This window comes from Bubalus kerabau, chromosome 1 (assembly GCF_029407905.1).
Source record: "Bubalus kerabau isolate K-KA32 ecotype Philippines breed swamp buffalo chromosome 1, PCC_UOA_SB_1v2, whole genome shotgun sequence".
Lineage (NCBI taxonomy): Eukaryota > Metazoa > Chordata > Mammalia > Artiodactyla > Bovidae > Bubalus > Bubalus kerabau.
In genome coordinates this window covers 224,131,891-224,708,606 of record NC_073624.1, presented here as the reverse complement: position 1 = coordinate 224,708,606, position 576,716 = coordinate 224,131,891, and the positions used below count along the sequence as shown (strand labels likewise).

At 39.4% G+C, this 576,716-nt stretch overlaps 1 protein-coding gene, 2 long non-coding RNA genes, 1 other non-coding gene and 1 pseudogene across 8 annotated transcripts; 2 read left to right on the top strand and 3 right to left on the bottom strand.

The window, feature by feature from the left end:
- Positions 1 to 128,295: 128,295 nt before the first annotated feature.
- On the bottom strand, positions 128,296 to 178,583 carry LOC129634781 (uncharacterized). Its single transcript, XR_008705896.1, has 3 exons — positions 178,096 to 178,583; positions 131,183 to 131,378; positions 128,296 to 129,623 (listed from the first exon to the last, which is right to left on the bottom strand). It is a non-coding gene; the product is annotated as an uncharacterized LOC129634781 (long non-coding RNA).
- A 103-nt stretch (positions 178,584 to 178,686) lies between these two features.
- LOC129634798 (uncharacterized) lies at positions 178,687 to 184,381 on the top strand. 2 transcript variants are annotated; one of them, XR_008705912.1, is made up of 3 exons: positions 178,687 to 178,940; positions 180,634 to 180,720; positions 184,283 to 184,381. It is a non-coding gene; the product is annotated as an uncharacterized LOC129634798 (long non-coding RNA). The 2 variants fall into 2 exon arrangements; XR_008705910.1 differs by lacking the exon at positions 184,283 to 184,381 and adding an exon at positions 180,960 to 181,122.
- A 64,497-nt stretch (positions 184,382 to 248,878) lies between these two features.
- KCTD16 (potassium channel tetramerization domain containing 16) lies at positions 248,879 to 560,336 on the bottom strand. 4 transcript variants are annotated; one of them, XM_055556753.1, is made up of 4 exons: positions 559,540 to 560,336; positions 558,292 to 558,376; positions 556,785 to 557,930; positions 248,879 to 249,333 (listed from the first exon to the last, which is right to left on the bottom strand). In XM_055556753.1, exons 3-4 carry the CDS (start codon positions 557,614 to 557,616, stop codon positions 248,879 to 248,881), a joined length of 1,287 nt encoding a protein of 428 aa, XP_055412728.1. In that variant the 5' UTR covers positions 557,617 to 557,930; positions 558,292 to 558,376; positions 559,540 to 560,336. The 4 variants fall into 4 exon arrangements, with proteins under 4 accessions (XP_055412728.1, XP_055412731.1, XP_055412736.1 ...); XM_055556756.1 differs by having other exon boundaries at positions 559,664 to 560,336; XM_055556761.1 differs by lacking the exon at positions 559,540 to 560,336 and adding an exon at positions 558,758 to 558,886.
- Positions 507,053 to 507,159, bottom strand: LOC129642503 (U6 spliceosomal RNA). The gene has a single exon (XR_008709772.1). It is a non-coding gene; the product is annotated as a U6 spliceosomal RNA (small nuclear RNA).
- Positions 560,334 to 575,502, top strand: LOC129630204 (39S ribosomal protein L37, mitochondrial-like; annotated as a pseudogene).
- Positions 575,503 to 576,716: the final 1,214 nt, after the last annotated feature.

The following is a 576,716-nucleotide window of genomic DNA, read 5'->3' as shown; positions in this document are numbered from 1 at the left end:
GTTTCAACTTCCATACATATTAGTTGCAATTCCACTACAAGAAAGAGCTTTCCTTATTTGTTTTTTTCAGCATAAAATCAAGTAATTCTGACTTTAATTAACGGGTTATAATTCATTGCTAGCATTATTTACTTTTTGACATTTAAAGTATTTAAGACTTTATCACTGGGAGCCCATTCAAGCTGGTTGCTGTATCTTTCTGACATGTATCTCCCTTATTTTTGATAAAATGAGATGTTCCTGCCTTTTCCTGCCTCAATCCTGAAATCAGCCATTTTTCTAAGACAATATCTTGGTTCTTTTCAGTGCTGAGTCACGTATCACACACATGATAAGGACGTCCTTCACGGTATCAGTGAAGGTGATATGGGGATAGCAACAAGCCATCTGTGACCCTCCCAATCTTCAGTTCAGTTCACTCACTCAGTCATGTCCGACTCTCTGTGACCCCATGGACTGCAGCATGCCAGGCTTCCCTGTCCATCACAAACTCCCAGAGCTTACTCAAATTCATGTCCATAGAGTTGTGATGCCATCCAACCATCTCATCCTCTGTCATCCCCTTCTCCTCCTGCCTTCAAACTTCCCCAGCATTAGGGTCTTTTCTAATGAGATGTTAAAATTAAGTGAGATGGATTTTAAAGCAGCCAATTGAAAAATGCCCCAGGAGGCAATTATGAACATGCTTAAAAGTAATGGAAAAATAGAAAGTCTCAGAAAAGATGCAGAAAATACTAGGAAAAAATAAAAAATTAGAACTTAAAAATAAAATAACCTAAATATAAAACTTTTAATGAGCTCAACAGCAGAAAACAGAGGACAAAGGGAACCATCAGTAAACTTGAAACAGTAGAAATTATCCAATTAAAACAGTACAGAGATAATAGGCTGAAAAATCTATGAAAAGAACCTCAGATACCTTTAGAACTATAATAAGAGATTGAACATTTGTGTTACTGGAGCCCCCAGAAAGAGAGGAGAAAGAAGATGAGACTGAAAAAATATTCCAAAAATGGCTGAAAATTCTAAAACAGGGAAAATCCCATATAGAAATAAAAATGTGAGCAAATCCACAGTGGATAGTCAACAAGATATCATTTGATGAGTAAACATCTACTCATATTCAAAGGACTTTAACAAAATCTGAGTATATCCATTAGTAGTCATCTAATATAGGAGGCCATGTTAGGTCAGTAGCTTCACTGGCTGCTGTTTAGATGTCAACAGTCTGTGGCCAGGAGAGAGGGCGGTCTCATGGTTCACATTGTACAGACTTATGTATAAGGGATGCCCTGGAGCTTTGCTGGTCAGGGACCATACCCTATAATAGCTCTCAGAGCACCATGTCTATTCCACATGTTTAACATTCCATTGTCATAAATTAAAAATCAGGGTTTTCTGACAGTCATTGTCCTAAAGCTGAACAAAGTTTAACAGGTTACTCATACTCCTGACTGAGAATACCTGAATGACATTGTTCAACCTTTGAATGACTTTCCTTGAAGTTTTAATTAACAGATTGATACCCAGTGTGATAGGCTTTGCATTAATGAAAGACTGATGTCCAAGGAGATAAGGGCAAGGATGCACACAAGCTACTCCTTTGGAAAACTGTGAGAATGGAAAGAATGTAGGTTAAAAAAAATGATGGCAGAAATTGCAAAATAAGTAATGTTTATAACGCTTGTTAAGAACAATGGTCATCTCTTGGTTTCAAATTTTTTCACATTCTGTGTATATTCGTGTCCCATTTCCCAGATGAGTGGTTATCAATGTAGAAAGAATAACTGAGATATTATTAATGGCATTCAGTTCCAGTGCCCCCTGGGTAGCATAAGACAGCAGGGAGGCATTGCATTAATAATGTGGAAGAAAAGATGCAAAGGAGAAGAGGTAAAGGCTGCTCCCTGGGATAACCTCCTATCTCTTGCACCTGCTGTCCTTATCTAGGACACGAGGAAATCCATAGGAATCTCTTCATAGTGCCATTACTCTCAGGGACTCTACAGACATTATGATTATGGAGGAAAATTACTCTCCTTGAGGGAGTTATTCTTCTCCATTCATTGAGTGTGACTAAAAGAAAAGTTATAGAAAGAATATTAGCTAAGCTGAAGCTGCTCAATTCTCCTTGGCCATTAGACATCTGCCTTTCTGGCACAAAATAATAAGCAAATAGGTGGAAAGGATGTTACTCTTTGAAGGGAGAGTTTCAGGTATGCCTTTCAGATTTTCCCATCATAAAAACATATTGCAGCACTCTGCACAAAGTAGTTGCTAGAAATTAATAATAAAAAAAAATTTAACATGTAAAGAGCTAAAATCCACATCAGAAGTTTTAAGAAACCTGTTTTATCACAACATAGCATTATAGCTTATGCTTTATCATATGTGTGACCTTGACCACTATTATATAACCCAATAAAGTAGTTAATATTATTTTTCCCTAATTTACATATGAGTACATTAGGCCATTCAGGTCATAAATTATGGAACCAGGATCTGAATTTGATTCCATCATCCAAGTTCTTTTTTTTAAAAATAAATATATTTATTTTAATTGGAAGATAATTGCTTCACAATATTGTTAAACACTATGCAGGAACATCGGCTACGTGATCAAGAAAAGTTTCTTCAAGTTACTACTTGGGACCAGGCCAAGATGGCTTTGAATACCAAAGGATGAGTCTGTGCTTTATTCTCCAAGCATTTGGGAATCATTAAAGAATTTGAGTAAAGATGTGACATCATTAGATTGATGCTCTAGGATTAATGTGAGTGCAGTGTACAGGACAGACTGAGGGGAGAAAGAAAAGATATTCACAAAAGTATGAAATTTACCATTTATTAAACACCTTTTAATTGCCAAGCACATGCTATTGAATTCAATGAATGATATAAGGGGCTGGCATAGAGCAAAAGATGTGGGATTCAAGCTAAGTAGACAAGTATCAAGAATATATAGCAAGTAAAATCAGCAGAATTAGCAATTGATTAGCAATGATAATCAACATTTGACAACTAGAAAGTTCTCAAATAGATTTACAGTAACTCCTTTCTTTTAACTATAACATGAAGAAAAAGTTGTGGCAAGATTCAAGGGCAGTGGGGAAACAGGACACCATGCTAACTAATCAGCCATCACAAAATGAAACTAGTGTTTTGGGTCAGCACTGGCCGAGTTCAATCTGCTTCAATCACAACACAGGATTACAGCTTAAATTGCATCAATCGGTAAACAGCATTTATTGGGAACTCACAATGTGTATAGCCTTAAACCTGCTATATATCTATTCTAATAAAATCCTCAGAAACTAGCAAGTAGCATATGTTTATTTTGAAATACATATACTTAATAATTTATATAGTACCATGAGAATATCTATATAAAACTTCAGAGTGTACCTCAAATTCCCTCAAAGAGATTCTTTTTTCTTGGATCTGCACATGAATTTCACAGCACTGGGGCTTTGAACAAAAATGTTCAAAATTCCAAAACTTCATGAATTAACTTTGATGTAAAAGATTTTTGAAGCCCACTGAGCTGAACATATTAGAATATTTCATTTACTATTTCTATGTTAAGGTTGATCCTAATTTACTAGAAATGCTGGCACAAGGTCAGTCTCTAGAAATTAAACTAAATCCTCCTCTGATGGATTTTGTTACCTATCAGATCCCTAGTACCCAGCTCTTCCCAGTGCAGTACAACTTCTCCCTTCAACTACTTTTTCTCAGGATTGAAAGTCTGGAAAGCAAGATGCATTTCAATTTCACATGGTAAACTCAAATGTGAACCAAGTCCTAAAAGAAGCAGTATCTTGGATGAAGAATAAGGAACTGGACTGGGTAAGGGAGGAGGTGAGTTACTGGGCTCAATTAGAGAGGAGAGTGACAGAAAAACTGTATAAAAAGGAAGTTTTCCATTTATTAACTATAAATTATTATTTATTAACTATACTCCATGGGGGAACACTTACTGCTTATATACTACTTCCAGAGCCTTTATGATTTTCTGTTGTTTGGAAGACATCAAAAGTCTGGTTCTGTAACACAAGGGCCTTTCTGAAGCCATATGAGTTAGTTAATTTTACATGAGCCAAAGGTCAGTTAAGAAAATGCACAACATGTACAGAATACAAAAACAGTTAACAAATGAGTCTGACACTTAAAAATTAAATAGCCTATGTTTCAACATGAATCTGCCACGGGTGTACATGTGTATCCCATTCTGAACCCCCCTCCCACCTCCCTCCCCATACCATCCCTCTGGGTTATCCCAGTGCACCTGCCCTAAGCATCCTGTATCCTGCATCAAAATAATTAGCCTCCAATTAAAATAAATAAATTTATATTTAAAAATAAATAAATAGCCTATGTTTCATCTATCACCTTTCATGAGGGAAAGTTGTAGCTATGCCAAGTACTGGATATATAAACTCAAATAAGAGAAGTCTCTTCTTTCAAAGGGCTATGTATGTTGCCCCCTATCGTGGGTTGTGGAATGCACAGATTAATAAATCTCTTTACCTTAGTGTTATAAAGAGGTACATGCTAGAGAAGCACATGGAAAGGATAAAACATCACATTTGGGAGATTAGGGATGCTTTGATATGAATCCAACCAAAATGATCAAAGAACTGGGGACAGTCATGCAAGACAGAAGGAGCTTCCCACTTGTGATAACTATTGACATCCAGGAACAAAATAAATCCAGCTATGTGAAGGCTTTCTAAACTCTAAAAATGACTCTCATTTTGATAGTTTCTAGATCCTCCAACCTTTATAAGAATTCAAGAGTGCTTCTAAAAATAATGTGTCACACAGGGGATCCCCTTGCTACCCAAGTTAAAGGAAACACACTCCCATCATATTACTCCCTATTAACCTTTTCTATTTAATTTTTTTTTTCAAACTTTAAACTTTTATTTTGTATTTCAGTATATCCAATTAACAATGTTGTGGTAGTTCAGGTGAACAGCAAAGGGACTCAGCCATACATATACATGTATCCATTCTGCCCCAAACCCCCGCTCCCATCCAGGCTGGTACATAACATTGAGTAGAGTTCCATGTGCTATCCAATTCCATTTTGAATACAGCCGTCTGTACATGACCTCCCCAAATTCCCTAACTATCCCTAAGTTTGTTAGAGTGTGTCATACTGAGTGAAGTCAGCCTAGAGAAGTTGAAATATCATATGATATTGCTTATATGTGGAATATGGAAAGAAATGGTACAAATGAACTTACTTACAAAACCAAAAGACTCACAGACTTAGAAAAAGAACTTATTTGATTTTCTTTATAGCACATATCACTCTCTGTACCTCCTTTACTTATTTACTATCTAAGTGCACCTATTAGAAGTGAAGTGAAGTGAAAGTTGTTCATTCTTGTCTGGCTCTTTGCAACCCCAAGGACTATAGAGTCCTTGGAATTCTCCAGGCCAAAATACTGGAGTGGGTAGCCTTTTCCTTCTCCAGGGGATCTTCTCAACCCAGGGATCAAACCCAGGTCTCCCACAATGCAGGCGGATTCTTTACCAGCTGAGCCACAAGGGAAGCCCCACTAGAACGCAAGCCCAAAAGAGCAAAGACCTTGTATATCTTGTTCACCCTTCTATGCCCAGGATCTGGGGCAGTCGCTGTCATATAGAAGATGCTCAATAGATGCATGTCAAATGAATGAAAGGTTGCCTTCTGCACCAACTGAAAAAAGATTAAGAGCAGCTGGTGTACTTATGCCCTGGAATTTTTAGCAGCACATTAATGGACTACATTTTTTGATTTAGTGAATACTGAGTCATAAAACAACATCAAAGTATCTATTCTGTCACATTAGAACTTTACTGTAGTGAGAGTATTTGACAAAATAAGAATCACTATCACTGTGTTAAATAGTTTCATGATAGCAATCAACAAATCTTGTGCAAATATCCTAAGTCCCAATTGATTAGTTTTGTGCATAGAGACACATTTTATATGCTTACCTAGCTTATATTAGAACAGATATTTTACAAAAAAAAATTCCTCAATTTATAGAATATTTGTTAAGTAGCTATTACGCGTCAAATTTTAGGTAAAATACGTCAATAATTACAACATGATTTAAGGGCTTTTATGAAGCAAAGCTACTTCTTTTTGGAAGACCTAATAAAATTAACATGATTTTCAATTTGTACACCTGCCTCATGGCACAAGGATGAATTTGAACCCCAGTGAAACGATAATTCAGTTGTATATACCTGGCTGAAAATGCCAGGGCGTAAGTACACCAGCTGCTCTTAACCTGCTTTCAGTTGGTGCAGAAGGCAACCATTCATGCATTTGACATGCATCTATTGAGCATCTTCCATATGACATTTTACATACCTTCACACAGGTATTTCTGTCTTCATACACAGTATTTCAGTGGTTAATCATAGTGATAAATCATAGTTGATGATTACAATGTATCAAGGCTCACAGCAGGCCAGACTCTATGTATATGGAGCATCACTACTTCACGGGTGGATAGGTGCTACCATTATCTCCATTTTGTTGTGAGAAGACTGAGGCATAGAAAATTTCATCCTGAAAAGTTCTAGAGCTATGTAGTATCAGGACCCATAAATACCCCACCATAAAGGTAAAGTTTCTGGTTACTAACATCCTATAAAACTAACATACCTGCATTTTTCTCTTCAAATGAAAAATCTACTCACCTATTTCTTACCTAGTTGGTCCATAATTCATATTAACTTTTGTTATTAAGAGCAGCTTGTCTGTTTACCTACTTTATCATAGATTTAAGTATACAAAGAATCAATGCTAAATTCATTTGCTACTGAGCTGGCATCTCACTTTTCATTTTCAAGGTTTCTGTGGGGAACTCTAATGACACAGTGAACACGAAAATGATAGACACCAAAGAGCCCTGATTGTGTCTCAAAGCAATTAAAGATCAGAAATCCTACTCACAGCTCTTCTCTTGATAACTTTTCCTTACTGGCAGCTGCTGTCCTACCCATATTATGTCATGAGTGAGTTTACTTCAGATAGCATGATATGTTTTCTTCTAGCTATGAAATGTATCTCACAGATAAGGGAAAACACTGTATTAACCCACTTAATACTTTCTCTCATTTGCCCTCTTCCCCAGGCTCCAGCAATACTTCATACAAATAATGACTCAACGTGATAGTGAGATCAATAATCTCCAGTTGATCTGGCTTTGAGCTCAAACCTGTTTGTAAGAGGCAATTTGTATATAGCGGAAAGCTCAAAGACATCAAAACCCAAAGACATTGAGGCAACACTACTGCTTCAATAGTGGCCCCACCTCCTACCTTCTGAATGTCCTAGAGCATGCTTGCTACTCCTTTTGGCTCTCAGTTTCTTCTATTTTAAATCAAGCAAATTTAAACCTATTCTCAAGAGTTCTTTTTTTTATTTTTAATTAAAGATCATTAAAGAATAGTGTTGACCATGAAGTAGGTAATTTAATAAATAGTAAAACACTTTGATGACATAGCCAAGAACAATCTCAGCTTGAATCATTAGGGTAAAATTTCCATTACCCATGACCCTGGAGTTAGTTCACATGAACTGTTTAGGGTAAGAGGAAAGTACATTGCTGCTAAGTCACTTCAGTCGTGTCCGACTCTATGCGACCCCATAGACAGCAGCCACCAGGCTCCTCTGTCCCTGGGATTCTCCAGGCAAGAATACTGGAGTAGGTTGCCATTTCCTGCTCCAATGCATGAAAGTGAAAAGTGAAAGTGAAAAATGAAGTGAAGTCGCTCAGTCGTGTCCGACTCTTCGAGACCCCATGGACTGTAGCCTACCAGGCCCCTCCGTCCATGGGATTTTCCAGGCAAGAGTACTGGAGTGGGTTGCCATGTCCTTCTCCTAGTACATTGAGGGCCCAATAACTCTGGATCTTTTCCCAGCAGACTGTGATCCCTCCTCTATTCACCAGAGTGGCTCCTGCTATAAGTTTTAGTCTCCTTGTTCCTATCTTCTGTGGTCGAGGCACAAATCTGACTAGAGGACAAAATCAGAGAGCAATATCAAAGAAAACTTGGGTTTTGAACTATTCATTAATTAAGTCATCCATTCTTAATATTGAAGGGTAAGGAAACTAGTATGTATCCAATACTGATGAAGGATGAATGACTAAATCTAAGATCTACATACAGTTGCCAGCAGCTCCTTGACTAGTGAATCATTAATGAGGGACAGAGCCAATTATGATCATCAAGATTCCTAGAATTTCAAATGTTTTTCCATGAGTACAGCTTATTCACAAACCACCCAGTAAGAATCCATATATTGCTTCCTTAGGGGATTAAAAACTTGATAATATTTTTGTCTTTCTATGGTATTAGAAGATAAACATATACATATGTTTTTGTATATGTACATATACATATGTATTTGTATATATGTATTTATTTAAAAAATTATTTCAAACAAATCTTAATAAGAGCTTATTTGAGGAAAAAGAAAATTAAAAAAATCTCCCAATGGTCATAGCCCATGGGATAACAAACTGGAAAGAAAAAAAAAAAGCATAACATTTTAAATCAGCTTTCCTTAAATGTCTCAAATAATTCAATTCAAAAAATTAATGTTCTTTTAATCATTACCTTTCTTTCAAAAAATATTAGCCAACAGCGCTATCTCAACTGAAGCAGGGAGCATTATCTAGTTTTGCAGCCTGTACTGAATTTAGCAGAGCTGATGATTTAGAAAGAGGTTAGTGACTTGGCCATATTTACATATGTAAATATGATAACAACTTTGGGTTCTCCAACAGTGCTGCCACAAAGTCTCCATCACCACTTCCAGAATCAAAAGGCTGCCTGGAAATAGGATCGAGATCCAAAGATGTGAGTGACAGACAGGAAGACCAGATGACCATGATGTGGGTAAGGGGAAAGGAGCCTTGCTTGAAAATCAACACCAGGTTTTGAGTAGTGACAACTCTTTTCTTTTGAAAACCAGATTAATTTTGTTAGCTGCTTATTCTCCAGTGGCTGCCTTTTTATAGGCCAAATAACTCATTTAAAAATTTATGGTTTATCCATTTTTAGCCCAATTAATCATCCAGAATATAAATGTGCTTCCATAAAATACATGCATACAACCATAACCAAACCCTCTTGAATTACTACAAATTTTAGAGAACCTGCAATCCATATGCGTTAATTATTCTAAGTTCACTAACTCATGTGTTATTGAAGCCTTTACATGCTCTTGAAAGCCTTCTGTCTCACTCAAGCTGGTCCCACCCCCCTCTGCATTCTCACAGAAACTGCACTTGGATAGTCAATGCTTGAAGAATTATTAAAAACATGATAATGCAGTCCTAACCATACCCACCCTAAGCTGGTGGCTGTCTGTCAAAATGCCTCACTCTGTCCTATGCCACACAGAACTTCAAACAGAAATTCCACTAAAACACAATTTTAATAGGTTGATTTTTATACAGTGTGATTGAATCTTCCTTGCACTCCTAGTTTGTAATACATTGTGTGATAGATAGATAGAAGCTTATGTTCTCTTTGTTGAATGGATGAAAAAGTGTTAGCCTTGGGAACTTTTAATAATTTGGATACATCACATGTAGATTTATTCATAATTAACCTACAGGCACTTTAAATCACCTATTTAGTATATAAATAGATAAATGTAGTATGTTAACTATGAAGCAATGATGATAAATACAAAAAAAGAAAGTCTCCTGACTGCCTCTTCACTCCTGGTCCCAGGACCTTGGCACATACTCTTGCTTTGTCTTAAAGAAGTTTCCTTCTCCTTTTGTCATCTCTCATTCAACTCAAACCCCATCTCCTCCAGAGTATTTTCTCTACTTGGTTTAGTTATGTTTGCCTTTTATTTGTATGAATCTGCTTTTATTAAAGCAGGGAAGGTCATTGCCATACACTTAAGGATCTTTTTAGTTCAATGCATGCTGCTGTTGCTAGTCGCTTCAGTCATGTCCGACTCTGTGTGACCCCATAGATGTCAGCCCACCAGGCCCCGCTGTCCCTGGGATTCTCCAGGCAAGAACACTGAGTAGGTTGCCATTTCCTTCTCCAAAGCATGAAAGTGAAAAGTGAAAGTGAAGGTGCTCAGCCATGTCTGACTTTTAGCGACCCCATGGACTGCAGCCTACTAGACTCCTCCGTCTATGGGATTTTCCAGGCAAGAGTACTGGAGTGGGGTGCCTATGCCTTCTCCGCAATGCATGCTAGGGATGGTCTACTTCTTTATTCTCCAATCTAGAAGAAGTTCAGTTTAAATAACCACATCAGAAAACAAAAGGAATGGAAGCAAGAGAGGATGAGAGGGAAGATGAACACAGGTAATATAACCTTTTTTTTTTTTTAATTTTGTTTTTTACATAGGCACCCTGCAGCTGTTTAATAAAACCATCCCCTTGCAGTGATAAATTACTTGCAAATTATATCAACCTTAAATTGCTTCTCAAAGTTTCTAGCTGCTGATGGCAGCAATGTTTTATGGAGATTTAAACAAGGTGATTTGGCAAAGGAGCATCAACTCATACTTGTACAGCCCTGAAATGATTGTTTTGGTGGCAGAGACTGAGAAATGAGGTGACTGTCCCCAATATGTAATTTGTCACTCTGTGTGCTTGTGATGCCTGAGTTAGTTATGGCACACATATTAGATGGTCAAAAATATCAACCTTCATTAACCAACAGTCTTCTGTGGGCTTTTGCTGTTTTGCTGGTTAGTTCAATACCATGTAAAAAATATTCCAGAGACAAAGGACAGGAGAACATTCTCCATTACTACAAAAGAGAGAGGTGAATATTTGAGTCTCAGTCTGTCTCGGTCTGTCTGTCTCTCTCTCTCTCTCTCAGCTTCTTTTTCCAGAGTGACAGCCTAATAAAACTTTTAATGTTTGGGTCTACTGAACCAAAGTTGAACTGCAATCATGGGACATTTTTGTTTTAAAATGAGATGCAGTCACTGTGTCAGTAAAATTTAAGAGTTTAAGAATTATTAGATTCAGGAATCAGATGACATAGATATTCATCTGGACTCTTGACTTTTTGGAACAGGTCCTCCCATTTAATTAAGCAGTCAGCTATGTCTCAGGCGCAGGGATTGAGTTGCAATAGCTCAATTCAGACCACTGCAAGGACACATGCCCGTCTCTTTAAATGTCTTTATTAACAAAAAATTTCCAATATTTTGCATGGAAGCCATTGCAAGAATGTAAGAGGCTACTTATATCAGAAACTGTATGGAAGAAAGAGGTGACTTTCCATGCTTGGGCATCTGGTGTGAAGATACATAATTCCCTAGGGAAAGTACCTACCTGATATAATACAGGTCCCCACAGAGGAGCTTTATAAACTAAAGCAAAGATTCAGTTTGTGAAGAAGGCTGTTCTGACTGATAGAGCTTTACAGAAATGAAGCAGGAACACCAGAGATGTCCAGAACCCACAGATGTAGATCCTAAGTAGCTGTTTCACTGACCTCTTGCATTTCATTCATTTATTCAATTAATAAATATATTAGAGGGACTACTACTCTTCATTTTGTCAGACATTTTAGCAAGGTAGAGGGCATCAAAAGGACAGAAATCTCTGCTCATAAACTTATATTCTGGGAAGGAAAGGAAATTTCCCTTCATTTACATTATTGTGAGTGTGATAAAGAAAACACATAGGCCATTAGATACTATAAAACATGGCTAGTTAGGTTAACTGATCTAGGATGCTCTTTAGGGGATATGAAATAGCTACATTTCAACAGTGACCTCAAAAATGACAAGGCATCAGATATCCAGATATGCAAATAAAGCAGGAAGGGATTTAGGACCGGACCAAGCTGAGGCAAGAACATGTGCACAGATTTGAGGATCCTGTAATACATCATTGCATTTGCTTTGCTAATCTTTTGCTAAGGATTTTTGACCCTTTTTCATGAGGGTTATTAGCCTTTGATTGTCTTCTCTTGGGGGGCTGGGTCAGAACTGTGCTGAACTCATAAAACATGTAGAGAAACGTTTCTTCTTCTGTTTTAACAAAAAAATGAGTAAGACTGCAACTACTTTTTCTTACAAGTTTGAAAGAATTCACTAGTGAAGTCATCTGAGCCTTAATTTTCTTGCTAAGAAAGTTTTAATTTTGTTATTTATAAATTCAATGCCTTTAATAGATCAAGGTCTAGCGTGTTTTTTTCTTTTTCTATCTCCTTGCATCTATTTTTTAAAACTTTTTTCAAAGAATGTGTCCACTTCATCTAAATTTTTATTTTTTTTGTTTTGTTTTTTTAATTTTATTTTATTTTTAAACTTTACAATATTGTATTAGTTTTGCCAAATATCGAAATGAATCCGCCACAGGTATACCTGTGTTCCCCATCCTGAACCCTCCTCCCTTCTCCCTCCTCCCTCCCCATACCCTCCCTCTGGGTTGTCCCAGTGCACCAGCCACAAGCATCCAGTATCGTGCATCAAACCTGGACTGGTGACTCGTTTCATACATGATATTATACATGTTTCAATGCCATTCTCCCAAATCTCCCCACCCTCACCCTCTCCCTCTCCCACAGAGTCCATAAGACTGATCTAATTTTTAATTATTTTCATGAGTTGATCATATGCCCCATCCATTTATTATCTGTAGAATCAGATCAGATCAGATCAGATCGGTCGCTCAGTCGTGTCCGACTCTTTGCGACCCCATGAATCGCAGCATGCCAGGCCTCCATGTCCATCACCAACTCCAGGAGTTCACTCAGACTCACATCCATCGAGTCAGTGATGCCATCCAGCCATCTCATCCTCTGTCGTCCCCTTCTCCTCCTGCCCCCAATCCCTCCCAGCATCAGAGTCTTTTCCAATGAGTCAACTCTTCACATGAGGCAGCCAAAGTACTGGAGTTTCAGCTTTAGCATCATTCCTTCCAAAGACATCCCAGGGCTCAGCCTTCTTCACAGTCCAACTCTCACATCCATACATGACCACAGGAAAAATCATAGCCTTGACTAGACAAACCTTTGTTGGCAAAGTAATGTCTCTGCTTTTGAATATGCTATCTAGGTTGGTCATAACCTTCCTTCCAAGGAGTAAGCGTCTTTTAATTTCATGGCTGCAGTCACCATCTGTAGTGATTTTGGAGCCCCCAAAAATAAAGTCTGACACTGTTTCCACTGTTTCCCCATCTATTTCCCATGAAGTGGTGGGACCGGATGCCATGATCTTCGTTTTCTGAATGTTGAGCTTTAAGCCAACTTTTTCACTCTCCACTTTCACTTTCATCAAGAGGCTTTAATACAAACACATAAAACAACACATTTCCCTCTTAATGCATAGGATATATTTTGACTGAGTTTTCTTCTGACTCATTTTGTGATTCATGAGTTATTTCAAGGATTTAATTGAATTTCTAAATAATTGAGTCATATATATATATATATATATATATATATATATATATCATTGTTAACTTATTTCTAATTTATTGTTGTGACCAAAAACATATTCTGTATGATTTCAGTCATTAATTTGTTGAGACCTGATTTGTAACCCACCATATGAACTCCCTTGGTGACTAGTCCATATACACTTGAAAAAAGTGTATTCTGCAGCTTTGATGCCATATTTGTAAATATCAAATAGGACTAATGATTGATAGTATTAGACTGATTCATGTTGCTTCATTGGCTTTAACTGCTACAGTTCATTTTTTTTCCTCCAAATGTTTCCACTTAGATAATCTTCAAGCTTCCTTATCCTTTTCTATTATGTCCAGACTTATGTTTAGATCTTCATATTAATTTTTCATTTCTTCTAACAATGATATTATTTCTACTGTTTCCATTTGGTACTTTTTAATAGTTTACTTCTCTGCTGAAACTTTCAGTCCATTCACACATTTTGTCTACATTTTCCACAGTATTTTTTAACATTCTAAGTTATTTTAGAGTTCTCATCTGTCTCTAATTCCAATTATCTAAATCATTTTTGCATCTCTTGATACTTTCCTCTCTTGATCATGTTTCATATTTTCTTGCTTCTTTATGCATATTATGCTTTTTTAAAAAATCTAATGCTGGATACTCTGCGGAGAACAATATAAAGTGAAGCAACCAATACTACACCTAGACAAAAAGTCATGATTTATTCTTTTGATGTTGCTAATCTGTGATCAACCTGAGTATGATTTCTACTGTGTCTTTACAAAGATTCAGTTCACTCTTGGCTTCAAATGTTTATTTGGGAAGAATCAGGACTTTCCCTTCAGCAGAGCTTGAGATGCAAAGTGATAATGATTCTCCAGAAATCTTCACACATAACAGCCTACCTGCCATCTTTTTTGGTTCTTAGGGAGTTCTCTATGCTGTCTGACATTTCACACTTTCCAAAGTCATGCCCAAAGACTTTTTTAACATCTAACACACTAAGTGCTTTGTAATCTGTAGACATTCTGCATATTTTTGTTTATTTCAGCTGAGTGCTAATGTAATTGGAACTGGTAGATAAGAAGTTAACAGTTGTCACATCTTATCAATTTACACTCTGACCAATTTAGAAGGGCATGAACAGACTGTGCATCCACCACTTACAGCACAGCTGAAAACACACTTCCTGCATTCTTCCCTGAATAAAGGCCTTTCTCATGTTTTAAAATAAGTGTAAACAAAAAACCAAGAATTTCCTAGGGGCAGAAGCTGGGCAACACCCATAAGCAGTGTATCCCACTACAAGCATTCTTCGTTTTGTAATTGAGATGGAGGTGAGTAGGTTAATTGAAACTCAGAATATGCTGATGTGAACATCAATGAAGTCTGACAATTTTGTAACTTTATTAACTCTTTTATCTTTTGCATTTGTGGAAAACATAATTCACTATTCTTCCTCTGGCAGCTCTTGAGAGGTACATGAAACCCACCTTGATATCTGTAATAATAATACTATAACAAAATGCACCATTGTTGTTTCCCTTTGAAGAGTGGCTATTACAATTTAAAGTATGTAAGAATCAAAAGGTGACTCTGCTAAAATGAAGATTCCCTGGTTTCTATCCAGCAGATTTTGATTCAGAAGTTTACAGGTGAGGGTCATGATCTGAATATTAAGATTGAACAAGCTCTATCTGAAGTATTGCCTTATATTTAAGTCCCAAGTTTATATTTGCTCAAAGCCCCAGTGACTTATTACACTCTAATATGGGCATGCCTAGACCCTCATCTCTTTAGTTTCCACATATATTACTCTCCCCTCATTGCTTCACCTTCAGCTACACTGACTGTCATTCAGTTTCTATAAAACCACACATTCCTTTCTGCTTTAATACTGACATATATGCTGTCTCCTCTGTCGTGGACTCCATATTTTTGTATGATCAACTCTGTCTTAACTTTGGGTCTCAGTGCTAAGACTCCTCTAGTACAGAGATTAGATAGGTCTTATTTCTAGGAACCATCCTTCCATCCTAGTTAGACAATTCTTCTAAAATGTGTGCATCTTTACAGCTGTTTACACACTTGTACATGGCAGTGAGAAGCCTGTGCACCACAACTAGAGAGCAGTCCCACTTGCCACAACTAGAGAAAAGACCCACAGAGCAACAAAGACCCAGCACAGACACAAATGAACAAGTAAATAAATTTTTAAAGTTTAAAAAAAGTATATATACAATTTGGGAAAGACTTATTGCAATGAAGAAAATAAGGCAGGTAAAGGGTCAGAGACTAAGGGTTTGGGAAGGAAGTTCTTTAGATTGGATTATAGGGACACTCTGAAGAACTGACCAGTAGGGTCAGATCTGAATGATAAGAGAGCTAATCAAAGAACACAGTAAAGTTGTAGGATATAAAATTAACACACAGAAGTCCCTTGCATTTCTATACACTAACAATGAGAAAACAGAAAGAAATTAAGTAACAATTCAATTTGCAATTGCAATGAAAAGAATAAAATACTTAGGAATAAATCTACCTAAAGAAACAAAAGACCTATATATAGAAAACTATAAAACACTGATGAAAGAAATCAAAGATGACACAAATAGATGGTGAAATATACATGTTCATGGGTCAGAAGAATGAATATAGTGAAAATGAGTGTATTGCCCAAAGCAATCTGTAGATTCAATGCAATCCCTATCAAGCTACCAACAGTATTTTTCAGAGAACTAGAACAAATAATTTCACAATTTGTATGGAAATACAAAAAATCTTGAATAGCCAAAGCAATCTTGAGAAAAAAGAATGAAACTAGAGGAATCAACCTGCCTGACTTCAGACTATACTACAAAGCTACAGTCATCAAGACAGTATGGTACTGGCACAAAGACAGAAATATAGATCAATGGAACGAAATAGAAAGCCCAGAGATAAATCCACACACCTATGGACAGCATATCTTTGACAAAGGGGGCAAGAATATAAATGGAGAAGACAATCTCTTTAACAAGTGGTGCTGGAAAAACTGGTCAACCACTTGTAAAAGAATGAAACTAGAACGCTTTCTAACACAATACACAAAAATAAACTCAAAATGGATTAAAGATCTAAATGTAAGACCAGAAACTATAAAACTTCTAGAGGAAAACACAGGCAAAACACTCTCTGACATAAATCATAGCAGGATCCTCTATGATCCACCTCCCAGAGTAATGGAAACAAAAGCAAAAATTAACAAATGGGACCTGAATAAAATTAAAAGCTGCTGCACAACAAAGGAAACTATAAGAAAGGTGAAAGGACAGCCTTCAGAATGGGAGAAAATAATAGCAAATGAAGCAACTGACAAAGAATTAATCTCAAAAATACAAGCAGCTCATGCAGCTCAATTCTAGAAAAATAAAAGACCCAATCAAAAAATGGGCCAAAGAACTAAACAGACATTTCTCCAAAGAAGACATACAGATGGCTAACAAACACATGAAAAGATGCTCAACATCACTCATTAGCAGAGAAATGCACATCAAAACCACAATGAGGTACCATCTCACGCCGGACAGAATGGCTGCTATCAAAAAGTCTACAGGAAAAGGGAACCCTCTTATATTGTTGGTGGAAATGCAAACTAGTACAGCCACTTTGGAGAACAGTGTGGAGATTCCTTAAAAAACTGGAAATAGAATTGCCATATGACCCAGCAATCCCAGTGCTAGGCATACACACTGAGGAAACCAGAATTTAAAGAGACACGTGTATCCCAATGTTCATCACAGCACTGTTTACAATAGCTAGAACATGGAAGAAGCTGAAGTTGAATGGTTCTATCAAGACCTACAAGACCTTTTAGAACTAACACCCAAAAAAGATGTACTTTTCATTATAGGGGACTGGAATGCAAAAGTAGGAAGTCAAGAAACACCATAACAGGCAAATTTGACCTTGGCGTATGGAATGAAGCAGGGTAAAGGCTAATAGAGTTTTGCCAAGAAAATGCACTGGTCATAGAAAACACCCTCTTCCAACAACACAAGAGAAGACTCTACACATGGACATCACAAGATGGTCAACACTGAAATCAGACTGATTATATTCTTTGCAGCCAAAGATGGAGAAGCTCTATACAGTCAGGAAAAATAAGACTGGGAGCTGACTGTGGCTCAGATCATGAACTCCTTATTGCCAAATTCAGACTTAAATTGAAGAAAGTAGGGAAAACCACTAGACCATTCAGGGTTTACCTAAATCAAATCCCTTATGATTATACAGTAGAAGTGAGAAATAGACTTAAGGGACTAGATGTGATAGACAGAGTGCCTGATGAACTATGGATGGAGGTTCGTGACATTGTATAGGAGACAGGGATCAAGACCATTCCCATAGAAAAGAAATGCAAAAAGGCAAAATGGCAGTCTGATGAGGCCTTACAAATAGCTGTGAAAATAAGAGAAGTGAAAAGCAAAGGAGAAAAGGAAAGATATAAGCATCTGAATGCAGAGTTCCAAAGAATAGCAAGGAGAGATAAGAAAGCCTTCCTCAGCAATCAATGCAAAGAAATAGAGGAAAACAGAAGAATGGGAAAGACTAGACATCTCTTCAAGAAGATTAGAGATACCAAGGGAACATTTCTTGCAAAGATAGGCTCAATAAAGGACATAAATGGTATGGACCTAACAGAAGCAGAAGATATTAAGAAGAGGTGGCAAGAATACACAGAAGAACTGTACAAAAAAGAGCTTCACAACCAAGATAATCACGATGGTGTGATCACTCACCTAGAGCCAGACATCCTGGAATGTGAAGTTAAGTGGGCCTTAGAAAGCATCACTTCGAACAAAGCTAGTGGAGGTGATGGAATTCCAGTTGAGCTATTCCAAATCCTGAAAGATGATGCTGTGCAAGTGCTGCACTCAATATGCCAGCAAATCTGGAAAACTCAGCAGTGGCCATAGGACTAGAAAAGGTCAGTTTCCATTCCAATCCCAAAGATAGGCAATGCCAAAAAAGGCTCAAACTACTGCACAATTGCACTCATCTCACACACTAAATTAATGCTCAAAATTCTCCAAGCCAGACTTCAGCAATACGTGAACTGTGGAATTCCAGATGTTCAAGCTGGTTTTAGAAAAGGCAGAGGAACCAGAGATCAAATTGTGAACATCCACTGGATCATCGAAAAAACAAGAGAGTTCCAGAAAACACCTATTTCTGCTTTATTGACTATGCCAAAGCCTTTGACTGTGTGGATCACAATAAACTATGGGAAACTCTGAAAGAGATGAGAATACCAGACCACCTGACCTGCCTCTTGAGAAATCTGTATGCAGATCAGGATGCAACAGTTAGAACTGGACATGGAACAACAGACTGGTTCCAAACAGGAAAAGGAGTACATCAAGGCTGTATATTGTCACCCTGCTTATTTAACTTATATGCATCATGAGAAATGCTGGGCTGGAGGAAGCACAAGCTGGAATCAAGATTGCCAGGAGAAATATCAATAACCTCAGATATGCAGATGACACCACCCTTATGGCAGAAAGTAAAGAGGAACTAAAGAGCCTCTTGATGAAAGTGAAAGAAAAGAGTGAAAATGTTGGCTTAAAGCTCAACATTCAGAAAACTAAGATCATGGCATCTGGTCCCATCACTTCATGGCAAATAGATGGAGAAACAGTGGAAACAGTGGCTGACTTTATTTTTTTAGGCTCCAAAATCACTGCGGATGGTGATTGCAGCCATGAAATTAAAGACATTTACTCCTTGGAAGGAAAGTATGACCAACCTAGACAGCATATTAAAAAGCAGAGACATTACTTTGCCAAAGGTCCATCTAGTCAAGGCTATGGTTTTTCCACTGGTCATCTATGGATGTGAGAGTTGGACTATAAAGAAAGCTGAGCACTGAAGAATTGATGCTTTTGAACTGTGGTGTTGGAGAAGACTCTTGAGATCCCTTGGACTGCAAGGATATCCAACCAGTCCATCCTAAAGGAGATTAGTCCTGGGTGTTCATTGGTAGGACTGATGTTGAAGCTGAAAGTCCAATACTTTGGCCACCTGATGCAAAGAGCTGACTCATTGGAAAAGACCCTGATGCTGGAAAGATTGAGGGCAGGAGGATAAGGGGATGACAGAAGATGAGATGGTTGGATGGCATCACCGATTCAATGGACATGGATTTCGACTCCGGGAGTTGGTGATGGACAGGGAGGCCTGGCATGTGCAATTCATGGCATCACAAAGATTCAGACACAACTGTTGACTGAACTGAACTGAACTAAACTGAACTATATGAATTATTTTAGGCAGTTGTGTAAAGGTCAAAGATTCTTCCTGAGTCTTTGGGGCCTTGACTGTTTTCAGCTTGAAATAATTGACATGCTAAAGGCACACAATTTGGGGCAGTAAATTTTGCTCCCCTACAAGACATGTTAAAGATTTAATTAATAAGTCTTAAGGATTGGAACTGATAGGCCTTAAGGAAAGAAGATCAAGCCAGTCAATCCTAAAGGAAATCAACCCTGAATATTCATTGGAAGGACTGATGATGAAGCTCCAATACTTTGGCCCCCTGATGCGAAGAGTCGACTCATTAGAAAAGACCCTGATGATGGGAAAGTTGAAGGCAGGAGTAGAAGGGGACAACAGAGGCTGAGATGGTTGGATGGCATCATTGACTCAATGAACATGAGTTTGAGCAAACTCCAGGAGATGGTGAAGGACAGGGAAGTCTGGTGTGCCTGAGTTCATAGGGTCACAAAGAGTCAGACACAACTTAGTGACTGAACAACAAGGAATGGAATATAAAGACAGAAGTAGTGTAAGAACTGAGCCCAAGGGTACACTCTAGAGTGTTTTTAAATTTGGGACCTAAGAAAAATGTCAGCAGAGGAGATCAGATAGTCAGTAAGGCAGCCAAAGGAGTAAGAAAGGGTGGTGTCCCAGAAGCAGGTGAAGAAAGATTTTAAAGTAAAAGAGAGGAATCTAACCTGTCAAAAGAAGCTGATACAAGGAGGAGCTTAGAGGTCACTCTTCACCTTAATAGGAATCATTGTCTCATCAGGACAAAAGTTCTGTTGGAGTAGGTCTAGGGTAAAAGGGGGATGAAGATGTGGAGCTAACAAGAATAGCCTGTTATTTCGAGGAGTTTTCTGTGAAAGAGAATAGAAAAATTAACTGGTAGGTGAAAATAGACATAAGATTAAGGGCATCTTTTTTCTTTAATTGATTTTAAGATGTTTGTGTATCTGTGGAGTTTCTGATATTAAGCTTTATTATAATGAGGTTGCTGCTGCTGCTGCTAAGTCGCTTCAGTCATGTCGGACTCTGTGCAACCCCATAGACGGCAGCCCACCAGGCTCCCCCGTCCCTGGGATTCTCCAGGCAAGAACACTGGAGTGGGTTGCCATTTCCCTCTCCAGTGCATGAAAGTGAAAAGTGAAAGTGAAGTCACTCAGTTGTGTCTGACTCTTAGCGACCCCATGGACTGCAGCCTACCAGGCTCCTCTGCCCATGGGATTTTCCAGGCAAGAGTACTGGAGTGGGGTGCCATTGCCTTCTCCATAATGAGGTTGACTCTAATGCCGGTAACATCTTGGATAACAGTTATCTTCAGAGTCTAGTAATGTAGTCAACAGCACACTTGGTAATTAAAAAGTTGAGCCTCATAGTAACTATGATTCTGCTATTGGTACGTGGGGGCTTCCCTGATGGCTCAGCAGTTGAGGAATCCACCTGCAATGCAGGAGACATTAGAGACATGGATTTGATCCCTGGGTCAGGAAGAACCCCTGTAATAGGAAATGGCATCCCACTCTAGTATTCTTGCCTAAAAAATCCCATGGACAGAGGAACCTGGCCAGGCCATGGGGGTCACAAAACAGTCAGACATGATTGAGCGACTGAAACACACACACACACACATCGCTAAGTGTATGAACTGAGACTAGTTAACTTGGAATAGTTACTGAAGGTTCTGAGGCACTATTTCCTTATCCACATAATAAGGATGATAATTTATTTGAGGAGGACAAAATGTAATTACATATATGTTGCAGGCAAGATATATATACACATATACATATATGTGCATATATATATATATATATATATAGCATCTACCACAGTTCCTGAGACATAGTAAGCACTCAGCAATTGAGATGACTTGTCATTATTACTACTTTACTATTTAGTGCTGGGCTGTTAATCCCTTCTACAATCAGTAATATGGCCTACTAGGATTTTAGTGGTATCAAAGAGAAACACTCAGTCCTGACTTCCTTCCCCATTACATACAACTTGTTCCAAGGCAGACCCTAATGCCCTTTCCCATTTCAGAACACCACAGGGGATATATAGCCAAAGGGAACAAACAGCTGTGTGCCAAGTTCCACATAGAAATCTAGTGAGTTAATGTCATTTTAAACATGGTTTTCTTCTGTGTAAATGAGCTTGCAAATCTGCAAGCTTCCTACCACTAATTACTAGATTAGCTAGAGTTAACCTGCAGGGGAATGGCGATGAGGAAGACAAACATGCATTCTTATATGAATGTTTATTTGCATAGTTCATACAACTCTAGGCTTGCAGGAATAAAGCCCCCTGCTTCTCCTAGTTAAATCTAATGTGACATCAATGGATTTGCACAAGAATACTAGGCAACAAATTAGCCCAACGCCACACTTAATCATGATCTAGAGTTAACCCAAGGGAACCAAGGACTAAACAAATAAATTTCTTAATATTTAGCATAATTGCCTAATTCAAGAAATGCTGAGTGAAACTGCAGCAAAGCAGCTTTGGTAAGAAAGTTGGGACATGCATAGTTTCAAATATATAGTCATCTGAAATTGATCCCTGACTTCAAATGTTAATGTCTTGTGTTGAACAAATTTTTCCAGAACGATCTTGTATGCAAGGAAGGGAGACACATCTGACTCAAACAGCTTAAGCAAATATATTGGCACACTTAAAGAAAAGTCAGGAGATCAAAGGACTGCAGGCATGACTGAGGTCCAAGAGTTCAAAGCACATAATCAGCAAATGATCTCTCTCTGTCTCTTCATTCGGCTTTTCTTTCTGTGCATCATCTTTACTGTTAGCAGACCTAGAAGAAAGAGATTCTTTTTTTCTTAATAGCTTAAAAGCATCCCTAGAATTTAATCACACGCCACATGTCCACACACTATGAACCAATCACAGTAAGCTGTGTTGCTGTAAAGCTGATTGGCCAGGTCTAGGTCACATGCACAACACTGAGGCTAGGAAGGAGTAATCTTCATCTACACCACGCCAGAGAACTCTGAAGATTTTGCTCCCACAGGGGAAATCAGCATGCTGTTATGACCCTAAGCAGATAAGAATGGGTTGAAACTAGAAAGGAAAATATAACAGATGCTCACTATTGCAAATGACTCAACTAGTCAAAGGTTAAGTTTTTGTAAAAATATAAATAACTGTTATGATAATAGTATCTACCTCATGGGATTAGGAACAAATACGTACAGTACAGGACAGAGACTTCTGTTTCTTTATCAAAGCTTTCTCAAAAAGTTATTATTCACATGTGCTAGTATTGACCCTAACAACTGATTCACCATTTCACTACTGTGACTGCAGACACATTATATGCTATAAATTAACTATGTTATCTTGTTTAACAAGCAGTTCTTCAATCATAGGAAGGGAAGTGATTTCCAAAGCCACACATTATAAGTATGGTTGGACTTAGCCTTCTAGTCATCCAAGCTCAGAGAGATGTGTCTCTTCTTAGACGAGCGAAGAGAATTCTGTTGAATTTAGTGAAGTCAAACACCAGGACCCATCACCTATAAAACCTCTGATGATATACCCCATATAAGGGTCAAGTATAAATACTGTTTGTGAGGTACTGTTTACAGACTGTGCCCAGATAATCTCTTGAGAAAAGTTTCCCAATCCCTTACTGCTTCTGTGAGCTTAAAAATATTCCACAGTTTATAATATATCACAAAGGGAAAGAGTAATATTTCCATAAACACTTCCATGAAATAACTTACAAATTTCCATTACAGTTAGACAGTTTAAAAATGACAAGAGACTTTCATCCTCACTCTTACAATCCAAGCAAACCCAATAAGCTTCAAAACCACAGCTAGCAAAATAAAACACCCCATCAGAGACTTCAGGATGCAAAGAAATTAAAAAAAAAAAAATTAAATTCCAGAAAGTAGCAATTCTTTCATAGAGAAGATATGGATAAAACCAATTAAAAATATGAAAAAATAAATGCTAGAAGTGAAAAATTCAGTATTAGGAATGGATAATTCATTTGGTAGGCCTAAGTGCATGCTAGACACAGCAGGAAAAAGGCAGAACTTGAAGACTGGTCAATAGGCAGCATTCAGATGCAAACACCCAAAAATGGGGAAGAAGGGTTAAAATCAGATGCTCATGGGACACTATCAGTTAGTCTAATACTTAGAGTTTCAGAAGAAAAGAGAAAAAGGGGTAAATTATACTTTCTAAAATGGGCAGAAGACATTAACCTAAGACACAAGAAGCTCAGTAAGAAGGAAGCAGAATAAAGTAAAGAACATCTAAAATTACCATGGTCAACTGATAGAAACCAAAGACAATGAGGAAGTCATAAAAGCAGTAAGAGGAAGACAGATTAAAATGTTTTAAATGTCAGCAAATCAAATTCAAAATAATTAAGTGATATTTATCCCATAATGCAAGTTTAGTGCAACATTTGAAAAGCAGTCAATATATGTCATTATAATAAAGAATATGGGATATAAATCATGCAATTATAATAATACATGCAAAATTTTCTTGATAAAATTCAGTATCCACTTAAAAAATTCTCAGTAAACTAAAAGTCAAAGGAAATTTGCTCAATTGAAAGAAGGCACCTTATAAAATCCTGAAGTCTAACATGATATATAACAGTAAAATACTGAAAATTTTTCCTCTAAGACAGGAACAAAGCCAGAATGACTATTCTAATGACTTCTATGCATATTTTACAAGTGGTCTTGACCAGTAAGTTCACAGGTTAGAAAGAAATAAAAATGTTTATAGATAATATGATTGAATATGTAGAAAGACTAAATGGAATCTTTAAGAAAAAAATAAAACCAATGAATGAGTTTAGTAAAAATAGATGATGCATAGTCAATATAAAAAATTACAAGCATTTCTATATATTAGCAAAAAATAATTCGAAACATAAAAAATAACCATTTACCATAGCAACTAAAAGGCTTCCCATGCGGCACTAGTGGTAAAGAATCCACTGCCAATGCAGGAGACAGAGAGACGTGGGTTCTATCTTTGGGTCGGGAAGATCTCCTGGAGGAGGGCATGGCAACCCACTCCAGTATTCTTGCCTGGAGAATCCCACGGAGAGAGAAACCTGGCAGGCTACAGTCCACAGGGTTGCACAGAGTTTGACACAACTGAAGCAACTTAGCATGCACATATGCATAGCACCTAAAACATATAATATCTAGGAACAAATGTAACCATAAATGTATATAACTCACAAAAATTACTTAAAATTTCTGAAAAAAATTAAATAAGACCTAAGTAAATGATAACAAATACAATATTTCTTAATCAAAAGACTCAGTATTATTAAGAAACCTGTTCTTTCTAAGGGCTTCCCTGGTAGCTCAATTGGTAAAGAATGTGCCTGCAATGCAGGAGACCCCGGTTCAATTCTTGGGTCAGGAAGATCCACTGGAGAACAGATAGGCTACCCACTCCAGTATTCTTGGGCTTCCCTGGTGGCTTAGATGGTAAAGAATTTGCCTGCAGTGTGGGAGACCTGGGTGCAATCCTTGGGTTGGGAAGATCCCCTGGAGAAGGGAAAGGCTACCCACTCCAGCATTCTGGCTTGTAGAATTCTGCGGACTGACTTTCACTTTCACTCTTTCTAAATTGATCTGCATACAATAAAATCTAAATTCTAACAGACCTTTGAACAAGAAACTGACAAGTTGCTTCTAAAATGTATATGGAAAAGCAAAAGATCTAGATATGCTAAAACACTAAAAAAAATTTTTTTAAAGAGAGACAGATGGAGAACTTACATTATTTATTTAATGACTTACTACAAAGCTACAATAATAAAAACAGTGTTGAACATGAATGGAATAAGTAGAGTGATATTACATAGTTAAAATATTTTCTTTTTTAAAAAATTAATTTATTTATTTTAATTGGAGGCTTATTACTTTATAGTATTGTAGTGGGTTTTGCCATACATTGACAAGAATCAGCCATGGGTGTACATGTGTTCCCCATCCTGAACCCGCCCCCACCTTCCTCCCCATCCCATCCTTCAGGGTCATCCCAGTGCACCAGCCCTGAGCACCCTGTCTCATGCATTGAACCAGGACTGGCGATCTATTTCACATATGATAATACACATGTTTCAGTGCTATTCTCTCAAATCATCCCATTTCTAACATGGCACCAAGTCAAATTTTGTTCGTTTGAGTTATTTTAAACTTAGAGAAAAGTTGCAAATACAGTGCAAAGAATTCATATATATTTCTTATTTGGCTGCTCTTATTGTTAATATATTATATAATCACGGTACCTCTGTCAAAATTTAAAAATGAAAGTAAAAAAGAAAAACATATTCTAATTATTATTAAATAAACTCAAACCTTTCTTTGGATCTCATAAGTTTTTACACTACTGTTCTTTATTTTGTAGTTTCAGGATCTAGGTCAGAAAGTCAAATCGTGTTAGTCATTATGTCTCCTTACATTCCTCTGGCTTATGACAGTTTCTGTTTTGCTTGTGATGACCTTGATATTTTTGAAGAGTACTGGTCAAATATTTTGTACAATGTCCCTCAGTGCAAGTTTGTTATTTCTCTCATAGTTGGTCTGGGGCTAGAGATGTTTGGAAGTTATATCAGATGCAAAGTACCTTTCTCATGTCATCATACGTGGGGGACATGCTATAAACATAACTTATCATCAATGATATTAACTTGGATCATGGGGCCAAGACAGTATTACCAAGCTTTTCCATTGTTGCTTCCTCATTCCACTCTCTACTCATTGGAACCAAGTCACCAAGTCCAGCCCATCGCTCAATGGCAGAAAGGAGATTAAGCCCTACTAGCTGGAGAAGAAGGTGTCTGCATAAATTATTTGGAATTCTTCTGTATGAAAAAAATTTCTTCTCCTTTATTTATTTATCCAATTATTTATTTTACTCTTGTGATTTGATCCTATATTATCAATTGTGTTACTAAGCTGTTCCAGCTTTGGCCACTGGGTCCTTTTTCAGATCTGTCCATGTGTATCTTCAAGAAGCCCCCATCTTTTTGGCTTTTGAACATGTTCTTACATTTAAACACTACAAGAAGCATCAGGTTCATCTTGTACTTTCTTTTCTTTAGCCCTAAAGTTAACAATTTCTCTAAGAGACTCAGGTACCTATTATTAGAGAATGATGTCCAGAAACAAAGATCTAGGCACTGAATATCCTCATTGTTACTTGGAATGTCACTACCTTTAGGCTAAATTCTTGGTGAACAGGATTAAGAAATTTATATATGTACACTAACTCATGCATATATATGTACCTATACTTATTTCTGGTTCTCTCCATCTGTATTATGATAAAAGTGGAGAGTGAAAAAGTTGGCTTAAAGCTCAACATTTAGAAAACGAAGATCATGGCATCCGGTCCCATCACTTCATGGGAAATAGATGGGGAAACAGTGGAAACAATGTCAGACTTTATTTTTCTGGGCTCCAAAATCACTGCAGATGATGACTGCAGCCATGAAATTAAAAGACGCTTACTCCTTGGAAGGAAAGTTATGACCAACCTAGATAGCATATTGAAAAGCAGACAGATTACTTTGCCAACAAAGGTCCGTCTAGTCAAGGCTATGGCTTTTCCTGTGGTCATGTATGGATGTGGGAGTTGGACTGTGAAGAAGGCTGAGCGCCGAAGAATTGATGCTTTTGAATTGTGGTGTTGGAGAAGATTCTTGAGAGTCTCTTGGACTGCAAGGAGATCCAACCAGTCCATTCTGAAGGAGATCAGCCCTGGGATTTCTTTGGAAGGAATGATGCTAAAGCTGAAACTCCAGTATTTTGGCCACCTTATGCGAAGAGTTGACTCATTGGAAAAGACTCTGATGCTGGGAGGGATTGGGGGCAGGAGGAGAAGGGGACGACAGAGGATGAGATGGCTGGATGGCATCACTGACTCGATGGATGTGAGTCTGAGTGAACTCCTGGAGTTGGTGATGGACATGGAGGCCTGGCATGCTGCGATTCATGGGGTCGCAAAGAGTCGGACACAATTGAGCAACTGAACTGAACACTAATATCTCCTCCTGTGATCCAATACCATATTACTCATTCTTGCCTCCACCCTTGCACATCTATAACTTTGTTCTCCAACAATAAGAAGTCTCTCACCACCATCCATATTCACTTAATTATTTTTGACCTCAGTATACAAGGAAGAAATTTTCAGAATTCTTTAACCTATATTCCCATGATAAACAACTTTACTAACTAGAGTAGTGTTTGTGTTCAATACATTTTGTTTTTGGCCCTACAGTTTGTAGTTGAAAATCTATTTTCTAAAGGTTACCTAAATTAACTTTTATTACCTCATCCCTCTCTGTGAAGTCATGTCATACATATGCAGTACAGATTATTCTTTTGTCACAGTCAACATTTCATCCTTGGATTTTCTGCAACCTCCTGGTTGATTTTAATTTGAACACTAAAGTCTACTCTCTGGGATGTAAATTTCAGTGGGTTTTGACAACTTCATAGTCATGTATTCATCATACCAGATAGAACAGATCAATCACCCTAACCATTCTTGTTTACCTTTTGTGCTCAGCCACTCTCTCCTCTCCCAACCCTTGGCAACCACAGATCTATTTTCTGTTCTTACAGCTTTCCTCTTCTAGAATACCTTATGAAGGCACTCATTTCATATGTAACTTTTTGGTTCTTTCACTTAGCAAAATGCACTTGTTTCATCTATGGATCAGTAGTTCATTCCTTTTTATAGCTAGATAGAATTCCATTGTATGGATACATATCCACTCACCTATTGAAGCACATTGTGGATGCCTCCAGTTTAGGGCAATTAAGAATAAATCTCCTGTAAACATACACACCTTGTATATGGATGAAAAAAATTTACAGTTCTAATAGGTAAATATTGAGGCATGTAGTTTCTGAGTCATCTGATAAGAACATTTACTTTTTAAGAAACTTGCAAACAATTTTCAAAGTGGCTGTACCATTTTGCATTCCAACCAGCAATATAGTCAAGTTCCTATAGCTCTAAATTTTCACCAGTGTTTGGTGCTGTCAGTTTTTTTTTTTTTTTAGACTTTGTTATCCAGTACAGGGATATGAATACAGCAAACTTGAACAAATGTGATTCCACAACTCTGATTCAAGCAAATGGTACTGACTAGGAAAGTGAGGAAAATGCCAGTCTAAATTAGTGTCAGGAAATGTGCTTTATGAATGTTTTAAGAAATTAGATCTCATTAAGAGAAAGTAAAACAATTTGGGATAGAAAGGACAAAGTGGTTTATCTCATGTGATGACTTTGATCAACTGCTAGAGGAATGCTTGGTGTTTCCCATTAAGAAGAATTTTGAGACTTTACTGAGTCTCAGTGAAAAAGAATGCCGTAAGCAATTAGCAATGTATACATTATAAGCAGACAACAAGGTATTAAACTACAAAAAAGTACTAGACTTTGTTATCTAATGCTATCATTCAGTTCAGTTCAGTTGCTCAGTCGTGTCCAACTCTTTGCGACCCCATGAATCGCAGCACGCCAGGCCTCCCTGTCCATCACCAACTCCCAGAGTTCACTCAGACTCACATCCATCGAGTCAGTGATGCCATCCAGCCATCTCATCCTCTGTCATCATTAAGAGGATACTTAATGTTATCATTAAGTAATAGATAATGTTATCTAATGTTATCATTGTTATCTATTGGAGGTCCTCCAGAAGGCCCTACTGTGGTAGGTAAAATAATGGCTTGCAAAGACATCCCAGGCTGTATCCCAGAACTTATGAATGCGTTATGGCAAGGGGGAGTTAAGGTTGAGGATGGAATTAAAGTTGTTAATTTGACCTTGAAACAGGGGGATTATTCTGGATTATCGATAACAGCCTACCAATGTCCTTAAATTAGGAAGATAGAGCAAAAGAGTGGTGAGACGTGAGACAAACTTGACTGGGCATTGCTGACTTTGAGACAGAGGAGGTCATGACTTAAGGGATGTGGAAACCTCTAGGAGATGAAAAAGGCAAGAAAAGGGGATTCCCCAGAGCCTCCAGAAAAGAATGCATCCCCATAAACACTTTTATTTCAGCCCAGGGGATGCACATCAGAATTTGGATTTACAGAACTGTAAGATAAGAGAGTCTTGGTGTTTTAAGCCACTAAATTTGTAGTAACTTGTTACAGTAGCCACGAAACATGGATTCACCTACTTTAATAATTAGAAAGCAGAGGTTGAAAATGTAGTGTTAACTTTTTAGCATAAAAACAAAAAAACTTAAGAGTTTAAAGTCAAATTCTTAGGTGAATGAGATAGTTTCTCAGCAATCAATTCACTTTTTAGACCATTGTGAAAAAGTAAATTTAAGACTTATATCTATTCCTTTAACACAAATTCAGAATTGGTATGATATAAAATAATGAAATTTTCTCACACCACCAAATCAGGTCACCTAGAGCAACTGAAAAATTCTAGGGTATTCTGTCAGAGTGGTCTGCAAGAACAGGGACCAAACATCCTGTGAGACACATTGGGAAAATGGAAACATCATCATCGTTGCCATGGCATCACTGCCCCTCTGTTGACGGAAGAAATGCGTGTGTGGGACTCAGTCTCTACCTTGGTACTTGGTTTTCAGAATGAGAACAGCATGTGGTTATGATTCAGCCAACCCTGTCATTCTTTTGATAATCTCTACATCTTATTTACAACTCTCGGCCGCGCAAACACATGATGAATGCTGCTATTATTTTCTGAGGAGCCCTGTGTGTTCATGGGCTCTACTTGCCTAGTATTAGTGATTTATTCTCCACACTCCCTCACCTCTCATTCCACCATACCTCCTCCTGTTTTCTCTTCAGATGGCACTGGAGGTGAGGGTAGGATCATGCTGTGAGTGCATCTTTCTATTTTTATAGCTATTAGCTGTATCCTTTTTATTAAATTCAAAATTGTGCCAAGGGGAACAAAGGCAGCATGGATTAAACAAGTGCTGCTTTCTTCACTGTAATAGAAAATAAAGTTCACAAACTATGTACTCTGTTGAAAGGGCATCTTTCTGGAAACATTACAAAAAAAAAAAAAAAACAGAATAGCCTCAAAATCACAACTGTAGGCAATGTTCCCCCCCAAAATTATTAAATAAATTCCTAAAGGTTAAAATAAAAGAAATGGCTAGAAAAGAATAAGGAGATATGTTTCCCTCAAACATGGCTAAAAGTCCTTTTTACCTGCAACAGAGCCAATCAAGAATAACACAAGCATTAATGTGGCCCCAAACCACAATTCAGAGCAGCACAGGAAAAACCATCATGGGGAGATTCATTCCTTTTTGGATGTCAGGAAGGAGTAAGAGGGCCTGAGGGCCAGAGGAGCATCCCACAGAGCTGTTAAAAGCTACTCTCAGAAGAAAAATTATTCCCTTTCAACCTTACAGTTTATAGCCAAAGCAATACAGTTGCCAGTATTGAAACTTTATGATATGTTTTGGGGTTTTTTGTTTGTTTGTTTTTTGCCAAAAATATCCATGGAAAATCTATGTGGCTTTCTCACTGCTGTTTTACATATCTGATGAAGAAATGACTGGTGCTATAACATGTCATGAAATTTACACTGTTGCCAAAATATCTAGACACAGCACTTGTTAAATGCTAAGCACTCAATATTTGGAAGCTTCAAGTATATCTTTGTTATAAAAGCAAAACATCTAACCTTTTTTTGCTTTAAGTTATGAATGGGAGATTACAAGGGCCTTAAAAAGTATTGGGAAGGGGGGGACTTCCTGTGTCACTCAGAAAGATGAAATAGTCATAGCAGACAAGAAATGTCCGACTTACACAAAAGTATTATCTGATATTTAGCACACACAAGTACAGCAGTATCATTCTCATTTCTGTCAGTACAGTCGAGTCACGTAGGATATGCTTGGAAGGTAAAATCACAAAGATTCCGACTGGACTTGCGATGCTACTGATTAGCAGAACGAAGTCTAGCCGATGGCTCAAATGCTCTGAGCCTGGGTTTCCTCATCTATAAGACTTCTTCTGAAAATTAGTGAGAGAATGTCTGGCTATAAGCACTTAATAAATGAAAAATGAATGGATGAATAAGTAAAAGAATGCATTTAGAGTTCAAGATCTTCCTCCCCAAATTACTCCACCAATAATCTTCCCTGTCCATCACACTTCACATCAGATCCATCAGGGAACAGGAAGATCTACCCAGAACTTGACATCTTTTATTATCTTCATTGTTATCACCTAGTCTGAGCCTTCTCTTGGATTCTGGTAATAATCCACCAATAGATTTTCCTGCTAACACCTTTGCAATCCTATAGTCTAATCTCAGAGTAATTCCTTTAAAATAAGATAGATTAAGTCCCTCCTCTTTTTAAAATCCTATTTAAATCGAAATAAAAGAACTGAATCTGTACATGCTAGACCTACATGCTCTAGCTCCCTGTTATGTCTTTTATTTCCTTCTGATCTGCCGCCTCTTCTCATTTGGTTTCTGGAACAGAGGCCTCTTTGTTGATGCAAGAACATGCTAGGCATGCTTATGCCTCAGGACCTCTACACAACTGTCCCTCTGCACGGAATGTTCTTTCCCTGTCTTTACACTTACAACTCCCTCATCACCACTCTTGGTTAGTATCTCACCTTTTCAGTGATGTTTGCAACGACCATACTATCAGTATTGCAGCCATCTTATACACCATGTTTTCCTTATTAAAATACTTCCTGTCTTCACCCTTTTTAATAGCCTTATCACTAAGCAATACACTGTTTTAAATTAATTATTTTATTAGACTATAGTTGCTTTACAATGTTGTGTTAGTTCCTACTGTACAGCAAAGTTAATCAGCTATTAATGTACATATATCCCCTCTTTTTATTTTGTTCATTTATATTATGTTTATTATCCATTTTTCCCTGCTAGAATGCAAGTAATCTGAGGGTTTTGTTCATTGATGCATTCCAAGAGTCTAGAAGACAAGGAGTGCTCAAAAAATAATTGTTGAATTATTTATTATTATTATTGTTGTTAATACTATCATCATTATTATATTAATTATATCATGTATAATAATATTAATAACACTAGCATTATTATATTAATACTTATTATTGTTAATTCTATCACACAGTACTTATATACAAGGGTCTCCACCTCTTTATCTTGCTAAAGGACAACAGTATCAAAAACAAAGTGCTTAGGGTATGGGAAAATTTGGGGCACCCCTGGGGACTGGAGATTGATTGTCTCTTTACTGGCATGTGAGAATCAAGCAGTTGTTTTCTGACACATATCTGTGGGATTTTACAGACAGCACCAATCAATAAGCCAGGAGGAAATTAGCTAATGGAATCAAAGCACGTATCAGTATCAAAATCATATCCAGGAAGAGAAAAAAACATGGAGAAAAACATCAAACTTCTGGCATCAGGGGACAAATCTAATAAAGAAAAACCAGTGAAAACTTCAGGGCAAAATAAAAACCAGAACAACTCTGATCATTTTTCTCCAAGTTAAAAAATATTTTATAGTATTTCTTTCTACAACTTCGATCCCTGATAATATGCATGCTCGATGGAGAGAGATCACTATACCAAGATGTCCTTGGTGGCAAAGATGAATTCAGGCCCTGCAATTTCACTGAGATGAGGATTATACAAAACTTCTGTTTCTAATGATCTTTTGATCAAAAAAATGATGACCAGCTCTTGGATCAGATTTCCTGGATTCCCAGTGTGACTTTAGGAAATCACACTTTGTTTCCTTATTGGTCATATGAGGATAGAGTTCTTGCAAAGATAAAATGAGGTAATGTTCATGAAGCTCTTAGCACAGCACTTCCACAGCAGATTTTCAGTTCGAGCATTTGTAATACTGCCTCACATTTTATAAAGGCAGGACTCAGAGCCTTAAGCAACCAGTTGTCAGTACAGTGCACTTTTTGGTCTCAAGGAGCCATTCTGCCAAGCAAGCAACAATGAGAGTGTGCTTAGTAATCACACAGCATGGCCTGAGGCAAACATGATGAGACACTTAATCTCTTCACAGATTAAATGGCAATAATAATATCTACCTCACAGGAGTCTGCAGTGCAGATAATATACACAAGCAGAGTGCCTGGCATATCAGATCAGATCAGATCAGTCGCTCAGTCCTGTCCGACTCTTTGCGACCCCATGAATTGCAACACACCAGGCCTCCCTGTCCATCACCAACTCCCGGAGTTCACTCAGACTCACGTCCATCGACTCAGAGATGCCATCCAGCCATCTCATCCTCTGTCGTCCCCTTCTCCTCCTGCCCCCAATCCCTCCCAGCATCAGAGTCTTTTCCAATGAGTCAACTCTTCGCATGAGGTGGCCAAAGTACTGGAGTTTCAGCTTTAGCATCATTCCTTCCAAAGAAATCCCAGGTCTGATCTCCTTCAGAATGGACTGGTTGGATCTCCTTGCAGTCCAAGGGACTCTCAAGAGTCTTCTCCAACACCACAGTTCAAAAGCATCAATTCTTCGGCGCTCAGCCCTCTTCACAGTCCAACACTCACATCCATACATGACCACAGGAAAAACCATAGCCTTGACTAGCTGGACCTTTGTTGGCAAAGTAATGTCTCTGCTTTTGAACATGCTATCTAGGTTGGTCATAACTTTCCTTCCAAGGAGTAAGCGTCTTTTAATTTCATGGCTGCAGTCACCATCTGCAGTGATGTTGGAGCCCAGAAAAATAAAGTCTGACACCGTTTCCACTGTTTCCCCATCTATTTCCCATGAAGTGGTGGGACCGGATGCCATGATCTTCATTTTCTGAATGTTGAGCTTTAAGCCAACTTTTTCAGTCTCCACTTTCACTTTCATCAAGAGGCTTTTGAGTTCCTCTTCACTTTCTGCCATAAGGGTGGTGTCATCTGCATATCCGAGGTTATTGCTATTTCTCCTGGCAATCTTGATTCCAGCTTGTGCTTCCTCCAGCCCAGCGTTTCTCATGATGTACTCTGCATATAAGTTGAATAATCAGGGTGACAATATACAGCCTTGACATTCTCCTTTTCTTTTTGGAACCAGTCTGTTGTTCCATGTCCAGTTCTAACTGTTGCTTCCTGAAGGGAGAAGTACCAACAGCAAATCAGGAGGAGTCCATGCTTAGCAACAACTCACTAAAGAAATGAAGAGGAAGATCTGAATTTAGAAACAGGTGAGGAGGGAGTCTCATGACATAGTTCTTCAGTGGACATAATTGTAATAATAAAAATAAGTACCATTTCCTATAGGAAAAGGTACTTACCTTCCTCTGAAGGTAAGAGAAACCCAAGTAAGACAGTAGGTGTTGAGAGAGGCATCAGAGGGCAGACAAACAAACCATAATCACAGAAAACTGGTCAATCTAATCACACAGACCACAGCCTTGTCTAACTCAATGAAACTAAGCCATGCTGTGTGGGGCCACCCAAGACGTGTGGGTCATGGTGGAGAGGTCTGACAGAATGTGGTCCACTGGAGAAGGGAATGGCAAACCACGTTAGTATTCTTGCCTTGAGAAACCCATGAACAGTATGAAAAGGCAAAATGATAGGATACTGAAAGGGGAACTCCCCAGGTTGGTAGGTACCCAATATGCTACTGGAGATCAGTGGAGAAATAACTCCAGAAAGGATGAAGGGATGGAGCCAAAGCTAAAACAATACCCAGTTGTGGATGTGACTGGTGACAGAAGTAAGGTCCAATGCTGTAAAGAGCAATATTGCATGGGAAACTGGAATGTTAGGTCCATGAATCAAGGCAAATTGGAAGTAGTCAAACAGGAGACGGCAAGAGTGAACGTCGACGTTCTAGGAATCAGCTAACTAAAATGGACTGGAATGGGTGAATTTAACTCAGATGACCATTATATCTACTACTGTGGGCAGGAATACCTTAGAAGAAATCAAGTAGTCATCATGGTCAACAAAAGAGTCCGAAATGCAGTACTTGGATACAATCTCAAAAACGACAGAATGATCTCTGTTCATTTCCAAGGCAAACCATTCAATATCACAGTAATCCTAGCCTATGCCCCAACAAGTAACGCTGAAGAAGCTGAAGTTGAACAGTTCTATGAAGACCTAAAAGACCTTTTAGAACTAACACCCAAAAAAGATGTCCTTTTCATTATAGGGGACTGGAATGCAAAAGTAGGAAGTCAAGAAACACCTGGAGTAACAGGCAAATTTGGCCTTGGAATACAGAATGAAGCAGGGCAAAGACTAATAGAGTTTTGCCAAGAGAACGCACTGGTCATAGCAAACACCCTCTTCCAACAACACAATAGAAGACTCTACACATGGACATCACCAGATGGTCAACACCAAAATCAGACTGATTATTTTCTTTGCAGCCAAAGATGGAGAAGCTCTATACAGTCAGCAAAAACAAGACCAGGAGCTGACTGTGGCTCAGATCATGAATTCCTTTTTGCCAAATTCAGACTTAAACTGAAGAAAGTAGGGAAAACCATTAGACCATTCAGGTATGACATAAATCAAATCCCTTATGATTATACAGTGGAAGTGAGAAATAGATTTAAGGCACTAGATCTGATAGATAGAGTGCCTGATGAACTATGGATGGAGTTTCATGACATTGTACAGGAGACAGGGATCAAGACCATCCCCATGGAAAAGAAATGCAAAAAAGCAAAATGGCTGTCTGTGAAAAGAGAAGTGAAAAGCAAAGGAGAAAAGGAAAGATATATATATAAGCACTGATGCATGATACAGGATGCTTGGAGCTGGTGCACTGGGATGACCCAGATGGATGGTACTGGGAGGGAGGTGGGAGGGGGGTTCAGGATGGGGAACATGTGTGCAGCCGTGGCGTATTCATGTTGATACATGGCAAAACCAATACAATATTGTAAAGTAATTAGCCTCCAATTAAAATAAATAAATAAAAAAATAAGCACCTGAATGCAGAGTTCCAAATAATAGCAAGGAAAGATAAGAAAGCCTTTCTCAGCAATCAATACAAAGAAATAGAGGAAAACAAACAGAATGGGAAAGACTAGAGATCTCTTCAAGAAAATTAGAGATACCAAGGGAACATTTCATGCAAAGATGGGCTCGATAAAGGACAGAAATGGTATGGACCTAACAGAAGCAGAAGATATTAAGAAGAGGTGGCAAGAATACACAGAAGAACTGTACAAAAAAGATCTTCACCACCCAGATAACCATGATGGTGTGATCACTCATGTAGAGCCAGACATCCTGGAATGTGAAGTCAAGTGGGCCTTAGAAAGCATCACTACGAACAAAGCTAGTGGAAGTGATGGAATTCCAGTTGAGCTATTTCAAATCCTGGAAGATGACACTGTGAAAGTGCTGCACTCAATATGCCAGCAAATTTGGAAAACTCAGCAGTGGCCACAGGACTGGAAAAGGTCGGTTTTCATTCCAATCCCAAAGAAAGGCAATGCCAAAGAATGCTCAAACTACTCCACAATTTCACTCATCTCGCATGTTAGTAAAGTAATTCTCAAAATTCTCCAAGCCAGGCTTCAGCAATATGTGAACCGTGAAATTCCAGATGTTCAAGCTGGTTTTAGAAAAGGCAGAGGAACCAGAGATCAAGTTGCCAACATCCGTTGGATCATGGAAAAAGGAAGAGAATTCCAGAAAAACATCTACTTCTGCTTTATTGACTGTGCCAAAGCCTTTGACTGTGTAGATCAAAATAAACTGTGGAAAATTCTGAAAGAGATGGGAATACCAGACCACCTGACCTGCCTCTTGAGAAATCTGTATGCAGGTCAGGACGCAACAGTTAGAACTGGACATGGAACAACAGACTGGTTCCAAAAGGAAAAGGAGTATGTCAAGGCTGTATATTGTCACCCTGCTTATTTAATTTATATGCAGAGTACATCATGAGAAATGCGGGGCTGGAAGAAGCACAACCTGGAATCAAGATTGCCGGGAGAAATAGCAATAACCTCAGATATGCAGATGATACCACCCTCATGGCAGAAAGTGAAAAGGAACTAAGAAGCCTCTTGATGAAAGTGAAAGAGAAGAGTGAAAAGTTGGCTTAAAGCTCAACTTTCAGAAAATGAAGATCATGGCATCTGGTCCCATCACTTCATGGGAAATAGATGGGGAAACAGTGGAAACAGTATCAGACTTTATTTTTCTGTGCTCCAAAATCACTGCAGATGGTGATTGCAGCCATGAAATTAAAAGACGCTTACTCCTTGGAAGGAAAGTTGTGACCAACCTAGATATATTCAAAAGCAGAGACATTACTTTGCCAACAAAGGTCTGTCTAATCAAGGCTATGGTTTTTCCAGTGGTCATGTATGGATGTGAGAGTTGGACTGTGAAGAAAGCTGAGCACTGAAGAATTGATGCTTTTCAACTGTGGTGTTGGAGAAGACTCTTGAGAGTCCCTTGGACTGCAAGGAGATCCAACCAGTCCATCCTAAAGGAGATCAGACCTGGCTGTTCATTGGAAGGACTGATGCTGAGGCTGAAACTCCAATACTTTGTCCACCTCATGCGAAGAGTTGACTCATTGGAGAAGACCCTGATGCTGGGAGGGATTGGGGGCAGGAGGAGAAGGGGACGACAGAGGATGAGATGGCTGGATGCCATCACTGACTCGATGGACATGAGTTTGGGTGAACTCCGGGAGTTGGTGATGGACAGGGAGGCCTGGCGTGCTGAAATTTATGCGGTCACAAAGAGTCAGACATGACTGAGCTACTGAACTGACTAACTGACTTCTCCCTTTGCTGGCTGGGTCAAGATTGTTAGCCAGAACAATCTGCCTTTATTCTTCATTCCTTCAGCAATGCTAACACTGCTGGCTTTTGCGTGAACTCCAATTTCCACTTTGCTGTCCACTCAGAGGGCATTTCTGCTTCTAATTGCAAGTATTCCCAAACTGAGAAAATTCTAGCTACCAGGCAGCATAGGAAGACCTGAGTCTACTCTCATGTCCTTATGAAGACTCACCATTGGTACTTCCAGCCAACATGTATTATGTTTACTCTCCCAGAATCCATTTCGTTTATTTTGGTAATAAGATGCTAATATACCAGCTTTCTTTCAAGGATCCACTTTTTTTTTCACTCTTATCCTTGTGTTGTGGGTGAACATTTTCCTACTGCCTACATCAAGAAGGAATGTGTGATTCCTTTAATATCCACACAAGAGAAAGCTTGAGAAGCAGTCGTGGTGGTGTAGTTTGCTAAGTCATATCCAACCCATGGACTGTAGTCTGCCAGGCTCCTCTGTCCATGGGATTCTCCAGGCAAGAATACTGGAGTGGGTTGCCATTTCCTTCTCCAAGGGATCTTCCCAATGCAGGAATCGAACCCAGGTCTCCTTCATTGCAGGCAGATTCTTTACAACCTGAGCTACGAGGGAAGCCCAAGCTTGAGAAGAGAGCAAAGCAAATGAATACAGAGCTGAGAGATTGGGATAAAGAGCCAGTCCCAAGGACAATGTTTGAGTCCCTAGGTGAATCCATCCCTGAGGCTGAACCACTCCTGTTTGTTAGTTATATCCACCAAGATTTTCCCTGATAAATTAATCCAGTTTAATAGGTTTTCTGTTATTTACATGTGTACCTTAATTCTCCATCTATGTTTAATTCTTCTTTCTCTGCTGACATATTTATGCTTCTACATGGTACTAACAGACCCTTTTGAGAATCTGATGGAAGCTATCAAGCCCTGCTTCACTCAAAAGGTATATATTAATAATACAAAAACACAAATGTTGCAAATATTTTCATGTTTTTTCAGGATTGCTTGGAAACCCAGATGCAGAGCCTTACCTCAGGAAGTGTAAGAAGAAAAGAAAATGATATAATATAGCTTTTGAGAGTGAGACAATTATTTGGTATTAGATGAATTAAGATGAGATAAATTGTTTGAAGGGTGGGTGGGTTTAATCCATTTTACAAAATCTACAAAAGCTGTATACTTGAGGTAAAAATATAAAACAGAATGAAAGCTCAGAGATTGCAATTTGTTCTGCAATGGGCCGATTAAAATATGAAAAATTGTATCAGGTGCAGTATTCTTGTTATTCTGACCTTCATTTAACTTATATGCAAAACTTCTGACATATACAAACTAGAGAATGGTACATGAACCCTTATATACTTATTATTAAATCACGGTCAATATTTTCCCCCAATATTACCACCTACTTCCTTCCTCCTGTCTTTTATTCTTTATTTTCTAATTGAGGTGAAATTCACATAGGGTAAAATTGACCATTTTAAAGTGAACAATTAGTGGTATTTAGTACATTCACAATGTTGTACAACTACCACCCCTATCTAGTTCTAAAACATTTCATCACCCCAAAAGGAATTCTGGGCTCACTGAGCCATCAATCCCATTCTCCACTCCTCCCAACCCGTGGCAACCACTGATTTGTGTTCTCTCTCTTTGGATTTACCTATTCTAGATATTTCATTACAGTGGAGTGAACAATATGTGACCTTTTATGTCTGACATTTTTCAGTTAGCATAATGTTTTTAAGCTTTACCTATGTTGTCATTAAGACACGACTGAGAGACTTCACTTTCACTTTTCACTTTCATGCATTGGAGAAGGAAATGGCACCCCACTCCAGCGTTCTTGCCTGGAGAATCCCAGGGACGGGGGACCTGGTGGGCTGCCGTCTATGGGGTCGCACAGAGGCGGACACGACTGAAGCGACTTAGCAGCAGCAGCATGTTGTAGCGTGCATCAGTACTTCATCCATTTTTATGGCTGAACAATATTCTATCTGTGGATTTACCACAATTTGTCTATTCATTCATCGTTTATGAACATCAGAATGGTTTACATTTTTTGACTGCTGTGAAAGTCACTACTGTGAACATGTGTGAATATGTGCTTGTTTGAACACCTTTTTTTCAATTCTTTTAGAGTAGAAAACCCAGGAATGGGATTCCTGAGTTATCTGGCAATTCTATGCATAACTTGTTGAACAACTACCAAACTGTTTTCCATAATGGATGAACCATTTTACAGCTCCATTAACAATGTATGAATGTTCCAATTTCCCTATATACTCAGTCAATACTTATTATTTCCTGGTGTGTGTGTGTGTGTGTGTGTGTGTGTGTGTGTGTGTGTGTTATAGCTGTTCTAGTGAGTGTAAAGTGGTGCCTCATTGTGGTTTTTATTTGTATTTCCCTAATGATTAATGATGCTAAACATCTTTTCATGGGTTCACTATTTGTACATTTTCTTTGAGGAAATATCTATTCAAGTCCTTGTCTATTTTAATTGTCTCTCTTTTGTTGTTGAATTTTAAGTGTTATTTACATAGTTTGGATCCTAGAAACTTATAGGATTTGCAAATACTTTCTCCCATTCTGTAGGATGGTTGTCTTTTTAGTTTCTTGATAATGTCCTTGCAAATTTTTTTAAAAATTGATAAAGATTAATATCACTATTTTAAATATGTTTCCTAACATTTTATGTAACCATCTCACATTTATGATGTTATGATCCAAGTACCCCCAATATTCTTTTTTCCTCATGCTTTTCATGATATAAGTAAGAATTTGTTGCCAAGTGAAAGTTCACCACAATTTATCCCTTTCTTTTCTTTTTTTAACATTCTTATTGTGGCTTTCAGTTCAGTTCGGTTCAGTCTCTCAGTCGTGTCTGAAGCTTTGTGACCCCATGGACTGCAGCATGCCAGGCTTCCCTGTCCATCACTAACTCTCAAAGCTTACTCAGATTCACATCTATCGAGTCAGTGATGCCATCCAACCATCTCATCTTCTGTTGTCCCCTTCTCCTCCTGCCTTCAATCTTTCCCAGCATCAGGGTCTTTTCCAGTGAGTCAGTTCTTTGCATCAGGTGGCCAAAGTATTGTGGCTTTTGCTCTGATATTTAGGTCACTGATGCATTTTGCAGATATCATCTTCACACTTAACGTAACAGGAACATTACATGAATTACTTTATTTAATTCTCACAAAAATGCTTAGAGGACATTTAAGTTCTTTTAGTATCTCTGTTCTACAGACAATGCAATGTGACTTAGAGAGTTTAAGAGCTGCAGTACCATTTACAATTGCCAAGACATGTAAGCAACCTAAATGTCCATTGATTGAGGAATGGATGAAGATATGGTACATATATACAGTGGAATATTGCTGCTGCTAAGTTGCTTCAGTCGTGTCTGACTCTGCGACCCCAGAGATGGCAGCCCACCAGGCTCCCCCGTCCCTGGGATTCTCCAGGCAAGAACACTGGAGTGGGGTGGCATTTCCTTCTCCAATGCATGAAAGTGAAAAGTGAAAGTGAAGTCGCTCAGTCATGTCCAACGCTCAGCCACCCCATGGACTGCAGCCTTCCAGGTTCCTCCGTCCATGGGATTTTCCAGGCAAGAGTACTGGAGTGGGGTGCCATTGCCTTCTCCGACAATGGAATATTACTCAGCCATAAAAATAACAAAATATCATTTGCAGCAACATGGATGGACTACAGATTATCATACTAACTGAGGTAAGAAAAAGACATATAATATGATATCACATATATGTGTAATCTAGCAAAAATTATACAAATGAACTTATTTACAAAACAGAAACAAGCCCACAGCTCTCAAAAAATAAAACTTATGGTTAAAGAGAGGAAACATGAGGGCAAGTGATTAATTAGGAGATTAGGGTTAATAAATATATACTACTATAATAAAGCTAAACATTAAGAAAACTAAGATCATGGCATCCTGTCCCATCAATTCATGGCAAACAGAAGGGGAAACAGTGGCTGACTTTATTTTTTGGGGCTCCAAAATCACTGCAGATGGTGATTGTAGCCATGAAATTAAAAGACGCTTACTCCTTGGAAGGAAAGTTATGACCAACCTAGACAGCATATTCAAAAGCAGAGACATTACTTTGCCAACAAAGGTCCGTCTAGTCAAGGCTATGGTTTTTCCAGTGGTCATGTATGGATGTGAGAGTTGGACTGTGAAGAAAGCTGAGCACCGAAGAATTGATGCTTTTGAACTGTGGTGTTGGAAAAGACTCTTGAGAGTCCCTTGGACTGCAAGGAGATCCAACAGTCCATCCTAAAGGAGATCAGACCTGGGTGTTCATTGGAAGGACTGATGTTGAAGCTAAAACTCCAATACTTTGGCCATCTGATGCGAAAAGCTGACTCATTGGAAAAGACCCTGATGCTGGGAAAGATTGAGGGGAGGAGGAGAAGGGCACGACAGAGGATGAGATGGTTGGATGGCATCATCAACTCAATGGACATGGTTTGGGTGGACTCTCAGGAGTTGGTGATGGACAGGGAGGCCTGGCGTGCTGCGGTTCATGGGGTCGCAAAGAGTCGGACACGACTGAGCGACTGAACTGAACTGAACTATAATAAAATAGATAACTAATAAGGAACTACTCTGTAGCACAGGGAACTCTACTCAATATCCTATAATAACCTATATGGGAAAAGAATCTGAAGTAGAATGAATATATGCATATGTATAACTGAATCCCATCACTGCATACGTGAAACTAACACAACATTGTAAGTCAACTATGGGAGTTCAATAAAAATTTTAAAGAAAGAAAAAAAAATATAGCCAAGTTCACAGAACTAATAAGTAGGAGCCAGCAGTTGAACACAGAGCTTTTTAACTCCAAAACCTTTCCCAAATAGTGGAAAGGAGAAACACTGGAGAGGAAAACTGAAGTTCAGCCAGTTACTGCTCACTCTTACATGTGTGTTGTGCTTCCTTCATGTTTTCTGTTGTTGTTCAGTCACTCAGTCATGTCCATTCTTCATGACCCCATAGATGCAGCATGCCAGGCTTCCCTGTCCTTCACTATCTCCTAGAGTTTGCTCAAACTCATGCCCATTGAGTCAATGATGCCATCCAACCATCTCATCCTCTGTCGCCCCCTACTCCTCCTGCCCTCAATCCTTCCCATGTTTTAAACTCTTCATGTTTTAAAAACTGAATTAAGCAATAAGAATACACAGATGGCCTGGAGAACTTCCTACCCTGCTGCTGCTGCCAAGTCGCTTCAGTCGTGTCCGACTCTGTGTGACCCCATGGACTGCAGCCTACCAGGCTTCTCCGTCCATGGGATTCTAGAAGTAAAGATTAGGGAGCCAATTCAAACCTTGAAATATCCTAGAATTTATAATGGTATATAGATCCTGGTACACTGAAATTCTCACCCTGACTGCTGCAGTCTCTAACTGTATGGGAATTCTGTTTGTATCCAGCCTTCTTCCTTTCTCTGTGTCATGGGCCCTGACCTTTATGGACCCAATCACTGGGATTTGTGCCCTCTCAATTCCACTTGGGTTTGACAATATCAGAGGAAGGGACTGAGCCACTTCCTCTCCCATGCTCTTCTCTTGCTCCAGCACTGCATTATAGCAGTGGCCATACTTCTTTACGACCTCAACTCCTTTGGGTGGCCTATAGTCCACACTCCAGCTCTCACAAGGCACCGTTAGTGGTACATCTTCCCCCTGCTTCTTCAGGTCTAGAGATGGGAATGGGAACAGGTAATAGAGCTCAAAGCACAGTGTGGTTCATTCTATGATGCAGGTAAAATAATGTTGGTGAGATGCAAGAGAAACCACATCATCATTTTTGCCATTGTTTCTAGGGGAACTGATGTTCTGCGTCTCAAATAACAAACATGCAAAGAAGCTTTCGGAAGGAAATCTGTGTTTTGGATCAAGGTTACTCTCTTATTTGCCTCTCTACCTTTCTTCCTCTCAGCAACCGGCAGAAAAAAATTACACTGCACTTTCTCTAATAAGAAGTTGCCTTCAGAGAATGAGCTTGAAATACCTCACTATTTTATGGAGTTATAAGAAACTCTAGCACAGCTGTTAACTTTGGGATATAAGCTGGTTCTAAAATTAATAGACCTAAAGAGAAACATGATAAACCATGCTAAAATCTGAGGATAGAGAAAATCTGTATAACTATGAATCAAAAATCCAGAAGCCATAAAGGAAGTAATGATAAGCTATATAAATACTTAAACTTTAGCACAGAAAATAGAATATCACTAATAAGGGTGAAAAATATATAACAACCCAGGAATTTATAGTATAGATAAATAATTAATTTCCAATATATAAAAAATCCTCCTAAAAATCAGGAAAGAATAACAACCTGATTTTAAAAAAGGGATGAGAGATATGAAAAGACTGTACATAGAAAAAGATGTTCCACTTCATTAGTAACAATAGAAATGCAAATTAAAATCCACTAAAATGCCTGTTCTTACAAAAAGAATGGCAGAAATCCATAATCATAACCATACAGTGTATTGGCATGTGGTAGACTGTAACACCATCCACAATGATTCTTCTCCCTATGTCCTTTCCCCTAATCTGGGCTGCCCTTGTGCCACCGAGTTTGACAAACTGAATATAGGAGATGAACCATCAGGTCAGGCCCAGCCTAAGCTTCAAGCAGACTTCATGCTTTCACTTGCTCTCTTTGTCCTCTGCCCAGCCACCATGTGAACATGCCTGGGTTAACTTTCTAGATGATGTGAGATACTTGATTTGGTCACCTCCCTTCAACCCAAACAAGAGCCAACCAGTCTCAAAAGCTGACCTGCAGTTGACCTCAGAAATATGACAGAGCCCACCCAAGAAAACAGAAGATCTATTTAGTTGTGCCTCACCTAAATCACTCACCTGCATGATTGTGAACTAATTAAATGGTGGTTGTCTTAAAGTAAACTGAGTAGTATTTTATGCAGCAGAAATTGATACAAGGATCATGCTCAGACATAGCTGGTAGGAGTCTAAATCTTCCCTAAGAAAGGAAATCTGGTGCTATCTAACAAAATTACATATGCATTTACCCTTTGACCAGCAATACCATTTCTAGGAATCTGTACTAAAGGTGAACCTGCAAAAGTATATATGAATTATGCCTATAAAGAAGATTATCTGTTAGGTTGTATTTTGTCTAGGAAAATAGAAGAAATAATATGTATGTATATAGACTTGTGCTGGGAAAAGAATCAATGAAAAGATAAATCAAAAACTAATAAAATATGCTACCTGTAGGAGGTGGGAGAGTTGGCATGATGGCAACAGAGAAGGAAATGAGAATTGCCTGAGAGTCCCATTTCATACAGAGTTTGCTCTTGAGCTATGAAAATATTTTATATATTAATAAAAGAATAAAAATAGTCAGTAACAAGAATATCCTAATAACACAGACAGAATAATCATTTTGGACCCCTTCAGAATGCAGTTCTTAAACTGAATGTACAATTCATTTAGTACTTTTTAAGTGTAATCTAGAAATGTTTTACAGACATGGTAAAGAAATGTGGATCAATGATTATATTAACATAGTTATAAATCACAGATTTTCAAAATAAAGAGAAAGTGGAGACAGAGACCCAAGTGTAAAAATCAAAGAAATTGAGTAAAAACTTAAAATTAACATGATTTTATGATTTTTTCACATATATGTATATATATGATAAATAAATTTATTTATACACATTTAACTTGGTTCATTAAAAGAACCTAAAGTGAATGTCATTCTGGGACTGGAATTTGGTTTCTAAGCACCATTCCTATTAGTAGAATTTGAGCTCCTTGGAGAAATAGCAATTTCCAAATCTAAAGAAGGGAAGGTCCTAAATGTACTGGGAGCATCTTTTGTTTGAAAACAAGAAAATTTTCAGAGACTAATTGGACTGTATTAACAGGATAAAGCTGATACCTGGAAGGAGACAATTCAATGGACACAATTTGTATATTAAGAAAACTGTAACTTATTGGAACACATTAATATATTAAAATTCTTGATTCTATAATTACACTTAAAAAGTGAAGCCAAAACAAACCCATAAAAAATCCTCATATGCTATCAATCATTCTCTAAACAATTATGCATAAATGGAAATAATTGTTTATCCTGCCTTTATAATGGCTACAAGAATTCAGGGTAACCAAACAGCTCTAGTGTTTTGAGAAATAGCTCTTCCTTACAGAAAAATTATAATTAATAAATGTAGAAAGAATTAAATAATTAAAAAACTAAAGAATTAGAAAATAAATGTCTAATAGAATAAATCAGGAAAAAGCATTGATGAATGTTTAAAGAAATAAATTAAAAGTTATTGGAAAATTGCCTACTCACAAGATGTAAAGTATCAACCATAATGTTCTCAGACACGAAGTGGAGAATGAGAGTTTATAATGGAGGAATCTAGCCTTCACTCGGAGAAGGCAATGGCACCCCACTCCAGTACTCTTGCCTGGAAAATCCCATGGACGGAGGAGCCTGGTAGGCTGCAGTCCATGGGGTCGCTAAGAGTTGGACACAACTGAAGCGATTTAGCAGCAGCAGCAGCAGCCTTCTTTACCTGAACCCACTGACCAATCATATAATCACTATTAATTATGGAAAAGTATGTGTTAAATGCCTCCTAATATGATGCATTATGAAATAAATAGTGTTGCCTAAAGCAATCCTACTCAAAAAAATTTTTATCTGAATTAGATCCAATTTACATTTACAGGAAAAGCAAAAACAAGATAAAGAAATAAAAGGAAATAATCAGACAAATCCAGAAAGTGGGACATCTCTAAAGGATAATAGGCTTGAATTCTTCAAGAAGTCAGTAAGGCAGGCAGGGGGTCGAGGGAGGTGTCCAGAAGGGAAGCCAGAATAGGGAAGAGAAGAGGATTGGAGAGTGTTCAAGATCAAAATTTTAAAAGAGATATTATAAATCAAATGCAATGTGTCATCACTGATTGCATACTGGCTGAACTATCCAGCTAAAGAAGTTATTTTTGAGATTATCATGAAAATATGAGTTTATTGACAACCAAGGAGGGTGATATGGGGGGGTGGGGGGCGGGAGGGAAGTTCAAAAGGGAGGGGATATATGTATACACATAGCTGATTCACTCTGTTATACAGCATAAACTAATACAGCATTGTAAAACAATCATACTTCAATTGAAAAAAAGAAAGAACTGATCCTTTTGAAGTGTGATGTTAGAGAAGACTCGAGATTTCCTTGGACTGCAAGGAGATCCAACCTTGAAGACACAACTGAGTGACTGAACTGAACTGAAGCATATGGCAAATAATCAATTAAGTTTGTCTTTAATCATCATCATCACCATGATGCTGCCGACTGTAACTTCTTTCACTAGATTGATTATTTCACATATCAAATAGATAAATTAACCCTGCTGACATTTGCAAACATGGATGAATTTGCCAAATGGCTAAATTTAGCACTAATTATCTAGACCAGTGTTTAGCAACCAAATTCTAGACCAGTTGTTTGTATTCTGCTTAAATCTAATTTTAGGAGATATTAGTACATGTCACAGCTCAGTTCAGTCACTCAGTCATTTCTGACTCTTTGCAACCCCATGAACTGCAGCATGCCAGGCTTCCCTGTCCATCACCAACTCCTGGAGCTTACTCAAACTCACGTCCATTGAGTCGGTGATGCCATCCAACCAGCTCATCCTTTGTCGTCTCCTTCTCCTCCCACCTTCAATCTTTCCCAGCATCAGGGTCTTTTCCACTGACTCAGTTCTTTGCATCAGGTAACCAAAGTATTGGAGTTTCAGCTTCAGCATCAGTCCTTCCAATGAATATTCAGGACTGATTTCCTTTAGGATGGACTGGTTTGATCTCCTTGCAGTCCAAGGGACTCTCAAGAGTCTTCTCCAACACCACAATTCAAAAGCATCAATTCTTTGGTGCTCAGCTTTCTTTATAGTCCAACTCTCACATCCATTGACTACCGGAAAAACCATAGCTTTGACTAGACAGACCTTTGTTGGCAAAGTAATGCATCACAAACAATTCTACCACAAACCAATAGGCATCACGGACAAAAAATTCCATGTTCAAGCAATATGGAAAGAGATTATCTCTATCCCTTCTCTGAGATTCATATTTCATGTTAGTGTATTAGAATCTTTTAGAAGTCTGTAATAAAGAAATTTGTACTTTAGTGTTTATCTGCATTTAGGTCACTGTCTTTAAACTTAGAAAGCAGGGAACCCTTTCCACATTGCTCTCTTGTCACTATCTTGGAGGAAAGTGTCCTGTGAACACCATTTGGGGAATGGATCCACATGAGCATTTACATGAGGAATGTAGGGCTAACTGTGAATGAGAACTTCAGATGGTTTCATTTTCTGGGTGTTCATGACCTACAGAGCTCTGGTAGCTTTAATTTTTGGCATCCATTAAGCTGTTCTCTGAGATCAACTCTCTATGAGCTCAGATGCATGGAAGTTTCTATATTGTTCCTCTCACTTTTATTTAATTTTTTGGCAAAAACGCATCATGAGATCTATCTTCTTAACAAATTTTAACATGCACAATACAATATTGTTAACTATATGCACAAAGTTGTAGGGCAGATCTCTAGAACTTGTTCATCTAACTTAACTGAACCTTAATCCCCACTGAACAAAAAATTCCATTTTATTGTTCCTCCAGCCCCTGGACACACCATTCTACTCTCTAATTCTATGTGTTGGGCTGTTTTATATGACCTCTATAAGGGGAATGGGTTTTTCACATGGCTTAGTGGTAAAGAATCCACCTGCCAAGCAGGAGACAAGGGTTCAAAACCTGGGTCAGGAAGATCCCCTGCAGAAGGAAATGGCAACCGACTCCAATATTCTTGCCTGGAAATCCCATGGACAGAGGAGCCTGGCAGGCTACAGTCCACGGGGTCACAAAGAGTCAGACCAACTAAACAACTGAGTATGCACACACCTTCTCTCTTATGGCTGCGTAATATTCCATTCTGCATGTAAACTACATCTTTTTAAGCTTCTAACAACCTCCATGTTGCTAAATCCAACAATCATGTCTCTGTGCTCATCTAACTTGGCTATCAACAGCATCTGACCCAACTGACTAAAGCCCCTTCCTTGAAAGGCTCTTTATTTCTTTATGGCTGTACTGAGTCTTCCTTGCTATGTGTGGGTTTTCTCTGGTTGCAGTGACAAGGGGCTACTCTCCAGTTGTGGTGTGTGGGCTTCTTATTGCGGTGGCTTCACTTGTTGTGGAGCACAGGCTCTATGGTGCACAGGTTTCAGTAGTGCAGCACACGGGTTCAGTAGTTTCAATTTCTGAGATCTAGAGCACAGGTCAATAGTTGTGGTACACGGGCTTAATTGTTTCACAGCATGTGGGATCTTCCCAGACCATGGATGGAACCCATGTCTCCTGCATTGACAGGTGTATTCTTTGCCACTGAGCCACCAGGGAAGCCCCTATCCACGTTTTCTTTATCCATTCTTCTGTTGATGGGCATTTAGATTGTTTCCACATTCTTATTTTTAAACAATTCAATATTTAAACCAGCTTCAATTTCTCTGTTAATTTTTATTTAATACATGCATGTATGTATTCACTCATTTACCATTCTTTTCTGAAAGACGTATACGAACAGTTCTGACAAAGGTTATAAAGATGCATTGTTCATTCTCCTTGCCCTGGAGAAGTCTGCAATCAAGTTGTTTTTGCCTAATTGATGCCCTGTAAGTGTAATTTTATTTTAAACACCATTTTTTTCTCTCCTACTATACATAATGCTTTGGGTTAACAGTTAAAAATGCACACAAAGAGAAAAAGAAATCTAAATTCATTTCAAGAAATAACTTTAACACTGAAATATAATCAACAGTTAATTATCCTGGCAGAATGATTCATTCTACTTTTATTATTATTGTTGTTATTTTAATGAGCAACTATTTGTTTAATGTTTGTGTAACTGGGTCTGGGAATTTTTCCACCCACATTTAGGAACATTTTCACAACATGTGCTTCACACCCTAAATGTACTGTTTAGCAAAACAAAAGGAGAATGTATCTCCTCATTGAATTCCAAGCTCAAAAAAAAAGTTATTTTAAATCCATCTGCTTTCAACCAACAAACCACAGTATTTCACAGCTCTAAAAAGAGAGAAGAGAGTTATTTTTAAATCTCCATCAATCATATTAAATAGCATTCTTCTACTTATATATGATATAGGCCACAGGGGAGATTAGGAAAAGAAAGTTAGGGATTCAAAAACTTGTAATTTTTTAGATTCCACACATAAGTAATATCATACAGTATTTGTCTTCTCTGTCTGATTTATTTTACTTAACATAATAACCTTCAAGTCCACCCATTTTGCTTCAAATGGCAAAATTTCATTCTTTTTTATGACTGATTAGTATTCTATTGTCTGTATGTGTTGTGTGTGTGTGTGTGTGTGTGTGTGTGTGTGTGTGAGTGTATAACATTATCTTTATCCATTCAGTATGACTTTAGCAAAAAAGAAGCAGATTCACAGAGAATGAACTAGTGATTACCAGTGGGGACAAGGAAGTAGCAAGGTAGAGACAGTGAATTAAGAGGTACAAACTAATAGGTAGAAAATAAACTATAAGGATATATTGCATAACACAGGAATACAGTCAATATTTTATAATAACTATAGTTATTCTCTACTTACTTATAGAGTATAACATTGGAAAATTGTGAATTGTCTATCAACTATATTCCAATAAAAAAAAAACCTTATGTAAACCCCATACGTCACTTCCTTTCTGTATTTTTCAGCTTAGTCATAAAATGAACAAAAATCTAAAATTATATTCATAAAAATTGCAGTTCAACTGCATTTTCTGTGGAGACATTTGCCTCTGAATCTTCCACTGGTCTCACAATAATAGTGATATTAGGGTAACAGAGTTATTCTGCATTCAATCTAATTCTATTGGTGCAGAGTACCACTTACAGTAGCTACTTAATGAATTTTATCTGAATTGAGCATTTCACTGGAGACAGAGGAGTCTTGATTTTTAATTGAAATTTAAAAGCCTCATCCTCGAGTTAAGAGATGATAGTAAAGGGTGGTTGTAAAGCAAAATCATAATTGGTTTAAAGATAGATATAGCTCCTCATCAGCCTAATGTTTCTTATAATGTCGGAATGTATAAACTCAAAGAATTTAATTTTTATCAGACTATACTGTACATCGAGTAGTCATGCCCTAAACATTTGAATAATATGCATCTAACCTATATGAATTTTTATGAATATTATACCTGTAGAAAATGTGTGAGTAAATTGGAGTTCTACTATTTTCCAATTAAGAGGGAGAATGTTCAAGGTGTAGGGAGATTTGAGAGGAGTAAAAGTGGTATACAAATGTGAAAAGGCTCTTCATCAAGAAAAAGAATATTTGAGTTTTCTGTGTCTAAGAATCTTTAGTACCCTTCCATAATAATTGCATGGTATAAAACCAGAGTAAAACACCTGATCTGGTGAATACAAGCTCTGCATGCAAACTGGGTCATAAATGCCTTAGCCCCCATCAGAGGAAAGGGAAGGTAGAGAGGAAAGGAATACAGAGCCACTGAAATCTCACTACACACCACCCAGTAATCTCTGTTTACACCTGTCCCATCTGCAGAACACTTCTGTGCCTATCTCATATATGGAATTATAAAGACAAATGACACTGCATTTTTCTTTCTTTCCTCAGCGTCTTAGCAATAAAACACACATTTTAAAAATATTAATAATATTTATGATTCCTTTTGAAGTTGGTAGAATTTCCTGGATAGAGTTAAGGAACTAACAAGATATTGTGGGAAACTGAACTAGGATATATGTTTGAGAAATGGTGAAGTCCAATGTCATACCGCCAAAACATGAGTATAGAGTAAAATTTCCAACATTCATTATAGTCCAAATATCTTTGATATAAATCAAGCATCAGATACTATGAAAAGATACATGTAAGTTAATTTCATATACTATGAAAAATACTTTCCACCTCCCATGAATTAGATACAAACTGGGATGACTGACAGGCAAAATTTCCAAAACTGTGTCCCAATTCTATTTCTCACAACTATTTCTAGTAACGCACTCAAACTGGTTACAGGGGAGGGTACTGGTCGAGACCGATAGGATCACAGTGTGTTCCTCCTTCCCTCATCACAGTTATTAGTCCAATGTGTGGGCATGTGGCCTAAGCAAAGCCAATCAGACTCTGCCCAAATTTTTCAAAATCAAGCTGGGAATAAGGAAATTCTCCCTAAATAGATGAGAACACAAAGCCATATATTTTGCTGGATGAACACTCACCTACAGTAGAAGAGATTAAAAAAAGCTAATGTTCAGAGATCAGCAGAGAAAGGAGAGAGAACAGTTGGGGTGGGGGGAGTTGTTGATCAGTTACTTATATCCTCCATGTCAGTTCTCCCCAATACAAACCCACAGGAACCTAATCCAAATTCCACCTCTATCACCTGCAAATGATAGCATCTTGTCTAATATACTTAGCAGTTTAGAACTGTCTGTCAATATTAGTTAAATTTAGTGTAGAGTAGAAGCATTTACACTGATTTTTTTTCCACAAAAACCTGAAATTTGATTCATTGTCAGTAATATTTGAATTCACAGGAAATCTAACATCACAGCTCATTCTAAAAATTCAAACGAGGGCTTCTCCCTGGTGGTTCACTGGTAAAGAATCCACCTGCCAGTGAAGGAGACACGGGTTCCATTCCTGATCTGGGAGGATCCCACATCAGTTGCTCATCACCAACTGCTGAGGAGCTGAGCATATGCTGAGGGGTAACTGAGCCCATGTGCCTCAACTATTGAGTCTGTATTCTAGATCCCAGGAGGCACAACCACTGAGTCCAAATGCTGTAGCTACTGAAGCCCACGCACCTAGAGCCCCTGTTCCATGACAAGAGAAGCCACTTCAATCGTAAGCCTGCACACTGCAACTAGAGAGCAGCCCCACTTCCTGAAGTTAGAGAAAGCCCGCACAGCAATGAAGACCTAGTACAGCCAAAAATAAATAAAACTATATTCAAATGATAACCCCCATTATTATCTATGTATTTTTGCTTTTTTGGTACACTTATTATCTCAATCTTCCATGCAATCAAAGCCCTTTTTTACTTTTGTTCACTCTGAGATATATACTTAATTTATTAGACAATTAATAAGATGACAAATTCATTATAGTATACCATTATTAGCACTAGTAAAATAAACATTAACTATGAACCTGATACTTACAAAGCTCATTTTATGCTCTGTTCTGATTACTTCCATACTCTCATAAGTCAGTTATTATTAGAATCCCATGTTATAAGTAAATTGAGGCATAGAAAAAATAAGTAATGTACTCAAAGTTGCACAGCTAGACAATGTGAAGAAGCTTTGCCTGAAATCCAAGAGATTTGACTTTAGAGCTAAACAGGACATATGCAAACATAAAGCAGAGCTTGACAGACTGATGCGTTCTGAAGCCACAAAATAGTGAAAACTTCTATTTGTATCAAATGAAGTAGGAGAAGAATAAAGACAGTCCACTATTTTCACGTCCAAACTGTACTCCCATCCCCACCAGAATTGTTCAAGTGATGTTATATGCATTTGTTTAAAATCTCTCTTATCTCCTACACAGTTTATTAGTTTTCATAGCATCCCAAGTGCCTGACACAGGGTCTAGGATACAATTCTCACTTAATAACAATGTGGTTAAAAGAATGAATTGATAATCTAGGGGAAAGTGAGAATGAAGAACATAAAGTGTATATAGAAAAATTAATTTAAGGATCTGTGAAATCTATGAAGGGCATTGTAGAAAATTAAATCCCTCCAGAACAACTCAGAATCACATGTGGAACCTGAAAAAATTAATATAGATGGTCTTATTTACAAGCAGAAGTAGAGACACAGACAAAGAACAAACGTATGGATACCAAGGTGGGGAGGGGTGGTGGGATGAATTGGGAGATTAGGACTGACATACATACACTACTAACATAAAATAGATAACTAATGAGAACCTACCTTTCAGCCCAGGGAACTCTACTCAGTGCTCTGTGTGGTAACTGAGAATATACTCTAAGGAAACCATAATTGAAAAAGAAACATGTTCCCCACTGTTCACCGCAGCACTGTTTACAAGAGTTAGGACATGGAAGCCATCTAGATGTCTATCAACAGAGGAATGGATAAAGAAAGTGTGGTACATATAGACAATAGAATATCACTCAGCTATAAAAATGCTGTGATACATTTGAATTAGTTCTAACATATATAAATGGAATCTAGAAAGATGATACTGATTAACTTTTTTGCAGGGCTGCAAAACAGACACAGACATAAAGAACAGACTTAGGGTCACAGTAGAGGAGGGAGAGAGTGGAATGACTTGAGAAAGTAGTCCTGAAACACTTACATTACCATGCATAAAACAGACAGAAGAAACTTGCTGTATGATGCAGGGGACCCAAAGCCTGTGCTCTGTGACAATCTAGAGGTGTGAGATGGGGAGGAAGGTGGGAGCAAGGTTTAAGAGGGAGGGGACATATGTATACCTATGACTCATTCCTGTTGCTCTATGGCAGAAACCATCACAATATTGTAAAGTAATTACCCTCCAATTAAAAATAAAATTAAAATTTTTAAAAAAGGGGGTATATGGATATATATAGCCGATTCACTTTGCTTACAGCAGAAACTAGCATGGCATTGTAAAGCAAGTATAAGCCAAAAAAAAAAAACAAAAACAAAAAACTAATAAAATTAAATCTATTTAAAAAAGAACAAATATACTCAGAATCAGATTGTATTCATCCCCTGACTAATCCCCACCACAGGCCACTATCCTATTTTTCCTGTCTTTGGAGAGGAAAGTTGAAGAGCTTCAAAGATATCCTATTTCTACCCTGCCTCCCCTCTTGCCCCAGCATTTCCTTAGCTAGAAACGACTACGTAGATGCAGTATGCCTATTTTAGACACTGCTCTCTGGCTTTCCAGCTGCACGCCTCTGAAGACCTGCTTGTTTCTTACACATTTAATAAAGCCCACAGGCAAATGGAAAAACAACACAGAAAGGAGGTCAGACCAAGATCCATCTTCCCCCCCCACCCCATCATGTATCAGTGTGCTTTAACTGTGATAGCTACGAAATTAGTAAAAATTTAAGGTGCAGGGTCATTTTTTATGTCCCCTTTTTAGCTTCTCTGCCAAGAGGACATGAGTGTTACACTGAGGATCTATTCACTGCTGGACTTCTCGCCTCATCTTCAACTGTCATTGTTGGGACCAGGGACAGAGTATTTGTGGTTGGAAGTGCGCAGGGAAAGCAGAGAAACTGTCTAGTTGGCTGACTTACTCTACATTCTAACACAGAGGAGAATTACATGTAAGCTGAAGTAACCATTGACTTCTCTGCTTTTCTGTAGATCATTCTAATTAAAACGAGTGTCATTAATAATTTAAATATATTTATATTTAATTAATTTATATTAATCTTATATCCTAGCATCAGAGTCTTGGATATAAGATTAATATAAGAACCCTGATGCTGAGAAAGACTGAAGACAAAAGGAGAAGAGGGAGACAGAGGATGAGATGGTTGGATGGCATCACAGATGTAATGGACATGAACCTGGGCAAATTCCAGGAGATGGTGGGGGACAGGGAGGCTGGGCGTGCTACAGTCCATGGGGTCACAAAGAGTCAGACATGACTTGGTGACTGAACAACAATCTTGTATCCTACACAAATATACTTAAAATTTTGTATCTCATGTGCTGTTATTAGATGTCCATGGGACATTTAGAATAACTGGCACGAAGATAAACATTACTCAATTTCAAAAAGTAGAGTTCTTTTTTTGTGTGTGATTTTTATTTTTTCTGCACTTGATGAAATATTCTCAGAGAAATGTTAATATGTCTTACTATGATTATATGTATTTTTCTTTTCCCTTATATTTCTTCTGATATTTGCTTTATGAATCTTTGTTTCTTTGCTTCTAGGTGTCTAATGGTTCATGATGCCTATGTTCTTTGTAAATTGCAGCTTTTATCATTAAAAGCATTCATCTTTGTCTCCTTTAAAATAAATAAACAAACTTTTTTTAAAAAACAAGTGATTTTAACCTCCTAGGTCAGAACTCACATCGCCCCTCTATGCTCTAGTTGCAGAAGTGTTTTATTTTCCTAATATTCTCTTTAAATATATTGAGTAATATTTTTAAATTGAGAGATTGTTTTCTTGCCCTCCACTAAGATTAGGTACATGGTAAAAATGTCCCCTTGCTATGCCTTTTAAACCTCACAATCAATGTTTTAGCTATTGAAATAAGGAAAAGAAATAAAAGGCATACAGATTGAGAAGGAAGAAATAAAACTGTCTTTGCAGATGATAATATTGTCTATGCAGAAAATCTGAATCAACACCACCAAAAACTTCTGGAACTAATAAAAAATTATAGCAAGATTTCAGGATACATGTTTAATATGTGCTGTGCTGTGCTTAGTCACTCAGTTATATTTGACTCTTTGCAACCCCATAGACTGTAGCTCGCCAGGTTCCTCTGTCCATGGAGATTCTCCAGGCAAGAATACTGGAATGGGTTGCCATTCCCTTCTCCAGGCAATCTTCCCAACCCAGGGATCGAACCCAGGTCTCCCTCATTGCAGGCAGATTCTTTACCATCTGAGCCACCAGGGAAGCCCTGTTTAATATACAAAAGTCAATCATTTTCCAGTACATCAGCTTTTGAAAAAGTGAAATTTGGAATGCACAATGCCATTTGGCTTAGCATCCAAAGAAATGAAATGGTTAGGTATAAATGTAACAAAATATGTGTGAGAGCTATATGAGAAAAGCTACAAAATATTGGATAACTAAAGAATAACTAAATAGACAGAGATTCCATGTTAATGAATAGGAAGACTAGATATTGCAAAGATGTTAGTTCTTACCAACTTAATCTGAAGATTCAATGAAATTTCAATCTACATCCCAGGAAATTATTTGATGGATATTGACAGATCAATTCTAAAGTTTATATAGAGAGGCAAAAGGCCTAGTATTGCCAATAATACATTGAAGGAGAAGAATGAAGTTGGAAGGCTAACACTACTTAAAGACTTACTATAAAGCTATGGTAATTAAGACAACGTGGAAAGAGACAAATCAGTGAAACAGAATACAGAGCCCAGAAATAGACCTTCATAAATACAGTCAACTGATCTTTAACAAAAATGTAAAGACAATAAAATGTAGCAAAGGTATTATTTTTTTTATCAAATGGTGCTGGAACAACTAGATAACTAGATGCAAAAGAAAAAAAATAAAAAACAAATCTGATATAATTTACAAAAATGAACTTAAAAATGATTACAGGCTTAAAATGATAAAACTTAAAAAAAAAAAAAAAGAAACTAGACAATAACATAGGAGAAAATCTAGATGACCCTGAGCATGACAATGATTTCTTCAGATACAACAGACACAATTCATTAAAACATTTTTAATAAAGTTTTATTTTTAAATATTTTTTAAAATATTTTATTTTTAAAATAAAATACTTTAACTCTGCAAAAGACAATGTCAGAAGAAGACAAGACAAACTTAAAACACATATTTGCAAAAGACACATCTGGTAAAGGACTATTATCCAAGATGTACAAAGAACTCAAAAAACTCAATAAACTATTCAAAGAATGATCCAAAGAACTTAACAGACACATCTCATAAAGAAGACATACAGATGGAAAATAGGTATATAAGAAGATTCTCCACATAACATGTCATTAGAAAATACAAATTAAAACAGTGAGATGCCATTATACACCTATTAGGATGTCCAAAAACCAAAGCAAATGCTAGGGAGGATATGGAGCAAAAGGAACTTTCATTCATTGCTGTTGGAAATGCAAAATGACACTCACTTTGGAAGATGAATCAGTAGTTTCTCACAAAAGTAAATATACCCTTCCAGTTGGATCCAGCATCACTGCTGCTGCTGCTGCTAAGTCACTTCAGTCGTGTCCGACTTTGTGAGGCCCCAGAGATGGCAGCCCACCAGGCTCCCCCGTCCCTGGGATTCTCCAGGCAAGAACACTGGAGTGGGTTGCCATTTCCTTCTCCAATACATGAAAGTGAAAAGTGAAAGTGAAGCCGCTCAGCCGTGTCCGACTCCTAGTGACCCCATGGACTACAGCCCACCAGGCTCCTCCATCCATGGGATTTCCCAGGCAAGAGCACTGGAGTGGGGTGCCATTGCCTTCACTGCACTCATTGGTATTTACCCAAAGGCTCTGAAAATTTAAGTCCACACAAAATTCTGCACCTGATTTTACAGAAACTTCATTCAAAAGTTTCAAATTTGGAAACAATAAAGATGTCCTTTAGCAGGCTAATCAGTAAATAAATGGCAGTACATCCAAACAATGGGATATTATTGATCAGTAAATATAAATGGGTTATCAAGCCATGAAAAGACATGGAAGAAACTTAACTTTAAATTACTAAGTGAGACAACCCATTTCAAAAGGCTATATACCATACAATTTCAATTACATAACATTTTAGAACCTACATGATGTAACTATGTAGGTTCATCAGTTGTAAGAAATGTACCAATCTGATAGGTGATGTCAATACTGGGAGAGCTATGGGTGTAGGGGCAGGAAATATATGAAAAATCATTGCACCTTCCCCTTAATCTTTCTGTGAACTAAAACTGCTATGAAAAATTATGTTAACAACAACAACAACAACCAGGAAGTTTCATATACAACCTCAACATTGTAATTCTCTTCAAAAATCAATCATTTTTCTCTTGATAAAGCCTAGCAATCATCATGAAACTAGGCTCAGAGTCACCTGTCGTTTGTTATTGAGCTTACGAATAATTTTTTTTCACACAGTAGAGAAGTATCTCTGTCTCTCTCATCCTCTCTTTCTCTCTCTTAAAAGCAGGACTGCAAAGGAGAGATTAAGACAGCAAAATGACATTTGCACGTAACTTACTTCCCTTATGTGCTACCTGTTGGCCCCTACAGGCTACTGAGATTATTAGCCTAAGTTATGGAAGGCAAAACGATGCCTATTCATTGAAAAAGTATTACAGGAGTCAAAGGATGCTAATAATTGATAACATTTAATAGAGCACTTACTCTTTACTAAGTGCTTTATATACAATGTGTAATAAATATTATTACAACCTTCATTTTACAAGTGAGGAAAATAAAGGTTAGAAAAATTATGTCATTTCTTAAGAGTATACAACTAGTTAGTAGTTGACTTAAGAATCTAATCCAGGATTCTTCTACGTCCAAGGTCATACTTTCAACTAAAGAAGTATTAATATATACTAGCTTAAAAAAATATACATGCTTGACTTAAGAAGCCAGAGACTACTGCTCTCTGTAATTTTAAAATAATGAATTTAATATTACTTTATATTAGTATATATTATAATAATGATTTATAGAACTCTACTCAATAAGATTTCTATATGAGCATTGACAGTGATACTTATTCAAGATCAGCATACATGAAAAATATAAAACATAAGAAATACTCAACAAGTTTCCAGTATTAACTTTTTTTCATGACTATTTGCTAGATTGGTTAATTCATGTTATTGTGATATGTTTAATTGGATTGTCAACAACTTCAACCTGAATTCTAAATGGCTTTTTCCAGGGCTATTGATTCTGGGATATAACTTGATAGGTGGAAGGATTTCTTGGGCCAGGATCCAACAGCTGAGCCTTTGAACACTACAGGCTTAGACAACTAGCCAGCGAGTGTGAAAATACATTTCTCTGCATCACTTGGGATCCTAGGAAGAAACAGATGGTAACACAAATGGGTAGCCTAAGGAGAGTCATACGTGGAGGCAGGACGCTGGGAAACTATGAGCTGTTGCATGACTATCATCCCTAAGATAAAACAAGACCCTGAAGCTGGGAAAAACTGAAGACAAGAGAAGAGGGCAGCAGAGGATGAGATGGTTAGATAGCATCACCGACTCAGTGGACAAGAGTTTAAGCAAACTCCGGGAGACAGTAGAGAACAGAGGAGCCTAGCATGCTGCAGTCCACGAGCCAGACTGCAAAGAGCCAGGTCACAAAGAGCCAGACACGACTGAGTGACCGAATAAAATCATCAAGATAAAACAGCAAGGAAAGGAAGCAGTTACCAGAACATGGAGACAGAGAGCTCTGTGGAAATGATCCCCTGAAGTGCTACAGCTTTGGTTAAAGAAAGCAGTCAACACTGGTGATGTCACAGGAATGGATCCAGGAAAATCAATACCAGCACCACACTTTCTTCAGGTCTCCCTTTTCCTGTCAGTTATTGGCCCAGGCCGGAAGGAAAGAGCACCCACTGATGTAATCTAACAAACAGCTCTCCCAAGGCACAGAGCAAGGTGGACAAGGGCAGAGAATATATCTGGAATGGAGGAGGATACTCACAACACAAGCCCTGGCTCAAATCACTACACATTTCAGGCTGACAGACCTTTTTCAAGAGTTCAAAAGGGCTAACCATTAAGTAACCTGCATTTAACTGGGTAAGAGTCTGAAATAACAAAAAAGGCTGTCACAGAATTTTAATAAGCTTAGAGGTCTAGTTTTACACCTTTTCTAAAGCATGGGTCCCTGATAACAATACTACTAAAACAGTAGTCTCATCCATCCTCAGTCTGAGCATCTGAAATGATACAGAATTTGTTTATTCCTGAATCAGACAAGATTCCTTAAGTTGCCAGAGACAGAATTCCAACTCAGATTACTGACGTAACTTGGAATTCCAAATGTGGCATTCAAGCAAAATTGGAAGTAGCAGCTCAGACACTATCATCAGGTACTGTCATTAATGCCAGAAGGTCATGGCACCCCACTCCAGTACTCTTGCCTAGAAAATCCCATGGATGGAGGAGCCTGGTGGGCTGCAATCCATGGCATCGCTAAGAGTAGGATACAACTGAGCGACTTCACTTTCACTTTTCACTTTTATGCATTGGAGAAGGAAATGGCAACCCACTCCAGTATTCTTGCCAGGAGAATCCCAGGGACAGGGGAGCCTGGTGGGCTGCCGTCTATGGGGTTGCACAGAGTCGGACACGACTGACGCGACTTAGCAGCAGCAGCAGCATGAGGCACAGAGAAGTTAATATGCCCTAGGTCATTTGGCTAATAAAATAGAATATGCACAAACAATTTTGCTTCCTATATCTATACTATGATCCACTACAAAAATCAAATGACATAGCAATGCTATATAAATCTTTGAGGAAATTTTTCATTCACACAAGTAAGCAAAGAAATGGAAATTCTTCCAATATAAGAGACCACTTTCAGCTATCAAATTGGCATGTTTAAATAATAATAATATTCAAAATTAGTCAGCAAGAAATGCAAACTTTCTTCTGCTGCTAGTGGAATTTGTATAGCAATAATGCAAAATAATTTGCACTATATTACCAGAGCCTCAGAAACATATGTTATTTGGAGACAACCTATGAAAAGTATTCAAATTTATAATTACAATAATGCTAAATGCTATGAAAAAGAAGAGAAACAATCTAAACACTGAGCACTTAGACACTGATTAAATAACTTTTGAGATATCCACTCAATGGAATACAAAGCAGCCATTAAAAATGCTGATATACAATGCTTAATAATACATTCATAAGTTTATTTCATTTCACTGAAAGAGCTCAAAAAATATACAAAGTGAACTCAGAGAAATTAGAATGGAAGAGGAGGAGCTAATTATCTCTCATACAGATCCTCAACAGAATTCACTTACACAGAAGAGTCCCTTAAGCTTTCAATTCACAGAAATTTGACTCCTACAAATCTTTCCAGGAGCAAATCTACAACAGAGGCTGAGAATATCTGAACTAAGTGAGACATATTGGTGCCTACACCCCACATTGGTAATGGCAAATATTTATGACTATGTTATGTTCTGGCAGAAAGAGCATTGGTAGTAATAATTGATTCACTTTGCCATGCAATACAAATTAATATGACACTGTAAAGCAACTACATGCAGAAAGAAATTAGTTTAAAAAAAAGAAAAGAAAAAAACATGTAGAGGCCTAAAGGAAATGACTTCTGTTTTCACTCCTGTAAGATCTTCCTCACTTTCTGAATTTGGTTGAAAAATGAAGTCTTAACCATATGGAAGGAAACGGTTCCCCTCTGCTTTGTACTGGTCAAGCCACACAATTTGAGGCATTGTATTTTTTAATACAAAATAGCACCATGTTTGTCTTGGAATATATGAAAAATAAGACAAACTTAAAAAAAAAAAAAAAAAGGAGAGGAAATAACCATAACCTACCACTAGTAGTCCTACTTTTAACATTTTGTATATATAGTTCTACAAATTTCTCATGGAAACATACACCTTTTTTACATATATAAAATCACATTCTGCATCCTGTGCTAGTAATATAGGGCTTTTTCACTTGCTGCTACTGCTAAGTCGCTTCCGTCGTGTCCAACTCTGTGTGACCCCATAGACGGCAGCCCACCAGGCTCCCCCATCCCTGGGATTTTCCAGGCAAGAACACTGGAGTGGGTTGCCATTTCCTTCTCCAGTGCATGAAAGTGAAAGTGAAGTCGTTCAGTCGTGTCTGACTCTTCGCGACCCCATGGACTGCAGCTTACCAGGCTCCTCCGTCCATGGGAGTTTCCAGGCAAGAGTACTGGAGTGGGGTGCCATCACCTTCTCCGAACAAGGTCCTACTATATAGCAATTGGAATTCTGTTCAGTGTTAAGTGGCAGCCTGGATGGGAGGGGAGTTTGGAGGAGAATGGATACATGTTTAAGTATGGTTGAGTCCCTTCACTGTTCACTTGAAACTATCACAACATTAATTGGCTATATCCCAAAACAAAATAAAAATGTTTAAAAAATAAATTAAAAATTCTCTGGGTTTATTATAGTATCCGAATTATTTTCTCCTTTTGATTCTCTGGACCCACTCAACAAAAGAAGGAAAGAAATGAGTTTTGCCATGAGATTTAATGTGCTGCTTTTCCGGAGTCCCCTTAACACTATGTCACACTAAACCTGTGACCCATTTTCCCAGCAATTCTCAGCCAGAACTGTTGCTTTCTTTGCTGTCTTACAATGCCAGGAATGCATTTTCCCCTAGAGTGTCAGAGAGTCTCTGATAATTGAGCAAGCCTGTATCTCTCATTTTGCCTTTTTCATAATTCCCAAGCTTAGCCACTGATTCTCAAGTATGGATGCAATTGATGTGCTAGAGAAACTGAATTTTACTTGGAGGAATTAGATACACCTGCTCCCATATTTTCTCTTCACCGCAGTCAATATTTAACAAGGTTTCCTGAGTTCCTACTATGTACACTGCATTCAGGTTCAGTATTGAATGAGACAGGTGAGTCCTTGTCTTACTGACTGTACATTTCAGTGAGGGTTACAGACAATTTACAAATACACAAACAAATAGTATCCTGAAAATAAAAAATAGGGAGTGAACAGAGTTGAAGATTCCAGGAGAGAAATATCAGGAAACACCTCTCACTAGCAGTAAGAGCTGAGCTATACTAAGATGCAGATGCAAGAAAGACACAGAAAGGTAAAGTTCAGAGGAAAATGAGGCAGGATAAAGTAGGAAGTGAGATATCCTTGAGGTAAAAGTAAATTTGGTAAATTAAGGCACAAAAAGAATTAAGTGGCTGGAGCATAGGGATGAGGAGCTATGAGATGGACAAAAAGTCAGAAGTATACCAGTAGTCCTGCTTGCTTAAGGTTTGGAAGGAACTTGGGTTCATGATGTCTTGCTTTTGTAAATAAAGTAATTAGAGGTGAAAAGGATGACAATTACTGTGCTGAAGTGCTGAAGATACAGCTTTGTCCTATCGCTGCTATTTAATGACATGGCACCACTTTCTGCAACTATATGACATAAGCAGAGATCACTCCTGATTGGAGTCCACACTCACAATCTCACTATAATACTTCAAGGCAGGATACAAGAAACTGACATATAAATGCGGTTCTTCTAAGCCTTGGTTTTCTCATCCACAAATGAAGCTAATAATAATAACAAATCAACATAAGCACATGATATCCAAGCACCAAGCTACAACAGTAAAACCAAAGAGATATTTACACTCCCATATTCATTGCAGCCCAGGTTGTGCCTGCCAATGCAGGAGACACAAAGAGACTTGGGCTGGATCCCTGGGTTGGTAAGATCCTCTGTGGGATCTAGCAACCCACTCCAGTACTCTTGCCTGGAGAATCTCAAGGACAGAGGAGCCTGGTGAGCTACAGTCCACAGGGTTGCAGAGAGTCAGACATGACTGAAGTGACTTAGCACACACTCATTGCAACATCATTCACGATAGACAGAATATGGGAGGAGCCAAGTGCCCAACAACAGATGAAGAAAGAAAGAAAAGGTGGTATATAACAATACTTAAAATGGAGCATTATTCAGCCTTAAAAAGTAGGAAATCCTAGCATATGCTACAACATGGATGAACCTGGTGGACACTATGTTGAGTGAAATAAGCCAGTCCCAGCAGGACAAACGCTGCATGACTCCACTTACATGAGGAATCTAACATACTCAAGCTCAAAAGGAGCAGAGGAAACAACACATTGCCAGAAGGTGGGAGGGGGGCTATGGGGAGTTGTTCAATGGGCATAAAGTTTCAGTTATGCTAGATGAATATATTTGAGAGAGATCTGCCATACAACATAGTGTCTGTCTGCAGTTGTCGTTGTTCAGTCGCTCGGTCATGTCCCATTTTTGTGACCTCATGGACTGCAGCATGCCAGGCATCCCTGTCCTTCACTATCTCCCAGAGTTTGCTCAAACTCATGTCCATTGAGTCGAGGATGCCACCTAGTCGTCTCATCCTCTGTCGCTCCCTTATCCTCTTGCCCTCAATCTTTCCCAGCATCAGGGTTTTTTTCCAATGACCCAGCTCTTAGCATCAGGTGGAGTACTGTAGCTTTAGCTACAATTGTACAATTACAATTCTACTATTGTACAATTCAGCTACAATTTTTCAGCTACAGTGTATTGGAGCTTCAGCATCAGTCCTTCAAATGAATATTCAGAGTTGATTTCCCTTAGGATTGACTGGTTTAATCTCCTTGCTGTCCAAAGGACTCTGAAGAGTCTTCTTCAGTACCATAGTTCAAAAGCATCAGTTCTTCAGCATTCAGCTTTCTTTACGGTCCAACTCTCACATCTATACATGACTACTGGAAAAATCATATCTTTGACTAAACAGACCTTTGTTGGCAAACTGATGTCTCTCCTTTTTGAATATCCTAAGTTTGTCATAGCTGTTCTGCCAAGGAGCAAGTGTCTTAATTTCGTGGCTTCAGTCACCATCCGCAGTGATTTTGGAGCCCAAGAAAATAGTCGGTCACAGTTTTCATTTTTTCCCCATCTACTTGCCATGAAGTGATGGGACTAGATATATAGTTACGGATACAGTATTGAATGTCCCAGTGTTGAAGAAGGTAGATCTCATGTGTTGTGCTCTTACCACAAAAAAAAAAAAAAAAAAAAAAAAAAGAACACAAGAAACTATGATGGATATCTTTATTATCTTGATTGTGGTGATACTATCATGACTATTTGCATATGTCCAAACTCATCAAGTTGTGTACACTAAATATTTGCAGTTCTTTGTATATCAGTTATACTTCAACAATGCTGTTTAAAAGGCAGCTAGACTTTTTTTTTTAAGCTGCATTTCTGAGATAGTGTGGTGTTAACCTCTGTTTTGGTTTCTGCACTTACACAGCAACTGGGTAAACTGCTTTCGTAGAAATCCAGCCTTGTGCTCACGGGCATGCACGATTCCATGATACACTTTCAAGACATAAGTCATTTTCTATTTACTTTTTATGCTTTATAATGATGCTTGTGGCTGAAAGGTTACCAATTTTCTGACTGTTTATAGTCAGCAGGGTTAATTTTTTCAACTGGCCAGAAAATGTCAAGCTCATTGGAAGCGTTATTCACTTCATTAGTTAATGTAGTTTAATGTTTAGGGGATCAAAGGAAAGGAACATTTGAAGAATACCTTGGAATAAGATCAAGCATATTATTCAAAAGGGAAATTCTCTACTTAAATTACTATCATCACTACAACTGATTATCTTTTCTCATAAAATGACCCCATATGTCTGTATGTCAAATGACTGTATATGTCATTTCCCAGATAGCCCTCAGCCATGCTTAAAAAATCCTTTATAACCATTATATAATCATTCCAACAGCAAATGTTTATTAATCTCTTAATATGCACAAGGCTCTGGGATGAGCATTTTAAATAAATTGCTGCAGAGAATACTCATGACATTTTCATGAGGAAGGAACTATTGCTCTCATTTTGCAAATGAAGAAATGGATGCTTCCAACACTCTAGCTAGGACAGAGTTCACATGCATCTGAGGCTTCACCAGTCAAGGTCTGAGGGTGTGAATACAGGGGCTGGCCTTGGCTGGCTCTTGGTCATGGCTTGAAGTCAAGGAAAGGGCTATTTCAAGGTTTCAATGCCAGTGAAAAAACATGCTAGCATTTTCAGCTTCGTTCCCAGCTCTGCACCAGCTTTGCATCCAGCCTTTCTTGTTTCACTCGAATCTATTTTACTGGAAAGTTAACCACTGAGAGAAGAGATACACCATTGTCCTGGGTGCTCCCTAACCAGATATCACATGACCTAGAGCATGCCTACTGCTTGGAATGCATTTCCTGAAACTGTCCTTTCCATGCAGCTTGCTCCAGCCACATGGCCCCTGTCTCAAGCATATGGTAGCACTAGCACATAGTGAGTACCCAATAAAATCATATTAAATGCATTTGTCAACCCTACAGTGGGAAACATTACCCTATGATGCTAGTTAAAACAAAGTTTTAAGATCTTTATTTTTATTCCTATTCAAACATCATATCCTGGACATAGAAATTAACTGAAAGACAAATCAGGTGCAAAATTTGCTCAATTACTGAAATAGAGATTGTCATCTGACATTCTAAATGAGAGACCATTTTTTTATATAATGTGCAGCAAAGAAAGTGATAAAACTGACCTCAAATCAAAAATAAATAGACCTGCAAGTAAGAAATCTTCTAATTTGACATGATTCAAACTTACAGCTATCTCAAAAAAAAAATTAAAATAATTTCTTTAGTATTTAACATAAGAATGTCAGAATTCCATCACAGGGGTAAATCAGTCTCATAGCATAATTTCCAGGAGAAAAGTAACCAATAATAATAATAATAATAATAATGTTAGAGAACAGTATCGTTTCAACAATTCTTAAATAGATTAGATGAATACTCCAGCTACATTTGTCCCATTTTATTTTTGCTAATTATTTTTTCCCTGCTGATGCAATGGTAAGCCCTCAGCCATCAAAGAAAAAAAGTTATGTTTTTCAATCAGTTTTATTTATAGACCAGTAGATCTAATATCCCAGTATCCCAGAGCTGATGTGGAAATGTCTGTCCCAATAAAGCAGAAGGTGAATTTCCTGCTTTCATATTCCTGTTCTGTGAGTAGGAGTAGACCACACTCAAGTGTCTAAGAGATGGCTAAGCCCACAGGATGAGATGAGCACCAAGCTGGCAACAAGTGCGCAAGGGAAGGTAGGAAGAGAAACTGCCCATTTTACAATTTTCTCAAAAGTTATCCCTTGGAAAACACATGGGTTGAAAGTGCTCTGGCTGAATCTATGAATGATGCACATTAAAAAAGGAAAGGGATGCCCCCCATGGGCGGGGGGTGGGGGGGACAAGAAAAAAGAACAAACCATCTTCCACTGACATGGAGCCATATGTTTGGTAGTGAGAGTTCAGCAAATCTGCTGTCTGGATGCTCTTTGCCACCTATGAAGTTTGAGGCTTAGAAACATAGTTTAAACTCGCCAATCCCCAGTTTTTACCCCCCTAAAATGAAATAATAATTCCTAGCTCAGAAGTGTGTCTAGTGATAATCAAAACAGACTAGGAAGAAAATTTTTTGTAGAATTAAAGGTCAAACAATTGCTCTTTGAAGCAGTTTCCAAGGCAGTGAAGAGTGACTGGAACGATGCATTTTCATTGAAAACCCAGTTTTCAATGAGCTGAAGGACTTCAGGCATGTGACTCTTGCTCTTGGAAACTTTGTTTTCTGATCTGTCAAATGGGAATATAACAGTATCTCTTTGAGCCAGTTGTTTCTTTTTCTCCCTCACAATCACTTTCTGCACTTGCCCATCTTGCTCTCACTTCTGGGAGATGACCTCTGTGGAGCAGATCGGCAGCCAGCTGCCTTGTATCTAACCTCCAGCAGAATGTGGCTCATAGGAAGCACAGAGAAACAGAAGATTCGAGGAAAGTGAGGTATAGGTATTCATGACCCTGGATCACTTCCTATTAGGTCTCAATGGCGTGCCTGCTGATCTACCCAAACCATCAATTTGTTAAAAGGTCCTCTCCTGTAACCACAGCTACAAGCTGAACTAAGCTAAGGACTCCCTCCCCTTTCCCCTCCTCCAGGCCTAGAGGTGGCAACGCTTGAGCCATCACCCAGTCCCTTCCCTGAAGAAATTAAAGACTAACATGTTCAAGATGCACAAGAAGGTTCACCACTGAGAACCAGCTGCAGTTCCATGAGCACATACCTTGCCTCTCTCTATTGTGGTCACAACTTTATAGTCACTTAATTAAAATTTATCTCATATAATGCATTATTTCCATCCAAGACCAAAACCACAGTTAATATAATAGGAAGAGGAAGAGCCTGTGGAAACTAGCCCTGCTGATGGAATTCTGAGATGAGGTTGTCCCTATATCTGAGGAGGACATAGATACTCTCCTTGTAAGAGATAAATGAAACAGCAGTATTCCATGTGATGCACTGGCATTTATAATTATTTGAGTAATCACTGAAGACGGACTGGCATGGAGTACAAATAGAAGACAAGAGAAGGGGAGATTAAGTGGCTATAACCCTAAGTTTCTATGGTGACAATATTTACCAGGAGCTTTGGGGGGTTAGTTAGTTATTTCTGACAGCCTAGAGAGCTGATGGACCCCTGAGAAAGAGTAAATTGGAGTCTTTAACTGCCAAGCTCATAATTCAAGTGGAAAATCAGAAAGCCTTGATGATAACTTTGCAGTAGCACTTTTTCTCCTGTAGCCATAGGGCTTATGGGTCTGTGATGGAACCCAGGGTCTTGCGGTAAGTAACACTGAGTTGGGATACCAACCAGATCTTCAGCTCCACCACATATTTTATATAATGGCTTTGATGGAGAAGGGTGAGACCCTGATCATGAAAAGGGGAAATGTGGGCAGAACACAGACGAGGCTGAGGAGCTTTTGTCCCTAAATCTCCCTGACAGAGATAGATATCCTGAATACAAAAGCAAAAAAAACGTAAATCCTGGTGTATTCAAGGCAGAAAATTCAAGGCTCCATCTGGGAAGAAACAGTTTATATGACAAAAGAGCTATAAAACACTGCCAATTTATATCAAGAGGTGTACATTGGGGCAGCATGCATGAGAGGGACACTAATGGGAGCAAAACTTGCCAGAATATAGCACAGCATTTAGGCCAAAATTTGTTACACGGGTACACTCATCTCACTGGGAATAGAAAGAATAGTCTTGGTTGGTTAATTAAACTTGGGTTCAAGAATGGCCCAAGGACAATGAAGATAATATGTCAGAACTTTGCTGGCAGATGTAGACAGGAATGAGTCAAAATGCTTAGGGAGATGGGAATGGTAGACTAGGCTGCATACATATACCCTCTTCAGCCACTTCTAACTGTCACAACTCCAGGAGACTCATAGGACACACTCTTCACCAAAATCTTTAAAACACATCCATGAAAAGGCTTTGGTTTCTTTTAAAAACAGTATATTGGCCATCCCTCCATGCTAGAGATGACTGGAAACTTTGCAACTAGAGTTGCAAAGAAAATTGCTTTCCTAATCTCAGTGGAAATAATAGGATTGTACGGTAATAGAGGGTAGGGGGAATAATAACTATTATAAGCGACATGAGGAACAGAGTGGTGGAGTGTTTTGATGTAAAGGGTTAAAATGACAATGGTTAGTGGGCTATTGTGTCATTAGACATTAAATAGACAGTTTTTGGACTTCTACTTGACATATATGAGTAAGAACATCCCAGGTATTAGTGATATGGTAAGAAATCTAATTCAAATTAGGGAGCTGATTATAACCTCTTACATACTGTTCAGACATAAGCTAATTTATAAATCCCAACTCCCTTCCATCTGAGGACAATCTCAACAACTAACCTTTGGTGTATATTATAAATATTCATCCAAGCCTTCCTTGAAGGGATCTGTAGACATTTACAAATTTAACGAGAGTTATTAAGTACTGACTTGGTACTGAAGTAAGCCCCCTGAGACCTAAAACACTACTGTGAAGTACCTGTCCTAATGCCATTCAGGTGATAGATGACTTCTTGACCAAGGCCATTTCCCAGTAGGTCCAGCAGGCAACTGACCCATGTTTCTTTCTCTAGTCCTAGAACATAGTGGGAATAGATGTTATAGGACTCTCAGTTTTGTTCCCTGATCCACTGAGTGAGAGCTAGCACGTTAAGAAGGACTCAGTGGAAGCCCCTGGAAAGGTTCCCCACTCCAGTGTATGCCAATATATCAATAGTTTTATTCATGGGGATGGAGATTGAAGAGATTAGGAGACTGGAGATTAGGTTCACCATCAAAGACTTTAAAAATGCAGAGGTGGTATCACTACTCTGGCATTTGGCCAGAGCTATTTAGAATAAAACATTATTTAAATTTAAAAGCATGTGCAGACTTAACATCATTAAAATAATAGCAATAGTAAAAATTGTACAAAATTGATGTGGCATTTTCACTTATCACCCAGGAACCATAACTACAGTCAATATGGAAAAAAAAAAAAAAAAAAACGAAAAGAAGCTGATATAGTAGAGGGAAAGGAGGGAGGCTTAAAAATCTATGTCTAAGATATGTTCAAAGAATATAGACTCCTCTGGAACCACAGTCAAAAAAGCATTAGACTTCGCAAGGCCCAGCCCAGCAACCCCACAGAAAGACTTCCCATAGTGGGTCATCCTTCCCATGATCCAATTTCACTCTTAATATTAAATATAAAATCTAAGGAGGAGAGTAATAATTTTAGATAGATTAAGTAACACTTTATCTAATTATTCTGAATTTTTTTTTTTTTCATTTCACCCACTGAGAAACCTAGGAACTCTGATATTTGAGATCTATCAACATTACATAAGGTGACCCAACCAAATTGGAAGTAAGAGAGTTTCATCTGTAACCTAGAGCCAATCAATCTCTCCTACTTTTGCCCAGGGATCTTTATTAGCACATTTTTTTTTTTTCTGGTACCAAGTAGCAATTAGATTTAATTTTATCATCCTCTTGGTTTCCAAATCAGCGAAGATGGTTAATGACTTCTTCAACTAATATTTGGGATTAGTGAAGACTCTCCTTTCCTGACTTATATTTTCCTAGAGGACTCTGTCTCAGGGTGTTGCTGCCTCAGTCTTCCCATAGGAGTCTGGGGAACATGTGTACACCCATGGCAGATACATGTTGATGTATGGCAAAACCAATACAATATTGTAAAGTAAAATAATAATAATAATAAGGGACTCAGAACACTTGACCTATTTTCTGGTGAAGCCTTGATTTCCAATAAGCTCTCAAAGAACAAAGCCTACGATTATTTGGTATGTGTATGCCCCTAAAAGCATGTGTCCTGTTAGATAATCCATGACAAGTCTCTGATGTGCTGAGAGTGAAAAAAGAATGGCTTCTTAGCTAGACAGGAAATATGAAATAAAACAAAACACTCAGAGTCCCAAAGCTAAACCTTGTAAGGTTATAAATGAGTATAAGTTTCAGTTATCAGGGAATTCTTCCCAGTTGCTAAAGTGCAGGAGCTTTTGAAATCACAGGTGACTGTTAAAAAGAGGTTTGGACAAAATCCACAAGGTAGGTATAAAATCAAGCGCTTCATCTATATTGCTCTATAGTATCCAAACAGTTTTTCAAACCTATTATCTGAGTCCCACTAGAAATTAGGAGAGGGTCGGGGAAAGAGGTCATTTACATAAGGAGAAAAGTAGGACCCCATTAGGATAGAGAAAATGCTATTCTTCTTGACTAATACATTTAACACCATTTCTGACCTGATGTTTGACAAAGAGGAGATATTTGAGATGTTTGAATGAAAGCATGGCGAGAAGAGAAATATGGTAGGCTGAAGATTTTTGGTATAAAATACCTACCTACCTGATTCATCATTTCCCCATGGGCTGAGCTTCAAGCCATCACAAGGCACTTCCTCCAGAAAAATATAGTTCTTCTAGAACACTTTTTTTATTTTGATTATAAAAGAAAGAAAAATCAAGCATGAGGGATTAATTACTCTTTCATTATTTTGTCTTAATAACAACTGTGCTCCCCAGCATTTCAACTAGGATGTGGTTTACTTAATATATTATTATACTGTTCAAGAAGTAATCTTAAGGAAATAAATATCTCTTACTGAGTGTTCCAATTATTTTCCTTGGTATCTTCAAATATGAGAGTTGAACCATAAAGAAAGCCAAGTGCCAAAGAATTGATGCTTTTGAACTGTGATGTTGGAGAAGACTCTTGAGAGTCCCTTGGACAGCAAGGAGATCAAACCAGTCAATACTAAAAGAAATCAACCCTGAATATTCATTGGAAGGACTGATGATGAAGCTGAAGCTCCAATGGTTCTGCCACCTGATGCGAAGAACTGACTCATTAGAAAAGACCCTGATGCTGGGAAAGATTGAAGGCAGGAAGAGAAGGGCACAACAGGGGATGATGGTTGGATGGAATCATCGACTCAATGGACATGAGTTTGAGCAAGCTCCGAGAGCTGGTGATGGACAGGGAAGCCTGGTGTACTGCAGTCCATGGGGTCACAAAGAGTCGAACACAACTGAGCAACTGAACTGAACTTATCTTCAAATAAGCTTCCCATCCTCTTTTCTATCTTCTTTCCCTTAATTTTTTTGGTCCCTTTCTTCTCCTACCCCAGTCACATTGACCCATTTCGTTCCCTTCTGCTTCTGTATTTGTGATAAAATATTTCCTGTATATCTTCTGCTTCTTTGACTTAAATATTATTCATCTCTCCTTGATGTAGCAATTTAATTACTCTTTCAAGAACAAAACCATATCTAATCTTAATTTTCCCTCCTTCCTCATAATTGGATAATTGCACATTTGGTAGCTTAATCATTCAATTGTGCATGTGAAAAAAAAAAACAAAACACCTTTAATATGGTAAAGACATTGCTTTATTTAGTTGTTAGCAAAAAGGATTAATTTAGGGGTTTGGTGGATTTGTGAGTAGATTACTTTGTAGTTTCCACATCCTATTAATGGTACCTGGGGCCAAAGGGACTTCTGTTCTTAATGAAAGAATGGCTTCTTATAGACAGACTTGGAAATCTAAGGAGAACTGAATGGAACATATTTCTTAGAACTAAAAACCTGTGCTTTTACTGGCATGGGGCATTGTGGTTGCTGTTGACTGTCCAAAGCAGTCACAGCCTTTGTAAAAATGGTAGAAAGTGTGTCCAGAGAATGAAACATCTTAAGAAGGACAAAAAACTTGCTCAGGCCCAAATTTGTAAGGATTCTTTATTAAAGTTTCATGACTTAACACCCTGGGGTCTAAAAGTTAATTGATTTTTTTTTTCTATCCACCATGGGTAAAACAGATTATGAGAAATGTTTAAGGAGATCCTCCCAACACTAATCCCTAGCCTAAGGAAAGGTTCCCAGGGAGTGTGAACCATTGAAGGGAATCACTGACTAGTTCACTCTTTTGTGTGCAATGTGTGTGACAGTGAATTCAGCTCGTGAGCATCAGGCAGCTCTGATGACTAGCTGATGCCCCACTATGGTTATAAAAGTATCTGCGCCAACTCTATTCCACTCCTTGCTTGGTGAAAATGCTGAGGAGGAAAATGGGCCAGTTGCCAACTCTACAACTCCTCCAAATGACAAGAAAGGAAATTCTTTTTTTAAGCACAGTGAAATTTACTAAACACAGTGAGGTTTACTAAAGTTCACTGTGTCAAACATTTGAGGTTAGTGCCTGCATCTTATCTGTCTTGATATCTAACAGTGAGTGAAAATACCCAACATGATTGATGATCAATAAATGATGAAAGAAGGGCAGTTGAAAACAGACAGGAAGAAATAAATAAAGGTAACAGACAATCAATGAGGCAAAAATAAAGGAAGATGGAAAGAAAGGGAAGATTAAAGGAAAAAGGTGAGACTGAAGTGGAGGGAGAAAAAGGAGAAAATGAGGAAAAGAATAATAAAAGAATAGTAAGTTAAACTGCAGAATGAGAGAAATCACTAGACCTTGGAATCAGATATACTTCATTCTAATTATTTTGTCATCTAAAACTGGAGACTAATACTATCACTTTGCAAGATTTTGTGAATAGGGAAAGTAAGTTATTTTAAGGCCCTATGTATGTCTCACTCTGGTCAGGGTACCACTTTTCTCTCTTGTCCCCATTTCTCCTCAAGGAGTCCTAGCTCCCATTTATGAAACCTTTGGGCTATTAGAGGGAGGTTGTCCAAAGAGATTGAAATCAAAGACAATTTAAAAATAAAAAAAAAAAAATCAAAGACAGAGACAGTCATCAACCATGGATAATCCACAATACAGTGAACTAAGGGAAAGTAGGAATGAACTGACACATTAATACTTGAAAACTTTCCCCTGTGTCATATTATAAGAGGTAGAAATGTGGTAAATGTTCAGTCAAAGGAAGCTATTCTTATTCATCACGACAGGATGGACCCAGTGCCCAATTAAATTATAATGTAATGACTGAAGAACACTCAAGCAACATGAATAACTGTTACTGTCTTCTTCAAAGGCAGAGGGACCTTTACCCAAACAGATGGCTCCCAAGGTAAGGTATGATGCCACACACACACACACACACACACACACACACAGAGTAAGCAAATATATAGTACTTAATGTAAACAAAGTCTCTGGAATGAGCAGTGAAGACTTCTCAGCAAGTTAAAAATGGCTTCAGAGAACAAGGACAGATGTCTCAGTGTGCGTCCCAGTAGTAAGTCATAAGCTAACACTGTAAATATTACCTGGTAGTAAATATTACTACCAAGCAGATTTGACATTCACACCAAACCCTGGGTGGAGTTCATCTGCCTCTCCAGGTGACCATGAAAAGTAATACACCTGCATGCATACTTCATACTCCTGCAGAGTAATACAAAGGAGAGCCAAAGAAGAAATGAGAATGCATGGTTTAGATGACAACTCTTGTAAAAATTCAAAGAAGTTAACACCTTACATGACCTGAAATCATTAGAATAGGCACTGGAGAAAGTGATTCAGATGCATTCATTCCAAAAATATCTCTTTAATCAAGCCCTGTACCAAGCAAGCATGATGGATAGAAAGTTAATATGTGGCACAGATTTCCTTCTGAAGTCTAGTGGTGGACTACAAAATAAACAAATAACTGTAATAGAATAACATATATACTGCAAGATATTAATAAGTACCTGTATAACAAGCCCTGAGGCAGTACCATGAAGTTGGTGTATGGAAGCCTGGTTCAGTTCCTTATTAAATAAAGGAAACAAGTGGGGAGAGAATCTTGCAGAGAAACCATAGTCATGACATGGGCATGCATGTGGGGAAGAACATAGCTACTGAGCCCAGTGATCACTCTGAAATAAAATTGCATAGAACAATACATACACATACCACACTTAAATGCAAAGGAGTGCATATATAACTGATAAAATTTGAATAAGCTCTGTGACTTGTAACCAAGGTAAAATACTTGGCTCTGACATTATAGTATAATCATACATGATGCTAATATTGGGAAAGACTCAGTAAAGGGTCATAGATACTCTCTGTACATTTCTTAGAAACTTGCTTAGAATACATAATTACTTCAAAATATAGAGTTCTTTCTTTGAAGTAAATTGAAACTTTCAGTCTAGACATGATGGTATAGACCCATTTTACTCTGTTCCTCCCCACTAAGTACAATGACAAACCCTGAAAATGGATCCAGAGACAAGAGAGATAGACGTCTGAATGGTGTTAAGACAGTGAGCTGGTTTGGGACCTCAATACTGGAGAAACAGCACAGTGGGAAGGCTTCCTGGCTTCCCCACCCAGCAGAAGGCCACACAAACCTGGCATTTCTCAATCCCCAATTTAGCAACAGAAGGCAGCTCATGTAAGCTCATTCCTCCCCTGGATCCATCCTTGACAACATCAGGCAAGCCTGACACAAATGGCATGAAGGATCCATTAAGAGTTTCACCAAAAATAAGGATCCAGGAAAAGCACTCTCCTCTTCCTGGCCAAGACTCCCTCTTTTGCCACATGCAAGTGACAAGAGGAATGAACAAAGAGAGATGCAGCTGCTCAGGTGGAGCAGTCAGTTGTCCCTGTGGTCCCCAAACTCTCCTCCACCTTCCAGAGACATCAGAGCAGGCAACTCTGGCAGGAAAATAAGAACCAGTCACAGTAAGATGGCAAATAAGTACATGATAAAATACTCAGCAAAATTAGCCATCAGGGACAGGAATATCAAACCCTAATGAAATATAACTGTATTACTATCAGAATGTATAAGTAAAAAAAAAAATCAAAATCAAAAGCTTTTGACAATATCAAAAGCTGGCAAGGCTGTAGGGAACAAACACTTACACACTAATATTAATAGGAGGCAAAATGCTACAACCACTCTGGAAAACAGTTTGTTAAGTTCTTATGAAACAGAGCATGCAACTACCATAGGATCTAACAATTGCATGCCAAAAGTCATTCATTCAGAGAAGTAAAACCTATGTTTTCACAAAAGATAAACATGAATACAACTTTATTCGTAATAGCCTAAATCTGGAATCAGTCTGTATATCCTTCAACAGGTCAGCTATTAAACTATGGTATATCCAAGCCACAGCAATCAAATAAAAAAATAAGGTGTGTCCAAATTGGTAGCGAAGAGTTAAAATTGTCATTATATATAGATGATATGATTCTATATATGGAAAACTATAGACTTCACACAAAATCTATTAGAACTGATCAACAAATCCAGCATGCTAGCAGGATACAAGATTAACATACAGAAATTTGTTGCATTTCTTTACAATACCAATGAAATATGAGAAATGGAAAGTTTAAAAAAAATCCCTTTTAAAATCACATTAAAAAAAAAAAAAAACCTTAGGAATAAATCCAACAAAAAGGTGAAAGACTTCTATGTTGAGAACTATAAGATATTGATAAAGGAAACTGAAAATGATTCAAAAGTATGCCATGTTCTTGGATTGAAAGAGTTAATATTGCTAAAATGGTCATATTGTCCAAACTAATATAAATTGCCTGGAAAATCCCATGGACCGAGGAGCCTGGTGGGCTGCAGTCCATGAGGTCGCTAAGAGTCGGACATGACTGAGCGACTTCACTTTCCCTTTCACTTATCAAATTAGGGCTTCCCTGGTGGCTCAGATGGTAAAGAATCCATCTGCAATGTAGGAGACCCAGGTTCAATCTCTAGGTCGGGAAGATCCTATGAAGAAGGGAATGGCAACCAACTCCAGTATTCTTGCCTGGGAAATCCCATAGACAGAGGAGCCTGGCAGGCTACAGTCCATGGGGTTGCAAAGAGTCATACAGGACTGAGTGATCAACACTTTCACTTCTATCAAAATACCCATGACATTTTTCACAGAAGTAGAATGAAGAATCCTAAAATTTATATGAAAGAATAAAAGATCTTGTGTTGCCAAAGCAATTCTAAGAAAAAAAGATCAAAGCTGGAGGCATTACCCTTCAAGACTTCAGACAATACTACAAAGCTACAATCATTAAAATAGAGTGGTATTGGCACAAAAGTAGGCATATGGATCGATGGCACAGAATAGAGAGCCTAGAAGCAAACACATACACCTATGGTCAGTTAATCTTTGGCAAAGGAGGCAAGAAAATACAAAGGGAAAAAGACGGTCTCTCAGGCAAATTGTGTTGGGAAAGCTAAACAGCAACAAGTAGTCAATAAAGTCAGAATATTTCTTCACATCATACACAAAAATAAACTTAAACTGGTTTAAAGACTTAAATATAAGACTAGATACCATAACATTCTTAGAAGAGAACATAAGCAAAACATTCTCTGACGTAAATCATAGCAATATTTGCTCCCAAGGCAATAGAAATAAAAGCAAAAATAACCAAATGGAACCTAATCAAACACAGAAGCTTTTGTACAGCATAGAAAGTCATCAACAAAAGAAAAGACACCATATGGGATGGAAGAAAATATTTGCAAACAATTTGATTGGCAGGGCTTAGTTTCTAAAATATACAAACAAGTCATACAACTCAGTACCAAAACAAGCAACCCAATCAACAAAATGGATGGCAGACATAAACACACAGTTCTCCAAAGAAGACATCCAGATGGCCAACAGACACATGAAAGGATGCTCAACATCACTAATTATTAGAGAAATGAGGTGTCATCTCACTCCTGTCAGAATGGCCATCAGCAAAAAGTCTGTAAATAATAAACAGTGGAGAGGGTGTGAGGAAAAAGGAACCTTCCTACACTGTTTGTGGGAAGGCAAATTGGTAGAACCACTAGGGAGAAGAGTATGGAGGCTACTTTTAAAACTAAGAGTTACCATATGATCCTGCAATACCACTCCTGAGTATATACCCAGAGAAAACCATAATTCAAAAATACACATGCAACTCTATGTTCATAGCAACACTATTTGCAATAGCCAAGACACAGAAGCCACCTAAATATCTACTGACAGATGAATGGATAAAGATGTGATACATACATACAATGACATATTACTCAGCCAATAAAAAGGATGAAATATCATTTGTAGCAATGTGGATGGGCTTATAGATTATCATTCTTCATACTAAGTGAAGTAAATCAAACAGAGAAAGACAAACATCATATGACATCATTTGTATGCGGAATCTGAAAAAAAAATGATACAAAAAGATTTTAAAAAGGCAACATTATGAAACAGGAATGCAGGATCCCCCCTCAAAATTCCCTTCACTGTTATTTTAGTGGTGTTAACAGGAGGGAATTAAATATATGCATTTGTTAAATTTGTTACAGTCATCAGAATGATCATCAATTTATTTTTATGTTTATTGTGTATTTTTAAAAACTGCATGTCCATCTATAAGTATCTTTTGTGTGTGTGTGTGTGTTTTATTTTTTTTAATTTTATTTTTTAACTTTACAATATTGGTTTTGCCATATATCAAAATGAATCCACCACAGGTATACATGTGTTCCCCATCCTGAACCCTCCTCCCTCCTCCCTCCCCATACCATCCCTCTGGGTGGTCCCAGTGCACCAGCCTCAAGCATCCAGTATCGTGCATCAAACCTGGACTGGCGACTCATTTCATATATGATATTATACATGTTTCAATGCCATTCTCCCAAATCATCCCACCCTCTCCCTCTCCCACAGAGTCCAAAAGTATAAGTATCTTAAAAATAATTTCAATTTAAAAAGTCAATGCAAGACCCATCATTATAGAATTGAAAGGGACTCATATGGGAATTTTCAAATATGCTGCAATTGTCCCAATCTCTCATAAGTTTCACAAGGCGAGATGATCCTGAATGACTGTATGAATAGTGGCTTTCTTTTGACTTTTCTACTCCCAGCTATTTGAGTTACAATAGGTCTGCCCAAAAAACAGACCTACAAACACTCTGTGGTTCCAGTCCTCTGTAAACAGACTGGAAAGGTCATAAGGGTGAAGAATGTCGATTTTCTTCTATTTGATATATAAATTTTAGAAACAAGATTTTTTTTTAAATTTTATTTTATTTTTAGACTTTACATAACTGTATTAGTTTTGCCAAATATCAAAAGAAACAAGATTTTTTGAAGTTTAGCATTGTCTAGCAAGAAAGTTGATTGCTATGTGGTCTATGAAATAGAAAGATGACAGAAAATCTAAACATAAAATTTGTATCAGTAGGCTACTTTTATCCCACTCACAAGTCCCTACTTTATGATCCTGCCTCTCCCTTCTCTTTCGTTTTTCCTCCCTTACCTTCAGCCTCACTCCTTTATGTCTGCATCTCTGGTCTCATCTTATCCCAGACTCTTTGCTTGTTCTGTTCTAACCTCTGCTCCCACTTTATAAATCCCTGATGTTGTAGTTGTTCAGTGACCAAGTCATGTCTGACTCTTTGCTACCCTATGGACTTCTCTTCTGCTATTTGTAAAGCCTCCTCAGACAACCACTTTGCCTTCTTGCATTTCTTCTTGGGGATGGTTTTGGTCAGTGCCTCCTGTACAACATTACGAACTTCTCTGCCCATAGTTCTTCAGGCACTCTGTTTACAAGATCTAATCCCTTGAATCTAATCATCACTTCCACTGTCACCTCTGACACCCTGAAGATGCTGCTGTATTACCAGCTCAGGGTCTTTGCATTTACTGCTCCCTCAGCCTCGGTATCTCTTCCTTAGTTATCAGCACAGCCTGCTCCTTTTCTTCAAATCTCCACTCAAAATCACCTTATCAAAGAGACCTCCTCTAAGGACACTAAATAAAGCAGCACTAGCTCTCCCCATTCACCTAGGCTCCCCTGAACCTGCTTGGTTTCCCTTCACAACAAATGCAATATCAGACATCCTATAACTTTCCCAGCCTCTCCCTACTAGAATAGATGCTTCCCAGGTGGCGCAGTGGTAAAGATTTGTCTAACAATGCAGGAGACACAGGTTCGATCCCTGCATCAGGAAGATCCTTGGAGGAGGAAACAGCAATCCACTCCAGTATTCTTGCCTGAAGAATCCAATGGACAGAGGAGCCTGGTGGGCTGCAGTCCATGGGGTCGCAGAGAGTTGGACACAACTAAGCAAGTGAACATTTACACACTAGAATATATACTCCTTGAGGTCAGGGACTGGGTTCACTGCTGTTTCCCAGTATATGGGACAGTGTCAGGCCCAGCAATGACATTACTAAGTTTGTGCTTGATAAACTTCGTATAAATATCATTCCCTTATCTTTGCCAGAACTGTTACACACACAAGCAGTTATGTCTATAGGTTGTATGCAGTACATAGAATTAGTGGGAAAGGGCTTGAGATTTTAGTGTCATCTGGTAATTCACAAGATGTTTGTGCAAACCTGTCTGTCTGAATCAGGTGTGACTCCTGTCAATGATCCACCTGCGTGCATGGTATGAAGGACATCAGACAGTGAGTAAACTTTGCGAAGACACCTGTCTTTTACATCACAATGCTAAATTTACAAAGTGGTGTTATATTAATTTGCATTATCCTAGACCCATGAGCACAAGAGGACGGGATGTGCAGATAGCTGCATGGGCGGCTACATCCATAACAAAACCAAGCTGAGGGCAACAATCCTTTGTACAGTTTGATGATAATTTTGGATTTTTCTCTCTTGCATTTTATCACAAAGTGAAAAGTGTCCTGTTTATGATTCTTAACTCCTCATGCCACCTATATTCAATCCGCACCACTCTTTATACCTTTGTGATTCAAATCATTTTCTCTTCCTCTCTCGTCCCTTCTAAGAAGCTACAAAAGAAGAGAAAACTCTTTTCCCTGGCACCACTTGCCTTGCCACTCACCACTTAGCATTTTTTCTCCTTTTCCAGTCCTAGAAGCTCAGGAAAGATACAGCTGCTGCTGTTACATTGGCTTTTTCACCTCTGCTCCCCAACATTCCCTATATTTCAGTTTCTTCTTCCTGTTAAGTTTACTACTCTATTCTCTCTTCTTTTTTTTCTTTAGGAAATATTATTTTATATTCTGCAACCTCCTATTCCAGGAGATATTTGTGAATATTATTGAGATTATCAGATGCCCAGGATGTGAAACATGAAGACATTCCATGGGTATTCTCTTGGCTAATACACATGTATCCCCTGGGGAAGATTTTTCCTATCCAGTTGCTTCTCTTGTGCCTTCAAAGGACAAATGGAATGAGTTGAACCTAGACCTTAGAAGCAGCACCTGCTACTGATAACAAAGTAGGATTTTGTCCCAAATGATGTTAGCACTGATCATAGTTCCTAGGCAGGTTCTTAACTCCCTGGCCTCAACACAAAGACAGTGAATAGCACACTAAAGTTGGGAACAGAGAAGAGAGTTAACTCGGAGACTTAACAAATCAACTGAAGTTGCTTTTGGATTTCAGCTTCTGAACCAATGGTAATCTATCACAGGGAACAAATCATATCTCTAATAATTTTAAAGCTAATTGGCAGCCATGTTTCTAGGTTGCCTTATCTTGGGCATTTTCTTAAGTTGCTTGTGTGCTAAGTCGCTTCAGTTGTGTCCAACTCTTTGTAACCCCGTGGACTGTAGCCCACCATGCTCCTTTGTCCATGGGATTCTCCAGGAAAGAATACTAGAGTAGGTGCCATGTCCTCCTCCAAGGGATCTTCCCAACCCAAGTACTGAACCAGTATCTCTTATGTCTCCTGCATTGGCAGGTGAGTTCTCTATCATTAGTGCCATGTGGGAAGCCCCTTTCTTAAGTTCCATGTTTTAAATAACCCAGGTTAGAACTGCGTCACGTTTTCTCATGTTACTTAACATTGGGGGGAACTTTCCTCAGTACCATGTGTACAAATAAGTCTCTCCAAAAGTAAAGTAACAAGAGAAAATGTGAAGCAGTCCTAACCTGGGTTATTTAGCTATTCCAGAGAAAGTGTTTTGGGGCCTGGCGTGGTTTGCTTTCTCCACTTACTGGGACCAGAAAGAACCAGCGCTTAAAGCCAGATCTCAACCAGCATTCTGCCTCAGCAAAGGGCAGACCTGTGCTGATGCCTGTCCACAGTGCTTTCTAAAACGTTGGGCCCAAGCAAGAAAGCGTCAGCTTGGAGTCACTTGCTCACTCATCAGCCACTGGCTAATATAATTCATGCATCTGCATTGGGGAAAATGGCTGTGGTCCCCAACTGCCAAATCAACAACATTTAGGCCAATTTGCTGACTCTCAGCTTTTAATATCTGTGAGAAAGACAGTCAGTCCTGGGTGGCCAAATGGGCAAGAGGCTTTTAAAAAGATTTACATATAAAAGGATCAGACAAAAGCATTTAAAATGACAAAATGCTCTAAGAAAAAGATCAGGCCCTAGAATCAGGAAGAAGTCTGTGCAAAGTTTAGCCAATCTAAAGGGAAACTGAAGACTGTGTTGTTCAGTAGAGAGAGAGCAAGGGGAATAGTGGGTGGGATGAGGTTATGCAGGTAGGCAGGGCACTGCTGAGCACCATGGTGGATGGGAGAAAGATAAACTGTGCTCCAAGTGTGACCGGAAGCCGAGGAAGGAATAAGCAGGACAAAAACTTATCCATTTTTACAGATAAAATATTTGCTGTAAAGGAAATTAACACATATCACCAAGTTACAATGTATAGCACATGCATTATTTTATTAAAGCCTAATCACCTTGATGTTACATTGAAAAGAAAAGCCTAGGTAACTTTAGTTATATGTTGATTATTTAGATATAAGGGCATTTAAATAGCATCCTCAATTTAAAACTGAAAGAACAGATGCTCTCAGACAAATTAAGCAACTAGCCCCAAGTTACTAAGTGTAACTTCATTTCCCTAAATTCTTAATATTGAAGAACTCTGTTGATATCATTTCCAGTCAACAACAAGTTCATTGGGGATCTCATCCAATCTCGTCTGTACAGTGATGATTCTAAAGGTTTACCTCTAGGACAGATCTCTCTGTCATAACTTAGGTAATGACATTTAATGTAGGGATTCAGTTTCAGTTCACTTGCTCAATCATGTCCAACTATTGCGACCCCATGGACTAAAGCACACCAGGATTCCCTGTCCATCACCAACTCCTGGAATTTACTCAAACTCATGTTCATTGACTTAGTGATGCCATCCAACCATCTCATCCTCTGTCATCCCCTTCTCCTCCCACCTTCAATCTTTCCAGGCATCAGGGACTTTTCCAAGGAGTCAGTTCTTCCAATCAAGTGGCCAAAGTATTGGAGCTTCAGCTTCAGCATCAGTCCTTTCAATGTATATTCAGGACTGACTTTCTTTAGGATTGACTGGCTTGATCTCCTTGCTGTCCAAGGGACTCTCAAGAGTCTTCTCCAACACCACAGTTCAAAAGCATCAATGATTCGGTGCTCAGCTTTCTTTATGGTCCAACTCTCACATCCTTACATGACCACTGGAAAAACCATAGCTTTGACTAAATGGACCTTTGTTGGCAAAGTAATGTCTCTGCTTTTTAATATGCTATCTAGGTTGGTCATAACTTGTTCCAAGGACCAAGTGTCTCTTAATTTCATGGCTGCAGTCAACATTAGCAGTGATTTTGGAGCCCAAAAAAATAAAGTCTGTCACTGTTTCCCCATCTATTTCCCATGAAGTGATGGGACCAGATGCCATGATCTTCGTTTTCTAAATGTTGAGCTTTAAGCCAACTTTTTCACTCTCCTCTTTCACTTTCATCAAGAGCCTCTTTAGTTCTTTGCTTTCTTCCATAAGGGTAGTATTTGCATATCTGAAGTTATTAATATTTCTCCCAGCAATCTTGAATCCAGCTTGTGCTTCATCCAGTCCAACATTTCTTATGATGTACTCTACATAGAAGTTAAATAAGCAGGCTGACAATATACAGCCTTGACATACTCCTTTCCCTATTTGGAACCAGTCTGTTGTTCCATGTCCAGTTCTAACTGTTGCTTCTTGAATGTAGGGGTAGCCATTGAGATATGCAATAAAATCTTTCAGGGGAGGTTCTGAAAAGTGATTTCCACTCTGATAAAAAAGAGGGATGTATTGGGTTGGCCAAAAAGTTTGTTGAAGACAATTTTCTAGTCCACCTCATTCTTTAATATTGTTGGATAAGGATATGATGGTGACTGTCCTGTCATCCTCACCAGCACGTGGGGGATGATGCAGTAGAAAGATGATGCTGGATCTTCGATGAGCTCTCTACAATCATTGTTCTGCATAATGTTTATTACATAAGAGAATATCAAATACCAATTGTTTAAGTCTGTTTTGCTTGGTTAGTCTGTCACTTTGTACCTGAATGCAACTTAGACACTGGCCATCATAGTGATTAATCAGAGCCTGTGATCTAGCCAATCCAACTTTCTCACTATTCAGCATTGTTATTGTACAATTTATTTATTGAGGCACATCCAAGAAGTTTAAGTGCCTGTAATACCCCAAATCCGCTATGGAGTAAATAGCCTCCAAGTGACTTTTTTCCTGCATTCGTTCAATTAACACTGAGCATGTGTTACATGCCAGGAATTATTATAAGCTTTGAGGATACAGCAGCAGTGAACTAAACAGGAAACCATTCTTACATTCATGGAATTTATACATTCTATTAGGGGAAGACCATCATGCATGGTTTGGGTTTCTAGAACTCACTAACACACCATTCTCCTCTCTCTGATCACTTAATTGCTACCCTTAGAAGGAAGGGCCAGGTGACTGGTCTGATCAAGGTCTGGACAATGTCTTTGTGAGCAGAACTGACACTCCTTCTTGACCAAAACATTTCACTCACAGTGCAACAGATATTCTGTTCTCATATCATCCAAGCTTGAAGAAATTTGTGTTGTTACAGAGGCAACCCTGTTACTCATGGACATGAATTTGAGCAAACTTCAAGAGATAGTGGAGGGCAGAGGAGCCTGGCATGTTGCAGTCCATGAGTCACAGAGAGTCAGACATGACTTAGAGATAGAACAACAACAGAGGCAACACAAATGGTCTGGATTTCAAAGTCACCTCACAGAGGAAAATTGTTGTACAGAGTCAGACACAGTGCACTTGGCATGAGAGAGAAACAAGCTTTATTATGTTTGACCACTAAGATTCTGTGGTTGATTCTGTCTACTCCAGTGTAGTACAGTGTCAGATAATGCATTTGACTATAACTCTCTTTCTGAATACTATAATTTTCTCAAATAAACACAGTTTATATAAGTATTTTTACATTTTCAGCTATATTTAGAATTTATTCCCTCTCAACAGCATGCACCATTTTAATTTCAGTGTGTGATACACAGACACACACATATTGAACAAAGTAGTCAGACTTTTATTCCTATCAGTCATTGGTCATAATTTCCCTCTAAATACATTCTCTTCTGCTCTGTAAATCATAACGTAACAATTATAAAAATTCATAGAATTTTTTTATACAGGGAACTGGGGAGAGACATATTTTAAAAAGCTAGACTAAATTTGTTGTCATTTAGAACAGAAATTGGAATCAGATGAAATAGTGAATTTCATTCATTTGCAATAGAACAATGATTGACTCTCTACATTTTTTTTTCTGTGTTTTTGAATATGACCCTCTGAATATCCCAGGAAGCTAAGTGCCCATCTGTCATCCCAGGAGATTACTCTGTTGTGAATAATGTTCTTTTACAGCTGTTTTCTGAGACATTCACTCTATAATTTTTTCACTCCTAATCATTTACCACTGTAGTCTTTTTACAAGATTTCAAGTACCAAATTCATCATGTTCTAACATATTTTTGAAAGGATTATTAGATTAACTCTCATACGGCACATTTGATATTACTATTTTTTATACACTGATAACCAGAATCTCCTCCTATCTCCATGAGGTCTTTAGGGAAAGGCCCCTTGATTGCAAGAACTGGATAAATTCTCCTTAAATGCTCTTCTGAAGTTTCTTCAGTAAGCTGTCCCTTTGGGAGCCTATGTATGGACTGTGACTTCATGAACATAGGGAGTGCCTGTATCACCCATTGCTGTATCTCCAGGACTTAGCTGAGTGTTGTACACAGCCCACCTCAGCTCCCTCTAACTGATTATTTGCATAAATCCCCAGGTGGCAGTATTGGTGAAGAACCTGCCTGCCAATTCAGGAAACCTATGAGACTCAGGTTCGCTTCCTGGGTCAGGAAGATCCCCTGAAGGAGGGCATAGCCACCCATTCTAGCATTCTTGCCTGGAGAATCCCATGGACAGAGGAGCCTGGCAGGATACACTCCACAGGGAAGTGAAGAGTTGGACACAACTGGAGTGACTTAGCATACGTGCATGCTATAGACACACATAGTACCTCTCAACTATTTTAAGTGAATTAAAAAAGATGAACTAACATAAATTTCAGGCATCTCTCTAAGTTGGAAATTCACTGCCATTCATTTGATTTTATGCATTCTGCCCCCATTTTCCAAAATTAGTAGCATTTTTAAAAGTAAAAATTTAAATAAGAATCATGTCCCACATCCCTAGATAGATTATGATATAAAAGACATCATAAATGATAAAGAAAATCCCAATTTATCTACGTATCTTGATTCATTTTCACCTTCATGCTTTTTTGGGGGCCTGTGCTGGGTCTTCGTTGCTGTGTGTGGGCTTTCTCTAGTTGCAGCAAGTGGGGGGCTACTCTTTACTTACAGTTCACAAGCTTCTCATTGTGGTGGCTTCTATTATTGTGAAGCATGGGCTCTAGAGCACACATGCTTCAGTAGCTGCGGCACATGGGCCCAGCTGCCCCCTGGCATGTGGGATCCTCCCAGATCAGGGATGAAACCAATGTTCCCTGCATTGGCAGGCAGACTGCAAACCAATGGACCACCAGGGAAGTCCTCCTGCTTTTTTTTATTTTTGCTATTTTAAATCTTAGCCCAGATACTGGAATTAGTAGGCAATCTGTGTGTTGCTTCTATTGACTGTTTCTCCTTATAGTTTGTTGACTTTTATGGTGTCTGCTAGTTTTTGATTGTATACTAGACATATATAATGATACATATTATAAATGATACATTGTAGATATTTGGGATTATTTGTGTCCATCTGAAGAGTGGAGTTTTGTTCTAACAGATAATTAGATGATGAAACACCTTTATCCAAAATAGCTTAGGCTTTATTGCTGCTACTGCTAAGTCGCTTCATTCGTGTCGGACTCTATGCGACCCCTGAGACGGCAGCCCACCAGGCTCCCCCGTCCCTGGGATTCTCCAGGCAAGAACACTGGAGTGGGTTGCCATTTCTTTCTCCAGTGCACAAAAGTGAAAAGTGAAAGTGAAGTCGCTCAGTCGTGTCCGACTCTGAGCGACCCCATAGACTGCAGCCTACCAGGCTATTCTGTCCATGGAATTTTCCAGGCAAGAGTACTGGAGTGGGGTGCCATTGCCTTCTCCTTCTTCTTCTTCTTTAGGCTTTATTAGTGAAGGTCTATTTTGGATTTTCCCTTAATCCTGGGGCATAGACCTTAGTTCTGTTGTGTTGTTCTTATTCCTAAAGCATGATCCTTTGGGGATTTTACTCAAAAGCTGCAAGTGTTTACTGATCTATTCAACTTGAAAAAGGAGTGAACCCCCAACTCTTTTCAACCCTAGAAAGCTGTTTAATTTTTAGTTCTTGTAGCCTTTCAGGTTTTAAATTTCTGGGAGCCTCATCCCATGCATGTACACATTAGGAATATATTAAAATTGAGGGGGAAACATATGCAGATTTGGAAGCTTCCACCCTCTGTGACTTTCCTCTTTCACTGGATTCCTGTTTCAATTTCTAGCCATTCTGCCCCTAGGGTAAAACAATTTAAATTACTGGGTTTAAACAAATGGATTGAAACTAGCATATTTTCTTTGTTTTGAACATTTTATTCCCTCAAGTTTCTGCCTATGTTCGGTCATTTTTCTATGTTTTCAAATAACTATTATAAATATATGATAGACATATAGTATGACATTTATAATTGTTAATAATAGAACTTAGTCTACTGAAGTCTACACCATTATTCAAAGCAAGAGTTCCTATAAAAACTTTTAAAAGAAATGCCTTAAATATAAAACTGAAATCAAAATACATAAAAATAAAAGAGACACACACCAAATGAATAGACACTGAATCTAATAAAAATTTTTCTATCCACCTACAAGTTTATAAGAAGAAAAATAAGATAAGCCAAACCATGAGGGAACTGGTAAATTCAAAATGTGCAACATTCTACAAAATGTGATCTAACTTTTCCAACAAATCAATGGCATAAAAATAGAATGAGGGCTTATAGGATAAAAGAGACTAAGGACACATAATCAAATGTTGTAACTGGTCCTGGTCTATAGTTTTATTTTTAAAAGTAACACTAAAATAATATTTTTGAGAGAGAAATTTGAACATGGACTGGGAATTAGATGACCCTAGTAAATTACTGTTATCCTTCCATGTAACAATGGCATGGTGGTGATATTAGCATAATTTTCTCAGTTAGAAATGTGTCCTGAAATATTTAGTAGTAAAATGATACCACATCTGAAATATGTTTCAAAATTTAACAGGAAAAATTAGTAAGGAGTGGAAACATGAAACAGCATTGGGGAAAGGTTGAAATTTGTTATTTTTTATTTCTTGTTTTATTGTTTCAGGTATCTTTGCCACTTTTTATTAAATATAGTTCAAAATAATATTTGCATAAGGGTAGATTCAAGCCAGAAATGGAAATAAAGTAGTATGTATGTCCCACTCCTACCATTAAAAGTGATGAGAACAATTTTTCTAATAAGTAAGATTAGATTTCTCAGCCAAGCCCTCTGGACAACTACGAAAAAATGAACTGACGCTAGCAAGAAAGACAAAATATCCCTACAAATGGCCCTTCAATTCCTTTTAGTTTCTCTTTGTCTCTATGAACCAGCATTTTTCTCTAATTTTTCCATGAGCCGTACACCTAATATGTACACCTAAGCGTCTACAGGGAGAAGGCTGTAGAAGATAGGACTAGATCTGTCTGATATTCACTTCACACTCTGGACCCACAGATACCTCCTATGTTGAGTTGCTTGAGACATACAACACAATTCTTGTATTTCTGAGTGACTGTACAGAAGACAGCTGACTTGAGGAGTTCTTTGGAACCACAGGGACTTTGGATCAATTAGAAATAGTATTTTGTAGTATTAAACCAATGATATTTGAACGTGTTGTTGTTATTGTTACTGACTGGCCTATGAGCTCAGACTAACTCAGTAAGGGGGTAGAAATGTCAATAATTTTATGTATAAGATGATCAAAACTGGGGTGTCTTAATATTGTCCACTATTGTATAATTTACTAATGATAACCATTTATTGGTTCTTATGTGTTAGGAACTCTGTTTTACAAGAATGATTGTGCTCATTATATGAATTGCATTCATAAAAACATAAAAGGAAGGTTTTAAATTTTATACACAAGAAAATTGAGGCTCAAAGTTAATAAATAATTTTCCTATGATCATGTAGCTAAGAGATCAGGAAGCCAGAATTGTAGGTGAGGTTTGCCTAATTTGAAACCTGTGCTCTGAGCCACTGTACTTTGAGGGCATTGTATCCTTCAGTGAACTTGGTTAAAAAAAAAATAGTAAGCCCACATTTTATTCAGCATGAGTTGAACACAATAAATAAATACATTCTGATCCAGGAAGTGAAGAGGACATTTTGAGGAAATCAATTGGGTGAGGGAATCCCACAAATAACAAGTTTTCTCTCCTCCATCGCCAGTTCTATTCCCAGTTTTTTAAAGTATATTTTTAAATCATTCATAACATGTTAGAGGTAGCTGATGTACTACTGCATTGCCAAGTATACCTTGCTCTTAAACTGCTTATATTAATAGTTTAGACAAGCAATATGTGTGTGAAGATGCGAAGGGTGCTTATGGTGCTTACAACTATTTGTTGAATACTAGAGGAGCCTGGGGGAGAAAGCAATGGCACCCCACTCCAGTACTCTTGCCTGGAAAATCCCATGGACGGAGGAACCTGGAAGGCTGCAGTCCATGGGGTCGCTAGGAGTCGGACACGACTGAGCGACTTCACTTTCACTTTTCACTTTCATGCATTGAAGAAGGAAATGGCAACCCACTCCAGTGTTCTTGCCTGGAGAATCCCAGGGATGGGGAGCCTGGTGGGCTGCCATCTATGGGGTCTCACAGAGTCAGACATGACTGAAGCGACTTAGCAGCAGCAGCAGCAGAGGAGCCTGGCGGGCTACAGTCCATGGGGTTGCAACAAGTCGGACATGACTGAGTAGCTACGTATAGCACACAGCACAGCATAGGTATTACATTAATAAAGTAATGGCAAATATTTGTGGAACACTTGATAATGAACCATGCAAGGTTTTCACATACTACCTCATCTCTAAAGACAAGCAGAGCTATGACACAGTACTGTTATTCTCCACATTTTATCAGATGAGGAACATGGAACTCAGGGAGGTTAAATAACTTGCCCAAGGTTACAGATGAACCGATCTAAACACTAATCTAAGTCCAGACTTCAAGATCTCACTACTAGACCCTCTGTCTTCACTGGTGTCCCTCCTGCTTCTCTCTTCCATGTAAACCAATGGCAAAAAAAAATTTTTAAAGGAGAAATATTTCAGTAGAAGTTGGATTCTGATAAAAAACCACAGAAGTTCTTCATTTATGCCTGTTTTGAAAGTTATCTTTTTCTGAAAAAGTCACTCCTTGGCATTTTCTCTTTGGGCAAATTCATGGCTTCTTCTAAAAATTCTTAACACTATGTCTGGGTTTCCAGAAGCATCTCAGTGGAAATGAACAAATTTTAATAATTCAGGTTCCCATATGATGGAGAGAATTTGGGGCTCCTCTTACAACCAGGTCGCAAGACCAAGACCTTTATCAACACTAACAGTACTTCCCACTCAATCTGAGCTTAGGCCAAGACCTTCTTCAGCATCTGTTGTCCAATTCTGAACTTTAAAAAGATCATTTGAAAGCAGGGATAAAAGACTTAAATATAATATCTACAAATCATAATATCTTAGACTTAAAATACACTTTATGTTTCATCTAGTCCAACTCTCTCACTTCTCTCATTTCACAAACAACCAATCTGGGAAGAGGGGATTTGTGGCCAAATTTCAATTGCAAATAAACACTTTTATTTTTTCCCCTGAAACACAGTCTAGCGTTCTTTCCATCTCATCACAAGAGAGGGGTGGGGAGATGGACTGTTTAGAGAGCCAAGCCAGTAAAACTTATATGCAGAGTACATCATGAGAAACGCTGGACTGGAAGAAACACAAACTGGAATCAAGATTGCCGGGAGAAATATCAATAACCTCAGATATGCAGATGACACCACCCTTATGGCAGAAAGTGAAGAGGAACTCAAAAGCCTCTTGATGAAAGTGAAAGTGGAGAGTGTAAAAGTTGGCTTAAAGCTCAACATTCAGAAAACGAAGATCATAGCATCCGGTCCCACCACTTCATGGGAAATAGATGGGGAAACAGTGGAAACAGTGTCAGACTTTATTTTTCTGGGCTCCAAAATCACTGCCGATGGTGACTGCAGCCATGAAATTAAAAGATGCTTACTCCTTGGAAGGAAAGTTATGACCAACCTAGATAGCATATTCAAAAGCAGAGGCATTACTTTGCCAACAATGGTTCATCTAGTCAAGGCTATGGTTTTTCCTGTGGTCATGTATGGATGTGAGAGTTGGACTGTGAAGAAAGCTGAGCACCAAAGAATTGATGCTTTTGAACTGTGGTGTTGGAGAAGACTCTCGAGAGTCCCTTGGACTGCAAGGAGATCCAACCAGTCCATTCTGAAGGAGATCAGCCCTGGGATTTCTTTGGAAGGAATGATGCTAAAGCTGAAACTCCAGTACTTTGGCCACCTCATGCTAAGAGTTGACTCATTGGAAAAGACTCTGATGCTGGGAGGGATTGAGGGCAGGAGGAGAAGGGGACGACAGAGGATGAGATGGCTGGATGGCATCGCTGACTCGATGGACATGAGTCTGAGTGAACTCTGGGAGTTGGTGATGGACAGGGAGGCCTGGCGTGCTGCGATTCATGGGGTCGCAAAGAGTCAGACAGGACTGAGCGACTGATCTGCTCTGAAGGCAGTAAAGTGAAATTTCTATATTACACCATTCTTACTAGTAGAGGACTGAAGAATCGCTAGTGAGCTTCAGTGTAAGCACTGGAGGACTTCAACCAGGAAAAAAAATACTTTAGTTATTCAGGATGAATAAATTCAAGAGATGTAATGTATAGCATGTTAAATATTTAATAATATTGTATTGTATATAAAGTGTATTTAATAATACTGTACTGTATACTTGACATTTGCTAAGAGAGTTGATCTTAAGTGTTCTCATCACACACACACAATCATAATTATGTGAGGAGATGGGAGTGTTAATTAGCTTGACTGGGGTAATCATTTCACAATATATACATATATAAGGCAACATGTTGTATACTTCAAATATATACAAGTTTTATAAGTCAAGTATACCTCAATAAAGTGCAAGACTTAAAAAGAGAAGTACACTGACTCTGCTGCTGCTGCTGCTAAATTGCTTCAGTCATGTCCGACTCTGTGTGACCCCATAGATGGCAGCCCACCAGGCTCCCCCATCCCTGGGATTCTCCAGGCAAGAACACTGGAGTGGGCTGCCATTTCCTTCTCCAATGCAGGAAAGTGAAAAGTGAAAGTGAAGTTGTTCAGTCGTGTCCAACTCTTAGCGACCCCATGGACTGCAGCCTACCAGGCTATTCAGTCCATGGAATTTTCCAGGCAAGAGTACTGGAGTGGGGTGCCATTGCCTTCTCTGACACTGAGTCTACACATGCCCAAAAAAGCCTCCTATCCAGAGTAGTTAAATAAGAGACTAGGTAAGGAAAAGGACTAAAGAGTCTGAAAAATTCCAGTTATTTCCACCTATCTAAAATGACATCTTTTTATTTGCAACCATAGTTAATCAACAATCATTCCTTTCCTCATATTTATGTAGTGCTCTTGACCGACCCAATCATTTTTCAGTTTAGCATACAGCACAGAACAGATTCCTGTTGTTGTCCAGTTGCTAAGTTGTGTCTGATTCTTTGTGACCCCATGGACTGCAGCACACCAGGCTTCCCTGCCCTTCACTGTCTCTTGGAGTTTGTTCAAACTCATGACCACTGAGTCAGTGATGCCATATAACCATCTCATTCTCTGTTGCCTACTTCTCCTCTTGCCTTCAACCCTGCCCTCAAGAAACCTAAGTTTTTTAAAAGTATATAAATCAACAATAAATGCACATGTTGATGTTATAAAGGATATAACAGGTCAATGGGAAAGTATATGATGAGGGTTCAATAATATAAAGAGTCATCAAGCAAGTCCCTTGGGCTGGGATCCAAAAGATACAAACTTGATAATTAGAGGAAGAATCAGAGCAAATGGTTCAAGGAAGAATGAACAGCAAGTGCAAGCAAAGAGGCAACTTGTATCCATAAAGAATACACAGTTTTGTAGACTTCCCTACTGGTTCAGTGGTTAAGACTTTGTCTTCCAATACAGAGGATACAGGTTCAATCCCCAGGTGGGGAGCTAAGAAACCCCCACACATGCCTCACAGCCAAAAAATAACAGAATAAAAACAATAGAAGCAATATTGTAACACATTCAATAAAGACTTTAAAAATGGTCCACACTGAAAAATCTTTAAATATATATATATATATATATATATGTTTTCATGGGCAGATAAGCAAGAAAATAATTTTCCTCTGGACTCACCAAATTCTGGCATCCTCAGACTGCTTCTTCCATTTCCCTACCATGATCTGCTTAAGTGTCTAAATTTTCTTTTTTTCTCCCCTTGAATTTCTTTAGTGCTTTTATGTAGATGACCATCTGGCACAACTTAAGAACTCTAAGGAGATTCTAATCTTTTAATAATCACCAGAGACAGTGTCTGTAAACATTTAATTCCAGTACTTCTATACCAATCAATCTGATTTCTGACACAGGCAAACAGCCAACATCTCTGTGTGTACAGATAGATGGAAAAGAAATGTCTAATATCCTACCCTATGGAGAGTCTCTTCAGTAATTCCCTGACCACCACACCCATGGGACAAAAAGAATAAGCACTGCGTGGTTTCGGTGCTGTGTTGGCAGGACACACTGATTGGCATGGTTAGTGCGTACTGTCAGTATGCCAGCTTTGATTCTTCACTCTGGCGGGCATATGCCTACTATGCATGGGCCTTTTCTAGGTACCACACAGATTTATGGATCAAAACTAAAATCATGGTTGCTGTTTTCCTTTAAGATGATAACGCTTTTCTTCTCTGAGGGTAGAAAATGGACTTCAGAGCTATTCATAGCAACCTATATTTTTCCTCTTTATCATGTATGTTAATGGTAATATAATATCCTTGTGCATAATTATTTAAGCTGCTTCACTGAAAGTTAACTTCTGCAAAAAATACCTGGCAGGTTTGCCCTGCTCATCATTGTATTAAGCATCTTTCCCAGTGGGTAATACATAAAGGAGCCAATCAAATCTTCTTGTATATCACTCAGTTCAGCCGCTCAGTCATGTCTGATTCCTTGCAACCCCATGGACTGCAGCATGCCAGGTTTCCCTGTCCATCACCGACTTCCAGAGCTTGCTCAAACCCATGTCCATTGAGTCGGTGATGCCATCCAACCATCTCATCCTGTCGTCCCCTTCTCCTGCTGCCTCAATCTTTCCCAGCATCAGGGTCTTTTCCAATGAGTCAGTTGTTTGCATCAGGTGACCAAAGTATTGGAACTTCAGCTTCAGCATAGTCCTTTCAATGATTCTTCAGGATTAATTTCCTTTAGGATTGACTAATTTGATCTTGCAGTCCAAGGGAATCTCAAGAGTCTTCTCCAGCACCACAGCTCAAAAGCATCAATTCTTTGGCACTCAGTCTTATTTATGGTCTAACTCTCACATCCATACATGACTACTGGAAAAGCCATAACTTTGACTAGACTGACCTCTGTCAGCAAAGTAATGTTTCTGCTTTTTAATATGTTATCTTCTTATATATATCAGAAAGAAATTCATTAAAGTATATTCACAATCTAGAAAGGTACTAGTCTATTTGGAGTGGGGAGAGACAAGACACAAACTCATGAAATGGTTAGGAGGTGAGGCAGCATTTACTCATTCAGCAAGTATGTGAAGAACCATTATGTGTTTGGCATTATGCTGGGGCTACATTATTGAGTAAAACCAGGAAAAGTATTTGGCTTTCCTAAGCTGAATTTCGGGAGAAGGCAATGGCACCCCACTCCAGTACTCTTGCCTGGAAAATCCCATGGACGGAGGAGCCTGGTAGGCTGCAGTCCATGGGGTCGCTAAGAGTCGGACACGACTGAGCGACTTCACTTTCACTTTTCACTTTCATGCATTGGAGGAGGAAATGGCAACCCACTCCAGTGTTCTTGCCTGGAGAATCCCAGGGACGGTGGGGCCTGGTGGGCTGCCGTCTATGGGGTCGCACAGAGTCGGACACGACTGAAGCGACTTAGTAGCAGCAGCAAGCCGAATTTCTGATTGTGGATCCAGATGCCAGAAAAATAATTGCACAAAATGGAAAAACAAACTCAGACAAATGCCATGAAGTTACTGTATAGAGATTCATTTAGATGTTAGGAGCTTTAAACCAGGGATTGCCAAGAGAAAAATAAGGACAATTGACCACAGTTAGGCAAGGATGGTTATCATTTGCCCTTAAGAATGTCCCCTCTGTCTGTGGCCATGGGCAATATAGAACCTATTACCACGTCTCGGCTAGTGAGACCCTCTTTTCAGACCCTACGGCCCAGCACCTTTGGGTATCCTTCCTAATTTGCACGCTCCCTCACTCCTGGAATCTACTTCATTTGGTCCCTTTTAGACAGATACCACAACTGAACACTCAGCTTGGTTTGGCTGGCCCTGATATCTAGTTACTTCCTTAAGGATTAATCCATCCCAGCAACCAATTTATAGCTTAAAATTGCAATCCCTGGGTTTTGCCTATGCCTTGGGTCATGTATTCCCTGCCCTGTACCTATATACGCTTTTCCACTCACCTTCTGCCATTTCTTACTAGCTTCTCCAAATTGAACCCAAATGGATCTAGCCCAAGTCACATCTTCTCCAGGAGATATCTAATCATTGCATTATCGTGTACTTGGCACAGTTTTCTGTTACCTCACTCAGAAGTAAATCATTTCATGTTACTTTCTGCTTAAAACTCTCTAGTAGCTTCCTTTTCTACTAAATTAAACCCAAACTCCTCCCCATGCCCTGCAAGGCTCTGTTTGAACTGCCTCTACAGTCCTGTCTGTTCATCATTCCCAGTGACTGGTCACTTGAACACTGTTTATGTTTGAATTCCTAAAATATGTCAACCTCATTCCCACCCAGTGGCCCTGGAGATAACTCTTGCCTTTCCTGAATAACCTTCTTCTTGATACGCAGAAGCCTGCCAGACTAGTATTGCCTGTTCTGAGAGATCATTCCTGGATATCCACTCTCAAGTTACGTCTGCCTAACCCTAGTCAATCTCCATTAAATTATCCTAATTTATTTTCTCTCAAGATATCTTGTTTATGTATGTAAGTATAAATGGATAGGCTCATAAGGACCTAACTGCCCAGTCGATCTTGATTACTGAGGAGCATGACTTCATCTCTATTGCAGCTGGCCATTTACTCCTTCTTTGAACATAAGCATCCATTGGTACATCAAGTTTTTTCTTCTGAGGTCTGTTCAATGTTCCCTGCATCCCCCTCGTGACAGAAGTTAAATCCGGGGTCCCTGCCCTGTGTTTTCATGCACATTTTATCCATGAAGCATGTTTAAATACTACGTTACTCAATAAATTTAAGGACTACAGGCCACTCAGCCAACTTTACACTTGTTCAATTTTCTAGAAAGAATCGGACTCAAGTATGCTGTGCTTTCCAAACTAAAGAAATATCATATTAAACTCTGACTGGTTTCCTTAAAGTATCTCTCTCTTAGGATGAAGAGGAAGTAAGCCTGTCCTTTCCATCCCTAGGAAATGAGGTACACTCAGTGAATCCCAAGTGCTCTTGACAAAAATCCTCATAACTTCAACTGTTAATTTTAGTTATGCTCATTGCAGGTGAGGATTTTAATAGATATGGATGTGGATTCCAACATCAATTTTGAAATGTGTGTGTGTGCGCGTGTGCGTATGTATATTTATGATTTGCATTTCACTTTGGAATATGGCATTTACTGTCATAGTGCTTCATCCAAACATTCCGTTTCAATATCTTTAGTATCTGTGTCCAGGATCACACTCATGATCTTTGAAAACAAATATGGCACAAGAAGCTACAAATCAGAAAACAACTGGTACAGCCATACTATTTTATGACAGATTAACATCATCCCTCTCTGCCTCTTCTCACTAGAATCTACACCATACAGAAGCAAGGCACTTGTCTGTCTTGTTTACCATTACGGATTCTAAAAGCCCAAAACGATATCTGACACAGAGTACTTGCTCAGTAAATATCAGTTGAATGAATTACATGACTAAACATTTACTGTGTTCCAGGCAACATGAATACAAGTTTTGTATCAAAATACACACCTCAAAGATAGTTATTATTCTTTGTTAGATAAAACAACTGAGGTTCAAAGTGTCTAAGCTGGGTGTCAAATCTAGGCAGTGGGACTCAGAACACTCAACTTTCTCTATTAGACTGTATTAGGTGCAAAGCTAATAGGTGCAGTTTACTGCCCATCCTCAAGGGATAGAACTGAGCCTGACATTTCTTATATTTCAATGAGAAGAATGACACAGGATACAGACAACTGTGTATACTGGAGAATACATGTGCAATGAGAAATGGCAACCCACTCCAGTATTCTTGCCTGGGAAATCCCATGGACAAAGGAGACTTGGTGGGCTATAGTCCATGAGTCACAAGAGTGAGACATGACTTAGGGACTAAACCACCACAGAATCTTAAGGAGTCCATCCCAAGAGGGTGAGTTCACAAATCTGTAATGGTCCCAAACAGTATCTTTCAAGAGATATAACTCTATTCCAGAAAATGAAGAAATCAGTTAATTAAGTTCTCTCCTTCCCCAGAAGGTTTTTAGGTGGTAATAGAGCCAAACTAATCTTTGTGGTTCCCGATGGATCTTTGCATTTCTGTGCTCGTCATTACAATGTTTGGCAGATAAACGAGGGCCATGTTTGACTTCTTGGTATCTCATTGCCTTGGCCTTTTTTTACATGTGGCTACAGGAGATGCTCCTTATAAGACAGGCTGAGAATGGCCCATCCTGCCTGTGGAAAATGTGAAATAAGAGTCAATTATCAACCTGTATTTATATCTAGAGCTATAGATATGTTTATATCTATACCTGTTATTCGTTTCCCAAAATACTGAACAAGAATTTATTCCTTAGAATGCTTGAGTCATTTGAATGCATCAAACCATAGAACAGTTTCTGCATCACCAAGGAGAGAATAAAATAAACATTTCTAGATCATATTTTAGGATTCACCTCAGGATTTCTAGTTCTAGAAATAAAATGGTATTTGTGGTGCTGGGTTCTCAGCTCAAAGCTTAAATGTTCAGATGGAAACAGCTACCCTCCACCAAGTTAAGAAAGGATTTCAGCCAGCTTACAGTTTATTTGAAGGATGTAAGTAGAAACTTTGGAAATTTTCCTGTCCTTTGGCATTCAGCAACGTTTGTCCCGAGTCTCAACTTATGCCTATACAAACAAGGACATAAAGAGTAACAGTGGAATACCTAAGGTGGACAGACCCCTAGCTTACTTTGTTGTACCAGGAAAATGAAGTGGAGAGAACAAAAACCAGACATCAGAAAATGCAAGTTCCAGTTCCATGCTGTAAGGGGAGAATTAAGAGAGTTTTTACTCTGCCTACTGCCTGAGACTAAAAAGGTTATAATGAATGGAGAACTTTTCAGTAAAAAAATAATTTCATCCACTCATTTATTCTTATTTGTTCCATCAACAAATATTTACTGAACATACATTCATACTACATACTGCACTACTGCCTAAGTATACATTACTAGGAAAAACAGAAACTGTCTGCTCTTATGGATTTTTCTTACTATCTAGCATTGTATCTATGTAAGATATTAGTACTACAACATGCATAGGCTATATTCTAACCCAAGTCCAAATACACCCATACAATACATATATATGCATTTCAAGCTCTGACTCTAATATATATGTGTGTATACATGTAAAACATATGTAAGTATGTACTTGAATCCACACACATGTATTTTTTAATTCCCCACATGGCATAGTGGTAAAGAATCTGCCTGCCAATGCAGGAGATGCAAGATACCTGGGTTTGATCCCTGGGTCAGGAAGATGCCCTGAAGTAGGAAATGGCAACCCACTCCAGTGTTCTTGCCTGGATAATCCACGGACAGAGGTGCCCTGAAGGTTACAGACCATGGGGTCACAAAGAGTTGGAAACAAGTGAGTGACTGAACACAGCACATATTACATATGCAAGTGTGTATTGAATTCACATACATGTATTATTGAATTCAACATGAATTATTGAAGTGGTAGAATTAGAATTTGAGCCAAGCAGACCTATGTTTGTAAGCAGGCTCCAACACTTACTAGCTTCCTCCTGGAAAATTTACACTCAGTAACTACTATATTTAGGAGTCTCAATATGTACAATGAGGATAATAATAGTTGTTCCATCTTAGGGTTGCTAGAATTTAATGAATTAAAATACTCTATGTAGCAGCTTCAGAGAAGGCAATGGCACCCCACTCCAGTACTCTTGCCTGAAAAATCCCATGGATGGAGGAGCCTGGTAGGCTGCAGTCCATGGGGTCGTGAAGAGTCAGACACGACTGAGCGACTTCACTTTCACTTTCCACTTTCATGCATTGGAGAAGGAAATGGCAACCCACTCCAGTGTTCTTGCCTGGAGAATCCCAGGGACGGTGGGGCCTGGTGGGCTGCCATCTATGGGGTCACACAGAGTCAGACACGACTAAAGTGACTTAGCAGCAGCAGCAGCATGTAGCAGCAGGCACACCTAGAATCCTCTATAAATTATGGCTTAGAATTTTCACTTGGAGATTCTCTTTTTGCCATGCAGCTGCTGGAGGACAGATGATCACTTCTCCCAGGTTTCTAGATAAGGCTTGTCACTGAGGGCTACTCAGCACTGTCTAAATAATTCACATGGCTAGAGGCAGCCCAGACACAGGCACAGGTACTTAACTGCAGCCTGCTTGATTTCAGTTCATTCGTATGCAGGATTCTCAGGCCCTAGTTCCCCCATACATGACACAACACATGGGAAATGTACTTGCCCTCAAATGCCCCCACCAGCTTAATAAGGGTCAGGGTCTCTCAGTAGCTGGAAGTGGTACCAAGTGAGTCAAATTCCCCCTCAGGGAAACCTGATAAGAAAACATGGCTGTTCTGCTTCTGGAGGAACCCACTAACCTTCCTCTAGCCCATCTCCAGGAATCTAGATGGAAAACAGGAATCTGTCAGCAGTGCCCTCTGCCACCAGCCTATTTATGAGGCAGTGGATGGAACCCGCATGCTGCCCTAGAGCTGGCAGCCAGCTCTCTGGTTATCAAAGGCCCTTGTGCTGGTGTGTAACAGGCCACCTCAGAGGGCCAATTAGCAAAGCCACTGGGTGCGGTTTGGGAAGGATCGCTGAGGTAAGCCTGCAAGAGTGTCAGAGGCTACTTCCAAAGGGTCTCGTTGCATGCACTGCACTCTGTCAGTGCCTGCTAGTTGAAAGTAATTGAAGCAGGTGCTACATTAATATTTATCATTCCTCCGTTAAACAGCATTTGATCTGAGAGTGTGAAATGCCACACACAAAACTTTCCCATGAGCCCGGTCTGCAGTGTCCTAGTGTTTTCTCCAGGATTCGCACCACCTGAAAACTGGAGGCTAGAATTTCCAGTTAATTAGTGTAGGACTTGCCCATCTGAACCACAACAGTGAGATTGATGAAATGCCCATTTCTCATAGGTCTATGTGGAGCTATTTTCTGCTGGATCTCATCAAGGATACTACTTGAAAGTGTTAAAGGGTGTATATTAGTGTCCCAGGACTGCTGTAACAAAGGACCACAAACTAGGGGCCTAAAGCAATGGAAATGCAATTCTTCACAGACCTGGAAGACAGAAGTCCAAAATCAAGGTATCTACAGGGTGGGTATCTTCTGGGGGCTGTGGGGAGAACATGTTTCATGACTCTGCCCTAGCTTCTGATAGTTTCCAGCAATCTCTGGTGTTACTTGACTTGTGGCATCATTAAGTCTAATCTCTGCCTCCATCTTTACAGGGACTTCTCTTTGTATCTCCAGTTTGTCTCAACGTCTCCATGTTTCTTTCTCTCCTTATGAGGGTACCCGTTATTGGAATGAGGGCCCACTCTAATCAAGTATGACCTCACCTTCCATCTGCAAAGGCTATTTCCAAATAAAGTCATATTCACACAGGTACCAGGGTTAGAAAGAAAGAAAGTGAAGTCGCTCAGTCATGTCTGACTCTTTGCGACCCCATGGTCTGTAGCCTACGAGGCTCCTCCATCCATGGAATTTTCCAGGCAAGAGTACTGGAGTGGGTTTTCATTTCCTTCTCCAGGGGATCTTCCCTACCCAGGGATCAAACCTAGGTCTTCCACACTGCAAGCATATGCCTTTACCGTCTGAGCCACCTGAGGAACACCATTCAACCCACAACAGAGAGGATGAAAGAATAGCTAGAGTTCTATTTCATGTTTAAGGAAGTTTCTTTGAAAAGTGTCCTGGTCTTTCAGTGAGTATATGGTGGCACTAGAACCAGAAATCAGAGTTATGCTATTCACTTGGTGACCAGAGAAAGTCATAGAAAAATGGTACAGTCAATTTTCATTATTCATGATAGTTAAGTTCTATAGTGAAAGTGAAAGTCACTCAGTTGTGTCCGACTCTTTGTGATCCCATGGACTATACAGTCCACGAAATTCTCCAGACCAGAATACTGGAGTGGGTAGCCTTTCCCTTTTTCAGGGGATCTTCCCAACCCAAGGATCAAACCCAGGTCTCCCACATTGCAGGATAATTCACAACCCAGGGATCGAACCCAGGTCTCTTGCATTGCAGGTGAATTCCTTACCAGCTGAGCCACAAAGGAAACCAAGAATACTGGAGTGGGTAGCCTATTCCTTCTCCAGTGAATCTTCTCAATCCAGGAATCAAACCAGGGTCTATTGCATTGCAGGTGGATTCTTTACCAATTGATCTATAAGGGAAGCCCTTAAGTTCTATAAAGTAGTCACAAACACAGAATTTGCAAATATTAAATCACTACTCCTAGAAGAAATAAAGGGTTAGGTTACTATGAGCTTCTGATGCAACATTTTTGTCAACTGATCAATACAGAACCTTGTGTTTTGTGTGTCTCTGTTACTTCATGCGTAACGTTAATTCGTTAACCTTGAACTCACAGTCAATAGCACTTTACCTCGTGTCTGAACAAAGCTTTTCAAACACACATTTTCTCCATAAGTCATATCACAGCCTTCTTGTACTTAGGCACACTATATAGAACTAGGCTTGGATTTCATTTTAAATACCAAAATCATCAGGAAAAAGCTAAAAAAAAAAAAAAAAGAAAAACACAGAAGTCAATAGACTCCAAAGGAGATTGGACTTACAGTGTGAGAGTGAAACAAGAAAGAGTATCACCATGTTCAACCTCGATTGGGAATGTCTATGTCAAGCAACTTGAATCTTTTGCTGCTCTTCGTAGGTCACAACGATATACTGTGAAAGCACCCTGGCTATTGATTTTTGACAGTAAATTACAACAAATAGGAAAATTTACAAATATGGAACCTGCCAATAATGAGGACTATTTATTGCAGTCAGTCCCAGTAGGTTTCATGCAGGAGGGCACCCATCTCAGCTGCAGATGCCAAAATAAATGAATTGATTTTTAGGAGTGCAAAAAAAAAAATTAAAACAAGTAGGCAAATTCACAAATATGGAAGCTATGGGATAGACTGTATACTGTAGCCATTTCTAGCAGGTTTTGTGTTAGACCTGCACACCCTCATCTGCAGATGCCAAATTGGATGGAGGCTGACATCAGAGCATACCACGGTATTAGTGTTTGTCTTGATAAGCACCTGGCTTGATGGATCCAGACCAAGCTGTAGAACACCCACCCCTATTAATAACATAATCTTTAATAAATCTGAGATGATACAATCTACATGAGGGAGAAGAATGGGGAGAGAGACCCTGAGCCTAACTTTACCTATAAATATAAAAGTAGTGAAATTCTAAGTTTCATCAGAATCATTTTTTTTCTTCTGACAGGTATTAAAGATGGACACCCAATATGAACAAATGCATGCCTAATACCTAGTATATGCCCTGCCTTAAGAAAGATGTTTAGAAAGAAGTTTGATTATAGGTGTCAGTGAACACGTCCTTGAGAAAATTATATTCAAGCTCATACCTGAGGAAGGGCTAGCCTCACAATTTAGAAGGAAGTGGTATTCCCAGTAGAAGGACCAATGTTTGTGAAGACCAGAAACTAGGCAGAACAAAGTGAGTTAAAAGGATGGAAAGTCTGGTGAGACGTCAGTGTAGTATGCAAGGAGAACAGTTCAAAATGGGCCATAATCAGCAAAAACATCAAAAGTGTCAGTGTCAGCAACATTAAGCAATTTGTCTTATAATGGAGTGAAATGGCAACTTCTTAAAAATCCAGCTACTAAAGAGAAGGGCAGCTTGATGTAGAGTAGCAATCCTTCCATGACCACCAAAGTCCTCAAGACCCTTCTTGGACTTACGGGTATAAGCTCAAAACTGCATTCATAAAAATAAAAACAAAAATAAACAAAAGGGACCCAAATAAACGTAAAAGATTTTGTGTAGCAAAAAAATCCATAAACAAAAAGAAAACTCTTAGAATGGGAGAAAATACTTAGCAAATGAAGCAACTGGCAAGGGATTAATCTTCAAAATACACAAGCAGCTCATGCAGCTCAGTATCAAAAAAAAAAAAATCAAAATATGGGTGAAAGATCTAAATAGACCTCTTTCCAAGAAAACATACACCTGGTTAAAAAGCACATAAAAAGATGCTCAATATCACTATTAAAGTCATGCAAACCAAAACTACAACGGGTTATCACCTCTCACCAGTCAGAATGGCTATCATCAAAAAATCTACAAACAATAAATGCCGGAGAGGGTATGGAGAAAAGAAAACACAACTCCTACACAGCTGGTGGAAATGCAGACTAGTTCAGCCAGTATGGAGAATAGCATGGAGGTTCCTCAAAAAACTGAAAATACAGCTACTATATGATCCAGCAATCCCACTCGATGGCGTTATCTAGAGAAAAACAAAACTGGAAAAGATACACGCACCGCACTGTTTATTGCATCTCTGTTCACAATAACCAAGACATGGAGGCAACCTAAATATCCACTGACAGAGGAGTAGATAAAGAAAATGGGGTACACATATACAATGAAATATTACTCAGCCATTAAAATGAATGAACGGATGCCATCTGCAGCAATATGGATGGACCTAGAGATTATCATACTGAGTGAAGCAAATCAGACAAAGACAAATATCATATGACATTGCTTATATGAGGAATCTAAAAAGAGGCTATGAATGGACTTATCTATAAAACCAAAACAGTTACAGATATAGAAAATAAACTTATGGTTTCCAGGGAGTGAGGGCAGGGGGGAGATAGTATGGAAGGTTGGGATTGACATATACACATTACTAAACACAAAATAGATAACTAAGTATCTACTTCATAGCCCAGGGAACTCCATACTCAATGGTCTACATTGGAAAAGAATCTAAAAAAGAGTGGATACATGCATAACAGATTCACTTTACTGTATACTTGAAATTAAAACACTAAATCAATTATACCCCACTAAAATTTTTGAAAATTTAAAAAAAAAAAACTGTGTTCATAGTAATATTAAGATATTATTTGTTTTTCACTGGATTGACATTTGTACTGAAGGCACAAAAGCAGTGGTGAGAAAATTACCAGTGCCTTTGTACAAATCATTGACACCAGACTGTCCTAGTAGGTAACTTTTGTATCCTTCACCATTAAGTTCAGTTCAGTTCAGTCGCTCAGTCGTGTCCAACTCTTTGCAACCCCATGAATCGCAGCATGCCAGGCCTCCCTGTCCAACACCAACTCCCGGAGTTCACCCAGATCTCATCCTCTGTCATCCCCTTCTCTTCCTGCCCCCAATCCCTCCCTCTCCTGCCCCCAATCCCTCCCAGCATCAGTCTTTTACAATAAGTCAACTCTTCGCATGAGGTGGCCAAAGTACTGGAGTTTCAGCTTTAGCATCATTCCCTCCAAAGAAATCCCAGGGCTGATCTCCTTCAGAATGGACTGGGTGGATCTCCTTGCAGTCCAAGGGACTCTCAAGAGTCTTCTCCAACACCACAGTTTCAAAGCAGCAATTCTCTGGCACTCAGCCTTCTTCAGAGTCCAACTCTCACATCCATACATGACCACAGGAAAAACCATAGCCTTGACTAGACGAACCTTTGTTGGCAAAGTAATGTCTCTGCTTTTGAATATGCTATCTAGGTTGGTCATAACTTTCCTTCCAAGGAGTAAGCGTCTTTTAATTTCATGGCTGCAGTCACCATCTGCAGTGATTTTGGAGCCCAGAAAAATAAAGTCTGACACTGTTTCCACTGTTTCCCCATCTATTTCCCATGAAGTGATGGGACCGGATGCCATGATCTTCGTTTTCTGAATGTTGAGCTTTAAGCCTACTTTTTCACTCTCCTTCACCATTACACATTCAAAACAAAAGTCCATTTCCAGCAAAGAATAGAAGCAGTATAAATTATTAAGTTTTTATATTTTAAACTTGAGTATGCATCTTGTGAATATTATAAGTGATTAAATGACAAAATTACAAGTGTGAATGAGACATTACTTCTGCATACCAATGTATGATGTTTGTCTTGATGAATAATACTTGTGTCAGTGTTTGGCTGCAAGATGAAATAGTTATGCTCTTTTTCTACACGAAATGTAAAACTCTGGTTGTTCAGACTTGGAAATTTGACATAAAAATGTTTTCATGAGAAAAAAATGAAGTCTGTCACATTAAGGAAAACAACTGATATCTGTTGCTAAAGATAAGATTTAAATGGAAAAATGAGAGTTCTGAAAATCTTGTGTCTGTAACTATAAGCTTGACAGCTTCCCAATACTTAAGAACTTTTCCTATGACATTATTATACTATTAACAGATGTGATTTCTTGGTACTACACAATAAAATGTGACAACATTTGAAAAAATCTTTAAATTCAGTGAATCAATAATTTTCAGTTAACCAGGGCAGGGAGTCATATACATTGGTAAAATATTCATTTTTACCAGAATGCAAGAAACCCATTGTATTACAACATAATGGAGTACAAAATTTCATTGAAAAGTTCATGTTCTGTATCACAATTGATCTCTGAGAACCTATCACTTGTTGAGCTTGTTTGATCTAGTACAAATCAAAGGAAAATATCAACAATTATCTACAAATTTTATTAAAATATGCCTTATTTTCCAAACAAGTATCTCTGGGTGGTCAAAATTTTTTCACACTCTTCAACCAAAATGTCATCTTGCAAAAAATTAAATGCAAAAGAAAATATGAGAATCCATTTGTCTTCTATTAATCCAAAATTAAAGATACATTTTAAAATGTTTAAGAACACAACTGTTCTCATTCATTTTATTTTGAAAACTTTTATTTTTAAATTAAAATATTATTGATATTACTGTGTAACTGGTTTAATTAATGTTATTTTAAATGAAATAGTAAACAGTACTTTAAAATGTCCTCAGTCTTCAATTCTAATATAATAAACCATAGATATAAACCCCATGAAAAAAAGATCTTTGGGGTCCTCAATAATTGGGATTCTAAGACAAAAACATTTTAGAACCAATGATATACAGGAAAGAAGATGGACTTGATAAAAATCAACGACCAAGACTCCCTTCATCCTGCATCACTAATTAGCAGAGTTCTCTTAGATAAGCAAGTGAGCTCTCCAACACCAGGTTCTTATTGCATAACATGAGTTATAATAATCATAAATGTTGATAGGGTCACTATAAGAATAAAGTGCATGCGTATATGTGGAGGCACTTTGTACCCTCCAAAGCACTATACAAAGGTGATTTCCTTATCATTATTCATGACAGTAACAGTTTGTACTAAAATGTGATGAATCATGTTAATAATAATTACCTTTCTGTGTTAAAAACAAAAATATGGAACAGATAAATCATAATGCAAAACATATTTATCTCTATAGCACAGGTTCATTTGATTGGTTTCCATTATTTTTTAAACTTTTTAGAAACCTCAGAAATTCTTATTAAAGATAAGACCAATTTGGAAAACTGGTTCCTAAATAATTATTTTGGAATACATGCGGATATTGCAGGAAACTCAGGAAACATCTCACAGTGATCTGAAAGCAACGAGCGCTCCTGCGGCTGCATGAACCATCTGTGAGATCCAAACCAAAACACAAAGACAAGATACTCAGATCACTTACTTCCTGCTGATAAGGTCAAAGAACATTAGTGTCTGAAGCAACATTAGCAGCTCTTTTATCCAACATTTCATCTAAAGCAAGAATCTCCTCTAAAAACCTATGACAATGTATCCAGTCTCTACTTAAATACTTCTAGCAGTTGGAGATATATCACTGAATACAGTGTATAGTCAAAGCTATGGTTTTTCCAGTATGTATGGATGTGACAGTTGGACCATAAAGAAGGCTGAGCACCAAAGAATAGATGCTTTCGAACTGTGGTGCTGGGAGAAGACTCCTGAAGAGTTCTTTGGACTGCAAGGAGATCAAACTACTTAATCCTAAAGAAAATCCACTCTATATTCATTCGAAGGACTAATACTGAAGCTGAAGCTCCAATACTTTGGTCACCTAATGAGAAGAGCCAACTCATTAGAAAAGACCCTGATCCTGGGAAAGATTGAGGGCAGGAGGAAAGGGGCATGACAGAGGATGAGATGGTTGGATGGCATCACTGACTCAATGGACGTAAGTTTGAGCAAACTCCTGGAGGTAGTGGACAAGGAAGCCTGGCATGCTGAAGTTCATGGGGTCACATAGAGTTGGACATGACTTAGCAACTAAACAACAACAAAGGCAGTTTATTTTATGCGTTACAGTTTTTTGCAATATGCATATCTATACAAAAAGCTAATGATCTTTTTAATTTCTAACAAATTCCCAAGTGATGCTGATATTGCTGCTCAGGGACCATACTTTGAGAACCACCGAACTAGGGGGGTCTCACCACAATTCCTCACTTAGCTTATGTGATAACATGTGGTGAGTTACATGCAACTGAATTGCGGCACAGGCTGTTCAGTTTTGAGACATTTTGGATGGTGAATTCTGAATAACTGTTAATAGGAGAGCAGTGGTGTGAATAATCCACTACCATGGATAATCCAAAAGCCATTTCAGCTTGATTTTGGAAGGTGTTCAAGTCGGATTTTAATTTTGCAGGAGCACTGGTTTTGCCTTAGCAAATGGGTTTTTTGCTGAGGCCAATGTTAAAACTGAGTGACTGCTTCCTGGGTAAAACACATGCTTTCCCAGTGAGGAAGGGAAGCCAGAGAGTCTGGCGTGATAGCTGTGAAGACAAACCTGGCACTCATAATTCACAAAGCAGACAAAGGCTAACTAAGAGCTGAGCCCATGTAAGACATATAAAAAAATTATAGTTCCTAAACATATGCATGAAAGTTGGGAAGATTTGGGGGAAACTCATCACTTCCTCTTTCTATACATACTAAACTCTGTAGCTTATGGAATTCAATTTCCCTTTTACCCTGTGATCAACACCTACACACACACACACCCCTGTGTGAGTGTATATGTCTATGGTTTTGCCTTAAGGATGTCATAAAAGAAAAATACTTCCTGAAAGTTCACAAATCCATTGTTAACAGGCATGTCAGTGTTTGTGCTTAGAGGTAGTTATAGTCAATAAAAGTAATTTCTGAACATTAGCTTATAGATAGGCTGAACCAGAATAACCTGAGAACCTAAATAAAATACAGATTCCTTCTCCTCCGTCCCAGAGCTGAAATCCTCTTTTAGGAAGTGTCTTTATCTAGCCCTAACTTCCTGTAGACACAGCCCCACCACGTCACACCTCAGATGTGCTCTGTGCTCTGCTCACCTTTTTAGTAGGGTCTTTCCCTTGGATGATGAGGTGATAGATGCTGCTGGGAGTCATGAAGGATTCAATGCCCATGCGGAGAACTGGACCAATGGCAGCCGGGGGGGAGTGGGCTACTGGCAGTCTGGGAGCAACAGATCAATAACTTCCGTCTTCCCTTGTATGAACGGTCCTGAGGAGCAGTCTGTGAACTTTTCTGAAGACAACCCTACAAGATGGCACTCAATTCCACTTCAACCAAGTGGTTGCTGACTTGGTTACATTTTTTATATTGGCTCATTGGTTCTCACACCTTCCCTGCTTCACATCCCTTCTCCTTCAGCCAGGGTCCATGGAGAGCATTCCTTCATAAAACAGGATGTCAAAAGCCTTTGCTCAGGCTCTGCCTTCTGAAGATTCAGGCTAAAACCATATGGATTATGTTTTTCTCAGGATATATGCCCAATAGTGGGACTGCTTGGTCATAAGGTAGCTTTGTTTTTAGTTTTTTAAGGAACCTCTCAATGTCCATTGACAGATGAATACATAAAAGAGATGTGGCACATATATACACTGAAATATTGCTCAGTCATAAAAAAGGAATGAAATTGAGTCATTTGTAGAGATGTGGATAGACCTAAATTCTGTCAGAGTGAAGTCAACAAAGAAAACTAAATATTATATATTAATGTGTATACATGGAATCTCAAAAAATGCTACAGATGAACCTATTGTCAGGGCAGGAATAGAGAAAGAGAACACATATGTGGACATGAGGGTGGGGGGAATGAACTGGGAGAGTCATGTATGTATACTACCATGTTTAAAATAGAGAGTTAGTGGGAACCTGTTGTGTATCTTAGGGAGCTCAGCTTGATGCTCTGTGATGACCTAGAAGGGCGGGATGGGGGGCAATAGTGGGAGGAAGGTCTCAGAGAAAGGGGATATCTGTATATGCATAGCTGATTCACTTCATTTCACAACAGAAACTAACACCACATTGTAAAGCAACTACACTTCGGTTTTTTTTTTTTTTTTTTTTTTAAGACCATATGGAACTTCCTAGCTCCAAGGTATTGACACATACAAGGGCAGTGCTACTTTTAGCTCCTGTAGTGGGTGGGGCAAAAGAGGAAGAAGCAGCTCAGAAATGGAACAACTAGAGGATTTTTTTTTTTGGTCTATTTACAACTATCTCCAGAAAAAGCACTCCTGTGCTCTAAGCCATTCAAAATAAATATCACCACAGCTTTGTAAACAAAGAGGGGCACAGGTGGAGAGACAAATACTGAATGGCCTGTTTTTTCCCTATAAGGAAGTTTTCCCTCTTGGACTGCCTCCAGGTCTAAATACAACTTGCTGTCCTGAGAATCCAGTCTATAGAGCCCATGCCTTGTATAGGCCCTCCCAATGAAAGGAGAGACATGAGCCTCCTGAAACCAACCTCAGAAGCTAAAATGACCCTTTCAGGCCTCACTCAGGTGGAATTGAAAAACCATGGCTCTTTCCCCAGAAATGAAGCAGTCTGGGGAATCTGTGGCTCAGTTCCAGAGCTAGAAATGAGCAGGTGTGCCACAAGAGACAGGTTCCCAGAACCTTCTCCAGGCAAACAAAATTAACATGTGTTTCCTTTCTTCTCTCTTCTAGGAAAATCTGTCCAACAGACCCAGAAAAAAATAGAACAGATAAAGGAAAACAGTTATTTCAGAAATCCTTAGAAAGCGTGTATCTATATATGATGAGTGAAATGTAGAGCTGAAACATTATCTAAATAATACGAGCTCCAAAAATATGGGCCTGGAATAAGTTTTAAGATATGAATGCACTAGATATTTGTGGTCTCTATTGCATGTTCCTACATTTACTGCATTTGATAACATATGCAAACTCAGTGTTCTTTATAATCATAGTGACCTTAGTGCTGAGCTATAGATCAGATAAATGAACAGTTTCTAATATGGTAATGCCAAGGGTAGAAAAACAATGCAAACCTTTATGTGTCTGGGTGTGTGTGTATCCAAACTAAATTTTTATCTATAGATGAATGTGTGATGGGTTTAAAAGTGGATGGTGAACTCTTACAATGTTACAATTCAGAAAATAGATATTAAGTTTAGATAACATGGCATGATCAATGCTGGGATTACTTTATAGTAATGTTTAAAAAAACACATGCATAAAACATAATCCAAACAGGACAGTGATTCCTCCCATTTTACAGTGAATAAACAAAGGCTCTGAGAAGATAAGTGATACAGCCCTGTTCATAAGGTTTATGGGTTAGCTATTGCTTCCCTGGTGGTTCAGTGGTAAAGAATCTGCCCGCCAATGCAGGAGACCTGGGTTCTATACCTGGGTCAGGAAGATCCCCTGGAGTAGGAAATGGCAACCCACTCTAGTATTCTTGTCTGAGAAATCCCATGGAGAGAGGAGCCTGGTGAGATACAATACATGGAATCACAAAAGAATCGTACACAACTGAGCAACTGAACAACAACAACACAGGCAGCTATTACTTGAACTTTTGTTCCTTTGATTCTAAGTTTAGACCTTTTCCTCTACACCAACATGCTCCAATTGAATCCCAGAGTCTAGACTCTATGTTCATGTCTCCTAAAGTGACAGCTCTGTAACCTTGCTTTGCATTTCATTCGGGATTGCCCTGAGACTTCATTCTGGAAGCCCACGGAAGTGATGACCAAGTATCCATCCTTATCCTTAGGAAGTGTCATGTTTGAGCATGCCATTCTGGTTACAGTTGATTTGTTTGTGGGTAAGCAACTAACTCAAGTCAAACTAACCATTTACATTTTCTGCAAAATCTTCACTTTGAACAGAGTCAGACTCTCTTCTTTCTGGAGGTTGAAGACATACTGAAACAAAACTCAGAAGTTATCGATACCATTCTTTGCTCCTTGAGGAGACAGGCCAGCTGCAGTGAGAGAGACTGAAACTGACTTTGGCAAGAAGCAGTGTTGGGAGTCAGGGGGCAAGACTTGGCAGCACTGGAGTTTCAGGATCCATTTGTTCTGGTAGTTCAGTTGTCTATCTGCCTTTTATGTCATGTGTTTATTCAACCCTTTCTCAAATTCTGTGAATTAATAAATTTCCTTCTTGGACTGAATTTAATTCAAACCTCATTCCTCTCATGCATCACCAAAAATAACCTAATACAATATTCAATGAGAAAACAGACCCAAAAGCACAAAGTCCTTTACTGAAGTATGTATTCATTTTATTAGGACTCATCTTTGTAACCACATTGGACCCACACTTGCTATCTGACTTGCCTGGTCTCTGCCTGTCCATTCAGTGGAGGCCACATGCCTCATTTGTGTCCTTTGACACAATCTGGTTCCTGCTCCCTCACCAACCTGCTTTCTCAGGGCCATCCTCTTGGGTTGAGGAAAGTGTACACTTTAGCTCTGTGATGACAAGATATGTACCAACTGCTGCTTTTCCTGCCTGGCAACTTTCTAAGAAGTCCAGAGACTAACTTTGGGACAAGAAGGTTTCTCTCCTATCCTTTCAGTACTACTAAAGCCTTTGACTGTATGGATCACAATAAACTGTGGAAAATTCTGAAAGAGATGGGAATACCAGACCACCTGACCTGCCTCTTGAGAAACCTATATGCAGGTCAGGAAGCAACAGTTAGAACTGGACATGGAACAACAGACTGGTTCCAAAGAGGAAAAGGAGTATGTCAAGGCTGTATATTGCTACCCTACTTATTTAACTTATATGCAGAGTACATCATGAGAAACGCTGGACTGGAAGAAACACAAGCTGGAATCAAGATTGCCAGGAGAAATATCAATAACCTCAGATATGCAGATGACACCACCCTTATGGCAGAAAGTGAAGAGAAACTAAAAAGCCTCTTGATGAAAGTGAAAGTGGAGAGTGAAAAAGTTGGCTTAAAGCTCGACATTCAGAAAACGAAGATCATAGCATCTGGCCCCATCACTTCATGGCAGATAGATGGGGAAACAGTGGAAACAGTGTCAGACTTTATTTCTTGGGGCTCCAAAATCACTGCAGATGGTGATTGCAGCCATGAAATTAAAAGACGCTTAATCCTTGGAAGGAAAGTTATGACCAACCTAGATAATATATTCAAAAGCAGAGACATTACTTTGTCAACAAAGGTCTGTCTAGTCAAGGCTATGGTTTTTCCAGTAGTCATGTATGGATGTGAGAGCTGGACTGTAAAGAAAGCTGAGCACCAAAGAATTGATGCTTTTGAACTGTGGTATTGGAGAAGACTCTTGAGAGTCCCTTGGACTGCAAGGAGATCCAACCAGTACATTCTAAAGGAGATCAGTCCTGGGTGTTCTTTGGAAAGACTGATGCTAAAGCTGAAACTCCAGTACTTTGGCCACCTCATGTGAAGAGGTGACTCATTGGAAAAGACTCTGATGCTGGGAGGGATTAGGGGAAGGAGGAGAAGGGGACAACAGAGGATCAGATGGCTGGATGGCATCACTGACTTGATGGACGTGAGTTTGAGTGAACTCTGGAAGTTGGTGATGGACAGGGAGGCCTGGCGTGCTGCAATTCATGGGGTCGCAAAGAGTCGGACGCGACTGAGCGACTGAACTGAACTGAAAGCCTAGACAGGACAGAGCTGTGGCTGAGGGTTGGTGAAGGTGTTATCTTATGCTAGATCCCTTAGGTGCAAGCTTGAAATAAGGATTTGGAAGGTCCTGATTTATGAAGAGAGGGCTTTATTAGAGATCTCATCAGGTCCCATAGCTCAGGACCCTTAGATACCATTAAGTCCACCTTGCTCCTCATGACTAAGCATTGGCCTCTGGTAATCTGGTATCCTGATATCTCCACCACTACTAAGAATCTCAGGTCTGTACCAGAATCTTGTACTCTCAGTCCCTGCCTACATCGACAGCCCCCACTGAGTTTCTCAAGGACCATGTGATGGAGGCACTCTCCTCCGCAGTGTGTTCACATCACTCTGGTAAATGAAGTGTGCTCAGGGCCCTCCCCAGGACACTACTGGCTGGTGGGTTTTCTGTTCTTGTGCAGAAGACTCATTTTGGCACACTCTTCTCTCATCTTTTCTGACATATTCCTCCACTGTCTGCCATGGCAGTTCTGCATCTCATTGCCTCTTATTGTGGGATGCCGCTTTATCCAAGCTTCTAAGGCTTATCCTGGAAATGTATTAGGACCAACTCTGAGAGTCCTAGTAGGGTGTTAAGTCCTGACAGCTCCTGCATAAGCTCTCTCAACCAGTTTAAAGTTCCCCCACCTTAATTCTGCACCCTCAGAATCAACGAGGCCTACTCTGTACTTTGTTGGTACATGATAGACAAATCACGTGGCCCCTTTGACATATAATTACTCCCACACCTGAGCAGATTCAGCACCTGTTGCCACCTGCCCCTGGGTACTAGTCTGGGAACCAGGAGAGGAGGACGACAAGGCAGAGCCTAAAGACCAGCATTATCTTATAAAACACTTGTCTCATTTGAGATTTCTCTACAGCCTCAAGCTAAATGTAGGGGTTGGTGTGCAGGGTGGGTTCTATCTTCCAACAAGGGGAAGTGGGACACTTCTGCAGACACAGAGGGATCAAGGGCACCTGGAATTTCAAATTGCTCAAGAATGTTTACCCAGTATCTTTATCCCAACCCCAGGATCACACTCCTTTATGGGCCCTGAGTTGGCAGAGGAGACCTGCCCAAGTTGAGAACTTCATCTTCTCCAAAGGTCTGCTGATCTCCCAGATCAACACAGTACTCAGCTTTTCCACCCTCCAGCTTCAAATAATAAAGGTAAGGTCTCCTAAAGTGTTGCCAAGGAGGCCCTCTGAATCCTCATGCTTTGCTTGAAGTTGGGTACTGATTCTCCTGGGCTTATCTTTTTGCCTCTTAAGGCATCATCGCACTCCTTCCTAAAGTCTTAACCACACTACAGCTTCATGTAGGGGTTGAGTGACAGCGTCCTCACTGATAACTGGTGGTGACTGAGCCAACAACTCCACAACTCACTCCTGCTGAGCTACTTCCTAGGACAACTCCTACTATCAACTCTCAGAGGCAGGCTCCCCAGAGCAGAAACTGAGACAGGAATTCAGGAGCCGTATTAAGGGAGTAAGCCCTGGGTTTCCTTCTTTTTGAGATCACATCACTTTATGTGCTGCTTCTCTATATTTATCTATCTAATTGTCCCCTTCTCCACCATTCTCTCCTTATTCTCTCAAACTCAATCTCAAGGCAAACTTTATCCCTTTGTGCATATAGCCAAGAATGACAATCTTTTCAAAAGCAGTTTAAACTTCTTCTTGTCAAATAACAAGTGGTCTTTTAAGTATCTCTAATTTCTAATAATTCTAGATTGAGGAAAAAATCTGATTTACTCAGCCATGGTAATAGCCAATCAGCTATGGCCTTGGGAGGCTGAGAGGGCAACATGACCTAGTAAAGACACACTTCTTGTACCTGTTCTTTCAGGAAGAAGAAACTTACCTAGAGAAGAGAATGATGGGTTAAGCAAACACTCCAAATTTTCTATGAGAGCTTCTTTCTCTAGAAATAAACCAGCTAGCTCACTGACATAACAATTAGCATAACTTAGAAAGAAATATCCCAATATTTTGTAGCAAATGTGCCTCTGGCTTAAACAAGACATATGAGAGGTGGCAGAGTATTGTAAAGACCAGTAGAATGGAAGCTTTCTGAGAGAAAGAATTTTTGTTCAGGAATGTATTTCCAGCACATATAAAACCACCTAGGTCATAGTAAGTTGTCAATAAATGTTTTAAATGAACAAATTAAGAAACACCTGATGTTAGGAAAATCTGTTTTACTATCTTAGGTCCATGCATTGAATTCTGACTCAGTTTTCTTGTCTATGAAATAGTGATAATAAGGCCTATTTTATAGGGTTATTTTGAAGGTGAATAAAATGTTGATGCTATCATGTAGACCACAGCTCCAAGAACACAGCAAGTTCAGTAACTGAGAGCTATTATTAAAAGAGAATCAAGCCAGGACACAATAATAGCCACTGAAATGAAGAACATTTACTTGGCAATAGCTTCTGCAATGAAAACAAACCACAGAATGCAGAGTAAATAAAGCTTTCTGAGGGAAAAATGCATTTTCATTTTTTGGTGAACTGAGACAATAGTACAGACAAGTAATTACTGCAGAAACAAAGGCAGTCATCCCTGCAAAAGTAGATCCTTCCAAAAGGTCAGAAAAATTTAACGAAAAGCAATAGTACCAAGAGCAGCAATAACACTGTTAACATAAAAATCCCTTCTAAGAGTGCCACCTCTGGAGAATCAGTGGTCTCTGCCCTGCCTTCATCACAAAAATGGTTACATGTTCATGGAGGAGTATTTGGAGGGAAAGAAACACACTCTGGATGCCGCATTTCTATTGTGCAAGTCAGAGACCTTTAGTACACAGGAATGTGCTCAGTCACTCAGTCAGTCTTACCCAACACTTTGCGACCCCCTGGACCGTAGCCCACCAGGCTGCTCGGTCCATGAAACTTTCCCTGTAAGGATACAGGAGCGAGTTGCCATTTCCTCCTCCAGGGGATCTTCCTGATCCAGTAGACAGGAAAGACAATCTAAATTTTAGCTAATGGATGCTGTAATGAAGACTGTGTCTAACTCTTTCACCTGCTTTTTTTCTCCCTTTCTCTCCACCCCTTGCAAACAGCACAGATGGGGAAAAGAGAAGCAGACGATTCAAACTGGTACATTACGTGGGCACAAACAAGTTAGGGAAAAACATCTCTGCATGGTGAGAAAAATTCCACTCCTTTCTTGGACAATTTCTGAAGTATTGGAAACCATGGTAACTAATATAAATGTAGCCAGCGCATTGTGCATTCTCAGTCTGCAACAATAAAAAACAAAATCTGTTTTTTAAAAAAGTTAAAAATAAATGTAACTTTGACAACAGACTTCAACAAACTTCTTATTCCTCTGGTGATAATTTTTACAAAATATGCATTTTGAAAGAGAAACATCTGTTTAGATTTGGTCTGTACATACATATACACACATACATATACATATATATATACACACACACACACATATACATATGTGTATATATAACACACATATACAGATAACGGAGAAGGCAATGGCACCCCACTCCAGTACTCTTGCCTGGAGAGTCCCATGGATGGAGGAGCCTGGTGGGCTGCAGTCCACAGGGTCGCGAAGAGTCAGACATGACTGAGCGACTTCACTTTCACTTTTCACTTTCATGCATTGGAGGAGGAAATGGCGACCCACTCCAGTGTTCTTGCCTGGAGAATCCCAGGGACAGCAGAGTCTGGTGGGCTGCCGTCTCTGGGGTGGCACAGAGTCGGACACGACTGAAAGCGACTTAGCAGCAGCATATAGATAACAGTCAGGTATACACATTATGCTATGTATCATAATATACATTTTATTACACATTATTATATAATACATATTATTTTATTACACATTATATATTATATATGGGGCTTCCTTCATAGCTCAGTTGGTAAAGAATCTGCCTGCAATGCAGGAGACCTCGTTTCATTTCTGTGTTGGGAAGATCCCCTGGAGAAGGAAATGACAATCCACTCCAGTATTCTTGCCTGAAAAATCCCATGGATAGAGGAGCCTGGTGGGCTATAGTCCACAGGGTCGCAAGAGTCGGACACAACTTAGCAACTAAACCACCACCACCATATTATATTATATGTATATATACACACACATACATATATATATTGTACATGGGCTTTCCAGATGGCACTAGTGGTAAAGCTTGCCAATGCAAGAAACATAAGGGATGTGGATTCAAATCCAAGGTTGGGAAGATTCCCTGGAGGAGGGCATGGCAACCCACTCCAGTATTCTTGCCTGGAAAATCCCATGGACAGAGGAGCCTGGCAGGCTACAGTCCATAGGGTTGCAAAGAGTCAGACACAACTGAAGTGACTTAGCATACACACACATATTGTATATATCCCCAGGGCTAAATGTGTTCACAAAACAAAGTATCATTGAACAATAATAATCACATAATCATATATTAATAAAAATGAATGGGTTAATAAGTACATTTAATGTGCAATCTGTAGCATTCAACAATACCATGTTTCCACAAAAAAACTTGGCACTGAAATATGGTAATTAATGAACAAATATAATCCCTGTCCTCTTGGAGCATATAGTCTGGTGGGGAAACAAAGACATTAGTCACATAACCAAGGAAATGAATACATAACTACAAACAGCTCAAAGTTCAGTGAAGTGAAAACACACAGTAACAAGAGTTTGACAAGGGATCTAATTTAGATGGGGGGATAGGAAAGTTGTTTAGAAAAATGGGGTACCAGCTTTGACAGCATGGAAAACCACTGTGCGCACTGTTTTGAAAACAACTGTAAAATATCTCATGCAAAAAAAGATATTCAATTAGTAGACAAGCAAGAAGAGAGATTGCTCATTGACTGGCTCTCATTAGAAAAAGCAAGCTGAGGGATCAATTATTTCTATTAGAGAAAGGAGAAAAGTTATAGCAGGTCTCTGTAGCAACATGGAAATATCTACTTAAACACTTGGAAAACATCATCAGCATCATTTGGCAATGGAACAAATTGTGGATGGAAGCAACTTCTCTGGGGCAGCCAGATGTGGTGAAAGGAGAAAAAGTTAGTGGAAGAAATGTGTTTTTCCTCACATTATTAAAAATTAACTTTTTCTCAGGAACATGGAAGTCCTTTCCTGAAATACTGCCCCTAAATGTCAGACAGACTCATAAACCAATTAATTAAATTGCCCTGCCCTCTTGCTTTTTTTCTGTATCTTGGTTTTAGATCTCAAAGCCCCAAATAAACTCTAACAAAATTTTTTCTTATGAGGGGGCATTATTAATTGCATTTTTTAAACAATAAATGACTGTGTGGGTCATTCACTATAGTTGTTGACTGGCCCAGAAATAGAGCTTACTTATCTGAATTCCAGGAGATAGCAAAAGACAGGGAAGCCTGGCATGCTATAGTCCATGGGGTCACAAAGAGTCAGATACGACTTAGTGACTAAACTACAGCAATCCGAACTCTGACTTTTAGGTGCTAACAAAGATCATGTTCCCTGCCTTACACTGGGAACTAAAAACTTAGTGCTGGAGTGAGAAATAAAATAAAACAAAACCAGCACTAAACCATACACTTGAGAAATTATCTTCACATTATGTTGAGTTTTTCACATCCTGAAAGAGCCTATTTCCTAACTTTAATAAGTTTGAGTTTGCTGTTCTCAGCATAATTGGACACAGCTGCCTGCACTTTCTGTCAAGGTTTGAAAAAATATGGAGTTATTATTAGAGCTTGGTATAGCAACCTGCCCGGCCAATGTAAATCTTAAGATTCAGTTGTTTATTGGTTGTGAATTTTCCATTGTAAGGGCACCTAGGAAGTTTCTTCACTAACGGGGGTCTGGAAAAATGGGCTGGAAAGCTCCCAGTATCCAATCAGAAAATTAATTGTTTGATCCATCAATAATGTCAAAAGTCCACAATAGAGACATCAGATCACACAAAATTGGGCTGTCCTCTAAGTGAGTAACTGCAGGCAGCAAATCCCAGAAATTGCAAGCAAAGGTCATGATGCTTTAAGTCAGAGGTCTTGGTAAAAGCATGAATTCTACAAAGGAGTAGGTGTGAAATCAGTCTTGGTTTGAATTTCCCCAGAAGCACATTCTGAGATAAGAATTTGAGTATACATAGTTTATTTGGGAGACACAGAGAACACCAGCAGGAAAGACAATGGTGTCAAAGGGAAGAGAAGACAGTGAATAAAGGCGCAGCATTTAGCAGTTGCCACAATGAGCAAATGGAGTTTCACCCCATGGGAAAACTCTGGGAGGTTTCATTAAAGATGCTTCATAATTATCCTACCCACAAGGCAAGGGAGCTGGGGTATTTATACAACAACTTTTGAGGCTGCTCCCAGGAGTGTTAATTCCATGGAATTTCTGGCCTCTATGTATAGAGGGTGCCAACCTCCATGACTTTGGAGAAAGTACATGGACAAAAGACACGCAGTGGAAGTCAGCTAGAATGCACCAGAAGCTCAGAAGCAGAGCACTGGGGGCACCAATGGGAGTCACCGCCACATTCTTTTTTCAGAATGGATATTCCATACAATGAAAACTGGGAGGATAACATGCCAACTCCACTGAATTGGTAATAAATTCCAGGAGTACTAAGTGGAGGGGGATTGAAAGGCAGATGAAGGAGGATACTATAACCCATTCAAGATGCCTGCCATGGGCAAGGTAGAATTGAATATCAGTACATATGCCATGCATGTTCTATCCTTCATCTATATTAGGAGTCAGGGAACTTTTTCTGTAAGGGAGCCGAGTAACACTTGGGTAAATATTTTGGGTGTTACAGGTGACACACACAGTTTTTGTCACACACTGTTCTTTGTTAGTTGTGTGTGTGTGTGTGCTTGTGTGCACACCTAGAGCCCATGCTCTATAACAAGAAAGGCTACTGCAATGAGAAGCCCGCACACTGTAACACAGAGTAGCCGTCACTCACACTTGAACAATGAGAAAGCCCACACACTTGAACAACAAAGACCAAGTGTAACCAGAAATAGTAATAAAATAAATAAATTATAAAAAAGAGGTGGAACTGTTCTGTTAAAAAATTATTTTTAAAAGTCATGCTGCTACAAAATAACGTGTTTTAGATCATGTTTCATAAAAGTTACATTTTATACTTTAAATATAATAGTGAAGGTCTGAGAAATTTTAGCTGCTCTCCTATCCTGCCCAGGAGGTCCTTGGCACAAAGACTGAAATCCACTTACTTAATTCAAATGCCTAAGTTTACAACAGAGGAAACTGAGCCCTAGAGAGACAAAAAGACTTGTCCAACATCAAATGTTTAGTGGTTCATCAACCAAATATTATTTAGTGGGTGCTAAGGTCCTTATGCAGAGAAGGCAATGGCACCCCACTCCAGTACTCTTGCCTGGAAAATCCCATGGATGGAGGAGCCTGGTAGGCTGCAGTCCATGGGGTCGCTAAGAGTCGGACACAACTGAGTGACTTCACTTTCACTTTTCACTTTCATGCATTGGAGAAGAAAATGGCAACCCACTCCAGTATTCTTGCCTGGAGAATCCCAGGGACAGAGGAGCCTAGTGGGCTGCCGTCTATGGGATCACACAGAGTCAGACAAGACTGAAGCAACTTAGCAGCAAGGTCCTTATGAACCCAGAAGACATGAACATATAAGAGAAAATTCAAATTTTATAATACATTAAGTACAAATTGGGTCCTCCTAGGAGTCTAGAAGAAAGAAGGATTAAATATAGGATGAAAGAATAAGGAAAGGCTACATGAATAAATACTCCCCCAGGAAAGGAAAAATCACTTTTGTTTTACATTAATTCAACAAATATGTATTGATCCCCTAAATTGTGTCAAGTACTCTGCGGATAGAGGATACAGCATTCCAGGGCATGGGTACTATAAAAGAAATGGAAATGAATGCAGTGTGTTTATGCTTTAGGTGCAGATTCATTAATATCCAGCAAAATGCTTTGAACATAGTCCTAAATTTTTCAAGTAATGAATGGTTCAAATAGCAATTTTGGTTCAGAGAATGTATCACAACTGTAGTGACCCATATGCATGAGGAATGGGGTCCTTTGTGATTTTTATGTGTCCAAAGTTCGTAAATCTATTAAGTTTTTTGTGATTCCTAGTCCGTAACATGGTACACAAAGAACACAACCAAGTAAATCTATCCTGACTCAGGAAGAAAGTCTGAGCTAACACTAATCATTCTTCACTTTCTGAAGGTCTGGCCACTCCTCAACAACTCTAAGCGTAAACTTACATAGTCAAGAAAGCTAGCCAGTCTACCCAGTTATGTGAAGAACAAAATCTCAGTGACATCAGCAGCAGTAATTCATACCCAGTTGCAAAATAATCAGAGAAGGAATGACATGATTGCCAAGACTTGCTGGGCAAGAAGCCAAGAATAAACATGCAACCCACTGAGCTCAGCAGAATATAAACCAGAGATTCCATATTTCTGCAGCTTCCCTTGGAGCAAGGAGCTGTCCAACAGGCCAGTCTCTTTAAATACTCCATCAGTTTAACACACAGCACTGTCAGGTGTGGGGTATATAACACGAGACACACTTAATTGTTTCAACTAAACAGTCCTGGGGTGGTATTATCAGAAAGCAAGTGGCCCTGGGATATGGGAGTGTTTATTTAACTATGATTAAATTTTATTATGGTTATTTTTGTGGCATACGTACAACAACCATTTGTTATGCTCAGAGGCTCTGTGAGTCAAGGATACAGATGAGACACAGTGGTTGCCTTATCTCTGCTCCACAAGGTCTGGGCCCTCCACTGTGGACACTGGAATGCTGGGAGTGACACAAACACTCAGGACAAGCATGATTTACATGTCTGACAGCGGAGCTGAGACATTCTATAAAACTAGATCAGCGGGATGATTAAGCACAGATGCTTTCACATGGCTTCTCTAGATTCAGTTCAGTTCAGTCGCTCAGTCGTGTCCGACTCTTTGCGACCCCATGAATCGCAGCACGCCAGGCCTCCCTGTCCATCACCAACTCCAGGAGTTCACTCAGACTCATGTCCATCGAGTCGGTGATGCCATCCAGCCATCTCATCCTCTGTTGTCCCCTTCTCCTCCTGTCCCCAATCCCTCCCAGCATCAGAGTCTTTTCCAATGAGTCCCCACCCCAAATTCCAAGATCTAACGCCTGCTGATCTGAGGTGGAACTGAATGTAATAACAATACAGATAGAGTACGCGATAAATGTAATGTGCTTGATCATCCAAAACCCACCCCCCTTGCCCGTGGAAAAATTGTCTTCCACAAAACTGGCCCCTGGTGCCCAAAAGACTGGGGACCACTGCTCTAAATGGCTTGGGTTTCCTCCCAGTTTGACATTGTCAAGTTAGTTAGATGACTTTCCTCTCAGTTCAGGCCTTTATTAACAAATGTTCCAGGTAACAAGGTAGAAGCCACAGGGCCACTCATGGCTCAATCTTGGAAGCCACATAATACCACTTTCACCTAATTCCCCAGATTCAATGGGAGAAGATATATACCCACACCTTTCCACAGGAAGACTAAGAACTTGTAGCCATGTTTTTAAAGCCACTACACCCATTATTATTATTATCCGATTTTTATAAAATGGACTCAAAACACTGAAAGACAGCAGAACACAGAGGCTAAATGAGCGCTGGGTTCAAATATCAACTCTTACCCTTCTTGACTGTGGGTGCATTATTTCACCTTTCTCTGTCCCAGTTTCTTGCTCTATAGAGTAGAGGTAACAATTGCCATACCTAATTCATGAGATGGTTGTAAGGATCAAATGAGTCAATAAAGTTATTATCATCTGAAAGCAGTATCAGTATTAGCATCTAAAACAAAGAAAGTCTCAATAAATGTTAGTTATTATGAATTGATTCATTTATCAAATATCCACATGGTGGACAACTCTTCCCATTGTGGCTGTGATAGTCTCTAGGGATACAGACATGAATAACAGATTCCTAATACTCATGAGGTCATACTCAAATTAGACAGGGGACTCATTAAAAACAGGAACATCTGATATGCACACAGCCAAGATAATATTGTATAAGGGGGAAACACTGATTTTGGAGTCAGAGACTAGAATTCTTGACTAGAATCTGACACTTTCTAGTTGAGTCACCTTAACCCACTCAATTTCTTCAACCTCTACTGCTGCTAAGTCACTTCAGTCATGTCCGACTCTGTGCAATCCCATAGACGTCAGCCCACCAGGCTCCCTCGTCCCTGGGATTCTCCAGGCAAGAATACTGGAGTGGGTTGCCATTTCCTTCTCCAATGCATGAAAGTGGAAAGTGAAAGTGAAGTCGCTCAGTCGTGTCCGACTCTTAGCGACCCTATGGACTGTAGCCTACCAGGCTCCTCCATCCATGGGATTTTCCAGGCAAGAGTACTGGAGTGGGGTGCCATTGCCTTCTCCGCTTCAACCTCTACCTTTGCTTATTAAGTGATAATAGTACAGCAATTTCTACCCATCTCATAGGGGATCATAAGGATTAGTGAAGTAGAATTATAAAAGTGCTTCACAAACTCTGATATGAGCCACCATCATTGATCAGTCAATAGATGCTGAACCCTACAAGCTGGGATTTAATCACCAAAGGATCTGTTCTGCAGAGGGGCTCCCAGGTCATGTCCTCAAACTAATTTCACACAAGAGGATCTACATCAACACATTTAAAATCCCACAGTTCAGTATGTCTATTGGCTAAAAATACTTTTCAGTTAAATATTTACAAACTATGTGTCTCTCTTCTGTCACAGATCTGAGATTTAATCGAAGTTCCAATTGGACCACTTGCTATGTACTGATAGAAGGGGGTGTTATAAGAGACTAATATGTGAGTCACTTGAGAGACAGCAAGTCTCATTTCTTTGTGCGTGATCAATCATAAGAGGTAAGCAAATCCCTCAGTATGCTTCCCTGAGAGCTGGAAAAAAATATTTTAAGCTTATATCTTTGTACTGTTTTTTGTTGCTGTTCAGTTGCATGGTCCTGTCTGACTCTTTGCGACCCCATGGACTACAGCATGCCAGGCTTCCCCGACCTCACCATCTCCCTGAGTTTGCTCTAATTCATGTATTGCATTGTTTAAATACTTGCAACATTACTCTCCTGGGGAGGAAAGGAATGGGACTTGAACCAGACCAGGTTTGATGCATGATACAGGATGCTTGGGGCTGGTGCACTGGGATGATCCAGAGGGATGGTATGGGGAGGGAGGTGGGAGGGGGATTCAGGATGGGGAACATGTGTACACCCATGGCAAATTCATGATGATGAATGGCAAAACCAATACAGTATTGTAAAGTAATTAGCCTCCAATTAAAATTAATTTATATTTAAATATATATATATATTGTTATTATACAAGCAAGCATTTTGCATTATGGAACATTTTTGTGAAATGTGACTATGAATAGAGTCTTCAGAATATGTGCTCAAAGTAGGAATTGGTATTGGATGGGCTTATTCATATGTCTTGGAGAAGGCAATGGCACCCCACTCCAGTACTCTTGCCTGGCAAATCCCATGGATGGAGGAGCCTGGTGGGCTGCAGTCCATGGGGTCGCTGAGAGTCAGACACGACTGAGCGACTTCACTCTCACTTTTATGCATTGGAGAAGGAAATGGCAACCCACTCCAGTGTTCTTGCCTGGAGAATCCCAGGGATGGGGGAGCCTGGTGGGCTGCCGTTTATGGGGTCACACAGAGTCGGACACAACCAAAGTGACTTAGTAGTAGTAATAGTATTCATATGTCTACTATGAGAAGGCAATGGCAGCAAATTCAAGTCCTTACTTTATATGGTACAAGAGTACTACATGGGATGACTTTTAGCAGGGAGGGAGGAGATTCAAGGTGTAGATGACAAGAAGATTAAGAGGATAACAAAAACAACACTCTTTTAAAATGATGGCATTTGGTTACTGATGGATATAGAAGAAAAAGGGGGAAGAGTCCCAGATTCTGAGCATCTAAACCTAAGAGTCTTGGAGATAGTGTCTATCAGGTGGTTGAATGAAATGTTGGGATCTCAGGAAAAAGTGCTAAGAATGAAAGTTGTAGATTAAATTATCATCATCCCAGTGATGAGGACTGAATATTTAAGAATGGATGGATTATATGTGGAAAAATTATACAGATGAACTGAATATTTAAGAATGGACAGATTATATGTGGAAAAATTATACAGATGAACTTACTTCCAAGAGAGGAAGAGACACAAACATAGAGAACAGAGTTATGGACACAGAGAGGTAGGAAGGGGTGGGATAAGCTGAGAGTGCATTGACATATATATATGTTACATGTGTAAAACAGATAGCTACTGGAACCTGGTATATAACACAGGGAGCTCAGCCTGGTGCTCTGCGATGACCTAGATGGGTGGGATGGGAGTGGGGGAGGGAGGGAAGTCCAAGAACAAGGGGATATATGTGTTGATGCACATTATACAGCAGAAACTAACACAAGATTGTAAAGCAATTATGTCCCAATTAAAAATTATAAAAAGAAAAGAATGGATTAATTCACCAAGGAGGACAATTTGCAAGGAAAGAGTTCATAGAAGTACCAGAGATCTTACGGAGAAGATAAAAAGCAGAAAAGCGACTGAAAGCTGGAGAAGAATTAATCACAGAGTTTGAAGAAGCAGCAGAGTAAACCTTGGTCTCGATAGTGGAAATAATTTATAGTGTATGGGAGGAATGACTAATAATATCCTAGGTGACAAGGAGGTGAAAGGGGCTAAGGAAATAATTAAAGACTCACAGATGTGTTACTTTTCAAAAGAATTATTTTATTAGGAAAATCATCAAAGCTGCGGCATATGTTCACAGTAATAAAGAGGATGTATCATTCATGTGTAGACCATCTTCTCAAAAAAGAGATGCAGGCAAATGTTTCATCTAAGGAAAAGGAATGAGTAGAGATAAATGAAATTTCAAGGGAAGGCAAACATAACCAATGAACCAAAGAGAGAAACAGAAATGAGGATTGACAGAGATCCGATAATACAAAACAAAGTAAGAATAGAGTAAACATACTATAATTTGGGAGGCAGAGGAAGGCACTCTGGGGAAATCCACAATGAATTGTCTTGATTCTCTCAGTAAAGTATTCTGAGCTTCTACAGACATTAGGAAAGGTCTGGAACACATGCTATGTGTACTATCACAGTCAGAGATTAACAAAGGATTAGAGATTTTTATAAAACATGTGGTGTATGTAGCATGTGTGGTATATATAGCATATAATATAAAACATCAGATCAGTCGCTCAGTCGTGTCCAACTCTTTGCGACCCCATGAATCGCAGCACGCCAGGCCTCCCTGTCTATCACCAACTCCCGGAGTTCACTCAGACTCACGTCCATCAAGTCAGCGATGCCATCCAGCCATCTCACTCTCTGTCATCCCCTTCTCCTCCTGCCCCCAGTCCCTCCCAGCATCAGAGTCTTTTCCAATCTGTCAACTCTTCACATGAGGTGGCCAAAGTACTGGAGTTTCAGCTTCAGCATCATTCCTTCCAAAGAAATCCCAGGGCTGATCTCTTTCAGAATGGACTGGTTGGATCTCCTTGCAGTCCAAGGGACTCTCAAGAGTCTTCTCCAACACCACACTTCAAAAGCATCAATTCCTCGGTGCTCAGCCTTCTTCACAGTCCAACTCTCACATCCATACATGACCACAGGAAAAACCATAGCCTTGACTAGACGGACCTTTGTTGGCAAAGTGATGTCTCTGCTTTTGAATATGCTATCTAGGTTGGTCATAACTTTCCTTCCAAGGAGTAAGCGTCTTTTAATTTCATGGCTGCAGTCACCATCTGTAGTGATTCTGGAGCCCAGAAAAATAAAGTCTGACACTGTTTCCCCATCTGTTTCCCATGAAGTCGTGGGACCAGATGCCATGATCTTCGTTTTCTGAATGTTGAGCTTTAAGCCGACTTTTTCACTGTCCTCTTTCACTTTCATCAAGAGGCTTTTGAGTTCCTCTTCACTTTCTGCCATAAGGGTGGTGTCATCTGCATATCTGAGGTTATTGATATTTCTCCCGGCAATCTTGATTCCAGCTTGTGTTTCTTCCTGTCCAGCGTTTCTCATGATGTACTCTGCATATAAGTTAAATAAGCAGGGTGACAATATACATAAATATATTTACATAAATATAAAACATACTGTAATATAAAGTATGTGTGTTAAATGTATATAAAATAGCTTAAAACATATCACAGACAAGCACTAGTACCTTGTTCCTGGCTTTTATGAATACTTCATAATAAATTTTTTAATAGGGAAAATTTCCCATTAGGTATTGAAATATGAGAAAAAAAAGGAATCAAGAAATTATCTAAGAAATCTTCAGAAAGGAACAAAATGCAGGTAGAAGAACTATTGATGACCTCTCTCATGAGAGAGAGGGCTTTCTGGAGAAGTGAAAGACTTCTACACTAAATTCCACTTACACCTTCTAAATGAGAAATGAGGAAAAGGTAGGACTGCACAACAGTGAAGAGATGGTTAAAACACAGAATTTCCTCCCAGGGAGCAGGATTTCAATAGGACCAAAAAATAAATAAATAAATAAAATCAGCTGAATTTCTCCCAATGGAGCAAATAGAGGAAATACTCCTAAATATAAACTGCAGGTTAGAAAAAGAGAATCACCTTGAAAATAGAAATCACAGGGATTCCTCTTTGTTTAGCAAACAGAAGAACATTTTAAAGAATTCTGATGTATATTCCCAAAAAGATACAAGAAGATACTTCATCTATGAAAGTGAAGCTAAGCATTTATTTTGAAAGAAATCTTCTAAAATGAATAAATATTATATAAAGATTTTTTAAAATATTAACATAGATAACAGCAGGTTAGATACTTTCCATAAAGTAACAATGTACATGATAGATGATGATACATGATGCCACAAAATACTAATATGATGGGAAAGATGAGAGAAAAGGTATAAGAATCCCAAAAAGAGATAGAGAATAGAAGAATAAGATAAAAATAATAAATGAAAGACATAACAAAAATTTCTAACTCAAACAACACAAATGTGCAAAATGAACAGGCTCTTTATGTACCATAAAAACGTGTAAGTATAAAGTATTATGAGTATTATATAAAATGCATATAGATGAAAAAATCTTTTGTGTTCATTTAAAGGATTAAAAAAAATCACATAACTAGCCAAGAAGAAAATGCCTGCTAGTTGTACAGCATCCAAAGCACTCTTCTTGAAGAATAAACACTTAAAGATGTATAGCAGCCTTACAGAGATAAATCAAAATAAATATCTCCTAAAGGAAATGGTTATTATATGAGGCTGAACTGTGTGCAATAAAACTAAATTAAACAAGATAACACTGAACTAATTTTTGTCAATATGGTTTTAAATAATTTTAAGTCTTGGCACATCATTCAACAGCTTATAACTAACCAATAATAATATAGGGTTAAAATCCAAACAAGCATGTGGTCATATGAACAAATACTTAGAAGACAGCAAGTGGAAGGGAGAAGTAAAAATTGGACTAAAATTTGTATCTTACACAGTCAACAGTTTTTTAATTTCAGTATAGACTTTTGTAAATAAAAATCTCAAATATATATATATATATATATATTTAATTTAGCAATAACCACCACTAATGGTGAATAACTCACCTGCCAATGCAGGAGACATAAGAGATGCAGGTTCAATCCCTCAGTCAGGAAGATCCCCTGGAGGAGGGCATGGCAACTCACTCCAGTATTTCGCCTGGAGAATCCCACAAACAGAGGAGCCCACTGGGCTAAGTCCATAGGGTCGCAAACAGTTGGACATGACTGAAGTGACGTAGCATGGCACAGCACAGCACAGCTAGAATAAAATATGATATAACCTGTTCCACAAACTTGGGGTTTAACTATGGTCACATGCCTTGTTTTTCCAGTTAACTGCTCTTACCAACAAATGGCCCATTGGCAGGTTTGGTAGCTCCCTTTCAAGACTCTCCTGTCCCCCCAGTATCTACAGAGCCTAGGGATTTACACCCAAGACTTGTCTGAAGGATGTACCTAGTAGAGAACGCCATGGGGTGAGATGTGTAGACCACAGCTATTCCTTCTCACTTCCACAAGGCATTGCTAGTGAAGAGCAGTTATTCACAACCTGGAAAGCACTCTGGCCCACCCCTAGGAGAATTATCCATGGATTCAGATCACTGCACCAGCTGGCCTGATTCATCAATAAATATGATCAGTGCAGATTTGGGCGGAGAGAGTCCTGGCTTGTGTTCCTAGGGTTACAGCTCTTAGCACTCTGCTCTCTGGATTTTTATAACCACATCCCATGAAGCCATCCCCATCCTCCTTGGGAGTGATGATACAGACAGATTCCAGGCCATTCCCTCCTGGACTCAAACATATCCCTCTTCCTCGAGAAAATTATTTTAACTGTTTCAGAGGTTCTTTTAACATGTAGTTTCCCTAGACACATGAGCTTCTCATGTAAACTCTTACGGAAGACCCCTTCAGGAACTCCAAGGAGACTTACAATCCTGAGGAAGCACACCTGGAAAGACTCAATGTGGGTGTACTTTCAAGGTGACTCCCCAAGTGACCTGAGATGATTCTTTGTTCCACCCTTAAAAGAAACACATATGTACATTTGATATAGTCCTACTTAGGGCTTCCCTTGTGGCTCCGCTGGTAAAGAATCTGCCTGCAGTGTGGGAGACCCGGGTTGGATCCCTGAGTTGGGAAGATCCCCTGGAGAAAGGAAAGGCTACCTACTCCAGTGTTCTGGCTTGGAGAATTCCATGAACTATATAGTCCATGGGGTCTCAAAGAGTCGGACACGACTGAGCGACATTCACTTTCACTTACTTTAGATGTATATGCCTCTCCAATAAACATAATAAAAAGAAAATGTGTGTATGTACATATGAGTGTCACATGACAAAAGATATGGCAGGAGAAAAGGCATCAAATTTTAAAAAAAAGAAAAATCTTAAAGTTAAGATGATTGTAATAAAACTAAACTTATCTCCTATCAGAATGAATATAAATGCATTAAATCCCCAAAAAGTAAAGGTCTTACAGATAGGAGGACTAGGATCCCAATAAAAGAACTTACAAAGAAATATTAAGGGAAAAAAACATGGGTTGGCAAAATAAAGTATGATTTAAATCAAGGTAAAAATTTTTAAAAGAAGTCGTTTATATTGACAAAAGTTAAGTATAGAACAAAGAAATTAAAGATGTGAGTCATGAACCTTCAAGTAGAAAATAATATAGAACTGAAATATAGCAATCAAAACTGTCAGAATTACAGAAAGAAATTGGCAGAAACACAAATAAAGTGGAAAAATTTAAAACACCATCATTAGCTTTTGACAGAACAAGCAGAAAAAAATAATATATATAAACAATATATAGAAGTTTCAAATATAATACTTGATTATGTATAGAACAGCTTTTTACACACCAAGAATCCACCTTATTTTCCAAAGATTATGGGACATTTACCAAAATTGGCTACATTCTGTAGCAAAATAAGAACTGTATAAATTCTCCAATGCAGAAATTATATACCACTTTAATAACAATCCAATAAAGGTAGAATTTAACAATGACATATACTTTGAAATGTATCAAAGAAAACTTTTTTAAATAGGAAAATAAAAACTATAATTATGAGCTATTTATAAAATAATGATGACTACTATAATATAGAAAATGGCTAAAAGAAAGAAAGCTATACTGTTGAAACAGATCAATATTTTAAAATAAGTGAAAGGAAATGAAGTGAACTTTTAACCTCAAAATTTAAAAAAGGAACACTAAAATTCCTTTGAGGAAAACAATATGGAAATTGTTAATTAAAAATTCATCAGAAAAAATAAATTCAAAAAGCCATAAAACTGACCTTTTTCTATTTTTCTGGATATGTATATTACATAGTAGATACTTTTCTGTGTAGTGGAATATACATGTAAAGCACATAGGATAAAATAACAAAAACTTTAAATAAAACAGGACAAGTCCTAAAACAAAAGTCCCAAAATATGCCTAAAAAGAAAGAAAAATAAACTGAAAAGAATGACAACATTGGGAATAATAGAAAAAGATGCTGAATAATTGCTTGTAAAAGTAGTCACTTGCTTAAATGGCTTTATAAGTGACAACCATATTTAAGACAGGGATTAACTCCTACTCTCCATCACCTCTCCACTACACCATGGGCAGGGGGTGGAATATAAAACTTTTCATTTCACTTTTTTATTTCATTCATAAAACACATTACAACAAAATCTGATATATTGAACTAGATTTAAAATATTTAATAAAATGTTAGCAAATTAAAATTACTAAGACATTAAAATAATAAAACAGTAAGATACAAGCTGAGTCAGTCTGATGAAAGCTTGAGTTCACCATTAATACTAGATTTGTCAACTTATGACTTAACCTTAGTGAGTCTCCATTTCCTCAAATGTAAAATGATAATAGTACTGAACAGAATTATGGTGAGGATTTTAAAAGACAATATATATGGAAAATAATTTAATAATATTTATTGAGTAAATATGGGTAAACACTCAAATAAAATCTTTTCTTACTGTTAGCTTTTCAAACAAATTTATTTAAGGTATGCAAAAAAGATTTAGTACTAAATGTTTGCTAATACATTTCACCACAGTAATAAGTCAAAAGATAAAATCGTGTGGACATCTTGATATATTCTAAAACAGCACTGATAAAATTTAACGTGTTCTTCATGAAATACTGGGTCCCCAAAATGAGAGATGTACAAGAGGCATTTTATAAACTGAAAATTTACTCATGAAAAAGCAAAAATGCTTCTTAACTCTCTTTTGTTTGAAAATAGTCATTAAGTGAGCATTCCCAATGTCCTGGGATAAACAATAACAGAAAAGAATTTAAATATATATATATATATAAGAATATATTTAAAATTTTATGGAACATAGAAAATAAGACATCTCTAATTTTAATTAAATGAGCATAACTTTGATGCCAAGAGTTCAAAAATAGACAAAGTCAGTCTAAAAACCAACCTAGATGCCATTCTAAAATCTTAAGAAATATATTAGCTGACAGAATTCTGAAATACATTAAAATAATTAGGCACCAAAGCTAAGTGGACTTTACTCCAGAAATGCACGTGGAGTTGAACCTCAAGATATTTATTAAAATACACAACATACCTAAAAAGAAAACTTATGTTTTATCTTCATAGATGCTGAAATATTCATTTAATATAATTCAAAATTATGTCTTAATAGAAAAAATTTTAAGACACAAAAGGATAGGAACAAACTGCTATTTCTTAATATCATAAAATATGTGCCTCTCAACCCCAAAGTAAACATCTCATATAATGAGAAAGCACTTGATGCATCCTCACTTAAAATCAAGAATAAGACAAAGGAGTCCACAGCCACAATTATTATTTTATTATTATTCGACATTGCTCTGGAGGATGAAATTTGCAATTAGGAAGTACAAAAACTAGAGAAACAAAAAAAAATGGAAAGGAGTTAAAATTACAGAGGACATCATGCAAACAATGAGATTATAAGTAAATAAACTGGAAAACAATTACAAACAGTAAAGAGAATTAAATAAAGAGGCAGATTGTACAAATAATACAAGGAATCGATAGTCTTCATACACTATGCCAACAGGTTAGAAGTTAAAGTGGAGAAATAAATCCCATTTAATACTACAACTCCTTCTTCCCTTAAAAACAAAACAAAACACTGTACCTAGGAATGAACTATGTAAGAAGTATGCAGGATCTATATGAAGCAAACTGAAACAGTCTTAAAAGATGTAACAGTGGACTTCAACTAGTTTAAAGGGGTATCATTGTATTGGATAGGAAAACTCACACCATAAAGATACAATCCTTTCTAAAGTAATCTATAAATTCAACTGAACCCAAAAACAAAGCAAAACTCACTAAATTTTGTGAGAGGAGACTAGAAAAAATAATTCTAAAGTTTAAATGGAAAAATAAAGAGGCAAGAATATACAGGGAAATTTTGAAAAAAAAAAGTAATAAGGGAGATCACCTCTATAGTATACAAAAGCAAATCTTAAAAGTAAAATAAGTAAAGCACTATAGTACTGGTAAATGACTAGAGAGAGGAAGTTTTATAGCACATGTACACAATGTATTAGTTACTGAAAAACTGTTCACTGAAATTCCCAGATACTATCTGAACAATAAGTAATTAGTCAGATAAAGATAATGCTCAAGGCTGGCAAGAGTTCAGAGCAATAGAAATAGGCAATTTCATACACTGTGCAAAATTGAAACAAATGGATTCCTTATTACCTGACACTTTAAATAAATTTATACAGTTGAAATCTCTTGTATTTCTGTTTTTTTTAATAGTGTTTAAGAACTAAATAGAGATGTATACAAATGTACTAGAATACTCATCACACCATTATTTAAAGTGGAAACAGACTGATCCAATCAAAATATTCAACAATAGAAAACAGGTAAAATAAATTCTAATAAATAAAACAGACTATTTTATAAGTAAGCTACTGATATGAATAATAAAAAGAAATTCAGTTGAAAATAGGCAAAGAAATGAACAAGAAATTTGTAGACAGGAAAACACAGATGGATAACCAAAACATAAAGACTTTCTTAAACTCATTCATTGGCTTTAGAATATGTCAGATTACATCCATCAGATTTCAAAAAGTTTTAAAAATTGGATTACCTCTGGATTTAACATATGAAAATGAGATAGATCCTCAAGCACTGCTCACAGGAGGCTTAACAGATACAGGTGTTCAAAAACATTATCTGATATCACTTTAGAAATTCAATCTCCATTTGCCTTTTGACTAAGAAATAACACTCCAGGGACAGAGTCCAGAGATATTTTTCCTCAAATCCGTAAGGAAGCTGTACAAGGATATTCCTCACAGCATTATTTATAACTATTAAAACTTCATGGTATTGTTTATAACTGTAAAGGGTCTACCAACTGAGGAAAGAAAAAGTAAAGGGTGATGGGTAATCATTATGGATAATATAAAGCAGCTAAAGGCAGTTAGAAATAAATACATACAGAGATAGATAAATCTTAAAGTATCAGTCTGTCAGTCAGTTCAGTTCCTCAGCATGTCTGACTCTTTGAGACCTCATGAACTGCAGCACGCCAGGCCTCCCTGTCCAACACCAACTCCCGGAGCCTAACCAAACTCATGTCCATTGAGTTGGTGGTGCCATCCAACCATCTCATCCTCTGTTGTCCCCTTCTCCTCCTGCCCTCAATCTTCCCCAGCATCAGGGTCTTTTCAAGTGAGTCAGCTCTTCGCATCAGATGGTCAAAGTATTGGAGTTTCAGCTTCAGCATCAGTCCTTCCAATGAATATTCAGGACTCATTTCCTTTAGAACTGACTGGTTGGATCTCCTTGCAGTCCAAGGGACTCTCAAGAGTCTTCTCCAACACCACAGTTCAAAAGGATCAATTCTTCGGTGCTCAGCTTTCTTTATAGTCCAACTCTCACATCCATACATGACCACTGGAAAAACCAAAGCCTCAACTAGACCGACCTTTGTTGACAAAGTAATGTCTCTGCTTTTTAATATGCTGTCTAGGTTGGTCATAACATTCCTTCCAAGGAGTAAGCGTCTTTTAATTTCATGGCTGCAGTCACCATCTGCAGTGATTTTGCAGCCCAAAAAAATAAAATCAGCCACTGTTTCCACTGTTCCTCCATCTATTTGCCATGAGTATACTGGATTAAAAAAAAAAAAAAAAACTAGAAATGACCCTGATCCTAGGAAATTATAATTTCAATAACTTGGAAAACATATGAAAATTTTATTTTGTAACATTTATAAGACTATTCGCATGTCTAGGGCCCTACTTCAGACACCTAAAGAGAAGGTGTCTACATGAATTGAGGGAGGAGTGGGTTGGAATGTAAATGTAGATCAGTAATGAGAGGGTGTGCAAATTCTGAAAATGATGACGTGCTCTGAATTCTCTGCACCACAGACTTAAGCAAAATTGGAAAAAGCATGATGCTGAAGATGATTTAATGCCAATAGACCATATATGTAATCTAAATAATTTTAAAAATCAAGATACAATACACTATACATAGATTACTTCAAATTTGTTTAAAATACATTATGAATGAACAGAACAAAAGAGTAACAGAATGGTCACAACAATACTCTCTCCGGGTATTTTTCATTCTTCCTTCTTTCCACTTTGCAAATTTTTCACTTTTTGCTTAAAATATTTGATTGTTTTTATAATAAATAGGATGAGGGGTATCTCCTCACTGCCGCCCTTCCTGACCTTCAACGTGGGATAGCTCCTCTAGGCCCTCCTGCGCCCGCGCAGCCATGGTTGGTCCTCCCGGCCACCACCCCTGGCCTCAGGTGTGGGGGCGTGGGGGCGTGGGGTAGCTCCTCCCGCCCGCCAACCCTGACCTCGGATGCGGGGTAACTCCTCTCGGCAGCGCCCCCTGACCTCGGACGCGGGGTAGCTCCTCTCGGCCGTTTCTGCGCCTTCGCAGTCTGGTACTCTCGGCCGCTGCCTCTGACCTCGGACGTGGGGTAACTCCTCTTGGCCGCCGCCCTTTGGGCATGGGGTCCTCCCGGCTTCTGCCCCTGACCTCCGACGTGGGGTGGCTCATTTCGGCCTTGCCGCCTGCACTTTAGCATGCCCGTCACAGCCGCCAAATTCAGACGTAAATTGAAGACAGTAGGGAAAACCACTAGACCATTCAGGTATGACCTATATCAAATCCCTTATGATTATACAGTAGAAGTGAGAAATAGATTTAAGGGCCTAGATCTGATAGATAGAGTGCCTGATGAACTATGGAATGAGGTTCGTGACCTTGTACAGGAGATAGGGATCAAGACCATCCCCATGGAAAAGAAATGCAAAAAGCAAAATGGCTGTCTGGGGAGGCCTTAAAATAGCTGTGAAAAGAAGAGACGTGAAAAGCAAAGGAGAAAAGGAAAGATATAAACACTGAATGCAGAGTTCCAAAGAATAGCAAGAAGAGACAAGAAAGCCTTCTTAAGTGATCAATGCAAAGAAATAGAGAAAAACAACAGAATGGGAAAGACTAGAGATCTCCAAGAAAATCAGAGATACCAAAGGAACATTTCATGCAAAGATGGGCTCGATAAAGGACAGAAATGGTATGGACCTAACAGAAGCAGAAGATATTAAGAAGAGATGGCAAGAATACACAGAAGAACTGTACAAAAAAGATCTTCACGACCCAGATAATCACGATGGTGTGATCACTGACCTAGAGCCAGACATCCTGGAATGTGAAGTCAAGTGGGCCTTAGAAAGCATCACTACGAACAAAGCTAGTAGAGGTGATGGAATTCCAGTTGAGCTATTACAAAACCTGAAAGATGATGCTGTGAAAGTGCTGCACTCAATATGCCAGCAAATTTGGAAAACTCAGCAGTGGCCATAGGACTGGAAAAGGTCAGTTTTCATTCCAATCCCAAAGAAAGGCAATGCCAAAGAATGCTCAAACTACTACACAATTTCACTCATCTCACACACTAGTAAAGTAATGCTCAAAATTCTCCAAGCCAGGCTTCAGCAATATGTGAACCGTGAACTTCCAGATGTTCAAGCTGGTTTTAGAAAAGGCAGAGGAACCAGAGACCATATTGCCAACATCTGCTGGATCGTGGAAAAAGCAAGAGAGTTCCAGAAAAGCATCTATTTCTGCTTTATTGACTATGCCAAAGCCTTTGACTGTGTGGATCACAATAAACTCTGGAAAATTCTGAAAGAGATGGGAATACCAGACCACCTGACCTGCCTCTTGAGAAACCTATATGCAGGTCAGGAAGCAACAGTTAGAACTGGACATGGACCAACAGACTGGTTCCATATAGGAAAAGGAGTTCGTCAAGGCTGTATATTGTCACCCTGTTTATTTAACTTATATGCAGAGTACATAATGAGAAATGCTGGACTGGAAGAAACACAAGCTGGAATCAAGATTGCCGGGAGAAATATCAATAACCTCAGATATGCAGATGACACCACCCTTATGGCAGAAAGTGAAGAGGAACTCAAAAGCCTCTTGATGAAAGTGAAAGTGGAGAGTGAAAAAGTTGGCTTAAAGCTCAATATTCAGAAAATGAAGATAATGGCATCCGGTCCCATCACTTCATGGGAAACAGATGGGGAAACAGTGGAAACAGTGTCAGACTTTATTTTGGGGGGCTCCAAAATCACTGCAGATGGTGACTGCAGCCATGACATTAAAAGACGCTTACTCCTTGGAAGGAAAGTTATGACCAACCTAGATAGCATTTTCAAAAGCAGAGACATCACTTTGCCAACAAAGGTTCGTCTAGTCAAGGCTATGTTTTTTCCTGTGGTCATGTATGGATGTGAGAGTTGGACTGTGAAGATGGCTGAGCACTGAAGAATTGATGCTTTTGAAGTGTGGTGTTGGAGAAGACTCTTGAGAGTCCCTTGGACTGCAAGGAGATACAACCAGTCCATTCTGAAGAAGATCAGCCCTGGGATTTCTTTGGAAGGAATGATGCTAAAGCTGAAACTCCAGTACTTTGGCCACCTCATGTGAAGAGTTGACAGATTGGAAAAGACTCTGATGCTGGGAGGGATTGGGGGCAGGAGGAGAAGGGGACGACAGAGGATGAGATGGCTGGATGGCATCGCTGACTCGATGGACGTGAGTCTCAGTAAACTCTGGGAGTTGGTGATAGACAGGGAGGCCTGGCGTGCTGCAATTCATGGGGTCACAAAGAGTTGGACACGACTGAGCGACTGATCTGATCTGATATGATAATAAATAGGAACAGTAACTCCAAGAAAAAAACTGTGAAACTGCACAAAGTGATTAGAAAAGAACATCTAGTTTCAAATCCTAGTTCTCTAGTCTCTAGTCTACCAGCTCAGCAATCAGGGACCTACATTTTTAAACTACACTCTTTGTGTCTGAAAAATGGGTGCAGCAATGCATTCATTACACCTCAGGATTGTTTTAGGGAATATTCAAGGTAGTACAAGTGGCATTATTTATAATCCATAAATTTAAAGGTATGTGAGTCCACAATTCTTTATCTGAAACATCTGGGATTGGCTATTCATCAGAATTCAGAATTTTTTCTGTTTTAAAGACATAATAGTCAAAGGCTTTTTCTGCATCTATTGAGATCATCATATGGATTTGATCTTTCAATTTGTTAATATGGTGTATCATGTTGATTGATTTGTATATATTGAAGAATCCTTGCATTCCTGGGATAAACCTGATGAGCACAGTGTATGAACTTTTAATGTGTTGTTGAATTCTGCTTGCTAGAATCTGTTGAGGATTTTTGCGTCTATGTTCATCAGTGATATTGGCCTGTAATTTTTTGTGTGCATTGTCTTTGCTTGGTTTTGGTATCACAATGATTGTTGCCTTGTAGAATGAATTTGCAAGTGTTCCTTCCTCTGCAATTTTTGGAAAGAGTTTTAGAAGGATAGTCACTAGCTCTTCTCTAAATGTTTGATAAAATTCACCAGTGAAGCCATCTGGCCCTGGGTTTTTGTTTTCTGGAAGATTATTGATCAATTTTGATTTCAGCATTTGTAATTAAAAAATTACAAAAAATATTTGTAAATTAAAAAATAAAAATTTGTAATTAAAAATTAAAAAAAATAATTTTTATTTCTTCCTGGTTCAGTTTTGGAAGATTGAACTTTTATAAGAATTTGTCCATTTCTTCCAGGCTGTCCATTTTATTGCCATACAGTTGCTCATAATAGTCTCTTATAATCCTGTGTATTTCTTCACTGTCTGTTGTAACTAACCTCAACATAGTAAAGGCCACATATGATAAACCCAAGAAAACATTATTCTCAATGGTGAAAAACTGAAAGCATCCTCTCTAAGTTCAGGAACAAGACAAGGGTGCCCACTGTCACTGCTATTATTCAACATAGTTTTTGAAGTCCTAACTATAGCAATCAGAGAAGATAAAGAAACAAAAGGAATCCAGATCGATAAAAAAAAGAAGTAAAATTCTCACGATTTGCAGATGATGTGATACTATACATAGAAAACCCTAAAGATACTATCAGAATATTACTAGTGCTAATCAGTAAATATAGCAAAGTTGCAGGATACAAAATCAATACTCAGAAATCACTTGAATTCCTACATACTAACAATGAAAAATCAGAAAGAGAAATTAAGGAATGAATCCCATTCACCACTTCAACAAAAAGAATAAAATATCTAGGAATAAACCTACCTAAGGAGACAAAAGAACTGTATACATAAAATTACAAAGAACTGATGAAAGAAATCAAAGATGACATAAACAGATGGAGAGATATTCCATGTTCCTTGTCAGAAGAATCAATATTGTGAAAATGACTGTAACACAAAGGCAATCTGCAAATTCAATGCAATCCCTATCAAATTACCAATGGCATTGTTCACAGAACTAGAACAAAAAAATTTCACAATTCATAAGGAAACACAAAAGACTTCGAATAACCAAAGCAATCTTGAAAAAGAATGGAACTGGAGGAATCAACCTTCCTGAATTCAAGCTATACTACAGAGCCACAGTCATCAAGACAGTATGCTACTGGCACAAAAAACAGAAATATAGACCAATGGGACGAGACAGAAAGCCCAGAGACACACCCACGCACCTATGAGTACCTTATTTTTAACAAAGGAGGCAAGAATATACAATGGTGCAAAGATAGCCTCTTCAGTAAGTGGTGCTGGGAAAACTGGACAGCTACATGTAAAAGAATGAAATTAGAACACTCCCTAACACCATACGCAAAGGTAAACTCAAAATGGATTAAAGACCTAAATGTAAGACCAGAAATTATAAAACTCTTAAAGGAAATCATAGGTACAACACCCAATGACATAAATCAAAGCAAGATCCTCTATGACCTATTTCCTAGAGTAGGGAAATTAAAACAAAAATAAACAACTGGAAGCTTTTGCACAGCAAAGGAAACCATAAGCAAGGTGAAAAGACAACCCTCCAGAGTGGGAGAAAATAATAGCAAATGAAACAACTGACAAAGGATTAATTTCCAAAATATACAACCAGCTCAAGCAGATCAATACCAGAAAAACAAACAATCCAATCAAAAAGTGGGAAAGAGACCTACACAGACATGTTTCCAAAGATGACATATAGATGGTTAACCAACACATGAAAAGATGCTCAACATGGCACATTATTACAGAAATGCAAATCAAAACTACAATGAGATATCACCTCATACCAGTCAGAATGACCATCATCAAAAAGTCAACAAATAATAAATGTGGAGAGAGTGTAGAGAAAAATGAATGCCCTTGCACTGTTGGTGGGAATGTGGACTGATACAGCCACTGTGGAAGATGGTATGGAGATTCCTTTAAAAAAACTAGGAATAAAACCACCATTAAGACCCAGCAATCCCACTTCCAGGCATATACCCTGAGGAAACCAAAACTGAAAAAGACACATGTACCCCAATGTTCATTGCAGCACTGTTTACAATAGCTAGAACATGGAAGCAAACTAGATGTCCATTGACAGATGAATGGATGGGGAGCACATGTATACCTGTGGCGGATTCGTTTTGATGTTTGGCAAAACTAATACAGTGTTTGAGGTTTAAAAATAAAATAAAATTAAAAAAAAAAAAAAGAAGAAGCTGTGGTACATATATACAATGGAATATTACTCAGCCATAAAAAGGAATGCATTGAGTGAGTTCTAATAAGGTGGATGAATCTAGAGCCTATGATACAGAGTGAGGTAAGTCAAAAAGAGAAAAATACCATTTACTAACACATATATATGGAATCTAGAAGGAGGGTACTGATGAAATTATTATCAGGGCAGCAATGGATAGATATAAATATATCTATATTTATATATCTATCTATCTATATATAGATATCTATATATCTATCTATATCTATATATAGATATAGATATAAAGAACAGACTTTTGGACATGGAGTGGGGGAGGAAGGAGAAGGTGAGATGTATGGAGACAGTAACATGGAAATTTATATTACCATATGTAAAATAGACAGCTAATGGGAATTTGCTGTATGACTCAGGGAACTCAAACAGGGGCTCTGTGACAATCTAGAGGGGTGGGATGGGGAGGGAGATGGGAGGGAGGTTCAAGAGGGAAGGGACATTTGTGTATCTATGGCCAATTCATGTTGATGTTTGGCAGAAATCAACAAAATTCTTTAAAGTAATTATACTTCAATTAAAAAAATTTTTTTAAATTTTAAATAATACATAAAAAGACATAATAGTGTAGAAGAATATGTTACATGCAATCCTAACTAGGGTTGAGAGAACCATCTTGGAATTACATTTTTCTTCCATAAAAATATTAATCTTCTCACTAAGAGATAAAGTATGTAGATAGCCCCAGCTCAGTTCAGGTTAACGTGTTATTGACAAACTAGTTCAAGTCACCTCAGGTTTTGCCACCAAGTAAATTACAAAACCATTTGATTTTCAGAACTTTTTTTTGGTATCAGAATTGCAGATAAGCAAATGAAACATAATCTCACTGTCTCGTCTATATGAAATTAGAACTCAGCATTTTTACATAAATTTATCTAGCTAGAGACCTACATGCTTCAAGAAAACTGGAAATAGAATTTATTTCAGAATTGGAAGTTGGCAAGTAGATAGGGAAAAATTGGAAGTGAAAAATACATCATGTGATAAAGGAAACAAAGCTAAGTAGGGAGGTATAAGACTCTTGATAAGAAAAGACTTGATGACCTTAATGTTGAGACTAAGTTAATCAGGGAGGAAGAGAAATAAGAAGACTGTGCCGGGTGGGGACTTTCAGAGTTCCAAGCCTTGAATAGGTATAAAACTCGAGGAAGTGGATTCTAGGCTTCATGGTTCCCAAGCTCTCACAGCCATGCTTAATTGCTCATTTACCCTCCCAGAAGTGAATCCTGGCTTTTCCATTGAGCAATATTGTCAACTGTCACAGTTGCCAAGCCAACAGATGGTGTGGGCCTGAGTTACCAGTAGTTTCCAAGTGTAAAAATATAGTCATTTAGATGTTTTTGGTGTACATCCATTTCCTCATTAATCTTCCAAGTGCAGCTGCAAATGGATAATTTCCACGTGAAACACAGTGGCACTCTCGCCACCTTCATTCACATACTTTTGGATCACCTGCCATGTCCCCAGTACTAGGCTACACCTGGAAGTGAGCAAACAACACAAAGTCCCTCTTGTATTTTTCTCTTATTATTTAGCGATTCTGTTTTATCTCAAAAATACATAAAGCTTTCTGAGAAAGGGTGCTATACTTACTTTTTTTAATCCCAGAAAACACAGGGCATCATTCATTACACAAGAATTAAGGAATCCTTCTAGGAGGATGGTAGAAATAGGTAGAGGTAGCTAAAAAGACAGAGAAGGCAATGGCACCCCACTCCAGTACTCTTGCCTGGAAACTCCCATGGGCAGAGAAGCCTGGTAGGCTGCAGTCCATGGAGTCGCTAAGAGTCGGACACGACTGAGTGACTTCACTTTCACTTTTCACTTTCATGCATTGGAGAAGGAAATGGCAACCCACTCCAGTATTCTTGCCTGGAGAATCCCAGGGACAGGGGAGCCTGGTGGGCTGCCGTCTATGGGGTCACACCGAGTTGGACACGACTGAAGTGACTTAGCAGCTTAGCAGCAGCTAAAAAGATACAAACTTTCAGCTCCAAGTTGAATAAAGTACAAGGATCTAATATATAATAGGGTGACTACAGTTAACAATGCTGTACTTTATAATTGAAAACTGCTAAGAAAGTAAAGCTTGCATGGGTGAGTGCCCAGTTGTATCTGACTAGATGGGAGGGAAATGCTTTCACAATGTGAAGATACATCAAACCATCACAATGTATATTTTACATATCTTAGTTTTTTATTTCTCAATTATAACTCAATAAAGCTGAAAAAAGTAATTCTTAGGTTGATTTAAAGTAAAAACTAATTTGTAAGAAGTGCTGACATTCCCTCCCCACCTCCCCCCAAAAAAGGTACACACACAAACAAGACAGAAACAAAAGCTGAAAGAATGACTCTACAAATTATAAAACCAAATATAAATGGTTATTGAATCGTTCACTACTTTCGTTTTGTAATCATTATTAAGAACAAGTGAAAGCTATAAATCTGTCCATTACTTCCTACCTTGAGGCTAGCAAGAGTCTGAAATTAGAATCTGTGCCACAAATGCCTCCTTCCTCCAATTTATCTGAAAACTTCTGACCAAATTAATCTCCCTCAAGTACATATCCAATTTCTCCAGCTTAAAACAAACAGTTTCTACTACCCATGTAAAAACATTTTTTAAATCACTGTCTAGCAGTTTTTCATTATCTTGCACCATAATGCCCTCCCAAAAGATTCCTAACTGATACATTAACCTCTATTGACTCGAATTTGGACTTTGAGATGAAAACAATTTGAAAAGCACAGGCTTTCCTAAGCATGAACACCCAAACCTTAGCCTATTTGCAATTAAGAAAAAAAGTAATAAAAGCAACTAATATTTTTTGATCTCACATTATATGCCAGACATCAAGTTAAGCCCCTTATATCACTGTTATGTAACCCTGGATAGTATCAGGGTTGCCCCCACTTTCCAAGTGGGAAATCTGAGGCTCAGAAACTGAGTAACTTGCCAAAGCATACAGAGATAGTAAGTGCTAGAACCTGGCTCGGAGAAGGCAATGGCAACCCACTCCAGTACTCTTGCCTGGAGAATCCCATGGAAGGAGGAGCCTGGTGGGCTGCAGTCCATGGGGTCGCTAAGAGTCGGACATGACTGAGCGACTTCACTTTCACTTTTCACTTTCATGCACTGGAGAAGGAAATGGCAATCCACTCCAGTATTCTTGCCTGGAGAATCCCAGGGACAGAGGAGCCTGTTGGGCTGCCGTCTATGAGGTAGCACAGAGTCGGACATGACTGACGCGACTTAGCAGCAGCAGCAGCAGCAGCAGACCCTGGCTATGAACCCAGACGATATATTCAAATTTCTCTGCAATTTTTCTGTGTCTATTGCAGAAGCAGAAATATCCACTGCCTTTAATCTTTTTCTTTCTAAGCAATTAGATGACACCAAGAGCCCCTTTAATTAAAAAAAAAAAAAAAAGATAACATTGCCTCTTGCCTTTAAACATTTTAATCAATCCTTTATGAGTGATATGACTGCTTTAAAAATCTCCATTTGAAGAAATAGAGGAATATGAAAAGGAAAAAAAGAAAAGGCAACATGGGCATCTTTTGAGTCCAATCATCCCGGTTAGTCTGACCACTGGCAGTTTAATGAATTGTGTTTTGTTGGTGGTGCTAGAAAAATTAGAACTTTAAACACACAACTCTAAGATCAGAATTCTCATAATTGCTGACTCATCCTGTATCATGAATCTGAAAGAATACCTAAAATTGTTTGTCTAGTTCAGCAACTCCTATTATTTTTTTTTCTGTTTTTTTTTTTTTATCTCCTACTTCAGTCACAACAGCTTAGAAGATAAAATAAATGTGCTATATAAATCTGGCAAAATATCCTCAAATAGTTTATGACAATTAAGAGCTCTGATATCATTGTTCTCACTATGAAATGTCCTTTCTTTACAATATAGACACTCTATTGCTAGATACTGTTATTCCTGACAGCATAGATAATATTCGCCATTCTAACAGTGGCTATGACAGTAGCTGGCACAGAGTAGGCACTCACTCACATATATATGGGGAAAAAGAAGACCAAGTGGTATCACACTAATGATACCCATGAGCTGTCCAGCCAAATCATTCTTTCTCTGATACAGCCATTAAGAGACAGTTTGTGCCACTTGCTTTCCTTGTCAATTTCAGAAATTTTAAAACACACTCAAAGATCCACTAGTTGTTAGTTTTAGCTTTTCAAAGATAGTTTTTTATTAAAGTACAGTTGCTGTAGATCATTATGAGTTATAAGTGTACAATATACTCATTCACTTTTTAAAGGTTACACTCCATTTATAATTATAAAATATTGGCTATGTTCCCATGTTGTACGATATATCCTTGGAGTTTATTTTTATATAATTTGCACCTCTTAATCCACCATCTTCGTATTGTCCCTGCTCCATTTCCTCTTCCCACTGCCACGAGTCTGTTCTCTGTGTCTGTGAGTCTGCTTCTTCTTTGTTATGTTTACTAGTTTGTTATATTTTGTAGATTTCATATATAAGTTATATCATACAGTATTTGTCTTCCTCTGACTTATTTCACTTAGTATTATATACTCCAGGTCCACCCATGTTGTTGTAAATGACAACATTTAATCCTCTTTTGTGGCTGAGTAGGAGAAGGCAATGGCACCCGACTCCAGTACTCTTGCCTGAAAAATCCCATGGATGGAGGAGCCTGGTGGGCTGCAGTCCATGGGGTCGCTAAGAGTTGGACACGACTGAGTGACTTCACTTTCACTTTTCACTTTCATGCATTGGAGAAGGAAATGGCAACCCACTCCAGTGTTCTTGCCTGGAGAATCCCAGGGATGGCAGAGCCTGCTGGGCTGCCGTCTCTGGGGTCGCAGAGTCGGGCATGACTGAAGCACATATCTATCTATCTAGTATTCCCTTGTGTGCAGGTGTGTGTGTGTCACATACATACACACAGACACACACACACACCATATCTTCTTTAACCATTCATCTGTTAATGAACACATAGATTACCTCTGTACCTTGGCTTTGTAAATAATGCTGATACGAATATTGGGATGCATGAATCTTTTCGAATTTCTCTATGCTTCTAAAAGTTTTAGTTTCACATTTATGTTTACAGTCCATTTTCAGGTTTTGTGTGAGTTTTGAGTTTTAGTCAGAAGTCCTTTTTTTCTTCTTTTTTTCTCCTCTTTCTGTGGTGTCTAGTTGCTTCAGCACCATTTGTTGAAAAGATTATCCTTCCTCCACTGAATTGGTTTTGCACCTTTATCACAACTCAATTTGGCATATTGGTGTAGGGCTATTTCTGGGTCACTCTATTGACCTATGGGTCTACCCCTCAGCCAGTGCCACACTGTCTTGATTACTCTAGTTATGCAACAAGACTTACCATTGGGTACAATGATTCCCCAACTTTATTCTTTATCATAATTTCTTTAGCTATTCTGTTTAGGTCCTATTTCTTTTCATGTACATTTGTAATAATATTGACAATTTCTACAGAAAAGTTTGTTGAGTTTTTTTAATTTATTTATTTTTTATTGAAGGAATATTGCTTTACAGAATTTTGCTGTTTTATGTCAAACCTCAACATGAATCAGCCATGCTACTGCTGCTGCTAAGTTGCTTCAGTCGTGTCCGACTCTGTGCAACCCCATAGACAGCAGTCCACCAGGCTCCCCCGTCCCTGGGTTTCTCCAGGCAAGAACACTGGAGTGGGTTGCCAGTTCCTTCTCCTATGCATGAAAGTGAAAAGTGAAAGTGAAGTCGCTCAGTCGTGTCCAACTCTTAGCGACCCCATGGACTGCAGCCCAACAGGCTTCTCCGTCCATGGGATTTTCCAGGCAAGAGTACTGGAGTGGGGTGCCATTGCCTTCTCCGATGAATCAGCCATAGGTATACATATATCCTCTCCGTTTTCAAACTCCCTCCCATCTCCCTCCCCATCCCACCTCTCTAAGTTGATACAGAGTCCCTGTTTGAGTTTCCTGAGCCATACAGCAAATTCTCATTGGCTATTTATTTTACATATGGTAATGGAAGTTTCCATGTTACTCTTTCCATAAATTTCACCCTCTCCTCCACTCTCCCCATGTCCATAAGTCTATTCTTTATGCCTGTTTCTCCATTGTTCCCCTGTAAATACATTCTTCAGTACCATTTTTATAAATTCCGGATTTTAATGGGAATTGCATTAAACCAATACATATATTTGGGGAGAATTGACAACTTCACTATCTTGAGGCTTTAATTACTTTTATATATTGTATTGTTTATCTATTATCTATAATAAGATGCTTTTTGATTTCCACAAACTCTAGAAGAATGAAACTGTCATTACTACATCAAGATGAGTGTCTTCAAAACAGCAATATTAAGAAGATCAACTTTGTTTCAGCCCAGTCAATCAAAAGTCTTGCTGAACAATTGAGGTCATGGAAATGTTTGGCCAAACTGTTTCTGTTATCAAAAAGCATACTTATTAAATGCCTCACCTTTTATAAAATAGCATTAAAAGGTTTCTCTTAAAGGCAGAAAGAGCTAAAGGTCAATATATTGTTTATATTTCTAAAACCCTTTATCTTAAGGTGGTTAAAAGAAAGACTACTAATATGGAAACAAATTATCCATTGCCAGGAAAATTAGTATTTTTCCTTCTTTTTTCCCAATAAAAGGCAAAATAAGTTTAAGTAACCTTTTTTTCAATAATCTATGGGGGAAAGGCTTTAAAATATTTCTGTGGGCTAAGGAGTTGAAGTATGTGCATGCTCAGTCATGTCCAACTCTTTGCAACCCCATGGACTATAGTCTACTAGGCTTCTCTGTCCAAGGGATTCCCCAGACAAGAAGCCTGTAGAAGATTGCCATTCCCTCTTCCAGGAGATCTTTCTGACACAGGGATGGAACCTGGGTTTCCTCCACTGCATGCAGATTGTTTACTGTCTGAGCCACCAGGGTAGCTCAAAATATCTCTATTAGCATATATACACACTGATTTTTCACACACTTGTCAACAAAATACCATATGATGCATTCAGTTGCTTTCTCTCATTTTGGAATCAAGGAAAAAACTAAAATTAAGGCAAGAACTATGGGATAAAACAATGAGTATGTTAACATAAACCAAATATTGTGCTCTTAAGTAAACTATTGAAAGTATTATTAGGTGGTTGTTAAGACAATCAGTATAAGTGGTGGCATAAGGAAATTAGGTTTGATCTGGTTTGCATCGATGCTACAAGCAAAAAATGGAAGTACCACAATCACAGCTACCACATACAATTTTCCTAGCTCTTATCCTCTGACAAGAGCTCCGGGACCCATATTTCAATATCTTCTGGAATAATAAGGTTTGTTTACTCGTATAAGGACCTTCAATTGTCAAACACCCCAATAAACTCAGCATAACTATAATCACATGCATATATTTCTGATTCTTAATTTCATATTGAAATCACAATCCTGAATGCTTATCTCAGCCAGAACACTGCATCATCTTTCACCATTCACATTCAAATATTGACTAAGCCACACAGATTTAAATTCAGGGCCATGATCTGTCAATCCATGATCCACATGTTGCCTGGAAATGTTTTGTTTTTTGTTTTTTTTGACCCTGAGGGTGTTAACCCACACAGTCTTTCACGCCTTAAAATTCAAAAGATTTTGCATAAAATTTGGGTGTCCAATTTCTTTTGAAAAAAAGTCCAATTTGACAGTACTGGGTCTGCACTCCCACCTATAATAATCCCTTATATAATTAGCTAGAAGTGACCATGGCTCCCCTCTTTAGATAGGACAAGAATGTGCCATTTTTTCACAGCTCTTTTCTCTCGTTATGATCTCATACCTAACTGCTTCATACATTAAATTGTCTACCTGGACAGTGTAAGCATTTGAGTTTGAGGCCCATATTATAAATGCATTGATTTTCTTCTGTTTCTTCCTCATTGTCACATTATCTCTAAATAATCCCCTATCTGCAGAAGTTTCTCCATTCTACATATTCTTCACATAGCCACCAGAATTCTGTTACTATACACTTCCATCAAGACTCACCTCTTCTGTAAAGCCTTCTCCAAGGAAATGGGATTGTTCCTTTGTGTTCCTGAAACTTTAAAAATGCTTTTGACATTTTAAAATAACACCAAAAATAAATAAATAAATAAAATACAAAGAAATAAACCCGACCAAGGAGGTGAAACAATATGTTAAGAACTATAAAACATTTAAAAAGGAAATTGAGGATTCAAAAGGAATGGAAAGATATCCCATGCTCTGGGATTGGAGTAATATTATTAAAATGGTAATACCACCCAAAGCAATCTACATTTTTAATGTGATCCATATCAAAATACCTATGACACTTCACAGAACTAGAACAAATAACCCAAAAATTTATATGGAACAATAAAAGATCCAGAACTGTCAAAGCAATCCTGAGGGGGAAAAGAACAAAGCAGGAGGCATAACTCTCTCAGACTTAAGACAATACTAAAAAGCTACCATAATCCAAACAGTGTCAGAGGTACAAAAACGGATATGTGGAACAAAATACAGAGCCCAGAAATAAAGCCACAACCCTACAGTCAATTCTTGCCTCAAAGGAGGCAAGAATATAAAATGGGGAAAAGACAATCTCTTCAGCAAGTGGGGCAGGGAACACTGGACAGTTGCAAGTAAATCAGTGAGGATGGAACACACTCTCATACCATGCACAAAAATGGAGTCAAAATGGCTTAAAGACTTAAAATAAGACAGGATACCATAAAATTCCTAGAAGAGAGCATAGGTACAACATTCTCTGACATAAATCACACCATTGTTTTCTTAGTTTGGTCTCCCACAGCAATAGAAATAAAAACAAAAATAAACCAATAGGACCTAATCAAACTTACAAGTTTTTGCAAAGCAAAGGAAATCATTTTTTAAAAAAAGGAAAAGACAATCTATGGAATAGGAGAAACCATTTGCAAACAAAGTGACCTACAAAAGTTTAGTTTACAAAATACACATTTCAGACAAGGCAACAACAAAAGAACAAACAACGCAATTGAAAAATGGGCAAAAGATCTTGATAGACATTTCTCCAAAGAAGATATACGGATGGCCAGCAGGCACATGCAAAGATGATTAACATCACTAATTACTGCTGCTGCTGTAATTAGTGTCTGACTCTGTGCGACCCCATAGATGGCAGCCCACCAGGCTCCGCCATCCCTGGGATTCTCCAGGCAAGAACACTGGAGTGGGTTGCCAGTTCCTTCTCCAATGCATGAAAGTGGAAAGTGAAAGTGAAGTCGCTCAGTCGTGTCCGACTCCTAGCGACCCCACGGACTGCAGCCCACCAGGCTCCTCCGTCCATGGGATTTTCCAGGCAAGAGTACTGGAGTGGGGTGCCATTGCCTTCTCCTTCACTAATTACTAGAGAAATGCAAATCAAAACCACACCAGTCAGAATAGCCATCATCAAAAAATCTACAACAAATAAAAGGTGGAAAGGGTATGGAGAAAAAGGAATCCTCCTACACTGCTGGTGGGATTTAAGTATGTGCAGCCACTAAACAAAAAACAGTGTGTTAGTTCCTCAGAAAACTAAAAATAGAATTACCCTATGATCCAGCAATCTCACTCCTGGGCATACACCAGGACAAAACATAATTCAAAAATATACATGTGGCCTTCCTCAGTGACCCCGTGTTTAAGAATCTGCTTCCGCATCAGGGGGCATGGGTTCAGTTCTTGGTGGGGCAATTTCTGCATGCCATAGGTATGGCCAAAAAGGAACAAACAAACAAACAAACATGCACCATTATGTTTATAGTGGCACTATTCACAATACCCAAAACACGATAACAACCTAAATGTCCAACAACAGTTGAATGACGAAAGACGATATGGTACATATATACAATGGACTACTACTCTGCCATAAAAAAAGAATGAAATAATGCCATTTGCAACAACAAGGATGCAACTAGAGATTACCACACTATGTGAAGAAAGTCAGAAAGAGAAAGACAAATGTCTATCTACAAAATAGAAACAGACTCACAGACATAGAGAACAGACTGTGTCTGCCACAAGTGGCGTAGGGAAGGACTGGGAGTTTGGGATTCAGTTCAGTTCAGTAACTCAGTCGTGTCTGACTCTTTGCAACCCCATAAACCACAGCACTCCAGGCCTCCCTCTCCATCAGCAACTCCAGGATTCCACAAAAAGCAATGTCCATTGAGACAGTGATGCCATCCAACCATCTCATCCTGTGTCGTCCCCTTCTCCTGCCCCCAATCCTTCCCAGCATCAGGGTCTTTTCCAAATGAGTCAGCTCTTCGCATGAGGTGGCCAAAGTATTGGAGTTTCAGCTTCAACATCAGTCCTTCCAATGAACACCCAGGACTGATCTCCTTTAGAATGGACTGGTTGGATCTGTTGCAGTCCAAGGGACTCTCAAGAGTCTTCTCCAACACCACAGTTCAAAAGCATCAATTCTTCAACCCTCAGCTTTCTTTATAGTCCAACTCTCACATCCATTAATGACCACTGGAAAAACCATAGCCTTGACTAGACAGACCTTTGTTGACAAAGTAATGTCTCTGCTTTTTTAATATGCTGTCTAGGTTGTTCATAACATTTCTTCCAAGGAGTAAAAGTTGTTTAATTTCATGGCTGCAATCACCATCTGCAGTGATTTTGAAGCCCCCCAAAATAAAGTCAGCCACTGTTTCCACTGTTTCCCCATCCATTTCCCATGAAGTGATGGGACTGGATGCCATGATCTTAGTTTTCTGAATGTTGAGCTTTAAGCCAACTTTTTCACTCTCCTCTTTCACTTTCATCAAGAGGCTTTTTAGTTCCTCTTCACTCTCTGCCATAAGAGTGGTGTCATCTGCATATCTGAGGTTATTGATATTTCTCTCAGCAATCTTGATTCCAGCTTGTGCTTCATCCAGCCCAGCATTTCTCATGATGTACTTTCCATATAAGCTAAATAAGCAGGGTGACAGTATACAGCCTTGACCTATTTGGAACCAGTCCTTTTCCTATTTGGAACCAGTCTGTTGTTCCACGTCCAGTTCTAACTGTTGCTTCCTGACCTGCATACAGGTTTCTCAAGAGGCAGGTCAGGTGGTCTGGTATTCCCATCTCTTTCAGAATTTTCTACAGTTTATTGTGATCCACACAGTCAAAGACTTTGGCATAGTCAATAAAGCAGAAATAGATGTTTTTCTGGAGCTCTCTTGCTTTTTCCATGATCCAGCAGATGTTGGCAATATGGTCTCTGGTTCCTCTGCCTCTAAAACCAGCTTGAACATCTGGAAGTTCACAGTTCATGTATTGTGAAGCCTGGCTTGGAGAATTTTGAGCATTACTTTACTAGCATATGAGATGAGTGCAATTGTGCGGTAGTTTGAGCATTCTTTGGCATTGCCTTTCTTTGGGATTGGAATGAAAACTGACCTTTTCCAGTCCTGTGGCCACTGCTGAGTTTTCCAAATTTGCTGGTATACTGAGTACAGCACTTTCATGGCATCATCTTTCAGGATTTGAAATAGCTCAGCTGGAATTCCATCACCTCCACTAGCTTTGTTTGCAGTGATGCCTTCTAAAGCCCACTTGACTTCACATTTCAGTATGTCTGGCTCTAGGCGAGTGTTAGTGATCATACCATCGTGATTATCTGGGTTGTAAAGATCTTTTTTGTACAGTTCTTCTGTGTATTCTTATCACCTCTTCTTAATACCTTCTGCTTCTATTAGGTCCATACCATTTCTGTCCTTTATTGAGCCCATCTTTGCATGAAATGTTCCCTTGGTATCTCTAATTTTCTTGAAGAGATCTCTAGTCTTTCCAATTCTATTGTTTTTCTCTATTTCTTTGCATTGATCTCTTGGATGGATAAACAACAAGGTTCTACAATATAGCACCAAGAAATATATTTAGTATCCTATTAGAAACCACAGTGAAAAAGAATATAAAAAAAAATACACGTGTATAACTGAGTCACTTTGCTGTACAACAGAGATTGGCACAACATTGTAAACCAACAATACTTTAAAAAAAATGTGTTTTGTTTATTTTTGGAAAAACGCTTTCCCTACTCAAGGTTACACAAATGTTGTGTTCTAGAAATTTTAAAGTTTTAGCTTTGACATTTAGGCCTCTGATCCATATCAGCTTTATTTCTTAATATAGATTTTCCAATTATGGAGTAAAATTTTGGTTTCACTTATTTTAATCAGTATGAGATATCGTTTACAATAAAAATATATACCCATTTTTAAGTATACAGATTGATGAGTTTTTATTATCTTATGCTGATTTAAACATTATCACAATCAAGATAAAGAACATGTCCATTACATCAAAAGTTTCCTTTGTAGGCACTCCTTCCCATCAGCTATTTAATATATTTGATCCAGTGTTCCAGCTATTTATAGTGAAAGTGGAAATATACCACTTAGTTAATCATTGCCAGAAGCAGGACCCTCCTAAAATATTTTATTGCTATCTTTATTACAGTATTTATCACATTAATGATTGTTGTTTTACTTTCTGCTCATTTCATTATTGTTGGACCTCCTGAGGGGATGGACACTGCACTAGAACTGCTAATATAATTTTTGATGCATTGTTGGTGCTGACTCAATATCTAAATGTCTGCAATTATATAAAAGATGAATAATAGATTTACTCTTGCAATACTATCCTCAGTTGTCCATGGTTAGATATGATTAATATTTTCATTGTTTCTCATTAAAATCAAATAATTTATGAACAGTTTGTTAAAGAAGGGGCAACCTTTACCAAAGTGTGTAACTTCACAGTCCAAATTCACCCATTCTCTCACACCAATCCAAAGGGCAGGTTAGAAACAGATTCACAGACATACAGAACAGACTTGTGGTTGCCAAGGAGGAGGAGGGTGGGAGAAAGGATGCATTAGAAGTTTGGGATTAGCAGATGTAAACTATTACATTTAGAGCAGATAAACTGCAAGGTCCTTCTATGTAGCACAGGGAGCTATATTCAATATCTTATGATGAACAATAATAGAAAAGAAAGTTACAAAAGAATGTGTATGTATGTATATATATATATACACCAATATATATATGTATAAATGAGTCATTTTGCTGTACAGTAGAGATTGGTACAATACTGTAAATGAACTACACTCCATTGTTTTTTTTTAATGTGGGGATAAAATCAAAGGGCAGATTAGAACTGCTTTCTATATTAAACATCCAAATGAGCATAACTGTAAGTCATCCTAAACATCACATATCAAATTCATCTTCATTTGCTTATAAGATAGTCTCATTAATTTTTTAATATAAATTTATTTATTTTAATTGGAAGCTAATTACTTTACAATATTGTATTGGTTTTGCCATACATCAGCATGAATCCGCCACAGGTGTACACGTGTTCCCCATCCTGAAACCCCCACCCACCTACCTTCCCCATACCATCCCTCTGGGTCATCCCAGTGCACCAGCCCTAAGCATCCTGTATCATGCATCGAACCTGGACTGGTGATTCGTTTCACATATGATATTATACATGTTTCAATGCCATTCTCCCAAATCATCCCACCCTCGCCCTGTCCCACAGAGTCCAAAAGACTGTTCTGTACATCTGTGTCTCTTTTGCTGTCTCACATACAGGGTTATCGTTACCATCTTTCTAAATTCCATATATTTGTGTTAGTATACTGTACTGGTGTTTTTCTTTCTGGCTTACTTCACTCTGTATAATAGGCTCCAGTTTCATACACCTCATTAGAACTGATTCAAATGTATTCTTTTTAATGGAATTTTTAAAATGTATTCTTTTTCTCTTTTATTTTGCATAAACTTCCAAATCACTTTTAGAAAAATATACAAGAAAAAACAAGATACCCAAAACTCCAAGTCATAATTTAAAACTTTCAAGTCACACATAATTCCATAAATATACATAATATATAAAAACAAGGTCTCATTAAAGAAAACTTAATTCATTAAAAGTAAAACTAAAGTCTTCCTCCTTTGAACTTACCCAACCTTTACTATGAGTTTGGTATAATCCTTTTTCATTTTAAAGATTCGTGAAAATGTGTGTGTAATTATATCTTTAAAAATTGTATGGCATATTAAGCTTTATATGTTTATTAATTAGTGCTATTCTATCTGCTTTTTGAGAGATGATGTTTTGAGAATTGATCTGTGTAGTTGTTAGAGCCACTTTCTTCCTTTTGTAAATTCACAGTATTATTGTATGCATTTACCATGCTTTATCCAGTCTTCTAATAATGACAATTGAGATTAACTCTAATTTCTTGCAACCTTAAGACTTTCTTGGAATTTTCTCTCAGTGATTATCAGGGATTATTATCAAGAATGACTAAACATCTGACATCATAAAAACATCCCACCCCAATGACTATACCATTTTACACTCCCCCAGGAATGGATTAGAGCAGTGTACTCATACGCAAGTGTCAAATTCCCTTTCCAAGTTTAATCATAAAGTATGTGACAAATGGGTTCCTTTCCCCTTCTATCAGCTATAAAGTTAGAAAGAAGATAATCCAACTTTGAAAGACAAAGGTGCCTCGGTGGTAAAGAATTCACCTATCAGTGCAGGAGACAGGGGTTCGATCCCTGATCCAGGAAGATCCCACACGCTGTACACAACTACCGAGCCCGTGCTGTAGAGCCTGGGGGCCACAGCTCCTGAAGTCAATGAGCCCCAGAACCTGTGCTTCACAGCAAGAGAAGCCACTGCGGTGAGAAGCCAGCATACCACAACTAGAGAGTAGCTCCCACACCCAAAAACTAGAGAAAAGCCCAGGAGAAACCAAGACCCAGCACAGCCTAAATAAATAAGTAAATATTTTTTTTTTTTTAAAGAAAGACAAAGGCACTAAACTACTGAATCCTGAAGTAGCTTTTGTTGTAAATTCCAAAAGTTCTTGAAAAACACACCCAGACGTAAAAACACATACACTCCAAACATATCTTGTCTGATTTCAATAATCTATCCTGACTTTCCAGTTACCATATCCTTGGGCCTTATTTTAGGAATTTGAATCTATTTCTTGTTCCCCAATAAATACGTCTGGTTCAGGGTGTATATTCTGTCACATGTACTGGCCTACATAACCCGAAGATTTGGCTACCTGTCAAAAAGATCGCTTACTAAAGAGATCTACACAAAAATGAGGACTATGTCCTGACAAAATGTTTACACCTCTTTCCAATATATTCTTCAACTCACCTCTGGCACTAACTGTGCTGCCTGACTGAACTCCTTGTCTTCCTCTTGCTATATCCACAGAGTCAAACACCAGAGATTCCCAAATTACCAAATTTAAACTTCAGACTGCATCAGGAACAATTTATTGGGGATTCCACTGCAGATCAAACATCATCTGTCCACCTGCACCCACCTCACTGAATCACCACATTTTTGCATGACATACTCACCTCTGGATAATTCATTGAGAACATCAGCCAAAATCTCTTTTTCTTTTGTTGGCTTAATGCAGGTTATAAGCAAACAGCTGACTGTCTTCACTTTCCATTCAGCTGGTTTCTCCCTAAGTAGGTAGACCCAGCTTTTGATCATTTATTTGCTATGCAATGATTTTGAAAAATGCCTTGCTATTTAATTCTGGCCTGCATGTTCCTCTCAGGTGTGCCAGGAGAAGGGCTGAACCAAAGCTGGAGCTGGGATTCAGAAAGAGCTGCTTTGGCAGGATAAGATAAATGTAGGCAGGTGGTTGGCAGAAAGGGATGCTACCCAGCTGGCAATGTATGAATGGAGAGGTGGATAGATCTCTGGCTGTCATCACCAGAGCTTGTTGGCTCTTGGTCAAAAAACTGGGTGGAATCTTAATACCAGAAAATACCAATCCAAGATATGAACTAAAGACACAGATTCTTGAGTGGGAGCCAGACATGGACTCCACTGAAGTCAATAGTCTGAGAAGAAGTCCACTTGGTCTGAAAGAAAAGAAAGGTGGGCAGAACTCCACTCATGACTACATTTATGGAATACTATTTTGATGAGTGGTGAAATGGGAAGATCACATCATGGCACAGTGGGAAGCATACAGGACATTAATGAACCTGAGTTCAAGCATCAGGTTTACCAGCTTCAACTTGGTCAGCATATTTTATTTCCCTTAAAAGCATTTTCTTCAACTATTGAATGTAAAAAATACTAGTTCTTAAACTTGTGGGGGAAAAAATTCAATGATAAATTGTATGCAGATGCTTTGTGAATGATATAATGTTTGCAAACTAATGTTAGCTGTTATTTGGCTCAAGCATAAATAATGGCCTTTTAAAATAGGGGTTCTAGAAAAAATAGTTCAGTTCAGTTGCTCAGTCATGTCTGACTCTGCGACCCCATGGACTGCAGCACGCCAGGTCTCCCAGTCCATCACCAACTCCCAGAGCCTATTTAAACTCATGTCAATTGTGTCAGTGATACCATCCAACCATCTCATCCTCTGTCATCCCCTTCTCCTCCTGCCTCCAATCTTTCCCAGCATCAGGGTCTTTTCCAAAGTGTCAGTTCTTCGTATCAGGTGGCCAAAGTATTGGAGTTTCAGCTTCAGCATCAGTCCTTCCAATGAATATTTAGGACTGATTTCCTTTAGGATGGACTAGTTTGATCTCCTTGCAGTCCAAAAACTAGACAGTTTAACAATAATTCCTAGAGATTTCAATATCCCATTTTCAATTATACATAAAACTACTAGACAGACCAGCAAGAAAATAGAAGCCTTGGACAACACTACTATTAGTAACTAATCATCTATAGAGCAACTCCACTCAACAAAGGCAAAATACAATAAAAATTGGCCATCAATAACAGAAGAAATTTTTGAAAATTCACAGCCATATGGTAAATAAATAACATATACCTAAATAACCAGTGTATTAAAAAAGAAATTTAAAAGGGAAATTAGAAAGTACTTTCATAGGAATGCTAAAGAAAACTTTAATGATTCAGGCTTCTCTAGTGACTGAGTGGCAAAGAATCTGCCTGCCAATGCAGGAAGACGCAGGTTCAATCCCTGGTCCAGGAAGATCCCAGATGCCATGAGACAATGAGGCCTCTAAGCCATAACTACCGAGCCCTCTCACTGCAGCTATTGAAGCCTGCATGCCTACAGCCCATGCTCCACAACAAGAGAAACCACTGCAATGAGAAGCCCATGCAAGGCAACAAAGAGTAGCCCCTGTGCTCTGAAATTAGAGAAAGCTGGCAAGCAGCAACCAAGACGCAAGGCACCCATGAATAAATAAATATATCTTAAAAAATTAAATGATCAAAAAAAGCAATCCTCAGAGAGAAATTTATAGCTGTAAAAAAACATTAAAAAAGTGACATCTCCATGTGACACTACATAGAAAACCCTAAAGTTTCCACCAAAAAAAAAAAAAAAACAACAAAAAAAAACACCAAAAACCTAAAAATAGTAAACAGAGTAAAATTGCAGGATACAATATTAATATGCAGAAATCTGTTGCTTTTTTATACACTAATAATAAACTATCAGGAAGAGAAAGCAAGAAAACAATCCTGTTTAAAATTATATCAAAAAGAATAAAATATCTAGGAATAAAATTAAGCCAGAAGTAAAAGACCTATATTCTTAAACTATAAAACACTGATGAAGGAAATTGAAGACAATATGGAATATACATCAGTTCAGTTCAGTTTAGTCGCTCAGTCGTGTCCAACTCTTTGCGACCCCATGAATCGCAGCACACCAGGCCTCCCTGTCCATCACCAACTCCCGGAGTTCACTCAGACTCACATCCATCGAGGCAGTGATGCCATCCAGCCATCTTATCCTCTGTCGTCCCCTTCTCCTCTTGCCCCCAGTCCCTCCCAGCATCAGAGTCTTTTCCAATGAGTCAACTCTTCACATGAGGTGGCCAAAGTACTGGAGTTTCAGCTTTAGCATCATTCCTTCCAAAGAAATCCCAGGGCTGATCTCCTTCAGAATGGACTGGTTGGATCTCCTTGCAGTCCAAGGGACTCTCAAGAGTCTTCTCCAACACCACAGTTCAAAAGCATCAATTCTTTGGCGCTCAGCCTTCTTCACAGTCCAACTCTCACATCCATACATGACCACAGGAAAAAACCATAGTCTTGACTAGATAGACATACTCAGCCATAAAAAAAGAATGAAATTTTGCCATTTGCTAAAACATGGATGGACCAAGAGTATTATGCTTAGTGAAATAATAGAGCATTTATATTTCTCTTACTTAATCACTTATATGTGTGATTAATCACTTTAAAAATAAAATGAACGTATTTAACACAAAAAAATTCATAAAGTGTAAAAACTAGAGATTATCAATGGGGAGGGGGAAAGGGCAAGATAGGGTGGGAGATTAAAAGATACAACCTATTATGTACAAAAAGATAAGCCACAAGGGTATATTCCACAGCTCAGGGAAATATAGCCAGTAATTTATAACAACTATAAATGGAGTACAATCATAAAAATATTTAATTACTATGTTGTACTGTACTATATCTAAAACTATTATAAATCAATACTGTACTTCAATAAAGGAAAAACAGGAAAGAAAGGAGGAAGGGAAAGAAAGGAAGAGACATCTTGGCTACTGTGAATAATGTTGCAATGTACAAGGTAATGCACTCATGTATCTCTTCAAGACAGCCACGACGTGAAAGCCAAATAAATGTTGGCTGCATTGATTGATGAATGGGTAAAAAAAAACTGGCCCTAACTTAAACATATATTTTTATCATTTTTAAAAGATTTTTGATGAAGAGAGTCAAATTAGTAAACTTTCAAGAAACATAATGAGATTATTTTTTCTTCACCTTAATATTTATATATCCTTGATAATTAATAGATCTTAACTTGGAAATGGTAAGGACCTAACAGAAATAGAAAAGATTAGGAAGAGGTATCAAGAACACATAGAATAAATATACAAAAAAGGTCTTAATGATCCAGATAACCACAATGGTGTGGCCACTCACCTAGAGCCAGACATCCTGGAGTGTGAAGTCAAGTGGCCCTTAGGAAGATTACTATGAACAAAGATATTGGAGATGAAAAGAATTCTAGCTAAGCTATTTAAAATCCTAAAAGATGATGTTGTTAAAGTGTTGCACTCAATATGCCAACAAATTTGGGAGGGAAACTCAGCAGTGGTCACTGGACTGGAAAAAGTTAGTTTTCATTCCAATCCCAAAAAAGGGCAATGTCAAAGAATGTTCAAAGTACCACACAATTGCACTCATTTCATATGCTAGCAAGGTTATGCACAAAATCCTTCAAAGTAGGCTTCACTAGTACATGAACTAAAATTTCCAGATGACCAAACTGGCTTTCAAAGAGGCAGAGGAACCAGAAATCAAATTGCCAACATTTATTGGATCATGGAGAAAGCAAGGGAGTTCTGGAAAAACATTTACTTCTGCTTCACTGCCTGTGCTAAACCCTTTGACTGTGTGGCTCACAACCAACTGTGGAAAATTCTTAAAGACATGGGAATACCAGACCACCTCCTTACCTGTCTCCTGAGAAACCTGTATGCAGGTCAAGAAGCAACAGAACCAGACATAGAAGAACTGACTGGTTCCAAATTGAGAAAGGCTGTATATTGTCACCCTGCTTATTGAACTTATATGCAGAGTATTAATACATCATGCAAAATACCTGGTTGGGTGAATCACAAGCTGGAATCAAGATTCCTGGGAGAAATGTCAACAGCCTCAGATGTGCAAATGATTCCACTCTAATGGCAGAAAGCAAAGAGGAACTAAAGAGTCCCTTAATGAAGGTGAAAGAATAGAGTAGAAAAGGTGACTTGAAACTCGAGATTCAAAAAACTAAGATCATGGCACCTGGTCTCATCACTTTATGGCAAATACAAAGAGAAAAAGTGGAAACAGTGACAGATTTTATTCTCTTGGGCTCCAAAATCACTGCAGACACTGACTGTAGCCATGAAATTAAAAGATGCATGTTCCTTGGAAGGAAAGGTATAACAAACCTAAACAGTGTATTAAAAAGCAGAGACATCCCTTTCCCAACAAAGGTCCATATTGTCAAAGCTATGGTTTTTCCAATAGTCATGTATTGATGTGAGATTTGGACCATAAAGAAGGCTGAGCACCAAAGAATCGATGCTTTTGAATTGTGATGCTGGAGAAGACTCTTGAGAGAGTCCCTTGGACGGCAGCAAGATCAAACCAGACAATCCTAAAAGAAACCAACCCTTAATGTTTATTGGAACAGCCGATTCTGAAGCTCCAATACTTTGGCCATCTGATATGAAGAGCCAAATCACTGGAAAAGACCCTGATGCTGGGAAATATTGAGGGCAGGAGAAGGGGGCACAGAGGATGAGACAGTTGAGAGACAGAGGATGAGACCAACTCAATGGACATGAATTTGAGCAAACTCCAGGAGACAGTGAAGGACAGGAGAGCCTGGTGTGCAGCAGCCCATGGGGTCTCAAAGAGTTGGACACAACTGAGCAACTAAACAATACAACCAAACTTGTATAACTCCCTGAAAATTAAAAACAGTGTATTAAAAATGATGTAGGTGTTTTTAAATAAAATAAACATTTTTAAAAAACAAAATGTGATATGTGCAAACCATAACCTATTATTCAGCCTTAAAATGAAAGAAAACATGCCATATGGAACAATACAGAGGAAGCTTGAGGACATTATGTTAAGTGAAATAAGCCAGTAACAGGACAGACACTGCATGATTCCACTTGTATGAGATACAAAATTGGAGAGTAGAATGGTGTCTTACTCTTCAAATAATGTCTTATTCTTCAAAGAAGATAGACTGTCTTTCTACTTGTAACTCAAAAGTAAGAAACTTCTGTATATCTAAGACACATTGACCCTTCAACATTATCCTAAGAAAGCAGAAGTGTCATTAAAATATATAGATGTTCGTAGACATTTGAGTAATAATGACTCAAAATGAGAAACCAGCAAGGTGTCTATAAACTGGAGAAATTGTGGTCCACAGATACTGGGGAATACTATTAAACAACACAAGGAAACACTACCAAAACACGCAACAACATAGGTAATTCTCACAGCATTATGCGGAGTAAAATATGCCAGACAAAAGACTCAATATTGTAGGATTCTATTAATATGAAAATCTAGAGAAGGCGAAACTATAGTGACAGAAAGATCAGGTGTTGCAAGAGGCCCTGACACAGCAGTAAAGAATGCCTTTCAAAAGGTCCAGGAGAATTTTCAAGATTAAAAATTGTTCTGAATTTTACTGTGGTGTTAATTATATATCTATATTAAATTATCAAGTCTCATATGCAATAACTTTTGTGTTTATAAATTATACCTACATAAAGCTAATTTTTAAAAACAGCATAGAAAATATATTTATATTTATTCAAATATTTAAACGTAAGAGTCTATATTTAGGGCTTCCCTCCTGGCTCAGCAGTAAAGAATCCACTTGCCAATGCAGGAAACATGGGTTTGATCTCTGGGTTGGGAAGATGCCTTGGAGAAGGAAATGGCAGTATTCTTGCCTGGGAAATCCCATGGACAGAGAGACACATAGTGGGCTACATTCCATGGCCTAGCAAAAGAGTCAGATACAACTAGTGAGTTAACAACAAAGAAAAAAAAATATTCTGAAAAGAGTGAGGGAAAATTATTAAAGATGCATACTGCTGCTGCTGCTAAGTCGCTTCAGTCGTGTCCGACTCTGTGCGACCCCATAGATGGCAGCCCACCAGGCTCCCCCGTCCCTGAGATTCTCCAGGCAAGAACACTGGAGTGGGTTGCCATTTCCTTTTCCAATGCATGGAAGTGAAAAGTGAAAGTGACCAGCCCACCAAGCTTCTCTGTCCATAGGATTTTCCGGCAAGAGTACTGGAGTAGGGTGCCATTGCTTTCTCTGATTAAAGATGCATAAATAGTGAAAAAAATGCTCTTAACATACCAAAAATTAATAAAGGAAAACTAAGAATATTCATTGGACTACTCAAAAACCCATTTTCAGCTAAACTGGAGTAGGTCAAAATCATGTACTCTTAAGAAAAATATATTCATCTTTTAAAAAATAGTGACATGGATTATAAAGGATTTATTGCAAAATTATAAAAGAAAACATGTTTTTTACAACCTCAAAACATTTAGCCAATTTATTCAACTATTTTGTCAGTGAAGTTGTTGGTACTATTCATAGACAATGGCCAGGTGAGCAAGAGCAACTCTGAACATCATTCTGGCATCATTAGGAATGTCAATTGTACAATATTTTTACAAAACTACATAGTACAGAACTATGGGGACTTATGCTATCATCATTAGTAAAAACCAGGTGCTAATTAAATCAACATTCATGCTACAATGACTGTAAAAGTTGTGGAAACTGGAAGTAGGGTAGAGTTAGAAATAGATAGCAAACACATACAAAAATATTCAGTACAGTCAGCACTCATCAAATGTTTAATGAATGGAATTAAATCCAGTCAGTGACATAAGCCATGTACATAAATGTGTGTATATATATGTAAAGACCTATATTATAAATGTATATATATGCCAATGATATCAGACATAAATATAAATATATGACATATATATGTGTATGCTGCTAAGTCGTTTCAGTCATGTCCAACTCTGTGCGACCCCATAGATGGCAGCCCACCAGGCTCCCCCATCCGTGGGATTCTCCAGACAAGAACACTGGAGTGCGTTGCCATTTCCTTCTCCAATGCATGAAAGTGAAAAGTGAAAGCGAAGTCGCTCAGTCGTGTCCAACCCTCAGCGACCCCATGGACTGCAGCCTTCTAGGCTCCTCCTTCCATGGGATTTTCCAGGCAAGAGTACTGGAGTGGGGTGCCATTGCCTTCTCCAAATATATGTGTGTGTATATATATTTTTTTCTTTTTTAATGCAGCAATTTGAGTTATACCAGAAATGTTTGCCTAGTGCAAGTGGGATTCAAGCTGTCCTTGAAGAACTCATACTCTTTAAATAAGTAGGTAGAAAGGAAGAAGACAAAGGAACATTGTAAACCAATACCCACTGGGGAACTGGCATTGCATGGTCAGGGTACAATAGCATCTTAAACTCTTTTCACTTACACAACAGGAGAGGTCTCAAGCTGGCCTTGAGTAGAAGGACACATTAGCTGTCAGGACTCTATCCTCCATGGTTAGGATATAACTAGAGGTAGGCTGGGAGGCCACTCCTGGTCCTTTCCCCATAGTCAATCCCTTCATTCTGGGTATTAGAATTAGCCTCAGAATTCTCACTCAGAGAAGAGGCACCCATAAAATTGAGCCTTAAAAATAATTCAAGAACTATAGTCCTTACATCTTATATATCCTGGGGATTACCTAGAATAAACAGATAAAGCTGATCTACAGTAATGTAAGTAATATTATTCTTTTAATAAAGTCCAAAGACTGCAGGGGGAAATGCTATGTATCATCTCAAGCTCCTTACAAAGGGATATATATCACAGCAAATCACCAACTACCTCTGGGCTTCCCAGGTGGCACAGTTGTAAAGAATCTGCCTGCCCATGCAAGAGACACAAGAGACATGGGTTCAATCCCTGGGTTGAGAAGATTCCCTAGAGAAGGAAATGACAACCCACTTTGGTAGTCTTGCCTGGAGAATTCCATAAACAGAGGAGCTTGGCAGGCTACAGTCTATGGGATCTCAAAGTGTCAGACACAACTGAAGCGACTGAGCACCTACACCAGCTGCTTCATCCTCCCACACACATCAAGAAGGGTGGCTTTTGGTGTCAAACTTTTCCAGAGTTGTGCATTCTGTATGATATTCATGGAAAACATCTTTAGCCCTTTTCTTACACTCAGATTTTTGGTGAGAGAATACTGAACTTCCTACCTTTGAAGACTCCAAACTGTCTAACTTCTATGGCACATCAGAGTCCAGGTTCCCTTCAGGGCCCTGAAAGGCTTTCGGCAGCCAAGATAAGAAGGATCAGCCAGAAGGTCTTAAAAAAATTTGCAGCACTAATGAAATAAACAAAAGGCTTATTAGCATATGTCTGGGCATTCACTTTATTAGCCCTTAATTTTCAAACACCTCAAGTTGAGGGGAAGCTGGGAGAGAATTCTATAAGGCTTTAGCTTACCTATGTGGTTTATATCATTGTTTGTTATCAAAAAGCCTCTATCACCTCAACACAGGTTAACTCATGTATCCTGAAGGAGCACCTCCTAAGCCCTTCCTAAACAGTAAGAACACTGCTGGGGATTTCATATCCCTAGAACTTTTCATAGCTTTCAGATACAAAAACTGGTGGATCTCAGTGTCTGTCTTCAAACAGAGCACAGCAGACACATAAGTCAGCACTGGGCTGGGAAGCAGAGCAATAACAGTCTTAGTTTCAGCAGGTGATGTGAGAGCACAGGCAAGTCAGAGCAGGAGCAAAGTGTGAAACAGCGAAGACTTGGAAAAGGAAGTGCTATCTGAGATGAGCCTTGCAGAGCCTTACTGCAGATAAGGTAGCCAAAGAAAGAATCAAAGAAGAGGGAGGAGGAACCAAATTGGACAGAAGAAACAGCATGTGAAAGTGCAGGTGGCAATGGAGAACCTCCTGCATTTAGGAAGATTCAGGAGTTCTGGGAGCCAAAATTGTAACTGCAGGGAGAGGGCTGGGAGACAAAAAGCCTGGTGGGTAATGACAATTCTAATAAGGAGGGAGTATGAAAGAAGGAACAAGTTGGGAGGAAGATGGGCAGCATAGGGAATGTGAAGAGTTCAGTATCAATAGACATCATTTAGCAACATTATTTGAATATAAAACATCTTTCCTGAGGCAACACTTAGTATTCCATTTGTTTTATAAAGAAACAACTTTTTAATTTCCTTCAGGCTATTGGTTTGGACATCATAGAAGTATTAAATTCACTGAAAAGTATAAGCACAGCATGGGCCTGTTATTCTAAATCTCCTATTCTACTCATATTGGCGAGCTGTTTCACAACCATGTTGACTTTTAAGAAATAATTATGAACTATTCCTCATGGGGTTTGTTAACTGAATTATTGAGTGGTGCTGCATGCAAAGGTCAAAAGCAGGATTTTCTATGCATGGTATACACTCATTTCCATTTCTTGAACAGGACAGAATTATTTAGGTGTCTATTACTACAACAGGAACCTACCAAGGAGTTTATTTAAAACGTTTAAATAAAAAATTATCATTCAGGCCAGCAGATCCACATGGGAAACTAGTACTCATGTCTGCTGCTGCTGCTGCTGCTGCTAAGTCGCTTCAGTCGTGTCCGACTCTGTGCGACCCCATAGACAGCAGCCCACCAGGCTCTGCCATCCCTGGGATTCTCCAGGCAAGAACACTGGAGTGGGTTGCCATTTCCTTCTCCATTGCGTGAAAGTGAAAAGTGAAAGTGAAGTCACTCAGTCGCGACCGACTCATAGCGACCCCCTCGTAGCGACCCCATGGAATGCAGCCCACCAGGCTCCTCCATCTATGGGATTTTCTAGGCAAGAGTACTGGAGTGGCTTGCCATTGCCTTCTCCAATACTCATGTCTACATTTCCCCAAAACACAAAAGCACACAGTGGAAAAGTAATTGTTGTAAAACCATGGGACTGTTGAGAATGTGGGACAAAACCCACATTCTCAGAAATTATAAGGTATTGTTACTGTAGTTTGATGCACTGAATTTAGTAAGAAATGAGAAAAATACACAACTCATAAGATAAAGCTTTGTTTGTAGTTCACTGAACACACAATCACAAGAGCAGCTAGGCATCATGCATAAAAGTAAGATCAAATGTGCAGAAGATCCAAACTAATCATCATTTCCCAAGCTGAGATCATTTTGCACAGCTTTTAGAGCAAAACTGGTCTCAATTTGTTAATTTTTTAAACAAAAATGTCAAGCTGCACAAGTTTTTGAATTTGTCTTAAATTTGTCTGAATAAATACAACCCCTCCAACATATTTGCAACATTTTGCAATGTCAGATGTTGCTTCCAGCTGCAAGAAAATATATTCTTTATGCTCCTTTATGCTCTAAGCAACTTAGAATGCTTACATCTATAGCAAGAGTAGCTTCATGTAGAGTCCAGCATCCAAGTGGTGGTTGTTTCTATACACTGTTGCACTATATAAAAGATAGCCCTGCCAAGTACGTAAGGACTGGCTTTGCATGTGGGGGTGCAACATTTCAACAGTCTTTATTATTCATACCAATCTGGCTTTAGTTCACCTTCCATAGACTCTCCAGATTCAATTTTCTTCATTATCATTATAGAACTTGATGAATAAGTGGCACATCTGCTCATGAAGTAGTTTATTATTTGTTCTGATAAGGTTTGAGATGAATAGAAAAATAACTACAGAGGAGACAAATGCACCCAGATTTATGCCCATTGTGAAATGCAAGACTAGCTATGCTTTCTTTGAAAATCCATGGATCTCCCCACTCCAGTGAATGGGGAATTATTACCTAATGAGTTGGTGCAATTTTCCATGGGGGGAAAAATGCAAAGCAGACAGGAATCAAACCAAAGCAAATGCATACAAACCTGGCATGTGACAAGAGCCTAATGAAGACCTTATATTGTTCAATTCAATTTCCAGCCCATCCTTCTAAAAGATAATTGGAAGATCTGTAAATATTTTCCCAACAATCCCATATCAGATATTTCTCATACAAAACAAGACTGTATAAATAAATCTGCTGTTGATGAAGACATCAACATGTAACAGATGTGCCAGTCACATGGAGTTTACAACCAATCTCTTCTATGACTATTAGGCTTGTGGGATCCATCCATGTTGAGACTAGCATCATGTCTCTGCAGTGTGAAGAGCTCCTACCACTCCTGAACTAGCTCTCCCAGGCCTATGTTCGTGCACTTTTTGGCAGTATAACTTGACCATACCTCCCATTTGCCATAATCCAGCTATATAGCTTAGTGAGGCTGAGGGCCTAGGTATGTATGAACAGGTTCACTTCTGCCAACAACAAACAAAATAGCAACAGCCATAACAATTAAAAAAAAAAAAAAACTACTCAGACTTTAATGTACACAATCAAATCACCTGAGAATCTTGTTTAAATGAAGATTCTGATTCAGTAGGTCTGGAGTGGGGCCTAAGAACACATTTACAGTAAGATCCCAAATTTGTACTTGCTGCTGGCTCTTGGAAGATACCAGCATAGAGGCAGATTTATGATGTTTAATAATAGAAGCCACCTGTGGCTACTGGGCATTCAAATGAAGCCCCCCAAAAGAGATGTGCTGTGAGTACAAAAATACACATCAGATTTAAAAAATTTACCATAAAAAAGTTAGTGAAAGTGTAAGTCGCTCAGTTGTGTCCAACTCTTTGCAACCCAATGCAATTCTCCAGGTCAGAATACTGGAGTGGGTTATCCTTCCCTTCTCTGGGGATCTTCCCAACCCAGGGATCAAACCCAGATCTCCCGCATTGCAGGAAGATTCTTTACCAGCTGAGCCACAAGGGAAGCCCAAGATAAGAGTGGGTGCCTATCCATTCTCCAGTGGATCTTCCCAACCCAGGAATCAAACTGGGGTCTCCTGCATTGCAGGCAAATTCTTACCAACTGAGCTATCAGGGAAGCCCTAAAAAAAAGTTGAACAGGTCATTAAACATTTTGTATTGATTAAATACTGAAAATTTTAGACCTATTACATTAAATAAAACATCAAAAATTAAACATTGAAAAGATATTTTAGATATAATGAGTTAAATAAAACCTTATCAAAATGAATTTCACATTTTTCTTTTTTAAATGAGACAGCTATAAATTTTAAAATTACATATGTGATGTACAGCAAAAAAACATTCTCTGTTTTTCAACACACTAAGATGGCCAAAGTACACGTGTGTGTACAAATATATGTATATATACACATATACACACACATTAGATAGAAATGACAAAAATCTATATATAAGGATACACATATATCTTGCCACACCTGATAAAGAACCTCTTTACTTGCCTTTGTGGATGGGAAATAACTCTATTATCGCCTCGAAACAAGTGATGAATCTATTAAAATGTTTTCAACTATAAGGAATCAAACTATTTATCAAACTAAGGGGAAATGAGTAAAATAAGATTAGATTCTGGAGTGCTTCGTTTAGAGATTCTAACTTCATTTCAATTCTCTTAGCTCTGGTTCAATGTTCAGTCAAAATGACCCACTAACAACTGAAAAAAAAAAAAAAAATCCAGAGAAAGAAATGATCATCTCCTGAAGTCTCTATTTTAAGGAAACTTTTCCAGAAACTTACTCTCATTTCCACATTCCAAACTAAGTCAGACTCCCAATTCTAAACTAATCTCTGCGGCCTAAAAACTGACATATTGTCTTTACCATAGACACAATGTCCCAAATCACTGATAAGAGCAATAGCTTGAACAAATCCTGGCCCACCCCCAGGAAAGTGAAGTCAACCCTTCACAGGTCAAGAAGTAGGATGGAGGAGGAAGAACTCATTGTCAACCAAGGAATGTGGAACCCCACTCCTGATTTAAGGCGTAGAGGATTCTTTCCTTTTTGTTTGTTTGTTTGGTTTTTTGTTGTTGTTTTGGCTACACTGGGTTTTTGTTGCAGTTCATGGGCTTCTCTAGTTGTGGTGCTCGAGGGCTTATTTTGCCCCATGGCATGTGGTATCTTAGTTTCCCAATCGGGGATCAAACCTGCACCCCCTGCACTGGAAGGCAGATTCTTAACCACTGGACCACCGGGGAAGTCCCTACATAGAGGATTATTATTTGGGGAAAATTACACCTGAGAGGGGTGAATGTTTTTAAATCCCCCAAATACATGAAAAAAGTTTAAAATAGCACTCAGAATTCACTTAATAGTAAAATACTGGTGACTTATCCTCTAGACATTTCTTTAGGCATCAGTTCAGTTCAGTTGCTCAGTTGTATCCGACTCTTTGTGACCCCATGAATCACAGCACGCCAAGGCCTCCCTGTCCATCACTAGCTCCTGGAGTTCACTCAAACTCATGTCCATTGAGTCGGTGATGTCATCCAGCCATCCAATCCTCTGTTGTCCCCTTCTCCTCCTGCCCCCAATCCCTCCCAACATCAGAGTCTTTTCCAATGAGTCAACTCTTCACATGAGGTGGCCAAAGTATTAGAGTTTCAGCTTTAGCATCAGTCCTTCCAAAGAAATCCCAGGGCTGATCTCCTTCAGAATGGACTCGTTGGATCTCCTTGCAGTCCAAGGGACTCTCAAGAGTCTTCTCCAACACCACACTTCAAAAGCATCAATTCTTCGGTGCTCAGCTTTCTTCACAGTCCAACTCTCACATCCATACATGACCACTGGAAAAACCATAGCCTTGACTAGACAGACCTTTGTTGACAAAGTAATGTCTCTGCTTTTAGTATGCTGTCTAGGTTGGTCATAACTTTCCTTCCAAGGAGTAAGCGTCTTTTCATTTCATGGCTGCAATCACCACCTGCGGTGATTTTAGAGGCCCCAAAAATAAAGTCAGCCACGTTTCCACTGTTTCTCCATCTATTTGCCATGAAGTGATGGGACCAGATGCCATGATCTTAGTTCTCTGAATGTTGAGCTTTAAGCCAACTTTTCCACTCTCCTCTTTCATTTTCATCAAGAGGCTTTTTAGTTCCTCTTCACTTTCTGCCATAAGAGTGGTGTCAACTGCTTATCTGAGGTTACTGATATTTCTCCCGGCAATGTTGATTCCAGCTTGTGCTTCCTCCAGCCCAGCGTTTCTCATGATGTACTCTGCATAGAAGTTAAATAAGCAGGGTGACAATATACAGCCTTGACGTACTCCTTTTCCTAATTGGAACCAGTCTGCTGTTCCTTGTCCAGTTCTAACTGTTGTTTCCTGACCTGCATATAGGTTTCTCAAGAGGCAGGTCAGGTGGTCTGGTATTCCCATCTTTTTCAGAATTTCCCACAGTTTCTTGTGATAACACACTCAACTTTAACCCTTTTTTCTCCTATACAATCTGCTGTAGACATTTTTAATGCTAACACATTTAAGTCAATATAATCATTTTTGGCCAGCTATAAATATTCCATTATATATATATATATATATATATATATATATATATGTAATTCAGAACTTTCTAATCAGTGTACTATGCCTGGGCTTCAGATATACCTTCAGATTTTGGTCTGCTAGGTCCTAAGAGCAGACTTTTTGGAGGGAATGATGCTGAAGCTGAAACTCCAGTAATTTGGCCACCTGATGCAAAGAGTTGACTCATTGGAAAAGACTCTGATTCTGGGAGGGATTGGGGGCAGGAGGAGAAGGGAACAACAGAGTATGAGATGGCTGGATGGCATCACCAACTCAATGGACGTGAGTCTGAGTGAACTCCGGGAGTTGGTGAAGGACAGGGAGGCCTGGAGTGCTGCGATTCATGGGGTCGCAAAGAGTCGGACACAACTGAGTGACTGAACTGAACTGAACTGAGGTCCTAACAGCAGGTATTATAGGAAGAACCATGGACTCTCAAAATTCATCTGCATTAGCCCTATTTTCTGATGGCCCTCCTAAGTCATAAGTTTTGTGAAACACAGGCACTATTTTTGGATAGTTATGCTCTTTCCAAACTTTCATTATTAGAAGCAAATCATTATAAACAATATTAGCCACATACTTTCTCAGCTGAGGGATCTGATAATAGAAATTTAGACCCTTGTATTTTCAGCAGGTTTATAAAGGCTGCAAGAAAAAGACATGTGTAGAATTTTATTAGAGAGATATGTGGAAATATAGAGAAATAGTGATTATATCTCCATCAGCTCCATTGTCTTCCTTCCTAGGCCTATGAAATTCTCAGTGCAGCAAGCATCACAAAGAATAGTCAAGTTCATTTGACACCACTCGGGATAACAATTAGAATATAAGTGACCTATTTCACTAGGTTCATTGGTATTTATACTTCCTAACATAATAAAATAGTTATTGTGAAACTAAGAAAAAGCTCAGTGGCAAAGAATCTGATTGCCAGGCAGGAAACGCAGGTTCAATCCCTGGGTTGGGAAGATCCACTGGAGAAGGAAATAGCAACCCACTCCAATATTCTTGCCTGGAAAATCCCATGGACAGAAGAGCCTGATGAGCTACAGTCTATGGGGTGGCAAAGAATTGGACAGGACTTAGCGACCAAACAATAACAACCACATTCAGTGTGATGAAAGTACCAGAGCCACAGTAGTATGGGACAATCACAACCAATTCCCAAAACAGACCTCTATGAGACAATGGCTACTTTAATGATCACCCACTGACGATCTAAGTTCTGGGTAGATATTTGCCAAGAATGTGCCTGAGATGCATAAATAGCTCAGCACTATGTACTATCCAGCCTAGTTCTTTCATAGGGTTTATCATTCTCATACAATATACAGACATAGAATCAACGGGGTCAATGACAGCTTGATGTTAAATTCTGTAGAAATTGATAAATAAGCTATGAAGTTGTGATGACTTATTGGGATGATTAAAATATAATTTTATGCATCATTGGTTTGAGCAAAATAGATTCTGCTTCTAAAAGGAGCCCATAATATGCATTCTGCTTGAAAAAAACAATCAGAGCTTTGTGTCTAATGTTAAATATATTCATGTGAAAAATAGATTTTAGATGAGCAAAACATGCAGAATAGAGACATGCATCAATACTCATTTTCTCCTGCATATATTGTCAGCCACTTGTTTTCTGAATCAACAAAATGGTCCAGATCTGAACTGGCTCCCTAGGTAAACTTTCAAGTACATTTTCTTCCACAAATATTGTTTTAGGTCATACCCTGCGCATACAACAAGGATGCAAGATGTATATGCCTCCTGCCTTGAAAAAGCATGAAGTCTAGAGAGAGATAAACAGGTAAATAGGCAATTACTACACAGTATAATGGGCTTCCCAGGTGGCTCAGTGAGAATCCACTTGCCAATGTAGGAGATGCAGGAGACACAGGTTCAATCCCTGAGTAGGGAAGATCCCCTGGAGAAGGAAATGACAACCCACTCCAGTATTCTTGCCTGGGAAATCCCATGGATAGAGGAGCCTGGCCTGCTATAGTCCATGGGACCGGAAAGAGACACAACTGAGCACACGCACAGTGTAACAGGATGTCTGGCTGGAGAACAGCAAGCATGGTGGCCTCTAACCTAGACTAGGGAGGTATAGCATCTTATCTGATCTGATGAAAGACTTAGGAGACGGATGGTCTGTTAAGGAGTACAGTATGTGAAAAGCTCGGGAGATTACAGAAAATAGATATTCAGGGAACTGCCAATATCCAGACATGGGTAAACACAAAGTCTACACGGGAAACGGTATAACAAGAGGTTAGAGAATTAAGCTGTAAACAAGAAGCCCATTACATTTATTTGAATTTAAAATAATCAATTTAAATAAAAATTTAAAAAATCATTATTTATTTGAAATCCAACTTTAACTGGGTGTCCTACATTTTTATTTGTGTACTGTGGCAAACTTAACAGGCAGCCACTATAGAAGTCTAACCAGGGAAATGAGAGGATGTAATTCAAGCTTTGGGACGATACTACTGAGTGTGATACAGAAAACATATCCATTCGTTCATTCACCTTTGACTGGATTGTTGAACAGCCATCTTACATACTAGACAAAGCTTTAGATTAAAACACACACACACACACACAGGATACCAAAACAAAGAGCAGTGCCTCCTGAGTAGCAACCTCCCTGTTTTTGCCAACTAATTCCTTCTGTATTGATACTTTAGAGGTAACAGACTGACTATGGAGTAGATTCACTTTGACTATGGAGCCAGAGCGCCTGGATTCATCCTTATGCTCCCTTTATTCATGAACTGTGTGACAATGAACACAATATTCAGCCTCTACGTGTCTGGGGGTGTGAAGTAGCAGTATAATACTGCTTTATGCAAACTGTGACCAAATGACAAAGATATGAAAAGTCAGACACAGGAAAAAATGCCAGGAAAGCATCAACTCTTATTATTATCATCGACAATTTTTTTTTTCCAAGTAGAATCAGTGTAACTTAAACTTAAGTAAAATAAATAGAAAACTAAATTTTGCTACCATGAACATAAAGTAATTTTAAAAATAAATACAACAGCAATCATACAGGATTTATTATTTTATAAAATGACAATAAAACCTATTTTTAAAATATAACTGTCATATCTTATAGAAGACAAAAGTGAGGCTCCAAAGGGGAAAGATTTGTCCTGAAGTCAGAGGGTGACTTAAACACAGAGCTGGGAATTTATGTTCATTAATAAATGCAGAGGTTTCTCTATTATATATATATGGTTGCCCTACCACATGCCTCTAATATACACACCCACAAAGCTGTGTAGCCTTGAGCCGCCAATGATGTTAAAAATCTTTTTAACTCCAGTCTCACTGCCTAGTTTCCTGTCTCCGAAACACACACACATACACCACTACATCTACAAATCATTATGTCTCTCTGGCTTCCCATTTCTGAAACACACATACATACATACATACATACATGCACACACACACACACACACACACACACCATTACATCTATAAATCCTTATACCTCTGGCAGGATCCCAGGTTCCAAGACCTTTCTTAGCATTGGATCCCTTTCTTTTTTTACTTCCATTAGTGCTTCTCTTTTTTACTCCCTCTTTCATTCCTCTTTAGCTTTTTCTTCTCCTGAACCTCTGAAAGTAAGGAAGGTAGGAAGTAGGCTTAATCAGGAGGCTTAATGCAAAGACAGACAAATGTTGCAACTTCTGAAATCAAAATATTTGCTCACATACCACCTAAAATTACTCTGCCTGACACATTTCAGAAACCTCTGCCACAAAGAATTCTGTCCTGAAATAAAGGGGGGAAAAAAAAAGGCAAACACAAACAAGGTAAACAGCTGAAGCCCCAGTCGGCTGACATTGAGAAAGCACCATCTCTCCCAGCAGCCAATGCTGAAGGCCAAGGACAAAGCTTTTATTCTTCCCTGGCAAGCCTTTTCACATGCAGTGATGATTTATGAACATGCAGAATAAACAAAGTCCTAATGATGCCACCGCACTTGCCTAGCACCGTTTGCCTTCCCATATTTATTTGCTAGATTTTACAAGTCAAGGCGGCCCTCATAAAGATTTTGATAAAACAATGTGATTCATACCTGGATGGCTGCAGAGAACATTTAAAATACAAAATCCATTTAGTACCGATTAGCCTTAGAACATTATTTATGTAATATGTCACAATGGCAGATATTAGAAAGAACATTTTTCTCTTTCCTTTGCAACAGTTTATCAATCACCCTTGCTTCTGACAAGCCCTTAGGAGAAGAACATTTATCAGGGTGTATTAGAAGACGCTAAAAATAAAAGCTGAAGTGAGTTTTATAAGGAGAACACCGGCTGATTGCAAAAACTTGAGAAATTCCTGTTTAGTGGCCACATCACTGCAGGCAACAGGAGAAGGCAAGCTTGCAGAGATACACTGGGAGTGCTCTTAAGCAGTCGGAAGAACCCTTCTGGAGGCTTCTTAAAACTTGTAAAGTGCAGAGTTGAAGGAGTTACACAATACAATGATTAATACTTGGCTTCCAACAAGACACAGGAAATGCATCGATAATTCCGGGCTTTTCAAACTTGCAAATGTCACAGAATTCAGATTACCCAGGAGTCAAACAAGTAATAAAAGCCTCACACAAGGTTTGATAATATTTAGTACTTACACAATATGGTTCTATTCATCTCGAAAACGGGGCGGGAAACTCTCTTCGCATTGAGAGCAGCAACCTAGAGGTCCTAGAGCTCACTCCGCGTTTCCTCTCCGCAAGTCCTCTCATTCCCTTAAGGCCTCTACTCCATGTTTGGCAGCAACCGTTTTCTGGCCTGGCCTCCAGGAGCCTAAAAACAAAGCTTCTCAGTACTGGAAACATATTAAAATTACTTGGGAAGCTTTTAAAAAAAGAAATACTAAACCGCACTCAAAGCTATCTAAATAATGCCGTCAAGTAGTGTGCGGCTCGCAAACCAGCCCCCATACACAGAGGACAAGGACAGATCTAAGAAAGAGGCAGTCAATCCAGACGGCGAGACGGCAGTTCTGAGAAACAAGGGAACTTAACGAACAAGGCCCATCTGCGACGCCACAAGACACGAGATCTCCACACCTACCCCCAATCTTCCAAGTTTATACTGATTGCTTAAGGGGTTTCAGGCCTGGATGCCCCAGGTGATTTCAATAGCCTAGTGCTCCCTACAGGCTGCCTCCTTGTAAAGGGATGCGGGAGCGGTGGGCGGAGCTTATATTCCAAGGATGGAGCGGGTCTGGGGAGCTTCTGTGGGTCAGCCTCAGGGACAACAGGCAGGTCCAACCTCTCTAGGATCTCCCCCAACATTTTACTCCTTGGAACTAGCTCTCACAATTTTTCACCCCTCTGAGTGGTCAGCATGGGCTTTCATTAGCTTGGAGGTGGCTCCTGTGGCCACTACCTGGCTGCATTGGAGGTGGAGGCCACAGCAATTGTGTAGGCACAAATAAGAGAAAATCCAGATTATAATAATAATTCCCAAGGTAAATAACTGCCCCCTCCCCCCTGCCTCCACCAAGAGCCCTGTGATTGGAATCACTGACTTAGGAGGCTGGTAGTCTGATCACTTAGGGTATTCAGTGTGTCCTCATGCGATTTAACAAAGATGATATGTTAGGAGACTTATCAAGTATAAACACACAACACTCTGTTTGGATAATGGCACAGGTGCATCCCTGCAAGGCACTAATAATGTCTAAGGCCATTGACAATACTGTAGTTTATAGTAAGAAACATATGTTGAATCTCTGTCCCAGTTTCTGGCACAGAACTCCTAAACTTCTTGGAATTTCCTAAGTGATCAGAGAAAGCAGAGAAGGAAGGTGTCTTTCATTATATTAATAAGATGACTATTGGCTCCTCCTTAAGGAAAGGGAGCTGGTTGCCAGGAGAACTAACTACCAGCTTAGAGGTTTGGAAGTTGCAGTCCCACCCTCTTCACCTCCAGGGAGGAAAAGAGGGACTTGAGGTTGATTCAGTTTCGGTGGCCAATGTTTTCATCAATCATGCCTGTGTAATGATACCTCTATAGAAGCCCCAAAGAATGGGATTCGGAAAGGTTAATGACCACATGGAGATTTGGGGAATGTGATGGGAATGGAGAGGGCATGGAATCTCTGTGCCCTTCCCATACTCCCTGCCCTGTGCATCTCTTCTACCTAGCTGTTTCTGAATTATAACCTTTGTTAATAAACCGGTAAATCTCATAAGTAAGGTGTTTTCCTGAGTTCTGTCAGATGCTCTAGCAAATGAATTGAACCAGCTGGTATCCCAGAATTGTTTATTGGTGTTAGAAGTCCCCCTCTCATGTTGGGTTATCCTATTTTGAATGACATATTTTCTTATTAGAGACATTTCACTGTTTGCTGGCTATCATTTAAGGCTCCTTGGGTGAATTTATTAAGGGCTTCTGTGTGTGTTACATTGTTCTGCAGGACACTATAGAGGACAAAGCAGTCAGATGATCACACCAGTCAAAAAGAGAACATGCTCAGTGAGATCCTTGGGTATATATGATCCTATGTACAAAGCAGAAATAGAGACACAGATGTAGAGAACAAGTGTATGGATACCAAGGAGAAAAGGGAGTGCAGGAAGAACTAGGAGATTGGAGTTGACACATACATACTATTGATACTATGTATAAAATAGATAACTAATGAGAACCTACAGTATAGCACAGAGAACTCTACTCAATGCACTGTGGTAACCTGAGTGGGAAGGAAGTCCAAAAGGGAGAGGATATATGTATGTGTATAGTGGGTTAATTTTCCTTGACAGTAGAAAATAACACAAACTATACTCCAATAAAATTAATTAAAAATAGAATCTTTCCCTAAATGCAAAAGAGAGAGAGAAAGAAGGAAGGTGCTCACCTAGCCTTGAGGAGAGGGAGGCTGGAAATTTTTAAGATAGGGTAGATTCTCTCCTGTGACCAGAGAAATTTAGAATGCAAGATGTTCAGCCACTCAGGTAGAAGCCAGGATCAAAGATCTTACCACACAACCACTGGGTCCAGTGTAGGTCCCATGTTATGCCATCTGGATGGCACAACCAGCCAGTCACTAGCCTTCAGTGTGACAGAATGACTACACAGTTTCAGTGACATCCATGACCTCATATCCCTGGTGCAACTGGGTTGTTCTGTTTAAAGTAAGTTTTCTGTTCTCAATTTAGGGGTGTCAGATGCTCAAATGTCCACAACAAGGGATGAGCCACATGAACCCATCTCAAATCTGCATACAACTACCAGTGCCTCTGAAGGTAATATTTTTAGGGTCCTTCTGGTCAGCAATTGATGGTCTGCATATATAATTTCATTAACAGAAAAACAATACTATGCCCAGTGTTACTGATATTGTGTGCCACAAGCCAGGTTTTTGGATCAATGGTGGTAATATCATATGAACTGAGTACTAGTCTTATTCAATTGAGTACTGCTGCTGCTGCTGATGCTGCTGCTAAGTCACTTCAGTTGTGTCCGACCCTGTGTGACCCCATAGATGCCAGCCCACCAGGCTTCTCCAATCCTGGGATTCTCCAGGCAAGAACACTGGAGTGGGTTGCCATTTCCTTCTCCAATGCAAGAAAGTGAAAAGTAAAAGTGAAGTCACTCAGTCATGTCGACTCTTCACAACCCCATGGACTTCAGCCTACCAGGCTCCTCCACCCATGTGATTTTCCAGGCAAGAGTACTGGAGTGGGTTGCCATTGCCTTCTCTGCAATTGAGTACTAGTCTTACTCAAGTCTTCAGCTTTTTTTTGTTTTTCCTTTTGTTGTTGTTCAGTCGCTCAGTAGTGTCCAATTCTTTGTAACCCCATGATTGAAGCAGGCCAGGCTTCCCTGTCCTTCACTATCTCTCAGAGTTTGTTCAAACTCATGTCCATGGAGTTGGTGACCATCCAACCATCTCACCCTCTGCCGCTCCCTTCTCCTTTTGCCTTCAATCCTTCCCAGCATCAGGATCTTTTCCAATGAGTCAACTCTTCCCATTAGATGGCCAAGTATACTATTTTATAGCCTTCTAATCTTCACCCTGAAGTGGTGATATCTACTATGCCAACCCTGAAGTATAGAGAGTTTTAAAAAGTCAAATACTCAGGTCATATTCAATACCTATTACATCACAAGCTGTGGAGATAAACTCAAGTGTAGTGTTTTGTAAAGCTCCTCAAATGATTCCCACGTACAGTCAAATTAGTGAAACAATGGTCTAGACCACTGCATCTCAAACTTGAATATGCATCTGGATGATTCAGGGACCTTATCTTTATGTAGATTCTATACAGTACATGGAAGCAGAACTTCTAGAAAGCTCCTAAGTGAAACTTCTGTTGCATTTCTGTGGACGGCATTTTGGGTAGCAAGAAAGGCCCTAAAGGAACAAAGGAAAACTACGTACATAGCCATTTTGCTGCTGCTACTAAGTTGCGTCAGTCGTGTCCTACTCTGTGCGACGCCATAGATGGCAGCCCGCCAGGTCCTCGATCCCTGGGATTCTCCAGGCAAGAATACTGGAGTGGGTTGCCATTTCCTTCTCCAATGCATGAAAGTGAAAAGGGAAAGGGAAGTCGCTCAGTCATGTCTGACTCTTCGCGACCCCATGGACTGCAGCCCCCCAGGCTCCTCCACCCATGGGATTTTCTAGGCAAGAGTACTGGAGTGGGTCGCCATTGCCTTCTCCTACATAGCCCTGTATTCATCAGAAAAACAAATTGTACGTTTGGGCTAGAGAGGACCCAGATCTATATCTCATGAAGAGTTATCTAAGACCCTAAAGCTCTTATATGGCACATCCCCATGTACTTTTCTATTAATTCATCTTTTCTCTTAGAAGATAAAGAAAATGGGTAAATAAAAGATAAGTTTTACAAGAGCAATTTAAAGTCATCGTTTGGGGTCCAGTCATACATCCTACCTGAATCCATCTACTATTTCCCTAGAGGAAAACAGCAAAATGTTCTTTGTTACTAAAATATGGAAGCGATGAGAAACCCAGTCTTGAGACTTGAGCCTCAAGATCTGCAGACTATAGGAATCACATTGTTAGTCTCCCATTGTAAATGACCATGAGTCTGACAGAGGTTAAAAACTGTCTTGGCTCAGATATTGTAGTAACAGCAGAATTGGGTATCAAAAAAATCCTTAAACTGCACAATCATGGCAGGAAGTAGCTGGGAATATCCATATTGCCAATACTCTTAGTAGATACTTTTTATAACTGTCTCCCTTTTTTTATTTTCACAGTAATCATCCTTATTCAGTTTTTTTTTTTCATAATCCTAACTAGTCCATTAATTTCCTGACTGTCCTGCCTATTCCATTCTCCTCTCTACTCCATATCAACCCCCAAATGTCTATGCAGATAATGTTACTAGAAGGCAGTTTTCGTTATCATGCTGTATTTAGAAATTATCAATGGTCCCCACTGCCACTAAAGTAACCATTGTTGAATGGCTCCAGTGGAGAAACCTCTGAGAAACCCACAAGTATGTTTTAAGAGAATGACCAGCTACTAAGCTTCCAGTGCACAGAGATCTCAAGCTTGGAGTAACAAGCGCAGCAAGCACCCAGACCCTGGTTTCTAATAACTTTCTCCAGTAAAATAAATCAGGGCTCCTAAGGAATGGCTAATTCTCAAGCCAGAGCAAGAAGAATGCATGGTGAGCCCAGAGCATCTCTTAGTGTCTTAGTGTGTAAAAGTAAAGAAATACTCAAAAATCAAAGGATGGGGCTTGTCAAAGGGACACAAGAGCCAATCTAAAAAAGCTGCCAGTGGCTGGAGGTGGAACAATTGAGCAACAAAATAAATCATGAGTAGAGTATTGTATTACAACACAAAATATAAAATAAATACACATGAGTTCATGCTGATATAAATCAATGAATAGATGGATAGATAGATAGGAAAATTAAAGTGGAGAAGAAGAAAATCTTCCTTACAGAAGAGTTCAAAATAATTTATATATATATACCAGAAAGTAAAGCTTATCATCTCTTCCCCACCTCTTTGAGTATGGCTGACTGGGATAATCCCATGGACAGAGGAGCCTGGCAGGCCACAGTATATTGGGTCACAAAGAGGCGGACATGACTAAACAACTGAGCATGCACATACTCAGACCTTAGTGACTTACTTCTGAAGAACAGACAATATAACAGGGGAAAAAAAAGCAGTTTCACAGTGCGGAACCTGGTGAACATGACCTTGGTCAGAGAATCAAGGTTAACACCACCAGGAATAACGTAACTGAGCAGGACCCTATGAGTCCTTCCCAGAACAAATCTCCCACATGTCTTCTGCCTACCTTTTGTCTGTAGCAAATCTTTAGTCAAAGAATAAATTTAATCCGAGAAGTGAGCAAATGTAGAAGAAAGGAAAACAGTTGTGCAAGACAAAATAATAATAATTTAGCCATTAAACAAAATCAAGGACATTTAATTCCTCCTCATGGGCTATAGTGGAGAAGGCAATGGCACCCCAGTCCAGTACTCTTGCCTGGAGAATCCCATGGACAGAAGAGCCTGGTGGGCTGCAGTCCATGGGGTCGCTAAGAGTTGGACACAACTGAGCGACTTCACTTTCACTTTTCACTTTCACTTTTCACTTTCATGCATAGGAGAAGGAAATGGCAACCCACTCCAGTGTTCTTGCCTGGAGAATCCCAGGGACAGCGGAGCCTGGCAGGCTGCCATGTATGGGGTCGCACAGAGTTGGACACGACTGAAGTGACTTAGCAGCAGCAGCAGCAGCAGCATGGGCTATAGATAATGTTCTCTATATGTTCTCTAATGTTCAGGCATATCCTTTGATCTGTTTGGCAGATACTAAAACCTCTACCAGGTAGAAGAAGTTAACTGCCTGCTGCCCACAAGCATTTAGACCCAAGGCTGGTTGGAACTAGAAGTCTGACAATATTGACTCTCCATTACCTCACCACTAACCAATCAGGAAAAGGTCCATGAGCTGATCGCATACCCCACCACTTTCCCTCACCTTGTCTTTTAAAACCTTTCCCTGAAAGCCTTTGGTGAGTTCAGGCCTTTTAAGCACTAGCTGCCTGGACTCCTTGCTTTGGTGCTCTGCACCAACATTGCACTTTACCACAATCCAATCTCAGTAGACTGGCTTTACTGCATGCAGGTGAATGGACCCAATTTGGTTCAGTAACAATAAGTCATGTTCAAAGCACTCACCCTGAGATAATGTGGTGATCCCTGTGGTTTTCTCAAAAACTCATGATTTCAGTCTAATTAGGAGAAAAATATCTGACAAACCCAAACTGAGGGACATTGTGCAAAATACTTGACAGGTTTTCCTTAAATCTGTGAAGGTCATCAGTAACAAGCAAAGACTGAGAAACCTTCATAGACCGGAGGAGATTAGGGATACATGACAACTAAATGTAACTGATATCTTGAATGGGAACCGAGAACAGAAATTGGACATTAGTGGGAAAACGTGAAATCTGAATAAAGTGTGAGTTTGGTTAATAGCAAGATAACCATGTTGCTCTCTTAGCTGTGACAAGTGTCCTGTATGATAATATAAGGTGTTAACATGAGGGAAAATTGGGTGAGGGGTGTATGAGAACTATATACCATCTTTGCAACTTTCATTTAAATCTAAAACAATTTTAAAATTAACTTATTTCTTTAAAAAAAATACCATCCATGTAAGAGACAACACTCTTCACCTTAATTAGCCTCCTCTCCATCTGGACTCTGACCCTGAAGCAGCTAAGAAATATGCAAGGAGATGCACCCAAAAAGAGAAAAAGTTTTACAGCTACACAGAGTCTGGTACAAAGAAGTAACTCAAAGTATATTAAAGAAAAAAAAAAAAAACGAATTAGAGATCATGTAAAGAACTGTGGAAAGAACGTGTGGAAATGGAATAGACAGTCTTAAGCTGATGTCACTGAGAAGATAAGATGGAAGGATAAAAAACCATACCATAGAGAGAAAATAATCTGTGCCATCAGTTCTCTGTGAAAATTGAGAGACATTTATTCTAACTGGAGAGTTCAGATCTATTATCTTAATAGAGTCTCACAAGAGTGTCTGGACAGATGTGAGTACTTCTATTTCATAGTTGAGGAGGCTCAGACACAGGAAGGTTAAATGCTTTACTGGAGGTCTTCCTGTGTCCTTGAAGAAAGATGTTAGCAGACTGCAGTGAAGGTGAATTTGTCCTAGGTCCACAACTCACTGATGGAACGTAAATGACATAAACTTTCCCATCTTTAACACCTAAGGATTTATTAATTAGCAAGTGTAGAAGCTGCCAGATTGTGGTGCTCTAAATGACAATGCAGAGGATCTATGACCTATGCCAACAGAAAGTGTTAAACCAATCCAGGCTTTTGAAGTTTGGAAATGTTTAAAATTTATTTATTTTAATTGGAGGGTAATTACTTTACAATATTAAGGTGGTTTTTGCCATACATCAACATGAATCAACCACAGGTATACGTGTGTCTGACCATCATGAACCGCACCCCCCATATCACTTCCCACCATTCCTCTGGGTTGTCCCAGAGCACCAGCTTTGAATGCCCTGCTTCATACGTCAAACTTGCACTGGTCTTCTATTTTACATATGGTAATATACATGTTCAGAGAAGGCAATGGCACCCCACTCCAGTACTCTTGCCTGGAAAATCCCATGGACAGAGGAGCCTGGTGGGCTGCAGTCCGTGGGGTCGCACAGAGTCGGACACGACTGAGCGTCTTCACTTTCATTTTTCACTTTCATGCATTGGGAAAGGAAATGGCAACCCACTCCAGTGTTCTTGCCTGGAGAACCCCAGGGACAGGGGAGCATGGTGGGCTGCCGTCTATGGGGTCACACAGAGTCGGACACGACTGAAGCAACTTAGCAATATACATGTTTCTATGCTATTCTCCCACATCATCCCACCCTCGCTTTCTCCCACATACTCCAAAAGTCTGTTTTTTACATCTGTGTCTCTTTTGCTGTCTTGGATATAGGGTCATCATTACTGTCTTTCTAAATTACATATATATGCATTAATATACTGTATTAGTGTTTCTCTCTATCTGACTTACTTCAATGTGTATATTAGGCTCCAATTTCATTCACTTCATTAGAACTGACTCAAATGCACTATTTTTTATAGCTGAGTAATATTCCATTATTATTATTGGAATAATATATATATTTTATATATATATATGAATAACATATATATTATTTTTATAGCTGAGTAATATTCCATGCTAGGCTGGAAGAAGCACAATGCTGAATCAAGAATGCTGAAATCAAGATTGCCAGGAGAAATATCAATAACCTCAGATATGCAGATGACACCACCCTTATGGCAGAAAGTGAAGAGGAACTCAAAAGCCTCTTGATGAAAGTGAAAGTGGAGAGTGAAAAAGTTGGCTTAAAGCTCAACATTCAGAAAACGAAGATCATGGCATCCGGTCCCATCATTTCATGGGAAATAGATGGGGAAACAGTGGAAACAGTGTCAGACTTTATTTCTGGGGGCTCCAAAATCACTACAGATAGTGACTGCAGCCATGAAACTAAAAGACGCTTACTCCTTGGAAGGAAAGTTATGACCAACCTAGATAGCATATTCAAAAGCAGAGACATTACTTTGCCAACAAAGTCCCATCTAATCAAGGCTATGGTTTTTCCTGTGGTCATGTATGGATGTGACAACTGGACTGTGAAGAAGGTTGAGTGCCAAAGAATTGATGCTTTTGAAGTGTGGTGTTGGAGAAGACTCTTGAGAGTCCCTTGGACTGCAAGGAGATCCAACCAGTCTATTCTGAAGGAGATCAGCCCTGGGATTTCTTTGGAAGGAATGATGCTAAAGCTGAAACTCCAGTGCTTTGGCCACCTCATGCGAAGAGTTGACTCATTGGAAAAGACTCTGATGGTGGGAGGGATTGGGGGCAGGAGGAGAAGGGGACGACAGAGGATGAGATGGCTGGATGGCATCACTGACTTGATGGATGTGAGTCTGAGTGAAGTCCAGGAGTTGGTGAGGCACAGAGAGGCCTGGCGTGCTGCGATTCATGGGGTCGCAAAGAGTCGGACACGACTGAGCGACTGAACTGAACTGAACTGAATATTCCATTGTGTATATGTACCACAGCTTTCTTATCTGTTCACTGCTGATGGACATCTAGGTTGCTTCCATGTCCTCGCTATTATAAACAGTGCTGTGATGAACACTGGGGTACATGTGTCTCTTTGGATTCTGGTTTTCTCATTGTGTATGCCTGGCAGTGGGATTGCTGGGTCATATGGCAGTTCTATTTCCAGTTTTTTTATGGAATCTCCCCAGTTCTCCATAGTTGCTGTACTAGTTCACATTCCCACCAACAATGTAAGAGGATTCCCTTTTCTCCACACACTCTCCAGCATTTATTGTTTGTAGACTTTTTGATGAGAGCCATTCTGACTGGTGTGAGATGGTACTTCATAGTGGTTTTGATTTGCATTTCTCTGATAATGAGTGATGTTGAGCATCTTTCCATGTGTTTGCTAGCCTCCTGTATGTCTTTGGAGAAATGTCTGTTTAGTTCTTTGGCCCATTTTTCGATTGGGTCGTTTATTTTTCTAGTATTGAGCTACATGAGCTGCTTCTATATTTTAGAGATTAATTATTTGTCAATTGCTTTATTTGCTATTATTTTCTCCAATTCTGAAGGCTGCCTTTGCACCTTGCTTATAGTTTCCTTCATTGTGCAAAAGCTTTTAAGTTTAATTAGGTCCCATTTGTTTATTTTTTATGTGAAGTTTGGAAATTCTTTTTTTTTATTATTTTATTTTATTTTTAAGCTTTACAAAATTGTATTAGTTTTGCCAAATAAAACAAACTGAATAATGTGGATAGAATTACCTAACAAGACAATCTGAATGCTCAGATTTACAACCAACCACTGAGCCAAAGTTTCTAAACCTTCTCCAGATCACAACTCAGACTCAGGCGCTAATGTTACTGTCTTCTTTCCTAGAGAGCAGCTCAGTGGTAGGCTGTTGGGATCTCTCACAAGAGTGCTACACCTCTGTGGGAAGAGGGAGATGGGCAGTGCACAGGCGGCAGGAGAGCTCCCTCTGATGTGGTGAATATCAATTCTGCTGCTCCACAAACCAGGCACCTGCTTGGCAAGGACTTGCAGAGATACTAGGAAAAAGGGCTCATGCAATTGTGGTCACCAGCCTTGCAAACTCTTCAGGTCAGCTGGCATTCCAGTTTAATCTATTTTTAAAAATCTCTTTTGAGACCAGGCACGCTTCCCAAATGAAAAAGCCCTGGGTTCTAAAATTAAACACTGACTGTTCTGCCTCGAGTCTTCTTCTCCTAAGTTAAAATGTTACCCTCTTTTTTGTTGTAATATTTGTCTAGAATCTATTAACATCATCATTCATCACTACTGCCACAATCAATCACAGCAATATTTTACCAAGTTTCTGTTCTGTATGAGATGCTATGCTAGTCAGTCTATGTGCATTATTTCCTTCAGTCTTAAAAAAAAAAGTCCCTACGGAACAAGTATTCCTATTATTAACCCCATTTTTTTTTTTTACAGAGGAAGAAAACAAGAATATTACTAGGAAATACAGGATGCTGATTCAAACACAGCTTCATAGGGTTTGCTCCAACCACTTGGTTAATGTGCCTTCAGAGTTTAGGATAAAACTGGTGTATTCTGCTCCTCACTGCATTACTGTACTGTACTGTAAGTCACTTCAGTCGTGTCCGACTCTGAGCGACCCCATAGATGGCAGCCCACTAGGCTCCCCCATCCCTGGGATTCTCCAGGCAAGAACACTGGAGTGGGTTGCCGTCTCCTTCTCTAATGCATGAAAGTGAAAAGTGAAAGTGAAGTCATTCAGTCGTGTCCGACTCTTAGCGACCCCATGGACTGCAGCCCACCAGGAGCCTCCATCCATGGGATTTTCCAGGCAAGAGTACTGGAGTGGGGTGCCATTGCCTTCTCTGCCTCACTGCATTAGGCTGGATTAAATCTCTCTCAGGTTCTAACTTTGACAACAGAATGTAAGCTCCAGGAGGGCAGATTTTTACTTCTTTTTTTTTTTTTTTTTTTTCTCTTCTTTTTCACTGCTATGTCCCCAGAGCTGGACAAATATGTGGCACAGAATGAACACTCAGGAACTTTGAAAAAAAAATTATATATTTGGCTGCATGGGGTCATAGTTGCAGCATGTGGATCTTCATTGCCTCATGGGGGACCTTTCACTCTGGCACACAGACTCTCTAGTGGTGGCATGAGGCTCAGTAGCTGTGGCCAACAGTATTAGTTGTTCCGCAGCATGTGGGACCCCAGTTCCCTTGCTAGGAATCAAATCTGAGTCCCCTGCATTGGAAGGCAGATTCTTAAGCCTGGACCACCAGGGAGGTCCCTCAATAACTTTTTATGAAGTGAATAATTAATAACACTTCATGGAACCAGTAAAACATATTGGAAAATCTTGAAACTTGGGAGTTTCAAGATTTTTATCACACAAACTTTCATCCTTACCAAGTAAATTGATTTTAGGCAGATTACAAGATATCTCTGACCTAAGAAAACAAACAGCAATTCTTTCCTCATAGGCAACTCTTGAGAACTAATGAGAAAACCTACACAAAACCCCACAAAGCTGGCACATTATGAGTTTCACTATAGCTACCTGTCAACAGAAATTTCATTTCATTGACTGCTTCTGTCTTTTGACTAGTTTTCTTATTGGAAATCATATAAATAAATTCAAATTAGTCTCATGATTAATCTGGCTTCATCATTCATTGGTCAAACCTCTTCTGTGAATATTCAACAGACACATTTGAATTCTAGTTTCAAAAACAAAAATAGCCTCACCAGGATCATCAACAGAATCTGTCTGAGTATAGATGATAAGCTAGTGTGATGACTGATCAGTAAAGAGCAAAGATGGGTCAGCCTTCATTTTAGGCAAGAGGAGAAGCGGGCATTCATGAGAAACAGAAGTTTCTCATTTGGAGGAAAAAGATATTGCAACAAAAAAGGCCTTTATGGTTGATGACACATTTCTTCTATAAAGTACCACAGAGATTAGGCTCTATTTTTTTCATTCCTTGAAAATGAAACAGCATTAGTTGGAATTCTCTGTAGAAATGTGAGTGTGTGTGTACGTCCAGTCCAAGATTTTGGCAAATAAAGAAAAACAATTTCTGCACAAATCACAAAACCAATGGTCTCCAAGGCAGGAAACGAAAGGTAAGGCTTCCACGAAACTCTTTTGTATTGCCAAGCACATCCAAAACTATTTGCCTGCTCCCGCTCCAAGAATTTTCTGTGTTCTTCTCGGCACCAGCCCAGTAGACCTGGAAGCCAGTTCCCCTGTGGCAAGGAGCTGGCGCTGAAGCTGATCAGTGTAATACAGGCTGCACATCACCAGCAGCGTGTCGACTCCCAACAGATGTTGCAGAAAGCAGTCCAGATTTGCCATCCTTTCCCTGGCAGAGCTCCTGTTTGCTCTTCTGAGGCCTGATGCTTCCTTGCAGTACACAGTGTCTGTCTGCACAGCAGATGTGATAGAGATGGCTATTTTTCTAAGCTAATTCTCCACTACTGTTTGCTGATTAAATCCCAAAATGTTCTCTGTAGAGGCTCCTCACCAAGAGGAGGGAACAGAACTTATTCAAAGCTGGTTATCATCTGACAATTTTAAATCATGCATTTGCTTTGCATGGAAAGAAATAGGAAAGGCATTTTATTTCACACTGAAAGTTGTTCCGCCTTGATAGGCTATGATATACAAGAAGGGGAACAAAATATGATTTGTCTGTGGCTGAAAACACTGAAATTTGTCAGAACTGCATTTAAAGGTGACTTTGAGTGCCTGTGAAACATACTAGGTATACTACACACAAAAAGACCCCCAAAGTGGCAGGTGGCACTGCTTTTCCCAAATACTAATTGTGTGTTCCTTTTGTGTGTTGCCTTCTGCTCTCTTTGCTGATATACTAACTACAGAAATGCCAATGTATAATTTCTATGGAAGGTGTACAGTGGTGAATATTTTCAATAAGTGTTCTCCAAATTCCCACCCAGAAGCATTTCCATGGACAAGACAAACTTCAGAAGAATTCAAGAAGTAGAATCTTTTCCATTTCATTGGCTGGTTTGGATAATTTCAGTTGAAATGAACAAGCATGACTATAGATTATCTTGAGGAAGCGGAGGATAGGCACAGCCTGGAGCTGAAGAGAGGACTGTCCCAAGTCCAGGTCAGCTTGAAAGGCTATCTCCTCACCCGTTTCCTCCTCTGGGGCTTCACAGCCTCTGTCTCACCAGAAGCCTCCTCTCAGCATGATGCACCCGTCTTCCCCCTCTGCTGGATCCCTCCTCTGTTCTCTAACCTGGAATCAAATTACAAGTGGATCTATCTGATACATATGCATTTCTCAGTGCTTCCCACATACGCACAGAAGTGAGCATAAGATGGGTGTCCTAAAACTGCTGTTCCCATCATCACTTTCTATTTCCTGGTGCCTCCTGTACCGTGATCATCTCACAGCACCAAGTATAATACTAGTATTTAGAGATACATATTTTCAGTAAAACATGGACTCTAAATGCATGCCAACTGCTTCATCTGGTGCTCTACTGAAGGAGCAATAGTCTGTTCCAAAACTAGAGGAAAATTATGTTATTGAGATTAATGAGAAACTATATGCTGGTCCCAAAGTGGCACCTTTGTAAGGGATTTCAAAGGTGAATTTGACTGCCTGTAGCACCAGCTGCCTTTAGGTACCAGGCTCCAATCCATGACTGCTCTGCACTTTTTTTATGCATCCTTATAACTCTGGGCCCTGATGTACTGCCACAGGTATTTTTGCCTTCCAAGTAATATCTCAGCCTCAAGTTCTAATTTCCAAACTCTTAAGGAGAAACTGATTGGATCATTTCATTTTTTATTCCAGAACATCAATCATTTTTTTTCCGACCAGCATCAAGATTGTTTGTGCATAAATCACGTGTTTGTTTCCAGTCTGATTTCTCAGGGCACAAGGACAGCTGCATGGATATGGCTGCCTAATATCAGGAATTTTAGACAGAACAATTTTCTGTAAAAATCTGTATGCAAGGAACATATGAGATCATCAGCCAAGGTATTTTCATTTCTAGAAGTTTGTAGTAAACCTCCCCAATAAAGTGTCAATATGACCACCTCTAAAGGTAAGTCAAGGCTATGGTTTTTCCTGTGGTCATGTATGGATGTGAGAGTTGGACTGTGAAGAAGGCTGAGCACCGAGGAATTGATGCTTTTGAACTGTGGTATTGGAGAAGACTCTTGAGAGTCCCTTGGATTGCAAGGAGATCCAACCAGTCCATTCTGAAGATCAGCCCTGGGATTTCTTTGGAAGGAATGATGCTAAAGCTGAAACTCCAGTACTTTGGCCACCTCATGCGAAGAGTTGACTCATTGGAAACGACTCTGATGCTGGGAGGGATTGGGGGCAAGAGGAAAAGGGGACGACAGAGGATGAGATGGCTGGATGGCATCACTGAGTCGATGGACTTGAGTCTGAGTGAACTCTGGGAGTTGGTGATGAACAGGGAGGCCTGGCGTGCTGCGATTCATGGGGTCGCAAAGAGTCGGACACGACTGAGCGACTGATCTGGTCTGAAAGGTAAGTGAATGTTTATTTCATAGAAAGACAAGCAGTTCAAATCATCATATTCAGTGGCTCCATGCTGTTAGCATCTATGAAGAGAAAGAAGCTCAGAGAAATAGCAAAATGGTCTTCACATTTATCAGCAGAATCCTTTCTGAAATATCTACTAAATTAGCAAACCAATACTATTGATATATGCCATGGGAGATATAGGATGTATTAGACATTGAATGGGCCCAAAATGAATTTCTTTTTTCTTCTTTTCTTTCCTTTTCATTTTCAGAATTTTCAGAGAATAATGAAGCCTGTATGGGAGATGAGTGCTAAAACAAAATAGGACCTGATAGCTCTGAAAACAGAGACAGATGAATCTGATGCTTTGGGACACTGTGGTTATGGAGCTATAATTTCCAGCTGGGGAGAATTTGTGAAGGAATTAGTAATTGATCTGGTTCTTAAAGGTAAGCAGGAATCATACTAGAAAAGGTGAAGAAGAGAGAGATTCTAAGCGAAGGCAATATTAGAATAGTTAATACTGGGGCACTGAGTGAATCAAAGACAACTGGGTAAAATGAGTTTGCATTGAAAGTATCTGAAATTTTGAAAGTCAGGAGAGGCAAGGTTTTCTACCTTACCCAAAAGTCCAGGGAACCCCAAACCAGGAAGTGGTGGGATCAGTTCCATGGTGATAAATCTGGAAGGAAGGAGAAAGATTTGAGGGCAGAGTAGAGATGGGCAAACAAGTTAACTTACTGCCAATTTACATCTAAGGAACTTATTCAACAGAGACAAACTCAAGTGTACAAAAAAAAAAAATCACTGCATTTCTATAATGTAGAGAAAATAATGGGCTATTTTCATATAAGTGCAGGTGTCTCTAATATGTCAAATGAAAAGAAGGTAGTTGCAAAACAATATGTATAAAGTCATCACAACTATATTTTTAAAATGCAACAAAGACTGTAATAAGAATAAACAGTGAGGCTTTGGAGTTAGCTAGGCAAGTTTAGAATTTTGGTTCAATCAGTTATCAGATAATACAACAGGAGTTGTATGAGAAAATGTATATAAAGTGCATGACATGCCACTGACTCACAGTAATTCCTTAATAAATATTAGCTAATTGTAATATATTATTTTGATAAAGATATATATATATAATTATATTTTATGGGCATAATAAAATCAGAAAATAACCATTGTTAACAGCTGGGCAATAATATTAGAGAAGAGGAAATTTTTTATTTTTACTTTATTCACTTTTATTTGACTTTGTTACCAGAAAAGTATATATTATTCTTATAATTAAACAGAAGTTGAATATTTTCTTAAAAGAAAATGATTATGTGATCTGAGCTTGAACTTCAGTGGGACAAAAGGATACATAAGAATTATCTCTAAATTGACTCGAGAAAGCACTTACACAGGGAATGGAAACCAAAGGCAAAGAAGAGGAAGAAATTAAAGATGACACAGATGCTTGGAGCCCAGATGCCTGAAAGAACAGCACTGCTTCCTAACAGCAGGGGAGAAGGAAGAGTTTGAAAGCAAAAGCACATCCTTTTTGTACTCTATTAATTGATAGTTATGTAACAATTACATAGCCATTCATTCTCTTTGTGAAAAGTTCTCCCAGCAGGATTTTCACTCCTTAACTGATGAGGAACCCAAATTAGAGGGGGGAAAGTTTCTAAGGTTAGTTTCTCTTTTCTTTTTTAATCTTCACCAGCTTTTAGTGATGTCAGCATCCCAGATTTGGCCATTGTAATAGGCGTGTAGTAGTACCTCATTGTTTTAATTTGTAATTCTCTAATGGCATATGTTGTTGAAAATCATTTCATTTATTATTTTGCTATATATATATCCTCTTTGGTGAGGTGTCTATTCAGAACTTGTTGAAGCTTGCTCAAACAAGGTTATTTTCTTACTGTAAAATTTTAGGAGTTCATCCATTTATTTTGGATTCTGGTCCTTTATGTCTTTTGCCCCTTCCAGTTCAAGATAGTAGAGTAGAAGGACATGTGCTCATTTCCTCCTACGAGAGCACCAAAATCGCAACCGACAGTTGAACAACCACCAACAGGAGGACCCTGGAACCTACCAAAAACAGATGCTCCGTGTCCAAAGACAAAGAAGAAGTTACAGCTATATGGTAGGAGGGGCACAATCACAATAAAATCAAATCCCATACCCGCCAGATGGGTGACCCATAGACTGGAGAACAATAATACTAAAGTTCTTCTACTGTCCTGAAGGTTCAGAACCCCATGTCAGGCTTCCCAGCCTGGGGACCCAACAAAGGGACTGGGACCTCCCAGGGAATCTGACCTTGAAGCCCAGCAGGATTTGATTACATGACTTCCATAGGGGGAAACAGAGACTCCAGTCTTTAAGGGCACAAACAAAACCTTGCACACACCCATTATGGCTTGCAATCATAATCATCTTTTATTTTTTCTCTGGCTACTGATTGTGAAAACTTTACTGATTGTGAACATCTTTTCCTATTGTGATTATGTAACTATTACTCACTTATGATTATATCATGATTGGTCAATAGAAAAATTATAGAATTCTATATCACCAAAACTAGCATTTAATAGAAATACCTGTAATCTCTTTTTTATTTTATTTTTTTAATATAAATTTATTTATTTTAATTGGAGGCCAGTTACTTTAAAATATTGTATTGGTTTTGCCACACATTGACATGAATCCACCATGGGTGTACATGTGTTCCCCATCCTGAACCCCCCTCCCACCTCCCTCCCCATACCATCCCTCTGGGTCATCCCAGTGCACCAGTCCCAAGCATCCTGTATCATGCATTGAACCTGGACTAGCGATTTGTTTCACATATACTGATATACATGTTTCAATGCCATTCTCCCAAATCATCCCACCCTTTCCCTCTCCCACAGAGTCCAAAAGACTGTTCTATACATCTGTGACTCTTTTGCTGTCTCACATACAGGCTTATCATTACCATCTTTCTAAATTCCATATATATACGTTAGTATACTGTATTGGTGTTTTTCTTTCTGGCTTACTTCACTCTGTATAATAGGCTCCAGTTTCATCCACCTCATTAGAACTGATTCAAATGTATTCTTTTTAATGGCTGAGTAATACTCCATTGTGTATATGTACCACAGCTTTCTTATCCATTTGTCTGCTGATGGATATCTAGGTTGCTTCCATGTCCTAGCTATTATAAACAGTGCTGCGATGAACATTGGGGTACACGTGTCTCTTTCAGTGCTGGATTCCTCGGTGTGTATGCCCAGCAGTGGGATTGCTGGGTCGTATGGCAGTTCTATTTCCAGTTTTTTAAGGAATCTCCACAGTGTTCTCCATAGTGGCTGTACTAGTTTGCATTCCCACCAACAGTGTAAGAGGGTTCCCTTTTCTCCATACCCTTTCCAGCATTTATTGCTTGTAGACTTTTGGATAGCAGCCTTTATGAAGTGTGTGAAACGGTACCTCATTGTGGCTTTGATTTGCATTTCTCTGATAATGAGTGATGTAGAGCATCTTTTCATGTGTTTGTTAGCCATCTGTATGTCTTCTTTGGAGAAATGTCTGTTTAGTTCTTTGGCCCATTTTTTAATTGGGTCGTTTATTTTTCTGGAATTGAGCTGTAGGAGTTGCTTGTATATTCTCGAGATTAGTTGTTTGTCAGTTGCTTCATTTGCTATTATTTTCTCCCATTCTGAAGGCTGTCTTTTCACCTTGCTTATAGTTTCCTTTGTTGTGCAGAAGATTTTAATTTTAATTAGGTCCTGTTTGTTTCTTTTTGCTTTTATTTCCAAAATTCTGGGAGGTGAGTCATAGAGGATCCTGCTGTGATTTATGTCAGAGAGTGTCTTGCCTATGTTCTCCTCTAGGAGTTTTATAGTTTCTGGTCTTAAATTTAGGTCTTTAATCCATTTTGAGTTTATTTTTGAGTATAGTGTTAGAAAGTATTCTAGTTTCATTCTTTTACAAGTGGTTGACCAGTTTTCCCAGCATCATTTGTTAAAGAGATTGTCTTCTCTCCATTGTATATTCTTGCCTCCTTTGTCAAAGATAAGGTGTCCATAGGTGCGTGGGTTTATCTCTGGGCTTTCTATTTTGTTCCATTGATCTATATTTCTGTCTTTGTGCCAATACCATACTGTCTTGATGACTGTGGCTTTGTAGTAGAGCCTGAAGTCAGGCAGGTTGATTCCTCCAGTTCCATTCTTCTTTCTCAAGATTGCTTTGGCTATTCGAGGTTTTTTGTATTTCCATACAAATTGTGAAATTATTTGTTCTAGCTCTGTGAAAAATACCATTGGTAGCTTGATAGGGATTGCATTGAATCTATAAATTGCTTTGGGTAGTATACTCATTTTCACTATATTGATTCTTCCAATTCATGAACATGGTATATTTCTCCATCTATTCGTGTCGTCTCTGATTTCTTTCATCAGTGTTTTATAGTTTTCTATATATAGGTCTTTTGTTTCTTTAGGTATATATATTCCTAAGTATTTAAGTCTTTTCATTGCAATGGTGAATGGAATTGTTTCCTTAATTTCTCTTTCTGTTTTCTCATTGTTAGTGTATAGGAATGCAAGGGATTTCTGTGTGTTGATTTTATATCCTGCAACTTTACTATATTCATTGATTAGATCTAATAATATTCTGGTGGAATCTTTAGGGTTTTTTACATAGAGGATCATGTCATCTGCAAACAGTGAGAGTTTTACTTCTTCTTTTCCAATCTGGATTCCTTTTATTTCTTTTTCTGCTCTGATTGCTGTGGCCAAAACTTCCAAAACTATGTTGAATAGTAGTGGTGAGAGTGGGCACCCTTGTCTTGTTCCTGACTCTAGGGGAAATGCTTTCAATTTTTCACCATTGAGGATAATGTTTGCTATGGGTTTGTCATATATAGCTTTTATTATATTGAGGTATGTTTCTTCTATTTCTGCTTTTTGGAGGGTTTTTATCATAAATGGATGTTGAATTTTGTCAAAGGCCTTCTCTGCATCTATTGAGATAATCATATGTGTTTTATCTTTCAATTTGTTAATGTGGTGTATTACATTGATGGATTTGCAGATATTGAATAATCCTTGCATCCCTGGAATAAAGCCCGCTTGGTCATGATGTATGATCTTTTTAATATGTTGTTGGATTCTGTTTGCTAGAATTTTGTTAAGGATTTTTGCATCTATGTTCATCAGTGATATTGGCCTGTAGTTTTCTTTTTTTGTGGCATCTTTGCCTGGTTTTGGTATTAGGGTGATGGTGGCTTCATAGAATGAGTTTGAAAGTTTACCTTCCTCTGCAATTTTCTTGAAGAGTTTGAGTAGGATAGGTGTTAGCTTTTCTCTAAGTTTTTGGTAGAATTCAGTTGTGAAGCCGACTGCTCCTGGGCTTTTGTTTGCTAGAAGATTTCTGATTACTGTTTCAATTTCCGTGCTTGTGATGGGTCTGTTAAGATTTTCTATTTCTTCCTGGTTCAGTTTTGGAAAGTTGTACTTTTCTAAGAATTTGTCCATTTCTTCCAATTTGTCCATGTTATTGGTATATAGTTGCTGATAGTAGTCTATTATGATCCTTTGTATTTCTGTGTTGTCTGTTGTAATCTCTCCATTTTCATTTCTAATTTTGTTGATTTGATTCTTCTCCCTTTGTTTTTTGATGAGTCAGGCTAATGGCTTGTCAATTTTATTTATCTTCTCAAAGAAACAGCTTTTAGCTTTGTTGACTTTTGCTATGGTCTCTTTTGTTTCTTTTGCATTTATTTCTGCCCTAATTTTTAAGATTTCTTTCCTTCTACTAACCCTGGGGTTCTTCATTTCTTCCTTTTCTAGTTGCTTTAGGTATAGAGTCAGGTTATTTATTTGACTTTTTTCTTGTTTCTTGAGGTATGCCTGTACTGCTATGAGCCTTCCCCGTAGCACTGCTTTTACAGTGTCCCATAGGTTTTGGGTTGTTGTGTTTTCATTTTCATTCCTTTCTATGCATATTTTAATTTCATTTTTGATTTCTTCTGTGATTTGTTGGTTATTCAGCAGCACGTTGTTCAGCCTCCATATGTTGGAATGTTTAACAGTTTTTCTCCAGTAATTGACATCTAATCTTACTGCATTGTGGTCAGAAAAGATGCTTGGAATGATTTCAATTTTTTTGAATTTATGAAGGCTAGATTTATGGCCCAGGATGTGATCTATCCTGGAGAAGGTTTCATGTGCACTTGAGAAAAAGGTGAAATTCATTGTTTTGGGGTGAAATGTCCTATAGATATCACTTAGGTCTAACTGGTCTATTGTATCATTTAAAGTTTGTGGTTTCCTTGTTAATTTTCTGTTTAGCTGATCTATCCATAGGTGTGAGTGGGGTATTAAAGTCTCCCAGTATTATTGTGTTATTGTTAATTTCCCCTTTCATACTTGTTAGCATTTGCCTTACATATTGCAGTGCTCCCATGTTGGGTGCATATATATTTATACTTGTTATATCTTCTTCTTGGATGGATCCTTTGATCATTATGTACTGTCCTTCTTTGTCTATTTCACAGTCTTTATTTTAAAGTCTATTTTATCTGATATGACTATTGCTACTCTTAGTTTCTTTTGGTCTCTATTTGCATGGAATATCTTTTTCCAGCCCTACTTTCAGTCTGTATGTATCCCTTGTTTTGAGGTGGGTCTCTTGTAGACAACATATATAGGGGTCTTGTTTTTGTATCCATTCAGCCAGTCTTTGTCTTTTGGTTGGGGCATTCAACCCATTTACATTTAAGGTAATTATTGGTAAGTATGATCCCGTTGCCATTTACTTTGTTGTTTTGGGTTCGAGTTTATACACCATTTATATGTTTCCTGTCTAGAGAAGATCCTTTGGCATTTGTTGGAGAGCTGGTTTGGTGGTGCTGAATTCTCTCAGCTTTTGCTTGTCTGTAAAGCTTTTGATTTCTCCTTCATATTTGAATGAGATCCTTGCTGGGTACAGTAATCTGGGTTGTACATTTTTCTCTTTCATCACTTTAAGTATGTCCTGCCATTCCCTTCTGGCCTGAAGAGTTTCTATTGAAAGATCAGCTGCTATCCTTATGGAAATCCCTTTGTGTGTTATTTGTTGTTTTTCCCTTGCTGCTTTTAATATTTGTTCTTTTTGTTTGATCTTTGTTAATTTGATTAATATGTGTCTTGGGGTGTTTTGCCTTGGGTGTATCCTGTTTGGGACTCTCTGGGTTTCTTGGACTTGGGTGACTATTTTCTTCCCCATTTTAGGGAAGTTTTCAACTATTATCTCCTCAAGTATTTTCTCATGGTCTTTCTTTTTGTCTTCTTCTGGGACTCCTATGATTCGAATGTTGGGGAGTTTAACATTGTCCCCGAGGTCTCTGAGGTTGTCCTCATTTCAATTCTTTTTTCTTTTTTCCTTTCTGCTTCATTTATTTCTACCATTCTATCTTCTTCACTTATCCTGTCTTCTGCCTCTGTTATTCTATTGTTGGTTCCTTCCAGAGTGTTTTTGATCTCATTTATTGCATTATTCATTATATATATTGACTCTTTTTTATTTCTTCTAGGTCCTTGTCAAACCTTTCTTGCATCTTCTCAATCCTTGTCTCCAGGCTATTTATCTGTAACTTCATTTTTTTTTTTTTTCAAGATTTTGGATCATTTTCACTATCATTATTCTGAATTCTTTATCAGGTAGATCCCCTATCTCTTCCTCCTTTGTTTGGTTTGGTGGGCATTTATCCTGTTCCTTTACCTGGTGAGTATTTCTCTCCCTTTTCATCTTGTTTGTATTGCTGTGTTTGGGGTGGCTTTTCTGTGTTCTAGCAGTTTGTGGTTCTTCTTTATTGTGGAGATTCTTTGCTATGGGTAGGGTTGGATGGGTGACTTGTCAAGGTATCCTGGTTAGGGAAGCTTGTGTCTGTGTTCTGGTGGGTGGAGCTGGATTTCTTTTCTCTGGAGTGCAATGAAGTGTCCAGTAGTGAGTTTTGAGATATCAGTGGGCTTGGTGTGACTTTGGGAAGCCTGTATATTGAAGCTCAGGGCCATGTTCCTGTATTGCTGGAGAATTTACCTAGTATGCCTTGCTCTGGAACTTGTTGGCTCTTGGGTGGTGCTTGGTTTCAGTGAAGGTATGGAAGCTTTTGATGAGCTCTTATTGATTAATGTTCCCTGAAGTCAGGAGTTCTCTGGTGTTCTCAGGTTTGGGGCTTAAGCCTCCTGCCTCTGGTTTTCAGGCTTATTCTTACAGTAGCCTCAAGACTTCTCCATTAGATTGCTGGCTCATTACAAAAGATATAACTCAGGAACAACACCTGGGAGGGGTGCACAGAACAGGGTCTGAGAGGAGAGGACTCTTTCCAGGCTGCCATTGTCTCCCCAGCATCTTTACTCTTATGTATATAACCCAGCAAATGAGAATTAAAGTTTCAGATTAAATAATGCAGGGCTAACTATAAGAAATCAGAGATGCTACTTTAAGCCCATTAACTAAAAGATCTAGTGAAAGAACAGATTCTTCTATAGAAAAGGAAATAAGGGATCTAATTATCAGCTGCATTTTTTTAAATATATTGTTGTTATTATAGTGTTATCTTCTGCAAGTCTGCATTTAAATTTTGAATCTTTTATTAATGAATTGTCTCTTGGCATTTCAAATGATAGTAACAATTTCATTAACAATTTTAGGCTCCAGGTTCTTGGAGCCTAAATTTGTCCATATAATAGACATACAGTTGTTGCACTGGAATAAACAATAATGCAGATAGAGAATGAGGATCTAATACTCCTACTGCCATAGATTATAACACAGCTGACCTATGTTCCTATAACAGGAACACTGCTTTGTTTCATACAGCAAAGTCAGTTATAGTACAGCTGAGCTATCATCATGGCATCTGTTCCCATCACTTCATGGTCAATAGATGGGGAAAAAATGGAAACAGTGACAGACTTTATTTTCTTGGGCTCCAAAATCACTATGGACAATGACTGCAGCCATGAAATTAAAAGGCACTTGCTCCTTGAAAGAAAAGCTATGACAAACTTAGATAGAGTATTAAAAAACTGACAAAGGTCCATATTGTCAAAGTTATGGCTTTTCCAGTAGTCATGTACAGATGTGAGAGTTGGACCATAAAGAAGGCTGAGCACTGAAGCATTGATGCTTTTGAACTGTGGTGCTGGAGAAGATTCTTGAGAGTCTTTGGACAGCAAGGAGATCAAACCAATCAATCCTAAAGGAAATCAGTCCTGAATATTCATTAGAAGCACTGATGATAAAGCTGAAGTCCCATACTTTGGCCACCTGCTGTGAAGAGCTGACTCATTGGAAAAGACCCTGATGCTGGGAAAGATTGAGGGTTGGAAAAGGGGCAACAGAGGATGAAATGGTTGGATGGCATCATCAACGCAATGGACATGAGTTTGAGCAACCTCTGGGAGATAGTGAAGGACAGGGAGGCCTGGCATACTGCAGTCCATGGGGTTGCAGAGTCGGACATGACTGAGTGACTGAATGACAACCAATGACCTATGAAGCTATAGACCTTGCAGTGAGATAGATTAGAACACAGTTAATATATAGAGTGGAGATCCTGATACTGGTCTACAAAATATTGGATCTATAAAGCTAGAATCTTTGCACTGGACCTTACAACAAATATGAAAGAATTGGACATTATGTGACAAAATATAAGCAGGCCTATGAGATAGTGGGATCCATGTATAAGGACTGAAAAAATTCAAAGCATATTACTCAGGGTTCTCTGGAGAGACAGAACCAATAGGATATATGAAAAGATTTATTATGGGGATTAAGTCATGCAAACATAGAAGCCAAAAAGACCTATGGTCCACCATCTGCCAGCTGGACAACCAAGAAAGTCTGTGGTATAATTCAGTCTATGTCTAACGGCAATGAGAATCAGAGGAATAATTGTTCAGTCCCAATATCAATCCAAAGCCCAAGAACCAGGAGCAGCCATGTTCAAAGACAGAACATGGATAACTGAGTTTAAGCAGAGAAATATAATTCACCCTTTCTCCCCCTTTTTGTTCTGTTTGAACCCTCAGTGGATTGGATGACACACCCTCACGTTGGGAACATCATCTGACTTAGCTCAAAAATTCAAATGCTGAACTCTTCTAAAAACGCCCTCAGACACACCCAGAAATATTTTACCAGCTATCTGAGTATCTCTTAGCTCAGCCAAGCTGACAAATAAATTTAACTATCATAGAAAATAAATTAGAATTCTATCAACTCATATTGGGGAAGAGGAGGAAGGAATGGAGATTGGAAATTTGGCAAGGTATCAGAGTCAAGATTCCTGAGAGAAGGTAAATTACTACTTAAATCTTAAGAGTGGTCTTCATCTGCTTCTTCTGGCTCTGCTGTTCTGTGTAACTGAAAACTAGGAATGAAATTAATGTAAAAAGAACCAAGTCTATGCTGCCCTGGTTCATGGTTTGTTGCATCTTTCCTGGTTAATCAAAGAACACTGGGCCTGATCAATAGCCTGTGACCCCTTCATACTTTTATTCCACTGTTGCTCTTGTGTCCCTAGATTCCAGTTTGTTTCTGTCATTTGAAACTAGTTTTGACCAATCAAATTCTGCTCCCTTTTCAGACATCTACTGCTGTAACTGCCTGAGACAGTCTAGCCTGGATGGGAAAACTTTAAGAGCCCTTGCATTGGAAGGTCTAAGAATGTCAGGACTATCACCTGCCCCAGTGTTCTGACTTGTGGAAACATTAGTGCTAGCATTAGATTTATCCCTATTAGGATACTACCTGGAGTGATAATAAAGTCCACCTACAGAAGCAGGAACATCTGAAATGAACATTAGACTAGTCCATCACTGGTGAGCTGGGCCTCCTAGTCTAGCCAAACCAGCAAAATGAAGAGCAGCTGTACATAACAGTGAGCTAACACCCCTCCCCCGCTAATGAGCAGGTAAGAAAGACAGATTACAAGCAGTATGAGCATATATCATAAGAGCAAGGAAGCAATCATCTTAGATGTAGAGTGATCATGACATTGTGGTACACTGGGCAGCTCAAACCATTCAAACAATCATGCTTTCAGGCAAGGTACAGATAAAGTTCAAAGATCAGAATATGGCTCTTCCCTGGTGACTACAGATGCCAGTTAGCAAACAGGTCTCATCTTCTAAGAACCCACTAGAGTGAAGAATAGGGAATTATCTTTTGATGTGAATAATCCCTTTCAAACCCAAGAGCAACCGTCTCTAGGACAGCCCGAGAGAACAGAAGTTCCTATCCCTGAAAGTTTGCTTAATAAATGCTAACACGAGTTCAAGTAAAACCAAAATATTCATGGGCAAAGGTAAACATAGATTGACAAAGCAGTCATGAGAGGGCAAATACAACACCTGAAAAAGAATATAGATGTGAAAATAAAATAATTTTTGAGCTGTTAGCAAGTGCAAGGCACTGTGCAAAATATATTACATAAAGCACATCTTTCAACTCTAAAATAATTCTGCGGAGTAAGTGATATTATTATCCTCCTTGTACTGAGAAAGAAAGGCATGCTCAGAGACTTTAAATAATTTACCTAAAGTCACACAGAATATTGATTTTGTATGGTGTCAGCTTAGTTATCCTGGGCCTACATTTCCCAGAATTCCTTTCCACATATGGCTTCAGGTTAAGGCTGTCCACAAGAAACATTAACCACAATTTTGGCAACAGAGTGAATCACCAGCCACTTTACTTTGTTTAGAGAGAGATGCAGAGTGTTCCTGTTTGTCCTGTCTGAATCCACGTCTTTCTCCTGACTGGTGTCCAACAGCAGCTCCAGGCCTATCACCAGATGCTTTCACTGAAATCTCACAGAAGCATTTCCCACAAAGAGTCAAGAATCTTCCTAGTCTTCCACACCAACCCCTTCACAGGCTCCTACAAGCAGCTGGACATGCCTAGCTTCTCATGGGTCCCAACTGACCCACCTGCCCCACACTGGTTCACCTCTACCAGTGACTCTGATCCTTTTGGACCTTTATTTCTCAGATCCACTCACCACTGGATAAGATACATTCCTATTACCTAATATTTATGGTGGCTCTATGTCTATAATTAAGCAGCAATTACACAAAGTTATCAAGTGATGGAGCCAGGATTCTAATATGGAGTCATGTGATTGGGCTCCAGAACCACCCACTGGTAGTTACCATGCAGCTATCTAAGGCAATATTAGACTATTTTGTTAGAATTCTTTGTCATTTTACTAGAAAGGAAAAAAACAGAATTTTCAGCAATTTTCTCTCAGGAATAGCTCATTATATATGAAGCTTCCTGATGTTTCCTATAAACCAAAGGGTATGTGCATGTTGGTGTATGTGTGTTAGTCGCTCAGTCATGTCTGACTCCTTTGTGACCCCATGCGCTGTAGCCCACCAGGCTCCTCTGTCCATGGGATTCTCTGGACAAGAATACTGGCATGGGTTGCCATTTCCTTCTCCATGCGCATGTTGGTAAGTAAAGATATAAAATGTACAGATGAGAGGCCATTGGTGAACTGCATCTTATAATTAAACCCTCCTAAATGGAAATGTGCCTATAGAAGAGTTAGAATATATGATTCTACTCATGTAAATCAAGCTTCTTTGGCCCCAAAGGATTCATAAAGGTTTCATTCCTCTAGTTATAATGTCTAGTGCTGCTGTACACAGAGAATTCTACAGTACATTTTGAACTCCTTAGAGTGCTGAAACCTGGTAGATTTTGGTAGATGGAAGGGATATAAGATTTGCTCATCATTTGCAGAAGGCCTACATTCTCTCCCATTCACAATCATTTTTATGACTGTCAAAGCTTATTTTTCTGAAGACACTGCATTTTTCACATCCATTGCCCTCTTTCCTGGGTCTGAAACATAAAGAGCTGTAAGTCCTCCTGTGTTCTAGGAATATACCCTGCCTGACAATTGTGTTCTTAAGCACACATTTTTGGTAATTTTCTTCATCCCTAAAAATATCAAAGCCATAAACATTATTTTTTAAAAAAGACAGAAATAGCCAACTGTACTACTTCTTCACTTAAGCATAGGTGTTACTAGAGGAAATATAAAAAAACAAGAAAAAGCCCTGGGGATATGGTGCAAGATAGCATTCAGTCAAACACTTAAGAATATTTTGATTTGAGAAATATTGGACCCTTACTTATCTTCCTAGTGTCTGAATTCTTTTGTTGAAGATGCGTGGCCAGCTATATTCATAGTCAGAATCATCCAAGTGAACAACTGATGGAGACAGAATTTTTGCATCCATAACATAAAGCCTATCTGAGGTACCCAGACAAGAGCAATTAGTATAATGCTGGCTGTTCTGAGTTTTGAAACCTTTAAGGTCCATCACTGAAACTTTCACATTTTTAATGGTAACAACAGCTATCGCTTATGGAGTTTCCCAGTCATTTGCAAGACACTCAGTTTGGGCTAGAAATTATAACTGTATACAGCTTGAGTATTGAAAAATGGATATGTGCTCAGCTTAACAAAATACCTGTAAGAATATTTTCCCTTCATCTCTTTCCAAGGATGTGGCCATCCCAAAAGATAGACATTGCCACGGTTATTTTCTCCACATTACAGGTGAGAGTGACTTCCCAGGTGGCTTAGATGGTAAAGTGTCTGCCTACAATGTGGGAGACCTGGGTTTGATCTCTGGGTCAGGAAGATCCCCTGGAGAAGGAAATGGCAACCCACTCTGGTATTCTTGCCTGGAGAATCCCGTGGATGGAGGAGCCTAGTAGGCTACAGTCCACGGGGTCACAAAGAGTCAGACATGACTGAGCTACTTCACTTACACGTGAGGAAACTGAAACTGAGGCTCAGAGACATTTACCTGGCTAATTGTCAGGGCACCGAAGCTCAGGAACAGAGATTTGTCTCAGTGCCTGCCTCTCTGACTACATATTCTACACTCTTTCCATACTTCTCCACTGTGTAGTTAGAAATGCTCTTACTAATTTGAGTTCTCAAAGACTTAGGCATCAGATAAGACAAATTATTTAAAAATAAAATTTGCAAGCTGTTTTTAGCTTCAATTAATATTCTATGTGAACCGTGAACTTCCTGATGTTCAAGCTGGTTTTAGAAAAGGCAGAGGAACCAGAGATCAAATTGCCAACATCCTCTGGATCATGGAAAAAGCAAGAGAGTTCCAGAAAAACATCTATTTCTGCTTTCTTGACTATGCCAAAGCCGTAGACTGTGTGGATCACAATAAACTGTGGAAAATTCTGAAAGAGTTGGGAATACCAGACCACCTGATCTGCCTCTTGAGAAATCTGTATGCAGGTCAGGAAGCAACAGTTAGAACTGGACATGGAACAACAGACTGGTTCCAAATAGGAAAAGGAGTATGTCAAGGCTGTATATTGTCACCCTGCTTATTTAACTTACATGCAGAGTACATCATGAGAAACACTGGGCTGGATGAAACATAAGCTGGAATCAAGATTGCCAGGAGAAATATCAAAAACCTCAGATATGCAGATGACACCATCCTTATGGCAGAAAGTGAAGAGGAACTCAAAAAGCTCTTGATGAAAGTGAAAGTGGAGAGTGAAAAGTTGGCTTAAAGCTGAACATTCAGAAAATGAAGATCATGGCATCCGGTCCCATCACTTCATGGGAAATAGATGGGGAAACAGTGTCAGACTTTATTTTGGGGGGGCTCCAAAATCACTGCAGATGGTGACTGCTGCCATGAAATTAAAAGATGCTTACTCCTTGGGAGGAAAGTTATGACCAACCTAGATAGCATATTCAAAAGCAGAGACATTACTTTGCCAACAAAGGTCCATCTGGTCAAGGCTATGGTTTTTCCTGTGGTCATGTATGGATGTGAGAGTTGGACTGTGAAGAAGGCTGAGCGCCGAAGAACTGATGCTTTTGAACTGTGGTGTTGGAGAAGACTCTTGAGAGTCCCTTGGACTGCAAGGAGATCCAACCAGTCCATTCTAAAAGAGATCAGCCCTGGGATTTCTTTGGAAAGAATGATGCTAACGCTGAAACTCCAGTACTTTGGCCACCTCATGCGAAGAGTTGATTCATTGGAAAAGACTCTGATGCTGGGAGGGATTGGGGACAGGAGGAGAAGGGAACGACAGAGGATGAGATGTCTGGATGGCATCACTGACTCGATGGATGTGAGTCTGAGTGAACTCTGGGAGTTGGTGATGGACAGGGAGGCCTGGCGTGCTGCGATTCATGGGGTCGCAAAGAGCCAGACACGACTGAGCAACTGAACTGAACTGAATATCCTATGTCCTGTTGAACAGTCTAACATTCTAAGATACAGAGAAAAAAATAGCTCTTTAGCTTAAGAAACTTTTAAAAGAAAATATTTACACACAAGTTTAAACACACAAATGCTACAATGATAATAAACTTATTAAGGAATTATTTGTGCAAACAGTATCATGTTTTCCTTGCTTTTCAAAACTCCCTTGCTTAATTGCCTGGTGTGGTACCCTATGATTAACCATCCTATTTACTCATATTTTTCATTTTCAAACCATGATATAGTAAGTTAGCTTTTTAAATTTTAATTATTTATTTGGCTGTGTTGGGTCTTAGTAGCAGCACCCAGGATCTTCACTGGGGCACTCAGGCTTCTCTTTAATTGCAGCACTCGCTCCACAGAGTGCAGGCTTAGTTGCCCCACAACATGTGGGATATTAGTTCCTGGACCAGGGATTGAACCCAAGTTCCCTGCATTGAAGAGCAGTTTCTTAACCACTGGATCACCAGGGAAGTCCCAACCATCCTGTTTAGACTAGATGCTCCAGTGAAAATCATGGCGATACTGGTGGCTCAGATGGTACAGCGTCTGCCTGCAATGCGGGAGACCCGGGTTCAATCCCTGGGTTGCGGAGATCTCCTGGAGAAGGAAATGGCAACCCACTCCAGTATCTTTGTCTGGAAAATCCCATGGACAGAGGAGCCTGGTAGGCTACAGTCCATGGGGTTGCAAAGAGTCGGACATGACTGAGCAACTTCACTTTCACTTTCGACTTCACTTTCAGACAAATAAAATTCTCATGAATATTTAAGATAGAATTTTTATAAAACATAATATGAAGAAAATGAAGATCATTTAACTTCAGTTTGATAAAGCAATATTTTCTATCAGTTAAAAACCTGATCAGGGACTTGCAAAGGTGTACCATAGATGTTATTAGTCATATACCAACAGTAAAATGAAAAGCAGAGAATAAACATAACAGTATTCTGCAAAAAAAAAAAAAGTGATGAGAAGCTTTGAAATATAGAATTTATAACAGGGCATAGATCAGTAAGCGATGAGATATTTTTACTGTAACCACTATATCTTATCTCTGTATCCCCATATATATGGTAAGTAGTTCATAAATATTTGAAAAATAAAATAAATGGGATTTACAAAGATAAAGAAGTTGTGACATCTGGGAGATAAGGAGACATTTAAGGTTCAAAAACTACATTTCATCATATAAATAAAGTAGAGCATTAGAAATATTTCAGTTCCTTATTTGGGTCATCAGAAGGTAGAATACCATAATGGTTATAAAGAGATTAAAACTTTGGAGTTGTAAAGACCTGGATTCAACTCCTAGCACCACCACTGGCTAATGTAAGATTGTAGACAACTTACTAAGCCTTTACTTCATCGTATGTAAATGAGAAAATATGACCACCCAACACCGGCCTCCTCAATATCTAAGAACTGTGTTCACTGCCTTTGGAAACCTACCAACTTGATTTTTTTGGAAAAATAATTACACAGGACTACCTTATTATTCCTGGAAATTAAACTCTGATTAAAAGTAGGCAAAGCAGGACTTCCCTGGCAGTCCAGTGGTTAAGACTTTGACTTTCAATGCCGAGGATGTAGGTTCAATCCTTGGTCAAGAGAGCTAAGATCCCACATGTCTTGTGGCCAAAAATCAAAACATAAAACAGAAACAATATTATAACAAATTCAATAAAAGCTTTAAAATGGTCCACATCAAAAAAAAATTTTTTTTAAAGTAAATAAAAAATTTAAAACCAGAAATAGGCAAATCATATTATATCACTCTGTGACTACCATACCAAGGAAGAGCCACTTGGCTTTGAAAGTATAAATGATTTAAAAAAACTTACTTTTCCTAGTTCCACTGAGTAGTAGTTTATAGGTCATTTCAATTTATTTTTCATCACAACCATCTCCAATACAACAATGTCTCATTAAAGCAGATCCCATTTAACCTGAAATTTGGCATGACCTAGGTCTTAGACCTTAAGCAGTATAATTTTATTGTGAAACTTCTAGAAGGAACTAATTATATAGTAACTTTTCCCCCCACCTATAAAACAGTCCCATCACAGAGACAGCAGACACAGAGTCTTAAAGACCTGGATTCAAGTACTAGCACCATCACTGATTAAATGTAAGATTTTCGAGATATTATAGGCTTATTACTAAAAACAGAATTGATTCCCAAGGCGTACAGCTACACCACTAACATCATAAACAAAATAATTACCAGAAACACTAGACAACTGAGCTAAAAGTCTAAGGACATTTAGACAATCTAGGGAAAAGGATTTCTATAAATTTAGCAAAATATCTGCTTGCTTCTATTCGATCTATTGGAAAGATAGTGTTCCCTGCAGTATCCCAGAAAATAGTGGCTATAAACAAAGAGATGGGTTAGGTTGAAATTGGACTCCATGGAAATTCATTTAATGATGCTTCAAGTTATTTTCAGTAAATTGGCAAATGTGTGAGTTCCCTCAATCCTTAACAGGGAACCCAATCAAATAAGGAAATATCAGTTTCTCGCCTTTCATTAGTAACTCACAGAAAGGCTTTTTAATAGAACACGTCTGTGCTCAGTTGCTCAGTTGAGTCTGACTCTTTGCAGCCACTTGGACTGTAGCTCACCAGGCTCCTTAGTCCATGGAATTTTCTGGGCAAAAATACTGGAGTGGTTTGCCACTTTCTACTCCAGGGGATCTTCCCAACCCAGGGATCTGATCCACATCTCTTGCATCTCCTGCATTGGCAGGCAGCTTCTTTACCACTAGCACCTCCTGGGAAGCCCCTAACAGAACATATTACATATTACTTCCAAGTCTTTGCCTTACTGACAGATTTTCCTTCTGTCTTTTCCTTCTCATAACACTATCAATTAGCCCTTATTAAGCCAGATTATCCTTGGGCCTAAGCTACTCCCCAAAGAGAAGAGGACAGCCTGGGATGCTGCCAAGCAAGCAGCTAGGTGGTCCAGCTGATTCCAGGCTATTGATGATCACAGTAACCAGACTGCCTGGGATTCCTGTGGCTGCCTCAACAACTCAGTCAGAACTACAGAGTCCCTTAGAAAAGTTCATATGGGTTATACATTGTGTACACAGCTCATGTGAGGAATTTCTAGAGCTAGGTTTCTCGGGTTTGGATCCCAATCCTACTCCTCACTAGCTGCTTGAAGATGAATTAATTTTTTAACCTAGAGAATGCCTCCATTTCCTCATCTATAAAATAAGAGGTTATAACACTATCACAAGGGCTGTTGTGAGAATTAGATGAGGTGATATTTTCCATGACTTAGTGCCTGGTACACTGTAAGTGTTCAACAAAGGTGAGATGTTTATAGAAGCAGTTGTTGTGTCTGGTGGTGATGGTACTGGTGATGGTAGTGGGAATTGTGGCCATGGTGGAAGTCATGGCAGCACTGGAGGTGATAATGGCGGAAATAGTTTATAGGAATACATTATGAAGTACTATGATGTATTATTAACTGCAATGAAAAAAGCATCCATCTAGTCAGTTGGGTAGGGATCCAAAGCCCCACTCATTCCGCCTTTTAAAAACGCTAAGCGTTGTGTCACAAGACTTTTAAAAATACTAACTTCCTTGTGTCACAAGACTTAGTTAAGACTCTGTGCTTCTACTCAAGGGGGCACAGGTCCTATCTCTGGTAGGGGAACTAAGATCCCCCTTGCTACGGTGTGGTAAAAAACGAGAACAACAACACACCAATCCCCTCCAAAAAAGCAAACAAACAAAAAACATTAAGCATTCTAAACCTTCAGTAGCCTCAGACTTAGCACAGTGGTCCTTACTTAATACTCCTCTTAGAAAATTAACCTATTTTTATTTTTCTGGCTGTACCACATGGCTTGTGGGATCTTACTTCCCTGACCAGGGACTAAACCCAGGGCCCAACAGTGAAAGCACTGATTCTTAACCACTGCAGCACCAGGGAATTTCCTCAATGAATTTATTGATTACCTATTATATGCCACATATTTTAAATGTATTATTGAATTTAATTCTTACTATGATCCAGCAAGGTATTATCTTCACTTTATAAATAAGGAAACTGAGGGTCAAAGAGGCTAAGTGATTTTCCCAGGGGTACAGTACTTGGATATGGTAGGTAATTTGACTTCAAACCCAAAACCCTTTCCATCAAGCTGCTACTCACAATCCTTAAGGTCCATAAGACTGCCTAGGTATAGAGCTTGCTCTAAGAAGTTACCAAATAAATACAATCTCTCTTATCTAACTCCACGTTGCCATCACTATGCAGGCTCATGGAGGACTTGGGGAATACTCAGATGGATCCAGCCAGCTCATTGCCACCATTAGGACTTTCTTGCTGCATGTGGTAGAAAATATTTCAAACTACATATGTCTCCAACATGTTACTTCTTAAAACTTTGTTAAATTTATATTTACTTATTTTATTTTATATTTACTTTTTTTAAAATCTTCCTCCCAAAGGAAAATATAAGCTCCATGAGGGCAGAGACTGGTCTCTTGCTCTCATCTGAATGCTCACCACCTAGCCCAGTACATGACACGTGCGTGCTCTGTTGCTTCAGTCATGTCCATCTCTTTGTGACCTTATGGACTGTAGCCCACCAGGGTCCTCTGTTCATGGGATTCTCCAGGCAAGAATACTGGAGTGGATTGCCATGCCCTTCTCCAAGGAATCTTCCCAACTCAGGGATCAAACCCTGTCTCTTTCGTCTCCTGCATTGGTAGGTAGGCAGATTCTTTGCCACTAGCATTACCTGGGAAGCCCACATGACACACAATAGGTGCTTTCTAACTCTCAGTTGAATGAGTGAACGCATTTTTGAAACAGTATTTATACACCAATGGCCATGTTTTTTCCAGGTAACACGTATGCAATGTTCTAGCTTGACAGAATGCACACCTCTAATTTAAAGAGCTTTGTTGACTTCCTCCACCACCAAGAAAGCAAAGGAGGAAAAGCTGTAACCTGCCTGTAAAATACCAGTGTAAGTAAAAAACCCTCCTCCTTGATCCTGGCTCTTGAAAGGTAAGGGCATGCTTTCATCTCTGTAGTATGTTAGATTTTTCTGCCCATCTAACACTGCACACCAGGCAGTTTTTCATATTCATTTTTTAAGGTCAATAAGCAGGACAGAATTATATAAACAAGCCACACTCCAAATTCGCTTCTTGTTCTTTCCCACTACAAGTATAACTGGTTTTCAGTCTTTGGCCTTATAGGGAGAAAACCATTCCTTTATCATCAATAAACCTGGCCTGCACATTTATGCAGAATATCTAATGTCTCATGGACACTTTCTCTCTGTGGATTCATTTTGACTCCCAGCAGCCAGTTTACTGTATATTTCACTCAGCTTGATAGAGTGCAAGTAGGTGAGTATTTTCAGATGATTTATCAATATCAACTGATGTTTTCTTGTCACAGATAAACAGCTGCTGCCATGAATCAATAGCTGCCAGCGATGCTGTCACAGTCCCCCCTAATGTGAGTGCCGTGTATTGACAGCAGATACATTACCCTGAATGTCTGCAAATGTGAAACAGCTTAGCTATTTGTGTGCCACGCTCAGTGCCTCTTTACAAAGTAGGGCATTTGTTTCAGTGACAGCCAGGGAATATGACACGGGCCGATGTGTATGCACAGCAGCAGACAGCTCCAGTCCATCCCATTCCAGCTGTAAGTTTCCATTGAGCCAATTAGCAGAAATCCATTTACGTTCCATGGCTTTGATTACACAGCTGTGCCCAAAACAACACACTGATGTTTTTGTTCACAGCAAAGTCATGCAGTGTCCTGAACCACAGCCCTCTGAACCAGCAGTCTGTATATACCCCGACACTGGTTAAGCTGTGAATCAGGCCAGGCTGCTCCCAGCTTGGACTTCTGGGTCAAACAGATTTTCTCTAAAGGATTCCTGATCCCAGAGCTATGAGAACAGCATCAGTAGTCCAAACAGGGCTGTCAGCAGCAGGTAAGTCCATCCTGGAACCTGGATTGATGTCTTCACCAATTTCTATATTGGAGAGCATTAAACTTTGCCATTAGACTAACCTTGTTTCTGGTCCTTTCATTTTCTATTTATGGCTTTGAGAAAATCATCTAGACTCTGTTTCCTTAGTTTGACTTTAGTTTCCTTAGGATATAACTTCCCAGGTGGCTCAAATGGTAAAGCATCTGCCTACAATGTGGAAGACCTGGGTTCGATCCCTGAGTCAGCAAGATCCTCTGGAGAAGGAAATAACAACCCACTCCAGTACTCTTGCCTGGAAAATCCCATGGACAGAGGAGCCTGGTGGGCTACAGTCCATGGGGTCGCAAAGAGTCGGACAAGACTGAGTGACTAAGCTTTCTTTCTTTCTTTTCTTCCTTAGTTTAGAGTGGGAATCGTAACAATATAACTTGATTATTAAGAGAGCTTAATGAGATACTACATGTACAACTTAGCCTAAGGCCTAGAACTAAATATATTCTCAAAGCCTGAAACTTATTGTTATAAAAATGAGCAAGATAAAGAAGCAAGAGGGCAACATTTTAATGAATGGTCTAATTGCAAGATTAAACTGACGATAAATGAACAGCCAACATTTATATGAATGTCACTCCCATTTTACTTTATTCAGATGTTAGAATTTTTAATGAGCTTTAGGGTAAGACAAAGAATAAAACCCTTCTAGAGTCCTATATGTGAAAGCTTGTCTTAGTAGAAATTCCTAGCTGAGGGACTTTTGATACAAGGTGATAATAATGTCTTCTTATTTCACTCTGATTTTTTTGTTAACACACATACACATACAAGAAATACAACCAAACAATAAACTATTTCTCACAAAGGTTTATGTTTCTTCAATCCTACACTTTTACCATGACTATGTTGCTGCTGCTGCTGCTGCTGCTAAGTCGCTTCAGTCGTGTCAAACTCTGTGCGACCCCATAGACAGCAGCCCACCAGGCTCCCCCGTCCCTGGGATTCTCCAGGCAAGAACACTGGAGTGGGTTGCCATTTCCTTCTCCAATGCATGAAAGTGAAAAGTGAAAGTGAAGTCAATAAATGCTTTCTAAAAAGGCATGCACTATGAACCCTATTTGCAGAGCAGCAGTGGAGACACAGACATAGAAAGTAGGCTTATGGACACAGTGGGGGAAGGAGCTGCTGCTGCTGGAGCTGTTTAGTCATGTCCGACTCTTTGTGACCCCATGAACTATAGTCTGCCCGACTCCTCTGTCCAAGGAATTCTTCAGGCAAGAATTCTGGAGTGGGTTGCCATTCACCTCTCCAGGAGAGAGAGGGACAAGTTGAAAGAAACATATACATTACATTATGTAAAATAGACAGCCAGTGGGAATTTCCTGTACAACACAGGGCTCACGAGCCCGGTGCTCTATGAAAACCTAGAGAGGTGTGATGGGGTGGGAGGTGGGAGGAAAGTTATGTATGTATACCACATATGTACCTGTAGCTGATTCATATTGCTATATGGCAGAAACCAACACAATATTATAAAGCAATTATCCTCCAATTAAAAATTATAAAAAGCAGCAGTCTATACTGACAGGAAGAAAATATAGAAAATAGAAAAAAGTTAAAAGGCATGCAAATGCAGTTTTACATTTTTCAAGAACACTATGAGGTAAGTAGATCAGGGGGTAATGTTTCCATTTCTCAGGCAAGAGTAGCAGTTCTTAAAAAAGCAACTTGGGCAAAATCATGTGCATAATACGGTCCTAACACCCAAGAAAGAGCAGACACTGTTCCAAGTTCCAAGCCTTGGAGGGACCTACGTAACAAAAACAACACACACAAGATAAATGTAAGGAAGCACAGATACCTGGTCTGAGTCCAACACACAGACCAGCACCCTAATTCCTAAATATCCACTTTCCTGATTAATATTGTTCAGGCCAAAGAAACATTTCTCCACCTCTCTTGCCCAATCCCCTCTAAGAAAGGCAATGATGCTGAGAAGCAGTGAATGGCTGTGGTTGTCTGCTGCTGGTGTTGGAGACAGACATGGCTTTAACTTCAGGGAGAATGGTGGAGGGTATGAGCTGCAAAAGTGCTCAGGTAAAAAGAAAGGCAAATTAATTAATTTGTCAAATCCTTTCTCTCAGACAATATGAAAGCAATAGATTCCTGCACAACAAAGTAGCCTCTCCCCCAGAGTGCCTCTGTTTTCACACCTCTAATTGTTTCACAATTAGAGGTCCAGAAGCATTTAGGAATTAGTGCAATAGGCTTCCCAGGTGGAACTTGAGGGAACCTGCCTGCCAATGCAAGATAAGTGGATCTGATCCTTGCATAGATAAGATCCCCAGAGAAGGAAGTGGCAACTCACTCCAGTATTCTTGCCTGGAGAATCCCATGGACAAGAGGAGCCTGACGGGCTACAGTCCATGGGTTCGCAAAGAGTCGAACACGACTGAGTGACTAAGCACATAGGCATGCAGCAGGCTCATCATGGTGGCTGGGAGTATTTGCAATATTAAACAAAACATCAGTTCAGTCGCTCAGTTGTGTCCAACTCTCTGTGACCCCATGGACTGCAGCCAGGCTTCCCTGTCCATCACCAACTCCTGGAGTTTACTCAAACTCATGTCCATCCAGTCGGTGATGCCATCCAGCCATCTCATTCTCTGTCATCCCCTTCTCCTCCTGCTTTCCATCTTTCCCAGTATCAGGGTCTTTTCCAGTGAGTCAGTTCTTCGTATCAGGTGGCCAAAGTATTGGCGCTTCATCTTCAGCATCAGTCCTTTTCCTAAACAATACATATTACTCTGAAATTCCCATGTGTGGAAGTGAAAGTGAAAGTTGCTCAGTCATGTTTGACTCTTTGCAACCCCATGAACAATAAAACTAAGATCATGGCATCTGGTCCCATCACATCATGGCAAATAGATGGGGAAACAGTGGAAAGAGTGACAGACTTTATTTTCTTGGGCTCCAAAATCACTGCAGATGGTGACTGCAGACATGAAATTAAAAGATGCTTGCTCCTTGGAAAAAAAGTTATGACCAACCTAGACAGCATATTAAAAAGCAGAGACATTACTTTGCCAACAAAGGTCCATCTAGTCAAAGCTATGGTTTTTCCAGTAGTCATGTGTGGATGTGAGAGTTGGACTATAAACAAAGCTTAGCATTGAAGAATTGATGCTTTTGAACTGTGGTGTTGGAGAAGACACTTGAGAGTCCCTTGGACTGCAAGGAGAACCAACCAGTCCATCCTAAAGGAAATCAGTCTTGAATATTCATTGGAAGGACTGATGCTGAAGCTGAAACTCCAATACTTTGCCACCTGATGCAAAGAGCTGACTCATTTGAAAAGACCCTGATGCTGGGAAAGATTGAAGGCAGGAGGAGAAGGGGATGACAGAGGATGAGATGGTTGGCAGTATCACTGATGCAATGGACATGAGTTTGAGTAAACTCTGGGAGTTGGTGATGGACAGGGAGGCCTGGAGTGCTACAGTCCATGGGGTCACAAAGAGTCAGACATGACTGAGGGAATGAACTGAACTGAACTGAACAACACTATATACTATAAAGTCCATGGAATTCTCCAGACAAGAATACTGGAGTGGGTAGCCTTTCCCTTCCCCAGGGAATCTTCCCAACCCAGGGATAGAACCAAGGTCTCCCGCATAGCAGGCCAATTCTTTACCAATGGAGCCACAAAGGAAATTCCCGTAGCAGGCTATCAATTCCTCCCATGTAATTAGGTGATTGAATGTATAAGGGTTAAGGCATTGCCACGTGATGTGCCATGCAGGTAGAACCTTTGACCTTTCCCTTAAATGCCTAGAAGAATCTAAATGGAGGACCCAGTCCAGGAAGGGGACTCTCACCACAGAAAGCTATAGTATAACACAAACTAGGTGTGGTAGACAGGGAAGAACTAGCAGGGCCTGTTTGATCAAAGTCCTCTCTGTGCTGTTTAGGGGTGGTGCAGAAAAACATTTGTTTATCAAGTATTCACTCTCGTTCTTTTTCTGAACTGCCTTCCTTTCCTTTGAAGTACAGGCCTCTAATACTTTCTTCTGAGTGCAGAATGACATATATATACCTCCTTTTACCTGTCTTTGCAATTTCTCATATTAATGTGGATTTCCAGTATGTATGCAATTAAGTTTTATTTTCTCCTATAAATCTATTATATGTCATTTTAGCTATTTGACCAGCCAAAAGAACAAGAAAAGGAGGAGAGTGGAAATTTTTCCAAATGTTAGAATTATAGTCTAATTAACATAAAACTTTAATGAGGTAACTATGTTTTTGAAATGCAATTAAAACTAAATTACAAGTTTTTAAATTAAAAAGAACTATATTTTAAAGTGTTGATCATTATTAGTAATTTCAGTTTTCTCTTTTACTTCTCACAAATTTACAGAATTTCAAAAACACATGGAAAATATTTCTCATATTTTGTGACATTACATTTACTGTGGTTTCCTTTTTTGAGTAAAATATAGTCAAATTTTGAACATTTTAAATACAATTATATTTTTAACCTTTAAATAGTTACGATTACAAATACTATTTTAATATTACTATTATAAACCTTTAAATAGTTACTATTTGTATTAAAAATACAAATACTATTACAAACTATCTGAAAAGATTTTTGTTTTACCAGACTTTTTAGTGCTTTAGCTGTAATAAATCAAGAAAAAAATTTGAGAAAATGAGTATTAATAATTTACTAGAGTGTACTTTAAAAATATTCATAACCTAAAAGTTGAGAGTTATGTTTTATTTGGTGGGAATTTTTAGGATTCCAAGCCTGGGAGACAGCATCAAACATCATCTTAAGACATGTTAAGGCAGTATCTGAACAGCTTTTAAGCTTGGTTTATTGTCTTTGAAATTTAGACGTATGGTGTGGTACTGTCCAAGTGTACTCTTGCCCTAGGTCCTGAGAGCACAGTTACTAACTACCTGAATGAGGGCTCAAGCCCCTCATATCAAGTCAGCACACATTTCTAGCTGCTGCTGCTGCTAAGTCGCTTCAGTCATGTCCGACTCTGTGCAACCCCATAGACGGCAGCCCACCAGGCTCCCCTGTCCCTGGGATTCTCCAGGCAAGAACACTGGAGTGGGTTGCCATTTCCTTCTCCAATGCATGAAAGTGAAAAGTGAAAGTGAAGTCGCTCAGTCATGTCTGACTCTTAGCGACCCCATGGACTGCAGGCTACCAGGCTCCTCCATCCTTGGAATTTTCCAGGCAAGAGTACTGGAGTGGGGTATGTATGTATCTACAGAGTGCTAAGTCCTCTTATGCTAGGGGCTTTTTACATTACTGCCCATAAAAAAGTTACAACCATTTTAGAGTCTAGGCAAGAATTCAGGGAGTGACAGATTTCTCCTAAGGCCAGTCTCCCCATCCCCCTCCCTGCAGGAGCAATGGCAAGGGGCTCCCCTTTAGTAAAGGACCAAGAGCCCAGACCCAGGGCATGTTGCTTAGTTCGTGGGCAATAACTAAAGGCACTGAAGATTCTGGCAAAAGGACCACCCCATGCCCCAACTACACACACACACACATACTCTCATACACGCAGCTTGCCCTCTAAATTATCTGTTTCTATCCTATACTCTGTCTTCCTTTGAAACAAAGTAATGTCAGGACTTCCCTAGAAGTCCAGTGGTTAAGACTCTGCACTTCCAATGCAGGGGCACAGGTTTAATCTCTGGTTGGGGAACTAAGATCCCACATGCCATGCAAAGCAGCCAATTATATTTTTTTAGTAAACAAAAATTATAAAAATTTAACAAGTATCGCTTGTTCTCTGAAATTCAAACCTTGCCAAACCCAAATCTTCAAACTCAAGTCCACTCTTTTCTTCGCTGTTGTTGCTGGACCTCCTGTTTTTCTAGTAACAACCTGTGAGTTGCTAACCAGGTTTAGATTAAGAACTTAAAGCTTTCAGTGGAAGTCCTGCTCCTTCCTGGGACCACTTCCTAAGCTCTAGGGGCCAGGTTTCTGATCAAGCCTGGAACAAGTTTTTCAAAATCAAAGGATGTGATCATACATCCCTCTTAAATTCTATATAAATCCAGACCAAACCTCCCTGAGAGGTCTTTTACTACACTGATACAAATGCAAATTAGCACACATTCCCTCCAGGGATCTGCTTTCTGAGGGACAGCTAATCTGATCAACAAACACAGGGTTAATATGTGCTAATATATTCATGCATTTATTGCTCCCAAGTAATACTTGAGTTTTAACAAATGCCTTCACAGGAGGTGTGATTCAGTCCTGACAGGTGTTAGTGGAAGGGGGGAATGATGGCAGGATGGAGTGCTAGTGGGTTACAAGGTCTAAAACCCTTTGTTGCAAGGGGCTGCCTCTAACCACAACTAACATCCCCAAGTCCCAAAGTGTCTCCCACACTAGTGTTTCTTCAAAATTTACTGCTAACACTGAATTATTCATCCTCCCAGACTGGGATCATTTACTCTAAAAGTTGAGAATCCCTGGAGAGTATTTGAGAGACTGATAACCAAGGAGAAAGGCGACTCTGGAACTCTTGCGGGAGGCATTTAGCTCAGTGGTGTTATTAGTGGCACCGTTTACTTCCCCCTTGCCTGCCTGAGGACAAGGAGAGCCCCCTCCTTGGTAAATGGAGCACTCAAGCCAGGGTAAGCCTGATTTCTGTCTCCAGGTCAAAATTTAAGGCCTTGAGCCTCACTTGATTCAGCCAGAAAAAAAAAAAAAAATCAGGGAAGTTTTTATTCCAAAGGAACTCTGTACATTTGCCTCATAATTGATATCTAATAATGATGAGTGAATTTCATTTCTAAGCAGCTGCTTCTTACAAATAAAGGGGCAGTTTTTGAACATGGGCATATCAAAATAATAATGATTAAAAATAAGACAGCATTTAATAAATGTCTACTGCTCTTCTGGAGTGGTGTGCCTTGAATCAATAAATGATCACACAAAAAAACCCGTGCATCATCTCTGTTTCATAGGTTGAGGAAACAGGATCTATGAAAGGTAAAAAATGAAAGTGATTAGGACACTTAAGTTGAAGTCCTGGCCCTGCTACTTTCTGCTGTGTAGCACTGGACAGGTAACTTAACTTCTGAGTCTCTTAAGGAATATGGAAACACCAATGTTTACTTCATTGAGCTATGATGAGGAATAAATGAAAGAAAGTTAAAAATAAATAACAGATTCACAATAAATGTTGATTTTCCTTCCCTTTCTTTTGTTTTACAAATAAGGGAGAAAGAGTTCTAAGGCTATTAAATAATTTGCACAAGGACCCCCAGAAAGTCCTTTGTGTCTCAAAAAGAATTTAGGTTCCCTGAGCATTAACACTGTTCCCTTTGTGAGGCTTCTCACTGTCTGTTCCTGTTGAGCATGGTTTCACCTAAGACTCTTTCTCTAGATTTTTCTATCTGGTTTCACAAGGAGTTTGGGTGTTAACTATCATCCACTAAGTTGATTATCCTTTAGAATAATCAACTTACTGATTTCCCACAAGACAGTCTTGGTTGATATTTATTCCACTAATTTTGGTGTACATTAATTGTATGTGTGCATTCTTACTCCACAACATAGAACCTGTCCATCTGAATAATGTGAGTTTTGTGCCTCGAATCATAATGGAATGAACTAAACCATTATCTGACCTCCATCAAGAAAACTTCCCTAGAGATGAAGAAAATTTGTCAAGGACTATTTATCTACATACCTGGTGGGAGGCCTGAGCTGAACACACACACACACACACACACACACCCCCCTATCCACTCATATCAGTATCTCAACCTCAGCGCTACTGACATTTCAGACTGGTTAATTCTTTCCCACGTGGGCTGTCTCATGCATTGTAGGAGTTAAGCAGTTTCCTCTGTCTCTATGCATTAGATGCCTGTGGCAACTCCTCCCCCACCAACAACCACAATTGTCTCTAGACATTGCAAATTCCCCTGGGGTATGTGCAGGGCAGTGTGGGGGGGTGGCGGGGGAGGGCACAAAAATTGGCCTCAAGTGAGAACTGCCGGCTCATACAGTTTTAAGTGCCTTCTGAGCACCACTTTTTCTCCAAGTCCATCTCCCCATTATCACCCAGACCAGAGGGGTACATAGAACAGAAGACAGATAAGGCAGTGTCACCAATCGTTTTCTCTTTTCCAAATTTCTGCAGCGGGCTGGCCTGAGACGTGGGATGGCTCTGAGTGTTGAATAGATGACTCTTGGCTTTTGTAGGAGATTAACAAGTCATGGGGGGCCGGGGGTCCTTATAGGATGACCTGTGGGTCACAGTCTAAGCTTAGCTTAGCTCCCTATTCATTTATCCCTTTTCTCAAACATGTAACAAAGGAAGAGAGCTGGTGAGGACTGTGAGCTTAAATGAAAGTGACTCCCTTTCATTTGCTGAGTAGAGTTTAGTATACGGGAAGGCTGGAAGGGAAAATTATGACACACACCAACCTCGGCCCCCAGAGAAATCTGAAGTTAGCAAAAGCCCATTTATTTAACTAAAATATGAGATCCACTTTAAAAACAAACCCCTCCCAAATAAGCACTACATTTTAACAGAACTTACCTGTATGGAATGGAATTGTGGTGGGCTTTCTCTTTTTAGTTTATACAATTTTGATCTTCTGGGGGGGGGGGCAGTTAATTTTAATAAGTGTGCATTATAGGGTTTTAGGAGGGAAAAGAGACATTTTAAAACAAGCAAACATATCAGGGGACTGTATATCAAAATGATAATAGCAACTGACACTTTATCTATTTTCCAAATGTTATAAAATATATGCCACTACTTTATAATGTTTATTAAACTGCTTTATTGAAGAATAGTTCTTATTTATTCAGGTCAAGAAATAGAACAATAATGAGGTGTCCCAGAAGCCCTCATCCTCCATTGCTAGTCACTATCCACTTTCTCCTCCTGAATGGGGACTACTACTGCGATTTCTAACAGCAGAGCATAGTTTTGTTTGGAATCTTGCTAAATGAACTTATCCAGTGCATGGTCTTGTTTGTAGCCAATCTGTTACGGAAGGGCATTTATGCTGTTTCCAGTGTGGAATTCTACTGATGTTTAATCGATAATGCTGAAACAGCACATAGCACATTGACCCGCTTAAACTGGGTTAGCCTCCTTAGATAGGTTGTTGATTAATCAAACCTGGAATCCTTTGATGGAGCTCACGCTGCCACCGCTCCTGTGTAGGATCATAGCCCCGGTCCACAGATGATGCTGGAACAAGCAATCTTCAGCCTGTAGAACTTAGACCATAAAAGTGTTGCCCCTGGAGAGCATTACAAATGAAGCAAGAAGGCCTTCAAGGAAAAGCTGGCTTCCAGTAGCACCTGTAGGTTATTAGGGACTGATTTGAGACTAGCCAATCAGCTTCCAAGTTTGAAATTTCTCTAACTTCTTAAATTTTACCACAGCCCTGGACTAAGACACAGATTTGAGTTGTGCCTTCTATCTCCCTGCCGGTTAAACTCACAATAAAGCTCTCTCTTTTCTCAAAATCCAGGGTACTGAAGTCTAGGTGTGTAGAGCAGCAAACCCTTGCTTGGAAACAATGCTGAAAAGATTCCCAAAGTAGCTATACTGCCTATTCTTTTACCAGTGAAGTATGAGAGTTACACTGCTCTGTATTCTTGCAACATTTATTATAGTCAGTCTTCTCGGTATTAATATTAAAAAAAAAAAACTAACATCATTAATGAGAAACAATCTTTCCTAAAATTCACTTGCATAAAATTCCAGAATAGGTTATAAGCCAGAAATAAAAAGTTACAATGGACACATATACACCTATCCCTATCCTTAAGCTCTCTCCCTCCCCCTGACACTACTGCTGTTTCTACTCTAGTTATCTAATTGGAATTTTTGATATCTTATTGAATTTCTCAGAGTAACCCAAGATTAATTAGGTAAATCCTAATTAAACATGCCTCCTGAGAAACCTGTATGCATGTCAAGAAGCAACAGTTAGAACCAGACATGAAAAAATGGACAAGTTCAAAATTGGGAAAGGAGTACATCAAGGCTGTATATTGTCACCCTGCTTTCTTAACTTATATGCAGAATATATCCTGAGAAATGCTGGGCTGGATGAAGCACAAGCTGGAATCAGGATTGCTGGGAGAAATACTAATAACCTCAGATATGCAGATGACACCACGCTTATGGCAGGAAGGGAAGAGGAATTAAAGAGCCTCTTGATTTAAATGAAATAGAAGAGTGAAAAAGCTGGCTTAAAACTCAACATTCAAAAAGTGAAGATCATGGCATCAGTTCATGGCAAATAGAAGGGGAAACAATGGAAACTGTGACAGCCTTTATTTTCTTGGGCTCCAAAATCACTGCAGATGGTGACTGCAGTCATGAAATTAAAAGACACTTGTTCCTTGAAAGAAAAGTTCTGACAAAGCTAGACAGCATATTAAAAAGCAGAGACATGATTTTGTTGACAAAGGTCCATAGAGTCAAAGTTAATGATTTTTCCAGTAGTCTTGTATGGATGTGAGAGTTTGACCATAAAGAAGGCTGAATGTTAAAGAACTGATGCTTTTGAGCTGTGGTATTGGAGAAGACTCTTGAGAGTCCCTTGGACTGCAAGGATATCAACCAGTCAATCTGAAAGGAAATCAATCCCAAATATTCATTGGAAGACTGATTCTGAAGCTGAAGCTCCAATACTTTGGCCACCTGATGGGAAGAGCTGACTCACAGGAAAAGGCCCAGATGCTTGGAAAGAGTGAATGCAGGAGAAGAAGGAGATGACAGAGGATGAGATGGTTGGATAGCATTACCAACTCGATAGACATGAGTTTCAGCAAGCTCTGGGAGATGGTGAAGGACAGGGAAGCCTGGCGTGCTGCAGTTCATGTGGTTGCAAAGAGTCGGACAAGACTGAGCAACTGAACAATAATAACAACCTAAGGTTAATTAGGTTATTAAAATACTACACCTAAATAATTGTATCAATAAAATAATGTTATCATATAGTTTTGCATCTAGTCACATGCTTATACCTAATTTATATTCTTAATAATATTTACCTATATGAATTATATATAATGAATACTTTATCTATAGGAATTATATATGTATATAATTATATTTCTATTTACCTGTATAATAGATTCAAGGGATTAGACCTAGTAAATAGTATGCATGAATAACTGTGGACAGCTATAAGCAAGGTGAAAAGACAGCCTTCAGATTGGGAGAAAATAATAACAAATGAAGCAACTGACAAAGAATTAATCTCAAAAATATACAAGCAACTCCTGCAGCTCAATTCCAGAAAAATAAGTGACCCAATCAAAAAATGGGCCAAAGAACTAAACAGACATTTCTCCAAAGAAGACATACAGATGGCTAACTAACACATGAAAAGATGCTCAACATCACTCATTATCAGAGAAATGCAAATCAAAACCACAATGAGGTACCATTTCACGCCAGTCAGAATGGGTGCTATCAAAAATCTACAAACAATAAATGCTAGAGAGGTTGTAGAGAAAAAGGAACCCTCTTACACTGTTGGTGGGAATGCAAACTAGTACAGCCACTATGGAGAACAGTGTGGAAATTCCTTCAAAAGCTGGAAATAGAACTGCCATATGACCCAGAAATCCCACTGCTGGGCATACACACCAATGAAACCAGAAGTGAAAGAGACACATGTACCCCAATGTTCATCGCAGCACTCTTTATAATAGCCAGGACACGGAAGCAACCTAGATGTCCATTGGCAGATGAATGGATAAGAAAGCTGTGGTACATATGCACAATGGAATATTACTCAGCTATTGAAAAGAATACATTTGAATCAGTTCTAACAAGGTGGATGAAACTGGAGCCTATTATACAAAGCAAAGTAAGTCAGAAAGAAAAACACACAGTATATTAACGCATATATATGGAATTTAGAAAGATGGTAACGATGACCCTATATGTGAGACAGCAAAAGAAACACAGATGTAAAGAACACTGTTGGACTCTGTGGGAGAAGGCGAGGGTGGGATGATTTGAGAGAATAGCATTGAAACATGTGTATTAACATATGTGAAATAGATCACCAGTCCAGGTTCGATGCATGAGGCAGGGTGCTCAGGGCTGGTGCACTGGGATGACCCTGGAGAGATGGGATGGGGAGGGAGGTGGGAGGGAGTGTCAGGATGGGGAACACATGTACATCCATGGATTGTTAAGTAATTAGTCTCCAATTAAAATAAAAAGAAAAAATAAAATTTTATAAGATGCAAACATAACTAACACATTCCTACTTACAATAAAAAAAATCTATGTACATATTTTGTGTGGATATAGTTTTCAATTCATTTGTCAAAGTTTGAGGGATGTGACTGCTGAATACTATGGTAAGATATTTAGTTCTCCAAGAACTACCAACTTTCTTCCCAAGTGGCTGTGCCATTTTGTATTACTACCAGCAATGAATGAGAAGTCATGTTGTTCCATATCCTTGTCAGCATTTAGTCCTGTCAATGTTTTTAATTTTAGCAACATAGTATGTGTGTAGTAGTATTTAGTTTGTCTTTTACTTTGAAATTCTCTAATTACAAAAAATGTTGAGCATCTTTTCATATGTCTATTTGTCATGTGTATATCTTTTATGGTGAGATTCAGATATTTTGCTCATTTAAAAACAATTATTTTCTTATGATTAAGTTTTGAGAGTTATGTGTATATTCTAGGTAACAGCTCTTTTATCAAATATGTCTTTTGCAAATATTTTCTTCCAGTCCATGGTATATATTTTAATCCTTTGACAATATAATTTTCATAACAATTAAAAAATGTAATGACAGAAAAGAAAAAAAAAAAGAACTGCAGATGGAGGTCCATAATGTCATACAGGAGGCAGTGAACAAAACCATCCCAAAGAAAAGCAAGAAGGCAAAGTGGTTATCTGAGGAGGCTTTACAAATAGCTGAAGAAAGAAGAGAAGGGGAAAGCAAGGGAGAAAGGAAAAGGTACATCCAACTAAATGCAGAGTTCTAAAGAATAGCAAGGAGAGGCAAGAAGGCCTTCTTCAACAAATAGTGCATAAATCTAGAAGAAAACAACAAAAAGGGAAAGACTAGTGATCTCCTCAGGAAAATTGGAAATATCAAGGGAATATTTCACCCAAAGATGGGCACAATAAAGGAAAGAAATGTTAGAGACCTAATAGATGCTGAAGAGATGGAAAGAATACACTGAAGAACTGTACAAAAAAGACATTAGTGAACCAGATTACTATGATGGTGTGGTCCATCACCCAGAACCAGACATTCTGAACAGTGAAGTCAAGTGGGCCTTAGGAAGCACTGCTGTTAATAAAGCTAGTGGATGTGATGGAATTCCAGTAGAACTATTCAAAACCCTAAAAGATGATGCCACCAAGGTGTTGCACTTAATATGTCAGTAAATCTGGAAGACCCAGCAGTGGTCAATCCTCATCCCAATTCCAAGAAGGGTAGTACTAAAGAATGTGCCAACCATCGGACAATAGCACTCATCTCCCGTGCTAGTAAGGTCATGCTTAAAATCTTGCATGCTAGGCTTGAGCATTATGTGAACCAAGAACTTCCAGATGTCCAAGCTGGGTTTAGAAAAGAAAGAGAAACTAGAGTTCCTCTGGTTCAAATTGCCAACATTCGCTGGATCATAGAGAAAGCAAGGGAATTCCGGAAAAACATCTACTCTTGTTTCTTTGACCACACTAAAGCCTTTGACTGTGTGGATCATAAGAAACTGTGGAAAGCTCTTAAAGACATGGGAATACCAGGCCATTTTACCTGTTTGCTGAGAAAACTGTATGTGGGTCAAGAAGCAACAGTTAGAACCCTGTATGAAGCAACTGATTAGTTCAAGATTGAGAAAGGAGTATGGCAGGGTTGTCTGCTGTCACCCTGTTTGTTTAACCTAAATGCTGAGCACATCATGAGAAATGCCAGGCTGGGTGATTTACAAGCTGGAATCAAGATAGGCTGGAGAAACATCAACAACCTCAGATATGCTGATGACACCACTCTAATGTCAAGAGGAACTAAAGAGCTTCTTGATGAGGGTAAAGGGGGAGAGTGAAAGAGCCGGCTTAAAACTAAATATTAAAAAAAGAAAAAAAAAAAAAAAAACTAAGATCATGGCATCCAGCCCTATTACTTCATGGCAAATAGAAGGGAAAGTGGAAATAGTGACAGATTTCCTCTTCTTGGGCTCTAAAATCACTGTGCATGGTGACTGCAGCCATGAAATCAGAAGATGATTGCTTCTTGGCAGGAAAGCTATGACAAACCTAGACAGTGCGTTGAAAAGCAGAGACACTCTGCTGACAAAGATCTGTATAGTCAAGGCTATTTTCTTCCCAGTGGTCATGTATGGTTTTGAGAGATGTACTGCAAAGAAGGCAGAGAGCCAAGAATTGATGTCTTTGAACTGGGTTGCTAGAGAAGACTCCTGAAAGTCCCTTGGACAGAAAGATCAAACCAGTCGATCTCAAGGGAAATCAGTCCTGAATACTCACTGGAAGGACTGATGCTGAAGCGCCAGTATTTTGGTCATCTGATGTGAACAGCTGACTCATTGGAAAAGTCTCTGATACTGGGAAAGATTGAGGGCAGAAGGAGAAGAGGGCTTCAGAGGATGAAATGGCTGTATGGCATCACTGAGGCAATAGATATGAAGTTGGGCAAACTTAGGGAGATGATGAGGGACAGTGAGGCCTGGCATGCTGAGTTCCATGGGGTCACAAAGACTTGGACATGACTGTATGACTGAGCAATGGCAACAACAATATAACTATATATATTATGTATATATACATATACATATGGTAAATCAGATCAGATCAAATCAGATCAGTCGCTCAGTCGTGTCCGACTCTCTGCGACCCCATGAATCGCAGCACGCCAGGCCTCCCTGTCCATCACCAAATCCCAGAGTTCACTCAGACTCAAGTCCATCGACTCAGTGATGCCATCCAGCCATCTCATCCTCTGTCGTCCCCTTCTCCTCTTGCCCCCAATCCCTCCCAGCATCAGAGTCTTTTCCAATGAGTCAACTCTTCGCATGAGGTGGCCAAAGTACTGGAGTTTCAGCTTTAGCATCATTCCTTCCAAAGAAATCCCAGGGCTGATTTCCTTCAGAATGGACTGGTTGGATCTCCTTGCAGTCCAAGGGACTCTCAAGAGTCTTCTCCAACACCACAGTTCAAAAGCATCAATTCTTCAGCGCTCAGCCTTCTTCACAGTACAACTCTCACATCCATACGTGACCACAGGAAAAACCATAGCCTTGACTAGACGAACCTTTGTTGACAAAGTAATGTCTTTGCTTTTGAATATGCTATCTAGGTTGGTCATAACTTTCCTTCCAAGGAGTAAGCGTCTTTTAATTTCATGGCTGCAGTCACCATCTGCAGTGATTTTGGAGCCCTGAAAAATAAAATCTGACACTATTTCCCCATCTATTTCCCATGAAGTGATGGGACCGGATGCCATAATCTTTGTTTTCTGAATGTTGAGCTTTAAGCCAACTTTTTCACTCTCCACTTTCACTTTCATCAAGAGGCTTTTTAGTTCCTCTTCACTTTCTGCCATAAGGGTGGTGTCATCTGCATATCTGAGGTTATTGATATTTCTCCTGGCAATCTTGATTCCAGCTTGTGTTTCTTCCAGTCCAGTGTTTCTCATGATGTACTCTGCATAGAAGTTAAATAAACAGGGGGACAATATACAGCCTTGATGAACACCTTTCCCTATTTGGAACCAGTCTGTTGTTCCATGTCCAGTTCTAACTGTTGTTTCCTGACCTGCATATAAATTTCTCAAGAGGCAGATCAGGTGGTCTGGTATTCCCATCTCTTTCAGAATTTTCCACATTTTATTGTGATCCACACAGTCAAAGGCTTTGGCATAGTCATTTTAAGGCCAAAGTAGATATTTTTCTGGAATTCTCTTGCTTTTTCCATGATCCAGCAGATGTTGGCAATTTGATCTCTGGCTCCTCTGCCTTTTCTAAAACCAGCTTGAACATCAGGAAGTTCATGGTTCACATATTGCTGAAGCCTGGCTTGGAGAATTTTGAGCATTACTTTACTAGCGTGCGAGATGAGTGCAATTGTGCGGTAGTTTGAGCATTCTTTGGCATTGCCTTTCTTTGGGATTGGAATGAAAACTGACCTTTTCCAGTCCTGTGGCCACTGCTGAGTTTTCCAAATTTGCTGGCATATTGAGTGCAGCACTTTCACGGCATCATCTTTCAGGATTTGGAATAGCTCAACTGGAATTCCATCACCTCCACTAGCTTTGTTCGTAGTGATGCTTTCTAAGGCCCACTTGACTTCACATTCCAGGATGTCTGGCTCTAGGTCAGTGATCACACCATCGTGATTATCTGGGTCGTGAAGATCTTTTTTGTACAGTTCTTCTGTGTATTCTTGCCATCTCTTCTTAATATCTTCTGCTTCTGTTAGGTCCCTACCATTTCTGTCCTTTTTTGAGCCCATATACAAAGAAAGTGGCAGACAGGGTAATATGTTAACTATGATTGTAGCTGATAGTTGCAATTATGGTTAACTTTCACTGCTCTTTTTGTTTATATTTAGATGCTAAACTTGTATTATATTGAAAACTTTTATACAACATAAATTTTAAAAATTTAATAAATATTTCTTTATTTAAGCACAGAGTGTTATTCCACTTACTAGTGGTATTTTTATTGCCCACATGACAGTCTCCACATCATCTAATTCCATGGCCACACATGGAACAATCCACCTCTTTGATACCCCTTTACCCTCAATATCTTACCTCTGAGGCTAACCCTATGCATTCAACCATACCTTATAGACGAGTGTTTCTCAAACTGTAATGTACCTGTTTGAAACAAGTTCTGCTGAAACTCAGATTCTAATCCAGGAGGGGTGTGTGTGGCCGGAGTGGGGGTGGGTAGTCCTGAGAGTCTTTAGTTCTAACATGTCACCAGTGACGCCAGTCCTGCTTGACCCCTGGCAGACTTTGAGAAGCAAGCCTCCAGACCTCCCTCTCTTTCCCCTCCCGGATGCTATTTCATTCCAACCCCTTGCTGCCTATTTTCTGCCTCTTTTCTAGGTTACTCTGAGAAATTCCAATAAGACAATCAGAGCAGAAACAGCTGTAGTGTCAGGGGAAGGGAAAGATCTTGAGGAAGGAAAAGCTCATGAGGTTAGGTTAGGGAAGTTTGTCCATGAGAAACATCCTGAGGTCTTGTATCTGGAACATATAATTGTTTGACCTCCTGTCATTCTGTTCTATAATATTTCCCATGGTTTCTGCAGAAACACCCTCAGAACTCAGCACTTTTATATTGATGGCTTCCAGCACTGCCCTTTGTCTTCCTTGGATCTGGGTCTTATCTGTTTCAGAAGCCTCTTTTGTTTGTGTGGTTTCACCATCCTGGAACTAAGAAGATAGGGATCTATATTGCCTGCACATCATAAGCCAGAAAACAATCATTTTCCCCATTCAAACAAGAAGACATCCCTTGTATATTTTTGTCTTTGGTTGAGATTTACTTATTAATAAAAGAGTACTACAAAATATGGTAAACAACTGCACTGAAGATGTTTTCTATGTTACCTTGTTAACTTTTATATTCTGTTATATTTCCAGCATTTCCTCAAAACCTCATAAATATCAATGCAAGGCACTCAACAGCTACACAGAGCCATGTGATAAAGGGTAGATTTAAGAAGAAAATCTTAACCTTTCACTCCTGCTTTTGAAAACTTCAGATGAACATGCATATTCACTGCAAACTTCAAGGTGCCAGATGACAGACAGTATGCACTCAATCCCCATTATGAACATAGACACTGGGCTTTGGAAAGCACCTGCAGGTATCAGCTTCCTGAAGAGTAGATCAGGATAATTACCATGCTACTCATTGACTTTCACAGCTTCCCAGGTGGCACTAGCGGTAAAGAACCTGCCTAACAATGCAGGAATCATAAGAGACACAGGTTCAAGCCCTGGGTCAAGAAGAGCCCCTGGAGGAGGGCATGGCAACCCACTCTAGTATTCTTGCCTGGAGAATCCCATGGACAGAGGAGCCTGGTAAGATACAGTCCATAGGGCCACAAAGAGTCCAACACAACTGAAGCAACTTAGCGCATACGCACATCCCTCAGGTACACAGACCTGGTAGTTACTAATGTCTGTTTCCCTCCTCGTATGCTGTCACATTTGTTAATGTCAGATGACAGAGAGAGTAGAGTGTCTATCTCCTTATTTTTAAGAACATCTGACAGTATATTATTTCTAGGTACTGAGGGACACACTTTTCCAGGGGCAAAGGGAGAAAGAACAATTTGCTGTCAACCGTGGCACTCCTGTCTCCATCTCCAGTTAATTGAGTCTTTGTCCCCCTTGCCAATCCCTTCCCTTCTATCCACAGTGAAGGAAAAGTAGAAATTCACACTGGGCTTGCTGAAACAAAAGCTACAGCCCTGGGTAATGCAAGAAGTGAGTCACAGAGTGTCCACTTCACCTCCTGGGAGCCCCAGTGTCAGGGAAAGGTGAGGAGAGTTGACCCATTCACAATAACGTTGGAACAACAAAATTTGAAAGTACAAACCAGCATCCAATTTACTGCCTTGTCCTTTGTTCTCTTTTAGGGAAACCAGCTGCTTTCATTCAAAGACAATCTGAAACAGTCAACTGTGGGAGTCACCAAAGTCCTCTTTCTCCCCTCCTAACCATACCTTCATGGAGACCAGCTAAGACCTAGGTAAAAATACATAGAAAGGAGGGATGGAAAATAATACATAGAAGTGTTTCCTCCAGGTTCCTCATTTATCGCTCAGATGAGGAAACTGAGGCCTGGAGAGAAGTGTGGGAGTGGGAGTAAGTGTGCAAAATAAGAGGTGCTGTGCTTTATTCAAAATGCTTGTTCTCTGTATCAGACATCCAAAGGGCAAACAGAATAGAATGCAGAGATGCAGAAGTGGAGAGGCCAGGGGAGATGGAGAGGAGAAAAGCTTTATTTGTGTGAAGGATGCACGTGGTTTGTGATTTTCTGTTTTGGAGGCAGCAGATTTCATAGTCTGGGACAACAGATTTGAGCCCAGATCTAGCCACAGAGAAACCCTTCTCAATGGTCCTTCTTAAGCATGTAGGGTGTTTCGTTTCTTGGTACCCTACCAGGGGGAGTGTGTACAATGAGGAGGAAGGGGAACACAAGCTGAAGCTGGAGTTTTCATGCCCAGACTTTCTTCCCCGTGCTTTCATGACATGCTTACTGAGACTAAGTAACATGGGGAGCTCTCTGGGATTCTGAGCATTGGCCCTCCTGAGCCCTTGCTGCTGACACATAGTTATTTGTGAGCCTTGCAAGGTGAGCCTGGCTTATTTGAAGCTGATGGTATTCTGTCTGGCTGGGGGCTATTACCAGCCTCCCTACTGGGATAAACACCTGTCGTGATTTGGCTCAGTGGCTGCTGCCATTGGGGCTGAGATTGACGTGGCTCTGGGTGTTTTGCAGGCCTGGGATGGAATGCTGCTTTTGGGTTGAAATTAGAGGGGAGGAGGGCTATTGTCTGAGAAGGTGATGTTTTTCCCTGCTTCACTGCCCTCATTCCAAAAGCTATGATCCTTCTGATCAAGTCCTGCTCAACTCAATTTGTCAGATGGACAAGCTTTTGGATAGCAGCTGTATGCCTTCCCTGACTCTTCATAACTTCAGTGCTGAGATGGATGAAGTCTCCTACAGACTCCCCAAGTCTCCCCAGTGAGCCCAAGAGGGTGTCTTTCTCATAATCCACCATCACTATGCTCCTGACTGGGCGCCCCGGCACACCTTCCTTTCTGCCTGGGCTCCAGACTTGGCAGAGAGAGCAGACCCGTGTACTCACAGAGGCTCCTGGCAGTGTTCTCCAGACCCTTGATCTTCAGAGAAAACTCACCTGCTCTCTGGGGCAGGGCAGTGGTGATGAACGCTTGGCTGTCTCTCGTCCACCACAGCTGCAGCCGGGTTTCCCTCGTGATGTGGCCCCTTCACTGTCCACATGTCTCCAGAACTGGGGCAGCCTCTATTCTTGTGACTGCCTCTGATGAAGCCTGGGCTCTATGAAAGCAGTGTTAGGGGCTGTGGGGGTCAGCGTCTTCACAATTTCTCAACATAGGGGTCTTCTCACCAAGTTTTCTGGAGGAAAGCCCCCAGGTTTCCACTAAAGAATTCATAGGAGGAGAACTCCCTGGCAGTCAAGTGGTTAGGACTCTGCACTTCTACTGAAAGGGGCATGGACAGGTTCAATCCCTGGTTGGGGAACTAAGATCCTGCATGCTGCACAATGTAGCCAAAAATTAAATAAGTAAAACCCTTAAAAAACCAATTCATAGGAAAACTCCCCTCCAAGCCATCCCATCATTTTGGTCCATTTAAATTCTTAACCGAGTAGTAGGTGGAGGGACGGCCCAGCCCAGCATCTGTGTCATGGCAGGGACCATGTCTAAGTGAAGCTTTGGAATGCCCAGGCAGGACGAGTGTCTGTTCCTGCGCCATCTAAGGAAGGATGCCTGGTTGCTGTGTCCTTGCTTTTCCTGCTTGGCCTTCAGTATCTCATGTGGCCCTTTACTTGGGGTCTGCACTGGAAGGATGAGAATTAAGGGTTTTTCAGACCAATGCCATCACTACTGTCAGTCATTTAGCTAAGAGCGATTTAGGTGCAAGTATCCTAGCCTGGGTCCATAGATGGAGTTTAGACCTAGGATCATTTCACCTTCAGCTTATCCCTTCCCCTGTCTGGGTCTCAGTTTTCTCTCCTATACAAGGAGGGACTGGGCTAAATTAGCTTTTCAAAAAATATGGACTTATATTTTCGGAAGCATCCTCAGTGAGAGAAGTCTAGGAAATTCTGGGTTAAATAAAGTTTGAAACTCCCTTTACTAACTCCCAGGGCTTCAATTTTTAATAAAAAGCATTTAAAAATTAAAAAGAGAGGTATGTAAAAAGTTATATTTCCCAAACTGTATATCATCTAATTCCCTTTGTTTTTTTGGCACATATCATGGGACAAGTGTTCTTCTGAATATACTTCACAGCAGCAAAAGGCTAAATTGTTTCTCAAGCCCTGCACCCAATCTGTAGAGTTCCCTTTTTCTCCCTGTATAATTTTCCCTCTTTATTAGGAAACATACTGAATGTTTAGCTCTATAGGCAATGCCATAAAGGCTAAACAGGAAAAAAAACCCAAAGAAATATATTCAGACTGTTAAATCCAAGCTCCTCTTTGAGATCTGTATTTTAGATAGCAGTAATGAGAATGAATAGGGATTTATTAAGCATCTATTTAATGTACTAGATACTGTGCTAAAATGCTTTAATTGGATTATCTAATTTAATTCTCACAGGAACCTTATGAGGTGTCTATCATTTTTACTCCCTATTTTCAGATGAGGAAACGGTGGTTCAACGAGGCTTGATAAATAGCATAAGGCCACCCAATTATGAAGAGGCAGTGGCAAGGCCTCAACTTACTGCAGTCTCTTTCTAAGAATTTTAAATAACCAAGTTATTAAGTCTCTTTATTTTGTACCCCAAGCCAGCAAGCTGCCACAACAAACCAGAAATACACTAATTGCAATGGTAATTACCTTCCATCTAAAATTCTTGAGTTAGTGTGAAATAACGTTGAATCATCAGTCTCTCATGTACACTGAAAATAGATATCTCTAACAACTAAATGTTACCAAATGATTTATTATGATTGGTGCTAAATTACAATGTATATGAAATGGAGTCATTTATGCAAACACATAAAAAATAGTTACCTATTTCTGTAATTATATTCACACAAGAATCTGAAATATAGTTTCTGGTCTGCCTTGTAAAATGTATCCACAGAATGACTTTTGTAGTTTTCACCACACAATGTTACAATACTGATACTGCACCTGTATCATTTACCATACTATAAGAACTAAACAGAATATGAAAGCAGTCAATAGCAAATTAAACTTTTTATATCCATCAATGATTCCAAAGAAAATAGTTTGTTTCCACTGGCAGTGAGAATAGATGGTAGTAATTAGCATTGTAGATATTGCATACATAAATATGTATGTATATATTTATATGTTGCTCAGGGCCATTGTTCCATCACAGGCAGTTACCTTTTGGGTGGAGCAACGACTGCCAAAGTGATGTGCAATTCCACTGGGACAATTAGTAGTGCTATCTTTTACCATGTTTCTCTTGCAAAACAAATAGGTAAGAAAGAAATACAGCAGGCTGAAATCTAGTGTTACATACCAAGGTAGAAACAGTTACTGAGTTATTAATCACAGTAGTTTATGTATATTTGCTATTCACAGACCGCAGACATTTTGCTGGATAACCGAGCTGCTGGGAATTGACGACATGAAAACATGCATTCATGTGAGTCCATAATTAATGATTTTATATTGTAATAAGCACATTCATTTTAACACCATTCAGTAAACAGATTCCTTTAAAGTCTGAGCTAAATCTGCTATCACAATTACACACAAAAATAACCTGTAAACAATTTGACATTACACTTATGTACAAGTGAACGGCATTGGAAAGGAGAAGAGGTAATTTCAGTGGGTGTCACTTGGTATACATCAATGTGCAACAAACTGACCCAACTCATCAAGCACTTGAATGAGGTCAGGAAAAAGTAACATGAGCAAGGCCCCAGTAGATGACCACTCAGGGTTAGTTCCAGCAAAATTCAGACTCCTCTATCTACGGTGACATTGTCTTACAAGCATCCAAGATGGATGTCAGAGGAGCTTAATAATCCCTGGCAAACTGTACTCGGAGATACCCAGCTATCCTAATCAACAGTCTTTATAAATGTTGAGAGTGGTCCTGATACTATTGAAACATGTCGATTTAATTTGGACAAATGATATGTTTGTTAGGTTCTATCCAGTGCTCTGTTGGTCCTGAAAGACACGGGGAACAGGAAATCAACTGAGATCATTAGTTCAGTTCCTTCAGTCAACACAAAGATTCTTGATTTTACAGACTAAGTTCCTATCAGAGAAAGAAGCAAGATGCCATTGTTTATCTAAGTGGTGACCCGCTTACAACATATCCCATTAACAGCTTTCAACAGGACTCTGAAATGGGGCTTCCCTAAGTTTCTGTTTCTGGGTTTTAAGTAGGATACCACTCCAGTAATTACCGAATCCATTTTCTTACATCGGAAACAGGGTAATGAGGGGTTTTGGCACCCCCACTTCTCCACCCCTCATGTTTTACAGAATAAAAAAAAAATTAATCTGTCCTTTTCTAAACTAAGCAGAATATTCTAAGCAAAATTCTCTTGATTCAACAATCTCCTTTAGAATAAAAATGAATGAAAGGAAAATGATAGGAGAACTTGGAGCCAAGGTTGATGTTAAACCTCCTCCTCTGCTCTAAAATTTGGTGGGGGGGGCGGAACAACCATTACTTCTTCAAGTGTCCTTAAACCTAATTAAGACATGTAATTGCTACAAGATTGATTTTCTTTCTGGTGCTTTTAAGACCACATCTTCAGGGATCCTCTGGGGGAAAAATAAATGAATGACCATACTCGATAGGTTTGCAAATGTTTCTGACTGTGTGAGTAAGCCTGACAGGTCCCTGGGAGGAGGAGTCTGTACTTGGACCATCAGCTGAGCCCTGGGCTGGCAGCCAGGCTGGGTTTCTAAAGGTATGGTCTTGTGTGCATACAAACTGATCCCAAGGAGCACCAGGGAAGCTCTTTTGCATAGGTTGGCTTAAAACACTTTTCATATTCTCCAACATATGCAAAGCACATGGCAGTGAATGAAAACGCAACTTACTGTATCCTTAAAAGAGCTCAAATTTCAGTCATTTGGTTGTATGCATGTACCATGCCAAAACAAATAAATAACATTTTATTTCATTTAACTTTATGTTGTTCTTTATTTGAGCAACTATTTTGGTATCTGTATAATCAGGCTGAAAGGGTTACTTGTAGAAGTCTAGAAAAATGTTTGGTTATTATTACAATGTGCCCTTGAGCTTTAGTATATATTTACAATATGCATATTATAAATTATTTACTATAGTTTTTTAAAAAATTAAACAGATAATTAACTTCACCTATAAATATATAATGCCACAGAGGCCCTCCATGAATGATGAAAGAAAAATCAATAAGATAGTAAATTAACCAATAGGTAGGTAGGTGAAGAACCATTGGCATGATAACATTGGATTTGTTCCATCATAGACCCACATTTTCTTATTTGTTTCTTCCTAAACATCATCATGTTCATTTGGTGGGTTGTATGTGTGCTATTGTTTAATGAACAAGTCTGAAAACACATAGTTTGAAATTCCAACAAATGGTTCAAATAAGAAAGCCAGTTTTTCCAAGTTTGACTTTTCCATAAATATACTTTTGTTTGGTTTTACATCCATAAATGTTAAACCTAGGTATTCTAATCATATTTTCTATACCATAGATATATACATATACTCATAGTGGAAAAGAATTTTGAAAATTAGAAGTATTTTAGACTCTCTAGGAAATCAAAAATAAATTATCAGTCTTTCAAACTCAAAATTCCAAACAGTTTCAAACTAAGATTTGTTTATGTGTATATATAAATGTATAGATATATATATATATATACATTTAGATAGATGTACACACATATATACATATATACACAAAATTTATACATAAACACACATACACAACATACAAGTACACACACACTCCTCAACACATGTACACAGTCATATATTTCAGTGCAGTTTCTTTGCTCTAGCTGCCTCTTTTTTCTAACTCAGAACAATAATGATAAGATGCTAGGGGCAGTCAAATCATATTTGGATTTCTGACCTGCCATGAATAAAAACTGAGACTGTTTTAAAAGCCCAAAGGTAAAAATGGCATACACACGCATGTACACACACGCACTCACATGCAGACAGCCATTTTACCTCTCCTGAGCCCTGCACGCATGTACACACACGCACTCACATGCAGACAGCCATTTTACCTCTCCTGAGCCCTGCACGCATGTACACACATGCACTCACATGCAGCCATTTTACCCCTCCTGAGCCCTGCACACATGTACACACACGCACTCACATGCAGACAGCCATTTTACCCCTCCTGAGCCCTGCACGCATGTACACACACGCATGCACATGCAGCCATTTTACCCCTCCTGAGCCCTGCACGCATGTACACACACGCACGCACATGCAGCCATTTTACCCCTCCTGAGCCCTGCACGCATGTACACACACGCATGCACATGCAGCCATTTTACCCCTCCTGAGCCCTGCACGCATGTACACACACGCATGCACATGCAGCCATTTTACCCCTCCTGAGCCCTGCTCTGATCTCCTGAAAATAGCACAGCCAGCAGCGTGCGTGCCAACCTCCTGACGTGGAAGCTATCTTACCCCTGTGGGTGTGATGGGGCTCAGTACTCACTAGATACTTGTTCTAAAACAAAGCCCTTGATAGCATTTTTACCATCAGGTACAGTCCGTGGTACCCCTCTCCCCAGACTTGCTTCTCCTTGATCTCCTAGGGACTTGCATGTCTAGTGGAACTTACAACACAAAATAGCTGACAACTTGCAGAAAGAATGTCAGGCTAGAATCCTCCTGGCTACCTTTTGCTTAGACCAGAAGAAGCTATACAAAGGTGAAATCCAGAACAGAGAAGAGTTCATATCAGAGGTGGTTGCGAGCCTTCAGAGTCTAATAAACCCAGATGAGAATCTGTCTCTGCATTGTCAAGCTATGCGCCACTCTACCTTTCCAAGTCTCAACGACCTCACCTGTAAAGAGGACAGTAACAGCGTCTGCCTCTTTAAGTTATTCTAGGATTAAAGAAGATAAGGCATAGAGAACACCTAGTCCAGTTTCTGGTGCATACTAACAAATTTATAGTCTACATTATTCATAACTTAATATTTAAACCATAAATCTCAAATGTTGATCAGAGCTACATACAGAAATAATGTTAGCCCAGGATTTGAACTTGATCTGAATTCAAGTTCTGTATCCCAAGTCCACTCCCTAGTAGATTACAATGCTCCTTGTGGTGACCAGAACATGGTATGCATTAAACAAATACCAGTGAATGCACACATAAATGAATGTCTGACTTCAGTTCTCTGGTCTTCGGTTTCCCTTGCATAAAATGGAGGTAGAATGACTGGAACTTGATTCAATCACTGGGATGTGAGCTTGATAAATTAAAAGAAAAATATCAAATGACTTAAAATACAAACCTGTTTTGTGCTCTAATATAGTCAGTAAATACAAATGGAAAAATAAGATTCAGTACTAGGACCTGTGCTTAGACTTGTCATTTCTCTGAAAACAAGAGCATGGGGGCCATCTGTGTGAGTCTGGTGATCATATTTTCCAAGATATAAATATCATCTTTAGTGAAGATATTCAACCCAAAGTACACAGTGAGCAGTTAAAAGATGATAAAACTGTTGGCCTGTTCTAAGCACTCTTGCCCTGACTTTTGTTTCATTTCTGAGACCACCTTGCTGTATATTATTGATCAGCTTGGAAAACATTCTTAATAGGGTCACATGAACTGCATATGCTCCCAAAGTGCTTCACAACAAATAAATTTACCTGTTTTAAGGTTGATAACTTCACTGAAGTATCATTTTTCTGAGGCAGAGAAAGACTTAAATATAAGACAGATTTAGACCCTAGACCTGTCTCATCATTACTGGAACCCTGGAAAAAAATGACATATTTCTATCCAAATCTCAGTATTCACTTCTGTATAAAAGGATAATAAATAGAGCCTATACAGATTACAAGTGTTACAAATTATTATTGTTCATTTCATCTTATTTCTTGATACAGAAGTCTTTCTCTACATGGTTTAAAATGGCTTGGAAAATTGGAGCCAACCTGTACTCAGGGTTTCTCAGCCTCAGCACTACTGACATATTGACATTGCTGCTGCTGCTGCTAAGTCGTTTCAGTCGTGTCCAACTCTGTGCGACCCCATAGACAGCAGCCCACCAGGCTCCCCTGTCCCTGGGATTCTCCAGGCAAGAATACTGGAGTGGGTTGCCATTTCCTTCTCCAATGCATGAAAGTGAAAAGTGAAAGTGAAGTCGCTCAGTCCTGTCCGACTCTGAGCGACCCCATGGACTGCAGCCTAGGGGCTCCTCCGTCCATGGGATTTTGCAGGCAAGAGTACTGGAGTGGGGTGCCATCGCCTTCTCCGGACATATTGACATTAGGGTTAGATGATTCTTTGTTGTGGGGGTTGTTCTGTCCATTGTGGGATGTTTGGCAGCATCCCTGGTTTTTACTCATTGGGTGCTAGTAACACCTCTCAAGCGAGGACAATCAAAAACATCCTCAGGCACTACCCAAAGTCCCCTAGAGTGCAAAATCACCCCTGGGTGAGAGTCACTGCCTTAAACGCACATAACCCACACAAATCAGAAGCTTTCCTGAAAATGTTCCTGTCTCTCACACACAAATTAAACCACTGACCACTGGCTGCAGTTGAGAAAAACTACTAGTGATCAATGTGAATTCCATGCATATTTCAGCTTTTAAGGCTTTTTCTTTCCTCCCTGGTGGCTCAGATGATAAAGAATCCGCCTGCCATGCAGGAGATGTGGGTTTGATCCCTGGGTTGGGAAGATCCCCTGGAGAAGGAAATGGCAACCCACTCTAGTGTTCTTGCCTAGAGAATTCCATGGACAGAGGAACCTAGTGTGCTGCAGTCTGTGGGGTCGCAAAGTGTTGAACATGACTGAGCAATTAACACTTAAGTTGAGTATGATGCCTCTAGTGACTATATAAATGAAAACCAGTTTTGATTTTCATCCAGAAATCTGTAATGTGTGAATTTTGTATCAGCAGACCAGCTTTACTCAACCTTCTCAAGTACTCATACCCACAGTAAAGACAAACTACTGGGCTGAATTAAAAGTTGTTAAACTTTGTGACCAGAGACTTGAACAGCATTGAATATTCCTGCACTTGAATAGCATTACCATGGACACTAGTCACCAACCCAACACTGACGTAAAAGTTGTACGTGTGTATACCTACACACACACACACACACACACACACACACACTGACACAATTATAAAGCAGTTCTCCTCCACTACTTAGTTATGCATCAATCCTCTTTCATTTGTGATGGATGAAGCCAACATCAGCAGTGAGAGTCTGAAGTTATGTTGATTTTTATTGTGCAAACGCAGGTAAATTAGCTAAAGGTCAATTCTAAGAATAAACTGACAAGATGGAAGAGGTCGCTGGAGAGAGGAGACTTACTAAATCCTCCACTTGGCAGTTAAGTGCTTTTAAAAGGCTGATTAACAGGAAAATCACCTCCTCCTTCCTCCAGGACAAACCCCTTGATAGCCATTGGACTGGGACACATTTTTCTTAAGCCTTTTAAAAGTAAATTCCCTAAATAAAGCAAAGAAGATAGTCTAGGAACTAAAAATTCTTTACTCAATAAACAATACAACTTTTTCACAAACAAGAAGAACATTGTTTAAAGTTTAGGAAGCTGAGGAATAAAGAGATCCATTGGGAAATAAAGGAGGGAAAGAAAACTAAATCCAATATAAGATTTAAAAAAAAAATTCTTGGCCAAAATAATTTGTAGTTCAAGTGTATTAGTCTCGCTGACCATTCTTCGCTTTCCTTTGATAGTAGTTTTTACTTAAATATTAATTAATGATTATGACAAGCATGAATTTAAGTCATTTAATCTCTATTTATTTTAGTGGGGCAGGGGGGGAATTTGGTACCTCTCCAGTTACTCTGTTATATGGATAGGATCAACTGGATCCCTGAAAACCTCCAAATTTGTTTTTTTTCTTCTGAATAATTATAGTACAGCCATCTCTCCTGGTCAAAGTTGACTGAAAAATTCGAGAACTTCGTATCATTACAAATGAAATTTTTGAATCCACTCCTTATTTATTTTTTAAAATGTGTTCTTCTTTATGGATTTTGCTTTACATTTTTGGTTAATGTTGAGGTTCAAGGTCATCAGCTCTCTGAGGGTTTCTTAATATTGCTTGAATCAAATTGGACAAAGTAAGCAGTACAATGACTCAGGATTTTCTTCATGATATACAGCTAAATTCACTCAACATTCCATACTCATTTTGGTGGTTTGTATGTGCAGTTATTGGAACCCCTTTCAGGACCACACACTCCATTAAATTATGGATCACTCTGAGGTTCCTCTGATGCAAACGGTAAATGGGCCTAGAGATGAACAACTCTCTTTGGAAAAGGGCATTATCTCTTTTCCTTGTCGGGTATCATTAGGACACATCTCACTCAGAGACATGCTCCCATCTACCCAGTCACACCACTACAGTGATGCCGGTTTTCAGTTTGGGGACAAAAAGGTACAAACATCAAACACACGAAATGGAGAGGAGGTCATGAGTGACAAGCAGATGAAAGGGCAAACCAACTATGGAAATCTGCCAGGCCCTAGTCCTAGGACGTTCTTCTTTGGGTGTTTTTTTTTTTTCCCCTCAAGATAATGAATTATGCATGCTCTGACTCATCTGTAGTGAAAAGTGAGAGGGAGTGCCACTAGGAAGTAAGAGGAATGGTGACCTCTGCATAGTCCCTAAACACCAGAGTTTCTCAAAGGAAGGTCCACAGACCATCCCATAGAAACCATTAAGGATGAAAGCCCCAAATGCAGGTTCCTTGGCCCCTTTGAAGTTTCTGGATTAGACTTTCTGGGATTAGGGTCAAGGATCTGCATTTTTACAAGCGCTACAAATGACTTTCCACATGCTGAGTACTGAAAACACCGCCAACACTTCTGCAATGGAGGTCACTGAGGGATGAACCTCCATTCCAGTGTATATGGCAAGATGAGAAAAACAACATTTCAAAGTAGCTTTGTGCTTGCATCACAAAGCTGTGATTATTAAAGCTTAACACTCTTTTTCTTTCAGCAGGGGTGGAGAGCAATAACCATTTCATCTAAAATCAGAATGATGAAGGCAATATAAATCAAACCCATTTCAGCAGGTTTCATTTGGTCTAATTTCTCTGCAGATATTAATCATTGTACAGTCCTGTACAAATGACATCTAACTCCATTTTAACTCAGAATATGGAATGCTCACTCTAATGCTGTGTCTTGTGTATTATTTTGACAATATAAAAGAAAATAAATAAATTGGGTCATCAAGATTGCAAGATGCCAACAATACCAAGACATTAAGAGAGAAACGGCCCATGCTGACCCTATAACCCAGCATGCAAATTGGCAAAAACATTTATCTGTCATGGTCATGGGGGAAAATAACTCTCATCATTTTTCCTCTGAAAATCGCTATGTCACGTGTAGGTTGACAAAGGATTCTTCCTAAAAGTGTGTAGAGTCTTAACTCTAGGGAAAGATAATCCAGATGACCAAGACTAATCAAGTCCTGCTGCATGATAGAAAGTGCCAGAAAATACCAGTGTTTAAGTGCTCTGGGTTAAACCACTATGATAAATACAAAGTTGAAAAGTTGAAATTGTAACAGAGAAAAATATATGAGAATCAAAGTTTGTCTCCCATTTTGGGAGTTGGTGTCAAGTAGCTTTATAAAACACCATGTATGCCTTTTCTTTGTCTCTCTTTAGCCTGTTTTGCTAGGTACCAACAAAGCAATAAGCAGAAAGAAATCTAACCCTGAGAAGCAAAGTGAATCCCGAAGCTCAAGCAGTGGCAACTAAGAGGACCCAGAGTGAACAGTACACATCTGTGCTGTGGATAAAGGTGTCTGTGAATTAAGCAAGCAAAGTGCCCATGAATCAAGCAAGCAAGGTGCCCATGAATCAAGCAAGATCAATGAAAAAAAAAAGAAAAATTCCTTGTTAGCTCCCCTTTTATACATGTGCCCCTGCCTCACATGAATCAGTTGGGAGAAGACATAGTATAGCTATGGAGGAATAAAGAACAAAGGGAACACTAACGATTTGTGCATTGTTCCCCTTTTATTGTAATTCACCATGCATGCATTTCCAGGAAGATAACTGTGCCTACAAGTACAAAGGATAATATCACTGCATATTTTGGAAGCCACTTTGTTGTTTTATGGCCACATCTCAATGCAATTTTTTTCTTAGCAGAGGGAGAGAGAGCTCACTACCACCATGATCCAACAGTTTTATTTTCCTGTCTTCCCCCTTTCATGCTGAACACAGATCACTCCCTTTTTTGAGAGTGGGTCAGAGAACTTTATAACTATAGTTCTGACTTCAGAAGACCCACATACCATAGAGAATGACCTCCATAGACTCACTGGATTTTAACATGGCAGAATTTTCCAAGGTCTCTGTGCATATGATTCCTCATTCATTTGACCCATTTGATGCTACTAGTCTCTTCAAATCAGCCTTTGTCCTCACCAGTATTCGAGAAGCAAACCATACATATTGTTCTGTCCAGAAATGAATTAAAAATTCTTGAAACTATTTTAAGTTTGAGGAAATGAATATGATACATGGTGCAGGGCCACAATAGCATTTAGTCTTCTAGTTCACTTACCCAGAATTCATTTCCAATGTTGCAGGCCACATAGCCCTCACTTCAATTCCACTTAAAATAAGACTGAAGATGTGCATGGACCTGGTGCCTCTGCAGAGACTTTTACTGACCAGGTTTACAAATCTGCCTGCAATGCAGGAGACCCGGGTTCAATCCCTGGGTTGGGAAGATCCCCTGGAGAAAGGAATGGTCACTGACTCCAGTATTCTTGCCTGGAAAATTCCATGGACAAAGGAGCCTGGAGGGCTACAGTCCATGGGGTCACAAAGAGTTAGACATGATTAAATGACTAACTTTCACTGTTATTTCCATACCAACAACCACACAAATGAACACTCTGTTGCTGTTTCAGCTATATGAACCATTTGGTTTGAGCTGACCCCGATTTAAAATGTTATTATTACTTTAAACAGACTTGCCACCACTGTTCCCCCCCCTCCCCACCTCCCTCCCCCCGCCCTAGGGGTATAAAGACAGCCTAAACAGAAAAAAAAAAAAAAAAGACAGGTCAAAGAAAAGAGAAATGCCATAAACATTTTCTTTACAATGTTTCATTTCCTATTTAAAGTACGAACATAGTAGGATTAATGAGTGGATGGCCATCTTACTAGTTCTCCAATTCTTACTAGTGTGTTTTCTATCTTGCAGCCATTACAATCAAGTCTGAAATTTAAGAAAGTTGGGACTCTGGCCATTTTATTTAGACGCCCAACTCTTTGACAGAACTTCCAGTAGGACCATAAGAATCATTTGGGCAAAGTGAGTTTGGGGATATTTTCACCAAATTCAACTTCTTGACCCATTAAGTTCTATGATCCTTTGCAGAATCTTCTATTGCCAATATGACCAATATGAAATGGTATAAAGAAACACTGAAAACAGTAAAGACATACTGGTAGGCTGTACAAAGCTATGTTGTAGTTAAGATCAAATGTCTGCTGATATACTAATGTATGAAAAAACAGCGCTTAAATTCATAAATATAACTGTCTTACAACACAACTCCCAAAATGATCTTTCTTTTTTCACTTCAGCAAAATTGTTAAGTCCATTTGAACCATCAGGACAAGAAAAAACATTGGCTGAGTCTGTTGCCCAGGTGTGAAGGTAAGAATTAAAAAAAATTCAGAAAGCTATCCATATGTTAATGGGGACTAATAACAAGTATCAAGACATACCTCTTACATAATAATGTGCATCAATGAAAGATTTCAAAAAGAAGCAATGGGTCACTATGTCTCCCTCCCACAGACATCATCCAGTTGCCTTTATTACCTGTGGTACATATACACATACCCACACACACAAAATTTAAAAAAAAAATTAGTTCTTGGCACACAATTAAGCATAGAAAAAAAATATTTTTTTCAGTTCCCACTGAAATGCATGAGGAATGCTGAAAGTCAAATATTGCCCTTTAATCTTCATTTACCACAAATCAATGAAAAAACTATGAGTACATTAATAGAATACAGAGTCACATGGATGGATGGCTATTAACGGTTTCTTTTTGGTTGTGTCCATACAGGTCAAGGATGTAAACAAGAAAGACCGTTTAGAAAGCCCAACTCTTAATTTCGGAGCTTCAATTATCTAGTTGGGTTGTTCAAAGACATCAGAGAAGTGAGAGCCAAATTCTAGTATGGACACAGCCAAATCCCAGATGCCAAAGGCAAACAAAACTGGCTACAGGAAGTAACAGTGAAGCACTGTAGTTTTAAAAAGTTATGAGAACTGATTAGGGGATGTGTGAAATACAATTTCCCCTAAAAACAAAAGGCTGGACCCTTATTCAAGTACTGTGTGTTGTTCTTACTGCCACAACTACACAGGGATGCAGAGAACTTAAAGTGGAGTACGTGGAAAGGTCACACCGTTAAAACACGGGCAGAAACATCGAGAGGAGGAAGGTAATTCAGCTCAGGGTAGAGAAGGCTGAATTGGGGTCATTTTGCAGTAATTTTTGTGGATACGGATGTTTGGGTTTTTTAAAATACAAAGAATGTGTGACTAGCTCTTCTCACCTTCTCCTAGTGCTGAGAAAGAGCAGTGCAGTAAAAGGGAGCCTGAGGGTGTTCATTTCCAAATAAGGAAGACAATTTGCTGATGATGGGGGTTATTAGATGTAAGGAAATGTTGCCAAGAGAGGCTCAGAAATCTTCCCAGAAGGGTTTTAAGAAAAGAGCCGAGGCTCCTGTGGCTGAAGGACTCTAAGAGAGCTCTGGTGGGGGCAGGAGCAACCCCTCAGGAGGCCCAGGCCCTGGGCTCATGTGCTCTGTGTGTGTATATATACTTGGTTGTGCTTCTGTTGCACAAATACTCATGCATACGGAGTCAATATAAACTGGCACATAATCAATTTGAGTGAAAAGTCATAAAATCTGCCACTTTCCCCCCATTACCCCATAAACAAAAGGAAAAAGGAAATTTTTTAAATCCAAACCTATAGCATTGGGAGATCGCTACCATAATTCTCATTCAAAGGAGGGAGGTAGAAGAGGAGAGGAAAAACCCAGTTTGGGATAAATGATTCCCAAGGCTTCTCAGCTATTCTTATGTAGCTGGCTGTCATTTATAGATAAGATACTCAGCACATGGGACCAAGTTAACAAACAAACAAAGAACCAAAAAAAGAGAAAGAAAATTTCTTATACTTCCACATCTGGAAAGAAATCTACCCTGTGGATTGACATGTTAAGGTGAACTAGGTAAATAGGCAGTAGTAGATCAATGGGCTATTGTGTTCTAACAAATGTGTATTGTTAGTTGTTATTTTCTCTTTTCAAATATGGATTTCTTTCAGGAGGTTTATTTCAAAACAGTGACACGCTCTGTTTCTTCTCCCACCCCCACCCCCTCACCCGCCCCTATAGATGATACTTCCGTAAAAGTTCAGATTGCCAAGGGTGTTTTCTCTCTGGGAACCTATCTGGAATTTTGATCTTTAGGAAATCCTGGATACATTTCTCCAGCTCTTCCTCAATTGACAGCTTTTCCTTAACTGCTTTTTTTTTGCTACTCATGTTCGACTCCCTGGAGCCGGAAGTCAGAGTCCGAAGCAGGTCACTTTTCCGTCGCATCTCTGACTGCTGGATCAACTGGACGGGCCCCTTCTTGATGGGACGGTCCAGAGTCTGGATGTTGGTCTGGCGTGTCACGGGCCCACAGATGACTGTCTCCTGGGGAGAGCTGGCCTCAGACTGGCTGTCGCAGCTGGAGGTGGAGAGGTCGTTGCAGGAGGTGCCACTCTCTCCTTCTTTGTCACCCTTGCCGTTCTTGCAGCAGCAATCACAGTGCGAAGATGACCACCTGGAAGGCTCACCTGCAAAGAAGCACAGGACCCAAGGAGTGAATGCCAGGCAGCTCAGCTTGGAGTAGCAGCACTGCATATCAACACACACACAAGCATCCACAACCATGTCTTTAGAAGAAACAGGATGGCACACAGGATGGGTTGCAACAGGAGTACCCAGCAGCCAAGTTCACTGAGGGAAGGAAGTTAATAAGGGTGAGCTGCATAAGAGGAAATACATTCTAATGCATCAGTCCATGGAGTCGATAGTTATTCAGCTACACGGTGTCATCACTAACTTTGTTACCTTGGCAGACCATTTAATTCTCAAAGCTTCAGTTTCCTCATCTGTGAGAGGAAGATAATAACTTGCCTACTTTCAAGAGTTGAGGGTGGAATTAGATAAGGCAAGTGAAATTCTCCAGGAGATAGTGAAGGACAGGAAAGCCTGGCATGCAGCAGTTCATGGGGTTGCAAAGAGCTGGACGTGATTGAGCGACTGAACAACAAACAACAAAAATGAAATTCTTAATGCAATGTGTGGCACAAAGTAAGCACTCAATAAATGCTAAGTGACTTTACTGTGGCTGATGTTAAGCCCTAATCCTATGCCCCATGTTATTGCAGTCAGGTAAACAGGGAAATTCTAGAAGAGTGGAATGGTAGCTACCAGTCAGGGAGGGCTTACTTTGTACAAACCCACATGTAAGTTCTTCGCACCCATTAACATACTAGACCCTCATGACAATTCTAAGACATCAGTATCTCCATCCCCAGTTTCCATATAAAGAAACTAAAGACTTTAGAAACTTGCTGTAGGACTTCCCCAGTGGTCCAGTGGTTAAGTATCTGCCTGCCAATGCAAGGGACACAGGTTCAGTCCCTACTCCAAGAAGATTCCACATGTGGTGGGGTAGCTAAGCCATGTGTCACAACTGAAGCCCATGCACCCTACAGCCTGTGCTCTGCAACCAGAGGAGCCACTGCAGTGAGAAACCCACAAACCGTAACTAGAGAGTAGCCCCTGCTCTTGGCAACTAGAAGAAGCCCTTGCACAGCAGCAAGGACCTAGCTGCAGCTCCCCAAAAAGGAATTGCCATAGTTTGTACAAAGCTGTACAATTTGTAAATGGCAGAGCTGGGATTTGAAAACAGGCCTCCCAAATACTATAACTAATCTGTCTGTAAAATTCATGCTTCTCTTTCAAAACAATTTTCAAAGTATCACTTCTCTCTGAAGTCTTTGTTCACCTATCCTCAGAAATAGTTGCCAATTTTTCCTCTGAGTTATTATCTTCCCTTGTAAGTGCCTCTATTATTATACATATCACATTTTGTTACAGTTCTTTTCCATCTTAGGCATCTCAGCTATTATACCATGAGCACCCTGAGGTAGATGCAATGAAGAGTTCATTGTTGTCATCCCAGAAAAGGCTCAAGTAAGAGTGTAGAAATTCAATAATTCAATAATTACTATTATCCTAAGCTATGGTTTTTCCAGTGGTCATGTATGGATGTGAGAGTTGGACTGTGAAGAATGCTGAGCACTGAAGAATTGATGCTTTTGAACTGTGGTGTTGGAGAAGACTCTTGAGAGTCCCTTGGACTGCAAGGAGATCCAACCAGCCCATTCTAAAGGAGATCAGCCCTGGATGTTCTTTGGAAGGAATGATGCTAAAGCTGAAACTCCAGTACTTTGGCCACCTCATGCGAAGAATTGACTCATTGGAAAAGACTCTGATGCTGGGAGGGACTGAGGGCAGGAGGAGAAGGGGACGCCAGAGGATGAGATGGCTGGATGGCATCACTGACTCGATGGACGTGAGTTTGAGTGAGCTCTGGGAGATGGTGATGGACAGGGAGGCCTGGTGTGCTGCAATTCATTGGGTTGCAAAGAGTTGGACACGACTGAGCAACTGAACTGAATGGAATAATAATTCTGAAATACCTTGATCCAGCCATATCTGAAACTAGGCCTTTCAATGAGGTTTCATTACATGATCCACTACATTATATTTAAGCCAGTGTGAATTCCTCTCTCCCTGTTTCCCTGAATCTTGATTCACAGGAGTACATTCAGCTATTTGGAGGAGAGCCATTTTTCAGATACTCAGTTGGTGGCTCCCTAAACTAGGAAATCCAGAGTCACTGCGCAAAGCAATTTCCTGAGTATAAGTCACTGCTCCAAGCCTTCCACTCTCTACATAGCCACAGTCTTCTTGGAGTCATAAACCTAATAATGTTTACTGATCAGATGTTATACACTGGGCACTTCATATAGTTTATTGCACTAAGGCCATGAAAAAATTAAAGGGAAATCAATCCCCTTTATGATGTTAATATTAAGGGCAAAGATAATGTGGTACATTTATATGTTTTAAAAGGGATTCAGTTTCGATTTGTACTATAACGTATTCTCATAAATAATGAGTCACATGATAATAATATCCCACTTTGTTATCACTTCTAATGTGGTCAAAGTAGAGGAACCTTAGGATGGAAACTATTAGGAAGATTATATCCTATCATCTCTTACAATGTCTGCCTTCTACATATCTAAACAATTTAAATATTTATAACAAGTTATACATTTTCCTCAGAGATAGTAAAAAAGAAAGTCCCTATAAATCACAATGACAAAAGGATCTCTAATATATATTCGTTCTTCTGCACTGCTTTTCAAATGTGACTGAATATTCATTGTATTTATATACCCATTAAATAAAATGCAACAATCCAATTAGCCAGAAGGAATCACCACAGCAGTAATGTCCTAGTTATCACAGGCTATTACGAATAAATGCCTTCCACACAACAGAGAAACTGTTCAATATGTGCCAGCTGGTGACTGAAAATATCAGCAATAGAAAATGGTTTCTGTCTGCCAGCCCAGATTCTGAGGAGGATTTTTTTTTCTCCTTCAGAAGGTAGAATTTGCCTCTGCCGCTCCAAACCTGTCCATCTCTATGCTAATATGATTCCATGGAGAAATGGCTCCAATGAGTTGGGTCAAGGAAAAGTAATCACCCCATCCCAGGGCTGATCTAGTTTGATCTTTCTTAAGGAAAGTTCAGAAACTGAACAAAGCGGTAAAAGAAGAAAGTTGATGTATGACAAAACCAATACAATATTGTAAAGTAATTAACCTCCTATTAAAATAAATAATTTTATATTAAAAAAAGAAAAGGAATAGGAGAAAGACAGAAAATAGAAGAAAAAGATGTGCTGGAATACACATGCCTATAAATTTAAAACAAGATAACAAAATATTTTGGCCATAAACCCTCCTGAATCAGTAGAAATACAAGCCTGGGGGGACATGCTGGTGGCCCAGTGATTAAGACTTAACCATCTGATGCAGGGGGTGCAGGTTTGATCCCTGGTCGGGGAGTTAAGCTCCCATGTGCCTTGTGGCCAAAAAACTAAAACATAAAACAGAAATACTATTGTAACAAATTCAATAAATATTTTGAAAATGGTCCACATCAACAAAAAAAAACAAAAAAAGAACAGGCCTGTATTTCTCTGTCCAAGAGTTACCTTCCCCTGAAAGTCTTTCTATTCAATGGACTTGGAGGGGAACCTGAGGCTTTTCTGAAAGGCAGTTTAACAACACGAACACCAACATGTGAGTGAGTCCTGTGTGCTCATGTGGAAAACTGCACCCAGCCCTCCACGACCTGTCCAAGCCAAGACCCTGGCACAGATGCATTATTTCTGCCCTGAACTGCTGGGATCATCATGGATTTAAATGTCAGTTGGGATCCACCAGCTTCCAGGCAAAGAGAAGTATTACTTTCCACTAATTCTAGGCACTATCACTATTAAAGGGAAATTAAACAGATTAATTTTAGTGGAGCCCATTACACTTCCACATGTTTCAATATTTTATGAGCACATCTGAATGTTTTACTACTTTGGAAAGGTAATTCATAAGATAGCTTCTGAAGTCTATATATTAGCTTGAAATCAAGGAAGAAGATGGTATTAATACAGTTCAGTTAGAAGTGCAGTCTGAAGGGTCATTATAAAATCTGAAAAATAATCAGATGTGAGAAGAGAACCAATTGTTTCTTTTCTCTTTTGCTTACCCCCTTCCCAAGAATTTAACCACAGCAGACAGAGGATATAAACCAGAACACAGAAAACCCTTTCACCGTTGCCCTTTCACCCTTGCAGTTCCACTGACATAAGCTTACCTGTTTTGGAAAGAGTAAAAGGATCTGTGAAAGGTCAACTCAAGGTAGTCTAGAATCTTCCCCATTATAGTAAATTATGATCTCCTAAATACCTTGGTACTTCAAATTACAACATACTTTTGCTCCCAATTTGCTGAGGTTTCAATACTGGGTGGAATAATTCTCTCCATTTGAGGAGAAAATAGGTTACGATTGATTAGTCAGATATAGGGAGAAAATCATTTTATTCCAGGAAAAGTCTCATTTGTTGATATTAAAACAACAAAATATCTGCAGCCTTTTGGGGGTGTATTGACTAGTTTCTGGTCAAAGAACCTAATAGCTCTTCCTTATCTTTAAATAAACCACTGCTGAATTTGTTGGACATCATTTTTGCTGCCAGGCACATAATAGAGGCTTGATAAATGTTTGATGATTAAATGAATGAGTCAAACACATATGTTGAATTATAACACGTTGATAACACAGTAGATAGATTGCAGGCTCCAGAGTCAGGCTCTGCAATATGTCAGCTTGGATCAATTACTTTACCTCTCTGAGCCTTAGTTTCCTCTTCTGAAAAATAAGGTTAGTAATAGTATCTTCCTTATAAGGGTTTTAGGAAAATTAAATGAGATAATTAAGGTAAAAGCATTTCATGGTTTGTGGCACCCAATCCACACTTTGACCAGTGTACACATTCATTCTGCTAGAAGCCAGAAACTGATCCACATAAACAAAACACATCAGGAGCTTGTTAGATATGATGATTATGTTTCTACTAACACGCTATACAACCAATTCTTCAGTCTGGCTGGAGCATCATGTTGGGAAGAACACTCATGCTATAACCGGACTCTTCAGGAAAGTGTACACTGAGCATTTTGCAGTGTCTGATTTTGTTTGGGAGTGGAGAGTAACCATTAGCACATACTATGAGACCAGGGGATAATTTTGGAAAGAAGTTTCCTTTACAGTGCAGTGCTTAGAATTTCACAAATGGATGGAACTTCCAGGATAAAAATTTACTCTAGGACACATCAAATAAATTTAAACCCAGAGCCCAGAGGCATTTGTAGTTGGGATTAAATGGGAGGGGCAGGAAACTCAATAGCCTCGAGTCCTTAAACACTAAATCTTTCAGCAGTTTACAACTTGGACAAATTGAGGACCAATCAAGAAAATTAAATGAGTGGACTCCGTCCCTCTCCACTATAGCCCTGAGTCCTTACTGACAAAGAAGGAATAAAAGAGGAAAGACTACAGAATCTTTCTCCTCTATGAAAAATTCAAACCGAGCTGAGTGAATCACAACTTAGCAAACTCACAAAGTGCTTATGCATTTTTAAAAGAGGCAGCTCTGCAATCTACCCACACTTCAAATCCTCCACCTGCTAATGGTTGTGAACACAATGCACATCATTTACAGCAACAGCTGGGAAAACTGCTTCTCCCTGTCTTCTCTGTCAATGATGTAGGAGCCTGCCAGTCTGGGAGCTAGGTGGCCAGATTTAATTTATTGAGGCTGCTGAAACACTTTCTCAGTATCCCGGTTGAAAAGTCAATAATGCCCAAACTGATGTTTTTATAATTCTGCTAACCTTGGAAAAGATATTGCACAGTGGAGATTGGGAATAGACAGACTGTGCAAGCACCTGAGAAAAATACATCTTCCATCTTGACAATCCTTATTTCTTGCTTGTGGTTGACCTTTTCTGCACATGGACATTTGGCCTTGGAGGGACCCAGCTGGGGATCCTCATTAAGATGAGGTAAGTCTGGAAAAGAGCAGACAGTGAAACCATCCATGCATCTGTCAGGGCCAATCAGAAAAACAGATGTTCCACCTGTTATCTTAAGAGGGAGAATTTAATATAAGGAAGTGGTTAAACAGACGTTGGAAGGGTCAAAGATAGTGACTGCAAGAGGCAGCTACCACCCTTAGAACCAAGGAGACAAATAAAAGAGATAGGGTCACTAGAACTGAGATGTTGGCAACAGGCATCCCATGCGAGGTAAGACCCAGACATGTGAGGAGGGCACCCTCCCTGCTGCTGGTCATGGTATCTGAAGGGGCTCTGGGATTGAAGAAAAAAAAAAATGGTGAGAACTAGAACCAACTCCTTCTGGGGGAAATACAAGCTGGATTGATTCTGATGAGCAGAAAGCAGGCAAGGAGTCCTTTTTCTCCTGCTGTTTTACAGTCTTCCTCTACATCCCTACGGACAGAACCTAACAGGAAGCCAGCTGAGCCCGTGAAAAGAGTGGTTAGCTGAATCACAACCTCAGCACAGCAGAGAGGGGTGGTTTTGAAGCCCAGAGATAACAGCTAAATAACAGCACACTGACCCCTCCAGGGATTCAACAGAAAAGACACACAGCTCTCGACCTGCTGGCCCATGAATGCAGATGAAGGAGTTAGGGGATGGAAGTGAAGAATCAGCTGCCCTTGTTATGCATTACTAAGGGTTTTGCACGTGCTCATCCATCGCAACTTCTTTTCCTGATATTCACCTGTTAAGCTCTTTTTGACCATCCCTTTCTCAGAGCACCTTACCTATCCATCCTCCAGCCCAATTTAAGCCAGTGCCAACTTCCAGCCTGTTTCATCTCCACCATGATGTGTAACTATGGATGTGTTTTTAGGTTGGATTAATGTCAATTTTCCTGTGTTTTAAAGCCTGGCTTTATCCCCTTCTGAATTCTAATGCACACTCCAGGGCACATACACACTGGGCTTTCAGGGCAGTAGATGCTCAGAAAATAACTGCATGAAAATGAACAGGAGAGGAAATGGATGATGTTGGTTTAGAGTATTTGTGAGAGGCAGTAAACCTTCCACCACACACACAAAAAAACATAGAAAAATATGACACGCAAGATGGAAAAATTTAGTCATTTCACTAGACATTTATACACATGTAACAAAAGCATAAAATGGGCTGATCAAAAGAGATTAATGGCAAAATCCATCCAGAACATATATTTTCTAATTGATCATCACTCATACTTATTTATTAATATCCAAAAAAATCCCTAAAGGCATTAAACAACTTCAGTAAAAACTTTCTTAACTGCTCGACTATGGTCTCTAGTCACATAATTTTCCACTTTGGTGATGCTGAAACACCCGCCTAGCTCAGGTTTTTCACCTGTGAGATTTCTCTCTGAATAAAGCAATGCAGTGATGTGTATAAGCTTTAGTCCTGAACTTTAACTTTCTGGCTGACTGCCTTGCTCTTTCACGTGTTCCTTGATGACACACTTATTTCACATTTTTCCAGGTTCTTGTTTTCTTTCCTTTTATTGTATTTCTTCCTCTTAGTCTCAGCATTTTTCAGCTAAGACTCTACTGAATTACTCCTGTCCCCAAAGTCCTTATTTGCCCATTTCCTAGAGAGTTCGGTGGCCCATCTGATCTCTTTTCCCACTGTGTCCTCTTCATCCTGGCTACTTGCTTTTATATTTTTCTTCACCAGTTTTCATAAACTTGAACATTTCCCCTGAATGATAAGTTTCACTACAAATCCTCTCAATCAGTATCTCAGAGTATTTTATCTCTTAGAATGAAACATACATGAAATTATTACAGGATTTGTATGCTCCCCCTTTCTAGTAAAAACATCTATCATTTCCTTTAGGGAACTTCCCTTCCCTATTCCATCCTGAGGGAACTGTCAACCATGCTGCCATGTCTAGCCACAAGGGGAGGACAAATGGACTATCTGTGAAACAGCCATCTCCCAACTGTAGTGGGTGATTCAGGCATGGTCATGTGAGGCGAGCTGAGTGAATCAGAGTCCACACTGGGACTGTTCTGTGGGAACTTACAAGTACTATCCCTTATGATTAGGGATGTGCCAAACTAGGAAGATGTGAGTTCACTGGCCATCTTCCTTACCAGCTGGAGGGGAATTCATGCATGAAGAAGCCAAGCAGACAGGCAAAGCAAAGAAACGGTCAAGAGACAGAGCCCAACATCTAGCAGTATCACACACTGGCCTCATTCCTATAATTTTATAAGCCAAGAAATTCTCTTTTGGCTTAATCTAGTAGAGTTAACTTTGCATTACTTAACAATAAGAATCTTGAACACTTGATCAAACTCATGTAATCACACTCAATATCTGTCTAGTTTACCTTTGTCATCCTCTGAGTCTGTCTATTCAAGGCTATGGTTCTTCCAGTAGTCATGTACTGATGTGAGAGTTGGACTATAAAGAAAGCTGAGAGCCAAAGAATTGATGCTTTTGAACTGTGGTGTTGGAGAAGACTCTTGAGAGTCCCTTGGACTGCAAGGAGATCCAACCAGTCCATCCTAAAGGATATCAGTCCTGAACATTCATTGGAAGGACTGATGCTGAAGCTGAAACTCCAATACTTTGGCCACCTGATGTGAAGAACTGACTCATTGGAAAAGTCCCTGATGCTGGGAAAGATTGAAGGTGGGAGAAGGGGACGACAGAGGATGAGATGGTTGGATGGCATCACCGACGCAATGGACACGAGTTTGAGTAGGCTCCAGGAGTTGGTGATGGACAGGGAAGCCTGGTGTGCTGCAGTCCATGGGGTCACAAAGAGTCGGACATGACCAAGTGATTGAACTGACTGAGCACTTGTACCTTTCTAGCACTAATATTACTCTATGGTGCAAGTACAGCTACTTTCTAAGCTACCTGTTTCTTCTCTAGACTCACAGCCCTTTTGCTACACTAGTCCCAACAAATTTGACTAACACTGTCAAGAAACATACTAAGACAATGCTGCCTCCTGTTGTACATAATTATTCCCAAAGTGAATGACAATATCTGTCCATCCAAAACCAGAAACTTAACATAATAATAGACATCATTTACTGAGGACCCCCATGAGCCTAGCATTGTGCTTAGCACTTCACATAATCTAATCTTCACAATAACTCTACTAGGTGGATGTGATTCTCTTTTCTTTTTATGGAAGCGGAAACTACAGCTCAAGGTGGTTAATTATCCCATCCAAAGTTAGAGTTTACAAGTGGCAGATTAAGAATTCAAATACAGATCTTGTTTAGTACAAAGTCTCTGCTCTTTTTGGTGGATACATTATTCAATATCTACTAAAGATATTTGAAAATACCAACAGACACAAAAGATTAAAGTGTGGACTTTAAGACATAATAATCCCAGTGACTCCAACTCTTCAGTAACTTTAAAAAGTAATCAACTGACTAAACAACTTGAAAGTCCAGGTTTTTGTAGGTTTTTTATCATTTTATCTATATAAGAAATCTCAGCTCCCTTTCTCAAGTTCACTGGAGAAAACTGAAAATAACTAAATAAAGGATGAAGAAGAGTTCTGGTCCCTTTCTGATATGTGGGGTATGTCACCCCCCCTCCATAAGTCTTCTATTCTACCCTGTTGCCCTGGTAGCAGTCAACAGTGTTTGAAGTATGCATTTAATTAGCACAGGAAAAAAACCCTTTGCCAGTTAAATATTTCATATTTACTGCTGCTGCTGCTGCTGCTAAGTCGCTTCAGTCGTAGCCGACTCTGTGCGACCCCATAGACGGCAGCCCACCAGGCTCCCCCGTCCCTGGGATTCTCCAGGCAAGAACACTGGAGTGGGGTGCCATTTCCTTCTCCAATGCATGAAAGTGAAAAGTGAAAGTGAAGTCATTTAGTCGTGTCCGACTCCTAGCGACCCCATGGACTGCAGCCATCCAGGCTCCTCCATCCATGGGATTTTCCAGGCAAGAGTGCTGGAGTGGGTTGCCATTGCCTTCTCCAATGCATGAAAGTGAAAAGTGAAAGTGAAGTCGCTCAGTCGTGTCCGACTCTTAGCGACCCCATGGACTGCAGCCCACCAGGCTCTGCCATCCCTGGGATTGGGGTGCCATTGCCTTCATATTTACTAATACTGCTTAATATATTTTCAACAACCAACCAATGTATAATACTTCCTCAAAGTGTGGAAATCAAAACACAACAATCTATGGCTTATTGGTAAATGCAGTTATAAATTTCTGTTGATTCTCCTGGTAAAAGAAAAAATAGCCAAATTTACCCAGAGCAGTTTTTCAAGAGCCAGAGTGTCCTGGGAATTTTTCGAGAATCACTGATAAAATAAAAGAACTGTCTTAGAACAGGGGTCACCAGCCTCCAGGATCTAATGCCTGATGATCTGAGGTGGAGCTGATGTAATAATAATAGAAACAGTGTGCAATAACTGTAATGCTCTTGAATTATCCCCAAACCATTACTCCCTCACCCCTGGTCCATGGAAAAATTGTCTTCCATGAAATTGATCCCTGGTGCCAAAAAGGTTGGGGACTGCTGTCTTAGAACATTTATAAGTCATAAACTGCTTTGAAGTTGGAGTTAACCAGAAAACTTTGGATGGTGAGAAATACAACCATGAAAAGGTCAATTAGGATGTGGTTCAAAACTCACTATGGACAGGCCTGGACAGACTCATAGAGCACAAGACCTAGAAGGGACCTGCTTAGAGGCCACTGAGCACCCTTGTTTTACAATGAGGAGAGAGAAAGATGCCTAACTATGGTGTCAGGACCCAGCTCCTGAGCCCTGTTTGGGACCCTGCCAGGGAAACAGCTGGAAGGGTGTGGAGTTAAGGAGGTAAAGTCAGACCCAAGTGGAGAGGTTTTCATTTCTGAACAGTCCATCATCTGGGAAAGAAAAGCTCTCAAGAAGAGCTTCACTGTATTACTGAATACAGTGAAGACTAACACAACAGAGCAGTTTGAAGAAAGCAGATTCCTCTAACATGACCACATGTCTAAGAGAGACAGAGATAGACAGACAGACAGACCTTAAGTGATGATGACACTGACCTCTGCTGGCACCTACCTATGCTGTACACAGGGCTGAGCACTTTACTCGTATCATCTCTTTGAGCCCTCACTACCAGTGAGGAGAGTTAGGGAATCATAATGCCAAATTCCCACCTTCCTGGGGGTAAGAGGAGATGAGTGGGGACCAAACTCCCCAGTTCCAGGGAGGCTGAGATTCATCATACAGGTTTACTCAGAATCAGCATCTAAAAGGTCTGCTTTTAAACTGCATACACCCTTGATGGAAGACTGAGTCTGACACCTCCCTGTGAATTCGTTTATCACAATGCTTGGACCTGACAGAGGAAGCCTGGGAACTCACAATAGTGAGTCACTTCTGGAAAATGACATCAATGAATTGTGAGCTCTGACCACATGTCAGGTGTGGTGCCAAGTGCTTTACAAACATTTGTATTTTATGTTAGCAACACCACCAAGGAAGAGTTTCTCCAACTCGGTACTATGGACGTTTGGGCTGGATAATTCTCTGTTGCAGGCGCTGTGTCTTACACTGTATGATGTGCAGAAGCATCCCTGGCCTCTCCCCACTAGTTATCAGTAGCACCTCTGCTCCTCACTCAACACAACTAAAATCACCTCCAGCTGAGAACCATGGCTCTACGGTAAGTATGGTTCCTATTTGGTTGATGAGGACACTAGATTTCATAACTGTTGACTAATTTGCCCATGAGTCCCAAAGCTAATAAAAGATGAAACCAGATTGATTTTTGGCAGATCTGACTCCAAGGCCAAGGCCTATTCCATCAGTATATCATGGTGCTTCAGTGAAATGATGTATTTTTTGAAAAAGGAGCTTCTTGGGCAGAGATCCAACCATTCCATTCACTCCAAGTTTCAAAAGAAGACCAATGAAAGCAAATGGAGTTGCCCTTTCACTTATTATAACATGAAAAGAGCACCTTATTCTCACCAGGCTATCTTCAGATGATAATGGAAAAGAAAGATTTAGAGTTTAGAGGCTCTGCCTGAACACATATCTCTGCCAATTGGCCACTAATTAATTACTCTTCTTTTAAGTAGGAATTCAAAATGAGACAAAGGTGGCTTTAGCCTGGGATTTTCCCATCTAGCCACAGCCTATGTTCCTATCATGTAATAAAAATAGGCAACATTAAATTGAATGTTTACCACACACCAGGTGCTGTTTTGCACTTTGCCTGCAGAATCTCATTAGAGATTCACAGCATTCCCATGAAGTGAGCTCTACTGTCATTCACATTTTACAGAAAAGTGAACTGAGAAACAGAGAGGCCAAGCAACTAAAATAAAGTCTTTAAGAAAGAGGTGTGATGCAGATTAACACAATCTGATCCCAGAATTTCCATAATGAGGTAGGTAGGAAAGCATAGTGATTTAGAAATGGATTTAGAGTCAAAGAAACAGGAATAGGGCACAATTCTGCTGTTGACTATAAATTTTTTCATCTGAAAATGTTGGAAATACCAATACTGCCCAGATAGGAGGATGAGAATTAAATGATATTTGTCTCCAGCATAATCACAGTGCCTAGAACATATTTAATACCCATTGAAAAAAATTTTTTAAGATAAATACTTTGATACCCAAATTGATAATGTTCGTATCAATCACAGTTGTAACATATTTAAAAGGCAATTTCAATAAAGATACTTTCATAGGTAATCTATGTGTTTTTTTTCCTGCTTTTCTTTCAATAGACAGTCTACCCAAAGCCCATCTCCATATTACTTTACCAATATTTCTATTTTCTATTCTCATGGGCTATCAAGCAAAGTATTGACTTATTTGCATAATTCATAATACTTAGGAAAGCACTGCTGATGAACATATCGATTCATGGAGAGCTTTTCCTCCTCTTTGCTCTGAAGCTAGGATTGTCAGAGGTGACCTGCAGTGATTCTGCTGCTGCTACTGCTGCTAAGTCGTTTCAGTCGTGTCCAATTCTGTGTGACCCCATAGATGGCAGCCCACCAGGCTCCCCCATCCCTGGGATTCTCCAGGCAAAAACACTGGAGTGGGTTTCCATTTCCTTCTCCAATGCATGAAAGTGACAAGTCAAAGTGAAGTCGCTCAGTCATGTCCGACCCTCAGCAACCCCATGGACTGCGGCCTTCTAGGCTCCTCTGTCCATGGGATTTTCCAGGCAGGAGTACTGGAGTGGGGTGCCATTGCCTGCAGTGATTCTAAAGGCAAAAAAAAATTCCTAAAAGAAGAGGTAAACTGTGCACTGTGATGAGAGTTCACTATTACTCCTTTATATATGATTTGCCTGTTTGTTAAATCATTTTCATTACACATAAATACACAACTTCAAAAGGTTTCTCACCCTTCTTTTAGGGAGAAAAATCTTTCATTGTGGAGCCCACCATTACTTTTATGGTTAATTCACTAGATAGTCAAGTGGTTTGACAGATGCATCCAATAAGCAATGAACACAATGGAGTGCTACCAACATAAATTAGCACTAATGATTTCCAGGGTGACTTTATTGTCACCTTGTACATTGTCCCCCTGTTTATTTAATTTTTCTGCAGAGTACATCATGTGAAATGCTGGGCTGAATGAATCACAAGCTGGAATCAGATTGCTGGGAGAAATACCAACAACCTCAGATATGCAGATGATACCACTCTAAAGGCAGAAAGTGAGAGGAACTAAAGAGCCTCTTCATGAAAGTGAGAGATGAGAGTGAAAAAGCTAGCTTGAAAGTCAACATTCAAAACACTAAGATCATGGCACCCAGTCCCATCACTTCATGGCAAATAGAAGGGGGAAAAGTGGAAGCTGTAACATTTTATTTTCTTGGGCACCAAAATCACTGCAGATGGATTAAAAGATGTTTGTTCCTTGGAAGGAAACCATCACAAATCTAGATAGTGTATTAAAAAGTAGTGACATCACTTTGCCAAAAATGGTCTGTATAGTCAGAGCTATGGTTTTTCCAGTAGTCATGTACAGATGTGAGAATTGGACCATATAGAAGGCTGAGCACTGAAGAATTGATGCTTTTGAATTGTGGTGCTGGAGAAAACACTTGAGAGTCCCTTGGACTGCAAGGAAATCAAACCAGTCAATCCTAAAGGAAATCAACCCTGAATATTCTTTAGAAGGACTGATGCGAAAGCTCCAATACTTGGGCCACCTGACGTGAAGAGCTGACTCATTGGAAAAGACCTTGATGCTGGGAAAGATTGACGGCAAAAGGAAAAGAGGGCAGCAGAGAATGAGATGGTTAGACAGCAACACTGACTCAATGGAAATCAATTTGAGCAAACTCTGGGAGACACGGGTCATACAAAACACCCTCTTCCAACAGCAGTGCTATACACTGGTCATAGCAAACACCCTCTTCCAACAACACAAGAGAAGATTCTACACATGCACATCACCAGATGGTCAATACCAAAATCAGACTGCTTATATTCTTTGCAACCAAAGATGGAGAAGTTCTATACAGTCAGCAAAAATAAGACCAGGAGCTGACTGTGGCTCAGATCATGAACTCCTTATTGCCAAATTCAGACTTAAATTGAAGAAAGTAAGGAAAACCACTAGACCACTCAAGTATGACCTAAATCAAATCCCTTACAATTATACAGTGGAAGTGACAGATAGATTCAAGGATTAGATCTGATAGACAGAGTGCCTGAAGAACTAGGGATGGAGGTTTGTGACATTGTACAGGAGGCAGTGATCAAGACCATCCCCAAGAAAAAGAAATTCAAAAAGGCAAAATGGTTGTCTGAGGAGGCCTTACAAAAAACTATGAAAAGAAGAGAAGCTAAAGACAAAGGAGAAAAGGAAAGAAATACTCATTTGAATGCAGAGTTCCAAAAGATAGCAAGGAGAGATAAGAAAGCCTTCCTCAGGGATCAATGCAAAGAAATAGAGGAAAACAATAGAATGGCAAAGACTAGAGATCTCTTCAAGAAAAATAGAGATACATTTCTAATACATTTCTAATGTTCAAGGAAACATTTCATGCAAAGACGAACACAATAAAGGACAGAAATGGTACAGAACTAACAGAAGCAGAAGATATTAAAAAGAGGTGGCAAATACACAGAAGAACAATACAAAAATGATCTTCATGACCCCAATAACTATGATGGTGTGATTACTCACCTCGAGCCAGACATCCTAGAATGTGAAGTCTAGTGTGCCTTTGGAAGCATCACTATGAACAAAGCTAGTGGAGATGATGGAATTCCAGTTGAGCTATTTCTTTCTTTTTTTTTTTTTAAATTTTATTTGAGCTATTTCAAATCCTAAAAGATGATGCTGTGAAGATGCTTCACTCAATATGCCAACAAATTTGGAAAACTCAGCAGTGGCCACAGGACTGTAAAAGGTCAGTTTTCATTCCAATCCCAGAGAAAAGCAATGCCAAAGAATGTTCGGACTACCACACAACTGCAGTCATCTCACACACTAGCAAAGTAATGCTCAAAATTCTCCAAGCAAGGCTTCAACAGTATGTGAACCGTGAACTTCCAAATGTTCAAGCTGGTTTTAGAAAAGGCAGAGGAACCAGAGATCAAATCACCAACATCCACTGGATCATCAAAAAGGCAAGAGAGTTCCAGAAAAACATCTACTTTTGCTTTATTGACTATGCCAAAGCCTTTGGCTGTGTGCATCACAACAAATTGTGGATAATTCTGAAAGAGATGGGAATACCAGACCATCTGACATGCCTTCTATGAAAGCTGTATGCAGGTCAAGAAGCAACAGTTAGAACTGGACATGGAACAACAGACTAGTTTCAAATCAGGAAAGGAGAACGTCAACGCTGTATATTGTCACCCTGCTTATTTAACTTATATGCAGGGTACATCAGGAGAAAGGCTGGGCTGGAATCAAGATTGCTCAGAGAAATATCAATAACCTCAGATACACAGATGACACCACCCTTATGGCGAAAGTAAAAAACTAAAGAGCCTCTTGATGAAAGTGAAAGAGGAGAGTGAAAAAGTTGGCTTAAAACTCAACATTCAGAAAACTAAGATCATGGCATGCGGTTCCATCACTATATGGCAAATAGATAGGGAAACAATAGAAACAGTGAGAGATTTTATCTTTTTAGGCTCCAAAATCACTGCAGATGGTGACTGCAGCCAAGAAATTAAAAGATGCTTGCTTCTTGGAAGAAAAGCTATGACCAACCTAGACAGCATATTAAAAACAGAGACATTACTTTGCCAGCAAAAGTCCATCTAGTCAAAGCTATTTTTTTTCCAGTAGTCATGTATGGATGTGAGAGTTGTACTATAAAGAAAGCTGAGTGCTGAAGAATTGATGCTTTTGAACTGTGGTGTTGGAGAAGACTCTTGAGAGTTCCTTGGACTGCAAGGAGATCCAACCAGTCCATCGTAAAGGAGATCAGTCCTGAATATTCATTGGAAGGACTGATGCTGAAGCTGAAACTCCAATTATTTGGCCACCTGATGGGAAGAACTAACTCACTGGAAAAGACCCTGATGCTGGGAAAGATTGAAGGCAGAAGGAGAAGGAGGCAACGGAGGGTAAGATAGTTGGATGGCATCACTGATGTGATGGACATGAATTGAGTATGCTCCGGGAGTTGGTGATGGACAAGGGAACCTGGCGTGCTGCAGTCCATGTGGTTGCAAGGAGTCAGACGTGACTGAGCGACTGAACTGAAATGAACTGGTAGACAGTGAAGAACAGGGAATCCTAGTATGCTGCAGTCCATGGTGTCGCAAAGAGTAGGACACAACTTAGTGACTGAACAACAATGGCAATGATTTTCAGGTCAAAGGGGATGGAAATTTTTATGATCCCTGTGATAACTAAGGGGAAATTAGATTGAGAGATATTTGAGTTCTACATTGCTAAGTACCTGGTTATTAAATATATTATTCCCTTTGCATTAATAACTATACCCTTAGTAACACACTCTTAAGTGCTAACATTTGGGAAATAGATAGGAAAGAGCTTTTTAAAGAGACAATCAAAAGAGTGATGTAAGATAAAGGTCCAATTTCATTCTTCTACAAGTGGTTATAAAGTTTTCTTAACATTATTTATTGACAAAACTATCCTTTCCTTATTTTTTTTGCTCCCTTGTCAAATGTTGCTGCTGCTAAGTCACTTCAGTCGTGTCCAACTCTGTGTGACCCCATAAATGGCAGCCCACCAGGCTCCCAGGTCCCTGGGATTCTCCAGGCAAGAACACTGGAGTGGGTTGCCATTTCCTTCTCCAATGCATGAAAGTGAAAAGTGAAGGTGAAGTCACTCAGTGGTATCTGACCCTCAGCGACCCCATGGACTGCAGCCTTCCAGGCTCCTCCTTCCATGGGATTTTCCAGGCAAGAGTACTGGAGTGGGGTGCCATAATTGATCATATATGAAGCTTTGTTTTTGGGCTCTTGATTCTGTTCCACTGGTTTCTCTCTACTTTTATGCAAGTGCCATACTATCATACTGTTTTGATTACTATCACTCTTTAATATAATTTGAGTTCAGGGAGTGTGATGAAACTTGTAGTTTCTAGTTTGGTGTTTTTTGGTTTTTTTTTGGCTTTTGCTTTTCTTTTTTTTTCTAATTAGGATTGCTTTGGTTATTCACAGTCTTTTGTGGTTCCATATAAACTTTAAGATTTTTTTCTATTTCTGTAAAAAATTCCATTGGGATTTTGATAGAGGTTACACTAAATAAAAATAGATTAAATTATTACACATAAAATATGAAACCATAAATCTCTTGGAATAAAACATAGGATAAAAGTACCTTGACAATTAGTCTTGGCAATGACTATTTTTGGTGTATAACCAAAAGTACAAGCAACAAAAGCAAAAAACTAATTGAGATTATATAAAACAAAAAAACTTATATGGCAAAACAACCAACCACCAAGATGAAAAGCCAACCTATTGAGTGGGAGAAAATATTTTCAAATCATATATCTAATAAGGCGTTAATATCCAAAAAAATAGAGCTTCCCAGGTAGCACAGTGGTAAGGAATCTGCCTGTCAATGGAGGAGATGAAGGAGATTCAGGTTTGATCCCTGGGTATGAATCCAAAAAATACCAAAAACTCATTTAATTCAATAGGCAAAAACAAACTAAAAACAACCAAACATTTTTAAATGGGCAGAGAAACTGAATATATATTATTTTTCCCCAAAAAGGTATACAAATGGCCAACAAATATACGAAAATATGCCAGGAAAAGAAAGAGACTAAAGGTATAAGGGAGTGGGATGAAGGTGACTAGTTAAATACGGGAATTCTCATGGGCCTGTAGAAATGCCAAACTGATAAATCTTCCTCTCTCTCCACATCAACACTATTTTAAATTCCCCTTTCCCATGTTTCTCTAATTCTATACAATAATTCTGACATACAGGCATCTATATAGTTACATAGAGTGGTGTGGTAAAAAGAAAAAAAAATGACCTTAGCAAAATGAATATAAGGCATCTTCAATTTTTGATATAAATATTTTATTTTACTCTTTGTGCTAATCTAGTATTTCATTACATTGTAAGTTTCTGGAAAGTAAGTTCCATTTGAAAAGTTCCTGGCTGAATATTATGCTTGTTCCATTTTTGACAGAGACTTAAGAAGAGCCATGACTTAGCAGGAGAGAAGAAATTATAAAACCCAGTACTTGTATAACATTTGATAGATTAGAGACACACTTTCATTTACTACACCTCATTTGATCCTCATATTTATTAACTCAGCACTCAATTAATATTTGATTGCACTTTTAGGCAATGGGTACACAGTTGCTTACAGGTATTTTACATTCTAGTAAGGAAGATAAACACTAAACAAGTAGAAGAGAAAATTTCAGGTAGTGATGAGGACTGTGAAGAAAATAAAACAGGATAATATGGTGGGGTGAGTTGGATGAGAGAGTTGTAATTGACAGATATAATGATGAGAAGGCATCTCCAGAGAAGCTGATATTTGAGCAGGGACCTATTGTCCAAAACAAGCTAGCCTATGAGGATCACGTAGAAGTCATTATAAGCAAAAGGAACATCATATGCAAAGGTCCTGAGGTAGGAATAAGATAGAATATGCAGTGAGACAGAAGAAATTGTACGAAGAGAGACAGGGGTCAAATTGTAAAGAACTTCAAAGCCTACAATCATCATTTATGCAGGACAATAAGAAGGATGGTTTTAATGAGGAATTACACAATTCATCTTTGTAACAAGCTTACTCACTCTGCTCTCTAGAGAACAGATTATAGGTGAGTAAGAATGGAGGTAGGGAAGCAGCTGATGGTTTCCACACTGCTCTTAAGGATGACTTATAAGAGTGGAGATGGAGAGAAGGAACTCTATGAGATAGATGCTCTTATTCCCATTTTATAGATGAGGAAAGTGAGGCTCAGGAAAGCAAATGATGTGTCTATGCTGAATATGAGTCAAGAATTTTTGTTTATAAGTCCAGTTCTTCTCTCATTATGCCATTACTTATCAATGGTTAAGACATCTCAATATAAAGATTATGCAAATTTTCAACAATCAATCTGTTTTTGACAGATGTCTCTAGCTTTATCCTGTATATCAGAACATTTATTTGGTTAGTCCTTCTGCTGATCTGCACCTGCTGGGGTTGTTTGATTGACTTCACAAACTAGAAGCCTGGAGTTTAATTTCACCATCAGGAATCATTATATTGTTTGTAAACAATGACAGACTATGATAAATATGCATTCTGGTTAATTACTGCCTTCCCATGTGCCTTCTTCACTTTCTCGTTTCCATCATCCTGTCACATCTTAATACCTGATTGTGCATCCTCTACAACAGAGAGACAGAAAAGAGCTGCAAACACATTGACATGCAAGAAGACAGCCCTGCATCCTGTCGGTTTCTTGGGAACAGAAGCCAAACCTGAAGTTCAAACACTATTGAGAATTAACAGGTTTTCAGTATGTTCAGTTTCTTATCAGCCCATTGGTTTATATATTAGGTTTTTACTAATAGATTTCCATGACATGCCCACCCTTGAAGCTGAGTTAAATAGGAAGCCAAGTTCCAGTAGGGTTTACGACATTCAGCATTTTTTAATCATTCTTTATTTTTTAAAAAATAGCAGGGCCAAAGAATAGTTAGTAAACATTCTAGAATGGGGTTTCTTAAGCTACAGAGTAGCAGCTTCTGCCACAGAATTCTTGGAACAGAGAAAGAAGTCTCCATATGTTTTATTAAATACCAACAATTCACATATGGTACAGTACAGGTGTTGTATAAATCAAGGAACAGTACATGAGACAGGCAGTTTCACAAAGTGGCAATGAGCTTGGGCTGTGATGTCAACAAATCTCAATGTCACTGAACTTCTATTTATTACTTTAGCAAGTTGTTGAACCTTATTTTGCTCACCTGCAAAATGGGGACAATAGCAGTACCCAGCCCCATGGGGTTGTTTGAGAGGTAAATGCAAAGTGCTCTGCTTGGTGCCTGGCCCTGAAATATATCTGTCACTGTTGTCATAAGTTATTATTATTAGTAAAAGACATATTAGTAAAAGTGAAGTCACTCAGTCATGTCCAACTCTTTGTGACCCCATGGACTATAGCCTACCAAGCTCCTCCATCCATGGGATTTTCCAGGCAAGAGTACTGGAGTGGACTGCCATTTAATAATATGTTACAAATAATGCTGTGTGCTTAATTGCTTCAGTCATTTCTGATTTCTTTGCAATCCCATGGACTGTAGCTGGCCACACTCCTCTGTCCATGGGATTTTCCAGGCAAGAATACTGGAGTAGGTTGCCATGTCCTTCTCTAGAAGATCTTCCCAACCCAGGGATTGAACCTACATCTCCTGTGGCTCCTGAATTGGCAGGCAAATTCTTTACCACTGAGCCACAGGGGAAGCCCAATAACACTATATATTATTATTAATTAAAGTAATTAATAATTACTAACATATTATTAGTGATCACTATGGACTATTCTCTTTCTTTTTATTTTATGTAAAGAGAATGAATTGTACGTACAATATGATTTTTACCCCATCAGTGGGGTTGGCCCCACCCTACTCTGCCAAATAGAAGTCTATCTTACTGATCCCTCACATGAGAAGATGGCTGGCCTAGATTTCAAGGTATGGTAAAGACTGAGCTAAGATGCCTTGGTTGCAGAGGCAGGTGATATATTGCACCACTCATGGTATGAGACTCATGTCCCAGCCCTGACATGGTACCAACAAATTATAAGGCTGTGGTCAAATCCTTAAAATCCCTATTTTTTTCTCATTCTTAATTTGATAGTATTATTACCCTAATTATATCTTGCTAGGTTCTATCTGTCAAATAAGAATATTCATGAAAATATTTTGAAAAATAATAATAATTTCACTGCATATGACTCTGAGGTAGAATTTGTATTTTTGGTATTATTCCTATTGTCAGGCTTCAGTTTGGTCTCACTGACCCTGGATTACTCTTCTTTGCAGACAAAAGAAAGTTGATCTGGTATTTGATTCTCTCCTTAATCTGGTCTCCTTCCATGCTATTTATTCATTCCTTACTGTTTGTACATGAGGCTTCTTGCCTCATTGACTTTGCTCAGATTGTCCCTTTTTCCTAAATACCTTTCCTGTCTCCTCTCTGCTTTGAGTGACTCATCAGTGAAGAGTCAGCTTAGCTGTACTTTCTCTGGAAAATCTCCTAATTTCTTCCAAGCCCAACCCAATGCCCCTGGAGGTCAAGTAACTGACCCTTCTCCTGCCCTTTCACCTGGGACACCTCGCTCCTGCACTCATAGTGCTGTGTTGTACTCTGTGAGTGGCTCCCATGGCAGACTCTGGGTCCCTCACCAGGAGGGACCACACTTACTCATCCTGTAACCCGATAGATTACAGAAGAGCAAAGTATTTGTTATATAAGGGCCACTCTACTCCAGTCATTTGAGCCAACAAATAGATGAATCATCTTTCAATCAACCAGGCCATCTGATGGCAGGTTCATTAAGTTACATTTAAACACACATAGTCCAGTGATTACTGCCTTTCCATCACAAGTTTGCACTTCATCTGAGCACAGATTCATTATTTCCTTAACTAACTCACTTGAAGCTTAAACTACTTCCCATCTATGTCTATATGGATATTTTATTTAGAAAATTTCTGCATTTCCCCACCTCTCAGATCTTCAAATACCACTCTGAATAAAAGCAGTCTGTAAAGCATATGGTGTAAAAAATATTGAGGGAAAGACAATTTCAAAGTGTCTATCTTTTCAAATACTCATCTTTACAGTCATTACAAGAGGTTATTTATTTTTCCATTTATGAGGAAAGAAGCGATGTGGTATAGTATGAAAGAAAGTGTTGCCAAAATGAATTCAAAAGCCTAGACCTACCCAACTCTCAACTTATCCATCAAAAATAATTTCACCAGTTAAATGAAGTCACTGAATCATGCATAAAGGAAAATGAAGAGTAACCTGAGACCATGGCAATGTATCTTCCTCAGCTGAATGAGAAATTGGCAAGAGAACTTTGATACTCAAATTGTATTGTTGTAACATGTCCCTAATGAGTCTAGCCTGGGATATACTGTATCTGTGTGTGTGTTGGGGGTGGGGATGGGGGGGTGGGTGTGGGGTGTGTGGCGGGGGCAGAGAGGCAGGGGGAAGGAATGAATAGACAGTACAAAAAGTGATACAGCAAATCAGACAAAAAAAGAAGTATATACTGAGTTGAGAAACAGATTGTATTTTCAGTCATAGTTAATTTTAGTTAAAAGAATACATGTATTTTAAGTCAAAATGTAAGCATTAAAGGTCAAAAACTCATACACTACTCTGATGGTATCTGTATTGTTCAAAACCCCAACACAATTATGCTTTTTTGTTTGTGTGTAGGAGAGAAATAGAGAATTAAAAATAGTGAAACTACATAAAGAATATAAAAAATAGTATATGCATGTAAAGAATAATACATACCTTTTTAGATACACCTAAAGAAAAGGGTTAAATTCCAAGACTCCTCTTATTCCTGTTATTTGAAGATAATATGTGTATACCAAATACTTATTTCTATGAGTAGAGGAGGGTGGCAGTTTGATAGAACATTAAAATGGCATAATATGAGACATGGCAATGGCTTGCAGATTATCTGTGAATCAAGTTTGTATTTATGGCATTTTTAATGCTGTTGACAAATTTCCCTTGTTTAATGTTGCAGCAGGAGAATGAGGCATTGATGCAGGGTACCAAGACAATGACAACTTTAGAACTGCACCTGTGTTCAGACAGCCTCAGACTGATGCACCCCCAATTTATGGAAGTCCCTTTATTAAAAATCAAAGGGTATCAAAGATTCTACTTCAGCACTTGAACACTCTCTAAACATTGCCAGTCTGACCTAGAAACATCCCTTCCTCTTCCTTCACTCCACTACTCTAGCCCTTTTAGGCTGCAACAATCCCTGACTCCCTCCTTCAACCCTCAAGGTTACCCCACCCTCCACACTCAACTCTCTTCATCCCACTCCTGGCTCAGCTGATCTTGCCCTCACCCCACTGCTTAGAGGGATCCCGGCAGCTAGGCACTGCCTCACAGCCCCACACCAAACCCCATCACTAGAGTCCGCATTGAACTTCCTCATCCTCTCTACATTGCTCTGGTCTCCAAATTACCTGATCTCTACCACAGCAGAAGACTACTCTAATCTAATAAAAATAGGTTCCGTTGCAGAAGTTGAATGTGCCTCTCTCTTCTCATGTGTTGCTGGGGCTTCATGCTCATTAACCCATGAGGTATGGAGGTGGATACTGGCTAAAGGAAAGGAGTCTCCCATTCTGGAAGGAAGGGGGCCATGCAGAAGTAAAAGAAAGGTGAGAGAGACTCTCTCACTTGCATCTATCCCATCTTCTCGAGACCCAGGTGTGTGCACACTCCTCAGTGCCGCCATGTTGAAGGAAAGGGGGAAGGGCTGCCTGTTGAAGGCAGGTGGGGCCACTCAGACAGTAGGCAGTCTGTGACCTCATAGGATCAATGCTTATAGCAATTGTCTCAAAATTTAAGATTCCTGATATTCTCTAGAATTGTAAACTTCCTGAGACTAAGGCCTTATTGTCCCTTTTATCTACTGCTGTATCTCCAATTTCTACAAGAATATTTGCACATGTAGATATGAACCCCCAAGATTTTAGTTGAGTGAATCAATGTATTGCACTGACTTTGGCCATTATATTTATATTACATATTCCTATTCCAGGAGCGCATAGGTGGGGTAGCCTTTTACGACTCTAAATTTCCTCAAACATTTTACTAGATATTTTATATTTTCTTCTTTATTGGGAAAAAAAATGTCAATAAAAGTAATAACTTTCACCTAGAGTCCTTAGTGAAGACAAACAAAGATCTGTGTGCACCTTTGTCTGAATGACAGATTCCATATTACTGCACCAAAGAAATATACAACACTTTTAAGTGTGCATGAGACGTATGTTCAAACATTCTTTCTGCCTGCCTACCTGGTACTGGTGCTCCTGAAGAACAGACAGTGATTCTTAGCACCAAGAATACCTCAAATGAGATAACAGGGATGGGAAGCCTTCGCCCCCAGTTTGAATGTAGATGCCTGGTTGTGAACAAAATTCCTCAGATGTTGAGGTGCAGGGTCCCCTTCGTCGCAGATATTTGAAAACAAACAAGAGGAAATCTCAAGCAGAATGTGAAAACTGCTGCAATACCTCCAAAATGTGGTTACTTCAAAACATGGTGTTATGATGTTGGGGTCTATAACAAAATGGTAGCATAGTCACTTCCTATTGGTTTCTGTATGTTTATTAATTTATTTGTCACTATGAACATCTCTCCATCAAGACCTTAAACACCAAGCCCAATGATGTCTTAAAACAAGTTAAATCATGACCCAACCCAGAAGAAAGGTATGACCCAGGCAAAGACACCCTGGTAAGGGGGAAAAGGCACTCACATCACCAGGTTAGGGAAAAGAGAATAAACTTTGAGAGGAGCTTCCTTCTCAAAGTTAATGCTATCAATAAGGGATCTTTACATATGAAATCCCAAGACTTCTGATAGAAATCATAATGACTTTAACAAGTTTCTGACATCTAATTAGGGCCCCAACCACAAACTTTACTATCATGTCTATGAGAAAATATCTTATAAAGTTAATGTTTATATAATTGCAGAAATGTGGCCCATTCATAATTTGGGAACCCCTGAAAAAGGTGGCTGAAAGAAGAATCAACATTCCCTGGATATTATCAGGGTAGAAGATAGAGTAGTATCAATAATAACTATTGTTAATAACAAGTACATACTCTCTTAGAAAACACAGTCGATCTCCAACAAGTTCACGTGACAAAAATGAAAGGTATAAAGGTATAAAGTGGGTACTTCTGACTTTATGAATGCTTTGATTTCATGGAAGATAAGGATGATGTTTTTTTAAACTTTTTTAAAGATAATTTTTACTGAAAGAAAATAGGTAAGAGACTCGTTGGATGGGTAATTTCCTAAATTCCAACTTATGCAGCAAAATAATGCATAGCATAAGAACTGAAGACAAGCACAGAGCTGACATACACATGTATGTGTTTAGGGTCTATGATCCACCATTGATTTCCTCAGCATGGTTAGAATACCACTTAGAACAATGGTAGGCTAATTTCTCATCAAAAGAAATCTACGAGTTCAGTTCTTCATGTCTCACCCCCATTTGCTAAATTTAATGAGTCTGACTGAGCTCAGTGTTACCCTGAATAGCTTTTCTATGAAGTCACACTGAATTCATAGCGGGCTACCTCTGAGACCATAGAGAAATTAACTGTTGCAAAGGGTTCAGTTCAGTCGCTCAGTTGTGTCTGATTCTGTGACCTTATGGACTGCAACACGCCTCCCTGTCCATCACCAACTCCCGGACCCTACTCAAACTCATGTCCTTTGAGTCAGTGACACCATCCAACCATCTCATCCTCTGCCATCCCCTTCTCCCACCTTCAATCTTTCCCAGCATCAGGGTCTTTTCAAATGAGTCAGTTCTTCGCATCAGGTAGCCAAAGTATTGGAGTTTCAGCTTCAGTATCAGTCCTCCCAATGAATATTCAGGACTGATTTCTTTTAGGATGGACTTGTTTGATCTTCTTGCAGTCCAAGGGACTCTTAAGAGTCTTCTCCAATGCCACAGTTCAAAAGCATCAATTCTTCAGCACTCACATTTCTTTATAGTCCAACTCTCACATTCATACATGACTACTGGAAAAACCATAGCTTTGACTAGATCGACTTTTATTGGCAAAGTAACATCGCTGCTTTTTAATATGCTGTCTAGGTTGGTCATAACTTTTCTTCCAAGGGGCAAGCGTATTTCAATTTCATGGCTGCAGTCACCACCTGCAGTGATTTTGAAGCCCCCAAAAATAAAGTCTTAACTGTTTCCATTGTTTCCCCATCTATTTGCCATGAAGTGATGGAACCAGATGCAATGATCTTAGTTTTCTGAATGTTGAGATTTAAGCCAACTTTTTCACTCTCCTCTTTCACTTTCATCAAGAGGCTCTTTAGTTCTTCTCTTTCTGTCATACATTTTAAAATCTCAGTCCTAGTTTAAGGCCAGCCTAAAACCAGTTGAGTAGTTGGCTAGCACAGGGTATGATACTAGAGTTTTGATAGAAGCACCCCTCCCCTTCCTCCCCAAATACTTCTTTCACAGGCCTATCAAGAATTTTGCCACGATGAAAACGATAACACTAACAGCAGTTACTCAAGGTTCAACAGTTTATCGGGGGGCTTTATATAGCTACAATCACACTTTATTTTTTAATCTGTGAAATAAATAATTCTTTCTTGCATTTGCCAAATTAATAAATTGAATAAATTGTGATTCCTATTAACTAGGGACCTTTCCCAAGGTTCCACAATTAGTGTGGCCTCAAATTGGGTGCTTCTGACACTAAATTCTATCATTGTTTCTCTTAGGGCATTTTCGCTTTAAGAGTCTTCTATGAAATCCACACAGACAGTAAAGACATGGGGAGAGACTGACAACTTAGGGTGAAACAGCTTCTTTCCAACATCAAGATGAGAGGGAAATTAGAGGAGCAGGATATATTTCAGGTTCCTTCTGATTGTTGGGGGGAAAGGTGGTCAGACAAGGAAATCAAATCATGCTGGCTGGGTGACTTCAGTGAGAGACTCTGACGCACTTTAGGCTGCCCAGGGCACCTGGAGCCTGAACATCAGCTTAGAGGAGGAATGAGCCCTGCAGGGCAGAGAGTGCAAGAAGACAGAAACAGTAGTCCCTGAACGATCTGTCTAGGATGAGTTCTAATTATGGATCATCTTCCCAATGACACAAAAAGTTGCAGATAGCTTTATCTTCAGGGAAGGAAGGGCCAACAGGACCAAACTCATACATTTAGATCCTCTACCACCTCCTCCCAGGAACCCTTCCATCGGTACACATCTGTGGCAACACCAGACAATGATTTTTACCAGCCAATTCCTCCATCTCAGGTATAATTAGTGAGTTATGCTGAGGGTAAGCCTGTACTATTTCTCGAAAAATAAACTCTGAAGCTTGGAACTTTAGAGAAAAGCAGCCAGATTCTCCACTAATGTAAGCACTTAAAGAAGGTCCAGTTTTCTCATCTCTTCTTTTGGGGTGCTGCTTGTTTTTTTTTTTTTTTTTTTGGTTTTCCCCCATTCAGCTTTTACAATGTCCCTATCATCACAGTGATGAGACACGATTTTTCATTTAGATCCTGTTTGTCGCCTGATTTGGCAAATGACCAAGTCAACTGGTCATTTTCCAATGCTCAAATATCCCAAAGCATATTTTGAAGCTTGGATACTATGCTTTGCTGTAGCAGTGGTCTCTTCTTTCTCTTTCTGTTTTCTCTGTATTCTCTTCTTCTCTCTCCTTTTCTCCTTCCCTCCTCTCTGTTGCTCTCACTCTCTTGTTGTATTAACACTAATTGCACACATCTTCTGTGTGATTCACTCCCTTTCTCCCTTCCTTGATTTCTCTCAAATGAAGATTATTATGTGCCACTGAATAAAATGCTACTCTTAAATCTGTACTGTATTTAGGTCTCATTCTTTTCTTTGATTTACCAATCCTGTTCCTTGAGATGGGTTGATGTTACATCATATGTTCAGGCTCAGTTTATCTCAGAATTTGCCACATGATTAATCTCAGGATTATGTTAGTTTCAATGTTCCACACTATCAAAGTAAAAGGACTAATGTTTCTAAATGCTAAAGGGGTGCATCTTTCCACTCACTCTGGCCAATGAGGAACTATTTAGAACCAGCTAAAGGCTTAGATGAGACAGGTGTCTACTTTGTAGTACCAAGAGAAATTAATATGCTGTGACTAATACAAGTTTCCCTCCTCAGTATTATATCTTTCCCTTACTCCCTCCTTCCTGAAGATTAATTTCTTAAGGGAGATGTCTGAAGTCCTTCTCACAATTAATGAGTAACTGTGCTCAGGAGAAGTTTCTCAGAATACTGGCTTCTAAGAAGGGTGTTGAAGTGATGAAACCCCAGTTCCAAATTGCCTTGGGAAATGCAATGCATTCATGTTCCAAGTACAAAGCCCCTCAAACTCACTTTGAAAGTTTGCTTAGAGTCTAAATAAATCAAACTGAAAGACTTAATTATTAAATCCCAGAGCTGGTCATGAGGATAATAAAGTGCCTGGGTTTCTGTTTCAATAGATGTGTTAATATTTTAGCAGCTCCTAACTGCCTATGTTCTAGTCCACAATTCATGATTAAAGTTTGATTTTAATAGAGCTTCCAAAAAAAAGTGAGATTTGTGTTTCAATGCCTTGCTAGTGCACTGGTTTGTCCTTTCTAACATGTAAGTAATGCCTCCCTCCTAGACAGTATGTCCTGGTGGGGCAGTATCAGCATAGACAAAGCTGAGCCCTATGGACAACCAATCCAAAGGGCACACAAACAGACACAGAATCACGATGGCCTTTCCTGTGTCCTCATGTGCTATTTATTCCAAGTGTATGTTTGGAGAGTAAAAATAATTTTAACGAATTAACCGTCCTACTCAAAAAAAAAAAAAAATCATCCTCTCCTTTAATTGTGAGTCATAACTTGAGACCTCTGTAGCACCGAGGAGTGAAAGGAAGCAGGTTAAGTTGCTTTGGGAGACTCTTTAGCTTATGCTATTTAGATGAAAAATATATGAAAAGTACAAAAACTATGAAAAGTGATAGATTCTACAAATCCCTCAATAAAGTCCTAAAAAAGCCAATGCCTCCCAGCTTAGAAGAAAACTTTCTAGCTACACTTAACCTCTTAAATGTATACGTATGAAGATATTCATTGTTAGAAAATTGGAAAGATCAGATGAGAACCTGAAAAAACATAAAACTACCTGTGTGCAATTTATCACAAAGAGGTAACTATTTTTACTTCCTCAGTGCCTCAGCATTAAAGAATCCACCTGTAATGCAGAAGAGGTGGAGATGCAGGTTCAATCCCTAGGTCAGGAAGATTCCCTGGAGGAGGAAATGGCAACCCACTCCAGTATACTTGTCTGGGAAATCCTTTGGACAGAGGAGCCTGCCATGCTATAGTCCACGTGGTTGCAAAGAGGCAGATATGACTGAGTGATTAAACAACATGAATCCTCTCAGACTTTATATCATTTTCCCAGAACTGGAAAGATCAATCTGTGACATTATTTTTAACTGCTTCAAAATGGTTCTCTGCTTGTACCAAAAGTTCATCTTATTCCAAACCAAGATGAGTTATTTGGTATCTCCTGGGACCTAATGTGGTACAATAAAAGGAAGGAAGAAGTTGTTCGAGTATAAACATTAAGAAAAAGAGCTTTGATTAAGAGAATATAGAGACAAATCAAAATCTTTAATCCAGGGCTTAGCCTTTTGGAATCATGATTTAATTTAAATCAGGAAGGCTCCTTAGAACTGTCATTTTAAAAATATGCTTGTTCTTGTCTCTGATGCTGTTTTAATGCAACCACTGATAAGAATCCACCCTTCACAATACCAAAGTCAGACCAAGCATATTTTAAAGTGGCAGGTCTAATTTCCAACTTCAGCCCCAGTATTATAAATATAAATCACTCAGAGAAGTACATATCCTATAGAGCTCCTGGTCAGCAACTTATCCTTCTCAATATACTTCCCAAAAACCAAAACTTAGTTACAGAGATAACCAGAGAGAGCTAACGGCTCACCTCCAAGCAAGAAACGGTTCATGATATCGTGAGGTTTGGTCCAATAATGGGCATAGTATGAAGAAAGAAAACCTAAATTTACAAGGAATCAGCCATATCCCTTACCTTTGTTAAAATCAGGTACCTATAATAATCCTTAGATATTCTACCATCAAGTTATATGGTGATCATCAGGTGCATAGTCATTTTAGAGGGAAAGGGTATTCTGAGGCAAGGAGACAGGGTAATGAATTTTAGTGCTCTAAGTAATTTGATATGACTGATGAGTGAATTATATGAGGGCTTTTTGGGCAACATCAACATGTAGAGAAATAGAAATAGACAAGTGCTGGATAAGACTATCAAGGGTCTTTTAGTCAATAGTTCTCAAATATTGGCATCATCTGGGGAAACTTTAAAAGCTATAAATGCCTAGTCCCATCTGCAGATTGGTCTTGAGTACAATCTGGGCCTCAGGATTATTAAAAATACCATATGTAATTCTAATACAAAGCAAAATGTGGGAACCCTTCTTGTAAGCCATTATAAGAAGCATGGAAATCTAAGGAAGATTTACAAGGTTGAACCTCATCTAAGTAAAGATTTATAAAATCATTATTATAAAGAGGTATTATATTCAGATTTGTGTTTGAAAAGATTGCTCTGCAGGATTTGGGGAAAGTGGAAGAATTAGCAGCATTGTTTTAAAACACTTTGAATATCCAAAGAAAAAGAGGAATTGAAAAATCAGCATATATGCTATAGGTAATTAATTTATAACAAAGACACAAAGAATAAACAATGGGGAAAAGATAGTGTGTTCAATAAATGGTGATAAGAAAACTGACAACCACGTGTAAAGAATGAAACTGGATGTCTATCTTACACCATATACAAAATTCAACTCAAAATGGATTAAAGACAAATTTGAGATCAGAAATCATAAAACTCCTAGAATAAAACACAGGGGATAGACTTCTTCACATCAGTTTTGGCAATGATATTTCGGATTTGACACCAAAAGCAAAAGTAAATAAGTGGGCCCACACCAAACTATAAAGCTTCAGAGTAGCAAAAGAAACAATCAACAAAATGAAGACAACCTTGTAATAGGAGAAAATATTTACAAATCATATATTTGATAAGGAGTTACTATCCAAAATATATAAAGACCTCATACAAACTAATAGCAAAAAAACTAATTTAAAATGGACAGATGATCTGAATCGACATTTTTCCAAAGAAGATATATAAATAGTCAACAGTTAAATGAAAATATGTTCAACATCACTAATAATCAGGGAAGTGCAAATCAAAACCACAGTGAGATATTATTACTTTATACTCACTAGGAGGGCTGTCAAGAGATAAAAGACAAGAGATAAGTGTTGGTAAAGATGTGGAGAAAAGGGAACATCTGTGCACTGTTGATGGGAACGTAAATGGGAACAGCTACTATAGAAAAAGATTATGGACTTTACAAAGAACATTAAAAAGCACAACTATCATATGATTGAGCAATCCTGCTTTGGGATATATATACAAAAGAAATAAAATAAGGATCTCAAATAAATATCTACACTCCCATGTTCACTGTAACATTCACAATAGGTAAGATATGGAAACAACCTAAGTGTCCACCAATAGACAAATGTGTAAAGAAAATGTTACATACAATATAGAGCCATGAAAAATAAGGAAATTTTGCCCACTGCAGCAACATGGATGGACCTTGAAAACATCTTGCTTAGTGAAATGAGTCAGACAGCCAAAGATAGCATCACTTACATGTGGAACCTAAAAAAAGTCAAACTTAAGAAACAGTAGAAAAATGGTTGCTAGGGGTTGGGGGTGAGGTTAGTAGGGAGTGATTGGTAAAAGGGTGCATATTTTCAGCTATAAGATGAATAAGGTCTGAAGATCAAACATAACATGATGACTATGATTGATAACACTGTATTGTATAATTCAAATTTGTTAATAGGGTAGAAATTAATGTTTTCACAATAAGTAAATAAAGAAGGTGATGGATGTATTAATTAACTACATGGGGGAAATTATTTCACAGTATATATGTATGTCAAATCATCATAACATACTTTATCTTATGAATTTTTTTTAGTTATACCTCAAGAAGATTAAAAATAAAATGGAATGCAAGAGAAAGGGTGGTGGGGGGGAAGTAGCAAAAGCAAAACCCATGGACAACATTTGTAATGAACTAACTGACAAGGTAACTCCACAACTAGCAAACACAAGCAGGAAAGTTACCTATTGCTTAGGATAATAGTATCTGTGTGGAAAGAAGAAATAAGGTGGGATTGAAAGGATCTGAAAACAGGAGAACCCCAAAATCGCCATGCACTGGAAAGCATGGAAAGCCAATGTGAGAGCTGCTGCTGCTAAGTCGCTTCAGTCGTGTCCGACTCTGTGTGACACCATAGATGTCAGCCCACCAGGCTCCCCCGTCCCTGGGATTCTCCAGGCAAGAATGCTGGAGTGGGTTGCCATTCCCCTTTCCAATGCAGGAAAGTGAAAAGTGGAAGTGAAGTCACTCAGTCGTGTCCGACTCTTAGTGACCCCATGGACCGCAGCCTACCAGGCTCCTCCATCCATGCCATGGGACCCTCCAGGCAAGAGTACTTGAGTGGGGTGCCATTGCCTTCTCCAAATGTGAGAGTAGAAGCATAAATTGGGAGGTTTTGTCCTCCAGTACTGAAGAAAGGTCCATAATATAGACTTAATTGACTGGAGCAAGCTAGTCCAGTAAACCTAATTACTGACCTACCAGGATTCCTTTCTAAGATAGGTCCTATACTAAAAAGAAATTGCTGGGAGTAGCATAAAAATTGAACAAGACAGAACAGAAATAAAAGAAAAATAAAGTGTAGGCCAAAATGAGAAGAATGTAGCCAGGAAATTCAAGAAAGCAGCAAACTATTATACAGAGTGAAGTAAGCCAGAAAGAAAAACACCAATACAGTATACTAACGCATATATATGGAATTTAGAAAGATGGTAACAATAACCCTGTGTACGAGACAGCAAAAGAGACACTGATATATAGAACAGTCTTATGGACTCTGTGGGAGAGGGAGAGGGTGGGAAGATTTGGGAGAATGGCATTGAAACATGTAAAATATCATGTATGAAATGAGATGCCAGTCCAGGTTCGATGCACGATATTGGATGCTTGGGGCTGGTGCACTGGGACGACCCAGAGGGATGGAATGGGGAGGGAGGAGGGAGGAGGGTTCAGGATGGGGAACACATGTATACCTGTGGCGGATTCATTTTGATATTTGGCAAATCTAATACAGTTATGTAAAGTTTAAAAATAAAATAAAATTAAAAAAAAAAAAAAGAAAGCAGCAAACATATTTTTAACATTATATTCAAACAAGAGAAAAATCAATAATAATTGGTAAAGAATCTGCCTGCAATGCAGGAGACCCCAGTTCGATTCCTGGGTTGGGAAGATCCCCTCGAGAAGGGATAGGCTACCCATTCCAGTATTCTTGGGCTTCCCTTGTGGCTCAGCTGGTAAAGAATCTGCCCACAATGCGGGATACCTGGGTTCGATCTCTGGATTGGGAACATCCCCTGGAGAAGGGAAAGGCTACCCATTCCAGTATTATGGCCTAGAGAAATGCATGGACTATGTAGTCCATGGGGTCACAAAGAGTCAGACATGACTGAGCGACTTTCACTCACTTTTAAACAAGAGAAGAGGGAGCTCTGTAAAATTAGAACACCCCTAAACCTCACCTCATTCTAAAAACTCGGGAAATATAATTTCCCATAAATATAAGCAGCATAAAACTGTTGAGCTCAAATTTTATACAACAAAATGAGAAAAGTGAGAGAAGGTGGCAGAGTAACAAGCTAAGGAAGAAAACTGAAGCAAGGGAACAGAGAATATGTTAAGAATTATAAATCAAGAAAATTCAATTATTACATGACTTTAAGAAAAATAAAAGAAACATGTGATTTACTAGGGAAAGAATGTTAAATTATTATCAGGTTTTTCATAACAATGACTTATGCCAGAAGAAATTGGAAGATCATATTTAGGGTCTTCAAAGAAAGAAGGTCAAGCCAAGACTTTACATCTAGCAACACTATCTTACAAGTATAAATGGCACAAACTGTTATCAAAAAATTGTAACTATTAAACGAATAGCCTTTTGAGAACTTTCTGGAAAATATATAACAAGATTTAGCGATCCAAAATGACTAGAGAGGTGCCAAGATAAGGACTTGCAGTTAACATTAAATACCTATCTATCAGAAGTGGTAGTTTACTACTATGTCAATTTATCCAAGCTGCAGTTACATTTCCCAGCATTTCTTTCCATGTGTATTTGTAGATTACAGTTGTCTATAACAGAAATTTGCATAAATTTTGGAAAGCAGAGGTAGAACTGCAGGCAGTATTCTGTGAATGTCAGTATGGGACTCCATGCATTGCTACAACTTGCCCATGTAGTTGCTATCTGCTAGCTCACTTTGTTGGTAACTGACATCAGTCAGGTCCTAACCCACTTCAGTTCAGTTCAGTTCAGTTCAGTCACTCAGTCGTGTCCGACTCTTTGTGACCCCATGAATCGCAGCACCCCAGGCCTCCCTGTTCATCACCAACTTCCGGAGTTCACTCAGACTCACGTCCATCGAGTCAGTGATGCCATCCAGCCATCTCATCCTCTGTCATTCCCTTCTCCTCCTGACTTATACTCAGGAAATTGCTTTGCGCAGTGACTCTGGATTTCCTAGTTTAGGGAGCCACCAACTAAGTATCTGAAAAAAAGTATCTGAAAAATGGCTCTGCTCCAAATAGCTGAATGTACTTCTGTGAATCAAGACTCAGGGAAACAGGGAGATAGGAATTCACACTGGCTTAAATATAATGTAGTGGATCATATAAGTGACACCTCATTGAAAGGCCTAGTTTCAGGTATGGCTGGATCAAGGTATTTCAGAATTATTATTCCGTTCAGTTCAGTCACTCAGTCGTGTCCAACTTTTTGCAACCCCATGAATTGCAGCACGCCAGGCCTCCCTGTCCATTACCATCTCCCAGAGCTCACTCAAACTCACGTCCATCTAGTCGGTGATGCCATCCAGCCATCTCATCCTCTATCGTCCCCTTCTCCTCCTGCCCCCAATCCCTCCCAGCATCAGAGTCTTTTCCAATGAGTTGACTCTTTGCATGAGGTGGCCAAAGTACTGGAGTTTCAGCTTTAGCATCAGTCCTTCCAAAGAACACCCAGGGCTGATCTCCTTTAGAATGGACTGGCTGGATCTCCATGCAGTCCAAGGGACTTATGTAAAGTTTAAAAATAAAATAAAATTTAAAAAACAAAACAAAACAAAAAACACTAAAAAAAAAAAGAGTCTTTTCCAACACCACAGTTCAAAAGCATCAATTCTTCGGTGCTCAGCTTTCTTCACAGTCCAACTCTCACATCCATACATGACCACTGGAAAAACCATAGCCTTGACTAGATGGACCTTTGTTGGCAAAGCAATGTCTCTGCTTTTCAATATGCTATGTAGGTTGGTCATAACTTTTCTTCCAAGGAGTAAGCCACTTCAATCCCTATCAAATATCTTTCTTCAGTTTTTCTGAGTCCTCAGTCAAGGACGTGTACAATTCTATAGCAAAGGTCACCAGTTTCTTCTGCATATAACTACAGTGTTAGGGCTATAGGTGGTGAGACATGAGACACAGGTTCTTCTTGTGGGTTCCACTTTTTGTTTCCTTTTTTTCTACTTTATGTATGGTGTTTCTTCCCTCCTTACCTACATCAGCTTCAGACCTAGTATCAGACTTAGAGGAAACAGCCTTCAACAGACTTCTTCACTAGCTCTCACTATCATGTAAAACCTAACACTTAAGACCCATCCCTTAGTCCATATTATTCAAAATGGTCTGCTTCCCTGATCAAACTCTAATAGATATATTTGTGGAACTAAATTAAATGAAGTCTAAGAAGAAGAGAGTATAGTGTGTATGATTTTTGATGTGGAGAAAAAGAAAACAGAGTTTAAGTAAAAGTCCTGAAGTTTTTAATCTGAATTATAAGTATCACTATGAATTTAGAAGACATATGTATGTGACTATTCCAGTACCAATTTTCACATAGAGATTATGATCTTTTTCTTTGTCCTGTCAATTCCTCTCATATTTATTGCTGCTTTGTCTAAAAAGTTATAAAAGCTGCCTGCTTTGGCCATTTCTTTTGTACCATTTCTATGAGACTTCTGTGTCTTGATTTACAGTTGCTTTTTTTTCTCCTGTTAATCTGCCTTGTGTCTTTTCAAAAAATTTTACTAGAATATAGTTAAAGTATAGCATTTTGTTGGTTTCAGGTATACAGATAAGTGAATGGGTTATAAATATACAATACATATATTATTCTTTTTTTAAGATTCTTTTCCTATATAGGCCATTACAGAGTACTGAGTAGAGTTCCCAGTGCTACACAGCAGGTTTCTATTAGTTATCTATTTTATTATAGTAGTGTATATATGGGGCTTCCCTGGTGGCTCAGTAGTAAAGAATCTGCCTGCAATGCAAGAGACTTGGGTTCAAACTCTGGGTCAGGAAGATCCCCTGGAGGAGGGCATGGCAACCCACTCCAGTATTCTTGCCTGCAGAATTCCATGGACAGAGAAGCCTGGCGGGCTGCAGTCCACAGGGCTGCACAGAGTCAGACAAGGCTAAAGTGACTAAGCAGCAACAGCAGCAGCAGCAGTGTATATATGTCAATCCTAATCTCCCAATTTACCAACACCCCCACCCTCTGGTAACCAGAAACTGATTTTGAAATATCATTTCTTACTAAAATAAACCAGACCTTCTTGGAGAAAACTAATTACAGGTCAGAGGTAGGAAATATACCAGATGAGACTGGAATACCTCATTATGCTTGATAGCAAGGAAGTCATCAACGACTACTAAAGTCATTCCAAAAAAACTCAAAAGCAAACTGAAGAAACTCCCACAGGACAAAAATAGAACAATTTGAGCTTCATAAGGATAATAAATGCAATAGATTTAAATTGATCATATAACCTGATTGATGATGATAATAAAAATAAAATAACTCAATCACATATGGAGGATGAAGAGGAACAAATTCATTATCTTGACACAAAAACATGTGTAATAGGTGTACCAGAAGAAAAGAAGACAGAAAAACTATTTGAAGAAGTAATGTCTAAAATCTTTCCAAATTTGATTTAAAACATTAATTTACACATCTAGGAACTTCAATAAACTCCAAATAGAATAAATACAGAGACTTGAATCAAGGCACATCATAATAAATGTGTTGAAAGACAATGACAGAATGTTATAAGCAGCATGAGAAAAATAACTCACCATGTACAAAAACTCCAATAAGGTTAACAACTAACTTCTCATCAGGAAACAATGGAGATCAGAATGTAGTAGGATGGCACAAAGTATGGAAAATAAAAAACTATCAACTAAGAATACTATATCCAGCAAAGTTATCTTTTAAAAATAAAGTCAAAATAAAGACATTCCCAGGCAAGAAAAAGCTGAGAATATTTGTTGCAAATAGATCTTCCTTACCAGAAAAAACTAAAGAAAATTCTTCACGCTAAGAAACAAGTGATAGCAGATGTAACTAGAATCCACATTATAAAACAAAGAGTACCATTAAAGGTAATTATATAGACAATTTCAAAAGATAGTATAATTGCATATTTCATTTTGTTTGTTCTCTTGACTGATATGCAAAGCAATTACATGAAACAATATGATATAATTATAACATGGCACCTATATCACACCAAAAAGTAATAAATTTAACAATAACACACAAAGGAGATTGGTCAGAAAAAAGCTGTTTTGGAGTAAGAAAATGAAACCAGATGGCAACTCAAATCCAAAGAAATAATGAAGAGACCTAGAAAGGGTAAACAGGAATGTTAACATAGCAAACTCACTCCAGGGAATCTTCCGGACCCAGGGATTGAACCTGGGTCTACTATATTGCAGGCAGATTCTTTACTATCTGAGCCACCTGGAAAGCCCCCAATAAACATATACTCACATTCGTTTCTTTCCTTAGCTTCTTTAAAAGATATGAAATTATGCAAAGTGAAAAATACAATTATAATGTATTTTTGGTTTGCAACATAAACACAAAATGTATAACAGTAAATGCACAAAAATGTTGGAAAGATGGGATGAAATGGATCCATATAAAAGTAACACTTCTATATTTCCCTGAAGCTATGAATAAATCTGAAATAGATTATGATGAGTTACAATGTTTATTATAAGGCTTAGAGCAACCACTATGAAAAGAAATAAAAAATTCAAAAAGGAATTAACATGCTACACTAAAAATTACAGTCACTACAAAAGAAGGTAATAAAGGAGAAATACATTTAAAAAAAATACTCAGACATATTGAAAACAAAAAGCAAAATGGCAGCTATAAATTCAAATATATCAAAAATGTTACATGTGAATGGTTTAAACAATGCCATCAAAAGGCAAGGATTATGAAATGGGATATCAAATAAGATACAACTATATGCTTTGTGTAGGAAACATGCTTTAGATGCAAAGATATAAATAGTAAAAGTATATAAAAACATATGCCAAGTAAACAACAACCATAAAAGAGCTGAGCTGGCTAGACTAATAGAAGAAAATATATTTTATAACAATAGAGGTTATTATTCTTACATATAATATATAATGAGATTAATCATATATTAGTTGTATATAATATATGAGAATTCTAAAAATATTATTCTCAAATAATAATATGAAAATAACTTTAAAACAAACAAAAAATACTAGAAATGAAGAGTGAGATGTCATGATAAGAAATGGTCCATCAGGAAAATAAAACAATTATAAATACACAGTTGACCCCATATTCATGATTCTGTATCCACTAATTCAACCAACTGCAGAACAAGAATATTTTTAAAAAATAGTATCCAGGAAGATTCAAAAAGGAAAACCTGAATTTGTAACATATTGGTAACTATTTACATGGCATTTACATTGTTTTAAAATTATTTATATAGTATTAACTTTGTATTAGGTATCATAAGTAATCTAGAAATGATTTAAAGTATTTAGGAGGAGTTGGACACAACTGAAGCAACTTAGCAGCAACAGCAGCACATAGGTTGTTTGCAAATAAACATCACTTTATATGAGGGACATGAGCATCCTCAGATTTTGGTATCCACATGAGGGTTCTGGAACCAACCCTTATGGATACCAATGGAGGGCTGTATATGCAATGAACAGCACATCCCCAAAACACATGAAGCAAAATCTGACAGATTAAAAGGGGATAAAGAAAAAAGAAAACTCAAAAATATTAGTTGGAGACTTCAATATTCACTTTCAATAATGGTTAAAACAAACTGGGAAGAATAAACAGAAAACTTTAACAATTCAATAGCTTTTAAATATTAAAAAATATATATAACGCTTCAATGAACAACAGCAGGATATAATATTATCTTAATGTTTATTGATGAAAGACTTACTATTATTAAAATGGCAATAATGCACAAATAAGTCTGTAAATTCAAATCTATCCATATTAAAATCCCAAATGTGTTTTTTCCCCCCAGAAATTGGCAGGCTGATCTTAAAATTCATATGAAAATAGATGGGACTCAGAATAATAAAAACAACCTTGAAAAAGAAGAGCAAAGTCAAAGGACACATGACTCCTGATTTCAAACATTAGTGGAAAGCTACCATAGTCAAAAGTGTGATCCTATATAAGGATAGATACATAAATTAATAGAAAAAATTGAGAGTCCATAAATAAAACTTTACATTTATATTTACTGGGTTTTCAATGAGTACCAAGACAACCATTGTGAAAAGAATAGTCTTTTCAGCAAATGATATGGGGACAACTGGATATTCACATGCAAAATAATGAAGCTTAACTCCTATCTCACACAATATACAAAAAGTAACTCAAAAAATTTACAGACCTAAATGTAAACTAAAAATATAAAACTCTTAGAAAAAATATACTGATACATTTTTTTACCCTTGCATTAGCCAATGATTTCTTTTATATGAATAATAAAATAATAAACAACAATAAAAGTGAACTACATCAAAATTATCAACTTTATACTATAAATCTGCAGATGACTCTACCCTAATGATAGAAAATGAAGAGGAACCAAAGAGCCTCTTGATGAAGGTGATAGAGGATAGTGAAAAAAAAAACCAAAAAAACTGGCTTAAAATTCAACATTCAAAAAACAAAGATCATGGCATCTGGTCCCATCACTCCATGGCAAATAGATGGGGAAAAAATTGGAAACAGTGACAGACTTTATTTTCTTGGGCTCCAAAATCACTGTGGATGGTGACTACAACCATGAAATTAAAAGATGATTGCTCCTTGAAAGAAAAGCTATGACAAACCCAGAGAACAAAATAAAAAGAAAAGACACCATTTTGCTAACAAAGGTCTGTATAGTCAAAGCTACAGTTCTTCCAGTAGTCACGTACAGATATGACAGTTGGATCATAAAGAAGGCAGAGCGCTGAAGAACTGATGCTCTCAAACTGTGGTGCTGAAGAAGACTCTTGAGAGTCACTTGGACAGCAAGGAGATCAAACTAGTCAATCTTAAAGGAAATCATCTCCAAAAATGTATTGGAAGGATTGATACTTAGGCTGAAGTTCCAATACTTTGGCCACCTGCTGTAAAGAGCCTACTCATTGGAAAACACCCTTATGCTGGAAAAGATTGAGGGCAGGAGAAGAAAGGGGTGACAGAGGATAAGATGGTTGGATGGCATCATCGACTCAATGGACGTGAGTTTGAGCAAACTCCAGGAGATAGTGAAGGACAGGGAAGACAGGCATGCTGCAGTCCATGGGGTCACAAAGAGTTGGACATGACTGAGTGACTGACAAAGAGTTGGACATGACTGAGTGACTGAACAACAACTGAGAAAGAAAAACAGATAATCCATAGAATGAGATAAAATATTTGTAATTCATGTATCTGATAAGGTTCTTGTATCTAGGATATAGAAACTCTCACAAATCAATGGAAAGGTAAATAAAACAATTTATTTTTTTAAAAAAAGGACAAAAATAGACATTCCTCCAAAATCTAGACTCACTAGACTGAGCGACTTCACTTTCATTTTTCACTTTCATGCATTGGAGAAGGACATGGCAACCCACTCCAGTGTTCTTGCCTGGAGAATCCCAGGGACGGAGGAGCCTGGTTGGCTGCTGTCTATGGGGTTGCACAGAGTTGGACACGACTGAAGCAACTTAGCAGCAGCAGCAGCAGGCTCCTCCGACCATGGGATTTTTGAGGCAAGAGTACTGGAGTGGACTGCCATTTACTTCTCTAGGGGTGAAAACAACTCAAATATCCATTAACTAGTACATGAACAAACAAAATACAGTATATTTACACAATGAAATGTTATTAGCTATTAAAAAAGAAATGAAGTATTCATATATTCTCCAACATGAATGAACCTTAAAAAACATTATGCTAAATAAAAGAAATCAAGTATGAGATAGCATATATTGTAAGATTCCCATTTATATGAAATGTTCAGAATAGGCACATCTATAATTAATGGTTGCTTAAGGCTTGAGAAATCTGTATGCAGGTCAAGAAGCAACAGTTAGAACTGGACAGGGAACAACAGACTGGTTCCAAATCGGAAAAGGAGTATGTCAAGGCTGTATATTGTCACCCTGCTTATTTAACTTATATGCGGAGTATATCATGAGACTTGCTGGATTGGATGAAGCACAAGCTGAAATCAAGATTACTGGGAGAAATATAAATAACCTCAGATATGCAGGTGATACCACCCTTACGGCAGAAAGCAAAGAAGAACTAAAGAGCCTCTTGATGAAAGTGAAAGAGGAGAGTAAAAAAGGTGGCTTAAAACTCAACACTCAGAAAACTAAGATCATGGCATGTGATCTCATCACTTCATGGCAAATAGATGGGGAAGAAATGGAAACAGTGACAGACTTTATATTTTGGGGGCTCCAAAATCACTACAGATGGTGACTGCAGCCATGAAATTAAAAGACGATTGCTCCTTGGAAGAAAAATTATAAACAACCTAGACAGCATATTAAAAAACAGAAACATTACTTTGCCCACAAAGGTCCATCTAGTCAAAGCTATGTTTTTTCCAGTAGCCATGTATGGATGTGAGAGTTGGACTATAAAGAAAGGTGAGTGCTGAAGAATGGATGCTTTTGAACTGTGGTGTTGGAGAAGACTCTTGAGAGTCCCTTGGACATCAAGGAGATCCAACTAGTCCATCCTAAAGGAAATTGGTCCTGAATATTCGTTGGAAGGACTGATGCTGAAGCTGAAACTCCAACACTTTGGCCACCTGATGCAAAGACCTGACTCATTTGAAAAGTCCCTGATGCTGGGAAAGATTGAAGGTGGGAGGAGAAGGGGATGACAGAGGATAAGATAGTTGAATGGCATCACCGACTCAATGGAGAGTTTGGGTAAACTCTGGGAGTTGATGATGGACAGGGAGGCCTGGCATGCTGCAGTCCATGGGGTCTCAAAGAGTCAGACAACTTAATCACTGAACTGAACTGAACTGAGCCTTGAGGGTGGGCTGGGGTGGGATACGAAATAACTCCTAATAGGTACAGAGTCTGTTTTGAGAGGAGACAAAATATTCTAAAATTAGGTTGTGGTGATCTTTCACAGCCATATGAAATATTTTTAAATATTTGTATTATACATTTTTAATGGATGACTTTTATGACATGTTTTACATCAACAAATGGTGTAAAATGAATAAAAATTAAATAGTAGAGTCAGCATGTCACAATTTTACAATCACAATGAATTAACAGATATAGGCATTAAATATCAAGGGCTATTAACCACAAAATAAAACGTGACCAGATATATGTTATCATAATGTGGCCAAGGAATCTACTCTGAGTTAGTTCCAGTCTCCAGACTCAGCTGCTATTTTGCAGAAAATACAGAGATTAGAGGAACATATTTAATTATTTGTTGTGTTTGCCTTCAGCCACATCCAAACTCTAAGAAACTCCACAGTTCAAAGAGTTTGAGTTTTCAAGAGATTAGTTGTAATGCAAAGAAAGGGATGAAGAAATAACTAAGAAAATGCCAAAGAAATATTTAGTATAAAAATTAGAGTGGCTTTAACTTTAAAAGTTACAAGGGGGAACAAAGGGACTGGGACTCACAGAAGGGACTTGTAGAGTATCTTGTGGTTACAAAAATGTTTACTTTTGAATAGTTCATTGTCAAACATTTTGCTTTGTTTTATTTTCTACATACATGTGTTTTGTAAAAAAAAGTTTCATTAATTAAATAATTACTCTAAGTAGTGTGGACAATAGATTTTGGATTTCAGCAAAATGAGATTAAAACTAAGGAGAACAGCTAGTAAGCTAATGCAAGTGGTAGGGGATGTTTGGGTATGTCTGAAGCTGTCTGCTGCTGCTGCTGCTGCTAAGTCTCGGCAGTCGTGTCCGACTCTGTGCAACCCCATAGATGGCAGCCCACCAGGCTCCCCCATCCCTGGGATTCTCCAGGCAAGAACACTGGAGTGGGTTGCCATTTCCTTCTCCAATGCATGAAAGTGAAAAGTGAAAGTGAAGTAGCTCAGTCGTGTCCGATTCTATCGACCCCATGGACTGCAACCTACCAGGCTCCCCCGTCCATGGGATTCTCCAGGCAAGAACACTGGAGTGGGTTGCCATTGCCTTCTCTGCTGAAGCTGTCTAGGAAGCAAATTAATAGGATCTGGTGAGTGATGGCATGAAGTGTATGAGGAAGAGTGCAAGATGATGACTTAGAGGTTTGTGGCTCAGGTAAGCATGAGATAAAGAACACAGGAAGAGGAACCCTCTTTCTCCTCCTACAGCCTATGATGATTGATTTTCTCTGCCAAGCGGCCATTCAGACTAGTTCTAGAAACAGAAACCATATTTTCTTGGTGATCCTCATTCTTAGTCCATGGGGTTCAAATGATATCTCCAACTTTGCTCCAGTGAATACCTGGTGACCTAGGTCTGGCTAATCAAAGCATAATGTGCCATGCTTATTATGTGCAAGTATAGGCACATGATCCAAGCTAGATTTGTTGGGATTAAGGGAATGAGACTACCTCTTGTTCTCCCAGACTAGGATACATACAGCTTTAGATGTACTAGTGCTGTGGCTACCAGGAAGTGAGGACATGACTAGAAGTGAGGCCAACACAGTGGAAAACAGCTAAAAGATGGACAGAGTTCACCTATATGCTCACACAGAGTAATGACTTAGATCCAGTTCTTGGATTTTAGCCAAGTCTGGAGATAGGCTATTTCTGTACCTCTCATGAGCTACTGCATTCCAATTATTTCTATTATATTAGAGCAAGTTGAGTTGGATTTCTGTTCATTGAAAATGAAAATATCTTGACTAAACAAAGATCAAACATTAAACTGTTTCCAGAGTACTCAACTATGTAACTGCTCTAGCCCAGCAATAGCCAAGAGATATATAATGTGAGTCACATTAAGTCATTCAAAAGTTTCCAGTAACCACATTTGAAAAAAGGTAAAAAGAAATGGGGAGATTTAATTTTATGAGCATGTTTTATTTATGGGCTTCACTTGGCTCAGACAGTAAAGAATCTGCCTGCAATGCAGGAGACCCAGGTTCCATCCCTAGGTTGGGAAGATCCCCTAGAGAAGGGATTGGTAAGCCACTCCAGTATTCTTGCCAGGAGAAGTCCAAGGACAGAGGAGCCTAGCACACTACAGTCCAAGGGATTGCAAAGAGTTGGACATGACTGAGCAACCAACATTTTCACTTGTTCATATATATATATATATATGATATAATTTCTACCTGTAATAAATACTTTAAAAATTCCTAATATAATAACTTATAATCTTTCTTTTTGTACAAAGTCTTTGAAGTCTACTGTGTCTTCTACTCATATCACATCTCAGTTGAGATCAGCCTCATTTCAAGTGCACAACAGCCACATGTGGCTGGCAGAGACCTTGTCTGGCAACAAAGCTGTAAGTCATCTCTTATCTTTTCCCCAAGTATCCTTGCCTTTTCCTGAATCCTATTCACAGTATTTTAGGATTGTCAGATATACTTGAAATGTCATGTGCCACCTTCTAATTTTACAGATGAAGAGAGTAATAATAGCCCAGTCTGTTGAAAGTGGAATTCCAGTTTCATAAATTGTAATAAGAAAAACTGCCATTGGCATGGAACATGTATTATGTGTAAGTGTTGATATTGGCAGGTAGGTTTGTTTGTTAATTTTTGTGTTTAGCTATCCAGTATTACCTCCTTATCTGAGAAAATTAATAAGAGACAACGTCTGATGAGCTTATTGTATGTCGGATATCATTCTAAGCATTTTACACCAATGCATTCAATTATCAGGGTAATTCTAATAAAGTATCTTAACCATCCTCATTTGACCACGAAGCAAAAGTGGATTGAGGAGTGGCTCTAGGACTTGAACCCAGGGCTTCTGGACCCCAAATCCATGCTATTCATCACTCCATTTTCCTTCCTTCATGGTCTTGTTGGAGGCAGCAACATGTTTCCCATCCTAGAGGATAAGTGACATAGTTACTCCTTCTCTTGTCCCCAGCACCCTGTGTATTGAGTTCTTAATTCAGGCTGGGCCAACTGATTACTATCCTCAGAAATTTAAACCTTGGGGAAATGGTGTACCTATGAAAAATGCATAAGTATATATTCACAGTGGAGACCAAGCACATCCTAGCCAGATTGTACCTGTGACCAGCCAGCCTTCCAAGAACCTCATTTATTGCCTGTTTTCTAGAACTGAATCTACAGCCTCCTGTTAATCTAAGAAGTTCTGATACATTTACAAAAAAAGTCCTTCTGCTTAAAACATTGCGGGTTCATTTTTATTATCTATAATCAAGAATGTTGATAGATGGCAGTAGGAAATATTATTATAACCATATGATGCAGGAAGAAACTAAATCTACAAAAAAGTTAAACATTTTCTCCAGTGTTGCCTAGGAAGTAGTTGACAGGATGGAATTTGGACCCAGACCTCTAGTCTCTTAACTACCTGCTATCCTGGGACTAGAATCTAGGTGTCCTGACCCCAAGGTCAATTTTCTTTCCATGATACCAATTCCCTAGGCCATAAGCAATAGCCTTTTAGAGGGAGGACAAAGAGATAAATAAAGTGCATAGTTTATCATATGGTCCATAAAAATTAAATTCTATGAGGAGAAGGTTTAACTCTATGATACAGCAGTGCAGGAGATATTTAAGGAACCAGATAATTATAATTGGTATTTGGCAGTCAACTCCATTTCTCACTACACTAGCTCAGCCTCTTCTAAACTGTAAACACTCATTAAAGTCCCACAGGACTTTAGAACAACAGAGAGGAAGAGAAGAGTCAGGACTTGGACTGCCTTTACTTTGGAGTCACATCTGGACAATAGGTCACTCAGTTAAAACCAAAATTGTTTCCCTGGGGAGCTAGATACAGACATACTATAAAGATGCTCCTACAAACACAGCTGCTCTTTGCCCTTTTCATGTGTGGATGGCGGAAAGCAGTGTACCAGAGAGTGGAATCAAAATAAAACTACACACACATGCGCACACACACACATATATACATACATACATACATGACAAGGTACTCATGGACACACAGTTACACAAAAACAACCATCACCATACAGCAAAATCACCTCCACTGATGCCAGCAAAAGTGCAGAGCAAAGGGAAGTCTCAGATAATATTAACGGAAGTGTAAATCAGCTCAACTAGTTTGAAAGACAATTGGTAATATTCATCAAACTTAAATACATAGATCCTGTGTCCTAGCCACGCGGTTTCTGGTAATATGGAATGTGTATATATGTAGGATATTTTTTGCAGAATTTTGTTTATAATAGTCATTACTACTACTACTACTAAGTCACTTCAGTCGTGTCTGACTCTGTGCGACCCCATAGATGGCAGCCCACCAGGCTCCCCCATCCCTGGGATTCTCCAGGCAAGAACACTGGAGTGGACTGCCATTTCCTTCTCCAATGCATGAAAGTGAAAAGTGAAAGTGAAGTCGCTCAGTCGTGTCCGACTCTCAGAGACCCCATAGACTGCAGCCTTCCAGGCTCCTCCGTCCATGGGATTTTCCAGGCAAGAGTACTGGAGTGGGGTGCCATTGCCTTCTCCAGATAATAGCCATTAGGCAATATAAATGGCAACAATGTAAATATTCTTTAAAAGAGGACTTATATTTATAGCATATTCACACTTTGAAATATAAAGCAAGTGTTAAAACAAAGAAAAAGTTCTTTTTGTGAGAACATGAAACAACACTGCTGATACATTGGTCTGGTGAGAAGCAAGTGGAGGAATAATACAGTGGATAGATTAGATCCACAGAGAGATTTGCTGATCTGAAAAGACATTGCTATAAGTTGTTTCCATATATTAATTCATTTAAATCTCACAACAAACCTACAAAGGTGATACTACTGTTATATTTGATTTATAGACAAGGAAACATAGCAAGTTACAGAGAGGTAAAATACTTTAACCAGGGTCTTATCTGTTTGGTGGAATGAAGAGGGAAAGGGACTAACTATGAGTTTCTCCTTTATACAGTTCCACATGGTATTATTTTTCTTCAATTAACTACCATTTTGTGAAGCTAAAAAAAAGTAAGAAAGAAAAAAACAGTAGCATGTACATTTTTTAAGAGACCAAAAAACTGTGAACCCACAGATTTTCTGTTGCTTATCTTTGGCCCCCTCCCCACCTAAACCCCACAGCACATTTCTCAGCTCCCCTTCTCCTGTGCTTCCCCTTTTCACTTTGAAATGATACAAAGAACTCTGCTCCTCTTATTTTCCCAGAGATGGTCCATCCAGCTAATAGCGTTCATCTTTAGGAAATATGTGTTGATATTCAGACTAAAGGCACCTTCACTCTGTCACCTCCCACGTGTGCCACATTAAAAATGCAGAACAAAGTATTTTATGTGACCTATTAAATGGTAACTACCACTAAATCCAACTGTGCTATGACATGCATTTTAGATGCTAATTAGGCCAAGAGTCTAATCACTTCAACTAGAATGAAAGGATCAGCTTCAGGCAGTGCCTTCAAAACATAATCAGGCTGCACCATTCCACACTCCCACCAACAGTGCAAAAATGTTTCTTCTTCTCCATACCCTCTCTAGCATTTATTGTTTGTTGATTTTTTTTATGATGGCCATTCTGACTGGTATGAGGTGATACCTCATTATAAATTTGATTTGCATTTCTCTAATGAGTAGTCGGAGAAGGCAATGGCACCTCACTCCAGTACTCTTGCCTGGAAAATCCCATGGATGGAGCAGCCTGGTAGGCTGCAGTCCATGGGGTCACTAAGAGTCGGACACAACTGAGCGATTTCCCTTTCACTTTTTACTTTTATGCATTGGAGAAAGAAATGGCAACGCACTCCAGTGTTCTTGCCTGGAGAATCCCAGGGACGGGGGAGCCTGGTGGGCTGCCATCTATAGGGTCGCACAGAGTCAGACACGACTGAAGCGACTTAGCAGCAGCAATGAGTGGTATTGAGCATCTTTTCATGTGCCTCTTGACCATCTGTATGTCTTCTTTAGAGAAATGTCTATTTACGTCTTCTGCCCAATTTTTGATTGGGTTGTTGTGGGTTGTTTTATATTGAGCTGCATGAACTGTTTAATGCAGCACTATTTACCATAGCCAGGACATGGAAGCAACCTAAACGTCCAAGAACAGAGGAATGGATAAATATGTGGCACATGTACACAATGGAATATTATTCAGCCAAAAAAAGGAACAAAATTATGCTGTTTGCAGAGATACGGAGGGATCTAGAACTGCCATACAGAAAGAAGCAAATCAGAAAGAGAAAAACAAATATCGTATATTGATGCATATACGTGGAATCTAGAAAAACAGTATAGGTGATCTTATTTGCAAAGCGGAAATAGAGACTCACACATAGAGAACAAACATACAGACAGTAAGCGGAAAGAGAAGAAGGAGATGAATTGAGAGACTGGGATCAACAGATATCCACTACCATCCATAAAATAGATAACTAATGAGAATCTACTATATAGCACAGGGAACTCTACTTAATACTCTGCAGTGATCAAAATGAGAAGGAAATCCAATAAAGGGAGATACATGTATGCACATAGCTGATTCACTTTGCTGTACAGCAGAAACTAAGACAACATTGTCAAGCAACTATACTCCAATAAAAATTAAAAGCAAACAAACATTATCAGGTTTGTCCAGTTGCAATCAATTCCTTGTACCAAATCCAAAAGGGTGTCATGTAGAGCGTTTCATCAACACTGATTGAAAAACAGAGGTGTAGGTAAATGAGATGAAGCATGAGGCCAAGGAAGCGTAAACTTCTCTCCCTCTGGCCTTTTAAGAGGATTACTGTAATTTACATCAGTAATAGTATTTCATGAGTGGCACATCCCTCCCTCACGTAACATCTATGTACTGAATATTATGTTTATGAATAGATATGCCCTCTAAAAATACAATTAACTTAACTGTTAATCCCGGCATCCACCATAAAAAATGTGACTACTTCTAGTATCAAGTAAAGGGAAATCACTTCTCAGATGGAGAGTGAATTTGGGGTTTTAAAATAAGAGACAGAGATCGCCCAGAAAGGGAAAGTTGACATGGTCACTCTTTAAGGTTAATTATGTCCCAATGGCTAATACTTAAAAAAAAAAAAAAAAAAAAAAAAAAAACAGAGATAAGCTGACTGTCACAGGTGAGTAATTTCCCAGTTCAACAAACTGGCTCAATGGATAGCTTTGTTTCATTGAAGAAAGCAATTAGCTTTTAGTGCGCTGGAAAGTGGGAAACAATTTCACAGATTAGTAGAGCTGAGGGCTCTGTCTGCTGGTGATGTCAGTGTGTGGCAAGAACCACTTCCCACATCCTTTCTGGGCCAGCATAATGAGCAGATGACAACGCAACACACAGGGACAGCTGCTCCCACTGACAGGCTCTTAACCAAGAGAAGGCATCCTCTGAAGAACCTGACGACAGTAACTACAATGACAAAGAAATAAAACATACCGCCACATTGTTTTTCATAAACAAAAGGGTGTGACACAGTATTTAGAACAGGAAAGACAAAGTTTTAAGGACTTCTAGCACCATCATTATTGCAGACATAACTCCTCCGGGCACATAAAGAAGAATAGGGGAATTTAATAAAGCATAAGGAGGAGGGACTTAACACAGTCTACTTGGGAAGCCAGAAAAGCTGACTGCTATGTCATATGCTGGTTTTCTATTTATTTTTAAATGTCAAGTAAGTAATAATTACAGAGGTAGAAAATAAGTGGCCTAGAAATTTGATTTGGCTGGCATACTTGTTTTCTTTAGCTGACACTTAAAAAAATATATTCTAAGACAATTTTTTAAAAATTAAAGAGATGTTACATAAAAACCTAGAGTCCCAGATTTTCTTTAAAACTTAGAAAATCTGATCCCCCTAGATCATTATGTTCTCATGCAGCAGTTGGCTTGGGGGGAGTAATGGCTGTTCCTCTAAATGTCCCAGTTCACTGCAGGCTGCACATTGCTCCCGGTTGCTTCTTGACCCCAGGGATGGTCATTGCTTGTCCTTTATCATTAAACTTGATCTATTATTTTCTAATAGCAGAGAAATATTTCTCTGTTCCCGGTTCCCAATATAAACTGGAAATACAGCCGAGTGACCAAGAGAGCCAAGTAATTTCTTTTTTAACTCCTGACCATCTACGGTCATTTTCATGGTTAGTCTGGCATTTGAGTTTGTGATACCTGCTGCAGCTGGGAAGAAGCTATGAGAACAGGCTCTCAAAGTCAGCCAGACTTAAGAACAAACCCTGGTTCCATCACTTAGTTATGTTTGACCTTGAACAAACCATTTGTTCTTGCAATAAATCTGTTTTTCCAGGAGTAAGAGGGGAATATTATGGCAATAGCGTCTATATTCTATATGCACTATGAAGATTAACTACATGTATGTATGTGTGTGTCCATATACATCAATTGGTAGCTAGCACATGAGAACATAAAAATTGATAAGAAAACTGAGGTAATTCAAGAAAAATTGGGCTTGACAGAAAATGATATAATAATAAAATTAGATTAGCTGATGAGAGTAATTTGGGTAAACTGAAGTCTTACCAGTAACCTATTTTTCCCAATATCTAGGAGAATTATATGTATACACATACACACACACACACATACACTCAGGCTTTTAGTCTTGCCACTGGAGTATGACTCTGATCCAATAGAAAACATTCTCTCTGGCCCAGGTAGACCACTGGCAAGTTATAGTCATATTTGACAAATTATATTCAAATACATGAAGCTTGTTACAAAGGATCACTTCAGTAAACCCTGATAACACATATACTCTGGGAAATGGTCATTAAAATGTTAGACAAAAACAATTTCCAAATCTACTGGCTACTGGCTGGGTGACTTTGAGCTATTTATTTCTCTGAATCTGTAACTTCATCCATAAAATGGGTATAACAATTGCTTCTTAAAGGGGTTGTGGTGAGGCTGAGACAGCTATAAAGTGCTAAGATATATGCTACTAACACATAAAAGGAGTGAACACATGACTTCATTTACATTCTTAAAAATTAATTTATGTATTTATTTGGCTGTCTCGGGTCCTAGTCACGGCGTGTGGGATCTTTCTTTGCAGCGCATGGACTCCAGTTGTGGTATACAGGTTTAGTCATCTTAGTTCAGCACTGAACCCATGCCCCCTGCACTGGAAGGCAGATTCTTAACCACAGGACCACCAGGGAAGTCCCAGATTCCGTTTACATTTTTTCTAGTGATTCATTCAAAAAGCATCCTAGTCTCCTAGTCACAGTTTAAAAAAGAAAAAAAGGTGATTTTGGTTTTATTTTTAATGACAACCAAACCAGAGCAATTTCAAACACTGATGAAATGGCATTAAGGTGATCTAAATGTCCATACCATCAAAAAGCATCTATTTGCAAGGTGCATTAGAATAATAGGAAAAGAAAGAAGTCACCATGCCATCTATTCCATTTTTACTGAATTACAGAATGTTCATGGCTCCTTTTTCAGGATTAGAAAATGAGCAGCTGAAAATGATCAACATATTGAAAAAACATCGTATAGGAAATTGAGTTGTGATTCCTAAGACATATGGTTTGGTGCTAACATTTTCCATTGCTGCGTATATTATACTATGCAATGCTCTGCAAAACATTTCTGAGCCCAGGCAATTTTCCCATGATTGACTAAAACAGGAATAATTCAAGTTAATGAGCACTTATGATCTATTTTATACAAGGTATTTTATCAGAATAAAAACAAGATACGATCTTTGCCTCACACTAGTACACAGTGTTTCTCAAAGCAGGAACCCAGGATCACTTGCATGAGAATCACCAGGAGAATATTTTTAGAATGCATATTTCTTGGCTCTTCTCACAGACTCTCAGTCGTGTCTGACTCTTTACAACCCCGTGGACTGTAGCCTACCAAGCTCCTCCCTCCATGGGATTCTCCAGGCAAGAATACTGGAGTGAGTTGCCATTTCCTTCTCTAGAGGATCTTCCCAACCCAGGGATTGAACCAGAGTCTCCCGCATTGCAGGCAGACGCTTTAACCTCTGAGCCACCAGGGAAGCCCTCTCACAGACTCAGAAATCCAAAATTTGGAGCTCTAGACCTGGTAATGCACATTTTAACCCACCAGGTGATTGATATGCCCACTAAATTGAAAAGCCACTCAACTACTAACACCAACTGAGTTAAGCCAAACTCTATTCCATTAGTAAATGGTGTGCTAGTGAATCAGTTAACTGTGTGTGTGTGTTAGTCACTCAGTCATGTACTACTCTTTGCATCCCCATGGACTGTAGCCCACCAGGCTCCTCTGTCCATGGGATTCTCCAGGCAAGAATACTGGGTGGGCTGTCATGTCCTTCTCCAGGGAATCCCAACCCAGGGATTGAACCCACATCTCTAATGTCTCCTGCATTGGCAGGCAGGTTCTTTACCACTAGCACCACCTTGGAAACTCATTTAACAATATACTAGAACATTATTAAGAGAGTGAAAAATTGGCTTAAAGCTCAACATTCAGAAAACTAAGATCATGGCATCCTGTCCCATCACTTCATGGCAAATAGATGGGGAAACAGTGGCTGACTTTATTTTTTGGGCTCCAAAATCACTGCAGATGGTGATTGCAGCCATGAAATTAAAAGACGCTTGCTACTTGGAAGGAAAGTTATAACCATCCTAGACAGCATATTAAAAAGCAGAGACATTACTTTGTCAACAAAGGTCCATCTAGTCAAGGCTATGGCGTTCCAGTAGTCATGTATGGATGTGAGAGTTGGACTATAAAGAAAGCTGAGCACCGAAGAATGTATGCTTTTTAACTGTGGTGTTGGAGAAGGCTCTTCAGAGTCCCTTGGACTGCAAGGAGATCCAACCAGTCAATCCTAAAGGAGATCAGTCCTGGGTATTCATTGGAGGGACTGATGTTGAAGCTGAAACTCCAATACTTTGGCCACCTGATGCAGAGAGCTGACTCATTTGAAAAGACCCTGATGCTGGGAAAGATTGAGGGCAGGAGAAGGGGATGACAGAGGATGAGATGCTTGGATGGCATCACCAACATGGGTTTGGGTGGACTCTGGGAGTTGGTGATGGACAGGGAGTCCTGGCGTGCTGTGGTTCATGGGGTCGCAAAGAGTCGGACACGACTGAGTGGCTGAGCTGAACTAAGCACATTAGAACTGACACCAACCTTAAGGAGCCATTCATCCAACCACCTCCTTTGACTTGTGGAAAACCTAAAGCAAGTCCCTTCACCTCTAAAGTGACTTGACTACTTAACTCAGTTGCTAACCTACATACATGAAACAACTAGTCATTAAAAAAAAAAAAAAGAAATCTTTGAATTTTTCCTATTGAAGGAACTAAACATATAGTATGTATAGGCGGATAGGATGCTACTTAGTTTGACAGAAGCAACTTGATTTAAATACATAATGAGATTTTTTTCTAATTTCACAACTTGTAATTACAATTTTTTGACATGATTTTAAAGTAACACTGCACCTAATATCATCAATCCTGGATGGCATCCTTGGTGCTATATGCATTTTTAGGAAGATTATGAAACCCCTGAAATTTCATGCAAAAAGCATGGGATATTTATGTATTTTGGTAGGTCCTCCTGGTCCATGACTATAATTAGATTCTCAAGGAGCTATGTATGTATCAGAAAACAGCACAAACCACTATAACATGTTAACTGGGAAAGCAATATGCAGAAAACTCATTCCACAGATGCTGCCAGTAAAGATGGAGAGATCCTGGGTTTGGCTGCACAGATGGGAGTCTGGACCAGCTTCCTCATACCCTTCTCTGGTGGAGGGAAATGTCTCATCTTCACATGGAAAACTCCTAGCAAACCAATTCCCACTGAAGCACTAATGACAGCTGATGGCTTAACGTGATACCTGTCTCATGGCTTGAAATCTTCCTCACTGAATCCAGACATAATCCTTCTCATAGTTAATTGATCAGAATTGCAACTTAAGATGAAATTTGCCGTCCCTGATTTAATTAAATCTCTCTCATTTTAGAGATGAGAAGTCTGAGATCCAGAGAAGTGAAATAACTTGTCTGAGGCCACACAGCAAATAGGTGCCGTAGCCTGGCACAGTAGCCGGTCCTTTGGCTCCGGATAAAATGCATCTGCCACAGCCAAACTGACAAACATGAGACATCATTTTCTCTCCCTCTGCGTGACGTTGCCCCACCCCTTCCCTAGGCACTTCTATCCTGGGTGTTGTCCACCATCTTGGTTTGTCAGCAATTCCCATTCCAAATGTTTCATCTTTTTATTTTAAAGAAACAGTGAGTTATGTCTATAGAATATAAAATAAAGCTAACTATAACTGGATGCATATCTGCAAAGAAAGAAGGGAAAATGAGGTCTCTGGTGTTGCTGCTTTGCTTTGTTAAAAAAAAAAAAATGACCACACAAAGAACTTGCACAGGGACTACGTCTTCTGAGATACTGTATAGACTAGCTGAGCTTGTACATTTCACACTGGATTTACTGTTTTGTTTGTTTGTTTGTTTCCACCTCTATCATTTTAGTCTTCTTACAACATTATGTATTTGTTATTCTATAAAAAGGAGGCCTAAATGCTCTCTCCTCAACACATTTCCTTCTTTTATCTTTTCTATTTCTCCTCATTTTTCATTTCTCTCTCTTTTCACTTTTTGCTTTGATTTCTGGATGTTAAAGGTATCTGTGAACATGTTTTAGTTTCATGACAGGACATATACTTCTTTTTTATTTTTTTAGTTTATGCAGAGTTACTTTATTTTTTTAATTTAAATTTATTCATTTTAATTAGAGGCTAATTGCTTTACAATATTGTATTGGTTTTGCCATTCATTGTATCTCTACTTTATTCATCTTCATATTCCTTATTTTAGTTTCCTTCAGTTGTTGTTCAGGGAAAGTTTGCTATCACTTCCCACCCCCTACTCTCATCTTTCCTTGTAATATTACTTTCCTTTCTCTCCAACTGAAAACATTGTGGCAACTGTCAATCATAGTACCCTGCAACCAACCAAATGTGAGTGCATGACTCACATCTGGCCAATCATAGCGTACCATCCGCCCAGGCCAACACGATTGGTAAAAGGGAGGTATAAGACCCATGCTGGGCCACAGTTCATCACAAGATTATTTAAACTGAGCTGTCAAATCTTGGGTGACACAAATAAAGTGGTGTTTTACTGTCTGAGGCCATGTTCCCCTATGCTCAGGGAGGAAGCTCCAGTTCCTAAAGAGAATAAAATCAACTTGTAGAGGAAAATATAAGCCATCAGTTTAGTTCAGTTGCTCAGTCATGTCCACTTTTTGCCACCCCATGAACTGCAGCATGCCAGGCCTCCCTGTCCATCACCAATTCTCAGAGTCCACCCAAACCCATGTCCATCGAGTCAGTGATGCCATCCAAGCATCTCATCCTCTGTCGTCCCCTTTTCCTCCTGCCATCAATCTTTCCCAGCATCACGGTCTTTTCAAATGAGTCAGCTTTCTGCATCAGGTGGCCAAAGTACTGGAGTTTCAGCTTCAACATCAGTCCTTCCAATGAATACCCAGCACTAATCTCCCTTAGGATGGACTGGTTGGATCTCCTTGCAGTCCAAGGGACTCTCAAGGGTCATCTCCAACACCACAGTTCAAAAGCAGCAATTCTTTGGCGCTCAGCTTTCTTTATAATCCAACTCTCACATCCATACATGACCACTGGAAAAACCATAGCCTTGACTAGACGGACCTTTGCTAGCAAAGTAATGTCTCTGCTTTTTAATATGCTGTCTAGCTTGGTCATAACTTTCCTTCTAAGGAGTAAGCATCTTTTAATTTCATGGCTGCAATCACCATCTGCAGTGATTTTGGAGCCCAGAAAAACATAAGCCATAGGGAACCTAGTTTTCCTCTTGTCTCTGTAAGCTACAACAATATTGTTCCAATAAACTCTATCTCTTGCTTGAGCTTGTTCAAGTTGAATTATTGACACTTTATAACTAAATGCACTCATAGTGCCTTGCCCCAAATAAGTGCTCAATAAATATTTACTAATTTTTTTTTTCTTCCAAACAGACTATTTCTAAACTTGCTACTTCCCATGGTGTATTCCAACAATGAAGTAGTAAGGCTAGAGAATAATATTGCTTATTATTTATAGAATACATAAAGAATGGCTCACCTTGAAATTTCAAGAATTCTTGTGAAATGCCAATTTGATTTAAGTCATTTACTAGGTGAACATGATTTCTGGAACATCCTGCCAAAACCACACAGAATTAAAGGTCTTGTGATGGATGAGGGAGCAAGATCTAATTGGTGTTTTAATAAATGTATTATGATTGGGTAATCTACCTAGATTTATCAACACAAAATGCCCCTGTCTAAATAAAATTATCAAGTTATGGTATAAAAACAATGACAAATGTCTTGTAATTGGCTTTTATACAAGTGCTAGCATGCAGACGATAGGCAAGATAGTGGTGCCAACAACTGTTTTCAAAATTCTGAGTAACAGATTAGCGATAGCAAAGGACAGCTGACCATCATTTTGTCTATTTCAAATGGTCCTGAGTCAGACCCAGGAGAAATGCAAGCTCTTACTGAGGAAGTCGTACATGGACTAATGAGCTTGGGAAGATACTGCCAATTAAGTCAGCTTCCTTCCAGGTAGTCTATGGAAAAGAAAAGATTTATTATGTCTCTAAATGGAGCAAACACAGCCTTAATGCCTCCACATATCAAGAGCTAGGAACATCCCAATCCCACATGGAGATATATATTCATCTTTGTAACCTACTTTTTTGGCTTAGCATTACACTATCGGTATCTTCCCACGTTATTAGGTATCTTTTTAAACATGCCATCATTTTAAATAGCAACATATTCCTCTATAGAATACCAAAGTTTGTTTCCTTTCTCTTCCCATTATGTAAGTTTTTTTTTATTATTATTTTATTTTATTTTTAAACTTTACAAAATTGTATTATCATCCATTCAATAGATTAAAGATGATGGGTGAAAAAAATAAATAAATAAAAAAAAGAAAAAAAAAATAAAGATGATGGGTGAATTTGACTTTAGATGTTGTTCAATAGTATCATTCATTTCTCCAACCAGACATCCAAATGAAACACATAGGGCTGTACTATTTGGAGACAGAGCTGAGATGGACCTATGCCAAGCAATAAGCATAAATAGCACTTGCTGAAATTTTTGTTGTATTTTTCACAAAAATAGGAGAGCATAAATACATCCATTTGTGGATCTGCTTAAAATTTTTAAAATGTGGATGTTCTAACTTTCAAGCTTCCTAAGTAAGTGGGAAGATGAGTACATGGCACCCCAGCCAGATTCCCAAATTCACACACAATCAAACAGAACACTTAGATGGAAATCAACAGCTCAGAAAGCCTGGCCCTGCCTTCTCTCACACAAACGCTAGACCACAGCCTTGATGATTATCAGCTCGGCAAAGTTAATGGCACTTTCAGATTTTACATACCAAGCAGCCCAGAGTTTAGCCAGGCAATTTGTTTCTAATTTCACATTCTCTGCTTTGTCACTCAGAAGGCAGAGATTTTAGATGACATTTAAGAGTCAGAGAATGTGATAAGTAGACGAGGGACACTGATTGAAATTTTACCAGGGGACCCACTCCAGGTTTTTGATTAAAGTTTTACAGCACATATAAATGTTTTCCTGTCCAGGGCTTTTATGGCAAACCTAACATCTCAGGTGCCACATACCTTTAAGTATAAATGAGGTAAGATGACTCAGACCCTGTTCAGGTTTTGTCCAATTCTTTGGAGGGCTTCAGGCCCTCCTCATCAGAGTCTCCCTCAGTTTCTTCTGAGGTTCCCCAGTGTTGACTCAGATGTGCTCAAGTGTACTTCTATTTCTGTTTATCATTCTGCAACCAATGTCCATGCTCAGTATAGATGTTCCCACAGTCACCAGTCCTAGCACTGCGAGAGTAAGGGTAAGGTCTACGCAATGACAGTGACCTTCTCTCTGTCACATCCTCTCACTTAAGGCTTTGAAAACAAATTCCTTCAGCTCTGGTTCACTCTTTTATTCCACTAGCATTCAAACCCAGTCCACGGAGTCAGGTAGAATGCTCATGACATGTCATTTCATCATGTTCCAGATCCTAGGTACACATACAAAAGTACTACCTACTGCTTTAGCCAATGTACAGAGGCCCCCTTATAAGTCCAGCCATGCAAATAGATGCTGCCTGACTCCCCAGGCCCACAGACTCGCACACAGCCCAACTATAAATACAAATTTGGGCTCTAAGGAGCACCCTCTTCAAACATGTCATAAATCACCTCCTTGCAGGGAGAAGCAAGTCTTGGGAGAATCATTTCATTTCACTTTGAGATCAAATGATTTGTCTGTTTTTTAAGAACCTAAGTCAGGAATATCCACATTAAGTCATTCAGAGTTAAAGGACAGAAATTTCTTCTGTATATTCTGAACAAGATTTCCCAACTGAAAATAAGTTACTAAAACAATCTGAATGCAGAGTTCCAAAGAATAGCAAGGAGAGATAAGAAACCCTTCCTCAGTGATCAATGCAAAGAAATAGAGGAAACAACAGAATGGGAAAGACTAGAGATCTCTTCAAGAAAGTTAGAGATACCAAGGGAACATTTCATGCAAAGATAGGCTTGATAAAGGACAGAAATGGTATGGACCTAATAGAAGCAGAAGATATTAAGAAGAAGTGGCAAGAATACACAGAAGAACTGTATAAAAAAGATCTTCAGAACCAAGATAATCATGATGATGTGATCACTGACCTAGAGCCAGACATCCTGGAATGTGAAGTCAAGTGGGCCTTAGAAAGCATCACTACAAACAAAGCTAGTGGAGGTGATGGAATTCCAGTTGAGCTATTTCAAATCCTGAAAGATGATGCTGTGAAAGTGCTGCACTCAATATGCCAGCAAATTTGGAAGACTCAGCAGTGGGCACAGGACTGGAAAAGGTCAGTTTTCATTCCAATCCTAAAGAAAGGCAATGCCAAAGAATGCTCACTACCACACAATTGCATTCCTCTTACATGCTAGTAAAGTAGTGCTCAAAATTCTCCAAGCCAGGCTTCAGCAATATGTGAACCATGAACTTCCAGATGTTCAAGCTGGTTTTACAAAAGGCAGAGAAACCAGAGATCAAATTGCCAACATCCGCTGGATCATGGAAAAAGGAAGAGAGTTCCAGAAAAACATCTACTTTGGCCTTAAAATGACTATGCCAAAGCCTTTGACTGTGTGGATCACAATAAACTGTGGAAAATTCTGAAAGAGACGGGCATACCAGACCACCTGACCTGCCTCTTGAGAAACCTATATGCAGGTCAGGAAGCAAGTTAGAACTGGACATGGAACAACAGACTGGTTCCAAATAGGAAAAGGAGTACGTCAAGGCTGTATATTGTCACGCTGCTTATTTAACTTGTATGCAGTGTACATCATGAGAAATACTGGGCTGGAAGAAGCACAAGCTGGAATCAAGATTGCCAGGAGAAATATCAATAAGCCCATGCAGATAAGTTTATCAATAAGATAAGCTCAATCAATAAGCTTATCAATAAGCAATATCAATAAGATATGCAGATGACACCACCCTTATGGCAGAAAGTGAAGAGGAACTAAAAAGCCTCTTGATGAAAGTGAAAGAGGAGAGTGAAAAAGTTGGCTTAAAGCTCAACATTCAGAAAACGAAGATCATGGCATCTGGTCCCATCACTTCATGGGAAATAGATGGGGAAACAGCGTCAGACTTTATTTTTGGGGGCTCCAAAATCACTGTATATGGTGATTTCAGCCATGAAATTAAAAGATGCTTACTCCTTGGAAGGAAAGTCATGACCAACCTAGATAGCATATTCAAAAGCAGAGACATTACTTTGTCACCAAAGGTCCGTCTACTCAAGGCTATGGTTTTTCCAGTGGTCATGTATGGATGTGAGAGTTGGACTATGAAGAAAGCTGAGCACCGAAGAATTGATGCTTTTGAACTGTGGTGTTGGAGAAGACTCTTGAGAGTCCCTTGGACTGCAAGGAGATCCAACCAGTCCATTCTAAAGGAGATCAGTCCTGAGTGTTCTTTGGAAGGACTTATGCTAAAGCTGAAACTCCAATACTTTGGCCACCTCATACGAAGAGTTGACTCATTGGAAAAGACTCTGATGCTGGGAGGGATTGGGGGCAGGAGGAGAAGGGGACGACAGAGGATGCAATGGCATCACCAACTTGATGGACGTGAGTTTGAGTGAACTCTGGGAGTTGGTGATGGACAGGGAGGCCTGGTGTGCACGAGTCGCAAGAGTCAGACATGACGGAGTGACTGAACTGAACTGAACTGAAGACAAGCTTAGACTTGCCCTTGTGGTCTGCCACACCACAGCTGGGTAAAGGTCTGAGAAATCAGAATATCAAAGTGGAGCTTAAAACCACCAAGGAAAAGAAGGACTGAGGAGAGGTGCTTGAGATGCTAGAATTGAACAGAGGCCAAAGCAGATTACACAAATCTCATTTCCTCTGCCCATATTCTTTTCATGGGTTTTGAGATGACTTACATCAAGCATGAAATTCACATTCAGAGGGCAATCCCATGTAACATCATGAGTGGAGTTATTGTGAGAGTTATCAGTGAGCACAAGACAGCTATTTTCCCCCCAGTCTCTGTCCTTTGATAGGGTCCCCAAGAACATCATCCTTCACAATATACTAAGGCTGCTATAAGCAAGGTGTTTTCTCTTTGGATTTTTATCAGCCTTGAGGCAGAGATATCAGCCACATGTACACATCTTTATAGTGTACATGCATGAGTGCTGAGTCTCTTCAGTTGTGTCTGACTCTTTGTGACTGTAGCCCACCAGGCTCCTCTGTCCATGAGATTCTCCAAGCAAGAATACTGGAGTGAGTTGCCTTTCTCTCTTCCAGGGTATCTTCCTGACCCAGGGATCGAACCCATGTCTCTTATATCTCCTGCATTAATAGGCAGATTCTTTACCACTAGTGCCACCTGGGAAGCCCCGTTATGGGATATATCAAGCCCTTAAAGTGCAGTCCCTTCCCAAGATGGAAATTAAAGTTTATTCCCCTGCCTGAGAATACCCAACTATAGATTCAGTTCTTGATTCCTATGAGAAAACTACAGCTGCCTGGTTTTAATCTGGAAAAGAGACAGAGACACACAAAGAGCTAGACAGACAGACAGACACATACAAGAAGATCTTCAGCGTGTGTGCATGTGTGCATGCTCAGTCACTCAGTTACGTCCAACTCCTTGTGACCCTATGGACTGTAGCCCACCCAACTCCTCTGTCTACAGAATTTTCTAGGCAGGAATACTCAAGTGGGTTGAATTTCCTCCTACAAGGGATCTTCCCAACCCAGGTATCTAACCAGAGTCTCCTGAGTCTCTTGCATTATAGACAGATTCTTTATTACTGAGAAGGGGGGAGAAGCCCTCCCTTCTCCCTTACCCCTAGATCCAATCAGTCATCAATCAAGTCTTGTCAAGGGCCCCTTCCTAAATATCAGCATAATCTGCCTGTTTCCTCTCTATCTCCATAACTATTGCCTTAGTTCAAGCCATGCTATCTTTCACTAAATTAATGCAGGGTCTCTTAACCAACAATGCCCTCTAGCCCATCCCCCACTTCATATACAGTATTAAAGAACAAATCTAATCAAGATATAGTTCTTTTTAATACCCTTCAGAGGCTCTTCAAGCCTACAGGATAGGGTCTGTGCTGCTTAGAATACTACACCAGATCATGACGCGGCCTATGTCCTCCCGCCTTGGTACATTTTTGACCACTTCCCATCTCTTGATGCTCAGCCACACCAGGTACTATAATTCCCAGAAACACCCTGTTCTCTGCCACCACCAACTCTGTGCATATATGGTGCCTTCTGACTGCAGTGCCCCTGTCACCTCTTTCACTTCCCTTAGTCCTACTTATAACTCAGCTTGAACTCAGTCCATTCTCCAACTGCTTCCCCACTTTCTCACCCTGGGGTGGGAATGTACTAACCGTAGCATTAGGCAGACTCTGCTTCAAGTTTATGTTGACATATATGTATATGTCTTCCCCATTAGACTGTGAACTTCTAAGGCAAAGACTGGTGGTGGCGTTAGTGGTAAAGAATCCATATGCAAGTGCAGGAGATGCAAGACACCTGAAATTGATCCCCGGGTTGGGAAGATCCCCTGGAGGAGGGCCTGGGAACCCATTTTAGTATTCTTGCCTGGAGAATCCCATAGACAGAGGAGCCTGGCGGGCTACAGTCCATGGGGTCACAAAGAGTCAGACACGACTGAGCAACTAATACTTTCACTTTCACTCATCCACTAATTAGTGATTCTTTTGGGGGAGGTGTATAATTTCACTCCCACAGAGAATGTTTAGTAATATATACAAATATTTTTGATAGTCACAACTGGGGCGGGGGGTATACTGGCATCTAGTGAGTAGAGGCCAGGGATGCTGCCAGTCATCCCAAAATATATAAGACAGCCTGTCACAACAAAGATTTATCTGAACGAAACATATTTTGTATCACATGGTTTCCTTTAGGCCTAAGGGATGAAAGAGATGTGTATTCAGATATCATGGACAGAATGGCTTCCTGTCAAAATGTTCCACAGCATCGCTTACAGTCCCCACTGTCAAAAATTTAATTGCTGATAGCAGTAAAGAAGTTTGACATTTACAACATATTTCAAAATATGTTTTTAAGTTTGATCCCCTTAATAACCATGAGGAATAGGATAGTCTAGGATGGTCCCATTTTCAAAGAGGTACTTGCCCAAAGTTAAACAGTCAAGAGCTTGTCTGTGAACCAGGATTCTCTCTACTGTTCCTCAAAGCTTACTCTGGGTCTATTTCTGTAGGCAAGTTTTCTGTTGCAAGTGACAGAAGGTGCAACTCCCAAGTATCTTAAACAACAAGGAAATTCATTGGCTTATAAAATTGATATGTATAGAGGAAGGTCTAACTTTAGGAATGGCTTACACAGTGCTACAGGTCCAAGTCTCTCCCCATTTTTGGCTCTGCTTTGCTCCAGGTGACTTCAACCTCCAGATCCCCACTGATGGCAATACAGTGGCCAAGAGCTTGAGACACAATCAACAATCAGGTAAGACCAGCCTAATATGAATATGTGTGTCTATCTCTCAGCAGTGTGTCTCAGTGTAACCAGCCCACGTGTCTATCCCTGAATCTGCAGCCACAAGAAGATAATGCTTTGATTTTTCCACTCTCGTGGCTGGTAGAAAAGTGACTTCAACCCAAAACCTACTGACAAAGAGTTGCAGAGGGAGTGATATGGCAGAAGAAAGTTTGGGTGTAAATGGGTCAGCAAAACTCATAAATATCAACTGCATTGTGATAAATAAAACTTTCCAAAGTCAAACTGGCTAAGTCTTGTATGTTGGAGGTCATGTACCAGCAAGATTCTTATATTTATTCATTTGTTATGTAAAAATCATGCACTAAAGTGCTTATTTTAATATAATGCCTAGAAATTCAATGATTATAGGACATCATCTCTTCCCAAGTTCAGTCCATAATGAGACTTGAGTTGGATAATGTCCTACCTTCACACCATTACTGGCTCCAGCTTTCCCACTGCACAAATAACATGGAACAGTTTGCAGGGATACACAGGCCATGGACTCCCAGTACTGTCTGCAGGAAAGAAAGGGCATCAGTCGTCATGACAACCCATTTGGGTTCTGAGGCTATGTAGCAATTTTCATACTATCAATCAGAAGATAGATTTATTTTACCATACCACACAGCACTGACCCCACAGAGAAGAAAATACAGATGAAATAACTAGAAGGACATTAAAGAAATGACAGTGTATAAAATTTCTACTAGTTTTCTACAGATTGACTTCTATAACTAGTAAATGGATGGATTGCTTTTAAACTCACCAAAAAGTCCAAGAGGCGTGAAATGTTTTTCACACACATTTACCCACTGGGGACACATATTAAATGTTAAGGATAGAATGGACCTACAAAGTCATCTAGGACAATCCCTTTAGCTCACAGATGACAATTGTGAGATACACAGAGTTTCCACAGACCTACTGACAGATCTCAAATCCAGCTCTGCATATTTATATATCAATACTTATTCTACCTGACCAATGGTAAAGAATCCTCCTGTCAATGCAGGAGATGCAGAAGAAGCAGGTTCAGTCCCTGGGTTGGGAAGATCCTCTGGAGGAGGAATCAGCAACCCACTCCAGTAATCCTACATGGGAAATCCCATGAACAGAGGATTCTGGAGAGCTACAGTCCATGGGGTCGCAAGGAGCTGGACACAACCAAGCATGCACACACACTTATTCTACAACATGGACTAGTGAAACCACTAAAGACTTGTTCATTCAAAAAAAACACATACAAATTTTGTAAATTATAAACTGTATATTGATTTCAAAGCCTATGACATAATTTTAGCTCACAGCTCTCTATCTTGACCATGCACTAAAGATGGGATGACTTGCCAGTATTATTGTCATAAATACCACAATCAGTCAATCAGTCAATCAGTCAGTTCAGTCACTCCGTCATGTCTGACTCTTTGTGATCCCATGGACAGCAGCATGTCAGGAGTCCCTGTCCATCACCAACTTCCAGAGCTTGCTCAAACTCATGTCCATTGACTCAGTGATGCCATCCAACCATCTCATCCTCTATCGTCCCCTTCTCCTCCTGCCTTCAATCTTTCCCAGCATCAGGGTTTTTTCAAATGAGTCAGTTTTTCTCATCAGGTGGCCAAAGTATTGGAGCTTCAGCTTCAGTATCAGTCCTTCCAGTGAATTTTCAGGACTGATTTCCTTTATTTTATTTTATTTTTTTTTAATTTTATTTTATTTTTAAACTTTACATAACTGTATTAGTTTTGCCAAATATCAAAATGAATCTGCCACAAATTTCCTTTAGGATTGACTGGTTGGATATCCTTGCAGTTCAAGGGACTCTCAAGAGCCTTCTCCAACACCACAGTTCAGAAACATTAATTTTGGGAGGCTCAGCTTTCTTTATGGTCCTACTCTCATATCCACACATGAATACTGGAAAAATCATAGCTTTGACTAGATGGACTTCTGTCAGCAAAGAAATGTCTTTGCTTTTTAATATGCTGCCTAGGTTTGTCATAGCTTATCTTCCAAGGAGAAGTTCAGTTCAGTCACTCAGTCGTTTCCTACTTTTTGCAACCCCATGGATTGGAGTACCTAGGCTTCACTGTCCATCACCATCTCCCAGAGCCTACTCAAACTCTTGTCCACTGAGTCATTGAGTCAGCCATTCAACCATTTCATCCTCTGTCGACCCCTTCTCCTCCTGCCTTCAATCTTTCCCAGCATCAGGGTCTTTTCAAATGTATTAGTTCTTCGCATCAGGCAGCCAAAGTATTCGAGTTTCAGCTGCAGCATCAATCCTTCCAATGAATATTCAGGACTGATTTCCTTTAGGATGGACTGGTTGGATCTCCTTATAGTTCAAGGGACTCTCAAGAGTCTTCTCCAACACCACAGTTCAAAAGCATCAATTCTCTGGTGCTTAGCTTTCTTTATAGTCCAACTTTCACATCCATACATGACTACTGGAAAAACCAAAGCTTTGAATAGATGGACCTTTGTTGGCCAAATAATATCTCTGCTTTTTAATATGCTATCTGTTTTTTAATTTCATGGCTGCCCTCCATCAGAGAGCAAATACAATGAAAACCACAATCACAGAAAACTAACCAATCTAATTACATGGATCACAGCCTTGTCTAACTCAATGAAACTATGAGCCATGTCATGTAGGGCCACCTAGAACTGATGGGTCATGGTGGAGAGTTCTGACAAAACGTGGTTCACTGGAGAAGGGAATGGAAAACTACTTCAGTATTCTTGCCTTGAGAACCCCATGATCAGTATGAAAAGGCAAAAAGATAGGACATTGAAAGATGAACTCCCCAGGTTGACAGGTGCCCAATATGCTACTGGAGATCAGTGGAGAACTAACTCCATAAAGAATGAAGAGATGGAGCCAAAGCAAAAACAACATCTAGTTATGGATGTGACTGGTGATGGAAGTAAAGTCTGATGCTGTAAAGAGCAATATTGCATAGGAACCTGGAATTTAAGGTCCATGAACCAAGGCAAATTGGAAGTGGTCAAACAGGAGATGGCAAGAGTAAATATCGACATTGTAGGAATCAGCAAACTAAAATGGACTGGAATGGGTGAATTTAACACAGATAACCATTATATCTACTACTGTGGGCATGAATCCCTTAGAAGAAATGGAGTAGCCATAATAGTCAACAAAAGAGTCTGAAATGCAGTACTTGGATGCAATCTCAAAAATGGCAGAATGATCTCTGTTCATTTTCAAGACAAACTATTCAATATCACAGTAATCCAAGTCTATGCCCCGACCAGTAATGCTGAAAAAGTTGAAGTTGAATGGTTCTATGAAGACCTACAAGACCTTCTAGAACTAACACCCAAATATATATATCCTTTTCTTTTTTTTGATATAAATTTATTTATTTTAATTGGAGGCTAATTACTTTACAATATTGTATTGGTTTTGCCATACATCAACATGAATCCGCCATGGGTGTACACATGTTCCCCACCCTGAACCCCCCTCCCACCTCCCTCCCCATCCCATCACTCTGGGCCATCCTAGTGCACCACCCCCAAGCATCCTGTATCATGCATTGAACCTGGACTGGCGATTTGTTTCACATATGATATTATACATGTTTCAATGCCATTCTCCCAAATCATCCCACCCTCGTCCTCTCCCACAGAGTCCAAAAGACTGTTCTATATATCTGTTTCTCTTTTGCTGTCTTGTATATAGGGTTATTGTTACCATCTTTCTAAATTCCATATATATGCGTTAGTATACTGCATTGGTGTTTTTCTTTCTGGCTTACTTCAAATATCCTTTTCATTATAAGGGACTGGAATGCAAAAGTAGGAAGTCAAGAAATACCTGGAGTAATAGGCAAATTTGGCCTTGGAGTACAGAATGAAGCAGGACAAAGGCTAGTAGAGTTTTGCCAAGAGAATGCACTGGTCATGGCAAACACCCTCTTCCAACAACACAAGAGAAGACTCTACACATGGACATCACCAGAGGGTCAATACCGAAATCAGATTGATTATATTCTTTGCTGCCAATGATGGAGCAGCTCTATACAGTCAGCAAAACAAGACTGGGAGCTGACTGTGGCTCAGATCATGAACTCCAAGGAGCAAGCATCTTTTAATTTCATGGCTCCGGTCATCATCCACAGTGATTTTGGAGCCCAAGATAGTAAACTCTGCCACTGTATCCATTGTTTCCTCATCTATTTGCCTGAAGTGATGAGACTGGATGCTATGATCTTTGTTTTTTGAATGCTGAATTTTAAGTCAGCTTTTTCACTCTCCTCTTTCACCTTCATCAAGAGGCTCTTTAGTTCCTCTTCACTTTCTGCCATAAGCACAATTCCTTATAACTGATTCAATTGTTTGAATAATTCTTTTAGTCCCTTAATTCTCCCCTTCAAGGAGGTCTTGTAGACTTTGTCAGGGGAAGCTGATAACACTCTTTACAGCAAATATGGAAAAAAACATTCCTGAAAAAAATACATGTGAATATTTCCCCCCAAATCAATAAAAGACATACTAGGCTAGTTCATAAATGAATGAATGATGTGTAATCTTCAATGTATTAATATAAAAAAGGAGTCAGAGGTTGTATTAGTTTTCAAAGACCATCATAACAAAGTACCACAAACTGTGTGGCTTAATTAACAGAAACATATTTCCTCATAGTTCAAGAGGATAGAGCCCAAAATTAAGATGTCACAGGATTGTTTCTTCTGAGCCCTCTCTCGGTGGCTTGTCAGTGGTTGGACTGCCCATCCATCTTTTCATAAGCTTTCTTCTTTACATGTCTGTGTCCTAATCTCTTCTTCCTGTAAGGACACTAGTTAAACTGGACAAAAGCTCACTCCTATGACCTCATTTAACCTTAATCACTTCTTTAAGGTCTATCTCCAAAAACATTTGGGGCATTCCCTGGTGGTCCAGTGGTTGAGAATTCGCCTTCCAATGCACAGCATGAGGGTTCGATTCCTGGTTGGAGAATTAAGATCCCACATGCTAAGGGGCAACTAAGCCCATGTGCTGCAACTGGAGAAGACTGCATGGCCAAATAAACAAACAAATAAAAATATGAATTTGATGGGGGATGGAATGGCCCCAAGATAATCGTCCAGAGCAGAATTACAATTCACGTGTTCTTAGAATAATGGAGTATTACTCAGCCATTAAAAAGAATACATTTGAATCAGTTCTAATGAGATGGTTGAAACTGGAGCCTATTATATAGAGTGAAGTAAGCCAGAAAGAAAAACACCAATACAGTATACTAACACATATATATGGAATTTAGAAAGATGATAACAATAACCCTGTATGCAAGATAGCAAAAGAGACACAGAAGTATAGAACAGTCTTTTGGACTCTGTGGGAGAGGGCGAGCGTGGGATGATTTGGGAGGATGGCATTGAAACATGTATAATATCATATATGAAATGAATCGCCAGTCCAGGTTCAACGCAGGATACAGGATGCTTGGGGCTGGTGCCCTGAGATGACCCAGAGGGATGGTATGGGGAGGGAGGTGGGAGTTCAGGATGGAGAACACGTGTACACCCGTGGCGGATTCATGTTGATATATGGCAAAACCAATACAATATTGTAAAGTAATTAGCCTCCAATTAAAATAAATAAATTTATATAAAAAAAGAACAAAGTTTCAAATTATCAGACTTTGACAAATAAGCACAAGATAACATATTTGATTTTCGTAGGCATGACCAAGGTTTTGGAAGGAAAAAAACAATCTCAGAAATGTGTTTTTTGTTTTTTTTTTACCCCAACAGTATATTGCCTAGTACACAACCCCAAGTACCATGACAACATGGGCTGAGAACCTGGAGAACTTGACACGTCAGATCAATCAGGATTAAAACTAAATGTCACAAAGCTAATGGATAAACACATAATTTGCCAATAAGTGGGAACTGGCAAAGTTTAAAAATCCACTGGATTATCTAGTATTATTTTCTACATCCCATAAGGGGAAAAAAAATACAACTTCTCTGCAAATAGTCCTCTGAAATTATCCCATTAAATATGAGATTATGTGTACAGTATTATCATGAAAGCCAAATGAAATTGTAAGGCGGTACCAATCTTCTATCTTCTATACAATTAGATTTATTATGCTAGTGTTGTGGAGAATACATAATTTAATAGCCACCCAAACCAAGCAATTTGTCCTCTTCTAGATCTTGTATCTCAGAAGACATTTATGAAGGCCCTTCCTTTAGAAATCAGAGAACAAACAACATACGATGACTTTCGCTTTGCCAGAGCCTTGTGCACAGCCAGGCTCAGCTACATTTCTGTCATCACCTTGCAGTTTCTGTTCCACCCAATCTAGCCGCAAAGTTCAATGAAAGCATGTCATGCTCTCCCTCCCTTCATGCATGTTGCTGCCTCTTCACAGAAACCTGTTCCCCTCATCTCACCTCACTTCAAATATTACCCTTCTGGTCATATTTGAACAGTTACAGCATCAGCATATGGGTGTCTCCCTGATGCCTCCTAATTCTGTTAGGTGTTCTGCCAATGGGCCATCATAGAACATTCTCCCATCATGGTACTTATCACTGTACTGATACTGCTTCTAGTAATTGTCTTCTTGAAGTGTAACAGCCTTGAGAGCAGAGGTCTGGCTCACTGCTATATTCCCAAAGCCATGTGTGCCTGTTTCTCAAAGAATGCTAATTGAATGAATGACAGATAACACCACTGTCCCAAAAACTAGGTCAAAGGCTTAGTTAGTGGGAACTGATCACAGATGTAAACGTGAAATGCTCTTGTGGAAATAGTCTTTTATGCCTCTAAGGTGAAACAGGATTCAATGAAGCACAGTCAATGTAAAAGCTTAAAAATCATGTGTGAAACTAACCTTGGAAATCTGGTTCAAATGTTTTTATTACACAAAAGGTGAAGTTGAGACCAACAGAGTTCTAGGAAATAAAACAGCTTAATAATGGGAAAGGTGGAACAGGACATAGATCTTTTGACTTCCAACTCATTCAACTACTCAGAGTACTGATTAAGCATATATATGTGCCATTCACTGAAGATATAGAGGTGAATGAGAAAAAGGACCTTATGCTCATAAAGCATATATTTTGGTGAAAGAAGACAGACAACAGAGTTAAAAAAGAACTTACAGAAAAAGGACATAATAGCTTGATGACATATTAAATGGTTAGGAAAGGTCTCTCTGAAGTGGTGGCATTTGACTTGAAGTTCAATAAAGGAATTCCCTGGTGGTCCATTGGTTAAGAATCCACCTTGCAGTGCAAGGCGATTGGTTTCGATCCCTGGACCAGGATGATCCCACAGGCTGTGAGGCAACTAAGCCCATGTGCTGCAACTACTGAAGCCTGAGTGCTCTACAGAGTCCATGTTCTGCAACGAGAAAAGCCACCATAAGAAGCCTGCACACCGCAACTAGAGAGTAGCCCCACTCACCACAACTAGAGAAAGCCTGTGCAGAGCAACGATGACCTGGCACAGCCAAATAAATAAATGTATATATTTAAAGTGTCAGCCATCTGAAGATCTGGAGCTGCAATAAAATGGGATGAAGTCTGGAACACTGGAAGTAAAAAAGGAGGTTGGAATGGTGGGGGCAGAAGGAGATTTGAGGATAAGCAAGGAAGATAAGGTGGGAGCCACAGGCAGGGGATTCATCATGCAGGCCTGGGACACCAGGGAAAGCACAGTGGATTAATTATGAGTGCATGGAAAGTGCTGAGAGGGAGTGATGTAGTTGGTATAGTTCTACCCCAAGGTCTTTTTCATCAAAGTACAGCATCCCTGCTTTTGTTGTTCAGTTGCTCAATTGTGTCCAACTCATTGCAACCCAATGGACTGCAGCATGCCAGGCTTCCTTGTCTTTCACTATCTCCTGAAATTTGCTCAAACTCAAGTCCATTGAGTCAATGATGAAATCCAACCATCTCATCCTCTGTCATCCCCTTCTCCTCCTGCCCTCAATCTTTCCCAGAATCAGGGTCTTTTCCAATGAGTTGGCCCTTCACATCAGGTGGCCAAAGTACTTGAGCTTCATTCAGCTTGAGCATCAGTCTTTCCAATGAACATTCAGGGTTGATTTCCTTTACCCAGTCATCACTGTTGAACTGATAAGTGAACCAGGGTGAAATATTTGAGAAGTAATGTACAAAAAGAGCCAAGGATTCATCTCTAATTATTTTTTACAAACACAAGGAAGATTGTACAGTTGTACGTAAATATACTCATGCATATTCACTCTGGGAGCAATCTGACCAGAGAAAGGGTGCTGACACCATGCAGCAGGATAGGCCTTGCAAATTCCACCCAGTTATAGTATCCAAGATGGTGTTCCCGTGAGGATTCTCTCAGCAAGCCGTGTGCAGAGCAATGATTGTTTACAAAGATTATTCAAATTCTAGCCCTTCTGCTCCTGGCTTTGTGCTTCATTCCAGCTAGTCAATGTGCAGAAGAGCAATGGAAAAAAAATGTAGCTGAGATCTGAATATATTCCCTTAAATACACCTGATTACCCAAGGCCCCAAACTTCTGCTTTACATTAAACATGAATTTAATGACTTTGTGATGAATTTCTAAAGAAGCTCTAAATGAAATGTTTTCTACCTTACCTATTTTAAGGTTTTCACCTCAAACTTTGGTTGATGGAATAGGAAAAAAAAAAAAAAGGATAACAACAAGCTTTTTCACTTGGAGAATCTTGATAGTCCTACGGATAGCATTTTTCCAGCTGCCTCTCTTCCTCTCACCCACTCCCATCAAAGGCATAAACTTTACAGTGAAATGCCTACTGGATAGCTCTTCAATGACTTTGCCAAAAGCCTTCCTTCTGTTTACTCACCTAACTTCAGGGCCAAGGGAACCAAGTTCTGCCTTTAAAGATTAGCTAAAAATCCTGTTTTTGTGCCCTCTATGAGATAGTTAAATAATGTTTGATGATAAAGAGTGATTGGTCACTTGGAAGTAGATCTGAAAAAAGATCATATCAGCCTGCAAATTCTAGGAAGTATCAAACTTCAGAATGACCAACAAGTTTGCCTGTCATATAATTGCAGAGAGAGGTAGGTGGCAGATAAAGAAAAGATCCCAGGAGATGCTTGCATTGATTGTCACATTACTGGCTGAGCTGAAATCTCCCCTGTCTAAATCCTCTGTCTTTTTCTATTTCTAATAGCTTTCACTCTCCATCCCCATCAGACTGTACTTGCCCTCTATTGGTTGCTGCCGAATGAATGTTGTTGGCTAGGCTTTGTGAAACAGGTGCCTGCTTGATTATTTGCACCAATGTGATGTATGTGTTATTATGAAATGAGATGAACCATAACTAGTGCATCTGGACCACAGGATAATAAGGAGGAGAAAAAAAAATCTTGCCTCTTGACAACTAGGGGAGAAAACTGTCACTTAAAAATGAAGATTTTTTTTAGAATGGATCATTGGTAAGGCATTCAAGAGTCCGTACCATGGAGCTGATTTTTAAATCCTTTCTTCAGTTAAAATCATTAATAACTATCTGACCTTTAACGACTTGTTTTCCCTTCTTGGCATACTGTAACAAACAAATGTCCTCCCGTGACAATAAATTTGAGATGAAGTAAGGAACTAACACGCTGTGCTTCATGATGGGGAAACATCAATCACTGCCTTTCAGCCACTGCTTAAACAGAATAGAATAACCTGTGTCCAAACTAAAACACTGTGCTTGGTGTGGGTTTTCTATTATTAACCTAAAATAGCTTTGGGAATTCTCAAGATAGTTCCTCGGAATTCCCACTGCAGTCAGGCACAAGGGCTACGACATTCATATCATTTGCTAGTGCAAATCGCCTTGTTTGTAGGACACTTACAACACTGTTATGAGCAAGCAGCTCCAATATGTCACCAGAATGAAATGGGGTATCAACCATTTTCCTACTTTCCCGCAAACCTGTCCTATGAATAGAATCGAGATCAGCTTTATTTTTCATCCACTCCCTTAGAAACTCAAAATGAACTGGGGTTGCCAATGGTGCTTAGTGCCTCCAATGCCTTCCAGGTAGCTAGTGAGAAGACAGAAAGCTCACAGATAGCCCTATTGTCTTGGGTCTTTCCAGTCATTTTGCAGAAGATCCCCACTGGTCCTCCTGCCATCCCAATCAATGGTGCAAAAAAAAAAACAGAGCTTTTTGCCAACAAAAGCCCAGTGAAACCACCATCATCAGGGAAGCAGCTCCCTGCAGATGAGATGCTTGCTAGAAGGCTTAGCCCTGGAGCTGCAAGCTCAGAGCTAGCTGGTGAGCTGTGAAAAGCAGAGAGTCTAAGTCTCCACCTTAGCACAATGAGGATTTGTGTGTGTTACACAGAAAGAAAACTAAGACAGGAGTCCAAAGAAGAACCTTCAAGCACAATGAAGGTTTCTTTGAGGAAATAGTTACTGTCAGGTCTCCATCTCTGCTTAAGACAGACGAGAGGAATGAGATTCACGCTGTGACCGTGGGGATTAAGGCATCCTGGAAAGTAATTTTCTAAACATCACAGGGTCCCAGCAAAGTCTTTTCAGCTCATGACATTCTCATTGGCCTGAATTCACCCCAATTTCCAGCAAAACGGGGTCTGTAAGAAAGCATGTTTAAACTTTCTGTTGATTTTACCATAATTTCCATACTGCATGCTATAGAAAAAAGTACTAAAATCAGGTGGGCTTTATTTAATGTGGAATATGAATTTCCAGAGGTGATTATAGTAAAATGTTTTAAAGCTTGACCTTTGAAGTTAGAAAGTCCTAGGTTCATATCCTGATTTGGGTATTTTATAGCTATGATCATGGACAAATGACTTAATCTCAGTTTCCCTGGAAGGAGGAGAATCATAGTGTAAAGTACTTAAGAGAACATCAGTGTAAAGTATTTAATCAATATCAACTAAGTATTACATTACTATCCATTTCTGAACTCTACTCATGATATGGGAAATATCTGGTTTAATGTGTTCCTATCATAGAATGGGAGCCAAATGCCTGGGTTTCCTGATATGCTCTGCATTCTGTCTGCAGTGCATCCAGCTGTGTGGGTGGATGCCAGGGCTGGAATGATACCCCTCCCTCTGTCTCCAGTGGCTGTTTCCCTACCAACATAATAACAACCAAATAAACCTGTCACCTCTCGACCACAGCGAGATTCATAATAGAACATTCCCAATATGTCATGATCCCGAGTTCCCTGTTCTGGCTTCTCAATAAAGAATAAGGTCCAGTGGTCTTGCCTACTTAATTTTCGTCCGGAATTACACATTTCTACTTTTCTCTTTCCAAAGCATGTCCACATCTGCCAACTCAGATGGATCACAATCTTAATGTTCTTGTGACACACACAAGAAACAAGAGACCATGCACAAATGATGGTTAAGGGATATTCCCGTGATCAGAATGTCAACCAACCAAGTGATACACATCTTCTCCAGATTGATGGGGAGAAATATTCATTGATTATGAAGGACAGTCAGATAGTTGACCATCCAGGCAGCCTTTTCTGTGGGAAAAGGCAGAACACAATTCTGAACATGATGACAATAATATCAATATTCATTGATATTTATTGAATGCTTATAATTACTGATGGGCATGGGGGCATCTACCCATTTTGTTCTACATTTCCATATCAGTCCATAAGGAATAGCATTTTCCCCTTCTTCCAGTGGGTGGGGTGTTGTTACATTGAAATTTTCTAAATTCTTTTTTCCATCCTCTATCTTTCCCCAGAAAGCAGTGTTACTAAAGGGATCCAGTAGAGTCAGAGACATTTTTTGGGTTCTGTTTGTTAGTGGTTAGTGAGAGTACTGTGTGTTAAAGATTGGGTTCCATTCTCTGTCCTTCCAGGGTGCATCCCATGCAGGGAGGCCCCAGGGGGCACACGAGGTCTGCCTCCCAGGCCTAGTTTCCTGCTTCTCACACTCCAAGCTCACTGCATGTGCACACGGTGGAGTCAGTGGGCCATGAGTTTTCTCTACCAACTCAGGATTAGTGTGGGATTTTTTTTTAATTTTTAAATTTTAAAAAGTATTTTATTCATTGGCGGTGCTCCGTCTTTGTTGCTGCATGTGGGCTTTCTCTGGTTGTGGTGAGTAGGGACTGCTCTCTCTTGTGTCATGTGGGATCTTCTGTTGCGGCACACACACTCTCTAGTTGTGGGCAGGCTCGGTAGCTGTGGCGCACAGGATTAGTTGTCCCATGGCATGTGGGACCTTCCCAGACCAAGGATCAGATCTGTGTCCCCTGCATTGGCCGGCAGATTCTTAACTACTGAGTCACCAGGGAAGTCCAGTGTAGGATTTTAGAAGCCTCATTTACCCACAGTGGCAGAACTACAACTTATACCTTGGAACTACTTACCAGAGCATCTGGCATTGATTGGGGAAGGAGGTTTGAGCAATACATGTGGGAAGTGGGCTGAATAATGGACTTCTCAGGTGGTGCAAATGATAAAGAATCTGCCTGCCAATGCAGGAGCTGGAAGCGACGTGGGTTCAATCCTTGGATCAGGAAGATCCCCTGGAGAAGGAATAGTCTTACCTGGAGAATTCCATGGACAGAGAAGTCTGGCAGGCTACAGTCCATGGGGTCACAAAGAATCAGACACGACTGAGCACGCACACGCCATCCCACACCAAAGATGCCTATGCCTTAATTCCCAGAATCTAAGCATGTGTTATCTTACACAGTATCTGTCCTAGAGCTACTATAACCAGTTACCACCAACTGGTAATTTACTGTCTCACAGTCTGGAGGTCAGAAGTATAAAACCAAGGTATCAGCAGGGTGTTCATTCTTGGAGTCTCAGAGGGAGAATTTGTTCTATGCCTCCATCTTAGCTTCCAGCGATTGCTGACAATACAGTCCTTGGCTTTCCTTGGCTTGTAGACACATCAATCTCTGTCTCTGTCGCCATGCAGTGTTCACCTTTATGTCATCTCAGTCTCTATGTTTTCACATGGTGTTCTGTTCTGTGTGTCTCTGTCCAAATTCTCCTTGTCACATAAAGACAACAGTTATTGGATTAGGGTCCACCCTCATCCAGCATGACCTCATTTTAACTTACAAAGTCGCTATTTCCAAATAAGGTCAAATTTGGTTGCACCAAGGGTTAGAACGTCAACCTATCTTTTTAAGAGGCACAGTTTGACCTACAGTACATGGTAAAGAAAGACTTTGCAGATCTGATTAAGGATACTGAAATGGGCAGATTATTCTAGAGTGTCCAGGTGTGTCCGATGTAATCTCAGGAGTTCATAAAAAAGGAAGACAGGAGGGTTGAGGTCAGAGAGGAGAAGGCTATTTGACCACAAAGGCAGATATTAGAGTGATATAGCCATAACCCAGGGAATTCTGGCAGCCCCAAAGCTAGAAGAGGCAAGGAAAGTATTCTCCCCTGGAGTCTCCAGAAAGAATTAGCTCTAGGATACCTTGATTTTAACCCATTAAGACTATTTTCAGACTCTGACCTCCAGAACTGTAATAGAATAAATTTGTTCTGTTTTAAGCCATTACATTGGTGGTAATTTATCGCAGTAAAAATAGGTAATAAATATATTAGGTGATTTTAAAAATTAGAAATTTATACTTTGTTTTCCACTATACTTTGGGCCATAGTTGCCTTCACAAAGCAAAAAAAAGTCTTTGGTAGAATCTGAACACCAAATTATGCCATCAACCTGTAACAACTTGGTTACCCTACTCAGCTAAACCTTCTGGAGGGATTATCCTATGAATTCTTCAAAACAACCTTTTGCAGTAGATACTATTATAATTCCCAATAAAAAGTCAAGAAAATTGAAAGAACATTCAGTTCAGTTCAGTTGCTCAGTCATGTCTGACTCTTTGCGACCCCATGAACCACAGCACATCAGGCCTCCCTGTCCATAACCAACTCCCAAAGTTTACCCAAACTCATGTCCATTGAGTCAGTGATGCCATCCAACCATCTCATTCTCTGTTGTCCCCTTCTCCTCCTGCCTTCAATCTTTCCCAACATCAGGGTCTTTTCAAATGAGTCAGCTCTTCACATCAGGCCAAAGTATTGGAGTTTCAGCTTTAGCATCAGTCCTTCCAATGAATACCCAGGACTGAACTCCTTTAGAATGGACTGGTTAGATCTCCTTGCAGTCTAAGGGACTCTCAAGAGTCTTCTCCAACACCACAGTTCAAAATCATCAATTCTTTGGCACTCAGCTTTCCTTATAGTCCAATTCTCACATCCATACATGACTACTGGAAAAACCATAGCCTTGACTAGATGGATGTTTGTGGACAAAGTAATGTCTCTGCTTTTTAACATGCTATCTAGGTTGGTCATAACTTTCCTTCCCAGGAGTAAGCACCTTTTAATTTCATGGCTGCAATCACCATCTGCAGTGATTTTAGAGCCCGAAATAAAGTCTGCCACTGTTTCCACTGTTTCCGCATCTATTTGCCATGAAGTGATGTGACCAGGTGCCATGATCTTAGTTTTCTGAATGTTGAGCTTTAAGCCAACTTTTTCACTCTCCTCTTCCACTTTCATCAAGAGGCTCTTTAGTTCTTCTTTACTTTCTGCCATAAGGCTGATATCATCTGCATATCTGAGGTTATTGATATTTCTTCCAGTAATCTTGATTCTAGCTTGTGCTTCTTCCAGCCCAGCATTTCTCATGATGTACTCTGCATATAAGTTAAATAAGCAGGGTGACAATATACAGCCTTGATGTACTCCTTTTCCTATATGGAACCAGTCTGTTGTTCCATGTCCAGTTCTAACTGTTGCTTCCTGACCTGCATACAGGTTTCTCAAGAGGCAGGTCAGGTGGTATGGTATGGCCATCTCTTTCAGAATTTTCCACAGTTTATTGTGATCCACACAGTCAAAGGCTTTGGCATAGTCGATAAAGCAGAAATATATGTTTTTCTGGAACTCTCTTGCTTTTTCAATGATCCAGAGAATGTTGGCTATTTGATCTCTGGTTCCTCTGCCTTTTGTAAAACCAGCTTGAACATCTGGAAGTTCACAGTTCATGTATTACTGAAGCCTGGCTTGGAGAATTTGAGCTTTACTTTACTAGTGTGTGAGATGAGTGCAATTGTGCAGAAGGAACATTAAGTAACTTATATAATAACTCATAAGTAGTGGAGTCAGAATTAAACCCAGATCAAAGATTGAGTTCTCTAAGCTTATATTTGTCTCTATCGCTAAGCCATACTCTTCTCCCATCCATTTGTAGTCATATAGATGACCTAATTGGATAGAGGGCATATAATCTAGCCTATAAATGTGGCAAAAACACCACACTTGTCATTTGTCTTCATGCAGGAATAACAGCCACTGTTTACCTGGCCAGCAAAGGGGAGGTAGAGAAAGAGAGGCCAAGTAAACCTCTTCCTGCCACAAATGCTATTTTGAGATAATCAATCACTGCAGCAAAAGCCTCTTCTGAAACCAATGAACAGTTAATGGTGCCAGTGTCCAACTGGCAGAAGAAGAAGAACAGCCTTGTGCACTGCATGTGCCAGGAGACTCTGGCTTGTACACAAGCAACCTGTCCTGTTCTTCCAAAAACTGCATATGAGACAAATCATCTGTTCCTCTTTATTTCTGTGAGTTATGTCTGAGATGCTGGAAGGTTGTCCAGGACAGACTGTATGACCCATGTCTGATGTCTCAATGCTGCTCTCTGGACCTAACACAGTCCCCCAGATAGAGGTACTTTGCAAATATTTGGTAAAGGAAGAACAGAGGAGTCAGATATGCTTGGGTCCAGAAACCAGTTCTATCATCTATCAGCTGTGTTAACCTGAGTGATTCAAGTTACTTTACTTCTCTGAACTTGTGTCCACATCTGTGAGATACAGATGTAAAATGATTGTTTTATGGAGCCTTCTAGAACTCAGCAAGGTGGGCTGCACAGAAGTTATTTCTTAATAAGTGGCCATGGACAAATGGTTGGATGGATGGTAAAAATACACTAAACACATCTTTGTTGCCCAAGAGTGATACTACTATTACAAGCAACCATCTGTCTGCAACTGCCCAGAAAGCCCCTTTCCAATGCTGGCAGTAGACTCAAGAGGGCCACAGATTCCCCAGGGGACACCAGCTAGGTCAGAGTTCTGTGGGAAAATATTAGAAGTACAACTGGCATGATTTTACCTCCTTTTCACAAGCATTGCTTTGTGTGTCTGCTGTTGCATCCATGCATTCTGCGTGTGTTTCAGTGGAACATAAAGAAACATAATCCCACATCACAAAGAATTAAGGTGACTATGTTAGTTTGCAGTATTTGCCTCTGCTCGGGGCATTCTCTCAGTTCTTTTACTTCTTATCAATATTGCTGTTAAGAATACCATATGATTGCTGCTATCACCCCCATTATGACATGAAAATCAATGTATGATATAAGAGCTTAAGTTAACCCCACCCTTGGCAGAAGTGTGAGTGTGATATACAGGTCAGAGCAGCAGTCAGAGCCCAGGCTGCTATTTACCATCCTGGCCAAGGCATTCTGCCTCTCTGAGCTTGAGTTCCTTCACCTTTAGAAGGAGAGATTCACACTTGATGTTTACTTTGGCCTACCAGGTCTCTTGAACTGTGGTGTTGGAGAGGATTCTTGAGAGTCCCTTGGACAGCAAGGAGATCCAACCAATCCATCCTAAAGGAAACCAGTCCTGAATATTCACTGGAAGGACTGATGCTGAAGCTGAAACTCCAATACTTTGGCCACCTGATGTGAAAAACTGCTCATTTGAAAAGACCCTGATGCTGGGAATGATTGAAGGCAGGAAGAGAAGGAGAGGACAGAGGATAAGATGGTTGGATGGCATCACGGACTCAATGGATGTGAGTTTGAGCAAGCTTCGGCAGTTGGTGATGGGCAAGGAGGCCTGGCATCATGCAGTTCATCAGACACAACTGAGCAAGTCAGACATGACTGAGTGACTGAACTGAACTGAACCAGGTCTCAGGATGTGGTTCCTGCTACCTTTCCAAACTTCGGCCAGCCACTCTTCTCTTACTTTGCCCCAATCACATTGGCCTTTTCTCTGATCTCAGACACAGAGTTTTTTCCACAGCTCACGGCCTTTGTCTGGTTGTTCCTTCCACCTGGAAAAACTCACCCCACAAATCTTCATACTTCTGGCTGCTTCTCTTCCACAGGTCTCAGCTCAAATGCCTCCACCTAGATAAGTCTCTTCCAATCGTCCAATCTAAAGTTGCCATCCAACTACCATCATATGATCTTGTTTCATTTTCTTTATTATTTTTATGAATAGCTAATATTTTCTTCATACTTATTTGTCCTTTTTATTGTTCACCTCCTTTCTTCAGATAGTAAAATCCACCTAGTAGGGGCCTTATCTGCCTTGTCCTGCATTGAACACCCAGCATTCAAAACAATGCCTTGCCACATACAGGGTGTTTAATGAATGATTTCCAAGGTTCCCTTCAGGTGTAATGTTCCAGATCATATTATAATCTACTGCTATTCATCTCACATTGCTAGTCCAAGTAGTAAAAGGAGACAAGTGTACTGATGTGTTACATGAGGGTTCATGTGATGGCAGTTTCCCTGCAGCTGTGCCTCAGACAAGAGGTTCTGACACAAGCACTGTGCTTTGGAAGTCCACCTGATGCTGCTAGAGAGTTCTAGCTGGCCACCTCCTTCCTCCCTCTTAGGCTTTAGATCACTTCCTCGGTCAAACCAGCAGGGACATCACACTACGTGAGTCAACTGTGTGAGCACCTCTCATTCCCTCCCCACTGCTCTTCTTTCTTCACTGCAAGGCCCTTGCCCCATCTAATAGGCACCTACCCCCCAAGAATTCTATTCTAATTTAGCTAACCTACCTTCCCCTGCTTGAAGCAGAGCTGAGAGAAATTCTTCCTGCAAAAGCCGAGGGTGAAATTGCATCATGCACAGAAAACAGTCACAGCATTTAAAAAGTAAAAACGATGAAAATGAAGAGACACTGAGGTCATAGCTAGATCTAGTTTATGACCTTATGAATGGGAAAAATGGGAGCAGTACAAGTGAAAGGCAAAGGATATGGACTCACATGTACAGACCCTCAGAGGAGACGTGCCAGCATCCCACATTCCTTAGTTCCTGTCTGCTACTAGAGGTAGACTCTGTCTTAGATCTTTTCTCAAGTGAAGATTTAGAAAATATGCAACTGTAGTACACTCTTTGTACTAGAATACAGGCAGAGGATGAGAAAGCAAAATGAGTATAAGAATGTCATAATAATTGTTGCTATATTCATGAGAAACTCATTTCTATATATGAAGTGTTGCTTGCTCATCTGATTTATCAATCAGACTAGTGAAGATTACAATGAATACATTTCATGGGCTGGACTGGTTATCAAAGAAATATATCTTTGATAAAATTTCTAGTATGAAGAAAATTTCCATACATTCTCATTATCTATTCAAATGATTGTACTTCAACAGAAGTACCCTAGTAATTGACATGGCAGCCCCCCCCCAAAATAAAACATGACCACTTTGCTCACTGAAAACTGATTCTATTTAGAAAAGGATCAGAAAGAACACATTACAAGTCAGAGAAGCCTAGTTACTGCCTTTTTAAAAAAAAAAAAAGTAATGTCCTGCTTTTGCACTAATACTAGATTCTGCCAAAAAGAAAAAAGTATAGGAGAAAAAAATTCCCAGTTAATAGTGAGCTGCTTATAACTGAGGGAATGGAGAAAATAGCAATGACTTAGATAACTTGAGGGCACAACATAATTTTATGTGAATCATCGTCTAAGTTAGATAACTCTGATAAAACAGTACATCTAGGTCGTGAGTGTCCCTAAGGCTCAGTATGCACAGCACCGGTATCGCTTTAATCTTCAGATTCCCCTAGCACCAGGCATCACACTCCACACATAGTAGGAGTTCAGTCAATGCTGCTTCGAGAGAATACAAATCAGTGCCTGCTCCTCTTCATTAGCAGACCTGCTGCCATTTCTCCCTCATACCTACAGTAGAGATACATGTTGAAGACTTTAAACCACAGGAATCAATGAAGAATCTCATATTTTACTCTTCCAGCAAAGGTTTTTTTTAAAGAGGTACAGTATATAGGACATAAATTCAAGGAATTACTGAAATACAACAACAAAAACAGTGTTTTCTTTTATTGCAGGCTTTGCTTAAAATCTTGAAGAAATAAAAATGTTTTGAAAAAATAGTACAAGCACACAGCTAAAACAAGGAAATCTGTATTAGAGTCTCATTCTGGGGTGAATCTATATAAATATGTGCATAATGTGTGTAGTTATGTGTGTGTGTGTGATATATTCAAAAGTATTTATATCAGAAGATTATTTGTATTAGCTACTCTAAATCTTTTTATAGAAGAAGGCATTTTCACATCTAATCAAACTTGAAAACTTGTGAACACATTTTAAAAACAACTTGAAGATATAAGATAACTAATATTTTTTAGAGCTCATCCTGAAAGGACTTAATGGAGAATCAGCCATGAAGTAAAGAAAATCCTCACTTTTCTCTTAACAATCTGCCTGGTACGCTGGCTATGTAAATTAGCATGAGCTCAAAATCATGTTGGGCTAAAATAAATCATATTTGACATAAACATGAGAAGATTGAGGAAAAACAGGATTTAATAAAATGTTAAAGTGCATATAATAATTATGGGTACAGGCAGCTCTTTTCTTTACTAATATGTTATCTCTATTTCGATCTATATATGAAATATAATAGTAAATGCATTACCTAATACTTTGTAAAACTATCAATTAGCCAAATAGCTAGTCATTGCTGGAAAATGAAAAGCTGAGCAAAATACAGTTGATGGGTTTTGCTGTGGGATTTCCATTCCAAGCAAGACAACCAGTCAGTAAGTTCACCACACAGTTCTTTGGATTTGGATATTAAGAGTACAAAATAATCAAAACCATGGTTTCATGGTTCAGCTATTTTGATTACTTTTTCATCAAACAAGCTCACCTACACAGTTTTGTAAGCAGTTGCTAGAGTGAGCACTGGGCTTTAAGGTCTTATGTAACATGTTCTGTCCACATGATCATTTTACTCTTTTGAATCATCTCACAGGGAATTCAAAACATATTCTCCCTACTATCATGAAGATTCTTTCTCATAGATTATTTTCTCTGTGTATCTACTTTCATCATTTCCAAAATAACATAAGACAAATACTTCTATAAAGTGAATCCAACAATGCTATAAATAAAAGTACATAAATAATAAACAAGGTACTTGACTGAAAGATGTTAGAAGTCAGTTACCATCTCAAAAATTGGAAAGTAGGCTGATTTTCTCTGACACATAGGATCATCGACCAGCATGAAACCTGTCTTGTGCTTGTTTGAAAGAAACAGAGCAATGGTCGGATTTTTTGCTTTGCAATGTTAGGTCTGATCAGAAGACCTGATGTGGATCTGAGAGGTGATTAAAATATATTACTTGGGCAAGTCATCAATAAACAATCTCAGAAAACTTGTATCTCTTTAATGGTGCCTCTGGCCCTCAACTATCAATTATGCAAGAAAATATCAGTTAACTTTTAATTTAGCCCACAAATAGCTTCACTGCATTTCTTCTAAATCAAGATCTAGGTGTGTCACCTGAATTTTATTCAACTGTCTAAACACAAATGTAATTGGATGTAAATCATGAATTTTGGCCAAGGGTGTCAGGTGATAAGTTATCTTTGTTTGGTTGCTAAGTTGTGTCAGACTCTTTTGCGGCACCATGGACTGTAGCCTGCCAGGCTCCTCTGTCCATGGGATTTCCTAGGCAAGAATACTGGAGTAAGTTGCCATTTCCTTCTCCAGGGTATCTTCCTGACTCAGGGATTGAACCACGTCTCCTGCATTGGCAGGCGGATTCTTTACCACTGAGCCACCAGAGAAGCCCCAGGTGATAAGTATCAGGCCAAAATAAGGAACTGAATTAAATTGTGTGTTTTCAAAAGGTATGGCTAAGAGCTGCCTTATAACTCTTGGACTACTGACTTGCATCAGGGGAACAAAAGGGTTGAGAGCTGAAAAATAAAGAGGGGACTTATACAGGGATTTATTGGATTGAGCAGCTGCCATGTGGCTACCTCCTTCCCTGAAAGGTAAGGGAGGAACAGGGCTGCTTCAAGGAGATCACCTAGAGATCTTAATAAACTCCTGGAGTTTGAGAGGCAAAGAGAGCTGGGGTCCAACTTTCCATTACCTCCTCCTGTTTCCTTCCCCTTCTTCTCCCCTCCTCCACCCTCAGAAATCTAGAACAAGGGTTGGCAAACAGTTTTTGCAAAGAGACTGCAAATGTTTTAGGCTTTGAGATTCAGGTAACCTGCATCATGCTGTAGTGCAAAGCAACCATAGACTATACAGAAAACAATGGATATGGCTGTGTTTCAATAAAACTTTACTTAAGGAAAAAAAGGGGGTGGCAGGCCAGAACTGGCTCACGGACCAGAGTTTTCGGGCACCTGGTCTAGATGCTAACAGACGTCTTGGGGAGCAGAGCCTGGAGAGTGGCTGCTGCATTGTGGTCAGTCCACTTGACCACAGCTGTTGGGCAAAGATGCTTGAGGGTTTCCCACGGTCCATATTAGGACCATGTTGGGAAGAGAAAGCCATCCTAGAACTGTTTGATTTCTGCCCAGATAGTCTACCCAGAAGGGCACTAAGACTCTACCAGGGAGAATACCATGAAGGGTGATGTCAGAAAGTAAGGATGGACTTACATTCCAGGGAATAGAAGGATTGAGTAAGGAGGAAGTTGTGAGTGAGGAAGAGCAAAGAAGCCTGCGAGGGGTTCCCCCTGCAGCCAGCCCAGCCGGGGTAAAAGGAGGATCGCATTAAGACTTATTTCCCCTTAGAGTGTCCATAAGATTTTGACTGCCTCAGACGCCTGGAGAGGGCCTCCAGGAGCTTTCTGCTCAGGGCAGGGAAGACCCTCTTTAACTGAATAAAATTTAAAGGAAGCTTTAAAAATGAAAATCAACTTGCATTTTGATCACGTTATTTGATCCAATATATCAGCTCCAGAAATATCCTCTCCCCATCCCATGGATGAAAACAATAGATAATTGAAGCAAAAATTAGGGTTTTCAACTCAAATAATGCTCCCATACCCACTTCAGTTTAAATCAGTGGTTCTCAAACTTTTATAAACATCAAAATCACCTGGCAGGGGTGGGGGGCTTCTTAAAAACACAGATTTCTAGGCCCAACCCCCAGATAATCTGGCTCAGTGAGTCTGGGGTGGGCCTGAGAAGGTGTATTTCTAAAAAATCCCCAGGTGATGCTGATGTTTCTGATCCAGGACCACACTTCGAGGACCAGTGGTTCAAGCCAAGCCTTGTTTCCAGCTGTGAGTTGTCATCTCATCAAGATAGGAGGTTCTAGCGTTGGCACACTTTACTTGTTCACATGGGTCATTAGTCACTCCCGTTCAGTGTTCAGAGAACAGCTATAGCTACAAGTGATTTGCTTATGTCGCTAACACCATCCATCTCTTCTGTTACCACGGGTAACTTTTCTCAAGGAACTTGGATTTTCTGGCCTTGCCTCTTCTTTGCTCACATATAACATGAAGGTAGTTACCTACCAACAGCAAACATTTTACATAATGTCACCAATCTATCCAGTGCAAAAAAGGATATTGAAGGGAGTTTACTGACATATTGCCTGACATTGTCATGATCCATGAGTGGCAGAAAATAGACACCCAGTGAGTAGGCAGATTTCCATCTGGCAAGTAGATGGCTGTAATGAGCACCAATGTGAAATGACTGATAGTAATAGAAACTAGAAAGTCTATGGGAAAATTAGCTTTCCTCGTTTCACATCTGCACGACAGGGGGAGCTGCCAATCACAGTCTCCAGAGAGAGAGGCTTATCTGGGTTCCCAATCACGTGCACAGCCATGTTCTCCTAGGTTTAAAAAAAAAAAAATCATGAGGGAAAAAAATAGAATCAGTCTGTTAGAGAGCTTTAAACAAATGTGGGACTGTGAAACAAGCTGTCGCAAATTGGCACAGAGAATGCAGAAAATCAATGTGAAATGAAAGCTGCCTCTTCCAGCAAAATAAAGCAGGCAGTTAACCCTTCCTGTTCCTGCTGCAGCCTCCAAGCCATTTAAACTGCAGAATGAAGGTTGCTAGGGAATGGGGTGATGCTTTAAATATACAGCCTACTCTATCCAATAGCATGGGTGGGTATGTGGGTGAGAAATAGGCATGCAGGTGGCAAGGAAGAATCAAGTTGGCTTTTATATATACATACCTAAAAACATCTATATATTTTATATATAGATACATTTTATAGTTATATTTTATATATACACACAAATACACACATAAGTGTATGTATATATGTACATGCATGCATATACATGTGTATACACACATTAAATAATCACATGAGACTAAGAACAGATACGTGAATCCCCAAAATTATATGTGTTTCCTAGGTCTAGTAGGAATGATACTGCTGCTGCTGCTAAGTCGCTTCAGTCGTGTCCAACTCTGTGCGATCCCATAGAGGGCAGCCCACCAGGCCCTGCCATCCCTGGGATTCTCCAGGCAAGAACACTGGAGTGGGTTGCCATTTCCTCCTCCAATGCATGAAAGTGAAAAGTGAAAGTGAAGTTGCTCAGTCGTGTCCGACTCTTAGCGACCTCATGGACTGCAGCCTACTAGGCTCCTCCGTCCATGGGATTTTCCAGGCAAGAGTACTTGAGTGAGTTGCTATTGCCTTCTCCAGTAGGAATGATACAGGAGTAGAAAAGCATCTCACAAGAGTTTTAATAATATTCACCTAAAGAAATATACAAATTCACCACTTTAAAAACAAATTAGGGAATATAATAACTCAAATCTCTTGTATGCTTCGCTGTTCAACTCCCTGTTTTGAATAATATATAAATAATGATGCATAAAAGAAGGTAACTAAAGCAGTTACAAAAGTCTTGAAAATGTATTTCTTCAAAGGCTAGGATATTGATATAGTTCACTAATTAATATTACAAGAATATTGCTCTAAATCAGAATATGAAGCAAATACTAAAAAATGAGCTATAACTCTGAGAACAGAATTCATAAGGGTCATTCATTACAGTATCAAAGTATTTGTAAAAATGCAAAGTTTATTTGAACACGAATTAGTATGTTTATGTGTAAGGATAGGACCAGTCAGGACACTTTCTGCTGCAGTAACAAACAATCCCCAAAATCTCAGGGGCTTCACCCCACAAAGGTGCACTCTTCTCATGCTATATCTGATGTTCCTCAACAGGGCGTCCAGTTAGCCCTTGGTTAATCAATCAGGGACCCAGATGGATAGAAGCTCTTCATGGACATGTGTTTACAGGAACACAAGGAGGAAATGAACATCAAAAATCACACATTTGTTCTTAAATTTTCTGTCCAGAAGTGACAAGTCACTTCTCAGTCTCACTGACCAAAGTAAGCTTTAAGAAGTTCATAACCTAACCTTAAAAGGAGTTGAGGAATGAAATCTTACTGGGTTCTCAGAAAAGTAGAGCCAGAAAAACATTGTAAACAGCACCAAGAGCAACCACAATCATCTCCATTTCCTGCCTGTCCGGCTACTGGGCAGGTATCTCTCTCAATAAACTCTTCACCAGGCTACCTGTTTCCACGTAGATTCACCTCTAATCTGTTCACACTGCATCCAGAGAGTGAAGGATTTAAAAACAAACAAACATAAATCTAGTAGCCCTATCAGTCTCATGCTTCAGTACCCTTTAGTGGCTTGCAGTGAACTTTTATAAGATTGAGCATCTCAACCTTGGGTTGCAAGGTTTTGCATGGTCTAACTCCTACCCACATACATGAGTTCACCCTTTCATCCACTATTTGACCCAGTCAAAGCACTTTCACCACCCACCTCACTCATGGCTACCTTGGTTTTCTTCAAGTTTTCTCAGGTTATGAAGTTTGGTCTATGTGCTATTCCCTTTGCATCCTTCTTCCATTCCTGACTTGGCTTTACTCCTGTTCATTTCTCCTTCAGCATCAAGCTTTACTCTTCATCCCCTCTCTCTCACAGGCCTTGTAATTTTCACTTTGTAGCAACTCACCTTATTTTAATTATAAATTTATGATTATATAGTTATGTAGGTTGGAGAAGGTGATGGCACCCCACTCCAGTACTCTTGCCTGGAAAATCCCATGGGTGGCGGAGCCTGGTTGGCTGCCGTCTATGGGGTTGCACAGAGTCGAACACAACTGAAGCGACTTGGCAGCAGCAGCAGCAGTTATGTATGTGTTGATTTAATGTCTTCTTCTGTCTATAAATTCCTTAAAGGAAAAGATGTCATTTTGTTTTCACCATCTATAAACAGCACTTAGTACACTTCCTGCTGTTCACTAGGTGCTCGACGACCACATGAATAAGTAAATTCGACACAGTTCAGCCTCTAATGACTAATAAAGATCAACAAATCAGTTGAAATGTAGCTGAAAGCCTAGTTGAAAATGTAGCTGTGATTAAACGTGAAGAGCCAAATATCAGAATTAAACGTGCCTTTATGTCTTTGTCTACAATTCAGAGTTTGTGAAGGAGATGCTTATCCACTACGACAAACAGTCCTTCAGATCCACATTACATAGAGTCACCGTTTTACACTAAGGACATAGAAGATGGGAGAAATGGAGAGACTTGCCAAGTGTCCTACTGCTAGTAAGCTGCAGAGTGAGAAGGTGAATAAGAGACTTCTGACCGTACATCTGCCTCATTTTCCAGATACCATCCTGTCTCTCAATTCAAGAAGTTCAACCTTGGGAGTATTCATGTGGGGACAGTGTTAATGAAAGGAAAATTATTAATATAACACCTGGGTCGGTTTCTGAATAGATATGCAGAGGATGACCTTCAGTCTCACTATGCATTTCAGAATCTCTGCCCAAAGGAATTGCTTGAGCAAATGAAGAACTTCATCAAGGGTTGAGCTTTATAAATACATTTCCTCCTGATATCTCTAAGGACCCTGAAAGCTCCACCTTTAGATCATGCCAACGAATGTTTCTAAGAAGGTTTTTTTAAAATGTCTGTGGTATTTGGTAGGGTTTACCTATTAAGCTATGACCACGTTTATTCACGAATTGTATTTTGAGCACCTACTGTATCCCAGAGGTTGTATATTACACAATACACCAGGTTAGCTGGGAATGGAATCAGGAGGCTTATGTTCTAATGAGAGTAAGGATACGTGGACTGCAAGGAGATCAAACCAGTCTATCCTAAAGGAAACCAATCCTGAATATTCATTGGAAGGACTGATACTGAAGTTGAAGCACCAGTACTTTGGCCACCTGACGTGAGGAGCCCACTCATTAGAAAAGACCTTGATGCTGGGGGAAAAAATGAAGGCAGGAGGAGAAGGGGATGACAGAGGACTCGGTGGCTGCATGACATCACCAACTCAATGGACATGATTTTGAGCAAACTCCGTGAGATGGTGAAGTACAGGGAAGCCTGGCGTGCTGCAGTCCATGGCGTCTCAAAGACTCGGACATGACTGAGTGACTGAAAACAAAAGGATTATAGTAGAAGAGCACGGAGAAGGCAATGGCACCCCACTCTAGTACTCTTGCCTGGAAAACCACATGGACAGAGGACCCTGGTAGGCTGCAGTCCATGGGGTCGCTAAGAGTCAGACATGACTGAGTGACTTCATTTTCACTTTTCACTTTCATGCATTGGAGAAGGAAATGGCAACCCACTCCAGTGTTCTTGCCTGGAGAATCCCAGGGATGGGGGAGCTTGGTGGGCTGCCGTCTATGGGGTCACACAGAGTCAGACACGACTGAAGTGACTTAGCAGCAGCAGCAGCAGCAGAAGATAAGGGTGCGTCTGGGTGGAATCTCATGGGGGAAGATGGAAGAAGAAAATGAGCAGTAATATTTGAGGGTAGGGGCTAAGAGGAAGCTCGTGAAGGAACCAGCCACACAGGAACAAAAGGAGAGCAAGGAGAGCAGAGAGGGAACAGAGAACTAGAACACAGAAGACAAATGTCACAATTATGTCCTAGATGTCACTAACCGAGTAAATTCTGGCTTGAGAAGAATGCTCTTATGAGCTGTTTGAGCTTACCTGATGAGTTTAGTTAATAATTTAATGACAGAATTTTTACCCGCTGTAGAATGAGCTCCACTTCCAACCCCAGTGTACAGACCCTCCCAACACTAGTTGGAGCTAGGCTCTCTTTTCCTCTCTCTGTCTCCTCAAAGGTTCCATCTTTAACTTTTCCCTTTTTCTTTTGAACATGTGACCAGTTCCATTTCCTGCCACATGGTGTCCCCAGTGCATCCTTCTCCTTGTTCCCCAAAAGGAGGTTTAATAATCAGTATCAGATAGTGCTGCATTAGAAATGAGTAAATCCACCTGACTGGGAAGATACCCACAATAACTTATCACACACAGGAGGAGGTACTAAATAGTTAGATTGGCTATAATTCCATTCACATCCATATAAAAGAGCTCTATAAAATATTAAATGTGTGTAGCCACTTGCTTCGGAGATAAATGGTAAGACTCATTAGTCTAGTCATGACAAAAGAATTTTTAAAATATGAGATTAGGCAATGAATATCCTTAAGAGGTTCTATGGAAGATGGTTCATATTCACAGATACTCTACATGCTGGAATCCAATTTTAATCAGGTCATTACTGCATCAATAACGAAGAGCTTTGGAAGACATAGAAACTAACTTTTCTTTCTCCCAAGCAGGGAAAGGAGCAAAGCACTTCTGAACTTAAAACTTTTATAACCAGCAGAAAGGGAAGCTTGATACATTCAAAAGAATTTTTATAAGCATGTCTATACATCACAGAGGGCTTCCCTGATAGCTCAGTTGGTAAAGAATCTGCCTGCAATGCAGGAGACCCTGGTTCGATTCCTGGATCGAGAAGATCCCCTCGAGAAGGGGTAGGCTACCCACTCCAGTATTCCTGGGCTTCCCTTGTGCCTCAGCTGGTAAAGAATACTCCTGCAATGTAGGGGACCTGGGTTCGATCCCTGGGTTGGAAGATCCCCTGGAGAAGGGAAAGGCTACCCACTCCAGTATTCTGGCCTGGAGAATTCCATGGACTATACGGTCCGTGGGGTCACAAAGAGTCAGACACAACTGAGTGACTTTCTGTGAGTGACTGATACATCACAGGGGCTTCCCTGGTGGCTCAGGGAGTAAAGAATCCATCTGTAATGCAGGAAACCCAGGTTCAACCCCTGGATCAGGAAGATCCCCTGGAGAAGGAAATGGCAACCCACTCCAGTATTCTTGCCAGGAGAATCCCATGGACAGAGAAACCTGGCAGGCTACAGCCCATGGGTTTGCAAAGAGTCGGACTTCACTGAGTGACTAACACTTTCACTTATTTCACTCATACATCACACTCTGTATATATTTCTTATGTACCGGCTGTTCCTTACTTGCTGATTTCTGCCTTTGGCAATCATTTATTTCTAATGACTTGCTTGCAGAGCAGATATGTCCATTTACTCTGAGAAGCACTTAGTCTGCTGCAATAGGCAGCTCCAGAGGTAGCGTGCCTGTTGGGAAGGTAGGAAGGAAGCTACCCTCAGAGGCTAACATCCCGTATCTCTCAAAGAGGTCCTCCATGCCCACCTGTACAGAATACCTACTTACATCTATCATTCTACATCACTCTTACCTAGGTTTTTTAATCTCTAGAACACCTGCAATCCCTCAAATACTCATATGTAAACACACCTACTCACACACATATACATGCACATACCCTTATCTGTTTTATTTATCAGAATGAAAATTTCATGAGAACAAGGTCTTTGTTTAGGTCACTGTGTCTTTAATAGTGCACCCTCTGTAGATATTCAATAATTATTTGTTGAATGAATAAATATTTTCCCCATGTTTCTGCCTCTCAGAGTGGATGGGAAGAAGAAATGGAGTAACAGGTTAAATAAATGACTGAGGGACAATTCCATTCTACTCCAAGTCATGAAGACTTAAAATATAAATGAAGACCTCCCCAAGATTTGCATGCAGCTGAGACTGTATATATTATAATTCTAGGGTTAAAATGGAAGTTTTCTTCTGCACTAAATGGTGGGTATTCTATGATATCCAACTCTAATAAGATGAAAGCTGATGAGAGCAATCTCAAGAAAGTGTATTAAACCCAAGATAATGTTCAGAGTAAATCATTAAAGGAAAAGTGAGAGATTAGTAATGAAAACAAAGCAACGATACATAAGAAGTTCATTTATTTTAAAGGCTTACACTAGAACTGAAATTAGGCTTGTTTTCTTTTCTTGATTAATAATAAATAATGTGTTCTATGTAATATTTCACCCCAAAAAAGTGAGAATAATTAATAGAGACTAGAAATGCTGGCTTTGCTGCTTAGTAGCATTGTGTCCTCAGGAGAGTTATTAAACCACTCTGACACGAGAATTGCTGATTAATTAAACAAGGGAGAGAGGTCACTAATGAATTCCTAATGTATAAGTACTTGCTTAAGTATCTATCGCTTATAGCCTAAGCTGAAGAGTTATGTCCACTTGGTGACAAAGTTGTTGCCGGGTCATGTTTTAAGGAAAGAAATTTCCTTTTAAGCTACACCTACATAGTCATTCATGTGACTGACAGAGACTGTCACAGTCCTAAACTCTTTAATGCCTCAGCTCTCACCAGAAACTGCCATGCCTAGCACCGGGCTCAGACATAATTCCAAAGCCTGTGAGTTGGATGACTTCCTTCCTGATAAAGCAAAGGGGTAGCCAATTCTTCCTTAAACTTTGAATAAGAAACATCATTTCTCATTAAAACAATGGATTATTACCCTGCAATATTTGTTCTACTGTAGAGGAAGGAGTTCAGACTTAGATTCAGAAAAACAGAGCTTGAGCCTTGACTTCACTATTAAAGTATATGACCTCAAACCGGTGACTGTCTCTCAATGAAAGTTGCTTCATCTGTAACACGGAGATTACAACCTAGTGCCCTCATGAGGTTGCTGAGAAAACTGGAAGGTAGACTAGAGATGAAAGCACTTTGCAGTCAGGAAACGGTGCTACTGGAAGTAAGCTAGTTTAATTGAGGTGAGCCTGGTGTTGTCTTTTGTAACAACCACACCCCTTTACAGCTTACCAAGTATTCTCATGCGCATTAATTCATTCAAATCAATGTAGTCTGAGTTCCCAAATTAATTCTAATTCTTTGAGGAAAGGCAGTTTTTTTCCCCCAAATAAAGTGCCTACTTTCATTCTTCACTTCCCTCATCCACTATGTAATAATTGACCATTGTTATAAGTATTCCATTAACCCAAGACACAACTCTACATACGGACATCACCAGATGGTCAATACCAAAATCAAATTGGTTATGTTCTTTGCAGCCAAAGATGGGAAGTTCTATACAGTCAGAAAGAAAAGAAAAGGGAAAAAAAAAAAAAAAAGAAGAAGACCTAGAGCTGACTGTGACTCAGATTATGAGATGCTTATTGTAAAATTCAGGCTTAAATTGAAGAAAGTAGGGAAAACCACTAGGTCATTCACATGTGACCTAAATGAAATCCTTTATAATTATACAGTGGAGGTGATGAACAGATTCAAGGAATTAGACCTGGTAGACAGAATGCCTGTTAACTTTGGATGGAGGTTCATAACATTGTATAGGAGGCAGTGACCAAAACCATCCTCAAGAGAAACAAATATAAAAAGGTAAAGTGATTGTCTGAGAAGGCTTTACAAATAGCTGAGAAAAGAAGAGAAGCAAAAGGCAATGGAAAAGGGAAATGAATGCAGAGTTCCAGAAAATAGCAAGGAGAGATAAGAAGGTCTTCTTAATGAACAATGAAAAGAAACTGAGAAAAACAACAGAATGAGAAAGACTAGAGATCTCTTCAAGAAAATTGGAGATATCAAGGGAATGTTTCATGCAAGGATGAGCACAATAAAGGACAGAAATGGCAAGGACCTAACAGAAACAGAAGAGATTAAGAAGAGGTGTATTAAGTACAAGAATACACAGAAGAACTACACAAAAAAAGGTCTTAATGACTGGATTTAGTCATGATAGTGTGGTCACTCACCTAGAGTCAGACATCCTGGAGTATGAAATCAAGTGGCCTGAGGAAGCAAGATGAGGAACAAAGCTAGAAGAGGCGATGGAATTCCAGCTGAGGGATTTAAAATCCTAAAAGATGATGTTGTTAAAGGGCTGCACTCAAAATGTCAGCAAATTGAAAAATTCCACAGGGAGCACAGGATTGGAAAATGTCAGTTTTCATTCCAATCCCAAAAAAGGCCAATGAAAAGAACGTTCAAACTACCGTACAATTGTACTCATTTCACATGCTAGCAACATTATGCTAAAAATCCTTCAAAGCAGACTTTAGTAGTACATGAACTTCCAGATGTACAAGCTGGATTTCGAAGAGGTAGAGGAACCAGAGATCAAATTGCCAACATTCGTTGAATCATGGAGAAAGCAAGGGAGCCCCGGAAAAACATCTATTTCTGCTTCATTGACTACGCTAAAGCCCTTAACTGTGTGGATCACAACAAACTGGGAAAATTCTTAAAGATATGAGAATACCAGACCACCTTACCTGTCTCCTGAGAAACCTGTATGCAGGTCAAGAAGCAACAGTTAAAACCAGACATGGAACAACAGACTTGTTCAAATTTGGGAAAGGAGTACAACAAGGTTGTATATTTTCACTCTGACTATTTAACTTATATGCTGACTACATCATGTGAAATGCTGGGCTCATAAGCTGGAATCAAGATTGCTGGGAGAAATATCAACAATCTCAGATATGCAGATGATACCACCCTAATAACAGAAAATGAAGACTAACTAAAGAGCCTCCTGATGAAGGTGAAAGAAGGCAGTGAAAAAGCTGGCTTAAACTGAACATTCAGAAAACTAAGATCATAGCATCTGGTCCCATTACTTCATGGCAAATAGAAGAGGAAAAAGTAGAAGCAGTGACAGACTTTATCTTCTTGGGCTTCAAAATCACTGTGGACAGTGACTGCAGGCATGAAATTAAAAGACATTTGCTCCTTGAAAGAAAAGCTATGACAAATCTAGACAGCATATTAAAAAGCAGAGACGTCACTTTGCTGACAAAGGTCTGTATAGCCAAGGCTATGTTTTCCAGTAGTCATGTATGGATGTGAGAGTTGGACCATAAAGATGACCGAGTGTCGAAGAACTGGTGCTTTCAAATTGTGGTGCTAGTGAAGACTCTTGAGAGTAACTTAGACATCAAGGAGATCTAACCAGTCAGTCCTAAAGGAAATCAACTCTGAATATTTATTGGAAGGACTGATGCTGAAGTTGAAGCTCCAATACTTTGGCCAGATGATGCAAAGTGCTGACTCATTGGAAGAGACCCTGATGCTGAGCAAGATTGAAGGCAAGAGAAGAAAGAGGTGGCAGAGGATTAGACGGTTAGATAGCATCAGGGATAACACGGACATGAATTTGAGCAAACTCCAGGAGATAGTGGAGGACAGAGGAGTTTGGTGTGCTGCAGTACATGGGGTCACAAAGAATCACACATGACTCAGTGACTGAGCAACAACAACAACAACATAAGCACTGTATTAAGCTAATACATCTAGGGGATATTAAAAATGAATATATGTTCCATTTGTAAACACACACATTCATTCACTTAATGAATATGTATTGAGTATTTCCAACAGACTGCAAAGGCATATGAGCAAATACAGCATCATAGTGAGAAGTCATGTAAATGAAGGAGAACGAAGTGACCACAGTACCACAGCCTTACCACAGAGGGGTCAATAGATAACAAAAAATTTAAAAAATGTGTCAATCTCAAATCACCAATCACTAGTGTTTTTACAGTGCCTAGAGATCTGTAATACATGCTCAAGACATTCCTCTCTTCGCTAACTTCATGAAGGTATTGGGGTTTACTGGTATTGGTTACCATGCAACTGGAGTGCTTACATGGTGAAACTGCCATTCAGAATATGTGCGGTACCCATCCTAGACACAGTCAATTCAGAGAGCCTTTTATAATCAACTGAGAGGGAAAGTCAACAGTTATTCAGCTCTGCAGAAGAGAAGAGATTAAAAATTATTTGCCTTGCTCTTAACTTAGTCTTTCTGCCAGTCCCGTAGACATATCCATTTTATCATTTTCTGTCTGCACATTTCCAGAGTACTATCTCTCAGCGGCAGCTAGATGATGTGAAACGTTATAAGAATAATCTTTAGAAGCCCAAACAATGGTTTCTAGATACCTCAGCCTCACTCTCTGGCAATAATATGTTTAATGAAGAGCAGATGGCATGTAAAAATGTTTAAAGGTAACCTGCATGCCCTTTTAAAATAAGTGTCACTAGAAGGCCCTATGAGGACCACATAGGAAGCAGTGGACATCCCACTCTTGGGGAAAAACTTTTTCTTTGAGGAAACCTACCCCCAATTCCACTCCACCCCCTACAAACCCACCACACATACACTTACATGATTTGAATGGGAGCAACATTTCAGTACAATATGAGCATTATTCATGGAATAGCTGAATGGTCCAGAGACTTACATACTTGCAAATTTAGGATTGGGTCAAGAGTTGATTCAGTCTCTTCTGAGTGGCTGGACAATTAACACATGAACTTGAGAGCTTATGGAGGCCACATCCATATTTTATATTGTGAGAATGAATAGAGATTTAATATGGAAAAAAAAGAGTATTATATTGGGTCCATTCCATCCATTGTCAGTGAAGGTAGAGTAACATCTCAGAAAAGAACAGGGAGCTGCACTCAGAAGAAGCGGAAGTGGATGTGCAAGAAATAAAAACTCTGTAAGGCTTAACCCCAAGCCTATTACTGAAGACTATTTAAAACTAAATATGGAAAAGTAAGCAACAAATGCATAGGTCATATACCTGAATACACTTATGTTTCAATGATTTGTTGATATTATGCAACATATTGTCTTCACTGAAGTCATCAGAACCTATGAGTAAATAGAGATATTTTTCTGAATTTGTGTGTCTTATATTTTATTGAAAGGTTATGGCCTCAGTCAACATTTCCCTTTAGTGACAGCTATAATCAAGGCAAATGGTTTTAAGCTCATATATTATTATTTCACAATGAACTGTGAAAGGAGTCATGATTCATAACTTGCTAATTGTTTGTTCCCAGCTGCAGACAACATCCCCTTTAGCCAAAACACAAACTATAATGCCTCACTTATCAGAATGTCAGACTTCCAGCAATGAATCCAAAAGGGAATGAGCTTCTCAACAGCTGACACAGACACCACAAAATGTCTGTAGTTTGCACTATGAAAGAGTTTATCCTACAATTGTATTGGCTCTCACTTAAATATCATCTTATTTTACATACCTGATTATTTATCCAGATTTAAAGAGTATTCAAGCGACCATCCTTATAATGCAAAAGATGGAAGCCAGAAACACAATCTTAAAAATCGGCCACACTTACCATAAAAATCCATTAGTTAGTAGCATTCAGTCTCTACACTAAATAAATAACACTTCAAATAATAGTAATGCTACAAAATTACTGGATGTTTGTAAAACCCATCTTCAGTCATTAAAAAAGGATAAATTATTTTCAATATATTTTGTCTTGAGATGATAGCAAAGTGGGAAATATACACTGGAAGATGTGTATTTTAAAGTTACTTGGAAAATATATTTATGTTGAAAATGTCATTGTGTGGAATTAGACTCAGCAGTAATGCATACTGTACTGCTGTTTCCAGTGGATGTTTGATGGAGACAAGAGAGGATGGAATTTCAAGCATGGGGTGGCCCATCACCTTTCCCACCCTCTCCCTCAGCCTTCAGTTTTGAAGTGTTATCTTTGCCTCCTAACCAGCTTTTCACACCTGCAAGGATGTTGCAAAGAGCCTAAAGTTTCTATCATACATTCATTACAAGGAAATGACTGACAGCCATTGTGCAAGGTTTTAAGTGAGCCATTGGATGCTATCTGATCACGGGGCATCATGAGAGAAGCCTGTGAACATAAAAACTCTTCATCCTAAGCCCTCTCCCATTTCACTGGCTTCTATTCAGCTTGAAAATCAAACCCAGTGTTTGATTTCTTCCATTGCAGAAGGACTAATACTTCACTACAAGAAGTCACCTTTTCCTATCTGTTAATTCATAGCTGCCACATTTACTACTTTCGCTTTTCTGACCATAGAGATGTCTACAACTCAACATTTTTAATGAATAGATTTTTTACATATGCATCATAAAACTGGTTTTTAACCCTGTGTTTCACACCTTTCAGAGCTGCTGCTAAGCTTTAGGCTCCGTGGTCCTGAAGGCAGATGACGTGACTGGAACCAAACATAAGATGAGTAAGACAACCCTAGGGTAGTCACAATAATGCATTTGAAAATTTTTTAATATGTGACTCTCATTCAGCTCTATGATGAAAACCTACCAGCCACCATTCGTTTTGCAAGCACTGATCCTGGAGCCTCATGGGCTATTGCAAAACAAAAATAAAAACAAAATCTCCTGAGAAAATATTGCAGTTTTAGGAAAGCAGTGTTTTCAGCTGCTGTAATCATTCTAATTACTTTAGAATGTTTCTTTTTTTTCCCTTCACCCTCTGGGGCCTCTTTGCCTTCAAATCAGCTACAGAAACAAAGCAATTTAGCACAGTAAAAAGCTTATTAACACATGATGCAGTTCAATGGCATGAGAAAAAGCTAGGGAGAAAACAAGTAATCCATCCCATGAAAAAAGGTAGATCTGAATATTTCAAATAAAAGAAGCTGAGCTGGGGAGTGAATAACTCAACAAAATGTGAGAAGGCAGGTCAAAATGGCAGCTCTGACTGCAGAGAAATCTCAGCTCCAGGAGATGAAGGAAGGCAGTTTAATTCCTCAACTTGCCCAGCAAATGCAGTTTACAGCTAAGGTGGGCAATTTTCTAAATTCTCATTTATCATTTCAGAGAGTCCCCAGGTTCTCATCAACTGTGATTTCTTCTGCTTTTTCAACTTATCTGTGAGACACCAGGGAAGGTGAAACAGCTCCAGTGATGTACAGAAAATGAATCTGAAGGTTTCCGCTTCTCTGCAGAGGCAGTAGTAAGGAAGGGTGAGGGTAACAGCAAAGTGCCAAAGCCATCTCATCAGAGTAGAGTGGGAAAGCAACCTGATGCTGCTCACCAGGGAATCTGGGGTGCTCATAACAGAAAGGAATGGTGTGTAAGATATACCTGAGTAAGACCGAGCAGTGTGAGGATTTAGTGGTGACTTTATTATCACAGTCTCATTTTCTTGAACAACATGAACATGGAGGGTCTTGCTGTAGATACAGAGATCTTTTGTTTCCCCACAAATAAATGTTCATCATTCACCACATGCCTATCATATATCTATTATACACCGAGCATGGTGTTAGCCGAATATTTGGACATGAATAAAATAAATTTCCAGTTTTCCTGGATCTCATAGTCTAATATGGGGGAAAGGCTACATATCTATTCAATATTTACTCATTTAATACATGTTTTACTGAGCAACTACATACCGTAAGCTCAGTAAGAGGAGCCAAAGTGTGATGTCTGAGGAGCAAGGGATCCAGGGAGCCTTCTTGGAGTTGCTCGTGTCTGCTCTGGGATCTAATGATGAATTCTTTATTATGGTGAGCTGTATTCTAGGCAGAGGAAATCACATTCACAAATGGATATATGCACAAAACTGGCACACTGCTGGTGCACAGAATTTGTATGTGAGGAAAATGAGAAAGATTAAATATATAGACAACTATATGATATAGTACATATAAGTGTTGGAAATACTTAGATAGTTGGCTTATTCTTTCATCTATACTTTGTTAGGTTTGAATACAATTTCCTTGGCATATTTCTGAAGGCAGTGATACCGTGAGGAGAATTTGAAGCTACCACCACTGATAGACTCAAGCAAAACTTCTCAATGTCAAACAATAAAATCATGGGGGGGAAGCACGTGTAATCTTATTTGGTGCATTTTGTAGGAGCCATTTATGTGGAACTTTAAAAGGAAGAGTGAATAGTCCCACATTGGTATTTTCTGTCGTGCCCATACCAAGAGATCTATCTGAAAAATTGCCAACAATATTATCTTTGAAAATAACTATATTTAGGACTGCAGAATGTCCTGAGTCCCCCTGATGAACTCCTGGTCTCTAATTTTGCATGATGATGTCCTTAAAGATACCCTCCTAGAGTATCCTCCAAAGATACCTCAGCAATGGGCTCTGGTCTCTCACAGCCCTTAGGGTCACAGAGTTTATTTACACAACTCCTAAATTCCTCTCATTACAATTCTAAGCCCATCTCAAGTAAGCCTCTCTTCTTCCAGGACATGAAAGATCTATTTATTTATTAATTCCCCAATTCTTATCCAAAGTCCAACCCAACATGTAGATTGGTAATTGATTTCTAGATTGAATGCATGCATGAATGCTCAGTCACTAAGTCATGTCCAATTCTTTGCAACCCCATGGACTGTAGCCCACCAAGCTCCACTGTCCATGGGATTCTCCAGGCAAGAATACTGCAGTGGGTTGCCATGCACTCCTCCAGGGCATCCTCCCAACCTAGGGATTGAACCTGTGTCTCCTGCATTGCAGGTGGATTCTTCACTGCTGAGTCACTGAGGCAGCCACCCAACATGTAAACACAACCTAAAAAACTAAAGAACCTCCTTCCCATGACTGTCTTATCATTAGTCAAATGCCTGAGGAATGTAGCCACAGAGTTGTCATAAAAATGGGAAAAACTAATGGGCAAGAGAGAAAGAATGGGTAGGTAATTGTGAAAATCATGAGGGTGCCTTGAACATTTCATGACCAACTGAATCTACTTTAGAGCACAAAACATACTAAGGGCAGAAAGTTCTGGTAATACCCTTTCTCCCTCAGTGGTAAATGAATATTCACTCTGAAGCCAGGCACCCAAGAGAAAGCCTGCAATTAATACAGCAAAATCCCATTTCATGAACACTTTGATCTTCTCCTATGATGAATATTATTTTAGGATCAATGCATTGCAAAAAGTCATCTAAGACAAAGCAATAATGTGTTTATACTCAGTGAAGCAGAGAGAATAGGCCAAATAATACATTGGTCCAGCTCAATCTATGCCTGGGATGTTGGCTTTTACTTGAATAATTTAAAAACATGTATCTATTCTGCGGCCTTGACCAGAGCTAAACTTCATGATGTTAAGCTGCCTTCGATGACACATGTGAGATGATTCTTTCTAATGCACTTAAAACATCTTATTTAAATTATACATGAAAATTACAAAGGCATAGAAATGACATAGCCAATAAAGTCAGTTTCCAAAGCTGTTTCAAAAAAAAAAAGAACAAAGAACACTGCAGATCAACTATAGCTTGTCTGTACACATCTGAAACAAAACAACTATTTCTCTAACTTGACTGCAGAAATTAAAACCACTTTGTGATGAGCTAGATATAAATTTTCAGCATGATAAGAGCTTATAATGGCTCAGATGTGTTATCAAAGAAATTGAAAAAGATTGACTTAAATCCTATAAACCACTTAATGATCTGACAAAGCAGAGAACTAGATTTGGTATATTTTTTACTTGATGGTCTATTGACTTATCCATATACACAACAGGCTCATTTCACTCCTGCGTCTGGAATTCCTTAGCTATAAGTTATAACTTTTCACTACAGGTTTTTCCTCCAGCTCTAACATACCTCTCCCCACCCAACCCCAGCCTAATGGCTAGTAGTGCCCCCTCTGGAGAAGAAAAGGGAGCGCAAACAGGAGGGAAAACTATATTCTTTGAAATTAATGAAAACACGCTTAAGAGTCCAAACTATGCTTAGACAGATGCTGAATGTTCAAGCTCTTTTATTTCTGTCAATTTTAATGCCCCCCAACAGATTCTTATTAATGATATGTATGTATGTGAAGATACACATCACACAAACACCAACCACATACATCACATACACACACCACACACTTTACATGTACCTCACACACCACACACCAGACACTTTACATGTACCTCACACACCACACACACACCATACACACACCATACACACACAAACCACACATACACACAACACACACATAATCTTCACACACATCACATAAATACCACACATATACACAACACATATACCCCACACACATTGAACACACCACACATACACACTCTACAGAAACATCACACACACCACACACATACACATACCCCACACATTCACACACCCCACACACACATAACACATACCCCATATACACATCACACACCACACATACACACAATACACACATACACACCCTACACAAACATCACACACACCATACATATACACACCACACACATATACACTCCACACATACACATCACACATACAATACACACCACACATACCATACACACAACACATACCATACACACCAGACACACACACCAGACACACTACACAAACACACCAGACACAACACAGAGCATACACACCACACACATATGCAACAAACACAACACATACACACAAACACACTACTCCCCTAGATGTAATGGAAGTAAGTGAGAAAAACAAAAAGTCTGTATAGAAAGAGATGGGAAAGACAGTTACCCAGTGAGCTGCAAAAAACCCTGGCATTGTAGAAAGAGACACACTGCAGATTGTGTAATTATAGTTCTCACCCACATGTCCCTACTCATTCCTGAGTCGGGGGACTTAGTAAACCTGAGACAACACTCTTAGCACAATAGCCTGCAGAAGACTTGTCAGCAGAATGTTTTATGAGTTCTGTGAAAGGGCTGACAGATTTTTGGATAAGCTTTTAGAGGCCTGAACCTAGCAGGCAGTTTCTTCTCTCCCTCTTCAACTTGCAGAAATTTAAATGTGTGCAGAAAATTGGGTAAATTTATAGAAGAACATATTAAACCAAGCATCATAAATTGATGAAATATGGATTGGCTCAGGCCCCAATGCTGTAAAATTAGTAAATATTATATACAATTCCTAATTTCCATATTCTGTTGAAAATTAGGTCTGGCTAAATTGGATCGGTGTATGTGTGTGTCTGGCAGCAATCATCTAGAGTTGAGCATAAGTGTTCCCTTACATAAACTCACCAGTTTACCACAGGCCTCGTCATTCCATATAGTTTGACAACCAGCCACTTCAGTCATGTGCAGTATATCCAGGATCTCTAATAACACTTGACCTGAGCATGTTATTGTTAGCACAATCAAGGAACCCCAGGAGAAAGTAAAATGAGGTAGAGTTCAATAGGGGATCTTTCTCCTTTAACACAGAGAGGCTCTGTGAAGGATAGTCAACATGGCAGAGCTAAGATGACAGGCCTATTGGGAATATGGGGTAGGAAATGAGTTGAATATAGTAGATAAACTGCTCCCCAAATTCCACCACCTCATTTGATGTTATCCCAAATCTGAATGGGCAGGTACATGCATCCAAGCCTCCCGTAAACGATATTCTTTTGGAATTATTCTGGGAGCTCATGTGGCTAACAGAAATACTGCTCAGTTATGGAGGGCATAAGGAGCACAGCACTGTGGTCACACCAAAGCAAAGCTCGTCTCATCATCACTTTGTTAGTGACAACAGCCAATGAGATGATGATATCCAGTTTATAACATTCAACATCTCATCTTAAAACACAACTCAAGCCTTTTAATAAGCTTCTGCTGAAAAGCTAAACAGACCAAGAATATTGTAGGATTCTTTTAGCTGAAAAAGTAGGGCTTCCAGAGGGGTTCACATTCTAGCTTATAACACATTTCACTTAAAAATATAACTATGATACATGAGTCTTCTTTCATGAATCCCTTGCTCCTCTGTAAATCAGGGTCCTTAACTCATCTGTCCCATCCTTGAAAGTGAAAGTGAACATGAAGTCGCTCAGTCGTGTCCGACTCTTTGCGACCCCATGGACTGTAGCCTACCAGGCTCCTCCATCTGTGGGATTCTCCAGGCAAGAGTACTGGAGTGGGTTGCCATTTCCTTCTCCAGGAGATCTTCCCAACCCAGGGATCGAACCCAGGTCTCCCACATTGCAGGCAGATGCTTTACCATCTGGTCCCATCCTTTTCCTTGTGTAAATCAGAACCCTTTCCTTTCTCCTCTCACTACTTTATTACACAGAATAACTCTCTTCTTCATGAAATTTGGGTGCCAGTTTCCTGCCTAGAACCCAGAGGCTCATTTCTTCTCTGTGAAGGTCTTATCAAATCATTTTCTCAGTAAAACCAATCTCTCACTATAAAAGAATCACTAGATCAACTACCAAGATTATAATGTTTTATCCATATCATTGCACCTGTATTCAGCATATTTCTTTTTGATAAAGTGTGTGCCTTCTATGCATACAGTATAAAGCAAATGCACTTGAAAACATGTATATATAATGAGTTAGCTATCAACCAGCAGAAAGCTAAATCATAAATGAAAAGAAAAGTATTGGGGTCCAGATGTCCCAAGAGAAGGAAAAAGAATTTATAATAACAGAAGAAGGAAGTCAAAATGCATCAGAATGAAGAAGGTTTATGTAAGAAAAAAGGCTTAATGCGACTGTCTTAGAGTACTGGCCCTAGAAAGTGCCTCTTGGAGATCAATTTTTCCATTTCCAGATGGGAAAACTGGGGCAGAGTTCTCTGTAGCAAAATACATAAACACAATTGCTGAAATGAGAATTTTCTTCCTCTCACACCCCATATACCTTTCTGATCCCCTGGTTTCACCCACCTGGTGGTTCCACATCCCTTAGGAAGTTGTTCTCTTCTGAATGATCAGCATGGCATGACATGTCATATATACATTCTTGATCATGGAAGAGGAGAAAGACAGGAAGTTCAGGTCAAGCATTTTCCTTTTAAGCAACTAACTTTTATTACATGTGCTTACATTTCATGGGTGAGAAATAGGACATATTCCTATCATACCTGCAGAGAGAGATGTGCTATTGAAAGCCCCATCCATTCAGCTGAAATTCTATTCTAATGGAAGGAAGTATGCTTTTGCAGGGACTGTGAGCTGACTAGGAAGTATACTTTTGGAGGGACTGTGAGCCAACTGGTGTAGATATCAAGAAGGTAGGATACTTGCCAGAGGTCACATGCTGTTCTAACTGTTCTAGGGTTCAAGCCAAGGGTGATGGCACTCTTTTCTATGGCAGCTCACTTCTCAAAGAGCAAGATGAACTGGGAAGAAATGATGCTTCGGGAAGTAGATGAAGAGGTTGCAAATGAAGGCCATCCCCGAATGGCAGGCCCTTCTGAATGCAGCCAAAGTTCTTGCCTAGAACAAAGCAGCACTGAACTTTGCTGACTTCAGAGATTTTGCAGTTAAATGCATTATTGCTGGGGAGCATCACAGAAAGCAGTGTGGACCAGAGGACAAGAGCAGTCCCAAAGTGAAAACCCCTAGTTTGCATTGGGTAGAAACTAAGAAAGTAGATTCAAAATAAACCTGTCTCCAGGAAAAGCATAGAGCAGAAAACAGACTGTGTTGACAAGGGCTACAGGCATATTATTCACATTAGTTGAGCAGAACTTTATAAGGAAAAAAACAGCTATTTTTGTTTCTTGGGAGAGCATAAAGACCACAAGACTGACTATAGGTTATCAAAAGAAATAAAGAGTCAAGGGGATTGTCATCCCAGACTCTTCTACTTTCCTTTCTACCACACATAGGCACATTTCATTTCCATTAGAAAGACACTAGAAACTAAAAGTTCTAGTGTGAAATCTCATTTTAACAAAAGAAGTTAGATCTGTAAAGAAATCTGAATTCTTTTCCCTTCACGTTTCTATTTAGTCTATACCACAACATTATGGGGCTTCCCTCGTAGCTCAGTTGGTAAAGAATCTGCGGCAATTCAGGAGACCTGGGTTTGATTTCTGGGTCAGGAGGATCCCCTGGAAAAGGAAATGGTAACCCACTCCAGTATTCTTGCCTGGGAAATCCCATAGACAGAGGAGCCTGGCAGGCTACCATCCATGGGGGTCACAAAAGTTGGACATGACTTCGCTACTAAACCACCACAACATTACGCTTCCCCCAGGTGGCGCTAGTGGTAAAGAACCTGCCTACCAATGCTGGAGTCATAAGAGACATGGGTTTGATCCCTGGGTGGGGAAGATCCCCTGGAGGAGGGCATGACAACCCACTGCAGTATTCTTGCCTGGAGAATCCCATGGACAGAGGAGCCTGGTGGGCCACAGTCCATGGGGTCACAAAGAGTCGGACATGACCGAAAAGACTGAGCATCCACATGCAAGCACATTATGAGGTGATGCTATTTTATCTTCTGACTCTCCCTACTGTTTCAAATTTTACCCTTGCTCTCCCATAACTGCTTAAAATGCTAGAATTTAATGTCTTCAGATGTTGAAGGTATCTCATAATCTCTACTATATTCCTCAGTACTTAGCAGAATGCATCAGATATCATTCATTGCCGTCTCTTCCAAAGGATGGGGATGCTACAGGTCCTAACCGAGATGACACTTCCAATCATATTTTTTATGGGAATTCTAGCATTTTGGTTTTGAAATATCCATCATGTTATTGGCTGAATAATAGGCTTCCCAGGTGGTGTTAGTGGTAGGTAAAGAACCCTCCTACCAATGCAGACCTAAGAGATGCAAGTTCGATCCCTGGGTCAGGAAGATCCCTTGACCCAAATCCAGTATTCTTGCCTGGGAAATCTCATAGACACAGGAGTCTGGAGGGCTCACAAAGAGTCAGATACGACTGAAGTGACTTAGCACACATGCGTGCACAGGCTGAATAATGGCTTCCCAAAGATGTTCACATCCCAATATCTGAAACCTCTGAATATATTACTTTATGTGGCAAAAGAGACTTCATCCACATGATTAAGTTAAAGATTCTGAGGTGGGGAGATTCTCCCAGATTATCCATGTGGGCCCTAAATGTAGTCATAAATGTCCATATATGAAGGAGGGAGAACATGATGTGATGGCTAAAATAGAAACTGGAGTGATGCAGCTAGGAGTCAAAGACCACTGGGAGCTCCAGAAGCTGTAAGAGGCCAACCCTGCTGATGTAGGATTTTGGCTTTTTAAGATTCAGTTTGTACTTCTGACCTACAGAACTCTAGAAAAAATAAATTTGTGCTGTTTTAAGCCACGAGTTTGTTGCAATTCGTTACAGCAGCAATACAAAACTAACACACATATCCTCCCAAGTTCCCAGTTGCAGTGTAATCCCATGGGCTAACTAATCTTATTTTACCAATTATCAAATGTAAATAGGAAGATGTGATTTGCCATATGTAAATGCCTAAGCGAGCAGCTCCATGTCTAGAAATATTTCATAAGGATGGTTATACCATAGGATTTCAAGCATCCATTAAAAAGAATGAGAAAGATCTACAAATGTTGACCTACATACTGAGATGTAGACGGTGTATCATGTAAAAAATAATAAGTAACAACATACACGTAGGAATTGAGTATATCTCTCAAAGATATACATGCAATTGATGAGGGTGGCTATCTCCAGATGGTAGGACTACAAGATGACTTTCTTTAATTTGGTACTGTTCTTTTAGCAATGAACATTCATTATTTTATCAGTCTAAAAATCCATGAAAATTTTCCCATCTTGGACAAAAGGAAGGTTTTATTTACAGATAAAGATTCAACTTAGTGATTTTCTGTGACTGCTATAGCTCCCACTCCTGTCTCGGTCTCGTCTACCTCCACTTCAATGTCCTTCTGTTTCTATTCTCTGACTACCAACAATATCACCAGTCTATTTTATGGGAGAAATGAAGGCAAGCTCAAGAGTCAGAAATACCACCAAATTTAATATAGGAGCTTCCATTTTCTCCCTAACCCAGTTCTGTCTCCTGTTTTTCCCTGTTTTGGTTAATGACACCACCACCTACCCAGCTGCCTAGCTAGAGTGTCAGGACTGTTTTGATTCCTTTTTACAACCCATATCCCATGATTCACCAAATTCTCCCATTCTATCCCCTCGATTTATCTTAAATCCATTCTTCATTCTCCATCCCCATTATTAGTGAGAAATTTAGATCATATTGCTTGATCATTTCTTCCCCAGACTAATGTAATATCCTTCTTTAGCTGGGTTCAGTAACTTTAAACTGTGTTCACCCAACTCCCCTTGTCAGAGGCAAAAAAATTAAAAAATTAAAAATAGAAAACAAAGTCATCACCCTCCTTCTTATAAATCTTCAAAGGCTCTGCATTCTGGGCCAAGAGCCCTCCAAAGGGACTGACACAGGTTTCTATGATCTGGTACTTCCAATTTTTATGTCTTCTTTTTCTTACTATTCTCCACCTAGACACCTTGGATCCAATTATTATTACACTAACCCAGAACTTCTCTTCCCATCCCCACTGCCAAGCTATTAAAGATGCAATTCCTCTGCCTGGCACATCTACCTGTTTATACCTCTTCATCCTTCAGGATTTGGCACAGATGTTGCCTCCTGGGTCACCTGAGTTAGATGTCTTAGTACCTAAACTCCCATGGTATCTCGTAACATACCAAGGATACAGTAGTAGGCTAGAGCATTTGCCATTAGAGTATAATTAACCACTATGGGATCTACAGCCCCACCTCTCCCTACCCAATCTATGAACTCTTAAAAAACACTGTTTTTTATTTATTTCTGTATCCCCCAGCTCATGGAAGTTACTGACATAAACAGAATTAATACATGGTCACCAAATGGTTTCATAAATAAATGAATGATTAACTTTTATTGGAGGCTTACTCTGTAGTAGGCATAGTGTGAACATTTTCATATTGGATCCTAACAAAAATCCTATAGGTCATACTGTTATTTGCATTTAGATTAGAAAACTATGGCACAAAGGGGTTAAATAAATGTCCTAAATTTACTCATTTAGAAATTGCATAGAGAGAATTTGCTGGTGATCCAGTTGTTAGGACTCCATGCTTCCACTTCTGGGGGCACAGGTTTAATTCCTGGTTGGAGAACTAAGATAAGCAAGTCATGTGGAACAACCAAAAAAAAAAGAAGAAGAAAACAAAAAGAAATTGCATAGAGACTGAGGCAATCTGACTCTGGGACATTAGCTTCTATGCCAGAATGAATGGATGAATTAAAGAATGAATGGATAAGTGAGAGAGCTAACAACCTCCTGACCTTTCCTATTAAGATTTAATATGTAAGTATACAGTCTAATCTTTATCTGTGAGATAGACATGTCCAATCCATCATCCTTCATTCCCTCTTGCTTTGATAATATGGTGAGAAAGTGAGGAGGGGTATTATTAAAGAGAACATCGGTGAGAACCCATGACAACTTCTGGGAGGAGGGGAAGGGGAGGTTTTGAGTTATTAAGTAGAGTGTTAATTATTCATTAATAGTAAGTCAGGGCTCTTGCCCAGTAGCTACCCCATAAATGGCATGACAGAGAAAAAAAATAGTAATGGTTTTGATCAAATATTTCTTAGGTCTAAATTAAGAAGACAGCCTCTAAGGTGAATTTAATTCCTCACCACATTCTTAACTTCCCTGGAGTTTTTCCATGAACGTCAATGCTATGGAACTTAAACTAAAGATAATGTTTTTAATTCCAGCTGAGTTCACTAACCATTTCAACTTGGTGATATATATAGAGTCAGCAGCTTCTGGTTGCTGTGCTTGTATCTAGGAATGGGGAACATTCAGAGCCCTTCCTGGCAGATATGCAGAAGAAGCAGATAATAGAGCTTCATCTTCTGAGAGAGAGAGAGAAACAAAAGGCTTGAGAGGCTGTCATGTGGGCAAAGTTACACAGCAATTTAGTGTTGGACTCTCAAATCCCTTAACACTCCTGAACTACGTGCCTCTCAGTCACAGTAGAAATGACCAAGCAGGGACAATTTCCATTATGCCATACCACTGAAATCATTATTTCAGACTGATGGTTGAATAAAAAATTATCTCCAGAAATATCTCAAAAGCCTAAAACCATTGTACAAATAAAGAATTCAAGTAAAGAGAAGAGTAAACAAGAGGTTAGCAAGCCCATCTTGTCACGACACACAGGCAGAAATTTTCAGTTGCAGTTGGTAAAAACCACTCCAAACTGTCTTAGACTCCTAAGGGGGAACTCTGAAGTTTCTATCACTAAACAAAAGGAGAGACAGGGTTAGTCAGAACCAGAGACTCAACTCCAGCAGAATCTTTGCATCTTCATTTCTCAAATGATAGCATCCATGAGGAAACAGACCGGCTCCATGGTTAGGGCTATGATGGATGGCTGATGGACTAATAGAACCCTCTATACCTTTTCAGCAACATTTGTATTTTCTTGAAAACATGTTTGTTTCTGAAGTATAATAGAGGTAATGCCAGTAAGCAAGAGAGCCATTCCAAGACATTAGCCAATTAATATTCCATCTTTATTGCCTAATAAATACCATTTATATTCCCATGAATAAGAATCTGTGTAATACCTTGTCTCCAAATAGATCCCTAAGGATTAGCAGCAGATTCTTTTCTATATAAACAACTGTTCCTACAAGCTATAGAATTCCAAGTCTGAATTATGAGAAAGGCAACTAGGGAGCAAAGGCAGCAGAAAGAGTACTATTTCTAACAGGACTCCAGCACACTCCAGCACACAGGTTGCCTGGCTTAGAGAATTTTTAAAACCTCCTACCAAACCTATCAAACACTGTTTAAACAAACCTTTACGAGGGAGGACATGCAGAATTGTAATTAAGGGGGTTACAGGAAGAGCAGCTGTCTACTCTGAGCACATTCCCCACAAGCAGCTTTTCCACTTTTAAAAATTTAAATATTTAAGGTTATAATGGCTTTTAAAATCATGGGGATGAAGCAGAAGAGGGAGAAGTATAAAAGCAAAAGCATAAGACTAACAGAAAAGAAGACCAGGATTGGAACGCTTCTCTCTGTTCTCTATCAAATATCCATACAAGGCCTGGGGTTTAAAATTCCTTGTCTGACTCTGACAATGTCTATATCAGGATGAGTATGTTCGAGAGGGAGTCATCAGTCATGGACTGGAGTCTGCGAGACCTTGGAGAAATCATTTACCATCCCTGTGTCTGCGGTTTCTTGTCTGTAAAATGAGGAGGATGAACAGGGCCCTTCCGGCTCCAGCATTCTGCGAGGGCTTCTATTCTATCAAACAACACCAAAGTAAATTCTGCTAGCACAAAAGAAATAAAAGAATCTCTCGGTGCACAGCCTGCTGGCAGGTTAAGCAATTTGAAAGCCACAGTTACTCTCTTAGGCCAACGGGAATCACATTCATTTTTCCTTCAGTCTGGGTAGAACTAGAAGAAAAAAATTTGAAGACAGTCACACTTGACATGAATGATCTCAGACTTCACTGTCAAGGGCTCTCTATCCCGTCTGCTGTGGCTCCTAGCAGACTTGGCACTCACTTCTCCTCCATCCTCATTTTATTCTTTGGGAGACCAGGATCTTTTTCTCTTTTTTCTCTCTTCTCTTCTCTTCACATCCGCCTTGAAACTAATCTGATGAACTGAAGAGAAGTCACACTAAAGCAGAGATTCCCAAATATCCATCACCCACCAACTGCCTTCATATTGACCCCCTGTTTGTACTCCCTATAAATAATTATAATATTTTCCTTCCAAAAGGCATACTATTTTTACCTACTACCAACTTTAGTCATGTTAGAAATCACACCCTTAATACGCTATGTTATGTTTAAAATATATCACTATTAAAATCATATGTTCATCTGTGATTCACTAAAATCATTTCACGTACCTCCAGTAGCAAGCATTTGAAACCTGAAAAATGCTTTATAGAGTCTGAATGACAAATGTCTTTCACCAGGGGTATTAGGTTTGGATTGAATGAAAATCCCTAACATCTTTTAAGCTATCTGCTATTTTCTTATAATGATGTGCCTTTCATTAAGTGTCAGGGAACGGATGACAAAGGTAAGAAAACATTTCACAGGACATTAATCTTAAATCAGAGGAATGGGAGATCCCTTAATTGTGACTCCATACATTTTGGAGGCCAGGAGTGTTTCTCCATGCCCCAGAAATAATCGTATAATAATAGTGAGGTAATAATAACAGGAATGACTGCCACATACTGTGCATTGACTGTTGCTGGGCTTCAGAGAGCTGCCCTGTCTTCCCTCTGTTTGTATTCCTGCCTGCACTGCTGGCTGTCATATCGTACAGAGGACCTAGGAGACCTTTTTCATGCCTGTCCTTATTTCATCTTTAAAAACAAACAGCAGGGGGGAAAATAGCCAAACCAAGCTCAATGCACCGTGTCTCTCAGGCTTCAGCGCAAAACCCCATTTCATGCTTCGGAGCCTCGACGATGACACGGCGTTCAGGTTGCCAGGCAGGGTGGGAGCCAGGCCCCAGATGAGCTCCTGCCATGGACTGACTGTGGCTAAATGAGCCCTGTGGGCTGTGCAGCCGCTTCCTACAGGTGCAGAGCTGCTGCCGGGCTCCTCTTGTCTCTCAGCCAGGCAAGCAGAGTGCGGGTAATATGAGCTGTGTACCCAGAACAATGGTCCCTGGGACTCACTGTGTCTCCCAGGATGATAGGGCAGTTCTCAGTTACAGCTGGCTGAAGTGTCACATCTCATTTGGTGAACAACTTCAGTACAGGCCTCTTACAGACAGATCTGGGTTCAAATCCTGGCTATGATGTTTATTGAAACTATTATTTTGAACCACTTCCTTAACCTCTCTGTGCTTTAATTTCCCCATTTATAACAGAGATGTAAGAGTTTCTACTTCTAGGGCCCCTTGATCATTCTGGTGGAGTAACTATAAAGCACTGTGCCTAGTGCATAGCAACATGGTTTCCTATCACTGCTGCAACTACCTACCAGAAACACGGTGACTGAAAACAATAGCCATGTATCATCTCACAGCTTGCACAAATCATAAGTCCAAGCACAGTCAGGTTCCATGGGTTCTCTCCTGAGGATCTCACAAAGCCAAAATCAAAGTGTTGGCTGCAATGAGTTCTTACCTGGAGGCCTTGGGACAGAATTCACTCCCAAGCCCATTCAGGGGATTGGAAGAATTCAGGTCCTTGTGTGACTGTAGGTCTGAGGTCTCCATTAGCTGGGGCCCCCTCTACTTCTAAAAGCCATCTAGAAATCAGTCCTGCCCAGTCCCCCACATCTGCCTTTCTCCTCTATTTTTAAGGGCTCATGTAATTGGGCTCTCCTGGATAATCCAGAATAATCTCCCTACTTTAAGTGAATTGAATAACTTTATCACCACCTGCAATTTCCCTTCTCTGTGTAACTAACGTATTGATATTTGTGAATGTAACACCAGGGGCAAAAGTCATGGGGACCAAAAATCTGCCTACCATCATCATTCTATATTAATTACTGTTCACAGGCCAGCTCTACAAAGGAACACCATTATTTACCGTGACTGCCTACAATGCGTAGAGATTAAAAAACACAGTAATAATCCCTTAATTTTTGCAATAGCTCCTGAGTGGAAGAGGTACATTGTTACTCCCATTCTACAGATGCTAGAATATGTTTGAAAGGTTTAATATTTGGAGATCTGAAAAGATTCCAGGGGTATGGCCAAAAAAAAAAAAAGAGAGAGAGAGAGCGATGACTTTCCTCAATGGGGATTTACGGCGAGGAACATTGGGGTGATAAATTGTGGCCCCCTTGTAGGCATACAAGATTATTCTGGGTCTCAGAGTAACCTTCTGAGACTGAGAAGCATGGCAGTGACTATCACAGAAAGCCAGCTCTTTTGGTTGTAAGTAATGAAAATCTCCTTGACAAAACATAAACAAAAAAGATTTTTAAAGGTTTGCAGACTTAATAGTAAGTATACAAAGGACTCTCACATAACCCATAACCAAAGACGGGAGCCAGGCCCAGGAAAGCCTCAGAAATGTGGCAGCTACTCCTGCATGGTCACTCATCTTTGCACACCTGCTTCATTCTTCACCTTTGCCAAAGGCACCTCCTTGCATAGTCCCACACCTACCCTTCCCCCAGGTCCAGAGTTTCCCTGTCTGCTATTCAAGTAATCAACATGATGAGGGAATCTAAGTTCTAATTCTATATTCATGGAGGATAGTTTAAGCCAGTTGTTCATCTCTGTTCTAATCAGCTACAACCAGAGGGGCAGTCGTACAGGACAGAAATGCCTGCCGGGCTCAATGTGTGTGTGAATGCATGAAGCAGAGGATAACTCTCAGAGAGGAGGAGACCAACAGCTGGGTATATAATGCCAAAGAGCGCTTCTCAGCCTTCCTCTCAATATAGCCAGAATTCAAAGGATCTACTTGTTCTATGTATTTTCTGAGAAATTACACTTCCTACCATGAGGATCTGAATGGATCTGACTGCCACCATCTGCATGATCAGGCTAGAAACTTGTACTGGGTAGCTTTGGGTGATGGGCCTCCTCTGTAGCCAGTCCACATATGGCCATGTATGGCTGGTTTGTACCTCTGCTCAGTCCCTTCTGAGCAAGACAGCAGGATTGATTTCCTTCTAGACACACAGTGTAGACCCTTGAGACTTTACTAAAGAGATAGCCTCTGGTTCTTTCCTCAGAAGAGGTCCACAAGCACAGCTGCATCCTGAAGCTCCATCATTTGCCCACAAACAGAGCTGGGTCTTTATCCCAGATGTTAGGACTCCAAATTCCTTATTCCTCCAATTAACCCTCTAGAAAAGTTAAGGAATTCATGGAAACATCTCACAACCACATCCTCCATTTAAAGCAAATAATGATAGTAAAGGATGTCAGGGGACATACTTATATTGCTTAAGTAATGTCTGGCACAAAAACCAGTGGTCTGGCCATTTAATGTCCTTACACTCCTTGGGATCTGCAGGTCAACAAGACTCCAAAGGTGAGTTTTCTGAGCATCAGTGATTTCAAGCAGGCAAATCTTGACAGGGTACTTGGAATTGTAGGTGTCAGCAGTATTCCAGTCATGCACCAGCTTTCCGTGACTGAGCACAACAGTAATAATAGCTTATCTTCAGTAGTATTAGGTATATGTGTTTATATGTATATATTCCAAGTAGGTAAAACATGCATACATAAAAGTAAATACATTAATTAAGCAGTAAAAAGTGTTCTCACCCTAATGCCATGAACCCTTCCCAAAAAGAAAGTGTTAACCAGTTTCTTGGTACACTGAAAAACTCCACTATTCTCATTGCTATTCATATCCCACTGCCTTTCATACTACCTGTAACAGGAGGATTTTTCAGGAAAATAACAAACTAGTGTAACCTCAAGCAACTAATAAAGAGTATTGATCCTTTTTGGTTTTGTGACTAAAGATGCATGCAATTATGTTGCCTGAATTTCAAATGGGAATAGGAAACAAGTAAAAAAAATAAATGTTCTGGCATTGTGGGCTTAATTGGTTTACAACTAACTTTTTTTTTAAACTAACTTGAAAATAAAAAACCTCATTACTGATCTAATGATAAGTAGTGATTAAATACATAAAATATTAAATAAAGAAATTGCATAGTTATAGAATACAAGACAGTTTAGAAGCTTTGCTTGTGTAAATGTACTATCTTTCTCTAACTCACCACCTTCAGTAGCAAATAAATTAGTGGCAATAGCAAATCAGAATAATCTCCAAGGGGAATCTTTTAAAGATTTTCTCTTCTAGAGAGAACATCTCCCAGTAAGAAAGTTTGGGTATAAAAAGAGTTGTCCTAGCAATTGTTAAAAATAACAAGCAGAAATGCTCCTAGGACTGACAAGTTCATTGCTGAATTTGTGGTCATGACAACATATCAATGAAACAAATAAGAGAGATGTTGAAAAAAAAAAAAAAGTTCTGTTTTGAATTAACTTGCACCCATTTTAAAAGCAACCACTAATGATAACCACTAAATGAGTCATAAGTAGGATTTGTTCTACAGAAATCATTCTACTGTCCATATTGCTTCAAGTTAAAAAAAAATGAATGACTAAAGATAGCATGGAATTTGTCTTGGTATCACTGCATGGTTTCTGATAGCTAGACAGTTTTGCCTACCAAAGGAAAGATTCATCTGTTTACCTCTCACTGTTTTACTTGGAACAATTCCTTTCCCAAAATAATTATAAAGCAATTATTCTCTGGTTTTCACTTTATTGGCTACTACTTTTACTTAAAGAATAGCAGTTACTACATAATTACAGTACATGGTTATCTGAACAGTCTTAACTGTGCCTATCAACAATAAATTATACAGTCAGCGTAGCTCTAATTATGTATTCTATACTGCATAAATATGTAATGACTCTGTAGTTACATATTAATAAGTCCCTCTTATTTTTCAGAGTCTAGTAAAATAAAAGGCCATTTGATCTCCTTCCATGGGGTAATCTCTGGAGTCAGGCACATTGTTCTGTTTCTATTTCTGGAAGCCAATGGGCTACAGTGTGCATTTAGCACTTGCCACCAGTTCTCAGTCTCATCCAAGTACATCCACTAGGACAGAGAGAAAATTTTAAAAATGAGAAGTAAAAATTTGTGCTAACCCTCCTTTTTAGGATGTGTCCTCTTTGATGGAAACTTAGCAGCTATGGCTTAGATTCAAAAATTGCAGGTGCAGAAGCTTGAACGTGTCACTGCAGCCTTACCTACACATAATCACGGCACCCAAAATGCCCGGATTCAAAAGCAGGAAAGAGGCTGGAAAATGTGATTTTGAACCATAAATACATTGTTTAAGTTCTTAGGATATTATTTCGGTTCTTAGTCTATAGTGTTGGTTCCTAAAGGGACCACAGGGAATCAAGTATCTGAAATTCAAGGAGTTAGAAGTGCAATCCTCTAAAGGACATTTATTTTTTTCTCTTTAATTACAAAACCAAATTTCACAAAAACTAAATTGTATGAAATAAGCATGTCACCATCAAGCTCATCAGATAGCATTACACCTGGGCTACAACACAAAATTCAACTATAACACAAACAATGGAAGAGAATGGATGGCAAGAAAGAGCTTCATGGAGGCAGAAGAGAAAGACAAGAAATGGCTCTCCCAGCTTTAACTGATGATCTCTGAGTGGCGTCACATTGAGGTGTGAATGAAATGAGGGGAGACAACTTAGCAACATGCCCCCTGCCCTTGGCTACATTCCCTCTCCTGTGGCCACCGCTCTCTGAAAAGGTGCTCCTTTCCATTGTGCCCCTGGTGTTCCTGGAGCAGAGATCATGCTGACTTGTCAATTATTCCTTTCACAGGGAAGAGCTGTAAGAGACAAGGGCAGAGAACACGCATCCCTGAATAGACAGCCCAGGCCACGACTACTGGGGTCACCAAAGAAGAAAGATGGTGAAAAGTATTAGACCTATCTTCCTTGAATACTGGCCTTGAGGTCTGGATTCAGGTTAGTCTGCAATGAGCAGCTTTTAAATAAATAATAAGTAAATGAGTGAATAAGGAGGTCTATAGAAGTTTTCAGTCAGGGAGCAATGTAAATCAAAGAAATGGAAGGAATCAAGTTGAGAGAGAACACTTTTAAAGAAACTATTACTAAGTACCCATCACTCAACATACACCTTTTTTTTTTTTTAATTTATTTTATTGAAGCATGACTGATTTACAATGTTGTGTTTGTTTCTGCTGTACAGCAAAGTGATTCAGTTATATGAGTGTGCATATATATATATTCATTTTTAATATTCTTTTCCATTATGATTTATCACAGGATATTGAATGTACCGCCTTGTGTTACAAAGTAAGACCTTGTTGTTTATCCATTCTTTGTATAACAGTTTGTACCTGCTAATCCCAAATTCCCATTCTGTCCCTTTCCCAACCCCCTCCCTTTAGGCAATCACAATTCTATTCTCTATGTCTGTGAGTCTGTTTCTGTTTTGTATCAAATACATTAATTTGTGTTATATTTTAGATTCCATATATAAGTGATATCATACAGTATTTGTCTTTTTCTTCCTGACTTATTTTACTTATATATAATCTCTAGGTCCATTCATGTTGCTGCAAATCATACATCCTCTTCAATCTTTGCAAGGACTCTGTGTACTGGGTATTATTGTTCTTGTTTAACTGATAAGGAAGCTGAGGCTAGGACTGATGAAGCCCCAATATTACACACTAAGTGAATGTCAGGGCTTGGGTTTGTAACCTAAGTCTGCCAGACTCAAAAACCTCAGGCGCAGTCCTAAGATGGTGGAGGAATAGGACGGGGAGACCACTTTCTCCCCCACAAATTCATCAAAAGAACATTTGAACGCTGAGTAAATTCCACAAAACAACTTCTGAATGCTGGCAGAGGACATCAGGCACCCAGAAAAGCAGCCCATTGTCTTCGAAAGGTGGTAGGAAAAAATATAAAAGATAAAAAGAGAGACAAAAGAGGAAGGGATGGAGATCCGTCCCAGGAAGGGAGTCTTAAAAAAGAGAGAAGTTTCCAAACACCAGGAAACACTTTCACTGGCGAGTCTGTGGTGAGCCTTGGAACCTCAGAGGGCAACGGGGAGGAAAAATAAATAAATAATTAAAATCCACAGATTACATGCCCAATGGGAACTTCCAGTAGAGAAGCAGCACAGATGCCTGCATCCGCCCCTAGCAAGCGGGAGCTGGGCAGAGAAGCGCAGGCTGCATTGCTTAGAGTAAGGACCAGGCCTGAATGCCCTGAGGGCAATCTGAGGGAACTAACTTCAGAGAGCAAACCAGACTGTGGGATAGCTACCCCAAGGAAAGCCCTAACCTAAGACACCACCAGGCCCGCTCACAGAACAAAGGACTGAGCAGAGCTAGCCAGCTGCGGACCAGCCCATCCCCCTCCAGAGACAGGCAGGCGAGGGCAGCCAGAGCCAAAAGGGGGCAATCCTGGCCCGGAGAGGCATTATCTACCAAACTGCAAGCAGGCTTTGTTGCTAACCAAGATTTCTTGGGATTCTGGATGGTCAACATCCCCTGAGAAGGTGCGCAGGTTGTACACCCAGAAAACCGAGCAGCAGGGATGGTGGAGGTGATAAGTGTCAGCGACCATGCTTGCCAAACACCTGGTCACCTGAACTGCTCGGACCTGGGAAGGGCACAAAATGCAGGCCCAACCAAGTCTACGCCTCTGAGGACTACCCGAGTAACTGAACCTGAGCAGCTTAGACTTGGGAAGTGCATACAACCCAGGGCCGGCTTCAGACAGTTCCTGGAAGAGCAACCTAGAGCCTAAGCAGTGTAGACAGGAAAAGCACACATGCCATGAGTGGGGGCAAACCCAGTGTGGCCAAGACACTATGAGCACTCCCCACACACGCCAGTGATATTTGTTTGCAGTGTTCCTCCCTCCCCACAGCACAACTGAACAAGTGAGCCTTAAAAAGTATTCACAACCTCCCCCTTCAGTCAGGGCGAGAATTAGACACTGAAGAGACCAGCAAACAGAAGAAGCTAAAACAGAGGGAACCACCTTGGAATTGACAGGTGCAATAGATTAAAACCCTGTAGTTAGTACCGACTACATAGGAAGGGGCCTATAGATCCTGAGAAATATAAGCCGGACCAAGGAACTAGCCGAAAATGAACTGACCCCACACTGCCCACAACAACACCAGAGAAAGTCCTAGATATATTTTTACTATTATATTCTTTAATTTTAAATTTTTTTTTATTTTTAAGTCCTCTATTATTCCTTTAATTTTCATTTTTATAACCTATTACTTTGCAAAAAAAAAGACCCTATTTTTTAAAGCAAACTTCATATATATATATATTATAATTTTTGTGACTTTGTTTTTTTTCTTTAACATTGTATTTTTGAAAATCCAACCTCTACTCTAGATATTTAATCTTTACTTTCTAGTATTAGTTATCAATTTTGTACCTTTAAGAACCCAATCTTCAGTACCCATTTTTACTTGGGAGCAAGATTACTCACTTGACTGCTCTCTCCTGCTTTGGACTCTCCTTTTTCTCCATCAGGTCGCCTCTATCTCCCCCTCCCCCTTCTATTCTCTACCCAACTCTGGATCTCTTTGTGTGTTCCGGACTATGGAGAACACTTAGGGAACTGATTACTGGCTGGATCTGTCTCTCTCCTTTTGATTCCCCCCTTTATCCTCCTGGCCACCTCTGTCTCCTTCCTCCTTCTTCTCTTCTCTGTAAAACTTCGTGAACATCTCCGAATGGTCCAGACTGTGGAGCCCATATAAGGAAGTGATTACTGGCTACCTTGCTCTTGCCTCTTTTGATTCTCCTTCATCTCATCCTGGTCACCTCTATTTCCCTCCTCCCTCTTCTCTTCTCCATGTAACTCTGTGAACCTCTCTGGGTGTCCCTCATTGTGGAGAAACTTTTCATCTTTAACCTAGACGTTTTATCAACAGTGCTGTATAGATGGAGAAGTCTTGAGGCTACTGTAAAAGTAAAACTGAAAACCAGAGGCAGGAGGCTTAAGCCCAAATCCTGAGAACACCAGAGAACTCCTGACTCCAGGGAACATTAATTGACAGGAGCTCATCAAACGCCTCCATACCTACACTGAAACCAAGCATGACCTAAGGGCCAACAAGTTCCAGAGTAAGACATACCACGCAAATTCTCCAGCAACACAGGAACATAGCCCTGAGCTTCAATATGTAGGCTGCCCAAAGTCAATCCAAACCCACTGACATCTCATAACTCATTACTGGACACTTTATTGCACTCCAGAGAGAAGAAATCCAACTCCACCCACCAGAACACCTACACAAACTTCCCTAATCAGGAAACCTTGACAAGCCACCTGGCCAACGCCACCCACAGTGAGGAAACTCCACAATAAAGAGAACTCCACAAACTGCCAGAATACAGAAAGGCCACCCCAAACACAGCAAAATAAACAATATAAAGAGGCAGAGGAATACCCAGCAGGTAAAGGAACAGGATAAATGCCCACCAAACCAAACAAAGAGGAAGAGATAGTGAATCTACCTGATAAAGAATTCTGAATAATGATAGTGAAAGTGATCCAAAATCTTGAAAACCAAATGGAGTTACAGATAAATAGCCTGGAGACAAGGATTGAGAAGCTGGAAGAAAGGTTTAACAAGGACCTAGAAGAAATAAAAAAGGATCAATATATAGTTAATAATGCAATAAATGAGATCAAAAACACTCTGGACAGAACCAACAGTAGAATAATGGAGGCAGAAGACAAGATAAGTGAGGTAGAAGATAGAATGGTAGAAATAAATGAAACAGAGAGGAAAAAATAAAAATGAATTAAAAGAAATGAGGACAATCTCAGAGACCTCTGGGACAATGTTAAACACCCCAACATTCAAATCATAGGAGTCCCAGAAGAAGAAGACAAAAAGAAACACCATGAGAAAATACTTGAGGAGATAATAGTTGAAAACTTCCCTAAAACGGGGAAGGAAATAATCACCCAAGTCCAAGAAACCCAGAGAGTCCAAAACAGGATAAACCCAAGGCGAAACACCCCAAGACACACATTAATCAAATTAACAAAGATCAAAAACAAAGAACAAATATTAAAAGCAGCAAGGGGAAAACAACAAATAACACACAAGGGGATTTCCTAAGGATAACAGCTGATCTTTCAATAGAAACTCTTCAGGCCAGGAGGGAATGGCAGGACATACTTAAAGTGATGAAAGAAAATAACCTACAGCCCATATTACTGTACACAGCAAGGATCTAATTCAAATATCAAGGAGAAATCAAAAGCTTTACAGATAAGCAAAAGCTGAGAGAATTCAGCACAACCAAACCAGCTCTCCAACAAATGCTAAAGGATCTTCTCTGGACAGGAAACACAGAAAGGGTTTATAAACTTGAACCCAAAATAATAAAGTAAATGGCAATTGGATTATACTTATCAATAATTACCTTAAATGTAAATGGGTTGAATGCCCCAACCAAAAGACAAAGACTGGCTGAATGGATATAAAAACAAGACCCCTATATATGTTGTCTACAAGAGACCCACCTAAAAACAAGGGACACATACAGACTGAAAGTGAAGGGCTGGAAAAAGATATTCCATGCAAATAGAGACCAAAAGAAAGCAGGAGTAGCAATACTTATATCAGATAAAACAGACTTTAAAATAAAGGCTGTGAAATAGACAAAGAAAGACACAACATAATGATCAAAGGATCAATCCAAAAAGATGATATAACAATTATAAATATATATGCACCCAACATAGGAGTGCTGCAATATGTAAGGCAAATGCTAATAAGTATGAAAGGGGAAATTAACAATAACACAATAATAGTGGGAGACTTTAATACCCCACTCACACCTATGGATAGATCAACTAAACAGAAAATTAACAAGGAAACACAAACTTTAAATGATACAATAGACCAGTTAGACCTAAGTGATATCTATAGGACGTTTCACCCCAAAACAATGAATTTCACCTTTTTCTCAAGCGCACATGGAATCTTCTCCAGGATAGACCACATCCTGGGCCATAAATCTAGCCTTGGTAAATTAAAAAAAAATTGAAACCATTCCAAGCATCTTTTCTGACCACAATGCAGTAAGATTAGGTCTCAATTACTGGATAAAAACTATTAAAAATGCCAACATATGGAGGCTGAACAACACACTGCTGAATAACCAACAAATCACAGAAGAAATCACAAAAGAAATCAAAATATGCATAGAAATGAATGAAAATGAAAACACAACAACCTAAAACCTGTGGGACACTGTAAAAGCAGTGCTAAGGGGAAGGTTCATAGCAATACAGGCATACCTCAAGAAACAAGAAAAAAGTCAAATAAATAACCTAACTCTACACCTAAAGCAACAAGAAAAGGAAGAAATGAAGAACCCCAGGGTTAGTAGAAGGAAAGAAATCTTTAAAATTAGGGCAGAAATAAATGCAAAAGAAACAAAAGAGACCATAGCAAAAATCAACAAAGCCAAAAGCTGGTTCTTTTAGAGGATAAATAAAATTGACAAACCATTAGCCAGACTCATCAAGAAACAAAGGGAGAAAAATCAAATCAATAAAATTAGAAATGAAAAGGGAGAGATCACAACAGACAACACAGAAATACAAAGGATGATAAGAGACTACTATCAGCAACTATATGCCAATAAAATGGACAACTTGGAAGAAATGGACAAATTCTTATAAAAGTACAACTTTCCAAAACTGAACCAGGAAAAAATAGAAAATCTTAACAGACCCATCACAAGCACAGAAATTGAAACAGTAATCAGAAATCTTCCAGCAAACAAAAACCAGGTCCAGACGGCTTCACAGCTGAATTCTACCAAAACTTTAGAGAAGAGCTAACACCTATCCTACTCAAACTCTTCCAGAAAATTGCAGAGGAAGGTAAACTTCCAAACTCATTCTATGAGGCCACCATCACCCTAATACCAAAACCTAACAAAGATGCCACAAAAAAGAAAACTACAGGCCAATACCACTGATGAACATAGATGCAAAAATCCTTAACAAAATTCTAGCAATCAGAATCCAACAACACATTAAAAAAATCATACATCATAACCAAGTGGGCTTTATCCCAGGGATGCAAGGCATCTTCAATATCTGAATATCAATCAACGTAATACACCACATTAACAAATTGGAAAATAAAAGCCATATGATTATCTTATAGATGCAGAGAAAGCCTTTGACAAGATTCAACATCCATTTATGACAAAAACCCTCCAGAAAGCAGGAATAGAAGAAACATACCTCAACATAATAAAAGCTATATATGACAAACCCTCAGCAAACATTATCCTCAATGGTGAAAAGTTGAAAGCATTTCCCTTAAAGTCAGGAACAAGACAAGGGTGCCCACTGTCACCACTACTATTCAACATAGTTTTGGAAGTTTTGGCCACAGCAATCAGAGCATAAAAAGAAATAAAAGGAATCCAAACTGGAAAAGAAGAAGTAAAACTCTCACTGTTTGCAGATGACATGATCCTCTACAGAGAAAACCCTAAAGACTGCACCAGAAAATTACTAGAGCTAATCAATGAATATAGTAAATTTGCAGGATATAAAATCAACACACAGACATCCCTTGCATTCCTATACACTAATAATGAGAAAATAGAAAGAGAAATTAAGGAAACAATTCCATTCATCATTGCAACAAAAAGAATAAATTATTTAGGAATATATCTACCTAAAGAAACAAAAGACCTATATATAGAAACTATAAAACACTGATGAAGGAAATCAAAGAGGACACTAATAGATGGAGAAATATACCATGTTCCTGGATAGGAAGAATCAATATAGTGAAAATGAGTATACTACCCAAAGCAATCTATAGATTCAATGCAGTCCCTATCAACCTACCAATGGTATTTTTCACAGAGCTAGAACAAATAATTTCACAATTTGTATGGAAATATAGAAAACCTCGAATAGTCAAAGCACTCTTGAGAAAGAAGAATGGAACTGGAGGAATCAACCTGCCTGACTTCAGGCTCTACTACAAAGCCACAGTCATCAAGACAATATGGTACTGGCACAAAGACAGAAATATAGATCAATGGAACAAAATAGAAAGCCCAGAGATAAATCCATGCACCTATGGACACCTTATCTTTGACAAAGGAGGCAAGAATATACAATGGAGAAAATACTATCTCTTTATCAAGTGCTGCTGGGAAAATTGGTCAACCACTTGTAAAAGAATGAAACTAGAACACCTTCTAACACCAAACACAAAAATAAACTCAAAATGGATTAAAAATCTAAATTTAAGACCAGAAACTATAAAACTCCTAGAGGAGAACATAGGCAAGACACTCTCTGACATACATCACAGCAGGATCCTCTATGACCCACCTCCCAGAATATTGGAAATAAAAGCAAAAATAAACAAATGGGACCTAATTAAAATTAAAAGCTTTTGCACAACAAAGGAAACTATAAGCAAGGTGAAAAGACAGCCTTCAGAGTGGGAGAAAATAATAGCAAATGAAGCCACTGACAATTAATCTCAAAAATATACAAGCAACTCCTGCAGCTCAATTCCAGAATAGTAAATGACCCAATCAAAAAATGGGCCAAAGAACTAAACAGACATTTCTCCAAAGAAGACATATAAATGGCTAACAAACACATGAAAAGATGCTCAATATCACTCATTATCAGAGAAATGCAAATTAAAGCCACAATGAGGTACCATTTCACACCAGTCAGAATGGCTGCTATCCAAGTCTACAAGCAATAAATGCTGGAAAGGGTATGGAGAAAAGGGAACCCTCTTACACTGTTGGTGGGAATGCAAACTAGTACAGCCACTATGGAGAACAGTGTGGAGATTCCTTAAAAAACTAGAAATAGAACTGCCATACGACCCAGCGATCCCACTGCTGGGCATACACACCGAGGAAACCAGCATTGAAAGAGACACATGTACCCCAATATTTATTGCAGCACTGTTTATAATAGCCAGGACATGGAAGCAACCTACATGTCCATCAGCATACTAACGCATATATATGGAATTTAGAAAGATGGTAACAATAACCCTGTGTACGAGACAGCAAAAGAGACACTGATGTATAGAACAGTCTTATGGACTCTGTGGGAGAGGGAGAGGGTGGGAAGATTTGGGAGAATGGCATTGAAACATGTAAAATATCATGTATGAAACGAGTTGCCAGTCCAGGTTCGATGCACGATACTGGATGCTTGGGGCTAGTGCACTGGGACGACCCAGAGGGATGGTATGGGGAGGGAGGAGGGAGGAGGGTTCAGGATGGGGAACACATGTATACCTGTGGTGGATTCATTTTGATATTTGGCAAAACTAATACAATTATGTAAAATTTAAAAATAAAATAAAAATTAAAAAAAAAAAGCTGTGGTACATATACACAATGGAGTATTACTCAGTCATTAAAAAGAATACATTTGAATCAGTTCTAATGAGGTGGATGAAACTGAAGCCTATTATACAGAGTGAAGTAAGCCAGAAAGAAAAACACCAATACAGTATGCTGCTGCTGCTGCTGCTGCTGCTAAGTCACTACAGTCATGTCTGACTCTGTGCGACCCCAGAGATGGCAGGCTCCATTGTCCCCGGGATTCTCCAGGCAAGAACACTGGAGTGGGTTGCCATTTCCTCCTCCAATGCATGAAAGTGAAAAGTGAAAGTGAAGTCACTCAGTTGTGTCTGACTCTTCATGACACTGTGAACTGCAGCCCACCAGGCTCCTCCATCCATGGGATTTTCCAGGCAAGAGTACTGGAGTGGGTTGCCATTGTCTTCTCCACAATACAGTATACTAATGCATATATATGGAATTTAGAAAGATGGTAATGATAACCCTGTATGCGAGACAGCAAGAGACACAGATGTATAGAACAGTCTTATGGACTCTGTTGGAGAGTGTGAGGGTGGGATGATTTGGGAGAATGGGAGTGAAACATGTATATTATCATATGTGAAACGAATCACCAGTCCAGGTTCGATGCATGATATTGGATGCTCAGGGCTGGTGCACTGGGATGACCCAGAGGGATGGGATGGGGAGGAAGGTGGGAGGGGGGTTCTGGATAGTGAACACGTGTACACCCGTGGCAGATTCTGTCAAAACCAATACAATATTGTAAAGTAATTAATGTCCAATTAAAATAAATAAATTTATATATTTTTTAAAAAGTCATGCTCATTCAACCCTGAGACCTACACCTAACAACTCTTCAGAGTACTAAGGACTTTTAATAAGTACTTACTAGTACTAAGGATTTTTAATAAGTACTTACTAGTGCCTTACACACATCATTTTATTTAGTTCTGTGAAGTAGGTCTGTAAAAGAATTAGTGATAATTCAATTTTCATTCCCAATCCACAGATAAGGAAACTTGTTCTTTAATGAAGTGAAGTCTCTTGCCCAAGATGACATAGTAAGTCCTAAAGCCATGATCAAACTCAGATCAAATAGCAAAGCCTGTGCCCTTAATCACCACCTCTACCACTCTTATTCCAGAGGTCCACAAAAGAGATGGTTCTCTGTCCCAAGGAGGTTTACAATGTAGCCTAGCTTTGGCCATCCCACAGGAATCATCATACCACAGATTCATTACTGAATTATATGCTAGTGGTAAATGAGCACATTTTCCTTTTCTTGCCTGAATCACCTTTCTTTTTCCCCATCTGTGTTAGGGATTCACTTCCACACTGCCATAGCAGCCTTGGTATGGACTTGTCCTCCTTCCCTACTGGGCCCTGATGTTTTTGAGATCTGAAAGGGTAATCTTTATTTCTGCACCTTCAGGACCTAGCTAAGAGCAAGTGCTCAGCTGCTTTGAAGTGATGAATGAAAGAGTGACTGAATGAATGGATGGATGGATGGATGAACACATATAGAATTCAAGACTGGAAGGGCCTTGGAAATAATTTATTCTGATTACCTTATTTTACAGAAGTACTTTCTTGAATTCAGAAAAAATTCAGACTTGACCAAGAGTAACTTACATGAGAACATATTCACACACACACACACTAATGATACCAGCTCATATCAAGAGTAAAGTATATAAATTGTGGCTCTCTCAGGACCAATATTTATGCATATTTTGAATTTCTTACAGAATTTTTAGCTATATAGGCCACAGACTGTGGTAAGAACACACCCTAATGTGGCAAGTGTTTTGTATCCATAATGAGATTTCTAAATGTTATCTGTTTTTAGTTTATAAAAATATCCTAAGTAAAATATTTAATGCAATTGTGTCACTTGTCATATACTTTCCTTCTTCTACGCCCCAAAGGATTAGATAGCCTGAGGTGGAAGTCAGCAGGGAAGAGATTCTGTATATTTGTGTATTTTTCCTGTATGCATAAACATACAGTTTATGCCTCAGCAGTGAGGAATTCCTAAAATCATGGATACAATATGTCTGACTGACCTGGTAACTCACCATCCAAACCAGGTCCAGACACATGTGAGAATGAATGTGGATGTCATTAGTAGTTAGGTCTGATACAGATAGCCAACAAGCACATGAGAAGATGTTCAACATAACTAATTATTAGAGAAATGCAAATTAAAACCACAATGAGGTAGCACCTCACACAGACCAGAATGGCCATGATAAAAAAAAGTCTACAAATAATGAATTCTGGAGAGGGTATGGAGAATAGAGAACGCTCCTACACTGTTGATGGGAATGCAAATTAATATAGCCACTATGGAGAATAGTATACAGGTCTCTTAAAAAATTAAAAACAGAGTTACATTATGATCCAGTAATCCTACTCCTGGACATAGTATCTGGGGAAAATTGTTAATTTATAAAGTTATATTCATCCCAATCTTCACAGCAGCACTATTTACAATAGCCAAGACATGGAAGTAACATAAATGTCCATCAATAGATGAATAGATAAAGATGTGGAACATATATATAATGTAATATTACTCAGCCATAAAAAAGAATGAAATATTTCCATTTGCAGCAACACAGATGGACTTAGATCATATTGTACTTAATGAAGTCAGAAAAAAGACAAATATTATATGATATCATTTTACATGGAATCTAAAAAATAATACAAATGAACCCATATACAAAGAAACAGGTGCACAGACATAGAAAATAAATTTATGATTACCAAAGGGCAGAGGAAGGGGGGAGGGATAAATTAGGCGTATAGGATAAACAGATGCAAACTATTATATGTAAAATAAATAAACAACATGGATTTATTATATAGCACAGGGAACTTTATCAACATGAACTATAATGGAAAATAATCTGAAAAAATATATACATATAACTGAATCACTTTGCTGTATACCTGAAACCAGCACAATATTATAAATCAACTTTACTTCAATAAAAAAAAAAAATAATTAGGCCTGTTAGGTCCCAAGCATCTTAGGACAGCTAGTCACCCTGTCACCATCTGAACACACAGAGCAATGCTAAATAAGTTTTAAATGAAGGTGAGAGGCATGGCTGGAAAACAGGCAATAGTGAAGACATTATTGGTATGAGAAATGATAGAGACAGAAGTTTTGTAATCTGTCACCTTTGAGAGATTTGAGAATCTGATAGAAATCCAAGACTGTCTCCCCCAGAAAACATATGTACACATAAAATTTTGCCCAAATTTTGGAACTCCCATAAGCTGAAGTTCATTTCAATTTATGGAGTAGACTATTGAATAAGACCCTCAGATTAAGAATCATCATTTCAGAATGAGATTTCTAAAACTTGGCATTATTGACATTTTGTGCTGAAGAATGCTTTGTCATTGGGGGCTGTTCCACATGTCCCTAGTGGTAAAGAAGTCCCATGGGAGGCAATACTGTTGCCTCTTAGTTGAGCTCACTATTCTAGAGATATGAGCACAGAAAGATCACATAAAGGATAAAAATTAGACATAACTATTAGTATACAGGGCTTTCCATGTGGCTTAGTGGTAAAAAAATGTTCCTGTAAGGCAGGAGACCTGGGTTCGATCCCTGGGTCAGGATGATCCCCTGGAGAAGGAAATGGCAACTCACTCTAGTATTCTTGCCTGGGAAATCCCATGGATGGAGGAGCCTGGTGGGCTATACTCCATGGGGTCACAAAGAGTTGGACAGGACTTAGCAACTGAGCACTCATGCATATACTAGTATACAAACCATAGCAAATGAAAGTTTAATATAATGTGAAGCAGTGCTGTACAAAAATTGCCAAACTCTCCCTATAAATCTGCCTATGTTCTTAATTCATGACAGAGATAACCATTCTCTTCACAAAGGAGAGTAATGACACCCACTTAGGAAAATCTTGATCCATTGAAGAACTCCTGGGCCCCACCACCTCTCACTGCCGCCTGACAGGTGTCTAGCGGAAATGATTCTGCAGAAAACATTCTGAAGTGTTTGTAATGAGGAGAACTTGTAACCTAAACTGTGAGAAACATTCTGGGAGGCTGTTCCATTTATAATCAATCCTACAGAGACAGGGCATATTAAGCACCTGGAGAAGTGTAGTTTCCAATTCAGTAAGTCTATTTATTAGGCACACATGCATCCTCAGCATCTTCTCATTTGGAGACACATGATCTCAAAAATCCATTTAGCCACAAAATTTGTTGTTGTTGTTTTAATGTAGGTATAGTTGCTTCACAATTTTGTATTAGCTTCTGCTGCTGCTGCTGCTAAGTCGCTTCAGTCGTGTCTGACTCTGTGCGACCCCATAGACGGCAGCCCACCAGGCTCCCCCGTCCCTGGGATTCTCTGGGCAAGAACACTGGAGTGGGTTGCCATTTTCTTCTCCAATGCGTGAAAGTGAAGTTGCTCAGTCGTGTCCAACTCTAGCGACCCCATGGACTGCAGCCTACCAGCCTCCTCCATCCATGGGATTTTCCAGGCAAGAGTACTGGAGTGGGGTGCCATTGCCTTCTCCGTGTATTAGCTTCTACTGTACAGCAAAGTGAATCAGCTATACATATACACATTTCCCCTCCCTCTTCGACCTCCCTCCCACCCCATCCCACCCATTTAGGTCACCACAGATCACTGAAATGATTTCCCTGTGCTATACTGCAGGTTCTATTGTGTGTGTGTGTGTGTGTGTGTGTGTGTGTGTGTGTGTGTGTGTGTGTGTGTGTTAGTCACTCAGTCACGTCTGACTCTTTGTTGACCCCCATGGATTATAGCCTGCCAGGCTCCTCTGTTCATGCAATTCTCTAGGCAGGAATACCAGAGTGGGTTGCCATTCCCTTCTCCAGGGGCTTTTCCCAACCCAGGTATGGAACCCAGGTCTTCTGTGTTGCAGGCAGATTCTTTACCATCTGAGCAAACAGGGAAGCCCCAGGTTCTATTTTACTAGCTATCAATTTTACACATAGTAGTGTATATATGTCAACCCCAGTCTCCAAACTCATCCCACCCTTCTTCCTCTCACCATGTACAAATGTCTGTTCTCTATGACTGCATCTCTATTTCTATGCTACAAATAGGTTAATATGTACTATTTTTCTAGATTCCACATATATGTGTTAATATACAATATTTGTTTTACTCTTCTGACTTCATCTGTATGACAGTCTCTAGTCCATCTACATCTCTAGAAATCACCCAATTTCATTATTTTTTATGGCTGAGTAATATTCTGTCATATATATGTACTACATCTTCTTTATCCATTCACCTGTTGACGGACATTTAGGTTTCTTCCATGTCCTGGCTATTGTAAAGAGTGCTGCAATGAACATTGGGGTGCATGTGAATCCACAAACAATAAATGCTGGAGAGGGAGTAGAGAAAAGGCAACCCTCTTCCATTGTTGGTGGGCATGTAAAATAATACAGCCACTGTGGAGAACAGTATGGAGGTTCCTTAAAAACTAAAAATAGAACGACCATATGACCCAGCAGTCCCACTCCCAGATATATACCCTGAAAAAATCCTAAGTCAAAAAGTTTTGTGATTCTATTACTATGTTTGTGTGTGAGAAAGAAAGAGAGGTTATATATGTATATGTTGTTGTTGTTGAGTTGTTAAGTCATGTCCAACCCTTTTCAACCCCATGGACGGCAGCAGGCCAGGCTTCCCTGTCCTTCACCATCTCCTGGAGTTTTCTCAAACTCATGACCATTGAGTCAGTGATGCCATCCAACCATCTCATCCTCTGTCATATTCTTCTCCTCTTCAATTTTTCCCAGCATCAGAGTCTTTTCCAATGAGTCAGCTCTTTTCATCAGGTGGCCAAAGTACTGGAGCTTCAGCTTCAGCATCAGTAATTCCAATGAATAGTAAGGTTGATTTCCTTTGGGATTGACTGGTTTGATCTCCTTGCTGTCTAAGGGACTCTCAAGAGTCTTCTCCAGCACCATAGCTTGAAAGCAGCAATTCTTTGGCGCTCAGCCTTCTTTATGGTCCAACTCTCACATCCATACATGACTACTGGGAAAACCATAGCTTTGACCATACAGACCTTTGTTGGCAAAGTGATGTCTCTGCTTTTCAATATGCTGTGTAGGTTTGTCATAGCTCTTCTTCCAAGGAGCAAGCATCTTTTAATTTCATGGCTGCAGTCATCATCCACAGTGATTTTGGAGCCCAAGAAAATAAACTCTATCACTGTTTCCATTGTTTCCCCATCTATTTGACATGAAGTGATGGGACCAGATGCCATGATCTTCGCTTTCTGAATGTTGATTTTTAAGGCAAATTTTTCACTCTCCTCTTTCACCTTAATCAAAAGGCTCTTCGGTTCCTCTTTGCTTTCTGCCATAAGGGTGGTGTTATCTGCATGTCTAAAATTGTTGATACTTCTCCCAGCAATCTTGATTCCAGCTTGTGCTTCATCCAGCCCAGCATGTCACATGATGTATTCTGCATATAAATTTAAAAAGCAGGGTGCAAAAAGCAGGGTGATGATATACAGCCTTGATGTACTACTTTCCCAATTTTGATCCAGTCCATTGTTCCATTTCTGGTTCTAACTGTTGCTTCTTGACCTGCATACAGATTCTCAGGAGGCAGGTAAAGTGGTCTGGTATTCCTATCTCTTTAAGAATTTTACAACCTGTGTATTCACAAGTTGTTGTGATCCACATAGTGAAAGGCTTTAGTGTAGTCAATGAAGCAGAAGTAGATGTCTTTCTGTAATTCCCTTGCTTTTTCTTTAATCCAACAATGTAGGCAATTTGATCTCTAGTTCATCTTCCTTTTGTAAATTCAGCTTGTACATCTGGAAGTTCTCAGTTCACCTACTATTGAAGCCTTGAAGGATTTGGAGCATTACCTTACTAGCATGTGAAATGAATGCAATTGTGTGGTAGTTTGAACATTCTTTGGTATTGCCCTTCTTTGATACTGGAATGAAAACTGACCTTTTCCAGGCCCACTTGACTTCACACTCCAGGATGTCTTGCTGTAGCTGAGTGACCACAGCATCCACACCATCATGGCTATCTGGGTCATTAAGACTTTTTTTGTATAGTTCTGTGTACTCTTGCCACCTCTTCTTAATCTCTTCTGCTTCTGTCAGGTCCTTACCATTTCTGTCCTTTTTCATGCCCATCCTTGCATGAAATGTTCCCTTGGTGTTTTCAATTTTCTTGAAGAGATCTCTAGTCTTTCCCATTCCATTGTTTTCCTCTTTTTCTTTGGATTGTTCATTTAAGAAGACCATCTTGTCTCTCTTTGCTATTCTCTGGAACTCTGCATTTGGTTGGGTACCTCTTTCTCTTTCTTCCTTGCTTTTGCTTCTCTTCTTTCCTCAGTTATTTATAAAAGCCTCCTCCTCTGACAGCCACTTTGCTTTCTTGCATTCCTTTTCTTTGGGATGGTTTTTGTCACTGCCTCCTGTATAATGTTAAGAGCCTCCATTCATAGTTCTACAGGCTCTGCATCTACCAGATCTAATCCCTTAAATCTATTGGTCACCTCCACTGTATGATCATAAGGAAATTGATTTAGGTCATACTTGAATGGCCTAGTGATTTTTCCTACTTTCTTCAATTTAAGTTTGAATTTTCCAGTAAGGAGCTCATGATCTGAGCCACATTTCATCCAGGTTTTGTTTTCGTTAACTGTATAGAGCCTCTCCATCATCCCCTGGTGCCCCTGAGGAATCTGTTAATAGGACTAATGGGGAGGGGGTGGGGGCTTGGAGTTCCACTTGCCTCAAAGCACCACATTTACGAAACTTTTTTTTGTGCTACCACCAACTGAGCACATACATACATTCTATTTTGAAAATGTGTTAAAATTAATTTGCTTAATAGAAACATTAAAAGTCACATATTTGGCCTCCATTGTTGTGGCATTTCTTCCATTTGAATATGCCAGGAGTTCCAAAGGTAGAAGCAGCTTAAACCTCTCACTACCTATAAGTCTCTGCTTGTTATGAAAATCAATGCCTGGGTCCCACCCCTACAGACAGGTTCTATCTCAGTAGCTCTATGGTGAAGCCTGGGAGTCTGCATCTTAATGAGCACCCTGGGTGACTCTGAGCTCCTGGGTTAGAGCAGATTTAACAAACGAGGATTTAGCTAAAGAGAGAAAAAGGAAAGAGGTGTATTACCTAGGATATTAGACAAAACAGAAATGGACAGAATTATGGGTGAACTGAAAAGTTAAAGCTAAAACATTTTCCTTTGCTCTCTTCTGGTTCTTATTGTCAACCACTGCCTTCTGATTCTTCTAGGCCCAGCTCAAATACCATCTCTTCTCTGAAATATTTAAGACAAATCCTGTTTCATAAGTTATTGGAACATCCATTAAATTGTAAGCTTCCAAAGAAACAGAGAAGACCTTCAGTTCAATTCAATCACTCAGTCATGTCTGACTCTTCATGACCCCATGGACGGCAGCACTCTAGGCTTCCCTGTCCTTCACCATCTCCCAGAGATTGCTCAAACTCATATCCATTGATTCGGTGATGCCATCCAATCATTTCATCCTCTGTTGTCCTCTTCTCCTCCTGCCCTCAATCTTTCCCAGCATCAGGGTCTGTTCCAATGAGTCAGCTCTTCACATCAGGTGGCCAAGATATTGGAGCTTCAGCTTCAGTATCAGTCCTTCCAATGAATACTCAGGATTGAGTTCCTTTAAGATTGAATGGCTGGATCTCCTTGCAATCCAAGGGAATCTCAATAGTCTTCTCCAACACCACAGGTCAAAAGCATCAATTCTTCAGTGCTTAGCCTTCTTTATGGTCCAAATCTCATATCCATACATGAATACTTGAAAAACCATATCTTTGACTAGACAGGTCTTTGTCGGCAAAGTAATCTCTCTACTTTTTAATATGCTGTCTAGGTTGGTCACAGCTTTCTTCCAAGGAGCAAGCATCTTTTAATTTCATCACCATCTGCAGTGATTTTGGAGCCCCCAAAACTAAATTCTCTCACCATTTCCATTGTTTCCCCATCTATTTGCCATGAAGTGATGGGACCAGATGCCATGATCTTTGTTTTTTGAATGTTGCTTTTTTTTTTTTAATTTTATTTTTTAACTTTACATTATTGTATTGGTTTTGCCATATATAGAAATGAATCCACCACAGTATACATGTGTTCCCCATCCTGAACCCTCCTCCCTCCTCCCTCCCCATACCATCCCTCTGGGTTGTCCCAGTGCACCAGCCCCAAGCATCCAGTATTGTGCATCGAAACTGGACTGGCGACTGTTGAGTTTTAAGCCAGCTTTTTCACTCTCTTCTTTCACTTTCATCAAGAGGCTCTTCAGTTCCTCTTTGCTTTCTGCCATAAGGGTGGTATCATCTGAATATCTGAGGTTATTGATATTTCTCCCAGAAATCTTGATTCCAGCTTGTGCTTCATCCAGCCTGGCATGTTGCATGATGTACTCTGTACATAAGATAAATAAGCAGGGTGACAATCTACAGCCTTGACATACTCCTTTCCCAATTTGGAACCAGTCTGTTGTTCCATGTCCAGTTCTAACTGTTGCTTCTTGACATGCATACAGATTTCTCAGGAGGCAGGGAACGTGGTCTGGTATTCCCATCTCTTTAAGAATTTTCCACATTTGTTGTGATCCACACAGTCAAAGGCTTTAATGTAGTCAATAAAGCAGAAGGAAATGTTTTTCTGGAACTCTCTTGCTTTCTCAATGATCCAATGGGTGATGGCAATTTGATCTCTGGTTCCTCTGCCATTGCTAAATCCAGCTTAAACATCTGGAAGTTCTTGGTTCACATATGCTGAAGCCTTGCTTGGAGAATTTCCAGCATTACTTTGCTAGCGTGTGAGATGAGTGCAATTGTGCAGTAGTTTGAACGTTCTTTGGCATTTCCTTTCTCTGGGATTGGAATGAAAACTGACCTTTTCCAGTCCTGTGGCCACTGATGAGTTTTCCAAATTTGCTGGCATATTGAGTGCAGCACTTTCACAGCATCATCTTTTAGGACTTGAAATAGCTTGGCTGGAATTCCATCATCATCCCTAACTTTGTTTGTAGGAATGCTTCCTAAGGCACACCTGACTTCAGACCCAAGGATGTCTAGCTCTAGGTGAGTGATCACACCATCATGGTTATCTGGATCATGAAGATCTTTTTTTTATAGTTCTTCTGTGTATTCTTGCCACCTCTTCTTAATATCTTCTGCTTCTGTTAGGTCCATACCATTTCTGTCCTTTAGTGAGCCCATCTTTGCATGAAATGTTCCCTGCTGCTGCTGCTGCTAACAAGTTGCTTCAGTCGTGTCCGACTCTGTGCGACCCCATAGACAGCAGCCCACCAGGCTCCCCCATCCCTGGGATTCTCCAGGCAAGAACACTGGAGTGGGTTGCCATTTCCTTCTCCAATGCATGAAAGTGAAAAGTGAAAGTGAAGTCACTCAGTTGTGTCCGACTCTTCACGACCCCATGGACTGCAGTCTACCAGGCTCCTCCATCCATGAGATTTTCTAGGCAAGAGTACTGGAGTAGGGTGCCATCGCCGTCTCCGGAAATGTTCCCTAGGTATCTCTAATTTTCTTGAAGAGATCTCAATTTTTGCCATTCTATTGTTTTCCTCTATTTTTTTGCATTGATCACTGAGAAAGGATTTCTCATCTCTCCTTGCTATTCTTTGGAACTCTGCATTCAGATGGGTATATCTTTCCTTTTCCTTTAGCTTCTCTTATTTTCTCAGCATTTTTTACGGTAACCCCATGGAGTATACAGTCCATGGGTTTCTCCAGGCCAGAAAACTGGAGTGGGTAACCTTTCCCTTCTCCAGGGGATCTTTCAAACCCAGGGATTGAACCCAGGTCTGCCACATTGCAGATAGATTCTTTACCAGCTGAGCCACAGGAAAGCCCAAGAACACTGGAGTGGGTAGCCTATCCCTTCTCCAGTGAATCTTTCCAACCCAGGAATCGAACTGGGGTCTCCTGCATTGCAGGTGGATTCTTTACCAACTGAGCTATCAGGAAAGCCCGAGAACACTTTGGTTATATCTTATTTATACATATTTAATAAATTTGATGGTTATAGTGTTTTATTTTATCATTTTCTCCTTATTACAGTTTGTCCCAGAAGATTCCAAATTTCAAGAAAAGGCCATGGCTTCTGGTCCTACAGTGGACCTACATTGCATTCTGGAGCAACACCTGAGAGAGGGAATTGCAAGCATGGTCATGCAAGGGCCTTCTTCCAGGATGCAGACTTCTTTTGCATCTTCATGTGGCAGAAGGAACTAGAAGTCTCTCTGAAGATGGAGGACTGATCCCATTCCTCAGGGTCTACCATCATAACCTGACCACTCCCCAGAGTCCCCACCTACCATCTCTTGGTGGTTAGGAATTCAACATACAAACTCTGGGAACACAAACATTCAGACCATAGCACATAAATGCTTCATTGAGTAAAACTGTGGGAGATTCTAACCATGTTAAGTGGGAATCTAAGACATAGTTCCTGCCTTAAATTTTTTGCCATCTTCTCAGGAAAAGCACATTCACATATGAAACAAGAGAGCAATAAACTCAGGGGAACTGAGAATTTAATTGTGTTCCACAAGCTCCTGAGAGGAAGATCAACGAAAGCTAAAAGGTCTCCATTCAGTGTCTCAGAAGCTACACTGAGGCTTCTCCCAAATGAAATGACCTTACTAGACTTTAGCTGACTTAGAAAAATAGACGGATTATAATAGAATAGAACAGGAATGGCATTCTGGGCAAAGGGAATAGATAGAAGGGCAGGGCAGGGAAAGGCTGAAATCAGCATGGTGTGTTTCTAATAGATGCCTGAGACTGGTCTGAACACATTGGGGTGAAAGAAAAGAAGAAGCAGAATAGAGCATGACTGTAAAGAGCCAACTGTCAGAAACTCAGAAAGGGCTTCCCTGATGGTTCAGTGTTAAGAATTCGCCTTGTATGCAAGGGACACTGGTTCAGTCCCTGGCCTGGGAAGATCCCACATGTCACGAGGCAACCAAGCCTGTGCACCACAACTATAGAGTCCACACCACAACTACTGAAGCCCCTGCACCTGGAGCCAGTGCTTTACAACAAGAGAAGCCACCACAATGAGATGCCCTTGCACCACAACTTGAGAGTGGCCCCAGCTTGTCTCAACTAGAGAAAGCCTGCACAAAGCAATGAAGACCTGGCACAGCCAAAAATAAATGAATAAGTATTTTTAAAAGAGAAACTACAGAAAAAATGATAGGTTAAAAAAAGAAAAAGAAATGATGCATAGGAAGATACATTAATATGAGAAGTGCAAGCAGATACTGGAGTGTATCACCACTCACCATTCCATGGAAAGAAACCCACAAAGAGGGTGCAAGAAACACCATGTGAGGTGGGTTCTCTGGCTAGCCCACCAGGCCACCCAGTGGGTAACATTCCTCCAGAAACTTCACATTTCCTAACATAAAAATTGAGTAAGAAAGTTACTTTGGAGATTTGATATTCCTTAAGTATAAACAGATATCTTCTGAAAACTGCTTTTATACACCTCTGAACTAAACAGCAAGAATACAAATTTGGGCACTTATTTTTCTATTTCGATGTTGTTTATGTATTTGTTTTGATCTATAAAGTTAAGGTCATATGAACAGAAGCTAACAGGATAACTAAATCTCAAATAAGACATTCAATACTGCTATCATCTGCAACTGCCAATCTATAGAATGGGTAGAAGGCAGGCCATAAACATGGCAGTAGTAGGTTTGTTTTCTGACTCCAGAACTTTATGGATGTGTGCATGCATGAGTGCTCAGTCACCTCAGTCATGTCCAACTCTTTGTGACCCTATGGACTATAGCCCACCAGGCTCCTCTGTCCATGGGATTCTCCAGGTAAGAATATTGGAGTGGGTTGACATTCCCTCTTCCAGGGGATCTTCCCAGCTCAGGAATCAAACCCACGTCACTTCATGCCTCCTGCATGGGCAGGCTGCATTACCACTAGCACCAATGGGAAGCCCTTATGGATGTGTAACATTAGCCAATTCACTTTATAAAAGTAATTTCCCTTACCTATAAAACTGGGTTGATAAAACCATTAATCTCCTGGGAATATCATTATTCAAGTCCAAATCTTTCCATACCTATGGAGTACGGCACTCTAGGCTTCCCTGTCCTTCACCGTCATGCAGAGCTTGTTCAAACTCATGTTCATTGATTCAGTGGTGCCATCCAATAATCTCATCCTCTGTCACCTCCATCTCCTCCTGCCCTCAATCTTTCCCAGCATCAGGGTTTGTTCCAATGAGCCAGCTCTTCGCATCAGGTGGCCAAACTATTTGGAGCTTCAGCTTCAGCATCAGTTCTTTCAGTGAATATTCAGGATTCATTTCCTTTAGGATTGACTGGTTTGATGTCTTTGCTGTTCAAGTGGCTTTCAAGAGTCTTCTCCAGCACCACAATTCCAAAGCACCAATTATTCAGCACTCAGCCTTTTTTATGGTTCAGCTCTCATATCCCTACATGACTACTGGAAAAACCATAGCTTTGACTATAGGGACCTTTTTATGCAAACTGATTTCTCTGCTTTTTAATACATTGTCTAGATTTCCCACAGTTTTTCTCCCAAGGAGCAAGTGTCTCTTAATTTCACGGTTGCAATCACCATCCACAGTGATTTTGGAGCCCAAGAAAATAAAGTCTGTCACTGTCTCCATTGTTTCCCCATCTACTTGCCATGAAGTGATAAGACCAGATGCCAGGATTTTCATTTTTTGAATGCTGAGCTTTAGCCAGCTTTTTCATGCACCTCTTTCACCTTCATCAAGAGGCTCTTTGGTTCCTCTTCACTTTCTGCCATTAGGGTGGTATAATCTGCATATCTGAGGTTGTTGATATTTCCCTTGGCAATCTTGATTCTAGCTTGGGAATATTGTGGGTACCAAATAGGATAAGACAGGCAAAGTGCTTAATAAAGATCCTAGAACACACTGAGTCCTCATAAATGTTAGGTATTATTGGCTATAATACTTTCAAATACATGTTGTATTACAAGAAAATTTGGAAGTTATACCCCAGAGTAGCAGAGTATATACTGATTTGTAAGCCTGATATTAAATTTACTTAGCAGCTCACTTTCTAGTTCACAGGTGAAGTTTACTTTTATATGAACGAACAGATAGACGAAGCACATATTTTAGACTTAGCAGAGAAGGAATCCTCATAAAATAACTTCATTCTATTTCAATGAGTGCATTCAAAATTTTGCAATCATATTATCTAGAACAAAGATATTTTAATTTCAATGTATATTAAAGAATTGTGTTTTACAGTTTTATTGTTTTATGTGTGATTAAATATAGCAATTTTTGCAGAGTTTGAGGGCTCCAAGGATTTTAACTGGTCATGGTTCTAGGAAAAGACCCTGATGCCAGGAGATTGAGGGCAGGAGGAGAAGTGGGCAACAGAAGATGAGATGGTTGGATGGCATTATTGACTCAATGGACATGAGTTTGAGCAAATTCTGGGAGAGAGTAAAGGACAGGGATGCCTGGAATGCTGAAGTCCATAGAGTTTCAAAGAGTCGGACATGACTGAGTGATTGAACAACAACAACAACAAATAATAGGAAATGGGGTTAAAAAGGTGAACTCTAGGGAAGATCATAAAGTCCCAGAAGGTGTATGCACACCTTGGAAGCTTAAAAGGGTCCAGAACTATTAATATTATCATATTCTCAAAAGACTTCATGATAATAAAGATTTCAAACCACTGAACAATATCAGTAGGAGAATGGTAGAATCAATCATTGTATACATATATAATAGACCAATCAGCAGCAACTTTTACAACTGGGTTGTTACAGCGTGCAGTCAGACAAAACGTGGTCCACTGGAGAATAGAATGGCAACCTACTTCAGTATTCTTGCCTTGAGAATCCCATGAACAGTATAAAAAGGCAAAAAGATAGGAAATGGAAAGATGAACTCCACAGGTTGGTAGGTGCCCATTATGCCACTGGAAGAGAGCAGAGAAATAACTCTAGAAAGAATGAAGACAGAGTCAAAGCAAAATCAACACCCAGTTGCAGATGTGACTGGTAATGGAAGTAAAGTCCGATGCTGTAAAGAATAATACTGCATAGGAACCTGGAATGTTAGGTCCATGAATCAAGGTAAATTGGAAGTGGTGAAATAGGAGATAGCAAGAGTGAACACTGACATTTTAGGAATCAGTGAACTAAAATGGACTAGAATGGATGAATTTAACTCAGATGACCATTATATCTACTACTGTGGGCAAGAATCCCTTAGAAGAAATGGAGTAACCCTCAGAGTCAACAAAAGAGTCCAAAATGCAGTACATGGATGCAATCTCAAAAATGAGAGAAAGATCTCTGTTTTCAAGGCAAACCACTCAATATCACAATAATCCAAGTCTATGCCCCATCCAGTAATGTTGAAGAAGCTGAAGTTGGACAGTTCTATGAAGACTTACAAGACCTTCTAGAACTAACACCCCAAAAAAGATGTCCTCTTCATTATAGGGGACTGGAATGCAAAAGTAGGAAGTCAAGAGATACCTGGAGTAATAGGCAAATTTGGCCTAGAATTAAGCAGGGCAAAGGCTAACAGAGTTTTGCCAAGAGAATGCACTGGTCATAGCAAACACCATCGTCTAACAACACAAGAGATGACTCTACACATGGACGTCACCAGATGTTCAATACCAAAATCAGATTGATCATATTCTTTGCAGCCAAAGATGGAGAAGCTCTATACAGTCAGCAATAACAAGACTAGGAGCTGACTGTGGCTCAGATCATGAATACCTTATTGCGAAATTCAGACTTAAATTGAAGAAAGTAAGGAAAACCACTAGACCATTCAGGTAGGACTTAAATAAATCCCTTACAATTATACATTGGAAGTGACAAATAGATTCAAGGGATTAGAACTGATAAAGTGCATGAAGAACTACGGGTGGAGGTTCATGACATTGTATAGGAGGAAGTGATCAAGACCATCCCCAAGAAAAAGAAATGCAAAAAGGCAAAATGGATGTCTGAGGAGGCCTTACAAATAGCTAAGAAAAGAACAGAAGCTAAAGACAAAGGAGAAAAGGAAAGATATACCCATCTGAATGCAGAGTTCCAAAGAATAGCCAGGAGAGATCAGAAAGCCTTCCTCAGCAGCTCAGAAAGCTATCCCAGGAGTTAGAATGTACATCTTCCTAGTGGGACATAACTTACAGAGGTATTCCCCATCCCATCCCCTCAGTTCAGTTCAGTCACTCAGTCGCATCTGACTCTTCAACCACATGAACCGCAGCACGCCAGGCCTCCCTGTCCATCACCAACTGCTGGAGTCTACCCAAACCCATGTCCATTGAGTAGGTGATGCCATCTAACCATCTCATCTTCTGTTGTCCCCTTCTCCTGCCCTCAATCTTTCCCAGCATAAGGGACTTTTCAAATGAGTCAGCTCTTTGCATCATGTGGCCAAAGTACTAGAGTTTCAGCTTCAACATGGGTCCTTCCAATGAACACCCAGGACTTATCTGCTTTAGGATGGACCGGTTGGATCTCCTTGCAGTCTAAGGGACTCTCAAGAGTCTTCTCCAATGCCACAGTTCAAAACCATCAATTCTTCGGTGCTCAGCTTTCTTTATAGTCCAACTCTCACATCCATACATGACTACCAGAAAAACCGTAGCCTTGATGAGACAGACCTTTGTGGACAAAGTAATGTCTCTGCTTTTTAATATGCTGTCTAGGTTGGTCATAACTTTCCTTCCAAGAAGTAAGCCTCTTTTAATTTCATGGCTGCAATCACCATCTGCAGTGATTTTAGAGCCCAAAAAGCCCAATAAAAATAAAAACAAATTAAAAAAAAAAATCAATGCCTTCCTCAGTGATCAATACAAAGAAATAGAGGAAAACAACAGTATGGGAAAGACTAGAGATCTCCCCAAGAAAATTAGAGATACCAAGGGAAAATTTTACGCAAAGATGGGCATAATAAAGGACAGAAATGGTATGGACCTAACAGAAGCAGAAGCTACTAAGAAGAGGTGGCAAGAATATACAGAACTATACAAAAAAATATCTTCATGACCCAGATAACCACGATGGTGTGACCACTCACCTAGAGCCAGACATCCTGGAATGCAAAGTCAAGTTTGCCTTAGGAAGCATCATTATGAACAAAGCTAATGGAGGTGATGGAATTCCAGTTGAGCTATTTCAAATCCTAAAAGATGATGCTGTGAAAGTGTTGTACTCAAGATGCCAGCAAATTTGGAAAACTCAGCAGTGGCCATAGGATTGGAAAAGGTCAGTTTTCATTCCAATCACAAAGAAAGGCAATGCCAAAGAATGTTTAAACTACCATACAATTGCACTAATCTTACACACTAGCAAAGTAATGCTCAAAATTCTCCAAGTGAGGCTTTAACAGATCATGAACCATGAATGTCCAGATGTTCAAGCTGGTTTAGAAAGGCAGAGAAACCAGAGATCAAATTGCAAACATCCTCTGGGTCATCGAAAAAGCAAGAGAGCTCCAGAAAAACATCTCCTTTTGCTTTATTAAATATGCCAAAGCCTTTGACTGTGCGGATAACAACAAACTGTATAAAATTCTTAAAGAGATGGGAATACTAGACTACCTGGCCTGCCTCCTGAGAAATCTGTATGCAGGCCAAGAAGCAACAGTTACAACTGGACATGGAACAACAAACTGGTTCTAAATTCAGAAAGGAGTACGTCAAGGCTGTATATTGTCACCTTGTTTATTTAACTTATATGCAGAATACATCATGTGACATGCCAGGCTGGATGAAGCATAAGCTGGAGTCAAGATTTCCGGGAGAATTATTAATAACCTCAGATATGCAGATGACACCACCCTTATGGCAGAAAACAAAGAGGAACTAAAGAGCCTCTTGATGAAAGTGAAAGAAGAGAGTGAAAAAGTTGGCTTAAAGCTCAAGATTCAGAAAACTATGATCATGGCATCTGGTCCCAATACCTCATGGCAAATAGATGGGGAAACAATGGAAACAGTGCCAGACTTTTTTGGGAGAGGGGCTCCAAAATCACTGTAGATGGTGACTGTAGCCATGAAATTAAAAGACGGTTGTTCCCTGGAAGAAAAGTGATGACCAACATAGACAGAATATTAAAAGCAGAGTCATTAGTTCAACAAAGATCCATCTAGTCAAAGTTATGGTTTTTCTAGTAGTCATCTATGGATATGAAAGTTGGACTATAAAGAAAGCTGAGCACCAAAGAATTGATGCTTTTGAACTGTGGTGTTGGAGAAGATTCTTGAGAGTCCCTTAGACTGCAAGGAGATCCAACAAGTCCATCCTAAAGGAAATCAATCCTGAATATTCATTGGAAGGACTGATGCTGAAGCTGAAACTCCAATACTTTGGCAACCTGATGCAAAGAACTTACTCATTGGAGAAGACCCCGATACTGGGAAAGATTGAAGGCAGGAGAAGAAGGGGACGACAGAGGATGAGATGGTTAGATGGCATCACCAATGCGATGGACGTGAGTTTGAGTAGGCTCCAGGAGTTGGTGATGGACAGGGAAGTCTGACATGCTGCAGTCCATGGGGTCACAAAGAGCTAGACACAACTAAGTGACTGGACTGAACTGAACTGAGCTGAACAGTGTGCAGTAGTTAGTGATGCTAACCTAAAACTTCCTCTTTTTGGTTTGGATTCCAAGGAGCCACAACATAGCTTTCTAGACTGTTGTGAAGGCCTCAAGTATGGATTAGCTTCTGTTTTTCATTGTAAAAGTCATTGATAAGTCTATGATGAATAAAAAAGTCTATTATGAATGGGAGAAAATATTCACAAACAAAGCAACTGACAAGGGATTAATCTCCAAAATACACAAATAGCTTATGCAGCTAAATATAAAAAAAAAAACAACCAAAAAACCCAATCAAAAAACGAGCAGAAGATCTAAATTGACATTTCTCCAAAGAAGACATACAGATGGCCAAGAGACACATGAAAAGATGCTTAACATCATTCATTATTACAGAAATGTAAATCAAAATGCAATGAGGTATCACCTCACTCCAATCAGAATAGCCATCATCAAAGAATCTACAAACAATAAAAGCTAGACACAGTGTGGAGAAAAAGGAACACTCCTATACTGTTGGTATGAATGTAAATTGGTACAGCCACTATGGAGAATAGTATGGAAGTTCCTAGAAAAACAAAAACAGAGCTACCATATGATCCAGAAATTGCATTTCTGGGCATATATATGGAGACAACCATACTTGGAAAAGATTCATGTAGCCTAATATTTACTGCAACACTGTTTACAATAGCCAGGACATGGGAACAACCTAAATGTCCATTGACAGAGGAATGGATAAAGAAGATGTGGTACATACATCCAATGGAATCTAAGCCATAAAAAAGAACAAAATGATGCAATTTGCAACATGGATGGGCCTAGAGATTATCATACTGAGTGCGGTAAGTCAGAGAAAGACAACTAACATATGTTATCACTTACATGTGGAACCTAAAATAATGGTACAGATGAACCTATTTACAAAACAGAAAAAGAGTCACAGATGTAAAAGAAAAGAAGCTTATGGTTACCAAGGGGAAAGTGGGGCAAAGAATAAATTGGGAGATTGGGACTCACATATACACACTGCTATATATGAAATAGGTAACTAACAAGAATCTATTGTATACAAGGAACTTTACTCCATACTCTGAAGTGACTTATATGGGAATAGAATCTAAAAAGAGTGGATATATGTATAACTGATTCACTTTGCCATACAGCAGAAACTAATACAACACTGTAAATCAACTAAACACCAATAAAAACAAATTTTAAAAAGTCTACAATATTTTGTGGTAAAAGCAAGTTACAGAATTATTTTCTCTTAGTTGCAGAATGATATTTATGACACATATTTATATATACTAAACACATTTATTATTTCTAAGCAGACATCCTGTGTGTGTGTGTGTGTGTGTGTGTGTGTGTGTGTGTTAGTCACTGAGTCATGTCTGACTCTTTGCAAGCCAAGGGACTGTAGCCCACCAGGCTCCTCTACCCATAGACTTCTCCAGGCAAGAATACTGGAGTGGGTAGCCATTCCCTTCTCCAGGGGATCTTCCCAATCCACGGAGTGAACCCAGGTCTCCCACATTGCAGGCAGATTCTTTATGATCTGAACCACCAGAGAAGTCCAAGTTTTTATAAAATAAAATTAAGTTATGCATATACATGTGTGCATGTGTATATGTAAGAAATGACAACCCACTCCAGTATCCTTGCCTGGAAAATTCCATGGACAGAGGAGCCTGGCAGGCTACAGTCCATGGGGTCACAAAGAGTCGGACATGACTTGAGCACACATGCACGCAAATGTATGTGTACTACATACACATATTTTAAAGAATTTAGAAACTGTATTTCAATGGTTAATAATGGTTATCTTTACATAGTAAAAATAATATACATATATAATAATAAAAATAATATCTTTACCATATTTTCTTAATTGTAAGTTTCTCTCTGTATTTTAATATTTATGAGATCAGAATTCACTATATAATCAAAATATGTATCTAATTAAGTATCTCTTCGCTTCCTCTTACCAAGAAAAGGAAACCTCTTATTAATATAAATTTTGTAATTGGGGGGTGAGTTCAAGTCAAGAAAATGTTTATATATCCTAATTAAATTATTTTCAAGAGGCAAATACCCATTTTATGACTTTGTCTCTAAAATCCTTAGGGTTAGGGTTAGGGTCAGGTTTTTTGAGCACAACCACTCATTCTCTTTGCTTGGCCCTGCAATAAACCCTTCTCTGCTCCAAAAAATAAAATAAAATAAATTACCAGAGTACATAAGTTTTAAACCCTTTATTAAAAGACTCTGATGCTGGGAGGGATTGGGGGCAGGAGGAGAAGGGGACGACAGAGGATGAGATGGCTGGATGGCATCACTGACTCGATGGACATGAATCTGAGTGAACTCCTGGAGTTGGTGATGGACAGGGAGGCCTGGCGAGCTGCAAGTCATGGGGTCGCAAAGAATCGGACACGACTGAGCGACTGAACTGAACTGAACTCAAATAAACTAGGTCACAGGAATGTGTATCTGCCTATAGACATTCAGTATTTACATATGTCTGCATATTGCTCAGTATCATTAAATGTTAGTTACTTAAACCTAGGAAAATTCTCCAGTGGTAAAATAGCACTACTAAGAAATGTTGCCACTAGAGGAATTCTTTCTCTACCCTCTTAACTTTGCGTGGATATGAATATATAATACATAATAATATGTAGATAATTATAGAGTTTTTACCATATGTTAGGCACAGGTCTGTACCCTTTATATGCATGATATTGAATTTTCATAATAATGACATAAAATAAGTTCAGTATATTAAACCCAATTTACAATTAAAGAAACCAAGGCTTAGGGACTGCAAATTATACTAAGTCCCATAGCTAGTATGAAGCAGGGACAGAAATCCTACCAATCTCTGCCTATTTCTAAAGCTTCATTTTTAACAATTGCATTGCTCCATATGCACTTCTTCTATATCTACTCTCTTGACCAAAGAAATACCAATAGTATTAATGCAACTGGAAATTATTGTTTGCGTTCAACTGTGATTAAGCCAGAGTGTTCCCCAGACAGGGGGGTAATGAGTAATAACACAGGGCAGGCCACTGTCAGGCCTGCCCTGAATTTGAGAAATTCAAAAATTTCTCAAAGCAACTGTGCTTATTGGGCTCTACTTCCCCCAAAATGTACCAGGGTCTGAACACAACCCCCTGGGGCAGACATTATTTTCAAGGGTTCCTTCAGGTTTGGCAGAAGCAGGCGGCAAACATTAGCCCTGGACTACATTTAATTAGGATTTTATCAGCTCTCGTCCTATTTAGATTACCATGGTTTGTGTAGTTTAAAAGGCATGTTACCATCTTAAAAGCTAAGTGGAATGAACAAAGTCTAATTAAGTGTGATTTGCTGGTTGATTCAGTATTTATAAGTAGACAGCTCACTGGCTTCAGAAGTGAGTTGTTGGTTTCAGCAGAGTAGAGGCTATTCAGAGAGCTTAAAAATAAATGGCTGGAAGATGAGACTCAAAAATCTGTTAGTGCCGAGTCAGATGATTTATTTCCATAAATCATTCCAATGTTCAGATTTCATGTATTAAGATAATTCAAAAATAATTTTGCACCACCTTTTGATCTGAAATCATAGCAAGCACTGCCACTGAAGCAGATGAAAAATTAAGGTTCTCCATTTCTTCAGAAGACAGCACAACCAAATTGTTCTATCATAAATTTTAATACCCACAAGTCAGTGCTTGGTGGGGACTATGCTCAATTTGTTAGGTTTTGCCACCACAGAAACCGAAGAGCAATTAGCCATTGGACAGAAAACCTGGAATGAAACCCTTAGGGACAGAAAGGACAATCAAAAGCAAGTAGCCCAGATTCAGAGGTGAGAATAGGAGAGTATATGTGTGTCACAGGTGTTTCTGGGGTGAAGGTATCACCTGACACTACTGATTCCCTTATATTTGTTCAGCTGTCATCCTTCAGCTGTATTTCTCAATCTTCGTAACCAATGCGAATGTGCAAGTTTGCTATCATCTGCAGTTCCTTCACATTTTTATCCTGATTACCTTCCTCCTCTCCTTGATGTGTGTGTGCATGCACACTCAGTCACTCAGTTGTGTCCAATTTCTTGCAACCCGATGGATTGTAGCTCACCAGACTCCTCTGTTCATGGGATTTCCCAGGCAAGAATACTGGAATGGGTTGCCATTTCCTACTCCAGGGGATCTTCCAGACCCAAGGATTGAACCTGAGTCTCCTGCATTGGCAGATGGATTCTTTACCACTGAGCCACCTTGGAAAGCTTCCTGGTCCCTTTCTTTATCCAAATAGCACATTAATCATATCACGGCTACTGTGTTTGCTATATCATATTGAACTGTTTGTCAATCAAGCTGATCAGTGTCTCTCTGTTCACTAAAGAGTGGATGTGGACACCCTGAAAGCATGTTCCCATGTCTGACCCAGCCCTATACAGTACTCCACCTTGCACAGGATGATTAAGACATTCTTACAAATGAGTGAAAGGGGGAAGAGACAAGGACAAAGGACACAGAACAAAGACAAGGATCATAAATCTCCATAAAACATGTTGAATGGCTGAGTTGCTGATCATAAGCACTTTTACCCAGGATCCATTAGACATACATTCTCTATTCCACTTTGTCACCTATCTCTTATTTATTTTATTTTTGGCTGTTCTAGGTCTTCACTGCTGTGCAGGCTTTTCTCTAGCTGCAGTGAGTGAGGGCTACTCTCTAGCTGCAGTACACAGACTTCTCATTGCTGTGGCTCCTCTTGTTGCAAAGCACAGCCTCTAGGGTGTGTGGGCTTCAGTAGTTGTAGTAAGTGGGCTCAGTAGTCGTGGCTCCCAGGCTCTAGAGCGCAGGCTCAGCAGTTGTGAGCTTAGCTGCTCCACAGCATATGAGATCTTCCTGGCCCAGGGATCAAACCCATGTCTCCTGCATTGGCAGGTAGATTCTTTACCACTGAGCCACCAGGAAAGCCCCTGTCATCTATTTTCAAAACATATTTTACTTCAGTGGTACCTACATTCTAATTTTTAATTGAAATATATTGCTTTGCTTCTTGCCAGTAAGTTTTTTTGTGTTTTTTTTTTAACATATCTGGATCTAGGGGTAGTTGGATTTAATATGGAATATTTATACAAGTTTCATGCCACTCTAATAGGCAAACAAAATATTTGAGGGGCTCAGCACAACATGTAACAAAGGGGACCAATAATAACTACTGTCTGTTAAAAAAAGGAGAAGAAAACTGAACCATTCATGCTGGCTTATCTCAAAAGACAAATAGCACAATCTCACTAAGATGTCAATTACTTAAGGCTGCAAGTAATGTTTTCTTTTCTGTACAGGTATGCCCAGAGCTCTGAGAACCAAGATTCAACAACCCCCAACAAGTGGCTACAATTCAGAGGTCCTCATTTACTGGGGGTTTACTGTAACAGTGAGGGGTAACATGGGACTAAAAATTGTACTACTTATCAAGCAGTTTGGTTTGGGGAAAGTAACTAACTCTGCATAACTCAGACTTTTGCAAAAAATAGTATGTCAGTATGGTATAAAACTGATAACCCTTCACCTGCAGATCCCTGTTTTCACCTCTTCCTTGGGATTTCTATCAGCCCCCTGTATCTAGGCTACTCATTCTTTTATCCTCCGGATATGGAACTTATAAAAGGACAGAGTGGACCTGGTAGATATTGGTCAGGGTTGATAGAGGAAGGGTCTGCCTTCTCTGAATAAGATTATCAGCCAAAATAAACAACAACAAAAACAAAACCACAAATCAATACTAGGAATATACAAAAAAAATTTTACTTTGAGATCCAAGAATTCTCTAGGAAAAATTTTTATTTTTTAATATCAGCTAATTTTAACTCCAGTGGTCATGTATGGATGTGAGAGTTGGACTGTGAAGAAAGCTGAGCACCGAAGAATTGATGCTTTTGAACTGTGGTGTTGGAGAAGACTCTTGAGAGTCCCTTGGACTGCAAGGAGATCCAACCAGTCCATTCTGAAGGAGATCAGCCCTGGGATTTCTTTGGAAGGAATGATGATAAAGCTGAAACTCCAGTACTTTGGCCACCTCATGCGAAGAGTTGACTCATTGGAAAAGACTCTGATGCTGGGAGGGATTGGGGGCAGGAGGAGAAGGGGACGACAGAGGATGAGATGGCTGGATGGCATCACTGACTTGATGGACGAGAGTCTGAGTGAACTCTGGGAGTTGGTGATGGACAGGGAGGCCTGGCATGCCACGATTCATGGGGTCATGAAGAGTTGGACACGACTGAGCAACTGAACTGAACTGAACTGACTGAATTTTAAAAAATAATAAAGCATGTTCTAAATCATTTAGAATACCAACTCTTCATAACTATGCTGGGCCATGTGAATGACCATAGAAAAAGCAGACACCACAGAACTTCTCACACCAGGAAAAAAAGGGCAATTCATTTGGCTTCCTTGAGGTCTCAGATTTGAGAGGCAGTTCAGTGAAGGACAGTAGGTTGAAGTAACAAGACGAAGATGGATACAGATTTGGAAAAAACACCAAGTTGTAAGTCAGATATCTGGGTTGGGCCATTTAGCATCTTGGTGATTTGGGCCATGGCAGTGCAGCTCCCTAGCATCATATCTTGTTCTCATCTATAAAAATGGAAGTGCGGATGGTGATGATAAAGACTATGATAGCCATGGTAATACTGATAGTATCAGCCACAACTCAAGTATCAAATGTGTTCACACATGTGCAAGTGCTTGGAAATGTATGAAAAAAGAACACTAGAAACAGAAACGTAGCTAGGGCAGTGGGGGATGCCATGGGGAGAAGAGTCAGTGAACACATTAACAAGGGTGGGATGAGAGGACAAATAGAGGTGGAGAGACAAAGAGTTACACTATTGGATAAAGAAATGAATTGGAGAAAGGAATTAAGCTCTTCTCTTCCCAGATAAATCAGAAAAGATTTAGACATGGAAAGTAGGTTTGGCAGCAAATATATCTTGTGCTACCTGTAGACACTTGGCATGTGAGATGCTGAAAGGGCATGTCCAGAAGCATTGGAAAATGAATCAGCTCTATGAATCAGCTGCACTAAGGGAAGAGATGGCCGCTCCACTGGGAAAGAATGGAATTGGGCCTTCCTGGCTACTCCAAAGCCTAGTCACACTCCCACACAGAACCAGTCCTTCCAGAGGAAAGTCTCATCCAAAGAAGATGCTGCCCTACTGTTCTCCATAGTGACTAAAATGGATAACTAATGAAAACCTACTGTATCACACTGGGAACTCTACTCAATGCTCCATGGTGACCTAAATAGGAAGGAGGTCTAAAAAGAGAGGATATATGTATACGTATAACTGCTTCACTTTGTTGTAGAGCAGAAACTAACACAACATTGTAAAGCAACTATACTCCAATAAAAATTGATGAAACAAACAAAATAGATTACCTCCAGCCCTGCCGTGGGTCTGGGAAGGGGCAGACGTTCAGAGAGAAGAGACAGCACATTCAGCATGCTCCTGAGAAAACTCATGCTATATGCTTGCTGTTCCCTCTGCCTGCAATCCTCTTCCTTCAGCTCCTACAAGCCTAGCTCCTCCTCACCCATCCCTCTCTAGTCTTTCTCTCTGAAGTCAGCCTCCTCCACTACCCCCATCACATTACCTGGGTATCCCCCATCCTCGCCACCCCTGCCAGCACTTTTCACAATCTGAATATGTAACAAAGAAGAGCTAAAATCGGATTCCACATTGGACCTGTTTCTTTGATTTTTATTACTTTTACTATTATAATCATACATAATGGTCTGTCTCATGGAAACCTAGCCCTCTGCCTGAATGTTAAACTAAAATGCCTTTGTTCAGCTCACAAAGTGACGATCTGACCCTGCTCACCAGTGAATGGCTGCAGAAAAGAAGAAATTAACACACCCTCTGAGACTGGCCATTCCAGGAGATATTGCAAGACTTATGACCTTTTTAATTTTACTTCCTCACCTCCTCCCTTTCTCTGTTCTTTAAAAGATACTCATAGCCAGACCCAGATAAGATGGTTATTTTGAGACATTAGTCTGTCATCTGTCTGTCAGCTTTCCAAATAAAATCATTAATCCTTGCCTTACCACCTCTTCTCTGATCTACTGGCCTTTCATGTGGCCAGCAGAGTGAGTTTAGAGAGCTTAGATTTAGTAACAAACAGACACTGATTTTGCATTTACTTGTTTACAATCAGTCTCTTGCAGTAGAACTGTGCCATCTAAAACAACAGCCACGAGCCCTGTGTGGCTATTTACATTTAAATATAAAAAAGTAAATAATTCTAAAAGTCCAACTTCTCAGTTGCATTATCCATGTTTTAAGTGCTCAATAGCCACATGAGGTTACTGACTACTCTCCTGTACAGAAAATCTGTCCCCAGTGTAATCTAATCACGTTACAGGCCCACCAAGACAGAAACTTCTGCTGGATAGTGCTGATCCAGGATGTAAGTTTCACAGGAGCAGCGCCCTTACCTATCCTGTTCATGGCTGTGTTTTCCTTGTCCAAGACAGTGCCCAGCATATACAGAGGCTCAGGAAATATTTTCTGAACAAATGAATAAAATAATAAGAGAAGGATAGCCCCGAAATCTTATACTCATCCTAAGTAAGAATAAAACATAAATAATATGGTTGAGAAAAATGAGTTTGCAGGCTAAAATTACCCAGGAATTCTCAATATCTAAAATGCATACAGCCTATAAAAATTAATGTGTGACATGTAGGTTATATTACATTTTATGCTAATTAAAACTTGTTAACATAATATAACTTTGTGGTCAATCCCATATTTCACATATTCACAGGAGCTCTCTGAAAGGAAGGGGAGGTAATAATATACTATTGGAAACCTTCTAAGAAATGACTTAACATAAGAAACGGCATGAAACCAATTCATAGATCCTATTGTTAAACAAATGTGGGCTGTTAATGGGTGACAAAAAAATGAGAGAAAGGCATTTACATTTCCTAAGGGGCTAGGCATGCTCAGCTTGTTCCTTTAACTAATATAGGAGTATATGCTACAGGAAAGTGAGACTACCCTGTTCCCTAAAATCCAAACTCTATATCCCACTATGGCTGACAAATGCAAGCTCAGAGTTGCAGGGGTGCCTTTTCACAATGCACTGAGTCAACCAGTTACTAGTGGGTGAACCAATGCAGGCTGTTCTGTTTCATGATAGAACAGTCTTATGGACTCTGTGGGAGAGGGAGAGGGTGGGAAGATTTGGGAGAATGGCATTGAAACATGTAAAATATCATGTATGAAACGAGTTGCCAGTCCAGGTTCGATGAACGATACTGGATGCTTGAGGCTGGTGCACTGGGACAACCCAGAGGGATGGAATGGGGAGGGAGGAGGGAGGAGGGTTCAGGATGGGGAACACATGTATACCTGTGGCAGATTCATTTTGATATTTGGCAAAACTAATACAATTATGTAAAGTTTAAAAATAAAATAAAATTTAAAAAATAAAAAAAAATAAAAATAAAAAAATAAAGATCAAGAATGTGAATACACTTTTGAAGGTGTTTTTTGTTTGTAATGAAACTAATCTACTCTAACGGAGTCTTGTTCTTTGTAGATGTTCAAATCTCTATTGAGAAAACAGATCTTTTGCTATACCCTCCAATTCTGGGTAGAGAGAGGTCCATGGGATGGGCTAAGGGTAGGCATGAGAAGGAATGCCATTTCAGAGTCCATCACCTAATCCTGATACCAAGCAGGACTTTGCGGGGCTCCTGGGCACAAAAGCCTTTCAATGTCTCCCAGGATTTGATTATAGGAAATAGGCTTCATTCAGCCTCCAAGACCTTCCCTGAGTTTTAACAGAGCAGATTCAAGCAGTTGCTAATTAGAAAAGGAGAGGATGCAGAGACAAGGGAGGAACAGTCAAAAGAAACAACAGTGCAGCCTTGGAACAGGGTCCTGGTTCCCCCTCAAGAGATATAGATAACAATATATGAGCTCTTTTGCAGATACTGAAACTCCCACCAGGTGGAAGAAATTAACTGTGTGCTGCTCACAAGCACATAGAGCACAGACCAGTTGAAACCAGAAAATTGATGGTGTTGACTTCCACTGACCTCACCACCAACCAATCAGAAGAATGTCCATGAGCAGGACACATAGTGACATAGTGTTGAGGGCATTAGCTCTGTGTCCCCCTTTGCCTGGCAAAGAAATAAAGTTTGTTTTTTTTTCCTTCATCCAAAACTCTATCAGTTAGTTCAGTCACTCAATCGTGTCTGACTCGTACCATGCCAGGCTTCCCTGTCCATCACCAACTTTCGGAGCTTGCTCAAACTCATGTCCATTGAGTCAGTGATGCCATCCAACCACTTCATCTTCTGCCATCCCCTTCTCCTCCTGCCTTCAATCTTTCCCAGCATCAGGGTCTTTTCCAATGAGTCAGTTCTTTGCATCAGGTGGCCAAAATATTGGAGCTTCAGCTTCACCATCAGTCCTTCCTATCAATATTTAGGACTGATTTCCTTTTGGACTGACTGAATTGATTTCCTTGCAGTCCAAGGGACTCTCAAGAGTCTTCTCCAATACCACAGTCTAAAAGCATCAATTCTTCAGTGCTTAGCTTTCTTATAGTCCAACTCTCACATCCATACATGATTACTGGAAAAACCATAGCTTTGACTAGATGGACCTTTGTCAGCAAAGTATTGTCTCTGCTTTTTAATATGCTGTCTAGGTTGGTCATAGCTTTTCTTCCAAGGAACAAGCATCTTTTAATTTCATGGCTGCAGTCACCAACTGCACTGATTTTGGAGCCCAAGAAAATAAAGTCTCTCGCTGTTTCCATTGTTTTCCCATCTATTTGCTATGAAGTGATGGGAATGGATGCCATGATCTTCGTTTTTTGAATGTTGACTTTAAAGCCACCTTTTTTACTCTCCTCTTTCACTTTCATCAAGAGGCTCTTTAGTTCCTCTTCGCTTTCTGCCATATATCTCTGAGAATTAAGATGGTGCCAGGGTACAGAGGCCAGATCTGCTCCAGTCCCTAACAGAATGTTCCTTGATGTGTATGTGTCTGATTTGTGAAAATACAATCTCTCCCCAAGCAAGCAAGGTGGGATAATGTCCTGTAATCACTCTATCTCCACCTACATTCCCCAACCAGAGGAAAAAAAGAGCACTCTGTGTTCCTGTTAGCCATTCATGAAGCCAGCTGGTCACACAGCTAGAGAAATTTGGACATATTCAGGCCGGGTGCTTCATGCCCCAGAGCAGCCCCGTCCATCTCCCAGGGTTCTTGTCAAGCTCCTCTATTTCCACCTTACAGATCCTGATTTGTAAGCATGACCATAGGCTCCCACCAGTCTTGCTTCTAGAGGATGAACAGAATGGATGAAAATTATCCAAAGGCTCCTCCTCCTTCATTTAATCTTTGGTGCAGGCCTTCCTGTCCAATACTTTGGTTCTGTTTGTGATTTTTATAAATGGCATCAAGTGAAAGCATTATGTTACTAACTGTTGCTCATGCTCAGTCACTTCAGTCATGTCTGGTTCTATGCAATTGCATGGCTGTAGCCTGCCAGGCTTCTCTGTCCATGAAATTTTCCAGGCAAGAATCCTGGAGTAAGTTGCCATATCCTTCTCCAGAGTATATTCTCAACCCAAGGAGCAAACCTGTGTCTCTTACATCTCCTGTATTGGTAGGCGGTTTCTTTACGACTAGTGCCACCAACTGTTCAATTCAGTCACTCAGTTGTGTCAGACTCTCTGTGACCCTATGGACTGCAACACACCAGACTTCCCTGTCCATCACCAACTCCCAGAGCCTACTCAAACTCATGTCCATCGTGTCAGTCATGCCATCCAACCCTCTCATCCTCTGTTGTCACCTTCTCCTTCCACCTTCAATCTTTCCCAGCATCAGGGTCGTTTCCAGTGAGTTGGTTCTTTGTATCAGGTGGCCAAAGTATTGAAGTTTCAGCTTCAGCATCAGTCCTTCCAATGAATATTCAGGATTGATTTCCTTTAGGATTGATCTCCTTACAGGTTGCACCTCCTTGCAGTTCAAGGGACTCTCAAGAGTCTTCTCTAACACCACAGTTCAAAAGCATCAGTTCTTTGGCACTCAGCTTTCTTTATATTCCAACTCTAACATCAATACATGACTACTGGAAAAAACATAGCTTTGACAAGATGGACCTTTGTTAGCAAAGTAATGTCTCTGCTTTCTAATATGTTCTCTAGGTTGCTCATAGCTTTTCTTCCAAGGACCAAACGTCTTTTAATTTCACTGCTGCAGCCCCCATCTGCAGTGATTTTGGAGCCCCCAAAAATAAAGTCTGTCACTGTTTCCATTGTTTTCCCATCTATTTGCCATGAAGTGATGGGACCAGATGCCATGATCTTAGTTTTCTGAATGTTGAGTTTTAAACCAACCTTTTCACTCTCCTCTTTCACTTTCATCAAGACGCTCTGTAGTTCTTCACTTTCTGCCATAAGGGTGGTGTCGTCTGCATATCTGGGGTTATTGATGTGTCTCCCGGAAATCTTGATTCCAGCTTGTTGCATGATGTATAATGCATATAAGTTAAATTAGCAGGGTGACAATATACAGCCTTGATGTACTCCTTTCCCGATTTGAAACCAGTCTGTTGTTCTATGTCCAGTTCTAACTGTTGCTTCTTGACCTGCATACAGATTTCTCAAGAGGCTGGTCAGGTGGTTTGGTATTCCCATCTCTTTAAGAATTTTCCACAGTTTGTTGTGATCCACCCAAAGGCTTTGGCGTGTCAATAAAGCAAAAGTAGATGCTTTTATGGAGCACTCTTTCTTTTTTGACGATCCAGGCTGGCAATTTGATCTCTGGTCCCTCTGCTTTTCTAAATCTAGCTAGAATATCTGGAAGTTCATGGTTCATGTACTGTTGAAGCCTGACTTGGAGAATTTTGAGCATTACTTTGCTAGCATGTGAGATGAGTAATAGTATGGTAGTTTGAACATTTTTTGGCATTGCCTTTCTTTGGGATTGGAATGAAAACTGACTGTTTCCAGTCCTGTGGCCACTGCTGAGTTTTCCAGATTTGCGGCATATTGAGTGCAACACTTTCACAGCATCATCTTTTAGGATTTTAAATAGCTCAACTGGAATTCCATCACCTCCATTAGCTGTGTTCATAGTGATGCTTCCGAAGACTTTGCATTCCAGGATGTATGGCTCTAGGTGATCACACCATTGTGGTTATCTGGGTCATGAAGATCTTTTTTGTATAGTTCTTCTGTGCATTCTTGCCACCTGTTCTTAATATCTTCTGCTTCTGTTAAGATTCATACCAGTTCTGTCCTTTATTGTGACCATCTTTGCATGACATGTTCCCTTGGTATCTCTAATTTTCTTAAAGAAATCTCTAATCTTTCCCATTCAATTGTTTTCCTCTATTTTTTTGCATTGATCACTGAGGAAGGCTTTCTTGTCTCTCCTTGCTATTTTTGGAACTCTGCATTCAAATGGGTATATCTTTCCAGAAATACTTTGCCTTTAGCTTCTTTTCTTTTCTTATCTATTTGTAAGGCCTCATCAGACAACTATTTTGCCATGTGAAAAAATGTGGTCCACTGAAGAAGGGAACGGCAAACTACTTCAGTTTTCTTGCCTTGAGAACCCCATGAACAGTATGAAAAGGCAAAAACGTATGACACTGAAAGATGATCTCCCCAGGTTGGTAGGTGCCCAATATGCCACTGGAAGAAAGTGGAGAAATAACTCCAGGAGAATGAAGAGACAGAGCCAAAGCAAAAACAACACCCAATTGTGGATGTGATTGGTAATGGAAGTAAAGTGTGATGCTGTAAGGAACAATATTGCATAGGAACCTGGAATGTTAGGTCCATGAATCAAGGTAAATTGGAAGTGGTCAAAGAGGAGATGGCAGGAGTAAATATTGACATTTTAGGAATCAGTGAACTAAAATGGACTGGAATGGATAAATTTAACTCAGATAACCATTATACCTACTACTGTGGGCAAGAATCCCTTAGAAGAAATGGAGAGAGTACAAAATGCAGTACTTGGGTGCAGTCTCAAAAACGACAGAACCATCTCTATTTGTTTCCATGGCAAATCATTCAATATCACAGTAATCCAAGTCTATGTCCCAACCAATAATGCTGAATAAGCTGAAGTTGGACAGTGCTTTGAAGACCTAAAAGACCTTCTAGAACTAACACCTAAAAAAGATGTCCTCTTCATTATAGGGGACTGGAAAGCAAAAGTAAGAAGTCAAGAGATACCTGGAGTAACAGGCAAATTTGGCCTTGGAGTACAAAATGAAGCAGGGCAAAGGCTAACAGAGTTTTGCCAAGAGAACGCACTGGTCATAGCAAACACCCTCTTCCAACAACAAAGGAGAAGATTCTATACATGGACATCATCAGATGTTCAATATAAAAATCAAATTGGTTATATTCTTTGCAGCCAAAGATGGAAAAGCTCTATACAGTCAGCAATAACAAGACTAGGAGCTGACTGTGGCTCAGATCATGAACTCCTTATTGCGAAATTCAGACTTAAATTGAAGAAAGTAGGGAAAACCACTAATTCATTCAGGTATGACCTAAATCACCAATGTTGACTAGGGGGATAACTGTTGACTAGAGGCCCAGGAGACATGCATTGCATCCTCACAGTGGATCTGAAACATGTTTTAATTATATTCATTCCACTCTGCATTTTATTTGTACCTCAAGCACCTATCACAGTATTCAGTATAGAACATTCACATGATAAATATTTGTGGAAGGGAAGGAGGAAGTTGGGGGAGAGAAAGGAAAGCAGGCAAAAGTGCTTCCCACCTTTGGGATTTCAGCTGAAATAAGTCATTTATTGAAGTTCTCGCGGGCATTTGACCACAGCTAACACCATATATTTATGGTGCTTTCTGCCAGTACCATAACAGGCATTATTGAGAAATAAAAACACAGAGAAATAGAATCACTTTACAGAAAGCTTGAAACACTACATGTGTTTCATAGATGTTGAGGGACTGAGTGTGTAAACAAGAGCTTGGATGAGAGCAAGAATAGGAGGGGAGAGGTAGACAGGAAGGAAATGTAGTGCCTTGGGGAAGTGGTAGTGAGGGGAAGGCGGAAGGTAGCAACTGAGCAACAACTGTGCAAGGAGATCTTATAAAGCTACTGTCAGACACCGCAAAGAGCAGTGGTTTTGGAGATAGGCAGTACTGGATTTGACTTTGACCTCTATGTTTATTAACTATATAAACTCTTCAAGCCTCAGTTTCCTCTTTAGTAAAATAAGAACAAAATAAGCACATGTTTTTATTGTTCTTGAGAGGAATGAGTGAGGTCAGGCACTTAATGTACTAGATAGAGAACCTCGTCCTGAGGAAGTGCTCCATAAATGGTAGATGATGGTATGCATATTACATGATGCTAATCTAGGTGGCTCACCCTTATTCTGTTGATGTTGAAGGAAAGCCTTCCTCTGGAACAATTCTCACCTTGAGACCCAGGAGACGGATACATGGAGATGATCTCTCTTCAGTGCAGAGCACAGTGCTACATCTCTTTTGTTAACCACCTTTTGTACGTCTCTTTTGTTAATTGGTCTACACTTTTTAAGTGCCTTTTGCCCTGACTCCAGAGGCCATAGGAACTGTAAGGAGAAGGAAAACTCATCTCAATGCATCTCAGAGAGTAAGCCTTGAGTCTTCTACCATCAGGAAATCAAGCCTGCCTATTCAGCTAATTTTCCATCACTCCTATACTTGAGTCATCAACTTCACTTTGAAGTAGATAGTTTTCAGCCTGTGTTCCCCAGTATGCCTGCACATTCCTATGAAGAAGTCTGAGTTAATGCCATGCTACCCCAACTGCCTTCACTTTACATTGGGAGGTCATGATTACTCTAAGAAGATGCCATTTGAGCAGAGTGCTGAATGACGATTAGAAGGAGCAAGTCTTGCCATGATTTGGGGGAAGGACATTTCTAAGAAACAGATTGTTCATATCTACAAATGTCTAACATTTCATAGAAGTGATTAAAAACTTAATGAGAAAAATAAAGTGAAAGTGAAAGTTGCTCAGCCATGTCTGACTCTTTGCGACCCCATGGACTATACATTCCTTGGAATTCTCCAGGCCAGAATACTGGAGTGGGTAGCCTTTCCCTTCTCCAGGGGATCTTTCCAACCAAGGGATAGAACCCAGGTCTCTGGCATTGGAGGCAGATTCTTTACCAGCTGAGCCATAAGGGAAGCCCAAGAACACTAAAGTGCATAGTCGATCCCTTCTCCAGTGGACCTTCTTCACCCAGGAATCAAACTGGGGTCTCCTGCATTGCAGGTGGATTCTTCACCAACTGAGCTATCAGGGAAAATAAAATAGATATCAAATACATAAAAGACATAAAATAACAATGCACATAAAAGAAACTAAATATTAAGTGCTGGGGGAGGAAGTTCATGCTTCTTCCTACTAATCATGGAATTCATTTTTTTTCCTTTTTTATTATATTTTTAACTGGAGGATAATTGCTGTACAATACTGTGTTGGTTTCTGTCATACATCAGTATGAATTAGCCATAGGTATACGTATGTCTCCTCTCTCTTGAACCTCCCTCCCACCCATGGAATTTCAAATTAAGGCATCTTTGCTGTACCATTTTACTTCTTCTAGGTTAATATTAATAAAACAAAAAAAAATCTTAAAATCATAGCATACTACTGGGAAAATTCCTGTGAAAATGGCATGGTCACAACCCTCATGACATAAAAAGCTTGCACTACTTATTTTAGACAGCAACATGAAAATAATTAGAAGCTCTAAACTTTCTTTATAGCCTTTGCCCTAATAATTCCACTCTATGACCCTTATCCTGGAAAAGTCTGTTTGCAGTAAACCATGCAGAGATGTTCATAATAGGTTTGGTTATAATCATAAATACTTGAAATTGAAATGTCCAAGACTAGAGTACAAGTAACTGAATTATAATACATTAACCAATGCAATATTATGTAGTAGTCACTAAGATAATGAAGAAACTTAGGAAATGGTGATGAAGAGTACCTGAATAAAGCAAAATGAAAGTGATATACACAATCATGGTTACTATCATATATTAATATGAATACGGATACCCATTCACACAGACTATTTTCCTTTCTTGATTTTCACATAACTTTGAATTCCCCAGATCTCGACAACCTTCCACATAGTTTTCTGAATATAAGGAACATGCAAGAGTGTATGTGGGTTCGTGTGTAGGTCGATGTGTGTATTGGGGTAAGTGAGGAAAGTTTCAAAGGGAAGAAGGGAACATATGAGTGAAAGTAGATTCACAGCATATAAACAAGCACTTTCTTTTTTATAACTCCTGCAGAACAGCTTGTCTTTTTCATCTAGAAGAAATCATAGAAAAAGGCTTACTAAGTGCTTACTGTTGAACCCTGGCAACTTTTTAAAGGGTGGGAAATTCCAAGTGCTTTAAATTGGTGCCCTGGATGTAAGCAGAGCCTAGCAGTGATAACCTCTAGGTCACCAGTCAATGGGTCCAGGGGCAAAGGGACTGCTGAAGTATTTTTAGGCTGATAGAAGCAAAAGATGGCATTAGGGGAATCCACAGTGACAGCTTGCTTACTAATTCACAGCATGAAAATGCAGATGCTCTTCTTGGCTTCCCAGTTGCCTCATCTTTCACAACCTGTCCCAGCTGGGGAAGAGCAGACTTTGTGCACAATTGTGGACTGAGGTGCAGGCTTGCACACACCTTCATGCTTTGCTCACTGCCCACACTGCCATTATAGGTGCCAGAGAATGAGGTCAGTGGCTTGCTAGGAGCCTGCTCCATCAGCATCCCTGTTTCTCCAGCACTGGCAAAAGGGAAGAAGAATTAGAACTTCTCAGAAACAGGTTTTGTAGCAGCTCTGCTTTTTTAAGAGCCAGCACACAAGATAGCCTGTATGCCTCAATCCCATCAGTGTGGAGATGCCACATGGTCTCATAGGAAGGTCCTTTCAGCTATGGATGGCATTAGACAAGAGGCACCCCACTCTGTGCCTCTGCTGTTCCTATCAGAAAAGAGGGGCAAACCCTACCCGATGTGAGTACTGAAGCATCTTACCATTTCCACTTTTACTTCATGATGGATTTTCAGGTTCTTAAAAGTTGATGGCTCCCATTTCCCAAGACACATCTCCATCTTCTCTGCATGACCCTTCATGATCTGGACCTTGATGCTTCTGCACATCCATTCCCACCTCCTTCCCATGCCCTCACCCTCGCATTCTGTCCTGCACCTGCTATGGTCTGCTCATATCCACTAGCCTTCCCTACTTTTGTAATCATTTATTAGTTTTCTTTTTGAGGAGATTCTTCTCTCATGATTTTGCTAACTTGCCACCTCTTCCAAGGAGCGTTCCCTGAACTTGGCCCTTGTTTCGCATCCTCACATCCAAACCAAAATCAGTCACGTCACAGTCACATCTTTGTTTCAACACTTTGCCATGCTGCATGTTGTGAGTGTGTGTGTGTCTTCTTGACTAGAACATGAGCTCCTTCAGGGCCAGACCTGCCTCACTCATTTCTCTAACCTCTAGGCCTCTCTTGCAGTAGTTTTCTAATAAATGATTGTTGGACAAACAAATAAAAGCAATTTTCATATGCAGATGCCTCCAGGGTCCTCTCAATGGCATCATTCCTCTACCCTCTACCCATGCTGTCTATAAACTATTTATTTTCTTTAGGTATGGATCACATTTTTTCAAAATCTTTAGCAGCATGGTGTACACACTAAGTGCATAATAAAGATTAGTAATAGTATCGTAACTTCTGTTGAATGTGACCTACTTCATCATGGGAATTAGTTATGGAGTAAAGACCTTAGACAGTGCAGAAGATTCACAATTGCACAAGACTACCAAAATGTACAGCATGAGAAGAATAATTAAGAAGACAGGTTCTGAAATTTGTCAGACCCCTTTCATTATATTCCCATCAATACCGTATGAGATTGGGTAAGTTATTTGAAATTTCTAAAACTCAGCCTTCTATAAAACAGGGATAATATTAACTTCCATAGCATTCTCATTAATATTAAATAAAATTAAGAAGGTAAAATGCTTATCATTGTGCTCGGCACATGATACACACTCAGCAAACAAAAGCCATTATTGTTGTTAATGCTGTCACAGGGGAAGTTTATAATAAAATAGTTTTTGTTATAATATTAAAATTTTTAATTGATCTATAGTTATATACACTGGTTTGGCCAAAAAGTTAGGGTTTTTCTGTAACATCTTACAGAAAGACCCAAACAAACCTTTTGGATAATCCAATATTTAGACTAGGTATTATCACCCATTTGTGACTTAATCATTAAGTCTATAAGATAGGTTTCCTTTAAAAAGGCTCATCACCACATGTCCTCAGAAAAGGAAATAGTCAAGTGATTTTTCAAGGTCACCCAGCATGAGCACTGAAACTAAATGCTGAGATATTTCCTCCACCATCAGTTCAGTTCAGTCGCTCAGTTGTGTCTGACTACTTGCGACCCCGTGAATCGCAGCACGCCAGGCCTCCCTGTCCATCACCAACTGCCAGAGTTCACTCAGACTCATGTCCATCGAGTCAGTGATGCCATCCAGCCATCTCATCCTCTGTCATCCCCTTCTCCTCCTGCCCCCAATCCCTCCCAGCATCAGAGTCTTTTCCAATGAGTCAACTCTTCGCATGAGGTGGCCAAAGTACTGGAGTTTCAGCTTCAGCATTATCCTTCCAAAGAAATCCCAGGGCTGATCTCCTTCAGAATGGACTGATTGGATCTCCTTGCAGTCCAAGGGACTCTCAAGAGTCTTCTCCAACACCACAGTTCAAAAGCATCAATCCTTCAGCGCTCAGCTTTCTTCACAGTCCAGCTCTCACATCCATACATGACCACAGGAAAAACCATAGCCTTGACTAGACGGACCTTTGTTGGCAAAGTAATGTCTCTGCTTTTTAACATGCTATCTAGGTTGGTCATAACTTTCCTTCCAAGGAGTAGGCGTCTTTTAATTTCATGGCTGCAGTCACCATCTGCAGTGATTTTGGAGCCCCAAAAAATAAAGTCTGACACTGTTTCCCCATCTATTTCCCATGAAGTGATGGGACCAGATGCCATAATCTTAGTTTTCTGAATGTTGAGCTTTAAACCAACTTTTTCACTCTCCTCTTTCACTTGACACCACCCTAAATGTGGTCCAAGAGTTTGGACTTCGAAGAGGGATGAGGAAGCTCCAAAGTAACTCTATCTTCAATTCTGAAAGGAGATTTGTAAATCCAGTCTCATTTTGAATAAACTCTTTATAACTACACGTCAAAGAATAGGAAGTTGGTGTTTAAACTAGTTTCCTTCAGCCTCTAACCTCAATCTCCTTTTTCTGCCAGTGGCCTTCTAAGACAAATAAATTCTGATTCAATGTTGAATTGTATATTTCAATAAACTGATAAGAAGTGTACCGCTTGAGGTTTCTTAAGTCAAAAGCAAGTTGTTGGATAAAGATAACACCCAAACTGATCCTCTCTAAATTGCAGGGTAAAGTCCATATAAAAAGGAGATATGGAGGAATAAGGTGGAGCCAGATGTGCCAGACTGATGGCACTGATGGACCCAAGTCTTCACATCCCTTGAGTCTGGACTCAGCCATAGGATATGCTTGAGCCGCTGGGACATTGGCAAACATGATGTGAGCAGGGGCATGACAATCATGTGAATGCTGAGGCATTTCCCTCTTGCTCCTCTGCCACAAACACCCCCAGATAAGACTTCAGAAGTATGAGAAACTAACGCAGAACTGAGTCGCCCTCAGTCATCCCAGCCTGAACAACAGGAGACAAGTCAACATCCTGCTGACCCCATAGACACCCAGAGACTCACAGAGAGAATGCAGGCATAAAATGCAAAGCCATCAGGTCACCACAGCTGACCACACACACATGAGATGAGTGAGCTGGCCAACAGAAAAACCACCAAGCCAACATGCACACTCTTACACTAAATAAAGTCATATTTTAAAGACATTCAGATTTATAGTAGCTTCTTTTGCAGCATTATTATGGAATAGATCACTGAAATGTTGAAATGTTCTAATATTAAAGAACTTACCCTGGATGTCTTAAAGTACATAAGATAATTACTTAAAAATTGTGTTGGTTAGGAAGAAAAGGCAATTAACATTATAACACATTTGCTTATAGGTTTTACAATAACACAATCAATCCGAGATTTGGCCCTTTCTTTGAGGAATCTCAAAAGTTCGTATTTTAGTGTCCCCCACTGCTTGTTGGGCATATAAGTTTCTCTAAAAAGGAATCCTCCAATTTCTTGCCCAACTATTTAAAATTCTGAAAGATATGCATAGTACAGAAGTTAAGAGTCTTATGAGTCAATGAGATTTTAGCTTATTTTCCATGGACTGTATAGTCCATGGGGTCACAAAGAGTCGGACACGACTGAGTGACTTTCACTTTCCCTTTCCCTATTTTCAGCATAGTTTTTCAGCATTGCCCTCCAATGGATGTGTTGTCTGAGTCTAAAGCCTCTTTGGTCCATTTATCTGAAGAAAACCCTCCCTGTTCCTACCAGAGTGAGGAGGGTGGGTTACTTGGCTGTACAAGGTGGATGATTGATTGCGTAACCTAACAGGATGCAAGCTTTCACAGGATTCCTCTGTTTCCAGCCCTTTCCCTTGGGGTATCCTTAGTGACCCGGAATCCTCAGGCTCCCTGGGACTTGCCAGGGTCATAGACTGATCCTCTTCATGTCTTTCCCTCCACATAGCTTCAGCTTCCTCCTCGCTACTAGGTCAGTTATCTCTTGTCCATTAACCTTCTAACCAACATGCTGTTGACATTTCTCATCTGGTGCATCTTCTGGACCATTCTCTTGGTCCTTGTCATTTTATGACATTTTGTTCCTCTTTTGCCATGTTAGGGATATTTAACAGGGATCAAGGGGAAAAAACTGCATATTCAGTTTGCTCTCTTTTATCAAAAAGTCTTATCCTTTATTTAATATACATGGGCTTTCTCTAAGAATTTCTGGCATCTTCTTGGTGGTCAGGTCACAATTACATATGCTCTGAATATAGGAATTATTATTTAACCTCCAAAAGACATATAGGAGCTTTCTTACTAGAACATAAGAGGCAGGAAAATTTCAGTTTGAAAATGAGAGTTGACTTCAACTACACCAAAGCATTCTTCTTTTTTCCAGTAAGCTCTGGGACTCGCCTACTGCTCCTTCAGGATAAAGAGTACCCCTAGGATGTTATTAGGATTTTCTCAGACTCTTAATGATATAGGATTCTCAGACTCCTAATGATATGATATCATTATTGATGAGTGACAGGAACATCATACTTTCAATCAAGAGACCTAAAAAGTCTTCACCACTGTAGAGAAAAGGACAGACCCTCCACGCCTCTCCCTACCTGGGTAATACATTGTTTGACAACTGACAACTCTCTTTCATCCTGCTCCTGCCTAATTATAATGCTCCCTGCTTTCCAACTTCTGTTACAGTCTTCTATATGAATTAGATGTTCAACTTGAAGTCTTTTTGCATATTTAAGTAGCAATCTTCACATTGTAGAGGGCTGATAACGATCAATACATAGAAATTCACCAGTTCTGGATACTGCTGTGTGTTACTAAAACAACTAGTCCAGTAATGGGGCTGCTCTCCATGGTCTGATTACTGTAAAAGTTTGAGATGCTCTTTCTAGTTTTAAGTAAAAGTAATGGCAGGACCATGCCAGTGTTATAATCAACACCTCAACAAGTGAAACAGTTCCATGAACTCCATGAGGAGTCAATAAACTTTTGGTAACCAGTGAAGATGCTCTATGCATTATTCATTGTACAAACAGTGAATCTTCTCCATGCACTATCCAAAGAGGAAACCCTTAGATGTGATTCCATGCTTTTGCCTATGTTTTCCTTTCTTCCTAGAATGCCTTTCATTCTTCCTTGCATAGGAAAGTTCTCTGGCTATTTTAATACCCCAGTTACGTTTCATCTACCAAGGCAAATCCTCTAATTTTCTTCATTTTATATTCCAACAACACTTAATCCATTCTCTTGTTATTGAACTTCCCCCAATTTATTGCTATATTTTCTGTTCCTGTGTCTGCCTATCCCAGATCATGAGCCAAGGAGCAGAACATGGAAAGGAAGAGACACAGAGAGGTAAAAAGTATGGGCTTCTGGATCACACCAGCCCTTGAATGGAGTCTGCCTCTTACTGCTTACTGGGGATATAAGCCTCGATTACCTCATCTGAAAAATAGGGATAATAAGAACTATAAGTGCCTGCTAAGTCACTTCAGTCATGTCCAACTCTTTGTCCCTGTAGATCATAGCCCACTAGGCTCCTCTATCCATGGGACTCTCCAGGCAAGAATACTGCAGTGTGTTGCCATACCCTCCTCCAGAGGATCTTCCTGACCCAAGGATGGAACCTGAGCCTCCTCTGGCTCCTGCATGGCAGGTAGATTCTTTACCACTGAGCCACTGGGGAAGTTCAATAATATCTATTAAGTGCTGTTAGAAATAAGCATGACAAAGTAGTTTAAGTGAATAGCACATTGTTCAAAATATCATAAACTAGCATCAGTAAACATAATCTAATATTGCTATTTTGTTCTTAAAAGCAGGGATGATGTGCCATTCTGTTGGTGTAGCTATTATAGCCTGGTGGTAGAAACTTCAAGTAAATTTTGAATGTGGAAATGAAGGGATAAATGAACAATCCTGTAGGAATCAGAATGCTTTTTAATTCAAGTAAATAAAGCTGTAGATGTCTTCTTTAAGTGATTGGACTATCTGTATGGATTGTTTATATTATTCTAATAAGCTGAATAGTCTACAAATCATGACTTTTCACTTACTTCTGTGGACTTGCGGGATTTAGAATAGAAGTAATGATAGCTTTGCTGGTAGTTTTAAAGCCTGGAGTATAACACACAGGAGAGACACTACAGCCACTCATGAAAATTTCAACTCATATCATTCAGCTTCTCTGGACTCCAAATTCTCTGACTGTGAACTACACCTAGCCCTTCTTAGGTTGGTGGATTGAACATATGATATATGCAAAAGTATTTTGCCAACTCTATGCAAATACTTCTGTCTGTGCATTTGTTTATTTGATTGATTGTTTACTTGTAGAAGCTTCTTTCTTGGCACCACCTGAAAATTCCTATCCAACTTCACTAATATCCACATTCCTCCAAATATATCTAACAGATTGATTCAAGGCCACCAACAAAATCTGTTCCTGCTTTTTGTGCATAAGAGAGCTTTGCGATTTTCTGTAGTAAAACCCAAGAGGGCCAATAAAATGTTTTCATTGATTGCAGTGTCAGTTTTAGATGCTGCAATGGTTCCGAACAAGAGTCATCTTTTAGCACTCTGCTGTGGATTTACTTTTTATGGTCCTGGGATCTAGTGGGTAAATACGGCTTCTGCATTAACACTAACCTGAAGAGACAAACCTCTCAGGAGGACCGTTTCATCTTTATGCTTTTCCAACCCTGGGGTCATAAATCCTATCAGCCTGTAGAGAGGAGGCATACTAAAGATTACAGTGGCACAGAGGTGCTCTTTAAGTGAACCAAGCTAATAAAAATTAAAGTTCAAAGTCACTGGGTAACCTAAGACGTTCATTACACCTGCACTGAGCCAGTCAGGGCTGATCAGCCAAATGGGCATTAGCCTGATGAACAGTCAGAAGAAAGGAAATACCTCTTAGATTCACATCACCTCTCCCCAGGAGTGTCAGCATTATCGGATACACACACTATTTCAAGTAAAGGTGCCTTGGAAGGCAGTGGAGGTCTTTAAAAACCTTCTGGAATCTCCAGTATGGAATATAGAAGAGTGGCATATTTACAACTCATTCACTAAAAAAAGTGGGTGCAGATTAAAATCACTATGACAACCAATCTGAATCAAAAATGACTGGCATCTATGAATCAGACAACAAGAAATCTGATGATGATTTAAAAAGAAAAGGAAAAAACGGTGACAGCAGCAAGTTCTCCCAGACATAAGACTCAGGAAGATGAAAATTCTTTTCACAAGGAAACAAGACAGAAAGATCCTGAAAAACTGGCTGGCAAAGCCCACCATAGGTTTCCAGCTAACCAGAGGAGCTAGATACACACTCAAGGCTGTATGGACGGGAGTAGCCTTGCTGGTCAGGCTGGGGAGTTTAGCATCTACCCATTAGGTAGATTCTAAAGATTCCCCTTTGGAACCACAACAGTTTTTACATGCATCATGGGATGCACACGAGAAATGACAGGAAGAAATTGATGTGTCAGCATTTAGTCTGGCAGGATTGCACACTCCCTGTTGGGGGCAAAGAACAGAGGATTTTCTTGTCCCTTCTAGAACCTATGCAGATACTCAGATCACCAGTCAGCAGGTCTGCTGGCCCCAGGGGATGGTGTCCCCTTAAAGAGACAGGACATAGATGGATCCTGGAACTATCCTTTCTTCCTCTTCCTGAACCTCTAAATAAGATGAATGTGGAGATGCTGTGTAATTGCCTGATGAATTCAGAACCACATGCACACTTTTCCATGAATTATCAAACTTGTCTGGCTGTCACATTAACATGTGACTTTAATATTACCACTGGCATAACTCTGATGGTATTAACACAGGCTAAAATATGAATATAACTTTGCATTTGTCATTTCTTCCTTCTGCAAATATTTACTGAGCACTGGACTAAGTGCTTCAGGGATCAAGAGATAAAAAACACCATCCTACACTCAACTTTCTCACCTTCTAGGTGGAGAGAGAGAAAAGTAAACTAATTTTTACAGAGTGCTATGCTGATAAAGTGTGAGACATTTTCTATAGAGTTAATCCACTAATATTAAACAGGCACATGCCCTCTGACCCTGAAATCTCACAATTTGGAATGTATCCTGAAGACATACTCAGAGTTCACTCAGGATTTTCACTGCTGTGTTTATAAAGACAGGAAGCTACAAACAATCAAAGTGTTCATAATTGGGAGCCTGGGTAATTATAATTTATAAAACATCCATAAAACAGAATTACTCGGCAGCTGTTTAAAAGAATAAGGCATGCCTGCATATGTTCATAGAAATATATCCAAAAGAGAGTAAATAAAAAGCAGGGGGGAAATGATTGCCTAAAATATGATCTTTTATGTTTAGTTTCATGTGCATCAGCAATATGCAAAATTTATGTTTTAGGGAAAGAAACCCAAGAAACTGTTAACTTATTACTTTTAGAAAGAGGGTTTGAGGTATGTATTTAAAATACAAAAAAAAAAAAATTCAAAATATATTGTGGCAACCGTGCATGCATGTGTGCTCAGTCGTGTCTGACTCTACAACCCCATGGACTGTAGCCTACCAGGCTGCTCTGTCCATGGAACTTTATAGGCAAGAATACCAGAGTGGTTTGCCATTTTCTTCTCCAGGGGATCTTCTCCACCCAGGGATCAAACCCGCATCTCTTATGTATCCTGCATCGGCAGGCGGATTCTTTACCAGCTGAGCTCTGCCACCAGGACTGTACACAACTCTATAGTGAATGCCATGCAAACACAAGGAAGGGTTCTTGAATTCTAATGGGAAAGAAACAGGGAAGCCCAACAAAGCTATCCACAAAAGGTAACAGTGAAAGAGAGCAAGTGTTACACCTGGAGGAGCAGGCAGAAAGGCTCAAAGGGCAAACAGAAGAGTATCTTTGGAGAAATATCCAATTCTTGAAGCAAGCAGATGTACGTCTCTCAGAGCAAGAAGGGCTCAATCAGAAACAACTTCCAGATTCCATAAATCACTGCAACATGTACTCTTAGGGTAGGTCACCAATGTTACAGTTTAGAAACTATGACATACTTGTGTCTGAGCAAACACTATCATGCATGGACCCAGAGGCAAATCGCTACCATTGCCAAAACTGCCACCAAGCTTCCTGCTCTAAACACTTGCCCTTCCAAGAATGAGCTCAGAATGGATGGTTTAATTCCCTCACTCTATTATGCTCTGTTTCCCTCAAAACTCCTACACTTCCTCAAAACTTCCTCTGAACTCCTAAACAATATTGGATTTAACCATACCCTAAACACTTCAAAAATGTCAGGGCTGATGATAACAATATAATATAGGAACAGGAAAGCTTTTGATTGTGAGTACAGTTTATCTGTTCCATAGAATCCATTACTTAAGTTAGAGATTTTTTTTTTAATTATCAGCATATAGTTGATTTAAAATGTTGTATTAATTTCTGCTGTATAGCAAAGTGAATCAGTTGTGTGTGTGTGTGTGTGTGTGTGTGTGTGCTTAGTCACATCCAACTCTTTGTGACCCCATGGAATTACAGCCCACCAGGCTCTTCTGTCCATGGGATTTCCCAGGTAAGAATATTGGAGTGGATTGCCATTTCCTCCTCCAGGGGATTTTCCGACCCATGGATTGAAGTGGTGTCTCCTGCATTGGTAGGCAAATCCTTTACCACTGAGACACCTGGGAAGCCCATATATATACATATATCCACTCTTTTAAATTCTTTCCCTACATTAGTCATTACAGAGCATTGAATACAGTTCCTGGTGCTACACTGTAGGCCCTTATTAGTTATCTACTTTATATATAGTAGTGTGTATATGTCAGTCCCAATCTCTCAATTTATCTCTCACCCTCCCTTTTTCTCCCTAGTAACCATAAGTTTGTTTTTTAATATCTGTGACTCTGTTTTGTAAATAAGTTCATTTGCACCATTTTTTGAAGTTAAAAAATTTTAAAACATTGTATTAAAGCTTGTTTTCTGAAATTCTTTCTCAGGATAATGTATTCTCCAAAACACAAAGAATTAGGCTCTGAAGGCAGATGAAGAGAACTGGATTTTCTTTCTTTATTTGAGTAAATCCAAACTGATCTTCAAAGCAGGTAAAAGTTTGGCTTAGAAACACCCATAAAAATCTCTTTGCCATCATTTATAGTAAAGAAGAGAACAGTGGAAAGTAAGCACAATTCACTATAAGGTCTAATTTGATCTGTGATACAAGTGTTTCCATTTCAACTTTAATATTTGAGTCACATATATTAGTGGAGCTTGATAAACTAGATGACAAAATATCTCAACTCATTACAAACTAGTGTATTTAGTAGGAGAAACAATAAGTATTAAAAAGTGACAGTATGGATTCATGTATTTGCTCTTCTAGTAAATAATTATTTTTTATTTTCTCCTGCCAGTCTCTGACACCCATCATCTTTGATCACACTGGTATTCTATATTTAAGTCAGTTCACTTTAGAGACTTTATTATCATAAATGTGGGGATTCATCTTAGAAAGTATATTTTTGAAGGAAGGTATCCCATGGTAACTGATGGGATAAAATAGTCACATATTTATACCATTTGGTGTCTTTCTTTTAACAACTGCAAAAAATTTTATAAAATAGAATTGCCTTTGTGGATGGCTTTAGTACATTTAAGCCTATCATTAAAATAACCAAATTAAAAACAAATTTTGTTGTCTCATGACTATTATTAAATTTTTATTAATGAACAGATTAATTAATTTTTATTTTTGGCTGTGCTGGGTCTCTGTTGCTCTGTGGACTTTTCTCTAGTTGCAGTGAGAGGGGGCCACTCTCCGGTTGCAGCACGCGGGCTTCTCATTACACTGGCTTTTTTTTATCATGCAGCATGGGCCCTAGACCATGGAGGCTTCAGTAGTTGTGCCATATGGACTCAGCACTTGCAGCTCTCGGGCTCTAGAGCACAGACTTAGTAGCTGTGGTACATGGACTTAGTTGCCCTGTGGCATGTGGGATCTTCCTGTACCAGATACTAAAACCCATGTTTCCTGCATTGGTAAATGGATTCTTTACCACTGAGCTACCAGGAAAGCCCTTTATTTTTATTAAATACCTTTCTCATAGGTCTCATTATAAAAAATGAAATAGAATACACATAAAATCATTCACATGCTATAGAACTACATGAATTCTTCTGTTATTAAACAAGCATTTACAGACCTCCCTGGTGGTCCAGTGGTTAAGACTTACCCTTCCAATGCAGCAAGTGCAAGTTCGATCCCTGGTCATGTAACTAAGATCCCACATGTATTGTAATGTGGTCAAAAAAACAAAACATAAAACAGAAACAATACCGTAACAAATTCAATAGAGACTTTATAAAAAATGGTCCACATCAACAAAAAAAAAATCTTAAAAAAATAAGCATTTATTGAATGTCTACTATACGCCAAACCTATTCTAGACATTGGAGCTTTGTCGATGAACAGGACGTGGTTGCTAAGTTGATTGTCTTCTCAGTGGAGGGGAATGGGAAACAGGAAAGTCAAGAGGCAGCTACAACACAGCGCCCCAAGGGTTTTCACAGGGAAGGGACTTGATGCTACGGGAACTCCCAGACAAGGAGCTTCCTCAGGATGCGTTGCCTGTGAATGCCTCCTGAAGGTTGTCAAGTTCAAGTTGAGACTCGAAGGCAAACGATAAAAAAGTAGGCTGAAAGGGAAGAGAGAATGAGAAAAGAAGGAAAAGAAGAGTGTTCCTGTCAAAGAGAAGCGTTTATTCGAGGGCCCATAAGTGGGAGAGCACGTGACAGGTAATTCAGTAGGGCTGTATGTAGCATTAAGTCTAAGATGAGAGGAAGATGACGTGGGGAAGGAACACAAGGAGATGGAAACCAAGGACATGAAAGGCCTTTGAATGCTGGTGAAGGGATGAGACCATGTTCTGAGGGTGATGAGGAGTCAGTGCAGGGCCAAGATCTCCCACAGCTCGGAGGTTCACCTGGAACTAAAGAGGCTGGAGGAGTCCACCAGAGGCATCTCAACAGGAGGTGGTAGAGGTCTGGACCACAGTAATGGGAGGGTTGAAAAGAACTGCACATGTGTGAGAGTGTATGTGTGTGCATGCGGGTGTGTGAGTCTAGTATAATCACCATCATTTTTCACCCAAGTAGTCAAAGGGAAGAGATCTGGTCTATAAACGCTGCAATTATACCCACAGATAGCACACAAAAGCAGTCTTCTGAGCGAGTGCCCAATTGACTGGTCACTGCTGGGAAATGTAATCATCAGATAGCTTCATAGGTGGAAATTAAACAAACACATTGACTCTCAGGCTGCTCAGGAAATGCCAGCTGGAGTCTGAAGTCCTGTTTGGTTACTGAGGACGGCAAATGTAGAGACGGAGGCTCCTAGGACCATTCTCTTTAAAGCAATCCCATATTTCAACCCATGAGGAGAGACTGACTTTGGAAATAGGCAAAAAACAAAAGCCACACAGAACTTGTTTGTCGCTAATTTGGAAAAGCAAGTAAGTGAATTAACCTAGTATCGCAAATACCCAAACATAGCACTTTTATTTAAACACTAGTGAGGCCTTACACACTTTGTGAGGCCTAGATAGATGACAATTCTCATTGTTCAAAACTTTATTCATGATCTGTCCAGGAGAAAATAAAGTCTATCAGTGACAGAAAGTAAAGAATAAGGCAAAATTTAGACATGCTGAGGCATTGGTCATCTGGGAGATAAGAAATGTCAAAAAAAGAGGATTTCGGTTACTTAAAAAATTGTCAAAATGGCAATCATACAAAGCCCCAAAAAAAAACTAAATGGACATAAGCTCAGAAACCAAAGAAGAATTCATCATTATGTGAGAAGTTAGTAAAAATAGCTATTTTGCCCACAACTAAGCCAGGCGGAGGCGGGAGAGTGGGGGGAGGTGACAGAAAGATTCTTGGTCACCACAGTGATTATGGTAGATGATAATCAGTTTCATGGTTGAGACTCAATTTATCACACTGATCCATAGCCTAGACTAGTGGTTCTCAAATAGAGTCCTAGAAAAGTGCTCAGAGTACTCCAAAATGTGAATCCTTTCATTTCATCAGCAAATCGCACATTCTTCCAAGTACTTTTATTTTTATGTATAACTAACGATGACCTCGGAGAAGGCAATGGCACCCCACTCCAGTACTCTTGCCTGGAAAATCCCATGGATGGAGGAGTCTGGTAGGCTGCAGTCCATGGGGTCGCTAAGAGTCGGACACAACTGAGCAACTTCACTTTCACTATTCACTTTCATGCATTGGAGAAGGAAATGGCAACCCACCCCAGTGTTCTTGCCTGGAGAATCCCAGGGACGGGGAGCCTGGTGGGCTGATGTCTGTGGGGTCGCACAGAGTTGGACACGAATGAAGTGACTTAGCAGCAGCAGCAGCAACGATGACCTACTAATAATCCACTGTGGAAAATATTTATGGATTAATGTAGATGACACCACCCTTATGGCAGAAAGTGAAGAGGAACTAAAAAGTCTCTTGATGAATGTGAAAGAAGAGAGTGAAAAAGTTGGTTTAAAGCTCAACATTCAGAAAACTAAGATCATGGCATCTGGTCCCACCACTTCATGGGAAATAGATGGGGAAACAGTGGGAACAGTGTCAGACTTTATTTCTGGGGGCTCCAAAATCACTGCAGATGGTGATTGCAGCCATGAAATTAAAAGACGCTTACTCCTTGGAAGGAAAGTTAGGACCAACCTAGATGGCATATTCAAAAGCAGAGACGTTACTTTGTCAACAAAGGTCCATCTGGTCAAGGTTATGGTTTTTCCAGTAGTCATGTATGGATGTGAGAGTTGGACTTGTGAAGAAAGCTGAGCGCCAAAGAATTGATGCTTTTGAATTGTGTTGTTGGAGAAGACTCTTGAGAGTCCCTTGGATGGCAAGGAGATCCAACAACTCCATTCTAAAGGAGATCAGTCCTGGGTGTTCTTTGGAAGGAATGATGCTAAAGCTGAAACTCCAGTACTTTGGCCACCTCATGCGAAGAGTTGACTCATTGGAAAAGACTCTGATGCTGGGAGGGATTGGGGGCAGGAGGAGAAGGGGACGACAGAGGATGAGATGGCTGGATGGCATCACCGACTCGATGGACGTGAGTTTGACTGAACTCCGGGAGTTGGTGATGGACAGGGAGGCCTGGCGTGCCACAATTCATGGGGTCGCAAAGAGTCGGACATGACTGAGCGACTGAACTGAACTGAACTGAATAAAATTAACCCACTATCAGTATTTAGTGGCTGAGGGTTACAAACTACATTGCAAACTGTAGAGCTCCTTTTCTGCGCATGTACCCACAGAGAGCTGGAACGGCCACAGTTGTAAAGTGGAACACTGTGCTGTCAGTATGCTAAAATATTTACTGAGTGCTTACTATGTGCCAACCACCATGCTTAGCGTAGGTGATTCAATGGTAAGCAAGAATGGCATAGGCTCTGCCTTCATAGAATACAAGCTCCATTAGGAGAGTTCATCAGTGTTGTCTAAGTTGATCATGACAGGTTCTGGCCATAGATGTGTCATGTTCTGTGGTTCTGAGCCATTAGTGGAATTCGGGGCAGTGATTCCTAAAACTGATCATCAGAATTCATGAGCCACTTTATAACTCAAATTCAGGGGCCCTGCCATAGACCTAGTAAGCCTGAATCTCTCGGCAGAGGAGCCTGGGAATACCTATATTTAACAAACTACTCAAGTACTTCTCAACATTAAATTTTGAGAAGCAGTGGGAGAAAACTCACCATGGTTAGAGAAAATATATGAGTAATTTTAATCCCTAAGTGTATCTAACAATAATGTTTTTCTCACCAGTCTCTCATCTTCTCTCACGATGCTGATGTAAGATTGCTCTGATACCAAACTTAGTTCTCTAGTCATGCCAAAATAGATACAGAGTCCTACTTTCTACTTTTGCTGCTTGTGCTTTTTGTGTCATATTCATATTCTAAAAGTTTCATAGTTTCAGGTCTTAAGCCTCTAATCCATGTGAGTTAATTTTTATGTATGATGTAAAACAAGGATACATTTGATTCTTTTGCTTGTAGATATCCAATTTTTTCAATAATACTAAATGAATAAATTATACTTTCTCTACTAGGCACATTTGTTGAACATTATGATTGAATATGCATGATTTATTTCTGGGCTCTCTATTCTGTTCCATTGGTCTATTTCTCTGTTCTTACACCAGTTCGATATTAATTACTTTAGCTTTATAACATGGTTTGAAGTCAGGAAATGTAATGTCTCCAGCTATGTTCTTACTCAAGATTGTTCTGGCTATTTAGGGTCTTTTGTGGTTCCACATGATCTTTAAGAATTTTAGAGGTTTTTCTGTTTCTGTAAAAAAAAAAAAAAAAGGTACTGGGATTTTTGATGAGGAATGCACTGAATCTGTAGCTTGTTTGGGGTAATATAAACATTTTAAGTCTTCAGTCTTCCAATCTATGAACATGGGATGTCTTTCCATGTCTTTGTCTTATTTAACTTTTTTAATCAATGTTATAATTTTCAGTATACAAGTCTTTCATCTTTATAAGTTTATTCTTAAGTATTTTATTCTTTTTGAGGCTTTGATGTTATTCTAAATGAGACTGTTTCCTTAATTTCCTTTTGGCTCATTGTTAATATGCAAAACACATCTGATTTTTGTATGTTGATTTTTTGCATCCTGCAAATTCATTAAAGTCCTTTGTTAGTTCTATCAGGTTTGTGTGTGTGTGTGTGTGTGTGTGAAGTCTTAAGGGTTTTCTACATATGATGCTATTGGGGAAAGTGGATATTCACACAGAAAGAAAGAAATTGTTCCCTTACCTTATACCACACAGAAAAATCAACTCAATTATATTGAAGACTTAAATACAGAATTTGAAAGTGCAAAACTTCTAGAAGAAAACATAGGGGGGGGGGAATATGAATTTTTGTCTCAGCAATGATTCCTTGGATATGACAACAAAAATGAGAATAGACATGGAACTGCATCAAGCTAAAAAGCTTCTGCACAGCAAAATAAACAACACAATACAAAGGTAACCTACAGAACGGCAAAAATATTTCCAAACCATGTATTTGATAAAAGGTCAATATTCAAATATATAAGAAACTCCTACAATTCTAGCAATAAAATAAAAACAAATAATATTATTTTAAAAGTGGGCAAAGGATTTGAATACACATTTCCTCAAAGAAGGCATACAAATAGACAGTAGGTACATGAAAGGATGCTCCACATTTTTCATTATAAGGAAAATACAAGCCAAAACCACAATAAGATATCTCCTCACACCTATCTGAGTGGCTGTTATCCAAAAGAAAACAACAAGTGTTGGCAAGAACGTGGAGAAAGAAGAACTTTTGTACACAGTTGGTAGGAATGTAAACTGGTGTACCTACTGTGGAGAGTAGTATGAAGGTTACTTAAAAAAATTTTTTTAAATAACTGCCATATGATCCAAAAATCCCACTGTTGAGTATGTATTCAAAAGAATTGAAATCAGGGTCTTGAAGAGATACCGGCCCTCTCACATTTACTGCAATGTTATTTTCAATAAGCCAAGATATGGAAACAATCTAAGTGTCCCTCAATGGACAAAGAAAATGTACACACAACGAAATATTATTTGGCCTTAAGAAGGAAAGCCTGCTATATGTGACATCATGGATGAACCTGGAAGATACTACACTCAGTGTACTAAACAAGTCACAAAAGGACAAACGCTACATGATTCTACTTATCTGAGGTATCTAAAATAAGTCAAACTCATAGAAATACCAAGTAGGGGCTGGGGCTCAAGGGAAATGCCGGTTCAATGGATATATAGGTTCAGGTACATAAAATGAGTAAGTTCTAGAGGCTTGCTGTACAGCATCGTGCCTGTAGTCAACAGTATTGCATTGTGCACTTGAAAATTTTAAGAGGATCAATCTCGTGTTGTGTTCTTATCATAATTAATAAAAATTAAATATATTGTAATAACAAAAATAAAAGTAGGACACAGGGTGCTTTGCCCAGAGAACCAGCCAAATACCTCCTCCTTTTTGTCTAAGCTGGTTTTATGTCTCAGCATCCTAAGAATGTGCCACCAAGACTATAACTGACAGGGACCTGGTTATTTCTGAGGAGTTCAGTTCAGTTCAGTTGCTCAGTTATGTCTGACTCTTTGCGACCCCATGAACTGCAGCACGCCAGGCCTCCCTGTCCATCACCAACTGCCAGAGTCTACCCAAACCCATGTCCACTGAGTCGGTGATGACATCCAACCATCTCATTCTCTGCTATCCCCTTCTCCTCCTGCCCTCAATCTTTCCCAGCATCAGGGTCTTTTCCAATGAGTCAGCTCTTCACATCAGGTGGCCAAAGTATTGGAGTTTCAGCTTCAACATCAGTCCTTCCAATGAACACCCAGGACTGATCTCCTTTAGGATGGACTGGTTGGATCTCCTTGCAGTCCAAGGGACTCTCAAGAGTCTTCTCCAAAACCACAGTTCAAAAGCATCAATTCTTCAGCGCTCAGCTTTCTTTATAGTCCAACTCTCACATCCATACATGACTAGTGGAAAAACCATAACCTTGACTAGACGGACCTTTGTGGACAAAGTAATGTCTCTGCTTTTGAATATGCTGTCTAGGTTGGTCATAACTTTCCTTCCAAGGAGTAAGTGTCTTTTAATTTCATGGCTGCAATCACCATCTGCAGTGATCTTGGAGCCCCAAAAAATAAAGTCTGACTCTGTTCCCACTGTTTCCCCATCTATTTGCCATGAAGTGATGGGACTGGATGCCATGATCTTAGTTTTCCGAATGTTGAGCTTTAAGCCAACTTAGACATACTTTATTCAGTTAGTTAATAAATGTTATTGGGTATGTTGTAAACTAACACTGTGCTAGGTTTTGGATTTAAATTATAAGCAAAATCAAACATCACCCTTGATCTTACATTGGGAAGACAACCATAGGAATAAATGTATTACTACACACTAACAGAAGTTCTAGATAAAAAAGGAATATAATTTTAGGAGCACAATTCTTAGAGGCTATATTAAAAAAAGAAGAAGCTTTACAAGACTGTAGAGTCAGAGTAGTCCTACCTGATTCATTTATGCTTAAACTGACCAGAAGGATGAGCAAAAAGCAAGAGGATAAAGTAGAAGAGTGGGGAAAGTAATATCCAGATAGAATGCTGAGTCCAAAGGCTCAGGAATAAGAAAGAAAAAGACTGTTTAATGTACCAAAAGAAGATGAGACAGATCTAAAAGACTGGTCCAGAACTCCTAAGTGAAATACATTAGTCATTGCAAATCTACTGTTCAGATAGTCTAAAAATATGAACCTATGGCCGAAGGCCTATAAATAAGCCTATTCATAAAGCCTTCATGTTTGTTACCATCATCATAATTGTCATCATCACCATCACTAATAATTTCTGAGCATTTGCTATAGCTTATACTGCTGCTAAGCACTATCTGCCTGCAATTCAGGAGACCAGAGTTCAATCCTTGGGTCGAGAAGATTTCCTGGAAAAGGGGATGGCTACCCACTCTAGTATTCTTGCCTGGAGAATTCCATGGTCAGAGTAGCCTGGCAGACTATAGTCCATGGGGTTGCCAAGAGTCAGACAAGACTGAACTACTAACACATAAGCACTATCTATAGTTTATCTCATTTAACCTTCACAATGACCCATGAGGTAAGGGCTACTGTTACCCTCATTTCATGTATATGGTACATTGGAGTTAAGTGATTGGCCCACATCCACATAATTACTAAGCAATAGAGCTAAGATTTTAACAGCATTGCTCTGATTCACAAGTCCATGCTTTATCGTATGTGTGGTGGCCATGAAAATGCATCTCATAGAGTTCCAACTACAAGGAACAAAATTGAACAAGGGCCTCAGCGGCTGTACTCTGAAATCCATCACTGTGCACTGTAGACTGAAAGCTTCTATGCCCCAAAATCCATATTTAGAAACCTAATCACCAACATGATGGTATATGGAGTGGGGCCTTTGGGAGATAATCAGATCAGGAGGTGGAGCTCTCGTGAATGGGATTAGTGCTTTTATAAGAGAGACCCCAGAGAGTTCTCTCACCTCTTCCACCAGGTGAAGATGGCCATCTATGGGCCAGGAAGCTGGTCCTTAACCAACACAAAATCTGTCAGCACCTTGATCCTGGACTTCTAGCCTCCAGAACTGTAAGAAATAAATAAGCCCATCCAGTCTATGGTAATTTGTTATAGCAGCCTGAACAGACTAAGCTGCTATGTTTGTGCACTGAGTCAAAACCTTCATAGGCTGTTCCCAGCCCAGGACTGAGAGTAGCAAGCATATTCAGTCAGTTCAGTTCAGCTCAGTTGCTCAGTCGTGTCCGACTCTTTGTGACCCCGTGAATCGCAGCACACCAGGCCTCTATGTCCATCACCAACTCCCGGAGTTCACTCAAACTCACGTCCATCGAGTCGGTGATGCCATCCAGCCATCTCATTCTCTGTCATCCCCTTCTCCTCCTACCCCCAATCCCTCCTAGCATCAGAGTCTTTTAGAGCAAGCCAATTCCTAGGGGACATGGGACTTGAGTGTGAAAACTCCCTGTGGTTGTTGTTCTTCAGTTGCTAAGTTGTATTCAATTCTTTGCAACCCCATAGGCTGCAGCATGCCAAGCTTCCCTGTCTTTCACTATCTCCCGAAGTTTGTTCAAATTCATGTCCATTGAGTCAGTGATGCTATCTAAACAGCTCATCCTTTGTCCTTTTGCCTTTCTCCTTTTTCCTTCAATCTGTCCCAGCGTCAGGGTCTTTTCCATTGTGTCAGCTCTTCTCCAATGAGTCAGCTCTTCGTATCAGGTGGCCAAAATATTGGAGCTTCAACTTCAGCAACAGTCCTTCCAATGAATATTCAGGGTTGATTTCCTTTAGGGTTGACTGCTTTGATCTCCTTGCACAACCACTGGGAAAACCTTTGATTATATGGACCTTTGTCTGCAAGGTAATATCTCTGCTTTTTAATATTCTGTTTAGATTTGTCATAGCTTTCCTTCCAAGGAGCAAAGTGTCTTTTAATCTTGTAGCTGCAGTCACCATCCTCAGTAATTTTGCAGCCCAAGAAAATAAAATCTGTCACTGCTTCAGCTTTTTCCCCATCTATTTGCCATGAAGTGATGGGACTAGATGCCATGATCTTAAGTTTTTTGAATGTTTGAGTTTTAAGCCAACTTTTTCACTTTCCTCTGTGAATTCACCTTCATCAAGAGGTTCTTTAGTTCCTCTTCGCTTTCTGCCATTAGACTGGCATTATTTGCGTATCTGAGGTTGTTGATATTTCTCCCAGCAATCTTGATTCCAATTTCTGCTTAATTCAGCCCAGCATTTCTCATGATGTACTCTGTATGTAAGTTAAATAGCAGGGTTACAATATACAGCCTTGTACTCCTTTCCCAATTTGGAACCAGTTTGTTATTCCATGTCTGACTCTAACTGTTGCTTCTTGACCTGCATCCAAGTTTCTCAGAGACAGGAAATGTGGTCTGGCATTTTCAACACTTTAAGAATTTTCCATAGTTTGCTGTGATCCACACGGTCAAAGGCTTTGGTGTAGTCAGTAAAGCAGAAGTAAATGTTTTTCTGGAATCCTCTTGCTTGTTCTATGATCCAATGGATGTTGGCAATTTGATCTCTGGTTCCTCTGCCTTTTTGAAACCCAGCTTATACATCTGAAAGTTCTTGGTTTGTGTACTCCTGAAGCCTAGCTTGAAGGATTTTGAGTATAACCATGCTAGCATGTGAAATGACAGCCTTGTAAAACCTAGGACACTTCTAATGTATTCTTACTTACTCTAATTGTTCTCCTATCCTTTTCTGCCTTCTCACTTCCTTTCATGGGGATGTTCCCTAATAAAGTCTTGCACATTTACCCTTTTCTGGCATCCATTACTTGGGAGACCCAGACTAAAATGGTACTCAGTAAAACATGTTTACAACCAGAAAGCACTACTAGAAAGGAACAGTTCTCAAGGTTTTTCAGCATGCCTATTGTTTCACCATTTCAGTTGGTTAGGGCACAGGACAAAGCTACAGATTTTATTCCATTTATTTTCAATCTATTCTGTTCTATCAATCTCTGATAGATAGTCAGAGATTGATTGATAGGACAGTCTGATCAATAGGATTGATTGCTAGGACAGCCTTAGTTTGCACCTGCTATCCTGGCACAATTGTCCCTCCTTTTCATTCTCAAAATGTTATCCAATGAAATGATGATGTCTGGGATTCACTTCAAAAATAATATTAATAGTAAAGGTGAGAGAAGTTGATGGGATGTGAATGAGGCAGAATTAGCCAGTGAATTGATTATGTTGGAGCTTGCTGATGGTTCCAGTGGAGTTTATTATATTATTCTGCTGACGTTTATGTAGGTTCAAAACTTTCCATAATTAAATGATAAGGGGGAAAACTATTCTGCTTTGTATAATACATTATATTGTCAACTTAGATCTAATACTGGCCAGTTACTGATCTGTTCCTCTGGTCACAATGAAGACTCAAGAACACATCAAGACTGAGTGCAAAATCATTTCCTTTCTTGGAAACTTAGAAGTTTGGAAGGTTTTAAACATTTTCTTGTCTTTTCGTTGCTGCAAGTGATGGAAATACAACTCAATGGCTTAAGCAAAAACAGAATATTTTGACTGAATAATGTTAAAAAAAATAGCAGTTAACTTTAAGCTTGGGTGAATTCAGGAACTTAAATTCTGTCATCAGAAATTGGTTTCATTCCCCAACCCCCTTCTCTTTTTTCTATGATAGTAGACTTGCCTTTCATGGTGACAAGAATGAATGTCAGTCTCTCCCAGTTGATGCCCCATCATGTACATGGTCTCAGTATACATCTTTCTCAATTGCTCAAGAAATCTTAGGATGAGTTCTGATTGGACCAACTTATATCACATGCCATTGTTAAGCCAGTCACAATTCCAGGGAGAATGAAATATGCTAACTAGTAACTCCTAGGTTGACTGTCCAGGTATAGCTATTGACAATTATTCCCACATAGACTGAGGGAAATGGTTATTCTGCATCATGATACAGATATAGGATATCACAATATAGGATATTATGATGATACCTATATCAAAGATAAACAGATGCTGGGCGGGAAACAGAACAGGTGTCTACTTACTACCTTCTTTTCTGCCTAGGTATCAGCTGCTTAATCATAATCAATGTGAGTAGCAGGTTTTCTTTCTTTTTTAAGCTAAGGAAACATGACTTTAAGTTTACTTAAAACTTCAGGCTAATAAAAAATTTTTACTTACAGAATTACTCTTATGCCTTGAGATTCATTGTAAGTGATGCAATTGCACAAGATTTATCAATATATTGTATTTACTCTTCCTCCTTCTTTATCAGCAAGGACTTTGTTTTGATTTACTTGTATTTTTAAAAAATAAAAGGAACTTGGATTTTTATCCCACTAATTAGATACAATATGCAGCTAATTGTGTAGCAAGGACAGAGTTAAGAGCAGAATAAAGAGGAGGTTTTTCAATACATGTATTGTTCTTTTCTCCTCTGAGAAGACATGCTTGAAACTGAATTTTAAACACTTCAGCACTGGTGAAACAAATTAATGATGGCTCAGACACAGAGGTGTTGCATATTATTCATGATCTTGAAATTATTAATGTAACACTGAGCCATTATTACCACATATTGCCATCAGAGTAATTAACACATCTTATCTAATAGAATAAGGCCGTCAAATCAAACTAAGAAGTAATTAAGTTACATAACTACACAGCTGAGGCAGAAAGATGCATGTTAAATGAATTTAAAAACTGCAGCTTACCTAGGTGGTTTTGAATAGCTAATTCAAAGGTGATTTCTTATTTATTGTCTAGTTTAACCATGTCGTGCCTTAATTTCTATGTACCATGAGGAGATTAGAATAAAGTCATTACTAAACTCCAGTGTTCATATTAATTACTTAGGGAGTTTCTGAAAAATCCATCTTCACAGTCTCCACTGAAAACATTAATCCACATGGTCTAGAGTGGAGACCCAGAATGTATACCTTTCTAACACCCTCAGGTGATTTTAAAGTTTTTGTACCATGAGTCACATTTTGAGGATTTCTAGAAAAAAAGATTTTCAAAAGTCCCTTCCAATCATAATTGAGCAGAAATGAGATCACTGGCTTTCCCAGATACAGTATGGAGGTTTTGTCAGGAATCAGCATTTTTTTTTACATATGGAATGCCCGTGATCTCCATTATCTGCCTATGGTTGACCCTTTTCTTCCCCTGAAACTAGAGTGGGAAAAAAAAAAGCTTATGAAGAGAAAAATAACCATTTTCAATTTTTAAGAATTGTCAGTCAGCTCTGAAATTATTCTAAGCCATAATACTTATATCCTATCATAGATAGTAAATGAGCTGCACAGAAGAAATCACAAATGTGAGAAACAATTTATAATTTTAATGAAACTAAGAAAACTCCATAATGTATTCTTCTTCCAAATGTCTTTTCCCTTTAGCCCTCTGCTTACAGATTGTGGACTTTTGGAGAGAATGCACATAGTCTTAAACTTTAAAAGTTTACCTTTGGGTGGCTTCCACATCCTGCCTATTGTAAATAGTACTGCAATGAACATTGGAATGTATGTATCTTTTCATGGTTTTCTTGGGGTATATGCCCAGTAGCGGAATTTCCGGGTCATAGGGTAGTTTTATCTTTTTCTTCAGGAAACTCCATACAGCTTTTCATAGTGGCTGTATCAATTTACATTACCACCAACAGTGTAGGAAGGTTCTTTTTTCTCCACACCCTCTCCAGCATTTATTATTTGTAAATTTTTTTATGATGGCCATTCTGACTAGTGTGAAGCGATATCTCATTGTAACAACTTAAATGTTCATTGACAGATGAATGAATGAAGATGTGGTACATACATAGAATGGGATTTTACTCAGCCATTAAAAAGAATGAAATAATACCATTTTCAGCAACATGGATGGGTCTAGAGAATGTCATACTGAGTGCAGTAAGTCAGACAGAGAAAGAGAAATATAATTTGACATTCCTTGTATGTAGAATCTAAAAAGAAATGAAACAAATGAACTTACAAAACAGAAAGAGACTCACAGACTTTCAGAATGAACTTATAGTTGCTGGGGGGAAGGAATAGTTAGGAAGTTTGGGAAGATCATGTACACACTGCTATATTCAAAATGGATGACCAAATAGGACTATTGTATATAGCACATGGAACTCTCCTCAGTGTTATGTGCCAGCCTGGATGGAAAGAGGGTTTGAGAGAGAGTGGATACATGTATATATATGGCTGAGTCCCTTCTTCTGTTCACCTGAAATTATTAATACCACAACATTGTTGATTGGCTGTACTCCAATACAAAATAAAAAGTTTCAAAAAAAGATGTGGTACATATACACAATGGAGTATTCCTCAGCCATAAAAAGGAATGAAATAGGGCCATTTGTAGAGATACGCATAGAGTCTTCATACAGACTAAAGTAAGTCAAAAAGAGAAAACACAAACACTGTATGTCAGTGCATATATGTGGAATCTCAAAAAATGGTACAGATAAACCTATTTGCAGGGCAGGAACAGAGACACAGATGTGGAAAACAGATGTGTGGATATGGTGGAGAGCGGGATGAATTGGGAGACTAGGATTTACATATATACACTACTATGTGTAAAATATATAGCTAATAGGAACCTGCTGTGTAGTACAGGGAGCTCAGCTCGGTGCTCTGTGGTGACCTGGGGGTGGGTGGGGGGAATGGGAGAGAGCTCAGAGAGGGAGAGAGTACATGTTTACACACGGCTGATTCACTTTGTTGTATAGCAGAAACAGCACAACATTGTAAAGCAACTATGCCCCATTTTTGTAAGAGTTTACATTTGCACTAAATCAGAAGCTACTGGTATCCCAAGACTTACTGAAGATCTGCAAATGGCTTTTAAGAATGTAGCCAGGTTTTATCAGATTGTGAGACTTAATCGATATTTGGCTTGTCCATACTACCCAGACTAATAAGTCATTGTGCTTGGCACCATACAGACACAATAAAAATATAAAGTGAAGGATGGGGAGAGAAGCTCTTCGTCCATTTAAAGGTATAATTGTTTAGTTACATGAGTAACATAGACAGATATCAACTTAGAACATTTATAAATTTACTTATACATCTGTATGTAAAATCACAAACAAAAATAGTATAGTGATTTTGAAAAGCTCTATTTCACTCTTATCAAGTCACACATGTACCTCTGATATCTTGGTTACCATCAGAGCCACTTTTTGAGTCAAGTTGTCCAAAGCAGTAACATCAGAGCCATATAAGCTGTTTGAGATAGAGTTCTGTTTGTGTCAGCCTATCATGAAGCCCCTGGAAGTCTTTGCTTAAGCTGTGACATGACATTCCCATAACACTGACAGAGAAGCTGAACGGGAGTTCCAGACAAGAACGTAGAAGAGATAGAAGTCAGACTTACTCGGGAACTTATAAGACTTCCCAAAGTGCAAGCTGTTTAAGCAGGTCAGCTCTGGTGAAACGTATCAAATGCACAGTCCTGGCAGCACACTTGTCACAACAGAGATATCTGAGCTAACCTTTAATGAACTGGAATAGTTTTACCACCTTAGGGAAGTTGGGTGGAACTGGAAATAAAAATTTCATCTTAACTTTCAGTATGTATGACCCAGAAATGTATACAAGTCAAACACTTGAGGTTTGGTGACAGAGAATAGACCTACAGACACCAGCTGTGATGGTGCATAAGTTATTTTCTATGGCTTGGTTCCTTCATCTATAAAATGAAGATAAATTGTCAACTTGTAAGTCAGAATCAAAGGGCATAACATCTATAGCCCGGTGACTGGGCACAAAACAAGCATGTAATAAAAAGTAGCTTCTATCACAGTTTTTAATATTCATTCATTCATTCACTCCAATAAATATGGATTATCTACTACATATCAAGAACTGTCCTATGTCACATTTCCAGACTTTAATTATTGGAATATCATCCTAATTATTTTAGTCATTGCTTCAAATAACTTTTAAAGCTATTATCTTAGATTTTCTTTTTTAAAGGGTCTATTTATTTATTTTTGGCTGTGCTGGGTCTTTGTTGCTGCATGCAGGCTGTTTCTAGTTGTGGTAAGTGGAGGCTACTTTCTGGTTGCAGTACACAGGCTTCTCATTCTGGTGGCTTCTCTTGTTGCAGAGCATGGGCTCTACGCAAGTGGGCTTCAGTAGTTGTAGCACACGGGTTCTAGAGTGGAGGCTCAGTAGCTGTGGCCCATGGGCTCAGTTCAGCTATCAAACCCATGTCCCCTGCATTGGCAGATGAATTCTTAACCACTGGACCACCAGGGAAGCCCTAGATTTTCTTTTAAGTTGACTCACTGCAATACCCACTTTACCTCCCTCTTAACACCAAATCTGTGAAATCACAGGTTTTATATGCTAGTTGTTTTTCTGGTCAATATTAACATAAACATGTAACAATTAAACTTGCATAAATGTTTATCCATAAACCACCTAAAATCATCAGTACTGGGCATACCTCACCTTGGAGATGATCAAGATGGGGTCTCCGTCCTCTAAGAGCTTTTCTTCCTCTGCCAAGCAAATCTGCAATCACATACAGGACAGGCATAGGCACTTGCTAGGAAGCATTTAGGAGCTGGCTGTCAGGCAGAGCCAATGAGATACATGGCCTGATGGAAAGGTGACCGCAGGGAAATGGTTCTGAATGTGAGCAGGACTGAAAACTGATGGGCAAGCCCAAGATTCGCCTTAATGAATCTGAAAGTGGCAGGGTAATGCAATTACCTTCCTCTAACAGAGAGTTTCTGCTGTGGCACCCCGAGAATCACATTATGCACGCAGACCAGGCTCTGCTGAGAATACATTACGCCTAATGAAATAAACCCATACATTCCTTGAGCATCACCTGGCTGTCACACAGACTTGCCCTTATTGCATTATACGATAGTCTCATCGCAGTGTACTGTGAACAAGGGTACCATCCACATCAACCAAGTGAGATCAAAGTCTGCAGTAATATATACAGAAAATCCTCCTCTTAGTCCCTCACTGCAAAGGGAAAGTATGAACAAAAGCTTGAGCAGACAACTCAGGGCTGTGCCTTTGATCTCTCTTTTAAGGCTGGAAAGAAATTTGCAGGAATGGCCACTACAAACAGCCTCTTTCTTCAATCTCCCCAACTCAGGGTTGAAGGAAAGCACTGCAGTCAGGAGTATGTGTCAAAGAGCACCCATGCCTTCCCATCTCAGCATGCTAGGAGACCAAGAGCAAACACACGTGCCCCAGACTATGGGTTCACTCATTCAGCAAATATTTGTGGAGTATTAATATTTTCCAAGTGGGGGACAGACTCTGGGGAAACAGAGATGAATAAAACCCTACCGCTGCCCTCCTGGATTTCATACTGTAGCAACACACAAGCCAAAACATGCTTGCGAATCTGGGTGATGCTAAAATAGAAACATCATGTACAGTTGGGACAGAGCAATGAAGTCATGTGAAGGAACCCCTCGGCTCTGCTCTAGGAGATAAGAAGTCCAGGATCAGAGAGAAAAAGGCACAGCTGGGGACTTGAAGGGATTGTCTTAGAGGAAAAGAGACGGGAAAGATGAGGGGATACATTCCAAGAAGTAACAAAGGCAGAGGGACCAACTCCAGAAACAGCACGGCAGGATCAAACATGATGGATTTTTTGGCTAAGTGGAAGGGCATGGGCTGGATCATGTAAGGCCTTATAGGCCATGCTAATAAATTTGGGCTTTCTCTGGAAAGAAAAAAAAGAGGGGGGGGGGCAATTCTTAATGCTAGATTTATACAATTAATTTCTTCAGTTCTGTTTCATTTTTCTAGTGCTGGCTCAGTCTCATGGGAGAGGCTCTAGAAGGTTTCCTTCCTGGGGAATTCATTGTATTCCTTACTGTGCATGTTTTAAAGATTTGGTTATCAAGACCAGTTGAAATTGGAGAGATATGTGTTATAGGGAAGAACTTACTCCATGTTGAATCTGTTTTTAACTTAACATTTACTTCCCACTGCTTTTGTTCATTAAAAGGATACTCTTCATATATAATGGCCTGGCTTGGGGAACACTGGCCCTCTGCCAGAATGTTAAACCAAAATGCCTGTGTTCAGGATCCTGTCCACCTGTGAATGACTACAGGAAGGAAGAAATTAACACAGCCCCTCCCTGAGGCTGGCCATTCCAGGACATATTTGCAAGATTAGTGACCTTTTCACTTTATTCTTCACCTCCCCCATCTCTGTCCTATAAAAAAAACCTGGCATCCAGACCCTGATAAATGATTATTTTGAGACATTAGTCTGCCATCTTCTCTGTTTTCTGAATAAAGTCATATTCCTTGCCTCTAATTGACCTGTCCTGTGGCAAGCAAAGTGAGCTTGATCTCCATAACATATAAACTTACAATGTGTGCGTGCTAAATCGCTTCAGTAGTGTGCCACTCTTTGTGACCTCATGGACTGTAGCCCACCAGGCTCCTCTGTCCATGGGATTCTTCAGGCAAGAATACTGGAGTGAATTGCTAATGCCCTCCTCCAGGGGATCTTCCTGACCCAGGTGTCCAACCTGGGTCTCCTGCAGCTTCTGCATTGCAGGTGGATTCTTTACTGCTGAGCCACCAGGGACGTTCATAAATTTACAATATTGTAAAGCAATTATCCTTCAATTAAAATAAATTTTAAAAATGTGAAATTACATACAAAAGATGCAAAAAATGAAAAACACATTGAACAACAAGCTCTGGTAAGCGTACACCTTGAGAGGTATGGAGGACGGGAAAAAAAGAAACAGTCCCCTCAATGAGCAACTTCTGCAGATGCCTCTCAGTATGCTTGATATTAAGTTAACTCCATCATAAAGTTCTCCTAACTGAACCTGACTTTCCCAATACACCTATAAGCGCTAACTTTCCTCTGCAAAAGGTTCAGGCTGATGCCCAGGGCAGTGCTGAGTGCTGAGCGCTATAAGCCCCAGGCACTTCTGGCCTCACATGTATTGTTTGCTCACCAAGAATCAGTGGTTTTTGTCCTCAAAACTGCTTAAAGCTTTTATACTTGCTGTAATGATCTAGTTTCTTTTAAAATACAGAATTTAGAAAGATGTAAGACTAAAAAGAATTGCTTCTATGAAAACTAAATTGCTTTGTGAAGACTCTATAAAGGAGACTGTCTATAAAAAAAACCAAAAACAGCCTCTGAAGAATTTATCACCCATTAAAAAGTTACAGCAATTATAGGTGTGGTTTATTTAAGACAAGCAAAAGGTGTAGCCATCCTTAAGAAATGGTCTTGCTGTTAGATCAATGGTTAGGGAATTAACATATACATGAGGTACATTTTAAGTTAAAATAAAATATTAAGGTGTGCTTAGTTCATCTTTTATGATTTAACTTTTTAAAGTTGAAGTTAAATAAATGATCAGCCCTGATCCGTCAGGTTAAATACAGTAATTGGGTTGCAGATTCATACTTTCAGTAATTAGGTTCTGGCTTTGCTACTGACTACCTGTGTAGTGGTGTACAAACCTTTAACATTTTATTCCTCAGTATCCTATGTACTAAACCGAGAAACAACAGTACCTACCTTACAGAACTATTCTAAGGGCTATACCTGTTAATAAGCCTAAAAGCTTAGCTTGGAACATGGTCCTTAATAAATGCATTATTTTGGTTTTTATTATATCATCATTATCTTCGGGATGAGGCTGCAAAGAACTTCCATTTCTACTTTATATGCTTCTCCATTGTTACATTTTTTTACAAGAGTAATATATAACTTATACTTGGTAAAAATAAAGATATTTAAATTTTGGAAATAAGACAGAGGATAAAAGTCTTTTAACATAGATAAGTGAAAATGTTCAAAATCCATCAGGCAAATTGTTTAAAAAGAAGGAACAATAGGGAAATATAGCAGATTTCTTGTTTTCACACAGTTGGATTATATTCTAGAATAATGGTCCACAGCAGGACTTACTGGAGGAAAGGTCCAGGTGAGGACGTGTAGATGAGTCTATAATGTCCCCAAATCAACCACAGGATGTTAGGGACAGCTCCCTGGCCTTCAAGAAACATGGGTCAGGCCATCATGGAATTGCATAGTGTGAGAGTGCTTGTGTCTTTAAAATACCTGTGAATATTAGAAACCCAGAAGGACCATGCAAAATGCAGAACAACTAATCCAATGAATGATAATAATTAGACCTTTCCCTCAGCCACAAGAACTTCCCTGGTGGCTCAACTGGTAAAGAATCTTCCTGCAATGCTGGAGACCTGGGTTTGATCCCTGGGTTGGGAAGATCCCCTGGAGAAGGGAAAGGCTACCCACTCCAGTATTCTGGCCTGGAGAATTCCATGCTGTATAGTCCATGGGGTCGCAGAGTCTCCATGGTCTCAGACACAACTGTGTAACTTTCACTTCAGTTCACTTCATTAGCCACAAAGACCACCACAATTTTTAGGACACACCCATGCTGGCATACCTCTGCTACTTATCACAGATTTGCTTATGCTGTAATTGCACAGAAGTCAGGACAGGAAGGTGAGGCTGCATGGATACAGAAAAAGAGGTGTAGTTTGGTTCTTTTAATTAGCCCACCAGCATTTCAGCATGAAGTTTCCAATGTTTAAATGCTCTATTTTTCAGTGCACGTGTGTGTGTGTGTGTGTGTGTCTCTGGGAATTCATGCATATGTGTTAAGAACACCTTGGCAAATAAATATAACAAAAAAGCTATGTGGCCTTCAAAAACAGGTTCTCTATTTTTAAGAGAAGGGCAACTAAGCAATGAACATAGCCAGATTCCTTTCATCATAATTCCATCTTCTGGTTCCCCACAGAACAAGCCCTAAGTGTCTAAGCCACTGGCTGGATGATAAACCAAGATCTGGGCACAGGGTACTCTCTCATTCTGTTGTTGTTTAGTTGCTAAGTAGTGTCTGACTCTTGTGACCCCATGGACTTCTGTCCATGGGATTTCCCAGGCAAGAATACCGGAGTGGGTTACCATTTCCTTCTCCAGGGGATTTTCCTGACCCAGGGATCGAACCCATATCTCCTGCATTGGCAGGCAGGTTCTTTACCCCTGAACTACCTGGTCCCATCTTTAACCACAGTTTTGTTACTGGGGCTGCCTGACCTAACTTCCCTAAACCAGAGTAGAAGGCACACTTTGTAGTTCATCACCAAGCATGTGGACTCTGAGAACAGCAGATGACACAGATTAAAAACATGTGTGAGAAACGTCCTGTGCCGGCGCTGTCATTACTCTCAAGACAGTTATGCTTCGTCTTAACGTGCTGTGGTTGAATGCTCCCCAATATTCCAAAGAATTCATGTCCCCCAGTCACAAAAAAAAGAACAACAACAAAGCACTTCCATTACTACCCAAATAATTTGGCATCTGTCTACAATATTTGTATGAACCACCTGCGTTGATTAATAAATCTGCTAAATGCCAAATCTCTTTTGTTCCCAGGGAAATAAAACTGATATGGAAATTATTGAGACAATTCCAGTCTCTCATGTGATTCTTGTAAATGGGTATTTAACTATATGGTACCTGATATTAGACTTTCTAAGTCAAAATCCTATATAATCTGTATAATCTTAAGCAAATTAACTGATCTCTTTAAACCTGTTTCTGGTCTGCAAAACACAGAAATTATAAAATCATCTATCTCAATGGGTTACTGTAATGACAAAATAAGATACTATATACCAAATGCTAATTCCAGAGCCCTTTCAGTTTGAACATAATTGACAGTGCCTGGCATAGTGTGGACTAAATCAATGTTTATTACTACTATTACTACACCTACTACAATCACTACCGAGAGACAAAAATACTTCTTGGAGGCTTAGAAGATTTCAGACTGACTACCCTCATGGATCAGTTCTATCACATAAATTTTCAGCCTGCCACTAGGAGGATATTATATTGTAAAGAAGGCAGCTATCACTCCCTTGTTCCCAAACAGGGGAGGGTAGTACTGTTTATAAAATTTAACTACATCTTGGGTGTCATTGGACTTCCCTTATGGCTCTGCTGCTAAAGAATCTGCCTGCAATGAGGGAGACCTGGGTTCAATCCCTGGGTTGGGAAGATCTCCTGGAGAAGGGAAAGGCTACCCACTCCAGTATCCTGGCTTAAGAGAATTCCATGGATTACATAGCCCATGGGATCGAAAAGAGTCGGACATGACGGAGTGACTTCCACTTTCACTTTCACTTGGGTATCATTAAATAAAAAGGAGCTGCAGTATCTAAATTCTGATCTAAACTTTGACAACAAAACCTTATGGTGAATTTGGTATTTTTCATCTCCCATCACAGGTGTTAATCTAAGGCTCATTCATACAATGGGGCCCCAAGACCATCACAGGAAATCTGCTCATCTACAGCTTAAGATATTGCAAATAGGCTGTGTTTTGGCAGAAAGTATATGCTGGCAGAAGTTGAGATTTTATGAATGGTTACATCTAGCAGCAGATGGATGCTATATGAATCTGACCCATTAAGCTCATGTTCTGTTTAATTTCAGTATATTTGATATCCCCACTTGTTTTCTATTAATCTTTCATTTCATCACAGAGATATAAAAACAAAACCGTAAACATTCCCACCTACCTTCACCACCTTTTTTTCTTCACTCCTGCTTCATTTCCCCAAACTTCCACTATCATTATCACTCTTACCTTTGCTACCTACAGTTTCTGACTTTAGGCTCTAGGTGGAAGTATAGTTATTAAAAACTTCCTTTAAAGGCTGTTTGGAGAAAACAAATGTGACAGCTTTTCTAAAGAATCCAAACAAGTTTCTTCTGCCTTGTCGCTTTCCCTCACAGAGTTTTGTCATCATATTTTACAGAGAGTTTCAACACCATGTCGAACTCCATGAGAAGTCCTAGAGAAAGGAATAAACAGGAAGCCGTCACTTGCCTTTGCAATGGAGTTTCCTCCAGCTCTTTGCCCACAAGCACTGTCTTATACTCTACCTTTGTGGAAGACACCTTCTCATTTGAAGGAGAAAAGATCAAGATGGAATTTTTTCTTCTTCTTGTCTCTGTATTCATTCTAAACACTTAGTCTACAAGTGGTACTCCATTCTGAGGACATATCAGTACAGTGAAAAACTGAACCAAGCACCTAAAATAGCCTTGACTGCCTTCTCAGGTAGAAGCAGCTCCAGGATTTCTTCCTGAAAAGGGCTTAGGACAGCGATCTGATGGAAAGGGTTAGGAGACTTGTCTTGAAGCTACAATGGAGGTTACTTTCCTTTCTACTTCAAGTGAGTGTTTAATCGGGGTGATGAGAGCTAAGAACGAAGGCTGACAGACATTACTGAAGGGGCTGACATAGTCCAGCAGACTTTGCTCAGTCCCTGTGCATACCACAGAAAGACATTGGGAAGCAGACGACCCAGTTCCCACCCCTGTTACTAGAAACAACCAAGTCCAGTGCATTTCCCTCTCCTATGCTTTGGGATGATTTGGTAGAGTCTTAACTCTAAGAGAACAGATTGCATATGTTTTTGTGAACCATCTAGCAAAGTGCTTGGCATCTAATAAACTCTTCATAAATATTTGTTGAATGGAGTTGAACCAGAGTCCTGGCAGAAATCTGTGGCAAGTCGCTTTAACAATATGTATGTTTAGTAGCTTTAAAAGGTATGTAAGCAACACATTTTCATAGAAGAACTGAAAATGCTTAATTGAAAAAAGAAAATAGAAGCTACCTTTTAAGATTTGAAAGTCATTTCTCCCAGATTTTATTAACATTTTGAGTAAGATTAGACATATTTTCTGGTCTTAATACTACTACTACTAAGTCACTTCAGTCGTGTCTGACTGTGCGACCCCATAGACGGCAGCCCACCAGGCTCCCCCATCCCTGGGACTCTCCAGGCAAGAACACTGGAGTGGGTTGCCATTTCCTTTTCCAATGCATGAAAGTGAAAAGTGAAAGTGAAGTCACTCAGTCGTGTCCGACCCTCAGCGACCACATGGACTGCAGCCTTCCAGGCTCCTCCATCCATGGGATTTTCCAGGCAAGAGTATTGGAGTGGGGTGCCATTGCCTTCTCCATTTCTGATCTTAAAAATAGCTAAATATTCATTGTGCTTGCAGTGTTGCTTCAGCCATATCTGATTTTGTGCAATCCTATGGATTGTAGCCTGCCAGGCTCCTCTGTCCACGGGATTTCCCAGGCAAGAATAATGGAGTAGGTTGCCACAGCCTCCTCCAGAGGATCTTCCCAACCCAGGTAACGAACCCATGTCTCCTACATCTTTTGTATTGGCAGGCAAGTTCTTTACCACTCACACCACCTGGGAAGCCCCAAATATGTATCATATATATAGTTTTATAAAGTCTATACTTTTTTAAAACCTATTTCTGCTACTTGTGGTATATATCCTGCCTGTCTCCATTTATTTATACTTGTATGTATAGTTGTATCTATCATTATCCATTTTTGGAAAATAAGCTGCTCTTTATGAAATAATATACCATAAACTGCTTTTCATATCACTAAATAAAATTCTATTACATAATTTTAATGGCTTCAGAGTATTCCTTGGAGTGGACATTTCATTGTTAATTATTACTGGACAATTCTTGAATAATTAGTGTCCCAATTATAAATAATACTGTGATGAACAACTACAAATATATGGATAAATAGAGTAATAAGTATATCTGTATGTATCTATCTTTGCATGCAACTCTAATTATGTTTCCAGCATACTTCCTAAAAGGAGAATGTCTAGATCAAAGAGCAGGAAACTTTTAAAGAAAAATAATAATTCTTTTTTTTCCCCAAAACAAATGACTTTTAACTGAAGTATAGTTGATTTACAATGTTATGTTAGTTTCAGGTATATAGCAGAATTTTATATATATATATATTGCTATTTAGTAGCTAAGTCATGTCTGACTCTTCTGCAACTCCATGGACTATATAGGCCACCAAGCTCCACTGTTCATGGAATTTCCTAGGCAAGAATACTGGAGTGGGTTGCCATTTCCTTCTCCAGGTGATCTTCCTGACCCAGATTAAATATAGTTCCCTGTGCTATTCAGTAGGTCCTTTGTTGTTTATCAATTTTATACACAGTTCCAGTTCAGTTCAGTTCAGTTCAGTCACTCAGTCATGTCCGACTCTTTTCGACCCCATGAATTGCAGCACACCAGGCCTCCTGTCCATCACCAACTCCCAGAGTTCACTCAGACTCACGTCCATCAAGTCAGTGATGCCATCCAGCCATCTCATCCTCTGTCGTCCCCTTCTCCTCCTGCCCCCAAATCCCTCCCAGCATCAGAGTCTTTTCCAATGAGTCAACTCTTCGCATGAGGTGGCCAAAGTATACAGTAGTGTATATCTATTAATCCCAAACTCTTTTTCTGAGTGTTTATTATATGCCATGTATTTCCTAAGTAGTCACTCATGTAATTTTTATGAAAACCAATGAGTTAGAAGCTACTATTGCCTCCACTTTACAGATGGGAAGACTGGCATTTCAAGAGCCTCTGGCAAATCTCAGAAGATCTGACCTGCCCACATCTAAACCATTCAGTGCCAATGGAGGCAGAATTACCGTGACCGACTGGGGGTGGGAAAGGTCACCCTGCACCGGACACTGGGAAATGAATCAGAGTGCATCCTGCACTACTGTTTAGAAAGACCAAGATGACACCACTGCACTTGTGGGGAAGAGTGTGCCATGGCACTGGGGTGTGTCCTCTCCCACTTTCCAGAGCTGCCTCATACGAATAAGCATTAAGTGGAAGCAGGAGAAAGACTAGAAGAAAAAAAAAAAAAACCTGCATTCTTTTAGTGCATTTAAGTTTTGGTAATTTGCAATTTTCACCAACCAATTAAGTATTTACCCTCACAGTCACATAAGGTGGGAAACAGAAAAGAATAAAGCCAACTCTAACTCTACAGCACTACATTTCTGGAACTGTTCAGTGCATTAGAGTGTTCAGCCCTATGAATCAGACCTTAATGTCCAGTTTTAACCTTTAGGATGACAGAACAAACCTTGTATTTCTGCTGGCTTCAAACAAAGCACATTTGGGAAAGAAGAAAAAAATTCATAAGAGACCAAAAAAAGATTTCACAAATTATTTCTTAAATACACATGATGACACCATGCAGAACACAAAGCAAATTAAACTGCACTGTATACAAATTTTCCCATCCTCCTCTCTCCTCCTACCCTTCTTCTGCTTCCATGCTACTCAGTGAGTTCCCAAGGAAATAAATTCCCCCAAATAACTTGGTAGCAGCATTTTCCCACTCGCCACCCCCCAGAATGGTCCATTTCTTTTAGGACTTCCTTAGGAGTTTCTCAAACTTGGGGCCAGTGTGTGAGGTCTTGCAGAAGCCATGCTTTGTGGACTGGCTGAGAAGATGCGTCACCTCCGGGGCATGCCTCTGAGGTCTCTTTTGCCATCTGGATCCAGACCTTCAGTGGACTGAGTAATAATGTTTTGGCTCAACAATAACACAAGTTTATCTGGTCTCAGGACTCTGTCTTGAGGATTACAAGTTGATTTGGCCCATTTCCCAATCTAGAAAGGCTTGGAAGACTCAAAGATTAGCATGAAGGCTTCATTCAAATTTTGCCAAAAATGTGTCAACTCATGTCACACCTCCTGGGTTTTACAAGCAATTGGTTTGACTTTGAACCATTATTATGTTTTCTGGATGAATCTGGAGAGATTATGAATGTTGTAGGTGTCCAGTCAAAAGGATGTTACCCTGAGTGGGTACCTTTGCAACTGTAGTTACAGGATGCATTGATCAAGACTTTCAAATGTAGGTATCCGAAGAGCACATGAAGTGCTTTGGGAAGTCTGGCACAGGACTGTCCATTAAACACACCAGTGAAGGAGAAGGCCTTGAATCCTCCTAATGTTTTACCTCCTCTCACAAATAATTGATTTGTTTCAGAGAAGCAGCAGCATGAAATGTGTTGAGAAATGTGATACCTCATCTCAGCAGTCAGAGGTAAGCATCAGGATTAGATAAGCCCAGCTCCAGCATTTACAATCCCTGTGATTGTAGTCTTATTACTCCCTCTGGTTCCTAGTCTTCTCTTCTGTGCAAAAGGGACAATGAAACCTACCTCAAAGGTCTAGAATAAGAATTCAACAAGACCCCACGTGAAAACTGCCTACCACTAAGCAGTTCTCGGTACTGACCAATTCTCTTCCTTTTGAAAAAATAAGAGTGGCAAGGGGAGGGGGAGTTGTCACACTTTATCCTTTTTAGTTTTCATGACCTTTTTTCTTTATCCTAAGTTTCTTTCTCCCACCCAACTCGATCTCACAATTTGAAAGAGGAGGCAAGTTTATCTCTCTTTGTACCCTATTATGTTTATCCATTGATTTAAGTGGAACTCATTAACATAGATACGTAAATAGATACATACATACATACATACATACATAGTACATAGACAGATAGGGTACACATATATGAATATCATAGAACAACTAACTTGAAACTAGGAAAGTCTGTATATTGTCACTCTACTTGTTTCACTTATGTGCAGAGTTGTTGTTGTTCAGTCACTCAGTCATGTCCGATTCTTTGTGACCCCATGGACTGCAGCATGCCAGTCTACCCTGTACTTCATCATCTCCCAGAGTTTGCTCAAACTCATGTCCATTGAGTTGGTGATGGCGTCCAACCAACTCGTCCTCTGTCATCCCCTTCTCCTCCTGCCTTCAGTCTTCCCCAGCATCAGGGTCTTCTTCAAGGAGTCAGTGAAATGCTGAGTTGGATGAATCACAAGATGGAATCAAGATTGCCGGGAGAAATATCAACAGCCTCTGTAATGCAGATGATACCATTCTAATGGCAGAAAGGGAAGACGAACTAGAGGCTATTGATGAGGGTGAAAGAGGATAATGAAAAAGCAGTTGAAACTCAACATTTAGAAAACTAAAACCATAGCATTCAGTCCCATCACTTCATGGCAAATAGGAGGGCAAATGGAGAAGGCAATGGCACCCCACTCCAGTACTCTTGCCTGGAAACTCCCATGGACGGAGGAGTCTGGTAGGCTGCAGTCCATGGGGTTGCTAGGAGTTGGATATGACTGAGTGACTTGACTTTCACTTTTCATTTTCATGAATTGGAGAAGAAAATGTCAACCCACTTCAGTGTTCTTGCCTGGAGAATCCCAGGGACGGGGGGAGCCTGGTGGGCTGCCGTCTATGGGGTCACACAAAATCAGACACAACTGAAGTGACTTGGCAGCAGCAGGAGGGCAAAAAGTGGAAGCAGTGACAGATTTTATTTTCTTGGGCTCCAAAATCACTGTAGATGGTGACTGCAGCCGTGAAATTAAATGACACTTGTTCCTTGGAAGGAAAGCTATGACAAACATAGATAGCATATTAAAAAGCAGAGACATCACTTTGCTGAAAAATATCCATTTAGTCAAGGCTATAGCTTTTCCAGTAGTGACACAGAGATGTGAGAGTTGGACCATTAAAAAGGCTGAGCATCGGAGAATTGATGCTTTTGAATTGTGATGTTGGAGAAGACTGTTGAGAGTCCCCTGGACAGCAAAGAGAGCAAACCAGTCAATCCTAAAGGAAATCAACCCTAAATATATTCATTGGAAGCACTGATGCTGAAACTGAAGTTCCAATACTTTGGCCACCTGATGCAAAGTGCTGAGTTATTGGAAAAGACCCTGATGTTGGGTAATATTAAAGGCAGGAGGAGAAGGGGATGACAGAGGATGAGATCCAGCATCACCGGCTCAATGGACATGAATTTGAGTTAACTCAGGGAGACAGTGGAGGACAGAGGACCCTGGCATGCTGCAGTCCATGGGGTCACAGAGAGTTGGATACAACTTATGACTGAACAATGACAACATATGGATATCAACATTTAGACATATATCTCCATAAATGACAGGCCTAGGCATTGTCAGTGAGAATAGCAGAAACTGGGATTTGCCAAGACCCTAGACCCCCACCAAATGGAACTTGGGTTTCTTGTAGAGGTGATGTCAGCTTGAAATATCTGTACACCCTAGCAACTGAAGCATCTCACTCATAAAAAGCAACACCTGCCCACAAGCCTCAGGCAGGCTAAATTTTGCTTGTTCAAATTAGAATCTGCCCACTAAGCCAACAGAAATAAAGGCAAGGGATAGCAAATTTCCTCAGAATATACGCTTACCTGACTTGGTTGGCGGTAGCCATTTTCAGAGATATGTGTGAAGCTGTCACTGGGGACCATCTTGGGTGTGGGATCAGAATGTGAGCGTGTATTTTAAACGTACTGATATGGGGGTGGGTTGCTATGATAGAAAGATAAAGGTCAGTGTCCTGGGCAAGCAGAATAAAGACAAATTAAAATTTCACAGAGCCTAATATATTCTTGTAGCTATTACTAATGCTGCCTTGCCTTTCCATCTAAACCTGCATCTTATATTATTACCTTCAGACTAATAGGTATACAGCCGTGAGCTTGAAAGATAGGGAGAGTCTGTTGAAGAGCCTGAGCCAGGCAGACCATCTGTCAGCATGATGAATGTGCTGGTCAACATCCCGCTGTTCTTTCCATAGTATGGCAATTGCATCCACCACATCACCTTTGTTCAGCTACCGCGTGGCTGGGCCAAGATTAGCAATGCACCTCCATCCCTAACAACACTTGGGGATCTGCAAATTCCCTGAACCCCTATTAGGGAAACTTCTGGGCTGGGGATTAAAGAAAGAAGTTGGTAGCAGCCAAGGGAGCAGTAGCAACAACAATCATGACTGAGGGCCATTCCATGGGCTCATCTTTTTTTTTAATTTATTTCTTTTTAATTGAGAGATAATTGCTTTACAATATTGTGTTGGTTTCTGCCACACGTCAGTCTGAATTAGCCATAGGTATACATATGTCCCGGAGAAGGCAATGGCAACCCACTCCAGTACTCTTGTCTAGAAAATCCCATGGACGGAGGAGCCTGGTAGGCTGCAGTCCATGGGATCACGAAGAGTCGGACACTTACTGAGCGACTTCACTTTCACTTTTCACTTTCATGCATTGGAGAAGGAAATGGCAACCCATTCCAGTGTTCTTGCCTGGAGAATGCCAGGAACGGGAGAGCCTGGTGGGCTGCCATCTATGGGGTCGCACAGAGTCAGACACGACTGAAGCGACTTAGCAGCAGCAGCAGCATACGTATGTCCCCTCCCTCTTGAAGCTCCCTCCCACCTCCCACCACATCCCACCCCTCTAGGCTGTCACAGAGCACCAGTTTGAGTTCCCTGAGTCATACAGCAAATCCCACTGGCTCTCTATTTTATATGTGGCCATGTATATGTTTCCATGCTGCTCTCTCCATTTGCGCCGCCCTCTCCTTCCCCCACTGTGCCCACAAGTCTGTTCTCTATGTCTGCGTCTCCACTGCTGCCCTGCAGACAGGTTCATCAGTACCAGCTTTCTAGATTCCATATATATACCTTAACATCATCTAATTCTTAAAACGGAAAGGCTGTTTCATCCAAATCAATTCAGCCTGCATATACTGACTACTGAAAACAGCATTATACATTAGTGCTGAGACATCACAGGGAAATGCTGCCTCCACCATTTACAAACAGTGAAATTTTGGGGAAGCTACTCAAACTTTCTAAGCTGTCAAACCTTTATATTAAAACTGTTGCTTATTAAATGAAATAACATATACTGAGCACACAGCTTGGCACATAGTAAATGTTCAATAAATGACAATTATTATTCTAACATTGTTGAATAGATACTGGGCAGATCTACAGGAAGACAAGATACTGTCTTAATTCTAAGGAATTTAGTAGAGGATACTGAAATAAATCCTTAAAACTATAATAATGCAGCTATGAGCAAGGCCAGGCCCTAATGGAATTATGAAGACTGGGTGATGGTAACAAGGAGAAAGGATTCATTACACTTTGGGGGCAGGTTTCTATGGAGAAGATCACACTTGATCTAGGATTTCAAAAATGGATAAAATTTAAAGACATGGTGATGAGAGGAAAAGTCACCTTAAACAGAGAAAATTGCCGAAGCAAAACATGAGAAGTAAAGACTGAGCTACAGCAAGTAGACTTGTGAGGCTGGTGTGCAGTTATGGATAAGGCCAGAGAGGTGGGATGTTGTCTAGTTAGAAACCTCCAGAAAGCATGCTAAGGAAATGCAAAAAGGGAAAGAAAAAAAAAAAAAGAAAGAAATATTTTGCAAGCGGTAGAAAGCCATCACCCATTTCAGGGTAAAGGAATGATCTCCGTAGATGACATTAGAGTGGACAGAATTTGTCTTCGGCTCTGGTATATGTTAAGAATAACTATTCAATTGAAAATGTTTGCTTGCAACACCATGAGGAAATTCCCAGGAGGGAGGAACTCTGACCTCCATAAATAACAGCTCAAGTATGCAGTGATATTTGGGTGCCTTTAAAAAGGTTTGTTAGCAAACAGGTGAGATCCTGGGGGAAAGAGAAGTTACTGGCGAGCTTCATTAATGCCAACAGTTGTCCCCGCGCCACCAGACAATCCCAAGGCATGTCCCTGACGCTCAAGTCAAGCAGAAAATTGAGGGTGCAATGTGAGCAGTTTGAGCCAAAGGAAAGTCACTTAGTCCTAACAGGTTTACATCTGCTAAGCAGTTTGTAAAGGCCAGTACTGGGTAAAGCTAGTCCCAGTAGCAATCAGTGGCATAGAGTGGGCTGTGAAGTGACTCCACCTTGAATAGAGCTCCAGCAGTGGTCGTCAATGGTGGGGAAGCAGAGAGGGTAGCATAAATCTCGCCATGGTGGAGCTGTTAGGGGCCATCAGGATGGTTCTGGTTGGATCTCCTATCACAGCAGCCACGGCTGCAGAAACACAAATTACTATGACTTCTCCCTTCCCTACAATTTCTGCTCCAATAAAGTACAGGCTACAGATTATTCAGAACAATTTAGAAGTGATGACCTGACCTGCTGCATTCTCTGTTCCAGCCCCAGAGAAGTGAAATACTTAGATCCAGTTATAAATTCCTAACAAGGGGGCAGTTATAGTTACCTAAATCTCTGTAGAATCGTCACATATGGTTGATACAGGTAATTATAATGATTATAGTGGTGATATCAGATTTCTTGGAGTATTTGCTCGGATTTATTTCTCAAAGAACTCACACAGACCACTTTATTCATTTGTTAGGATTACCACAAGCAAATATCACCACAGGCTAGATGGCTTAAACAACAGACTCTTATTGTCTCACAATTCTGGAGGCTAGAAGTCCAAGATTAACATGGCACTTAATTTAGTTTCTCCTGAGGCCTCATTCCTTGGCTTGCAGATGGTCACTTTCTCACTATGTCCTCACATGGTCTTTCCTTGTTCATGTGCACCTGGCTTCTCTCTATATGAGCAAATCTCCTTTTCCTGTATGGACAGATGCATCCAGTGAAGGCACACCCTGCCAACTTCCTTTTACCTTATTTACCTCTTTAAAGACACTACCGCCAAGTAAAGTATGAGGCTTGGGGGTTGGGGCTTCAATATATGGATTTTGGAGAGGACACTGAGAAAGAAGAAGGGAGCAGGGCACAATGACTAACGGAATTAAGAGGGGGACAGAGCCACTGAGAAAAACAGGATGCAACAGAACAAACTAGAACAAATTTGCTGGTAGACTGTAAGCCTCATTGTGTGCTCACTGTAATACTAACTAAGCGACACACCCACCACCTTAGGCGCCGTGACAGTTCCAGGGACAGTCATGAAAGGCCAACAAGTGGGCAGTGGCCCAATTCCTGGAAGCCCCCACTCCTTCCCCAAATAGTTAGAATATTCCTCCTCCTTGTTAGCATGTGACGTTATCCAGCCCAAAAAACCAACCACCCCGACACCCCAAGTCTGCTCTCACTTTCTGAGACAGACCAAATTCTGCCCATGGAGTGTGTACCTCAGAATAAACCTGCTTTCACTTTTATTTGGCTTGCTCCTGAATTCTTTCCTGCATAAAGTCAAGGACCCTCACTCAGTGGCCCCTCCCAGGAACTTACCCTCACTCCCCTGTCTCCTGCAACAATACCATTTAACCCATAACACATTTAACCCTAATGCTGGTAGGTCCTCCTACCAAATAACTCTCACCCTTACCTCAAGGTATAATTTATTGAAACCAGGTTAACACTTTTCCCAAACTAGACACAACAGAATCTTTGTCCTAAGAATTTGGGATTGGGGTTAAGAGATGGTCAATTTGATCTCTTGTTCTACAGAGCTCTAAATACAGAGTTGCCCCCACACTGGATGAACTAGACAGGGCAGGTGGCCAGGAATTAAAAATGACTTCTACTATCCCAGGAGAAAAAAAAAAAAAGATTTTGATATTCTCAGTGGCTTTGAAGTTCTATTCTAGTACCTTAAGAGGACCTTTGGCTATCTTTATTTGAGATGCATTCACTATGGTTAAAGGAGATGACTATAAGACGGTGGGGGAGGGGGATGATGGTGATGTCAAACAAGACCATTCCAGATTAGAGTGCTGACCAGTTACTCCTTAACATCAGGATAACCAGATTAATCACTCACCTTTTTCTGTATGATGATCCCCTGAGGCAAAGATATCAAAATATCTCTCAGTAGATCTTTCCAGCATTTTGCCACTCTTCTATCCTCCCTAATTGTCAATCACATCTCCATAGCTTTTATTTAAGCTTACTAATTCCAGCTTGTCTTTACTCACAGATACAGAGGAAACTGCTTTATATTCTCAACATGAAAATATATCCCACCCTTGAAGAATAATTAACCCAAATTCTTCCCTTCTCTTCTCCATGATCCCAAATCAAACTCCCTTAGCCTTTCCTCAAAAGAAACAATGTCTGTTCTTTGAAATTCTGGTTGCTCCTTGGCCTTTTCATACCCCTTTCAAGAGTCCCTGACAACATCTGGGGCCTTCCCTCGTGGCTCATGTTAAAGAATCTGCCTGCCGCTGCAGGAGACCTGGGTTCCATCCCTGGATCAGAAAGATCCCCTGGAGAAGGCAATGGCAACCCACTCCAGTATTCTTGCCTGCAAAAAAATCTCAAGGACAGAGGAGCCTGGCCGGCTACAGTCCATGGGGTCTTAAATAGCCTGACACAACTTTAAGACTGAACAACGACGACGACCACATCTAGACACCCCTATAATGAGGGTCAGACCAAAGCGCTGAGGACAGTAAAAAAAATAAAATTAAAAAAGGACCTCCAAACACCATGTGACAGGTTTTCCATGTTTCATTATAGGATTATGCAGTCCTTTTCCTTCCCTCACAACAATAATAAACTAGCTATTCACAGTCAACTTGTATATATATTAAACTATGACCCGCTGGCCTTTTTTTCTATCTAAACTCAGTTTTTGTCATTACATAATTTGCCTTATTCCTTCAAAAAAATTTACTATAAAACATTTATTCATGTCTTTCATTTGATCTTTTATTTTTCTTTTGTGGAAACAGAAAATGCAGACCAAAAAAAAGGGGTGGGGGATAGATGCTATAGCCTAGAAGTAGTAAACTGATGACTATTGGCCAAACACTCCCCATAGATGTATTTTCTGTGAGAGCATATTTTTAAGTGCGTTTAAGGCTGTAATACTTTTAGGCCAGGTGGACATGCTCTCTCCAATTGCCACAGACCTTATATTCTTTGCCCAGACCTCAATGGTATTTGAGTTTAAACTCCCAAAACCAACAAACTCATATGCAAAGAAATGGACTGAAGAAATTACTTCCACTTGTCACAGAGCTATTGAGTAGAAAGCCTGAATTGCAACCTGGCGCTTCATTTTTATCACTCAGCCTGGTCTTTCCATCAGCATATCTTTTTTGGCTCATTATAACAGCCAGGGGAAAATTTTTAAGTAATGAAAAGTTTTAGGTATTTCAACTGATATTTTTGATGCCAACCAAACAGTTTCAGATCACTCTGAAATAATGAGCATAAAAGCTCAAACACATTTGAAACTTATTTTTGACAAGAGGCTGAACTTCGGAGCATTCCTGTTACCCTTGCCACACAAAGGCCTAGACTTCTCTTTCCACCTCTAAATAACCCCTGCCCACCTGGAGGCCTGCTGCTGCTGCTAAATCACTTCAGTCGTGTCCGACTCTGTGTGACCCTATAGACGGCAGCCCACCAGGCTCCCCCATCCCTGGGATTCTCCAGGCAAGAACCCTGGAGTGGGTTGCCATTTCCTTCTCCAATGCAAGAAAGTAGAAAGTGAAAGTGAAGTTTCTCAGTCGTGTCTGACTCTTAGCGACCCCATGGACTGCAGCCTACCAGGCTCCTCCGTCCATGGGATTTTCAAGGCAAGAGTACTAGAGTGGGGTGCTATTGCCTTCTCCACCTGGAGGCCTAGAGAATCTTAAAAAGTCTATGTGTGTTAGTCTCTCAGTTATGTCTGACTCCTTGCAACCCCATGGTCTATAGTCCACCAGGCTCCTCTCCATGGGATCGGCCAGGCAAGAATACTGAAGCGGGTTGCCATTTCCTTCTCCAGGGGATCTTCCTGACCCAGAGATCGAACCCAGGCCTCCCTCATTGCAGATGGACTCTGTGGTCTAAGCCACCAGGGAAGAGGTTTTAAAAAGTCTAACTGGGTTTTTAACAAATCATAATAGATTTAACAGACATCTCAGGAGCCTATAAAGTAATGCTTTGTTACCCCATTGGAGGAAGAATCACCTCCAAGACAGGTAACTAACAATCAGTTGACGCTTAGAGGACTTGCACTTGAAATATAATTCCAATGTCATTTACAGGAAAAAAAAAAAAAAAGAGTTAACTAGAGAAAGCCAGCTACCCTGCTGTGGAGAGAAAGTTTGCTTCCCTTCTTGGGTCTGTTCTTGACATGTCTATCAAGTTTGCTAATGACCAGCAACCACATGCCCTGTGAAAGAAGGCACTAATACTCCAATTATATAACTGAACACTAAACAAAACAGGGAAGAGGAAAGACTGGATGAATGATCAATAGAGGTAATTAGGCTTCCCCTCTGCATATATAGAAATGATTTCCATGTTCCACAATATCCCGCTGCTTGCTCTACAGACTGCACTCCTTTCCACTGGTTATAGCCAACCCAAAGGGATACAAATTAAAAGAGACAGAACAATGAAGAAGGAAGAGGTGAGTGGGCTTTTTAATCATTCTGCCTGTATCAAATTATGAAAAGCATTATGACCTTCATATACAACCGTGGTGTAATCTCTCGCGTTGAGAAGGTATTTTATGCCCCAGAGCAATTGCTTTCACTGAACATGAGAATCTCAGATCCAGAATCAGAAAAACAGATTGCTTTACAATGTATTCTTTCCTTGATACTGTATTTGAAGTATGGGTAATAAGTACTCCAAAGGCTAGAATCATTTGGGCTGATCCTAACTAGAAAGAAAAATAGTGAGTGAAGATTTATGAATTTGTTAACAGGTCAAGAAATAGCCTGGGAGTGACTGAAGCTGCAATCCACACAAAAATATTTATAAAGACAGTTCTTCCAAACCAAGGACAGAACCCAAAGCCGTGGTTGAGGGCCTCTTTCACTCTGTGCCATGAAATCCTCCTTTGTCTTTCATCTTTCATTTCATTGAAAATATTTATTACATACTCACTGTGACAGCATATTAATACACTCCTGTTTTGAACTCATTTCTCTGTCTTTCTTTTATTCTTTTTTTTTTTCCCTCTTATCTTTTTTCTCTCTGAATCCTGCCCAGGGAGTCCCTCAAAATCAGGCCACCACAATGATACTATTTAAGGTCCCAGCACTTGATCACTATGCTACCCTAAATCTGCCCATCTCTTCATTTTGTATAGTGATGAATGTACTTTGGGGTCAGAAAACCTGATTCAGAAGCTCTTCTGTCTCCAGCTACTTGATCTTGGATAAGCTACTTAAGCTGTGTTCCAATTTCCTCATTTTTTAATGTGGGATAGTAATAAAACCTACCTCATAGTGAATGTGTAAAAATTAAATGAGAAAATGTCCCCAGACTACTTAGAAGAATGACAACCACAGAATAAATATTCAATAAATGAAACCTACCATTATTGTTAGAGACAACAATAATAAAATGAAAGATGAAATAAAATAATGATTTTGAGGTTTATTTTTTAATCTCCATGAATCCTAAAAATATCTAAAATTCAAAAGCTATGATGTTGAGGACCAAAAAGAAGTTTTTGATGGGCAAATTTCTGGGCATTTGGCTATCAAGGAAAGCTTCAAGATACTTTTCTCTTCATGGAGTAATTCATAAAGTGGCAATTTTCATGTTGTTAAAAATGACAGAGCTTTTCCAAAAACACCCTCTTCACTGGATCAGGACTACATTATGTAAGTACATTTTCCTAAGTACAGATGGATTTCTAATCTACTTATAAGGTGAATATATTTCACTTATCTACTATGTGTACAGAATTATTCTAGAAACAAAGAAAGATACAAGAAAAATACCACTTAGGCTTAGTGTCTCACCAAGAAACTTAGTGTTTTGCTGAGGAGTCAAAACACATATTCTTGTCTAGGTTAGGAATTCATCATCTGTCTTCTTACCTACTTAAAGAGCCCACAGTTGATCTTACCTCTGGCCTTAATCCCTTTCAGTTCAATATCTATAGGGCTCTGATGGAACTGTCTGTCTAAAATTCTTCCTTCAGAAAAAAATCTACCTCCTGTACATTACTCTCCAGGTCCTTCCCCATCTAAGTGATTCAATCTTCTTGCCTCACTCTCCTTGCCGTGTACTCTGGTGAAACTTTCCACCATTTCCTGACTATAATTTGTCCTTACTCTGTAGCTATTGGGTGTTCCACTTGGTACATCTTTCTTCCATATCTATTTCATATCTTTCTTCTGTTTCCCAGCAAGCTTCTGCTTAGAGCTTAGGACAGCGTATCTAACAGTATGAAATCCTTTGGGAGAATTCTCCTGTTTCGGCATATTAATAACGAGCCACACAGCATATTAATAATGAGCTTAGTGACAGTACCTTTCACCAGTGTTGGGTCCTCACTAGTGGGATATATCTCCTTCATCTCACATGCCCTATAATTACCATGATGTCTGCCATGGGTTAAAAGATCAATAAGTATTTATTACAGTACTTAATATAGAAAGTCAATTATTACTTACATATATATTACATTGCAAAATACCTTGTGGATTACAAGATGCTTCCTACTGCATTATCTGAGTGAAACAGTGCAAAGCTATTTGTGCCCTATGTAACAGTACAACTGGTAAGTTGCAGAAATGGGTGTTCAAAATTAGCAGCAACATTCACAAAAGGTTGTAAGGATTTGGGAAAAGAGATACAAAGTCAGGTTGGGAAGGGTAAGACTGAAGCAGAGATGTCTGTGATGCCAGTCATAAAAAACTGAGATCTATTTGGTAAAGGAGTAACTAGCTATGTCAGGAGCCCAAGAGATTTACTTCCCTACACTTTCCAAGTTGGTCCATATCTCCTGATTCAGTGCTCTTCAAATTGTGGGGCTAAAAAACTGTTCTGCCAGTAATACAAGCACACGCCCAGATCATATCTGAGTGTGGCCGAGGTGCTCCATTATAGTCAACCACAGCCAATAGGCTTGACTGGTTTAGAACACTGCAGGTATATTGATCATGGAACAACCTACACTGATCTCTAGGATAGCCATCCATAAATGATTACCCATAAGTTTTTCTGAGAGGCAATCCCTTTATTTATCCTTATACAATGAAACTTAATTTTGTGCTGAAAATACCAGCATTATAGGTTTCTTATCTTTCTTGTGAGACAGATAAATACTTGCCATTGTATTTTTTGTTGCTGGTTAAAAATCAAATTCTAATTTTTATATTATGCTTAGTGGTAAATACCCTCCCATTCCATGTAATTTCTTTTCCCCAAAGCCTCTGTCTCTTTCTTTCTATTATTCTAATCACAGCAAATGCACATGATCCAAAAGAATAGGCCAAGGGATATGGCTATAAAACAACATAAGTTTACCACTTAGTATTTGTAAGGCTGAAAAACAAATGGGGCACTTTTATTTTTCAGTTGAGGATTCTAGTGAATCAGACAACCCACTACTGACATGAGAAGGCTTTGGTCTTAGAAAATGAATTTGCTGGAATGAGGACTTTCATATCTGATTACAATGTTACTTTCCATAAAGGTATAGATATATCCTAAGAGCCTATCAGGGAGGCCATATAATTCAGTGGTTAGAACCAGCTATGTGACTTTACATAAGCCACTAACTGCTCTAAAACTCCTACCTAATCAATGAAATGAGAATAATGGTGTAATAATACATCAGTGTCAGAGATTTATATAAGAATTGCATTTTATAATTGAACTGAAATGCTCACCATACCAAAATTTTTGCTATTATTTTTATCACCTTTTCATGAACTCAATATAAAACAAAATAAACCTTTTTTATTCCTATATGTAGAGAGAACTGCCCCATCCCTCCCTTAAAAAAATACTTTCAAATAGGCAGTCTTGGTGAATAAAAATATGAAAAAGTATGAAACCTCTCCTCTGCTTGCCTGGTACTCCTTCTTCCCCACACCTCCCTTCCGTCTCCTGTACTCTGGAGTCCTTGGTCTCATAAATGACATCAAGAGAAATGGGTCCAGATACTCCTCCAGGTAATCTTCTTGCTAAACAACAGGCATATCAGGATTCTCCTTCTACTTGTTATACAGGAAGCAAATAAAAGCTACTCACCTTACCCTCATATGACCACTGCTTTCCAATTTACCAAGATTTAGCTTTAAAGGACAGAACCTTGGCTTTCAAAGGAAGCCAGGAGAGATCCCAAGGAGACTCATTCAGGTACTTTTCTCTCTGTTTAAGATCTAACTGTCCTAAAGCAGTAAAATATCTGAGTGAAGAAGTTTTCACATCTTCAGAAAAAGGTAATATAATATACCTGACATAAATGGACCTGGATTTTCTACCCAAGGTCTAGTTTCACTGGTTGGAATGTCCCTCAAAGACACAATCAGCAATACTGTCGCCAACGTGCAGGCCACTAGCTGACTTGTTTCCGCAATTAAATGTCTGTCTGAGCAATTTCTTTCAGACAAAACACCAAAAAAATAAGGTGATAAAACTAATGGTGGATGTAACTAATTCTCCTTTCAAACCTAGAGGGCAGTTGGTAGTTAGGCAAGTGGCAAAAGAAAAATGAAATCCAAATGGAGTGCCCATTTATATATGTAACATTAAAACAGAGCATATAATTTTGAATGCAAAGATGAATTTAGGTCTGCAATGGCCTCCAATAACCCATGGGCAGAGAAAATTAAAACCAGGGTGAGAAAGAGAAAAAACAAACAGTACATTTATGATCAGTGGAATCTCTTTCTTATCTAAAGTTTTGTCAAACTGTTTTTATGTAGATCATAAGGCGTTATTCTAATCGAACATGGCTGTCAGCAAATCAGCAGTGGAGCCTCCTGATGAATAGCAAATTGGTCTTGCTTCCATTCTTGGTCCTCTTTGGGGAAGGGACTGAAAAAGGTTGAAGGTTTCTGCCAAAGTATTAGTGGTCCATTGTCTAGGATCTCTCAGTCAGTTCAGTTCAGTTCAGTTCATTCGCTTAGTTGTGTCTGACTCTTTGCAACCCCATGAATCACAGCACATCAGGCCTCCCTGTCCATCACCAACTCCCAGAGTTCACTCAGACTCACGTTCATTGAGTCGGTGATGCCATCCAGCCATCTCATCCTCTGTCGTCCCCTTCTCCTCCTGTCCCCAATCCCTCCCAGCATCAGAATCTTTTCCAATGAGTCAACTCTTCGCATGAGGTGGCCAAAGTATTGGAGTTTCAGCTTTAGCATCATTCCTTCCAAAGAAATCCCAGGGCTGATCTCTAGGCAACATCAAATAGCTCAACAACAAGGGAAAGAAAAATACATTACTCCATTTTATGTATTCATGTTTACCTTAACCTGTTCTCTTCCTGAGACTTCACTGTGCTGATCAAAATATTGGGTGAAAAGGAAAACTAAAAGAACACTGGAGCAACTAAATTGATCTACATAATAAAGAAGGAGGTCAGGAAAAATAACTTAAGAGAAGGGCCAGAGATGGGGAGAGACCCAAGTACAATGGGGAACATATGTGACTATGAGAGAATATTAGAAAAGGGAAGATGAATGAGGGAAGAAGTTTTAGATATTTTTCAGTGTCATACAAAACAATTGCCCTGTGTCTGCTTTCAGACACATTAAATGTGTATTTCAGACACATATAAATTTAATTAAATATAAATTTTTATGCCTGTTTGGATATTTGACTGGTGTTGCAGCTGGGCATTAAAACTGCTAACACAGTAGCAAACAGGCTTTCAAGGATGTCACAGAAGGCATCTTAAGACTAGATGCACCTGCAGGAAATGCTAAGCACTTAACATGATCTCATTTCACCATCACAACAAATGCATATCTATACCCAGGGCTGTATGATCAATAGTCATCACCATCTCTTCTTCCTTACTGGCAGAACCAACCTCCCACTCTATAGAGGCTGAACATAGCTTTCACAGACACACAATTCCCAAGCCTTCTTTGCTTTTTTGCACATGGTAAGTGATCTAATCCTGGCCAATGTGATCCAAAGAAGAGTGAGCTAGGGTGGAATGGAGAAATCTTGAAAAGCTTTCACTCCATATTAAAGGAGACTCGCTAGAGTGAAATTCTTCTTTAGTGTATGTGGTATAACTGGATATATCTGAATCTCTGCAGCCAAGTTGGGACCATGACCAGAGTCATATTTGATGTGATCACTTGAAGTATGGAAAGCACCAGGGTCTTCAATTTCATTACTAAACCAGTCCTGTACCTGCCCTATCTCTCAACTTCCTTTTATAGTTTAAGCCTCTTTTGGTTGCATTTTTCTCTTACATGCAGCCAAAAGCATCTTACTGATGTAGCATTTAAATCTAAAAGGTGCATGCTCATGGTGGTATAGTTCTACACTTCGCATCAATATGAGTATTACTAAAATGTTTTATTAGAAGAGAGATGAGTTGAAAATGTCACTTAAAAGTGATACAGGAGGGAGCTAGAATGAAAGGAAATATACGCATCTGACACTTCTACGAGCATCTCTCAGACAACTCCCATAACCTCATCTCTAATCTCATCAGATTTAAAGCATCTCTTTAGGTGATCTGAAGCCACATAAAATTATAGAAACCCTGTCCTCATATACAGGACATTAGCAAACTAATTCTTCTTATGCCTGATGTTCCAATCAACTGTCTTTCTCTAACTCTTGAATACATGGATATATCAATAGAATTAATTATTCACATATATAGAGTTTATTATAATGTAACTGTAAGACAATTCATTTAGAGTTCTTACCCAGGCACAAAAGGTGGGAGAGTAGAGAAGGAGGATAACTACAAAAAAATGGAAAATATTTCATTAGTTTATTTATCTTGCCATTGACTTCTCAAAACATTTCCCTTTAAAGGCCATTCCTTTTCCATTTCTAGGTAGATTTGTTTTGTTTGTCTGCCAAGCAAGCCAAATGCTCCAGAGGATGATGAATTCTCCAGCTGGTTAGTTACAGCAGTTTACAAGTCAGGCACTTAAAGTACAATGAAATTCTCCTGAGAATTGTTGAGTTTTTCTGAAAGATTTCTACAGCAAAGACATACCTTTAAAGTTTGCTCATTTTTATTATGTCTAAAGAACACTTTTATTTTTCTAATCCACAGGCCCCTTGGAGGACCTGAAAACAAGGGAAAGGCACTACATGTAGAAAAATGTTTTGATTGCCAAATACTCTCTTTGCATGGGAACTGCCAGCACTACCTTGTCTACTTGTGATAAGAAGCCATTTCTTACACAATCTCTCTGTCACAGTAGTTTACATAAATTTGTTTGTTCAATTATTCATTCATTCATTCAGGTAACAAATACTTACTGAGCAGTATAGCAAAAACTGGTGGTGGCTCCCCCTATCTCCTCGGGTCCCTTTGGTCATTTCTGGGTTCATTCTACTTTGGTGTACTTTTGCCTCCAATTCCTAACCTACAAAGGTTCTTTGGAGAATTTCTCATAGACCCCTGGAGTTGCCTTCCACAAAGAAGTAGAGAGATTTAAGTGTCTATGATTTTATCTAGCCATATTAGTTTTCTATTGCCACTGTAACAAATTACTACAAAAGCAACGCAAATTTATTACCTTACAGCTTTGTGAGTGAGTAGTCAGGACACAGTTCTCACTGGGTGTTGCTGGGTTGTATTTCCTTCTAGAGGCTCTGGGGGAAAATCCATTTCCTTGCCTTTTCCAGCTTCTTGAAGCCTCCCACCTCAATTGGCTCATAGCCCCTCTTCCTCCACTTTCAAAGTCAATAATATCATTTTTCTCTGCCCCATGTTCTGTCATTACATCTCTCTGTGTCTTTAGCTGGGAAAGGATTTTTAAGGATTCCTTTAACTAGACTGGGCTCCTTTGGATAACCCAGGATAATCTCCCTATCTGAAAATCCGTATCTCTAATTACATCTGCAAAATTCCTTTTGCCATGGAAGGTAATATAATCATAGGTTCCAGGGATTAGGGCATGAAAATTATTGGGGACCATTATTCTACCCATCATAGTTCCCATGATTCACTTGGTCAGTGACTCATAGGTACAATGACTGACATAGCTCCTCTCTTGGACTGGAAATGCTCTGAGGGATAATTTACTCTCCAGAGTCTCCTGAAGCATCAGGTCTCCTCTACTGGAGCTTGCCTGAATCCCACCCTCCCTTGGCTTCTCCTACTTTCTTGCTGCTCCCCCCAATACTTTACCAGTTTTTCCTAGAACTTCCCTAATTAATTATTTGCACACTAATTATCATCTTGGAGTTTCTTCTAAAGAATTTTACCTAGGACAAGAGCCTGATAGGTGCTAAGAAGTATGCTAGACGCTGGAACAAGACTACAGTGGCTGGTCAGAAGACTTATAAACTAATAATAACAATAGTATGTTAAAATCTATCGTTTGTTGAACTCTTTAATCTGTCATTGCATCACTTCCTTGGATAATATCAGTTCATTTGCATAAATTTATATGATAGGTGCTATTCTCCATTTATATGTAATCTCCATCAAGTCAAGCACCATGCCTATCCCTAAGAGTTTAGACAGTGCCTTCCATATAGTAAATGTTCAACAAATGGTAATTGAATGAAGAACTGAACAGTACAGACAAAGAAACTGAGGTGTGGAGAGGTTAAGTTAGCATTTGTTATTCAGGCACTCAGTTGTGTCCAATTCTTCACAACCCCATGGACAGCAGCATGAGAAGCCTCACTGTCCCTCACCATCTCCGGAGCCTGCATGTCCATTGAGTTGGTGATGCCATCCAACCATCTTGTCCTCTCGTGCATAAGTTAGCATATGTACACTGTAAATAAACAGTGATTAAAACTCAGCTCTGCCAACTTCAAAATCCACACTCTTGCTGTGCTATTTTGCCACCTAAATCTACCTGTTTAATCTAAAAAGAATACAGGGCTGGAAACACTAGGTAGAACAAATTAGGAAAGGTTTCCTTCCTTCTCTCCAAGTCCCTACCCCGAAGTGAAATTATTTATAAAAGGATTCCTCCCCAACTGAAGTCCCTTAACACTCTGATGAGGAACAAGAATATTTATGAGAAAGTTTATCAATTGTGAATGGATGTGCAAAATTTAAATCAGATAATCGGATAATGTGGGGCTTCCCTGGTGACTCAGAGGTAAAGAACCTACCGAATCCACCTGCCAGTACAGAATATGCAGATTCTATCCCTGGGTCAAAGATCCTCTGGAGAAGGAAGTGGAAATCCACTTCAATATTCTTGCCTGGGAAATCCCACAGACAGAGGACCCTTGCAGGCTACAGTCCATGGGGTCAAATAGAGTTGGACATGGCTTAGTGACTAAACAACAAAAATAACAATAAATATAATAACATAGTAAGTAAAAAAAAAAAAAACTTCATAAGAAAAAATAACATTCACATGCAAACATGCTCACATATACCCAGAAAATTAGATATCTGGTAATGTGTCATTAAACATCTCTATGCATCTTAGGCATCTAATTAAAAAGCAAGCAGTATCCAATTGATAAACTGGACTTCATTATAATTAAAAAAAAAAAAAAAACTTTTGCAAAAGGCAATGTGAAAGAATGAGAAGACAAGCCACAGGCTGGAGGAAAATATTTGCAAAAGACACATCTGATAAAGTACTGTTATCCAAAACAAACAAAGAACTCTTAAAACGCATCAATAAGAAAACAAACAAATTTTTTAAATGGGCCAAAGATCTTAATAGACACTTCACAAAAGAACACAAACAGATAGCAAATAAGCATATGAAAAGATGCTCTAAAGCATGTATCATCAAGGATATGCAAATTAAAACCACAATGAGATATCACTACATACCTATTATTAATAGAATGGCTAAAGTCCAGAGCACTGACAATTCTGTAGACTGTCAGGTATGTGGAAAAACAGAAACTCTCATTCATGGCTGGTTGGAATGCAAAGGGGTACAGTCACTTTGGAAGACAGCTTGGTGGTTTCTTACAAAACTAAACATATTCTTAATCATATTTGCTAGCAATTGTGCTCCTTCACGCTTACCCAAAAAAGTTGAAAACTTAATTGTCCACACAAAAACCTCCACACGAATGTTCAGAGAAGCTTTATTCACAATTGACAAAACTTGGAAATAACCAACATGTTCTTCAGTAGGTGAAGAGATAAACTGTGGTACACCAGGCAATGGAATATTTTTCAGCACTAAAAAATATTGAGCTATCAAGTCACACACACACACAAAAAGGAAGAAAGTTCAATACATATTTCTAAATGTAAGAAGTCAATTTGAAAAAGCTACCTATTGTAGGATCCCAACTATACAACATTCTGGAAAAGGCAAAATTATGGAGATAGTAAAAAGATCACTAGTTGTCAGGGGTTTTGGGAAGGGATAAACAGGTAGAACACAGAGGATTTTAGGGTGGTGAAAATACTTTGCGTTGTACCGTAATGATGGACACATCTCATTATACGTTTATCCATTCCACAGAATGTAAAACACCAAGAGAAACCCTGAGATAAACTAGGGACTTGGGTGATTATTACTGATATAGATTCATCAGTTGTAACAATGTAACAGTTGATGGGGGGTGTTGATAATAGGAAGCTTACACACATGTGAGGGCAGGATATATATGAGAAATCTCTGTACTTCTATTCAATTTTGCTACAAACCTTAAACTGCTCTAAAATAATAAAAGTCTTAAAACAGCAAGTTGCACTTAACTGTAGCATTATCAGCATATCTTTGATGGTTGTCAATTGAAAATAAGTCTACGGCTATTTAAAAATTCAGGATAATCTGTTTCAGGTTATTCTGTCATATTTTCATTTTAGTGTCAGCAAAAGAAAAATAAGATATGACATATTGATATTCATTCAAAAAACAGCAGTTTTAATTTAAGAGGATACAGGGCTTATAGTCTAGTTAAATCACTAGATAATCTTCTAAGAAACACTCAACATTACATGCAAAATGTAATTGGCTTCCTGTTTAATTACATAAAAGCTGACTAATGAAATGGAATGGATATTTTGTTTTATTAAACTAAGCTTTTGTGGTTAGTTCATCATTGAAATTGGCATGGACCTAAAGGAAATTGGTATTCCAGATGCAGTCTACTAAGTAGGTTACCATCTTTCCTGCTTCATTTGAATGCTTTTGAAGGTCTTTAAAATAGATGGATCAAGTTTTAGTCAAAATTATAAGATACTTCAAAATAAAATTTCAGCACTGGATGGGGTCAGACACAGTCATGACATAAGACTAAAACTTCAATGCATTTTTAGAAGAGCAGACTTTTATAAACAATGATTTAAATGTCTAGAAAAGCCACAGTAAAAAACTGTGAAAACAATAAATATGGACCACTGGAGAAATGTTGAAGAGCAAACATCAGTATGGCCCCTTAAATGTTCATAAAAGGAACAATTTGGAGGAACAGCTAATTGTGGAGGTTAGCAAAATCTCTGTATCATGGTAACAATTTTTAAAAACTTGAAAGAATGAGTGTGAGACTATAAAATTAGACACTCTGGAAAAGAGCCACAGACTGTCTAATAGAGAGAAGCTTAGGAAAAAGGGCATGCAATGGAAGGGAAAAAAAGGAACTCAAGTGATAAGAGAGTAGTAGCCTTAGCAGAAACAAGAGTTGGGTTTGGATGCTGTGAGAGCTGTAGGAAGTGAGGCCAGTAAAGAGAAATAGCCATGCTCCTAATGAGTTCGGTAACGATGTGCATGGGACTTGGCCTTAAATGTGGTCAAGCTTCTGTATAAAGGGTAAGAGGATTTTATGCCTTGAGCTTCACAGTTTGAAGCCAACATGGGGCCTTGGTCACTGCTGAACACTGGCCCTTCCTGAGCAGCATATGTGTGAAGTCACTCAGTCGTGTCCGACTCTTTGCCACCCCATAGACTGTAGCCTACAAGGCTCCTCCGTCCATGGGATTTTCCAGGCAAGAGTACTGGATTGGGTTGCCATTTCCTTCTCCAGAGGATCTTCCCAACCCAGGGATCGAACCCGGGTCTCCCGCATTGTAGGCAGATGCTTTAGCGTCTGAGCCACCAGGGAAGCCTCCTGAGCAGCATAGCTCTCTTCTAAAATATGTACCATCCAGAAGTCCAGCTTGCCCTTTGGATCCTGACTCCACAGAGGGTAAAAGCTGGGGAGAGACTACTGGTAACTCCTGAGAGGTGGAAAACTAAGAACTTTCCATTGAACTTGAAGCTTCCTGCCTAACTCTCAGCCTCTTCTCTCGTTCTGCTCTTCCCATTGATGAACTACTTTGTTCTTTTTATTTTACTTCTGCACTCTGTAATAGGAGCTTTTAAATTCCCAGCTTCACACTGAAACACCAAACCAGCATCTAAATCTAACAAGATTTTTACATAAGCTCAACACAGTATCATAAAAATTGAACTCGTGCTCTTTTCCACCCAAAACATCACTTCCAGGGCTCATTTTGATCTATTTCTTCTATTTAACACCTATGTGGTCCAGGTCGAGTCTTCATCTTAAATTCTACCAACCAACCATCTTTGATCAGGCATCCTCATCTCATAGTTGGACTGGAATAGATTTCTAAATGAGTTTGGCCCTCTAACCCATCCTGCATAGAACAACCAGACCCAGTCAACTAAAAGAATGACTTCATCAAATCAAGCTCTGCAGTAGTATCCTGTATTATTCAGGCTTCCAATTCTAAATACATTACTACAGGAAGGATATCCTCACCATATCCTCAAATACCACTCCCTTGAACTGGGCTTTCAAGAACACTGCCAGCCTCCGTCATAAACCCTGTTCTCACTGAACTTGCAATCCAAGTGCTCCTAACCATTGTTCTGCCAAATATTCCATCAGGAATCTAACAAAGATCCTATGAACTCTTTCTCATAAGATTTAAAATTCATAAAATAAAATATATAAGATTACAAAGGAAACCGATTATTTTAAAAATAATTAAGATATTCCTTTAAATCTATATGGAAACAGGAGTTCCTTCATTGATGGATCAAACAGCTAGATTTAGCAGCAGCCTAATAATTATCCCAATTTTGAAGAAGTGATCTTAAACAATATTTCAATAATTTGAAATAACTGATATGATACAAATATATCTGTTATATCTACCAATGCCAAAGTTAGTGATATTCCTAATATTATACTGCATGGTGACAGTCATTCACAAGGGAACACATGTATACCTGTGGCGGATTCATTTTGATATTTGGCAAAACTAATACAATTATGTAAAGTTTAAAAATAAAATAAAATTAAAAAAATAAAGTAAATGTTAAATTTAAGATAATAAAAATACAGAATTTTTTTTTCCCAACCAAGTTTCAAGACCCTGTGAGTGTTATCTCATTTTAATAGTTCCTGGTCTAATGCTTTTTAGAAATCCCTACAAACAGAAAAACTTTCCTCTTTAAAAAAAAGCATAACTTATTTTTCAAACATGTCATGTTCAGTGCATTTCAATTGAAACATTCAGCAAGCAACTACTCACCATAAATAAAGTATGATATTAAATACATAAAACCTGCCTTTAAAGGTCACACAGCCTACTGAGGATAGTAAATCTTTAAACAAATCACAGAACTGTATGCTGGGCATCTTACTAGTTCAGTTCAGTTGCTCAGTCATGTCCAGCATTTTGCAACCCTGTGGACTGCATCACACCAGGCTCCCCTGTCCATCACCAACTTCTGGAGCATGCTCAAACTCATGTCCATTGAGTCAGTGATGCCATTCAACCATCTCATCCTCTGTCATCCCCTTCTCCTCCTGCCTTCAATCTTTCCCAGCATCAGGGTCTTTTCCAATGAGTCAGTTCTTCACATCAGATGGCCAAACTATTGGAGCTTCAACTTCAGCATCAGTCCTTCCAATGAATATTCAGAACTGATTTTCTTTAGTATTGACTGGTTTGATCTCCTTGCAGTCCAAGGGACTCTCCAGAGTCCCCTCCAATACCACAGTTCAAAAACATCAAATCTTATTAGTAGCATATGCTAAGTTCTAAGGAAGTATAAGAGAAGAGCCATGAATTTAGTACAGGAGAGCCAAGGAAGACAACACAGAGGACAAATGATCTGAGCAAAAGATCAGAGTATGTGCAGTCATGGAGTTGAGTGCATTGGGACTTTACCGTGTTAGAAAGGAACAACAGTTTGCAACTAGTAGATCAATCAAATCTCAAGATTTAAGGCACAACACAGCAAATACAGTCAACAATATTGTATTATAAACTTCAACATTGCTAAGACACTAGAACTTAATTGGTCTCAAAACAAAAACAAAAGATAATTATGTGACGTGATAAAGGGGTTAGCTTACATTATTTGTAGTAAGCATAATGCAATATACAAATATATCAAACAAACATGTTATACAACTCAAACTTACACAAAGTTGCATGTGAATTATATCACAATAAATAAAATAAAAAATTCTTAAAGGCTGTTAATAGTCTAGATTATAAAAGTAGAAATAGTCTAGATTGTAGTTTAAAACTACAACTTTATTCCTTTAGCCTATACAATTTGTTTTAATAAAGGAATGATGGGAGATCAAGATAAGATCTTGGTCTCAGCCAGATACTGTAAATTTAAGAACAGGAGCCATCAGAGGATTCTTCCAGACAGTGCATGCTTAATTTCATTTCTTCGCTCCTGCCACTTCCTTAGCTCTGGGCATTATTTCTCCTCCACTTTGTTAACATATATACTGCTACTTTCTGGTTTCAGACCCAACACCTTTCTTCTTTAAAATGTCTTCACCGAACACCCTAGCTGTTGATGTTCTGAATTATTTTAGTCTCCTATACTGTTATATCCTTATAATCCACATTAAAAATACTTTTGAACCAACATGGTTATAAATTAATAAAAGCCCTTTAAAAGCATGTGGTTATGTCTGAACAGTTAGACAACTGGTTGGCATGAGGTCAGAGTTCAAGGGAAGCTGCATGCAATAATTCAAACACTTCAAAGATGATTTCTAGGCACCCCATCTGAAATTACTGAAGGCGAAAACTGCTCTTCTTAACAGGCATCGAGAGAAAATAAAAACAGAACTTTCTGCAAGCAAATGTCTTGGTAATGTTATATTACCAAAAGAAATGATTTCACATCTGTCTATAAAAGCACAACATTAATGGATGCTCAGAAAGAAAGATCTTATTAATATAAAAGAGCAAAAGATCCTTGAAAAAGAAGAAGTTATGGGAACTTCTTTTCCATGGATATTTACTATTCCAGTAACTGAGAGGCATTCAGGGATACTAATTCAATGATAAACATGTTTAAGATGGATAAAGGATACTTGTGATTATAAAAGGAAATTTTCAGTACAAAAATTAAACATTTTAGTATATATATTTTAGTATATTTTATTCATACAGTTCATGGAGAAAATGTTTTGAGAAGGAAAATTTATGGTAAAGGTTTTCATTGTTTGGTTTTACATGCTTAATAAATGTTCATTAAGTTTCAATTTGGATTTTAATTTCATTTCACTTATTTTTGATAGTTCTCTAAATTTAATAGTATAAAATCCATTTTCAGAAACAAAAGTACAATTTATAATGTTTTTTTGCCAATTGGAAAGAATGTCCAGTATTAAAGATATCTTAATGTATTACCAAAATCTGATAACCAACTAGGTCTTAATAAAGGGGTTGCCTCTATCTTATCTGACTCTCATTGAAACACATAATATTATCCTCAAGTTCCAAATAAAGAGACTGACATTCCAGGTAGCTAAGTGGATTTTTTCTTTCCTAAGATCTTTGGCTCAAGAACAAAATGTAAAGAAGAAAAGCACGAAGACAGACTCCATAGAGGGAATGTGTGTGGCACTGTCCCAGTCCTGGGCAACAGGCATCCCTCGCCTATAAGACAGTGCTTCCCAGGCAGGCAAGAGAAGGGTGATGTGAGATCTCTACAGACAGATAAAAAAATATTAATGACAGCCACTTCATAGCCTTAAAACTCAGTCCTCTTAAATTTTTAGCAGGCAGGCAATGGATCTGATCTCTGAGATTTGCTTTCATGAGCTGTAGGAACATTAGATATTCTAGAGTGAAATGCAGTAAGATGTGGTTTCTGCCACATTCTGGTTCCCAATGAAGAAAACTTAGTCTAGATAATCGACTGTATTTAGATTCATGTGTGTGTGTGCTTAGTCGTGCCTGATTCTTTGCAACTCCATAGACTAGCCCACCAGGCTCCTCTGTCCGTGGGATTATCCTGGCAAGAATACTGGAGTGGGTTGCCATTTCCCCCTGCAGGGAATCTTCCCAATGCAGAGACTGAACCCAAGTTTCCTGTGACTCCTGAATTGGAAGGTGGATACTTTACCACTGCACCACCTGGGAATCCCAAAATGTTGAGGAATAATTTTAGGCTCTCAGATTTTCTCAAGTGCTGAACAGTCACCCTGCCATTTGCAATAGGCTGAGAGACTTGTCTAAATCTCTGATCTCTTTCTTGGTTCTCAGGGAAAATTTTCTTTTGTGATACAGCTACAGCAGCAATCACACATGACTCCTTGTGAAGAACTTCTTCACACCATCCTGCAAACAAACTCCTCTCTGGTGGGTAGAGACTCAATCTTTTGTGATGCAATTTTGTCTCTAAGCACTGTCTCATCTCCATGCCTCTGGTGACAGCTGAACAGTGGAGGTTTATGTGAGGCGCTTCTGTGATGGCATGTCTCAGACGATCCCTTGGGTATTCTGGCCGTGACACTCAACCCTTAATCCTCAACAACTCAGTTTATGGTGAGAGCTATGGAAGATTGAAAATGAGCATTCACACTTCAGAAGTGCCTACCCTGTTTTCCTAAATTCTTTTCTTCAAGCAATGATCTGTTTTTAATTCTCGGTGATTTTTTTCCTTATCTATGAAGATGCTGACATTAAAAAATATCTGATACACTTTTTAACTTGAAAAGCAGTCTTTTTTAACTGGAAATCTGTTCCTTATTTTTTTAATAAGCAACAAAATATAGCAGGTACCAATTAGTTAAAAAAAAATAAGAAAGAAACATGGTCTGTCTTTTGTATATGCCATTGAATATTACTGGAGAATTGCATTTACTATACATGTCAGAGTTAAAATCAGGGACTATAAAAACTCAGCATAATTCACTTACTCCCCTGGATTCAAGAGAATTGTTACTGTTCGAGTTTTAGAAAACCAGCCTTTAAACTTTCCTTCTTATACAAAATAGGCTTCTAAGCCACATTGTGAAGTAGGAAACGTTTCTTTTCATAGCTTTCCACCCTTCTTTCAACAACATCACCTACAGAGTCGCTAGCTCTTTGTTTTGCCTTTTTAGAATCAATGCCTTCTTACCTCAAATTTCCTGGGGGACTTATTTTATCAAAGGCTAAGCCTACTTCCTAGGTTTGGACAACCAGAATAACAGTCAATGGTTCAGAGATGGAAATAAAGCCCAATCCAGACCAATCAATGAGAATCTCCAACTTCCAATTACAATTTTGAAGAAGATACTCTATTTGATGTAATTACTTTGAGGAAAAATAGTAAGTCTGAAGATACTAGTGACTTAGTTACTAGTAACTAGCCACATCATGGGAAGCATATGCTTTGAGAACAAAGCTGCCAGAAACCAGGACTTCCCTGGCGGGGCAGTCCAGTATCTAAGACTCCACGCTTGCACTTCAGGGAACACAGATTCAATCCCTGGTTGGGAAACTTAGATCCCACATGTCATGCAGCCAGTCAAAAAAAAAGAAAAGAAACTATACAAGCCATGAAATGAGGAATAGGGATTTTCCTGGCTACATAATTTGAGTTAATGAATACAGCCATTTATGTAGTGAATTAACCATTTATGAAGCCATTTATGAATGTAGCCTGCATTTTTAAACACCTTTCTTTCTTAGTTTAAGCCAAAGACTGTTGCATCTCTGAAATCACAACTAAACAAGTACTTTCTGATAAAATATAATTAATACCTACTGATTTATATCTCCTAGATAAACAAAGTTCTTATTTATTTTTCATTTATTGAAGGGTATATATTTTCATACCCTCTAAAAACAGTGTTCATAAAACCAGTCACTTTTCCATTTCTTTGAAAGAAATATAATTCTCCACTTTTTGGTTGTCTCCTAGTTATGATTTATGCTAATCTTACTGAACTGATCAGAATTAAGGTATAATTGGCTCAAAGTAGTTGGCTGTTGCCCTAGTATCAGTTACATGTATTAAAAGTATTAATAGTATGTAATATGGAACTTTAGGCATAATAATAAAACTGATTAAGACAGTTATTTTTGACCACAATGACAGAGAAGGGTGAGGGGAGGAATATTCTGAGTTGTCCAATATGGAGTAAAATCTGATTTACGAAGTGATGATTCCATCTGTGATGGAGTAAGCCCATTCCACACTTTCTCTAACTACAACTAAAAATACTGGATAGCATGCATAAGGCCCTTATCTAATAACAGTAAAAGTAAATAATGGAACTAGGAGCGTGACCCACATGGTACAGACATTCTGTGTTTTTCCCTCGCATATCTCCCAGCTTGAACTCCACAAAATCTCGAATTCTAAGAAGATCCCACATGCCTAAGGGAGCAGCACAAACAAACAAACAAAAAGGAATTTTCTTCTCTAGTGGCCAGAATACTAGGAAGGGGCCCCCATGTGGGATGGATCTGCTAGGGGAAGACTGATATAATTTAATATTTTTTACTCTCCTGTGCTGGCCTCAGGCATGAGGCCATACTCCCATGCAGATTTGTTTTCATTATGTATTTATTCATTTATTTTTTTGGCTGTGCGAGGTCTTCGTTGCTGTGCAGGCTTTTCTCTAGTTTCGACGAGTTGGGGCTTCTCTCCAGTTGTGGTGCAGGGGCTTCTCACTGCAGTGGCTTCTCTTGTTGGGGAGCACAGGCTCTGGAGCACACCACCTTCAGCAGTTGTGGGGCCTTCAGTCGTTCCATGTCTGGGCTCTAGAGCACAGGCCATAGTTGTGGCATGCGGGCTCAATTGCTCCAGGGCACGTGGGATCTTCCCATATAAGGAATTGAACCCATGTCTCCCGCACTGGCAGGGGGATTCTTTACCACTGAACCACCAGGGAGGCCCCTCCTCTGCAGATGTTTAGATAACTGGAAAGGATATGCTTCTCTATGACCAGAGGAACTGGAAAATGGGGTCTCAAGGGTCTTTCTTCATTCCCTCTCATATTCTGTCACTAAGTTAGCCACAAGATTGGCTACATAAAGATAAAGCAGTGTTCTGGATAAAAATAATTATCAAAGATAAAGAGGGACTTTACAAAAGATAAAAAAAAAGAGTCAATTCATAAAAATATCAAAATCCTAAGTGTATCTGCACCTACTAACATATCCAAAATATGTGAAACAAAAATGAGTGCAATTAAAAAGAGAAGAAGGCAAATTCATAATTATACTTGGAGACTTGAACACTCATCTCTCAGTAATCAAACAATCAAGAAAGAAAATCAATAAGGATATACAAATCCTGAGCAACACTATAAATCAACTTGACCTAATTAACATTCATAAGGCACCCCACTTAACAATAGCATAATACATGTTCTTTTCAAGTCCACGTGGAATAGCCAATGAGACAGACCATATACTGGGTCATAAAAAACTATCATTAATAACTTTTGATTAAAATAATGTAAAGTATTATTCTCTGATCATAATAAAACTGACCATAAAATCAATAACAGAAAAAATCTTTAAAAAATTTCCAAATATTTGAAAGTGTAAAATGCAGTTCCAAATAATTTATGAGTCAAACAGAAAGTCTCAAGGAAGGTAGAAAATATTCTGAATTGGATTTCTTTTTGTTGGCTACCAAGATGACAGTGTAGAAAGACACTGAACTGACTTCCTCTCAGAAGCACACCAAAATCACAATTATCTTCAGTACAACCATCAATGAAAAAGATTGGAAGCTACCACAAAATATTTGGAACTGAACAGAATTCAGTTCCATTAAAAATTATGGGATGCTTCTAAAATGGTGCTAGAAGAAAATTTATATCATTCAATGCTTCTCTTAGAAATGAAGAACACTCTTCAACACTCAAATGGATAACTGAAGTTTCTAGTCTAAGACATGAGAAAAAGAAGAATATCTGGAACTTAACCAAGTAGAAGGAAGTAAGAAAAATAAAATAGAAAAAGGGAAAATAGAAAACAGAAAAAAAATCAATAAACCAAAAGCAGCTTCTTTCAAAAAATCAACAAAATTGATAGACTTCTGTTCATATTGACAAAGAAAAAAGCAGGAAAGCACAAACTATCAATATCAGAACATATCACTACAGATTCCACAGATACTAAATAATTATAAGGGAATGCTAAGAATGACTTTATGGCCATAAATTCAACATCTTAGATGATGTGGACCATACTGCCAAACTTACTCAAGAAGAAAAAAATAATTTGAATAGCTCTATATCTATTTAACCCTGGAGTAGGAAATGGCAACCCACTTCAGTATTCTTCCCTGGAAAATTCCATGGGCAGAGGAGCCTGAGGGCTACAGTCAATGGGGTCACAAAGAGTCGGACATGACTGAGCACACATGTGATATCTATTTAAAGACTTTAATTCATAATTTTAAGGGTCAGTCCTTCAGTCGTGTCGGACTGTTTATGACTCCATGGACTGTAGCCCACAGGCTTCTCTGTCCATGGGATTCTTAAGGCAAGAACACTGGAGTGGGTAGCCATTCCCTTCTCTAGCGGATCTTCCTGACTCAGGAATCAAACCGAGGTTTCCTGCATTGTAGGCAGATTCTTTACCGTCTGGCCCTCATAATTTTAAACTTCTAACAAGGAAAATTCCAGACCCAAGTGGTTTCACTGGTGAATTTTACAAAGCAGAGAAGAAAATAATAATAATGCCAATTCCTCACAATCTCTTCTAAAAGACAGAAAAGGAGGGAATACTACTCAACTTGTTTTATGATGCCAGCAGTACTCTGGCAACAAAATCAAACAAGGCAATATAAGAAATGAAAACTACACACCAATATTGTTCATAAATATAGATATAAAAAAACTCAATGAAATATTAGGAGTCAAATCCAGCAACATATAAAAAGAAGCATAGACTAGACAAAGTATGGTTTATCTCAGAATGCAAGGCTGATTTATTACAAGAAAATAAGTCAATGTAATCCATCATATTAACAGACTAAGGAAGAAAATGACATCAATCATATCAATAGATACAGAAAAATTTTTGATGGAATTCAATATTAATTCACAGTAAAAACTTTTAGCAAACTAGAAATACAAGTGATCTTTTTTAACTTGATTAAGAATCTCTATAAAAACATGCAGCTAACATCATAATTAATGTTTAAAGAATTAATGCTTTCCCCCTAAACCAGAGGCCAAGATAAGAATATCCACTTTCATCATTCCTATCTAGCACTATAAAAGCCCTAGTCATTGAAATAAGGCACAATAAAAGAAAAAAACATACAGATTGAAAAAAAAAAAAAAGTAAACTTGTCTCTACTCACAGGCAACATCACTATCTATATAGAAAATGTCAAGGTATCTACAAAAATCTCCTACACCTAATAAGTGAGCTTAACATGGTTGCAGGTCAATACATTAAAATAAATCACATTTCTTTACAGTAAGCAGTAAACAATGGAAAGTCAAAATTTGAACAGATATTTTAAAATTTCAAATAGACGTTTTCCAAAGACACACAGATGGTCAACAAGTACATGGAAAGATGCATCAGTAATAATCAGTCATTTTCAGGGAAGTGGAAATCAAAACCACAATAAGAGATCACCTCATACCTGTCAGGATGGCTATTATCAAAAAGACAACAAATAACAAATGTTGGCAAGGATGTGAAGAAAAAAAATCCTTGTGCACTGTTGGTGGTGATGTAAACTGGTATAGCCACTAAAATCAAAAATAGAAATAGTAATATGATTCAGCAATTCCACTTCTGGACATTTTTCTAAGAAAACAAAAATACTAACATGAAAAGATATATGCACCCTCATGTTCACTGCAGAATTATTTACAATAGACAAGATAAGAAAGCAACCTAAATATCCATTGACAGATGACCGAATAAAGCAGATGTGGAATCTATATGCAATGAAATATTACTCAGTTATTTAAAAACAAAAGAATAAAATAGTGCTATTTGCAACACATGAACAGACCTTGAAGAAATTATACCAAGTGAAATAAGTCAGATAGAGAAAGACAAATACCATAAGATCTCTCTTATACTGGACTCTGTCTTTCAAAAAGATCGTAGATACAGAGGATAAATTGGTGGTTGCTATAGGCAGAGGGTGAGGGGTAGCAGAAATGGATCAAAAGGTTTTAAAAAATGATGTTCACAAATGCTCATAGGAAATTAGAATTTAAACACTATCTATTGACATTGTAATAAACATAAGGTCCTGTCATGCACACAAACTGGACATGCTTTGTAAAAAGGAAAAAAGGAGAAAGAAAGGACAGAAAAAAAGGAAAGGAAGCAAGTGGGTGGGCAAGAATACAAGATAATTCAAAAAAAAGAGAAAAAGAAAAATCGTGTAAAATGCCCCCCAAAACCTAACAAAAGATATGCTACAACTGTTGCTGAAAATTCCAAAACACAGATGTAAGAAAGTAAAGAAGAATACAAATAAGTGAAGAATACACCATGTGTGTTGATTGGAAACTTCAATATTTTAAGAGTTTGATTTTCCTCAAATTTCCCCAAAACGGATCTATAAATATAACACAATTGCAATAAAAATTCTAGCAAGATTTTTGTTGTTGCTGTTAGAGATACTCACAATGTGGTTCTAAATTTTAATGAAAAGCAAAGGAACTAAAGGGGCCAAAACAATTTTGAAAAATAAGAACAAAGTTGGAGGACTCGTTTTACTTTTTAAACACTTCTCATAATGCTACAGTAAACAAGACAGTTCAGTATTGATGAAAGAACACTTAAATAGATCAATGGAACAGAATAGAGACTTTAGAAACAGATAATAGAAATTGATTTTGACAACAGTGTAAAAATATGTCAATGGAGAAAGAATAGACTTTTCAACAAATGGCGCTAGACAACAAAACACCCATATGTTAAAAAAGAAAAAAAAATATATATATATAAAGGTAATCTCTACTTATACCTCATACATTAAATAAAAATTAACTCAAAATGGATTCTACATTTAAAGAGAAAATATAAAACTATTAAACTTAGAAGATAATATAGGAGATCTTTGAAAGCTTGGGTAAGGCAAAGAGTTTTTAGCTATATTAAATCACAATCCATAATATTGAAAATTGATTGACTTTATCAAAATTCAAAATTTTTGCCAAAAACAATAGCATATGAAAAGACTAACTACACACTGGGAAAAAATAGCCACAAATCACATATCCAGTAGAGTATTTATATCCTGAACATATAAATATATATATACACATATATATATACATGCATACACATATAACTCACAACTCAACAGAAAGGCAACAGATAGCTCAATTAAAAACTAGATAAAAGATTTTAACAAATAATTCCTCAAAGAAGACTTGCAAATGGCAAATGAGCACATGAAAAGACACTCAACCTCTTTAGTTGTTGTTTTGCTGTTCAGTTGCTAAGTCACATCTGACTCTTTGTGACCCCATGGACTACAGCACAGAAGACTCCACTGTCCTCCACTATCTCCCGGAGTTTACTCAAATTCATATCCATTGAGCCGATGATGTTATCTAACCATCTCATCCTCTGCTGCCCCCTTCTCCTTTTGCCTTCAGTGTTTCCCAGCATCAGTGTCTTTTCCAATGAGTTGTCTGTTTGCATCAGGTGACCAAAGTATTGGAGCTTCAGCTTCAGCACCAGTCCTTCCAATACTCAAGGTTGATTTCCTTTAGGATTGACTGGTTTGATCCTCTTGCAGTCCAAGGGACTCTCAAGAGTCTTCTCAGGTACCACAGTTCAAAAGCATCAATTATAGGCTTTCAGCCTTCTTTAGTCACTCTTCAGTCTTCAGTTTAGTCGCTCAGTCATGTCCAGCTCTTTGGTACCCCATGAATCGCAGCACACCAGGCCTCCCTGTCCATCACCAACTCCCGGAGTCCACCGAAACCCATGTCCATCGAGTTGATGATGCCATCCAACCATCTCATCCTCTGTCATCCCCTTCTCTTCCTGCCCTCCATCTTTCCCAGCATCAGGGTCTTTTCAAATGAGTCAGCTCTTTGCATCAGGTGGCCAAAGTATTGGAGTTGCAGCTTCAACATCAGTCCTTCCAATGAATATTCAGGACTGATCTCCTTTAGGATGGACTGGTTGGATCTCCTTGCAGTCCAAGGGACTCTCAAGAGTCTTCTCCAACACCACAGTTCAAAAGCATCAATTCTTCTGCACTCAGCTTTCTTTATAGTCCAACTCTCACATCCATACATGACCACTGGAAAAACCATAGCCTTGACTAGATGGACCTTTGTTGGCAAGTAATGTCTCTGCTTTTTAATATGCTGTCTAGGTTGGTCATAACTTTCCTTCCAAGGAGTAAGTGTCTTTTAATTTCATGGCTGCAATCACCATCTGCAGTGATTTTGAAGCCCAAAAAAATAAAGTCAGCCACTGTTTCCACTGTTTCCCCATCTATCTGCCATGAAGTGATGGGACAGGATGCCATGATCTTCGTTTTCTGAATGTTGAGCTTGAAGCCAACTTTTTCACTCTCCTCTTTCACTTTCATCATTAGGTAAATACAAATTAAGAACACAATGAGATACCACTGTTGTTTAGTCGCTGAGTCTGACTCTTTTGCAACCCAATGGACTGCAGCCTACCTGGCTCCTCTGTCCATAGGATTTCCCAGGCAAGAACACTGGAGTGGGTTGCCATTTCCTTTTCCAGGGGATCTTTCCAACCCAGGGATCCAGCGCGTGGCTCCTGCCAAGTCTCCTGCATTGCAGGTGGATTCTTTACTGCTGAGCCACCAGGGAAGCCCTTACTTATAATGTTTTATATATATAGATAGATAGATATGCCCAGAAATTCCTACTTTTGCTTGTTTAATCTTCCACATTTAGTTATCTACCCTAGAGAAACATCATCTTATGTTCACACAAAAATTTGTACACAAATATTTATAGCATCATATTTTTAATTACCAAAAGTTAGAAACAACCTAATTCTTCAGGAAGTAGATGAATACATAAACAGGGGTGTAGTCATACAATGATATTCGGAAATGAAAAGCTATGGACTTCTAATACAGTCAACAACATAATGAAATCGTAAACATATTAAGTAAATGAAAGTAGCCAGGCTTAAAAGATGAAATACTATATACTTTCATTTATATGATATTCTGGAAATAGCACAACCATTTCAGAAGTCAGATGTTGCTAGAGGTTAGTGGTGGAAGTAGGATTTGACTACAAAGAGGGCAGCACGTAATTTTCTGGAGTGATAAAACAATTCTATATCCTCATTATGTTGGTGTATTTGTCAAAATTCACAGGAAAATATACCAAAACATGGGGGAGAGTGAATTTTACTGTATGTAAACTTTGAAAAGTAATATTTTTAAAAATCTGGTTTACAGAATTGAAAGAGACACATGTACCCCAATGTTCATCGCAATGTTTATAATAGCCAAGTCATGGAAGCAACCTAGATGTCCATCAGCAGATGAATGGATAAGAAAGCTGTGGTACATATACACAATGGAGTATTACTCAGCCATTAAAAAGAATACATTTGAATCAGTTCTAATGAGGTGGATGAAACTGCAGCCTATTATAGAGAGTGAAGAAAGCCAGAAAGAAAAACACCAATACAGTATACTAATGCGTATATATGGAATTTAGAAAGATGGTAACATTAATCCTGTATACGAGACAGCAAAAGAGACACTGATGTATAGAACAGTCTTTTGGACTCTGTGGGAGAGGGAGAGGGTGGGATGATTTGGGAGAATGGCATTGAAATATGTATAACATCATATATGAAACGAGTCACCAGTCCAGGTTCGATGCACGATACTGGATGCTTGGGGCTGGTGCACTGGGACAACCCAGAGGGATGGTATGAGGAGGGAGGAGGGAGGAGGGTTCAGGATGGGGAACACACGTATACCTGTGGCAGATTCATTTTGATATATGGCAAAACCAATACAATATTGTAAAGTTAAATAAAATAAAATTAAAAAAAAAATAAAATAAAATACTAATGCCTGGTCCAAAAATAAATAAATAAAAAAAAAATCTGGTTTATAATGTTAGCCCTACTTTATCTTTCTAAGTGATCTCAGACACTTATATCATCTCTTTGAGATGAAAGTGTCTTAGATGGAATAGGAGGGTATTGGTCTAAGTCTTTTCCAAGTTTAACCGTCTGTGATTGAAATTATACAATGCAAATGCCCTTCTACTCTCTAAGCTTAGTGTGTACTCTACAAAGGGAAGTCATTCTGCAGTCTATGAGGATTTTTTTTTTTTTTTTAGTGAGGATTCCATTTAGCTGAAAGTGAAAGTGAAGTCGCTCAGTCATGTCTGACTCTTTGCGATCCCATGGACTGTAGTATACCAGGCTTCTCTGTTCATGGGATTTTCCAGGCAAGAGTACTGGAGTGGGGTGCCATTCATTTCCTTCTTCAGGGGATCTTCCTGACCCAGGGATCGAACCCAGGTCTCCTGCATTGCAGGCAGACTCTTTACCCTCTGAGCCACCAGGGAAGCCCCTAGCTGAAAGGAGCCTTATAGCAATTATCATCATCAACTTTGAGCCATCTATTCTGCCCGAATTCACAAGATAATTCAATACTTTCAGACTTTGAAGCCCATCAAATAACACAATTATTTATTATTGCAAGTTATTATTTCTTCCCTGCAGCAAACTTTCCAAAGAGAAATAAAACATTTAGGGGGAAAATATATAGTGAGTTTTTCACCCTCAGGGAAGAATACAGAATCCAAGGATATATAACAACACTGAATAAATGATATTAACTTCATCACTCAGAGCTCTGCTTCACAACTCTGTCATTTGCACTGTGGATTAACCAGGATGTGACTGTCATAATGATGTGATTTCTTGCAATATTTTTTTTATAATTACACAGATTACAGAATAGAGTAGCAATAGGAAACTAAAGCTCTCCTTCCTGGAAACAAGAACCTATTAATTAATAAGGAACATTTCCAGGTGTCTGCCAGATACAAAGGGGCTAAGAGAAAGGCACAAAATCCTTGAAAAATAAGAATCATAGTAATTTCACTTCTAAGTATCCATCCTAAATAAACCACATGCAAAAAAATTTCCTGCAGCATTATTTATAATAGTAATAAATTATTAGTAATCTAAATGTCTATCATTAAGAGATTAATTCCATATAGCCTGATGGGCTACAGACAGGGGTTGCAGTCAGACATGACTTACAGACTGAGCATGCATGAGCAAGCATAATGATATGATATAATTCTAAAAGCAAATAAACGAATTAAAAATATACACATCAAAACTTATAATCCCCTATGAAATATTGAGACAGAAATCATATTGTAGAATAATGTCATTTCCTTTTTTAAAGATACATACAATAGTTCCACACATCATCTATAGATACATATTAGAATTTTCTGAAGACTACACATCAAATTTGTAACAAAGTTAACTCTCAGGAAAAGAGGCTGGTACTGGGTATAAAAAAAGAGTCTTTAAGAAAAAATGTGTTCATGTATTTTTTTATGTAATTAAAAATTACTTTTAAACAAAGAATGCAACGAACTATATATACCAACCAAAGACAGATATTTCATCTGGAAACTTTCCCAGATTTTGACTTAAAAAAATCCTAAAAACACATCACCTGGAGAACCAATGTCAGAGAATAGAATGCTCATCCTTGCAAAAAAGGCTTTGCTCACAACCCAGGCTATCTTAGAATATTAATCTCAGAGCTGCATTTTAGGAATTAGGAGTCCATTCTATACCGTTCAACCACAGTCCTGAAAGGATATCCAACATTACATTTTCAAGTCTTTTGAGCAGATCATTATTTAAGTTCACTCCCACAACACACCTTACCAGAAGCCTACATCTTTCACAACCCAATGGCCCCAAAGCACAGAATGACACCTATTTATTTTTAAATTTAGGGTAAATTAAAACTAATTTTATTTAAGAATCCTGTGACACCCTTTGGGATAATTGGAAGGACCCTGCGGTATCACAAAAGCAGAACTGGGAAAGCATTGGCTTGTATCGTTGCCATGGGAATCTGCCTCCTATAACCACCTAGCTCTGGAGATAACCAGAGAAAGGGGAGAAATTTCAGAAGGTCTGTAAATAGGGCAAGGCAGAGTCACAGAGTACAAAATACCAGTGGGTCAGAAGCTTGGTCCTCCCCTGTCTGTCTAGGCAACAAGATACGTGAAAAGGGAAGGCGGAGCATCCGGCTGTCAGACTGCAATGAGTCCACTCTGCTCAGATCCATTTTGCAGAATTACACACAGATGGAGGAAGGGCAAGTGGGTGGTAGGATTGTTATTCTCCACAGGTGTCCAGACCTGGTCGCTGACCAACTGTGTAATTCCAATACAGGGAGCCCAGAGCACTGCTTTCCTCTCTGCTGTTAAGAGCACCAGCCCCTCCATGGAGGTGTATTATGTTTCCCAATTTTAATTTTAGCATCTACACTTTGGCAATTTGCATTTAAATGTGTTGTCAGAGAACTTCCAGAAATCTTTAATAGGAAGACCGATTTGCATTTTAATATGCTGTTAAAGAATTTCAAAATATCTTTTTTTAGTGTGAATACATATTACCAGAGGAATGGCCACAGTTAAAGAAATTATAATTACCTGGGTACAATTTAAACAGAGCTGGCTTTCAGAAGCACTGTGGCTTTGTTGGACTTTGTTAAAAGTTCCTTGTAAAACAGAGAGCCTGAAAGGAAAAAAGAAACCTTCTGATTCGTGAGACTTTGAAGGTTGAATTGATACCTTCAAAGGTATAGAAATCCAAGCTGAGAAGTGAGTACACAAGGGCTGAGGTTGGGGTTAGTTAAAAGAAAGGAAGATTATCAGAAAGAGGAAATAGGGGGAAAAGATGTTTCATGCTGTCCCTCATCAGTGCATCAACCAACCCTCTCCTCTCCGCTGAATTCCAAAGACTGAATTCAGGCAAGTATTGACAACACGTAGAGTGACTATTTCTGCTGTCCACCATGCTCATACAATATTTCATAAGAGTAATCATGATTCTGAATAGACATTTCAAGTTTTCGTGGATTCTGGAGAAATACTGAAGAGGTCACAAACTCACGTTCAGAAGTATAAAAAGTATTATACATCCCATTTCCACTGCCTCGTCAAATAACTCTGGGTTACCATGTCTTAGCGTGGCATTTTAAGTCTTGGTTGAATCTATCCACTATCATGATTATACAGTGGAAGTGAGAAATATACTTAAGGGACTAGTGCTTGATGAACTATGGACAGAAGTTCGTGACATTGTAGAGGAGACAGGGATCAACACCATCCCCAAGAAAAAGAAATGAAAAAGAGCAAAACAGCTGTCTGAGGAGGCCTTACAAATAGCTGAGAAAAGAAGAGAAGTGAAAAGCAAAGGAGAAAAGGAAAGATATAAGCATTTGAATGAAGAGTTCCAAAGAATAGCAAGGAGAGATAAGAAAGCCTTCCTTAGTGATCAATGCAAAGAAATAGAGGAAAACAATAGAATGGGAAAGACTAGAGATCTCTTCAAGAAAATTAGACATACCAAGGGAACATTTCATGCAAAGATGGGCTCAATAAAGGACAGAAATGGTATGGACCTAACAGAAGCAGAAGATATTAAGAAGAGGTGGCAAGAATACACAGAAGAACTGTACAAAAAAAGATCTTCATGACCCAGATAATCACAGTGGTGTGATCACTCATCTAGAGCCAGGCATCCTGGAATGTGAAGTCAAGTGGGCCTTAGGAAGTATCACTAAGAACAAAGCTAGTGGAGGTGATGGAATTCCAGTTGAGTTATTTCAAATCTTAAAAGATGATGCTGTGAAATTGCTGCACTCAATATGTCAGCAAATTTGGAAAACTCAGCAGTGGCCACAGGACTGGAAAAGGTCAGTTTTCATTCCAATCCCAAAGAAAGGCAATGCCAAAGAATGCTCAAACTATCACACAATTGCACTCATCTCACACGCTAGTAAAGTAATGCTCAAAATTCTCCAAGCCAGGCTTCAGCAATACGTGAACTGTGAACTTCCAGATGTTCAAGCTGGTTTTAGAAAAGGCAGAGGAACCAGAGATCAAATTGCCAACATTCGCTGGATCATTGAAAAAGCAAGAGAGTTCCAGAAACATCTATTTCTGCTTTATTGACTATGCCAAAGCCTTTGTGTGGATCACATTAAACTGTGGAAAATTCTGAAAGAGATGGAAACAGCAGACCACCTGACCTGTCTCTTGAGAAACCTGTATGCAGGTCAGGAAGCAAGAGTTAGAACTGGACATGGAACAACAGACTGGTTCCAAATAGGAAAAGGAGTACATCAAGGCTGTATATTGTCACCCTGCTTATTTAACTTATATGCAGAGTACATCATGAGAAACGCTGGACTGGAAGAAACACAAGCTGAAATCAAGATTGCCGGGAGAAATATCAATCACCTCAGATATGCAGATGACACCACCCTTATGGCAGAAAGTGAAGAGGAACTAAAAAGCCTCTTGATGAAGGTGAAAGAGGAGAGTGAAAAAGTTGGCTTAAAGTTCAACATTCAGAAAACGAAGGTCATGGCATCTGGTCCCACCACTTCATGGGAAATAGATGGGGAAACAGTGGAAACAGTGTCAGACTTTATTTTTCTGGGCTCCAAAATCACTACAGATGGTGACTGCAGCCATGAAATTAAAAGATGTTTACTCCTTGGAAGGAAAGTTATAACCAACCTAGATAGCATACTCAAAAGCAGAGACATTACTTTGCCAACAAAGGTCCATCTAGTCAAGGTTATGGCTTTTCCAGTGGTCATGTATGGATGTGAGAGTTGGACTGTGAAGAAGGCTGAGCACCGAAGAATTGATGCTTTTGAACTGTGGTGTTGGAGAAGACTCTTGAGAGTCCCTTGGACTGCAAGGAGATCCAACCAGTCCATTCTAAAGGAGATCAGTCCTGGGTGTTCATTGGAAGGAATGATGCTAAAGCTGAAACTCCAATACTTTGGCTGCCCCATGCAAAGAGTTGACTCATTGGAAAAGACTCTGATGCTAGGAGGGATTGGGGGCAGGAGGAGAAGGGGACGACAGAGGAGGAGATGGCTGGATGGCATCACTGACTCGATGGACATGAGTTTGGGTGAACTCCGGGATCTGGTGTTGGACAGGGAGGCCTGGTGTGCTGCAATTCATGGGGTCGCAAAGAGTTGGACATGACTGAGTGACTGAACTGAACTGAACTGATGCTCCTAAAATGAAACTCTGTATCCAGAGAAATAAAAAATGGTTGGAAGACATTCAGAAAGCATTTACTAAAACATTCTAAAGACAAAGAACTCTAAATCTAGACTCTAGGTATTTCTTGATGTCCATCTTTTAAAGCTCTTCTTTCTGATACTAAAAACCAAATTGAGGACCATGTAGTGGGATGGGTGGGTCAGTGTCCACAGCATTCAGGCTGTAACCCTGTTCTTTAAAAAATTTAAAGCAACTGAACTTTTCCTACAAATTGAGTTTTTACAACACAAGAACTGTGGCTCTAGAAACAATCCAAGACCCACCTATAATTTTGTGCTACCAGCAAAGAACCCACCTGCCACTGCAGGAGATGTAAGAGACATGGGTTCAACCCTGGGTTAGAAAGATCCCCTGGAGAAGGGCATGGCAACCCATTGCAGTATTCTTGCCTGGAGAATCCCATGGACAGAGGAGCCTGGTGGACTATAGTCCATGGGGGGACAAAGAGCTGGACAGGACTGACGTGACTTTAGCAGGTATGCATTCACACCTCCCATTCATCTCAAAGATCAGATCAGATCAGTCGCTCAGTCGTGTCCGACTCTTTGCGACCCCATGAATCGCAGCACACCAGGCCTCCCTGTCCAACACCAGATCCCGGAGTTCACTCAGACTCACGTCCATCGAGTCAGTGATGCCATCCAGCCATCTCATCCTCTGTCGTCCCCTTCTCCTCCTGCCCCCAATCCCTCCCAGCATCAGAGTCTTTTCCAATGAGTCAACTCTTCGCATGAGGTGGCCAAAGTACTTGAGTTTCAGCTTTAGCATCATTCCCTCCAAAGAAATCCCAGAGCTGATCTCCTTCAGAATGGACTGGTTGGATCTCCTTGCAGTCCAAGGGACTCTCAAGAGTCTTCTCCAACACCACAGTTCAAAAGCATCAATTCTTCGGTGCTCAGCCTTCTTCACAGTCCAACTCTCACATCCATACATGACCACAGGAAAAGCCATAGCCTTGACTAGATGGACCTTTGTTGGCAAAGTAATGTCTCTGCTTGTGAATATGCTATTGAGGTTGATCATAACTTTCCTTCCAAGGAGTAAGCGTCTTTTAATTTCATGGCTGCAGTCACCATCTGTAGTGATTTTGGAGCCCAGAAAAATAAAGTCTGACACTGTTTCCACTGTTTTCCCATCTATTTCCCATGAAGTGGTGGGACCAGATGCCATGATCTTCGTTTTCTGAATGTTGAACTTTAAGCCAACTTTTTCACTCTCCACTTTCACTTTCATCAAGAGGCTTTTTAGTTCCTCTTCACTTTCTGCCATAAGGGTGGTGTCATCTGCATATCTGAGGTGATTGATATTTCTCCCGGCAATCTTGATTTCAGCTTGTGTTTCTTCCAGTCCAGCGTTTTTCATGATGTACTCTGCATATAAGTTAAATAAACAGGGTGATAATATACAGCCTTGATGAACTCCTATTCCTATTTGGAACCAGTCTGTTGTTCCACATCCAGTTCTAACTGTTGCTTCCTGACCTGCATACAGGTTTCTCAAGAGGCAGATCAGGTGGTCTGCTATTCCCATCTCTTTCAGAATTTCCCACAGTTTATTGTGATCCACACAGTCAAAGGCTTTGGCATAGTCAATAAAGCAGAAATAGATGTTTTTCTGGTACTCTCTTGCTTTTTCCATGATCCAGCGGATGTTGGCAATTTGATCTCTGGTTCCTCTGCCTTTTCTAAAACCAGCTTGAACATCAGGAAGTTCACGGTTCACGTATTGCTGAAGCCTGGCTTGGAGAATTTTGAGCATTACTTTACTAGCATGTGAGATGAGTGCAATTGTGCGATAGTTTGAGCATTCTTTGGCATTGCCTTTCTTTGGGATTGGAATGAAAACTGACCTTTTCCAGTCCTGTGGCCACTGCTGAGTTTTCCAAATGTGCTGGCATATGGAGTGCAGCACTTTCACAGCATCATCTTTCAGGATTTGGAATAGCTCAACTGGAATTCCATCACCTCCACTAGCTTTGTTCGTAGTGATGCTTTCTAAGGCCCACTTGACTTCACATTACAGGATGTCTGAAGGCTTGTAGAAATTGTAAAAATCTAGAATTATGAAACAAAATCATTCTTGGTGAAATTTACATTCTTTCTTGGTCTTTTGAGATGTAAGTGTTCTACCTGGTCTTCTCTAGGAACCAAGGTTATTTTTATCAAGGGTAAAAAAAAGGAAAGGCTATTTTGAAAACTAGGCCCATAAAACATCTTAAAATTCTTGTTCAACTGTTCTAGTAAAAACTAGTGAACTTTGCACTATCATACTCATCTCATGGCTAAAATCTTAAAATGAAAGTGATAATAACCTCTGTTTGTGTCTATATATCTTTTTTTGTGTCTATATATCTGTTTATGTATATGTAAGTATATATGTTATAGACGTTTGATGTTTTACTACCTTCACATGCTATTACCAAAATTAGTTTGCAAAGAGTTCTATTTAATTGGCTTAAAGACAAACAAGCATTGTATAAATCAAGTTTACCCACAGAAATATAGAAGTTTTTTCCAAGTTCATATGATCTAGGATAATCTTTGGTAAATAAAAGGCTATTTATTGTTTTAATTAAAACAGGCTTATCTTTACAGTTACCAGCATTAAATATAATGCTTTTATTATACCTAAGTTTACTGAAAGTAAAAAAAATCTCATGCTACTTCTGATAGAGAATTTGTCATCAAGAAAGATAACTTAAGATGATAATTAGCTGTTTAATGTCTTGTGAGATTTTTATGACTAATCTAAACATATCTGTTAAGAACAAATGAACTAAACAGATATAAATAAAAGTTTATAAACTTTTCAATAATGATTATGCTTTATGGTGTGTCTAAGTAGTTTCCAAAGTCTTTTTGATAATTTAAAAACTTAAAGTTATATTGAGATAAATAAAATAATTGATATTCACCGAGTATCTAGATCATTTTAAGATAAAATCCTGAAATATTAACTATTGAACATGATTTATCCTCCTTTATCTTCCCTTTACAGAAGGACCTTGGGTATATTATTAAACATGACTTGTGAAATATTGGAAAACTTAATATGAAGAAGAATGTACTTCTAGAAATTATAAAATGTGTTTATAAATTTGCCAATCCACAGAATTCTATTGCAACAAACAATCCACAGTTTCTTACCTCTCTGCCGTCTTAGCTCAGTCGGTAAAGAATCTGCCGGAAGTGCAGGAGTCCTGGGTTCAATTCCTGTCAGGAAGATTCCCTGGAGAAGGAAATGGCAACCCACTCCAGTATTCTTGCCTGGGAAATCCCATGGACAGAGGAGCCTGGAGGACTATACTCCTCAGGTTGCAAGAATCAGATATGACTTAGTGACTAAAACCACCACCTGCCTTCTTAGGCAGGAACAATTACCTACAACTAATAAGCAAGGAAGCTGGGATACAGAAGGCCTGAAGAAGGTATTCAGTGTCACACAGCCCATTTGTGCTGCAGCTTAAATTCACACCAGGCCATCTGACCAGAGCTCACGCCTTTTACCACTAAGTCAACCTTCTCCTTCTTTGAGAACACACCATCTTTGGCAAATGCTTAGAATCTCTCCTTGGGAGTGATGAGGAGTTTCATGAATCATCCTTATTTTATTGTGTGGCTCACCTTGTGACCAGAAAAACAGATTTTACAATGAGTACACACAAAGTATGTATGCCAAGAAACATAGATCAGTGGGTGAAAATGCTATGGGGGAAATTCATACTTAATAAGGAGCAGATGGACTAAAATATCTTTGTTGTAGGACAGGGAATATAAGTCAGCAAAGAGGTTAAATAAAGAGTTGAATCAATGACTTCTTCCCAAAGATGAGCAGAGGATCCAACTGCTGGCTATTAAAAGAAACGGCAACTAGAAATCTTGAGTGCTCAGCTGGGCCTGAGCTTTGTGCACAATGCCTGTTACGCATGACACTGAGGCTGAAATTTTACACACTAGGTGGGCAATTATAATAAATTCATTTTTGTGTTACAGATTTTTTTCCCCAAGAGGAAAAAAAAAAAAAATACTGAGATGGGGAAGGGTGTCAGGTCAAAGCCTTGATGTTCTTTTATTAAGATTTTTTTAAGCCCATTAGAGTCTCAGGGTTTTGAGGCGATTGTACAGTTTTTGATAAAACATTACCCAAGTGAATTATTTATAAAGCTGCAGGAAACTGCAAACTCTGGTGAACAAATCTTTTTGATGTCCTCATCTCCTGCAGGCCTGTTTTGGTGCCACCCTCTGTCCCCTTCAGCAGATATTCTTTGGCTATGGCTGCCCATTTGCCTCAAAAGGCAGCCCAGCCACCAAAGAAAAGCAAAAGATAGGAAAAAGGCATCCAGTCAGGGTGTCCCTCCGAGCCCGTGTCCCCTCTGCCACCTCGCCCAGTCTGCGAGACTGCTGAAGAGAGATTGCCATTGTTGTTTAGTTGCTAAGTCATGTCCAACTCTTTTGTGACCCCATGAACTGTAACCCACCAGGCTCTTCTGTCCATGAAAATTTCCAGGCAATAATATTGGAATGAGTTGCCATTTCCTTGTCCACGGGATCTTCCTGACCTAGGGACTGAACCAAAGTCTCCTGCATTGGCAGGCAGATTCTTTACCAGCTGAGCCACCAGAGAAGCCTGAAGCGTCATTAGACAGTGGGAAAAAGAAGATTAAGACAATGGACGCATATACATATATAGTTGTTTTCTAAATAGAGCCTAAATGTGTTAATAATGTCTGTCAGTCGCCAAAGTTCCTCCCAACCCTTTAGAGACAACTCATTAAAAAAAATCTGTTTCACAGTCTCAGAAACATATTAATATATGGATTTTTTATGTCACTATTATCAGGCCATACAAAAAAATCTGAATCTGTACCACTGGAGTTTTCTTTTTCATATATGAAGCCCTTCTTGAGGCCATATAGCTCTTCTCCATTCTGTCAGAGAAGCACTTGAAATATTGGCATCAGACAAATCTATGATAACTTTAATTTCTACTCCCATCCCTGTATGAACTTAACACTCCTGAACTTGTTTCTTCAGTGTGACGATACAGATAATAACAACTACAATTTAGAGTCTTTGTGAGAATTGGAATCATTACAATAAATCGCAGCACCTGATACATCTTGGCTACCTGATGGAAAAGAACCTGATGTTGGGAAAGAATGAGGGAAGGAAGAGAAGGAGGCAACAGAGGATGAAATAGTTGGCTAGCATCACTGCCTCAATGGACAAGAGTTTGAGCAAACTCTGGGAGATACTGAAAGACAGGGAAGCTTCAGTCCATGGAGTCACAAAGAGTCGGACGTGACTGAGCAACTTCACTTTCACTCTTCACTTTTATGCATTGGAGAAGGAAATGGCAACCCACTCCAGTGTTCTTGCCTGGAGAATCCCAGGGACAGGGGAGCCTAGTGGGCTGCCGTCTGTGCGGTCGCACCGAGTCGGACACGACTGAAGCGATTTAGCAGCAGCAGCAGCAGCAGTAGCTATTATGATGATAGCTCATTCAACACTGTTGAAGAGCCTTCTAGGAACCAACAAGAGCCTTCTAGGAACCAACAAGTGTTTTCAGCACAGGAAGACAACTTCATGGATTCCTAGTCTTCATGGAGACTATAGTCCTTAAAATGTATTAGTATTTATACTAAAGTTGAGTGGAGCTGGTGGGAATGGACAGGAGTTGTTCCAATACCAAGGGTTATCTTCTTAATTGCATTATTTCCTGACCAAGTGCTATAACAAGATCATGTAATCCCAATTTCACACCATAACATTGAAATCAAATGGTGGCAGAGCCATTCTCTGTCTGAATAGAGAACTCTTTAGGGAGGGAGGGGAACAGTAGCTGTTATCAGTGGAACAGCAGGTTATCACATTGGTGTGGATGGTTATTGTTCTACTTGCTGTTGTTGCTGTTTTTTTAAACCATGTAGCCTGCCTGCGATTAAGGTAATAACATTGCACAGTGCTGATATTCTGCTTTGGAAAAAAATATAAATAGACATTTCCCACACCTATATCATTCTTACAAGTAGATTATTATCTCCCTACACCTCTTGGTTTGCTATGGCAATAGATTTAAAGCTGTATCCTCTCACTGAAAATTAGAGCACAATTCAATCTGCTATGCTTTTATTCCTCCACAGTAGGAAGGTAAGTCTGTAAAGAGCCAGAAATTGTACATCTCTGGCAAGTAAGAAAAGTGGGGTTTTAAATACACGATTTCCAAAAGGAAACTTCATTCATCTCATTGTAACTGACCAAAATACTATGAAATTGTATTTAGTAAAAATGTGTCTTAAGTTACTTCATAAGTATGGTCCTCAATATTAAATGTATATAAATTTTGAGCAAATTAAACTCTTTTTTTGGCCATGCCTCATGGAGAACGAAATGGCAACCCACTCCAGGGTTCTTGTCTGGAGAATCCCAGGGATGGGGGAGCCTGGTGGGCTGCCGTCTATGGGGTTGCACAGAGTCGGACATGACTGAAGCGACTTAGCAGCAGTAGCAGCATGGCTTGTGGGATCTTGGTTCTCGGGCCACAGCAATTGAACCCAGGTTCACAGCAGTGAAAGTGCCTAACTCCTGGACTGCTAGAGAATTCCTGAGCAAAATTAAAAGGAAAGGTGTCATATTTAAAGTCATTCTATTGTTAATTGTTTTTAATAAATGAAACCATAACCCTTTTGTCTTATGTAAATTTAGAGTTACACATGTATGAACATTTTGAGAGTCAAAATCACCATATTTATAAAAGAAAAAAAACTCATGTATTAAATGCATTTGTTCTTAAATGGCGATCATCTGTTTTTAATTTTCAGCTTTATGCTATAAGTATTTTACAGGATCATATTCCAACAATAAGCATGCACAATTCTTATAATGAGAAGAAGAGTATAAAAATAAATAGTATATGTACATATTTATTAATATATATTAATGTTTATTAATTAATATTTATATTAATATTTATTAATTTTTAAATTGATTTCATTTATGTATATATGTATGACCTTTCAATTTTACTTTAGAATGTCTACATAACAAATAGTAATAGAATTTATAACTTTACCATTTCTAATTATTTAAAAGAGAAATTCTCCATTAAGCGTTAGCTTAGCTTTGGTTCCTTCAAACCTCTGCTGATCTTCCTTTTTGTTTTTGTTTTTTTAATGAAAAGTGAACAAATCTCAGGATCAGACCCTTTGAATAGAAAATATTTGGCTGGAATTTAATATTATGTTAGTTATATTTATTTCTATGCCTTCCTTCATGGCAAATTATGATCATTCACCAGGTAGGATTGGGATATAAAACTTCTTTTTTAACAAATCTTTTGAAGTATAAAATATATAAGATTTAATTATACACACACACACACACACACACACACACACACATATATATATGAGTGAGTGAGTGAGTGAAGTTGCTCAGTCGTGTCCAACTCTTTGTGACTCCATGGACTGTAGCCCACCAGGCTCCTCAGTCCATAGTATTCTCCAGGCAAGAATACTGCAGTGGGTTGCCATTTCCTTCTCCAGGGGATCTTTCCGACCCAGGGATCGAACTGGGTCTCCTGCATTGTAGGCAGACGCTTTACCACCTGAGCTACCAGGGAAGGCAATGGCACCCCACTCCAGTACTCTTGCCTGGAAAATCCCATGGATGGAGGAGCCTGGTAGGCTGCAGTCCATGGGGTCGCTAAGAGTCGGACACAACTGAGCGACTTCACTTTCACTTTTCACTTTCATGCATTGGAGAAGGAAACGGCAACCCACTCCAGTGTTCTTGCCTGGAGAATCCCAGGGACGGGGGAGCCTAGTGGGCTGCCGTCTATGGGGTCGCACAGAGTCAGACACAACTGAAGTGACTTAGCAGCAGTGTATATATATATATATGCTAAAGGTCATACATGAATTTTAACAAAACCCATGAAATTGAAATTAATTTGATTTGAAAATGGAATTATGACAGTGTGAATCAATATTATTAATCTTGATTCCCTTGCCACCTATAGGCATTTCCTGCACTATTATGTCTCCCATGCTTTGAGAACCATTGGTCTAAACCAGCTTGGGCAAATGAATAGTACCTTCTAAAAGACCTCCAGAATCAGAGAATTTACAATTTTTCTCATAATTCATTACAATGATTATCAAGATGACCACACATTCCAGTTCAGTGGGTGTCCAGTCCACTGTTGCCCCAGCATAATCATCAATCACATTGCCTTTTATACTCCAACGTGTCCTGATTTGTGACAATCCATGGTTGCTTATTCATCTGCTCATCATTTTTTGAGCACCTACTCTGGACCTTCCTCTGTGATAACAACTGAGGATATAAATGTGAGTAAGATAGTTCACAGCCCTCAGAAAGCTCACAAACAGAAAATCTGGGCAAAGGACCACTTAATGTCAACACAAAGTGATGAGGTCTGTGCCATGTGCTGTTAGGGGTCACAGGGAAGGATGACAGATAAATCAAAGGAACACTGCAGTTTCCTCCGTGTAAAGGGCAAGAAGACTAGCTAATCAGGGATGAAAAAACTGGATGAATCAGCTCCACAGTAGGAGGTAGGTCTTTGCTTTATAAAACAATGTTTTACGTTGAATTCCTGAGTATTTAGGGAACTGGTGTGGTAAGGATTAAAGAAGAACACATACAATTTCCTACTCATATTCTTTCAGTGGGTGTAAGACATGAGAAAACCTGCCCTGCCTGGTGAATCTTATGTAAAGACAGATAAAAATGTTTGCTGAGGAAGGATATTCTCCAAAATTCACTAGTTCTAAAACATGAATCAGATCATGTTAACACCATGCTTAAAACCTTTCATGGTTTGATCATGGTTCTCAGAATAAAATCCACACTGCTCCCCAGGACCCACAAGCTCTGCCCTTCCTCTACAACCACATTTCCTGCTAATCTCAATCTAGCTCACTAAGCTTTGGCCATCTTTCCAGATGCCAAATTTTTTCCCACTTGAGCTCTGGGCTTTACTTTGGCTGTTCCCTCTGCCTGGAGTGCTCTTCCTCCTGTACTTTGAAAGTCTAACTCATTCTCATGCTCCAGGCCTCAGGTCACATGTCACTCACTTACAGAAGTCTTCCCTGATCTACAGGACTGACTCGGTGTATCTGTTTCCTGTTTACTATCTTTCTCATGAAGGGAGGAGCATGACTGTAGTGTGTTCTTGGGTCTGGCACAGTGAGTGGCAAAACAATAACTAATAAATATTTGTTGTCTGGATTAATACAAGTTTGGGGGCATGAAAGAAAACATGGTCAATTACTGAATCAAAATAATTCATTAAGATTGTAAAAAATTGTCATGTTCTGTCCTCACTCAACTTTGAGTGAGCTAGGAAAGAAGAGAGCTAAAGTCTGCGTTTCCAGGTATGTGGGTTCTTTGTGAGGCTGAGAAAAGGCCGACTAGAAGAAGCCTCCCTGTAAAGATTAAAGAAGAAGGTTATTCATCCCTTCAATGGTACTTGCCAAGGATGCAATTCGTCTGTATCTGCAGCGAGGCTGGGAGGTATTTTTTTACGCTTTAAATATCCATTTTCAGATTACACGAAGGACTTCTCAGGTGACCTTGACTAAGTCATTTAGGTAAGTCTCTGTGTTACTTAAAATGAACCATCTCTATGGAGAGAAGTGATAAGGCTTGTTAATTTACTTTTGTAAAACACTTTGAAACCTCTGGATGAAAGAATTTCTGCAAAGAGGTACAAAGAATAAGGTAATATGTTGGGTCAAATTTGACCCTTTCTCAGAAGCAGAGAGGGAGAAAGCAGGCTTGAGGACACTTAAAGGGAGCCTCTGGCACATTCATTTTTCAAGTTAATCTTCTTCTAAGAAAACCCCCTGCTTTCAAGACATCAAGTGTTTTAACCACACGTATAAGTTATTATTCTAATAATTATTTTCCTTCAACATTTCTCTCCTAAAATCCCAGCTTTGCGTAAAGAGAATCTTTGGGTGGGGGTTGATTTGCCTGGGAGGTTTAACCTTTATAATGCTTTTTTAGTTTGTTCATTTTTACCCTACATCAGTGATATCAGGTCTTAAGTGTGACAGTCTTTGTGGCTGAGCTGATTGGGACCCAAATGAGGTCACTTCATCAATTCCTGACAGATGTTTACAAGGTACAGTCAGAGATGAGAGTACGCTTAGGAAATAGAAAAGAGAATTTCAAAGAAAGTTGTCAGTCTCTGAGTTAATTATATCCGTTCATAAAAATGGTATTAATAGTTACTTAAGAAATAATACTAATAAGATAGAACATTTTCTGAGGATAATGATCTCTTTCAGCAAGGTAAATACAGACTCAAAGACAAGGCTTTAATTGTGAAACTGTCAAGGCAAAAGCTAAGCCTTAAAAAAAAAAAAAAAATAGGGCAACCACTTTTTCAACATGCCACACCAAATACATACTTGTGTTGAGCCCATGAAAATATATAGCTTTCTTACTTTTTTTTTTTTTGATCTCACAGCTTTGTTTTCTTTGGGTGGGAGGTGGGCAATAAGCAATTGTATTACTTGCTCTCAGGAATAGGAAGGGCTTATCTGCCTTCTATACCTTGCCCTCCCTGGAAGAGGACTGAGTTCCTTGCCCCTTTTAATGGATCCAGGTACTTGTCCTGGGGAAACTATTCCCTCATAAGGCTACAGATAATGATGTTCCTTCTCTATATGTCATATCTCTGAGATTTTTTAAAAAAACTTACCTTCTAAATGCTCAGAGGCAATGCACAGATGAGATTTTTCCAGGTCAAACCCTGCATGCTATCCAAGACCACACTCCAGCTGATCACTGGTGCATCCTGGACCATATCTATGATTCCAGTTGTGTGAATATTGTACATGGAGCCACAGGGGTTGCCCCCATCCAACCTTAGTAGTCAGGATTTCTTATCTCCTGATACATGAACTATGTATATGGAATGGAGCCAAATCTACTCCCTGGCCACTAGGCGCTGATATTTCCCCTTGTGTACCAAAGTTTACTTAGCCTTTGAACTATTTATCTGAATAGATGCCAATCACTTCATATGGACTGGAAAGATGGAGTGCAAAGTCCCCAGGGACTGAATTGTAAACTCCTGCTCCACCTTAAGATTCATCACCTTGACAAGAGAGTATAGAACATGTTGACATGACAGAAAATGGTTGAACCACTAAATTCCTGTGGTCAAGGCATCCTAAACAAACAATAAGATCTTGTTTAGTTGCTCAGTCATGTCCGACTCTTTGTGACCCCATGGACTGTAGCCCGCCAGGTTTCTCTGTCCTTGGGATATCCTACGCAAAAATACTGGAGTGGGTTGTCATTTCCTTCTCCAGGGGAATTTCCTGAGCCAGGGATCAAATGTATGTCTCCTGCATTGACAGGCAGATTCTTTACCACTGAGCCACCAGGAAAGCCCAAAGAGTAAGATATTATAAGTGAATGTTATTTCAAAATAAGTAATGACTGCAGGTTTTTCTCTAGCTTTTGGTAGGACACCTATTTGTCCTGTTTGGTTGGCAAAGAGCCTGATCATCTTGACCTGAAAGAAAGGAACTCAGGGAGTCATCACCATCATCTACTCAGACAACATCAAAGAGCAGCCACTGAGTACAAAGCATGTTATAACATACATGCTAAGAAAACATATGTTCTCTCTCTGTAAAAGAAGGCAATCTTTAAAGGATGAATTCAAAGACATTAAAACACCCATTTTTCAGTCACTTAACTGAGCACAATGCCAACAGCCAGGTTTAGGGTATATAGAGCAGCCTGCAAATGGGTGAATTTTTGCCTCCGGCTATTGGTTCTGTAAATTGTTTCAGAATCCCCTACATTTAGAAACAGCATCAAAATTCTGCAATGACTATAAGAAAGGAAATGACATACCATTTGTTTAGAAGATCATCTCAATTTGAGATTGATCAGGCAGCATCTGTGTTCATGTCTAGCCTACTAACCCATTGACGGTTCTCAAAAAGATATACATAGAACCTGCTGCTGCTGCTGCTGCTAAGTCGCTTCTGTCATGTCTGACTCTGTGCAACCCCATAGACAGCAGCCCACTAGGCTCCCCCGTCCCTGGGATTCTCCAGGCAAGAATACTGGAGTGGGTTGCCATTTCCTTCTCCAATGCATGAAAGTGAAAAGTGTAAGTGAAGTCGCTCAGTCGAGTCCAACTCCTAGTGACCCCATGGACTACAGCCTACCAGGCTCCTCTGTCCATGGGATTTTCCAGGCCAGAGTACTGGAGTGGGGTGCCATTGCCTTCTCCTGCTACAGCTCACCAAAAGTCTTCAGTTAGAAGTGTGGGGTGGTAAAGAGTGGAACTTTGAGACAGCCTTGGATTTGAGTCCAGCTTCCCTGCTTTCTTAGAGTCATCTCTCTCTGTAGGTAAATGACTAATCTTGCTTCTACTCCTTCATCTCTAAAATGGGTAAAATAGCATTGAATTCATAGAGCTGTACAGAGGAAATGAGACCAAGTGTAAAAAAGTATAGTATAGTAGTAGAAAGTTGGGAAATAATAAGTATCCAAGAAACAGGAGTAGTTTCCTTATTTCCCTCACTTTGAATTAAAGGAGACTTAATTGTGTCAGGGGACTTCCCTGGCAATATAGTGGATAAGTGTCCATGTTTCTACTTCAGGGTCATGGGTTCAATGCCTGGTTGGGGAACTAAGATCTTGCACGCAGCATGGCACAGTTAAAAGAAAAGTATATGTCAGTGACTGAAGGACACAAGGACTTTTAATAATTGTGATTTATTTCCCCTATGAACTTGTGCAAATGCACTTAAGATCTATTTTAATAGTATGGCAACTGTATACAATTATGCATTATCTCTTGTGTTATCTAATATTTCAATCACAGCATACATTGGTTATACTTTTAAACACACTAGATATTGTAAGCTCCCAGCTGAATGAAAGGTTCTTGAGCACAAGGGCTGTTAGCCTCTGTTCACAAATGCACTTTTCAGTTCAGTTCAGTACAGTCGCTCAGTTGTGTCTGACTCTTTGAGACCCCATGAACTGCAGCACGCCAGGCCTCCCTGTCCATCACCAACTCCCAGAGTTTACTCAAACTCATGTCCATTGAGTCAGTGATGCCATCCAGCCATCTCATCCTCTGTCATCCCTTTCTCCTCCCGCCTTTAATCTTTCCCAGCATCAGGGTCTTTTCCAATGAGTCAGCTCTTTGCATGAGGTGGCCAAAGTACTGGAGTTTCAGCTTTGGCATCAGTCCTTCCAAGGAACACCCAGGACTGAGCTGCTTTAGGATGGACTGGTGGGATCTCTTTACAGCCCAAGGGACTCTCAAGAGTCTTCTCCAACACCATAGTTCAAAAGCATCAATTCTTCAGTGCTCAGTTTCTTAACAGTCCAACTCTCACATCCATACATGACCACTGGAAAAACCATAGCATTGACTAGACAGACCTTTGTTGGCAAAGTAATGTCTCTGCTTTTAATAGGCTGTCTAGCTTTGTCATAACTTTCCTTCCGAGGAGTGTCTTTTAATTTCATGGCTGCAGTCACCATCTACAGTGATTTTGGAGCCCCCAAAAATAAAGTCAGCCACTGTTTCCACTGTTTCCCCATCTATTTGCCATTAAGTGATGGAACCGGATGCCATGATCTTAGTTTTCTGAATGTTGAGCTTTAAGCCAACTTTTTCACTCTCCTCTTTCACTTTCATCAAGAGGCTCTTTAGTTTTTCTTCACTTTCTGCCATAAAATGCACTTTTATGGTACATTTAAATGTTGTCATAGTTTGATCATAGGTATTTATCATGTTATTCAAGTTAGTCATTTAAAAATATATCAAACACTTGAATAACATGATAAATACCTATGATCAAACCATGGCAACACCTATCTATTCATTTATAAGTTTTTTTTTTTTGAGGGCAGGAACTACAGTATGTAGGTACTTTATAAAGGTCTAAGTATAAATACAGAGAAGGCAATGGCACCCCGCTCCAGTACTCTTGCCTAGAAAATCCAACAGATGGAGGAGCCTGGTAGGCTGCAGTCCATGGGGTCGCTGAGGGTCAGACTCGACTGAGTGACTTCACTTTCACTTTCATGCATTGGAGAAGGAAACGGCAACCCACTCCAGTATTCGTGCCTGGAGAATCCCAGGCACGGGGGAGCCTGGTGGGCTGCCATCTATGGGGTAGTACAGAGTCGGACACGACTGAAGTGACTTAGCAAGTATAAATACTTAGAACACTGTATTCATACAGCTGTTCTTCCCGTGTCATTGGCCACTGTGTCTTGATTTAACATATTTTATTATATCTAGGAAATAAGATTGAGTCTTCTGACACACAGCAAATATCCTATGTTTGATACATAAAAAAATAAATAGTCTCAAATAGCATAAATGTTGGTGAAATTGAAACACTGGAGTATAGCTCAATGAATTACGAGAGATGTACACAGAGTCCAAGGGAAACTGTGATTACAGATGATCTAAATACCTCCTAGCAATCTAGGTCTTCCAGCTTTCTGGGGCTGATAACATGATATTGGGGCATCCTAGGTGAAGTTGGTGGTCTCAAATACTACACCATGATAATCTGACCTCCAAGAGTCTAACAAGAAGCTATGCCTAAACTTCTGTTAATTACTCGAAGAGATGAAGAAAAGGGAAATGGTTGCTTGAAACAATTTTAGGATTTGCAAACTTGAAACAAATATTTTGTCTTAGTGATTCACTAACCATGGAAGCCTCCAGTTGAACTGGTCCTAGTTTGCAGATTAAAAATGATTAGCTTTATGATTCGTGAACATTTATAAAAACTTTCTTCTACAATTATCTGAAACCGAGGCTACTCTACTGTGGTGGTGGCAGGCGTGTTTTAGAATAAAAACAATTCCTTGAATTCAGTATTTCAATATCGTGCTTTGGGGGACATTGGGATAAGTAACCTCTGCCCGCTAAAAAATATTTGGGAGGAATGCAGATATATATATATATATGAAATATAAAGTAGAATGAAATAATATAAAAAAATTCTTAGTGATTATGGTCTACATATTGCTTGCTTCTTCCAAGGAGCAAGCATCTTTTAATTTCATGGCTGCAGTCACCATCTACAGTGATTTTGGAGACCCCAAAATAAAGTCTCACTGTTTACATTGTTTCCCCATCTATTTGCCATGAAGTGATGGGATCGGATGCCATGATCTTAGTTTTCTGAATGTTGAGTTTTAAGGCACCTTTTTCACTCTCCTCTTTCACTTTCATCAAGAGGCTCTTTAGTTCTTTTTCACTTTCTGCCAAAAGGGTGGTGTCATCTACATATCTGAGGTTATTGATATTTCTCCTGGCCATCTTGATTCCAGCTTGGGCTTCATCAAGCCCAGCATTTCACATGATGCACGTATTGCTTAAAAAGGCAAAATTTTTGCCAGTGTTGACCTTGTATATTCTTTCACTACTCCTCACTCAGAAAGATTGTTAATAGCTTAGAGATTTTAAGTTATCAATAAACACTTTCTCAAGTTCTTTATGGACGAGATTGATCACACTATCTGAGCTTCTGTTTCACCTAATATATATAATCCCATTGATAGCTCATATTCTTCACAGGCAGTAGTATTAAAGTCCTAAAATTCTAGTAAACTATGATTTTCCTTTAGACCAAAAACTTTCCAGTTTGGCCACTAAACCTCTTAGGACTTCTTGTTGCTTTTGCAGTGTTGCTAAGAAGGTGTTCCTTTTTGTCTATCCCCAGAGGAAGTCAGGTAGACAGAATATCACTAGTAAAAGGTCTCTTGGGAACTTTTTGGAGATCACAGTTGCTTGTCTTCCCTGATGCTGTCCTTCCTAATGCAACACAGGTAATAATGAACATATGGATGTAAATTTACATTCTGTTCCTAAAAACTAACTTATAGATGATCCTGTTTGCAGAACCCCAGAGAGACTGACCTCCAACAGATAATCTGACAATCTGTCTCTTAGCACAACACTTTGCAATCTCCCTGATCACTTTTTTTTTTAATGAGATAAAAGAGGTCCATAGAAGTCAACTGTTTTGATCAAGACTACAGCACTTAGAGTAATCAAAGACTTTCTTTGTCTTTCGATTCCAAACAGTAGGAAGAGAATGAAAAATATAATGTTTGTATCCTTTCAAAGAATCACCACTGCACTTTTTTCTTCTGTACATATGATGCTGTACCTATCCTCACAGGTAACTCTTGGTCAGTGAAGAACACAGTTTGAAAAAGGGGGCATCTAGATGTGATATGCCTGGATTCAAGCCCAGACAATAGCAACATAATCTCATTTTATCCAGTGGAGGTTTGAAAGCATCCCAGTACAATTTGTGGAAGCAAAAGATGGAAGAAGTACAGGCCTGGCATCGACAGTATTATTATCTCCCTGGGTGATTATAAGTGAGCCAGGAACCTACTTCTAGAAATATATTTCTTCCAGTAATTATCTGTATGACTTCAGTTAAACCACTTAATTTCTCCAAATCTCCACTTTATCATTTGTAAGAGAGCCAGACATTCTCAAAGGTTTTTATTTACTCAAAATTCTATGATTGGTTTGAAAAGTGAAAGAGTTAGTACTCAGTTATATCTGACTCTTTATGACCCCATGGACTGTAGCCTGCTAGGCTTCTCTGTCCATGAAATTCTCCAGCCAAGAATACTATGGTGGGTAGCCATTCCCTTCTCAAGGGTCTTTCCAACCTAGGGATCAAACCTGGGTCTCCTATATTGCAGACAGATTTTTTACCATCTGAGCTACCAGGGAAGCCCCCAAAATATGGAACCCTTCACAAATTTGCATGTCATCCTTGTGCAGGGGCCATGCTAACCTTCTCTATATAGTTCAAGTTTTACTGTATGTGTTGCCAAAGAGAGCACTTAATTGATTGAGGCTGTCCTCTTTGCTAAATGTTGACAATTTTATATGTCCCTCAATTGTCTGAAGCAAGATGAAGTGCTTCTAGAAATGAACTCACTCTGAGCTCCAGGAACTACATTTTTTCCAGAGTCAAAGGTGATTTGGTTTCTTCCTTCAACGTCAGAAATTAGATGGAGCAAGAAGCAACACATTCAAAAAGGAAGAAGGAGTTCTGGTTGAGACGCCCACTTTATCTTAAGGAAAGCACTTTCCAGATAATGTATTGAGTGCTAACATGTGCATTTGCAAACCAGATTGGTTTTGTCCAGAGACCTACTCAGGCCTTAGATACACAGATCCATAGACAACAGGTTGTTACCCTAGAGATGCCCACAATCAACTGCCTGCTTCTTTTCAAAGTCCCAGGTGGGATCAATGGTGATTTAGTAAAAACGTATCTGACAACAATCCTTTTTTAAATCCCTGATAAACTAAAAAAGGGACTGTTATATGAAACAACTATTTTTAAAGGTCTAAGTATAAAACAAGCTTCCAGATTCCATTTGCATTTAATTTGGTACCAGTAGATGTATATTTTCTTCTCTTTTAAAAGCATTTACTCTCTCAAGGTTAAGTACCTTCAAAGAGCCACCATCTCAACTTATAATAAGGGACAATTTTTTTTAGGATAGGAGAAAGCCTGTTATAAATTTCTTTCCAATCAACTATAAGGTCTTGAAAAAACTACAAAAATATGACCACATGATCCTCTTAAAAAAAGCACACACACACACAAAGATTCTATTATTTTCTATAGCCACATGGAGGCAAGAAGTTCATTTTTGAACACCTAAAAAAGGGAAGAAGGGTTCCAAGTACTGAAATTATACAAAGTTCTTCCCTATTTTTAAAAAAGGAAATAAATTTGATGAATATACAATCACCCTGATGAGGAAACTTGTATACAGTACGTGCTCTGTGCCAGTCACAATTCTGGAGCTCCTGAGGACACACAAACACATGAAGTGTCCTAGTCCCTGAAATGGGTGCATTACACTACTCTCGAGATTTTTATAGCTACTTGAGGATTATCATAATAAAAAATGTTTACTGATACCCAGCTTCCAATATTCCATAACTAGAAGAGAAGTGATATAGAGGATATCTTTCTGTAATATATAATCACATAGTATGTAAATATGTAATAATTGTAAGTGGCAAGGTAGGAGAAGAAAATATGCTGGCTTGGGGATAAGGACGACAATGAAAAGGGGTTTGGTGCGAGACACAGCAAGATGACCATGAATATTCAAGCATACAGTATCCTGGATGAAACTGGGATCCCTTCCCAAATGGATACATCTAAATTACAATACTATTAAATCTACTCTATTAAGAGACTTAGATATAGCTCTGGACATGGCTGGCTTTAAACAACAGGTCATAGAAATTACCTACTGAGTTCCCTGTGTCATTGATCAAATGAGTTCCTGATAGTAGAGATATCAACTCCTAGTGAGGATGGAAAAGATGAAGAGCAAAGGGGAGGAGAAAAACAAGATAGAAGGAGATGAGAAAAAAAAGAACCTGCCTTCAGCTGCAGTCTCCATGCTGTAATCACTGAGTTAGAGACAGTTCCAGATGGATGAAACTTCTCTGACACTCAGCCTTTGCCCTGAAACTTGCCTACTGTAGTATGATCTATTTGCATGTCTTTTCCCGCAAAATGTTCCATTAAGGTTTCTGACATGAGCCTCATAATCACACTGAAATCCAAGAAACTCAGTAGAATGATTCTTTGTGATCTGGTTGAACCCCACTGAGAAAAAAATTCACCTGTGAGACTGCAGGTGCCAATTATCACCCTAGCCTGTACTAATCAAAGGTGAAAATTCTTGGCTCTTTTAGTTTTTCTAAGGAAGTGACATTCCTATTTATTATTCATCTACTTAAATTTTCACGGAAAGCATTAGGCCACCTGTCCAATGTTGACACCTAAGGAAAACTGACACACTGAAAATTAATAATAGCAGGTTGCAATACTTGCAGATTTTCTGAAAACAGAAAAGAAAAAAATCAAGATTAACTCTGATTTGGCTTTTGGTAGCTCTCTCCATAATGCTATTTACTAGAAAGTATTTATGCAGCCTTTGCCCACCCAAATAAATCAGCATATGGATACTTGGATTTAGAAAGATGATAAGTGGGGTGGGCACTGGTCTCTTATATTTTAAAAATAGATTAATGACAGCATTTTTCTGAATAAAGACTTCTTTTTCCTTAAAATTTTCAACTTACAATAGCTAATATACACACAACTTTCAGAAATAGATTTACTACCTACACTATATTGATAGTTCACACACTATAAGCTGCCAATGACATGTTGGTATATGTAAATTGCATATGCACATGCTACTCTGCATAGAAATTGCATAAATGGTCAGGAAACTATTGGAGAAAACCCAAAACTTTGGGGATTGGAAAAGAGGTTTTAAAATGCCTCTTTCCATGGCTGTCTTACTCAAAATTTATCACCATGCCCATTTTAGTTAGAACATAACACTAAAAGGGCTGTCTTTTGTTTCTGCTACTTGCAAATCAACTACTTAGTTCACTCGAAATAACACTAACAATAATAATAATAGCTACCATTTATTTAGTGTTTTGCCAGGCTCTCAGCTAATAATGAACTTGTAATATCTCACCATGTTTACAAGAAGCCTTTGATATTAGTAATATTTTTAAACATGAGGAAACTGAGGCAGATAGAAATTATATATTAATTAGCCCAACATCATGCAGTAGTGAACAGTGGAGCTGGGGGTGAACCTGAGTACTTTGACTCCAGAACTCCCTTTTAAACAGTATGCTGTCCTTCACTACCTATCCATACACGTTGATTTAAATATAGATTTGTCACTCAACACTCTTCAAGCTTCACCTTAAGTGACCCTCATTGATTCATCACTTATATTTCAAGACTTCACTATACAGATCACAGAATCTGACCAAACTGAGACTGGCCACTTCCCCACACACCCTGTACTTTTCCCTTTTCCAGCTGTACTAATGGTATTTCCTTAATGCAAAATGCAGTCATGCACTAAGAGCAGAAGGAATTGAAACCAATTTAAAATTTATATACAGATATATAATAATGATAAAGGCTAACATTTATCAAGCAGTTACTACATGCCAAGAACTGTATTAGTCCATTTACATAAATGTATCATGAATGAAATTGTGTGAAATGACACATATAGTTATTGTTACCCCAATTTTCCAGATGAGAAAATCAAATCTTAGGAAGGCTAAGTATTTTGTCTACAACAACCTAACTTATAAGTATTGCATTGGCCAAGAAGTTTTGTGTTTTTTTTTTCCTAAGATGGTACAGAAAAACCTGAACAAACTTTTTGGACAACCCAATAATAGAGTCTCAAACTGAACTCCAAGTCAGCCTAACTCTAAGAAGCAAGTTTTCAACCATACATTCTAGGCTACATCTATCCCAAATTTTAATTTCCATTATAGTTGTTTAAACCTAAGTTCTATATCTTCCTGCATGCATGTTCAGTCACTCATTTGTATCTGACTCTTTGTGACCCTATGGACTGTAGCCTGCCAGGCTTCTCTGTCCATGAGATTTCTTAGGCAAGGATACTGAAGTGGGTTGCCATTTCCTTCTCCAGGGGATCTTCCTGACCCAGGGATAAAACCCACATCTCCTGAGTCTCCTACATTGGCAGACAGATTCTTCACCACCGAGCCACCTGGGAGGCCCCCTATATCTTCCTACTAAACCTATACTTCTTAGAACTAAAGCAAGATTTTGCATCTCTGCCCTACCCTCCAATACACACACAGTTCCAAGTACAATGAAGTAAGAAAAGCAAACTAGAGGCAAAGTAAAAAAGTGAAGAGAGTAAAGGCAGAGAATTTCAGAGCAAAATGTCAATTGTGTGACTTCAGTGATACAGAATCCCTGAGAGGAGTGCACTTTCCCTGCCCTTTGAAGCACCGCCTCTGCTAAATGTGCATCACTCTTGTCATGGCTAGACTGACATGGCAGTAGATTATTGCAGAAAGAGCCCATGCACTCCTCTTCTGTACAGCTGTGCCAGAACTATCCCCTAGATGTAAATCTAACCTTAGTTCCAAGAAGTAAATAGTTTAGTAGAAAGAAGGCTATGCCAGAAACATCCCCAGGGGGAAATGGCTCACAACTCCCTCACTTTCTCTGAATGCTGTGAAAAGCACTGTAGTTTGTAAACATATTGGAACCCATTGTTAATTCAGGCTTCTCAGAGATTCTAAAGCCCCAGAGACTGTATAATCAGTTTAAAATTTTTTAAGGAGTAGGTTTGAAGTGAGATTGGGTGTATCCTCAGTTACACTGCCAGTGGTCAGTCTAAGAAATAGGAATGTAAATTAAAGAAAGTTATTTAAACATACCAGAGCCAGAAGATATTAATAAATTTGAGTGTGATTCTAAAAATGGGCAAAGACTCGAGTCAGCAAAATTTAAAACCACTTCTAATTTTATCTGACCCATTCGGTTATATTCTCCTTCTTATGACAATATCAGTCCCTATGGTATTATAGAGAACTAGCATGGGAAGAACAGCAGACTCAAAGTCAAGAGACAAGGATTCAAGGTCAGGTCAGACTGTCATTTAAAGCAGAGTAAACTCCAGAAAGTTATCTAGTCCCTACGAGCCTTATTTTCATATGTACAATAGATATGGCCTGACTTATTGAATTTGTATTCTTAGTACAAAAACCCACAAGAAATACTTTACCATTTGTAGGGTCTATTACATGATATATATTAATCAACGGGGGAAAAACTGTAGCCATACTGTGAAGATAATATGTAATAAACGTTTTTTATTTGATTAAAAGAGAGATTTGGTTTTTTTCTCCCTACCTCCTCCTTTTCTTCTCACTTGACTGCATAATATGTGCCAGATGTTGTATTAGGTGCTGGGAATATAGTGACAAACTAATCAGATAAGATACCTTGTAGGGTAGGGGTTGGGATGACAATAGTGAATGTGTAAATAAATACAAGAATACTTTCAGAGGATGAGAAGTATTATAAACAAAATGATAATGATTACAAAAGAACTTCTCGAGGCAATAACACATGGTTGACAATTGGAAAAATCACCGAGTCTCTAGTATAAAAGAAAAAGTGGAAAGAAAACTCCAGAAAAAAGAGAATAGCAACTGCAAGTCCCTAAAAATGAAGTAATTTTGGCAAATTCAAGAGATAGAAATAAATCCCCTACAGAAGGAACATAATGAGTGAAGAGGAGGGTATCATGAGGTAGGTTGGTCAGGCAACACATATAGGATGGGTCTTGGAGATTCAGTTTTATTTTTTATTTTTTTTTTAATTTTATTTTATTTTTAAACTTTACATAATTGTGTTAGTTTTGCCAAATATCAAAATGAATCCGCCACAGGTATACATGTGTTCCCCATCCTGAACCCTCCTCCCTCCTCCCTCCCCATTCCATCCCTCTGGGTCGTCCCAGTGCACCAGCCCCAAGCATCCAGTATCGTGCATCGAACCTGAACTGGCGACTCGTTTCATACATGATATTTTACATGTTTCAATGCCATTCTCCCAAATCATGCCACCCTCTCCCTCTCCCACAGAGTCCAAAAGACTGTTCTATACATCAGTGTAAAAGCAATTTAGATTTTAGCCTAAAGGCAGTGAGAAGCCACTGGATAGTTTTAATTAGGAGGGCAACTTAATCGGATTTGCATGGTCAGAATGTTTGATAAGACCAATTAACATGCTAAGTAGCTTCAGTCGTGTCCAACTCTTTCTGACCCCATGGACTGTAACCCACCAGTCTCCTCTGTCCATGGGATTCTCCAGGCAAGAATACAGGAATGGGTGTCCATGCCCTCCTCCAGGGGATCTTCCTTACCCAGGAACTGAACTTGTGTCTTTTACGTCTCTTGCTTTGGCAGGCAAGTTCTTTACCACTAGCGCCACCTGGGAAATCCCAACTAACTGATATGAAGCCCAATGAGGGCCATCTGTCTGCCCAAACATCGTTTGATCTCTGGGATACACCATCCTCATCATCACATCATTTCTCTGAACACTTCAATGGCCCCCTCACTGTCCTTGGCATGAAGACCAGAATCCTCAACATTGCCACAAAGCACTGCAAGGTCTGAACCTTGCATGTCTCTCAACCCCATATGATGGTCCACTTCCTCCTTGCCTTTGCCTTCTAGACCATCTGGATTTAAGGTCTTTGAACATGTGATTCTCCCTATCACCTCAGAAATTTTGCAGATGGTAGTCCTTTGGCCTGGAATACTCTTATTTCCTCCATGTATCTCACCAACTCCTATACTTAAGTCTCATAGAAACTGTCACTTCTTGAGGATGTTTTCCCTAACCTCTATGATGAGATCAAATCTTCTATCCTCTTATTTTACATTCCTATAGAAACACAGTCCTCTCTGTGAAAGTATCTATCACAGTTATGACTTTACACTGATTGGTTTGATTCTTTAATTAATTTGTATCTCCCTTAAGAGGTTGTAAGTGCCTCAGGGACAAAGATTGTATTAATATGCATATTTGCTCTGAAATTCCCAGTATTCAGCACAGTACTGAAATTAAGCAGGAATTAATAAAAAAAAAAAAAATCAACCAGGCAGAAGAAGAAATAAGAAAAAAATGATAACAAACCAAGAGGAAAAAAACAGACAATATAAATAAACTCACATGAGATCCAAGTAATAAAGTTATGAGATACAGACTATATGTTCAAAGAATTGATAGACATAATTAGGAATTTTGACAGGGGACTGGAAACTATTAAAAAGAATCAATGGAAAATCATGTAATTGAAAATTATAATAATCAAAATTAAGAACCCAATGAAGGTTTTTAATAGTACAGTAAATTCAGTTGAAGAGCAAGTTAGTAAACTAGAACATAGGTCAAAAGAAAACATCCAGAATAAACATGTGAAAAATAAATGCATTAAAGGAGAGGTGGGAACCAAATCAATCTGATGATATAGCAAATGTATGAAATAATCTCGCTGAAGAGGATGCAGGGAAAAGTTGCTGACCTAAGTAATGCTGGAAATATATGGAGTCCATAAAACTAAATGCAGAAGAAATTGTACGTAAGCACTGTCTTTTGGTTGGTAAAGTTGTGCCCCACAGGGTACAGGTTACCAACTCTGAAATTGCTATACATGCACATTGGATTGAACAACTAGGTAAATGGATAGCAAAAAGCAGGAACAAGTTTCTCCCTGTTGCGGGGTGGGGGTGTTTACAGAAAAACAAGGGGAGGAAGTGAGAACTCCTATATAGCTTAATACAGATGCAGATAGTTGTACTATCTGTATAATAGGTTCAGTTCAGTCACTCAGTCGTGTCCGACTCTTTGCGACCCCATGAATCGCAGCACGCCAGGCCTCCCTGTCCATCACCAACTCCCAGAGTTCACTCAAACTCACATCCATCGAGTCGGTGATGCCATCCAGCCATCTCATCCTCTGTCGTCCCTTTCTCCTCCTGCCCCCAATCCCTCCCAGCATCAGAGTCTTTTCTAATGAGTCAACTTTTCGCATGAGGTGGCCAAAGTACTGGAGTTTCAGCCTTAGCATCATTCCTTCCAAAGAACACCCAGGACTGATCTCCTTTAGAATGGACTGGTTGGATCTCCTTGTATAATAGGTAGATAGACAGGTAGGTAAGTAGGTAGGTAGGTAGATAGATATACCTATGTATATATACATGGCTGGGCTTCCCTGGTGTGGCTCAGTGGTAAAGAATCTGCCCGCAATGCAGGAGAAGCAGGAGATGCGTGTTCCATCCCTGGGTTGGGAAGATCCCCTGGAAGAGGAAATGGCAACCCACTGCAGTATTCTTGCTTGGAAAATTCCATGGACAGAGGAGCCTGACAGGCTACAGTCCATTGGGTCACAAAGAATCAGACATGATTGAGAAACTGAATACACACACACACATTTACATGATTGGTAAACATACATTTATGCCCTTGCTATGTCAGATAAGAGAAACTAGAAGCAATGTCACTTCAGAAGCAATGAGTTCACCAGCAACCTGATTTTGATTTCTAATACCATTATTCAATAAAAGAAACCAGGGCTTCTCAGGGAAATGGTTGATCCCAGGACTAGGGTAGGAAATATTCAGAATAAACTTGGAGGATCTTATAGTAACAGAAATAATGAAGTGCTCCAAAAAAAACCACAAAAACAAAATACTGACAAAGATGGACTTATATCAAAGGAATATGGGAGTCACTGAAAGAGTTCCAAAGGACCAAAGTCAAAACAACTTGAGTAACAAAATAACATTTTAATACAAAGTTGCATTATAACTCAAAATAAAAGTAAATATCCACAACATAAATAAATAACTGAATAAAGAAATAAACGGGAAAAAAGAGAAAAAGCCCTCATGCGGAAGAATTCCAAATAATTTAAGTAGATATTGTTCCCTTGAGGAGTAATATAACTCCACTCCTTAAGTGTGAGTGGGCATAGGACTTCTCTCCAAGGACTATAGTGTAGAAAGATTAAAAAAGAGAAAGAGAGAGATTAAACTTATAGTAAAGAAACTTGACAACCACTAATTCAAAGGATTAAGGTCAACAGTAAAAGTGATGTCAACAAGATAGTATGAACCTGTGATATGACATGATAAAAATAGCATTTTACCTCTGTGGTTTTCCTCCCCAAAGCCCACAACCCCAGTCTAATTATTACAAAAACATCAGCCAAGATGAATCTCAGAAAATAAGAAAACTATATATAACATGGTATCTTGGATGGAATCCTAGAACAGAAAAAAGACATTAGGTAAAAACTAAAGGAATCTGAATAAATTATGAACTTCAGTTAATGATAATGTGTCAATATTGGTTTATCAGGGCTTCCCTGGTAGCTAAGTTGGTAAAGAATCTGTCTGCAATGCAGGAGACCTAGGCTTGATCTCTGGGTCAGGATGACCCCTAGAGAGGGGAATGGCTAACCATTCCAGTGTTCTTGCCCAGAGAATCCTACAGACAGAGGACCCTGGCTGGCTACAGTTCCTGAGCTCGCAAAGAGTCGGACATGACTTAGCAACTAAACCACTACCACCATTGGTTTATTAATAAATATTGACTGTATAAAATTACTATAATGTCTGGTGAGATTTAAGATCCATGTAGAATTAAAAAGATGTGACAAGAGTGGCACATTAGTTGGGAAGTTGGCAAGCGTGTTCTGAGATGTGGGAACTATATAATTTCCTATGGTTTGTATTTATTCAATAATAATAATGATAATTATAATAAAATTGTATTGTGGTTAAATGCTCATTACTTTCTACACAAGATACCTGCTAAGAACTATAATCCAAGTGTAAGCCCCGACGAGTAACACTGAAGAAGCTGAAGTTGTATGGTTCTATGAAGACCTACAGGACCTTCTAGAACTAACACCTGAAAAAGATGTCCTTTTCATTATAGGGGACTGGAATGCAAAAGTAAGCGTCAAGAAACACCTGGAGTAACAGGCAAATTTGGCCTTGGAGTACAGAATGAAGCAGGGCAAAGGCTAATAGACTTCTGCCAAGAGAACACATTGGTCATAGTAAACACTCTCTTCCAACAACACAAGGGAAGACTCTACACATGGACATCACCAGATGGTCAACACTAAAATCAGATTGATTATATTCTTTGCAGCCAAAGATAGAGAAGCTTTATACAGTGAGCAAAAACAAGACTGGGAACTACCTGTGGCTCAGATCATGAATTCCTTATTGCCAAATTCAGACTTAAATTGAAGGAAGTGGGGGAAAACACTAGACCATTCAGGTATGACCTAAATCAAATCCCTTATGAATATACAGTGGAAGTGAGAAATAGATTTAAGGGACTAGATCTGATATACAGAGTGCCTGATGAACTACGGATGGAGGTCAGTGACACTATACAGGAGACAGGAATCAAGACCATCCCCAAGAAAAAGAAATCCAAAAAAGTAAAATGGCTGTCCGAGGAGGCCTTACAAATAGCTGAGAAAAGAACAGAAGTGAAAAGCAAAGAAGAAAAGGAAAGATATACCCATTTGAATGCAGAGTTCCAAAGAACAGCAAGGAGAGATAAGAAAGCCTTCCTCAGCAATCAATGCAAAGAAATAGAGGAAAACAATAGAATGGGAAAGACTAGAGATCTATTCAAGAAAATTACACATACCAAGGGAACATTTCATGCAAAGATGGGCTCAATAAAGGACAGAAATGGTATGGACCTAACAGAAGCAGAAGATATTAAGAAGAGGTGGCAAGAATACACAGAAGAACTGTACAAAAAAGATCTTCATGACCAAGATAATCACGATGGTGTGATCAGTCACACTCACCTAGAGCCAGACATCCTGGAATGTGAAGTCAAGTCTGCCTTAGGAAGTATCACTAAAAACAAAGCCAGTGGAGGTGATGGAATTCCAGTTGAGCTATCTCAAATCTTAAAAAGACGATGCTGTGAAAGTGCTGCGCTCAATATGCCAGCAAATTTGGAAAACTCAGCAGTGGCCACAGGACTGGAAAAGGTCAGTTTTCATTCCAATCCCAAAGAAAGGCAATGCCAAAGAATGCTCAAGCTTTCGCACAATAGCACTCATCTCACACGCTAATAAAGCAATGCTCAAAATTCTCCAAGCCAGGCTTTAGCAATAAGTGAACCATGAACTTCCAGATGTTCAAGCTGGTTTTAGAAAAGGCAGAGGAACCAGAGATCAAATTACCAACATTCACTGGATCATCAAAAAAGCAAGAGTTCCAGAAAAACATCTATTTCTGCTTTATTGACTATTCCATAGCCTTTGACTGTGTGGATCACAATAAACTATGGAAAATTCTGAAAGAGATGGGAATACCAGACCACCTGATCTGCCTCTTGAGAAACCTGTATGCAGGTCAGGAAGCAACAGTTAGAACTGGACATGAAACAACAGACTGGTTCCAAATAGGAAAGGGAGTAGTACATCAAGGCTGTATATTGTTACCCTGTTTTAACTTATATGCAGGGTACATCATGAGAAACGCTGGGCTGGAGGAAGCACAAGCTGGAATCAAGATTGCTGGGAGAAATATCAATCACCTCAGATATGCAGATGACACCACCCTTATGGCAGAAAGTGAAAAAGAACTAAAGAGCCTCTTGATGAAAGTGAAAGAGGAGAGTGAAAAAGTTGGCCTCAAGCTCAACATTCAGAAAACTAATATCATGGCATCCGGTCCCATCACTTCATGGGAAATAAATGGGGAAACAGTGTCAGACTTTATTTTTCTGGGCTCCAAAATCACTGCAGATGGTGATTGCAGCCATAAAATTAAAAGATGCTTAATCCTTGGAAGGAAAGTTTTGACAAACCTAGATAGCATATTCAAAAGCAGAGACATTACTTGGCCAACAAAGGTCCATCTAGTCAAGGCTATGGTTTTTCCAGTGGTCATGTATGGATGTGAGAGTTGGACTGTGAAGAAGGCTGAGCGCCAAAGAATGGATCTTTTGAACTGTCGTGTTAGAGAAGACTCTTGAGAGTCCCATGGACTTCAAGGAGATCCAACCAGTCCATCCTAAAGGAGCTCAGTCCTGGGTGTTCATTGGAAAGACTGATGTTGAAGCTGAAATGCCAATACTTTGGCCACCTGATGAGAAGAGCTGACTCATTTGAAAAGGCCCTGATGCTGGGAAAGATTTAGGGCAGGAGGAAAAGGGGACAACAGAGGATGAGATGGTTGGATGGCATCACCGACTCAACGGACATGGGTTTGGGTAGACTCTGGCAGTTGGTGATGGACAGGGAGGCCTGGCATGCTGCAGTTCATGGGGTCGCAAAGAGTAGGACACGACTGAGCAACTGAACTGAACTGAACCGAGGAACTGTATATTTTTTATAGTATCATAAACTCCTATCTATAAACTAGAATACCAGTACATGGTCTTTAGATAAATAAGGATTTCCTGGTTTTGGAAGTTGAAGTAAGGGATCTTGCTTTAATATCTATTAATATTCATAAGAAGTCTAACATATTTCAAAAGCCACCTTCCTTTCCAAAAAAAAAAAAAACCCACAAGTTCTTTTGATTGCCAGCTCTGCTTCTGAATTTGTAAATTTCAACTTACAAACAAGTTTTAGAAAAAGTGGGTAAAGTATGCTGTGCATATGTGCTAAATCACTTCAGTCATGACTGACTCTCTGCAACCCTATGGACTGTAGCCTGCCAGACTCCTCTGTCCATGGGATTCTATAGGCAAGAATACTGGAGTGGGTTGCCGTGCCCTCTTCCAGGGAATCTTCCTGACCCAGGGATCAAACCTGCGTCTCTCAGGTCTCCTGCTTTGGCAGGTAGATCCTTTACCACTAGCGCCATCTGAGAAGCCCCTAAAGCATGGTGTACTCATGTACTATTCCTCTAAAGAACAGAATGGGAACCTTAAATTCTCAACTGCAACTTGGTTACCAGGTTGCATCATCGACATGATACAGTTAAATGAAGCAAGACACTGAAATGAAATTCCTTTCACATTTCATAGAACACAGGGATTGTGTGTTTTTCCCCCCTGGAGGGGGTAAAGATTGAATGTAATATTTCAATCATACCCAAAAGAACATGAGTTAATATTTCATAGCTACTTAATCCACTCATTCAGAGACGGTAATGCAAATGTTCAAATATTTATGCTTCGTAGGCAAAACATGGTGCCCTGAATTATTGTATTGTACTCTCTTATGCCACTGACTTATGATTCATTTCAGATCAGGTAACCAGAAAATCACTGTATTCAGCAGGGGAGCACTAGCAATAAACTCTTTATACTCACAATCCTTTCATTTTTATTCACACATGAGCCTCATCTGCCTCCTCGAAAAAAATTAAAATACCTACCAAAGTTATTGATTAAGGAAGGGATTAGTATAAAAATATACTACGTATTTAATTGATCTAATTGCAATTTCCAATCTACATTATATAAAATAACTCAAAGTCCCTTGTAAGAAGAGTGATTTTGCTGTAATAGCCTGTTATTCTCAGACATGAGTCCTTCAATAAAAAGTCACCAAATCAACCATAATGAAAATCATACACTGAGTTTTCAACCTCACCCTTTAATGCTCCTGAAGAGCATTTAGAGAGCATGAGTAAGGTCAGAGAGGAATTGCATTATTTGGAATGTTTTTTACTCATTTAGTTCCCTTCTTTCTACTCTGACTACCCCCGGGCTATCAAAGCAGGAAATTAGGTTCAGACAAAAATTTAAGACCATTCACAGTGAATTTCAGAGTTAAAAAGAGGATGTAGGCACCATACATAACTTGAGAGGAGAATCTGTCCCATTCTACACTGTAGTAATTTCAAAGTGTGAAGAGTAGGATACAAGGATGAGAGCTCATCACCTCCCACTGCCAGCCTCTGTGCACACCAATCCAGCGGTTCTCCTCAGAGATATCAGTCAATTCAGCTCAGTCCCTCAGTCGTCTCTGACTCTTTATGACCCATGGACTGCAGCACACCAGGCCTCCCGGTCCTTCACCAACTCCCAGAGTTTACTCAAACTCACGTCCATTGGGTTGGTGATGCCATCCAACTATCTCAGCCTCTGTCATATCCTTCTCCTCCTGCCTTCAATCATTCTCAGCATCAGGATCTTTTCAATGAGTCAGTTCTTTGCATCAGGTGGCCAAAGTTGGAGCTTCAGCTTCATCATCAGTCTGTCCAATGAATATTCAGGACTGATTTCCTTTAGGATTGACTGGTTTGATTTCCTTGCAGTCCAAGGGACTCTCAAGAATCTTCTCTAACACCACAGTTCAAAAATATCCATTCTTCAGCACTCAGCTTTCTTTATGGTTCAACTCTCACAGCCATACATGACTACTGGAAAAACCATAGCTTTGACTAGATTGTTGACAAAATAATGTCTTTGCTTTTTAATATGCTGTCTAGGTTGGTTATAGTTTTTCTTCCAAGGAGCAAGCACCTTTTAATTTCATGGCTGTAGTCACCATCTTCAGTGATTCTGGAGTCCAAGAAAATAAAGTCTGTCACTGTTTCCATTGTTTCCCCATCTATTTGCCATGACTGATGAGACCAGAGGCCATGATCTTAGTTCTTTTGAATGCTGAGTTTTAAGCCAGCTTTTTCACTCTCCTCTTTCACTTTCATCAAGAGGCTCTTTAGTTCCTCTTCACTTTCTGTCATAAGGGTGGTGTCACCTGCATATCTGAGGTTATTGATATTTCTCTCTACAATCTTGATCCTCAAAGATATATTTCTTCCTTTATCTCCTCAATAACCTAAACAATCTGATAGCACTGAGGGACATTTTTAACCCATGTATTTTCATCAAGTACCTTTTGATACGGGCTTCCCTGGTGGCTCTTCAGTAAATCTGCCTGCAATGCAGAACACCCAGGTTCAACCCCTGGGTTGGGAAGATCCCCTGGAGGAGGGCATGACAACCGATTCTAGTACTCTTGCCTAGAGCATGCTGTGGACAGAGGAGCCTGGCAGGCTGCAGTCCATAGGGTTGCACAGAGTCAGACATGGCTGAAGTGACTAAGCAGCAGCACTATCCCTGGATATGAATGGCTCTGAGAAGGACACTTAAACTCTCTGGAATCCTTCTCAATAATGTGTAATCTCAGTCAAATTATCATCAGACATTGAGAGGCATGAATCAAAGTAACTGACCAATACTCTCAAAAGTGTCAAGGTCCTAAAAGTTAAGGAAAGACTAAGTTACTATCACTGGAGAAGGCAGTGGCACCCCACTCCAGTACTCTTGCCTGGAAACTCCCATGGATGGAGGAGCCTGGTGGGCTGCAGTCCATGGAGTCGCTAAGAGTCAGACATGATTGAGTGACTTTACTTTCATTTTTTAGTTTCATGCATTGGAGAAGGAATGGCAACCCACTCCAGTGTTCTCGCCTGGAGAATCCCAGGGACAAGGGAGCCTGGTTGGCTGCCATCTATGGGGTCGCACACAGTTGGACACGACTGAAGCGACTTAGCAGCAGCAGTAGCAAGGTACTATTACAGATTGGAAGATACCATAGAGACATGACTACTAAATGCAGCATAGGACTCTGGATAGGATCCTCTGAAAGAAAAAGGATATTTTGGGGAAAGAATGGTTAAATCCAAATAAGGTCTGTAGTTTTGCTAATAATATTATACTGTTAATGTCTTAGTTTGGGTAAATGTTTTAAAGTTGTATAAAATGCTAATGTAAGGAGAGGCTGAATGAAGGGAGACAGGGTATTGTATTATTTCTCAACTTTTCTTTCAGACTTAAATTATCTCAAAAATTTAAAAAGTAACTATTATAAAAAAAGAAAAAATCATATACTGTGATGTTTTAAAAAAAAATTTTAAATCATACATTGTGATGAAGGAAAGAGATTTTAATCTCAAGAGATACTTGGGAAGTTTCAAAACTGCTGACTAGTTCCTTGGTAAATATGAATTATTCATTTGAATAATTCTGATGCACAGAGTCAGAAGATGGCATAATATGATGGTTAATAACATGGACTTTAAGATCAGCTATATCTTAGTTTAAACCTTCATTTGACCACTGATTAGCTATGTCACATTACCTAATGTCTCTGAAACTCAATTTTCTCACATGTAATAGTGGGGTATAAATAGTACCAACTTCACAGGGTTGTTGTGAAGGTTACTATACATAAAGCAGTGGTCACCAACGTTTTTGGCATCCAAGACTGGTTTTATGGAAGACAATTTTTCCATGGATGGGGCAGGATGGTTCATGTGGTAGTGGAAGCTTTGGGGAGTGGCAGATGAGGCTTCACTAGCTCATGGCTACTTACCCCCTGCTGTGAGGTCTGCTTCCTAAGAGGCCAGGGACTGGCAGCAGTCCATGACCCAGGGGTCGAGGACCCCAACTTAAAGTTCTTCAGTTCAGTTCAGTTCAGTCGCTCAGTTGTGTCTGACTCTTTGCGACCCCATGAATCGCAGCACGCCAGGCCTCCCTGTCCATCACCAACTCCCGGAGTTCACTCAGACTCACATCCATCGAGTCAGTGATGCCATCCAGCCATCTCATCCTCTGTCGTCCCCTTCTCCTCCTGCCCTCAATCCCTCCCAGCATCAGAGTCTTTTCCAATAAGTCAACTCTTTGCATGAGGTGCCCAAAGTACTGGAATTTCAGCTTTAGCATCATTCCTTCCAAAGAAATCCCAGGGCTGATCTCCTTCAGAATGGACTGGTTGGATCTCCTTGCAGTCCATGGGACTCTCAAGAGTCTTCTCCAACACCACAGTTCAAAAGCATCAATTCTTCGGTGCTCAGCCTTCTTCACAGTCCAACTCTCACATCCATACATGACCACTGGAAAAACCATAGCCTTGCCTAGATGGACCTTTGTTGGCCAAGTAATGTCTCTGCTTTTGAATATGCTATCTAGGTTGGTCATAACTTTCCTTCCAAAGTAAACATATCCTTAAAACCTCTTCTAAGAAGAAATAAATGTCTTTCAGAATTATCTTTACTCTAAATGCAAACTAAATTAGATTTTTCATTACTGTCTCTGGGGTCTGTCATGCATTTTTGTCTTGTAAAGAAGACACTTTAAAATCTCTCAGGGGCTTCCACAGACACATTCCTTTGGCAGAAATCTTTCTTAGGAAATTCACCCCAAATTCTTAATAACTTCCACATTCGGATACTATGACCAAACACAAGATCAGAAAGAGCACTGTCATTGCTTTTAACAGTTCCCTTATACAGCATCATGGTTTCTAAGTGCTTTTAAGTGCATTCTTTTAATTGATTCTCATAAAAACTCTTAGAGGCCTTCTAGAAAGTGTTATCATCCCCAGTTTGCAGATAAGGCAACCGAGGCTCAGCCAAAAATTACACAATCAGTAAGCCACAATTTAAGACTCTTGTTTCATTCAACAAGCACTTATCGAGTATCCCCCATGGGTTCTCTCTGCCCTGTGTACTCCTCCTCAGCCCCACATGCTTGCTCTTATCATAAGGAAAGTGAAAGAAAGTGAAGTTGCTCAGTTGTGTCCGACTCTTTGCCACCCCATGGACTGTAGCCCACCAGGCTCCTCTGTCCATGGGGTTCTCCAGGCAAGAATACTGGAGTGGGTTGCCATTTCCTTCTCCAGGGGATCTTCCTGACCCAGGGATTGAACCTGGGTCTCCCGCATTGCAGGCAGACACTTTACCCTCTGTGCCACCAGGGAAGTCTACCTGCTTATCTGAATCCACCTCTGGACCATAATCTCCTTGCAGGCAAGCATTTGCCCTGCCCTAGTTATATGCCTAGTACCTAGGCCCCCCACCAAAAGGCACTCAATAAACACTTATGGAATAGATGAATGGGGACAAAATAAAAAAATGGTGAGGAAGAATGGGTAAAAGGGACAAATTAATTGTTTTGGGTGAATGCAAATTATATCATCTTTTTCCAGATCTTAGCACCTTATAACACAATTCTTCTCAGCAGACAGCAAGGCTGTTGGGAGATTAAAACACTACTCTCCTGAGAAAGGAGCAAAGCCTATCACTGAGATCAGTCAACAGGACTAGATGATTGTGAAGAAGCATGAAACGAAGTCTGCTTATTGTTCCACTTTCCAAATAAAGCTGTTCACCTGCACAAGTTTCCATTCTGACTATGTCACATTCCTTAGGCAAGTCTAACTTCCTCCAAAGAAAAGGACAGAAGTGACAACCTCTGACTTAAAGTTACCAAACTAAAGGGAACCAAAGCTCCTAAATGAAAGGAAGAGAAGTTCATTGACTCTGGGGTGGAGGATTACTGAAACAGACTCCCAGGGGACACTGGGAAGTCACCCCCTGAAAATTTTCAAGAAGACCATGGAAATCCATGTGAAATATTTGCCTTCCTGAGTCCTTCTCAGCTGTAGCATCTTACTACCTACTTCTCTCATTACCCTATACTCTTAACCAATATTATTGCTCCTGCTTCCTTCCTTGCAACATCTTTTTTCAGTCCATAGCCATCTGGTTGCACAGTCTCCACCTTCAGAATCAGAACCACAAAACATGTGCAGAACTTGTGGTTTTTCAGAAAGTTGGCAGAGAATGTGTTCTCCATAGTGATGGTATCAATTTCCCCATGTGGGAAAAATGCCAGTTGCTAGTAACAGTATCTGATGCTAAGCAACCAGACTGGTTCCAAGAGGCACTTTGGTGTCTGAAAAGAACACCAAACAAGAATTTGAAGACACATTTATGGCCTGATGCTTTCAAACACTTCAATGTGACCTCAGATAAATCACTCAGTTCTCTGATGCTCTGTTTTGTTTTTCACCTCTAAAGCAAGCATGGGCTCTTCCAGACCCTATATGCTAAGTTCTTGTCTGCTACTTACAACTGTCCCTGGGGGTGGAGGGGGATGAGGGCTCATGATTAAGAACTCTTGACAACCACAGAGCTTTCTCTTCCAGACTAATTAACAGCATGGCTTGTTTGTTGTTGTTTTTTCCTGTTCCAGAAAAACTAGGAAACAAATAGAACAGGATTAGGGGAGACAACCTGGGTCAACATTGAGGGAAAATATGTATCAATCAACATCAAAGACTTTGTCTAGAAAAGGATAAAGAATAAGAGAAAACATTTGTAATCGCTAGTAAAACAAAAGTCACAAAAGAAAAATTCTATGAAGTCATTTATGTTTAACCTGCTCTAAATAAAAATAACCAACAGATAAGTTCACTGTTTGGACCATCTTTATCCGATAAGCATACGTCTAAATCCTGGCACCATCTGCTCAATTGAAATTTTGTACTCTGTCAATAAGCCACATCACAATGATGATAGCAAGGAAAGCAGCCTCGTGGAGTAGGATCTACATAATGACCTTCTTGAATGGGATGAGAAACCAGAGCCACACCAACTTGGTTAGACCTTATTTTAGTGTTTTATGTCCACCCCAATTAAGACCCATTAGAGGCATGTGACTGACAAAGTCAAGCAGGCAGACTTCCATAGCAGAAGAAATATCTGGGGCAGGGGCCCAAAACACCCAAGGACCTTGGATTGATGAGAAGGAACACTGAAAGTGGAAAATCAAAGCAGAGATTCAACAGTATTTCCATCTATCTAGGGCTAGTTATTGATATCTAGCCACCTGATCTACTAATCATGGGGCATTTTTCAGTGGGGAACAGGCAAGCCATTAAAACATAGTTAAGTAGTGAGATAGCCATTGTCAATTTGATAAATCCTTAAATTTTGAGACTTTTAAGATCACCTAAAGTCCTTACCTTACAAATGAGGAAACTGAGGCCCACAGGGTTAAGCAACTTTCCCAGGTCAACACCCAGTTAGTAGCAGAACAATTCTTCTTCCTCCCAAACCATTGCTTATCCCGTGATGCCTTCTAGCAGCTAACAGCATCTGTATTTAACTTCCCTTTCTTCCTCACACACATACCAAAAAAGTCATGTGCTTTTCAAACTATTCATCCTAATGGATTTTCTAAATTTCCCTACTATAGTACTATCTTACAAACAAGCTTCTCTAAGATGGTGTCTTTCATACTCTTCAGCTCTGTTTCATGAAATATGAGTTGTTCATATTTTATATTACCTCTACACCACTATGAGAGAGCTATGTCCATGATTTTTAGCTAAGTATAATTAATTACATGATCTTTACTGTGCTTTATTCTAGACATACCAGACTACCTTCCAATTTCATATAATTCCCTTCAAAGTTTCATGACTTTGCACATGCTGTTCCTTCTGCCTGAATAGCTTTCTTCCCCATTCCAGAAGCCCCATCCACCAACCCAAATACTGTTCATTTCAAAAGACCCAACTCAAATGTTCCCTCTTCTTTGGAGCTATCCCTGATTTCATCCAAAAGGCAGAATTGATTTCTCCCTCTGCATTTTTTTGTGTGCCTTAGATACAGTATTTATTCATCATCTGGTAATTAGTTGTATCTGTATTTGTGTCTTCACTAGAGTATCAGCATTTCATGTTCCAGGGTTTTATGTATCTTCAGCATCTAACAGTGCTTGGCATGCAGGAGGACCTAGGTAAAAGTGTTATTGTCTAATGCTGTCAATCCTGTAACAGAGTCATTGCCAAGATCTATGCCATTTTCCTTTTTCTAGAATCTATACATTGAAAATGACTTTTTTTTTTTTTTTTAAATTTCAGCTGCACTGGGTCTTCCCTGTGGCACACAGGCTCTCTAGTTGTGCTATGTAGGCTCTAGAGCAAGTGGGTTCTGTAGTCGCAGTGCATGGGCTTAGCTGTAGTATGTGGGACCTTAAATCCCCAATCAAGGGTCAAACCCCGGCTCCCTGCATTGGAAAAGCAGAGCCTTATACATTGGGCCCCCCGAGAAGTCCCTGACAATGACCTTTTGATATAAAAATTACTATGGTAAGTATCGGGTCTGTGATAAAACTGGGGATACAAAGAAAGAATAAGGATGTTCAAAATAATAAGTTATTTAAACTCTTATGGTGGGTTTTGTGCCCTTTAAAATAAGAATCGACATTTAAGTGTTTTTGAAGAGCATGAAAGCCATTTCCTTAGGCATAATTTCAAAAGAGAATCTCAAAATACCTGTCTGTAATTTGATAAGAAAGAGAGATTATTATGCTATAATTCTCAATGTAAAAACTAAGTAATAATAATCTCTCACTTCTGTAACAACAATAACAATAATAAAAGCTAATATTTACTGAGGGCTTACCATAGCCAGGTATTTTGCTAAGCACTTTATATTTGTAATTTCATTTAACGTTCTTAGCAACTCCATAAAGTACATACTATCATCATTTCCATTTTATAGATGAGGAAACTGAGATATCAAGGGTTTAAGGAACTGTGTGCACAATGTCAAATAAGAAATAAGTGACAGAGTGAGGGTTTGACCCAGTTGACTGACTCCACAGCTCCTGCTGTAAATATAACCATGGAAACAAAGAACTCAACTCAGCAAATTTACTGAAGATCAAGGACTTTATCCTCTATTAGCTATGACAGAGAAGCCACACCCTTAGGAAGGGAAGCAGAATTTGCCCTCCTCCCAAATATATCTGTTTGGTGAAATGATTATTTTAGGCTGATTATCTTCAAAAAACAACAGGTATAGAAAAAGCTCTAAAAACTTAGATGTTAACATTTTCAAAGATACATTTACATTTATAAAGGAAATCTCTATTTATAAGGGTGTTTCTCTCTCTTTATCAGGAAGAGGATTATCAAATCTCTTGAAATTCTTATCGATGGAGAAAGCAAGGACTTAAATCTGCATAAAATCTTACCACTGTATGTTATGCTTTGCCTGATTGTTGTTGCTATTCAGTTGCTCAGTTGTGTCCAACTCTTTGCAACCCCATGGACTGCAGCATGCCAGGCTTCCCTGTCCTTCACTATTTCCTGGAGTCTGCTCAAATTCATCTCTACTGAGTCAGTGATGCCATCCAACCATCACATCCTCAGTCACCCCCTTCTCCTCCTGCCCTCAATCCTTCCCAGCATCAGGGTCTTTTTCATCAAGTTGGCTCTTTGCATCAGGTGGCCAATGTATTGGGACTTCAGCTTCAGCATCGGTGCTCCCAAAGAATATTCAGGTTTTGCCTTTAATTGGTTTCCCACACTCCCTACCCTCATCTTCTTTTATCTTTAGCTGAAGATGGTATTATAGATGATGGGTTGGGCCATTTCAGGAGTTACTCAGTTTTCCTGGGTATCTCCCATGTACATATTATGATAGTTTTGTTTCTTTTCCTCAAGTTAATCTATCTTTTATTACAGAGGGTTCTGAGCCAAGAACCTCAAAAGATAAAAGGAAAATTATTTTTCCTCCCTTCACTTGAGAGAGGCACTAGAACCTTCAAAGAAATAGGAAGCTAAGACTTTTATCAACCCAGAGGAATAATGGATTGTTACATTGAATGGATTGTTATTAAAATCACTCAATCAGTAGACTAAGCTTTATGCATAAAAACAAGATTATCATCCACACAAAATGATCCCTCCTAGCATACACTGAGAACATTTTTTCCATCATCTGGGTGTGCTTGTGTACTTTCATGGGATAGAAATTGAGCTGGACTTTAGTGAGGCTATTGTGTATATTTCCTGGCAATCATTTATTTATTGCTTATTGGACAGCTTTATTCTTTCATCAGAAGAGACAGTGATGTACTTCTATTTTCATTTGGAGAGAGAGGAAAAGACTGAGGTCCCTTTAGGGAGAGATTGGTTTCTTGCCCATCTCAGTAACTCATTTTTTTTTAATCACAATAACTTTTATCTTTGGAAAAGAGAGGGATTCTGAGGTATACAGTTTATATATGTATCAACTTCTTTTTACAATACTTTATAGTTTACTAAATGTTCCCCTGTAGTCATCATCTTATTTGAGCCATACAACAACCTACTAAGGTAGGTAAGTTTGTTCCCATTTTTCACAGGAAAGCCTGACTCAGCTGTACACCTTGGCTCACAAAGCTGGTAAGTAGCACAAATAGGGTATAAGACTCAGTCTCGTCCTTCTGATTCCATGAAACAGCCATTTGTCTTTGTGATTTGAGTGAAACTTCTTACAAACTACCTCATTGGTTAAGCATCTCTCATGTTACCTAAATAGTTTGTGATCCCTGGGATGGAGAAGGTATTCATGTAAATAGTAATTATTCAAGCAAGACAGATTGAGTGGGGAAAAAATGTGTGAGGCTTTTATATATCACACTTCTCCAGAGTGAAATCCTGAACTGTTTCTAATGGAGTGAGGTTCAGGAGCAACAGCTTAAGAGATAGATGGCCACAGTCTCTACCAAAAAGAGAGGTTTGAACAATTCATCTTGACTTTTGAATTTGGAACATCCAAGAGAAACATCAAAAGCAAAAATGATTCATTTCCTCCCCATTACTGAGATGTGGTTATAATACGACACCTGTTTTGCATCAGGTAACCAGGAATGCAAATGCTTCTGTACAAAAGCAACCTACACTAATTGAAGATTATATTCTTTACAACAGATCATCTCCTCCTGCTCATTTATTTAAATTTGTTTTTGCCTAAGCAGAAAATATTACACTTCTGTTTTAATCCTTGAAGACTTTTGTCTAACAAATACTATAGCTTCCTGGATGCAAAGCAAATACTGCAGAGATTAAATGATGAGTACTCATTAGGGTTGTTTTAATACTCCCTTGTCTCCCTCCCCTTCCCTAGGATTGACTGCCTGGACAGGAAATGATTTATCACAACCAGATAAAACCAGTCAGCACAATTCAAACACCTGGGCAATTTTGCCTTATCTTCCTAGGTAAGCTGGGTTTCTTTTATGTTCATTATCTGTCCTGTTTATGGAAGATCAAAAACGTGTAAAACAAACAAACAAAAAAACCCAACTAGAACAATGGATTCCATTTAAAGTGCAAATAATGCAGCAGTCCTTTGGGGATGGGACTAAGATAGAACCTAAAGCCATTATCACTAAACTCTTGGATTTTTACAATAAAAATTAAAAGAGGTGGATGGGGAAAAGAATAAAGAATTGTGAGGAGGACTGACATGCAAGCTTCACACATCTCTTTGCTTTCATCTTTCTTTTCCAGGCTTAGGGAGAAAGCTCTCATAGATAAGACTCCTATAAAACTCGGCTGGAAAACAGAGTTGACCTTGATGGAATCAAGCCCTCACAATGTAGACTTCAATATCTTAAGATAATGAATTTAAAAAAAGAGTCAGTATTTCTCCTGGGACTGAAGAAAAGTGACAAAGATCACAATCTTCATCTCCACTTGTGCCTACAAGAACAACACCAGCAAAGTTAACTTTCACAATTGACATCACTATCTTTTATTTAATGGTTGATATGGCTTTCGTTATGAAACTGGAGACCCATTCAAGTGGGTACCTGCAAAGCATGTATCCAAATCAGGAAGACACTACTCTACAATGATTAAAAAACAATGTTCTGCCAGAAACAAAGGTTCCATGCTTCCGGTCGGGGATGAAAAGATACAGAATCTCAGGGTTCACACGGTTCCTTTAAACAGAGGCTGCTAAAGCTTCACTTTCCAAGATAGTAGCCACTTGTCATTTGCAACTATTGAGCATGTGAATATGGCAAGTGAAACTGAAGAACTCAATTTTTAAAATTAATTAATTTATTTTAATTGGAGGCTAATTACTTTATTATTTAATATAATATTGCGGTGGTTTTTGCCATACACTGACATGAATCAGCCATGGGTGTACATGTGTCCCCCTGTCCTGAACCTCCCACCCACCTCCCTCCTCATCCATCCCTCTGAGTTGTCCCAGTGCACTGGCTTTGAGTGCTGTTTCATGCATCAAACTAGGACTGGTCATCTATTTCACATATGGTAATATACATGTTCAAAAGCATCAATTCTTTGGTGCTCAGCCTTCTTCACAGTCCAACTCTCATCCATACATGACCCCTGGAAAAACCATAGCCTTGACTAGACGGACCTTTGTTGGCAAAGTAATGTCTCTGCTTTTGACTATGCTATCTAGGTTGGTCATAACTTTCCTTCCAAGTAAGTGTCCTTTAATTTCATGGCTGCAGTCACCATATGCAGTGATTTTGGAGCCCCCCAAAAAATAAAGTCTGACACTGTTTCCACTGTTTCCCCATCTATTACCCATGAAGTGATGGGACCAGATGCTTTTGAACTGTGGTGTTGGAGAAGACTCTTGAGAGTCCCATGGACTGCAAGGAGATCCAACCACTCCATTCTAAAGGAGATCAGTCCTGGGTGTTCATTGGAAGGAATGATGCTGAAGCTGAAACTCCAATACTTTAGCCACCTCATGCGAAGAGTTGACTCATTGGAAAAGATTCTGATGCTGGGAGGGATTGGGGGCAGGAGGAGAAGGGGACGACAGAGGATGAGATGGCTGGATGGCATCACCGACTCAATGAACATGAGTTTGGGTAAACTCCAGGAGTTGGTGATAGACAGGGAGGCCTGGCGTGCTGCGATTCATGGGGTCACAAAGAGTTGGACACAACTGAACAACTGAACTGAACTGAATATACATGTTTCAATACTATTCTCTCAAATCATTCCATCCTCACCTTCTCCCACAGAGTCCAAAATCTGTTCTTTATATCTGTGTCTCTTTTGCTGTCTCACATATAGGTTGTTGTTACCATCTTTCTAAATTCCATATATATGCATTAATATACTGTATTGGTGTTTTTCTTTCTGGCTTACTTCACTCTGTATAATAGGCTCCAATTTCATCCATCTCGTTAGAACTGACTCAAATGTGTTCTTTTTAATAGCTGAGTAATATTTTATTGTGTATATGTACCACAACTTTCTTATCCATTCATCCGCCAATGGACATCTAGGTTGCTTCCATGTCCTAACTATTGTAAACAGTGCTGTAATGAACATTGGGGTACATCTGTCTCTTTCAATTCTGGTTTCCTTGGTGTAAATGCCCAGCAGTGGGATTGCCAAGTAGGTAGGTGTCTTTGGAAGGAATGATGCTAAAGCTGAAACTCCAGCACTTTGGCCACGTCATGCGAAGAGTTGACTCATTGGAAAAGACTCTGATGCTGGGAGGCATTGGGGGCAGGAGGAAAAGGGGACGACAGATGATGAGATGGCTGGATGGCATCACTAACTCAATGGACATGAGTTTGAGTGAACTCCAGGAGATGGTGATGGACAGGGAGGCCTGGCATGCTGAGGTTCATGGGGTCACAAAGAATTGGACACGACTGAGCGACTGAACTGAACTGATGGCAGTTCTATTTCCAATTTTTTAAGGAATCTCCACACTATTCTCCATAGTGGCTGTGCTAGTTTGCATTCCCACCAACAGTGTAAAAGGGTTCCCTTTTCTCCACACACTCTTCAGCACTTATTGTTTGTAGACTTTCTGATAGCAGCCATTCTGACTGGCGTGAGATGGTAGGTACCTCATTGTGGTTATTATTTGCATTTATCTGATAATGAATGATGTTGAGCATCTTTTCATGTGTTTGTTATCCATCTGTATGTCTTCTTTGGAGAAATGTTTGTTTAGTTCTTTGGCTTATTTTTTGATTAGGTCATTTATTTTTATGGTATTGAGCTATATGAGCTGGTTGTATATTTTGGAAATTAATTCTTTGTCAGTTGCTCTGTTTGCTATTATTTTCTCCCATTCTGAAGGCTATCTTTTCACCTTGCTGATAGTTTCCTTCATTGTGCAAAAGGTTTTAAGTTTAATTAGGTACCATCTGTTTATTTTTGCTTTTATTTCCAATATTCTGGGAGGTGGGTCATAGAGGATCCTGCTGTGATTTATGTCAGAGAGTGTTTTGCCTATGTTTTCCTCTAGGAGTTTTATAGTTTCTGGTCTTACATTTAGATCTTTAACCCATTTTGAGTTTATCTTTGTGTATGGTGTTAGAAAGTTGAAGAACTAAATTTTTACATTTTATTTAATTTTAGTGATTTAAAAATTTTAAAAACTGAAGTCCTAAAAAATATTCAGAAATATATTGAAAAGATATGTTTGATATATTGGGTTACATTAAAACATTTTATTCAAATTCATTTTACTCTTTCTTTTTGCTTTTTGTCATGTGACTACTAGAAAATTTTAAATTACATATATGGCTCCTATAATGTTTCTATTGATGTATATTGCTCTGAAGACTGAAGAATCAACCTTAGGGATAGAATCCACCATAGATCTAATGGCAGAATCTCTTGGGTTGGCCAAAAAGTTTGTTTGGTTTGTGAATACACTGTTCAACAAAGTTCTTGCTGAAAATGAAAAATATATATTTTATTTTTACTTAAAACCGAATGAACATTTTGGTCAACCCAATACTTTAAATTCGATCAAAAGGTGCTAATTTGCCAGAAAGAGAAAGACTGGTAGCTTGGTCTTCTGACAGCATGGTCACGTGTTATATGAAGGATGAGAGTCCAGGTTCTAGAAACCCATGGTTCAGGTCTGAACTCCAGCTCTCCTTCTTACTAGGAGACTTGGGCAACTTGCTTAGTCACTTTGATCCCATCTCAGCGTGACTTTGCCCATCACTTTGAGTGTTCAGACAGTGAATGTAAGTGCTCAAAACATATAGCTATTACTATTGTTGTCATTAGCAGAAGCTTTGTTATTTGAACATTATTAGGAGATTATCTGAAATCCAAAAAGGAATTTAAGAGAAACTGTGATCTCATGGACCATACACTATAATATATTTGCCAAATATACACAAAAAAATAATTTGCCAAAGGACAGAATAATAATCCATCCTTTGGCAGACCACCAGGTATCAAGAACATTCAAGATCTGAGAATAGTTTACTCTTCTTAATGAGGATTTAATGACATAGTTGAAAACCTTTGTCTTTTCTTTTTGTGGTACTTTCATTTCTGGAACATTCTTGACAGCAGTAAAGAGCAAAGGTATAGCAGAGGATGGGAGGGACTTTGTCAAACTCAAAGTTCAGCCTAATGCTCACCTTATAGGCAGCATTCACGGAAAGTGATTTATATACAAATTTGCTTATCAGTCTATGCCCTCCACTTAAATATAAGCTTCATGAGAGCAGAAATTGTGTTCACTCTGAATCTCTAAACTTAGAACATATCTGGTAGATAATAGGCATTCAATAAATATTTAACAAATAAACTAACGAAGACTTAATAAATAAGAGTATAGCTAAAAAGAAGAAATATATGAGAATGGGCCACTAAAATATACCCCAAATATTCATAATACAGTCAGATATCATGAAGTGTCACATAAGCATTAAACAATAGTGAATTTAGGTAACACCAAACTAGCAACGAAAGCAGAAGGAAGACACTGGTAAGAATAAATGGTGATTATTTATTGTAAGATGTTTACAAGTCTTCTCACCACATAGGATGAAATCCAGCAGCTTAGCATGTCATATAAGGCCATTCACATCTGACTTCTACTTAGCTCTCCATACAGAGTCTTTGTCTGCCCTCTGCCCTTATATTCTAACCATGAGGTTAGGGGAACAAGCCATGATCCATCTCATTTCCATGCCTCAGCACCTGCTTTTCCTATAATGCTATTCCTTGTATTGTCTGCTTCATCAATTCCTCATTCTTTATGTCTTTGCTTAAGAACTTCCACCCTGGGGAAGACATCCCTGATCACTCAATATTCCATACAGAATTAAGCTCTCCTCTTCTATTTTTCCAAATACCTGTATCATCTCTGTATTATAAAAGCAGTCCATACATTTATACACAACACACCACTTAAGTCATGTATAAAGATCTGGTGGCATAAATCAAGCCATAGATTTATACATGACAGTCATTCCAAAATAAGAAAAAAAAAATCACATTCCTAATTCCTAATTTAAGATAGTAACTTTGAAATACAGTTCCTACATTTAATACCTTTTTTTTAACTTTGATATTTTTTCCTTATTAATTGAAAATTCACTCAACTGGCTTAAGTCCAGTGATATCCATTTGAGGGCAAAGATTTGCCTCAGTCAGCATGCCTAAAGATGTCCATCTTTTTCTCAACTATATTAAGATTATGAGGTATAGGCTTATCACCTATATTAGCACACCCATTTGCTATTTTCTACTCATCTTCATAAGATAATAAGGGCAAGATGCAAGAACATATTCAAACAGTTATTCAAACTCTATAATACTGACAAAGATGATAATGCAGCTGAAACTGTATCCTGCAATTCCTTGCAACACCTTTCACCCCTGCAGCCCCAAAACATGGAAGAGTGCAGTATACTGGTGTTTCAGTTCAGTTCAGTTCAGTCACTCAGTCATGTACGACTCTTTGTGACCCCATGAATCGCAGCACAGCAAGCCTCCCTGTCCATCACCAACGCTTGGAGTTCACTCAAACTCATGTCCATTGAGTCAGTGATGCCATCCAGCCATCTCATCCTCTGTAGTCCCCTTCTCCTCCTGCCTTCAATCCCTCCCAGCATCAGAGTCTTTTCCAATGAGTCAACTCTTCGCATGAGGTGGCCAAAGTATTGGAGTTTCAGCTTCAGCATCATTCCTTCCAATGAACACACAGGACTGATCTCCTTTAGAATGGACTGGTTGGATCTCCTTGCAGTCCAAAGGACTCTCAAGAGTCTTCTCCAACACCACAGTTCAAAAGCATCAATTCTTCAGTGCTCAGCTTTCTTCACAGTCCAATTCTCACATCCATACATGACCACTGGAAAAACCATAGCCTTGACTAGATGGACCTTTGTTGGCAAAGTAATATCTCTGCTTTTGAATATGCTATCGAGGTTGGTCATAACTTTCCTTCCAAGGAGTAAGTTGGTGCTTAATAAATCTATGCTGGTGAATGAATGATTTGATAGGCAAATGACACAAAGCATCTGACATGCCTCAGCCCCTTTTAATTAACCATGGGATAGAGGTAGGGCAACATATCACACATAAGCCATTATGTACATCATGTGGGTAAGAGAGATGAGTCTTGCAAGCCAGATTAAAATTGCAGTACTGATGCCTCCTAGGTTTGGAATCTTTGACTTATTTACTAATTCTTGGCCTCAATTTTTCTTTCTAAAATGAAGGACACAGAGTTGCTACGAAGTTGAAATAACTTGCTTTCAGTACAAATACAGATGATCTTTGAATTCTCTCAAATCCTCTCTTCCAATAGTCACATTTTCCACCCTCCCTCAGCCAGTCTCTTCCAGGGTCAAACCCTGAATTATGTCATTATTAATTGTTCAGTTTCAAACATCTTACCATCTTCTCCTAGCTTTCCAGCTCGTTTTCTCCAATACAAGATTCTAACAACCTTTGACTCTACAAGGACCATCGGTGCATTGATCCTACATCTTTTTATTGCCCTTCATCTCTCTCATGTCCTTGCTGCACTTCTTAGCAACTTAAATTCAATAGCCAATCATTTTCATAACTTTCTTGCTTACATTTTCAACTCTTTTTGCCTGCACCTTGCAAAACCTCACACTTGCTGGTTAGGATCAAATCTGGGTCTGCTCTTCACCTGCTCCTATACAGTTGGATGTGGCTGGAGAAAAATGCACAGCTACGCTGAATGATATCACTTTGAATTCACAGCCACTTGCTTCAAGTGAGTCTTTAATGCTGCCAGTCAATACTTCCCCCTAGTTCATTCACTTTCCCACAGCACTAAAGAACTATTTAAAACATCTCCTCTCTCTTTAAACCTCACTTACTTCCTTCACCATCATCAGTATTCAGTTTATTTTATTGAGCAGACAGAAGCAATACAGAGAGAAATCAACAAGCTCCCACCAAAGCATTCCAACTGTGTCTGTACCCAAATGCTCCAGTACTATTTGCTTTATATACATATATATATACACACACATATACATATACATATATATACATATACATATATACACACATACATAAATGTGATTGTATGTACCTATACTATTTTGATATCTATTATATATCTAGTCTGTATTCATACATCTTGTTACTAGAAATGGCAACCTACTCCAGTATTCTTGCCTGGAAAATTCCATGGATGGAGGAGCCTGGTAGGTTACAGTCCATGGGGTTGCAAAGAGTCGGACACGACTGAGCAACTTCACTTGCAAGCTCAAAACAAAGAATAAACTCTATATGCACTCAATTTTATTCTGTCTCACTTTTCCAAGGATATCACTCCAGCTGTTTCTCCTCTCTCTCCTGTATTGTTGAATTTTCCCTAACTCCTGAATCCTTCCTATATGAATGCTAAGCCGCTTCAGTAGTGTCCGACTTTTTGAACCCCATGGACTGCAACCCGCCAGACTCCTCTGTCCATGTGATTCTATAGGCAAGAATACTGGAGTGGGTTAGCCATGCCTTCCTCCAGGGGGGTCTTCCCAACCCAGGGATCGAACCCATGTCTCTTACATATTCTGCATTGGCAGGTGGTTCTTTACCACTAGTACCACTGGGAAGCCCTGAATTCTTCCTGTGTGTGTGCTCAGTCCCTTCAGTTGTGTCCAACTCTTTGCAACCCAATGGACTGTCTCCTGTCCATGGGATTCTCCAGGCAAGAACACTGGAGTGGGTAGCCATGCCCTCCTCCAGGAGATCTTCCCAATCCAGAGATCAAACCCATATCTCCTGCTTCTCCTGCACTGCAGGCAGATTCTTTACCCCTGAGCCACCAGGGAAGTCCCAAATCCTTCCTACCAGCATACAAATATAGTTCTTCTTCAACCATATTAAAAAAAAAATTTATCTAATTTTCTGTTCTACCATCTAATTTCTGTATTTCATCTTACAGAAGAGATCTGTTACTCTAGCAACAAACCAGTATATCTTAGCAATTAAGAAGGATTTACAATCTTAGGAGTCAAACAGACTTGACCAGAGTCTGAATCTTATTATTTACTAGCTATGAACTTGGGTAAGGAGCTCCCAAGGTCTCAGTTTTCTTATCTGTAAGAAAAAATAATCCTCAGCTCCTAAGGTTATTCCAAAGAGAGAGCACTGTCACATCTCTAAAGCACTTATCCTAGTGTCTGCCATATGATTTGTGCTCAGTCAGGGACATCTATAATTTTAGAGCTCAGTTAAATGAAGAAAAGCAAAAACCAAAAGAAATGGAGGACAGCGAGAGGCTATACTTCACTATATCTAAGATTTCAGGATTTTCACCAAGATTCAGAAGGAAAAGGAGTTGTGAGGGTCGACTGGTTTTAACATCAAGAATCAATTTTTCTTTTTACTTTTTGTTTCTAACTTTGTTGTTATATATGTCTAGACCTTTAAGGTAATAGAAAACTGCTAGTAACATAAAGTGGCTATACCAATATTATAGTCTTAAAGAACTCTCCTCAAATTAAAAACTAGTAGAGCTGGTAAAAGAAGAGCTCAATTTCAGTATACTTCATGATTTAAACAGAGTTTCAGGTTAGTCAGAGGTTCATGCTTAAATTTACCTTTTATCTGGAGATGAAGAATGCCTGTCAGAGCATCCGGATTCACCTTCTATTGGACTAACTCACTCATCTAGATTTGCTACAGATTTAAGAACCAGAACTTGCAAATATGTCTTTGTATTTTCTTTAATTTTTAAAAACACATGCTTATTTATTTATTTAGCTTAGCTATTTGGTGGCATGGAGGAAGACAAAGATAAATCTCTCCTATTCCATTTCAAATGTTTTTTGACTTCTTTTTAGTACTATGAAATCTTGTGCCTTTTCATATCTGTGGTACCTAAGAAATCAAAGTCTTAAAAATAATGCTGTGTAGGAGTCCTTGGGAGAAGAGATCATATCCCAGGAGTTTTGTGTGGGTAACTGAGGACAGATTTGCAGATTTCAGCTCAATCTGGTTTAATTTTTTTTTAAGCTGTATCATAGGAAAATCGTGTTCATAAGGCTTGAAATTTAAAGAAGAGAGAAGAAGGGAAATCAATCCTGTCCAGCACCTTCTGCCACCCCACCCTCTGGTGGAGGCTGTATGTGGGCTTCTCACTTAATCTTGAGATTGGTTCCCTTGAAGAGTTGCTTTTGACAGTTCAGAAAAGATAGGACTGCCATCTGGTATTTCAGTGGCATTGCATGACAGTTAAGAGTGCAGGAATTGGGGTCAGGGCAGCTGGGATTTGAAATCTTGCTCGCAGCAATTATGAGATCACTGTGAGTTGGGTCTGTGGGGTAGGGAGAATTATTGTTAAGTCCCATCACCCACCCTTGATCTCCATCAGTCCACCTTCACCTTCATTCTTGATATGAGTGAATGAATTCTGCTTGAACTTCATACTACTAGGTTTTTCCCATATAGAAATTTTGAAGCAGCCACTAGCAGTGACCTGGAGCAAGTCAAACCTCTCTAAGCCTCAATTTTTTATTGTAGAGGTTTCATGAGGATTACATGAGGAACACTTGACAAGATACCTGACATCAAGTTCAGGTATAAAAGATAGCTATGATTATGCTTAGCAACTCAGAATTTAAATATATGCCACTGCATACCTATATTTTATTTCTTTCTGCTCAGGAGGACTTCAGCAGCAAATTAAGACAGCAATTATTTGATTACATTGCATCTGGTTGTTTGGAAGAAAACTTGTTTTCCCATAAAAGGAAGCAAATTATCAAGGCAAATCACAGACTATATAAACAATATGAAAATACAGCTATGATAAAAAGAAAGTGTTCCTGCTGTTTTTATATGGAAGAATATCACTGGTATGAGGGATTATTTGCAAACACTCCCAAAATAGATTTTTTTTGTTTACAATTAATTTTTCAAATTAGGATGGAAAGCACTATCTCAGCCAGAGATTTTACCATGGTCCTTTAAGTTCTTTGGAGGATATATACATTAATAAAATAACATACTAACCTCAGGTTTTATTCACAATATATAAAACAATTCCAGACTACTAGGTGAAAGCATATAAAGCCAGTTGTAATGACCATTTTCCATGCTTTCAATAGTAATAACTCCCACTGCTTATGTTGTACAAAAAAATAAAATGGATAATTAAGGTAACCTTCTCTGTACTGTAACAAATTAAGAGGTAAAATTAATTTACTTTTGTTCTTTACCTTTTTTAATAACTGCCTTTCTCCAATCCATCCTTCATTTAGACTTGCCCTGAGAACTAAACATAAGTCAATGAAAATTTAAAAAGTAGAAAGAAGGAACTTCCCTCGTGGCCCAGTGATTGACAATCCACCTTCCAGTGCAGGGGACGCAGGTTCAATCCCTGGTTGGGGTACTAAGATCCCACATGCCTTGGGGCAACTAAGCCCATGCACCACAAGTACTGAAGCCCATGCAGCCTTAGAGCCCATGTTCCACAACAAGAAAAGCCCACTCACCACAACTAGAGAAAGCCCGTGTGCAGCAACAAAGATCCAGCTCAGCCAAAATTAAATAAGTAAACTTTTGAAAAAACAAATAAAAAGCAGAAAAGAATACACAACTAATAAACCTGACCAAAAAGGTAAAAAGCTAATTTTTCAATAGAAAAAAATTCACCATATGTTTAGAATGTCCAAGTTAGAGTTTTCAAACAGCTACACTGACCCCTTGATGCTGTGCTCAGTCACTCAGTCATGTTTGACTCTTTGTGACCCCATGGACTGTAGCCTGCCAGGCTCCTCTGTCCACGGAATTTTCCAGACAAGAATACTAGAGTAGGTTGTCATTTCCTAATCTAGGGGATCTTTCCCAACCAGGGATCCAATCCACGTCTCTTACGTCTCCTGCATCGGCAGGCAGGTTCTTTACTACTAGCACCACCTGGGAAGCCCGTGCCTATACCTACACGTCTATCTATGCTGCTGCTGCTTAGTCACTTCAGTCATGTCTGACTCTATGCGACCCCATGGACTGTAGCCCGCCAGGTTCCTCTGTCCATGGGATTCTCTAGGAAAGAATACTGGAGTAGGTTGCCATGTCCTCCTCCAGGGGAATCTTCCCAACCCAGGGATTGAACCCAGGTCTCCCACATTGCAAGTGGATTCTTTACCATCTGAGCTACCAGGGAAGCCCCATACCTATACCTCTACTTATCTCGTCAGTTGCTTTCACCATGAGAGATAATCCTACTATTATAATTTCACATGGTAGGGCAGGAAGGATAGAGAAAAAATAAGTTAATGCCTCCTACACACCAGACACCATGCTAGGGGCTATGGATACCCAAGAACAGGACAAATACAGTTCCTAGCTCCTGCCCCCATGAAGTTTACAGTCTACTGAGAAAAAAATTAACAAGTAAAGCAAGCAAATATTTACTCATGTGAACAGTGCTATGACAGAAACACAGAGCTGAATAGAGAATGAAGAGGAAGCCCCGGCTCCTCCAGCTGGGATGGTGACAGAAGGCCTTTCCAAGGAAAAATTATTAAAGCCTGACCCAGAAAGGCAAAAGGCAGAAGAGTTCACAAGTGCAATGTCTCAAGGTGGGAGACTGACCTGCCTATTAAAAGCTGTCAAAAGGCCATGTGACTGTGCTGTATTTGGACCAGGGCCCGCAGAAGCAGCAGGAGAGGTGAGCACACCAAGGGAACTTCAGGAATGTGTTATGGGTGTGTTTTTCCTTTTGTTAAGAAAATGGATAGCATTAGTCCAGAGGGAAACCAGTGAGAAGCAGCCTGATTTTTATTTGAGAACACGCAAGATCAGCTCCATCAGATCCATATTTTCTCAGTTTATTCTGAATCCAAGCATACCTATTCATAAAACGAACCAAAAGAGCCTAGAAATGAACTGAGACAAGCAAACAAGATGGCATGACCTTGGCTTAATCCTCACAGCACCACCATGAGAGAGGCTTCTGTGTTCCCGTTTTAGAGATGAGACGAATGTTCTGCAGGGTCAAGAGGTTAAGATACTCTCCCAAGGGTGCCCTGGTAGGAAGAAACAAAACTAAGATTTTCATCCAGATACATCTGATGCCGTTACTGTGCTCAATCATGTTTTCACTGTCATTCACAGGGTGCACATCCATGGTTAAAAGTAAGTATCAAGTAAAACTGGTATTATCATTCATCTCACATTTCATTCATTTTATATTTCACATTTTATATCTTGAAATTTTCTTTTAAACTTTACATTTAATTTCTTTAAATTAACACTTTATTTGGAGAAGGCGATGGCACCCCACTCCAGTACTCTTGCCTGGAAAATCCCATGGATGGAGAAGCCTAATAGGCTGCAGTCCATGGGGTTGCTAAGAGTTGGACACAACTGAGCGACTTCAGTTTCACTTTTCACTTTCATGCATTGGAGAAGGAAATGGCAACCCACTCCAGTGTTCTTGCCTGGAGAATCCCAGGGACGGGGGAGCCTGGTGGGTTCTGTCTATGGGGTCGCACAGAGTTGGACACGACTGAAGTGACTTAGCAGCAACAATTTATTTCTTTAAAATGTGGTGTTTTAGGGAATTCCCTGGTGGTCCAGTGGTTAGGACCCCACAGTTGCATTACCAAGGCCCAAGTTCAATTTCTGTTTGGGGAACTTGGATCCCGCAAATAGTGTAGTCCTGCAAAAAAAAAATTAAAATACAGTGTTATGAATTTACTGATGCCAAAAATTCTTACTGAGCTCCTCCTGTGTGTTCAGCACTGGGGTAGTTACTAGAAAAGTTATGTGTGAGACTGACAAGGCAAATCAGTAATCCTTAAAGTTAAAATAATAATCATGACATCATTTTGAGAATCATTATAAAAGGAGACTATAGGTATAATTATAAAGTATGTTTAGAATTGATTACTGTTCATCTAAGGCTACCATTTGTCTTCTAATTTTGCACATGTTCTTTCACAAGACAAAGGTTTGATGGAAGGGGGAAATGAAGAGTTTAAAAACGAAGATATTGGTTCCTAATCAAAATTATTCATACTGGAAATGATGGAATTAACTAAATGAGAAATGGAGCAATGGCTAATGATTTTCAGATACTCCTAAGCCATCCTAGGATAGAATTTCTATGACTCTATCAGTCAGCTAGTATCTTAAAGTCAACAGATGCATTAGGATTTTAGCATTTTCTCCTCTAAGCATTAATATAAAATGTGGTTAAATTTCCTGACACCCCAAGTTCAAATTAGAAGTTTCCTCTCGACCCTTTTATCAATTTACACTTCTTTATTGCATGAGATTGAAATTGCCCAATAACTAGTTCAATCTATTCTTAAACTACATGCTCCATGAGAACACTGATGACCAAATGCATCTCATTTACAGGTGAATCTCTGGAACTGCGTGCATCCTCATGTGCATAGTAGGTGTTTGAAATATATTCTAGAAGGAATGTATAAGCCAACCATTGCCGAGACGTTTAGGAACATAGCACACGCAAAAGCAAAGGCTCAACAAGGCCCCAGGGACTGGCATATACTCACATGACCAGAAGGTAGCAAACAGAATTCTGTACAAGCAACAGAGGCTAGACATAGAATCTACCAATTAAAGGAGGTCATTCTAAAATGCCATTTGCAGCAACATGAATGGACCTAGAGATTGTCATATTGAGTTAAGTAAGTCAGACTGAGAAGGAGAAATATCATATGACATCCCTTATATGTGGAATCTAAAAAGAAATGATACAAATGAACTTACTTACAAAACAGAAAAAGACACAGATTTAGAGAGTAAGCTTATGGTTGTAGGGTGAAGGAAGGTTGGGGGAAGGGATAGTTAGAGAGTTTGGATGGACATGTACACACTGCTATATTTAAAATGGATAACCAAGGACCTACTGTGTAGCATAGGGAACACTGCTTAATGTTATGTAGCAGCCTGGATGGGAGAGGAGTTTGGGAGAGAATGCATACATGCATATGTATGGTTGAGTCCCTTTGCTGCTCACCTGAAACGGTCACAACATTGTTCGTTTATCAGCTACACCCCAAAACAAAATAAAAAGATTTTAAAAAATAAACAAAGGAGGTCATTCTAAGGAAGGGATGACACGATCTTGGTATAAAACTAAATTGTACTTCACATGATGTTTTGTTCTTTGTGCAGATGATGGAAGATTTCAAGGGCCTGCAGTTTCCAATCCATGAGGCCTGTGCACAATGTGAATCACTTCCCTGGCAGATTGTGGAGAAGTACTAGAAAATCGTGAGCATGAGGAATTTGTGAATCAGGATTTCAATTCTTTGCATACAGATATGATATTTGCTACCCCTCTCATCTGGACAACCCTGCAAAAACCAAAAAGGTACTTTATATGAGACAGGTTTTCGGTAAGTGTGAAGCAATCAGATCTTTCCAAACAAATAAATATTTTACATTACTGAGCATCCAAAGACCTGAAAATGGCCTTTAAAATGTTGAACGTATCACACATTAGAACAGAGTCGTTAGAACTCCAGGCCACAAAAGTATTTATTCAGAAAAGCCAAACAACACTGGTGGTTTTCTAAGGAGTGCTTTTTTATGCAAATAGGGATGAACATCATGCCATTTCATTGCAGCTTGACAAGATGTACACCTTCACACAGGTATCCCTCTGTTTAAAGAAAAAGATATTTCACCTAGTTGGCTAAAAAACAAACTAGTGCAAAGGGAATCCTATTTTCCATTTGCACTTCACTGTACATTTGCAAGTACGAGCCCACAGGAAAATTTCTCCACCTGACGTAACTGAATGCTTAACCCTGTAAGAAATTGAGCCATAATGCCTGACCAGTGCTCGATGTGCTTCTCGTTGTTGGCCAGCTCTTTTTCTGTCAAGGGCTCTGCAACATTTCCTCAAGTCTAGAGTATTCCCTTGGCTTTGATTTTATGCCTCTGCCACACTCTAACAGTCATATGCCCCATTTCCCCAATCCCCGTCACTAGAATTTATCTGCTGTTCCACGGCTCCTTTTACAGAAAAATCACCATTACTGGAACCTGGCTCTCCTTTTCTCTATGTAACAGCCTAGCAGTGTCAATCCACAGTTCACAATATTGTCTAAAACACAATATTCAGCAGCCCAAAAGTCTGATAAGTGTGAAAGTGTTAGTTGCTCAGTCGTATAAAACTTTTTGTGACCCCATGAACAAAAAACTAGCCTGCCAGGCTCCTTTGTCCATGGACTTCTCCAGGCAATAATACTGGAGTGGGTTGCCATTCCCTTCTCCAGGGGATCTTCCCAACCCAGGGAATGAGCCCAGGTCTCCTGCATCTCAGGCAGATCTGAGCTACCAGATGTGCACCAGGTTATATATAAAGAATGGGTTGCCTCCTATTTTCACCCATGTAAGTAGTTCACAATCACATTATATCAGATACTCTCAGAATAAAAAGTTGCTGTAAATGGGGGTGGGTAACTGGGGCTTCCTAGGTGGCACTAGTGGTAAAAGAAACCACCTGCCAATGCAGGAGATGTAAGAGATGCAGGTTCAATTCCTGGGGCAGGAAGATCCCCTGGAGAAGGAAATGGCAACCTACTACAGTATTCTTGCCTGGAGAATCCCATGGACAGAGGAGCCTGGAGGGCCACAGTCCATGGGGTCTCAAAGAGTCGGACACAACTGAAGTGGCTTAGTACACACACACAAATGGGGGTGCGGAAATTATCAGAACTTTCTGCTTCAGTATGGAACTGGTGAATACAAGTAGAAAAGTATGAGTTTCTTCACATGGGGCAGTTTTTAAATGGGTCACACAGTAGCAGACTCCAGAGGACTCTTGTTATTGTTCAGTACCTAAGTCGTGTCTGACTCTGCAACCCGTGGACTGCGGCACGCCAGGTTCCTCTGTCCTTCATGAGCTCCCACTCTTTATTTCCTTTCAAAGTCACACAGCACAGCTACTCGGTGTGAAGCAAATGTCTTGTTTTCACTTCTGGAGCAATTTAAATGATCTTATTGTCAGGGGCATTTCTCAGTAACCATTTTCTATCACCATGAAGGAAAATTCTCTCTAGGCTGAGATTCCTAAAAGGTTATTCTAATCCTTCAATGATTGAATATATAATTTAAATTCTATTCTTAATTTTAAATTCTACCATATATTCTCCTAGATTCTGAAAAACCACACATTGAAAATAAGGTGGGGAGAAAAGCCATTATTAATGACTTGCATTATGGAATAGCAAAGGGAAGAAAAGAGTTATTGGAATTGGAAGCTTTTTGAAGAGTTTATTTTTATGTTTATTCAGGTTCAATTAAAATCAGTAGCTTGAATTTCCTCTTTAAAAGTCACTTCTAGATGCTTTTATTTGTTTTTTCTTTTTTTAACATGCATAGAATCAACAGACTGGACAGAGTATCCAGGAAGACTATTAAAAAGAATCAGGTGAGTTATTTACAGGAAGGACCTGTATTTTGTCATTCTCAGAGGTCCTTGAAATTACTTACTAGCGTTTCCTTAGCATTGCCTGGGTGACGGGAGCTGTCATCAGCACTTTCTATATGGCAACCCATTCGATTCTCATAACCACTCTGCGGCAAGTACCACTGCTACCGTCTCCATTTTCCAGGTGAGGAGACGAAAGCACAAAGTCAAGTGATTTGCCAGCGATCAAACAAGTAGGGATTCAAACTCTAACAGTCTGGGCTCCCACACCAAGGCTCTCAACCACCATTTCACGTTGCCTCTGCCTCTGATCACTAAGGAGCTAAGAATGGAGGGAGGGAGGAAGTAGAATCCCTTGGCAGTAAGAAGATTAAGAAGGCCAGCTAGTCATCCTCACAGCAAACTTTGCATTCTAGCAGATGCCTCTCAATTTTGCAGCACTTTTCTGAATCCCAAGTCTCTCCTTGGGTTGTTCCTTAAAACCTGGCTCCACCCCAGCTTCAATTTGCTCCTGCTTGGGTGCATCAACTAAAAGGAAACCACAGGAGACTTCGCTGCTGGTAAGTGTTTTTCTCAGTTTCCTGGAGCTAGAATGTCTGTGCAGGTGCTAAGAGCTAGGCTAAGCACTTTACATACAAAATGGAATTCTCCCTACAAGATGCCCTGCCCTTAGGACTCAGGGCAAGTCAGGAAATGCCATCGTTACTACTAATCACACCAGAACAAGCACACCATCACTGCTCTCCAGTTCTTCAAGAGATGATGTAATGGTAGATTCAAGACAGTGGCATGTATGACCATAAAAGTCTGCTCTGTGATGACCTAAAGGGGTAGGATGGGGAAGGGGTGGGATGAGGGAGGAGTGGGTGGGAGGAAGGCTCAAGAGGGAGGGGATATATGTATACTTATGGCTGATTCATGCTGTTGTACAGCAGAAACTAACACAACATTGTAAAGCCAATAAAATATACATATTATATATATATTTATATTTATATATATCTATTACATAATAGATATATACCTAATCTATTTATATTTATATTTATTCATATATATATATGAGTGTGTGCTCAGTCACTTCAGTAGTATCTGAATTGGCGACCAAGTGGACTGTAGCCTACCAGGCTCCTCTGTCCATGGGATTCTCCAGGCATGAATACTGGAGTAGGTCGCTGTGCCCTCCTCCAAGGGATGTGCAATGCGCATTTGGTTTCCTTCTTTGAGAAATATTTATGAAGGGCCTACAGTTTTGCAGGTTTTTAGCCAGATGTATCACAAGGAATGTGACTGACAGTTCCTACCTTCACAGAACTTGCTATCTAATGTTACAGAAACAGTCAAATAAGCAGGTATAATGCAGCATTATTTGTGTCATGGTAAAAGAAAATAGGGTCCTTTAGAGCAAATATAAGAGGTACCTAATCTAAATGTGGTGGGCTAGAAAAGCTTCCCATAAAAGGGACCTATAGATTTGGGACCTGAAGTATTTAATCAAAGTAGGTGGAGGCATAGTTCTAGGCAAAGGGAACATTACGTACAAAACTGAAGAAGCAAGTGTATAACAGCATTCAGGATCTGAGGTTAAAAATGCAAGGGATGGGAGGGCAACAGAAAAGGCAAGGGACAGAAGCAGAAGTCATGTCACGAACAGCTGTGATTCATATTAGGGAGTGACATGGTCAGACTCACACATTAGAAATCTCACCATATCTGCAGCAGGAAGAAATGAACCAAAGGGGATCACACCAGATGTAGATGGGAAGGACAATTGCATTTTCTTTGTAATAGTCTAGAAAAGCAGCGGCATGTACCGGTGGCCTGGGCCAGAGTAGCATCAGTGGAAATGGGAAGAAATGGATGGATTTGAGGTGGATGACAGAAAAGAACCAATAGAAATTGGAGTTTGGAGAACTGGTAAGGGAGAAAGAAGAGCCACTCAGGCTTTATTCTTCCCTGGGGAACTGGGCAACTGATGAAAAAATTTACTGAGATAAGGAACACACGGAGAGGTTTGGGAAACATATATAAGTTCAGTGGAGTCTCCACACAGTTGAACAAATCCAAGAATGCAAAATTAGAATAGCCAGTAGGCAAACTTTCCCTGGCTATTCTAAAAATGATTCTCTCTCCCAGTCAACAGAAGCCTTCTTGGTAGGTTCACTGCATCCTTGATGGTAACTCAGCCTAGTGACAAGAACAGCAATGGAATACTAAGCAGTTCTTGGGCTTCTCTGGTGGCTCAGATGGTAAACAATCTACCTGTAATACAAGACACCTGGGTTTGATCCCTGGGCTGGGAAGATCCCCTGGAAGAGGTCATGTCAACCCACTCCAGTATTCTTGCCTTGAGAATCCCCAGGGATGGAGGAGCCTGGTGGGTTACAGTCTATGGGGTTGCAAAGAGTCTGACATGACTGAGCGACTAAGCACAGCACAGACAGTTCTTGGATGACTAGAAAGGAAAACATAGGCCTGCTATATCATCAGAATCAACTTGAACAATGGAGAGAATAGGTCCCAATTGTTATTTGCCTATATGACAATTATGCAAAAACTAACAATAAGAAGGTGTCCTTTCCTTGCGTCCAAAACATATAGCATTTCAATCTGCCAAAGCAAATTAAAAATGGACTTGCCAACAAATGAAACAACCAACAAAGAATTAATCTCCAAAATATACAAGCAGCTCATGCAGCTCAATACCAGAAAAACAAACGATCCAATCAAAAAGTGGGCCAACAAAACAGACATTTCTCCAAAGAATATATACAGATGGCTAAAAGAATACATGAAAAGATGCTCAACATCACTCATTATCAGAGAAAATGAAATCAAAACCACAATGAGGTACCATCTTACACCGGTCAGAATGGCTGCCATCAAAAAAGTCTACAAACAATAAATGCTGGAGAGGGTATGGAGAAAAAGGAACGCTTTTACACTGTTGGTGGGAATGCAAACGAGTTCAGGGTGGAGATTCCTTTAAAAACTGGAAACAGAACTGCCATACAACTCAGCAACCCACTGCTGGGCATACACACCAAGGAAACCAGAATTGAAAGAGACACATGTACCCCGATGTTCACTGCAGCGCTGTTTACAACAGCTAGGACATGGAAGCAACCTAGACGTCAGTCAGCAGATGAATGGATAAGGAAGTTGTGGTACATATACAGAATAGAATATTATTCAGCTATAAAAAAAAGAACACATTTGAGTCAGTTCTAATGAGATGGATGCTATTATACACAGTGAAATAAGTCAGAAAGAGAAACACCAATATAGCATATTGACACATATACATGGAATTCAGAAAAATGGTAGCAATGATCCTATATGCAAGACAGTAAAAAGACACAGATGTAAAGAACAGAATTTTGGACTGCGTAAGAGAGGTGAGGGTAGGATGATTTGAGAGAATAGCAATGAAACATATATATTACCATATGTAAACAAGAAGACCAGTGCAAGTTCGATGCATGAAGCAGGGCACACAAAGCCAGTGCTCTGGGACAACCCAGAGAGATGGGGTGGGGAGGGAGGTGGGAAGAGGTTTCAGGATAGGGGGACACATGTGCACACGTGGCTGATTCATGTCAATGTATGGCAAAAACCACTGAAAGGTTGTAAAGTAATTAGCTTCCAATTGAAATAAATAAATTAATTTTTAAAAAATAAATTAAAAAAGAAATCAAGATCCTAAATAAATAAAAATGGGCTTTCCAACACTTGTGAAGATTTCTTGCAAGAAATTCTGAACTTGAATCTGATCACACCTTAGAATCTGGTGTTTAGCTCTAACAAATTTACAGAAAATACAGAGGTAAGAAAAAATGTGTTACTGACATCACAGAGATCATAGAGATGGATGAGCAAAACCCAGAGTGCTGGACATTTGACATGACAAATAGCTTGGTTTCTTCAAACAAATAAACTGGAAGAAAAAAAAGAAAGAAAGAAAGAAGGAGAGAGAGAGAAAAAGTGTGAAGGGGATAGGAGGAAGGAAGGGAGAAATAAAAAGATTTAAGATTTTTTCCACTTTGTGGTAATGTCATATGCAATATTCTTTTTCTTTTATAGATAGAAATAAAAGATAATATGGAGGATAAGAATCCAGCTGCCAGTGCAGGGGACACAGGTTCAATCCCCTCTTCTTGGAAGACTCTATATGCCTCAAAACAACTAAGCCCACGAGCCATAATTACTGAAGTCCTCATGCCTAGAGTTGTGCTCTGCAACAAGAGAAGTCATTGCAATGAGAAGCCCAAACACCACAACTAGAGAGAAGCCCATGCACAGACACAGAGACCCAGCGTATCCAAGAATAAATAAATTTTTAAAAGATAATGGATGTACCTCACTTGACTCTTGATTCAAGCAAGACAACTTTAAAAAAAATACTGTGAGAGAATCAAAGTTTGCATACCAACTAGATATCAGAAGATATCAAAGTACTATTTGTTTTGTATGTGATAATGTTACTGTGATGCATTTTAAAATTCATTTTAGTTTAGAAACATATAGTTTTTAATGGATGAGTGAAATGATTAATACCTGAAATTTGTTTCAAAATAATCCAGTGCAAACAGAAGAGAAAGTAGGTAGGGATATATATATGAAACAAGATTAGTCTGGTAATAATCACTGTAAGTTTTGGAGCTGGGTGTTTCTACATTTGGGTGTTTGAAAATTTCCATACTGAAATGTTTTAGCTGACTTGCCAAGAAATGCAGGATTTGAGGAAAGCTAGAGCAAAGACCAAAGAAAAGAGCAACAGTCAGCTGTGATGCAGAGATTGAACATCACCTCTGGTTTCAGAAGAACTGTTTCTGGGCATGGAACCGCACTCTCTCCTCTGTCCAGTCACCCCTCTCCATGGTTTGTGCTTGGAGGTGTTCCAAATGGAACTCAGTGGCATTTTCTCTGTTTATGATTCCTTTGATAAGATCTAAATCTCTTCAGGCTGTCAGAATCATTTGGTCTTCTCTTTCTAACCATACACACACACACACACACACACACACACACACATACATACACATATATGTTTTAACATATCAAGGGACTTGGGGGCAATCACATAGTGCTCCCCCTTTTTTCTCACATACTGACATTTCTCTTGCTGCCAAATTCATTCAGGGAGGCCAGAGACTTAGGAAGAAACTACTCAAATCATCTCTTACAAGGAATCAGGCTCAGGTAACATATCCCGTTTAGCATGAAAGTGAAGACAAACGACATATTTTACTATGCAGAAGAAGGGGTCGACAGAGAATGAGATGATTGGATGGCATCACCAACTCAATGCACATGAGTCTGAGAAAACTTTAGGAGATAGTGAAGGACAGGGAAGTCCATGGTGTCTCAAAGAATCAGACATGACTTAGTGACTGAACAACAACTAACATGTTTATAGTACTATTACATTGAGCCCAATGGTCAGAGAACAGCATCTTAAAGAGACAAGAAAAAAACGATACCCACTGCCCCTGTCCTTTATCATCACCAGCCAATATCTCCCCAAGCAAGGTCTAGGCTGACTTCATGATGAAGCCTTATACTTAGATTGTTATATATTTAAATTATAAATTATAAAATAAGAAGGCACAGGCCTTAAGAACACTCCCTTCGGGATACAAAGTCACCTGATCGACAGCTATTAAAAGGTTTCTTATGGACAAAAACCTCTAAAAAAAGTAACACCATGCCTTGAAAATATTGTAAATATAATGACAGGACAGAACTTTACTAACATCTTGATTGTGGCATAAAGAGAAAGAACTTGAAAGCAGGAATGACTAAAGCATGAGGAAAAGGGAGCTAAGATGGAAAAGACAGAAAAACATCACAGAAAGAGGACAGGTAGGTAAACACCAGACCTTCACGGTTTGGACTTTGCTGTTCTGTGTCTTCATTTTGAATGTGCCAACATCATATTTCTATGGACAGTAAAAATTGAAGTTATCATTGGTAACTTTTGAGGAACAAGGAAAAAGAAAGCTAGAATTATTTCAAGATAGATGCTTTTCTGTCTGTTTTCCTTTAAAAACTCACCCTTTTACAAGTTTTAAAATCAACACTGGGTAAGTTACTCACAATGGCTAGAACCACCATTTCTTCCTAATACAAGGTCATGCAGAATTCTAAGTAAGAAATCATTTCCTAATCTACTTTTCTCCAACACCCCCATCTCAATCAACCACCCTGAAGATATATACTATGTATACAAAGCAATTTAGAAACTTTGGTAGAAACAACCTTTATGAATATAAGGAAACCAAGTAAAGAGAAAAAAGGTTAAAATGCACTTCCAAGTAGTAATCTATTGAAAAGGCAATGAATCCATGTCTCTATCTATGAGTCACAGAACTCGGTTTATGTTTTTGGATGTTATGAATGAAACTCTCTACTTGTGGTCAGGTTCTCACAATTCTATTAGAGGCAAATGCCTTTGAATCTGAATGCTTTCAGGCATTTGTCTGAAGTAACTCACTCATAGGAATAAGATTAAGGACATGTACATAATCTTCTCCAATGAAGAACAACTTTCCCTCGCACTAGGGCATTGGAAGAGGGCTCTAAATAAGAGGTTCATTTATTTCCATACACCTGTGATTTTGTTCCTAAGTGGTGTGAATGGCTATTGATTCAATATCAGGACTTCTGTCTTCCAAATTACTTAACTCATTCCATCTGGAGGTGAGTCAAGACGTCATCCTCTGATGTTTATGATATTGCCTTCCATACAAAACTTGGAAAGAAAACAGAGGTAATTATTTACCTAGTTGGATGAGAAAGAGGGGAAAATACCTTCTTGTTGTTTTAAATTAAAACAATTAAAATACTTTGTGAGGCAATCCTAGGACAGACATTTCTATGTTCTTATACCACTCACATTTTCTTGCTTGCTGCTAAGTGAATCATAATCCATAGTATCTCACATATTGTATTTTGGTGTATAAGCAGTGTAAACAAACACATTTCTTGCCACCCTGTTGAACACACACAAACACCTGTTGACTTTTTTTCTAGTTTTATATTAAACAGTCAGTCAAAATTACTTGATGTTGATCATCAATTCTAGGTCTACATGAAGACTGAAGGAGGCAAGAATCTAACCTGTTAATAATTGACAGATCTCCCTGGAAAATCTAGAAGAAAATTAAGCAAACAGAGGAAGAAGGGGTCTCTCCCCATGACTGTCAATCACCATATACAATGTATTAATTTCTTGCTGTTCATTTTCACTGTGATATGGATCCAGGCAAAGTGATTCTGCATTATCCCTTGGTTATTAGAAGAGTCTGATTTCTTGGAGTTCATTCCTTGGAACTAGGAAGTTTGTCACCACATATCTATATCTTTATCTACAGATATTTTTATAACCTAGGAGGAAGTTGGGATCCCCTATAAGAACACCTTTGCTGTTGGTTTGTTAATTGTTTTTTTTTTTTTTTTTAAATGGGGGAAGTGTTCCCTGAGACACATACTGCTCTTCAGACCACTGCCCTTCAAACCTGGATGTCAGGCAGGTGGTGGTTTCTGGGCTCCATGCCCTCTGCAATGCATGCAGTGGCTCAGGGTTGGCGACTGGTCGATTGGCAGGGCTTGGGGCATCTTTGCATACAGGCAATTCCCTGCTTTAGAGCACCTCCCCGAGTTTTGGCCCATTAACCCAAGCACAACAGCTTGATGAATTAATGCTTATAGAGGCACAGTTGGCAGCTTCTAATTAAATAATTATGGCTAAGCAGCTGCACGGAAGCTGTCATGCACCCTAGAAAGCCAGCTGTCAGCTTTATTGATCCTGAGACTGAGGAAGAGTTAACACTTAGCTCTGGTTGTTGGGTACAAAGAGCAAGTATATCATATGCAGTATATGTGCTGTGCAATATGAAGGTGCTGCATATTTGTGCTAGTCTGTCCATGGAGTAATGAAGAGCAACCTGCTTCTTGGCATCCTCTCAGCAATCCAACAAAAAAAAGAAGTGATCATATGATTAGAGAACAGAGTCTGTCTGGAGCAATCTACTGAGGGCTTAGTATTATACAGATGAGTCCTTGATAAACACAGAAATGTCACTGAACTAGCAGGCAACTCAGGCTCTAAGTCTCATTTAGATGAGCAAGTGATTGGAATCAAGTGTGGTCTTTTTGAAGGGGCATAACAGATATGTTTTCTTCTGTTTGACTTAAGTTTCATAAGAGGCCATTTTCAAATATTAGAAATTGGGGAACAAGGTAAATATCACAAACCTAGATTTAAATTCAACGATGCATTTTTTTTTCCAAGTTAGAAGATGTCTGTTCTACAGAATCACAGATAATGTCATATTCCTTTATAGAAGGCTAAAAAGCTAAAGCTTTATCTCTACGCTAATGGAAAACTCACCAGAAGGAAGAAAGCAGAATCTGGCCACTAAGCCCCAACACAGAGGAAGGTATAGATTATAGATAAAAGCCATAGATAGGAGTATTGAACCAAATAATGCTTGTTACAGAACATCAGAATGCGACTGAACTGCTAGCTGATTCTTTTCTCCTTAGGCTGTTCTTTCTATACAATCCATGTGTTTTCACTTCTAAAAACCAAATCTGTGATAACCCAGTACAGAACAACTCGGCTTCCCACAGGTCTTGTCACCAAGGCTCCCAACATCATCTCCAAAGGAATAAAGACAACTGTAGGCAACAGATTCAGTCACACCTGAATGTGCAGAGACATTTAGATATTTTAATCCTCTAAGTTTATGGACTTGCCTTAAAATAAGAATAGGGAAAAACTGGAAACATATTTCTCATGGAATTCACTTCACCCAGCTCCCAGACCTGTTGAAAATCAGCAGTTCATCAAGCACTGAACTTTACAGACTGATTGACTGTTTTCCTCCCAGAGATCAATGGCTTATGTTTAATTTAGAGTAATTCTTAAAATAAGGCATTCTGTACAGTAAATTGTCATTTAAACAACTGGACTGCCTCTAAGAAACTCTTACTATAAAGACTTCAGTACAATTGTTTCCTTTCTTTTTTTCTCTTCTGGTTTCCTTTTATGCCAGTGATTATATCACCTCAGTTGTCTGAAGCTGACTGTGTGTGATTGACAATTCTCAAGGATTCATTCCTTTTGGGTGAATCCTAAATGCAGCTCGGCTTAATTAAGTCTGCAGTGCAACTCAAATCTCAGTACAAATTGCTAAGGAATCAAATCACAAATTCGTGAAAGCCTAGGCAGGCAAATTTCAGACTTGGGGTCGGGGGCGGGGGAAGGGGTCTTTCATCAGTCTGTACTGCCATCTAGCCAAGATCACGTCATTCAGTGCAACATCCATTTTGCTTTCAACGTCCCTGATGAACGCCGTCTTCAGAAACCAGCTTAAAAGACCCCAAAGTTCAAATAAGACAACAGTCAGCAGTACTTCAGCCACTCTGAGTCTACTGAACTCCCATGACCCAACAGCCAACTTCTCATCATTGCCTAATCTTCACAGTTCAATAGCCGACAGACACACATGTCTATTTTCATTCCACATATTAACCTCTACCAATATCATTTGTATACTGTGATTTTTGAGGCCTTTAAATATTCTGTGAGTTGATTGGGAAAACAAAAGTTACCTTAGGTAAAACATAAAAGCTGATTATAACCCCTAGCTATACCTCAAGAGTTAAAAAAATAAAATAAAAATCCCAAAACAGCATTCCTTAGACATAGACTGAACGTGCAGACCATATATACATATATATCTGTTAAACAAATCCATACACATGAAAAACAACAAGAACACTCTGTACTTACGGTAGAAGACGTACTCAGTGTAACTTGACCAGATCTTGTCATCTGTATACTGGTTGACGAAAGATGCTGTTACTGAGGAGTTACAGGCCACCATGTGGAATCCACATTCTGACAACATATCAAAAGCCCTTTCCAGATGCCTGAATTTGAGATAAAATCTAGATGTGTATCTTTCTGGGGCTCGGTCAGGGTCTCTGCTCTCATTCAAAGTTTCTCCAAAGACCTCCTTTGCCAAGGAAATCCTTCCACAAACCAAAATCCGGGGAACTCTCCGAAACTTGGCATCTGCCTGCCCCTCTCTGCCCATGGTGCAGGACCCCCTGTAACCCACTGTAATAAAACCCCACTTGCGGTCAGCAGGGAGCAGCGAGGAAGGGGGACAGATTCTCGTGTCACTTCCTTGGGAGGCATCTTCAAAGTCACTGTGGCAGAATTCATCTGGGCTTTGCTTGATTTCATCAGGGGTCAGGAGTTTGACCAAGTCTGGGAGCTGGAAGTACTCAGCTTCTCTTTTCAGTCTTCCCCTTTCTGGAAAGTGATCAGGCAGGACCACCTGCCTGTCCCTGAGATAGTCCAGAATATAACGGAACAAGAATCCATCTCTGTCAATGAAAAACCTTCCCTTGGAGTCCTTGGCTAGGTCGTTAGCTGTGTCTCTCTTTGGGGAAAACATTTTCCACAGGAGGGAATGAGGGATGCTTATTAATGTGGAATGGCGAGTGAAATAAACTTGACCCCCAACATTCAGCTCCACGACCTCGGGGAAGGAGTTGGAAACTGCAGCCCCTTGTTCTCGAGCATAGTAACGACTACAGTTGCCACTCAGAGCCATGGTCCCTTTCTTCTTTTTCTTCTCCTATTTTGATGTGAAGGAGCGACCCAATGGAGTCACAGCCTGATCCTTTGCAGCAACTTATAAGGGAGGGAGAGGATGATAACTTGTTAAAAACAACCTCTTCTTACCCCAGTTTTTTTTCTTTTCCCCCAACAAAGCAAAAATTTCAAAGAGTCCACAGGTGAAGTAGTTTAAACCCTGGCAGGTGGTGAGCTATGACTTCATGGAATATAATCAACTCATCTGCATCCAGTTTTCCCCCAAGCTCAGTAGGCAAGGCCGGTCAGGTCTCCAGTTACTGAGAGGTCTGTCTGCAGGAAAAGAGAGAAAAGTATTTCCTCAAACACAGCATGAGTCAGAAAAAAAGAGACTGCTGGAGAGAGGAGAGGGAGGTAGAAGGAGGGAGGGAAACCGAAAGGGAGGGAGGGAGAGATTATTTTACATAAGCAGCCCTGGAATTACTGATTTCAGCCATTCAACTAAATCGTAGCTTCTTTCAAGGTATTTCGTATCTACATATTTATCTATATCCCTCTGTCTCCAGCATTTAGTATTAAAAACATATCTATTTGATTTCTGCATTAAAAACGAATATGCAATTTTCAACTTCTAAAAGGAGATTTATTTTCTTTCCCCAGCTGGAGAGGAAAAGCAATAAGTCCTAGAACTTACCTCAGTGAGTGCTGGAAACAGTTCTTGTGAAGAAATACCCATTTGCAAAGCAGTCCAAATCCCCAGCCACACACAGAGTCTGGAGCTTGTCAAAATCCCAAACAGGTAAAATACAGAGGTATCAATGAAAAGTGCCAGAGAGATGTGCTCTTAGAAAATAATAATTATATATATAAATATTTATATAAATGTATATTTGTGTATATGTATGTATATATTCACTCCCTATCTCAAGTTAAAACAAGTCACAAAAAAGTTAAACTGTGACTAGAGGTGGTTGGATTGAAGAAGCAAAGCAGAGAAAAATATTCAAAGCTTCTCCAGGAAGAAAAAAAAAAAATCAAACCTTTGGAAAGAATCCTTAAAACAAAAGAGAGTTGCAAGAGGTACCGGGACTTAGAAGCTTTTCAGAAAGCCCAGAAGCAAGACAGATGCTCCCTGCTGGGGTCCCAGGTAGCCACCCCACCTGCCGGCAAGGACAAGCGGGCTCCCATGTTCCCAGCCAGGTGGGAGCGGGCGGCCGCCGCGGCGCAGAGATGCCGGCGCGGGGCTCAGGCTCGGGCTTCTCCGGTGGAGGAGCTGGGTGGTTCCACAGTTCCCAGTGCAGTTCGGATGCTGTTGTTTCAGCAGTGCAGGCAAGAAACCATCCAGGGAAATGACTATTACATCATCTTAAAGGAATATGGCTTGGAGAGAGCGGAGGCAGCTCCGAGTCACGTCCGCCTCGGTGACAGGTCGCCGGGACTGCATGGGGACGCCGCGCTCCGGCCGTGGGCACGCGAGTCCCCCGGGCGCTCCGGGCTCGGGGCGGGGACGCAGCGCGGCGCAGCCGCTTCCCTCCCGGTCCTGTCTGGGAGTCTGGAGTTTCCAAGGGCCTTTGCTTTGCCCTTTCGTGCTGTCTCTAGACCTCCACAGCCACCATCATGCCCCAGAAACAACCCCTCAACCCAGATGAACACGGCGGTTTTTCATTTTAAAAAATCAACAAACGATTCCTTTGCATGGGCACTAAATTTCTGCTAAAGGGCAAATTGCCCCCTCTAAAGCTTGCTTAAAAGAAAAAAAAAAGCATACTCAATGACCCCAATGTTCAAGCTACAAAGTGGGTTTTTTCCCCCCCAAAGAGGACTAAGCCATGTTCTCTCAGATGCCTTTTCCTGTTTTTGTTTTTTTGTTTTTCCTTTTTCTCCATTCCTCTACCACCCTCACCCCAGCAAATAAATAAATAATGAATATATACATCCATACCTTCAGTCTCTCTGGAATTACTGATGCTCCTTCCCAAGACTATAGGAAGAACTGGTACCCCGGAAAAAAAACAGGGTTTCTATCAGTAAGTCATTATCTTGGCTTCCACGTAAGACATCGTTACCTGCAACTTTTTTCTGGGTCTGTTTCCTTAGGAAGCTTCTCTCTGGATGTGCCCCCGCCCCCTCCCATCTCATCCCAAGAGGACTCTGGTGGAAGACACGCCTGCAAAGAGACATTTTACTCCTGTCCCAGAGGGTTCCCTTAAGTGCATCATTAGAGTTTCAGGAAGGCATTTCCAGGGCAACCTAATCCACTAACAAAGTGCTTCCAGTTGATCCTGCCAGTCAATAATGGCCCAGGCAACAGCTTACAGTAAGTCAGCCATTTCCCCTTTCAAACACCAATGTCTTAGGACTCAAATTCCTAATGAGAATGTAGTACTTCATCTATGAATAATATATACAGGGCACACTCCATTCCAAACAACTGCTATTTTTAAAAGATGAAAACCAAAAATGGAGAGAAAAGCGTGAATTAGATACATTTTATGGGATACATGGGTTTATTGCCCGCTCTTGCCCCAAGAATTAGCGTGAAGATAGACTCAGCAGTAGCATAAAATAATTTCTAATCTAACACTCTTTTCTTTCACTAAGAATCAGGTTACTGAACACATTCAGAGTATTAGCTAACACTCTAACACCTGATTATATTTAACTTTGTTTCTTTAACTAATGTATTAACCTACTCTGGCCTCAATCATTGGGATTTTAATGCTGGACCAATCAAGGATGTGCTTGTTATTTGATGCACTCATATCGCCATCTAGTGTCCTCAAACTATCAGTGCAGGACTATAACCGGCAACTTGTGTGTAAGTGTGTGTGTGTGCGCGCACGCGTGTGCGTGCTCAGTCGTGTCCGATTCTCTGGGAACCCATGGACTGTAGACCGCCAGGCTCCTCTGTCCATGGAATTTTCCAGGCAAAACTACTGGAATGGGTTGCCATTTCCTACTACTTCAGGGAATCTTCCGGACCCAGGGATCGAACCGCGTCTCTCCTGTCTCCTGCATTGGCAGGCGGACTCTACCACTGCATCATTTGGGCCAAAGGTCAGGATTTTTTTCATCTTTGTTTTAAAGTTCTTGAGTATTATCAGAAATGATCTGTTCACCAAGATGACAAAGTAAACATCTAGTTGCCATCGGGTTAAGGAGAAAAGTAAGTCTGAATCCATAGCTAGTGAGTACTACCTTTGGTTGTAGTAAAGAGCAAATTATTTTATGTCTAACCAAGTAGGCCAGCACACCATGACAGTGGCTTTGGAGATTGGATCTTAAAGTATTTGGGAAGAGAAATCATAGTTTTTAAAACTAAAAGGAGCTTGTGAAATGGAATCACCATCTCATCTTAAAGACGTAGAAACTGAGTATCAAGAGGGAAAGCACTTCCACGGGGTCACACAGCAAGGTGAGGGTTAGACCCCTGCCTATTCAGAACAGTCAGTGTCCTGTTTTTAACCTTATGGATTCTGGAATAGGAATGGAGAGGTGGCAAATAAAGAAAACAAGAAGAATTTTAAGATTATTACACATTTGAAAACGCAGCAAGTCATTTAAAAGAGCTTTTAATATGAAATTGAATTGCAAGGCTAAAATATTTTCACAATTTAAAAGAAGAGTATTCTGTATCTCAGAAATGAGAAGCTCTTTTCATTGGTCTGGGCTTCATCAGTTCAGTTCAGTTCAGTTCAGTTCAGTCACTCAGTCGTGTCCAACTCTTTGCAGGTTAGGCTATTTCTGAGACAAGTAGTTCTTAATTTGGGGGAGAATGGACTGCTTGGAGAAAATCTAGGCAATGAATACATGAACATAAAAGTTCACATTCAATGTCAGGGACAAAGCCTCTGAGGAAGAGCTGAATAAAAAGGCACCAGGGAGATCACATGGCCAGGGACGCACATTCCCAGCCATACTCACATTTGGACTATGAACCTTCTTTCTTTTTTTTCTTTTTTTTTTTTTTTAATGTGGACAATTTAAAAGTCTTTACTGAAATTGTTGCAGTATTGTTTCTGTCTTATGTTTTGGGTTTTTGGGCAGGGGGCATAGGAAATCTTAGCTCCCTGATCCAAGCTGTACCCCCAGCACTGGAAGGCAAAGTCTTAACCACTGGACTGCCAGGGAAGTCCCTGAACCTTCTTTGTAAAATGGGATTACACACACACTCACAGAGACACATTCTGAGGACCGAAAAAAAATAAATAAATAAAACATTCACCACACAACCTTAACCTTATAACCACACCACCTGAATGCACTCTGAATTCATATTTTTTAATAAACACTGTTAAGTACCCCAGACTTTGCACACATATATTGCTGTATATTGTTTTGTGCTAAAAAAAAAATTCATTTGGTATAATAAACAGTTAAAAATAAACAACTGTTTTTACAGCCCTCTTGAGGTATATTTGCTTTTTAATCTACCTGGATCCTCAAGAAATTGAGAGGGTCTGGACCTCTTACCCTTTGAGAGGTCAGGGATTTTGTTCGAGGTTGGCCCTAAGTCTATTCACATTGGAGTTTGTAGAACCCAGGTTAATAGCCTCTGATCTGTACTCTTTCCTGTTCCTTTAGTCTCAGGGAGGCAAAGGATAAGAAGTGAGATTAAAGCAATAATTGGCTTGGAGGAAACAAAGCAATACACTATCTAGAGAGATTTAAGTAGTGCTAAAGTAAGCGAGTGTGTCCAGGGTGTCTCAGAGAGGTTGTCAGTAATCCCAGCTGTTTGGTGCCTGAACAAGAGGCAAGAAGCCAAGTCTAGGCTGTAAGTGTATTCCTGTTCTTCATGTCAGCAGATAACACTGCTAGTGTTATTATTCTCTTCTGGCAGCTCTCCATTGAAGCACCGTGGGATGCCACACTCTGTGCAAAGGCCGAACATCCAGCAACAGATTTCTCTTAAGCAAAGAGTGAGGAAGAATGTTGCATTCCATTCCTTGTAATATTCAAGCCCACAGCTCATGAAGACACACCATGGGTAACTTGTGGAGTTGATGGAACATGTCTTAGCTTCTATTTCCTGTTCCCCACTTTCACACACCCCCAGAGCTGAATGTTGAAGAGTGTGTTCTCAAAAGGACAATTTTAATTTTGGAATAATGTGATCACCTCCCACATCCTCGCCCCTAACACATCCTTAAGTTTCCTCTCCCTTAAAGGGAGATAGCTTTTATGCTGACTGTGTTATCAGGGAGGGAATTGATCTCATCAACTTACTCATGCTAAGATGCTGTGCATTCATTGTGTTACATGCCCCAAGGACTCCTGAATTATCAGCATCATCTTAATAGCTACTGTTGATGGAGGGCCTGTCAGAGCCATTACCTCTGTCTCAGCTCTCCCTGACTGGTGGTGTAACATCGGACAGAAGACTGAATGTCTCTGAGCCAGGGTAAAACAGAGATAATAAGAAGACTGCCTCTCAGGTGTGCTGTGCAGATAAAATACAATGATCTGCATGTTGAACCCCTAGCACATTCCCCAGCTCTAGGCGAGCGCTTAATGAATGTCAGTTGCTGCTGCTGCTGCTAAGTCGCTTCAGTCGTGTCCGACTCTGTGCGACCCCGTAGACGGCAGCCCATCAGGCTCCCCCGTCCCTGGGATTCTCCAGGCAAGAACACTGGAGTGGGGTGCCATTTCCTTCTCCAATGCATGAAAGTGAAAATTGAAAGTGAAGTCGCTCGGTCGTGTCCAACTCTTTGCGACCCTATGGACTGCAGCCTACCAGGCTCCTCCATCCGTGGGATTTTCCAGGCAAGAGTACTGGAGTGGGGTGCCATCGCCTTCTCCGTGAATGTCAGTAGTATCCATTAAAGAGGTAGAAGCAGCCATATTTGTTGTTGTTCAGCTCAAGTTGAGGCATAAAGAAGTTACCAAAGATGCCCAAAGATTGAAATTCAGTTCTGTTTGCAAATTTGTTGCTCTTCCCACTATGTAGTTTTAGGTAAAGATTATTACTTGGTATAAAAGTATTTCTCAGTAATGGGGGAATCAGGCTTTGGTGGGGGAGATGGGTGGCAGAATAGGGAACTGAGAATAATCGATACCACAATGGTTAAAAATAGAAATGCCATTATCTTCTGCCAGATGGGGTTGCATTCCTGGTACCCTTTCATCCATTCCAAACAGATTTACTAAGTACTATGCTTATGGCAGAAAGAGAAGAAGAACTAAAAAGTCTCTTGATGAAAGTGAAAGAGAGTGAAAAAGTTGGCTTCAAGCTCAACATTCAGAAAACTAAGATCATGGCATCTGGTCCCATCACTTCATGGGAAATAGATGAGGAAACAATGGAAACACTGTCAGAATTTATTTTGGGGGGGGCTCCAAAATCACTGCAGATGGTGATTGCAGCCATGAAATTAAAAGACGCTTACTCCTTGGAAGGAAGGTTATGACCAACCTAGATAGCATATTCAAAAGCAGAGACATTACTTTGCCAACAGAGGTCCGTCTAGTCAAGGCTATGGTTTTTCCTGTGGTCATGTATGGATGTGAGAGTTGGACTGTGAGGAAAGCTGAGCGCCAAAGAATTGATGCTTTTGAACTGTGGTGTTGGAGAAGACTCTTGAGAGTCCCTTGGACTGCAAGGAGATCCAACCAGTCTATTCTGAAGGAGATCAGCCCTGGGATTTCTTTGCAAGGAATGATGCTGAAGCTGAAACTCCAGTACTTTGGCCACCTCATGCGAAGAGTTGACTCACTGGAAAAGACTGATGCTGGGAGGGATTGGGAGCAGGAGGAGAAGGGGACGACAGAGGGTGAGATAGCTGGATGGCATCACTGACTTGATGGACATGAGTCTGAGTGAACTCTGGGAGTTGGTGATGGACAGGGAGGCCTGGCGTTCTGGGATTCATAGGGTCGCAAAGAGTCGGACACGACTGAGCGACTGAACTGAACCGAACTGATGCTGTATCCATCATAGCTGTTAGGTATTTAAGATACAAAGATGAATTCAATACAATCTCTGAACTCAAACATTCACATACAAGCACACACTCATAATCAAAGTCATAACAATAGAAGGCAAAGATTAAGGTTCTAGATTCTTGATCACTACTTCTTATTTGCAGAAAAATGTCTAGTGCTGTATTCAGCTTTGGATCCTACATAGTTCACATATGGTTTGGACAAATCACTTAACCTCAGGTGGCCTCTGCTTCCATATCTGTAAAATGAAGCTGTCTCCTGTTATAGACATACCGTGACTGATGGCAAAAGATAAAATATTGCCGCCCAATCTTCAGAAGCAAAGTAGGATGCAACAGAGGAAGAAGGCAGCAGACAGCAGTCTGTCTTGTTAAAATAAAGCCTCCACAAGAAAGAATTGGGATTCGACTTGTATAATTTTAAAGTTGGAATGGGAGACCCTTTGAGATCATTCTTTGCAGCCTCAGCTCCACCTAAACATTTGAGGTAATAGGAAATGTTCAGTTTAGTCACTTCTCTCAGTTTCTTCCTGAAAATACCGTTGAACTTGACTCCCAAAATACAAATAATAGCTCAAGTTGTTTGTACCACCATACAGTCTCTGAAGGGAAGTCTGCAGAATAAAATTCTAAGTGAACTCATTTTGAGATCTGAAGTGTTTTTGTTTTTTTAATGTTATGCTGATCTGAAAAGCAAGTATCGGCTGCTCTTCACATACGAAGTTAACACCTTTTCAGGTTTTCTTCAAAATAATGACAATTTTCTGAAACAAATGGTCCAAGTTAGGAGTGCATAATTTGATCATGATTGTTGAGTGAAGCCAAGTCCACATATGTGTTTTGAAACTGTGATCTCATCAGCATGAAACCTAACCAACAGAAATACACTCTTCCTTAAAACAGATTGGAGAATAAGGGGGGAGAAAAGAATCTAACTGCCCAACTTTGAAACAACTGGTTCCAGCAAATACACAGGCAATATTTTAGGCATAGCCATAAAAACAAAAGAGGTCTACCCTTGCCTACCCCTACAGTCCTACTTCAAACAACCTGCTTAACTATGTTATCATTCACAGTGTGATGCTCATTGCGTATGTTGTATTATGCATACTGGCACCATCCTTACTATGTTTGCTATGCATTATGCAACAGATCTCTTGGCAAAGGAATAGTGTAATTTGTAAGCCAGTAATTGTCAACCTTTTATCTTCCACCTAGGAAACCCATTTTTCAAACGACGTCTCCGTTGCCTTTCTAAAATATGCAACAGTTACAAGCAATATCAAATCCAAAAACACTTAGGTGTTAAGTTCAAAAACACTTATTATTTAAAAAGCAATCAGTCAGAGATTTCTAACATGTCAGTGGTCTCTAGAGTGCATTTTAATGTTTTTCTAAATAGTTTTCTATATGCATACATGGAATTTATTGAACTCCCTGAAGCAACTTGTGGAGAAAGTTTGAAAAGCCTAGTTATAATAAAAAGGAACAGGTTTTAGAATCAAGCAGAGCAAGGTGTGAAAGAGGTGCCTACCAGCTGCATGCTCATGAGATAATCACTGTACTTCTCTGAGGATATTCACTTCATATATATATTAGAGATAGAAAAATCCACTTTCAGGATTGTTGTAAGGATTAGAGATAAAATTCTGAAAGTGCCTGGCACATAGCAAATATTCAGTAGGTAAGTGGCAGTGTGGTTATAGTTATGCTTGGCTCCATGACCTCCTCTGTCCCTCTTCCACCACTTTCTGCCTGTACCCCATGGGTCTGTGTGAATGAGTGGATGAGAGGGTACCACATTACTCATTCATGCTGGTGATGAGAGTGAACCCTTTTTTAAAAGTCTGCTTCTTCCTGGGAGGAGGGGGATAGAATAAAGGCAAGGGATACTGGGATTTCTAAGCGCAATTATCCTTGGAGATGGATAATTAGTTCATTTAAAAACAGACTCACCTGCCTTAGAAATAGCTGTGGTTTTCAAAGAATGATAGAGGAAAGCTCATTCAGAACATCTCATACCATTTTACAGTGATTCAGCAGTCACTTTGGTGTAGCCATTGTTTGTAGAAGGCATTTTTCACAACTAAATCCAAACATGTCATACTCATAGACTGAAATGAATTCTACCGATGGCATCTGCAGGTGGGGAAAGCACGAAGAGAGAAGGGCAAAAACCAAATAACAAATGGAAAGGTTTATCTCAAGGACTTAAGACGTCAAAGCCGGGAAATTCAGGAATGCTCTGAAATATCGCTTTCATTGCCAGTGCACTTTTCCCCTTGCCTTTTGAGTTATCTGCAAGATATTCATGGAGTAGGGAGTCATTTTTCATTCATCCTGGTAACCCTCAGTAGCTAGCACAGGCTATGGCATTTGGAGGGTGCTCAATAAATATTTGTTAAATTTAATTGCAGGAATGAGAGTGTTTGCTTAGAATGGCACAAAATTGGCGTGTTAAATTTATGATTACCAGGAGAGAAAGGGGGGAGGAGAGAAATTGGGAGATTGGGATTGCCATATACACACTACTATATAAAAAATAGATTAACAAATAAGAACCTTCTCTATGGCACCTGCTCAATACTCTGTAATGGCCTCTGTGGGAAAAGAATCTAAAAAAAAGAGAGTTTTATGTATGTATATGTAAAACTGATTCACTTTGTGGTATAGCAGAAACTAATACAACATTGTAAATCAGCTGTACTCCACTATAACCCCATAAAAAGTTTTTAAATGATTTGTCCATTCTGGACATTTTATATAAATGGAATCATACATTACTACAAAAAAGAAACTGACAAAGTTATGTCAGAATGAGTGTTAGTTGGAAATATAAGGTGGTTGATTTCAGTTTAGTTCTCAAAACATTGAGTTATCCATACTGTCAACTAAAAAAAAAAAAAAAATGCACAACTTAAATGTTGAGACTTGTGTTTTGCTTGGCAGACAAAACTGAGAACTTAAGCCTGGGATGCAGCTTCTCAGATAACTCTGAGGGACTGCTCTGACGAAGTAATGCAAGAGCCATGATATGAAGGAGTTTTTGCTACAAAGACCGGGTATGTGAGTGCTCAGTTGTTTCAGTTGTGTCCAACTCTTTGTGCCCAAAGAGTTGAACTGTAACACGCCAGCCTCCTCTGTCCGTGGGTTCTCCAGGCAAGAATACTGGCGTGGGTTGCCATGCCTTCCTCCAGGGGATCTTCTCAACCAAGGATAGAACTCGTGTCTCTTGTGTCTCCTGCATTAGCAGGCAGGTTCTTTACCACAAGAACCATCTGGGAAGTCTACAAAGACTAGGTAGTGGAACTTCATAAGATTACTGTTGGAGCATCCCTGGCAGCTCAGTAGTAAAGAATTCCCCTACCAATGCCAGAGACAAGGATTCAATCCCTGGTCTGGGGAAGATTCTACATGCCTCGGAGCAACTAAGCCCCTGCACCACAACTATTAAGCCTGTGCTCTAGAGTCTGGGAAACCCAACTATTGAGCCCATGCTCTGCAACTACTGAAGCCCACACACCTAGAGCCTGTGCTCTGCAACAAGAGAAGTCACCACAATAAGAAGCCGAAGCACTGCAATGAAGAGTAGCCCCCGCTCGTCGCAACTAGAGAAAAGCCTGCTGCTGCTACTGCTGCTAAGTCGCTTCAGTCGTGTCCGACTCTGTGCGACCCCAGAGATGGCAGCCCACCAGGCTCCCCCGTCCCTGAGATTCTCCAGGCAAGAACGCTTGAGTGGGTTGCCATTTCCTTCTCCAATGCATGAAAGTGAAAAGTGAAAGCGAAGTCGCTCAGTCATGTCCGACTCCTAGCGACCCCATGGACTGCAGCCTACCAGGCTCCTCCATCCATGGGATTTTCCAGGCAAGAGTACTGGAGTGGGGTGCCATTGCCTTCTCTGAGAGAGAAGCCTAGGCAGCAACAAAAAATACCCAGCACAGCCAAAAATAAATAAGTAAATAAATATTTTTTTTTATTTTAAGGAAAGATCACTGATAATTAAAAAAAGCCAGACAGCTCGAGTTCATGAATTTAGCACTTTTCTATGTATGAGAAGATGCGAGAGTCTCAGCTCATTGAAATCACTCTTTTGATATGTACCTCAGTTATCTGGGGCCAGAATCCTGAATCCCCTCATGGTGCATGTGTGGGGGTGGCTGCAGTGGCTGAGGGCTTGCCGGCCTGTTTGTCTCCATCCTGAGTTCCCTAAGGGCTCACAGTCTGGGGTAGCTGTAGTGCCTGATGGCTGTAACATCCTCTGTTTACTGATTTGCCAGGCAACATTTTTCATTCACAATGCTATTAGGGACCTTTGCATTTGGTCAAGTCCCAGAGAAATCAACTCACTGCAAAAAATAGCCTTTCTTAACTCATCACTGCAAAGAGGTCATTCAAGCACCCAATGCCAAGTCAAAATGGAGTGAAAAAAAGAAAAACTATTAGAAGGAACACCCCTGGAAGAGGAAGAGATCACAGAGTTTTTAGTTTCAAAATTGCACTGACACCAGTTTCCTTAAATATTCATGTCGATGTCTGTAGCCAAACTAACAAAACTGACGATGACTCCCAAACATATTCACGTACATATAATTCCTACAACAATCCAGAATTGTTAGCCTTGTGGGGAGAATAAAAGAAACTCTGAGAGTTTAAATAATCACCAAGAGGTCACACCAAGCTTGTCTGATCCCAAAGTGCCCTATTAATTACACCAAACTTATTTACACATAGTTCCTTTTGTTAAATATCCTCAACCTCTATCTGATATTTGCTCACTCAGAGCAACAACACATCCCTAGCAGAGATCACCACCATATCCCCAATCCTGGTTCTGTACGGGGCACAGGGAAAGCACTCTGTAAGTAAGTAGATGTCAAAAGTTTGTTAGAAACTACCACCTGGGACAGTGGTATCCAGAGATTTTAGCTGGATACAGCAGAATCTGATCTCCTGTGGTGTCTCTTAATTTTCTTTACTCCTGAAATGTTGGTTCCCAATGGAAGACTGATTCCAATGATGAAAAGGGGTTCTAAAGAGGTAAAATAAAAAGGTTTCCATAACAATATCAGAGAATTGGCCCTTCATGAAGCCACAAGGCTAAGTAATATGGATTTATATGTTTATGTTCTAGAATTTTAAAGTTTTTCGAAATAAGAAACTGCTTTGGGGATAAAGCTAAAAATCCCAGTTTTGGGTTTTTTGTTGTTGTTGTTGTTGTTGTTTTTTAGGTACATAGATGGTAAAAAAATATATATATGATTCACTTTAAAAAAAATCTTGACAAGGTACCAGGCAATTCTAGTCCAGTCATTTTATGCATCAGTCACTCTGCATCTTTTCCAAAAATGTGTGTGGCGTTGGAAAGCCTGGTAATGATTGACCTATACAGACACACACATGGGGAACGAGATTTAAGGAGCCAAAGCACACAATTTAAACGTGAGTTGGGAGACATCATTCTTAAGCTGTATAATGCAGATGTGCTTAGCTGCTGCCAAGGAAATCTCATGTTACCTTTATAGACAATGATCTGAGCCTCAAGCACATCTCCCAATTACCCTAGGGTCTCTCCAAATGACAGGCTGGTTTGCAATGTGTGGTTCCAAAGACTGCCAGAGGACATCAGGCAATTGTTTGAAAACGCAACCAGTGTCATATATCTTCATGATAAATCTGGTTTCCATTCCATCAGGAAAAAGAATGTCTATGACATTAAAAAAAAAAAGAAAAAGAAAAAGATTTATGTATCTGATAGAAACTGGATTCAACCTGATGCCTCTTGACCAACTCCTTGAATTTTTCATATATGTAAATGAGATCTTGAGAGTTGTTGCATACTGCTACTCTGTTGTAGTACCATCCTATTGAACACAGAGGCTAAGATTACCTCTAGATAGGATATTAAATAAAATTATAAATTTAAATGGAAAATTAGAGAAAGAACTATGGATGGAACAGAGATGGAATTCTAATTTGCACCAAAGACAGTAAGAAAATGCATTTCTCTTATTGCCATTTTGCCCAAGGACATTTGTACATATAGGTCTAAAGAAAGAAAGAGAAAGTAACTGTCCAATGAAAGTGACCAAGGGGTTGGAGCCCAGTTTGAGAACATCAGTGCTTTGTCACTAGCTAATCAGAGTCCAGAGAGAGTCCTTTCCCAGAAGCCCAATGAGTTAATGACAACTAAGTTTGTTGGAGTTCAACAAAAAAAGCTTTTGAAATCGTAGTTCTGTTCCATGTCTCTTATAATCATTTATTTACTCAAATATTTAATCAAATATTTACATGTCTGTTTGTACAAAGAACTATGTCAGACACTGTAGAGGCTGCAATGATTAATGAGACTAGAGTTGCCCTCAACAAGCTGATGATCCTGTAGGGCAACACAGCTTACTCTGTGTCCAAATTGGAGATAGGTAACTTGTGCGCCAAGGAGAGTGATGGCTGCTTTTAAGAGAAGTGGAGAAAGTTCTATGAGAAAGACACAGAGCTAACCAAAAGGAAGTCATTTTGAAACTCTAAGGAACATCTTGTCTAGCACAAAGTACCCATTAATAAATTATTGATGGGCTAAAGAAAGTGCCTCCTTGCATCACTACATATTTACTGGGCATGAAGTCAGAGACATCCATTTAGAATTCATTTAGAACTGCCCCAAACCAGGCTGATTCATTAGTCTTGATGCTCTCAGAAATATTTCTGTAAGCCCATTACAGCTCTAGTCCACACAGCTAATTTGTATTTGATTCTCAGCCAATGAGGACTAAGAGCCATTTGAGTGGTCCTCCCCAGGCATTTACTGACTCCACCAGGTCCCTCTTTCTGCCATTACTTGTGTGCCACTGAACACGTGCGTTCAAGACAACTGAAAAAAAAGAACGCAAGCAATGGTGCTGAAGATTCTACCAAAGATCAAGGAAGATACTGGATGGCAGAAAGGAGGCTTCACTACAACAGCTCCAAGTGCCTTCAAGGAGACAGTCTAAGAAACCCAGATCAACAGTTGTCTGGTGGAAATCCTTTGACATTTTGAAGGGCAGCATAAGCCTCATTGCAGCAGAGAAAGATTGTCTAACAACAATATGAAGGATAAATAGAGGAAATCTATGGCCAGAAGCACATCACAACTTCAGGGGACTTCAGGAGAAAGAAGAGCAATTGCCAAAGTATATGAGTAGCACGTCCCCCAAGGATGTTCAATAATCACATAGAGCACCCATTCAGATATTGTGATTATTTCCAGGAACAGATCCCCACAATAATTTCAGGTTGGGGAGTGGAGGCAGAGGGTGATGTAAAACACTATTTCTATTTCAGATACCCCAAGAACCCTGTAATTAAGGATATCCTGAGAGAGATTCACTTTCTGTAAGCAATGACTTACAGAGGATGAGATGGTTGGCTGGCATCATGGATTCAATGGACAAGAATTTGGGCAAATTCCAGGAGATGGTGCTGCTGCTGCTAAGTCACTTCAGTCGTGTCCGACTCTGTGTGACCCCATAGATGGCAGCCCACCAGGCTCCCCCATCCCTGGGATTCTCCAGGCAAGAACACTGGAGATGGTGAGGGACAGGGAAACCTGACATACTGCAGTCCATGGGGTCATGAAGAGTCAGACATGACTTGACAACTGAACAACAACAAGCAATAGCAGTTCTTCAAGGCAATTGTATAACACAGAGGAGACGTAATAAAAGAACATGAGGAAATTTTGTTCAGTACAAAAGGAGGATCTTACAATTTTGGTCACCCTGCATTATTGCAAATAAAATTTGCCTGGTTTATTAACCTAACATTCACAATTTGGGGATGGAAAGGGAAAGAAACCTACAAAGCAATCTACAACTTAAGCTAAAAATGACGACTTCCTATGCTGGGAAGTGTTCGTGCACCATGGTGAAAAGTGGCTGCTTTAGGATCAGGCAGTTCTGGGACCAAATCCCAGCTCCATCATTCACCAGTTGAGAAAGTTGAATTACTCTTCTAGTCACAATGCTCACATCTATAAAACAGGTAATAATTGTAGTTGCTTAAGTTGGTGATGGACAGGGAGGCCTGGCATGCTGCAATTCATGGGGTTGCAAAGAGTCGGACACGACTGAAGGACTGATCTGATCTGATAGGATCAAATAAGTGAATACATATCAAATATTTAGTGCATCACCCTCTCATAGTTAGCACTCAACAAATGTATCTTTGGAGTTTTTTATGTATTTTTTCCATAATGGTTTTGGATTATCATCTCCCTAGAGTAGAGGCACATCGTTAATATCATTAACGTTGGCCAGACCTTGTTCTTTGTCCCCTTACAGATTGGGAGGCAGAAATCAAGGCAGTCACACAAATCCCCTTTGAGAGTGTAGAGTCTCCTACTGATGGTTGTTTGGGGAGGTCAAAGGGCACCGTATGGCAGGTAATGATATTTGTCTGACTAACGCACTCTCCACTGGCTGAGTTGTCAGTGTCCCCATCCCTGGCCGCACGAAGCTCTAGGCCTTGCTCCTCGCTTATCACGTGTCACTTGTCCCAGCATGGTTTCCTGCACATGGATGTTTGGACAAAAATCTGCACATCTTTTAAGTTCTGTTTTCCCCCAATACCCTCCCCCTGTTGACCTGACTCAGTCTCAGTGGACTGTCACCACTATGCAAATGACTTCAGGTTTGGTTTCCAACTTATATATACCTGCTGGGCATCTTAAAATAGACCTGCCAGAACATCACATTCAAGTCCAAAGCCAAGTATCTGTTTGCTACTCTCATTCATTATATTCTATCATATTCTCTGAATTAATGGCATCCATGGCCTTTCTCTAAACCCAGTTGTCTTGTCTATCCACTTTACAATAAATCTTGTATCTCTTCTTTTTCATCTCCATTTGTCCTACCCTTTTCTTTACCTTTTACCCAAATCAGTTTGTTCCACAAATAATTACTGAGATCTACCATTGACTAGGTACAGCATTCTGTTGTAAGCTCTGTGTGTTGGGGACCTAGAGATGAACAGGTAGACATGGTTCTTTTCCTCATGGAACTGTCATTCTAGGCAAGCAATGCAGGTTTTAAACTGGTAATTAAATAAGCAAAATAATTTCAAATAGTGACATGTTATGAATAAATTAGAACTTGGTAATATGAAAAAATGTCTTGGGCAGAGGATGGGGAGACAAAGAGCAGAGGTTGGGACTCTGAGTAAGTGATATGTGAGCTAGGGCAAGAGGTCAATCATGTGAAATTCTGGAAGTAGCATATTCTAGGTAGGTGAAATGATAAGAACAAAGGCTCAGATGTCTGAAGTCAAGACTATGCTTGACATGTTCAAAAAACCAAGAAAGCCAGAGAGTTGGAGCAGAAGTGAGAGTTTAGGTCTGAGAAACACACAGGGGCAGGTCAAGCCATGCAGAGGATCATGGACCAGGGTAAGAGTGTAGATTTCATAATAAGTATTATAGGAAGTCATTTATGGGTTTAAAGTTAGAAGAGGCATGGCCTAGTCTCTGTGTGTGTGTGTGTGTGTATGTGTGTGTGTGTATGCTTGCACACTCAGTCATGTCAGACTCTTTGCAAACTCCTGGACTGCAGCCTGCCAGGCTCCTCTGTCCATGGGATTTCCCAGGCAAGAATACTGGAGTGGGCCTTGCATGAGGGAAGATGGCAGCATCCAGGTGGAGGTCTTAAGATCAGATCTGCAAGGTGTTGGTGTGGAGGCCCACAGAGGTTCGCCCCAGATGGCTTGGCCTTCTGTGCTGCAGGGCCCCAAGATGCAGGGCATACGAGTGGGGCGTGTGATTCATGCAGGAGCCAGAGCCTCCTCCGCCGGACAGGGTATATGAGATTCCTAGACTAGAGTCCTTCACCTTCACAGGGAAGATGCACTCTATGCCCAGGCTGGCACAGCCAGTCTTCCCATCCTGGGACCCTGACTGGAGGCACCTCTTGCCCCTGCTGCATGAGCACCTGCTGTACAAGGACCAGGTCTGCTACATCTTCCACCAGTGTTGCCACCTCCTCGGGGGTGTAAAGCAGGCTCTCTGGCTTAACAAAACCAAATTAATAGAAGGCCTTCCTGAGAAAATGCCTAGCCTTACTGGCGATCCAAGAAACCACACAGAAGATCAAGATGAACCTGTTCTGAATGCAATCTCTCACGTTCATCTCTGGCACTCTACTGAAGACATCCCTAAGAGAGACACCTATTGCCCAGTGATTGTGGACAGCCTGATGCAGCTGTGTAAATCCCAGATTCTCAAGCATCCTTCTCTGACCAGGCAGATCTATGCCCAGAACAACATGTGATCCACCACCTTGAAATAAGAGTCTACCGTGATTCAGGTCCATAGTTCCGGTAGAGCCCAAGTGAATGCCAAGGATCCTCTGGCTCCCATTGCTCCCTGAGAGGAGGCAGAAGCTACCTAGAATCATGTTTTTGAGAACTTCTATCCCATATCTCCTTCCATCAGTCTTTAGGAGTGCAATGTTTATGATGTGAATGATGACACAGGATTTCTGGAGGGCTATCTTTACCCCTATCCTCACACCCAGTATTTTCTGGAGTCGGCCAACTTATAACCACACTGCTTTCAGCCAGATCAGTTGTGGGCCAAGATGATCCTGTCTGCCTTTGGCAATGTGCTGGCTCAGGCTTGGTTCTTGTATGGGAATGACCATAAGGTTTTGGAGCAGCCAGTAGTCATGCAGAGCACAGGCACCCATGGGCGTATCTTCCTGGTACTACAGCTGAACACCACAGATCTGGCCTCCGAGGGGGACCTCAACAATCTACTCTGGGTGAACTCCAATCAACTCCTGCATTGGCACTTTTGTTGTGTTCCAGTGATCAAAAAGAAGGTGGTTGTGGATCCTGTTGGACCAATTTGTTCCCAGCCAGAGACATTCAGGAAGTTTTTAGCTCTGTATTTTCATGGTGTTGTGTCACCCAAGGACTGTCCTGAGGCCTAGAGCCCCAGACCCCTCTTTTCCTGAAGATCCTGGAGTCTGGGCAGTGGCTGGGGCTTGTCCGGAGCTGCAGCACTGCTTTGGCTGGGGGGTCTCACCCGCAATAAAGAGCCCTTCAGGTGCTCTGGAGCCTGTGTTTGTTGTGAGGGTGCTGTCAGGTGGGACACCCACAGTTGCACACAAGCCCTTGCCCTGAGCTTGCCTCTGTGCAAGGGCCAGCCCTGGAGCCTCACCTGTCCCAACTTTATCTGTGACCCCATCTTGTGCCTTTACATAAGAATCTTCATCTCTCTGAGTTTCAAAAAAAGAATCCTGGAATGGGTTTCTGTTTCCCTCCACAGGGGATCTTCCTGACCAAGGAATCAGACCCACACTCTCTTGTGCCTCCTGCATTGGCGGACAGAATCTTTAGCACTGTGCCGCCTGGGAAGCTCCATGTTCTAGTCTACTTGTTTTTTAAAGTTGACATTGACTGCCTTGGGGATAATGAATTGTAGGGAAGCAAGATTGACTACAGGGCAGAGTAAAGAGTGTTGCAGGGATCCAGGCCATAGATGATAGTGACTTAACTAGGGTTAAGGAAGCAACAATGAGGGAAAACGTGAGGATTTTGGATGCATCATGGAGGTACTAGAGATGGTACTATTACACAGATCTGCTAATGTTCTCCCTCCTTCCAAGGTTTTTCATCTCAATTCATTCAACACAAAGCTGACAGTGTCATTCTTCTAAGATGTCATCCTTTGCCTGAATGTGTCAATTGGTTCCCTGCTGTTCATAAAATAAAGTCCAAATTCTTTGGTATAGATTCAAAGTCTTATGCTTTAACTACTTTAGAAAGATACACAGAGGGACTTAGAAGGAAAGGATAGAACAGTTACAAAGCAGTTCACATGATACTATTGACAAAAAGTGGTGCTGGCTGTTGGTGTGTGAAGAACTGGCATTCACAACTCTTTAACTGTTCTTACTCTGAGAGGATATGTGGTAAACGCAAGAGTCACAGGGCGTCAACCAGTGGTCATGTTTTAACTTCCAAGGGAAGAATAGGGAAGTTTTAAGAACTAGGAGTAATGTAGTAGCTCCTCAGATCACAAATCAATAAATGAATTGATTGATTTGATTATGATCCTTTACTTCATCCATTCCCCTGAAATATAATACCCAGCTATGATGGAATCGAATGAACACCTCATAACAAAACCTGCTTTTTAATG

Excerpts from the sequence above, each read along its gene's own strand:
- KCTD16 (XM_055556753.1), bottom strand. The coding sequence starts at position 557,616 with ATGGCTCTGAGTGGCAACTGTAGTCGTTACTATGCTCGAGAACAAGGG. Across the intron at positions 249,334-556,784 it reads CACTGAGTACGTCTTCTACC|GTGAGCCTTCCAGGTGGTCA; the intron begins GTAAGTACAGAG and ends GCTTCTTTGCAG.